The sequence below is a fragment of the Engystomops pustulosus genome, chromosome 1 (assembly GCF_040894005.1).
Source record: "Engystomops pustulosus chromosome 1, aEngPut4.maternal, whole genome shotgun sequence".
NCBI classification, from domain to species: domain Eukaryota; kingdom Metazoa; phylum Chordata; class Amphibia; order Anura; family Leptodactylidae; genus Engystomops; species Engystomops pustulosus.
Window position 1 is genome coordinate 14,100,753 of NC_092411.1, and position 576,716 is coordinate 14,677,468.

The 576,716-nt window shown below is 44.1% G+C and overlaps 5 protein-coding genes across 11 annotated transcripts in view; all 5 read left to right on the forward strand.

Moving 5' to 3' along the window:
* The first annotated feature begins 21,234 nt into the window (after window positions 1-21,234).
* On the forward strand, window positions 21,235-74,536 carry LOC140117191 (phospholipid-transporting ATPase IC-like). 3 transcript variants are annotated; one of them, XM_072133690.1, is made up of 29 exons: window positions 21,235-21,359; window positions 21,434-21,549; window positions 49,540-49,721; window positions 52,219-52,316; window positions 53,304-53,417; window positions 56,634-56,732; window positions 57,033-57,094; window positions 57,415-57,487; window positions 57,623-57,693; window positions 58,268-58,350; window positions 58,561-58,719; window positions 59,580-59,668; window positions 60,497-60,693; window positions 63,398-63,606; window positions 64,164-64,207; window positions 64,959-65,115; window positions 65,202-65,393; window positions 65,739-65,851; window positions 66,565-66,729; window positions 67,575-67,686; window positions 68,164-68,239; window positions 68,475-68,607; window positions 69,765-70,053; window positions 70,298-70,521; window positions 71,678-71,761; window positions 71,892-72,137; window positions 73,323-73,461; window positions 73,608-73,738; window positions 74,221-74,536. In XM_072133690.1, exons 3-29 carry the CDS (start codon window positions 49,547-49,549, stop codon window positions 74,428-74,430), a joined length of 3,744 nt encoding a protein of 1,247 aa, XP_071989791.1. In that variant the 5' UTR covers window positions 21,235-21,359; window positions 21,434-21,549; window positions 49,540-49,546; the 3' UTR covers window positions 74,431-74,536. The 3 variants fall into 3 exon arrangements, with proteins under 3 accessions (XP_071989791.1, XP_071989783.1, XP_071989798.1); XM_072133682.1 differs by having other exon boundaries at window positions 21,243-21,549; XM_072133697.1 differs by lacking the exons at window positions 21,235-21,359; window positions 21,434-21,549 and adding an exon at window positions 21,582-21,680.
* Window positions 74,537-78,795: 4,259 nt separating this feature from the next.
* On the forward strand, window positions 78,796-153,615 carry LOC140117215 (phospholipid-transporting ATPase IC-like). The gene is made up of 28 exons (XM_072133710.1): window positions 78,796-78,863; window positions 101,961-102,124; window positions 104,499-104,596; window positions 116,036-116,149; window positions 116,529-116,627; window positions 125,022-125,083; window positions 126,338-126,410; window positions 127,916-127,986; window positions 128,475-128,557; window positions 130,066-130,224; window positions 132,186-132,274; window positions 132,363-132,559; window positions 133,446-133,654; window positions 134,755-134,798; window positions 136,209-136,365; window positions 136,581-136,772; window positions 136,901-137,013; window positions 138,304-138,468; window positions 140,399-140,510; window positions 140,955-141,030; window positions 141,244-141,364; window positions 141,607-141,895; window positions 143,690-143,913; window positions 145,008-145,091; window positions 146,120-146,365; window positions 148,108-148,246; window positions 148,674-148,804; window positions 152,485-153,615. The coding sequence occupies exons 2-28, from the start codon at window positions 101,962-101,964 to the stop codon at window positions 152,689-152,691; spliced, it is 3,717 nt and encodes a 1,238-aa protein (XP_071989811.1). The 5' UTR covers window positions 78,796-78,863; window position 101,961; the 3' UTR covers window positions 152,692-153,615.
* A 2,980-nt stretch (window positions 153,616-156,595) lies between these two features.
* On the forward strand, window positions 156,596-175,906 carry NARS1 (asparaginyl-tRNA synthetase 1). The gene is made up of 15 exons (XM_072133721.1): window positions 156,596-156,743; window positions 160,711-160,793; window positions 161,259-161,324; window positions 161,941-162,033; window positions 162,607-162,696; window positions 163,165-163,243; window positions 164,888-164,958; window positions 165,477-165,563; window positions 167,771-167,992; window positions 168,377-168,576; window positions 168,796-168,931; window positions 170,366-170,479; window positions 171,293-171,424; window positions 171,664-171,795; window positions 173,637-175,906. The coding sequence occupies exons 1-15, from the start codon at window positions 156,704-156,706 to the stop codon at window positions 173,766-173,768; spliced, it is 1,677 nt and encodes a 558-aa protein (XP_071989822.1). The 5' UTR covers window positions 156,596-156,703; the 3' UTR covers window positions 173,769-175,906.
* Window positions 175,907-177,931: 2,025 nt separating this feature from the next.
* Window positions 177,932-421,265, forward strand: WDR7 (WD repeat domain 7). 4 transcript variants are annotated; one of them, XM_072133732.1, is made up of 29 exons: window positions 177,932-178,120; window positions 186,827-186,994; window positions 188,146-188,252; window positions 189,223-189,301; window positions 192,074-192,248; window positions 192,372-192,448; window positions 193,105-193,224; window positions 195,282-195,427; window positions 196,372-196,474; window positions 197,863-197,991; window positions 202,737-202,878; window positions 204,922-205,170; window positions 206,138-206,358; window positions 211,399-211,594; window positions 219,271-219,485; window positions 242,972-243,735; window positions 244,083-244,174; window positions 249,351-249,437; window positions 256,803-256,921; window positions 260,021-260,144; window positions 267,482-267,595; window positions 303,985-304,206; window positions 326,661-326,847; window positions 353,816-353,933; window positions 360,729-360,878; window positions 361,907-361,989; window positions 366,404-366,503; window positions 404,291-404,395; window positions 413,347-421,265. In XM_072133732.1, exons 2-29 carry the CDS (start codon window positions 186,836-186,838, stop codon window positions 413,548-413,550), a joined length of 4,587 nt encoding a protein of 1,528 aa, XP_071989833.1. In that variant the 5' UTR covers window positions 177,932-178,120; window positions 186,827-186,835; the 3' UTR covers window positions 413,551-421,265. The 4 variants fall into 4 exon arrangements, with proteins under 4 accessions (XP_071989833.1, XP_071989840.1, XP_071989848.1 ...); XM_072133739.1 differs by lacking the exon at window positions 249,351-249,437; XM_072133747.1 differs by lacking the exon at window positions 197,863-197,991.
* A 122,771-nt stretch (window positions 421,266-544,036) lies between these two features.
* Window positions 544,037-576,716, forward strand: part of ST8SIA3 (ST8 alpha-N-acetyl-neuraminide alpha-2,8-sialyltransferase 3) — a 186,649-nt gene continuing 153,969 nt past the window's right edge. Inside the window, exons 1-4 of one of the 2 annotated variants that reach the window (XR_011852997.1) lie at window positions 544,037-544,597; window positions 554,144-554,266; window positions 555,939-556,496; window positions 561,976-569,309. Coding sequence is in view for 1 of the 2 variants with exons in the window: in XM_072133794.1 (XP_071989895.1) it covers window positions 544,419-544,597; window positions 554,144-554,266; window positions 555,939-556,496; window positions 561,976-562,258 (1,143 nt within the window). In the remaining variant the exon portion in view is untranslated. Of the gene's footprint in view, window positions 544,598-554,143; window positions 554,267-555,938; window positions 556,497-561,975; window positions 570,443-576,716 lie in introns of those variants that run through there. The other variant, XM_072133794.1, reaches the window with a different exon arrangement.

The following is a 576,716-nucleotide window of genomic DNA, read 5'->3' on the forward strand; positions in this document are numbered from 1 at the left end:
GTATCGGGGATCGCGACAGGACCGGGTAAGTAAATGTGCCCCACTGAGTAAAACGTCTGCCACTCACCAGGTGGCGCTATAACAATACACTACTGCAGGGACTTGTTTTTATGCTTCCTGTTCTCTGCACATCTGTCCATTCTATAATCCTACTAAAATGTATGGCATGATCTCACCCCTGAGCTTCCCTCAAAGACATTCATTTGTCAGCCCTGACGGCTCTATAATATGGCCCTGCAGTTAGGATGGTATGTATAATTTATATGCTCCATAACAATGTTCAATCTGCTCATCTCCTCCTGCTCTATAACATGCTGCCTGCAGATAGGACACGATGTACAATCTTCTCAGCTCCTCCTGCTCTATAACATGCTGCCTGCAGATAGGACACGATGTACAATCTTCTCAGCTCCTCCTGCTCTATAACATGCTGCCTGCAGATAGGACACGATGTACAATCTTCTCAGCTCCTCCTGCTCTATAACATGCTGCCTGCAGATAGGACACAATGTACAATCTGCTCAGCTCCTCCTGCTCTATAACATGCTGCATGTAGATAGGACACTATGTGCAATCTGCTCAGCTCCTCCTACTCTATAACATGCTGCCTGCAGATAGGACACTATGTACAATCTGCTCAGCTCCTCTTGCTCTATAACATGATGCCTGCAGATAGGACACTATGTACAATCTGCTCAGCTCCTTCTGCTCTATAACATGCTGCCTGCAGATAGGACACTATGTACAATCTGCTCAGCTCCTCCTCCTCTATAACATGCTGCCTGCAGATAGGACACTGGGTACAATCTGCTCAGCTCCTCCTGCTCTATAACATGCTGCCTGCAGATAGGACACTATGTACAATCTGCTCAGCTCCTCCTCCTCTATAACATGCTGCCTGCAGATAGGACACTGGGTACAATCTGCTCAGCTCCTCCTGCTCTATAACATGCTGCCTGCAGATAGGACACTATGTACAATCTGCTCAGCTCCTCCTGCTCTATAACATGCTACCTGCAGATAGGATACTATGTACAATCTGCTCAGCTCCTCCTGCTCTATAACATGCTACCTGCAGATAGGATACTATGTACAATCTGCTCAGCTCCTCCTGCTCTATAACATGCTACCTGCAGATAGGATACTATGTACAATCTGCTCAGCTCCTCCTGCTCTATAACATGCCAGTGGTGAGTGCCCCATCATTTTATCTGTACTTCCTTCCCGGGTATACAATAACCAGACAATTCATTTTGTTAATGATTTCATGTAAATAGTGTGGCTGTTCCTCCAGCATTGTGTAATGCGCCTTTTATAGGTTACGTGTCAGCCTCATGTTATTCGTTGTATCACAGGAATGTTTTCCAGGTATCACAAGACACAGACACCAGCGACACCTAACATAACCAGAACTTTTTATCCGCATATTATAAAGATGAGATCACTCGCTCTGTGATAAAGCTGCTTGACTTACATCTATGGAGGGGGCTGAATCTTTTGTGCTGGGAGATGGGAGCATCGCCTAATCCCTTTAACACCTTAAAGGAAATCTCCCATCACAATCCATCCTGATAAACCAGGGACATTACACATAGATCCAGGAACCGGGACTGTGGTATCTTCTTTTCCATTTCTTATCCATGGCCTCCTGCCTTCTAAAATCAACTAAAATCATACTATTGAGCCAGAAAGGCTCTGGGGGGTGTTAACAGAGCCCCCCTGTGCTGTAGCTTCGTAGGCTATTACACTGTGCAGGAACACTCCTCTACCACTGTGTGGTGTTATGTCACATAGTGTGAGGGAAACGTGTTGAGGGAGCAGGTGGAGTGGGAGACAGTGTAACAGCTTGTGAAGCTACAGCACGGAGGGGCTCTGGCAACAACCTCAGTGCTCATTAGTATAATTTGAAAAGTTCATTTTAGAAGGAAGGAGGCCATGGATAAGAAATATAAGAAGATACCACAGTCCTGGTGCCTGGATCTATGAGTAATGTCCCTGGTTTATCAAGATGGATTGTGATGGTGGATTTCCTTTAAGGATGTGTGCCATATTAGTACCATGGAGGGTCTGTATGCGGGGACTGGTGTATTACACACCCTGAGGCTAACATGATGGTCATAGTGGATGAGATCAGTGCGATCATTCTTTAATGACAGCCAAGAGCCCCTTAAAAAAATTGTTACTAGACCCTGCTGGCGGCAGGATCTAATAGAGATGCACAGGGAGAACACACTGCAATACAGGATATTGTATAAGCAATCAGACCTCCTAGGGGTCAATGGAATGTAAAAACCTAAAACTTGGAATGCAAATAAAAAATATATCCGAACATTATCATAAGCACGTTATGTATTCCAGGATCCGGTTCTGTGACTCTGATCCATTCTCTTTGCTGTGTGTGAATGAGTCCTTAGTGCTTCCCCCTTCTCCCCGCTGTATCTGTGGTAGGATTAATCCTCGGCTTCCATGACTTCAGATTATGCAGATAATTACCTTCACTATAATGAGCGCACCCCGGGTCTAGATCAGGATTTAATCCAGGGGTTTAGGTTATTATCCCGACCCTGGAACAACTGGTTCTGAGCATGAGGCCAGCGCCCGGTGCAGGGAGATCCGGTGATGTCACTTCATAGGTATATATGTTTTATGCTATTTCCTATTACTATAAATGAGTTAAACCTCCTACATCACCATAGAGACTTGTATCCAACAGAGAACCCGGCAGCAGCAGCAGCATTGTCCACGCTGCCAAGTCTAGGAGAGAGGAGTCTGCCAGTAACAGGGGAGCAGTCTGTGCACCTTACACTGTTTTAAACTTGTCAAGTGTGTAACTTTTCAATTTACTTCATGTCTAAATACCTTACCATTTTCAAGATCTCTGCTTGCTGCAAGTGAATGAAAAGGGCATTGGTGACAATTCCAAAGTAGTAACCCTGTATATAACAAGTGGAAACCAATTGCATCCTGTCCACACAATGCTACAATGTTTCATCCAAGATTAGCAAACCTTATGATGGCAGACGTCAGCATCGCAGCTCATATACAAGAGGAGTCTTACTCAGTAATGTTCATAGAGCATCCATTGCTCTGGAGGTGGCATTACTGCCATATATCACATGGACACAGGGTGGGATCCAGGTTTCAGTGGGCCCCTGGGCGACAGAGAGGGTGTTCCGTCGCTCTTTTGCATGCATGCAAATTGTTTCATACGGCCTATGTTAAAGATGCGCCACAAAAAAGTTGGTGAACTCTGTCCGGCTGGTGCAGGGAAGTGCCAGATCCATGATTTCTGGCGCACGTTCTTAGTGAATCGCCGCGCTCAGCATTCTACACAAGCAGAGCACTTTTAGTGCAGTTTCCGACTTTCTTAGTAAATGTGCCCCAATGTGGTTACCCAAGGCAGACGTCTATCATAGCGAGGTTTGGGATCATATCCGGTATCTGATGCCTGTGACTGCTCTTATCAGTAACGTCTTATGTGAAAACTTCCAAAATAAAATCCCAGTTTGCATAACGATGTTTGTCATTGAGCGTTATGTAATATAAAATACAAATGATGAATTATTAGTAATGAATCTGAGTCTCCACACCCTGAACGGGTAAAGAACCTTAAGAGTCAAAAAGATAACATGAGGGTAAAATTATAGAGTGTGGGACACAATTCTGTCAAGTAGCAGTAATAAATGTGCCGCACAGTCCAACTCTGCACCAGAACGCCCCTTTAAGTGCAGAATTTTGACACAGAGCAGCCACAACACAAAACTGGCGCAGACTCTTTATAAACACATGTACAAGCAGTTTCTGATTTCTGCAGACAATTGTATTCATTCTAGACAATGCTCTGTGAGCTCAACAACCTGAACCCCAGACTAATACATTGTAGGAAACCAGCATAAAGATCTATGCAGCAGCTGCTGATGTTAGTTTGTTACATTGCGGCTAATTTACTAAGGATCACACTTTTATCGGACTGTTCCCCTTTTTGAGGATTACACAGCGCGGACAGGTATTTAACAGGGGTTTGTGCTAGGATTGTGTCGCACACGATCGGATTTTGGCGCAGCTGCCCTGCAACACAAATTCGGGAGGCGGGCCATCGGACGATCTGACTGATTCGGACTGAGCGCGGGATTTAACTTTCAAATTGTGTCAGAAGACAATGCACTTACATGCACCAGGAAGAAGAAGGTGAACTCCGGGGACCTGAGCGGGGAAGCGACACATGCAGGATATCAGGCGCACAATCTTAGTGAATCACGGCACAGTGCATTAACGTTTGACACTGCAATATCTGAGAACTACAGCGGACTGGTAAGTAAATGTGCCCCATTGTATCTGGAGTCCAGGCTGTTGAGCTCACAGAGCATTGTCTAGACTGGATACAATTATCTGCACTTTGGAGCTTAGAGCAGGACTCGCTGAATGTAACCAGGAAGGTTCTTATTCTCTGGCAGAAATCAGAGATGTTACTAATGGTGAGGAAAGAATAAGATAGAAATTACAGCAGGAGATGGTAGAACTCCTTATTCATAGTGTGATAAAAACTGTGGGCAACTTCAACCATCCATTGCAGCATTACTCATAGGTGGGTTGCTTATTCATAAAGCATCAGTGTTTCTGGGAGTTGTAGTTCTTCTCCTGGTGTCTTCCATCCAGTTACAGAATAGCCTCAGGTCCTGGATATATCATCTCGTACACTGTAACAATATGTTCTCCCTTCTGTTGTATAACAACGTGGGCTAGTACTGTATATGTGGCCTTGGAATCTGAGTAATATGTCTATTGAGCAAAAAAGTTACAAAAACATCTCACGTCTCAGTTTGAGTCACTACAGGCAATGCAAATACAAGCACCAGGGACATTACTCCTAGATCCGGGCACCGGGACTGTGGTGTCTTCTTATATTTGTTATCCATGGTCTCCTTCCTTCTAAAATCAACTTTTAAAACTATGCTAATGAACCTGTTGAGGAGCACTAATCCCTCCCACTGAGGGAGCCAGGGGAAGGGGGACACACCATAAGCTACAGCAATGAGTAGTTCTGGAAAAAAAGACTCAGATGACTGTGTTTAATGGGCTAGAAGCCAGTACAAGAAGTCCCCTATTTAAGGACACCCGACTTAAAGACAACCCCTAGTTAAGGACGGACCCTTCTGCCCCCTGTGACCTCTGGTGACCTCTCTGGATGTTACTCTAGTCCCAGGCTGCAATGATCAGCTGTAAGGTGTCTGTAATGAAGATTTTTTGATAATCCTTGGTCCATTTACAACAAAAAATTTAGAAACTCCAATTGTCACTGGGACAAAACATTTTTTGGTCTGGATCTACAATTATAAAATATACAGTTTCGACTTACATACAAATTCAACTTAAGAACAAACCTATGGAATTAAACCCGGGGACTGCATGTAGTTGATAAACTCTACACAAGGACGTATAGGTTAGGCCCCGTACAGACAAACGCATGGGAACCGCTGCTATATTGTGCATTATTACAGCCCGGCTTTCAATGGAGAAGGAAGGGGGAGGAGCGCTTACCCCTCCTCTCTTCTCTCTCCTACACACGGCTGTATGCTTAGGCGAACATACGTTTGTGTGAATGAGGCCTTAGTGTCCCTGGTTAATCATGCTTGATTTTGATGGTGGATTTTGGGATTTTTACTTGCCTTACAGTCCTGGCCCTGCTCATGTATGCGACCTGCTTGGAGTAACGTTTAACATAAATTATTTTATGATCCCAAATATGGAGACATATGTACTATTTTGTGTATCTCAGATGTTAAAGGGGTTTCCAACCTTTTCAGAAAACCCCTAAAGGGAGAGAGTTTGGAGGCTCATTGAGACAATTGTTATACTTACCCCTTTGGTGGTTGACCCTGGCTCCCACTGCCACCATTTATTCCCCAGCACTTCATCTCCTGGGGGTCAGTCACCATGTGAGATCTGAGAATATCTAGGCCATAGATGTGACAACTGTGACCATGGATTGGCCCAGATGTCTTGTTCGCCAAATGTCCCAAGCCAAGCCAAATAATGAACCCCCCGTGCACAATGGGTTTTCATTCTCTTGTTTCACTTGGTTAACTTTGAGCTAAGTTATTTTTTTGTGGGACAACCCATTGAAGCCAGGAGGGACCAGGGCAGAGGTTGCTAAACCCCCAAAACTAAAATTTGGAACATTACACGATCACGAAGAAGGTCAATGACGTGTCCTCCATTCTAGAGCAAAAGTCAATGATCAGACACTGCCGATCCATCCTCCCGGATGAGCAGGTCACGTACCAGGGATGGGCGGACGTATATTCACCAGGAAAGGTTTGTTGAGCAATGAATCAATCAACAACCTCAGGGGAATCAATTATCAGGAGCAAGAAGCTTCTCTGGTGAGCTGCTCGTACAGGAGGACATCAAACAGGACAGACCAGTTGGATACTAATTATAGCAACTTGTCATTTCAAGATCTTTTTAAAAAATTATGCTCCTGGTTTGGGCAAAGACTTTAATCAAAGTTATTAAGTCATATGCTTATCCTTCATTGTCCTCCTGACCATCCCCCATACACTTGCACTCTAGGGGAGACTCACAACACACACTAGAGGGTTATTCAGTGACTACAGGACTGTTCACACACAGGTAGGAGAGGCATCCAGTATCTCACAGGTGACGATTCTCCTCCTTATTGTTCAGACCTTCTCCAACTGAATAATTTATTTTATTTGGCACCCTAAATATTATTTGCCTACTAAATTAAGAATACAGGCGGTCCCCTACTTAAGAACACCCGACATACAGACAACCCCTAGTTACAAACGGACCTCTGGATGTTGGCAATTTACTGTACTTTAGTCCTAGGCTAAAATGTAGACTTCCGATTTACATACAAATTCAACTTAAAGGGGTTGACCAAGTTCTTGAAAAAAAGCTAAAAGTGGCCGGGACAGGGCTGCTTAAAAAAAATAAAGATGTACTTACCTTCCGGTGCCCTTCCGGTGCCACCCGACAACCTTCCGGCCCCCATATACAATGCTGTGTATAGGGACGGATAGGCGTGCCCGGCCACGGCCATGTTTGTTTACATGGCGCCCGGACCGGAGTGACAGCAGCGCTGGATACCGGAGGGCACCGGAAGGTAAGTACAGCTTTATTTTTTTTAAGCAGCCCTGTCCCGGCCACTTTTAGCTTTTTTTCAAGAACTCGGACAACCCCTTTAAGAATCAACATACAGAACCTATCTTGTATGTAACCCAGGGACTGCCGGTATATATATAATAATACATTTTTATTAGTGTTAAACTGATCTGAACCCGCAATATCTGTGCCCGTGCCCATTAGGCATTCAGGCTCAGCCCAGCCGGTACAGTACAGTAATACACAAGATCTGTGTTGGCATCGATGTTGGGTGTTAACTTTTTATGATTGCCGGTGGCATTTAAAGGGTAATACTTGTGATTGGTGCCTGAATCAATCATGGGTAGTAATGGTGGGGGTTGAGCATTTGGGTTTGGGACTCTGAATTATCAGGTTTCGGTTTGGCCAAACTCAGAAAACCTGAACCCGAAGGGGTTTGCTCATCCCTAATTATAATACATTTATTTCCCCTGATTTATAATTATAATATATAGAGCGCTTCCACTTCATTAAATAAAATGCATTACCCCATAAGTTAAGGACACACAGCTTCCCCCTTCATCCAAATTGATTAAACCATCCCCTCTGAGACTGTGGCCCATATTAAAGTCTGTAAGGTCCTGAAGAAGGGTGCAGGTGGTTGGATGATGTCACTGCACCCCCTGTGTAATACAGAGGGAGAATGTAGAGGTAACAATATTTGCTGTGTTGTTCTCTCAATAAATTGTATCTGTGTCTTAAAGATACAGATACAGTTTATTCTTTTATTGGCAGTAGGGACTGTCTAGACTTTCAAGGTGATGACTGCTTTGGGTTACTGTCTGGGTTTAAGCTTCCCCAGGGTCCAGTGGCAGCCATATTATTATCTGCCACTGTTGAAAGGGGAGTTGGTAAAGACAATTGCATGAAGTGGAGGGGGTAATTAGCGAATAGAACTTAAAAAAAAACAGTGGCGTGACTTAAGGGGGTGCAGTGGGTGCAATTGCAACCCGGCCCAAGAGGGTTTAGGCGGCCGAAAAGAAGTCACTTTCCCATATGAGAAGACTATAAACCGTACATTATCATTGGGAGCCTGCAACAGACTTTGCACTGGGGCCCATCAGCTTCAAGTTACGCCACTGACTAAATATATTGGCGAGATTTATGGGCGGAGCAGCATATATTGATTTAGGCCTTAGTCAAAACTAAATGTAAAGATAGTGAGGGGGGATTGGTGGCCAATTTCAGAAGAGCCTTCATTGGAGAGGGATTGATGGCTTCTCCTTGCTACAGCTTGAGGAAATCCAAGTTGCTCTTAACTTCCACTTAGATGCCAGTTCTGTGTCAGCCAGGGAACATTTTGGGTAGACCGTCCTCCGAAGAGGGGGTGAGGAACCAGATTGCAAAACAAATACCCGTCTAGACCTCTCAGGGGGTCTACCCATTGAGGCCATTCACACCCTGAATGGATCCTTGTAGCAAAAAAAGAGAAATGAACACACAGTAAATCACAAAGATGAAATAAACTGAGAGTGATGACGGCCAATAGAACATCCTACCGGAACTATAAAAACTGCTCATAAATGTCGGCCAGGAGGCTACGCAGATAGAGGTGAGTGTGTGAAAGTGAAATGTTTTATATCACTTAGCCATCTTCTACCTACATGAAATTTCAGCACCAATTCTGGAGCCCTTCTGCACCTCCAGTTTACCCTCCCAGCCTTAGGTTTCTCTTTTTTTGTGATGTCACTCCCAATTATGTGTCTCGCCGCTCGGTCCTGGGGGCAGAAGGAAAGAGGCCCCTTCACGTGCCCCCAAAGCTTTCAAAACCACGGGGCGGGCCCCAATAAGCCTGCCCAATCCAGCTCCTTTTAGGGACAGCCTAAAGAAGGGGCCAATCGCCTTTTTAGCCACCTTCTGCACCATCATCGTAAATCCCCTACAGTCCCCAGCCCTTTTCTCTATGCGATTTGGGGCTAATGACTTCTCTGTGTGAAAATAATGGGGCACATTTACTTATCTGTCCCAGTCGCGATCCCCGATCCGGACTCTCCAACGATGATGAACTGTACCACAATCCACATAGACCCTGTGCCCGATATCCTGCATGTGTCGCTTTCCTGCTCAGGTCCCCGGAGTTCACCTTCTTCTTCCCGGTGCATGTAAGTGCATTGGATGCGACACAAATTTAAATGTTAAATCCCGTGCTTGGTCCGAATCCTTTGGATCATCCGACAAACCCCAGCGCCATCCCCAAAAAGTCAGGAAACCCGATGAAAATGCCGTTGTGGGACCCTTGGTAAATAAGCCCCGATGTATTGTAAGTGCACCTGACGAAGGCTCCTGTCCGGAGCTGATACGCATTGTGAATTAATTGATAAACAATTACCTTTTAAAGAAACAAATTTGTTATCCTGTTCGTATATCCGCTGCGCCAACATATACGAGAGCCCCTATCTGTGTGATCCTGTACTCATGCAAGTCCGCTATTCTGGGGGAGCGGACTCATGTCTTGTGGCTAGCAGCGTCCCTATCAACTATCGCCACGGACTTCTTCACTTCTCTTCATTATCTATCATTTGTCATAAGAATACACTTGAGTTTTTGCACTTCTTATCTCTCTTGACCTGTCCGTCTTTTATGATTGCGTAGTATCTCCAGTCAACCATATCTGATCCCAGTTCATGTCAAATGTATAGAGAGGTACCCATCCAGTGTACCCACGCACAGGGACCCCTGGTTATAAGAAGCACCTCCACCCACTGAGAGGTGCCTGAGCACTAAGGTTCAAATTCCGGACTCTGATTCTGTAATTCTGTATCTTGTTAAGCCATGACTTCTACATTCATTCATACAGTTTAATCATAATAACTCTATATTTATATAGCACACACAGATACCGCAGCGCTGCACAGAACTTGCCACATCAGTCCCTGTCCCCAATGGGGCTCACAATCTACTCATCCTACCAGTATGTTTTGGAGTGTGGGAGGAAACCGGAGGACCCAGAGGAAACCCACACAAACACAGAGAGAACATAGAAACTCATTGCAGATGTTGACCAGGATGGGATTTGAACACAGGTCCCCAGTGCTGCAAGGCTGTATTGCTGACCACTGAGCCACCACGCTACCCTAAGTTTATAAATTTCAGAGCAGAACAAAAAACTTTTCCTACCAAAAACCAACATACCTGCTTCGGTGCCGCACAGTTCGTCCTGCCCTCTGCCGTCCTTCTAAGTGATGACAGAGACTGCAATACCAGATACAACCTACAGATAGGAGTGGCGCTGTCCCTTTAGTAAAAGCCCAGACAACTCCTATTTTTCATTTTATGATCCAGTTTAATTCTCTACAAAACTTCTCTTCATTTAAAGGTTTTACTGAAACTGTAAGACAAATTGTACAAATAAAACAATGCCGGCTGAGGAACCAGAACACTCTGGAATATTTGTGGTAAAACAATAGTAGTTTCCCTTTTCATGGCGGTGTTTACAGTGCGGCTGACAGTAGGTAGGGCAGGTAGGTGTGTCACCCTGGCTCCCTTCATCTGCTTTACTATGTAGCCTTGTTTAACCCATCATTGTTAAAAATGAAGTAAAAAAAACAAGCACCTGGTCCGGAAAAATCATGAGGTTCCGCAGATGTCATATTGTATACATAGTGATACATCACCAGGATCATCGTGTCGTTGATAGTTTAGCGTATGACGGTTTCTAGTTCTGCAGAAAGTAGATTTCAGGTTCCACAAGTTTTGGGGAGTAAACAATATTAACCCCTCGCTGCCAATGCCGTTTTCCTATTTGTGTTCCAGTCTTTTTGCATCTTCCCCTTTCAAAATCCATAACTTTTTATATACGGATTTTTGAGCAACACGAGGCTCGTTTTATGTGTAACAAATTCTACTTTCCATTGTCAGTATTAAATACATATTTTAATATATTTAAATTCAAAATGCAGTGAAATGGACAAAATTTGCCTTTTTTTGCAATTTTTTGGCTTTCTTTTAACAATTTTCAATGTAAATGTCTCCCCTTTTCTTCACAAACATCCCAAACGTATGTATACTTTATTATGTTCTTTATATTATACTTATATTATTATACTTTTTAGTAGTAATCCACATGTAACCTATGTCCTTGGGAGAGAAAGAGGTCATTCACACGGGCGCGTCCGTGTGATATCCTTGTGCAGTCTGTAGTAAACGCACATCCGTTTTTTTTTCACATCCGTATGTCATCCATTTTTTTCCTGTCCGCAAAAACAACGGATGATTTTGTAATCTATTTTCTGCCCTACCTAATTGGTTGCGAGGCAACGTTTCAGAAAAAATGGAGAGCATATTGCTGTCATGGTTTTGTTTTTTTTACGGATCCATTGACTTTGCGCTCATTCATACGGGCGCTTTATACTGTAACATCAATATTCTATGCATTCAAAATAAATGGACATGTGAACAGACCCGTATAAATTATTAGGACTGTTCAAGTGTCTGTTTTCTTTCACAGATGTGTAGACTGCAGGGAAAAAATTTCTGCGGTCCTAGGTGGTCTATTTTTTAGTGTTACAGTTGGGCAAGTCATTAGATGGATTAATAACCCATCCATATTTTTGCAGACATGCGGATGCAATACAGGCTGCACACGTCCAGTGCTCTTAGATTATTCCTAATACATAATTTGAACCTCTTAATCCCGTTTCCAGGATTTCTCAAGAGCTGCACAAATTCTCTAGAATACCCAGACAAATACCCAACCTCCAAAGTTTCAAACATGATCTTATTCCCATCTAACTGCATGAAATGTCAGTTCTCTCTTTACTAACCCATCCTATGTCCTCCTCCCACCTGTTATCCAGCAAACACCAGGTACCAAGCTCCAGGCCTCTCTGCAGTCTCTGGACTTTGTATATAAGATGCGGCTGATGACTGGTTCAAGCAGCAGAATTTTATTTATTAAATAATTTTATACTGTTCCCCTATAAAAAATGGCTGGAACATTACACAAGCTCTAATACCTCTTGTGTCACCCCCTCATCCTCATAGACTGTAAGCTCTTGTGTCACCCCCCTCATCCTCATAGACTGTAAGCTCTTGTGTCACCGCCTCATCCTCATAGACTGTAAGCTCTTGTGTCACCCCCTCATCCTCATAGACTGTAAGCTCTTGTGTCACCGCCTCATCCTCATAGACTGTAAGCTCTTGTGTCACCCCCTCATCCTCATAGACTGTAAGCTCTTGTGTCACCCCCTCATCCTCATAGACTGTAAGCTCTTGTGTCACCTCCTTATCCTCATGGACTATAAGCTCTTGTGTCACCCCCTCATCCTCATAGACTGTAAGCTCTTGTGTCACCCCCTCATCCTCATAGACTGTAAGCTCTTGTGTCACCCCCTCATCCTCATAGACTATAAGCTCTTGTGTCACCCCCTCATCCTCATAGACTGTAAGCTCTTGTGTCACTCCCTCATTCTCATAGACTGTAAGCTCCTGTGTCACCCCTCATCCTCATAGACTGTAAGCTCTTGTGTCACATCCTCATCCTCATAGACTGTAAGCTCTTGTGTCACATCCTCATCCTCATAGACTGTAAGCTCCTGTGTCACCCCTCATCCTCATAGACTGTAAGCTCTTGTGTCACATCCTCATCCTCATAGACTGTAAGCTCTTGTGTCACATCCTCATCCTCATAGACTGTAAGCTCTTGTGTCACATCCTCATCCTCATAGACTGTAAGCCCTTGTGTCACCCCCTCATCCTCATAGACTGTAAGCTCCTGTGTCACCCCTCATCCTCATAGACTGTAAGCTCTTGTGTCACCTTTTCATCCTCATAGACTGTAAGCTCTTGTGTCACGCCCTCATCCTCATAGACTGTAAGCTCTTGTGTCACCCCCTCATCCTCATAGACTGTAAGCTCTTGTGTCACCCCCTCATCCTCATAGACTATAAGCTCTTGTGTCACCCCCTCATCCTCATAGACTGTAAGCTCTTGTGTCACTCCCTCATTCTCATAGACTGTAAGCTCTTGTGTCACCCCTCATCCTCATAGACTGTAAGCTCTTGTGTCAGCCGCTCATCCTCATAGACTGTAAGCTCTTGTGTCACCGCCTCAACCTCATAGACTGTAAGCTCTTGTGTCACCCCCTCATCCTCATAGACTGTAAGCTCTTGTGTCACCCCCTCATCGTCATAGACTGTAAGCTCTTGTGTCACCCCCTCATCCTCATAGACTGTAAGCTCTTGTGTCACTCCCTCATTCTCATAGACTGTAAGCTCTTGTGTCACCCCTCTCATCCTCATAGACTGTAAGCTCTTGTGTCACCCCTCATCCTCATAGACTGTAAGCTCTTGTGTCACCCCCTCATCCTCATAGACTGTAAGCTCTTGTGTCACCTCCTCATCCTCATAGACTGTAAGCTCTTGTGTCATCCCCTCCTCCTCATAGACTGTATGCTCTTGTGTCATCCCCTCCTCCTCATAGACTGTAAGCTCTTGTGTCACCCCTCCTCCTCATAGACTGTAAGCTCTTGTGTCATCCCCTCCTCCTCATAGACTGTAAGCTCTTGTGTCACCCCTCATCCTCATAGACTGTAAGCTCTTGTGTCACCCCCTCATCCTCATAGACTGTAAGCTCTTGTGTCACCCCTTCATCCTTATAGACTGTAGGCTCTTGTGTCACCCCCTCATCCTCATAGACTGTAAGCTCTTGTGTCACCCTCTCATCCTCATAGACTGTAAGCTCTTGTGTCATCCCCTCCTCCTCATAGACTGTAAGCTCTTGTGTCACCCCTCATCCTCATAGACTGTAAGCTCTTGTGTCACCCCCTCATCCTCATAGACTGTAAGCTCTTGTGTCACCCCTTCATCCTTATAGACTGTAGGCTCTTGTGTCACCCCCTCATCCTCATAGACTGTAAGCTCTTGTGTCACCCTCTCATCCTCATAGACTGTAAGCTCTTGTGTCACCCCCTCATCCTCATAGACTGTAAGCTCTTGTGTCACGCCCTCATCCTCATAGACTGTAAGCTCTTGTGTCACCCCCTCATCCTCATAGACTGTAAGCTCTTGTGTCACCCCCTCATCCTCATAGACTGTAAGCTCTTGTGTCACCCCCTCATCCTCATAGACTGTAAGCTCTTGTGTCACGCCCTCATCCTCATAGACTGTAAGCTCTTGTGTCACCTTTTCATCCTCATAGACTGTAAGCTCTTGTGTCACGCCCTCATCCTCATAGACTGTAACCGCAATCAGTGTCGGCGCCTCCTGTGGATCTTAGCGCTGAGGAACGTAGTTTTTTCCACACAGCACTGACTTGTGGTACAGACGGCGGAAGAAAGGGTTAAATGTACTTAGAGGGAGTATCCAGGATTTAGCATGTATAACATATAACAAAGTTGTGTAAACTGTCACTACATACACAAGAGGCGCATGCGCTTTACTGTGTCCAGTGACTGCGCCGGGACTATCCTAGGTCAGTGGGGGACGGGGTAAGGTATCTCAACTTTGGAGGGGGTTCTTTAAATGTTTCCCTTAAGGAGTTAACCCATTGCTGGGCGCAATGCTCCAGTAGGGTGACTTGCCTAAACTTGTACAAATAACAAGTCAAACCAGAGATAATTATCCTTATATAACCTCAATACCCTGATAGGAAATGACTTACTATTGTAGTTCCTGATCTTCTACAATCCCCTGGACCCATTCAATGGCCCAGTGAGTGTTAGGAGCACAATTGTTTTCACCCTTGGCTAAAGTTGTTTCACTGGGGCACATTTACTTACCCGATGCCTGCGCAGCTCGGGAGTGTCTGACGAGGATGAAGTCTGCAGTGATTCACTAAGATTGTGCGTCCGATATCCTGCATGTGTGGCTTCCCCGCTCAGGTCCACAGGAGTTCACCTTCTTCCTCCCGGTGCATGTAAGTGCATTGTCTTGCGACACAATTTTTAAGTTAAATTCTGCGGTCTGTGCGAATCCGTCAGATCGTCCGACGGCCCGCCCCACGATTTATGTTGCATGTAAGCCGGCGCCATTGCACAAAAATCAGATCGCGTGCGCCAAAAAAAACTTTTAAATCCCTGTCCGAGCGGTGCAAAAATGGAAATCGTTGGGATGTCTAGCAAAAGTGCTGTCCGTGGTGCCCTTAGTAAATGAGCCCCACAGTTTAGAATGTTAGTCAGTGACTACAGTACAGAAGTGACCTCTAGGTGATGACTCTCAGGCTCAGACCTTCATGATGACTTCTCCCAGTCACAACAGAATTTACCATCCACATGTAATAATATAATAATTCTTTATTTATATAGCGCACACAGATTACACAGCGCTGCACAGAACTTGTCACATCAGTCCCTGTCCCCAATGGGGCTCACAATCTAATCAACCTACCAGTATGTTTTGGAGGGTGGGAGGAAACCGGAGGACCCGGAGGAAACCAACACAAACACAGAGAGAACATACAAACTCTTTGCAGATGTTGACCTGGATGGGACTTGAACCCAGGACCCCATCTTCACCTTTTGCATCACATTTCCATAATGTGTCCCTGAAAGTACCACTTTAGTATATATATTGTCCCCACACAGCGCTCCTAAATGTTGCCAGATTAAAATCCCTGAGCACCACTTGGGTCAAAATGATGAAGTCTAAGCCTTTTATAAAGGGCACTGCCTCTTTAAGAGAATCACTTACACCCAAAACTAGAAGAGCAGTGATGCAGTAATTCCACTTAAACTTGGCAGAAAACTTGTAGTTTTCTTAGTAACGCAGTCTCTGTAACGTAAGATAACTGGGTAATACTTGTAACTACTTGGCAGAAAGTAAATGTTCCTTAGAAATCAAGGCTTTCTATATAAATGTCTGGAAATTTGTGCCTTCAGCCTTCCTGCCAGAGGGTCTTCCATAAGCCATGATTCTTTTGATTGGTCCAATTATCTCTGAATATCAGGACAATCCGGGTAAATTTAGAACAGTGACCCACAAGCACCATCATTGTCACCCCAGTCATTTCATGGATCCTCCAGGGAGCCAATGCAGGCCCATCAGTCCCTGCACCAATCCCCTCTAACCCCTGTCCAAAAGCTACCACCAGGATGAAGGACTGTATGCAAATGAGCCTGAGGGGCTCCAGGCTCCATAGTTGTTAATGGAGCCTGGAGCCATTAACAAAAAGTCACCCCCCATTCTATACATTTTAGTACTGAAGTATTGTGCTTTGCCCATATATACAGGATAGGAGTAGTAGTACTGTGCTTTGCCCATATATACAGGATAGGAGTAGCAGTACTGTGCTTTGCCCATATATACAGGATATGAGTAGCAGTACTGTGCTGTGCTCATATATACAGGATAGGAGTAGTAGTACTGTTCTGTGTCCATATATACAGGATAGGGGTAGTAGTAGTACTGTGCTGTGCCCATATATACAGGATAGGAGTAGTAGTACTGTGCTGTGCTCATATATACAGGATAGGAGTAGTAGTACTGTGCTGTGCTCATATATACAGGATAGGAGTAGTAGTACTGTGCTGTGTCCATATATACAGGATAGGGGTAGTAGTAGTACTGTGCTGTGCCCATATATACAGGATAGGAGTAGTAGTACTGTGCCGTGCCCATATATACAGGATAGGAGTAGTAGTACTGTGCTGTGCTCATATATACAGGATAGGAGTAGTAGTACTGTGCTGTGCTCATATATACAGGATAGGAGTAGTAGTACTATGCTGTGCCCATATATACAGGATAGGAGTAGTAGTACTGTGCTGTGCCCATATATACAGGATAGGAGTAGTAGTATTGTGCTGTGCCATGTATACAGGATAGGAGTAGTAGTACTGTGCTTTGCCCATATATACAGGATATGAGTAGCAGTACTGTGCTGTGCTCATATATACAGGATAGGAGTAGTAGTACTGTGCTGTGTCCATATATACAGGATAGGGGTAGTAGTAGTAGTACTGTGCTGTGCCCATATATACAGGATAGGAGTAGTAGTACTGTGCTGTGCTCATATATACATGATAGGAGTAGTAGTACTGTGCTGTGCTCATATATACAGGATAGGAGTAGTAGTACTGTGCTGTGTCCATATATACAGGATAGGGGTAGTAGTAGTACTGTGCTGTGCCCATATATACAGGATAGGAGTAGTAGTACTGTGCTGTGCCCATATATACAGGATAGGAGTAGTAGTACTGTGCTGTGCTCATATATACAGGATAGGAGTAGTAGTACTGTGCTGTGCTCATATATACAGGATAGGAGTAGTAGTACTGTGCTGTGCTCATATATACAGGATAGGAGTAGTAGTACTGTGCTGTGCCCATATATACAGGATAGGAGTAGTAGTACTGTGCTGTATCTATATATACAGGATAGGAGTAGTAGTATTGTGCTCATATATACAGGATAGGAGTAGTAGTACTGTGCTGTGCCCATATATACAGGATAGGAGTAGTAGTACTGTGCTGTGTCCATATATACAGGATAGGAGTAGTAGTACTGTGCTGTGCCCATGTATACAGGATAGGAGTAGTAGTACTGTGCTGTGCCCATATATACAGGATAGGAGTAGTAGTACTGTGCTGTGCCCATATATACAGGATAGGTGTAGTAGTACTGTGCTGTACACATATATACAGGATAGGAGTAGTAGTACTGTGCTGTGCCCATATATACAGGATAGGAGTAGTAGTACGATGCAGTACTCATATGTAAAAGATAGGAGTAGTAGTAGTCGTAGTATAGCATGTGCCCATATGTATATAGAATAGGAGTAGTAGTACAGTAATGTGCCCATATATAGTAGTAATACTGTTCTGTGTCTATACTGAATATAATAGGTGGTTAGACCTATATCGGCCGTATATCCGTATATCGACAGATACACAGAATTCATACAAAAACACATACGGATGGTCACCTGTAAAACCATACATCCGATTCTTTGTCATTGGACTGGAGGAAGCTCTCAAGTGGTTGCTAAACTACAAGTCCCAGCATGTCCTGACCTCTGACACCTGTAGCAGCTTCCCACATTAGCAGCTGCCGCTCACACTCCGGTCATTACAGACGCCTTTTCCTGGTTAACAAGCAACTTCATAACGTCTAATCCTGTAATTTTATGGAGTCTCATTAAATGAGTGAACAATCCTGCAATCCGCATTGGAATCTCCAACCAGGGAGGGAATTACAGATTCTTCTGGGTCCTGGAACATAATTAAAAATTCTCACTTCTATTCCCCAAATAGAAAAAACTTAGTGACACAGATATCCAGATCTATGACGAGTGCAGGATCCGCAGGGGCGGGGCTTTGAGACATATGATGCAAGGATTCAATGTCAAATCCCACCCCTGCTGTGTAATGTCCAACTTATATTAAGTGATGGAGAGCAATATACACACCCCCTGCATCCCCTGAGACCCAACCCAACAGGGAACAACCACCTGCAGTTGGGTTCTGCAAAAAAAAAAAAAAAGAAAAAAGGCCTCTTTTTGGTTCTGGTGTAGAGATAAATGGACCTTGGTTCGGCTACACGAACCCAGACCTGAGCGTGTAGTCCATCAATAACACCAGCGCTGATCGCGTGTTTTACTTTTAACCCTTTAAATGCTACATCGTCGGCTTTGCCTGTGCCATTTAAGGGGTTAACCATGGGTCGATGAGCCCGAATGCTGAAACCAAACCTCTGGGTTCAGGAACCAAACGCACTCTATTCGGCACAGACCAGAACATTGAGATTCGGGTCCTCTAAATGCTATTCGGGAGTAGACAAATTTACTAGAATTGTTACTGAAAATTCTGGAAGTTGCCAGAAACTTGGGACTGTTGGCAACTATGTATCACCAGGATATTTCATGGAACCCGACAATAATCCGGATCTTATAGGAATTGAGGGACATTAAAGATCCCAATAAATTAGGAACTCATACTGATCCTTCTTGCTGCATCTCATCCTAATTTTGGTTTTAAAAAATTGCATCAAAATGTGCAGTGTGACTGTAGCTGAAATGTGATAACAGAGAACTATAGTGACAGGGATTTTCCAGGCGCATTGATGATACATAGAATAGGTCATCAATATTACATCAGCAGGTGTTTGGCACTAAGGCTGTGTTCACACATTCAGTTTTTCAGATGCAGTTTTTGAAGCCAAAAACCAGTGTGAATCATAATTGAGTGAGAACATATCACTGAGAGAAGCTGCTCCGCCTCCTTTTTCATTCCACTCCTGGTTTGGACGTCAAAAACTGCACCTGAAAAACTGAATGTGTGAACGCACCCCAAGGGTGATGTCACACATGGCGTTTTTTGGCCGTTTTTGGCCCATTTTCAGATTGTAAAAACCGTATGTGTTAAAAAACGCATCAGTTTTTGAAAAGACGTTCGTTTTTGTCCCTTTTTCATTGCGCAATTTGGGAAAACCGGACCAAAAAGCATGCGTTTTTTACGATCTGAAAACGCAACTAAAATCACCACCCTCAGCCCCCTGATATTGATTAGCCAAAAAAGCCCCATTAAATATGAAAAGCATCTAAAAGGGATTTTCCACAGTTCTTGATGACTTACACTTAGGCCGTGGTCACACGTACCGCTAGGCGTCCGTTCATAACGCGACGCTAGCGCACAGGGGGGCGGTCCTCGGCCCGAATGCACATGCGTTTCCAGGGAAACGCATGCGATCGGCTTATCAATCGCATGCGTTTCCCTGTTAATGCATGTGCGTTCGGGCCGAGGACCGCCCCCTTGGTGCTAGCGTCGCGTTATGAACGGACGCCTAGCGGATCGTGTGACCGCGGCCTTACACTTAGGGTAGTCTAATAATATCAAATCAGTGGGGATCCGACTTCCAGATCCTCAAACAACTCTAGCACAGCTCCGTTCTTTGTGTGGTGGCCAAGATGTGTTACTGCAGCTGAGTTATCAGGCCACATTCACACAATCTTACAATCCACAATGTGGTGGTCAAGCCCGATGGCTTTTGGATGTAAACGCATACCTGATCAGAGGAGGCTCCACCCCCCCCAATTTTCTATTCATTTCCCATAAATTTGGTTTTGTCCTTAATTTAATAGACCGACTGAGGACACACAATTTTCATTATGGAGTCAACATAATCCTCTTACCCCAATGTTACAATTGTGTATTTCATCAATAATCAAACATAATTAGGCTGATGTCACACATGGCGTTTTTAGGCCGTTTTTAGTGCGTTTTCAGATCGTAAAAAAAGCATGCGTTTTTGTCAGTTTTTAATTGCGCAAATGCAGAAAACCGGATAAAAACGCAATTTACGATCTGAAAGCGCACTAACTAAAAACGGCCTAAAAACGCCATGTGTGACATCACCCTGAGGGCGCGTTCACACGTTGCGTTTTGGTTGCGTTTTCATTGCGTTTGGAACGCATATACAACAGCTGATGTGAGGTAATTTGCCTAATTACATTACCGTTTACGTTTGTAAACGTAATGTTAACGCATGCGTTAACAAAACGCATGTGTTAACGCTTTGTTAACGCATGCGTTAACATTGCGTTTACGATGCGTTTTGTTAACGCATGCGTTAACAGTGATGAAATTAGGCAAATCACCTCTCCTCAGCTGTTGTATATGCGTTTCAAACGCAATGAAAACGCAGGTCAAAACGCAACGTGTGAACGCGCCCTAAGGGTGAAGACACACATGGCGTTTTTGGGCCGTTTTTACTAAGTGCGTTTTCAGATCGTTAAAAACGCATGCGTTAAAAAACGCAAGCGTTTTTGTCCGTTTTTCATTGCGCAATTTCGGAAAAACGGACAAAAACGCCATGTGTGTCTTCACCCTAATTGTTTTAGTTCTGGTTCCGTTCTCCGTGTTTGCTCATATATGGTTGTCCGATTTTCATCCGTATTGATGGTATGGATGAGATGTATCCATCTACTCGGTACAGCACATCTATGAGACCCCCCGCAGTCTGGAGACCCCATGGACCCTGCATATAGTGCATCAGCTATATACATCGCTATGGTGTGTAGGTGGGAGCTGTTCCCTGAGAGATGGGATTTGCCTACAATTCCTATTTGTCTCCCTTTTATTTGACTGAGTAATTTAGTAACCTGAGCACATTCAAATGAGGAGGAAGAGGAGGCCGGGCTGTGGTCACCGGGGGTGGAGGAGGCCTGATCACCAGGGACCCTAGGCTTCACCTTACCTGAGGTCACATGACCTGGGCCAGACCCTCCATACATCCCTTGCCCCCTCCCTCCTCCTGGAGGTGAGCTCCATCTGTGAGAACATTTCCAGGCACTGAGCAGGCAGCAGCTAAAAGTTGTCAAACTTGTTTGTCAGGTGTGTGACACAACAAGCAGGAAGCCATTAGTGAGGATGGACTGAGCCTGAGCTCCAGGTGTGCACTGGGATTGAGGAGCCCTCCTAAAACTGCACCGCAGGGAGGCCAGCAAACGGTAAGTAGGTCCCACTGCAGACTTACCTGCTCTCTGACTACACAGGTGGTAGTGTGGGAGAGGAACTGGATGAGGATACATTGTAACAACCTGTGGATGTCACGTATAGATGGATTCATGGTATAGCTCAGGTGTGGATCCTTACATATGTCATACGTTGTATACACAGTGTGCGGATACACTGTAGTTATCTGTATACATTGTATAGATGGAGATATAGGCTGTGTGTATATATAGATGCATTTATTATACACATTAACATGTTGGTAATTTTATACTTTTTTTTTTATACTCTTATATACAGAACAGGGTAGTAAGATACATTTTAAACTTCTATGGATACATTGTATAGGTATCAATAAGGATATATTGTATACAGAGACCTGATGTGTGGTGTTATCTGGATACAATTAGATGGAGATCTAGTAGGATATAGTATACAACTCAGGAGTAGGCTGATAATATAGATTACTGGCTACACGTTATGTGGATGTATTGTTTGGATGGACTTATAGATGAGTACGTTGTATTCCCCTCCCCCACACATCTTAGCTGTGAGAATGTATAAATCATGGGAAGAATATACTTTGTATACACAGATCAGATATAATAAGTATATATATGAGAGGTAGGGGATATATTGTTCTTCGCTTGTAGGTTGGGGTTAGGCTGATGCATTGTATAGGTGAAGGTCTGGGATGATATATAAAACAGATGGGGGGGCAATTAGTAGACTGGGGGTTATCCAAGGGCAGAATGTGCTGATGCTATTGCGTCTTGAAACATTGTATAGATTGAGAATTGGGTGATTACAATGTACAGATCCGGTGTGGATTCCTAGAATGAGGCTGACTGTATAGACGACTAGAAATCGGGCAGATATGTATTTTAGAAATCAGGTTGATACATTGTAAATATAGACATTTAGGCGAGTACATTGTCTAATTCCTCTGTGTGTTCATAGATTGGGAATTTTATATATTGGCAGAGGTGGGTTTATAAAGATACATAATAGGATAGATTGTATATCTTGATGTAAGTGGATAGATTGGACAGATCATATCTCACATGTCTATGGTCAGATAATTTGTACAGATGATGCAACATACGATTTTATCCGACGCCTTTCTGGCCAATCCTTATGGGAAGTCTATATCCGGCTTTGGGATGATACGGTATATAGATCAGAAGGGAAAAGACTGGCGTCAGTACTGCTACATTGTTGAAATCGTATATATAGATTTTGGGTTTCAGATTGTACAATGTATACAAAAAGAATGTATGTGTCTGAGTATATCAGATGCCCTGTGTATAGGTCCTGAGATTAGAGGGAGAAGAGCCTGATTCATGGATATGGGGTGTGGATACATTGTATATAGGTAGATGCAGTGTACTATATACATTCTGTGTATGTAAGGGTCTCCTGGATGTGGGGCGGGGATACATTGTATATAGGTAGATGCAGTGTACTATATACATTCTGTGTATGTGAGGGTCTCCTGGATATGGGGCGTGGATACATTGTATATAGGTAGATGCAGTGTACTATATACATTCTGTGTATGTGAGGGTCTCCTGGATATGGGGCGTGGATACATTGTATAGGTAGATGCAGTGTACTATATACATTCTGTGTATGGAAGGGTCTCCTGGATATGGGGCGTGGATACATTGTATAGGTAGATGCAGTGTACTATATACATTCTGTGTATGTAAGGGTCTCCTGGATATGGGGTGCGGATACATTGTATATAGGTAGATGCAGTGTACTATATACATTCTGTGTATGGGAGGGTCTCCTGGATATGGGGCGTGGATACATTGTATAGGTAGATGCAGTGTACTATATACATTCTGTGTATGTAAGGGTCTCCTGGATATGGGGTGCGGATACATTGTATATAGGTAGATGCAGTGTACTATATACATTCTGTGTATGGAAGGGTCTCCTGGATATAGGGTGTGGATACATTGTATATAGGTAGAAGCAGTGTACTATATACATCCTGTGTATGTGAGGGTCTCCTGGATATGGGGCGGGGATACATTGTATATAGGTAGATACAGTGTACTATATACATTCTGTGTATGGAAGGGTCTCCTGGATATAGGGTGTGGATATATTGTATATAGGTAGAGGCAGTGTACTATATACATTCTGTGTATGGAAGGGTCTCCTGGATATGGGGCGTGGATACATTGTATATAGGTAGATGCAGTGTACTATATACATCCTGTGTATGTGAGGGTCTCCTGGATATGGGGCGCGGATACATTGTATATAGGTAGAGGCAGTATACTATATACATCCTGTGTATGTGAGGGTCTCCTGGATATGGGGTGCGGATACATTGTATATAGGTAGATGCAGTGTACTATATACATTCTGTGTATGTAAGGGTCTCCTGGATATGGGGTGCGGATACATTGTATATAGGTAGAGGCAGTATACTATATACATCCTGTGTATGTGAGGGTCTCCTGGATATGGGGTGCGGATACATTGTATATAGGTAGATGCAGTGTACTATATACATTCTGTGTATGTGAGGGTCTCCTGGATATGGGGTGCGGATACATTGTATATAGGTAGATGCAGTGTACTATATACATTCTGTGTATGGAAGGGTCTCCAGGATATGGGGCGTGGATACATTGTATAGGTAGATGCAGTGTACTATATACATTCTGTGTATGGAAGGGTCTCCTGGATATGGGGCGTGGATACATTGTATATAGGTAGATGCAGTGTACTATATACATTCTGTGTATGTGAGGGTCTCCTGGATATGCGGCGTGGATACATTGTATATAGGTAGATGCAGTATACTATATACATTCTGTGTATGGAAGGGTCTCCTGGATATGGGGCGGGGATACATTGTATATAGGTAGATACAGTGTACTATATACATTCTGTGTATGGAAGGGTCTCCTGGATATAGGGTGTGGATATATTGTATATAGGTAGAGGCAGTATACTATATACATTCTGTGTATGGAAGGGTCTCCTGGATATGGGGCGTGGATACATTGTATATAGGTAGATGCAGTGTACTATATACATCCTGTGTATGTGAGGGTCTCCTGGATATGGGGCGCGGATACATTGTATATAGGTAGAGGCAGTATACTATATACATCCTGTGTATGTGAGGGTCTCCTGGATATGGGGCGTGGATACATTGTATAGGTAGATGCAGTGTACTATATACATTCTGTGTATGTAAGGGTCTCCTGGATATGGGGCGTGGATACATTGTATATAGGTAGATGCAGTGTACTATATACATTCTGTGTATGTGAGGGTCTCCTGGATATGGGGCGTGGATACATTGTATATAGGTAGATGCAGTGTACTATATACATTCTGTGTATGTGAGGGTCTCCTGGATATGGGGCGTGGATACATTGTATATAGGTAGATGCAGTGTACTATATACATTCTGTGTATGTGAGGGTCTCCTGGATATGGGGCGCGGATACATTGTATATAGGTAGATGCAGTGTACTATATACATTCTGTGTATGGAAGGGTCTCCTGGATATGGGGCGTGGATACATTGTATATAGGTAGATGCAGTGTACTATATACATTCTGTGTATGGAAGGGTCTCCTGGATATGGGGTGCGGATACACATCTTTCTATGTTGTCCGTCTGTCGTGTGTCATATTTAGGTTTTTATAGACTGTTCACTAATTCAGACACTTTATCATGTTGTTTGTCAGAAGTGACGTCAGACCGGTCGTATCCAATAGTTACAAAACTACAGCTCCTATTATGTCCTGATAATGCTTGGTAGGGTCTGCTGGACGTTGTAGGTGTGCAGCACCTATAGGGATTTAACTGGAAACCCCCAAGCCCATGAATATAAACTTTTATGCATGGATCCTAGATAGGGCGGCTCAGTGGTTAACATTACAGCCTTGCAGCGCTGGGGACCTGGGTTCATATCCCAGGGTCAACATCTGCAAAGAGTTTGTATGTTCTCTCCGTGTTTGTGTGGGTTTCCTCCGGGTCCTCCGGTTTCCTCCCACACTCCAAAACATACTGGTAGGTTAATTAGATTGTGAGCCCCATTGGGGACAGGGACTGATGTCACAAGCTCTGTTCAGCGCTGCGTAATCTGTGTGCGCTATATAAATAAAAGAATTATTATTAGATCTATGGTAGTATAGAGCTCGATCCTGAATTTTGAGAACTATGGGTTAATCTTGTAGCGTAACCTTTGAATGACCAGTGTCTTTAAGGAGAAAATGACCTGCTTGGTGTAAACTGATCTCATATACATATCGGATTAGCTGTGGATTATAGAGGCAGGACCGGGTCTGTGTGGACGTAGGGCCTGGAGAGATCATTACGGGTGTAATTATTAGGGTATTAGTGAGGTCACCCCGCACGCCCTCTAAAAGGTCACTCAGATATTTTCTGGTATCTACATGTTCTTTAACAAAGATTGTATCTCTACATGTATTATGCCACAAACACTGGGGATGTGGCCGGCAGGAGTCCTCTCTGTCTGCACCAGAACCAAAGCAGAATATGGACCTCTGCACTGATGTCTTGCGCTGAACATTTGGGTGTAAAGGCCGTGTCTAAGGGTTAATTTCCGGGTCGGCTGCAGAAAAGGGATGTCTGGGAATGTTATTTTTTTGAAAAATTGGATAACAATATAATAAAAGTATATTTGCCTGTTCAATCCGCTGATGGTCCGGTGCTTTACTTCCCATTGGTGTTTGTTTACTTCTCTGTAGCAATCATGTGTCATCCTGTTTCATCCATGTGACCACCGCAGCCAATCACTGACTTCTGAACCGTGTGATTGGCTGCGATACTCACATGGATATAGATGATGTCATCACTTCAGGACAAGTAAACGGTAGTGATGGGAAGTCCGGCTCTTCTTAGTGCTCCGCTCCGCTCACTAAGAAGAGTCGGCTTTACTGGCTCCTGAACGGCTCCCTATTAAATATATAATAGGGAGCCGCAGGCCAGTTCAGGCGCCACGCACCACTCCACTTTTAACCCGATATTATCGGGGTTAAAGGGGGGCGTGGTGAGCCATTCGCAAACGACCCATCACTAGTAAATGGTGACCAGCAGGATCCCAGGAGGTGACAGTGCTTGTACAATGGTCACAAGAGCTTACAATCTATGAGAATCCTATAATTAAAGTTGCCATATAAAGGAATAAGACCATGGAGAAAGGAAGGCGCCTTCTATATATGTATTTAATATACACATAACACCAACCATTATTCAAGAATAATTTTTTTTTTATATTAAACATAAGTTACCTGTACACGCTTGTCATAAATATGTAACAGGACCTGTAGCCATAGGAAAATAAATACAATATGACCAATTATAAATTAATACAAAAAAAACAAAAGAAAAAATTCGGAAAGAACAGAAACCTACATCTTAAAATATCAATAAGAGGTGCACACTAGAGAGTTGTATGCAGGAGGCACAAGGACTCCCTGCGACTCTGTACTAGAGAGTCATAGACTGCGTGACTTTGAGGGCGCGTTCACACGTTGCGTTTTGACCTGCGTTTTCATTGCGTCTGAAACGCATATACAACAGCTGAGGAGAGGTGATTTGCCTAATTACTACACTGTTAACATTTCCGTTTACAAAACGCATCGTAAACGCATGTGTTAACAACACGTTAGCGCATGCGTTTTGTTAACGCGTGTGTTTACAAACGTAAACGGTAATGTAATTAGGCAAATCACCTCTCATCAGCTGTTCTATATGCGTTTCAAACGCAATGAAAACGCGACCAAAACGCAACGTGTGAACACGCCCTCAGACTTGCAGATATGTATGTAACTCAGCCCATAGACCCCTGGGGCTGCCGTATTACCAGTCTGTATAAGCAGCCTAAAGGCTGGAAATACAAAGGGAGTTGTTAATTTTTGACTTGTTATGAAAAATATAGGAATGATGCACAATTTGGGCACAGATTTGATCCTAATGCACAGTTTGTCTATAGCTTTAAACTATAAAGTACTTGAAGAGGCTGGTAACCAGGACCCTTATTATAATTGGACCTTGAGAAATAGCTGCATTCTACTACTATGTGGCCCCTTGATATCTAGGGCCCTAAGCAATCGCTAAACCTTCTGCTGCCTATTGGCTCCTCCTTTCTATAGATCTACTCCCCCGCTCCGATGTTTTCTGTACTATGAATACATTAAAATGTTAATTATTATTATTGATACATTGACCTCTATCATCACATACCCCAGATTGTGTCCAATGTCTTGATATAGTTACATTACCACCCCCCCTCCATATCATGTGACCATGTGCCAACAATTCGGCATATGGAGGTTATAAGAATTCCGCAAGTTACTGCTAAGTGGTAGATTATCACATGGGCGGTATGGACGACTGCCTGGGGCCCAAGGCTTCTAAGGGGCCCATGGGCACCTGAACCAATTGCTAAGTTTGAAACTTCACTGTAGAGATGATAAAGAGAAGGACCTCCAGCAATGAAATCCTCATGCTTTCAGCACATGCTTATACCAGGGTCCTTCCAGGACCTTTGAAGATCCTCCAAACAAAAGCAGAACTAAAAGTGGACAAACGGGACTCCCTCCTTTCTTAAGTAAATGCCATTAAAAAACTAGACTTATAATGGCCTACAATTTTTATAAAGCCCATGGCTGTCTTAATCTGCCCCCGAGTGTGAATACAGCCTTGTATTGGCCTGTCTATACTGGTAATATAGCCCGAAAGTAACTGTTTATGATATATAAAAACATTGTTTCCAAGTAACAAATCAGCAAACTGCTGTGGACTGGTCTGCTGTTCCCATTTGATGCCCACCTGTGATTACCTGGTGGGTTTTCTAGGCTCTTTATTATCATGACTATCCCTAAACTGGATTATTGTGATCAGAGATTTGTTAAGGGGTTGTATAAGAACCTGCTTGCTGATGGTTTCCATCAGATTCTCTTTAGCATTCCATAGCAACAGACAATGGATTCTGATACATCTTAATAATCCATTTTGCATATACAAGCGGTCCCCTACTTAAGGACACCCGACTTACAGACAACCCCTAGTTAAAGACAGACCCCACTGCCCCTGTGACCTATGGTGACCTCTCTGGATGTTACTCTAGTCCCAGGCTGCAATGATCAGCTGTAAGGTGTCTGTAATGAAGCTTTATGGATAATCCTTGGTCCCATTACAGCAAAAAATAAATTGAAAATCTAATTGTCACTGGGGCAAAAAAAAAAATTCTGTCTGGAACAACAATTATAAAATATACAGTTTCGACTTGCATACAAATTCAACTTAAGAACAAACCTACAGAACCGATCTTGTATGTAACCCAGGGACTGCCTGTAACTGTTAAGTGGCCCCCATGGCATAAGATCCATGTGCTGCTATACCCTGTGTGTATATCTCTCTCTATATCTATCTCTCTCTATATCTATCTCTCTCTATATCTATCTCTCTCTATATCTATCTCTCTCTATATCTATCTCTCTCTATATCTATCTCTCTCTATATCTATCTCTCTCTATATCTATCTCTCTCTATATCTATCTCTCTCTATATCTATCTCTCTCTATATCTATCTCTCTCTATATCTATCTCTCTCTATATCTATCTCTCTCTATATCTATCTCTCTCTATATCTATCTCTCTCTATATCTATCTCTCTCTATATCTATCTCTCTCTATATCTATCTCTCTCTATATCTATCTCTCTCTATATCTATCTCTCTCTATATCTATCTCTCTCTATATCTATCTCTCTCTATATCTATCTCTCTCTATATCTATCTCTCTCTATATCTATCTCTCTCTATATCTATCTCTCTCTATATCTATCTCTCTCTATATCTATCTCTCTCTATATCTATCTCTCTCTCTCTATATCTCTCTCTCTCTCTCTATATCTCTCTCTCTCTCTCTATATCTCTCTCTCTCTCTCTATATCTCTCTCTCTCTCTCTATATCTCTCTCTCTCTCTCTATATCTCTCTCTCTCTCTCTATATCTCTCTCTCTCTCTCTATATCTCTCTCTCTCTCTCTATATCTCTCTCTCTCTCTCTATATCTCTCTCTCTCTCTATATCTCTCTCTCTCTCTATCTCTCTCTCTATCTCTCTCTATCTCTCTCTCTATCTCTCTCTCTATCTCTCTCTCTATCTATCTATCTATCTCTCTCTCTATCTATCTATCTATCTATCTATATCTAGGTCTCTGGTTGCTTCCCCTTCCTCATAGCTGTACAGAGGTTTTGTCTTCAGGACGTGACCCAACATGTGCCACTATGCAGGTTACAAATTCTTGGGGGATGCAGAGATCTCTCATCGGCGGAGCCGCCAACGCAAACAGAAAGTCTAAAAGGAACCACAACTTACAGGACAAGTCTGCACGTAATTCAGTGTGACTCACTAGGTTAATGGATGAGGGGGTGCAGAGAGGGCTAAGGAACGGCCATAAAACCTGGAATGGTGCAGAAACGAGATAAATCCCTTATTGTATCTGAGCAGTGCTGTACCTTAAAGGGATTGTCCAGGGGTAACAAAAGTGTTACTATTTCAATCTATTTAATTCCCTCAACTCCTGTTCATGGTTTGTGTCTTGTTTTTTATTTGGACAAATAAGACTAAACTGCAATACCACATACAACCTGAAGACAAGTGTGGCGCTATTTATAGAAGAAAGTTTTTTTTTTAATTTTTTTTTTTTTATTATGGTTGTTAATCCAATACTTATTAGACTTATTACCTGTATAATGAAAAGAGGGTCAGTGTCTGGGATTGGGATACTAAATGATCACAAAGATTGGGGTCCAGGAATGTCCCATTGAAAAGAATGATAATCTGCATGATGGAAAGTCCCATAGCAATAATTGGAGCGGTGGCAGAGCTTGCACATCTGTGTTTAAATGGACAAGTCCCAGACCTCTATTTTTGTGTTTCCTGGAGGTCCCAGTGGTCGGACCCCCAGTGATCAGCAACTTATTTTGTTTCCTCTTAAAGGGAATCTTGTATGTTGAATTCCTTTTTTCGCATTGTATCGTGGTGGCGGTACAATATAGCATTGTAGTATGGAAGTTTTATCTGGAAGGTTCTGGATAATGGTTACGGCTCTTACATACATCTGGGACTTTCCAGAGTCAGACTGACGCCGACCTATACATTCTACATTATTCTGCAACATCCTCCCCGTAGTCGTAGAACTTTCTTGTTCGAATCGGCTTCTTCCTGCAGCGCAAACACATAAAACCAAGTTAATGTCGGATAGAAATATGCGAGGCCAAAACCTCAACAAAACAAGGTCAAAACATCAGCAAAAATTGAAAAATCTTTAATAAATGCAATTATGTAACAATAGTCACTAAGGGATAGTAAATGAGGGACACTCTAGAGAAGACACTTTACACCCTTGCTGCAACATCGTGTACCATAACAATATATACCGTAACACAATATTGCAATATTTGGCAGCAGTGATCAGGCCCCCTAGGGCTCTAGTTTCCTAGGGGGCCTAAAATTACCATAAGAAAAAAAAGTTAATACCCTTTTTTTTAGAACAGAAATGTATGTAAGAATGTTTGTTAGGTATTGCCACATCCTGCTCTACCGGCCACTTCAACCATTGGTGAGAACAGCACCCCCACTCTCCAGATTGCAGGAGGTCCTGTCACACCACTCCTTAAACTTCAAATGTAAAGACAAGGGCAGGTGTGACTATGGCCTTAAATTTAAGGCAAGTGGATTAATCCTATCGTGAGTGATGTGTGTGACAGGTTGTGTTTTTAGATGTGGTTTTAGGACGGTTGCATGTGAACAATTCTTCTGTTTTTTAAAGTGTTTAGCAAAAATACTAGAATACAAAAAACTTGGCTCTCGCAGCCGTACATAACCACCTCCATGACTTCATCCCACCCCCTTAAAGGAATTGTCCAGCATTGCAAATTTTTTTTTTGGGTTTAATGGGCTCCAGGTTCTCTAAAAATCACTCTTTACCTCTGGTCCAGTGCGGCACCTCCCATCACCACCAGTGTCTGTCTGTGTGCAGAGGTTCCGCGGTGACCTTGCGTTGACATTGTGTCACCCTGTATAGACGGTAGCGGGAGCGCCCTACCGCCTGATGTTCTGCAGCAGACACTGGGAATGATGGGTGGTCCCACACTGGAGCAGTGGTAAGGATTACTGTAAGAGTAAGTAGTTTTTTGTTATTTTTAGGATGGGTACCCAAACTCAAATGGCACCCACTCATTTCCAGGCGCGGCCGCACGCTTTGATAATTAAAGTGAAAAACGAGCAAAATAGCTTGTTAATAGGTTAAAGGAGTTGGGAGATACCGGTAAGTCCTCTACAACCCCTGCATTAGTAGGTGTGATGGAGAGTTGGGTAACACCCATGCCCCGGGCATTCAGCCTTTGGTGGTTTTCTACTACAGTAACAATTCAGCAATTTTTTTAAGTATCTCCACTGTCCCCACAAATTTCTAAGACCTCGATGTGCAGACCAGTAGCGGGGGCGTCACTATACCTGCAGTCCGTGCCGGGTGCTGCACCAAGAGAAGGGCAAAGGCGAAGCTAATGAGAGTAATGGCCATAAGCCTGTCGGTAAACTCTCTGCCAGTCTTCTCAGTAAATGGAGCTTAAAGGGGCTGTCACAAGATTTTAATGTTTCCTCGGTGCACAGGGGATCTATCCTGCTTCATTAGGGCCATGTGCACATGTTGCCCTTGAATTACATTTTGAAATCTCATTCAAGCGCCTCGGGGAGGAGTACCGGTAACTCCTGAAGGCTGATATGTTTAAAGTAAACATTTAAGCTCAGGGACTGGCAATACATGTTTTACCTTGTTAACAACATGCAACTTCCTGATATGTGCGTTCAGGTCTAAACACATCTGCGGTCAGGAGTTCCTCCTCCTCTATGCACTTGAATTGTGTATTCAAATGCAATGTGTGAACGTGACCTGATGGAAACTTTGTTAATTAATTTCTCATTGTAAGATCTCTGCTTGCTGTCAGTGGAAGAAAACATCTATTGGATCCCTGTAGAGTGTGACACTTTGTGTAAACCAAAAGTCACCACATTGGTCTGTGATTGGCTCATATCATAAAAGGCACCAGAGGATCCAATAGGGGAGATAATTGTAGCAAACAATGAAAAACTCAGTAATGTCAAAACTTTTAGGGACTGAGCACCAAACCCACTTATCGCAAAGTGCCAACATGGCCATATAAGCAGTAACTTATTGCCCCCCTCTTCCTTTGCTCTGACTCAGCTTTCAATCGTATTGGCATCCTGAGGACTCCAATACAGTAGGAAGTAGGCGGAGAAATTTGGATGGTCATTGCTACTTCCCTTCAGTTTCCTCAACAGGAATAATCACAGGGCCCGGGGTAAAAAGGCCCAATGATGATCTAGCTCTGTCCACACTTTCTTGCTCCTTCTGTAGTCTCAGACAGCCAAGTATATGTCACTTTAAAATGGCGCTCAGTGCGGCACGTCCGGAGCTTCCTCAGAGTTTGTTCACACGTTTGCTTTTTCAGATGCAGTTTCTGGAACCAAAAACAGATGTGGATCATAATGGCTGAGGACATATCATAAAGAAGTGCCACTACTCCTCTATTTTCACTCCACTCCTGGTTTGGACATCAAAAACTGCATCTAAAAAAACGAACATGTGAACGCACCCTCAGAGTGCAGGAGGATGACTTGTTCCTGGCTGGGATGACAGCCTGGGTACCTACAGGGAGGACTCTGAGTGCCACCTCTGGTCCCCGTGGCATAGGTTCGCACCACAGCTCTAGTGCATGAGCGCTGCAGCTGCCCCGTTGGTGCGGGCCATTTGGTCCCCAGCCGGCTGCAGCACCGCACATATGTGAGTATTACGTGTGCCAGCAAGACGACGTTCATCAGTGACGTGCATGTATATGTTGGAGCCCTCTCTCGCCCCACGTGCACATTATGCTTGCGCATGAGAGGTGAACTGCTCCTTCACCTACAAGTTGGTGTTTTCGATTATCGTCTGGAACAAGGGGCATGTGGAGGGGTGGATTCTACAAGCCAAAGCGTCTGTGAGGCGACTGCTCTAAGTCTAGGAATGATGGAGGAGATGGTAATGGTCATGGTTTAATTTTTGGTTTTGTGGCGACCGGTTCCTTTTTTAATATATCAGTATTACAAACCTATTGATTAGATTGTGAGCCCCATTGGGGACAGGAATAGTGCAGTGCTGCGTAATCTTTGTGCGGTATATAAAGGAATTATTATTTATTATTATTATGTCCTGATACTTTGCTACATTTTAACTTCTACTCTGATACAATGTATCAATCAAGAAAGGTTAAATGTTTCTATAAAAATTTCCTGACCACAAGTAAACAAGTAGCCCCCACTCCCCCATTAAACTACCCCCAGCGTTCCCAGTACTAGATGTGACCTCGGTATATACCTGGCACCAGGCTGTAGCGGAAATTATCTTGCTACACTTTATATGCCGCAGGAAGTCTTGGCTGTGAGATGTTTCCATATTTGTTCAGAGATCAACCCTTAAAGGGGTTTTCCCATTCCAGCAAATGTTATTGTTTGTATAATGAAAAGTTGTACAATTTTCCACGGTTTTCTGGATCTCTGCTTGCTGTCCTTCTATAGAAAGCTTCTAGGTTTACTTCCAGTGGATAGAGATCTGTCCATGGTCACACAGGTGCGCGGCTCGTTATATCACACGGCTCTGATTACTGTCTGATACTAACGAGCTGTGCACCTGTGTGACCATGGACAGATCCAGTAGAAATGAACAACAAGGCTTTCTATTGGACAGCAAGCAGAGATCTAAAAAACAATGAAGAATTGATACAGATAATTGATTGGAAAATTGTCTAACTTTTCCTTAAACACGCAATAACATTAATTTGACGAAATGGGAAGACCCCTTTAAGTTGGTGAAAGTAGATATATTTTTTAAAATACTTGCTGTCATATCCGTGTGTCATGGCGGCTGAGTTTCGCTCTCGCTGTATATGAGATGGTAAAATATTTAGCGTATCTCTCGCTGCCCGCGTGAATGTTTCATAAGATCCATGTAACGACGTGTTACCCTCTGGGCTTCACCTGCGCTTGTCAATAATTCATCCAAAGGAGTTAATAAATGATTTACACTCCGGTTCAGCGCGATGTCAGGGGTGGCGCTCCAACAAGCTTTTGTGTACAAAATTAAAAAAAAATACAAACATTTTAATTAATGGGGTTGTAAAAACATGGACGCTTTCTCCAAACCGCGCCACGTCTGTCTGTAGGTTGGTTATGGTATTACAGTGAATAGGTTGCAGTACCACATGCTACCTGTGGGGGGCATGGCGCTGTATTGAGAAAAAAAAAAGTAGCCATGTTTATGTTATGCTGGACAATCCTTTGTTGTACTCAGTATGAGGATAACGGTATAGGATCCGTCTGCTGGGACCGCTAGTGATAAAATGAATGGGAGTCCTGTTCTTACTTATTGATGAAGCAGCAGGTCAAGCATGTGGATAGGGGAGAGCAATCAAACTTAAAGTACATCTACCACCAGGATGAATGATTGTAAGCAAATGAGCCTGTGGGGCTCCAGGCTTCATTTACACCTATGGAGCCTGGAGCCCCTCAGGCTGATTTGCATACACTCCTTCATCCTGGTGGTAGATGCCCTTTAAAGTAAATCTACCATAAAAATCCATCCTGATAAACCAGGGACATTACTCATAGATCCAGGCACCGGGACTGTGGTATCTCCTTATATGTGTTATCCATGGCCTCTTTCCTTCTAAAATCAACTTCTAAAATTATAATATAATAATAATTCTTTATTTATATAGAGCCTACAGATGACCCAGCGCTGCACAAAGCATGTCAAATTGTTCTAATGAGTCAGAAGGGCTTTGGGGGGTGTTACCAGAGCCCCTCCGTGTGGCAGCTTCACAGGCTACAGTGTACAAGGAGCACTTCCCCCTCTCTCTGTGTGCTGAAACTTCCTCTGTTCTGTTGTGACAATGTCAGGGAGGGTGGGGGGAGTTCTGAGGGAGTAGAGAGGAGAGTGAGACTGTGTAACAACCTGTGAATCTGCATCACTAGTAATGCCCACAGAGACGTTCTTGCTCATTTGCATAATTATTAAAGTTGATTTTAGAAGGTAGGAGGCCATGGATAACAAATATCAGAAGATACCACAGTCCTGGTGCCCGGATCTATGAGTAATGTCCCTGGTTTATTATGCTTTATTTTGATTGTAAATGTCCTATAATACTACCCCTTGGTTGTGAGGGTAACCTTGATGCAGTAATCCTTGCCTGTTGTCCAGGACTGGATGATCAGACAGTGATGGAGAAGGGATGGAAGCGATTATGAGGGGAGTTATTGCAATAATCATGCAATTTTCGCAAATTTTTCAAAAATGTTTAAAAAGTTTCTAAAATTTGTTAAAATAAAAGAAACTCCATGCAAGAAAATTTGATATATCCAAAAAGAAGCAAATTTGTTAGAGCTGTAAACTATATATATTGTCCAGTAAAATGGGACAAACTACATTATGTGTGCACTTCCTAAATTTGCCAAAAATTTGGTTGTCCTAAAAAAATAAACTCCACCTCTGCTGCGACCCAAAACGCGCCAATTCTTGTTTTTCTAGTTTCATACATTAGTCAGACGTATTTGGATCACACCCCCGCCCCAATTGTTTATTATTTTTGACAACCCTGATACTGAGAGCTTATTTTAACACCCCTTTGAGCCCTTGGGAGTGATGAAATCTTACAATTTGGACCCCAAACCACAAAATATTGTGCACCCCTGCTCTAAGCAATGACCATTTGTTTTGTCTCAAAGGGCAATAAAATGTATTTTATTACTATATTTTCGTTTTATTGGCTTGTTGTGATGTCCTACTACTGGATCTGAGTCACTTTGTGTTTGTGTTGTCAGATTTGTATCATTTGATGTAAGGAGCCGTTCCTGAAACTCAGCATCATAGGACACGGCACATTCTCCACGGAAAGTCATCCACTGATAATGTGTTTTTAACACCTAGCGAATAGTTTACTTGTCACACAGCAAAGATTTAAAACATTCACACTAAGAATGATACTTTAAAATCTTAGTCACTGTATGCATAAATAAAATTACTTATCCTGTACTGATCCTGAGATACATCCTGTATTATACTCCAGAGCTGCACTCACTATTCTGCTGCTGGTGCAGTCACTGTGTACATACATGACATTACTTATCCTGTACTGATCCTGAGTTACATCCTGTATTATACTCCAGAGCTGCACTCACTATTCTGCTGCTGGTGCAGTCACTGTGTACATACATGACATTACTTATCCTGTACTGATCCTGAGTTACATCCTGTATTATACCGCAGAGCTGCACTCACTATTCTGCTGCTGGTGCAGTCACTGTGTACATACATGACATTACTTATCCTGTACTGATCCTGAGTAACATCCTGTATTATACCCCAGAGCTGCACTCACTATTCTGCTGCTGGTGCAGTCACTGTGTACATACATGACATTACTTATCCTGTACTGATCCTGAGTTACATCCTGTATTATACTCCAGAGCTGCACTCACTATTCTGCTGCTGGTGCAGTCACTGTGTACATACATGACATTACTTATCCTGTACTGATCCTGAGTTACATCCTGTATTATACTCCAGAGCTGCACTCACTATTCTGCTGCTGGTGCAGTCACTGTGTACATACATGACATTACTTATCCTGTACTGATCCTGAGTTACATCCTGTATTATACCGCAGAGCTGCACTCACTATTCTGCTGCTGGTGCAGTCACTGTGTACATACATGACATTACTTATCCTGTACTGATCCTGAGTAACATCCTGTATTATACCCCAGAGCTGCACTCACTATTCTGCTGCTGGTGCAGTCACTGTGTACATACATGACATTACTTATCCTGTACTGATCCTGAGTTACATCCTGTATTATACCCCAGAGCTGCACTCACTATTCTGCTGCTGGTGCAGTCACTGTGTACATACATGACATTACTTATCCTGTACTGATCCTGAGTTACATCCTGTATTATACTCCAGAGCTGCACTCACTATTCTGCTGCTGGTGCAGTCACTGTGTACATACATGACATTACTTATCCTGTACTGATCCTGAGTTACATCCTGTATTATACCGCAGAGCTGCACTCACTATTCTGCTGCTGGTGCAGTCACTGTGTACATACATGACATTACTTATCCTGTACTGATCCTGAGTTACATCTTGTATTATACTCCAGAGCTGCACTCACTATTCTGCTGCTGGTGCAGTCACTGTGTACATACATGACATTACTTATCCTGTACTGATCCTGAGTAACATCCTGTATTATACCCCAGAGCTGCACTCACTATTCTGCTGCTGGTGCAGTCACTGTGTACATACATGACATTGCTAACCTGTACTGATCCTGAGTTACATCCTGTATTATACTCCAGAGCTGCACTCACTATTCTGCTGCTGGTGCAGTCACTGTGTACATACATGACATTACTTATCCTGTACTGATCCTGAGTAACATCCTGTATTATACCCCAGAGCTGCACTCACTATTCTGCTGCTGGTGCAGTCACTGTGTACATACATGACATTACTTATCCTGTACTGATCCTGAGTTACATCCTGTATTATACCCCAGAGCTGCACTCACTATTCTGCTGCTGGTGCAGTCACTGTGTACATACATGACATTACTTATCCTGTACTGATCCTGAGTTACATCCTGTATTATACTCCAGAGCTGCACTCACTATTCTGCTGCTGGTGCAGTCACTGTGTACATACATGACATTACTTATCCTGTACTGATCCTGAGTTACATCCTGTATTATACCGCAGAGCTGCACTCACTATTCTGCTGCTGGTGCAGTCACTGTGTACATACATGACATTACTTATCCTGTACTGATCCTGAGTTACATCCTGTATTATACCCCAGAGCTGCACTCACTATTCTGCTGCTGGTGCAGTCACTGTGTACATACATGACATTACTTATCCTGTACTGATCCTGAGTTACATCTTGTATTATACTCCAGAGCTGCACTCACTATTCTGCTGCTGGTGCAGTCACTGTGTACATACATGACATTACTTATCCTGTACTGATCCTGAGTAACATCCTGTATTATACCCCAGAGCTGCACTCACTATTCTGCTGCTGGTGCAGTCACTGTGTACATACATGACATTGCTAACCTGTACTGATCCTGAGTTACATCCTGTATTATACTCCAGAGCTGCACTCACTATTCTGCTGCTGGTGCAGTCACTGTGTACATACATGGCATTACTTATCCTGTACTCATCCTGAGTTACATCCTGTATTATACTCCAGAGCTGCACTCACTATTCTGCTGCTGGGTCAGTCACTGTGTACATACATGAGATTACCTAGTAATATGCTACATAGCCTTGGTAGGAGGTACATATTCATGTTGCATTTTATTTTTTGCATTTATTATATGTTCTTGTTTTTGGGATGTAATATGCAGTAGACTTTCCATGTTTAGGTGTGATACTTTCTATTGAGATTGCAGATAACCCTGGATAATCCATCTTGCGTTGTGCTGCAGGTGTCATGGGATTTGTTCTAGAACCGGTTAGGTCAGTGATGACGCCATCAACAGATCCACATACAAGGCGTCAATCCCCTGATCTAGTAACCTAAAAATAAGATCAATTATATGAACTAAATAATAAACCAAAAGTGAGCCCCGCCCTCCTGTCTGATACTAAAGGGGTTGTCTCATGAGAAGAACCTCCGTGCCTGAGCAGTTTAAAGACTTTTGGACATCGTATGAAAATGAATGTCTATCGGTATGATGGCCGGACACTTAAAGGGGTTGTCTAGAGAAAAATAAAAAATAAAAAGAGAAACTTTTTAAAACTTCCTTCCAAATAGTCTCACTTATTGGGGCACATTTACTTACCCGGAGTTCACAAAAGTGCATTGTCCGTGTATAATGCCCTGTGCCGCTATTCACTAAGATCATGCGCCCGATATCCTGCATGTGTCCCCGCTTCTCCGCTCAGGTCCACCGGAGTTCACCTTCTTCTTCCTGGTGCATGTAAGTGCTTTGTCTTGCAACACAATTTTAAAGTTTAATCACGCACTCAGTCGGATTGTCCCGCGCCCCCCCCCCCCCCCCCCATTTTTGTTGCATGAAAGCCGGCGCAACTGCGCCAAAATCCGATCGCGTGCGACACAATCCCCAGTTAAATACCTGTCACAGCGGTGCAAATCCTAAAAACGTTGGGAAAACCGACGGAAGTGCGTCTGTGGACCCTTAGTACATAAGCCCCATTGTGTGTGTTGTGAATAATGCTTAAAGGGGTGTTACCACTTTGGCAAGTAAATGTCATTGTTTCTATAATAAAAAGTTATACAATTTCCCAATATACTTTCTGTATCAATTCCTCATGGTTTTCTAGATCTCTGCTTGCTGTCACTCTATAGAAAGCCTCTATGTTTACTTCCAGTGGACAGAAATCTGACCATGGTCACTCTATGACAGTGATGGCAAACCTTTTGGAACCTGAGTGCCCAAACTTCAACCAAAAGCCACTTATTTATTGCAAAGTGCGAGCACAGCAATTTAAGCAGTAATTTATTTCTCCTTGTTCTTTTGACAACTTTCAATCCTTCAGCCTCCTAAGGACACCAACGCAGTTGAAAGGAGGAGAGCAAATTCGTCTATCATTGTAGGAAGATTCTCCAGGAAGATTCTTTGAGTTCTGTCTGGTGAACTTCATGCTGGGGTGATGGTCTGGGTGCCCACACAGAGGGCTCCGAGTGCCGCCTCCGGCACTAGTGCCATAGGTTCACCACCACTGCTCTATGATACTAACGAGCCGTGCACCTGTGTGACCACGGTCAGGTTTCTGTCCACTGGAACACAGCAAGCAGAGATCTAGAAAACCATGAGGAATTGATACAGAAAGTTGGAAAAATGTATAATTTTTCATCATGCAAACAATAAAATTAATTTGCCGAAATGAGAACACCCCTTTAACTTTCTGACATCCGCCGTCGGAGTAGAGTAGACACACTACACCCCCCATGCGTATAACTTTACCCTTAAGTCTATGTGCACCTTTTAAACTTTCAATTGGTGGGATTCCCCCAAGACAAATATAAAGGAACTGGTTGGATAGCAGATACAATTTTTTTAAAAAGTTACTAAAACAGATGGGTAACGTCCATTTGCCAGTTTAACAACCTATTTCTAAGAGGAATAACGGAGGAGCGACACAATATAGACCGTCCAGAATTGTTGCTTCTAGGGTGATAAAACTGTCCGGGGAGGTGACTTGTCCCTTTAATGGTAACCAGAGCCTGAGTGACGGATTCATTGTGTCCGGGACCCATGTGATGTCTTGCCAGTATTGTATTCTGAAAACTTTTGTGTATTTTCTGTTCCATTTTCCCCCTGGTACGTGGCGTACTGAGATTTCAGGTTGCAACTTGATCCACGGAGAATTGTGATGGCGCTGGATTGTCGCTTAGAATACGATGTAATCTCCATTGTGAGGAGCGCGGCTTAAATTACATTTCTTTAAGGCTGGAAATGTCATTGGTGCTTTGACGGCCCCTGAATAGAATTTATTTATTTTTTTGTTTTTTCACTTGAATTTTTTTTGTGCTATAGATAATGGCTGTGAGCGCGGCGGGATGACGGCCTTTGTGTCGCCTGTAAAGTCTTATTATTTTTTCATTTTGCGCAGACAACCTTTTTTAGAAAGTAACCTGGACAATAGATTATAAGATGCGGAAGGTTAATATTTAATCCGTTAAATTATTTACATAAGACTCCGCTCTATTCATCTTCTTAATAGTTTTTTGGAACAATGGCTGGAGAACATGTGTACACTCCATTGTTCTGCTTGGCCTCAGGTTTTTGTTTTTTTTGTTTGAATATTTAAAATAGTTTAAAAAACTAAAAAACTGTTTTGAATATATATATATATATATATATATATATATATATATATATATAAAAAATTATATATTACACTGCTACAGAACGATGGATCGGTTGGTCATTACACTCCCGAAGAAAACTCCCACTGCTCTTGTAGCTGATGGAAGTTGAGGAACCAATTCTAAAAGAGATTTGCTGTTGCTGAAGCCAAACAAAGTCCAACAAAATCAAAATAGTTTTACGTAAATGATAAATGGTCAAGTAAAAAATAAATTCTATACACTTTAAAAAAAAAAAATTTCATATGATTTGGTGAAACCAGTCATAAACAGAATGGATACAAATAATTAAGATAAAAAAAAAAAAAAACCCAAAAAAAAATTTCCAATTTTTTTTATTCTTTAAATGAGGTTGGAAAAAAAGAAATGTCTCATTAGACGGGTTTACATTTATTTTTAATATTTTTTATAGTTTTTAATGGTTACATATGTATAAAAAAATACATAAAATATACATTGTTTCCATGTCTTTGTGGATCTATTTTATTTTTATTTTTTCGTACCGTATTTTTCAGACTATAAGGCGCACTAAAAATCCTTTGCTTTTCTCAGAAATCAAAGATGCGCCTTATAGTCCAGTGCGCCTTATATATGAACCGTACTTACAGACAACAGCTGCCTTGTACTGTGCACATGTCTGCCATCTGCTGGTAATTCATCCTTACAATCAGGTGTGCCTTATAATCCGGTGCGCCTTATATGAACCTAGACGTTTTAGCAGGCATTCATTGATGGTGCGCCTTATACTCCGGTGCGCCGGAGTATAGTCCGAAAAATACTAAGTTTAGGACCTTATTAAGTTTAAAATTCATTTTATAGGGTTACTTTTTTTTTGTTTTTTAAAATAATAATCTTTATATAGCGCCATCATATTCTGTAGCCTTACTACTCATAATACTCATTACTACTCATAATACTCTAAAATTTGTTAAAATAAAAGAAACTCCATGCAAGAAAATTTGATATATCCAAAAAGAAGCAAATTTGTTAGAGCTGTAAACTATATATATTGTCCAGTAAAATGGGACAAACTACATTATGTGTGCACTTCCTAAATTTGCCAAAAATTTGGTTGTCCTAAAAAAATAAACTCCACCTCTGCTGCGACCCAAAACGCGCCAATTCTTGTTTTTCTAGTTTCATACATTAGTCAGACGTATTTGGATCACACCCCCGCCCCAATTGTTTATTATTTTTGACAACCCTGATACTGAGAGCTTATTTTAACACCCCTTTGAGCCCTTGGGAGTGATGAAATCTTACAATTTGGACCCCAAACCACAAAATATTGTGCACCCCTGCTCTAAGCAATGACCATTTGTTTTGTCTCAAAGGGCAATAAAATGTATTTTATTACTATATTTTCGTTTTATTGGCTTGTTGTGATGTCCTACTACTGGATCTGAGTCACTTTGTGTTTGTGTTGTCAGATTTGTATCATTTGATGTAAGGAGCCGTTCCTGAAACTCAGCATCATAGGACACGGCACATTCTCCACGGAAAGTCATCCACTGATAATGTGTTTTTAACACCTAGCGAATAGTTTACTTGTCACACAGCAAAGATTTAAAACATTCACACTAAGAATGATACTTTAAAATCTTAGTCACTGTATGCATAAATAAAATTACTTATCCTGTACTGATCCTGAGATACATCCTGTATTATACTCCAGAGCTGCACTCACTATTCTGCTGCTGGTGCAGTCACTGTGTACATACATGACATTACTTATCCTGTACTGATCCTGAGTTACATCCTGTATTATACTCCAGAGCTGCACTCACTATTCTGCTGCTGGTGCAGTCACTGTGTACATACATGACATTACTTATCCTGTACTGATCCTGAGTTACATCCTGTATTATACCGCAGAGCTGCACTCACTATTCTGCTGCTGGTGCAGTCACTGTGTACATACATGACATTACTTATCCTGTACTGATCCTGAGTAACATCCTGTATTATACCCCAGAGCTGCACTCACTATTCTGCTGCTGGTGCAGTCACTGTGTACATACATGACATTACTTATCCTGTACTGATCCTGAGTTACATCCTGTATTATACTCCAGAGCTGCACTCACTATTCTGCTGCTGGTGCAGTCACTGTGTACATACATGACATTACTTATCCTGTACTGATCCTGAGTTACATCCTGTATTATACTCCAGAGCTGCACTCACTATTCTGCTGCTGGTGCAGTCACTGTGTACATACATGACATTACTTATCCTGTACTGATCCTGAGTTACATCCTGTATTATACCGCAGAGCTGCACTCACTATTCTGCTGCTGGTGCAGTCACTGTGTACATACATGACATTACTTATCCTGTACTGATCCTGAGTAACATCCTGTATTATACCCCAGAGCTGCACTCACTATTCTGCTGCTGGTGCAGTCACTGTGTACATACATGACATTACTTATCCTGTACTGATCCTGAGTTACATCCTGTATTATACCCCAGAGCTGCACTCACTATTCTGCTGCTGGTGCAGTCACTGTGTACATACATGACATTACTTATCCTGTACTGATCCTGAGTTACATCCTGTATTATACTCCAGAGCTGCACTCACTATTCTGCTGCTGGTGCAGTCACTGTGTACATACATGACATTACTTATCCTGTACTGATCCTGAGTTACATCCTGTATTATACCGCAGAGCTGCACTCACTATTCTGCTGCTGGTGCAGTCACTGTGTACATACATGACATTACTTATCCTGTACTGATCCTGAGTTACATCTTGTATTATACTCCAGAGCTGCACTCACTATTCTGCTGCTGGTGCAGTCACTGTGTACATACATGACATTACTTATCCTGTACTGATCCTGAGTAACATCCTGTATTATACCCCAGAGCTGCACTCACTATTCTGCTGCTGGTGCAGTCACTGTGTACATACATGACATTGCTAACCTGTACTGATCCTGAGTTACATCCTGTATTATACTCCAGAGCTGCACTCACTATTCTGCTGCTGGTGCAGTCACTGTGTACATACATGACATTACTTATCCTGTACTGATCCTGAGTAACATCCTGTATTATACCCCAGAGCTGCACTCACTATTCTGCTGCTGGTGCAGTCACTGTGTACATACATGACATTACTTATCCTGTACTGATCCTGAGTTACATCCTGTATTATACCCCAGAGCTGCACTCACTATTCTGCTGCTGGTGCAGTCACTGTGTACATACATGACATTACTTATCCTGTACTGATCCTGAGTTACATCCTGTATTATACTCCAGAGCTGCACTCACTATTCTGCTGCTGGTGCAGTCACTGTGTACATACATGACATTACTTATCCTGTACTGATCCTGAGTTACATCCTGTATTATACCGCAGAGCTGCACTCACTATTCTGCTGCTGGTGCAGTCACTGTGTACATACATGACATTACTTATCCTGTACTGATCCTGAGTTACATCCTGTATTATACCCCAGAGCTGCACTCACTATTCTGCTGCTGGTGCAGTCACTGTGTACATACATGACATTACTTATCCTGTACTGATCCTGAGTTACATCTTGTATTATACTCCAGAGCTGCACTCACTATTCTGCTGCTGGTGCAGTCACTGTGTACATACATGACATTACTTATCCTGTACTGATCCTGAGTAACATCCTGTATTATACCCCAGAGCTGCACTCACTATTCTGCTGCTGGTGCAGTCACTGTGTACATACATGACATTGCTAACCTGTACTGATCCTGAGTTACATCCTGTATTATACTCCAGAGCTGCACTCACTATTCTGCTGCTGGTGCAGTCACTGTGTACATACATGGCATTACTTATCCTGTACTCATCCTGAGTTACATCCTGTATTATACTCCAGAGCTGCACTCACTATTCTGCTGCTGGGTCAGTCACTGTGTACATACATGAGATTACCTAGTAATATGCTACATAGCCTTGGTAGGAGGTACATATTCATGTTGCATTTTATTTTTTGCATTTATTATATGTTCTTGTTTTTGGGATGTAATATGCAGTAGACTTTCCATGTTTAGGTGTGATACTTTCTATTGAGATTGCAGATAACCCTGGATAATCCATCTTGCGTTGTGCTGCAGGTGTCATGGGATTTGTTCTAGAACCGGTTAGGTCAGTGATGACGCCATCAACAGATCCACATACAAGGCGTCAATCCCCTGATCTAGTAACCTAAAAATAAGATCAATTATATGAACTAAATAATAAACCAAAAGTGAGCCCCGCCCTCCTGTCTGATACTAAAGGGGTTGTCTCATGAGAAGAACCTCCGTGCCTGAGCAGTTTAAAGACTTTTGGACATCGTATGAAAATGAATGTCTATCGGTATGATGGCCGGACACTTAAAGGGGTTGTCTAGAGAAAAATAAAAAATAAAAAGAGAAACTTTTTAAAACTTCCTTCCAAATAGTCTCACTTATTGGGGCACATTTACTTACCCGGAGTTCACAAAAGTGCATTGTCCGTGTATAATGCCCTGTGCCGCTATTCACTAAGATCATGCGCCCGATATCCTGCATGTGTCCCCGCTTCTCCGCTCAGGTCCACCGGAGTTCACCTTCTTCTTCCTGGTGCATGTAAGTGCTTTGTCTTGCAACACAATTTTAAAGTTTAATCACGCACTCAGTCGGATTGTCCCGCGCCCCCCCCCCCCCCCCCCCATTTTTGTTGCATGAAAGCCGGCGCAACTGCGCCAAAATCCGATCGCGTGCGACACAATCCCCAGTTAAATACCTGTCACAGCGGTGCAAATCCTAAAAACGTTGGGAAAACCGACGGAAGTGCGTCTGTGGACCCTTAGTACATAAGCCCCATTGTGTGTGTTGTGAATAATGCTTAAAGGGGTGTTACCACTTTGGCAAGTAAATGTCATTGTTTCTATAATAAAAAGTTATACAATTTCCCAATATACTTTCTGTATCAATTCCTCATGGTTTTCTAGATCTCTGCTTGCTGTCACTCTATAGAAAGCCTCTATGTTTACTTCCAGTGGACAGAAATCTGACCATGGTCACTCTATGACAGTGATGGCAAACCTTTTGGAACCTGAGTGCCCAAACTTCAACCAAAAGCCACTTATTTATTGCAAAGTGCGAGCACAGCAATTTAAGCAGTAATTTATTTCTCCTTGTTCTTTTGACAACTTTCAATCCTTCAGCCTCCTAAGGACACCAACGCAGTTGAAAGGAGGAGAGCAAATTCGTCTATCATTGTAGGAAGATTCTCCAGGAAGATTCTTTGAGTTCTGTCTGGTGAACTTCATGCTGGGGTGATGGTCTGGGTGCCCACACAGAGGGCTCCGAGTGCCGCCTCCGGCACTAGTGCCATAGGTTCACCACCACTGCTCTATGATACTAACGAGCCGTGCACCTGTGTGACCACGGTCAGGTTTCTGTCCACTGGAACACAGCAAGCAGAGATCTAGAAAACCATGAGGAATTGATACAGAAAGTTGGAAAAATGTATAATTTTTCATCATGCAAACAATAAAATTAATTTGCCGAAATGAGAACACCCCTTTAACTTTCTGACATCCGCCGTCGGAGTAGAGTAGACACACTACACCCCCCATGCGTATAACTTTACCCTTAAGTCTATGTGCACCTTTTAAACTTTCAATTGGTGGGATTCCCCCAAGACAAATATAAAGGAACTGGTTGGATAGCAGATACAATTTTTTTAAAAAGTTACTAAAACAGATGGGTAACGTCCATTTGCCAGTTTAACAACCTATTTCTAAGAGGAATAACGGAGGAGCGACACAATATAGACCGTCCAGAATTGTTGCTTCTAGGGTGATAAAACTGTCCGGGGAGGTGACTTGTCCCTTTAATGGTAACCAGAGCCTGAGTGACGGATTCATTGTGTCCGGGACCCATGTGATGTCTTGCCAGTATTGTATTCTGAAAACTTTTGTGTATTTTCTGTTCCATTTTCCCCCTGGTACGTGGCGTACTGAGATTTCAGGTTGCAACTTGATCCACGGAGAATTGTGATGGCGCTGGATTGTCGCTTAGAATACGATGTAATCTCCATTGTGAGGAGCGCGGCTTAAATTACATTTCTTTAAGGCTGGAAATGTCATTGGTGCTTTGACGGCCCCTGAATAGAATTTATTTATTTTTTTGTTTTTTCACTTGAATTTTTTTTGTGCTATAGATAATGGCTGTGAGCGCGGCGGGATGACGGCCTTTGTGTCGCCTGTAAAGTCTTATTATTTTTTCATTTTGCGCAGACAACCTTTTTTAGAAAGTAACCTGGACAATAGATTATAAGATGCGGAAGGTTAATATTTAATCCGTTAAATTATTTACATAAGACTCCGCTCTATTCATCTTCTTAATAGTTTTTTGGAACAATGGCTGGAGAACATGTGTACACTCCATTGTTCTGCTTGGCCTCAGGTTTTTGTTTTTTTTGTTTGAATATTTAAAATAGTTTAAAAAACTAAAAAACTGTTTTGAATATATATATATATATATATATATATATATATATATATATATATATATATATATATATATATATATATATATATATATATATAAAAAATTATATATTACACTGCTACAGAACGATGGATCGGTTGGTCATTACACTCCCGAAGAAAACTCCCACTGCTCTTGTAGCTGATGGAAGTTGAGGAACCAATTCTAAAAGAGATTTGCTGTTGCTGAAGCCAAACAAAGTCCAACAAAATCAAAATAGTTTTACGTAAATGATAAATGGTCAAGTAAAAAATAAATTCTATACACTTTAAAAAAAAAAAATTTCATATGATTTGGTGAAACCAGTCATAAACAGAATGGATACAAATAATTAAGATAAAAAAAAAAAAAAACCCAAAAAAAAATTTCCAATTTTTTTTATTCTTTAAATGAGGTTGGAAAAAAAGAAATGTCTCATTAGACGGGTTTACATTTATTTTTAATATTTTTTATAGTTTTTAATGGTTACATATGTATAAAAAAATACATAAAATATACATTGTTTCCATGTCTTTGTGGATCTATTTTATTTTTATTTTTTCGTACCGTATTTTTCAGACTATAAGGCGCACTAAAAATCCTTTGCTTTTCTCAGAAATCAAAGATGCGCCTTATAGTCCAGTGCGCCTTATATATGAACCGTACTTACAGACAACAGCTGCCTTGTACTGTGCACATGTCTGCCATCTGCTGGTAATTCATCCTTACAATCAGGTGTGCCTTATAATCCGGTGCGCCTTATATGAACCTAGACGTTTTAGCAGGCATTCATTGATGGTGCGCCTTATACTCCGGTGCGCCGGAGTATAGTCCGAAAAATACTAAGTTTAGGACCTTATTAAGTTTAAAATTCATTTTATAGGGTTACTTTTTTTTTGTTTTTTAAAATAATAATCTTTATATAGCGCCATCATATTCTGTAGCCTTACTACTCATAAGGGACATGTACAAATATAATAAGATATTACAGAGTACAAACAGTCATATGGAACAATAGGAGTGTTAAAAACTTCTTGGAGATCTTTAAGTGTTTTTATTGTAATATTTTTGCTATGGTGACATATTGAGATGGCAGATCTGGGGGAGCCAATGTCCCCTTCCTACATAAAACAACGAAGTTCCTTGGATAAGCGTGACTTTTGCATCTAGGGGGTTGAAGGGATAGTCTCGATGTTGCCACCAGTTCTGCGGGCACCGACTCCATAACTGTATAGAGAAAGGCGCCCATAATATGTTCCAGATATGTTCGGTTCCATCTAGTGAAAGCCTCAGACAAAGAAGTTTATTCTGATGTGAGGGGTATGACCTGGATCCACAGAATCTATAGGCAGGAGCATCTACAAGCTGATGGAAAGTAGAATTTTGGAGTAGATCATGTGCACCGAGCCCCTGGAAATGCAGCTAATCCTTATTTTATGTTATTTAGATACATCATGGATACAGACTACGATACAACGTTTGATGAAGACTCGCAGGTGCCAAATGACGATGAAGTTCCATACAGTGACGATGAGACGGACGATGAACTGGAGAGTCCAGACACCCCGGAGCCAAAGCAGAACATTATCAACAAACAGGCAGAACTCAGCCGAGAACAGGTCCCAAAAGGTGAATGTGCCTCATATCACTAAATTCTTTCTCCTGTGCGCTCACAATGGCCGTCAGCTGTCCCCTTTTATTCCGAATCCTGTCATCTTTTCTGCTTTTGCCGAGTGGCATCGCTTCCTGTCTGCCGCCCTCTGGCGAGTGGCATCGCTTCCTGTCTGCCGCCCTCTGGCGAGTGGCATCGCTTCCTGTCTGCCGCCCTCTGTGCAGTGTATTGACCCCACACTGATTTAATTTTAATGAGGACAATGTGTGTCCAGAGGACCTGTCCTCAGAAAACTTTATCTGTTTCTTTCACTGCTTTTTGCTGATGGTCGGGGGTGTCTACATCCAAACAACTTGCTATCAGTTATCATAGGGGTCATTTTATAAAAATGGACAATTCCTTTAAGCGTAACTACTTTCCTAAGAACAGATGGGCCTTCTCTTAGGATTTCCTAGATGGTGGCACCTAATGAGCAGCTATTATTTTCCCTCTGGTCACTGACCGTGTGTGATTATGTGGTTAGTTATGGGATACACGGCTTACACGTGTCGGGCTTTATCTATGTGCTGACAGCCCGCTGCTGAATTATTCACACTGTCATCGCGTTCTACTGTCAGATTGCCCTGATCTGTTCCTTAAATAAGAGGATCACGTCGCACCCTGTACGGGTGATACATGGGCGATCCAGTTAGTGCCAAGACAATGAGAAGATTTACAAATCCTGTATGAGATTTAGTTCAAACTGATACAGTCATAAGAGAATTACACATAGTAGTTGACTTGGTTTGCTCCGGAACGTTGGGGGAGATTTATCAAGCTGGCTAAGAGTAAGAATGCGCTTAGTTGCCTATGGCAACCAATTACAGGTTTTCTTATCCATACGTGAAACTACATCTTACATGGATGGTTCCAGTCTGTCCGGTAGGAGATGTTCTCTTTGCTCTAATTCCAGGCTTATTATTTAGATTTCTAATCTTCCAACTAGTATTCAATTGCACACAATACTTAAAGGAACACTACATGTAAAATTACTGTGTTGTATGTTATACCTAACACACGTCTTAAAGGGAACCTGTCACCCACCAGGAATGCCATTTTTAGCTGCTATCTGGTTCCTATAGTCTATGCTATACTGATTATAATAATGTCTCAGATGATTGAGCATTCAGAATCATTGCAGTACTTTATAAAACTTTTTCACATTAGCTGGTTCTCTGCCAGCAGCATGTGGTGAGTCTGGAGGAAGGGGGTACAGCAGCAGCCTGTGTTTTAGTCTCCTAATCCATTATTCCCCTACTCCACACCATCCCCATCCCCTGCCTACTCATTGCACATGACAGGAAGTGTGTAGGAAGGGGGAGGGAGCTGGATGAGTGTGGAGGAGAGGAGACCGAGACACAGGCTGCAGCTGCCTCCTCCCGTAGGACTTGCTAAACACTGCTGCCAGGTAATGTGAAACAAAGTTGTATGAATTAGTGAAGTAGTGTCAGTATTCAGGATGCTGACAATGGCAATTTACTTGGTGTAGGTTATTGGAACCTTTCACCAGCTGAAAATGACATTCCTGGTGACGGGTGCACTAGATAGGGTTAATAGTCGGTGGTTTTGCATTCTCTATGGTCTGTGATCACTGTCTTAACAGATATTATGAATCTATAGCTGGAGAAAAGGGCCATTCTGTTATGACCTTTAGAACTCCATCAAGTGACTACAGGCCGGTAGTTCTGACACGACACATTATATAGATTTTTGGAAATGTTTTACACAGACAAAATACTCCTTGTCGAGGATTTTGTGGATTTATGTGACTTTCGGTATAAAACTGTGTCAAACTATCAAGAATTTTGCACAAGGCTGTGTGTTTCCTGCCGACTCTATTCAGCTTTCCGGTTTCTGGGTCAACCTGTTGTTATAGAACCTCTTGTAAACCTTGTGAGGAGCTTGTAAATGGAGAAATCCAGAAAAACTTTTTATAGGACTCGTAAATCTTGATTGCCGTCTATACGTCCAATAGCTCTGTCTTTTTATATTCGCTGTTGATCTGGTTTTATCCCTTTTTCATTATTGGGTGATGAACTTGTGATGATACACAGCAGCCAATCTGACCAACATAAAACCTAGGGTGGGAGTGCTGCAACCGGAGGGTAAATTTAGGAAATCCTTTATGGTACTGTACCAGGGCCGGCACCAGCACTGGGCAATTGCCCGGGCCCAAAACTGCTGGGGGGCCCACATAAGGCTGTACATTAGGAATCAAAGGGGGAGAATGAGGTGGACTTGCATAAAATAATCATGAGGGGCTGTTTGGGATGATAAACAGTCTCCTGTTCCCTAAAATGTTCCTTAGTTTAAGTTTCTGAATTTAGAATTTCGCCATATTAGTTCACTGCAAAGGGGCCCCCTGAGGCTCTCTCACTCAGGGGCCTCCTGAAACTTGGAGCCAACCCTGTACTGTGCCCAGTTTGCCCCTAAATGATCCGTTCTGGACACTAATAAAATTTTCTCCATTTTCAGAATGTAACTGGCAGGTGAAAGCCAATGACCGCAATTTCTACAGTCAACCAGAATTCATGAAAAAATCCAATCTTTGTTTTAAGAAGAGCAAGTACTCGGTATGTACAAAACTATGCAAACCCTCGAAGGGAGGCTGTCCACAATGTTGGCCATGCAAAACTGCAGACGGCGTTGGGTCTTGGCCCTGGGGAACTGTGTAATCAAACCTTTGTGTACAATGTTAGCAGCAGCAAATGTGTGAAAAATATGGATTTATATTCCAGGATTGTGGCTTCTCCAACCACTGCTGTGCTCTGTGCTCTGTTTAGACAATGTTTGGTATTGCCCCTGGAGACATGTGAAATCAGACCTCTGTGTGTGTTGTTAGCAGGACTGTGAAGTATGCATTTATATTCCCGTATTGTAGTTTCTGTGAGTGCACTAGGGGGGTGTCCTCACACTGCTGTGCCCTGTGCTTTTCACACAGTGTGTTCTCACACCTCTGTGCTTTCTGCATACAGTGTTCGCTATAGACCCTGCAAAGATGTGTAATCACACCATTTTGTGTGTTGTTAGTAGCAGCAGGACTGTGAAATTTTATATTCCAGGATTGTAGCTTCTCCAAGTGCACTGGGGGCTTTTTTTTCCTCACACTGCTGTGCATTGAGCTGATGCACACCCCTCCCCTTTGCTCTTAGAAGAAGCTGTCACAGGCTCCTGATTGGATATTACAGAAGTCGCTAAGAACAGAAGCGGATTCTTCAGGCACAGAGCTGACGGCACAGCAGTGTGAGGACTTAATTACATCTATTCTCAATTGTTAGTAAATTTTTGTGATGAATAATGAATGCTCCCTCTTAATGGTTACTCTTCTCCCACATAGAATTGGGATACAATAATATTATGGTGTCAACACAATCAAACGCAAATTAGGAGTTCATGGGAGGGAACAGATTTTTTTTTTTTTTGGGGGGGGGGTTGTTATCTTTTAATTTTTAAATACAAGTTTATTAAGTGTTTGTGTGTGTGTGTATAATTTTTAGTTTTTAAATTATATAATTTGGTGTGTATATATGTACAATGTTGAATTTGTTTGTTTCCTTCAGGGAAATGCCATAAAGACCTATAAGTATAACCCCATCACCTTCCTGCCCCTGAACCTGTTTGAGCAATTCAAAAGAGCGGCCAATGCTTACTTCCTCGTCCTCCTCATCCTCCAGGTAATGATGGCTTTACGTCAGCCCTCCTGACACTGGTATTTATTAGTTCACGTGACACATCCGTCATCCGCTGTCATGTAAGGTGATGTTCAAGAGCGAGATCTACACTGAGCACAACCTGCGACACTCCTCATCTTCCTCATTATAATACAATAGCACCGGGTGGCGGCTGCACATTCCCGCTGTGTGATGAGACATTGGGAAATTATGGATTTTTTTTTTGTTTTTCCTGTTGTGACGTGTCACTCGTCATACAGGTGACACCTATAGGATTAGTTGTCACCAGTACACGTCACAACAGGAAAAACAGAAAATATTCCATATATCTCCCAATGTCCTAATTTATGAGGTTTTTTTTTTTTGTTTGTTTTGGTTTTTTTTTGGTTTTATTATAAATCAAGCGGACTAATCCCTATCCCCAGCCTCCTTACACACAGTTTCATTATATAAATTGGAACTAGGTAAAAGGAGCGTGTAAAAATATTTAGATTTTTGAGCACCTATGGAAAAGGACATTGGTGAACTATAGCGGGTGCTGAGAAGGGCGACCAAGGTATATTACAGTATAAGGACGAGATATCAGACTGGATAATATGAGATGACTGTAAAATGTACAGATACATGGACAGGATTATAGACAGTATTGTGTTAAACATTGATACTATGGACATCACTAACACAGGATGATGTCATGGATGATACATGGTACAGGGTCTGGAGGGGCCGGGATGTCTGCAGTGTAATAATATCACATGTTATGGATGATACATGGTACAGGGTCAGGAGGGGCCAGGATGTCTGCAGTGTAATAATATCACATGTTATGGATGATACATGGTACAGGGTCTGGAGGGGCCGGGATGTCTGCAGTGTAATAATATCACATGTTATGGAAGATACATGGTACAGGGTCAGGAGGGGCTGGGATGTCTGCAGTGTAATAATATCACATGTTATGGAAGATACATGGTACAGGGTCAGGAGGGGCAGGGATGTCTGCAGTGTAATAATATCACATGTTATGGATGATACATGGTACAGGGTCAGGAGGGGCCGGGATGTCTGCAGTGTAATAATATCACATGTTATGGATGATACATGGTACAGGGGCAGGAGGGGCCGGGAAGTCTGCAGTGTAATAATCACATGTTATGGATGATACATGGTACAGGGTCAGGAGGGGCCGGGATGTCTGCAGTGTAATAATATCACATGTTATGGATAATACATGGTACAGGGTCAGGAGGGGCTGGGATGTCTGCAGTGTAATAATATCACATGTTATGGATGGTACAGGGTCAGGAGGGGCTGGGATGTCTGCAGTGTAATAATATCAAACGTTATGGATGATACATGGTACAGGGTCAGGAGGGGCAGGGATGCCTGCGGTGTAATAATATCACATGTTATGGATGATACATGGTACAGGGTCAGGAGGGGCCGGAATGTCTGCAGTGTAATAATATCACATGTTATGGATGATACATGGTACAGGGTCAGAAGGGGCCGGGATCTCTGCAGTGTAATAATATCACATGTTATGGATGATACATGGTACAGGGTCAGGAGGGGCTGGGATGTCTGCAGTGTAATAATATCACATGTCATGGATGATACATGGTACAGGGTCTGGAGGGGCCGGGATGTCTGCAGTGTAATAATATCACATGTTATGGAAGATACATGGTACAGGGTCAGGAGGGGCAGGGATGTCTGCAGTGTAATAATATCACATGTTATGGATGATACATGGTACAGGGTCAGGAGGGGCCGGGATGTCTGCAGTGTAATAATATCACATGTTATGGATGATACATGGTACAGGGTCAGGAGGGGCAGGGATGTCTGCAGTGTAATAATATCACATGTTATGGATGATACATGGTACAGGGTCAGGAGGGGCCGGGATGTCTGCAGTGTAATAATATCACATGTTATGGATGATACATGGTACAGGGTCAGGAGGGGCCGGGAAGTCTGCAGTGTAATAATATCACATGTTATGGATGATACATGGTACAGGGTCAGGAGGGGCCGGGATGTCTGCAGTGTAATAATATCACATGTTATGGATGATACATGGTACAGGGTCAGGAGGGGCAGGGATGTCTGCAGTGTAATAATATCACATGTTATGGATGGTACAGGGTCAGGAGGGGCTGGGATGTCTGCAGTGTAATAATATCACATGTTATGGATGATACATGGTACAGGGTCAGGAGGGGCCGGGATCTCTGCAGTGTAATAATATCACATGTTATGGATGATACATGGTACAGGGTCAGGAGGGGCTGGGATCTCTGCAGTGTAATAATATCATATGTTATGGATGATGCATGGTACAGGGTCAGGAGGGGCCGGGATGTCTGCAGTGTAATAATATCGCATGTTATGGATGATACATGGTACAGGGGCAGGAGGGGCCGGGATGTCTGCAGTGTAATAATATCATATGTTATGGATGATACATGATACAGGGTCAGTAGGGGCTGGGATGTCTGCAGTGTAATAATATCAAACGTTATGGATGATACATGGTACAGGGGCAGGAGGGGCCGGGATGTCTGCAGTGTAATAATATCACATGTTATGGATGGTACATGGTACAGGGTCAGGAGGGGCCGGGATGTCTGCAGTGTAATAATATCACATGTTATGGATGATACATGGTACAGGGTCAGGAGGGGCCGGGATGTCTGCAGTGTAATAATATCACATGTTATGGATGATACATGGTACAGGATCAGGAGGGGCGGGGATGTCTGCAGTGTAATAATATCACATGTTATGGATGATACATGGTACAGGGTCAGTAGGGGCCGGGATGTCTGCAGTGTAATAATATCACATGTTATGGATGATACATGGTACAGGGTCAGTAGGGGCCGGGATGTCTGCAGTGTAATAATATCACATGTTATGGATGATACATGGTACAGGGTCAGTAGGGGCCAGGGTTTCTTTCTTTAAAGTAAAAATACCATGTTGTGGGATCTAGATTCTAGGGATGGGATGTTGATCCAGGGATTTATTCTACATGACAGATTTGAGGCAGGGAGAAATTTTCGACTACCTTGGAAAAATTGGCCTCAACTTTTTATAGGGTTCATCACTGCAGGATTCTAGATATAACCTAATAAACCTGTGTCTTTAATAGACCTTTACCATCTACTTTGATATTTAAGCTGACCGTTTTTTTTCCCTCCCCCTCCGCAGACAATTCCCCAAATATCCACTGTCTCCTGGTCAACGACTCTGATCCCTCTGCTGCTTGTGCTGGGAATCACTGCCATCAAAGACCTGGTGGATGACATTGTAAGTCATGGAGCTTTATGTTGCCAGGATGGAATGTCTGAGGTTACAGTCCTGTAGGTGGCGCACAGTTTCTTTCCCCTTCCTGGTGTGATTTAATTTGCATAAACTTTTCCCAGGGGGCATTGTGCCTGTAAAACTGCCTACAACCACTGTGGTTCTCTCTCCACAAGGATGAACGGTTCCTCCATAAAATAATCTAGCAAATTAATAATTAGTTATTCAGTGATGATAACATTAATAAATGTATCACTTGGATACTTAGAATAAATATTGAGGAAATGTTTATTTTTGTTTCCAAAGGCTCGTCATAAAATGGATAATGAGATTAATAACCGCCCTAGTGAAGTCATAGAAGACGGAAGGTAAGCAATCCAATAGGAAAAATTTTAAAGGAGTCCTCCCCTTGTTACTATTCCAGTTGATACATTTCTCTTGGGATTTTCTGCTGCCGTGACGCTTGTAATCTGTGTGCTAACCTGGTCGTATGTGTTAACTTATCCTGCAGCACCCCCACAGGAGAAATGATGCATTACACTGTGATGATTCCTCCTGAGTGGTGGGATATCTTTCTCTCTGGTTTATAGATGTGTGCTTGGAACAAAAAAAAAAAAAAAAGCGTTTTTATTAATTCTGATCAACTGTAAAATCAGTTTTATATAATTTTATTTCATTTTAAATTTAGGTTTAAGAAAACAAAATGGAAAAACATCCACGTGGGGGATGTCATACGAATAAACAAGAACGAGTTTATACCGGTCAGTGTCAAAATGGTCCAAGACCTTTTTTAATTTGCAATTTTTGTTAAAGATTTTATGTTTTAGGTGTTTTTCTTTTTTTATATGATATATTCATTTTGTATGTCTTTTTTTTTTTTTTTTCTCCATTTCCAGGCTGATGTGCTACTACTCTCCAGCTCTGACCCGAACAGTCTGTGTTATGTAGAGACAGCAGAGCTTGACGGGTAAGATCCTAGCGTCAAATAGAGCATTATAATTGCTATGTAAGGTTTCCTTAGGGCGCATTCACAAGATGCGTTGCGTCGCGCTGTGCGTTGCGTTTTTGACGCTTTCCACTGGCTTCAGCCTTGATTACATGCTAATGGTTACATTGCGTTTCCACTGCATCTGCTAAAACGCAATGTAACCTTAGCATGTGAGCAAGGCTGAAGCACAACGCATCGTGTGAATGTGCCCTGCGGAGCTTATTCTCCTCCACACCCACAGCACTCAACCACCACCACTACTACATTACAGAGCCACGTAGGATACTGAGACGTGGTTGGAGGCACAATATGTGACCACCCAGCGTGTCTCTAACCCTAATCCTACATGTCTCTACAGTAAAGCTTTATGGGTTTACAGGAGACCATTGTGATTGTATTGCATTTGAACACCCCCCAACAGATCTATAAAATCGCATTGCTCAGTTACATATGAAGATAAATCGCTGCAGTGTAAAGCAAGGGGGAAGGACAGAACTTTAGCCTGAACCTAGGATTGCACAGCCCCCAAAAATGTTCATTTTTTTCCCCCCAGAGAAACAAACTTAAAGTTTAAGATGTCCCTGGAGGTGACGGACAAGCTCTTGCAGGAGGAGGCGGCACTGGCAGACTTTGATGGTGAGTTCTCATCTTTTGGCTTTATTATACGTGATTTTGACCATGTGATGGAAAGGTCAATTTTGCGCTATATTTCTAACCGCTATGGGGTTCAGTTTCATCCCTGTATACACCACTAGGGTTGGTAGCTACTATCCTGTACAAGCCACTGACGTGACCTGGAGATTGCTCATGGAAGTCTGTGCTAATGGATGTTTTTGTCCTCCTCAGGGTTGGTTATATGCGAGGAGCCTAATAATCGCCTGGACAAGTTTGTTGGGACACTTTGCTGGAGAGGGATGAGTTACCCCCTGGATGCTGACAAAATTCTCCTCCGAGGTTGTACCATCCGTAACACCATGTACTGCCATGGACTTGTACTATTTGCAGGTAAAATTTCCTCTTGGGTCTAGGGACTTTAAAGCTGCTGGGCCCCCAGTCCCCCAATTATAATGTATTGTTAATAGAGACGAGAAGAGGACCTCAACTTTAAGTCCAGCGTCCTGCAGCTCCCCTAAACATGTTGCTTGATGGGCTACAGAGCAGCCAGTCGGGCAGCTTTATGCCCCTATGAACTAGACACACCTGGTCAATCACAGCTCTGCCTAGGTTCTTAGGGCGTAAAGCTGCCTGATGAAGCATCATTTCCAAATTATGGGAGGCTGCCGAACCTAAAGATCTGGTCAGCTCATCTCTAATTGTTAATGGCACTGGTCTAGTCCTATGCGAACCCTTATGGGCTCCTGGACCCGGGTGTGACCCCCCGAAGTCATGCCATTGCCTATTCTTCTTCTTGATACAAAGTCAACTCTAACCTTATTTTTTTTTTTTTCAATTTTTAGAGGAATTTTTATAATGTTCGTTGTTGGGTTATTTTTAATTTACAGGCAGGCCCTGGGTTACATACAAGATAGTTTGTTTTTAAGTCGAATTTGTATGTAAGTCGGAACTGTATATTTTATCATTCTAACCACAGTCAAAAAATTTTTGGTGTCTACGACTATTAGATTTTTAAAAATGTTGAATTGTCATAAGAACCCGGATTAACAATAAATCTATTACAGACACCTGTGATAACTGTTACAGCTGATTATTGTAGCCTAGGCCTAAAGTACAGTAACTTGCCAATTACCAGAGGTCCCTTTGTAACTAGGGGTCGTCTGTAAGTCAGGGGTTCTTAAGTAGGGGACCGTCTGTATTATAAAATATTTAGCTGTAACTATTTTTTTTTTTGTATTTTTTATTTTTAGGTGCCGACACAAAAATTATGAGGAATAGCGGGAAAACACGACTGAAAAGAACAAAAATTGATTATCTGATGAATTACATGGTCTACACGGTAAGCTTAACCTCTAGATAATAAGCAAGGTATTTTTTTTTTATAGTTTTTTCTAAATTAGGCAAAGGCTGTGTGCTACATGAAGTTACCATTGAGTATTTACTCTGTATAGACACTGGGATGATAACAATAGAGGTTGTAGTCACACTGCCCTAGTAGAGCTCCCTCTAGTGGTGACAACCAATAGTTGCCCTTAGAATTCATGAAAATGTCACACAATTCCAAAGGAAATATGTCATTGAAAATATATGCAAGCAAAGTTTGATGAGGCCTATCTGTTAGGCCTCTAAACAGCCATCTTTAAAGCTGCCACATTGGATGAAGGGAAAGTTTTTCCAATGGTAAAACATTAAATAAGACTGGAATTATTTTAGAAATCGATTTGCCACAGTCAGATTTGTTACAAGTTATGAACCACGACTGGGAACGTTGCCTGTGATGCACAGCTATGTGAAGGAACTGGATCCAATTATTATGAAGGGGCATGAGAATCTATGGAGGATCTCTGTGCATGTAACTTTTGAATCACAAGAGATTTTGTAGATCTGATCTGGACAGTCAATTCCCGAGACAATTCTGGTAGTTTTTGATGCTACACGACTACCTTCCCATCTGAAAAACTTTCCTTTGATGCAGTATGGTGGCTTTCAAGATGGTGCCATGTTCTGGACATGGCGGTAGAGTGGTCCCCTCGTCCCCCAATCACAAAATCCTTGCTGGCGTAACGGATATGTCATTTTCATTACTGAACTAAGATGGGACTTTTCACTTGCCCTGTACATACTATTACCTAAACATGTAACGCATAAAATAATGTTTCTCCGTTAGATATTCGTCCTCCTCCTCTTGGCGTCGGCCGGTCTTGCCATCGGACAGACGTTCTGGGATGCACAACTAGGCCAAGCTAATGTGTCGTGGTATCTGTATGATGGGAATGACTACGCCCCATCTTATCGAGGTTTCCTGGCTTTTTGGGGTTACATCATTGTGTTGAATACCATGGTGCCCATTTCTCTTTACGTCAGGTGAGATATTTATTACTATACACGTCCGGCTTCATTAGTCCTTATATAAATATATCTTACTGCACTATACTATTACTATTTTCAAGATGTTTCAGGGAATGGACACAAATGTAGTGGTTTGCCTTATAGGCCCGAAGCCTGAGACTTTAGTACTGAGAGCAGGGGCGCATGAAGCGAGTTGAGCATCTCGCCTCAGGCGGCGCGCCTCCTGCTTGGCGAGGGGGCGGCACCGTGTTCCCAATCTCCGTAGGCCGGTACCGTGTGCCTGACCCCCGCTGCCGCCGGACAGGACGGCGTTGCAGCCCTCTGTCCGAAACCATGCTCCCCACTGGCACTGTGCGCCCGCCCCCGCTGCCGCGGACACCGTGGTTCCGACACTCCACTGCTCTGTCCAGCTCCATGCTTCCGGCTGCTGGACGACACTCCCGCCCCCGCACACCTCTGCTCCCCGCATACCTCCGCTCCCGCCCCCCACACTCCGCCGCTCCCCCCGCTCCCACGGTCCCGGCTCCACTCCACCCTACCGAAGCTCCCGACTCCGCTCCCGCGGTCCCGGCTGCACTCCCCCCAACGAAAGCTCCCGGCTCTGACCCTGCTCCCGCGGTCCCAGCTGCAGTCCCCGCAGCACAAGCTCCCGGTTCCGACCCTGCTCCCACGCTCCCGGCTCTCAAACCCCCCCCCCCCCAAACCCTCGCTGCTGGCTCGCGGCTCCGACCCCCCCCTCCTCCGCTCCCGCAGTCCCGACTCTACCCCTTCCCCCCCAACCCTCGCTCCCGGCCTGAAACTGCCCGCCACCGCCACAGGACAAGGCAGCACTTACAAAGACCCCAAGACCGTAAAAGAAAGGTAATGGTATTTTATCTTTGCATATATATATATGTGTGTATATGCTTGTGTGAATATGCGTGTGTATATATGAATATGTGTGTCTGTGTGTGTATGTATATATATGTATATGCTGTAACTACTGTTTGTATGTGTGTATATATGCTGTATTTGTAATATTTATCAGGACTTCTATTTTGTACTACATGGAGATATGCTGTATGCATTTTATAGTACATGACGGTATCCTGTATCTATCTCATTCTACATGGTGGCAGGCTGTATGAATTTTATTCTACATGGTGGTACAGTGTATGCAGTTTATTCTACATGGCGTCATGCTGTATGCATTTTATACTACATGGCGGTACACTGTATCTATTCTATACTTAATGGCGGCACGCTGTATCTATCTTATACTATATGGCAGTATGCTGTAAGCATTTTATACTACATGGCGGTACGCTGTATGCATTTTATACTACATGGCGGTACACTGTATGCATTTTATACTACATGGCAGTACGCTGTATGCATTTTATACTACATGGCGGTACGCTGTATGCATTTTATACTACATGGTGGTACGCTGTGTGCATTTTATACTGCATGGCAGTACGATATGCTTTATCTATCTTATACTATATGGTGGCACACTGTAGGCATTTTGCATTTTTACACCAAATCAATATGATGGATCTGGTCCTGACATTCCCTGATATATTACATATATATGGGGGGGGGCGCGTCTCTCTATGGCTCGCCTCAGGCAGCAGACAGGCTTGGTACACCCCTGACTGAGAGACACTGCTGACAACACAACAACCCCTCAGATCTATATCAGCTGTGTGGATCCGAATACAAGGTCTCTCCACTAGTTATGTAATATTCAGGCTTGGTATCATATAGATATGGATGAAGATATTGGTCTGAATTCACACAGGGTCTGCCTGACTACACAAATCCTGACACCAGGATGAAACCTCCATCCATCAGCTACACAAGGTTTAATAATAAGCTCCAAAGATATTTATGACCAGGAACTAACATGTCACCCTGATAAATATATTGCGTTACTTCAAAGATTTTACTAATTCCATAGTAGGATGAAGTAATTCATCCTTATGGGTTTCCATAATCCACTAACTTTTACACAGAAATTGTTTTGTTGTCAGAATCTCGCAGTAGTGACGTCTCTGGTTTGGGCCTTTAAAATCAGAATCAATCTAAGGTAAAACGGTTCTTGTTCTATGGAAACCAATCAGAGCTGAGATTTCATTTTATATACTGCTGTGGGAAAATGAAAGCTGAGCTCTGATTGGCTGCCATGGGTAACTAGAACAGTTCTGCTCTAAGAGACTTGTGATAAATCTCCCCCTTTAGATCCTTTAGATCCATCTGTTATGTATGTGTCTACAGAACTAATCGATTTTTTTTAGACAAGTAAAATACCGTACTGATTTAGCATTGCCTTTGTTGCTGCTGCACCTTCCTACATGTTGATGCTGGATAATAATAATGAATAATAAATACAAAAAATAAATATGAATAATTAAATACGAAAATAAATAAAAAATTAATTATATATTTTATTTGTATGTATTTTATTTATGTTTGTATTTTATAATTATTACTATTGTTGTTATTATTATTATTATTATTATTATTATTATTATTATTATTATTATTATTATTTAAATGGTATATACTATATAATAGTCAAAATATTAGAATAACACACATTTTAATTTTAAAATTACAATTTTTCTACTACCTTCTTGTTTTTAATTGTGTTGCTTTATTGTCTTGGGTTTCAAAAAAAGTTTTTTGTTCAGCTACATAGTTTACTTGAACTAAATGATCAAATTATTCTGTCTAGTGTGGAGGTGATCCGTCTGGGACAGAGTTACTTCATAAACTGGGACCTGCAGATGTACCATTGTGAGAAGGATACACCGGCCAAAGCCAGAACCACCACCCTGAATGAGCAACTGGGACAAATCCAGTACATCTTCTCCGACAAAACTGGGACATTGACCCAGAATATCATGACCTTCAAGAAATGCACAATCAATGGAGAAACCTACGGTGTGTTCCTTTAATTCCCAATACAGTAAGGAAACCAGAACATACATAGAGTACCTTCGTGTAGGTAGTCTTGCTTTTGATCTAGTCTACATTTTGTTTTTGGGTCCAGGCCCCGGTTCACACTTCCGTCACTCAAACTATAACAACGGAGGTCAGAGAGATCCATTTCAGTTTTCAATGATTACAATGATTTCTTAATGCCTTCCATTAGAGTCCATTTGCACCAATTCTATTATCCTTGGGGGAGGAGGGGGGGGGGGAATGGCGGTAGAGATCCTATCCTGGCTTCTGCTGAAATAATGGAGGTGCTAACAGAAGTTATTTGGTAGCCATTACAAGTCCACTAAAACCAATGGACACATTAATGGATCCGTTCAACTTCTATTATTATCGTTTCAGTGACGGGGGATCGTAACGGAGGTCCGAATGTAGGTGCAAACTTGGCCTAGGATGTAGCTAATTTGGAGCTAATATTAAGTCATCGATAGTTACAGCCCTTTTAATAGAACATGAGCTCTAACGTATAATGGGAATAACACTTTTCTAACTGGTTTTAGGTGAACAAAGACAAGAAGCTGGAAACAAGTCCACATATTGTGAGGTAAGTCATCCAGTAAGTCACATTACTGCAAGCTCCTGTCTAGGCTCAAATGATTGATAATGGGTAGCAATGGGTTGTATTATGGGGGACTCATCAGAAGACACAATTTTGGTTTTATTCTAGGCTAGTATAGTGAACATACTTTGTGCACCCTTTTATTTTCCTTGTGCCTATGTGACCTATTTTTGGCTGTCCTACAATGGCCATTCATTTTCATCTTGGAAACTGTCAGTAAGTCACAGATACACCCCTAAACTACCCTGGACCAATAAGGTAAGGATGGGGGTGTGTCTATGACCACTTCTGCAGCCATTTTGGGACAGACCAGATTGAGGACAGAAAACGTCAGCAAGGGATGAAAGGGAGTAGTAGTTTTGTAGTAGATCACTTTTGATTGGCTCAAAAAAATTTTGGGTGTTAAGAGACTGTTCATGCTATAAATCCTAATGTCGTATCCACTGGGTAACTGAAAAGTATCAAAATTTTGGGGGGCTTCTATGTCTTTGGGTATATTGGCTAATCTGTGTCCTTATGACACTAACTTGGATTATAGAAATTAGGCTTTACTCCCATAGAACGACAAAAAAAAAATATGAACTGGACCAAACAAAACGCATGACTGCAGGATCAGACTACATAGTGTTGGTTTGTAGTCTGTTACTATAGAAATGGAAAGATAACAGTAATTTATGCAAGGCATTCACACATTGCTGGATCCATATTATGTATGCTCTCTTATCTTGACCCACAGCAGGTAGACTTTGGTTGGAATCCCTTGGCCGACCCAAAATTTACATTTGGGGACCATTATCTGATTGACCAAATCCGGTCAGGAAAAGATCCGGACGTTCGCCATTTTTTCAAGCTACTTGCCTTGTGCCACACAGTGATGGTGGAGAAAGCAGATGGTACGTCCATCTCTCTATATGTGATTGATATGGGTCCTTCCCCGGTTTTCAAGTGCAATTAAATCTTCCGTCTTTTTTTTTTATAGGGGGTGAAATAGTCTACCAGGCGGCATCTCCAGATGAAGGAGCGCTGGTGACAGCTGCCAGGAATTTCGGCTTTGTGTTTTTGTCCAGAACCCAGAGTACTATTACCATTAGTGAGCTGGAGAAAGAAGTCACCTATGAAGTTCTTGGTATTCTGGATTTTAACAGCGACCGAAAGCGCATGTCTATCATAGGTGAGATCCGGGTTTTAGTTTGTATGGGGACAGATACATTTTGTGCTGGGACAAGTAAATGGATAGACTCTAAACTCTTAGGACATCGGACAGGTGAGGATTCACTATGAGATGTTGGCCAAATGCTCAGGTATCTAAGAAGTATACTCTGTGCCCCAGCCACCGGAACGAGAGCCCCACTTCTCGCTCCTTGGGTCTGATATTAAAACTCCTTCTCAGACCTGGCTCATGGATAAAAGTTTAGATACGAAGGTTTATAATATTCGGTTCTGCCATTGTTCTCATGTCATATATTAAAACCACAACTACGAGTTGTTACAATGCAATTTTCTCTTCTTGTCTTAGTGCGAGAGCCAAAGGGTAACATCAGACTCTACTGTAAAGGAGCTGATACGGTTATATATGAACGTCTGCATCCAAACAACCCCATCAAAGATTCTACCCAGGAAGCGCTGGATGTGAGTTCTGCAGGTTCCTATGGAGGATCTAGTCTTTAAATATGGACCAGATGATCAATCAATATGGTGTAGATACAAGGGGATATGATTAGACCCTGCTGCTATGCTACACAGTTGTAATGACCTGCTGCTACTCTTGCAAAAGTGTGTGTGCTAGTAATAGATGGACAACGCAGATGAGTGAAGAATTCAAGAATCACTTTGCAAAATTTTTCAGGTCTAAAAATAAAATTGGTCCGACCCTATGTTGTTCAATTTGTTTCGGAAATTGGTATCTAACCCCCTCTCCAGTCTAAAACACTGTCTAGTTTTAATAAAACGTCCCTTTTTCTACAAATATTTCCATACGGGTTAGCATTCGGGTTTACCCCTGCAAGTCTAACTTTAACAAAATGATTGATGGAAATTATATGAAAAAAAATTTATATTTTTTTAAAATGGTTTTATTAAAAAAAACTGTTTTGGAGGAATATAGGGGTTTATATACCGATTGTTGAACCAATGTTGCTCCAATCTGGTAGACTCTTTACGAATTAATATATTCACTCATCTCTAATAGGCAACTATCTGCTGGTAACCGGATGGGATAGTGGGTGTGGTTGCAATTGGCCAGGGATCAATTCTTTAAATAATACATTCTAGTCCTGGGGTCTGTCACAGATCTTTTTGTTAAGACTGTTAACATAACTTTATTCTGTTAATATCCCACCCAGGTGTTTGCCAATGAGACTCTGAGGACCCTGTGCCTTTGCTACAAGGACATCAGCCATGAAGAGTTTGAAAAATGGAACAAAAAGTACCAGGAGGCCAGTGTGTCCATGACCAACCGGGACGAGGCTCTAGATAAAGTGTATGAACAGATAGAAACGGACCTTGTGGTATGTTCAACAAGGAAATACACACCTCTACGCACCTTTTTATTTAGTAGAGGGGTCACATATGCAAATGGAGATCACACACACTCCTGAGCCTCAGGATATTGCCCAGGCATGCTTGGGGTGTCATACAGGCACATGGAAACCACAAACACTGCTGAACTTCATCGGGAGCTTGCCCAGGTATTGTAGGGAGGTCATACAGGCATGTGGTGGCCACGCACACTGCTGAGCCTCATCCGGAGCATATCCAGGAATTGTAGGGAGGTCACACAGGCATCTGGAGTTCACACACACCTGAACCTCATCAGGAGAATATCCAGGCATTGTAGGAAGATTATACAGGCATCTGGAGTTCACATACAGTACTGAGCCTCATCAGGAGCTTGCCAGGTATTGTAGGGAGGTCATACAGGCACGTGGAGGCCACATATACTACTGAGCCTCATCAGGAGCATGCCCAGGCATTATAGGGAGGTCATACAGGCACATGGAGGCCACACACAATACTGAGCCCTCATCAGCAGCATGTCCAGGCATTATAGGGGTGTCATAGAGCACTTGGATGTTGCACACACCTACTGCTCCACTTTTGTTTGTCTTGAGACATTTCCAATAAAGATGGATCGGCCTGAAATTTGATTTTTCACTTTGATTTTGAGTATCATTCCAAATCCTGACCTCCATGGGATGTTCATTTTTATCGGTCATTTTTACGTTTTTTTGTTCTCCGTGCATTTCACTATTTAATACATCGTTTGAACTGTAATATTTCATGCATTGACATCTAGTATGTGGGATTTCAGTATTTCCTTTTTAATTTTTGTTGACCTGTCATATTCCAACAGCTCCTGGGAGCCACAGCCATAGAAGACAAGCTGCAGGATGGTGTGCCATATACAATCTCTAAACTTGCCAAAGCAGATATAAAGATTTGGGTGCTTACAGGAGATAAAAAGGGTAAGTAAGATGTAAACCTTTTGTGAGATGATGGCCATATATTGTAGAACCATGTTCATGTCATGATCACATAGCGATTGCAGAAGTTTCACTGCAAAATTTTCTGCCAATATAGAGCGTTTTACCATATATATAGGACTGAGCTGCTGTATCTAAGCTGCAATTATAGAGCTACCTACCATACATCCATACAAAGAGCTGAGCGGCTGTATCTAAGAGGACATTCTTGAGGGATCTGCCATGTATAGACCTCAACCACTATATCTGAGCCATTATTATGGAGGTTTTTCCTGTCTATGTGTTATATATATAAATCCTACATGTGCAACACCCCTGCCGATGCATGGGATAGGTAGGTGTTGCAAAAGTGACCCTCTCCTTGTCGGGAGCTGTCTGGTGAGACTGTGCAATATATATGTATATATATTGCACAGTCTCACCAGACAGCTCCCGACATATATTCTCTCTGTGTTCCAGAAACTGCAGAAAACATTGGCTTTGCCTGTGAACTTTTGACAGATGAGACAAAGATTTACTATGGAGAAGACATTAAGTAAGTGATGTAGTAAGTGTTATTACTATAAATCTACGTCATAGGATTTATTGGGTAATTTCCCTCGTATCTGTGCTCGCAGATTCCTAAAACTTGTGAAAATCCAGATATACTTGTTACCCTGTGTAGTGGAATGATGTGTCTTGAGGAATAAGTCCTCCACGTTTTACATTGGGGGTTATACTCCTTCCTGTCCGTGCTATAACATCTCATAGTCCATATCTCTACTCCCCAGCGCTCTGCTACAGACACGGATGGAAAATCAGAAGAACCGGAGCGGAGGTAACCTAGGAGCCCGTGCTAATATCCCAGAGCCCTTCTTCCAGACTAATGGGAAATCTTCTCTGATCTTAACTGGATCTTGGCTGGTATGTTATCATATCAATGGGGTATTCCAGGAATAATAATTCATATTCAAATGGGTCATTAAAATATAAGCTAATATGTAATTGGTTAAAATTTTGCTCCCCTTATAAGGAAAATGTTGTGGTCATACACTATGATGGGGAATTAAAATGCTACTGGCCCTTTAATACATCCTGTGGCTTTGACCCTGTGGAGGAAACACTGCACAGAAGCTGCAGGTCACATGTCCACATCACATGTCCTGCACCTGTCTGCGCAGGTCATGTGTTCATCACTGTTTGGTTGTAGTCGGTTGGTTGCAGTGAATACAGTATGGCCGGAGTTGTGGTGAGACATAACCTCAGTGAGGTGATGTGCAGTGATGACAGTTTCACATCATTACTATGCTGACAGAGCAGGACAGTCTGTGACATCATCACTTCGAGCAGAACATAAAAGAGAGGAGCTGTTACTGAAAACTGAGGGATCATGGGAATTGTAGTTGTAGATTGCGCCCATCTTGGAGATTATTTTGTGTACGTTAGAAAGACCATAGCATTTTGTGAATCATAAAATCAAACTATTTAAGCACCGATTTGTGATATAAGGACATTGAAGCTCCTGCTGTAGAGGTGTGAAACGCGTTGTATGTTCTCTATAATTTGAATAAATGGATTTATAGCTCTGGGAATCCTGACTTTACCTGCGCCACCAGAAAGCTTTGTTTTTCCATTGGATTATTGCCATTCACATTGATCTCCTGCGAAATGCCTGTGGCTTCATGACAATGTCCATTATTGTGGTGGTCCAGTAGAACAACCTGGGAGGAGACTCCTTTAAAGGAAATGTCTCCCTCTAAAATACAGTTGAGTCTCCATCAGGGGTCGGGATCTCAGACTTTTGACCTACACGAGAATTGTCCTCATTCTGTATATCTACAATTGGCTGACAAGCCTAAATATGTTCTAAGGGTTGACATTGACTTGCTGGCATTACCAATTGTCCTGGGGGACACCCTTGGCCAATCATAGCTATGGCTAGTTGCTAGGCCCATCAATTTGTTGGATTGGCTGATTGGGCGGCAATGTGTCCGGGTCACAAGGCCAAACCCGATTTGTAAACCTTGAGAAGAAGCCTTACGATAATGAGGTGTAACGTTACTGTCTCATTTTACAAACAGAATGAAATTCTTCTCGAAAAGAAGAAAAAGAGGAAGAAACGCCTGAAGCTGAAATTCCCCAGAACTGCGGAGGAAAAACAGAAGGATCTGGAAGAGAAAAGGAAGACCTACGTCCTAAAGGAACAGCGACAGAAGAACTTTGTGGACCTGGCCTGCGAGTGCAGCTCTGTCATCTGCTGTAGGGTGACTCCGAAGCAGAAAGCCATGGTGGTCGACTTGGTGAAGAAGTACAAGAAGGCCATCACCCTGGCTATTGGCGATGGCGCTAATGATGTCAACATGATTAAAAGTAAGATGTGTGCAGTAATCAGGAGAATAATTCATGTAAGTCTCAGGGCGGTTTCCCTGATCCTGTTCCCTACTTGGACCTTAGGCATGCAGCTGTTGCTTTATTCCATAAGTTCCAAGTAAAAAATGCATCGTATACAATTAGCTCCCCCTAGTGGTGGCAGCAAGCATTTGGTGATTTGTAGAGGTTCAACTGGATAAGTATTGGTCATCATAACCATATCTACTGTTTCTGTGTCTCCCAGCTGCCCATATAGGAGTTGGTATAAGTGGACAGGAGGGAATGCAGGCCGTCATGTCCAGTGACTACTCTTTTGCCCAGTTTCGCTACCTCCAGAGACTCATTTTGGTCCATGGCCGTTGGTCCTACATCCGAATGTGCAAGTTCCTGAGCTTTTTCTTCTACAAGAATTTTGCGTTTACATTGGTTCATTTCTGGTACTCCTTCTTCAATGGATTTTCTGCTCAGGTAATTTTTTTTAAATTATTATTATTATTATTATTATTAATATTATACTTCTTTATTGTTAATTAATGATCCTTTAAATTTGTAGCCATGTTTGTTAATCGTTTTTTATACAGATCATTTTCCACTACATACAAGATATTTTTTCAATTTTTTTTTTATGTTTTATGACTAATTTCAAATTATTATTCTAGCTTTTGGGGGACTTTTCATTATATGTAGCTTTTTTTTGTAATGAATTTTTATGTTAAAAAAAAATAAATAAATTTTGTTTTAAACTATTTTTAATAACCTGCAAGTCGTGCAGAAATATCAAGCTGCCTCTCAGAACGGCAACAGATACAAACATCTTTAGCCCCTTAATGATGTGTGACGTATTGGTACGTCATACACATGCTGTGGGTGTATGGAGAGGGCTCACGGAAAATATGCAGCATGCTGTGGTGTTATCACTTTCAATTGGCAGCATTCTGAATCATTTCAGTACTTTATTAGACTTTATTTCATATTACCTGCCTCCCTGCCAGCAGCGTGTAATTGGGGCGGGGAGTGGGTGGTATTAGGGCAGCTGTAGCCTGTGTCCGTCTACTCTCCCCTACACCATCCCTCTCCCTACTTTGTTATATGCATTTAACAGGCAGGGGGGATGGCGTGGGGTAGAGCGAGAATGCATGAGGAGATGCATGAGCCAGGTAACATGAAATAAAGTTTTATAAAGTATTGAAATGATTCAGAATGCTGAGGATTTTTAATATTTATATATTAGGAACCTGACACTAGCTAAAAAAGAAATTTCAAGTTCACTTTAAATTGAGAATGGAGCACCCCCTAGTGGTGGCTAGAGGAAGCCAGACTTCTCACTGAGTGCAGTTTATGTGCATTTATCAATGTATTTAAACCAGTGACTGATATAAATGCATTGAACAATATGGTGTTTGGAGTGAATCACAGAGTCCAACGTAATAAGTTATCTGAGTAATCAGAAAATTCTGAACATATTAAAAACATTTCAGGGGGCCCTTACTGCACTTTGCTTGGGAGCCCCACAATTGTGTCTTCCATCATCACTGCTGTTATTGGATGGCTCCGGTACATATAGAATCCATTTACAGCAGCAGTCACTACATTATACTATATATACATTGCTCTGCTCTTACAGACTGTATATGAAGATTGGTTTATTGCACTTTACAACGTCCTGTACACCAGCCTCCCGGTTCTTCTCGTTGGCCTGTTGGATCAGGTAAGTCGCTATGGCTTTTATCAGCGTCTGCTGTAATAATATTAGACGAAACCTAATTGAGTGGTAATAGAAGTATCTCCGCACCGTGTATGCAGGTCTCTGGTTTTATAGCTTTACTTCATTATTCCAGGATGTAAGTGACAAGCTGAGCCTGCGCTTCCCTCGTTTGTATATACCCGGCCAAAAAGATCTGCTCTTCAACTACAAGAAGTTCTTCCTGAGTCTGTTCCATGGTGTGGCGACCTCCCTGATCATCTTTTTCATCCCGTATGGAGCGTTCTTATTAACCATGGGGCAGGATGGGGAAGCTCCATCAGATTACCAGTCATTTGCTGTCACGACTGCCACCGCTCTCATCATCACGGTCAACTTTCAGGTAAGGACTCATTAGTGTCAAGCGGCTGCTGATGATTGATAAGTGGGTGGGTGGTTGCTTGGGTAGTAGCGTGGATGGTTGATTTGATGGGGTAAAGGATGGGTTGTTAATTGGTTGGGTGGCTGATGGGGTAGGAAGGTGGACAATTTGGTTGGTTCATGGTTTGGGAGAGTCAACGATTGGGTTGGCTTCTTGTTTTCGGAGAGTGGATAATTGGGTAGGCTCATTGTTTGTCGGAGAGTGGACGACTGGGTTGGTTCATGGTGTGGAAGATTGGGTTAGTTTATGGTGTGGAAGATTGGGTTGGCTCATGATGTGGAAGATTGGGTTGGCTCATGATGTGGAAGATTGGGTTGGCTCATGGTTTGTGAGAGTGGACGATTGGGTTGGCTTCTTGTTTTGTGAGAGTGGACGATTGGGTTGGCTTCTTGTTTTCAGCGAGTGGACAATTGGGTTGTTTCATATCTTGGGAGAGAACAATTGGGTTGGTTGTTTTTTGGTGTGTCGACGATTGGGTTGGCTCACGGTGTGGGAGAGTGGACGATTGGGTTGGCTCACGGTGTGGGAGAGTGGACGATTCGGTTGGCTCACGGTGTGGGAGAGTGGACGATTGGGTTGGCTCACGGTGTGGGAGAGTGGACGATTCGGTTGGCTCACGGTGTGGGAGAGTGGACGATTGGGTTGGCTCACGGTGTGGGAGAGTGGACGATTGGGTTGGCTTCTTTTTTTTCGGCGTGTCGACACTTGGGTTGGCTCACAGTGTGGGAGAGTGGACGATTGGGTTGGCTCACGGTGTGGGAGAGTGGACGATTGGGTTGGCTCACGGTGTGGGAGAGTGGACGATTGGGTTGGCTCACGGTGCGTGGGAGAGTGGACGATTGGGTTGGCTCACGGTGCGTGGGAGAGTGGACGATTGGGTTGGCTCACGGTGCGTGGGAGAGTGGACGATTGGGTTGGCTCACGGTGCGTGGGAGAGTGGACGATTGGGTTGGCTTACGGTGCGTGGGAGAGTGGACGATTGGGTTGGCTCACGGTGCGTGGGAGAGTGGACGATTGGGTTGGCTCACGGTGCGTGGGAGAGTAGATGACTGGCCGGCCAGGAGTGTAGACGAGGGGGGGGGGCTTAAAAAAAATCCAAAATGTGGAGACCTTTTATGCGATTGTTGTGTATCTTCTATTCTACAGATTGGTCTGGACACCTCTTACTGGACCTTTGTGAACGCCTTCTCCGTGTTTGGAAGCATTGCCATCTACTTTGGAATCATGTTTGACTTGCACAGTGCCGGAATCCATGTTCTGTTCCCTTCCAAATTTATATTCACAGGTGAGTCTCCCTGTGACAAGTGTCATACATGTTTATATATCTGGTCTACTGACTAGCCACAACGTAAAACAATATATAACAATTGAAATCTAATATTCTTTAAATCTACCACCTAAAGCTTATTAACTCTTGTTCTTGTGTAACAGGAGCCGCTCCAAATGCTCTCAGGCAGCCGTATTTGTGGCTGACCATAATCCTCACGGTGGCGGTGTGCCTGCTTCCTGTTGTTGCATTAAGGTTCTTGAGCAAAATCTTGTGGCCTTCAGAAAGTGATAAAGTAAGTATCAATCTGGAAATCCTTGAAGTAGTAATCCTACAACGGCAGCATAGTACAACTGAACTGATATTGCAGGAGGCAGTGACCTGCGGAGTCAAATAATTATGAAAGTAAGGACGGGGCAGTCTTGTCTGTCACAGGGCTACGAAGTAGACCAGGAGATCATGGGGTGATAACAGCAGCAGGTGAAGAAAGTATTGATTTTCAGCAGTGACCTGACAGTCTTTGCAAGTAATGACAACATTGGAGGAGTGTGCTGATTTTGCAGCATGCAGTGACTTGTCCTCTTTTACCATTACGCTTGTTGGGGACAGGAAGGTATCATAAAGTTCATGTAACTTGATCCCCAATAAATTGGTATAATCACAGCAGCAGAAGAATACTGTGTTGAACTTGAGGGAGAAAGTGACCAATTACCTTCTTCCTTGCTTGCTTCCGTATCCAGAGCTCTACAAATAGGATTTTTGTTTCTTCTATTTTAGATACAGAAGAATCGTAAAAAGTTAAAGATCGAAGAGGCCCAGTGGAGGCCGCGGGTCAGCACAATGAGACGCGGCATATCCAGGAGACGCTCGGCATACGCCTTCTCTCACCAGCGCGGATATGCCGACTTGATCGCCACAGGACGCAGTATCCCTAAAAAACGGGCTCCACTGGAAGGCGTCTTTGCCAGCCACGCGGGAACTATATGATAAAATCCTCCACGTTGCTTTTTATCGCGGACTCTTTGCACATAGAAGTTTTGTATATATTTTTATAAAACGTTCCTCTTGCTCAGGATTTTTTTTTTTTTTTAAATACAGACTGAACTCGTTACCTGGAGAATATTCGCTTTGTGGTCTCGTTACAATTATTGTTCGATTATCTATTTTTCTATATTAAAGTCCACATTATGGGCATTTAGGAAGCGCCAATCGCTGATTTACAAAAAATACCGTTTTTCGCCTGTAGGGGGCGTGGAAGGGCCGTCGGGCCGGATGGCGGCCTGCCCAGATGGTGGCTCTTTTTAAGCACATTCGGAGAGGAGCGGCTTTGTTTCTCTCCTCCAGGGGACACTTTTTTATTATGAGCGCAGAATTCTGTGAAACTCGTTGTTTACGTTTTTAGCCTTTTTGCGTTATTTAAAATTGTTACAAACAAAACTGTAGTAAAGGTTTATTTTTGTCTTTAATAAATGGTTTACGTAAAGCAGCGTCCGTGGTGTCTTAAAGGGGTATCTGAGGTTAAAGGGACTCTTCGAGATGACCCTTTTTAAATGTAGCTTATTTCTACATTCGGGTATTGTGCCTTGTAGAGATGTGTAATGATATGTTTGTGTATATTGTATGTAGCAGGAAGACTGTAAAGTATGGATTTCATATTCCAGGATTGTTGCTTCTCCAGGTGCCCAGAGGGAATGTCCTCACACTGCTGTGCTCTGTGCTCTCTGGAACTAGTGTTGGGAATTGTCCCGGAGAGATGTGTAATCATACCTTTTGTGTGTGTGTGTGTAGCAGCAGGACTCTGATATATGGATTTATATTCCAGGATTGTAGCTGGACATGGACTGCTCTGGTACATTGATGCGTAAGATTGCTTCTGAACGAACACCAGCACAGCACCTCCCCACTGAATATCCGCTGTAGTATTAAAACAGAAGCACCAAACAGCAGATAGATGGGGCTATGCAGGAGTACAGAGAAGAGATCTCACACATCAGTGGACTAAAGTGTTCCAAATCCAGCTACAATCCTGGAATATAAATCCATATTTAATTGTCCTGCTGCTACTAATAAGATACACAGAGGTGTGATTACACTGATCTCCAGGGACAATACCAATCGCTGTCTTCACCTTTGTACAGTCAAAACTGCTGACGGATTCCTTTTGGCCAGTCTAAAATGATCACAGTGTGGCAGGCAGAAGCAAAGTTCAAATGCAGCAACTTTGTAACACGCCACAAGGGGGCAGATCACAGATGTAGTTACATATAGCACAGTTCCTAGTTCTCCTGGTAATTCGGAGGTTTGCCCCTGATTCTTATTGGATGACATTAAGTAGATCACATGTAGACCATTGCATTACACCAGTACGTTCTAATACAGAGGTGAGGCTGCCCAACCCTAAAGGGAGTATTCCTCCATGTATCCAGGGGTGCACAAGCCATGAGGAGCGTTGAGCGTCTTGCCTCAGGCAGGACCTGACTCTGGTCCAGATTTACTATGGATTCTCTGCCAGTTTTCTGGCATTGAACCCATATAATTCTCCCTCTGCCCGCCACTTCTCGAGTTTCTACGACTGGAGTTGTCCTATCTATTGCCTGGGGAAGAGCAGGGTCCCTTTGGTGCTGAGCCCTTTCTATCTGCATCGTATGCATCTCCTCCATCTGTATAATGAAACCTCTGTTGCAGCTCTTGTGTATTCCCTGCTGTACATAAGAAGGACCCATTGATTAATGGGATCATACTTAAGTACTTTAAAGGGATTGGCCGCTCTAATACATTATTTGCCCATGTGCCTTTACTTCCTTAATTATCCCTGAATGTTCATCATGTGATTCAGCTTTCCAGCTACTTACTTAAGTGCTGTGGGCAGACTCTCCGAGATTCTTGGTTTATGTGCCTAATGAATAGGAGGAGCTGCAGAAGAATAGTATGCCTCATCCGGCTCCCTCCTCTCTTCCTGTCTCTATCACTGAGAGAAAGATATACACTGGCGGACACCATTAGGTCGGGCTGGAGCAGTGAAAGAGAGGAAGTGGCTATATGCAGAGGGCAGCATGGTGAGGATAGGGACTATCAAAGGAGGCAAAGTCACAGGTACATATACATGCAAAGACTTGACTAATGGAAGAGATTTATTGAAAAGTGGCCAGCCCCTTTAACCACCATGCCAATACTAATCCTTCACCACCACAATAACATATCTCAATACTGCACATCTGCCTTGATACTACTATCATTCCCATCATTACCACCAGTAATAATTTGATGACAAATACCACTATTGCCACCACTACTGCTCCAACATCCTCACAACTACTACTCCTTATGTGCTACAACCACCCTTTTTTTTGTATGGGTAACCAAACATAAAGTGTTTATAATCCAATTTGTAGCCGACTGTAAATTGAGATGCATTTCATCTCCATTGAAGATAGGCTAATGTGACGCCCTCTAGTGGCTGATATGAAAAATGCAATGGGGAAGATTTACACCAAAATTCTTAATGTGTACCAATAATCGGCTTCCATGCTCTTCTACATTTACTGTATGGTTATTTATGCTTCATTCGGCTAGAGTGTAAATTATGATGCATCGGTATGTGCGGAAAAATATGATTAAATCTTGTGCAAAATAGTGGTAAAAAAACAGATTTGGCAATAATGGAAAATTCATGTTGCCTTAATACTACTGGGTCAAAGTATACTCTTTCTACAAGATGGGATTAGATCTGCCCCACTGTATCAGAACTTAATTTTAGTAAGGTAGGGAGCAGCTTGTTTTTTTATTTAAAGCAAATCTACCATCAGGATTATGGATTATAAACCAAGCACAGTGACATGCTGATGTGTGTCCCCTCTGGCAGGATCCGCTCTTCTTTTTTGCTTAAGTAATTATAAAAAGAATAATGTAAATGAGCCTCAGGGGCTCCACAACCCGTTAAATTATATGGAATGTAGAGCCAATGAGGCTCGTTTTTTTTTTTTTTTTGTAAAAACTAAGGCATGAAAAGCTAAAAGAAGAGCGGATCCTGCCAGAGGGGACACACAACAGCATGTCATTGTGCTTGGTTTATAATCCATAATCCTGATGTTAGATTTCCTTTAATACAGATCAGAATGATTGTGATAGACTATGTAGAGGAGTTTATAGATCTAGAATAACTTCTCTGATAAACAGCGCCACTCCTATTTATAGGTGAAGTCTGGTATTGCAGCATGTCTCTCCTGAACTAATAAGGCTCAGCTGCAGTACCACACACAACCTGTGAGCAGATGTGGCACTGTCTTTAGAAGTAATGCTCTCAACTCTTGAACAATTTAGCCTTGGGGTTATGAATTGATTATATATAGGGTCTAACATATAACATATAAATGACTCCAAACAATTGCTTTGGGTACCAAAAATCATGGAGGTCCAAAACTACGTGTTGTAGAAGCCAATAACAGAAGCAACGACCGACCAGACAGCAATAGACTCCTTGTTCTGTAATCTATGGATTAGGATTAGATGTAACTTTTGTATGAGGCTCCAAATACATCAACTATCGGATTTTACATAAAGTGCAGTACAGACAGTCCCCGGGTTACATACAAGATGTTTATTCTTAAGTTGAATTTGTATGTAAGTCGAAACTGTATATTTTATTAATTGTAGCTCTGGACAAAAAAATGTTTTGCCCCAATGACAACAAAGTTTAAAATTTTTTTTGCTGTAATTGGACCAAGGATTATCAATAAAGCTTCATTACAGACACCTTACAGCTGATCATTGCAGCCTGGGACTATAGTAACATCCAGAGAGGTCACCAGAGGTCACAGGGGGCAGAGGGGTCCGTCTGTAACTAGGGATCGTCTGTAAGTCTGGTGTCCTTAAGTAGGGGACCACCTGTGCTATAAATTGGTAATTTTTTTTTTTACTTCCCACTTCTTCTTCTACTTTCACTACAGTCTGTAATATTTGTAAACTAACGCAACGCGAGATGTTAACTTCCAGTAATCCGCCACAACCAATAATCCCATAATCTGGTTTTTCTTTTTGAACAAATACATTTCCTATGGTCGCAGGTTACACAGATGTCACTTCATCTCTAGCCCTGGAGTAGCCACTCACATACATTGGGTCAATTAGATATATGGACATTTACAATGGGGGACCCCCCCCCCCTTCTAGTATCTTTATAGACTGACCCCCAATCTGGGTGTTGCGATCGTGTAATCTCGTACTCTCCTACCTGTTGACGTCTTGTCTTCACCTGGAGGAAGGAGGAATGAGTCTGTAGAACTTGTTTGTTACAGTGTAACCACTGCCGTCCATCCAATCCCTGACAGCTACTAATCAGTCCTGGTGGACACACCTTCACCGTGTCTGTAGTCCTTAGTGCCTTATTATACCAGGACTTCTCATGGGTGAGGACTCTCCAGGTAAGACTTTGTGGATTTTCATCTCTATGCCTCCTATACATGTCTGTTAGATACATAAATTGACAGATCCTAATGTTTTACATTGATTAAGTTAACGTAAAAGTATATCTGATGCAGCAGAGCTGAGTTTGTCATCCGGCACTGCTCATTGTAGTACCACGTTATTGTATTTCTATGGAGTCCGTAGTAAACTTTTTCCACTTTCTGTACTTGAAAAGTTAAATATACCAAAAATACACCCAAAAAAACAGAAGTTACAAATTTGGGCACTGCTACATCTGTATTTACAGTAAATGTATATTTTTTATATACAGGAAGTCCCCGGGTTACATACAACATAGGTTCCATAGGTTTGTTCTTAAGTTGAATTTGTATGTAAGTCGGAACTGTATATTTTATAATTGTAGATCCAGACAAAAAAAATTTTTTGCCCCGGTGACAATTGGAGTTACAAAATTTTTGGCTGTAATTGGACCAAGGATTATCAATAAAGCTTCATTACAGACACCTTACAGCTGATCATTGCAGTCTGGGACTATAGTAACATCCAGAGAGGTCACCAGAGGTCACAGTGGGCAGAGGGGTCCGTCTTTAACTAGGGGTCATCTGTAAGTCGGGTGTCCTTAAGTAGGGGACCGCCTGTATATATTTTTCCAAGCACAAGTTTTTAGTTTCCGCCTTGTATTGAAATGGCCAATATTTTGTACTATGTTGGCGTCCTTCCTGTTAGACCCTTCTATCTAGACCCAACTGTTATACATACGATAATAGAGAAAAACACAATATGATATCATGAAAAACTTTATAGTGGAGTATATCAAGATATTGGCAGTGTACCCAAGCAAATAGCCACCATTATCCAATTGGGAGGGTCTTCCAAAAGTGACAATTTGACAACTATCATTCGATCCAATTGACAACGAAGTGCAGAACACAACTTGTTACTTTGTATCCTATTGGCTTTGTTCTTCTGGCGTGAGACATTGGGGGCTATTGATCAAACACGTGGCTATCACCTGATGTTGACAGGGGCAAGACTGAACCCGGAGACAGAACTACATGATGATTGATAGATACTTTCCTGATTACTCCGATCCTAATTCCATAACATACGGGTATCCGGTGGTCACATTTCCCAGCTGTATTTCCTCTCCTATTGAGCACTAGATAATTTTATGGCGCTGTTTATGAGTTTATTGTCCTCCTGTAACAGGTTTGGCGTTTCCTGTCTGTCCCGTTTTGACTTTATGACAGGGTTACTAATCCCTTGCTCAGAGTTTTAACCCCGGGCTCTGTTTTTAGAGTTTTGTGGGAGTCAATAGTAAAAATCGCAAAGTAATGAATTATTCAACAGAAGATTTCAAGAGATTACAATCTATAGGATAATAGGTGATGCATAATTATCCAGCTATGTTTTACTTAACAAGGAAGCGAACATAGAACTGGTGCCGGCCATGATCTGTGTAGGGGCACTAAAATATTGGCCGATCGTGTTTGATAAAGGGATTTGAGGAGTAGGAGGGGAATACATTGAGTTATATTAGAGCTCGTGATGGGCCTGGCTAAAAGGTGCTTTTAGGACAAGCTGAAAGGTGTAGATATTGGAATTTAATTTGCTTGGTGTAGTGCATTCCAGAGAGTAGGTGCAGCTCAAGTAGAGTAGAATTTCTGGAAATTAGTTTCAGATTGTTGGCAGTTTAGTGAAGATAATTAGATGAGTGTTTAACAGAGATGAAGAAAGGGAGTAGTGGAGTTTTGTGCTTGCGAGTGAGAAGTTTGTGTATTCTATATGGGACTGCTAAGGAATAAAGGCTTCAAACTAGAGGTTGGACAAGAACATGATTTGGATACATTGTCCAAGGGATTATAAGGGACTATACTTGACAGAGTAAAGAAAGTGTAGTCATACTCATGCCCAGTAACCTTGAAGTTCATTATGGGGACTGATCCTAATATAAAGATGCCAGTACTATAAATAATACATTATATCTATTATAGTCTTGTACAGATTTTACATTGGGGTCAATCAACATGAAGTTACATCTCTTTGGAAGACTAATTAGTAATGAGAAATAATAATCAAGATGGCGGCACGGTGGCTTAGTGGTTAGCACTACAGCCTTGCAGCGCTGGGGACCTGGGTTCAAGTCCCAGGCTCAACATCTGCAAAGAGTTTGTATGTTCTCTCCGTGTTTGCGTGGGTTTCCTCCGGGTCCTCCGGTTTCCTCCCACACTCCAAAACATACTGGTAGGTTGATTAGATTGCGATACCCAATTAGGGATTTGGCAAAACTTGTGCAGTGCTGCATAATCTGTGTGCACTATATAAATACAGGAATTATTATATGAGAGTGATAGTTAGAGTAAGGCCAGCGATGGCAGCTGTGTGACTGCACACTATGTAGTTATGAAGACTACAATGGATTTATAGTACAAGTGATGTAAGTTTGCTCATATGGTTTTTAGCCACATGACACCCGTGTCCGCCCTCACAGTTGCTCGTTACGTCACTAACAATAGGTAAGAGTTGTATGAGAATTGGAGGAGGACAGATAAGAAGCTGTGGAAAGCTATAGCTTATGTACATATTGTGACAACCAGTCCTGCGGGCTCACCTTTTCCTTGCGTAGGACGTGTTAGTCGGCGGAGTGCACAAAAATGAGGACTTGCCACTCTTGTTGCACAAGTAACAAATCACAGACAACTAAATCACACGCAGGAATGTCCCAGACTTGTCCAGGAGCCAACTCAACCAAACCAGACAAAGACTACAGGGATGGAGCAGAGCGAGGTCAGAGAGATCGCACTCATCATATGTGCAACAACCGGAAGCATCCACAGAGTCAGGAGAGGCAGATCCGGAGGGGGGTCCAGCATAATTATCTGTATCTTCCCCCAAAACTTTTTAAAAGAAGTTAGTGGAAAGCTGTATGGGAGTCAATGGGTGGGAAAAAGACACTCGGGCTAATAAATTCATCAGAACCGCTGGAGATGTGGGCTGATGTATTGGAACCAGATAACGCAGAACCTGCAGAGGACTTGTGAAGTCCAAAAGTTAGAGGGATTGTACCGCTACGGCGCTAAATGAATAAAGATTATTATTATTATTTATTATTATTATCAAGTTTACATGTTATTCCCTACATGATCTGCGATTATGCACTGATCAGTGGAGGTCCGACTAGTCGAACCCCCACGATCCAGAGAATGGGCTCAGTTTTTACTATAAGGTTACATGGCAGGGTGGGCTTGTGTATCACTGCTCCATTCTATAATATGGGAGTGTGGGAATTGCAGAGTACAGCTTGTGTGTCTCCGACATTCCCAAAAAAATGGCACATGAAAATGCCAGAAATAGCTGAGTGCTGTGCTCTCATACATTAGAATAGAGTGAAAGGATGACTGTCCACTCCTCTAATCAGTGAGATTTGGACCCCGTTTATAGGGGTCCCGTTTTCATAAGCGATGGGGTTATCAGCTCTCACGGATAAGCTTGTTAACCCCTATCCTTGATATAAACCTCTTTAACAGATTATCGCTGCACTGGTGGCAGAAGGGGAATCTACATAATTTTGGGAAGATATTGGTTTTGGTAATGTTTTGACTAATTATTGCATGTTGATGGCATGCACAAGCTGGAACAATGAGGAAATTTTTGTGTCGTGGTCACTAGATTTGGAGCCTCATCATAGTAAATCAGAATAGCAAGGCAGAGACAATAAAACTTAAAGGAGTTGTCCACTTTCAGCAAATATGAATAAGCTCAGGAGGTGAGTATGTAAACATTAAAATATAACCTTTAATAATATCATATAAAAAATGTCAAAAAAGAAGTGTCACCTACCCTGTCATCTAGATGGGACACCATATGCAGAAGATACGAACTCAAATAAATACAAAAAGTGCACCGTCCAGTGAAGACATTAGTCAATGACAACAATAGTCTTACCGTGGTTCGGACGTAAGTTGCATCCACGGGTAGGAGGTGGGGGTGCCTCAAGGAGGAGGAAGAGCTCACCCTAGTGGACCCACACAACTCCCGCCCTGACAAGGGCAGTCCACAGCTGACCCTACAGGTACCGGGACATACCCCCTACGAGCACCAAAAAAGGATGAAGCGTCCCTGACGCGTTTCGTTATACTCTTCAGAGGGACTTTAAGAAGACTTGGTGCTGGAAGATGGTCCGACTGTATGTGCACCGGACGTAGTCCAAATTTACTTGCACCAAGGGCTAGTAGGTAGATTGTGGACAGAGCTGTAAGCAAATGTCCTAGACTTGACTGCGGGTCACCGGTCACAGTGGTGGACTAGGTGACCTCTTATCTGCAGGCTGGCATGGTGAGCGCGCCAGACAGAGGTAACTTCCGCCTCTTTAAACCACAAAGCCCCGCCCAGCTGCGCCGTGATTGGGCGCACCTGCCTTGCCCCAGAAGCCGTATTGGTCTATGTGCGGGGCGCCCCAGTAGCTGGCTGAGGCGGACCGCAGCGAAAACCGAACTGCTGAAACCTCGGACCGTAAGGAGGACAGCGCCGGTCCAGACAAGGTTACAGTGCGCATGCGCAGAGTAAAGAGGGGGGGGCGGGTTAGAGTAAACCGTTGCCGAGGCAACATGTGACGCCCATCTCCTGTGGGCGTAATTACCACTTGTACTGTGGTGATTCAATCATGGGGGACCGACAGACATGGGAGAGAGGAGAAAGGTGCCGTTTCTCGGCACCGAAATCACAGTACTAAAAATCAAAAAATTATCCGGTAAAGACAAGAGTGTACTTATGAAAGGTGTATACACCGTCTATGTTATATAGACGTATAAACATAAGAGTGGGGACAATGACGGCATGGGGTGGATACAAGCTCAGTGGCCTGAAGTATAGTAACCCCTCTACCCCAGTATATATGTAGCAAGAGACATTACAAAAACGGCGTAAATGACAATAACTCATTTAGGCCCAAGGGGTACACAGTGTTCAACGTAAATATCCACCTCGCTTCCTTCTGGAGGATAGTTCTGTCCCAGTTACCCCCTCTGAGAGGCGGGGGGACAAGTTCAATACCCATGAATCGTACCACGGAGGCGTCCCCATTGTGGTGCAGTGTGACATGATTAGACAAAGGTTTGTCGCGTCCATGTTGGATGTCTCCCAGGTGTTCCCCTACTCTTCTTCTAAACTCCCTAAACGTTTTGCCTACATACTCCAAACCACAGTCACAGGTAACCTTATAGATGACCCCGGAACACCTACAATTAATGAAGTCCCGGATTTTATAGGTTTTACCTGTGACGTTGCTGGTGAATGTTTTACCCGTTTGGATATATGGGCAAGCGACACAGCCCCCACATTTAAAGCTCCCAAGCGGACGTCTATCCAACCAAGTACCTTGGGATTTAGGAGGAACAAAATGGCTCTTAACCACCCTGTCCTTGATGGAGCGTGTCTTCCGAAATGTGATGGACGGTGTCGGCCCTACTAGGGTCTTTAGATCATGGTCCATCAGCAAAATGGGCCAATGCTTCTCCAGGATGGCTCGAGCCTCCCTTGAGCCGTTATCAAAGGTGGCAACCATACGAAGTTTAGTGTCCGCTTCCATCCTGGTTCGTTTCGGAGTACCCTGTAAGAGTTCAGTACGGTTGGTCCTGAGGCTGCTTTGATACGCCTCTCTCAGAACCTCATCCGGGTAGCCTCTTTCACGAAACCGGGTCCGTAGGTCCCGTGCTTGTGTATGGAAGTCATTAAGGGAGCTACAATTTCTGCGGACTCGCAGGTATTGGCCCTTGGGAATACCTTTGCGGAGTGGGTACGGATGGTGACTCTCCCATCTCAGCAGTGAGTTAGTTGAGGTCGGTTTGCGATATATAGAGGAGTGTAACATACCGTCCTGGGAGCGTGTGATGAGTACATCCAGGAAAGGGAGGGTACTGGTGTGACTCTCTGACGTGAAGCGGAGCCCAATGTGATTATGATTAAGGGACTCTACGAAACGTTCAAAGTCAGATGCCTCACCCTTCCACAGGACGAATATGTCGTCGATATATCGCAAAAATAGATCGACCTGTTCAATCCCTATCGGTGGAGTGTCGCCAAAGACCACTGTGGCCTCCCACCAGCCCAGGAGTAAATTGGCATATGAGGGAGCGCAAGGGCTCCCCATAGCGGTACCCCTGAGCTGGTGGTAAATATGGCCATCAAAGAGGAAGGAGTTGCTGTTGAGGGTAAACGTGAGAAGATCAAGAATCAGTCCATTATGTGCTTGATACTGGGTACCCCTGGTAGAGAGAAAAAAACTTACCGCATCCAGTCCCTTTGTATGGGGGATGGAGGAATACAAAGCCTCAACGTCAATGCTACAAAGGAGTGTGTTAGGTTCAGTAATCAGACCCTCGATGTGTCGTAGGAGATCAGCTGTGTCCCTAAGATACGATGGCAAGGAATGCACAAATGGACGGAGGATGGTGTCGATGTACACACCCACATTTTGACATATCGAATTTACACCGGATACAATGGGCCTACCCTTTAGGGGTGTTGTCCCCTTATGTATTTTCGGGAGGCAATAAAAAGTCGGCGTCACCGGTTTTTTTATATCCATAAATTCGTATTCGTCATCACTAATAAGTTTATTCCGTCTGGCAATTCCCAGTATGGCCCGTAGTTCTACTTGGTACCTCGGCCCAGGATTAGAGCCGAGTACCTCGTAACCCGTTGGGTCATTCAGTAAACTTTTGCACATCTGTGCATAGTCCTTCGCATCCATTATCACGATATTACCCCCTTTATCCGAAGGTTTTATAGTAAGGGTACTGTCCTTCTCGAGTGTGCAAAGTGCATCAATCTCCTCCTTGGTGCAGTTATGTCTGCAAGAAGGGGGCTGGACCTGTCTGAGATCTGAACACACCAGTTCCACAAACACGTCCACACACGAGAGGTCGCCCTGTGGGGGCATTTTAGAGCTTCTATTTTTTAAAGAAGTGAAAGGACCCTGGCCCTCTGTTTTGGGTTCAGAATGCTCCAGACTGGCCAGAAGTCTAACGTCCGCCACCATATCGGGAGGTATTCCCAATTCTCTACCCGATTTCTCATTTATTTTATTAAAAAATTTTTGCCACTGCAATTTACGTGCAAATAAATGCACGTCTTTCGTCCATGTGAATGCATCAAAATCTGAAGAGGGAACAAATGATAGGCCTTTAGATAAAACTGCCATTTCCCCGTTATTGAGTGCTCTCTTCGAGAGATTGATTATTTGGGGGGAGCTGTTGGATTGGGTGCTAAATTTCGGTTCCTTAGGGGATACGGGTTCTCTAAAAAACGGGGGACAATACCTCTGCCCCTATTGCCCCTTGGACCGCCCCTTTTTGTGTTCCTCCCTTTTCTCTCTTTATGAGGGCCTTCACTATCAGAAATTTCCGCCTCTGTGGAAGAGACTTCAGTGTCTGTAATTCTTGATTGTGGGCGTGAATTCAGTACTGTGTATACCTTGTTCTCTTTGAAATCCTGTAGATCCCTAACAAATTGCCTGTGTTTCCTCTCTTTGAGAAAGTATTGATATTTATCAACAGTGTTTTTCAGGGATGTTTCCTTAATTGAGAACTCGGGTTCAGTTGCAAAATTCTTAACTAAATCTATTTGTTCCTGGAGTGCCTTATCAAGTTTATCTAAGTTAGTTTTCTCCTCCTCAAGGAGGATGCCCATAAACCTGAGGGAACTGGCGGTTGCTTCTTTTTCCCACTTCGTACTAAGGGTGGTGCTCTTAAGACGACTACCCGGAGTCAATGTGATCCTTAGACCACGGGGGACAATACCATTCTTAAGATAATTTTCCAGACTCTGGACCTCCCACCACGATGTGCAGTGGTCCTTGTAAAGTCTAGTGAGGTCTTTGAAAGCGGACTGGAAAGATGGGGTGTATTTCTTTTGAACTAAATCCTTCTCCGAAAAAACGTCTTTAGCCTCAGATAGCCATGCTTGTCTATCGATCCCTGCCGATAAAAAACCAGCCATAGTGTGGTCACATATAACCAAAAGATAAGCCAAATATACTCACAAAAATTATAGAAATATGAATAAGCTCAGGAGGTGAGTATGTAAACATTAAAATATAACCTTTAATAATATCATATAAAAAATGTCAAAAAAGAAGTGTCACCTACCCTGTCATCTAGATGGGACACCATATGCAGAAGATACGAACTCAAATAAATACAAAAAGTGCACCGTCCAGTGAAGACATTAGTCAATGACAACAATAGTCTTACCGTGGTTCGGACGTAAGTTGCATCCACGGGTAGGAGGTGGGGGTGCCTCAAGGAGGAGGAAGAGCTCACCCTAGTGGACCCACACAACTCCCGCCCTGACAAGGGCAGTCCACAGCTGACCCTACAGGTACCGGGACATACCCCCTACGAGCACCAAAAAAGGATGAAGCGTCCCTGACGCGTTTCGTTATACTCTTCAGAGGGACTTTAAGAAGACTTGGTGCTGGAAGATGGTCCGACTGTATGTGCACCGGACGTAGTCCAAATTTACTTGCACCAAGGGCTAGTAGGTAGATTGTGGACAGAGCTGTAAGCAAATGTCCTAGACTTGACTGCGGGTCACCGGTCACAGTGGTGGACTAGGTGACCTCTTATCTGCAGGCTGGCATGGTGAGCGCGCCAGACAGAGGTAACTTCCGCCTCTTTAAACCACAAAGCCCCGCCCAGCTGCGCCGTGATTGGGCGCACCTGCCTTGCCCCAGAAGCCGTATTGGTCTATGTGCGGGGCGCCCCAGTAGCTGGCTGAGGCGGACCGCAGCGAAAACCGAACTGCTGAAACCTCGGACCGTAAGGAGGACAGCGCCGGTCCAGACAAGGTTACAGTGCGCATGCGCAGAGTAAAGAGGGGGGGGCGGGTTAGAGTAAACCGTCCATTTGTGCATTCCTTGCCATCGTATCTTAGGGACACAGCTGATCTCCTACGACACATCGAGGGTCTGATTACTGAACCTAACACACTCCTTTGTAGCATTGACGTTGAGGCTTTGTATTCCTCCATCCCCCATACAAAGGGACTGGATGCGGTAAGTTTTTTTCTCTCTACCAGGGGTACCCAGTATCAAGCACATAATGGACTGATTCTTGATCTTCTCACGTTTACCCTCAACAGCAACTCCTTCCTCTTTGATGGCCATATTTACCACCAGCTCAGGGGTACCGCTATGGGGAGCCCTTGCGCTCCCTCATATGCCAATTTACTCCTGGGCTGGTGGGAGGCCACAGTGGTCTTTGGCGACACTCCACCGATAGGGATTGAACAGGTCGATCTATTTTTGCGATATATCGACGACATATTCGTCCTGTGGAAGGGTGAGGCATCTGACTTTGAACGTTTCGTAGAGTCCCTTAATCATAATCACATTGGGCTCCGCTTCACGTCAGAGAGTCACACCAGTACCCTCCCTTTCCTGGATGTACTCATCACACGCTCCCAGGACGGTATGTTACACTCCTCTATATATCGCAAACCGACCTCAACTAACTCACTGCTGAGATGGGAGAGTCACCATCCGTACCCACTCCGCAAAGGTATTCCCAAGGGCCAATACCTGCGAGTCCGCAGAAATTGTAGCTCCCTTAATGACTTCCATACACAAGCACGGGACCTACGGACCCGGTTTCGTGAAAGAGGCTACCCGGATGAGGTTCTGAGAGAGGCGTATCAAAGCAGCCTCAGGACCAACCGTACTGAACTCTTACAGGGTACTCCGAAACGAACCAGGATGGAAGCGGACACTAAACTTCGTATGGTTGCCACCTTTGATAACGGCTCAAGGGAGGCTCGAGCCATCCTGGAGAAGCATTGGCCCATTTTGCTGATGGACCATGATCTAAAGACCCTAGTAGGGCCGACACCGTCCATCACATTTCGGAAGACACGCTCCATCAAGGACAGGGTGGTTAAGAGCCATTTTGTTCCTCCTAAATCCCAAGGTACTTGGTTGGATAGACGTCCGCTTGGGAGCTTTAAATGTGGGGGCTGTGTCGCTTGCCCATATATCCAAACGGGTAAAACATTCACCAGCAACGTCACAGGTAAAACCTATAAAATCCGGGACTTCATTAATTGTAGGTGTTCCGGGGTCATCTATAAGGTTACCTGTGACTGTGGTTTGGAGTATGTAGGCAAAACGTTTAGGGAGTTTAGAAGAAGAGTAGGGGAACACCTGGGAGACATCCAACATGGACGCGACAAACCTTTGTCTAATCATGTCACACTGCACCACAATGGGGACGCCTCCGTGGTACGATTCATGGGTATTGAACTTGTCCCCCCGCCTCTCAGAGGGGGTAACTGGGACAGAACTATCCTCCAGAAGGAAGCGAGGTGGATATTTACGTTGAACACTGTGTACCCCTTGGGCCTAAATGAGTTATTGTCATTTACGCCGTTTTTGTAATGTCTCTTGCTACATATATACTGGGGTAGAGGGGTTACTATACTTCAGGCCACTGAGCTTGTATCCACCCCATGCCGTCATTGTCCCCACTCTTATGTTTATACGTCTATATAACATAGACGGTGTATACACCTTTCATAAGTACACTCTTGTCTTTACCGGATAATTTTTTGATTTTTAGTACTGTGATTTCGGTGCCGAGAAACGGCACCTTTCTCCTCTCTCCCATGTCTGTCGGTCCCCCATGATTGAATCACCACAGTACAAGTGGTAATTACGCCCACAGGAGATGGGCGTCACATGTTGCCTCGGCAACGGTTTACTCTAACCCGCCCCCCCCTCTTTACTCTGCGCATGCGCACTGTAACCTTGTCTGGACCGGCGCTGTCCTCCTTACGGTCCGAGGTTTCAGCAGTTCGGTTTTCGCTGCGGTCCGCCTCAGCCAGCTACTGGGGCGCCCCGCACATAGACCAATACGGCTTCTGGGGCAAGGCAGGTGCGCCCAATCACGGCGCAGCTGGGCGGGGCTTTGTGGTTTAAAGAGGCGGAAGTTACCTCTGTCTGGCGCGCTCACCATGCCAGCCTGCAGATAAGAGGTCACCTAGTCCACCACTGTGACCGGTGACCCGCAGTCAAGTCTAGGACATTTGCTTACAGCTCTGTCCACAATCTACCTACTAGCCCTTGGTGCAAGTAAATTTGGACTACGTCCGGTGCACATACAGTCGGACCATCTTCCAGCACCAAGTCTTCTTAAAGTCCCTCTGAAGAGTATAACGAAACGCGTCAGGGACGCTTCATCCTTTTTTGGTGCTCGTAGGGGGTATGTCCCGGTACCTGTAGGGTCAGCTGTGGACTGCCCTTGTCAGGGCGGGAGTTGTGTGGGTCCACTAGGGTGAGCTCTTCCTCCTCCTTGAGGCACCCCCACCTCCTACCCGTGGATGCAACTTACGTCCGAACCACGGTAAGACTATTGTTGTCATTGACTAATGTCTTCACTGGACGGTGCACTTTTTGTATTTATTTGAGTTCGTATCTTCTGCATATGGTGTCCCATCTAGATGACAGGGTAGGTGACACTTCTTTTTTGACATTTTTTATATGATATTATTAAAGGTTATATTTTAATGTTTACATACTCACCTCCTGAGCTTATTCATATTTCTATAATTTTTGTGAGTATATTTGGCTTATCTTTCACTTTCAGCAAATAATTTATATATTTTGTGTATTGAAAAGTTATACAATTTTCCAATATATTTTCTGTATCAATTCATCATGTTTTTCTAGATCTCTGCTTGCTGTCCTGCTATAAAAGCTTCTGTGTTTACAGTACTGCCACTGGATAGAAATCTGTCCATGGTCATGGGATGTCACACAGGTGCATGAGCCATTATTATCATAGAGAGTAATCAGAGCCATGTGATACTAACGGCTCATGCACCTGCCTGTCCATCACATGACTATGGACAGATTTCTATCCACTGGCAGTAAACAATGAAGTTTCCTATAGAAGGACAGCAAGCAGAGATCTAGAAAACCATGACGAATTGATACCGAAGATATATTGGAAAACTGTATAACTTTGTATACACAAACAATATTAATTATTTGCTGAAAGTGGACAAGCCCTTTAACCTTTACTCAATTAGTAAAAACCATATAGATACAATGAGGCACATTTACTTACCCGTCCCGTCACGATCCCCGTGGTGCGTTGTCCGACGAGGATTCGGGTCTGCCACGATTCACTAAGATCGTGCGCCCAATTTCCTGCATGTGTCGCTTCCCCGCTCAGGTCTGCCAGAGTTCACCATCTTCTTCCCGGTGCATGTAAGTGCTGATCTTGCGGCACAATTTGCTTTTTAAATTTCGCGGTTTGTCCGAATCAGTTGGGTTGTCTGACCTCCATGCCCCCGATTTGCGCCAAAAACCTGGGCAATTCAGCGCAAAACGGAAAAATTGCAAAAGCCGACGAAAATGTGGCATTCAGATCCTTAGTTAATGTGCCCCAATGTATATGAGCACATGCATTAACGTTATGGTAAAGAGTAATACACCTGGGAAGGGACAGCGTGGGTACTGTACTTGTCAGGCCGGGGGTCATCAGGGTGTATATAGAATTAGGTACCCAAGAACCGGTCCTATTCCCCTGCTTGGAGTGATACACTGATATCCTACGCCTGATTTGGGTTAATCTGTTCTGATTTCCATCTTGATTAGTGGATGAATGTTCTACCTTTAAATTGCTTCCTGTTTTGGAAAATTCATATACATTGTATCTCTATGGTTTTAACTAATTGAGTTAAGTTTCATTGTCTGTTCCTTGTTATTCTGATGAAGTTTCGGACCTGGTACTGTAGTCTGGTTTGTGACATAGCAAAGAGATTTGGCTTTTTTGTCTCATTCAGAGTAATGATGTCCTTCCATTAGTGGTCGTTATCGGGCGCTCTTAAATAGCGCAGATGTCACATAAGTCTCCACATAAACAGATAGTCGTCTATTGTCACATCTCTCCACGCTGCGGCAGCCACAAGGCATTCCCACCAACCAGTATTTCTCGTTTGTGCCTGTAAAGATTGTGAACAAAGTTCATATTTTCCCCGTCCTTGCACAAAAGTAACCAGTGTGACATTTACTGAAAGCAAATAACGTGACAATCATAGGCTCCGGATGTATGGACGCAAAACAAACACTGGAGCTCTATGCTGGTGCACATAGTGCGGGTATCTCCACTTCTGTGAATGTATAGATGTAGCAGAGCTGAACTTGACCTCTTACACAACGAACTTGGTCTTGTAATGGAAATCTATTGTTCACAAGAACAATGAGATCCAGAATAGCTAGGACTATTAAATAAGTGCAAAACCTAGAGATCCCCTTTAAAGGAAACCTACCACTTGTAGTGGCAGGTTTCCGATGGAAATACCGGGCACCAGCTCAGGCTGAGCTGGTGCCGGAGCTTATTTTAGTTAGTGTTTTAAACCGCGGTATCGCGGTTTAAAACACTTTTTAAACGTTATAGCGGGCGCAGGCAGGTACACGCTCGGCGCTTACCATGCGCGCGGCTACATAGGAAGTGAATGAGAGCCGCGTGCACGGTAAGCGCCGAGCGCGTACCTGCCTGCGCCGGCTATAACGTTTAAAAAGTGTTTTAAACCGCGATACCGCGGTTTAAAACACTAACGAAAATAAGCTCCGGCACCAGCTCACCCTGATCTCACCCTGAGCTGGTGCCCGGTATTTACATCGGAAACCTGCCACTACAAGTGGTAGGTTTCCTTTAAGGAAGGGAAGTAGGTTTACCTGTTGTCCTATGTAAAAAGATCGCAGCCGCTTGGACACCACATTTTAGATAAAAGATACATAGTATTTCGAAGTCTGGTACTTGGGGGTCTTGATGACTGCTTGTTATCTGACTTCTGCTTAATAAAGAAAGGTCTCTTCAACAAATCAAATCAATTAAATCAAATCAAAAGACGAGGGGGCACTGTCTCCATCTGGAGGAAACAAGGTTTAATCACTAGAGATGACGGCTCAACTGTCAATCTGTGGAATAGCCTAGCTCAGGCGCTGGTCATAGCAGAGACAGCAGAGAGCTTTAAGAAGGGTCTAAATAACATTGACGGTTATATTATATAGAATTGTTTCCCCTAAATCCCTTCCTTATCCAATCTCTATCCTACCTTGATTGAACTTGATGGACAGGTTAGTAAATTTTAACGTTATTCCTTAGAGAATAACAAGCTGATATTGGTGGAGGTCTGGTCTCTGGAACCCCCATTGTGGATTTCCCCACTGTGGGACTAATAAAGGATTATCTTATCTTGATGACGAGAATGGGGGACCCACCGTTCCAATCATTTGGTTGAACAGGATCCTTCAATTGTAATCAGAAGGGGTCCCAGCAGGCTGACCCTCACCAATCAACATGTGACTTTCTATACTGTACATACAGGAAAACTTTAAATATTGGCTAAACCTCTTCACATCAATTTTATTGTTAAAGGGAGTCTATCTCCTCCACCAAACTTATGACCATACCTCTATTATTTCTGTCCTTTATGCCATTGCCGAGATATTCTCCTGTCAATCTGTATTCTAATGAGGCAGTTGGTGCACCCAGGGCGTGTCCTCTAGAGCACTGCCACTCCCTTCTAAGTCACTCCCCTCTTCTTCCAGTGTCACCCCATGTTTCTCACAGTCAAAACCTAATTTTATTGTGATGAAAAGGGGAATGGTCCAGGCAGGAATAGCACTGCTCCAAGTGCCGATGCCACAACCTGGGTGCTCCAACAACCTCATTAGCATACAGATTAAAATGGTAATATCTCTGCAACAACATAAAAAACAGAAATAATAAAGCTATGTTGGAGATCACAGTTTATTCACATACAACATACTGATAACAGGATATAATTAGAGATGAGCGAGCACTAAAATGCTCGGGTACTCGTTATTCGAGACGAACTTTTCCCGATGCTCGAGTGCTCGTCTCGAATAACGAGCCCCATTGAAGTCAATGGGAGACTCGAGCATTTTTCAAGGGGACCAAGGCTCTGCACAGGGAAGCTTGGCCAAACACCTGGGAACCTCAGAAAAGAATGGAAACACCACGGAAATGGACAGGAAACAGCAGGGGCAGCATGCATGGATGCCTCTGAGGCTGCTTAATCGCACCATTATGCCAAAATTATGGGCAACAGCATGGCCATGACAGAGTGAGAGAATGAAGCTAGATAGCATGTAAAACATCCAATAATTGACCCTGACACTATAGGGGACGGCATGCAGAGGCAGCGGCAGCAGCGGCAGGCTAGAGAGAGGCATGGCAACATACCCTAAATGGACTCAGGCTTCAAACCAATGGGTGGCAGAGAGGAACCAAAGGAGGTGAGCAAGAAGCGCTCAAATAATATCGGTACATGATAAAAGTTTGCCAGTATATTTTGTGGATTACACAGCAGGGTGGCGACAAAGTTAACATGGAAGCCATGAAAACAATCCAAAATTCTGCCTGACACAGCTCGTTTGATAAGGGGACCATGTATGGAGGCAGTGAACTAGTAGTAGATTAAAGGTGCTGCAGTTAAAACTATGTTAGTTGGATCTTGGGATGGAGCTGGCGCTCCGCTGCCAGGCGAGCTTTCGCCAATCCAAGCCCCTGTCTCTAGGCTACTCCCCAAACAGCACTTCTAAGAACCTTTTGTATAAGATCAAGTGTAGTAGCGTTCTTATAAGTTTGGGATATGGCGGGTGAGGGGAATGTAAACAGATGCGCAAGAAGCGCTGAAATAATATCGGTAAATGATAAAAGTTTGCCAGTATATTTTGTGGATTACACAGCAGGGTGGCGACAAAGTTAACAAGTTTGATGTGGAATGCCCCGTAATAGCTCTTGGGCGGTGTGCCTTTTATCGCCTAGGCTCAGCAGTTTGAGCACCGCCTGCTGTCGCTTAGCGACGCCACTGCTGCTGTGCCTAGAGCTACCGACTGATGGCGCCATGCCCAAGGATGGTAATTCGGAGGAGGAGGAGGAGGTGGAGGAGGGGTGGGAGGAGGAAGAGGTATAGTAGGCCTTTGAGACCTGGACCGAGGTAGGCCCCACAATCCTCTGCGTCGGCAGTATATGACCAGCCCCAGGGTCAGACTCGGTCCCAGCCTGCACCAAGTTAAGTGTAGTAGCGTTCTTATAAGTTTGGGATATGGCGGGTGAGGGGAATGTAAACAGATGCGCAAGAAGCGCATGATGCGCATGGAGCTGGCGCTCCGCTGCCAGGCGAGCTTTCGCCAATCCAAGCCCCTGTCTCTAGGCTACTCCCCAAACAGCACTTCTAAGAGAACCTTTTGTATAAGATCAAGTGTAGTAGCGTTCTTTAGGATATGGCGGGTGAGGGGAATGTAAACAGATGCGCAAGAAGCGCTGAAATAATATTGGTAAATGATAAAAGTTTGCCAGTATATTTTGTGGATAACACAGCAGGGTGGCGACAAAGTTAACAACTTTGATGTGGAATCCATGAAAACAACCCAAATTTCTGCCTGACACACCTCGTTTGATAAGGGGACGATGTATGGAGGCAGCTATATGGACGACTTTTGGAGGTAGCAAAGGAGACAACGCGTGGAGGCTGCTATGGAGACAATTTAATTTGGATAGTGCCTGTATGTGGCAGTCCAAAAAAGTTTTCAAACCAGAGGAGCAGGTAGGTGGCCCTCCAGAAAAATGAAATAGATTGAGTGCCTGTATGTGGCAGTCCAAAAAAGTTTTCAAACCAGAGGAGCAGGTAGGTGGCCCTCCAGAAAAATGAAATAGATTGAGTGCCTGTATGTGGCAGTCCAAAAAAGTTTTCAAACCAGAGGAGCAGGTAGGTGGCCCTCCAGAAAAATTGAATAGATTGAGTGCCTGTATGTGGCACTCCCAAAAATTGTTTAAAACAGAGGACCGGGTAGGTGGCCCTCCAGAAAAATTAAATGCATAAAGTACTATAGCTAGAGCCAGTGGGCCCTGTCAAAAAATAGCCAGTTTCCTCTGCTTTAGTGTACAAAGAGGAGGAGAAGGAGGAAAATGAGGAGGAGGAGGAATGGATAAATTATTCAGGTTGAGCTTCCTTCACCAGGTGGAGATTGGAAATTATGAGAAATCCAGGCTTTATTCATCTTAATAAGCGTCAGCCTGTCAGCGCTGTCAGTCGACAGGCGTGTACGCTTATCGGTGATGATGCCACCAGCTGCACTGAAAACCCGCTCGGACAAGACGCTAGCGGCAGGGCAGGCAAGAACCTCCAAGGCGTACAGCGCCAGTTCGTGCCACATGTCCAGCTTTGAAACCCAGTAGTTGTAGGGAGCTGTGTGATCATTTAGGACGATGGTATGGTCAGCTACGTACTCCCTCACCATCTTTCTGTAAAGATCAGCCCTACTCTGCCGAGACTGGGGACAGGTGACAGTGTCTTGCTGGGGTGACATAAAGCTGGCAAAAGCCTTGTAAAGCGTACCCTTGCCAGTGCTGGACAAGCTGCCTGCTCGCCTACTCTCCCTCGCTACTTGTCCCGCAGAACTACGCACTCTGCCGCTAGCGCTGTCAGAAGGGAAATAGTGTTTCAGCTTGTGCACCAGGGCCTGCTGGTATTCATGCATTCTCACACTCCTTTCCTCTCCAGGGATGAGAGTGGAAAGATTTTGCTTGTACCGTGGGTCCAGGAGAGTGAATACCCAGTAATCGGTGCTGGAATAAATTCTTTGAACGCGAGGGTCACGGGATAGGCAGCCTAGCATGAAATCTGCCATATGCGCCAGAGTACCAACGCGTAAGAATTCACTCCCCTCACTGGCCTGACTGTCCATTTCCTCCTCCTCCAACTCCTCCAACTCCTCTTCTTCTGCCCATACACGCTGAACAGTGAAGGACTCAACAATGGTCCCCTCTTGTGTCTCGCCAACATTCTCCTCCTCTTCCTCCTCATCCTCCTCCACCTCCACCTCCTCCGATATGCGCTGAGAAACAGACCTAAGGGTGCTTTGGCTATCAACAAGGGAACCTTCTTCCCCCGTCTCTTGTGACGAGCGCAAAGCTTCCGACTTCATGCCGACCAGAGAGTTTTTCAACAGGCCAAGCAGCGGGATGGTGAGGCTGATGATGGCGGCATCGCCACTGACCATCTGTGTTGACTCCTCGAAGTTACTCAGCACCTGACAGATATCAGACATCCACGTCCACTCCTCATTGTAGACTTGAGGAAGCTGACTGACCTGACTACCAGTTCTGGTGGAAGTTGACATCTGACAGTCTACAATCGCTCTGCGCTGCTGGTAAACTCTGGATAACATGGTTAATGTTGAATTCCACCTCGTGGGCACGTTGCACAACAGTCGGTGAGCGGGCAGTTGGAGGCAGCGCTGCGCTGCCCTGAGAGTGGCAGCATCTGTGCTGGACTTCCTAAAATGCGCACAGATGCGGCGCACCTTCGTGAGCAAATCAGACAGATTGGGGTATGTCTTGAGGAAACGCTGAACTATCAGATTTAACACATGGGCCAGGCATGGCACATGTGTCAGTCTGCCGAGTTGCAGAGCCGCCACCAGGTTACGGCCGTTGTCACACACAACCATGCCTGGCTTCAGGTTCAGCGGTGCCAGCCACAGATCAGTCTGCGCCGTGATGCCCTGTAATAGCTCTTGGGCGGTGTGCCTTTTATCGCCTAGGCTCAGCAGTTTGAGCACCGCCTGCTGTCGCTTAGCGACGGCACTGCTGCTGTGCCTAGAGCTACCGACTGATGGCGGCATGCCAACGGATGGTAGTTCGGAGGAGGAGGTGGAGGAGGGGTGGGAGGAGGAGGAGGCATAGTAGGCCTGAAAGACCTGGACCGAGGTAGGCCCCGCAATCCTCGGCGTCGGCAGTATATGACCAGCCGCAGGGTCAGACTCGGTCCCAGCCTCCACCAAGTTAACCCAATGTGCCGTCAGCGATATATAGTGGCCCTGCCCGGCAGCACTCGTCCACGTGTCCGTGGTCAGGTGGACCTTGTCAGAAACGGCGTTGGTCAGGGCACGGATGATGTTGTCTGACACGTGCTGGTGCAGGGCTGGGACGGCACATCGGGAAAAGTAGTGGCGGCTGGGGACCGAATACCGAGGGGCGGCCGCCGCCATGAGGTTGCGAAAGGCCTCGGTCTCTACTAGCCTATAGGGCAGCATCTCCAGGCTAAGCAATCTGGAGATGTGGACATTAAGGGCTTGGGCGTGCGGGTGGGTTGCACTATATTTCCGTTTCCGCTCCAGCGTCTGGGGTATGGAGAGCTGAACGCTGGTGGATGCTGTGGAGGATCGTGGAGGCGACGATGGGGTTTTTGTGCCAGGGTCCTGGGCAGGGGGCTGACTATCAGCTGAAACAGGGGAAGGAGCAGTGGTGTGCACGGCCGGAGGTGAACGGGCTTGGTGCCACTGAGTGGGGTGTTTAGCATTCATATGCCTGCGCATACTGGTGGTAGTTAAGCTAGTAGTGGTGGAACCCCTGCTGATCCTGGTTTGGCAAAGGTTGCACACCACAGTCCGTCGGTCATCCGGTGTTTCCTTAAAGAACCTCCAGACTTCTGAAAATCTAGCCCTCGCCGCGGGAGCCCTCGCCACGGGAGCTTCACTACGTGACACATTTGGCGCTGATGCACCTGCTCTGGCCCTGCCTCTCCGTCTGGCCCCACCACTGCCTCTTCCAACCTGTTCTGGTCGAGGACTCTCCTCCATCTCAGAAGCACTGTGTTCACCCGTCCTCTCAACCCAGCTTGGGTCTGTCACCTCATCATCCTCCGATCCCTCAGTCTGCTCCCCCCTCGGACATCCTGCCCTGACAACAACTTCACCACTGTCTGACAACCGTGTCTCCTCATCGTCGGACACCTCTTTACACACTTCTTCCACTACGTCAAGAAGGTCATCATCACCCACAGACTGCGACTGGTGGAAAACCTGGGCATCGGAAAATTGCTCAGCAGCAACCGGACAAGTGGTTTGTGACTGTGGGAAGGGTCCAGAAAACAGTTCCTCAGAGTATGCCGGTTCAAATGCCAAATTTTCCTGGGAGGGGGCAGACTGGGGGGGGGGAGGCTGAGGTGCAGGAGCTGGAGGAGTGCCGATTTCGGTGACATGGGTGGACTGCGTGGAAGACTGACTGGTGGACAAATTGCTCGAAGCATTGTCGGCAATCCACGACATCACATGTTCGCACTGTTCTGGCCTCAACAGTGCTCTACCACGAGTCCCAGTAACTTCAGACATGAACCTAGGGAGTGTAGCTCTGCGGCGTTCCCCTGCTCCCTCATCAGCAGGTGGTGTCTCACCCCGCCCAGGACCACGGCCTCTGACCCCTGCAGTAGTTGGACGCCCACGTCCCCGCCCTCGTCCTCTACCCCTAGCCCTCGGGTTAAACATTTTTAAAATGAAAGTTATAACTTTAATTTTTTTTTAACTTTTTTTTGTGTTTTTTTGTGTTTTTTAGTTTTTTTTTGTGTTTTTTAGTTTTTAAAACCAAACGATGCTATCCTATTGCTATGGCTATTTTCTAGCCAAGTATTAAAGCACACTGCTATGCCAGATGAGATGACGCTGAGTTATGAAAAAAATAAACGTAAAATAAAAAGGAAATGGCAGACTGTGCCTAATTGAAATCCAACCCCTAATAAATTTTCCCACTTCGGTCTTTGCGATGGATATGTGCGTCACTAAGCGCTAAACACAGCGGTCGCAAGTCTCACTCCAAATTCCTGACAATTTGCTAGTATATGCACTGCAGCAAGGACAGCCACCAGCAGATCAACCAGAAATAAAATATATATAACGCTATTGTAGGCGTAAGTAAGCCGTTTGGATTCTACTTTGGCTATTTTCTAGCCAAGTATGAAAGCACACTGATGAGATGACGCTGAGTTATGAAAAAATAAACGTAAAATAAAAAGAAACTGGCAGACTCTGCCTAATTGAAATCCAACCCCTAATAAATTTTCCCACTTTGGTGTTTGAGGTGGATATGTGCGTCACTAAGCGCTAAACACAGCGGTAGCAAGTCCCCCTGCAAATTCCTCACAATATGGTACTAGCTGCACTACTAGTGCCAGCAAGCCCAGCCACAAGCAAACAAAAAAAAAAAAGTATAACGTTATTGTAGCCCTAAGAAGGGCTGTTGGGTTCTTGTAGAATCACTCCTGCCTAACAGTAAGCTAATAGAACACCCTAACGCTTTCCCTGACCAGCAGCAGCTCTCTCCCTAGCGGCATCCAGACACAGAATGATCCGAGCAGCGCGGGCAGCGGCTAGTCTATTCCAGGGTCACCTGATCTGGCCAGCCAACCACTGCTATCGACGTGTAAGGGTACCACGTCATGCTGGGTGGAGTGCAGAGTCTTCTGGCTTGTGATTGGCTCTGTTTCTGGCCGCCAAAAAGCAAAACGGCGGGAGCTGCCATTTTCTCGAGCGGGCGAAGTATTCGTCCGAGCAACGAGCAGTTTCGAGTACGCTAATGCTCGAACGAGCATCAAGCTCGGACGAGTATGTTCGCTCATCTCTAGATATAATGCCTGAAGGAGGTGGGAGAATCCCTCTAAACCACGATTCCAAGATATAAAAGAGTTTCCAATATTAGATCTGTGATGGTTCAACTGCCAACAGCCCTATCAGCTAAATAAAGGAGTCTGGCAAGTATTTCGTCACATTGTTTATGTACCAGGCGTAGCACCTTACATGTGGTAGTGGCTGTGAATGACTTCAGCACCGGCCACAGGACATCAGAAGTCTCCGCTCTTCTTCCAGTCTCTTCTGTATTTCTGTGGCTGTAATGCGTTTCTTGGCCATAACTTTGCCACCGAGGATAATAATAATCTTTATTTATATAGCGCCATCAAATTCCGTAGCGCTTTACAAAATTTATTTTACAGATTTCTATTGGGTTTAGACCAAGACTCTGGGCTGTGGCCATTTCAGTGTATAAAAGAACAGCTTTACCTGTTTTTCTGTGGGACAGGGGGCAATGTGCTGTATGGTAATGGCTGATTAAGTGATGAACTCAAGGTGGAAGAAGGTTCTGACACACACTTGCATTCACTCATCCATGTAGCTGAATGAGAGATCCAACTCCGCCAGATCCAACATTCCCCAAACCATGACACTTCCTCCACCACCTTACACTGACTTTTTTACAAACCTTGGGTTTCGAGTTCTCCAGTTTGTCGATGAACATAATGGGCCACATTCAACAGAAGTGTGTAGCACACTCTATCTTAAAGGTGCACCAAAAAAAAGTTGGAGCAGTGCACATTCCATGAATCTGGCGTCTTCTGCACACTTCACAGGCAAACTGCACATAGTACAGACTGCAATGTTTTTTTTTTATAAATGTGACCCAATGATGAACTGTGGACCACTTCTTCTCTGTCCACACAACATTCTCCTCATCGAAGGTGAGTCTAGCTTTCTGATCCTTTCTGCTAATGGGAGGTTTGGGCTTGATGAGACACTATGACAATTCAGATCCTTACCCTGTTCAGTGCTGAACCAGCGGCAATTCCAGTTGCAGTGTTGGAACAATTACCCATGGAGATATTCCGCATTATTCTGTCCTCTCTTACTTTTGTCTTTCAGGGGCACCAGCCTTCTTAGGGGACTCTAAATGAGTTTGTGATTTTGTAAAGGTGGACTAGTTTAGAAATCACAGTCTTAGAGTGATCTTCTCTCGCTGTGGCTGATAGGGCCACCCTCCCCCTCCCCCCCTTTGGCCTTCATCTGGACAACCTGCTGCCGGAGGGTTTCAGTCTCTTTGGAGTGGCAGAACATTTTTGCAAAGTCAGTGAAAACTCAAAAGTTAGGCCCAAGTTACTTAGAGTTTGTCATATAATTAGGGAAATTTGCACCAGGTTTTATCTAATTGAGTTTAATGTCTTACAATTATCTAAGTTTCATTTTTATTCTGTGCTTGAAAATATATACAATTTATGAAATAAAATACAGTATGTTACTCATGATAATATATATCCACACCGGACCATACAATGACATTGACATTTAGGAGATTATGTGTTGTTCTCTAATTTTGATCCCCAGTGTATAAGGGATTGTATTATAGATGTTATCACTCTATCAATCTACTTTATTATCTTCTACTTTGCACTAACAGAATGAGTAGAAATATTACAACGTCAACTGAAGATCTAGAGAAGCCGGACGATGGGAAGCTTTCCTACTCAGGTGATGAAACAGAGGATGACGTGGACGGTTCAGAGACTCTCCCAGAAGACAATGGGGTTGACTTAACTAGAGAACAACGGCAGACTTCTAAAGGTAAGTAGTTTTTCTGGTTACAATCAGCAAGCAGGTCAACAGACCCTTCTCTAGCCGCTATACTGGGAAGGGGCAGTAAGTTTTATCTATGTAACACTACTGTACAGTGCCTGATGTACACTACACTTCCCACAGTGCAAATTTCAGGAGACACTGAAAAAGCAGGGAATGCTACAAAATTTTCACACTGAAGTCTGTAGCACTGAATGGGCATTGACTCAAGTTAAAGGGATTTTGCATTTGCTTCTGATTTTGTCATCTTTGATTCTGAATTGCGATTTTGACCCTTGTCTGAAAAGATTGTTTACCCGTTGCCTCGTGCTGATGGAGACATTAATTTGTTGATGAGGTTTACAGGGGTTGGTCGCAATCCCAAAACTTTACCCTGGTAAAGTTGGAGGTTTGTGCCAAGGACATCTCTCTAGCCCCTGCTATGTGGGTGGGTATGAGACAGGGGGCAGACATCTTGGACCCCTCCATCCGATGGATGATAGAAGGACATGGGATGTCATAGGACAGTGATGGCGAACCTTTTAGAGGCCGAGTGCCCAAATTGCAACCCTAAACCCCCCTTATTTATTGCGATGTGCCAACCAAAAATTAAAGCACTAACTTATTGCTCCCTGTTCTTCAAAAACATTCAATCATATTGGCCTCCTGAGGACAAGATGGAAAATTTAGCAAATTTTAGCTTCTTTCCAGTGTTCCTCCGTACACAGAGAATCATGGGGCCAGCAGAAGGTCTTCCAAAGATAATTTTTCCCTGTCTACTCATTCTCCCTCTTCCTACATACCCAAGTAGCAAAGTATGTATCACTTAAATATATGAGTGAAATCAGCTTCTTTTAAGTTGCTTGGAACTGCAGGAAGATTCTTTGTGTCCTGTCTGGTGTGCTTGGGTGATGGCCCGAGTGCCCACAGAAAGGGCTCTGAGTGCCACCTCTGGCACCAGTGCCATAGGTTCGCCACCACTGTCATAGGAGGTCCTGAGTCCTGTTGCCAATGATTCATGTTTGAGATTCATGATTTTAGGGTGCAGTCACAGCCACCAATAGTGCTGAGTCTACAAACACAGCACTAAGGTACTGGGATCGGCCTCAGCTCGATCGCCTATGCGCTTCTATGAACCAGAACCAGACACCAGGTTCTGGTTTCCATAAAAAAATGCACACGAAATTGGCCCGAGGACGCCCCAGTACCCAAGCACTGCGTTTGTAACCACTGCACTTGCGTTACGTGTGGCTGCACCCTTAAAGCGTTTTTCTTGGTTGCTGGAAGTGTAAGCAGCTGTGAAAATGGTAGCACAGGTGCTTACTCTTCCAGCAATGAAACCAACCTGCCAACTATCATGTAAAAAATATTGCAAACACCACATGTGACCACACCCTAATATGTCATCTCCCTGGGGTGTTGTTAGAGTGAGTTAAGATGCAAAATAATGGGGAACATTTATCAAGGGTCCATGGACCGCTATTCCTTTGGGTTTTCCTGAATATTTCCGTTTTGCGCTGCTTTTGTGATCGGATTGTGGCGCACCGGCGCTGGCTTGCATGCAGCAGAATTCCTGGGGCATGGGTGTCTGGCAACCTGAAGGATTTGAATTTTAAAAAATGACGCAAGATCAAGCACTTACAGGCACCAGGAAGAAGGTGAACTCCGGCGGACCTCGGCGCAGAAGACAGATGCAGGATATCGGGCGCACAACCTTAGTGAATCGCGCCGGACCCGAATCCTCACCGGACAACGCACCGCGGGATCGCAACAGAACCGGGTAAGTAAATGTGCCCCAATGAGTCAAATCGAAAATTTACAGTAGTGTCCACTCCTCACATGACTTGTGTCACTTTGGATTTGAGACATTTGCAACAAAAAGTCCCAAAAAAAGCCAAAAGTTGCACCTGCCAGGACAGGAAAAACTAAACATGTATCACAAGAAAACACCACAAAAAGACCTTCCAAATGTCTAAAATTATACACCAAAGAAAAATTTAACTTGTATGATTTTCAGTGGAGAATCTCTCTGTAATCTGACATCTCAGCGAGATTCTGTCCATCTTGCTAGGAAGCGTGAAATAAGTAAGTGAAATTTAAAGTAAAAATAATTTATAAGGAATGTAGAGAAGATAATAATATGCCATAACTCTAAAAATATGTACTGTATGTAGTTTTTCTAAGAAGTTAGTGATCATTTACATAAAAACAATGATATTTCTCGCCATGACCAGTTTGCATGTCTTCAGCTCAGCACGGAACCATCGCAACGTTACAAGTTATGCATTGATACACCTGTAAGATTTGCCCTAGGGGGTGACAATGGCCGATAGTCTTGTGTTACTTATACTTTTATGTCATAAATGTCTCGTGTCTCCTCCAGTAAGCGGATGGAAAGTCAAAGCCAATGATCCCAATTTCTGCAACCAGCCGGAATTCATGAAGAAAAAATACTTCTGCTTTAAGAGAAGCAAATACGCCGTAGGTTCCTTTGTTTGTTCTTCCGTGGTAAAAATCTATGGTTATATTTTCCGAACCCTTCCCATTTGGCATGTGACTTACAGTGGGTGATAGGGAATGTGACGTGGGCTGATAACAACCATGAAATACTCGTAAACTCAGGAAGGTCTTTATGTAACTGAAAGTAAACATGTCCATGGCGGCAGGTTCTCCAGGGATGTGGAATTCATGCAGGACACACCTAAGAATGTACACGGACATGACACAGACTACAGGCGATAATGGCTCTATGTATGGTTTATAGTACTACTCCCTACATATGGGGAAGTGACATCTTAGAGTTGGTGGTAAAATTACCAAAGTGGGCTCCTCATTCCTAGGGAGAAATAAGAAATAAAGACCCCACCTATCTACACCCAGTATAATACTCCTAAGTTCCCTCCACACAGTATGATAATCCTTAGTTCCTTCTACACTGTATGATAATCCTTACTTCTCTCCACACAGTATACTACTCCTTAGTTCTCTCCACACAATATACTACTCCTTACTTCTCTCCACACAGTATACTATTCCTTACTTCTCTCCACACAGTATACTACTCCTTACTTCTCTCCACACAGTATACTACTCCTTAGTTCTCTCCACACAATATACTACTCCTTAGTTCCCTCCACACAGTATACTATTCCTTAAATCCTTCCACACAGTATGATACTCCTTACTTCTCTCCACACCGTATACTACTCCTTAGTTCTCTCCACACAGTATACTACTCCTTAAATCCTTCCACACAGTATATTACTCCTTAGTTCCCTCCACACAGTATACTACTCCTTACTTCTCTCCACACAGTATGATACTCCTTACTTCTCTCCACACCGTATACTACTCCTTAGTTCCTTCCACACAGTATGATACTCCTTAAATCCTTCCACACAGTATACTACTCCTTAAATCCTTCCACACAGTATACTACTCCTTAGTCCCCCCACACACAGTATACTACTCCTTACTTCTCTCCACACAGTATGATACTCCTTACTTCTCTCCACACCGTATACTACTCCTTAGTTCCTTCCACACAGTATACTACTCCTTAAATCCTTCCACACAGTATACTACTCCTTAGTTCTCTCCACACAGTATACTACTCCTTAGTTCCCTCCACACAGTATACTACTCCTCAGTTCCTTCCACACAGTATACTATTCCTTAAATCCTTCCACACAGTATACTACTCCTTAGTTCCCTCCACACAGTATACTACTCCTTAAATCCTTCCACACAGTATACTACTCCTTACTTCTCTCCACACAGTATGATACTCCTTACTTCTCTCCACACCGTATACTACTCCTTAGTTCTCTCCACACAGTATACTACTCCTTAAATCCTTCCACACAGTATATTACTCCTTAGTTCCCTCCACACAGTATACTACTCCTTACTTCTCTCCACACAGTATGATACTCCTTACTTCTCTCCACACCGTATACTACTCCTTAGTTCCTTCCACACAGTATGATACTCCTTAAATCCTTCCACACAGTATACTACTCCTTAGTCCCCCCACACACAGTATACTACTCCTTAAATCCTTCCACACAGTATACTACTCCTTAGTTCTCTCCACACAGTATACTACTCCTTAGTTCCCTCCACACAGTATACTACTCCTTAGTTCCTTCCACACAGTATACTACTCCTTATAGTTCTCTCCACACAGTATACTACTCCTTACTTCTCTCCACACAGTATACTACTCCTTAGTTCTCTTCACACAGTATACTACTCCTTAGTTCTCTCCACACAGTATACTACTCCTTACTTCTCTCCACACAGTATACTACTCCTTAGTTCCCTCCACACAGTATATTACTCCTTAAATCCTTCCACACAGTATACTACTCCTTAGTTCTCTCCACACAGTATGATACTCCTTACTTCTCTCCACACAGTATACTACTCCTTAGTTCTCTCCACACAGTATACTACTCCTTAGTTCTCTTCACACAGTATACTACTCCTTAGTTCCCTCCACACAGTATATTACTCCTTAAATCCTTCCACACAGTATACTACTCCTTAGTTCTCTCCACACAGTATGATACTCCTTACTTCTCTCCACACAGTATACTACTCCTTAGTTCTCTCCACACAGTATACTACTCCTTACTTCTCTCCACACAGTATACTACTCCTTAGTTCCCTCCACACAGTATACTACTCCTTAAATCCTTCCACACAGTATACTACTCCTTAGTTCTCTCCACACAGTATACTACTCCTTACTTCTCTCCACACAGTATACTACTCCTTAGTTCCCTCCACACAGTATACTACTCCTTACTTCTCTCCACACAGTATACTACTCCTTAGTTTTCTCCACACAGTATACTACTCCTTACTTCTCTCCACACAGTATACTACTCCTTAGTTCCCTCCACACAGTATACTACTCCTTACTTCTCTCCACACAGTATACTACTCCTTAGTTCCTTCCACACAGTATTCTACTCCTTAGTTCCCTACACACAGTATACTACTCCTTACTTCTCTCCACACAGTATACTACTCCTTACTTCTCTCCACACAGTATACTACTCCTTAGTTCCTTCCACACAGTATTCTACTCCTTAGTTCCCTACACACAGTATACTATTCCTTACTTCTCTCCACACAGTATACTACTCCTTACTTCTCTCCACACAGTATACTACTCCTTAGTTCCTTCCACACAGTATTCTACTCCTTAGTTCCCTACACACAGTATACTACTCCTTACTTCTCTCCACACAGTATACTACTCCTTACTTCTCTCCACACAGTATGATACTCCTTACTTCTCTCCACACAGTATGATACTCCTTACTTCCCTCCACACAGTATGATACTCCTTACTTCTCTCCACACAGTATACTACTCCTTAGTTCCCTCCACACAGTATATTACTCCTTAAATCCTTCCACACAGTATACTACTCCTTAGTTCTCTCCACACAGTATGATACTCCTTACTTCTCTCCACACAGTATACTACTCCTTAGTTCTCTCCACACAGTATACTACTCCTTACTTCTCTCCACACAGTATACTACTCCTTAGTTCCCTCCACACAGTATACTACTCCTTAAATCCTTCCACACAGTATACTACTCCTTAGTTCTCTCCACACAGTATACTACTCCTTACTTCTCTCCACACAGTATACTACTCCTTAGTTCCCTCCACACAGTATACTACTCCTTAAATTGTTCCACACAGTATACTACTCCTTAGTTCTCTCCACACAGTATACTACTCCTTACTTCTCTCCACACAGTATACTACTCCTTAGTTCCCTCCACACAGTATACTACTCCTTACTTCTCTCCACACAGTATACTACTCCTTAGTTCCCTCCACACAGTATACTACTCCTTACTTCTCTCCACACAGTATACTACTCCTTACTTCTCTCCACACAGTATACTACTCCTTAGTTCCTTCCACACAGTATTCTACTCCTTAGTTCCCTACACACAGTATACTACTCCTTACTTCTCTCCACACAGTATACTACTCCTTACTTCTCTCCACACAGTATACTGCTCCTTAGTTCCTTCCACACAGTATTCTACTCCTTAGTTCCCTACACACAGTATACTACTCCTTACTTCTCTCCACACAGTATACTACTCCTTACTTCTCTCCACACAGTATACTACTCCTTAGTTCCTTCCACACAGTATTCTACTCCTTAGTTCCCTACACACAGTATACTACTCCTTACTTCTCTCCACACAGTATACTACTCCTTACTTCTCTCCACACAGTATACTACTCCTTACTTCTCTCCACACAGTATGATACTCCTTACTTCTCTCCACACAGTATGATACTCCTTACTTCTCTCCACACAGTATGATACTCCTTACTTCCCTCCACACAGTATGATACTCCTTACTTCCCTCCACACAGTATACTACTCCTTAGTTCTCTCCACACAATATACCACTCCTTAGTTCCCTGCACACAGTATACTACTCCTTAGTTCCTTCCACACAGTATACTACTCCTTAGTTCCTTCCACACAGTATGATACTCCTTACTTCTCTCCACACAGTATACTACTCCTTACTTCTACTCCTTAGTTCCTTCCACACAGTATACTACTCCTTAAATCCTTCCACACAGTATACTACTCCTTAGTTCCCTCCACACAGTATACTACTCCTTAGTTCTCTCCACACAGTATACTACTCCTTAGTTCCCTCCACACAGTATACTACTCCTTAGCCCCCCCACACACAGTATACTACTCCTTACTTCTCTCCACACAGTATACTACTCCTTACTTCTCTCCACACAGTATACTACTCCTTACTTCTCTCCACACAGTATACTACTCCTTACTTCTACTCCTTACTTCTCTCCACACAGTATACTACTCCTTACTTCTCTCCACACAGTATACTACTCCTTAGTTCCCTCCACACAGTATACTACTCCTTACTTCTCTCCACACAGTATACTACTCCTTACTTCTCTCCACACAGTATACTACTCCTTAGTTCCTTCCACACAGTATACTACTCCTTAGTTCCTTCCACACAGTATACTACTCCTTACTTCTCTCCACACAGTATACTACTCCTTACTTCTCTCCACACAGTATACTACTCCTTACTTCTCTCCACACAGTATACTACTCCTTAGTTCCCTCCACACAGTATACTACTCCTTACTTCTCTCCACACAGTATACTACTCCTTACTTCTCTCCACACAGTATACTACTCCTTAGTTCCTTCCACACAGTATTCTACTCCTTAGTTCCCTACACACAGTATACTACTCCTTACTTCTCTCCACACAGTATACTACTCCTTACTTCTCTCCACACAGTATACTACTCCTTAGTTCCTTCCACACAGTATTCTACTCCTTAGTTCCCTACACACAGTATACTACTCCTTACTTCTCTCCACACAGTATACTACTCCTTACTTCTCTCCACACAGTATGATACTCCTTACTTCTCTCCACACAGTATGATACTCCGTACTTCTCTCCACACAGTATGATACTCCTTACTTCCCTCCACACAGTATGATACTCCTTACTTCCCTCCACACAGTATGATACTCCTTACTTCTCTCCACACAGTATACTACTCCTTAGTTCTCTCCACACAATATACCACTCCTTAGTTCCCTCCACACAGTATACTACTCCTTAGTTCCTTCCACACAGTATACTACTCCTTAGTTCCTTCCACACAGTATGATACTCCTTACTTCTCTCCACACAGTATACTACTCCTTACTTCTACTCCTTAGTTCCTTCCACACAGTATACTACTCCTTAGTTCCTTCCACACAGTATGATACTCCTTACGTCTCTCCACACCGTATACTACTCCTTACTTCTCTCCACACAGTATACTACTCCTTAGTTCCTTCCACACAGTATACTACTCCTTAGTTCCTTCCACACAGTATTCTACTCCTTAGTTCCCTACACACAGTATACTACTCCTTACTTCTCTCCACACAGTATACTACTCCTTACTTCTCTCCACACAGTATGATACTCCTTACTTCTTTCCACACAGTATACTACTCCTTACTTCTCTCCACACAGTATGATACTTCTTACTTCTCTCCACACAGTATGATACTCCTTACTTCTCTCCACACAGTATGATACTCCTTACTTCCCTCCACACAGTATGATACTCCTTACTTCTCTCCACACAGTATACTACTCCTTAGTTCTCTCCACACAATATACCACTCCTTAGTTCCCTACACACAGTATACTACTCCTTAGTTCCTTCCACACAGTATACTACTCCTTAGTTCCTTCCACACAGTATACTACTCCTTAGTTCCTTCCACACAGTATACTACTCCTTAGTTCCCTCCACACAGTATACTACTCCTTAGTTCCTTCCACACAGTATACTACTCCTTAGTTCCTTCCACACAGTATACTACTCCTTAGTTCCTTTCACACAGTATACTACTCCTTAGTTCCTTCCACACAGTATACTACTCCTTAGTTCCCTCCACACAGTATACTACTCCTTAGTTCCCTCCACACAGTATACTACTCCTTACTTCTCTCCACACAGTATACTACACCTTACTTCTCTCCACACAGTATGATACTCCTTACTTCTCTCCACACAGTATGATACTCCTTACTTCTCTCCACACAGTATGATACTCCTTACTTCCCTCCACACAGTACGATACTCCTTACTTCCCTCCACACAGTATGATACTCCTTACTTCTCTCCACACAGTATACTACTCCTTAGTTCTCTCCACACAATATACCACTCCTTAGTTCCCTCCACACAGTATACTACTCCTTAGTTCCTTCCACACAGTATACTACTCCTTAGTTCCTTCCACACAGTATGATACTCCTTACTTCTCTCCACACAGTATACTACTCCTTACTTCTACTCCTTAGTTCCTTCCACACAGTATACTACTCCTTAGTTCCTTCCACACAGTATGATACTCCTTACGTCTCTCCACACCGTATACTACTCCTTACTTCTCTCCACACAGTATACTACTCCTTAGTTCCTTCCACACAGTATACTACTCCTTAGTTCCTTCCACACAGTATTCTACTCCTTAGTTCCCTACACACAGTATACTACTCCTTACTTCTCTCCACACAGTATACTACTCCTTACTTCTCTCCACACAGTATGATACTCCTTACTTCTTTCCACACAGTATGATACTCCTTACTTCTCTCCACACAGTATACTACTCCTTACTTCCCTCCACACAGTATGATACTCCTTACTTCTCTCCACACAGTATACTACTCCTTAGTTCTCTCCACACAATATACCACTCCTTAGTTCCCTCCACACAGTATACTACTCCTTAGTTCCTTCCACACAGTATACTACTCCTTAGTTCCTTCCACACAGTATGATACTCCTTACTTCTCTCCACACAGTATACTACTCCTTACTTCTACTCCTTAGTTCCTTCCACACAGTATACTACTCCTTAGTTCCTTCTACACAGTATACTACTCCTTAGTTCCTTCCACACAGTATACTACTCCTTAGTTCCTTTCACACAGTATACTACTCCTTAGTTCCTTCCACACAGTATACTACTCCTTAGTTCCCTCCACACAGTATACTACTCCTTACTTCTCTCCACACAGTATACTACTCCTTAGTTCCCTCCACACAGTATGATACTCCTTAGTTCCTTCCACACAGTATACTACTCCTTAGTTCTTTCCACACAGTATACTACTCCTTAGTCCCCCCACACACAGTATACTACTCCTTAGCCCCCCCACACACAGTATACTACTCCTTAGTTCCCTCCACACAGTATACTACTCCTTAGTTCCCTCCACACAGTATACTACTCCTTAGTTCCTTCCACACAGTATACTACTCCTTAGTTCCCTCCACACAGTATACTACTCCTTACTTCTCTCCACACAGTATACTACTCCTTAGTTCCTTCCACACAGTATACTACTCCTTAGTTCCTTCCACACAGTATACTACTCCTTAGTTCCCTCCACACAGTATACTACTCCTTAGTTCCTTCCACACAGTATACTACTCCTTAGTTCCTTTCACACAGTATACTACTCCTTAGTTCCTTCCACACAGTATACTACTCCTTAGTTCCCTCCACACAGTATACTACTCCTTAGTTCCCTCCACACAGTATACTACTCCTTACTTCTCTCCACACAGTATACTACTCCTTACTTCTCTCCACACAGTATGATACTCCTTACTTCTCTCCACACAGTATGATACTCCTTACTTCTCTCCACACAGTATGATACTCCTTACTTCCCTCCACACAGTATGATACTCCTTACTTCCCTCCACACAGTATGATACTCCTTACTTCTCTCCACACAGTATGATACTCCTTACTTCTCTCCACACAGTATGATACTCCTTACTTCCCTCCACACAGTACGATACTCCTTACTTCCCTCCACACAGTATGATACTCCTTACTTCTCTCCACACAGTATACTACTCCTTAGTTCTCTCCACACAATATACCACTCCTTAGTTCCCTCCACACAGTATACTACTCCTTAGTTCCTTCCACACAGTATACTACTCCTTAGTTCCTTCCACACAGTATGATACTCCTTACTTCTCTCCACACAGTATACTACTCCTTACTTCTACTCCTTAGTTCCTTCCACACAGTATACTACTCCTTAGTTCCTTCCACACAGTATGATACTCCTTACGTCTCTCCACACCGTATACTACTCCTTACTTCTCTCCACACAGTATACTACTCCTTAGTTCCTTCCACACAGTATACTACTCCTTAGTTCCTTCCACACAGTATTCTACTCCTTAGTTCCCTACACACAGTATACTACTCCTTACTTCTCTCCACACAGTATACTACTCCTTACTTCTCTCCACACAGTATGATACTCCTTACTTCTTTCCACACAGTATGATACTCCTTACTTCTCTCCACACAGTATACTACTCCTTACTTCCCTCCACACAGTATGATACTCCTTACTTCTCTCCACACAGTATACTACTCCTTAGTTCTCTCCACACAATATACCACTCCTTAGTTCCCTCCACACAGTATACTACTCCTTAGTTCCTTCCACACAGTATGATACTCCTTACTTCTCTCCACACAGTATACTACTCCTTACTTCTACTCCTTAGTTCCTTCCACACAGTATACTACTCCTTAGTTCCTTCTACACAGTATACTACTCCTTAGTTCCTTCCACACAGTATACTACTCCTTAGTTCCTTTCACACAGTATACTACTCCTTAGTTCCTTCCACACAGTATACTACTCCTTAGTTCCCTCCACACAGTATACTACTCCTTAGTTCCCTCCACACAGTATACTACTCCTTACTTCTCTCCACACAGTATACTACTCCTTAGTTCCCTCCACACAGTATGATACTCCTTAGTTCCTTCCACACAGTATACTACTCCTTAGTTCTTTCCACACAGTATACTACTCCTTAGTCCCCCCACACACAGTATACTACTCCTTAGCCCCCCCACACACAGTATACTACTCCTTAGTTCCCTCCACACAGTATACTACTCCTTAGTTCCCTCCACACAGTATACTACTCCTTAGTTCCTTCCACACAGTATACTACTCCTTAGTTCCCTCCACACAGTATACTACTCCTTACTTCTCTCCACACAGTATACTACTCCTTAGTTCCTTCCACACAGTATACTACTCCTTAGTTCCTTCCACACAGTATACTACTCCTTAGTTCCCTCCACACAGTATACTACTCCTTAGTTCCTTCCACACAGTATACTACTCCTTAGTTCCTTTCACACAGTATACTACTCCTTAGTTCCTTCCACACAGTATACTACTCCTTAGTTCCCTCCACACAGTATACTACTCCTTAGTTCCCTCCACACAGTATACTACTCCTTACTTCTCTCCACACAGTATACTACTCCTTACTTCTCTCCACACAGTATGATACTCCTTACTTCTCTCCACACAGTATGATACTCCTTACTTCTCTCCACACAGTATGATACTCCTTACTTCCCTCCACACAGTATGATACTCCTTACTTCCCTCCACACAGTATGATACTCCTTACTTCTCTCCACACAGTATACTACTCCTTAGTTCCCTCCACACAGTATACTACTCCTTAGTTCCTTCCACACAGTATGATTCTCCTTACTTCTCTCCACACAGTATACTACTCCTTACTTCTACTCCTTAGTTCCTTCCACACAGTATACTACTCCTTACTTCTACTCCTTAGTTCCTTCCACACAGTATGATACTCCTTACGTCTCTCCACACCGTATACTACTCCTTAGTTCTCTCCACACAGTATACTACTCCTTAGTTCCTTCCACACAGTATACTACTCCTTAGTTCCTTCCACACAGTATTCTACTCCTTAGTTCCCTACACACAGTATACTACTCCTTACTTCTCTCCACACAGTATACTACTCCTTACTTCTCTCCACACAGTATGATACTCCTTACTTCTCTCCACACAGTATGATACTCCTTACTTCTCTCCACACAGTATACTACTCCTTACTTCCCTCCACACAGTATGATACTCCTTACTTCTCTCCACACAGTATACTACTCCTTAGTTCCCTCCACACAGTATACTACTCCTTAGTTCCTTCCACACAGTATACTACTCCTTAGTTCCTTCCACACAGTATGATACTCCTTACTTCTCTCCACACAGTATACTACTCCTTACTTCTACTCCTTAGTTCCTTCCACACAGTATACTACTCCTTAGTTCCTTCTACACAGTATACTACTCCTTAGTTCCTTCCACACAGTATACTACTCCTTAGTTCCTTCCACACAGTATACTACTCCTTAGTTCCTTCCACACAGTATACTACTCCTTAGTTCCTTCCACACAGTATACTACTCCTTAGTTCCCTCCACACAGTATACTACTCCTTAGTTCCTTCCACACAGTATACTACTCCTTAGTTCCTTTCACACAGTATACTACTCCTTAGTTCCTTCCACACAGTATACTACTCCTTAGTTCCCTCCACACAGTATACTACTCCTTAGTTCCCTCCACACAGTATACTACTCCTTACTTCTCTCCACACAGTATACTACTCCTTAGTTCCCTCCACACAGTATGATACTCCTTAGTTCCTTCCACACAGTATACTACTCCTTAGTTCTTTCCACACAGTATACTACTCCTTAGCCCCCCCACACACAGTATACTACTCCTTAGTTCCCTCCACACAGTATACTACTCCTTAGTTCCCTCCACACAGTATACTACTCCTTAGTTCCTTCCACACAGTATACTACTCCTTAGTTCCCTCCACACACAGTATACTACTCCTTACTTCTCTCCACACAGTATACTACTCCTTAGTTCCCTCCACACAGTATACTACTCCTTAGTTCCCTCCACACACAGTATACTACTCCTTAGTTCCCTCCACACAGTATACTACTCCTTAGTTCCCTCCACACAGTATGATACTCCTTAGTTCCTTCCACACAGTATACTACTCCTTAGTTCTTTCCACACAGTATACTACTCCTTAGTCCCCCCACACAGTATACTACTCCTTAGTTCCCTCCACACAGTATGATACTCCTTAGTTCCTTCCACACAGTATACTACTCCTTAGTTCTTTCCACACAGTATACTACTCCTTAGTCCCCCCACACACAGTATACTACTCCTTAGCCCCCCCACACACAGTATACTACTCCTTAGTTCCTTCCACACAGTATACTACTCCTTAGTTCCCTCCTTCCAGCCTTGTAACTGGACATGGAGATGATGTTACATTGTTTCTGTCTTCTGCACCACATAACACACTAGCAGCTCCTTCTGTACAGCTTTCTGTATTCTCTAATATAGAATTTTTTACAAATTATAACTTTTGTCCGCAGACAAACGAAATCAAGACCTCCAAATACAACGTCATCACTTTCCTGCCGCTCAACTTGTTTGAACAGTTCAGAAGAATCGCCAACACCTATTTCCTTCTTCTACTGATCATACAGGTAAGAGAGATTGGTGGATGATCTATTGCCATAGGCAGAGCCAACAACTGGCACATTCAATTTAGCAAAACTGCTATGTCAACTATGGCCTCTAGAGGGAGGTGTAGTTACACCATTGTGAATGTTTCGTAGTAGCAGCAGGACTGTGAAAAATGGATTTATATCCCAGGATTATAGGTTAACTGCACTGGTGGCATGTCCTCACACTGCTGTGCTCTAGCATTTTGTCTGTTACAGCTTACAGCACAGCAGTGTGAGGACGCATCCCCATTACACTTGTAAAGTTTTTATATGAAAGGTTTTTCAGGTCAGGTAGTCATGATGCTGCTTCATCCATCTGTTGCATCACCATAATAATTGTGATATTATTTGTTTTCAGCTGATCCCTCAAATATCCACCGTCTCGTGGTACACGACCTTCGTTCCCCTGGTGATTGTTCTAGGAATCACTGCAATCAAAGACCTGGCAGATGACATTGTAAGAGAAAAAAAAATAGTTTTTCCTCTGTATTTTTGCTAATTATTTAAAGTCTTATAATTTTCCATCAGTTTTCTATAGTAGTAGAATAGGATATTACCGTAATTGTTATTTAAACTGTTACAATCAGCACATTGATACCTAAATGATCTAAAGAGAGGCAGTACTGCTCCTATATAATTTACAGGGAGGTAGTACTATCTGTGCCAATACCAATTACACAGAAAACAGGGAGTTAGTGCTGCCTGCAGCTGCATGTTTTATAAGAAGAGGCAGAAGGGCAGTATGTGTTGTATCTACATAGCTTACTAAATAAGAAACGGAGGCAGTGCTATCTGTTCCTACAAGATTTAACAGGGGTAGGCAAGAAGACAGTACTATCTGTGCCAACATTAATTCTAGAAAGAAACAGGGAGGCAGTATTAACTGTAACTATGACTTACAAGTTTTCTATAGTGGTAGTAGAGGTAATTAATTCTTGTTATTTAAACTATTACAATGCCTGCAGGTCAGACCCACGTTACCTACATGTTTTAAAGTGAGACAGTGCTATCTGTGCCTACATGATTTACAGAGATTGACAGTGAGGCAGTGTTCTCTGGGCCTATACCAATTACACCAAAAACAGTGATGCAGTACTATTTGTAACGGCATAATTTACAAGTAGAAGCAGGACAGCAGTACTTGTATCTACATCTTTTACAAAAAGAGAAAAAAAGCCAGTGCTATCTGTTCCTACAAGATTTACAATTTACATTGACAAGATGGCAGTACTATCTGAGCCTTCATCAATTCCAGTAAGAAACAGGGAGGCAGTAATATCTGTAACTACTATTTACAAGGAGAGACATGAGGGTAGTATAGTTGTATCTACATCATTTAGAAATAAGACAAGGAGATGATACTACCTGTGCTTATATCAATTCCAGAAAGAAACAAGGAGGCAGTAATATCTGTAACTACTATTTACCAGTTTTCTATAGTGGTAGTAGAGGACTGTAATTCTTGTTATTTAACCTATTACAATGCCTACAGGCCAGCACACCAATACCTACATGATTTAAAGTAAGACAGTACTATCTGTGCCTACATGATTTACTGGGATTGATAGGGGGCAGTGCTATCTGTGCCTATACCAATTCCACAAAAAGCAGGGATACAGTACTATTTGTTTCTTCACAATTTACAAGAAGAGGCGGGGCAGCAGTACTTGTATCTACATCTGTTCCAAAAAGAGAAAAGGAGGCAGTGCTATCTGTTTCTACAAGATTTACAAGGGGTTGACGAGAAGCCAATACTATCTGTGCCTACAGCAATTCCAGAAAAAAACAGAGAGGCAGCAATATCTGTAACTACTATTGATATGGGGAGACATGGGGGTAGTATAGTTGTATATACGTAATTTACAAATAAGACAAGGAGACAGTACTATCTGTGCTTATATCATTTATAGGAGGCAATACTATGCAGGAAGGCAGTACTATGTGTGCTTACATAAGTTGCAAGGGGCAGTACTATCCATACCTACCTTATAGGACTGGAAGGCAGTACTACATGGACATCATTTTGAAGGAGACAGTACTATCTGAGCGTAAACAATTAAAAAATATAGATAATGCTTGGTAGCGCCATAGATGTTTCCATCATTACAAGGATAGACAGAGAGGCAGCACTATCTGTTTTACATGTTTCACAGGAAGATACAGGGACACAGTATAATCTGTGCCTTTACTAATTAGGGAGATAGTACTAGTAGACAGTACTATCTTTTTTTCTGTTTTTTTCTGTTTTTTTTTCTGTTTTTTCTGTTTTTTCTGTTTTTTTCTGTTTTTTTCTATTTTTAGAGTTATACAATGTAACATCTACGACAGAGGAGTCATGGCTGACCTTCTTAGTATATTTCAATGGCAATGTACAGTAGCATGAAAGAAAGGGAGGAAATTAAGGAGAAAATATTGTAATATTTGAGAAATGTTTTTAAATTCAATATATAAAGTTACTTCATGACTTTAATCTTCCAATGTGTAAAACAATAGAAGGCTCCTATTTCTGGTCTGGTTGTCTCCATCGCACACAATCGCAGAACACATTGTAACACCACATGCAGTATTGTGTTGTGGGTACACTCATACTAATCCCTACGTAATCCCGGTACAGATATCCTGCAGATGAGGATGATAATCCACTGCTGGACTACAGCCAAACTATGTGACGTAGTCACCCGACTTCCTGATGATACATGATGTAATGTCTGATATCTGAATATACATCCAGTGACTTAAACATTGAAGATTAAATCAATTGGAGAGAGTGTGGCCTTAAAGGGGTTTTCTCATCTGAGTGATATTTAATTAATTCACCTGCCATAAATATACATTTCTTCCAATGGATGCTATTGAAAAAAATGCACATGTGTTTAGATAATTTCCCAAAAATGTACTCATATGGTCCCTTGGAAAAGACATAGCTCTCCTTGGATACGACCACCGCAGCTGGAAGGATTGCACAAAGAAACAAAAAGTTTTTGCATATGAAATGTCCAGGAGTTATACCAGCCATCCTGTGGTAATGAACACTGAATCCAGGTGGTCAGGAAGGGCTCAACAGTGCGTGGGTGTGGGGGTGGTTGTATCCAAGGACAATTATTTGGTTTCTAAGGGACAACATGGCTAGATTTATGGGAATGTATCTTCAGAGAGGGACATTTTTTTTAATAACATCCAATTGAATTAAATGTAAATTCTGAGATGGGAAACCCCTTTAACTACATCATTCCTGAACAATTCCTCTGTTGACCCGACATAAGTCAAAATGATTGACTGCAATCCTACAATCCTGTATATTTCCCAGCCCTACCCAGACTCCCGATACCTTTTACTATCAATGAAGGCCATTTTTAAGAAAGGTTGTGGACCTAATTACCTTTTATTACAATGAACTGGAAAGGCCCTTTAAGAAGTCCAGAGTTTCACAAAAAAGGGCTTTGCGCCAGTTTTCTGCCGGACTTTGCACGTTCTTTCTAGTGCAAACTGCTTGCAGAGGTATTTACAAAGTGTTTATATTTGTGTCACATGTGACCGTTTTGTGTTGCGGCACTAGTCATCAGGCGACACAAATTTCTGCACTGAAGGGGGCGCTCCGGTGCTCAGTCGGACCGTGCTCCAGATTTTACATGCAGAATTGTGTCGCACACCCCATGTTAAAGGTGCACCAAAAAGAAGTTGGTGCACTCTGTCGGGGCAGTGCAGGGGGCACCTGCTAGTGAGGATTTTCCTTTGTTACTGTCTAATAAGAGAAACATGTTTATTAAAATTGACATTTGGTGATTGGCAAAGCCTTAGGGCAGTGATGGCGAACCTTTTTGAGACTGAGTTCCCAGACTACAACCCAAACCCACGCATTTATCACAAAGTGCCAATATAAGCAGTCATTTATTTATTTGTTGAACTGTTCTCCTAACATAGCAGGACTATCACTGTAGCTTCTCTCCAGATTCCCGCTGTACAGGAAGAGTTGTGGGGCCAGCAGGAGGACCTTTAAAGATATTCTGGTCCTCTCCTCACCTTCTCGCTTTTCCTTCAGTCCCAAGCTGCCAAGAGATTCTAGGTGCCAGGGATCTAAAGTTATGGCTCCTATTTTCCAGGATGTATCTCATACATGCTTGGCCACTGAGGTGCCACCCTGTGAGGACATATGAGATACTTCCTTGGCGATTAAAGGGTTAAAATAGCACTGAGATTGGTAAAACTTGACCTGTGTGGAACTGCAGTTAGATTCTTTGAGTCCTGTCTGGTAAACTCTGCGCTGAGCTTAAGTGCCCACAGAGAGCACTCTGAGTGCCACCTCAGGCACCCATGCCATAGGTTCGCTACCACTCCCTTTGGGTGATGTCACATATGGCGTTTTTAAACATGCATTTTCAGTCCGTTTTAGAAATGCAAGCGTTTTTGTCCGTTTTTCTCAATTATCTTACTAGATAAACAGGTTGTAAGCAGCCAAACGCATGGAAAATGGTCAAAAATGCATGCGTTTTCAAACGGAGTGAGAACACATGCTCAAAAACTGACCAAAATCGCCATGTGTGCCATCACCCTTAGGATGAATAAAGGGTATCTCTGATCTTTTACTAATGCAGGTTGTGGGTGAAGGTGTAGCAGATAATGTAGCAGATACATTGGGGCAGATTTACTTACCCAGTCCATTCGCGATCCAGCGGCGCGTTCTCTGCGGTGGATTCGGGTCTTCCAGGCAGTTCCACCAGGTGTCGCTGCTGCGCTGAAGACCGCCGAGGTCCGCTGGAGTTCACGATCCGTTGCTGGGTGCAGGTAAGTGCGTGTCCAGCAACACTTTTTTAAAAAAAAATGCGGCGGTTTTTCAGAATCCATCGGGTTTTCAATCGGACACGCCCCCTGATTTCCGTCGCGTGCATGCCGCGCCGATGCACCACAATCCGATCACGAGCGCCAAAATTCCGGGGCAATTCAGGGAAAATCGGCGCAAATCGGAAATATTCGGATAACACATCGGGAAACCGCGAATCGGGCCTCCAATGTATGGATCCATGAATAAACTAAATATCCAAGAAGGAAATTAGTTACACGATCTATGTGATGAGGTGAGTACGAGCGCTGGCATCTAATCTCCTCTAGTAAAAGTGCCAGACGGTGCCCGGCCGTGACTCCTCGGCTTTATGATGTCCCGTATACAAGCCACATGCAGATGTAATCATCATCACGTGGAGGCAGAGTTCCTCGGATTATCACACTCGCCCTGGCTCGGGCATCCTGCCAGTGTATGCAGATGATTTCATCCATTTACTCACATTACAAATATTCACATGAGATAATTTTTCTTGCACGTGTCTGTCACCCTAACCCTGATCTCCTAACCCTGATCTCCTAACCCTCATCTCCTAACCCTAATCTCCTAACCCTCATCTCCTAACCCTCATCTCCTAACCCTCATCTCCTCACTCTCATCTCCTAACCCTCGTCTCCTAACCCTAATCTCCTAACCCTCATCTCCTAACCCTCATCTCCTAACCCTCATCTCCTAACCCTCATCTCCTAACCCTAATCTCCTAACCCTCAGCTCCTAACCCTCATCTCCTAACCCTCATCTCCTAGCCCTCATCTCCTAACCCTCATCTCCTAACCCTCATCTCCTAACCCTCATCTCCTAACCCTCAGCTCCTAACCCTCATCTCCTAACCCTCAGCTCCTAACTCTCATCTCCTAACCCTAATCTCCTAACCCTAATCTCCTCACTCTCATCTCCTAACCCTCATCTCCTAACCCTCATCTCCTAACCCTCAGCTCCTAACCCTAATCTCCTAACCCTCAGCTCCTAACTCTCATCTCCTAACCCTAATCTCCTAACCCTCATCTCCTAACCCTCATCTCCTAACCCTCATCTCCTAACCCTCATCTCCTAACCCTCATCTCCTAACCCTCATCTCCAGACCCTCATCTCCTAACCCTAATCTCCTAACCCTCATCTCCTAACCCTCATCTCCTAACCCTCATCTCCTAACCCTGATCTCCTAACCCTAATCTCCTAACCCTAATCTCTTCACCCTCATCTCCTCACCCTCATCTCCTAACCCTCATCTCCTAGCCCTCATCTCCTAACCCTCATCTCCTAACCCTCATCTCCTAACCCTCATCTCCTAACCCTCATCTCCTAACCCTCATCTCCTAACCCTCATCTCCTAACCCTAATCTCCTAACCCTCATCTCCTAACCCTCATCTCCTAACCCTCATCTCCTAACCCTAATCTCCTAACCCTCATCTCCTAACCCTCATCTCCTAGCCCTCATCTCCTAACCCTCATCTCCTAACCCTCATCTCCTAACCCTCATCTCCTAACCCTAATCTCCTAACCCTCATCTCCTAACCCTCATCTCCTAACCCTAATCTCCTAACCCTAATCTCCTAACCCTCATCTCCTAACCCTCATCTCCTAACCCCAATCTCCTAACCCTAATCTCCTAACCCTCATCTCCTAACCCTAATCTCCTAACCCTCATCTCCTAACCCTCATCTCCTAACCCTCATCTCCTAACCCTCATCTCCTAACCCTCATCTCCTAACCCTCATCTCCTAACCCTCATCTCCTAACCCTCATCTCCTAACCCTAATCTCCTAACCCTAATACTGAAGCATAAAACCATGGAGGAGAGTAAAATGCACAAAAAGTTTAGGTCTTACCCTTGGGCAGTGCCACAGGACCTCCACCATATTTAGGTTCACACTTCTAGAGGATCTTCCCCACCATCATGCCCAGGCGGTTCCTCTAATCTGAGGGTTTTGAGGGTTTTCCCATGGACAAAATGTCACAGGATCATCAGCGATTATCCCTGGGACTGATAAAACAGGTTTCCATGGGTCAGCAGACTGTCGTGTATGATGCGGTGCCATTAATTCTGTGGAGCGGGTGAAGAGGGGCCGTGTATAGCGCTTTAGTATCTCCTTCAGAGAGAACTGGAGTAACAGGCACCTGGGGTACCCCAGGAACCCCTTTCTTTGAATAACTTTCAATGATAAACCAGGGACATTACTCATAGATCCAGAGACCGTGACTGCGGGAATCTATCCATGGCCTCCTTCCATCTAAAATCAACTTTTAAAATTATGCTCATACGCCAGAAGGGTTCCAGGAGACGATACCAGAGCCACTCCATGCTGTCGCTTCAAAGGCTGTTACACTGTGGAGGAGCACTTCCCCTTTCCACTGTGTGAGATTACATCAGGAATAAGGTGGGGGGAAGTGCTCAGGGAGACAGTGTAACAACCTGTGAAGAAAAAGCACAGATGGTCTCAATCTAGGGATAACAATCTGGTTGAGAAGGGGGGGGGGGTCTAACTGGGTGTAACCCCCCGATCATAAGAACAACCATCCAGTTCTCATTAATTAGATGCAGGTTGAGCTTTGCATGTTACGGTTCTGGAAGCATCAGAAATCGCAAACCGCAACAATCAACTATGCCTGAAATTACGTGACATTACACTGTCTATGAGGCTGTCTAAATATTATTACCTGCCAATTCATTCAATAAGTAAGACTGGGACCCTCCAGATTCTTCATGATCGGTGGAAGTCATGGACCGTTAGCGATCAAGTTGTCAATTAGGGAATTGCCCAATAAAATGCCCCTCCTCCCTATCCACAGCATCGGGCACATGTCCCAAATTGATGATGCTCTGACCTCTACATGCCAGGTGAATGGGACATCCAAAAGTTGGATTTTTGGAAAGTGAATGCAGAGAGCTGATTGGTCGCCATGAAATTGTGTCATCCGGAGTCACTGCCGGGCATCACATGGCACTTTTACGGGATCTAATTTGTTTCATAACCTGTATATAGTGACTGATCATGGCTTACTATCTCCTGCCATATATAGTGACTGATCATGGCTTACTATCTCCTGCCATTCATATCTCTGCACAAGAGATATCAAGAGGGATTCTATGAAATGACATCCTGGTCTGCTCCTTGGGCTCATAGGGGCTTATTTTCTAAGGGTCAGTGACCGCACTTTTGTATACTATCCGACGTTTTCGGGTTTTGCGCGGCCGTGACAAATATGTAACACGTGATCGGTTTTTGGCGCAGCTGCGCTGCTTTCATGCGACAAAGATGGGGGTGGGAGGGCGTCCATTGGACGATCCGACTGATTCGGACTGAGCGCAGGAGTTAACTTTCAAATTGTGTCACAAGCCCAAGCACTTACATGCACCAGGAAGGAGATGTTGAACTCTGTCGGACCTGAGAGGGGAAGCGACACATGCAGGATATCGGGCGCACGATCTTAGTGAATCGCGGCACAGTGCATGATCGTCGGACAATGCATTTTCTGTGAACTCCTCCGGAAGGGTAATTGAATGAGCCCCATAGTATTGCCCAGGGCCAGCACCATGCATACTTTCGGCAAGTGCCGGGGCCCAGAGCTGCTGGTGGGCCTAGCAGTGCTTGGTGATGGGGGCCGTATATAATTAATCCCTGGGGGTTGTATATAATAGAACCATGACAGGGCTGTTGGGAAATGATACAATAGGGAATATTTTATTTAGTTTCTGAATATTTTATGCCGCCCCATGAGTTCACTGCAAAGGGGCCCACGGAGGTTCTGTTGCCCAGGGACCTACTGAAACCTGGAGCCGGTCCTGGTATTCCCCTTTGAGCTCATAATTACAGTACATCCCATAATTAATACAGGACCTTTACACCAGGTCTCCTCCTCTCTGCCATCACAGCCTCTACATGTTTGTACCAGGGGCGTATACAAATTCCATAGGACCAAATAGCAAGATGTAGGACCCACCCCTCAAATTAACTAACGAAATACTGTATCTGACAACTCTAAACTATAAGATCATCTTTTTGTCTTTTTAGTCTCGGCACAGGATGGACAAAGAGATAAATAACCGATCGTGTGAAGTTATCAAAGACGGAAGGTAAAAGTTTTCGGTTCTTTTGTTCCCCCTGAAATCATATTTCTTTTTTTTTAGAATGTACAATATGTAAGGAAGGAATAAGGAATATGCAAATAAGTTTCCCAGAATAGGAAGTGGAAGTATCAAGTGCTACCCGATATAAGGCAGATGAAGTCTTTCACTAGTTTCAAGTAGTGATGAGTAGTTTGTGGATGAGCCAGCTCTAAGAACCGGCTCCTTTATGTAAATGACAGAAGTCGGCTCCCTGCAGTGAGCCGATGGTTCACTTAACCCCGCCTCTGAATGGGTAAACATGCCTTTACCCCCTATAAGATCGTGTTAAAAGTGTTAAAAGTGGTGTGGAGAGGAGTGTCTTACTGAAATAAGACAACCTATTATAAGTTTAATAAAGAGCCGTTCAGGAGCCAGAAGCCTTTTTAGTGAGCGGAGCCTAATGATCCAGCTCATTAAGAAGAGCCGGACTTCCCATCACTACTTTCAAGATGCCTAGTGACGGTCAGGTCTTTGGATGTAGATTAGTAAGGACTTCATTCTCCTTATGTAGATGTCCTTTTAGAAGTACCATTGCAGACATATACATCCTTTCTCTGCTGAGGATTCTGGGTAAGGATTGTGTGTTTTTACGGGTGGGAAAAGGAAATCTGTGCCTCAGTGTTACCCAAAAGCTGATCTCTTTTTTCTGCAGAGACAATCTCCTCAAGGAGAATCAATTCCATCCTGACTTACATCCATGGCCTCTCACCTAGCCAGACCAGTGCTTTATACTGTGCTTATGAAATGTAATTATATTGTAATAGCACCTTCTACAGATAGTTATCGATTCCTTCAGGTAGATTCTTTCTAGTTTGGCTATTATCTTATGTCACTAGGCTTCTTAAAAGTCAGCCATTGATGTAAATGGAACTGTAATTGGAACTGCTCAGGCATAGTTTTATTTTTCCTAAAACTGATTTGCATATTCCTTACCCAGAATCCTCAACAGAAAATGCATGGTGTTTAAACTCTCTACATCTGAAAAAGTGCCCCGCAATGGCAATCTCCATAAGGAAAATAAATTCCACGAAAAAAGGATTATTGGGGAGTAAGTGCCACTTTTGTTGATCAGGATTGTGTTTGTCCAAGTGACACCAGTCCTGGTGATCCAAATGCGTACTATGGATAGGGGATATGGTTCCAGACATATGTAAGCAGCTCTATAGCAAGTATTATATGGCACATCTATTGACTGGCAAATCTTTTTATTTTTGAATAAAGTTTTCAAAAGACCAAATGGAGGAATCTTCGTGTTGGAGACATTGTACGAATTAAAAAAGATGAGTTTATTCCGGTGAGTACAGTATTTCAGACCATAGTATTCATATAATGGTGGGAAAATATTATACATGATTAAAACCATAAGGGGACAAGGATAAATACACTATAATAATACTGCTCCTATGTATCGAGTTATGTACTGGATCGGTTCTGTAGGTTTGTTCTTAAAGGGAACCTACCATCTCGGATCTACCTATTAAGACAGGTTCCTCTAATGTATAGTCCCCGGGTTAAGAACAAGATAGGGTCTGTAGGTTTGTTCTTAAAGGGCTTTTCCTATGAACCAAGCCCTGCGGATAGGGCCTAACTTGCATGATCGGTGCGGGTCTCAGTGATGAGACCCCCTCAGATCACAAGGGGTCCGATGGGGGCCCAGATACCTCAGTCAGACCCCTCGTCGCTCCCGGAATTTAATGGAGCAGATGACCCTTCCTCTCCATTAATCTCACGGAGACCCCCATCGGTCAGAAAGTTAGACCCTGTGCTGTGGATAGGGCCTAACTTGGTTCGTGGGAAAACCCCTCTAAGTTAAATTCTGTATGCAGGCCACAACAGGTAAATCTTGTAAGTGTAAGGGTACATTTACATAGTCGTCTGAGGGGATGTATAAACGGCTGAAAATTTGACGGCAATGGCGTCCGGCAGCGGTGTGGCACCATTCCGCGGCGTACACAGGGAAAAGATAGAGCATGCTCCATCTGTCCCCGTGTGTGCGGGCGTGCGCTGCTGTTCTCCATGGATGGGGTAGGGGTAATCTCATCCTCCCCTCCAGCGCACAGGAGGAGGACTGGCATATGGCTGTATGAATGTACCCTTAGGCCAAGTTCACATGACCGTATGGAGCATGTATGTATGACCGCAAGCTCGCGGCTGTACATGCGCCCCCCATAGAAGGCAATGGCCACGTGGAGCGATAGGGTGCCACACATGTGGAAAAAAAAATAGAACATGTCCTATCTTTCCCAGTGTGCACTGTGGTACGCTGTGCATCTCTATGGAGAGGGGAGGGGTCACCCCTCCTCGTCTCCATTGCGCCAGCCATTTGCACTCCCGGCCATAGCTGGGTGGGACTGTATACGTTCATGTGAATTTGCCCTAACTCAAATTTATCTTGGTCCCTGAGATTTTAAAAATTTTGTGTAAAGCTTCATTACAGGCACCTTTCATAACTCTTATAGCCTGGGGTTAAAGCCCAGTAAATTATCTGCTTCCATAGGTCTGTCAGTAACTAGGTGTCTGTAAGTTGGGTGTCCTTAAGTCGGGGACTGTCTGTATAATACTAGCCTTTGTGCAGCAGAATATAACTACTATAATACTGCACGTTGTGCTCACCGTACCATACACATTGCACTACTATGGTGGCCCTATGCTAGCTACCGGTCATACAGCCGCCATAATCCCTGTGTGAAAGGGGCTTATACTGCCTTTTGCTTTCCGAAAAAGAAGAGCATGCTTGGTAATCCCTTTAATTGATCTACCAAATCTGTCTGATGTGTTTTATGTCTTGTTTTTCTTTAGGCAGATTTGTTGCTGCTCTCAAGTTCTGAACCTAACAGCTTGTGCTATGTAGAAACAGCAGAGCTTGATGGGTAAGAAACTATTTTATGTTACATCCAATCATTCAGATGTAAACACAGAATCACAGAGAGTCTGCACATAGTACAGAAGTAAGAAGTAGGACTGCTAAATCACCTGATGAACATTCAGGGATTATTATTAATGCAGTAAAAGCACATGGGCAGCTACTGTAAAAGAATGGCCAACCCCTTTAATACCATTGACAAAATTATAAAACTTTGCAATTATTAAAAAATTTTTGCGTGGCCACATACTAATTAATACCATTAACTTTTTCATACTTTGATGTACAGACTTGTATGAGGTATCATTTCTGCAGGATGAGCTGAGGTTTTCAATGATGTCATTTGGAGAATAGTACAGCCTATTTTTTTTACATTTTTTATGGGTTTTTATTTTGTCGACATTTTTATGGGTGTTAAAATTGCAAAAAAAAAAGTCTTAATTGGAGCATTTTCCTTTAAAATTATTCTTATTGAAATCACATTTCTTTTTCTAGTGAAACTAACTTGAAGTTTAAAATGTCCCTTAAAGACACTGACGAGTTACTCCAAAAAGAACAGGATATGGCAGCATTTGATGGTGAGGTCATCATGGTGTAATTACCTCCATAATAATATTTGCCTGACATCATGTAAATCGATTTTCTTACCTAACACCATTTGGAAATTCCAGAAAACATCTGTCACAAATGTCTTTTAGTAGTAGTTTACTCCCCATCTCTTTCCTTAGATGTTATGGTTTTGGGATCCCTGTCAGTAACTTGCTGACTGGCCTTTGCCTTTAATGTAGGCCCTCTTAGCTCTGTGGGCCAGAAATATAGGAGGGTTGAGATGATACATGTTGAATATTTGTATGAAGAATAGTGCTGGTCCTCTGTCACACACCACCCATGAAGGACCTGGGGGCCCACATAGCTCAGGGACCACTGGGTCAGTCCAAACTTGGCACCAGCTATTTACGTAGAATTATGAAAGGTCTATCTAAACCATATTCTAAACAAGTTGTCTCAAAACTGCCCACACTTCCCCAGCTGCCAGGACACGCAGTAATCTTCCCTGACTCATAATTCAAACCACAAACTTGATTTCCAAGTTAGTTGTAGGTCTAGATGCCTGTTATGTATATGCAATGTCCTCCCAACGGGGCCTAAACCTTTCGTGCAGGGGGCAGCTGGATTCCCCTGGTTCCTGATTGGCTGCTTTTAGCGTGGCTTAGCGCTGGAAAGGGGATGCAAGAAAAGGGGGAGGCCGCAATAGGACGAAGAGTTTTCACTAGTGCAATCCTGGTGTATGTGTAATGTAGGGATCCCCGGGTAGATGGTAGAGTGGAGGCCCTTGATCTTAGTGGCAGCCAGGGATCACACGTGGAGACAAGATGCAGAGCATCAAACTTACAGTCTCTTTATTCCAAGACTTTAATACAGAAAATGTAACAGGCTGAGGTAATATCCTATCTGCAAATCTTCAAGGTAACTATTAGGAGGCAGTCTAGTATAAAAGCTCATAGCCCAGAGTCAGGAACTTGGCTTTGGCAGCAAGGTTAGAGCAGGTTCTGTAAGGGATCGGAGTCCTGCATGCCTGACGGAGGAATATTATCCTCCGGTGAGACAGCAGCAGCATCTCTAAGGAAGATCGGAGATTCTTCTGGAACTTCCAGCCAGGGGAAGTATAATAAGTTAACTTCTACTCTGTGTGTGACTCCAGGCATCCGCCAATTAGGAACCTCGGAGCAGAATCGGATGGACAGTAATAAAACATAACTTGTGATTAGTTAACATGTAAACCCTCCCTTACTGGGCAAATATTATTCAGCTGCATTACCAGTTATAGACAGTAGATGGTGCGCAGAGGCGATCAGACTCAATCTAATAGGAGCACAATATTTTGTTGTGACTGTATTTATTGGGCCATGACATATTCACCCCCTCCGATGCTCACTATCCCCAATATTCGGGATTTGTCTGGGGATCTGAACTCGAAAGGGGCAGGGGTTATGCTAACTTGCAATTAAAGGGGCTTATCATGATTTTAAGGGTTTGACATTTAACAAAAAACATAGCCGTAGCTATATACATTTTGTCTCTACAGGGATGGTTGAATGTGAGGAACCGAATAACCGCTTAGATAAATTTGTAGGGACGTTATTCTGGAGAGGATTAAGTTATGGGATTGATAATGACAAAATTTTACTCCGTGGCTGTAAAATTCGCAACACGCTGCACTGTCATGGCCTGGTCATATTTGCAGGTAAGTGCTCCATTTCATTTTTTGGTCACTTATATTTACACTTAAAGGGAATCTGTCAGCCAAAATCCCTGTGTAGCCTTAGAGAAAGTTGAAATCCTGAGACTTGTGCTAGCAGAAACCAGAAATGTAATATTTATGTTCATTGTGATGACTTCTCTATCACATATGGTTGGATCTGGCAACAGATTACTCAGAAATGCTGTATTCATTCATCTGAGCTCAATCTGTGCATGTAGTGTTGTGGCTTCCATTACTAACTAATGTTATAACTCAGATATGAATAGGACCCAGATCCCCCAAATATGTCTTTGTGACATATCAATGTCAGGCATCCCCCATTGCTATACCCCAAGTCCCTGCCACTCTGCACTTACTGGTTCAGTAAAAAACTAACTTCCCCGACCCCCACTACTATGCTCAGGAAGCTGCCCAGTCCATGCTACCATTTTTTTGTGTTTAGTGACATACTAACATCCCGTATACCCATTGCGATGCTCAAGATGCTGCCTGGTCCCATGTCACTTCCTGGTTCAGTAACACACTAACTTCCAGATCCCCCACTACAATACTCAGTATGCTGCCTGATTCCTGCTACATTAACATACTAACTTCCCAATCCCCAGTACTGTGCTCAGGAAGTTGCCCGATCCCCTACAACTCTACACTTCCTACTTCAGTACCATACTAACTTCCCGATCCCCAATAGTGCGCTTCCCGATCCCCAGACACTAGCTTTTAGATCTCCCACTACTATTCACAGTATGCTGCCTGGCCCTATACCACGCTATACATCCTGCTACATTGACATAATTATTCCTTAATCCACTTCCCTTGTACTCTGCATTTCTGCAGAGTACTAACATACTAACTTCCCAATCCCCAGTACTGTGCTCAGGAAGCTGCCCCATCCCCTTCCACTCTACACTTCCTACTACATTAACATACAAACTTCCCAATCCCCTGTACTATCCTCAGGAAGTTGCTGATCCCTTGAACTTCCTGCTTCAGTAACATACTAACTTCCTGATCCCCAGTACTGTGCTTCCTGATCCCCAGTACTGTGCTTCCTGATCCCCAGTACTGTGCTTCCTGATCCCCAGTACTGTGCTTCCTGATACCCAGACACTAGCTTCTAGATCTCCCACTACTATTCGCAGTATGCTGCCTGGTCCCATACCACGCTATACATCCTGCTACATTGACATAATAATTTCTTAATCCACTTCCCTTGTACTCTGAACTTCCTGGTTCAGTGACATACTAACTTCCCAATCCTCCAGTACTATGCTCATGATGCAGAATAGTCCCCCCGCCTCTGTGCACTCCTTGTTCACTAAGCTCCCCGATCCGCCACTACTATATTCAGGAAGCTGCCCGATCCCTTGCACTCTGCACTTCCTGGGTCAGTAACAATTACACTGAGCATGCTCCCTGGCCCCCGAACACTCTGAACTTCCTGGTTCAGTGACATACTAACTTCCCAATCCCCCAGTACTATGCTCATGATGCAGAATAGTCCCCCCGCCTCTGTGCACTCCTTGTTCACTAAGCTCCCCGATCCCCCACTACTATATTCAGGAAGCTGCCCGATCCCTTGCACTCTGCACTTCCTGGGTCAGTAACAATTACACTGAGCATGCTCCTTGGCCCCCCAAACACTCTGAACTTCCTGGTTCAGTGACATACTAACTTCCCAATCCCCCAGTACTATGCTCATGATGCAGAATAGTCCCCTGCCTCTGTGCACTCCTTGTTCAGTACACTTCCCGCTCCCCCACTACTATATTCAGGAAGCTGCCCGATCCCTTGTACTGTGCACTTCCTGGTTTGGGGATAGTCCTAGCTACGGACAACCACGTACTGGGCTTATTTCAATCAATATTATTGACCTAGAACCTTAAGAATTTTTAAGCCCTTTAAGATCTTTGCTCTAATTAGAAATGTTACTCTATTTACCATAGGATCAGACACTAAAATTATGAGAAACAGCGGAAGATCGACACTGAAGAGAACCAAAATCGATCATATGATGAACGGCATGGTGTACATGGTAAGGCGTCCTGCTCATCCAGAGCCATGGTTGTTGTATATTCCGGCTCCTCTCTATATGGACTGTAAATTTGGGATGTGCCTTGCAGATATTCGTCATGCTGATCCTGTGCGCAGCGGGTCTAGCCATTGGTCAGACATTTTGGGAGAGTGCAATAAACAGTGGAAACACGTCTTGGTATTTGTATGATGGGTATGACTATTCACCAAACTACCGGGGATTCCTTGGATTTTGGGGATATATCATTGTCCTTAATACGATGGTACCCATATCCCTCTATGTAAGGTACAGTATTACTATCATCTCAATGTATGTAAGAAATATATAAGGATCGGTTATCCTTTTAACACTAAAAATCCCCAAAAATGTATTGTTGATATATTTACTAGATTACGCACTTTAGGTAAAGGGTTTCTCCGATTCAGATAATTTCCCAATGAAATGTATATCACAAGTCCATTAAGAGAGAATGGAGAGGGCTCATAGCCTGAGCCCTGTCCATACAAATAATATGCAGCAAACACCCACAATCCATGCTGCCACCAATCGTGGGTGTCAACCCTTTCACTGCCTTCAGCATATTGGCTTTGATTGTCACTCCCCATGACATCATCGGGGAGCGAAGATTAGTTGCCACAACAGCTTGAGATCTTTCCAGGACCTTTCATTGCTGAAGATCTGTAACAGTGTGCAGGTGGCACACTTGTACAGATCTATAACAAATTCTCAGTATACTATAAACCATACATTATAGTCGGGGGCCTGGCACAGACTTTGCACTGGGGCCCAACAGCTTCCAGTTACACCACTGCTTCACGGATTCCAGCATGGAATATTAAATACTGTCATCACGGTGTACAATTTTTTATGCAGTGGTGTACACAGTAAAAAAAGTTCTAGATTTTTGTGTAGGGAGTGAAAAATCAAAACGCAACAAAACCCAGCAAAAGGCCAAGTGGTTAAAAATAACTCTTCCAACCCAATATTATTGATCCAGCTAGTGTTGACACAAAATGCTATGTCATCGTAAAACATGGATTGTAGGGCCCAGGATGCCTCTGCCGAATAAAATCAGGGATCTAAAATATGATATCTGGAAAAACTGTATAAAGTAAGGAAAACTTTTTGTTGTAGTTTCACATTATTAACTGATTGTTTTTTTTTCCCTTAGCGTTGAAATGATTCGTTTGGGCCAAAGTTTTTTCATTGACTGGGACTTACACATGTACTACCCGAAGAAAGACACGGGAGCCAAGGCCAGAACAACCTCGCTGAACGAGCAGCTGGGTCAGATCGAGTACATCTTCACCGACAAGACCGGGACGTTAACACAAAACATAATGACGTTCAAGAAGTGTTCTATTAATGGGAAAACCTACGGTACATGAATGTGGAGACTCTCCTTCTGTAGTAAAAATGGATTGATGGCTGCCGTGCAGCTCGCAAATGGCCATAATATGAGCTTTGCCTGCAGCATCAGAGGCAATTGGGCTTCTGTGACTAGTTGGGGTTAATGGTACTAGTAGTGGATTGGGCGGTTTGGGGGGTAGCCTAGGGCCCAAGCCTTCTAGGGGGCCCATGGTCACCAAACTGCCCACCAAATTTTATACTGAGAAGGACCTTTACCCATGAAATCCTCCTACATCTGTTTCTGCTCTCACAAGAGCCATTTCAGAACCTTTCAAGGTCCTCCAAAGGTCCTATAACCGCAGAATGAAAGCAGAAGGGACACATCCTCCATTCCCCAATAAGCTGATTCTAGTACCAGATGTAGAAGTGATTCCAGACTTGTAGGGGCCATAATATTCATACAGCCCAGGGGCCATGGAGGTCCTAATCCACCCCTGACTGGTACATACAGTTTCAACTGTGTATGTTGCCAAATCCTCTAAATGATCACTTTATTAAATAATCCAATTTAGATGGCCCCATTTGAAGTTTCTTTGAAGGGAATTTATGAGTTAATTTGGAATCCTGGATAAGGGTTTACCTATCATTCTGTCTTCATTTCAATAGAGTATTTTATTAAGATGGTCTCTCCGAGAAAAGGATAATCAACCATCTAGTAATAAACTGATTTTGGGGGACCAAGTCATTGGTCTCACAGGTTATAAAATCAGGGAAACTGAGCATGTAGGTCTTTGTAAAAGTAAGCAGGGAAAGCTGTCCACCGAAAATGTGGATGCTGTCCTAGTCATTCCATAGGTAGGCCCCTTGTACTGTCACCCGAATAAAAACCTAACTCTAATGACAACAGTCTAGAAGACACTTGGGGGCTCATCCGGGACAGAATTCATACGTATTAATAATTCAGTATGTCATATATGATTTTTTTCTCCGTTTTGATATTACAAGATTTTCTAATATTTTTTAGAATGCACAATTAGGAATTGTGGAAAAAATACACAAATTATTTGTAATTTTGGTCTTTTATAAAATGAGATTCTGCTCCTTTCATTGAATGTTGCTGTTTCTTCCAGGTGATCAAAAGCAAATAGCCGGGAAACAGACGAAAGGCACTGAGGTCAGTATCCCGCTTATATTTATATATCTTACGGCATCCTGGGAGTTGTAGTTTTACAGCAGCTGGAAAGCAGCCGGCTAAGGATCACTGTTTGAGCAAAGCTAAATAGTTTTCTTACTCAAAGGAAATCTACCATTAAAGTCCATCATGATAAACCAGGGGCACCTACTAATATATCCCGGCCCCGTGACTGTGGTTATCATTTTATATTTGTTATCCATGGCCCTTCTTTCTTCTAAAATCAACTTTTAATGGTATTGTAATGATCCAGAATGGCTCCTAGGGGCTTTACCGGAGCCCTTCCTTTCTTTAGCTTCACAGGTTGTTACACTGTCACACTCAGCACTTCCCTATGTCAGCTGTAATTTCACGAAGTGGGAGGGGGGAAGTGCCCCTCCACAGTGTAACAGTCCGTGAAGAGAGAGCATGGAGGGGCTTCTGGTTTATTAGCATAATATTAAAAGTTGATTTTAGAAAGAAAGGAGGCCATGGATAACAAATATAAGAAGATTACCCCAATCACAGTGCTTCAATCTTCTTCTCCATTTCTGTAAAATGTGGAATCTCAACCAGTGAAATTTTGTAACAGTCGGATCCATCGTTTGAAACGTCCCTTTAAAGAGAACCCGTCTTGCAAAATAACCCCCCTAATCTAAATATATTTTTATAAACTGCCATTAGAGAGCATTGCCTCTATCCCTTCATTGTCGCTCTACATGCCTGTAAACCTAAGCAATGAGGTCCTAAAGCTGTATGCAAATGACCTGTGAAATGTCCAATGAGTCATTAGCATATTCAAGCTGTCCGGCTTATTCACGAGTGGGAGGCACAGCCACACCCCCAGTGCTTGACTGACAGCTGCTCCATGTAATGGCTGCTCCATGTGCTTGCTGGTGGCCACACCTCCTGCAGCCTGTGTGTGCATGTGTGTGTGTGTATAGGAGAGATACAGCAGCTCCAGGATGCAGCCATGTTATAGCAGAACATGTCAGGTACTTGTGTAGCTGATGTCTGTGTCTCACACATGTATATGGGAGGATGCAGCATGCCAGGTACTTGTGTAGCTGATGTCTGTGTCTCTCACATGTGTATTAGGATTATGCAGCATCTCAGCAGATAAAGGACAGACTCTAGCAATGCTTTACTATACATTACACACAGACATGAACAGGGGGAGGAGAGGGGAGGGGTAACAGGGGTGACATCACTGCCTCTGACCATGTGACCAGCCTCATTTACATAATAAAGAAAAGATGATTTTACAATAATTAATGTATGAAATAACTAGATAAAGGCTGGGATGGGATCCATGTGAGCTGCTCCAACAGGTAGTAGTGACAGGACAAGTGACACAGACCTGATGACAGGTGTCCTTTAACTCTTTCATGCTCTTGCTGCCTTTGTTCCTAGAACGTGGACTTCAGCTGGAACGTTTTAGCGGATCCCAGTTTCACATTCAATGACGAGATGTTAATTCAGCAAATCCGATTTGGAAACGATCCATATGTTCACGAGTTCTTTAAGTTACTCGCTCTGTGCCACACAGTAATGGTGGACAAGACAGAAGGTAGGTACCATTGATGTTCATTTCATTGAAAGTATTAGAACTGTCCATTGTAATTCCGAGGGGCGTAACTTGTGGGGTCGCACCGGGACCAAGAGGTTCAGGGGGCCCATAAGGTCACTTTCCCATAGGAGAAGACCAGCAGTGACACCACCCCATTAAAAGATGATATCTACAGTAAACTACCGAATCTACACCCACTTTATACTTCCTTGTAGGTGGTGACCTATGCTATGAGGCGGCCTCACCCGATGAAGGTGCCCTTGTAACAGCCGCTAGAAATTTTGGGTTTGTCTTCCTTTCGAGAACCCAAAATACCATCACCATAAGTGAGCTTGGAAAAGAAGTGACCTATGAACGACTGGCGATCCTCGACTTCAACAGTGATAGAAAGCGCATGTCAGTGATAGGTGAGGCCTAGAACGTGCCAGGGACCACCCACATTCAGAAACCCACCTACCTCCCGGGGAGAACTTTTCTTGTTTTAATCATCAATTCTGAGCTTTTGTATAATTAAGATTTTTTTTTTACTTTTTAGTTCGGGATCCCAAAGGAAACATCAGACTTTACTGCAAAGGAGCTGACACCGTCATTTATCAACGTCTACATCCCGACAATCCTATCAAAGAGCAAACTGAAACGGCTTTAGATGTGAGTAGAAGTAGTAAATGGTAGCGCTGGGCCATGTAGTTCAGTGATAAATCTAATGATGCTCAAGGTGGTTCAAGAACCATGACTCCTGGCTACAGTCTTGTGGCTGTGGAACAATGTAGGTCTGGGGTGTCCCATGTATTTAAAGGGGGGGGGGGCAATGCTCAGAAGCCCATTAATCTACTAGTTATCACCTATGTGTATCTCTGAAAATAAGGCCAAGTTACGAACTAAAAACACAGTTCTGGTGTCATTTTAAAGAAGAGAATCTACAATCAAAATCAAGCATGATAAACCAACTCATAGATCCAGGCACCATGACTGTAGTAATATTCTTATATTGGTTACCCATGGCATCCTTCCTTCTAAAATCAACTTTTCAAATTATGCTAATGAGCAAGAAGGGCTCAATCCTGTAGATTCACAGAACATGTCTCACCCAACCCCTGCTCTCTCCCTCCTCCATCTGCCTGTGTATTTGAGCTGCAAAGGGAAGTGCCGGGGGAGGGGATACCTGCTCTGTTCATTGTAACAGCCTGTGAAGCTACATAACTGAGGGGCACTGGAAACATCCCCAAGGCCCTTCCTTCTCATTAGCATAATAATAATTTTAGATGGGAGGAAGTCATCGATAACAAATATAAGAAGATTAACACAGCCACGGTGCCTGGATCTATGAGTAAATGTCCCTGGTTTATGCTTGACCTTTGATAGTAGATTTCCTTTAAGAATATTTTTTAGGTAACAAAGAACTGGAGATATTTAATGTAAAGTTACAGATGATATTGTAATTTTTCATATACAGCTTCCACTCCCAACTGTAACTTTGACTGTGGTTATATCTGTGGTATTCAGAAACACAATCCTTATGTCATATTAAAGGGGAGATTCTCCTCTTTAAAATGACACCATAACACATCTCAAAAGATATCATAATTTGAATTCTCCCCCTCTCTAGTCTCGGAGAAACAGTATCCATGTTTTTCCCATTGCCTAGGTTGGACGGATCTAAAACAATATTCTTTAGCATCTAGACAGGGGTCTCTGGGGCGATATATATGCAAAATTTCCCTTCTTCAGAGACTTAGCATTTTAATAACATAATGAAAAACCAACCTTGTAGCCTAAGTCAAAATCTTTGTGGCCTGTTCCATCGTACTTGATGGTTGTTAGATATGACTTTCAGTTTTGCATTATTATTATTATTTATTATATGTTTTTCATTGATGATGCTCCATTAAGACCAGCATTGGGCCACTCTACTTCATGACATTGACTTTTTGCCATCAGATATTTGCTAATGAGACCCTGAGGACCCTGTGCCTGTGCTACAAGGACATCAGTGAGGAAGATTTTAAGACATGGAATAAAAAATACCACCAAGCCAGTGTGGCCATCAAGAACCGGGAAGAGGCCCTGGATAAAGTATATGAGGAGATCGAAAATAACCTAGTGGTATGTGCTTTGGTGACTTTACAATAAAATTCATACAGTTACTAGCTGTGGCTCCCGGCGTTGCCCGGGATACTCTTAGCTATAACAAAATACAATGGGCTAACAAAAAATATTTTATATGTATCTATAGACTGTCTCAGACTTTCTCCGACCATCTCTGTCACTGACCCTCTCATTTTGTAAACTTTTTTGACCATCTCTGTCCCTGACCGTCTCTTTCAGGTACTGTCTCTGACACTCTCATTCCAGTGACCGTCTCTGACACTCTCCTTCCAGTGACCGTCTCTGACACTCTCCTTCCAGTGACTGTCTCTGACACTCTCATTCCAATGACTGTCTCTGACACTCTCATTCCATCCTTATCCATCTTACCTCACACATACGCATCTTCTACTCATAACCAAAGTTCAGAGCTCATATTAATGACCTGTGGCAAAACAGCAACCAATCACGGCTCAGCTTCCAACTGCCACAGCAGCAGATAATGGCTCCTGTATATGGTGGATAATAAGTGTATTTTGGAAAGCACAGGGTTAAAATTTCATCTCAAAACTGAGTCTGCGACGTTCCCTGAGTCAGAGAGCGGCTGTGCAAAATTTAGTAATTATAAACGAGACAGTGTAGATTCATTTAGCGGACATACATACATACATACATACATACACACATACACACATACATACATACATACATACACACATACACACATACACACATACATACACACATACATACATTCAGCTTTATATATTAGATAGAAGATGGTTCCTGCTAAATACTTCCCTGTACTCACTAAATCACAGTTTTGTGTATGGGTCATTAGCAGTGTAACTAGGAGAGGCTTCTGAGTAGGACCTACTTAAAAAAATCTACATATTTGTATACTCACACTGGAGTTACAATCACACACAGTATCTACACATCATATATACACACATACAGCATTTACACATCACATACTGTATACACACACACATAGAACATATACACATCACATATATGCACATTCAACAATATACAATACCATATACAGACATAGGGCATATTCACACACATACAGTATATACACATACATACAGTACTATATACACCCATGCATCATATACACAGACATAAGCATATACACATCACATATACACACAAATATATACAATATACAGACATAAGGTATATACACACCACACACACATACTACATATGCACAACCCAATACCACAGATGTCGGGGCCCCCTGACACTGCAGGCCCCCTAGCAGCTGCTATGGCTGCTACCCCTGTAGTTCCCCCCCAGGGCCATTATTCCATCCATTTAGATAGATGTTTTATTAAGGCTAAGACTCCTGGTCAGTAAGGACTTGTTGAGTGCTGCTGGGGTGTTGCCCGTTTAAGAATGGAGTGACCCAAATACAGAGACCAGACCTGCAACATGTTGACTTGTTGTTGCATTGTATTCCCTTCTCCTTTCTCCGTATCCCATCTTTATATATCTGGCTTGGCCATGGACATAGCGTTACTCTTGAATATCCCCTGAGCAACAGGTGGACTGTCTACTAAATGTATATACACAGGCATAAGCCGGGTGGTGAGTCCATTGGGCATGTGTTCATATTGTGTTTATGAAGCTCCTCCCTGCCATCTTACTCAGGGTGGAGAACAGATGGGTGAGGCTTATGGATGTGTCTACTTGGCTCAACCAACTATTAGGGTGCAGAACAAAGAAGGAAACCCCTTCTCGACTACTCAAAACAACTATGTACGGAATGGTTGCCTATTATTTTGTTTTAAGTCCATGTAATAAAATTTGTCCACCTACAAATTGTACTTTTCTGCTATCACCCAGTGTCATTGAGAAACAATTGAGTAGTTGGGAGCTAAGACATGGCCATGTATTAGGCTCTTAGGGTTTACTATTGTTGTTTAATGCTTTGTAGATGTTGGGAGCCACGGCTATCGAAGACAAGTTGCAGGATGGCGTTCCTCAGACAATCCATACGTTATCTAAAGCCGACATAAAGATCTGGGTCCTGACTGGGGACAAGAAAGGTAAGTACCGGAGGAGAGGACTTTACCGCACAATGTGGCTCATTTACTTACCCGTCCAGAGGAGTTCACAGAAAGTGCATTGTCCGTGTATAATGCCCTGTGCCGCGATTCACTAAGATCGTGCGCCCCATATCCTGCATGTGTCGCTTCCCCGCTCAGGTCCCCGGAGTTCACCTTCTTCTTCCTGGTGCATGTGAGTGCATTGTCTTGCGACACAATTTGAACGTTAAATCCCGCGCTAAGTCCGAATCTGTCGGATCATCCGACGGCCGCACCCCGATTTCTGTCGCATGAAAGCAGCACAGCCGCTCCAGAAACCCGAAAACATCGGAAAGTCCGACAAATGTGCGTCCGCGGACCATTAGTAAATAAGCACCACTGTGATGAGATCAGTGTTAACGCAATGGAAAATTTGACATTATTATTACATATTTTATATTTCAGAGACTGCCGAAAACATTGGTTTTGCCTGTAAGCTCTTAACGGATAAATCTGTTATCACGTATGGAGAAGAGGTCAAGTAAGTACTGAAAATTAAACTTACAATATCTATAAAAGAAAATATAATTATTTTTGGAAAATTCTCCTCTAATCTAGTTTGAGAAAGTTGGGAGCGATAGCAGCTCCCCCCCCCCCCATGTTTAGCCCACCCATAAACTAACACTATGTAGCACTAAAGAAGACGATTGGTACAGTTTATATACATGTAAATCACCATTATCTGTTTATACAGCGACATGATACAGAAAAGAATTGATCTCCAAAAATCCAGAAAGAACGTCGAGGAAGGGAATAGCAACAGTGAGCCGGAGTCTAATACAAACCGGACACTTATCATTACTGGGTCATGGCTGGTAAGTGGATACTAGAGGCTCCAGAGATCAGGGGAACCTCCCTCCAGGATATCAATATCTTATAAAGCAATGCCAGATAATTATGTGGCAGATAAGCAGCGGCAGAGGCGCAATGGAGGAGCAGGAAGCCAAAACCTCCGTTGGATTCAACTCTATGGAAGCCTCGGCCACCACATATATCAACCGTCCTCCATTGTTCTATCTTTGATAACTTTCCTTGTGTTACTTCTATTCTCGGTTAGAATGAAATTTTACTCGAGAAGAAGAGAAGGAAGAGAAGACGCCTGAAGCTAAAATTCCAACAGGGGTTTGAACAGAAGCAGGAAAATCCGCAAGACAAGAGCAAAATCGATGCCTTAAAGGAGAAAAGACAGAAGAACTTTGTGGACCTGGCCTGCGAGTGCAGCTCCGTCATCTGCTGTAGAGTGACTCCGAAGCAGAAAGCCATGGTGGTCGACTTGGTGAAGAAGTACAAGAAGGCCATCACGTTGTCCATCGGTGATGGCGCCAATGATGTCAGCATGATAAAAAGTAAGACAGTGAGAGCGAGGGCATAATAGTCCTTTATAATGGTCCTATAGTCCTATATAAAAAAATAAAGTGCACTTTATAAGTATCTTCTTATGTGGCAGATAGACTTTGGGCCCTTCAGACATCAGGGGATCGGTAGAAACTAATATCTCTGGATCACTCATAACTATTCCCCTATCGTCAGTTTTCAGAAAAAGACTGCATAAAAAGGACCTGTCACCTGTAAAAAACGGCACTAGGAGTTGCTTACTAAAGTAACCTCCAATAATGCTAGCAGACACTGTCGCGATGTACGCTAGAAACACCGGGCTGGAAGCGGTCCGGCATATTCATGAGGGGGCGGGATTAGGCACGGTGACTGCCCAGCTTCAATTGGCATATGGAGTGGGCAGGGCGGTCCTCTGACTGCATCCCTCATTAATATGCCGAACCTTACAGCTTGGTCCGGCGTTTCTATTGTACAGCGCAGCAGTGTTTGTTAGCGTTATTGGAGGTTTCTGATAATGCTAGTAGTGTAACACTGCTACGTTTTTGTAGCACTAGGAGCTGCTTACTTTAGTAAGCACCTCCTAGTGCCGTCTTTACAGCTGACAGGTCCCCTATAAAGGGAACCTGTCATCAAAAATTGATGTAACAAATTATCGCCAGGATGCTGTCAAGCAGACTAACGCCTTCCACACAGTGTTCCTTCCATGGACCAGCATGGTGACATCATTTAGAAAATCATCCTTGAAGTTAGATGTAAATTAGTTGCATAAAGTCAAGGAGGCGGAGAGCTTAACACTGAAGTCAAGCTCTCCCTGCCTCTGAATGACTCCACCCAAGTAATTGACATCATACACCAGACTACAGGAGATCTGGTTAGTGATGTAGGACCATCAATTACAGTGAACAGAGCGTTCTGAGGCGGGGGGAGCTTGACTTCAGTATTAAACTCACCACCTCCTTGACTTTTTACAATCAATTTAAATCTCTCTTCAAAGTTGATTTTCTGTATGATTCGACCACAATGGACCATGCAAGTAAGGAACTTGTTCTAGAAAGTGTTCAGCTGCTTGACAATATACTGGTAGTGGTTTAATAGGTCAATTTTTGCTGACAGGTTCCCTTTAATGACAAATCTTAGCATCCACAAGCATCCAACCAGAGATTTAGAGGCTACAACCAGGACCCCAACCTTGCGTTACCCAAAGCATCCTCTGCAAAAATAAACAGACATGGTTCTACCGTCACCATAGACCAGGATTCTTTACTGTAAGAGCAGTGAGACTATGGAACCCTCTGCCGCAGGAGATTGTTATGGCGGACTCTATGTACATGTTCAGGAGAGGCCTGGATGCCTTTCTGGAGAGGAAAAATATCACGGGTTATGGGGATAAAACATTTGTTTAATCTTATATGTTGGACTTGATGGACCTACGTCCGTTTCCTGCCTTGATGGATCTGCGTCCATTTCCTGCCTTATAGTATATAATATATAGTATAAAAGGCAGGAAACAAACGCAGGCCCATCAAGTCCAACATATACTATGATACCAGTGTATATGGAACATGTTTGGTTTGAGCCTGGTAAGACTTTGTATTGGACCAGAAAGTTGTCAAGGTTTTCCTTTGCTGGTCTGCACTAAAATAACCGTCTGGTTCGATGTCTGTACAGTTTGCCTGCCTTTGGTCTGTATATGATTATATATTGGTGTGCCTGTCAGCAGGGTGCTGACTGGTCCCAATACAAACCTGCAGAACTGTTTGCCATTGCCTATTTATATCATGACTGTTACTGTTAATTTGTTGCAGCTGCCCATATAGGAGTTGGCATTAGTGGACAGGAGGGAATGCAGGCTGTGATGTCCAGCGACTACTCCTTCGCTCAGTTTAGATACCTCCAGAGGCTCCTTCTGGTTCATGGCCGCTGGTCCTACATTCGCATGTGTAAATTCCTCAGTTACTTCTTCTACAAGAACTTCGCCTACACACTTGTGAACTTTTGGTACTCCTTCTTCAATGGATACTCTGGCCAGGTACTGTGAAGACGTGAGCTCTATATATACATATATGATATCTTGGTTTTTTGCAGAATATACAGAACTGTGGTGAAGTTTTAGGTAAGAGTGGAAAAAATACTACAAAGTATGATTTTTTTCAAATACAGAGGTGTGTGTATATATAAGTGCACATTGTAGTGGTCTTTCTGGGATTACATGACGAGACAGACAAATTGGTGGCACGTTTACATCCAAAGAAGATCTGTAGTTAGTTTTCTAGGATATTTGGAACAACCTTTTCCTGTCTTCAGACTATCCATTTCCCTTGCGATTTTGTACTGCATGTGTTCTCTTGGTTCTGGTAAAGACCCTTTGCCTGTATTCAGACTTTTCCTTTGCCTTGTGATTTTGTACTGCGTTTGTCTTCTTGGTTCCGACCTGCATCTTCTTTGTATTGTCTTTGTATCTGTGTTTTGCACTTTAGCGTAGGAAGAGAAGTCCAAATGTCCCCTACTGCCTAGGGCAGTGGTGGCGAACCTATGGCACTGGTGCCAGAGGCGGCACTCGGAACCCTCTCTGTGGGCACCCAGGCCATCACCCCAGAATGAAGTTCACCAGACAGAACTCAAAGAATCTTCCTGCAGAATCTTCCTATAATGATGGATGAATTTGCCCTCCTCCTTTCAACTGGGTTGGTGTCCTTGGGAGGCTGAAGGATTGAAAGTTGTCAATGAACAAGGAGAAATACATTACTGCTTAAAGTGCTGCGCTGGCACTTTGCAATAAATAAGTGGCTTTTGGTTGAAGTTTGGGCACTCAGGCTCTAAAAGGTTCGCCATCACTGGCCTAGGGTATTGTGAGGCAATCAGGCAGGGAAAGCAGGAAAGGGGTTTACTCTAGGGTTTAACTGTCTCTATGTCACCTGTCCATTTCCAGAGCCTGCATTACACACTTAGCTTGGGAAGGTGCCTAGAAGGGTTAAAATACAGATGTCTTTTCCTTCCTAGATTATTTGAAGGTTACTTTCTTGTTAATTTTTTTGATGAATTTACAGGAAATATATTATTTCAGCTTTTTCATTTACATTTTATTGTATTTTTTCCCTTCTGCCTGTGTATGTCCCTACTTAGACTGTATACGACACCATCTTCATGGCCCTCTACAACCTCCTTTATTCCAGTCTTCCTATAATTGTTCTTGGACTACAAGATCAGGTAAGGAGGATTAATGACATGGTATATAGTAAAGAAACAAGAGTATTAGTGGGGGTCTAGGTTCTGTGACCCACTTTCTAGACCTCAAAGGATGTGCTGCTCCCATTAACATCTCTTGACTTTTGAGATTTGTGATTGGGCATCAGGATAACCTAAAATGGGTGCTCATTCAAAATGTGTATTTGCCCTTTCTCCCTTCATTAGAAGCGGTTGGCAAATCTTACACAAGTTGCTCATGTCCCTTTACTTCCTAGAGGATAATCCCTGAATGTTTTTCAAGTGATTCAGCATTCCTGATACTTTTGTGCTGTCTGCAGACTCTACACCATTCTTTGTTTACATGTCTGAGCACTGATGAATAGGAGGAGCTGCAGCGGTAGATTATGACACATCTTGCTCCCTCCCCCTTCTCTCTTCCTGTGTCTGTCAGTGACGATAGACTGTGTGAAGAGGGGCACAGTGGGATATGCCATAATAGAAGTAAGAGAGAGGAAGGTGTGTGTGTATTTATGCAAAGGGCAGCATGGCAAGAACAGAGAAAAGCTGAAGCCCTCAAAGGAGTCAAAGAAACAGGTACATGTACATGCAGAGACCTGTCTAATGGAAGAGATTTATCAAAAAATTGCCAATTTTTTAACTTTCAATGCAACTTCCTGAAGAAGGAAGAAGAGACAAAAAAAATAATGTCACACTACACATTTCATATGCTGATTCATGCCCCTGGTGTCCTCCACGTGGTCCCCTATGTGTTTCGGACATGGGAGATTTCTCAAGGGTATGTAATTTTTAAAAAATATTTTTAGATATCTCCAAATGTGTTGAGGTCTCCCAAGTGGTGACTGCAGGTGGTCATTTGTGCCTTAGGTACATGAAAGTGAATGGAGCTCTGCTCATGCTGCATTGACTGGGAGGATTCAGGGGGACTCTCCTCCCACATTCTCCCCTATTATTTTGGTCCATGTTTCTGCATTTCGGGGTACGATATGGGCCATATTTTTGACTTATTGTATTTTGTCTTTCTACACAAGGATGTCAGTGACAAGGTCAGCATGCAGTGTCCGACTCTGTATATCCCGGGGCAAAAAGGGCAATTGTTCAACTACACCAAGTTCTTCCTCAGTCTTCTCCATGGCACCGTGACATCCCTCGTCATATTCTTCATACCCTACGGAACTTTCTGGCACATGACCACGGAGGAGGGGAAAATAAATTCCGACTATCAGACGTTGGCTTTTACTACATCCACCTCTCTCATCATCATTGTGAACTTCCAAGTCAGTCATTCTGAAAGATGTTTTATTATAATGATCCAAAAATACAGTATATTAGTGTTGCAGATCATCATACACACCTCAGCTGCTGCAGAACACCATAAATCACACCTCAGCTGCTGCAAATCATCATGATACTCATCTCAGCTGCTTCATAACACAATGATACACACCTCAGCTGCTGAAAATCATCATAATACACACCTCAGTTACTGCAGAACCTCATAATACACAGCTCAGCTACTGTAGATTATCATAATACACATCTCAGCTACTGCAGAACATCATAATACAGACCTCAGCTACTGCAGATCATCATAATACACTCCTCAGCTACTGCAGAACCTCATAATACACACCTCAGCTAGTGCAGATCATCATAATACACACCTCAGCTAGTGCAGATCATCATAATACACACCTCAGCTTCTGCAGATTATCATAATACACACCTCAGCTAAGGCAGATTATCATAATACACACCTCAACTGCTGCAGAACATCATAATACAGACCTCAGCTACTGCAGATCATCATAATACACTCCTCAGCTACTGCAGATCATCATAATACACTCCTCAGCTACTGCAGAACCTCATAATACACACCTCAGCTAGTGCAGATCATCATAATACACACCTCAGCTAGTGCAGATCATCATAATACACACCTCAGCTAAGGCAGATTATCATAATACACACCTCAACTGCTGCAGAACATCATAATACAGACCTCAGCTACTGCAGATCATCATAATACACTCCTCAGCTACTGCAGATCATCATAATACACTCCTCAGCTACTGCAGAACCTCATAATACACACCTCAGCTAGTGCAGATCATCATAATACACACCTCAGCTAGTGCAGATCATCATAATACACACCTCAGCTAGTGCAGATCATCATAATACACACCTCAGCTTCTGCAGATTATCATAATACACACCTCAGCTAAGGCAGATTATCATAATACACACCTCAACTGCTGCAGATCATTATAATACACACCTCAGCTACTGCAGATCATCATAATACACACCTCAGCTACTGCAGATCATAATACGCACCTCAGCTACTGCAGATCATAATACACACCCCAGCTACTGCAGATCATAATACACACCTCAGCTACTGCATAACCTCATTATACACACCTCAGCTACTGCATAACCTCATAATACACACCTCAGCTACTACAGAACCTCATAATACACACCTCAGCTACTGCATAACCTCATTATACACACCTCAGCTACTGCATAACCTCATTATACACACCTCAGCTACTACAGAACCTCATAATACACACCTCAGCTACTACAGAACCTCATAATACACACTTCACCTGGTGCACACTTACAAAATACACATATCAGCTGCTGCAGAACATTATAGTGCACAACTAAGCTGCTGCAGGTCATCATACTATACACCTCAGCTGCTGAAGAACCTCATAAAACACACTAACAGCAACAGAACCTGATAATACACACATCAGCTGCTGAATAACCTTATAAAACACACCTCAGCTGCTGCAGAACATCATAGTTAATATGCCAGCTGCTGCAGAACCTCAGTATACATACCTCATCTACGGCAGGTCATCATAATACCCACATCAGCTGCTACAAGATCTCCTAAAACACACTTCAGCTGCTGCAGAATATCATAGTACACAGAAAATTGTTGCTTTTTGTTACATTATCAGTACAGTGTTGTATTTTGTGTATTACTATGTTGCAGGCCGGGCTCATCATGTCTTACTGGACCTTTCTATTCACCTTTTCTGTGTTTGGGACTATTATCCTGTATTTTTCACTCACGTACGACCTGCACAGCAGCGGCATGCACATGCTCTTTACCTCCATGACCACAATGACAGGTACGTAGCAGAAGTCTGGAGGAAAAAAAAAACATTACAGGTGTGCCCCTACTTAAGGAAACCCGACTTACAGACGACCTCTAGTTACAGACGGCCCCCTGTGCCCCCTGTGACCTCTGGTGACCTCTCTGGATGTTACTATAGTCCCAGGCTGCAATGATCAGCTGTAAGGTGTCTGTAATGAAGCTTTATTCATAATCCTTGGTCCATTTACAGCAAAAACATTTTGAAACTCCAATTGTCACTGGGGCAAAAAAAAAAAAAAATTTGTCTGGATCTACAATTATAAAATATACAGTTTCGACTTACATACAAATCCAACTTAAGAACAAACCTGTGGACCCTATCTTGTATGTAACCCGGGGGCTGCCTGTAAAGTGTTAGGAGATTAAGGGGGATCCACTAATTATATCTCATCCCTATTTAGGAACTATAACAAACGCTCTACGACAACCCAACATCTGGTTAATAATCATCCTGACCGTCGCCATCTGTCTGCTGCCATATCTGGCACTAACCTTCCTGATAAAGACTGTTTGGCCATCCCAGATTGATAAAGTAAGTACCGGGATTTGGGAATTCTTTGTAAAATGTTAACCCCTTAACGACTTGGCCCTTCTTTTTTTAATTTCCATTTTTCACTCCCCACCTTTAAAAATCTATAACTTTTTATTTTATAAAGCGCTCTGTGACGGCTTATTTTCTGAGTAACAAATTACACTTCATAGTGACGGTATTCAATATTCCATGCCGTGTACTGGGAAGCAGGAAAAAAATTCCAAATGCAGTGAAAATCCTGTATTATACCTCAGAGCTGCACTCACTATTCTGCTGCTGGTGCAGTCACTGTGTACATACATGACATTACTTATCCTGTACTGATCCTGAGTTACATCCTGTATTATACCCCAGAGCTGCACTCAATATTCTGCTGCTGGTGCAGTCACTGTGTACATACATGACATTACTTATCCTGTACTGATCCTGAGTTACATCCTGTATTATACTCCAGTGCTGCACTCACTATTCTGCTGCTGGTGCAGTCACTGTGTACATACATGACATTACTTATCCTGTACTGATCCTGAGTTACATCCTATATTTTACCCCAGATCTGCACTCACTATTCTGCTGCTGGTGCAGTCACTGTGTACATACATGACATTACTTCTCCTGTACTGATCCTGAGTTACATCCTGTATTATACTCCAGAGCTGCACTCAGTATTCTGCTGCTGGTGCAGTCACTGTGTACATACATGACATTACTTATCCTGTACTGATCCTGAGTTACATCCTGTATTATGCTCCAGAGCTGCACTCACTATTCTGCTGCTGGTGCAGTCACTGTGTACATACATGACATTACTTATCCTGTACTGATCCTGAGTTACATCCTGTATTATACTCCAGAGCTGCACTCACTATTCTGCTGCTGGTGCAGTCACTGTGTACATACATGACATTACTTATCCTGTACTGATCCTGAGTTACATCCTGTATTATACTCCAGAGCTGCACTCACTATTCTGCTGCTGGTGCAGTCACTGTGTACATAGATGACATTACTTATCCTGTACTGATCCTGAGTTACATCCTGTATTATATTCCAGAGCTGCACTCACTATTCTGCTGCTGGTGCAGTCACTGTGTACATACATGACATTACTTATCCTGTACTGATCCTGAGTTACATCCTGTATTATGCTCCAGAGCTGCACTCACTATTCTGCTGCTGGTGCAGTCACTGTGTACATACATGACATTACTTATCCTGTACTGATCCTGAATTACATCCTGTATTATACTCCAGAGCTGCACTCACTATTCTGCTGCTGGTGCAGTCACTGTGTACATACATGACATTACTTATCCTGTACTGATCCTGAGTTACATCCTGTATTATACTCCAGAGCTGCACTCACTATTCTGCTGCTGGTGCAGTCACTGTGTACATAGATGACATTACTTATCCTGTACTGATCCTGAGTTACATCCTGTATTATATTCCAGAGCTGCACTCACTATTCTGCTGCTGGTGCAGTCACTGTGTACATACATGACATTACTGATCCTGTACTGATCCTGAGTTACATCCTGTATTATACTGCAGAGCTGCACTAACTATTCTGCTGCTGGTGCATTCACTGTGTACATACATGACAATACTTATCCTGTACTGATCCTGAGTTACATCCTGTATTATACTCCAGAGCTGCACTCACTATTCTGCTGCTGGTGCAGTCACTGTGTACATACATGACATTACTTATCCTGTACTGATCCTGAGTTACATCCTGTATTATGCTCCAGAGCTGCACTCACTATTCTGCTGCTGGTGCAGTCACTGTGTACATACATGACATTACTTATCCTGTACTGATCCTGAGTTACATCCTGTATTATACTCCAGAGCTGCACTCACTATTCTGCTGCTGGTGCAGTCACTGTGTACATACATGACATTACTTATCCTGTACTGATCCTGAGTTACATCCTGTATTATACCCCAGAGCTGCACTCACTATTCTGCTGCTGGTGCAGTCACTGTGTACATACATGACATTACTTATCCTGTACTGATCCTGAGTTACATCCTGTATTATACGCCAGAGCTGCACTCACTATTCTGCTGCTGGTGCAGTCACTGTGTACATACATGGCATTACTTATCCTGTACTGATCCTGAGTTACATCCTGTATTATACCCCAGAGCTGCACTCACTATTCTGCTGCTGGTGCAGTCACTGTGTACATACATGACATTACTTATCCTGTACTGATCCTGTGTTACATCCTGTATTATACTCCAGAGCTGCACTCACTATTCTGCTGCTGGTGCAGTCACTGTGTACATACATGACATTACTTATCCTGTACTGATCCTGAGTTACATCCTGTATTATACTCCAGAGCTGCACTCACTATTCTGCTGCTGGTGCAGTCACTGTGTACACACATGACATTACTTATCCTGTACTGATCCTGAGATACATCCTGTATTATACCCCAGAGCTGCACTCACTATTCTGCTGCAGGTGCAGTCACTGTGTACATACATGACATTACTTATCCTGTACTGATCCTGAGTTACATCCTGTATTATACTCCAGAGCTGCACTCACTATTCTGCTGCTGGTGCAGTCACTGTGTACACACATGACATTACTTATCCTGTACTGATCCTGAGATACATCCTGTATTATATCCCAGAGCTGCACTCACTATTCTGATGCAGGTGCAGTCACTGTGTACATACATGACATTACTTATCCTGTACTGATCCTGAGTTACATCATGTATTATACCCCAGAGCTGCAATCACTATTCTGCTGCTGGTGCAGTCACTGTGTACATACATGACATTACTTATCCTGTACTGACCCTGAGTTACATCCTGTATTATACCCCAGAGCTGCACTCACTATCCTGCTGCTGGTGCAGTCACTGTGTACATGCATGACATTACTTATCCTGTACTGATCCTGAGTTACATCCTGTATTATACCCCAGAGCTGCACTCACTATTCTGCTGCTGGTGCAGTCACTGTGTACATACATGACATTACTTATCCTGTACTGATCCTGAGTTACATCCTGTATTATACTCCAGAGCTACACTCACTATTCTGCTGCTGGTGCAGTCACTGTGTACATACATGACATTACTTATCCTGTACTGATCCCGAGTTACATCCTGTATTATACCCCAGAGCTGCACTCACTATTCTGCTGCTGGTGCAGTCACTGTGTACATACATGACATTACTTATCCTGTACTGATCCTGAGTTACATCCTGCATTATACCCCAGAGCTGCACTCACTATTCTGCTGCTGGTGCAGTCACTGTGTACATACATGACATTACTTATCCTGTACTGATCCCGAGTTACATCCTGTATTATACTCCAGAGCTGCACTCACTATTCTGCTGCTGGTGCAGTCACTGTGTACATACATGACATTACTTATCCTGTACTGATCCTGAGTTACATCCTGTATTATACCCCAGAGCTGCACTCACTATTCTGCTGCTGGTGCAGTCACTGTGTACATACATGACATTACTTATCCTGTACTGATCCTGAGTTACATCCTGTATTATACCCCAGAGCTGCACTCACTATTCTGCTGCTTGTGCAGTCGCTGTGTACATACATGACATTACTTATCCTGTACTGATCCTGAGTTACAACCTATATTATACTCTTCTTTTAACTTTTTTATTTTCTTTCAAGGTCCAAAAAAATCCAGAACATTACAAAGAGAAGGAGCTTCCAGTAGAAGATGTGGTGAGCCCGATCCGACGTGGGACATCTGTCAGACGTTCTGCTTATGCATTCTCCCATCAGGCAGGATTTGGTGAACTCATCTCAAGCGGACGTAGTATAAGAAGGAAAAAGCGTACGGTGTATGAAGTTAATGGAGCAAATGGAAGCACTTAATGGGTTTGGCTTATAGAGACCGTCCAACATACAACATATGGATGGGTCGCCCATGTGGGAGCCAGAATTGAAAGACATTGGGGCGCATTGACTTATAGGGTCACCGGAGTTCACGGAAAGTGCATTGTCCGTGTATAATGCTGCGTGCAGCGATTCACTAAGATCGTGCGCCAGAAATCATGAATGTGTCGCTTCCCCGCTCAGGCCCGACAGAGATCACCATCTATTTTGTGGTGGACCTTTAACAGGGCGTGCAACACAATTTGAAAGTGAAATATGGCGCTTGGTCTGGTCAGTCAGTCTGGTCACGCCCCCTAATTTGTGTATAGCGGAGGCCGGCACGGCTGCGCCACAAAAGGATCGCCTGCGCAACAATAGCAGCGCAGACACTTCTTAAATACGTGTGCAAGCCGTTTTAACCATGAAGAACATGCACAGTCCGACAAAAGTGCAGTGCCCCATTTTCTCTATTCTGGAGGACTCCGCCCCCTCTGAAGAACGCTGACACAGCTGATCGCCAAAGATTAAAGAAGCCCCACTCCAAGAGATTTTTTTAAATCTTGGAATGAGTCTATCCATGAAGATTGACGCTTCCTTGTAATGTTTACATGGACTATGATAACTGCAATATTTAAGCATTTCTGTTACGGACATGTAGATAGGGATCTGAATAAATTATGTGTATATTTCTTAATTGATTTACCCTTTTATACATTCACTTCATCATTAGCAAAAAAAAAAAAAAAAAGTTAAAAGTTAAATTGTGCCTTCATGCAATTTTGTTGAAAAAATTCTCAAAGAAAATGTTTCAGATTAAATGTGTTTTATTGCTATGTTTTTACAATTGCACTTATGTCCAGTTACAGACACACTTTACTATCTTGCGCTATAGTGACTGTAGTATATCGATCACTTGGTCAAAGAGCTGACAATAAGAAATCTGAAGTAAGATGTCTAAAGGGAAAAATGGATTTGCTACAAATAAATAGATGCACCTTTGCTGCAGGTTGGCAACAATGACAATTGTTTTTTTTTTAACATGACAAAAACACTACAGTGATGCTATCCCCTCACCGACCTGTTTATTCTGTCTGATTTTAGGGACTTACTTGGCACTGTCAGGCAATATTATTTGGACACTCAAGGCAGTATAGCGTTGGCATCATATGTATTAGCCATTGTAAAGCAACATTTAATTAAACAAAAAGTGCAAAACGTTTAACATAATAGGGGTCATTTACTAAGGGCCCGATTCGAGTTTTCCCGACGTGTTACCCAAATATTTTTGTTTTGCGACGATTTCCCCTGAATTGCCCTGGGTTTTTGGCGCATGCGAACGGATTGTGGCGCATCGGCGCCGGCATGCACGCGACGGAAATGGGGGGGGGGCGTGGCCGAACGAAAACCTGAAGGATTCGGAAAAACCGCACGTTTAAAAAAAAAAAAAGTGTCGCTGGACTCGCGCTTAGTGCGTTCCGATGGTCCAGTGCGTTCCGATGGTCTTCAGCGCAGCAGCGACACCTGGTGGACGCCGGAGGAACTACCTTAGTGAATCCCGGCCGGACCCGAATCCACCGCAGAAAACGCGCTGCTTGATCGCGAATGGACTGTGTAAGTAAATCTGTCCCAATGGGTCACATTTACTTACATGGTCCCTTGGAGTTCAAGAAAGTGCATTGTCCATGTGTAATGCACATCTGCCGCGATTCACTAAGATCGTGCGCCCGATATCCTGCATGTGTCGCTTCCCCGCTCAGGTCCGCCGGAGTTCACCTTCCTCTTCCTGGTGCATGTAAGTGCTTGATCTGGCGACACAATTTGAATCTTATATCCTGTGCTCAGTCCGAATCAGTCTGATAATCCGACGAGACCCCCCCCCATTTCTGTCGCATGTAAGCAGCGCAGCTGTGCCACAATCCGATCACTTGTGACACAATCCCAGCGCAGACACCTGTTCCATACCTGTCAAAGCCGTGTAATCCCCGAAAACCATGAACAGTCCGAAGAAAGTGCAATCTGCAACCCTTAGGATGAAGACACACATGGCGTTTTTGGGCCGTTTTTACTAAGTGCGTTTTCAGATCGTTAAAAACGCATGCGTTAAAAAACGCATGCGTTTTTTAAAAACGCATCAGTTTTTGTCAGTTTTTCCGAAATTGCGCAATGAAAAACGGAAAAAACCACATGCGTTTTTAAAAAACGGATGCGTTTTTTAACGCATGCGTTTTTAACGATCTGAAAACGCACTTAGTAAAAACGGCCCAAAAACGCCATGTGTGTCTTCACCCTTAGTAAATAAGCCCCAATGTTTGAAACTATGTGGACCGTCTAAAATTGACCAGCAATGCGGATTTCCCCTTTATTACAAGGACCTCGTTTTGCACACATTTGTATAGCTTGGCAAGAACCAGTGGCTGGACAAATTGTTCTACTTAAAAAAGTTTACATGACCCCTCCTATTCTCGCTTTTCTGATATTGTGTCCCCTTAGAAGTTCCCCTTTATATTGTGCCCCCTTAGCATCTCCCCTGAAATTGTGCCCCAACCCCTCATGTTGTTCCCCTCCAGCAATTCCCTTCCATATTGTCGGCCCCAGTAATTCCCCCTCGTATTGTGTCCCCCAACATCTCCTCTAAATTTGTGGTGCTTAGTTTCCCCTGATATTGTTCCCCCAGCAGGTCTCCCTGATATTGTGCCTCCCAGCAGCTCCACCTCATATTGCTCCCCCATAGCTGCTTCCCATCCCCCTGTTGCTCCCCCTGATACTGTGGCCCCCTCACCACATCCTTTTCTTATTGCTCTTAATAATAATAAAAAAATAAAAATAATAATCACCAGATACTCACCTCTCTTCATTGACCCGAGCAGATGTTCTCCTCTTCTACTCCTGTGTGCCGCTTGACGTCATATAATTGAGCCTGTCACAGCAGCAGCGGAGGCACAGTGATTGTACAGAGAGCGGACAGCCCTCTGCATCATCACTATATCCAACTCTATCGCAGGACGTATATCTCGCCACAGGGGACAGAGCCCAAAATCTGGGACTGTCCTGCTGAATCCAGAACAGTTGGTAGGCGTGGAGTCGTAACCTTTCTTATGGATTATGCCCTTTTTGGAGCAGAAAAATTAGCAAAAAAAGAGCCTTTATTTGTTACATTTTCTGAAGGAGCAACAATATTTTATGCCAGAAAAATGATGCTCATGCTGCGTCGATGCAAGGAGGGACATCAAGACTGTTGTGAAAAACAAGCACTATACGAGACATTCGTAAAAAACACATGATAAATGTGTTACTAAGAATATTAGTAAACTTTTGTTTATGCGAATATCTGCTACATTTCGCTTAGAGTATCTCTTCCTGTGTGCTTTTACTACCCGGTCACTGAGGGTCGGCAGTTTTCGAGGGCGGCCATCGTAACAAATCACAAATAAGGGAGCTACAAACGCATACAAATACTGGCTAAGCGTAAAAAAAAATCTCCACGCCCGTAGAATACTAACCAGGTGACATCTATGATGGTATAAAATCGCTTCAATGTTACATTTGCTACATGCAACATAATAAACAGCCCTTCCCTGCCCCATCTGGATTGCGTTTTGAAATGCCATCCAGACTGGACGTGTGAACAGTGACTTACAATGGCCAAGAAGGTTTGACAGTTGTGGCTATTATTGACTGAAATTAATGGAAGCAGTAATGTTTCCATCAGGTGTGAACACTCTCCAGTAATAATACATACTGTAGGATGACTTTTTCAGTAGTTATAACAGCAGAATCAGCTAATTCCATAAAAACTGACAATAGTCTGGTCTGAGACATCCAATAAAATGGCGGGGGATATTGGTAAAAGCGACGATTATTTCACATCCGGTGTTGTACCGGAAGTAAAGTATGATAGAGTTTGCTGTACTCGGATAGAGCGGCTAGACTGAGTCAGTAGGGTGCGTCTATGATCGCGCATGCGCACTGGGATAGTGGAAGCCTGATGCAACCGGCTGACAGTGTGTGAGACATGGAGGAGATCACTGGAGGCACCGAGCAGCTGCGGATAGGTGAGACATTGCGGAGCGGCGTCACAGCGATACCTAGTTCTGTATGGGGGTATATAGAGGCATATGAGGGGCGGGCTGTCACTGTAATGGGTGGGGGTGGTCTTTAACCCCTTCATGTCCAGCTGCCTTCCTGCCATGTGCTGCTGCATCTCCCCACAGACGTGATAACCTCTGACCCTGTCACCTCCTTACACCTATGCCCCCTTAAAGGGATCCTGTCACTGCAATGGCTATTAAAGGGTCATCACTATGGTGTCTACACCTGCCCCTAGCCATCATCTGTCTCAGTATCTCTGCTTGCTGTCTGTGACTGGAAATGTTCACCCTGTTTGTACAATTTCCAGGCGATTGGATACCATTGTAGCAAACCCTCAGCTGTGAAGTAGTGGAGGGAAGGTTTGTGACTTCAGTTCTATTCACTGACTGCAAGCTGAGGGTTTGCTGCTCATAGGAAATGAAGGGTTGACCTATTGGGACCCTGCAGTGTTATCTCGTCTATTAGGGGTCACTCTGTTCTCGCTGACACCACTACTCTAGGGACGGCCTCATTCTCGTCATTGGCTGATGGAGGATGCAGTGCAATGCTCTCTGTTATCAGCCAGTGCAGACCGTTTCTAGGTTTCTACTACAGTTCACATAGAATAAGTTTGAAAAATTTAAAGGGATTGTCCAGGATGAGAAAACTTACAGTTAAAGGGGTTCGGACGGGGTTGTACAAATTGACTGCCCTGTGAATAGGAGATCAGAATCTGATTGCTGATGTTCTCACTGCTGGGGGGGGGGGGGGGTTATTCTCACTGATTGAATAAGGAAATGTTGGAAATTGCTGAGCACAGCGCTCCAGTATATCCAGCACATGCATTCACTGTCTACAGGAGCCTGGTAGAGATACCCCAGCGCTGTGCTCAGTAATTTATGTCACTGAGCTTCAGGACGCATGATTTATATTCTGTTCCATCAGTTAGTTTCTGTATTCCTCCAACCCCTACCCATGGCAGTAACGCCTCTGCAGATGATCTACCCATGGCAGTAGCGCCTCTGCAGATGATCTACCCATGGCAGTAGCGCCTCTGCAGATGATCTACCCATGGCAGTAGCGCCTCTGCAGATGATCTACCCATGGCAGTAGCGCCTCTGCAGATGATCTACCCATGGCAGTAACGCCTCTGCAGATGATCTACCCATGGCAGTAACGCCTCTGCAGATGATCTACCCATGGCAGTAGCGCCTCTGCAGATGATCTACCCATGGCAGTAGCGCCTCTGCAGATGATCTACCCATGGCAGTAGCGCCTCTGCAGATGATCTACCCATGGCAGTAACGCCTCTGCAGATGATCTACCCATGGCAGTAACGCCTCTGCAGATGATCTACCCATGGCAGTAGCGCCTCTGCAGATGATCTACCCATTGCAGTAGCGCCTCTGCAGATGATCTACCCATGGCAGTAACGCCTCTGCAGATGATCTACCCATGGCAGTAGCGCCTCTGCAGATGATCTACCCATGGCAGTAGCGCCTCTGCAGATGATCTACCCATGGCAGTAGCGCCTCTGCAGATGATCTACCCATGGCAGTAGCGCCTCTGCAGATGATCTACCCATGGCAGTAGCGCCTCTGCAGATGATCTACCCATGGCAGTAGCGCCTCTGCAGATGATCTACCCATGGCAGTAGCGCCTCTGCAGATGATCTACCCATGGCAGTAACGCCTCTGCAGATGATCTACCCATGGCAGTAACGCCTCTGCAGATGATCTTCCCCTGCCAGTAGCGCCTCTGCAGATGATTTTCCCCTGCCAGTAGCGCCTCTGCAGATGATCTACCCGTGGCGGTAACGCCTCTGCAGATGATCTACCCGTGGCGGTAACGCCTCTGCAGATGATCTACCCGTGGCGGTAACGCCTCTGCAGATGATCTACCCGTGGCGGTAACGCCTCTGCAGATGATCTACCCGTGGCGGTAACGCCTCTGCAGATGATCTCCCCGTGGTGGTGACGCCTCTGCAGATCATCTCTCTTCTTCCTCCTCTCGGTTTTGGGCCGTCTGCCATATTATATGAAGGTGAAAGCGAACAAACAAAGCCGTGATTAGAGATGCGCGGCTTCCCCTTTTATTAGTGACGGCCGCCAAATGTACAGGAAGGTGAGATCTCTAAGGGAGGCCCCAATAGGAAATCGATTATGAAATATTCTGGGAGGCGGAAATTATGTTAAACTTCAAGGGACTTCACACAGATAACTGTAACCTCATATGTAACTCTCTAATTGCTGAAGCCTCCAGTGCACAGAAGCTTCACTGCTTTTCTCTATTCACTTCTATGGGTCAGCAATTTCCTGCAGTTACCATAGAAGAGACCACAACTCCTGTACACGGGGACCTGTGCACCTCTGTCCTCATGATTGCTTGGATCAGACCATCAGTGATCAGATATTTGGATGTTGGATACAAAGTTAGTGGGAAGGTAACAAGGAGAGAACCTGCATTTCACTAGTCGGGGCTTCTACTTGTAATCTGTGGTAGTTCACATTATCTCTCATTCTGGATTACAGGACCAACAACTCTATAACCTCTGTATTATACTCCAGAGCTGCACTCACTATTCTGCTGCTGGTGCAGTCACTGTGTACATACATGACATTACTTATCCTGTACTGATCCTGAGTTACATCCTGTATTATACTCCAGAGCTGCACTCACTATTCTGCTGCTGGTGCAGTCACTGTGTACATACATGACATTACTTATCCTGTACTGATCCTGAGTTACATCTTGTATTATACACCAGAGCTGCACTCACTATTCTGCTGCTGGTGCAGTCACTGTGTACATACATGACATTACTTATCCTGTACTGATCCTGAGTTACATCCTGTATTATACTCCAGAGCTGCACTCACTATTCTGCTGCTGGTGCAGTCACTGTGTACATACATGACATTACTTATCCTGTACTGATCCTGAGTTACATCCTGTATTATACCCCAGAGCTGCACTCACTATTCTGCTGCTGGTGCAGTCACTGTGTACATACATGACATTACTTATCCTGTACTGATCCTGAGTTACATCCTGTATTATACCCTAGAGCTGCACTCACTATTCTGCTGGTGCAGTCACTGTGTACATACATGACATTACTTATCCTGTACTGATCCTGAGTTACATCCTGTATTATACTCCAGAGCTGCACTCACTATTCTGCTGCTGGTGCAGTCACTGTCTACATACATGACATTACGTATCCTGTACTGATCCTGAGTTACATCCTGTATTATACCCCAGAGCTGCACTCACTATTCTGCTGCTGGTGCAGTCACTGTGTACATACATGACATTACTTATCCTGTACTGATCCTGAGTTACATCCTGTATTATACCCCAGAGATGCACTCACTATTCTGCTGCTGGTGCAGTCACTGTGTACATACATGACATTACTTATCCTGTACTGATCCTGAGTTACATCCTGTATTATACTCCAGAGCTGCACTCACTATTCTGCTGCTGGTGCAGTCACTGTGTACATACATGACATTACTTATCCTGCACTGATCCTGAGTTACATCCTGTATTATACCCCAGAGATGCACTCACTATTCTGCTGCTGGTGCAGTCACTGTGTACATACATGACATTACTTATCCTGTACTGATCATGAGTTACATCCTGTATTATACCCCAGAGATGCACTCACTATTCTGCTGCTGGTGCAGTCACTGTGTACATACATGGCATTACTTATCCTGTACTGATCCTGAGTTACATCCTGTATTATACCCCAGAACTGCACTCACTATTCTGCTGCTGGTGCAGTCACTGTGTACATACATGACATTACTTATCCTGTACTGATCCTGAGTTACATCCTGTATTATACCCCAGAGCTGCACTCACTATTCTGCTGGAGTAGTCACTGTGTACATACTTGCAGCATTTAGTAGTAACACAGGTATTGATTTTCTCCCTTAGAAGAGATGTACATTTCTGACAAAGAAGGAGATGATGCCACTGGAGATGGAAGCAAGGAAAAACCATTTAAAACTGTCTTAAAGGTAATGGTTTACATCACATAATAATAATAATAATAATAGAATACAAATCCTTAAGTATATGAATACAATTTTTTTTACTTATAGTTTGTACTAACTTTTAATTATCGGGGATAACATTGTGATCTGGATCCTCACTGTCTTGGTGGTCATGTTATCACTAATTGGTGGAGCAGCAGATCAAGCATGTGTCCTGCTGCTCCATTTACTGTATGTGAGAGGCCAGAGATACCTGAGCGCTGTGCACACTCTCATAGTAATGGATGGAGAAGCAGATTTACCAAGGGTCCTGTTGCTCCATCCTGTAGTAATCAGATTTTCTTTTATAAAGTTAATGCATCAATATATCTATTAAATTAAATGAATAAATATGAAGCAACTTCATGTGTCTCCATGGTAACAGACTACAAATCTTTCTTATGTAGTCAGATCCTACATAACCTCTCATGCTGTCTTTTTGAATTTCAGGCGATGCTGACAGTGGGCAAGGAGCCGTTTCCAGTCTTCTATGTGGACTCGCAGAAGGAGAATGAGGTCTGATATTTGCATTTAGTTCTACATATTTAGCAGATAATATGGTAGACAGTGCTACATGTAATGGGGCATGTATACACGACGTATACTGGAGATCCCAGCAGCACAGAGCACTTCAGGAGAGAACCCTCTGATCTTGTGCAAGGCATTGTCTATGATGACCATGACCATGGCATACGGCTGCTATGAGATGTGCAGTGCGGCTCTACAGCTACACACATACTCCTGGCATCTTTAGTCCATGTTACTGCTGGCTCTTTAACCATGGGAAGACTTGTACACACCTATTCATGACCTATAAGATGAAGGAACAGATGAAGCAGCAGTGGAGGAGGGGGTTGATCTTGTGGAGGGCAGTGACCTGTGCAGGTATATGATTATATGAGTGGAGATGAGGCTGTACAGGATGCATAGGGAGGGGATTCATCACCAGGTTTGGGGTAGCATGGTACACAGCAACAGACTGATATAAATGTGCATTGCTTACAGTATGGTAATGTAAATGCCCCCCCTGTGAAAATAAGTGAAGATCTGCTGCTGGATGCGTTTGGTGACTTCAGATGAAGGCTCATACATTGGACATACTCTGACCTATTACTCTTATATCTCCCTGCAGAGATGGGATGTGATCTCAAAGACCCAGCTGAAGAACGTTAAGAAACTCTGGACCCGGGAACAAATGAAGAATCAGGCCAAGGAAAAGAAGGAGGTGAGAAGGAACGGGTTGTGGTACTTCTCAAAGACCCTGATGTAATAAATTAGGGATGTATTAACCAATTGTCCATAGTGAAGGGGTCACATTCTCAGGATGGACTTCCTATAACGTTACATACTACGTCTCTCCAGTAGTGGCCACTGAGGAGGCGTACGGTCTGGACAGCGATCAGATTAGCGTTTGAAGATCATTGATATCAAACGAAGTTAAATAGGCTAAATATGAGGTTTTCCCAGCACTGATAAGAAACTGATGGTTTCATGAGAGTCGATGAGAGCGCTGATAGGGGCATTCTTGTAAATTGCGTGTATAAGGCTAGGACATGTCATCACATTATGACCAATTGGGGTCTGGCATCTGGGATTTCCTTTAATCCTGGAAATGAAAGGCTAGCAGCGCTGGGATCTCCCTGCACCTTCAAGCTTTGTTGCAAAGCACTGCTGTGACCCTTTTTTATTTTTAGGATTAGTAAGAATCCTCTAGGTCCCATTACCCTTGCAATGTGCTGACCTTTACTCAAGCTTTGGGTCCGTGCTCACATTCTCTGTTGTGTTCCTCTTTCTCCAGGCCGAGGACAACCTCAGACGGGAAAAGAATCTGGAAGAAGCCAAAAAAATCACCATCCAGAATGACCCCAACCTCCCTGAACCTGTCACCGTAAGTGTCATCTTGTCTTTCCACAATCTTTTGAACTCTGTACAGCGCTGTGGAGTATGTTGGCGCTACGGGAGAAAGTCAACTCTGTGCAGTATAATCGGTGCCTCCTGTTGTAAAGTGATGAAGGTTTTATGTATTACAAGGAATTTTGGAAATGACCTCTGAGATCGCAGAAGTAATTTTTTAGTATTTTTATGGTTAGCCCAGATTTGGTTATAGATCAGATACTTGTCTACCATTGAGTTAATGATCTGAAACATTCTTTTTTTAAATTAGAAGAAGCCAAACGTGTGCGTCATGAGGCTCCCATGGCCCCAGCCACTTGCCCGTCAGTCGGTGCCTTACATTTGATTTCCTTATCATCAGCACGTGGCGATTCTTCTTCTAGTATTTACAGATGTGTAAAGTGATGATTCTCTAATGACTTGTATCACATAGTTTATATTTACTTTTGTTTTGCTGCCTCAGGCAAAAATTCGGGATCTGGAAGCGCACCGCGGGCAGAGAGTCCGAGTGTACGGCTGGGTCCACAGGCTGCGCAGGCAAGGTAAGGAATAATTATCCCGTATTGTTTGTCTTCTGCTGCAAATATACAGGGATTTCCTGGAGTGACTAGCGCACATTGACCAGGGTTTGTATGACAGTTTTCTGACTTGCATGCACGTGAACTGCCAGACATTGCGATTATTTTTCCCTCCATGCGACCTCCTCATCAAGGAGGGGTGCAGCTGGCAGTGAAGCGGACGGCGTCCGGCAGGAAAATGCTGCGGAAATAGCGCAATTTTATCCCAGGTGGCCAGAGCTGGAGGGGCGTGGTTTTATTATATGTTGGCGCAAAATAGCTCTCAACCGTTGTGTAGGTTATTGACCATAGGACCTAGAAGTATAGGTACATAGCTTGTTATTGCTCTCCATTGTAAGGATATGTTGGGAGGATTCCTGAGGTGCCCTTACAAAGATGGGCTATGATAGTGGTGCCGAACCCATGGTGCCAGAGGCGGCACTCAGAGCCCTTTCTGTGGGCACCCGGGCCATCGCCCCAGCACCAGACAGAACTCAAAGAATCTTCCGGCAATTCCAAGCCACTTAAAAGATGCTGCTTTCAGTCATATTTTGATATTGACTTTGCTACTTGGGACTGTAGGAAGAGGGAGAATGAGGAGACAGGGTCAAATTATTTTTGGAGGACCTTCTGCTGACCCCACAATTCTCTTTGTACAGAGGGACTCTAAAAAGCTAAAATGATGAAAATTTTCCATCTTTCTACTGTGCTGCTGTCCTCAGGAGGCCAATATGATTGGAAGTTGTTGAGCAGGGAGCAATAAATAACTGCTTTAATTTTTGGTTGGCACCTCACAATAAATAAGTTGGGTTTTGGGTTGCAGTTTGGGCACTCGGCCGCTAAAAGGTTCGCCATCACTGGGCTATGATGTACCCCACTGTATATGCTGCAGACATTCTGGATTTCCCCTAGGTGACTTAAAGAGATCGGCCACTGTACTTCAAGATTTCTGTAATTTGTGTGGGCAGGATGTTGGATAATTTCGAAGTTCTGCTCCACTTTCTGGAATTGTAAATTTCCTTGTTCAGAAATGTCTTTTGCCTTATCAGCCAGACATTCCTGTCCATAAAATGTTAGGAGATAGAGGGTCATGTGATCTCTGGCTATGCGTAATCTACCTTCTAGGACCTTTTGATAGTATTTATGATTGCAAACTGAAGGTCCTGACAGGGAGATTGGTCATGGACAGTTATAGATCATATGACCCTCTGTCTGTCCCCCACACTTTCCAAAAGGTTAAAGTGGCAAACCCCTTTAACTGTCTTTATAATAGAGAGTGAGGCCGGGGTTGTATGCCATACAGTTCTATTCATCCCCCATAGCCTCTAATGGTCTCCGCTTAGTGCGTACATCACTCTGCAGCAGGAAAAGTTGCAGGATCCCATGTATATAGTTTGCAGCTAAAAGGAATTCCTCCATCTGCCAGTATATCTCTATGGATATGTTCAGTGTATATGCCGAAGGCTGGAGAACCAAATACGTCCATATATGACACAATCAGCATATTGATTTACGGGCAACTGAATGATACTCAATTTCTCCTGTGGGGGCGCTAGCATAGAATTAATCACTTGCAGATTGGTCTCTTATATATGTGTTGTACTGATCATGTGTGTTTGTGCGTTTCAGGGAAAACCTTGATGTTTATAGTCCTAAGAGATGGGACCGGATACCTTCAGTGCGTCCTCAGCGATAAACTGGTGAGTGATGGGAATAAGGAATGGACCGCTCCGATTCATAGCTCCGGTCGCTGGTGATCAAAATATACAGTAAAAGCCTTTAAAGTTTAGTAAATGGTGCAGTAATGTCTGATACTTTAAGTTGACTCCTTGCAGACGCTCTGTGCCTACAAGATGCTGATGTTCCTCTATTTGCAGTTCTATATATTGATTTCCCCTGCTCCCAGGAGGCGCTGACTTATCCCACTGCAGTGGTGGTCATTTTCTCCTGATCCCTTGAATTTTACCTTGGGCAGTGATGGAGCATGGATTAAAGGGAATGTGTCAGCAATGTTGGGTAATGTCCTTGGAGAGATGTCTAAACAGACCTTTGTGTATGTTGTTGGTAGCAGCAGGACTGTGATGTATGGATTTATTGTTGAGGTCTGACCACTGCGCACCCCACTCATGAGCTCGGAGCAGGGGTTCTCTGGTTTGTCGGTATCTACGATGTTGAGTATTGACAGAACACATTGTTCCCCTTCTCTCTTATATCACAGTGTCAGTGTTACAATGGGCTGGTCCTCTCTACAGAAAGCACAGTGGCCGTGTACGGGACCCTGAACCTCGTGCCAGAAGGAAAACAGGTAAAGATTTGATAAAATTATCATTGGTTTTATTCACGAGATATAACATCACAAATAACTAATCTTAAGAACACTTAATGGGGTTGTTCCGAGTTTATAACTTATCTCCTATTCCCAGGATAGGGGATAACAAGTTGATCAGTGAGAGTCTGACTACTGGGACCCCCACGATCTGGAGAACAGAGGTCCCTTTTTACACAGAGCTGTAGGATGAGCATGTGTCCTGCACAATTCTATTCTATGGGAGTGGTTGGAGATATCGGAGCGCTATGCTCAGCTCTGGCACTCATAGGGACATTGAATGGAGGGCCAGGGCACATGATGAACCTTCAGCTCCATCAATCTTAGATAACAGGATTCAAGACCACTGGCGTCCCGTTACCATGATTGATGCGCATCCCAGCAGTCAGCTTGGGACAATCCTTTTTAACCCTTTCACGACCCGTGACGTAATAGCACGTCACGGGTCGGCCGTGGGTGCATGGAGAGGGCTCACGCGCTGAGCCCTCTCCATAGCCGGTAAGTCTTTGCTGCATATTGCAGCAAAGGCTTACCGGTAACACCCGCGATCGGTGCTAGCAATGCTGCCGGCGGCTTCAAAAGCATGGCGGCGCGTGGGCGCCGCCATCTTTTCGGGGATCGCCGCTCCCCGTGACGTCATCGGGGAGCGGCGATCCGTCGCCATGGTAACCTCGGGTCTCGCGAAGACCTGAGGCTACTTCTGGTTAACCCATGCATTACAATGTGCTATCAGCACATTGTAATGTATGAGGAGTAAAATCCCCATATACTGCCATACTGTAGTATGGCAGTATATGATAGGATCGTGCAGACCCCCTAGGGTTAAAGTACCCTAGGGAGTCTGAAAAGTACTAAAAATAAAAATAAAAAAAAGTTAAAAAAAAAAAAATTATAATAAAAAACCCTAAAAACTCAAATCACCCCCCTTTCCCTAGAACTGATATAAATATAAATAAACAGTAAAAATCATAAACACATTAGGTATCGCCGCGTCCGAAAATGCCCGATCTATCAAAATATGATAACGGTTTTTCACTGCGTTTAATCCCGTAACGGAAAATCGCGCCCAAATTCGAAAATAGCACTTTTTTTGTCATTTAAAAAAATTAAAAAATTCTATAAAAAGTGATCACAAGGTCGTACAGTCCTAAAATTGATAACATTGTAAACGTCATCAAAATCCGCAAAAAATGACACCACCCACAGCTCAGTACACCAAAGTATAAAAAAGTTATTAGCGCCAGAAGATGGCAAAATCCCCAAAAAATTTTTTGTACAGGAGGTTTTAATTTTTTTAAATGTATGAAAACATTATAAAACCTATACAAATTTGGTATCCCCGTAATCGTACCGACCCAAAGAATAAAGTAGACATGTCATTTGGGGCGCACAGTGAAATCCGTAAGATCCAAGCCCACAAGAAGGCGGCACAAATGCGGTTTTTTACCAATTTCACTGCATTTGGAATTTTTTTCCCGCTTCCTAGTACACGGCATGGAATATTCAATACCATCTCTATGAAGTGCAATTTGTTACGCAGAAAATAAGCCGTCACACAGCTCTGTACATGGAAAAATAAAAAAGTTATGGATTTTTGATCATGGGGAGTAAAAAATGAAAATGAAAAAACAAAAAAGGGCCAGGTCCTGAAAGGGTTAAGGACTGGTTAATAAAACAATGATGTCATAGAAATTATGGGAACCGGACTTCAAAGTTCTGCTCCTGACCTTAGTGCTGCATAATAGTCGTAAAGGAACACTTCAGTCACAGCTGATTCATTATATTCTACCTTGTGCAGGACCGTAATGGAGGAGCAGGACTCCAAGCTAAGGAATTCAATGAAAATGAGTCCAGCTTCTCCTTTCAGGCCGTGCACCAGGTATTATCCAGTGAATTAGCTTTGACTGAAGAGTTCCTTTAAATAATGCCTTGGGTTTGTGGAGGGAAGGATCTCCGTTCTCATCCTCCCCGATGACAGCTAAATTGTCAAGTGGGTGGTCTTGTGCTGTTTGCTTCAGCTCCGCACCGCCCTTGTCCTGCTTGTCAGGGTAGGAGCAGAGCTATGGTAGTACGGGACAGTATATAGCTGAGTCTGAAAAGCTGCCGGAGGGGGTTAGGTAAATTATTTGAGTAAAGGATTTTTAGAGTGAAATTGATTCATTGTGTAACCCCTTTTAATCTTGCAGGCCCCTGGTGGACACGAGTTGTCCTGTGACTACTGGGAATTGGTGGGCTTGGCCCCGGCCGGGGGTGCCGACAACTTAATCAATGAAGAATCTGATGTGGATGTTCAGCTCAACAACCGTCACATGATGATCAGAGGAGAGAACATGTCCAAGATCTTCAAGGTTCGCTCCACCGTCATCAACTGCTTCCGCAACCACTTCTTCGACAGAGGCTACTATGAGGTAAGCCTGAAGATTAAAACTAAACTAAATGGGTCTATGGAGGAGGAGAGAAACAGAAAGACAAAAGAATCTCGCTCCATATCCCATCAGTACAGATCTGTGCTCTATAATGTCCTATATGATCCTGCTGATTCTTCTCTGTGGGAGACATCATGGCAGTCTCCATCCACCAGCTCTGAGAGATACATGAATTACAAATGGGGGAAAACTGCTAAATAATTCAGGATACAGGTCATATATGGCCCGATATAGTGATGCTGCTCATGTACATATACTGGACTGGGGATTTATACAACATTAATTGAAAGATTATATATTTTTTTTTATTGGATTTTATTGACTTGGATTTTTCCATCTTATTCTAATAACTTCCTCTGTGTCCAGGTGACGCCTCCAACCCTGGTACAGACACAAGTAGAAGGCGGCTCCACGCTGTTCAAGCTGGATTATTTCGGAGACGAGGCCTTCCTAACCCAGTCCTCCCAGCTCTATCTGGAGACTTGTATTCCCGCACTGGGAGACACATTCTGCATTGCTCAGTCTTATCGAGCCGAGCAGTCAAGGACCCGGCGACACTTAGCAGAGTAAGGAAATTGTATAGCAAAGACCTATACGTTCATTTAGTTTATAGTGCCCTGGGATATTGGTGGAAGGTGCAGCGGTGGAGCTCTAGTTTACATGTGCCACATAAGATGTGCAAAATATTAGTTGTAGTGAATCCTAATAAATTAACCCCCATCCTGTAGAAGTAAAGTATAAAGTGCTCAGATGTGACCCTGACTCCTTGTGCTCCTGTCTCTTAGATACACTCACATAGAGGCTGAATGTCCCTTCATGACCTTTGATGATTTGCTGAACCGCCTGGAGGATCTGGTATGTGACGTGGTGGACCGTGTACTGAAGTCTCCGGTGGCACAGCTGGTGACGGAGCTGCACCCGGTACGTCCTGCATTCTTTTGTTACTCCATAGGGAGTCGTCTTAAAGGAAATCTACCATCCTGATAAACCAGGGACATTACTCATAGATCCAGGCAGCGTGACTGTGATAATCTTCTTATATTTGTTATCCATAGCCTCCTCCCTTCTAAAATCAACTTTTATAATTATGCTAATGAGTCTGAAGAACTCTGGTGGGGGACCTTTCCAAAGCCCCTCTGTGCTGTAGCTTCACAGGTGGTTACACTGTACAGGAGCACTCTCCTCTCCCCTGTCCCACTGTGTGAGATTACATCAGGCAGAGGGAGAGGTGGTGGTGATGGAGAAGGGGAGACACTGTAACAGCCTGTGAAGCTGCAGCATGGTGGGGCTCTGATAACACTCCCAGGGACCCTTTATGCTAATTCGCCTGATTTTAAAGGTGTTTTTTTTAGAAGGAAGCAGGCCATAGGTAACAAATATAAGAATATTACCACAGATCTATGAGTAAGTGTCCCTAGTTTATCATGAGGGATTTTGATTGTATATTGCCTTTTAGCAGTTCTAGCATTAGATATGTATTGCCTATGGGATATAAGTGCTCAATATCCGATTTAATACGGTTTGAGAACTAGTACCAGCACCCATCATCTGTTCTCAATGACCAGGTGACACCCCGCCAGGTTACTGCAGCTCATCATTGGTTCATGTGAATTGGAGACGAGCTGCAGTCATCAGGAAAGGCCACTACACACTGGATGGAGCTTTCTGGTGATATTTGCTGATTATTATAAGACCTCCTTGCTTTGATGTTAAATGGATTGGTCCAAGTTTACCCCGGGGGACCAGACCCCACCAATCACAAGAACCTTGGGTCCCTTTCCTCCTAATTGATGGAGCTGCAGGATAAGCCACAATATTCACTGTCTATAGGAAGACTTGAAAATAGCCATATACAGTGAGCGGAGAGGCCCCCATCATTTTGTAGCTAGATGATGGCTGCTAAATCAGGACCCACAGCTTCAGTCACTTATCCAGAAGAGAAGCCATCAGTATCAAAATCCTGGAATACTTCTATAAATAAGAAATCCACAATGCATGGCATATAATAGAATGGTAAACCAGTAATATGTGTTTTTCTGACTGAGATGTAGGATGGGGAGAGGTCTGTTACAGACCATAGAAAACAGTCACGTAATAATAAAAATACATTTTGATTTTAATAGCGCCATCATATTCTGTGGCGTTGTACAAGTCACACTGTGAATATACAAACAAAATAGGACATTGCAGACTAATAACATATGAAACCAAAGGAGTGAGGATCCTGCTCACAAGAGCTTACAGTCTGAGATTGTACATTGTGAGATCCAAAGAGGACACAGACTTATAAGTGAATTGTGTACTGTGCTATGGTACATGTTGGTAGCATATACATTATAATTTGTTTCCCTGTAGGAATTCAAACCACCCAAACGCCCCTTTAAGAGAATGAACTACTCGGAGGCCATTACCTGGCTGAAGGAACATGATGTGAAGAAGGACGATGGAACGTATTACGAGTTTGGGGAGGTAAAAAGTGATGACGTTTATATTCTGTGGAGGAAAGATAAATCCCATGTTATATACACAGGCAGTCCCCGGGCTACAGACAAGATAGGGTCCATAGGTTTGTTCTTAAGTTGAATTTGTATGTAAGTCGATACAGTATATTTTATAATTGTAGATCGAGTAAAAAAATTTTTTTGCCGCAGTAACAAGCGGAGTTTCATAATTTTTTGCCGTAATAGGAACAACGATTATCACTAAATCTTCATTACAGACACCGTACAGCTGATCATTGCAGTCTGGGACTATAGTAACATCCAGAGAGGTCACCAGAGGTCACAGGGGGCAGAGGGGTCAGTGTAGGGGTCGTCTGTATTCTATCCATGTACATCAAGCTATCTAGATATAGAACAGAGTAGATAAACTACAAAGGTTCAATATTGGTGGCTGCAGTTTTACCTTTTTTGCACCAGAGGTCTCTTATATCTGAACGCTCAGATTTACTGATCATCCATGATAGGTTTAAGTGAGTACAATATATTGTGCAGGAGCTGAAGGGTTAATTCTTGTGATTAATGTGTTGGAAAAAATGTGCAAGCGGAGGGATCAGAGAGGGTAATGGACAAATTGTGATTCAGTGGATGGGACTTGTTGGTTGTTCCCGGTATAGGTTGGTCTATGGAAGAACAACTGGTGACGGATCAAAGAAACATTGGGGTCCATGGTTGTTGTTTGGGGTTTCATTGTTTCCGTACAATGTGCATGTAAACATCAGATGTGGACTATGGTTCTAATGGTTTTTCTCATGCATCGTTTCTGTCATTTCATGGCTTTCAGGATATCCCAGAAGCCCCTGAGAGGCAAATGACTGACGCCATCAATGAGCCAATCTTGCTGTGCCGCTTCCCAGCTGAGATCAAGTCATTCTACATGCAGCGCTGTGCCGAGGATAAGCGTCTCACTGAGTCTGTGAGTTTACAGCTACGAACCCAACTTCCTTGGTTTGGCTTCATTTATCCACTATCAAACCCTGAAACATTAGAATGATCGTAAGACAATTTGCGACTCACTAAGTTATAACAAAGTTCAGGATGTGTAGGGTCCATATATTTCGCTTATAACTACATAAACAGATCACAAGATCCGAGTACAGCACAGATCTCCATGTGACATCCCAGTAAACATTAATTTTCTGCCCCATGTGCCAGGTGGACGTGCTCATGCCTAATGTTGGTGAGATTGTCGGAGGCTCAATGCGTATCTGGGACAGCGAGGAACTTCTGGAGGGATACAAGAGAGAAGGGATCGACCCAACCCCCTACTACTGGTATACAGATCAGGTAAGTCCTAGATGAGCCATCACTTACCTGCTGAGCTCATATTCTCCACCATTGCCCTGTACACAGACTAGGCTGCTTTATAGGAGCTTGTATTAAAGGGATGATTGAAACATTAAGGGGCTTTTCTTATAGCTGTTCTGCTTTAGCAACAAAACTGCACCGGATGCATGTGTTTTCAAATGTTTGGCTACTTGGAAAGTGTTTTTCTTCATTGCTGGAAGTGTAAACAACTGTGTAAAAATTTTCACACTTAAAGCAATGAAGAAAAACGCTTTCAAAGTAGCCAAATGCATTGTTACATCTGAAAACGCTTGCGTCCTGACGCAACCAAAACGCCACAATGTAAAAGCACCCTGAGGGCTCTGTCATGCGTGGTGCTCTTGGTGAACTGAAAACGCATGTGTTTTTGCATGTTTACCATGCGTTTGGCTGGTTTGAATCTGTTTTTCTTAGGCTACATTCACACCGCCGTACCATAGCACAGCTGCTCCACCCCCACCTCTCTCCTTAGAGAAACATGGGGTACGGTGCCGCATGTGTGCTGCACTGTACCACTCCCGTAGGGCGCCGTGCGCCCATTGCTGTCTATTGGGGGGGGGGCGTATATAGGCTGTATAAATGTCCCCCATACGGCTGTGTGAACGCAGCCTTAATTTGTGGAAGTTTAAAGTCACGGGTCGGCTGTGGGTGATTGGAGAGGGCTCAAGGACTGAGCCCTCTCCATAGCCGGTAGGTGTTTGCAGCACTCGCCCACCCGTAACACCCACCATTGGTGCGTGGGTGCCGCCATGTTGGCTAAGATTTTGCTTCCTGTGACCTCATCGGGGAGTGGCCATCTATTGCTATGACAGCCTTGGGTCACATAAAGACCTGAAAATCCATGTGGAAAATCCCCATATAATGCCTTACTGTTCTATGGTAGTAAATGGTAGAATCAATCAGACAACCTCAAAAAAAAAAAAAATTTTTTAAAGAATAAATAAAAAAACAAACATAAAAATTCAAATCCCCCTCCTTGCCCTAGAACTGATATAAATAAACTGTAAAAATCATAAACCTGTTCAGTCTCACTGCGGCCCAAAATGTCCGATCTATAAACATATAATATTCCCAGCGTTTAACCAACCCCGTAACGGAAAATGTCATTTGGGGCGCACAGTGAAAGCCGTAAAATCCAAGCCCACAAGAAAACGGTGTAAATCTAGTTTTTTCACCAATTCCGCTGTATTTGACATTTTTTTTTCCCGCTTCCCAGTACACGGCATGGAATATTCAATACCATCTCTATGAAGTGCAATTTGTTACACAGAAAACAAGCCGTCACACAGCTCTGTACATGGAAAATAAAAAAGTTGTGGATTTTTGAAGGGGGGAGTGAAAAATGAAAACGCAAAAAAACGAAAAAGGGCCAGGTTGTGCAGCTGTGAAACTGTTAATACAGGATTCAAACCAGTCAAACGCATGGTAAACATGCAAAAAAACGCGTGCATGTTAACATGCCAAGAACGCAGGGTGCAGTCACACATGGCGTTTAGTTTAATGCATGCATTTCAAAACGCAATAGCTAGAGAGAGATTAGCTGTTAACATTTGCTGTTTACAAAACACAACTGTTAACACATGTTGACAATTCTGACAAAAAATCTCTTCAGCTTGTTGCAAAGCGTTTTGAGACGCTCGCGTCTTCGTTTCCTCCTGGTGTGCAGGGAGCCTGATTGGCAATTGGTTTTATCAGTATGAATGCTACGTGATTACAATGCGAGTTGTTGGGCTCCGGTAAATGTGTTCTGCGCTGAGGACTATGTTGTGAGCATAAAACAAATGTCTCTTCTTGCTTCGCAGCGTAAGTTCGGCACGTGCCCTCATGGCGGTTATGGTTTGGGCCTGGAGAGATTCCTCACCTGGATCCTCAATAGGCACCACATCCGGGACGTCTGTCTATACCCGCGATTCGTCCAGCGCTGTAAACCTTAACCCCTTGGAGACTCCCTATCCCCTGGTAGAGGGATTCGCCATCTCGTGTTTGGGAAAAGACCACCCACCGATCGACCGACCTACCTGCTGCTGCTTTTATCAGGACATTTCCAGAATCCTCCATGATTTGGAATCTCATCCTCCATCTGTGTTAGTATTTCACGTATCTGTTAATTCCCGGTTCTCTGTGTATCAGCCAGTAAAAAGTTGTACGTTCTGATTCCACTGCAAGATCCATCATTATTTATCGCACGTTACTATGGTTACATCATTATCTGGGACCTCCATGCTCCCACCACGGTAATGTGTAATGTAGCATCTCACTGCAGATGTAGCAGAGCTGAGATTTGGTGACATCACAGAGTATAATCTGCAGTTTTACAGCTTCCATTCACAGGATCAGATTGGCGCTCCAACAAAGCGACACCACACCCACTGATGATGACATCCACCAATCTCATATCCTATGGATAGATCATCCAATCATTGAAGTTGGAAAACCACCATCAGAATCCGTCATGATAAACCAGTGACACTTACTCGTAGATCCAGGCGCCGTGACTGTGGGAATCTTCTTATATTTGTTATCCACAGCCTCCTTCCTTCTAACATCAACATGTAAAATTATGCTAATGAAGCAGAATGGTTCTGTGGGTGTTAATATAGTCTCTCTGTGTTATGGCTTCAAAGGCTTTTACATTGTGCAGGAGCACTTTCCCTTCCTGCTGTGTGAGATAACATCAGGCAAACGGTGGGGACAAGTGCTGAGGAAGCAAAGGGGAGATGGAGACAGTGTAACAGTTTGTTAAGCTGCAGCATGGAGGAGCTCTGGTAACGCCCTCCCCCGAGCCTTTCTGGCTTATTAGAATAATTGATTTTAGAAGGAAGCAGGCCATGAATAACAAATATAAGAAGATAACACAGTCACGGTGCCTGGGTCTAGTAATATATATATATATATATACTTTAAGCTCTGTTTATATCAGTGGCCACACTCCTGTGTTGGATCTGTTGAAGGACTAACATCGCGGTATCCAACAGACCTCATTGCATGCAGTTGTATGATCAAGACCATACACAGAACTGCAGGTAAACGCGCTACAATATCTCTGATGTCGCAATGCAGTAATAGATATGATAAATTTAGCTCCGCTACATCTGTAGATAAGTGACACTATCCAGTCATTACATTATGGATTGCTGTGATATTATACCTGTATCTGCATTTTCTTTACCAGCATCCAAGCATAGCTGTATCTTTACAAAAACAGCGCCACACCTGTCCTTAGGTTGTGTCTTGTATTGCAGCTCAGCTTAACTACCGGTAAATTGATTGATTGCAATACCACACATAACCTGAGAACTGATGTGGCACTGTTTCTGAAAGATGGCAGCCTTGACGTTGCTGTTGATCTTTCTGAACTGATCGATACTTAACAGTCCAAGATAAGCAGCATCAACTGTGATGAGAGGCCCTTCTCTCCATTTTCTCCTTGGAACTATATGCACATTTAGCTTAGTCCATAATTTAAATGAGATAAATGATCAGCTGATGCTTTTACCTCTGTCTTATGTCTACAGCCAGATTTGAGACGGATCTAAAATACAGTATAAGAAAATTGTCAGACCATCAGTTTCCCAAAAAGTTGAGCTGGCATTGATTGTCCCATGAGACAATTTTCTATGTAAATTTTAAATTTCATCACCAAAATGATTACTTTTTAGAAAATCTGATTACTAAAGCCTCTTAGCCGGAATGGTATTGCAGTCTGTTTGCTATCGACCATATTAATCTGATTTTTATGTCTCCCATTCATCCTCTATCCTACAGTAGGCAACTACTATGTCGCCCCCTGCTGGTTATTTTAGATGTTACATTTTGATCTCCTTTGCTCATTCCTACAATTATCCTATTTAATGTGAAAGTCCAAAGCAAGTTCTGTGCTTCCTGATCAACGCTGTGACGTCACTAATGTCCAAACCTTGTCATGAAGCTGCCTGTGACCTATGAAGAACGTGTGTTACCTCTTTATGTCATTTGCTTTTACCCATTGCAGTTTTATTTTTCATAACATTGCATGTTTCTGAAACCAAACCATAGAATTCCGTCGTACAATAAAGGTTTAGCTGGAACTCGGCATGTCTGTGCGTCTATCGCCTCTACACATGGTCACGTAACGCCAAGGACGGAGCGAAGGCTCCTTCACAGACCAACGGGACACAAATGCCATAGAGATTCTGAGCAGAAAAGCAAATGTGAGGGCAGAACTCAGTCCTAGTTCCATCCTCTTATAATCCAGGTCGAGTTGTGAGGCTCCAGTGCCCACTGTGGCCGATCACTGGTGCAATGATCACTGCAGATAAGCCACTGATACTGCACTTGTGCATGCACAATCAGTTCCATTTTTCTGTCCATATAGTTAATAAGAGAAGATCCAGAGACGGTGTTTTTTTTTTTTTTTTTGGTTTTGTTGAATTTTCTACCATTTTTCTAGAAGTGTCAACAAAGCAGTGATGTGTCTGCCGTTCCTGATGTCACAAGAAAAAAAAAATTGCACCTTGATAGCCGGTTGAAGAAATTACTGTCTGACATGGTAGATAATGGAATGGAGGATACAAAAATGTACCGCACACACATGAACTAAAAAGATACATTCTGAAGAAACTGGAAGAATTGGAATGAGTGATACAGGAAGTCCCTGGGTTATGTACAAGATAGGTTCCATAGGTTTGTTCTTAAGTTGAATTTGTATGTAAGTCAGAACTGTATATTTTATCATATTTTAAATTTTGCCCCATTGACAATTGGATTTTCAAAATTTTTGCTCTGTGACCAAGGATTATCAATAAAGCTTCATTGCAGACACTTTACAGCTGATCATTGCTGTCTGGGACTATAGTAACATCCAGAGAGGTCACAGGGGGCAGAGGGGTCCGTCTGTAACTTGGGGTCTTCTGTAAGTCAGGTGTCTTTAAGTAAGGAGATGCAAGAAAGGACATCTAATACCCAACAGGAATTCGTTAATGATGGTCACACTATGATGCCCCGTTGGGAGACTTAAAAAAATATATTATACAGCTAAAAAAAAACCTTAAAAGTAACATAAAATAAATTATTTTTAAGTGAAAAAAACAACCCCTGAAACTGAAAACGTCAACACTTTTTTTTATTCTCCTCATGAAAACTATTTCTAATAAATGTTAATTTGTTAGAAACATAATTGTTTTGTAACACAGTGGTACCTGAGCTTTCCTGATGATGTGACCGCTTCATGCTACCGCAGTATTTGTGGCAGCCTCTGGAAAACAAAGTTAATGTGGCAACATTTAAAACATTAAAAACTAGAAAAAATTTCATTGTTTTTTTTTACTCCTCTCTTCTCAGAGAAGGTTAATAGATATTTGATGATTTGTTGTGTGTTCCCCAAAAATGGTTCCATTCAAGAACGCAACCTGTCCAATAAAAAACAACCGCTTACTTGGCTCCGCCATGATAAAAGTAAAAAAAAAATATGAAAATTTGTTTAAAGAAAGTGCTTGGCCTCAGGGGTTAATGCCACTTTACTTTCTAGTACAGACATGATGGGGGAGATTCCTCAGATGTGAGAGAGCAGAACTGTTTTAATTGCTCATGACAACCAATCAGAGCTCCGCTTTCATTTTTCCACAGCTGTTTATAAAATTACAGCTGATCTTTGATTGGTTTCCACTGGCAACTGGAACAGTTTTACCTCAGACACTTCTGATAAATCTCCCCCGACATATCTGACATCAGAAGAGAATATATTAAAGCTGGTATCAACTGTTTCTACTTTTGTGTTCAGATTTTGGGGTGTTTTGCCCATAATCTGCAGAGAAAGGGGTTGGAAAGTTGAGTTGGGAGGCTTAGCTGCCTCATTAAAGGAAATCTACCATCAGAATCCATCATCTGACAGCAGAAGAGAATATGTTAAACAGGAAACTGTTTTATTATAGTATATAATATGTAATCATCTTCTGCCACTAAACAAGATGGCGCCGGCTGTTTCGCGCTAAGATGTGACGTCATTTCTTGCGACCTGATTCTAGCCAATAGATAAAGTCAACGGAATCAAGCCAAACATTTCCGGATATTTTTTTTTAACTTTGTAGTCAAAACTTTATTGTTCCCTTTGTAAACAGAACAGGCCGGAAGTAAGAGCATGTGACTGCGGATCATACCTAACCCATCTGCTGCCGATTGCGACATCTGTCGTAAAGCAGGATCCTCATCGCCATAGAAACGGTCAGCTGGTTGCACTGGGAAAGTGGGGGGTCGTTGAGGTGCAGCAGGAGGTGACATCTCCATATTGAGGGGGAGAGGAGGGCGAGAGGTGAGTGGTGGGAGCCCCGGCGTCTGTCACCTTGTTGTATATTACCGTATTCCATGGAGTATATGCGGGCGAGCCCCTGGCTGGCTGCTGGATGTGCATATTGTGTGTTATACGGTATGATATTACTATAGATTGTCTTGTATACCGTCCATAGGCTCCACATATTCCATACTGATAAACACAGGCAGTAGCTGCTGGAGAACTACAAATCCCAGCATCCCAATACAACCCACTGACCACAGGGAATGCTGGGACTTGTAGTTCTCCACAGACACAGGGTCCAGGCGTGTTATAGTGATAATACTGACAATTCTCCACATCTCTGCTTGCTGTCAGCGAATAGGACATCCAGATTCTCAAATGCAATAGACTTAATCCTACGTATCACAGCTGAGGGTTTGCTCCAGTTTGAATGCATGAGCGGCACGTGGTTTTCTCTGTCGCTGGTTATTTGTTACAGTGTGTCAGTCTATGCAGGTTATACAGGGATTTGTTAGACCGGATGTTATCAAACCCATAGCTGAGCAGTGTATCAGGTCTGTGCAGGTTTTCAGCCTCACTGACAGCAAGCAGAGTGTGTGCACATTTTGGGAAGAGGTGATGAGAAGTGTTTTTATAATAATTCGGATATAGTAGATCTTGTTGTTTAAGGGGATCTGACCCCTGGGTCCTCAATATTTTGAGGAAGAAGGAGGCGGAGTCCTAGAAGTTAGGGGCACCCTGGTAAATCCCCACCCGCTCTATCCTCTGGGAGAGGTCCAGGAGGTCAGAGCTCTGGTGTCACAGTGATGGCTCCTAACCTGCTGCACAAAACCAGGTATCAACCTTGGAGTCTGCTTGTACTATTTTGCTCAGATTTTGGGGTGTTTTGCCCAAAATCTGCATGGAAACGGCTTGAAACTTGACTTTGGGGACTTCTTCCTGTTCTCATCTGCCATCAGAATCCATCCTGATAAACCAGGGACATTTACTCATAGATCCAAGCACCGGGACTGTGGTATCTTCAAAATCCTTCTAAAAATCTACTTTTAAAATTGTGCTAATGAGCCATAAGGGTTCCTTGGTGCGTTACCAGAGTTCCTCCATGTTTCAGCTTCACAGGCTGTTACACTGTCTCCCCTGCTTCATCAGCACCTCCCCCTACCTATGCTTGCTGTAATCTCGCACAGAGAGAGTGGGAAGTGCTCCAGCACTGTGTAACATCCTGTGAAGCTACAGTACAGGCTTCTGTCTCATTAGTGTAGTTTTAAAAGGTGTTTTTTTTTTAGGAAGGAGGCCATGGACAGCAAATACTTGTCACTTGCTATAGTCATGGTGCCCGGATCTATGAGATTATGATGGTTTCCTGTAAATAGACTAATGCAGTGATGGCGAACCTATGGCACGGGTGCCAGAGGTGGCACTCGGAGCCCTTTGAGTGGGCACTCAGGCCATCACCAGAGATGACTCCAGGTATCTTCCTGAAGTTACAGACAGCCCAGGACAGAGCTATTATAAAGTGACAGCGCTACCTGGGACTGCTGGAGGAATGGGAAGGTGCGGACAGATCTGGATTATCATTGTAGCTCCTGCTCCGGCCCTGACAATTCTTCCTGTTTATGGGACACTGGAGGGAAGCTACAATAATCATCCAAATTTCTTCTATTTTCTGCTTAATTAGAGTCCTCAGGGTGCTGGTATGAATGAAAGTGACAGAGCAGGGAGTATAAATCACAAATAAAATTTCTGTGTTGGCACTTGGCGATAAATAAGTGGGTCTTGGTTGTAGCTTGGGCACTCGGTCTCTAAAAGGTTCGCCATCACTGGACTAATGTGTGGAACAGAGTCTCAGTCTCTAGTCTCTCGTATTAAATGGAAAAATATCCTCAGGCTGGGATCCTTCACTGGTTTGTTCAATCAAATTTGCTGGTTCGTGCTCGCCGGATGGACCGGACCCAACACTGAACAGGGGAACTTTATTTATTTAATAATAATCTTTATTTATATGGCGCCATCAGATACCGTAGTGCTAAAGTTTTTGTGCTCCAGGGAGATGTGGCTTTCACATCATGCCAGTTTTTGGATAAGAGTGCAGGGAGTAAGGCGGGCCGGGGACAAGCACACAAGCGAGATTGACCAAACAAACTTGTTTTATGATCGTGTTCTTAGCCCTTGTTCACATGTAGCAGTTTTGAAATGCTATTCCATGCCTGCGGGAAGGGGCTTGACCTGATTGCATTGGGATTACATAGCGTTACCATTTGTATATACATGATGTGAAGGCAATGAAGTCAGGACAAGCTCCTTCCCGCAGCCTTTGAATAGCGTTTCAGAACCGCGACATGTGGACGCGGCCTAAGGTTAGGATCACGCAGCGTGAAGTTGCTACAGGTTTGAGGACTGTATAAAATACTCAAACTAAAAAAAATATTTGCATTGCAGATCTGGTTAATTCACATAGTCTATTGTTGTCCTTAAAGGAAATCTTGCATTTGTTTTTATGCACTGTGAACCAAACATACCTTGAGAATGTTGTAGCTACACTGATGCAGAAACATATCTTGTTTAAACACTGAACCGAGTGGTTTTGCTCAAAAGACGATCATAAAATGTAGGACCTTGGGAAAGCTGGGTGCTGCCAATTCAAAAACACGTTACACTGAGCTTCCTGAACTGTCCAGACAGGACTAATCAAGCTGAGCTGGATGACTCATACACAGCAGCTGAGGAATGGTGCAGCGATTTGATAACTTTTGCCTGTCAGAGAACAATACTGTAATTACATCATTTTCTGAAGCAGTGCATAATTAGGGTAAGAGGAGAAGCTCCGAGGCAGCCACAGGAAGGACAGAGCCTCATTATCATAATTTTATAATTGTTTTTTCAGCAAACTCTGAGTTTAGGGATTAGACAAGATATGTTTCTGCATCAGTGTAGCTACAGCATTATCAGGGTAGGTTTGCTTCATAATGCATCAAATAAAATGGTAGATTATTCAAGTGACAATAAGCTGAGTGCATAAGCCACAATGTGGGGGCTACATGTGACAGAGGATCCCAGGTGGCCGCATAAGCAGAAGAGTCTTGCCCAAATTCCACAGCTAAAATAGAGGTTTTTTTTACATGTGATCCCTCTGCTGCACACGTTCCCCACCTCCCCCTGATTTCATCACATACCATATGTCTGTTTCATGTCGCCGTGAATTCGGATTCTATTCCTCTGCAATCTGTTTCCACCTCTCCTCTATTTATATTCCCAAACTTTCCTAAATTCACATGGAATTAAAGGAAACCTGTGGATGAGTACTAAGATCCAAAGACGTCACCAATCTGTTATCCAGGATCACAATGAGGTCCTTCTATATTCAGGGAGATTCAGGATTATGTAAAATGCTGCATATAAATGACCTGCGGAGTCACAGGGGCGGAGAAGAGTCGAAATGGCCTGACATTTCCTGGTTTGACTAATAATCAAAAGACAACTAGTGACTCTTCCCTCCCCTCCCGTGACTCTTCCCTCTGTCCCCGCCCCTCCCGTGACTCTTCCCTCTGTCCCCGCCCCTCCCGTGACTCTTCCCTCTGTCCCCGCCCCTCCCGTGACTCTTCCCTCTGTCCCCGCCCCTCCCGTGACTCTTCCCTCTGTCCCCGCCCCTCCCGTGACTCTTCCCTCTGTCCCCGCCCCTCCCGTGACTCTTCCCTCTGTCCCCGCCCCACTATTATCACTGTTTTCTACCCACTGCCTACCCAGATACCACAGATACAGATACACATGTAGCCCCCACATCATGTCCAGAATGTGTGTCTTCAGTTTTATAAACCCTATAATTTCTGGACCAGTAGTAGTAGACACCATATTGATTGTGCTGAGTGATCGGGTCCCTCTGTAGCCCCCCCCTATATATATAGCGCAGTGTACCGCTGCCTCGGCTATTCTGGAGGTTTCCCTGGAGGCGCCATACATCATCCTGCACCTGTGCTGTGTTTTTAGGTAAAATATTGAGCGCAGTTGAGGTGAGTGTTTTGGGTTGTGATAAGCTCAGACCTCGGGCGGCCGCCACATTCCACTTCATAGTAAATGGAAGATTTCCAGGGGAGATGATCACAAGTCACCTCCACTCATATCTATGTGCAGTATGGAAGACGCATCTCTGTGAGAAGACCCCCAGGCTGTGTGTGTGGGGACGGGCCCCCTGTGGTTATATGTAAGGGCTGGGGTGCAGCCAGTATTATACTCCAGAGCTACACTCACTATTCTGCTGCTGGTGCAGTCACTGTGTACATACATGACATTACTTATCCTGTACTGATCCTGAGTTACATCCTGTATTATACAACAGAGCTGCACTCACTATTCTGCTACTGGTGCAGTCACTGTGTACATACATGACATTACTTATCCTGTATTATACCCCAGAGCTGTACTCACTATTCTGCTGCTGGTGCAGTCACTGTGTACATACATGACATTACTGATCCTGTACTGATCCTGAGTTACATCATGTATTATACCCCAGAGCTGCACTCACTATTCTGCTGCTGGTGCAGTCACTGTGCACATACATGACATTACTTATCCTGTACTGATCCTGAGTTACATCCTGTATTATACTCCAGAGCTGCACTCACTGTTCTGCTGCTGGTGCAGTCACTGTGTACATACATGACATTACTTATCCTGTACTGATCCTGAGTTACATCCTGTATTATACTCCAGATCTGCACTCACTATTCTGCTGCTGGTGCAGTCACTGTGTACATACATGACATTACTTATCCTGTACTGATCCTGAGTTACATCCTGTATTATACCCCAGAGCTGTACTCACTATTCTGCTGCTGGTGCAGTCACTGTGTACATACATGACATTACTTATCCTGTACTGATCCTGAGTTACATCCTGTATTATACTGCAGAGCTGCACTCACTATTCTGCTGCTGGTGCAGTCACTGTGTACATACATGACATTACTTATCCTGTACTGATCCTGAGTTAAATCCTGTATTATACCCCAGAGCTGCACTCACTATTCTGCTGCTGGTGCAGTCACTGTGTACATACATGACATTACTTATCCTGTACTGATCCTGAGTTACATCCTGTATTATACACCAGAGCTGTACTCACTATTCTGCTGCTGGTGCAGTCACTGTGTACATACATGACATTACTTATCCTGTATTATACCCCAGAGCTGCACTCACTACTCTGCTGCTGGTGCAGTCACTGTGTACATACATGACATTACTTATTCTATACTGATCCTGAGTTACATCCTGTATTATAACCCAGAGCTGCACTCACTATTCTGCTGCTGGTGCAGTCAGTGTGTACATACATGACATTACTTATCCTGTACTGATCCTGAGTTACATCCTGTATTATACTCCAGAGCTGTACTCACTATTCTGCTGCTGGTGCAGTCACTGTGTACATACATGACATTACTTATCCTGTACTGATCCTGAGTTACATCCTGTATTATACCCCAGAGCTGCACTCACTATTCTGCTGCTGATGCACTCACTGTGTACATACATGACATTACTTATCCTGTACTGATCCTGAGTTACATCCTGTATTATACCCCAGAGCTGCACTCACTATTCTGCTGCTGGTGCAGTCACTGTACATACATGACATTACTTATCCTGTACTGATCCTGAGTTACATCCTGTATTATACTCCAGAGCTGCACTCACTATTCTGCTGCTGGTGCAGTCACTGTGTACATACATGACATTACTTATCCTGTACTGATCCTGAGTTACATCCTGTATTATACCCCAAAGCTGCACTCACTATTCTGCTGCTGGTGCAGTCACTGTGTACATACATGACATTACTTATCCTGTACTGATCCTGAGTTACATCCTGTATTATACTCCAGAGCTGCACTCACTATTCTGCTGCTGGTGCAGTCACTGTGTACATACATGACATTACTTATCCTGTACTGATCCTGAGTTACATCCTGTATTATACCCCAAAGCTGCACTCACTATTCTGCTGCTGGTGCAGTCACTGTGTACATACATGACATTACTTATCCTGTACTGATCCTGAGTTATATCCAGTATTATACTACAGAGCTGCACTCACTATTCTGCTGCTGGTGCAGTCACTGTGCACATACATGACATTACTTATCCTGTACTGATCCTGAGTTACATCCTGTATTATACTCCAGAGCTGCACTCACTATTCTGCTGCTGGTGCAGTCACTGTGTACATACATGACATTACTTATCCTGTACTGATCCTGAGTTACATCCTGTATTATACTCCAGAGCTGCACTCACTTTTCTGCTGCTGGTGCAGTCACTGTGTACATACATGACATTACTTATCCTGTACTGATCCTGAGTTACATCCTGTATTATACTCCAGAGCTGCACTCACTATTCTGCTGCTGGTGCAGTCACTGTGTACATACATGACATTACTTCTCCTGTACTGATCCTGAGTTACATCCTGTATTATACCCCAGAGCTGCACTTACTATTCTGCTGCTGGTGCAGTCACTGTGTACATACATGACATTACTTATCCTGTACTGATCCTGAGTTACATCCTGTATTATACCCCAGAGCTGCACTCACTATTCTGCTGCTGGTGCAGTCACTGTGTACATACATGACATTACTTATCCTGTACTGATCCTGAGTTACATCCTGTATTATACCCCAAAGCTGCACTCACTATTCTGCTGCTGGTGCAGTCACTGTGTACATACATGACATTACTTATCCTGTACTGATCCTGAGTTACATCCTGTATTATACTCCAGAGCTGCACTCACTATTCTGCTGCTGGTGCAGTCACTGTGTACATACATGACATTACTTATCCTGTACTGATCCTGAGTTACATCCTGTATTATACTCCAGAGCTGCACTCACTATTCTGCTGCTGGTGCAGTCACCGTGTACATACATGACATTACTTATCCTGTACTGATCCTGAGTTACATCCAGTATTATACTACAGAGCTGCACTCACTATTCTGCTGCTGGTGCAGTCACTGTGCACATACATGACATTACTTATCCTGTACTGATCCTGAGTTACATCCTGTATTATACTCCAGAGCTGCACTCACTATTCTGCTGCTGGTGCAGTCACTGTGTACATACATGACATTACTTATCCTGTACTGATCCTGAGTTACATCCTGTATTATACTCCAGAGTTGCACTCACTATTCTGCTGCTGGTGCAGTCACTGTGTACATACATGACATTACTTATCCTGTACTGATCCTGAGTTACATCCAGTATTATACTACAGAGCTGCACTCACTATTCTGCTGCTGGTGCAGTCACTGTGCACATACATGACATTACTTATCCTGTACTGATCCTGAGTTACATCCTGTATTATACTCCAGAGCTGCACTCACTATTCTGCTGCTGGTGCAGTCGCTGTGTACATACATGACATTACTTATCCTGTACTGATCCTGTGTTACATCCTGTATTATACCCCAGAGCTGCACTCACTATTCTGCTGCTGGTGCAGTCACTGTGTACATACATGACATTACTTATCCTGTATTATACCCCAGAGCTACACTCACTACTCTGCTGCTGGTGCAGTCACTGTGTACATACATGACATTACTTATCCTGTACTGATCCTGAGTTACATCCTGTATTATACCCCAGAGCTGCACTCACTATTCTGCTGCTGGTGCAGTCACTGTGTACATACATGACATTACTTATCCTGTATTATACCCCAGAGCTGCACTCACTATTCTGCTGCTGGTGCAGTCACCGTGTACATACATGACATTACTTATCCTGTACTGATCCTGAGTTACATCCTGTATTATACTACAGAGCTGCACTCACTATTCTGCTGCTGGTGCAGTCACTGTGCACATACATGACATTAATTATCCTGTATTATACCCCAGAGCTGCACTCACTATTCTGCTGCTGGTGCAGTCACTGTGTACATACATGACATTACTTATCCTGTATTATACCCCAGAGCTGCACTCACTATTCTGCTGCTGGTGCAGTCACCGTGTACATACATGACATTACTTATCCTGTACTGATCCTGAGTTACATCCTGTATTATACTACAGAGCTGCACTCACTATTCTGCTGCTGGTGCAGTCACTGTGCACATACATGACATTACTTATCCTGTACTGATCCTGAGTTACATCCTGTATTATACTCCAGAGCTGCACTCACTATTCTGCTGCTGGTGCAGTCACTGTGTACATACATGACATTACTTATCCTGTACTGATCCTGAGTTACATCCTGTATTATACTGCAGAGCTGCACTCACTATTCTGCTGCTGGTGCAGTCACCGTGTACATACATGACATTACTTATCCTGTACTGATCCTGAGTTACATCCTCTATTATACTCCAGAGCTGCACTCACTATTCTGCTGCTGGTGCAGTCACTGTGTACATACATGACATTACTTATCCTGTACTGATCCTGAGTTACATCCTGTATTATACCCCAGAGCTGCACTCACTATTCTGCTGCTGGTGCAGTCACTGTGTACATACATGACATTACTTATCCTGTACTGATCCTGAGTTACATCCTGTATTATACCCCAGAGCTGCACTCACTATTCTGCTGCTGGTGCAGTCACTGTGTACATACATGACATTACTTATCTTGCTGCTTATGAATTTTCCAACATTTTGACAATTTCGATATAAAATTCTCACTTCTCTGTTTTTTGCAGGTCATAAATATGACGGGGAACAGCCTTGTCCTTCCTATTGTACTATGGGGCCGCAAAGCCCCCACTCACTGTATATCCACCGTGCTGGTGATGGACGACATGGCCACCATTATCACCGGGTGCCACGACGGACAGATCTGCCTATGGGATCTATCACCGGAGCTGGAAGTGAGTATTGATCTCGCTGTGTCCTTCTTTTATCCTTAGGGACAGACATATCGCAGAGACCCATGAGTGTAGCCCCCTCTGCTGGAGACACCTCTGCACTGCGTTTACCTTTATTTTACCTTTTTGAGTTCCAAACTTTGTTTGTTCCAATTTTTTCTCCCTCTGTGTTTTGACAACAACCCGGCAGACAATTAGTTGTTTATTCTCCTCTAATTACTACGATTGTGTAACGATATCCGTCCCCGCGGGCTGTCGCGGCGTTGGGAGTCTGCGTACGATCATAACAATGGTCCCCAAGCCAATGATTTACCTATTAAATCACAATGTCCTGATCTTTGTCTAGTAAAAAGTGGGAGGACTCGGTTTTGTAACTTTTTGTAGCGCTAATTCAGTGTTTCACTGGAGCTTCCTCCGTCGTCTTCACCGCTGTTTGAAAAGGGGGCAGGTAAATTTTGGATCTTCTAAATTGACCTCCAATCTGTGGGATAGCGGATTAATTTCAGATTTGCAGTGGTGCTGGTACCTGTCATGTGTCCTGTGAATGGAGATACACTATGTATGGTGCTGGATATGGCAGATGGAGACCACAGCGGTATCTCCATTTTTTAAAAATCCGGAATATTCAAAATCCATCCTGATAAACCTGGGACATTACTCATAGATCCTGGCCATAGATATTGGTTATCCATGGCCTCCTAGCTTCTAAAATCAACTTTTATCATTATGCTAGGTGGGCTCTGGGGGTTGTTACCAGAGCCCCTCCCATGCTGTCACATCACAGGCTGTAACCTTGCTCCCTAATCACTTTGCCCCCTTTGAGATTATAACAGGCAGATAGAGATTGAGAAGTGCTCGTGTACAGTGTTACAGCCTGTGAAGCTGCAGCACGGAGGGGCCCTGGTGACATCCCCCAGAGCCCTTTCTGCTCCTTAGCATCATTTTAAAAGTTTATTTTTACAAGCAAGGAGATCCCACAGGTCCCGGTGCCTGGATCTATGAGTAATGTGCCTGGTTTATCGGGATGGATTAGTATGGTAGATTTCCAGCAGTGGTGTCGCTGGTCCTCCTGCTTTTTAACTAGTCCGTTTTTGTCATCTGTTTTGTTGTTTCTGATAAAACTTTCAATTATCTGATATTTTCTACTTTTTTAGATCCACCCCCGGGCCTTGCTTTTCGGTCACACCGCTTCCATCACCTGCCTTTCTAAAGCCTGTGCGTCCTCTGACCGGCAGTACATAGTGAGCGCCTCGGAGAGCGGGTGAGTGATCAGACTGTGCGCACGGGTGTCACCCCCCCACCCTCACTACTTGGATGGGGAAGGTGCTCCCTCACCTCTTACAGGGTGTACCGGTAATTATCTACAACAGATAATTGCGTTGTAGCGTTTTACTATATGTTTATTTATTCTAAAATGTTTTTGTTGTGTTTTGTAAAGTTTTTGTTTACTTCCCATAAATTGAATAATATAATCGTGCACTAGCGCATAGTAACCCAATGCCTCCAGTGTTAAGTAGATAACATTTCAGCTTTGCCGTATAGGTTGGAACAGAAGGAGTAAAGTCGCGTCATTATCATTAGAGGGCGAATGAGTTAAAGGGGTTATATCAAGTTAACACGTAACAATCTGATTGGGGATCTGATCTGACTTGGTAAAACACCTTTTAGGACTTTTTACATTGCCAGCACACAAAATTTTTTTGGAGCCTGGAGCCCCTAAGGCTCATTTGCATATTCTATAAAGCATTTTTTTGTATAAAAGAAGAGCAGATCCAGCCAGAGGGGGACACACCAGCATGTCTGTGTGCTTGGTTTACAGTCCCTCATCCTGGTGGTAGATGCCTTATTAATACATAGGTGAAAATGTGAACTGCAGATAAAGATCCAGTAAATGTTCATGGGTTGGGTTATTAGTAGTAGATCAGATAGGATCTTACAGCTGGGGCTTGTTATACTAAAGTCATGGGAAGTGCATCTCCCTTTACTGCCCACCCCCGGGATTTTGGGGTCTGCGCAGTAAGTAGTTGTCCTTCCCTCACGTTGTGCGCTGGAGGCCTCATCCAGACTCGGATCATCGGACCTTTCCACCCGCAGTTCTCTGAATATCTGCAGAAGGCAGCACTGAGCTGAGTGTGCTCAGGATCCATCTGTATAAAGCCACATTGCCTGTTTAGAGGTCCTGAAGTAGCTGACAGGTTCCCTCTAATCTTTGTCTTGCTCTCTGTCCACAGTGAGATGTGTCTCTGGGATGTGAATGATGGGAGATGCGTAGAGTTTACTAAACTAGCGTGTACACACACCGGTATACAGGTAGGGCGGATCTTTTCTTCTTTTTATTATTAATCATTAAAAAGATTTTTCTGTACAGTCAATTTGGTTGATACTGTCGTGTTCATAACTTCACTGTTGGATCGATGTAACTGTGCAGCTGCTGCAGAGCCTGATAATCTACGTCCAGCTGCTGCAGAGCCTGATAATCTACGTCCAGCTGCTGCAGAGCCTGATAATCTACGTCCAGCTGCTGCAGAGCCTGATAATCTACGTCCAGCTGCTGCAGAGCCTGATAATCCACGTCCAGCTGCTGCAGAGCCTGATAATCTACGTCCAGCTGCTGCAGAGCCTGATAATGTACGCTGCAGCTGCTGCAGAGCCTGATAATGTATGCTGCAGCTGCTGCAGAGCCTGATAATGTACGCTTCAGCTGCTGCAGAGCCTGGTAATGTACGCTGCAGCTGCTGCAAAGCCTGATAATGTACGCCGCAGCTGCTGCAGAGCCTGATGGTGTACGCCGCAGCTGCTGCAGAGCCTGATAGTGTACGCTGCTGCAGAGCCTGATAGTGTACGCTGCTGCAGAGCCTGATAGTGTACGCTGCTGCAGAGCCTGATAGTGTACGCTGCTGCAGAGCCTGATAGTGTACGCTGCTGCAGAGCCTGATAGTGTACGCTGCTGCAGAGCCTGATAGTGTACGCTGCTGCAGAGCCTGATAGTGTACGCTGCTGCAGAGCCTGATAGTGTACGCTGCTGCAGAGCCTGATAGTGTACGCTGCTGCAGAGCCTGATAGTGTACGCTGCTGCAGAGCCTGATAGTGTACGCTGCAGCTGCTGCAGAGCCTGATAGTGTACGCTGCAGCTGCTGCAGAGCCTGATAGTGTACGCTGCAGCTGCTGCAGAGCCTGATAGTGTACGCTGCAGCTGCTGCAGAGCCTGATAGTGTACGCTGCAGCTGCTGCAGAGCCTGATAGTGTACGCTGCAGCTGCTGCAGAGCCTGATAGTGTACGCTGCAGCTGCTGCAGAGCCTGATAATGTACGCTGCAGCTGCTGCAGATCCCCGTAATGTACGCTGCAGCTGCTGCAGATCCCCGTAATGTACGCCGCAGCTGCTGCAGAGCCCCGTAATGTACGCCGCAGCTGCTGCAGAGCCCCGTAATGTACGCCGCAGCTGCTGCAGAGCCCCGTAGTGTACGCCGCAGCTGCTGCAGAGCCCCGTAGTGTACGCCGCAGCTGCTGCAGAGCCCCGTAGTGTACGCCGCAGCTGCTGCAGAGCCCCGTAGTGTACGCCGCAGCTGCTGCAGAGCCCCGTAGTGTATGCCGCAGCTGCTGCAGAGCCCCGTAGTGTATGCCGCAGCTGCTGCAGAGCCCCGTAGTGTATGCCGCAGCTGCTGCAGAGCCCCGTAGTGTATGCCGCAGCTGCTGCAGAGCCCCGTAGTGTATGCCGCAGCTGCTGCAGAGCCCCGTAGTGTATGCCGCAGCTGCTGCAGAGCCCCGTAGTGTATGCCGCAGCTGCTGCAGAGCCCCGTAGTGTATGCCGCAGCTGCTGCAGAGCCCCGTAGTGTATGCCGCAGCTGCTGCAGAGCCCCGTAGTGTATGCCGCAGCTGCTGCAGAGCCCCGTAGTGTATGCCGCAGCTGCTGCAGAGCCCCGTAGTGTATGCCGCAGCTGCTGCAGAGCCCCGTAGTGTATGCCGCAGCTGCTGCAGAGCCCCGTAGTGTATGCCGCAGCTGCTGCAGAGCCCCGTAGTGTATGCCGCAGCTGCTGCAGAGCCCCGTAGTGTATGCCGCAGCTGCTGCAGAGCCCCGTAGTGTATGCCGCAGCTGCTGCAGAGCCCCGTAGTGTATGCCGCAGCTGCTGCAGAGCCCCGTAGTGTATGCCGCAGCTGCTGCAGAGCCCCGTAGTGTATGCCGCAGCTGCTGCAGAGCCCCGTAGTGTATGCCGCAGCTGCTGCAGAGCCCCGTAGTGTATGCCGCAGCTGCTGCAGAGCCCCGTAGTGTATGCCGCAGCTGCTGCAGAGCCCCGTAGTGTATGCCGCAGCTGCTGCAGAGCCCCGTAGTGTATGCCGCAGCTGCTGCAGAGCCCCGTAGTGTATGCCGCAGCTGCTGCAGAGCCCCGTAGTGTATGCCGCAGCTGCTGCAGAGCCCCGTAGTGTATGCCGCAGCTGCTGCAGAGCCCCGTAGTGTATGCCGCAGCTGCTGCAGAGCCCCGTAGTGTATGCCGCAGCTGCTGCAGAGCCCCGTAGTGTATGCCGCAGCTGCTGCAGAGCCCCGTAGTGTATGCCGCAGCTGCTGCAGAGCCCCGTAGTGTATGCCGCAGCTGCTGCAGAGCCCCGTAGTGTATGCCGCAGCTGCTGCAGAGCCCCGTAGTGTATGCCGCAGCTGCTGCAGAGCCCCGTAGTGTATGCCGCAGCTGCTGCAGAGCCCCGTAGTGTATGCCGCAGCTGCTGCAGAGCCCCGTAGTGTATGCCGCAGCTGCTGCAGAGCCCCGTAGTGTATGCCGCAGCTGCTGCAGAGCCCCGTAGTGTATGCCGCAGCTGCTGCAGAGCCCCGTAGTGTATGCCGCAGCTGCTGCAGAGCCCCGTAGTGTATGCCGCAGCTGCTGCAGAGCCCCGTAGTGTATGCCGCAGCTGCTGCAGAGCCCCGTAGTGTATGCCGCAGCTGCTGCAGAGCCCCGTAGTGTATGCCGCAGCTGCTGCAGCACCTTAAGCACCTCTTAAGAAATAGTTTCCAAGTAACAACTAATTGTCATTTTTTTTCCTGCTTTTATTTGACCTTAGAACTTTTGGTGATTTTTTTTTTTTTTTTTTTCAGTTCTATCAGTTTTCTGCGGGAACTCAGCGGGAAGGACGATTACTATGTCACGGCCATTACCCAGAAGTCCTTGTGGTGGACGCCAGCAGCCTGGACGTACTGTACACACTGGTATCAAAGATCTCTCCAGACTGGATCAGCTCCATGAGCATCATCCGCTCACACAGGACACAAGGTAACGCTGGGGGCCCGGGGCACTTGTACTATTCATTAATGCAAAGTTTTAACAGTTCTTGACTATTGAAAGTCAAAGCTACAGAAAAACTGAACAAAAAGACGCCGCATTTTTATTTTGCAGAAGACACAGTAGTAGCCGTCTCTGTGACCGGCATCTTGAAGGTCTGGATTATTACTGCCGAGGTTCACCGCATGCAGGTAAGGAGGGGTCTGTGTACTGCAGCGAGTACAGGTGTAAATGTATAGGATCTTTATACTGTTCATATGATCAGTCGTTTAAGGAAATGTACCATAAAAATCCATCCTGATAAACCGGGGACACTCGCTCATAGAGGTAATCTTCTTATATTTGTTATCCATCCTGCACAGGAGCACTTCCCCCTCTCACTGTCTGTTTAAATTACACAGAAGGAGGGGGAAGTGCTGAGAGAGCAAGGGTGAGGGGGGGGGGGAAATAGTGTAACAGCCAGGGAAGCTGCCACAGGGAGGTGCTCTGGTAACACCCACAGAGCTCTTCTGACTTATTAGCATAAGTTAATTTTAAAAGGAAGGAGGCCATGGATAACTAATAAGAAGATACCACAGTCCCGGTGCCTGGATCTATGGGTAATGTCCCTGGTTTATCAGGATGGATTCTGATAGTAGATTTCCTTTTAAAGGGACATGTAGTTACGTGATCCTTGTATGGATGGAGCAATGAATGATGTAATTCATCACCCGCTTTGCCATGATATAAGGCATATGGGTCATGCTGTGTAATTTAACCTTAATCTTTAATTTAATCTTGTGGGCTCACTAGATTTTGGGGGATGCATACAGCGTTGACTTCTTTTTTTTTTTATCTTCCTTTGTAGGACACAGAACCCGTGTTCGAGGAGGAATCCAAACCCATTTATTGCCAGAACTGTCAGAGTATTTCCTTCTGTGCATTCACGCAGCGGTCGCTTCTGGTTGTCTGTGCAAAATACTGGAGGGTGAGAGCAGTTCATGACCGTAACAGGACCCCGGCACATCTGTACCTGCAGGGGAGGGGGTCGATGCTGCGGGCAGAGCCACCGATGGCATCAAGCGGGGATTGGTCAGGCTGCATTCAAATTGCGTTTTTTTTTGCAGTCCGTTATAAAGAGAGGTTTTCCATCGTTTCCCTATAACAGAGGGCGTATCCAACTGTACGCATGTATGGTGGGATACATCCTCTGGTTAGACTTCTTGAAAGTGGGTGGAGGAATGAAGTTTGGAAGCATCTAGTAATTGGGGTGTTTCCCCATTGATGTAACTGTCCTTATATGGACAATGACATCACTGGGGACCTCCCAGAGCGTGCGGTCAGCGGAGGTCGGGAAAGAGATGCAATAATTTGCATCCGTCCACTATAGCCTCTAAAGGCCTCTGCTGAGACGTAACATGTTGCGTCTTTTCATCCTATGTCTCCCACAGTATACGGCGTGTACTGTCCAGATGGGGGCAAAATGGAGGCCCACACCAGTATATATTTATGGACACGTTGGAAATATACATAAAGCACGGCCTTACTCTGTGAGACTCCAGTCATTCAGGTGCGCTTTTTACAGATCCCCCCTACAAATATTCTCTGGAGGCCCAAAACCAAAAAAAAAAAAGCAAAAAAAAACATTTTTTTTTAAAGTTACAAAAGAAACAAAATCATGTCACCCACTTGCCCTAGAATGGAAATGAAAATAAATGAATTTGCATATACCTGTCAGGCATCGCCATATTCTGATATTCCAAATCTGTCAAAAATATGAAACTGATCATTTTCGGCAGTGAGCGTTGTAATGGAAAATAGCGACCAAATGTCTGAATCGGCACATTTTTTTTTTTTTTTTTTGCCATTTTGTAACATAAAAATATTTGAATGAGAAGTGATCGAAAGGTCATAAAGTCTCCAAAATTCTGGTAATAAAATGGGCTCCTCCTGCAAAAAGTGTCCCCTTACACAGCTCCGTACCTGGAATTATGAAAAAGTCGCATCAGAAGATGGCAAATGTTTTTTTTTCCCCATACAGAGGATTAAATTTTTTTTTTAAATTTACTTACTGATCTCGTTGTAGTGGGTCCCTACGCTATAGGCTGCAGCATCACATTGCGTCCACCGCCGCTGCAACACAGCACCAGCAGGGACCAGCACCCAGCTGCCCCCCCAGCAACCAATTTAATTTTTCTATTAAAGGGGTTCTCAGGAGGTGGAAAAACATGGCAGCAGTCTTCCAAAAAACAGCGCCACACCCGACCATGGTTACTGCCAGTACTGCAGCTCAGCTGTATAGAAATGAATGGAGCTTAGTTGCAATACCACACACTACCCATGGTCAGGTGAGGCGCTGTTTTTGGAAGACTGCAGCCATGTTTTTCCACCTCCGGAGAACCCCTTTAAACTTCTAAAAAAAAAAAATACTGCAGAAGGGAAACAAAGTATATTAGGAATATGAAGAGATCGAGCAAGAAACTGAAACACTTCCCCAAAATTCTAAATGGAAAAGTGAAGGGTTCATCCCCCCCTTCCTGAATCCCTTGCACGTTATTAAAGGAAACCTCCCATTCAAATCCATAATGATAAACCAGGGACACTTACTCATAGATCCAGGTACCGTGACTGTGGTAATTTTCTATTCTTATTCTATTATCTATTCCAATTTTCTTTTCGTATTTTCTATTCTTGTTACCCATGGCCTCTTCCCTTCTAAAATCAACTTTTAAAATTTATGCCAAGAGTCAAAAGGGTGTTGCCAGAGCCTCTTCGCGATGTAGCTTCACAGGCTGTTACACTGTCTCTCTCTCAGCACTTCCGTGCTGTTTCACAGTGTAACAGCCTGTCAAGCTGCAGCATGGAGGGGCTCTAGTAACACTCTGAACACCTTCTGACTTATTAGCATAATTTTAAAAGTTGATTTTAGAAGGAAGGAGGCCTTCTACTGTCACGGTGCCTGGATTAAGTGGTTCCATTTTTGTCAGGATGGATTTTAATTGTAAATTTCATCTGTTGTAATCTTCTCACCCTGTTATTTTTCAGGTGTTTGATGCGGGGGATTATTCCTTGCTGTGCTCTGTGCCCAGTGAGGAGGGTCAGACATGGACCGGAGGAGACTTCATAGCGGCGGATAAAGTCATCATCTGGACTGAAGAAGGACAGAGTTATATTTATAAGCTTCCAGCCAGGTGACTTTTTTTTGTCTCCTTGGTTAATGTTCTTAAAGGGGACATTTCACCATCTCCTTTAATAGGGACCACTCCACTGGTTGTTGTGTAGTCGGGATTTTCTCTCTGGCTCCAAGCTTTCCTGAGTGATCTACATCATTACTTTTAGATCTCTACTGTCATATGGGCGGAGTCAGACTCCTCAACTCAAGGCCACCCATCTGACCATTAAAAAGTCTTATTAGCTTATTGGGTTCCTAACTATGCTAATAAGCCTCTCCTGTCAGATGGGTGGTCAAACAGCCTGGCTCCTCCTATCTGACAATCCAGAACTCTGACTTTCATACTCTGGAAACAGGGGGAAGCCTACATAATACATCATTCCAAATTCAGAACAAGTGGAATATTGCAAAGAATTGGCTGGACATGTTAGAAGGTCCTCTTAAAAATTAAATATTTTTTGCAACACAACATTAGGATGGATCTTCTGTTCCCATAGTAGGAAAGCTGCAGCTTTATACCAGTGTTTGTATCGAGAGATGTGTTATCAGACCTTTGTGTATGTTGTTAGTAGCAGCAGGACTGTGAAATATGGCTTTATATTCCAGGATTGTAGCTTTACCAACTGCTAAGGGGGTGTTTCCTTTTACTGCTGTGCACTCTGCAAATAGTATTAGCCAGTGTGCTTGGGGATATGTGTAATCAGACCTTGTGTATGTTGTTAGTAGCAGCAGGACTGTGAAATATGAATTTATATTCCAGGATTGTAGCTTCACCTCCTGCAAAAGGGCATATCCTCACACTGCTGTGCTCTCTGCAAATAGTGTTGGGGTTATGTGTAATCAGAGTTTGGTTTATGTTGTTAGTAGCAGCAGGACTATGAAAAATGGATTGTAGTATTCTACATGTATTACAGCTGAGTAAAGAATTGGTTTATAACAATTTCTACTTATTGTCGCTTCCAGCTGTATCCCTGCCAGTGATTCCTTCCGTATTGATGTGGGAAAAGCAGTGGAGAACTCAATCCCACCCCTGCTGTACAGCGTCATGCCAAAAGAAGACATGAAGGTACGTGTGGCTGTGTGCACTGCTGGGAGATGTAGTCATCATCCTCACTTCCATTTATCTTTTCTAGGTAGCATTATTTATGGGAAGAATTATAAATCAGAGTTAAAGGGTTTTTTCCCACTAAGGAAAGTTAGGCCCTATCCACCTCAGTGCTGAGACCCCCACAGATTGCGAATACGAGGGGTCTGATGGGGTCCCACGTACCTCAGTCGGATCCCTCGTCGTTCCGTTAGTCTAAAGGAGCAGATGGCCACGGTTGAGCATTCTGCTCCATTAATCTCTATGGAGCTGATGGAGATCAGTGAGCGCTGCGCTCAGCAATTTCCGTCAGCTCTATAGATATTAATGGAGCAGAATGGTCATGTACGGCCGTCTGCTTTTTTAGTCTGATGGAGCGGCGTGTGGTCCAATGGATCAGTGGGTGTCTCAGCACTGAAACCCCCACTGATCAGCAAATTAGGCCCTATCCCATGGATAGGGCCTAACTTTCCTTTGTGGGAAAACCCCTTTAAGGATCTGGTTAAAGCTACTAAGCCAACATCTTGTGGCTCTGATTTTGGAATTAAATTAACCTTTCACTGTCCACTTTTGTGCCCTAATTTGTTGTTTGACATTATATTTATACCAATGGAGCTCTGTATTTTCCTGATGCAGGCTCCTCTGCAGACACTTTGCTCCCTCTAGTGGTGACTGAAGGCAGGCAGAATGTTATCATGTACATCTACACTTACCTGGCTATTGTTTGACTTCAGGGTTGACTTCCTTTCTATAGTGCACTATGGACGCTATGCACCACCATGCTTTACACTGCAGTCTAGATTGTTCTATCCTCTAAACGAATGAAAAAGTGTCAAGATTTACACCATTTAATAAGCCTGTAATAAAAATAAGCTCTGTGTGCATTGCTGAGTCTGTGTTATAATTGACTGCCAGTCAGCAGAGCCGCAGGAGACAGATGTGGCCTAACCCAATGAGGATGCAGTGGGTATGTCTTAGACTACATCTGACTTTCTGTGGACACTGTACCAGAGACCCTCCGTGTTGGAGTTCCACAGGCTGTTACACTGTGCATGAGTACTTGCTCACAGGTAGAGGGGCAGAGGTAGGGGGAAGTGTTGAAGGAGCAGGGGAGAGAGGGAGACCGTATAACAGTCTGTGAAGCGGTATCACAAAGGGATTCTAATTACTCCCCCAGAGCCTTTCAGGTTCTTTAGCATAATAACAAAAATGGATAACAGATATAAGAAGATTCCCACAGTCCCGGTGTCTGGATGTATGAGTAATGTCCCTGGGTTATTACGATGGCACATTTTGTATGGGCAGTGTGTGGGTGGGGGTGGTGTTTCCTCCTGATGGGATATATGACTGTAGTTTTGTGGTATAAGCAGGCGCTGGAGAGGTTTGATTTGGAAGCAGTTGTGGAACTTCCGGAATGTGACCTCACCACGGACCCTGGAAAAGTTTTAGGACTGTACACCCCAAAGACCTTGCTCCACACCCCCCCGGCTGAATCTCATGTAAGGCGGGAGGTTTGCTGTGTGGCACAGGGGGTTAATGCCGGTGTGATGTGCGGTGTATAGTATGGCATGGTGTGTGATGCATGCACTTTGGGACACTTTAAACCTCTCTTTTGTTGTTGCACCCCTAATCTGTCATAGTTGTCTTTCTCCAAATAGTTAAGGTCTTCCTGTTATACATGGGTTTCATGAACGTGACCCTCTACGGCTTCTCCACATAAGCGGCTCCCATCCCCTGCATGGCGTCAGGAGAAAACCTACTCCTGAATGTTAGAGAGAAATCGCACCTTGTTCAGACAGTGTAGGAGGATGAGACGTCAAGGGTAAGTTTTTCCAATAGGAAGGAAGTCACAAATAAAAGACCAGAATTGTCTCAGAAAGTGATTGCAGCAATCAGATCTGTAATATCTCTTGTGGATCAAATGTTTTCAACACAGAGATCCTCCATAGATTCTCACATTGGTTCATAACGATTAGATCCAGCACCTTCAGCTCTGTGATCAGCACCATGGACAACACGTCACATAGCTGTGCATCACAGGGAACGTTCCCCGTGGTTGTTACAACTTCCCAGGCCACATGTATCATTTGATTTCTTTTAAGACTTTTTAAAGGAAACCTACCATGAGGAATCTACTATCAGGAGTAAATGTGATGGTAGATTCCTCCTCCTGCCTCTGCCCTAATCTGTAATTTAATAATCCTGGAATCTAACTTGTTACAAACTGTACTTTAGTAATATGTCCATTACCTGCAGAGGCTACTGGGGCGTGGAGTAGCCTCAGCTCCTAGTACCCGGCCAGGATAGTACACGCCCCAGTAGCCTCTGCAGCTAATTTACATATTACTAAAATAAATTTTGTAACAAGTTAGATTTAGATCCAGGATTATCACATTACAGATTAGGGCAGAGGCAGGAGGAGGAATCTACCATCAGGTCCACTAATAGTAGATTCCTCATGGTAGGTTTCATTTAAAATTGGCTGATGTCGGGATACTTTGTCGGGAAGTGCTGTGTATCTTACTGAATTTGATGTTGTGATACATGGTTTTTTTTTCTCTCTCTGTTTTGCAGGGTTTTTTTTGTGACTTTTTAGGTGCATTTATGGAACTAAGCATGGAGTTGTACTTCGTTCGGCATCTAAAAAAATCTCTTAATTTTGCTCCAAAATAAAAAGTTGCAAAACCCCCAAAAAAATCTGTCTCCCAAGGAATCAAAAAACCTGCAAAAAGAAGAGTAAAAATAGGGTCAATATAAAGATACATGTCCTCCTCTGTGTTGAAAACTTTTGATCCACCAGGAATATTGCAGATCTGATTGCAACCGTCGATTTGATACAATTCTTCTTTAATCTGATACGTGACCACCTTCCTTTTGAAATAATCTGCCCTTGATCCAATACGGCAGCTTTAAAGATGGCGGCCGTGTTCCAGACACGGGACATTAGGGTTGCGCAATGCATCTGTTCAATACTTCAAACTCAGGACGGTTCAAACTCGGAATTTTGGGTACTGAATGACTTGTGATGTTCTCAAGACTCCTAGGATCTGTCTGCGGGTGAATCCTCAGAGGAGACATTGGGCAGGCAATTCTATGAATAGCGTTAGACCATCAGCAGAGCAGGGACCACGTCATCAGGGAAATACCATGAACTGGCCATATGTGGTGTCCTGCCTTCCCCAGGTCCTGTCTTCCCGAGGTTCGGTTTCCTGCTTCCCTACCTTGGCTGCCACCGCGGGCCTAGTCGCACCCATAGAACGACCTGGTGGCACCGCGCCGCAGCAAGACCATCCTGCTTTGTGGTGGGCTCTGGTGAAGACCGGGGGCCACTTAGACTCCTGTCCCGGGTTGCGGCTAGTACCGCGGTGGTCCAGGGAGTCCACAGACTCTATCCCCAAGAGACTCTCCCACACCCCCGTGTGTGACAATTTGGTTCTGCATTATCCTGATTATGCTATTAAAGGGGAAATTCTCCTCTTTCATGGGACAAAAGAAGTGAGCGTCACCCTTAAAAACGCACTAGGAGATGTTACTAAAGTAAGCAGCTCCTAGTGCTACAACAGTCTCAGCAGTGTTACACTGCTAGCGTTATCGGAAACTCCAATAACGCTAGCAGACACTGCCGCGTTGTACGCTAGAAAACGCCGGACTGCGCTGCGCTGCATGACACTCGGCAGTCACCACTGGCCTATGGAGTGGGCAGGGAGGTCCGGGGAAGAGGCAGCCCCATGGACCGTGCCCTCATGAATACGCCCGACCACTTTGAGAGTGGTCCGGCGTTTCTATTGTACAGCGCGGCAGTGTCTGCTAGCGTTATTGGAGGTTTTCAATAACGCTAGCAGTGTAACACTGCTGGGACTGTTGTAGCACTAGGAGCAGCTTACTGTAGGTCCTCTATAACCTTGGAGAGGGTGACAGACTGACGCCTTACATATTTATGGGTCACCAGAATTGTGTTTCTTGGTGCCACGGAGCAAGCGATGTAACTATTTGAAGTTGGCCAATGTCTTGATGTAAAAGTGGGGTCCTGTATAGCCATACGGCAGTCTTGACGGGGTTAATCACCTACCCCACGGATACGCTATTAATATGTTTTACCGGCAGCGGTGATTACACGTATGTCAGTGAATACCCAGCTGGAGGTTGGGGTAATAATGCGTCAGCTTTGTGTCTATGTCTATGGTGAGAGGAGTCTTTGTTGATAATAGATCCCGCCCCCAGTTGCGGCGGCTGCGGCGCTGGACGCGGGGGGTCTTTATCCGGGGCCTCCTATCACTTCTGTTGCCGTGTGATAAGTATATCCCATTGATTAGTAAGTTTACATCTCCATCAGACAACCCCAGCAGCCGCCGTCCCTCCTAAACGCCGACCAATTTTATCTGAAACAACTTAATTGCGGTTATTCGGATCCCTCCCGCCCTCTTTGTTTTCCAGCTTGTTCTCGCTTCCTCCTTTAACAATGCGCAATTACCGCAGGACGCGTCTCGTCCCGTCGCTCTCGTTGTCTCCGCCGTAACGAGTTTTGTAGACCATTTGCATTGTTCCTAAATAAAAATGCAGATAATGGAATGAAATAATTGGAAACGTTTGTCTGCCGCGGCTCATTGTGGCGGTAAACAATGAGGGAGAACTTCGAAGGGAGGGAGAATACTGGCAGCAAACAGCAGGGGGCAGCAGCGCGGCCAAGTAATTGTCACAAGCGATAAAGTTGTGTCATCTTGTACCAAAAAAATGAGTTTAAAATGGAAAAAACATATAAATTGTTTGTAAATATAATTGTCTCCAGTGGTTTTGGATTTAGCTCAGGGGAGCATTGATGTGGGATTAAAGTATATCAAACCCTCCCTACGTCAGTAGTCTGATATGTGTGTGTATATATGAGAAGTAACACTGTATCTGACTTGTATCCTGCAGTGTTCAGCAGTTTTCCCCTCCGCAGCCTCTATCTGTAATTCTCAGGTGTCTCAGAGCTGGTGGCTGGAGACTAGGTGCTATCATGTCTCCCATACACTGCACATAGAGAAATCTTCTTCAATACTCTCTTCTACATAGTAGCAGTTTCATATAGGACATTTTGGAGAGGTCCTGACTAGTACTGAGGTACAAGGGAGCACGTGGGGCTGATCACTCTACCCTTCCCCCTCCCTCTCCATAGACAGATACCACCTAAAGTCTAATCTGTTGTGCTCTGGCAGTACAGATTCAGCAAAGATTTAAGAGTAGGAGGGAGAAAGGAGGCCTACTTACTTGCAATATTGAATTAGGCAGAGCTTAATGCTGAGAATTAAAGGGCACCTGTTAGACAAACTAACCCAAACTATATATATATATCCTTGAAAACAATCCTTATATTGTTCCTCTCCATGCCTGAAAAGTTCCACAATCTGTTCATAAAGTTGATTCGCCATCTATGCAGATGGATGCTTTTTCTTGAGCTGTTGAGTGGGCTCTGCTTTTCTGAGGAAGAGAGAGCTTGACTTCTGTGACTTTTTAAAGTGACATGTAAATTGGTTGCATAAAGTTGATTTTCTGGGTGATGGCATCGCACTGGGTCAAGAAAGAAACAGTATCTGGAAGGTGTTCAGCTGCTTGACAACATACCGCTAGCGGTTTATTAACTCATTTTCTGATGACAGATTCCCTTAAAATCTCGAGTTACAAACATTTGGTCGTTTTTCAAGATTTTTTTCTTTACCTGCATCTAATCCGTAACTGCTTTCCATGTCTTTGCGCTACCTATAACCTCTCTGCTCCCCATCACATAGTCACAGCATTGCCTTGCACAGTCTCTCTGCAGAGAGCTCCCCCTAGTGGTGGCTACAGACATCATGTAATTTAGGTATATATATAAATCTTTCCCCTTTTAGGTTTTTTTTTCTCTCTACTATGGTAAAACCTCTTTAACTATAAGGGGAAGCAGGACACCTGGGAAGTCGAATCCTACCCCTATCAGTAAATGTTTTCTATGACTTCTGTACCAGTCACATTCATTACATTCCAAGTTGTGATTCCGCTGATGTGACACTTTTGTAGTTGATGTAGACAAGAGGTAAAGTAGGGTCACACGGCTGACGTGTCGCTCCTCCGTGTGCCGTGCCTTTCCTTATACTTTCCATTGTTAACACCCGGACTTGCTTGTAATCTCGTTGTATTGATCCCGTTGTCTCCAGCGCACGATACGGCGCGGATCATAGCCGCTGGTTATTACTGCTACTTACCTCTGGCACCTCTCTCTGTCCTGCAGCTACTAATCTGCCCTCCGGTTACGAGGTTCTTCTACGGACGCCGAGTATCTTTCCATAAACTTCTAATCCAGGGCGACTCTTCGGGAAGACTCAGTATCTGGAGCGTCCCTGATGATCTGGAGCAGCAGGACAACATTGAAGGTGAGGACTTCAGCCGATTAGATCCCTTGTCTCACAGATAATATTGACGTGGAACAATATAAACGGAAAAGGTTATAAAATGAAAAAAAAAAGAATCGCTTGTTTATTCCTCCATGGAATGAAATCCAGTGATGGGGTGACACACGTCATATACCGTACGTCCCATCTGCTCTGTTTTTGGTACCAAGGTCAGAAACGGTGGAGAGTCTGGTCACGTGACCAGTGAGAACCTGGCTAGCACCCATCGTATAATGAAAAGTTACATAATTTTCCAATGTACTTTTTGTATCAATTCATCACAGTTTTTATTTTTTTTTTTAGATCTCTGCTTGCTGTCATTCTATAGAAAACTTCTAGGTTTACTTCCAGTGGAGAGAAATCTGACCATGGTCACACAGGTGCACGGCTCGTTATATCACACGGCTCTGATTACTCTCTGTGATATAATGAGCCGCGCACCTGTGTGATATAACGAGCCGTGCACCTGTGTGATATAACGAGCCGCGCACCTGTGTGACCATGGACAGATTTCTATTCATTGGAAGTAAACATAGAAGTTTTCTATAGGATGACAGCAAGCAGAAATCTAAAAAACCGTGATGAATTGATCATTGGAAAATTATATAACTTTTCATTATACAAACAATAACATAAATTTGCCAAAATGGGAAGACCCCTTTAACCCTTCGATTGTAGCAGGAAAGCATCGCAAAAAGCTGCTGTTTCATTTCACACTATGTATTACAATGTGCTGTAGTACGGCAGAATATGGTAGGATTAGTCAGACAACCTAGGGTTAAAGTGACCTAGAGCGTCTGAAAAATAGTAAAAAAAGAAATCAAATAAAGTAAAAAATAAAAGTTAAAAATAAAACATAAATATTCAAATCCCTCCTTTCTTTAGAACTGCTATAAATATAAATAAACCTTTTAAACATCATAAAAATGTGAGATTTCGCCGCGTCCCAAAATGTCTGAACTATCAAAATATAATAATGGTTATTCCTGGCGTTTAACCCTGTAACGGAAAATAGCGCCCAAAAATGCTACTTTTTTTTTTTTTACCATTTTGCATAATATTAAAAAATGATACAAAAAGTGATCAAAGGTCCGTAGAGTTCTCAAAATGGTAGCATTGAAAACGTCACCAAAAGACATTAAAATGACACCACCCGCAGCTCCGTACACCGGAGTATGAAAAAGTTATTAACGCCATAACATTGCAAAATGAAGATTTTTTTTTTTTTTATGTACAGGAGGTTTTAATTTTTACCTATACAAAATTGTTATCCCACGTGATCGCACTGATCCAAAGAATAAATTAGACCAGTCATTTGGGGTGCTCAGTGAAAGCCATAAAATCCAAGTCCATAAGAAAATGGCGCAAATGGGTATTTTTACTGATTATCACTGCATTTGGAATTTTTTCACGCTTCCCAATACATGGCATGGAATATTAAATACCGTCACTATGAAGTGCTATTTTTTTTAAGCAGAAAACAAGCCGTCACACAGCTCTGTACATGGGGAAAAATATAAAAGTTATAGATTTTCGGAGGTGGGGAGTGAAAAATGGAAACGCAAAAATGAAAAAGGGCCTGGTCAATAAGGGGTTAAAAAGGGGTGTTCAGGGCCCTGTTCCCTCTACTTGCGCCAGAAAGGTAAAGCTCCTGAGATTTTCAGGGTGCTAGAATGATGACCATGATCTTTTTTGGGGTGGTGCAGCCTGTCATTGGCCTCATTGGTGACACATCCATAGGATTTCACTGGCCTCAGCAGTGTTGTGCCAGGGGTGCGGAGGTTTTCGTCTAAGGTCAGTGATCACAAGCTGTATTACAGCTTATTCTGTGATATTATGTATACTCAAATTTTATGGGGCTTCTGGATGGGGTTAGCTTGCACTATGGAGTAGTCCTCTCCCGCAAGCATTGTGTCTATGAGGGATAACCATAGGTTCTCTAGGGCAGTGGACACACCAGAAGAGACAGAGGACATATATATGTTATCATTTTGTGAATTTACCCTGACTCTGCCTTCTTTACAGGGTTAAAGATCACTACCACCACGTCACTCCAAGAAGCCTTTGACAAGCTGGCCCCTCGCCCTGCCGGGATTATAGATCAGCTCAGCGTGATGCCAAACGCTACCGAACCTCTGAAAGTGACGGCCAGCGTCTACATCCCGTCTCACGGGCGCCTGGTCTGCGGGAGGGAGGACGGGAGTATAGTGATCGTCCCGGCTACACAGACCGCCATCGTCCAGCTACTGCAAGGAGAACACATGCTGCGGAGAGGTCAGCAGTGATCCCTACTCACAGGATGGTCAATGAGATGGTTGGTTGGAGGGGTCGTCTTAAGATGCATTGCTTTCCCTTCTGCTGTGGATATTAATGCCGGAGATTCTCCGCGGACGCTTCTGCCGGAGATGTGGATCGTATTTGCAAAGAAAGGGCTTGGTGATTCTTACCAGGGTTGTAGAGAAATGAATGGAGTGGCCTTGTGCTGCTAAACTAGTCACTACGTTCACATACCAGACCCCATTCTTGTGATTGTGGCGTCTCAAGGTCTGATTCTAACCGATGAGAATAGGGGACTCTTTAGATGACTGCACTGCATCTCTACATAATCCTACATTCACACACACTTATGGGGGACATATATACAGTGTATATACGTCCCCCATACACGGCAATGGGCGCACGGTGCTCGTGGGGAATGCTACGGTGTGGCACATGTGCGGCACTGTACTGTTCCGTAGCCGGTAGAAAGATAGGACATGTCCTACGTTTCTCCCATAATATGGCGCCGCAGCCATATATCGCTATGGAGAGGGGCGGGGTGAGCAAGACGTATTTCTCGTAGTGTGTGTAAGCAAAGTGCATGTACTGTATCTCATTGACTTCTATTACTGAAATACTGCAGTCAGGTCTTAGGTCTCCTTATAGACCAGCACCAGATCTTATACTATGCAGTATATATAGCGGAGTCTTCTGAGAAGGCAGGGGGTTACACAGTGTCTGTTGTACATCTTCCTGTGCTGCAGCGCCCTCCTCTCTTCTCACTGACCCGACTGCTGCAGGAGTGAAGAGAAGAGGGAGTGCCGTCTGTGCTGCAGCGCCCTAAGTGGTGCTTATAACAGTCCTGTGACCACGGTTGTGTGAATCTGGCCTAAGAGTGAAAGAAAACCCCTTCTGAGGAGCTGCATTCATAAGAAGGGAGTAGATATGACCTGATGGTATTCCCCCCCCCCTTTATTTTTAGGTTGGCCTCCTCATAGAACTTTACGTGGTCATCGAAACAAAGTCACCTGCCTCCTGTACCCCCACCAAGTGTCCTCCCGCTACGACCAGCGCTATCTCATCTCCGGAGGGGTCGACTTCTCGGTCATCATGTGGGACATCTTCTCTGGAGAGATGAAGCACATCTTCTGCGTCCACGGAGGGGAAATCACACAACTCCTCGTCCCACCAGACAACTGCAGTGTAAGTGTAAGATACATGCACACGGGGTATCTCTGGGTGCGATCACTTACTACCGACCGATTCAGCGCAGAAGGTTTTTCATGGGTTTTACCTGAGTTTGTATTGCTGTCAGTGTCCAATACACTGAACATGAGATTGGAGGTCATTGATTCCCGTTTGTGATGCCTAACCCCTCCATAACCCTTGGACCTGGATATAACCATCATTCCTATAGTAGTGAGTAGTGCAGGTCAGGTCTTCATTCACACAGCGATTCAATTCCCCATAAACAATGAGAGTTGCATCTGTTATCGCCCCCAACAATTCTATTCAAAAAGGGTTAAAATATGATATCAACTATTTGTCTTTAAAGGGGTTGTCTGATTTATACAGACCCATTGAGTAATGGATGTTATTATGCAGGGGTGCCAAGTGTGCCCCTCCCCCTCCTGATTGATTACCTATCCTCGGGATAGGGGTATTCTGAGTCTTAAAGGGGTCGTCCATGTTTAGCAAATAATTGATATTGTTTGTGTAATGAAAAGTTCTACACTTTTCCAATATACTTTTATGTATCGATTCCTTATAGTTTTCTAGAACTCTGCTTGTTGTCGTTGTATAGGAAGCTTCATTGTTAACTTCCTGTGGATAAATGACAGTCCTTGGTCATGTGATGGTGCACAGGTTGTTATAGCACAGTAATCAGTGCTGTGTGGTGTAACGACATCACATGACTAAGGATTTATAACGAGTCATTGAACAGTGTACCATCACATGACCAGGGATAAAATGGGTCGTGCACCTGTGTGCCATCACATGACCGGGGATATAACGAGCTGTGCACCTGTGTGCCATCACATGACCGGGGATATAACGAGCTGTGCACCTGTGTGCCATCACATGACCAGGGATATATAATGAGCCGTGCACCTGTGTGACATCACATGACCAGGGATATAACGAGCCGTGCACTTGTGTGACATCACATGACCAGGGATATATAACGAGCCGTGCACCTGTGTGACATCACATGACCAGGGATATATAACGAGCCGTGCACCTGTGTGACATCACGTGACCAGGGATATAACGAGCCGCTCACCTGTGTGACATCACATGACCAGGGATATAACGAGCCGTGCACCTGTGTGACATCACATGACCAGGGACATAACGAGCTGTGCACCTGTCGGACATCACATAACTAGGGATATATAATGAGCTGTGCACCTGTGTGACATCACATAACTAGGGATACATAACAAGCCAGGCACCTGTGTCATCACATGACCAGGGATACAACGAGCTGTGCACCTGTGTGACGTCACATAACCAAGAGTATAATGGTGTTATAGACTGAGCGCAAGCAGAGATCTAGAAAACCATGTGTATTTGATACAAAAAGTTTATTGGGAAATTGTATAACTTTTCATTACACAAACAATATCAATTATTTGACTATCCCTAAGTAAGTAGACAACCCCTTTACATACTCGTCCCGGATCCTCAGGGCAATGATGTCTGACACCCGACGTGCTCGCTGACTCGCTGTGTTGGGTTTTCTCCAGTGATGGACCAGTGATGTCACCTCCACATATGACATCACTTAGTGGCAGCTCATATACATTGCACTCAGTGGTGGCAAAACACCCTGCAACCATAGGACCTGCATAGTCCAGTTCTCCCAAAAAATGCAGCCTTGTTACTGCCCCCTACTGCCAGGTCCAGGCCACTTCATTATGTGATGCTGCCTTTTGCCACGTAGGTGACGTAAATCTTTGTAAAATAGGACAACGAGGGCATCTAGGGATTACATTTACCCAGCTGCTGTAGGACTACAACTCCCAGCAGGTTGCAGAACCCTCAGTCACTCCCCTATGATTCTGTCTCATCTCTAGGAAAGCAGAGGTCCCCATTTGTGCCGCTTCTCCGTTAATTAGCAGCCATTCACGACTCTTCCTTCTGGTATCCATCACTGCAACCGCAGCCCGGGATAATGCAGTCGGCGTGATCTCGCTTTGATGATCTCCGTTTATTGTCTTGCCATAAGAAAAAAAAAAAAAAATAATAATTGCCCTAAATACCATCTAATTAAAAGTAAAAAGCTTTAGTTAATTGCTTGTTATGGATCGTCGTGCGTCACAAGACAGAGCGCTTCCTCGGGTGACGGCCAGAAGATAAGACCCCGGGATAAATGACCCCCCACATGTCATTTGTCACATGATGATGCGTCCGACCGGGGGGGAGGCTTCACCGTAAGCTAAGACTAATGGGCTGCGAGAGCAAGAATCCGCGTCCCTTCCTGTAAGGGGTCCGCCCCGCCAGACGAATAATATGACAGCAATAACGCAACGTTGAAGATGGAATTCATTACTATTAGAGAAAATCAATGGAGAATATTTAGCAAGAGGCTAATTATCGCGCGGTTCAATAATATGATACATTATGTATCATTAAGACGTCGGGTCGTTTACTTTCTTTTGGAAACTTTAATGAAAGTGAGAATTAATAGACGACACAAATGGACAGTTAATATCACTCTTTTGGGAGAAGGCTTTTGCTCTCTGGTATCAGCCATCTGTCGGTTTACTTTAGAGCTACCGTATTTTTCGGACTATAAGTCACAACTTGCTTTAAAGGAAACCTACCACCATGGACCTACCTATTAAGATCCCCCTCTTTAGCCTCTTTAGAAAATTTGCATATTAGGTCAATAAAAGTTATAAAAAGATACAGGAGACATGAGGATTTGCACTTAAATGGGCTATCCTCACGTACAATGGAGGCACCTACCACCCGATCTACCTTAATAGGTAGATCCGTGGTGGTAGGTTTCCTTTAAGACACACCCCAGATTTCGTCATTCAAAAATTTACAAAAAAAAAATTGACACAAATTAAAATTTCCAGAGTTTACCCGATCTCAGGGCATTAAGAAAGCGGAGGAGAACTATTAATAGATGTATATTAGTAATTTTCCTAATATCCTGCCGACCCAGACCAACACACACTACAAACAACATGACATAAAGTGTCCAACCCCTTTTGAAGACCACAATTTAAGTTGCCTGCAGCCATCACTAGAGGGAGCTCCGGAGCCTACTGGAGACATATTATTTCTTTTCATTGTACTGTATGAGTCAAGGCCAAGGAGTAGCTTTTGCTCCGGAAAGCAGTGAAACTTTTGAAACCAAAATCTAGGGTCTCATTTGCATCATAAATCGAGCAGTTTTTCTTATTTAGAATGCAATCCATAAGGTATGACTGATTTATCTGGCGTGCTTGGGGGCCATACAACCCCAGACAGATACCCTTGAATGGGGTTGTCCTGAGGTTTAAAATCATCGCTGCTTTTTTCCCCAAAAATGAGGAATTACATCTAAGTTGTTTTTTAAAAGAAAGCAGTTTTTTTTTCCGGACTACCCCTTTAAGCTAAATCTAAGATGAAAATCCATCCTGATAAACCAGGGACATTCCTCATAGATCCAGGCACCGGGACTGTGGTATCTTCTTATATCTGTCATCCATGGCCTCCTTACTTCTAAAATTAATGAAAAAATGCTTATGAGCCAGAAGGGCTCTGGGAGGGGTGTTACCTTAGCCTCTCTGTGCTGCAACTTCATGGGCTGTTAAACAGTTTTATCCTCCCCTCTTCTCCTTAAGTATACCCCCCCTCTTTATCTGTCTGATGTAATCTCACACACTGGGGCACATTTACTTACCTGGTCCATTCGTGATCCCGCGGTGCGTTCTCCAATGTTGATTAGGAGCTTGCCGGAATTCACTATGGTCGTGCGCCCGATATCCACTAGGTGTCGCTGCTGCGCCGAGGTCCACCGGAGTCCACCTTCTTCGTCCCGGTGTATGTGAGTGCTATTCTTGCGACACACATTTTTTAAAAAAATTCCTCGTTTTTTGTGCATCTGTCGGGTTTTCCGACGCCCCCCCCCCCCCCCTGATTTCCGTTGCGTGAAAATCCGATCGCATGCGCCAAAATCCCGGGGCAATTCGGTTCAAATCGGAAATATTTGGGGCAACCTGACGAAAATGCGCGATTCGGACCCTTAGTAAATGAGCCCCACTGTGTGTGGGTACGGGGGAGTGCTGCTGCACAGCGTAACGGCTCTTTTAGCATCTATCAGAGCACTCCAGGCTCAATAGAATAATTTCTATGCCTGGATCTATGAGTAAATCATGATGGATTTTGATTGCAAATTTTCTTTTAAAGGAAACCTACCATGAAGAATCTACTATCAGAAGTAGATGTGATGGTAGATTATTCCTGCTGCCTCTGCCCTAATCTGTAATTTAGTAATCCTGGAACCAAACTTGTTACAAACTTTATTTTAGTAATATGTACATTACCTACTACTGGGGCGTGTACTATCCTGGCCGGGCATCAGGAGCTAAGGCTACTCCACGCCCCAGTAGCCCCTCCAGCTAATTTACATATTGCTAAAATAAACATTTTTAACAAGTTATGTTCCAGGATTATTACATTACAGATTAGGGCAGAGGCAGCAGGAATAATCTACCATCACATCTATTTCTCCTGGTAGGTTTTCCTTTAAGTTTATTAGGCGAGTGCACAAGGGGTGCAGACAAGTGCTGCAATTCTTTGTTGCAATTGCTGCCCATTTAAAGGAACACTCCAGTCTCAGCTAATTCATTGTATAATACATGATGCGGGGCCTGAAGGGAGGAGCAGGACTCTTTCTCATTGTATTCCTAGAAGCTGGAGTCCTGCTTCTTCTTTCAGGCCCGGCACAAGGTAGAATATAATGAATCTTCTCTGACTGGAGTGTTCCTTTAACTGCGATATGCAGCCTCTTGTTGCATCGCAGCTGTCGTAAAGCAAATCTTACAGCCCCGCCCCCTGTGCACTCTGTGCACTTGCAAATTCCCAGTGCATTTATTGGTTTGTGGTGACAGCGGGAGGTTTCTGCTCCTGGTAGGGGTCTCTACGTAGCCTTATGATTAGCTCAGGACCTGACGGACTCCCTTATAAGCCTCTTCATACTGTGGTGGTGCTGATCATGATGTGTAAATGTTCTCGTTGCAGACCCGGGTGCAGCATTGCATCTGCTCGGTGGCCAGCGATCACTCCGTGGGGCTCCTCAGCTTGCGGGAGAGAAAGTGCATCATGTTGGCCTCTCGCCATCTCTTTCCCATCCAAGTCATAAAGTGGAGGCCATCGGACGACTATCTGGTGGTCGGCTGCTCAGACGGCTCCGTCTACGTCTGGCAGATGGATACCGGTAAGACCATTACTCTCTTCCACCCCTAAAAATAGCGCGGGCGAGGCAGACGGCTTGTCAGAGCGGGACGCGCCTCTATTCTCACTCAATTATTCATCTATTGAGAGCATTTCCCCTTAAAATAAACGAAAGACTCTACGGTAACTACTGTCTACAGATGTATGTGGCCCTTTTAATAATTTACTATGTCAGGAAAGCTGTGTGATTGTAACAGCAAATGGCTTTCCAGGACTCCTGAATGGCTATCCTACCTACACAGTCATACAAGACCTGCCGGGCGGATACGTGATGGGGCGGAGGGGAGGCGTAACGGGGCAGAGCGCATGTGTAACGGGGCAGAGCGCATGTGTAACGGGGCAGAGCGCATGTGTAACGGGGCAGAGCGCATGTGTAACGGGGCAGAGCGCATGTGTGTAACGGGGCAGAGCGCATTTGTGTAACGGGGCAGGGCGCATGTGTAACGGGACAGGGCGCATGTGTAACGGGACAGGGCGCATGTGTAACGGGACAGGGCGCATGTGTAACGGGACAGGGCGCATGTGTAACGGGTCAGAGGGCAGGCGTAACGGGTCAGAGGGCAGGCGTAACGGGTCAGAGGGCAGGCGTAACGGGTCAGAGGGCAGGCGTAACGGGTCAGAGGGCAGGCGTAACGGGTCAGAGGGCAGGCGTAACGGGTCAGAGGGCAGGCGTAACGGGTCAGAGGGCAGGCGTAACGGGTCAGAGGGCAGGCGTAACGGGTCAGAGGGCAGGCGTAACGGGTCAGAGGGCAGGCGTAACGGGTCAGGGGGCAGTTTTTGTGCCTTAAACAAAGCAAAGTATTAGTAGGCGCAACGTATGAGCAGAAAGTCTTCTACCACGACAATTTTATCATCTGGCACAGTATAAGGGTTAAAGGGGGTTGTTCAGTGACAAAAGTTCCACAGGATAGGACCACAATGGCAGGTCTGTTGTACCCCAGATGAACAGAGCAGCCAGTCACACATGCGTCCTGCTGCTCTATTCATCTCTATGGTACTGACATGGATAGCTGAACGCCATATTCACACTCAGGTCTCCTACATATATTCTCACACACACTCACACATTTGGCACTGCTATACACATACACAAGACACTCTCGGCACTGCTACACACACCACTCAGCACTGCTATACAAACCCCATTCGGAACTACTATACACACAAGACACTCTCTGCTCTTCTATGCACACACACAAGACACTCTCGGCACTGCTATACACACACCACTCCGCACTGCTATACACACACCATTCGGCACTGCTATTCACACACACAAAACACTCTCGGCACTGCTATACCCACAAACACAAGACACTCGGCACTGCTATTCACACACACAAGACACTCTCGGCACTGCTATTCACACACACAAGACACTCTCGGCACTGCTATTCACACACACAAGACACTCTGGGCACTGCTATGCGCACACACACACGACACTCTGGGCACTGCTATGCGCACACACACACACACACGACACTCTGGGCACTGCTATGCGCACACACACACACACACGACACTCTGGGCACTGCTATGCGCACACACACACACACACGACACTCTGGGCACTGCTATGCGCACACACACACACACACGACACTCTGGGCACTGCTATGCGCACACACACACACACACGACACTCTGGGCACTGCTATGCACACACACACACACACACGACACTCTGGGCACTGCTATGCGCACACACACACACACACGACACTCTGGGCACTGCTATGCACACACACACACACGACACTCTCGGCACTGCTATTCAAACGCACAAACACAAATAAAAATCTGGTGCAGTATAATATAATAAAAACAAGTTAGCCCCTAGGGGGCTCATAGGTGTTAACTTGTCACTATGTGGGAAGATGGGTCTTTTGTACCCCAAATGAATAGCGCAGCCAGACACGCATGCACCCTGCAGCTGTATTCATCTCTATGGCTCTGACACAGATTGTTTCGTCAGTTTCATAGAAGGTGAATGGAACGACAGAGCACATGTGCAACTCTGCTCCATTCTTTTGGGTTGCAAAACCAATGGACCACTGTTCTCGTTATCTGTGGGGGTCCCATCACTTAGACTCCCATCGATCAGTATGTTAGCCATTACAATATTATCAAAATCCATCATAATAAACCAGGGATACCTCCTTCATTCTAATATCAACTTTTATCATTATGCTAATAGGCCTTAATGGCTCTGGGGAGCCGTTACCAGAGCCCCTCTGTGCTCTAGCTTCACAGGCTGTTACAATGTTCAGGAGCACTTCCACTGTTTGCTATTAAATCGGGCAGAGAGAGGTGAAAGTGCTAAGGGAGCAGGGGGAGGGTGACACAGTGTCACAGCCTTTGAAGCTACCGCGCTGAAGTGCTCTGGTAACGTCCCTCAGAGCCTTCAGGCTCATTAGCATAATTATACAAGTTGCTTTTAGGAGAAAGGAGGCCAGGGATAACATATATAATCATATTTCCGCAGTCACGCTTCCTGGATCTATGAGTAATGTCCCTGGTTTATCAGGATGGATTTTGATGGCAGATTTCCTTCGATGGTAATTCCGAAAGGATTAATATTATCAATTCTGATGGTCTGCAGTATTTCCTTTACCTTCACCCTTTATAAAAACCTAATAACTTCTATGTATTACATCATTTTTGTGCCATTAAAAAACATACCACCTGTCCTGCAAAACACAAGCAATATTTTGCACAGCTGGGAAATAGTCGCTATTGGATCCGCTATGAGATGAATAGTCCAGGCTGATATATTATGAACCTTATGAGCTGGAAGAGAGGGATGAATGTAACCAAGGAGTTACATTGCTCTTCACAAGAGCTGCAGACCTAAAACGATAGTAGAATTTGTAATAGTACTTCATACTATTGTGCAATAAAAATAGAGGTCATGACCTTTAAAAGGGGATGTCCAGTCATAAGAAGTTACCCCCTATCCGCAGGGGGAGATAACTTGCTTGTTATTGGGGGTTGCTAGTGATGGCACAGATCACAGGGTCTCGTCACTTGGTCTGGTGGATAAGGGATAACCTCTCATGTCTGGCCCTTTAAGTGTTGGAAATGCAATGGAGACCTCTCATGTACTAATAGGCGGTGATACGTTGGTGCGGACTGATCGTTTAGGGACTATTTGGTGATGGTGTGCCGCTCTTCTTCTTTATCAATTGCTTTTATTGAACCAGAACGCTTATGTCTCACTTGGATGTCCTGCGGTACGGATCAATATGTTTATGTGCTGGGGCTGCAGTATACAGGAGGTATTTAATCCCCCGGCCCCCCCATAGTTGTATGTCTGCAGGCTTTGATGTGGAGGTGTACGTAACCTTTCACTGGCCTCAGGCTGTTCTGCGCACAATCAATGACCGGACTGATGAAACTGTAAGGCAAGACCAAAGCATCAATGCTACCTATACATCCAGCTGTGCACGGAACAAACACAGATGTCTAAAGCCACATATATGAGCAGTGCTGAGCTACAGATCCAGGACCAGTCACATATATGAGCGGTGCTGAGCTACAGAACCAGGACCAGTCACATATATGAGCGGTGCTGAGCTACAGGACCAGGACCAGTCACATATATGAGCGGTGCTGAGCTACAGAACCAGGACCAGTCACATATATGAGCGGTGCTGAGCTACAGGACCAGGACTAGTCACATATATGAGCAATGCGGAGATGCAGGACCAGGACCAGTCACATATATGAGCGATGCTGTGCTACAGGACCAGGACTAGTCACATATATGAGCGGTGCTGAACTACAGGACCAGCCGCAGTCACATATATGAGCGATGCTGAGCTACAGAACCAGTCACATATATGAGCGGTTCTGAGCTACAGAACCAAGACCAGTCACATATATGAGCGATGCTGTGCTACCGGACCAGGGCTAGTCACATATATGAGCGATGCTGAGCTACAGAACTAGGACCAGTCACATATATGAGCGGTGCTGAGCTACAGGACTAGGCACAGTCACATATATGAGCGATGCTGAGCTACAGGACTAGGCACAGTCACATATATGAGCGATGCTGAGCTTCAAGACCAGGCGCAGTCACAAATATGAGCGGTGCGGAGCTACAGGACCAGGACCAGTCACATATATGAGCGGTGCGGAGCTACAGGACCAGGACCAGTCACATATATGAGTGGTGCGGAGCTACAGGACCAGGACCAGTCACATATATGAGCGGCGCTGAGCTCCAGGACTAGGCGCAGTCACATATATGAGCGGTGCTGAGCTACAGGACCAGGACCAGTCACATATATGAGCGGTGCTGAGCTCCAGGACTAGGCGCAGTCACATATATGAGCGGCGCTGAGCTCCAGGACCAGTCACATATATGAGCGGTGCTGAGCTACAGGACCAGGACCAGTCACATATATGAGCGGTGCTGAGCTACAAGACCAGGCGCAGTCACATATATGAGCGGTGCGGAGCTACAAGACCAGGACCAGTCACATATATGAGCGGTGCGGAGCTACAGGACCAGGACCAGTCACATATATGAGCGGTGCAGAGCTACATGAACAGTCAGATATATGGACTGGATCTCATCTCCTTAAAGGACACCTGTCATCAGGTCTGTGTCACTATTTCTATCACCTCTACCTCACAAGGATCAATCCCAACCTTTATCTAGTCAATTCATACATTAATCATTGAAAATCATCTTTTCTTTATTATGTAAATGAGGCTGGTCACATGGTCAGAGGCAGTGATGTCACCGCTGTTCCCCCTCCCCTCTCCTCCCCCTGCTCAGGTCTGTGTGTAATGTATAGTAAAGCATTGCTAGCGTCTGTGCTTTACCTGCTGACATGCTGCATCCTCCTAATACACATGTGTGATACACATCAGCTACACAAGTACCTGACATGTTCTGCTATAACATGGCTACATCCTGGAGCTGTTGTATCTCTCCTATACACACACAGGCTGCAGGGGGCGCCAGCACCAGGAAGCACATCATTATACAGCCTCACATCATTATACAGGCTGTCAGTCATGCACTGGGGGTGTGGCTGTGCCGCCTACTTATGAATAAGCTGGACAGCTTGAATATGCTAATGACTCATTGGACATTTTACAGGTCATTTGCATACAGCTTTAGGACCTCATTGCTTAGGTTTACAGGCATGTAGAGGGACAAGGAAGGGATAGAGCCAATGCTCTCTAATGGCAGTTTATGAAAATATATTTAGTTTAAGGGGGTTATCTTGCCTGACGGGTTTTCTTTAAAGGGCATTGGGATTGGGGTGCAACCCCTTTAAAATCCTGCAAGCATTCTTCTAGCACCTCCCGCCATCTCCCGCTTGTATGCGTTCTCCTTTTTAATAAAGCGGTGGCTCTCTCCATCACAGCGCCACGCGTTCCACTTCTCTGAAGGTTGATCAGGAACCTACAGGGGATCTGAAATACACTTCAATGTGTGTCTTTAGATTGTCTTGCAATCAAAATTAAATTAGGTGATGCCCCCCGCGGGGTTTTCTCTGATAGAACTAGAGTCGGCGCGAGAGCCTGCAGCTTTACTGGCGATTCCTCTATTGATACATCCAGAGCCAATTACCGCAACGATTTCCTCAAAGACGGGCTTAGCCGCTCCTCGCTGCGGAGGGTTGAGTAGACCTCCCGGCCCCACTGCAACGGAGGCAGAGACCAGAGCTCAGAGCCACTCGAGAGGTGCGCTGCGTCTCCCTTAGTGTTTGAAGAACGTCTCCATCTGTACATGACCTGGAGACGAGATGACGACTGCATTCCTGGGAAGGAAGAGAATTCGAGGCGATTTACAAATACAAGTATCACACATTCTTTCTCTTCCCCAATTAATTAAAGGGGATTTGGATAAGACCTTCTGTAGGGTCCACACCTGGTTTGTAACGAGACTCAAGATCCACCATTATGAACCAGGGACATTACTCATAGACCCAGGCATCAGGACTGTGGTATCTTCTTATATTTCTTATCCGTGGCCTCCTTCCTTCTAAAATCCACTTTTCAAATTATGCTAATGAGCCTGAACAGCTCTGGGAGTATTAGTAGAGTCCCTTTGGGATGTCGTTTTACAGGCTTTTACACGGTCCCCTCCCCCTGATTTTATCTGTCTGCTATAATCTCACACAGTGGGAAGGGGGAAGTGCTCCTGCACAGTGTAACAACTTGTGAAGCTACGGCAGGGAGGGGCTGTGGTAGGCCATAGATAGCAAATATTAGAAGACACAGTGGGGCACATTTACTTACCCGTCCCGTTGACACCGCCGATCCGGAATGTCCGATGAGGATTTGGGTCTGCCGCGATTTACTAAGATCTTGCGCCTGATATCCTGCATGTGTCGCTTCCCCCGCTCAGGTCCGCCGGAGTTCACCTTCTTCTTCCCGGTGCTTGTGAGTGCTTGATCTTGCGACACAATTTGTTCTTTAAATTCCGCGGTTTGTCCCAATCAGTCGGGTTGTCCGACGGCCACGCCCCCCGATTTGTGTCGCATGCAAGCCGGCGCCGAAGCGCCACAATCTGATTACGTGCGCCAGAAACCCGGGGCAATTCAGGGCAAAATCGGAAAAATTCCGGAAACCCCACGGAAATGCGTCCGACGGACCCTTAGTAATTGTGCCCCAGTATGTCTTGTGGGAAAGTGTCGCTTTTGTAAAAATCGAAATCCCCATTAAAGATACACAAAACTTAAAGGGGTCTTCCAGACTGGGCATCACCTTCAATTATAAACAGGATAGGTGGCCATTGATAGATTGGTGGGGGTCTGATGACCAAACGCTGCACCAATGATCTGTTTGATGCTGCCGCAAGCACTGGAGGCTATACAGGGGATGGAGGCTCCTTCCATTACATTGTGGCCATAGGGAGGTACTGCAGCTTTCTTCCCCTTTACTTGAAAAGCATTTGACGCCCTAGGCAGCACTGAACCAATTATTTTTGGGTAGGTGATAGACAGGGACCCTGAACAATCATGAGAACATGGTTCCTGTCCCAGCGCCCATAACTGTAGCAGCGCATCCTATTCATAAAGGTTTCACAGAACCCCCAATTGTTGTGACAAGTGAAGTCCTAGAGATTAAATCTCTATTAATCACACAATAATCATTTTATCTTTGGTATGAAGATACAAGTCCTTTTTAGAAGTTTTTGGGGTCTTTGATACTAATATAAATTTTTTTATAATGGACTGTTCCTATTAAATCATTGGGGGTGCGGCCCTTGCCCCCTTATTGATCATCTTATCAATTACAGATCATTCAAGTGCACTAGTACCCAAGGCCACTGCAGGTCCACTCCATTCCAGTAAATGGAACAGCACCACAGGCGAAGTGTGCTGAGTAATGTAAATGTAGCAACTTAGTATGAAAAGCTGATGCATCTCCATGGTAACAGACAACACTTGAGCTCTGTGTAGTCTGATTCTGCAGCCAGTCTCTCTTTTTACTTGTGCCCTGGTTGACAATTAATCAGATTTATGTAGGCGACTGACGGACAATCATCTGCCTGCAGGATCAGACTACACGGGGTTTATTTGTAGTCTGTAACCATGGAGCTGTAATGAATGTATCATTGTTGTGTTGTGGTACACTTCTGGGGGTCCCATGAATGCTCTGGTTGACTATGTTCCTGTTCTTGTGCAGGAGCGCTTGATCGTTGCGTGATGGGCATCACAGCCGTGGAGATACTCAACGCCTGCGACGAAGCCGTTCCCACCGCCGTCGAAGCGCTGAGCCATTCGGCGGTGAATTTAAAGCAGGCCATGACCAGACGCAGCCTGGCAGCGCTAAAGACTGTAGCGCATCACAAGCTCCAGACCCTGGCCACCAACCTGCTGGCCTCCGAAGCATCAGACAAGGTAAGTGACCTTGAGCAATACATGTTGTACGTTCTAGGCTGCTCTAGAACGCTCCCGCATGAATAGTACAATGTAAAGACTAATGCCGCCCTCTATCACATTGTGCCCTTCTACTTACCCCCTGGGGGAATCCTGTCGGCCTATGGGCTTCAAGTACACGTGGAGGTCTCCAATAACCCTGTAGTCACCTGCCAAGGGCACAGTACACACTGCGCTAGGGAAGAAAAATGACTTCCCTTGTGAATTCGTCAATTGGAATTATTTTTACTGTACAGCAGTATTTTAACTCTTCAAAGTTCTGTATCCCAGGACACCCCCCACTGAAAGAAAGGATCATTACACAATGGCCTATTGTGGTAGATCAAGTTTTTGTTTAGGAGTTTTGGATGATTTTTTTTTCCTTGTATTTCCTTATTGTCACAATTTGTATTTAATATTTTACCGAAATGTTACAGTTTTCACTCTGGCCTAAGGCTAACTCTTATTATTATCAGCACAGACTGGGTTAAAATGATCATTTACACCTCTACGTAGATAACACAGGATTCCACATTCACAATAGGTGATGACCCCAGTAACTCAGGATCAGTACAGGATAAGTAATGTCATGTATGTACGCAGTGACTGCACCAGCAGCAGAATAGTGAGTGCAGCTCTGGAGTATAATACAGGATGTAACTCAGGATCAGTACAGGATAAGTAATGTCATGTATGTACACAGTGACTGCACCAGCAGCATAATAGTGAGTGCAGCTCTGGAGTATAATAGAGGATGTAACTCAGGATCAGTACAGGATAAGTAATGTCATGTATGTACACAGTGACTGCACCAGCAGCAGAATAGTGAGTGCAGCTCTGGAGTATAATACAGGATGTAACTCAGGATCAGTACAGGATAAGTAATGTCATGTATGTACACAGTGACTGCACCAGCAGCAGAATAGTGAGTGCAGCTCTGGAGTATAATACAGGATGTAACTCAGGATCAGTACAGGATAAGTAATGTCATGTATGTACACAGTGACTGCACCAGCAGCAGAATAGTGAGTGCAGCTCTGGAGTATAATACAGGATGTAACTCAGGATCAGTACAGGATAAGTAATGTCATGTATGTACACAGTGACTGCACCAGCAGCATAATAGTGAGTGCAGCTCTGGAGTATAATACAGGATGTAACTCAGGATCAGTACAGGATAAGTAATGTCATGTATGTACACAGTGACTGCACCAGCAGCAGAATAGTGAGTGCAGCTCTGGAGTATAATACAGGATGTAACTCAGGATCAGTACAGGATAAGTAATGTCATGTATGTACACAGTGACTGCACCAGCAGCATAATAGTGAGTGCAGCTCTGGAGTATAATACAGGATGTAACTCAGGATCAGTACAGGATAAGTAATGTCATGTATGTACACAGTGACTGCACCAGCAGCAGAATAGTGAGTGCAGCTCTGGAGTATAATACAGGATGTAACTCAGGATCAGTACAGGATAAGTAATGTCATGTATGTACACAGTGACTGCACCAGCAGCAGAATAGTGAGTGCAGCTCTGGAGTATAATACAGGATGTAACTCAGGATCAGTACAGGATAAGTAATGTCATGTATGTACACAGTGACTGCACCAGCAGCATAATAGTGAGTGCAGCTCTGGGGTATAATACAGGATGTAACTCAGGATCAGTACAGGATAAGTAATGTCATGTATGTACACAGTGACTGCACCAGCAGCAGAATAGTGAGTGCAGCTCTGGAGGATGTACCTCAGTGTAGGATAAGAAGTGAGTACATCTCCTGACATATGTTATGATGGTCCTGTAGCTATTTCTTGTCCCAGATGTAATATATAGCTTATGTTTTCCTCACTTTGTGCCTCAGGTAAGGCTGATAGCAGGAGATGTCACGTAGCCCGGTTCCCCCTGCACTGCAGCCTCACGCCGCGGTAATTGTAGCACCGACTTAGTAGGAAAACAATTACAGAGGAGAGAAAGCTTAAGACGATGAATCTGCCAGGGAGATAATCACTTTATGAAAAATGTATGCTGATGGGATCGTTAGGAAGTCGTGTCACCCCCCCTCCCCCACCCGCAATGATACTGCGGCTCCTCACAATGGGCCGAGAGAGAGGGCGTCACGTCCAGACAATGGGGGACACGTTCACAGCAATACACATTTGTATATGACAATTGTGCTTCATATTTGTATTATGTTTTACATGGCGTGAGGCGTATGTAGCAGAGCTGAGCGTCTCCCTTGCAGATATGTATCATAAGTTGATGTGCAGGGCAGTGAGAATCACCGTGCGTCACTATTCAAAGTTATCCGACTCATAAAGCAAGAAGTTTCCATCCTGATACAAGTTGCTGCTGTGTTGAACAAGTAACCAACAACTCTTGTTGGTTACAACCTTCCATGACGTAGTGGCACACTATACTTTACCGTTAACAATCCCAAGTTCTTCATGTTGTGTGCTGGAGTGTTAGCAATACCTCATCACCTCTTATTTCCTCTTTAACCTTCCCGGCTCGTTTACCTTCCTCTCCCAGTCCTTCTTGACTCAGTAGTTTCTTAGCATACACAATCTGTGGAATAGCGTGCCTCAGGCGCTGGTCACAGCAGGGACAGCAGAGAGCTTCAAGAAGGGTCTAGATGCCTTTTTACACCTAAATAACATTGATGCTTATGTTATATAGAAATGTTTCCCCTAAATCCCTTCCTCATCCAATCCCTTCACTTCCTTGGTTGAAAAATGACACATGTCAATCATGTTCAACCGTATAAACTATGAATGTGACACCCTTATCACATATTGGATGATGTCAGACGCCGGGGGAATAGCAGGGGAACAACACAATCCTGTATTCTAAAATGAAAAGTAACTGCAGATTGTAATTTTCTTAATCCAGGACGGGGATTCTTGGCCTGGAGCGTTCAGCTCTGCTACATCGGTCGCATTGACGCTTGCCGACCCTGTACAGTTGTGCGCGTGACACCGATATTTTCACGCTTCTGCTTTTTTTTCCCCCTCTGTATTTAGAGAAGTTGCCTCTTCACCTCTTTCAGATTAGTGTATTTTGGTCCAGTAATACAATAATTCCCCGCAGGCTTGGCCGTTACTGGCACAGTCTGAGCTGCGAGCTCCTGTCCTGTCTTGACGATTAATAATTTACTGCTCCAATTCTCCTATTACCAGGCGGAAGGAAGGAAGGACCAGGACGGCAGCTTGTGCTTTTCCTTGTTAAGCGCTGGAAAGTTGTTTGGTCTATTTCTTCGTATAGTATCCTCTTAGCTTAACCCTTTCCTCACCAGGACTCTGTGTATACGGTCATAGGACCCCGTTGGAACTTGCTTAAAGGAATTGTCCATTTTATAGATGTAAATACAAACGCCTTTTGCAAAAATGAAATTTTTTTGAGACGCTCTTCCCAAGAAGCTGTCAGCAATCCTTCACCAGGAGGGTCACTATTCTGAAGAAGCTTTTTCATGCCATTATTTGTCCAGACTTGTACAAAAAGTGACAAATCTGCCCAGGGCACCAGGTTTTGCGGATATTTTCTCATCATTTATCAACCTATTTTGGTTTCTCTTGATTTTTTCAAACTCTCTGCTTGCTGTTGGTGCTGAAAACATAATTTCTGCGTTCAGTGTTGCATTAGGACTTTTTTTGTGTGCGCTGCTTTTTCGCTGTATTCTATCAAGCAATTTTTTTTTTTAAGGATATTTCTTGGGACTAATATGTCAATAAGAACTAAAATTCTTCATAGATTTCTAGCGATCGGAAGTAGAATGAACTGAATGTCCGGAACTCTGCGCTGACCTTGACCTGATCCTGGACTCCACTGGTTCTCCTTCTGCCCTGACCTTGACTTGTGCCTAACCAATCACTTCCTGGCTCCTTTTGAACCGGCATCTATTGACTTGTCTTGTTCAACTTTTATATATACTGGGATTTCTCAAAAAGTTTCAGACCCAGTGACTCTGTCCCATATAACTAATTCCTCTCCAAGTTGAAGGGGTTGACCACTTTTCAGTCAACCTTTTCCATTAGGCTTATCTCTGCATGTGTCTTTTCCTCATTTGAGAGCTTCAGCCTTCCCCTGTTCTCACCATGTGTGCATATACACACAGCTTCCTCACTCTCACTTCTCTTGGGCATCCTCATGGCGTCACCCAATAGTGATGGGTCGCTCGCGAAGGAGCTGGTTCTTTCTAGTGAACCAAAGGAGTCAGCTCTTGGCTTAAAGCCAACGGTTCGCTTTGCCCCTCCCTTTATTGGAGACCACGCCCTATTCAACCTGGCTGAGTACCTGAAAACCTCTCCCTATGTAACTACATATGGAGCTGTTCAGGTGCCAGAATGGCCTTGTCATCCAACTGACTATAAAGAGCTGGACTGCCCATCGCTGTGTGACACAATCCGTCCTCTCTGAATGAGATGAGGAGAGGGGAGGGAGCCAGATGAATCACAACTCTCCTGCTACAGCTCCTCCTATTCAGCATGTAAACAAAGAAGCAAAGAGAGTCTGCATACAGTAGAAAAGTAAGTAGCAGGACTGCTGAGTCACTTGATAAACATGCAGGGATTATCCAGAAGGCAGTAAAGGCAAAAGGTGAAAACTCAGGCGGTCCCTGGGAAGAGATCTGTTCCTGCAGGATGAGCGGATCCCTGAGCTGTGTACACTGTATACTACTGGAGGTCACCAGGTGTATCCCTGGTCCTGGATGTGATACAATGAGATTCTCAGCTCTTCACGGTGAGACAGCTTCAGGTTTTGCTGCTCATTGGTATCCCTGCCATCTCCTGCTCCGCTTTCCTCCCGCTCGCTTTGTGGATGAGATGAATCATTGCTCGTGGAGGAGCTGATCTTCTGCAGCCTCATAATCCACTCTGTGATTGATGCATTTAATTTAGCTTCTGCAATTTGCAGGATGAAAGGCGTTGAATGCGCCGGGAACACTGGACCGGAATAGAGAAGGGACATGCGGACGGAAAACCTGTGCGAGCATAAAGGGAGAGCGTCTGCTGTACGGTCTCCTGCACCGCTCCTGCTGGGGCCCATTGTCTCTACGGCAGAAGAGTTTGCCATGGTTTATTTTCTGGTAGATTTTCTGCCAAGTAGTGTTTTCATTTTTCTGATGCCTAACCACAATTAGATATATAGTATAACATTATGACTACCTGCAGCCACCTCTAGGGGGCACTTACTGCAGTTGTGTAGCAGTATTCAGGGAGCTCCCTCTGTAGTATAGAGTAATGCAGGTAGGGAGCAGAGTGAGCTGCTACATACCTGTGGGTGGGTGGTTGTATTATCTCAAGTACTTGAAGAAGAGATTGTAAGATATTGAATACGGCTTCTACAAGTGCCTAGAAGGTCCATCACGCTGCAGGGCACTTACCTACTGCACAGCACTGCTATAAGGAATGGCCGTATGAGACTGTGAGTGCAACCTATAGATAGCACCTTCTGGAATGGCAGCACGAGATACAGTCCCATGTGCACTTGCTGGAGGGGCAGCACTAGGGACAGCCCCATGTGCACTTTCTGGAGCAGCAGCACTAGGGACAGCCCTATGTGCACTTGCTGGAGCGGCAGCATTACAGACAGTCCTATGTGCACTTGCTGGAGCGGCAGCATTACAGACAGTCCTATGTGCACTTGCTGGAGCGGCAGCGCTAGGGACAGCCCAGTGTGCACTTGCTGGAGCGGCAGCACTAGGGACAGCCCTATGCGCACTTGCTGGAGCAGGAGCGCTAGGGACAGCCCAGTGTGCACTAGCTGGAGCGGCAGCACTAGGGACAGCCCAGTGTGCACTAGCTGGAGCGGCAGCACTAGGGACAGCCCTATGTGCACTAGCTGGAGCGGCAGCGCTAGGGACAGCCCCATATGCACTAGCTGGAGCGGCAGCACTAGGGACAACCCTATGTGCACTAGCTGGAGCGGCAGCACTAGGAACAGCCCTATGTGCACTAGCTGGAGCGGCAGCACTACAGACAGCCCTATGTGCACTAGCTGGAGCGGCAGCACTAGGGACAGCCCTATGTGCACTAGCTGGAGCGGCAGCACTAGGGACAGCCCAGTGTGCACTAGCTGGAGCGGCAGCACTAGGGACAGCCCTATGTGCACTAGCTGGAGCGGCAGCACTACAGACAGCCCTATGTGCACTAGCTGGAGCGGCAGCACTACAGACAGTCCTATGTGCACTTGCTGGAGCGGCAGCGCTAGGGACAGCCCTATATGCACTTGCTGGAGCGGCAGCGCTAGGAACAGCCCAGTGTGCACTAGCTGGAGCGGCAGCACTGGGGACAGCCCCATGTGCACTAGCTGGAGCGGCAGCACTAGGGACAGCCCTATGTGCACTAGCTGGAGCGGCAGCACTAGGGACAGCCCAGTGTGCACTAGCTGGAGCGGCAGCACTAGGGACAGCCCAGTGTGCACTAGCTGGAGCGGCAGCACTAGGGACAGCCCTATGTGCACTAGCTGGAGCGGCAGCACTAGGGACAGCCCTATGTGCACTAGCTGGAGCGGCAGCGCTAGGGACAGCCCAGTGTGCACTAGCTGGAGCGGCAGCGCTAGGGACAGCCCAGTGTGCACTAGCTGGAGCGGCAGCGCTAGGGACAGCCCAGTGTGCACTAGCTGGAGCGGCAGCAATAGGCACCACCCCATGTGCACTTGTTGGAGTATATAAGCACATAGCTCTCCAGGTCTAAAAAACTGCTTAATGCCCGGGGGTTGAACTCTGTATAACGAAGACTGAGCTTTGACAAATATTTTCGGTCTGTACTTTTGACCACATTGGTAAAGAAATTCATATTGTACACCTTCTCACCCCATAGGCAGTGGCGCAGTATGTTGATGCTGTACATTGGTTATTTCCCTGTAGATGGGTTGGAAAACCTTTGGTGTAATGAAGGTTGTTATAGAACAAGTGATGGGGGTATTTTTGTCTCCCGGTCTCTGGTTGAGTGAAGCAGCCCTGACCTTTTCCTCTCTCTCCTCCACGTTGGGCTCTGATTGACTTGATCTTTCTTGCCCTATGGCCTTGGGCCTAGATTGGCTTTTCCTGCCGGCAGCTTGTTCCTTTGTATTTTCGCTGCTAGTTATATAATGGACTGGAGTAACACTCCAGCTATTCACATGCTGCACTGACCACTTACCTTGTGTTGTTGGAGGTCCTGCTTCTACCCTCACACTATTGTGATTAACATTCATACATTGCCAGGAGGAATAATAGAGGGGCGTTAAAGGGGTTTTCCAGTAATCCCCTTTCCCTGCTTTAGTGCCGGGTTCCTGCGTATTGGCACTGATGACCAATGGTCGCAGGACCAGCTTGTCCCGTGGCCTGAGAAGACCACTGATTACACCAAGAGGGTCCTAGGACCCCCAGCCACTGCCTACTTGAGCCTTCGGTTCTGAAGATAAGAGATACTGGCTCAGTGTGGGAGCTGGAATAAGGTCAGGATTTTTGTAAAATGCCTATAATGCTCCTTCTTGCTATCTTCAAGCGTAAAAGGAAGTGCAGAGGGGGAGACAGTGTAACAGCCTGTGAAACTACAGCACAAAGGGGCTTTGATAATGGTCCCCACTTTGAGCTCATTAGCATAATTTTAAATGTAGATTTTAGGAAGGAAGGAGACCATGGATAACAAATATAAGAAGATACCACAGTCCCGGTGCCTGGATCTATGAGTAATGTCCCTGGTTTATCAGGATGGATTTTGCTGAATGATTTCCCTTTAAAGTGACTCGTTGTTAGCACCCTATTACTATAGCGCAATGATAATACTGTATGCAGTGCGCTCCTCAGCTCCACCTAGAGGTGACTGCGGGCAGACACAGTATAATAATGACTGATTTGGCAAGCTCTGCGTAATCGGTGTGAAATTCCATGTCTATACAGAGGATTTGGAGCTCTGCGTCTATACATATGTATAGAGTAATGATTCAGGACTGCTGCTACACGGCAGCTCTGCAGGTGCTGAAAATCGCTTTACGTTTTTTGCACGTTAGATTTTGATGGTGGATTTCCTTTTGTCAAATGACAAATTTTTAATTCGAGCTTATAACTCGAGCTTTGCTTATCTCTCGCTGATATCTGTTATTATTATAGAATATTTATTTTGTTGTCTACAATGTATCTATGTTATAAATGTATAAATAGTGACAGTACACACGAGTGGCCAGCAGGGGGCAGTAGAAGTCTGTGCTTTCCTTCTCTCCGGTGATATACTGCTCTGTAGGGGCCGTTGTCGGTCGTTCCTCTGGATCATTACACCCAGAACGCTTTCTATTGTGTCGCCGGATACACAACACGTAAGCGGCGGCAGGAGAGACTACGCCTGATATCACAGGCTGCAGGAGGACGAATGCTACAATCCATGTGCGGGGACCCCAAACCCAGATCCCGGAAACAAAATTTCACACTGACCATGTCTTTAATTATCTGCTGTTGCTGATATAGCACCGGCATAGTCTGTAACGCAGTACACAGGCACATTCCCTGCAGATGTTCTCCCGGAGGATGAGCCGCGATCTACGGAATGTTGGAATTTTGTTTTAAAATGTTTTAGAAATTCTATATCCTTCTATCCCATGATGCCTCATTTCCACCTGCCATATATTGGGTAGTGCCTATACTTCACCTGTGTGTAGTGGGGTATGTGCTGTATACAATGGTTAGGTAGGTATCCGGCTAACACATTGATGCCAGCCAGGACACAAGGTTCTCAGTAGGATGCTGTCTGTGCATGGCTCTGCCTTCTGGGTACCTTCTACCCATAATGCATTAGTGACCTATATACACACAATATACATGTATATCTACACTTCCCATACCTGCCATATATATATGTGCTGTATACAATGGTTAGGTAGGTATCTGAGTAACACTCACATTGATGCCAGTCAGGACACAAGGTTCTCGGTAGGATGCTGTCTGTGCATCACTCTACCCATAATGCATTAGTGACCTATACACATAATATACATGTATATACTTCCCATACCTGCCATATTCCAGCAGGTCTTATAACAGTATATTTAAGTATCTATTAGTGCACAACTAATCCGACACCGAGCTCTAAATCCCCTGTATAGACGTTATAGAGTTTTTATTCTAATCTCTCTGCCTGCAGTCACCTCTAGGTGGAGCTGAGGAGCGCACTGTATACAGTGCACACATGATAAGGCCTGATAAGTCCGCTCCAGTTCTGATGCCCTTTGTAATCAATCGATGTATGAGTGAACACATGTATCTGGCCCTGGGCGGATAGTATGTAGCAATTTGCGCTCCACTATCAGTGCATTTCTGAGTCTCTAATCCAGTCACCTCCATCACACATGGTCACAGCCACCCAGATCCTTCTGCTTGCCCATTTTTTCCACATTTTTGCACATCAACTATGAGAAATGACTATCGACCTTAAAGGAAATACCATCAGAATCCATCATGATAAACCAGGAAAATTACTTATAGATCCAGGCTCCGTGACTGTGGTATCTTCTTATATTTCTTATTCAGGGCCTCCTCCATTGTAAAATCAACATTTATAATTATGTTCATGAAAGGGTGTTACCAGAGCCCCTCCCTGCTGCAGCTTCACAGGCTGTCACACTGTGCAGGATCACTCTCCCTGGGATCAGATCAGGCAGGGGTTAGGGAAATGCTAAGGGGGAGATGGTGTAACAGTATGTGAAGCAAAGGGGAGGGAGTTTGAGAAGGTTAATGCAAAAACCTTAGAGCACAGCAGTTTAAGGATACGCCCCCAGCACCTAATCATGCTGCTACTTGCAACATACACAAAAATATTATTACACATCTCTCCAGGGGCAATATATAACACTGTCTGTACAGGTCATTCACAGCCCTGCTGCGACTAACAATGTACACAAAGGTATGATTTGACAGCTCTCCAGGGACCATACTGCTGAGCAAAGAGCATATCAGTGTGTGGACATGCCCCCAATGCACTTGCAGAAACTTAAACCCTGCAATATAAATCCATATTTCACAGTCCTGCTGCTACAAACAACATATTCAAAGATGGGATTACCCATCTCTTCAGGGACCATACCCAACACTGGCTGCAAAGAGAACAGCAGTGTGAGGACACAATCCCAGTGTACTTGGAGAAACTACAATGTCAGAATACAAATCTACACTCACCGGCCACTTTATTAGGTACACCTGTCCAACTGCTCGTTAACACTTAATTTCTAATCAGCCAATCACATGGCGGCAACTCAGTGCATTTAGGCATGTAGACATGGTCAAAACAATCTCCTGCAGTTCTCCCGAGCATCAGTATGGGGAAGAAAGGTGATTTGTGGCCTGTGAACGTGGCATGGTTGTTGGTGCCAGAAGGCCTGTCTGAGTATTTCAGAAACTGCTGATCTACTGGGATTTTCACGCACAACCATCTCTAGGGTTTACAGAGAATGGTCCGAAAAAGAAAAAACATCCAGTGAGCGGCAGTTCTGTGGGCGGAAATGCCTTGTTGATACCAGAGGTCAGAGGAGAATGGGCAGACTGGTTCGAGCTGATAAAAAGGCAACAGTGACTCAAATCGCCACCCGTTACAACCAAGGTAGGCAGAAGAGCATCTCTGAACGCACAGTACGTCCAACTTTGATGTGCAGCCGACAAATCTGCGGCAACTGTGTGATGCCATCATGTCAATATGGAGCAAAATCTCTGAGGAGCTTCCAGCACCTTGTTGTATCTATGCCACGAAGAATTGAGGCAGTTCTGAAGGCAAAAGGGGGTCCAACCCGTTACTAGCATGGTGTACATAATAAAGTGGCCGGTGAGTGTATATTTCACAGTCCAGCTGCTACTAAAATACACAACGGTCTGATTACACATCTCTCCACTGAAAATACCTTACACGGGCTGCAGAGAGCACAGCAGTGTGAGGACACAAACCTAGTGCACATGGAGAAACTACAATGTTAGTCCATTTTTCACGGTCCTGCTGCTACTACCCTGTTTCCCTGAAAATAAGACAGTGTCTTAAATTAATTTTTGCTCCTAAAGATGCACTAGGTCTTTTTTTCAGGGGATGTTTTATTTTTCCATGAACAAGAATTTACATTTATTGTTGAACAAAAAATCAACTTCTCTAACCTCCTCTAATGACTCTCCAAACTGCTGTATTTCTTGTGACTCCATTTCTATTAGAATCATTGGCCCCAATCTTTCATGTTTAGTAAAAGCACTTTCCATAAATGACCCTTCTTATCCTGGAAGCTGCTGGGATCACATTTGCAGCACAACAGCCGGGGATTTACTTCCATGAATTCTTCCCCATGTCACAACCTTCTGCAGCATCTGAAAGATTTCCTAATACTAATGTATGACGTGGGGGGAGCCGCCGCAATGGCGGCCGCTAGGTCTTATTTTCAGGGGAGGCCTTATATTTCTAAGCCTGAACAAAATTGTACTAGGTCTTATTTTCGGGGGTTGTCCTATTTTAGGGGAATCAGGGTAGCAACATACACAACGGTTTGATTACACGTCTTTCCAGGGACTGTACCGAACACTGGCTGCAGTCTGCATGGTCAACACCGTCCCCTTACATGACGCATCTGTTAATTTGTCGTGGTAATTAGGAGCTTGGTCCTCATAGCAGAGCCCCCGGGCTCATGCATGCCTCTATAGCGTGGATTGTACATAGTATATACTGTATATACATATCATTCCCTCCTCCTGCTCTGTATTATCCCTCGTACGTCCGGTCACCAGTACAACTTGTTCTGGATGTTTACTAGCTGCACATCGTAATTGGCGCATGATGGATGCAGCGAGCGAGGAGCCCGGGGCGAGTGTCCGTACATGTGCACACAGCCGAGGACTTTCTGCAGGAATTTGCGGGGAAAGTTGGTTGAGTATTTTTTTGGCTCAGTTCTCTTTAACATCTTGTTCCATCGTTTGGAGCGGAGTTCATGGCTGTAATGAAGCTTCCTCGTAGCCGGAGTGCAATGGACTCCTCTCTCAAAGGGCAACTGTGCAGATATAAGATGAGGTTCATTAGCAGTCAGTGTTGGGTACTGTCCCTGGAGAGATGTGTAATCATATGTATTTTGTTAGTAGCAGCAGGACTGTGAAATATGGATATATATGGCCACTGCTGTGCTAATAGCTCTCTCCAGGGGGTGTTAGGTTTTGTCCCTGGATGGAAGTGTGGAGAGTATGTCGATAGTAGCAGTTGGACTTGGGGCCTGTCCTCACACTACTGTGCTCTGTGCTCTCTGTAGTCAGTGTTGGGTATTGTCCCTGGAGGTATGTGCAATCCTATCATTTTCATATTTTGTTAGTGACGGCAGGGCTCTTTATATATGGATTAATTTTTCAGGATTGTAGCTTCTCCAAGAGCAATTAGGCCATGTTCTCACACTGCTGTGCTCTTTGCAGCCCATGTTGTTTATTGACCCTGTAGACATGTGTAATCATAACTCTGTTTTTTTTTTTTTGTTAGTAGCAGAAGGACTGTGTTATATGGATTTATATTCCAGGATTGTAGCTACTCCAAGAGCACTGTGGGAGTGTCCTCACACTGCTGTCCTCTGTACCCTCTGCAGCCAATGTTAGGTATTATCCCTGGAGAGATGTGCAGTCATACCTTTTGTGTGTGTATATTAGTAGCAGCAGGATAAATGTGGATTTATATTACATAATTGCAGCTTCTCCCAGTGCACTGTTGGCGCTGTGCTCTTTGCAGCCTGTCATATTTATTAATTATGGAGAGATGTGTATTCATACCTTCTTTTAGTAGCAGCAAAACTGTGATATATGGATTTATATTTCATGATTGTAGCTACTCCAAGAGCACTGGGGATGTGTCCTCACACTGCTGTGCTCTGTGCAGCCAGTGTTGGGTATTGTCCCTGTAGAGATGTGTAATCATACATTTGTGTATATTGCTAAGAGCAGCAGGGCTGTGAAATATGGATTTAGAGTAGAGGATTGCAGCTTTTCCAAGTGCACTGGAGTTGTGTCCTCACACTGCTGTGCACTGTGCTCTCTGCTGCCAGTGCTGGGTATCGTCCCTGGAGAGATGTGTAATCATTACGATTGTAACTTCGGGTGAATCGGAGAACAAAAATTCGTATTTGACAAATCCGTTCACAATTTTTCTTTTTACTAGGATGAACATTTTCCCCAAAATAGACCCAAATAAATCATTCTCTAAATTTTTAGTATTATTATAGTATTTTTTTCCCCAGAAACAGAACATTTTTATATTTTTACATCCTTAGTATTTTTGGCATGTGTATTGTGCCCCCCCTGCCCTCCTGGCCCCGGTGCCCGCAGATGGTTGCGGCTGCTCCGCGCTCAGGCTCTGCAGGCGCTGCTTGCTCCGCTTCATTTGGCCTCTCTGTTTATGACTCGGCACTAGTGTTGAATACGGATCGATAAGTTCCCGGTTCTCCCAGGAATTCTATTTTTCAGCTCATTAGGGGTAAGCAGGCCGCCCTGGTAAACCACAGAAGACGAAGATCTACAAACTGCCTCAACAACTGACCTCGCTGCCGCGGCCTCCACAACAGAAGCGCAAAAAATATCCTCACATTTTTGTTTTTAATGAGGACTATTTGTGCACAATAGGAATGTATGCAGAACCCTCCCTGTCACCCGGGCCGCACCGCAGGCCCAATACTCATGCTACTGTATGCGGCGCCGCTTCTATTATTATTGCTTGTTTGTTTTCTTTATATTAACAACGTTTTTTTTCGGTTACAGATGAAAGATCTTTTGATTTCCCCCCCCCCCCTTATTATTTCTACATAATGTGACATTTATTCCCGAATTTTTTCTTGCACACGGTCAAGGCCCAGATTCACCCGACATTTAGTATCATTTGTAGATTTTATATTTGGCAATAATATGAAGGTTCTTGCAGATACTGGAGAGATATAAGAGGTTATGTGTAAAGAAAAGAAAGATAGAGACCCAAATACATATATGATGGATACATTGCATGGAGAAATGGGATTAATAAAGAAATGTATTGCTAGGTAAGTTTCTATAATACAGTGATGATTGAGCAATGGATACTGTAGATGGAAGTACATACAAGATAGACAGACAGGATATGAAAAGATACATATAAGATAGATATGAGAGTTAGGTGATACATATGAGAGATGGATATGAGATAGATAGATAGATGGATAGATATGAGATAGAGAGATAGATAGAGAGATAGATAGATAGATATGAGAGAGAGAGAGATATGAGAGAGATGGAGAGAGAGATATGAGAGAGATAGAGAGAGAGATAGATATGAGATGGATAGAGATAGATATGAGATGGATAGAGATAGATATGAGATGGATAGAGAGAGATATGAGATGGATAGAGAGAGATATGAGATGGATAGAGAGAGATATGAGATGGATAGAGAGAGATATGAGATGGATAGAGAGAGATATGAGATGGATAGAGAGAGATATGAGATGGATAGAGAGAGATATGAGATGGATAGAGAGAGAGAGATATGAGATGGATAGAGAGAGAGAGATATGAGATGGATAGAGAGAGAGAGATATGAGATGGATAGAGAGAGAGAGATATGAGATGGATAGAGAGAGAGAGATATGAGATGGATAGAGAGAGAGAGATATGAGATGGATAGAGAGAGAGAGATATGAGATGGATAGAGAGAGAGAGATATGAGATGGATAGAGAGAGAGAGATATGAGATGGATAGAGAGAGAGAGAGATATGAGATAATTAGATAGATATGAGATGGATAGATATGAGATGGATAGATATGAGATGGATAGATATGAGATGGATAGATATGAGATGGATAGATATGAGATGGATAGATATGAGATGGATAGATATGAGATGGATAGATATGAGATGGATAGATATGAGATGGATAGATATGAGATGGATAGATAGATAGATAGATAGATAGATAGATATGAGATAGATAGATAGATATGAGATAGATAGATAGATATGAGATAGATAGATAGATAGACATAAGATAGATAGATATGAGATAGTTAGATAGATGGACATAAGATAGTTAGATAGATAGATATGAGATAGTTAGATAGATGGATAGATATGAGATAGATAGATAGATATGAGATAGTTAGATAGATGGATAGATATGAGATAGATAGATAGATAGACATAAGATAGATAGATAGATATGAGATAGTTAGATAGATGGATAGATATGAGATAGATAGATAGATAGATGGATAGATAGATATGAGATAGATAGGCGGTACAGTTGTACAGGTGGTCTCCTACTTAAGAACACCCAACTTACAGTCGACCCCTAGTTACAAACTGACCTCTGGATGTTGGTAATTACTGTACTTTATCCTTAGGCTACAATAATCAGCTGTAGGAGTTATCACAGGCGTCTGTAATGAAGCTTTAGTGTTAATTCTGTTTTTTATGACAATTCAACATTGTCTGAGGTTACAATGATAAAATATACACTTCCGACTTGCATACAAATTCAACTTAAGAACAAACCTACAGAACCCATCTTGTACGTAACCTGGGGACGGACGCTAATGGGAAGACCTCTTTAATGTGATAGAAGTCTCCAGCGATGTATAAATAGTATCTACTACTGTATCTTTCTAGTGATGGGCGGCACATTGTCCATTGTGGTTGTCAAAGACGACGCCAAGACCTTCTGTGACCTGGTGGTCCTTGACATCTATGTGTCGCCCTGTAGAGAGAGGATTGGGGCCGTTGGGGGAAACCCGTCCTACATGGCGTCCACTACAGGGCCGGCAGGATTTGGCTTTGTCAGATTACACGGGGATCCGTATAGTGATTGACGCGGCCATTGTCATCTTCCATCATTGTGCGCTAGAAGTTTAATAGTGTGCTACATATTTAATAAATCATCACTTAATCTCTTAAGCCGGACCATTATGAGCAGAAGCGCTTTAATGAATCTTAAGCATGAAGATTACCAACCCCCCTTCCCCCGATACTGGGGCACCGCCGCGTACACCAACACCCTACTCTAAGGAAAGGTTTACTCCTTGTTTCCTTTTACTTTCTCTTGTGTGTAGATTTTTCCTCATTGAGACATCTTAATCCGGATTATTTGTAGATGTATTTATTTCATCTCTCGGATTACGGTAATAAAAAAAATTATTATTATTTTTCATTATTATTATTATTTTTTTTTTTTAGAAAATGTATGGACTCAATCCATATGAGTTAATCTGGGCTAAAGATTATTCCTAGACTTAATCCCTCTATTAGGTTTTTTTTTTTTTCCCTCGACAGTATTTTTCTCGATTTATTTAGTGGAAAAAAAAACCTCCCAGATTTGACTTAAAAATAATTTGTTAATATTTATTGTATTAGTTCATATTCTGAAGTGATTCATTTCATTGAAATTATAGTGTACTGTGAAATTGGGAGAATTTCCCTTGGATAGGTTTGTTATATTTTCACATAGTTTTATGTATTTTATTGATTATTATGTTGCAACATTTTCTCATGTTAGATCAGTGCAGAGTAGGACTACAGCAGATTTCTGCTGCTCCTGTCTGATACTGGATGATAAATTTGGTAAAGTAGAAGACTAACGAGTTGTTATTTGGTTTGCACTTGGTTGGGCTAGTTTACTCTGCCAAATCTGTAACATGGGGAGCAGGTTCTGAAACACAAATAGGAAAGGGAGCCCTAACCTTCACCTTCAACTCCAACTACCAGCTTGCCTTACCCTAAACGGTACGGGACAGCTAGAAGGCGCTCCCTCCCTTTGGCTAAGTGCAAACACATAACAGGACACACAAACAGAAAGAATAATCAACAAGCCGGGTACTAACAGAGAGGGCAGCGAAGTACAAAATCACAAAAGCAGAAGAGTAACCTGAACAGGGCCCAAGGGCAGAAATGCAGAAAACACAATCTCTTACAATCGAGTTATGGAGCAGGTCAAGATTAAATAAATCTCCCCCAATGAATTTTGAACTAAACTTTAGATGCGGTTGAATTTTAGACTTTCGTTCATTGGGTTGAACCAAAAAAGTTGCATGGACAGGGAAATTGATATGATTTCTATATGGAAGCCATAGTGAGTCTGGGTCAGTATGTCTCTGAACACCTTAGAATTCATTCTGCTGCTTTTGTCCTGTGTCACATTACCGATAAACACTAGTGACCCAGTGCCACCGGCAGCCATGTCTCAACCATCACACTAGTGACCCAGTGCCACCGGCAGCCATGTCTCAACCATCACACTAGTGACCCAATGCCACCGGCAGTCATGTCTCAACCATCACATTAGTGACCCAGTGCCACCGGCAGCCATGTCTCAACCATCACACTAGTGACCCAGTGCCACCGGCAGCCATGTCTCAACCATCACATTAGTGACCCAGTGCCACCGGCAGCCATGTCTCAACCATCACATTAGTGACCCAGTGCCACCGGCAGCCATGTCTCAACCATCACACTAGTGACCCAGTGCCACCGGCAGCCATGTCTCAACCATCACATTAGTGACCCAGTGCCACCGGCAGCCATGTCTCAACCATCACACTAGTGACCCAGTGCCACCGGCAGCCATGTCTCAACCATTACACTAGTGACCCAGTGCCACCGGCAGCCATGTCTCAACCATCACACTAGTGACCCAGTGCCACCGGCAGCCATGTCTCAACCATCACACTAGTGACCCAGTGCCACCGGCAGCCATGTCTCAACCATCACACTAGTGACCCAGTGCCACCGGCAGCCATGTCTCAACCATCACACTAGTGACCCGATGCCACCGGCAGCCATTATTCAACCATCACACTAGTGGCCCAGTGCCACCGGCATCCATGTCTCAACCATCACATTAGTGACCCAGTGCCACCGGCAGCCATGTCTCAATCATCAGACTAGTGACCCAGTGCCACCGGCAGCCATGTCTCAACCATCACACTAGTGACCCAGTGCCACCGGCAGCCATGTCTCAACCATCACACTAGTGACCCAGTTCCACCGGCAGCCATGTCTCAACCATCACACTAGTGACCCAGTGCCACCGGCAGCAATGTCTCAACCATCACACTAGTGACCCAGTGCCACCGGCAGCCATGTCTCAACCATCACACTAGTGACCCAGTGCCACCGGCAGCCATGTCTCAACCATCACACTAGTGACCCAGTGCCACCGGCAGCCATGTCTCAACCATCACACTAGTGGCCCAGTGCCACCGGCAGCCATGTCTCAACCATCACACTAGTGGCCCGATGCCACCGGCAACCATGTCTCAACCATCACACTAGGGACCCGATGCCACCGGCAGCCATGTCTCAACCATCACATTAGTGACCCAGTGCCACCGGCAGCCATGTCTCAACCATCACACTAGTGACCCAGTGCCACCGGCAGCCATGTCTCAACCATCACACTAGTGACCCAATGCCACCGGCAGCCATGTCTCAACCATCACATTAGTGACCCAGTGCCACCGGCAGCCATGTCTCAACCATCACACTAGTGACCCAGTGCCACCGGCAGCCATGTCTCAACCATCACACTAGTGACCCAATGCCACCGGCAGTCATGTCTCAACCATCACATTAGTGACCCAGTGCCACCGGCAGCCATGTCTCAACCATCACACTAGTGACCCAGTGCCACCGGCAGCCATGTCTCAACCATCACATTAGTGACCCAGTGCCACCGGCAGCCATGTCTCAACCATCACATTAGTGACCCAGTGCCACCGGCAGCCATGTCTCAACCATCACACTAGTGACCCAGTGCCACCGGCAGCCATGTCTCAACCATCACATTAGTGACCCAGTGCCACCGGCAGCCATGTCTCAACCATCACACTAGTGACCCAGTGCCACCGGCAGCCATGTCTCAACCATTACACTAGTGACCCAGTGCCACCGGCAGCCATGTCTCAACCATCACACTAGTGACCCAGTGCCACCGGCAGCCATGTCTCAACCATCACACTAGTGACCCAGTGCCACCGGCAGCCATGTCTCAACCATCACACTAGTGACCCAGTGCCACCGGCAGCCATGTCTCAACCATCACACTAGTGACCCGATGCCACCGGCAGCCATTATTCAACCATCACACTAGTGGCCCAGTGCCACCGGCATCCATGTCTCAACCATCACATTAGTGACCCAGTGCCACCGGCAGCCATGTCTCAATCATCAGACTAGTGACCCAGTGCCACCGGCAGCCATGTCTCAACCATCACACTAGTGACCCAGTGCCACCGGCAGCCATGTCTCAACCATCACACTAGTGACCCAGTTCCACCGGCAGCCATGTCTCAACCATCACACTAGTGACCCAGTGCCACCGGCAGCAATGTCTCAACCATCACACTAGTGACCCAGTGCCACCGGCAGCCATGTCTCAACCATCACACTAGTGACCCAGTGCCACCGGCAGCCATGTCTCAACCATCACACTAGTGACCCAGTGCCACCGGCAGCCATGTCTCAACCATCACACTAGTGGCCCAGTGCCACCGGCAGCCATGTCTCAACCATCACACTAGTGGCCCGATGCCACCGGCAACCATGTCTCAACCATCACACTAGGGACCCGATGCCACCGGCAGCCATGTCTCAACCATCACACTAGTGACCCGGTGCCACCGGCAGCCATGTCTCAACCATCACACTAGTGGCCCAGTGCCACCGGCATCCATGTCTCAACCATCAAGCTAGTGACCCAGTGTCACCGGCAGCCATGTCTCAACCATCACACTAGTGGCCCGATGCCACCGGCAACCATGTCTCAACCATCACACTAGGGACCCGATGCCACCGGCAGCCATGTCTCAACCATCACACTAGTGACCCGGTGCCACTAGTAGCCATGCCCTGGCCATCACACTGGTGACCCAGTGCCACCGGCAGCCAGGTTTTAACCAGGGTTTGTTAGAGATGCTATCCTGGAGTATCTCACTGTGCATAACCTTTATAACCCAGCGTCAGCATGGGGTTTATGAGAGATCGGTCCTGTCACACTATTGGGGCCACTTCTTTTTAATATTTTTATTAATGACCTTGTAGTGGGTTTACACAGTCAAGTTTCAATATTTGCAGATGATACTAAGCTGTGTAAAGTAATAAATACTGAGGTTGATAGTTTAGCATTACAGAGGGATTTGTGGAAGCTTGAGGAGTGGGCAGAATGAAGGAATTTTTCACAATAGCCCATGACACAGCCCAAGAGGTACTTTTAATGTGATTCCCTCAGGCCACAGTCACACGTAACGCAAGGCTATCGCATGGGGGGAGGAGGGTCACCTGGATCTTTTCGATCGCAGGCGTTTTCCTGGAAATGCAAATGCAATCGTGCCCGGGGGGTGTATCATTCTGGAGGGCAGGTGGCACATCCAGGTCCTCTGTATATTTTTGGGCCCTCCACCCCCGGGTCTCATGAGAACCTCCTGAGTAGAACATCGTGTAAGTGCCTTCTTGCCTCCTGTACTCTTACAGTAAATCACGATGCATCTTCTCGTGTCTGTCAAGTAACTTTTAGTATACAATATTAATCTGACGGGGTGCTGCAGGGTTTAACCTCTGTGGCGCTGCAGCAGAACATTATTTTTTCTCTCCGCGTCGATAAAGCATCTTCGGCGTGTTGCCGGCTTTGTGGAAAAGGTCCATCCGCTGATTTGTCTTTTTACAATTACTGAAAACCCGGAGGTTGTCCGGACCCTTTGTTTGCCTCGTTCTCGCTCCCAGCTGCTGCTCTCTGTCCTGTAGCGCACGGGGTCTGTGCTAACCTACCTACCTCCTAGCAGTAGTGGGCGAGCCTCCATTACAACGCGCTTCATGTCTGCACTAAGCTGATGGTTCTGCTTGAGCGGTAACGGCCGTGCTCTCTGGACTGCCTCAGTTCTGGATAATATTTTATTTTAGCGTTTTTATATTTTTTGTTTTTTTTTTTTAAACAAGGTATTAATTATATGTCGGACCATGGTTAAGAACTAAATGGAATCCGAAATGCGTAGGTTATTGTAGCCGTATCCACGAGTTTTTAATAGGCGTTAAGTAAAGAACAATATTGGATTTTTTCACATTGGTGCTGGAGTCACTTTTGCTTCCAACATTGTATAGTATCTGCTTGTTTTATGGCAGTTATTAGTAGGCCTTGATTTAGAATTATATTTATTTTTTAATTGGTGTTTTTATATTATATTTTTAGAATATTTTAAAGTTTTTTGCTTCATATACATTGATATATTTTCTACATAAAGTAAATATTTCTAACCAACATTTTTAACTTTTTTTTTATTAGTATTCAAAGTGGCATTGAGTTATATATACTGGGAACTGTCCCGTCCACAGTAGGACACCCTATATAGATATAGTTAGCCCCTACCGCCCCAAATATGCCAGTCCTTTCAACTGATAAGAGATCACATGAATCCTTGGCCAATCGTAACCTAATCGTAACATATGAGATGATCAACAAGTTCATTGAATGTTAATGGGATTGGCCTTTATTTTGATTGCCTATCCCCATAAATTTGTGATCGTTCAGAGGCCAACACTAAGCCCCCGCATGGAGCAGCTATATTGTTCAGCATTGACGCAGAGCACCAGGTTCTTCTTTGGGTGACGTGGCTGCACTTACAGCTTTTGGCCACTGCATAGAACAAGGAGTTTCTTCTACCTGTTTATGACAGGGCCTGATGTCCGCCCCTCAAATATCTGATATTGATGACATACCCTGAGGATGGGACGTCAATGAAAGTCCCACTGGAGTGTCACTATCATCCAAAGAAGCACTCTTTGGGGGAAAAAAAAATTCTGGTCTCCTATGAAAGGTCACCAGCATTTTTGCCACAAATGACTCATTTGTCTGTCGACTTCACAAGGACCCATTATGGTCCACAGAATCATCCACATGTATAATGTTGCTTGTCTTCCATTTTTTTTTGTCCATACGAGTCAAATACGAAGATGAAAGCCAAAAGTTTATTGCATGCAGAGGCCTTATTTGTTTTCTTGATTATATGATTTTAAGAAAAACAGGCGACCCACGGAGATAAACGTGTATCATCTATATATTTTGCTCACTTTCCTTTTGTGTTATCTTGCCACCATATGCTTTTGCAGGCGGGTTGTCCTCCTCCCTTGCGGGTCGTCCTCCTCCCTTGCGGGTCGTCCTCCTCCCTTGCGGGTCGTCCTCCTCCCTTGCGGGTCGTCCTCCTCCCTTGCGGGTCGTCCTCCTCCCTTGCGGGTCGTCCTCCTCCCTTGCGGGTCGCCCTCCTCCCTTGCGGGCCTTCCTCCTCCCTTGCGGGCCTTCCTCCTCCCTTGCGGGTCGCCCTCCTCCCTTGCGGGCCTTCCTCCTCCCTTGCGGGTCGCCCTCCTCCCTTGCGGGCCTTCCTCCTCCCTTGCGGGTCCGCCCTCCTCCCTTGCGGGTCCGCCCTCCTCCCTTGCGAGGTCGCCCTCCTCCCTTGCGAGGTCGCCCTCCTCCCTTGCGAGGTCGCCCTCCTCCCTTGCGAGGTCGCCCTCCTCCCTTGCGAGGTCGCCCTCCTCCCTTGCGGGTTTGCCCTCCTCCCTTGCGGGTTTGCCCTCCTCCCTTGCGGGTTTGCCCTCCTCCCTTGCGGGTTTGCCTTCCTCCCTAGCGGGTTTGCCCTCCTCCCTTGCGGGTTTGCCCTCCTCCCTTGCGGGTTGTCCTCCTCCCTTGCCATAGAGTGTAACTGATTTACATGTGCACATATATGTGATCTAGCACATGATTTATTCTTTCCATTACACAGCGGCCATTTACACATCTATGCGTTCTTTACAGTTAGAGGAGACATTTTCCCCCTAGTACGGGGTATTTAGTGTCTGTCCCAACCTTCCTCCGCATCAACAATGTATAATACTGGTTGGACCTGATGGGCCCTTTGTCTTTTATTTGTAAACCTGTACATGATGATTGCAGGACGATGTCATACGGAGGAAATGCCCAGTTGACACTTGGAGAGTTATTTGCATGTGGCACAGGTGGATGTGCCCTCGATGGTCCCCCTGTAGCAGTGAACTCTTCCCCTTTTTCCTGCTCCACCCACTCTTGAGCCATCAGCGCTCTACTATCACGTGGTTGGTCCTAGACTATATACTTCTGCACTATACCAACCCATTTAACATACGACCACCTAAATGGCATATTGGGTACATAAACTTTTGGAAACGTCAGGGGCAGCTTTATTATATGATCCCGATCTGATCCCCCACTCCCTGTGTAGAGCGGATGTCCTGCACGCTAGAGGAAGAGTAGTTTCAGATGGTTAAAGGTCTTCTCTAAACATCTAAATTTCCGATGACTAGTATGGGGGTCTAGGGGACAAATGTTTGAAGGAGAAAGATGTTTGTGGTTAGTGGTCTAATTCTTCTGCTTTTTTTACTTTTTTTTTTTTCCCCCAAAAGTAATTTTTTTTCACAATTTAGACTTTAAAACACAAAAAATGTGACATTTTTGTATGTTTGTTTTTATTTTTTTTGCAGGGGAATTTGCCTAAATATTCCCATAACTCCTTGATGGTTCAAGCGATAAAGACGAATATAACAGACCCGGACATACACCTGCTCTTCTTTGATGTGGAAGCACTAATTATACAGCTCCTCACTGAAGAAGCCTCCAGGCCAAATACTGCACTTATCTCCCCGGAGAGTTTGCAGAAAGCATCTGGCAGTTCTGACAAAGGAGGCTCTTTTCTGGCTGGTAAACGAGCAGCCGTACTCTTCCAACAGGTCAAGGAAACCATCAAAGAGAACATTAAAGAACATCTTCTGGATGACGATGACGAAGACGAAGAAGCGATGAGACAAAAGCGTGACGAGAGCGACCCCGAGTACCGATCGAGCAAATCTAAACCATTAACGCTACTAGAGTACAACCTGACCATGGACACCGCCAAGCTCTTCATGTCCTGCCTTCACGCCTGGGGCTTGAATTTGGGACTAGACGAAGTGTGCTTGGACCGCCTTGGGATGCTTAAGCCGCATTGTCCTGTGTCTTTCGGCCTACTCTCAAGGGGTGGCCACATGTCACTGATGCTTCCAGGGTTTAATCAGTGTGTCTACAAAGTGACCAGCCAGAACGTTGACAGGAAGATGTCAATTAGCGAAGGACTTGGGAAGGGCAATTATGGCGTGTCACGTGCCGTCACCACACAACATCTCTTGTCTCTCATATCTCTGGCAAACACTTTGATGAGCATGACCAATGCCACGTTCATCGGAGACCACATGAAGAAGGCCCCACAAAGGTACACAGTTGGGTGGAGCAATTACTTGGGCTTCAGGTTCTTTTCTTTGAGGAAAAGGGTTTTTTTCATGCTTGGGGCCATTTTTGATCGTCTCATGGTATCCTCCTAATTGGGACTGATCTGCTATAATCCAGAATGGAGCCATACATTGGACAGAGCCTTCTTACTCCCTCTCCGCACCCTCGTATATAGCATCTGTCACCTATGACGATGGAGAACAGATTTTGCACCCCAGTAATAGGTCATCAGTGTTAAAAATGGCCCCCAACATGAATCAATATTTCTGTAACTTTCTAATATTTATTATGTATTTACTAATTTATCCACTTACTTTATGTCATTTTAAGGCCACCCAGATCCGGCTCCCCAGATCCAATGAAGGCAAAGGCTTCTCCGCAGAGCTCCAGCGCCAACCTAATGCAAGGACAGATAAAACAAGGTAACCCGGCCACAAGGCGCAGCCACCATCTACTGATTATGGAAGGGAAAGATTCTCCAAAGGCGTTTACACTTCTACTGATGTATAAAATTCATAGAATCGGGGATTCTGGAATATCTATTCTTATGTTGTACCTATTCTCTATATTGGGGCTGTTAGCACTCCTGGTTTGCATCCAGTTACATCCAATTTACAGGGGTTTTTCTAAGTTTTAGAGGGTATTCCTATCTAGTGGTCATCGGTGATGGTCCAATTGTAGGGAACTCCCACCCATGAGAACAGGAAGTACATGTGTCCTGCCGCTCCATACACTGACTATGTTAGATAGCCGATACCCTATGGATAGAGGATAACTTCTAAACTCTTGACAATCCCTTTAAGCCAAGGGTCATTGCACATGGCCACATTGGCCAGACAAACCTCCAGCCTTTCCGCAGCCATCTTACTCAGACCTACCTCTATGCTGAAAGTAGGACTTTAAGCTGTGCTGTATAGTCACCTGCTGTTAGTACTATGTTATAACCAGGTTTCCAGTGACTTGTAGGATCGTAGAAGAGTCTAGAGCAGTGATGGTGAACCTTCTAAAGACCGAGAGCCCAAACTTCAACCACAACTCAGTTATTTATCATAAAGTGCAATTTAAGCAGTAACTTACTGGTCCCTGCTCCGTCACCACTTTCAATCGTATCGGTGCCCTGAGGACACCTATACAGTAGCAAGAGGGCAAAGAAATATGGATCATCATTGTACCTCCCCTCTAGTAAACCTTGAACAAGAAGAATGGCAGGGCCCGGAGAGGGAGCTCCCAGGATGACACAGGTCTGTCCCATGTAGCTCAGGGTGGGCCCAGCATTTCCTGGGACTTCAGCAGGAGGCCTCTCCGTGGTGATGGCCTGGGGGCCCACAGAGACGGCTCCGATTGCCACATCTGGCATCTGTGCCATAGGTTCGCCACCACTGGTATTGAGGCTACGTACAGCATTTGCGCTAGCACATGGAGCTTGTTTCTTTGACTACCCTCAATTTTGTGACCACTTACTCATTACATACATGGCAGAAGAATATTGTCATTCCCTGTGAGCAAGCAGAGGTCTTAGTATAAGGGTTCTTCTCTTTGCACAATAGTCTAATTTAAATATTGTCCTTTTGCTGTGATCAGATGTGATCTGTGGGGAAACGGGGCAGTAAGTATTCAGTTTTCCTGCAGTGCCCCCGGAGTTGAAATGAAGTATTACACCATGGCTGTTCATATCAATGCTATACAGTGCAGGAGTAATGGACGCTCTTTGTAACTGCTCTATATTGTGGCCTGGGGGTTAGTATCCTGACTTGCTGTGTTCTCCAATAATCTCAGGGGCTCTTCCCTTCTCCACCATAGCGCTAGCAATACAGTCTGCCAGTCTGACAAAGGGGCCCTGGGCAAAACCAAAAGTGGGGCCACAAAATAAAACTATTATATGAGCAGTCACAGTCAGTAAGAGGCTCCTTTATCCCTGCCCAATAATAACACTTTGTAGTTACACCCTGTAGTAGGTAAGTATCTGTAATATGGGGCTGTAGGAGGATTATACAGGAGACAGATGAGAGGGAGATGGATGATAGAAGATAAATATGGAAGATGATAGAGATTTATAGATGCAGAAATATAAAGTAGATTATAGATAGATGATAGAGGATGGATAGACAGATATGAGAGATAGATAGATACATACATACATACAGTAAAATATCAATTGATTGAAAGATGGATGGATATTTATTCATAGACAAAAAACCAGATAGATAAATGGTTATACTGATATATAGATAGGAAATAGAGAAATTCTAGGAGATAATAACTGGACAGATAGATGATATATATAGACAGGAGGTAGATGAGAAGCATCTTCACCCTAACATTCAACCAAGGGGTATTAAAGGAGCAATACATCCTCTACCCACAAAAGTCCACATGCAGGGGGCCCCTTTAGAGCAGGGGGCCTTGGGCAAATGCCTTTGCCCTAACGCTGGCCCTGACTGCAGTACTAGTTTGGTGTCACTCCAGGGTGGTTTAAGGCAGGACCCCTTTAAAATGACCTCCTATTGCAGCAGGAAGATGACTGTGCGGCTTAATACAGTCGCCGTGTAGATTTCTGTTTTACAGACATTTTTGAGGATGTGACATTTAACTGTGTCATCAGCGTTTTACAGAGGATGTTCTACATGGAGCTAATGAATGATTGATCAGGACGGGTAGTGAACTCCTGCCGACTTACTGAAGAGCGGGAGTCGGCTTTACACTGCAGCCTCATGACACTTTGTATTGACCCGTGTCATTGCACTTTAGTAAGTTTTTAAAGGGAACCTGTCACCAGGTTTTACCCAACTCAACTACAAGTCCCCTCAGCTAGGGGATGAAATGTCTTTTCCTAAATTATCTCTATTTTGTGAAATCTCACCCGTTGCTCCATAAAGTCCGGCAAATATGACTCTTCTCAACTCATTTTTACATGAGATTAGTCAAGTTTAGTGGTTGGAGGGGTAGTGTCAGTTCAGATGCCCCTATCTGCTGTTCTGTAGCACCTATAAACATGCTACTGGTGCCATATTAAAGATAAGAATCTTATCTTTTAGATTGTATCAAGGTTATGTGAGCTACAGAAATGGACACACAGTCGGTTAAAAAATAGGCAGTAACTCCATCTTTATCTGCAGCTTGCATTTCCAGCTGTTCTCAAAGCCATACACCTGATACGATCTGATAGATTATATCCTTATCCTGAATATGACACGAGCAGCGTGTTTCTGGGTGCTTTAGAACAGAAGATAGGCGCTTCTGAAGGGACTCTCCCGCTGCAAACACTAAACTTGACTCATCTCATGTAAAAAATGTGATGAGAAGAGTCATATTTGCCTGAATTAGGAGGATATGTTTTAATAGTTAAACGGGTGAGATTTTATATAAAAGAGGGAATTATAGGGAGTTTAGTGCTAGTAAAATCTGATGACCGATTCCCTTTAAAGGGGTTGTCCAAGTTATGTCACATGTTTCATTTTTTTTATTATAGTCTCCCCAAACAACAGAAATAGTTTAACTTGGCGACACGTGCCGGCACCCTGTTCCTGGCATGTGATCCCCTCCTCCATGGGGCGCAATGTGTTCCTGCTAATGAGAGGGCCCGGGACGCTATTTAACTAGTAACCAGAGATAATGGCCGCAGCTTCTCACCCTCCTTCCTCTTGTTCATGTTGCAGTAATTCGCCTTGAAAGGCGTCCATATTCACAATGCACATTCCTATTATGCGGAGAGGCTGAATGCAAATGTCATCCATCCCCGGAATTAAGCCCCTTGTTTGTTCTGAGGAGGGGGCTCTGCCACCTCCCGGACCCCTCACACGTGCCACGCTGACATTATGATACATTTGCATTGAATTATGAAACGGATCGTCCCCATGCAGATGCCCCCGGGGGGCGACAAAAGAAGTTAACCGCATGAAAAGCAAACAAGCCGCCTTACAAAAGCGCCGCTGTCATTGTGCGGGAGCTGGTTGGGCATGACATATGGTAATTCCTTCTATAGGGAGGAAGTGCGAAGCGGTGACCTTCGAAATCTTAACGTTGACCCGCGGTTACACAATGTGCGGAGTCTTAAGGGCCTCATCCCCTTTCATATGGTAATGGGCCCCATTCGCTTTATTACCCCCCAATAGTCGCCACATGGAGAAGATGCCAGTAGTGAGGATGGCGCTATTATTTATTTATAAAGCAACAGGAGGCCGCGGGCACAAGGTCGGAGGCACCCGGGGACCATATTGCTACATAAATATAGATGCAGCCCCGTCTCCATCGCCATGAGCCCTTATTAAACGGAACGCTATTTTTTCATTAGTTGTCGAAAATACAGAAGAGAAGAAACTATAAAATGAGAAAAAAAGATTACGCCTAGAATGTGGTGTAAAATGTATCAAAAAGTTGCAGCTAGAGAACCTGTCATCAGGATTTACCCCACTAAACTACTGGTCCCCTCAGGTAGGGGATGAAATGTCCTTTCTAGAATTCCCTCTTTTTATGCAAAAATTCCCCCCCGTTTACCTACAGAAAAAAAAAAAACAGGCAAATATGACTCTTCTGATCCAATTTTCATATGAGATGAGTGAAGTTTATTGGTTGATGGGGCTGTGTCACTTCAGATGCTTTGCTTTGGCTCTATAGCACCTAGACACATGCTGCTTGTGTCATATTAAAGATAAGAATCTCATCTTTCAGAGCCCACCAGGCTACAAAACCAGAGAGTCAGGCAGCTAAACACATAGATGGAAATGTGAGCTGCAGATAAACATCCAGTTCCCGCCTATTTTTTAATCTGGCTGTATGTCCAGATCTCTGAACCACAAGTCTGATGTGATCTGAAAGACGAGATTTGTTTCTTTAATTCGGATCTGTAAATATGGTTTTAAGGGTTAAAGAACAAAGGATGGGGGCATCTGAAGTGACCTGATCCTATAATAATTCCTTTATTTATATAGCGCACACAGATTATGCAGCGCTGCACAGAATTTGCCAAATCAGTCCCTGTCCCCAATGGGGCTCACAATCTAATCACCTACCTGTATGTTTTTTTGGAGTGTGGGAGGAAACCGGAGGAAACCCACTCAAATACAGAGAGAACATAAAAACTCTTTGCAGATTTGACCCTGGGACTTGAACCCAGGACCCCAGCGCTGCAAGGCTGTAATGCAAACCACTGAGCCGCTGTGCTGCCCTGAGGTGACACACACCCCTGATATGGATGGAGTAGTGGGAAAATAATAATCTATATACATGATCCACTTCTATATGGTTTCCCTTGTAAATCAGCTGCCATAAAGCACACCCGCACTGCTGCGCTGTACACAGGACGGGCTCGTCTCCAATATGGCATCCACTATGGAAATTTTGCAATTTAAAACGATAACAATTTGTGCATCCGATGGATGAAGTTATAACCGGATACACAAGGCAGGAGCCCTCTAGGCTGGTCCAGCATGTGTTGTATGGTGTCCGTGTTCTTGCCTCTCTTGCGCCCCCCTCTGCTGTGTGTCAGTACTGCGCCTCTCAGTTCTGCTTGTCTCTTCTCTGTGTTCTGCTCTGTATACTGATCTGGAGGCTCCACTGCAGCTCATCTCTTCTGTCTCTTCTCTTGTTTCCCTCTGAAAGCTGTTGCGCCTGATGCTTCCGCTCGCGCTGACTCCGATCCCTCTGGGTCTGATCGCACTTTGCATTCCTGTTTCTCAGTCAATGAAGGTATTTTTTCGCCTCTATCTCCTGCTTTGGTGTTTGCTCTAAACGCTTGTCTTTTTTATTCTTTTGTTCTACGTGTGTGTGTGTGTGTACTTCACGTGACGTGTGTTTATGTCCATTGTTTATGTATAAACCGCATTGTCTGCCTCAAGCTGCGGGAAATTTCTCTTCTTTTCAAATATCATATTTAATTTAAAAAAAAAAAATATTAACCGATGACAAAAATATAAAACTTTCTTGCCGCGGCTGCATTAAATTAACGTTTTCTTCAGATGGAGGTACCAGAGGGAATCTGTCAGCAGCTTTGAACCTGCTGACAGGTTCCCAGCAGAAAATGATCAAGACAAATATCAAGACAAGATTTGGTGCAGATTTTGTCCGACGTTGCCTTCTATTCTGAGAAACTGTTTCCAGATTCTGTGTCGCTACCTAAAAACTTGAACCGTTAAATTGTGTCCCAATGAATTCTGTGGGATAGGGGGTTTTCCATAGATTTTCCCAATGGAACACGTGGCAAAACCTCAGTTTGAAGATGTATACTCATACCTTTGTGTAAGTAGCAGCATGACTGTGAAATATTATAGCTCCTCCTCCTCCTCGCACAGCTGTGCTCTGAGCTCTCTGCAGATATGGTAATGTAACGTCCTTGGAGAGATGTTTTATTATACCTTTGTGTAAGTTCTAAGCAGCAGCCGGACTGTGAATTTTGGATATATATTCTAGGATTGTAGCTTCTCCAAGTGCACTTGGGATATTTCCTCACACTGCTGTGCTCTTAGTTCTCTGCAGACGTGGTCATGATGGTGATCATTCCTTTGTTAGTAGGACTTTTTTTTCCCAGGATTGTAACTTCTCCAAGTACACTGGGGTGTGTCCTTCCCCTGCTTTGCTCTGATCTCTGTGCATTGATCATCTACCCTCTGCTCGGACTAGCAGACTTCTGCCTAAAAACTGCAGCACCCACAGAAAGCTGTAGGGAAACTGCTGTAGAGCAGTTTAGTGCAGAGCACTAGGCACAGCAGTGTCAGCATACACCCCCAGTGTCCATGGAGAAGCCACATTCCTGGAACATAAATCCATTTTTCATAGTTCTGCTGCTTCTAACATTATACACAAAGGTCTGATTACACGTCTTTCCAGTGACAATACCTAACAATGGCTGCACAGAGCACAGCAGTGTGAGGGCATACCTCCAGTGCATTTGGGGAAGATATACTCCTGGAATATAAATCCATACTTCACAGTCCTGTTGCTACAAACAACATACACAAAGGTATAACAATTACATCTCTCAAGTGACAATACCTAGCACTGGAACAGAGTGCACAGAGCACAGCAGTGTGATGACATACACAAGTGCACTTGGAGCAGGCATCAACCCTGGAATATAAATTCATATTTCATAGTCCTGCTTCTACTTTCAACCTGCAGCAAGTTATGAATAAACACCTTTCCAGGGACAGTACATAACCAAGTCTGCAGAGAGCTAGGAGCACAGCTGTGTGAGGAAACACCCCAAAAGCCACAATCCTGGAATATAAATCTGTACTTCATACTGCATGCACAGTGGTATAATTCACACATCACTTTAGTAACAATTTCTGCCATTGGCTGCCAGGAGTACAGAGCACAGCAGTGTGAGGACACACCCCCAGTGCACTTGGAGATTAACATGTATTGTTCTGCAACATTACAGATCCTGTATTCTTTTCCTCCATTATCGACCTCCTACATTCTCCACCATTGGTGATGACATGTGGTCCGCACTGTCTGTGGCTTGTCTCAGGCCTCCATTGAAAGAGGCTCAGAAAACAACTTTTGTAAAATTGAGAATTTTTTGAAATATTTTTTTTTGCACCAGAGAAAATATGAGTGAATTCTCTGTAGTCTGTAGATACAGTGACTGTGCATTGTCTCTAGTGTGTGGCTTCTCCTGGCCTTCATTATGAATGTATCGGCACAATCTGAAGTTTCTGTGAATCCCCCGCGTGTGCAGCCGCAGATAAACTAATGACCTTTTACTATCTGCCTGCTTATCCCCGGGTGAGATCTTTTATGTATAATCTCGGTAGACGCCCGGTGCCACGCTGCAGCTGGGGATAAACTCTGAACAATGGGCGGAGGTCCTGCTGCTTTATCTCGCTTTGGTCTCACGTGAAGGAGGCAGATGCTGCCAACTTTAGCCACTTCTCGGTGCACGTCTGGTGGTGGAAAGACGCAGAGGATGGATCTCAAGACTTTCTTCCATAGAGGAGAAACGCCAGATGAGCTACTAGGTGTCCACGACACAACGTGCTTGTAGACTTCCCTGATGGCCCATCAATTTTAACATCATGTAACTGTGACCGCCTTCAATGAAAGTTTCCCTCATAATCTGTGGACTGGTCTAGTCCAGATCGATGGAAGATATTTTAATTCCTCTCTGCCGGGGGACCTCTCTGCCGGGGGACCTCTCTGCCGGGGGACCTCTCTGCCGGGGGACCTCTCTGCCGGGGGACCTCTCTGCCGGGGGACCTCTCTGCCGGGGGACCTCTCTGCCGGGGGACCTCTCTGCCGGGGGACCTCACTACGGATGGACCTCTCTGCCGAGGGACCTCTCTGCCGGAGGACCTCACTACATATGGACCACTCTGCCGAGGGACCTCACTACATATGGACCGCTCTGCCGAGGGACCTCACTACGGATGGACCTCTCTGCCGAGGGACCTCACTACGGATGGACCTCTCTGCCGAGGGACCTCACTACATATGGACCTCTCTGCCGAGGGACCTCACTACGGATGGACCTCTCTGCCGAGGGACCTCACTACGGATGGACCTCTCTGCCGAGGGACCTCACTACGGATGGACCTCTGTCGAGAGACCTCACTACGGATGGACCTCTCTGCTGAGGGACCTCACTACATATGGACCTCTCTGCCGAGGGACCTCACTACGGATGGACCTCTCTGCCGAGGGACCTCACTACATATGGACCTCTCTGCCGAGGGACCTCACTACATATGGACCTCTCTGCCAAGGGACCTCACTACGGATGGTCCTCTCTGCCGAGGGAGCAGCATCTGCTCTTCAGTCCCATCAGACCAGAAATTACAACAATGTGTAGACTATGTACTTAACAGCAGGTCCTATCCCTGGTTCCAGCATTCATGTGAACACCACGTAGAGCTAATCCAGGAAGGGTTTTGTGAAACTTGGAACATCCTTTTAAAGTGACATTGAGGTGAACATCTTGTAGATCTGACCACCTTCGATGGGGGTGACCCTCATAATCTGTGGGCTCTCTTTATCATCAGATCATCCTGTGGACTGATATAGTCCAGATCGATGGATGTTATGTTGATTCCTTTCTGCTGGGGGACCTCATTACTGAGGAACCTTTCCTTGCTGCCAAGGAACCTCTCTGCCAATGGACTTCACTATAGAGGGGCCACAATACCGATGGACCTTTCGGCCAAGGAAACACACGCTTCCAGCCTTTGCCATCCGGTCCAGACCAGCAGTGACTGAGCTGTGTACGTAATAGCGAAGGCAATCGCTGGCTCCAGCCGTCATGTGGATAAATGCCCTGTAACTGCTTAGAGCAATGATGGGCTGATCCTCAACGTTGGGATAGACTCCTGGAAGGGTTTTGAGAAACTTGGACTATTGAACTGCCATTCAATGGGTGTAATTCATAGTCCCAAACTCCTGAATTAAGTCATACCCAACCCTAGCATAGGTCATAAATATCTGGTGGTGATGAATCCAAACCTTGCACCCCTGATAAGATTAAAGGGCTCAAAGAGGCTTTTGGTCTGTTCAGTCCGTCCTAAACACCGCAGTGTACACTGTATAGTGGCTGTGCTTGGTATTGCAGCTCAAATGCAGCTTAACCCATCCCCTTATATTCCATAAATTAGATCAGGCCCCAGAACAATGTTCCAAATCAATTCAGATGCTGGACCAGACCCCAGATGTAGATTCTCTACGTTCTTCTGGTCCTCGGGTGTCAGGCTTGGCAGGATCAAGGTGCAGGCTCAGATATAAAGGGACCGGCTATCCGAACAACAGTCAGGTCATCACTACTCTGTGATTAGCTCATCCATATCACACATCAGTATAGCCTAATAAATCAGAGTTTACTCTGGTCTCCCTTATGTAGCTATTGGTCCTGCTTTTTACTATCGGTCCTTTATGCAAATTAGGGGTTTGGTGCACTTATCAACTTCCCTCCTATGCTTCTCTTGCTCTGAAATCTCTACTGAATTCCAACTTGCTACTAAGACGGACAGAAGCTCACGGAGGTTTCAGAGCACATAGAAGTCTATGCAGAGGGGAGACTGTAGTGAGTTACAGCAGTTAGATCTCCACTCAGCAGCAAATAGAAGTCTATGGAGGAGGGAGAGGAGTGAGTGAGTGACAGCAACTAGATTTCCACTCATCAGTACATAGAGGTCTATGGAGAGGGGGAGTAGTGAGTCACAGCAGCTAGATTTCCACTCAGCAGCACGTGGAAGTCGGACAAGAGGGGAAGGAGATGAATGAGTCACGACAGTTGGATCTCTACTCAGCAGCACATAGAAGTCTATGGAGGGGGGGAGTGAGTCACAGCAGCTATATCTGCACTCATCAGCGCAAAGAAGTCTATGGAGAAGAGAAGTTGTGGAGTGACTCACAGCATCTAGGTCTCATACCAGCAGCTTAGAGAGGTCTGCGAGTTCACCGACCGAGACTGCAGAGAGAAGAACTACTATAAACTGAGAATGACAAGTCACATAATGACAATTGTGTGCAAATTCTGGACTACTGAAGGTTAAACGTGCAATATCTTGTACTGTACAACAGCAAAGCTCTGTGTATTATGCCAGCGCTGGCCCCTATAATCGCTAATGAGTGGTTTAAAGGAATTGGAGGGGGGGTTTGGACTCGCTTAAAACATTTATTGAGAGAACCTGCTGGGCATACATTGATCGTACAAGCATGTCCTATGTATGGATCAAAGCATTGGACGTCTGTATCATCATGGGGAAAGGTTTCCAGCATAGGGGGGGCAGCAGGGACGACCATTGATTGGGCAGCTTGTCCGTCACATTGCCTTGTCACCAGCAGGCGCTATGGACTCTATAGTCTGTCCCCCGGGAAGCAACATTTAAAGGGTTTGTTTGATTTCATAGCCTCGGCAAGTTGTAGGGTGTGGGGAGCAGACACCACAAGGAAACCATTTAGTGTGATTGTTCCTTATTTCCTCTCTCCAGCCATAGTTGGTCATTATCGAGGCTGCACAATACGGTTAGTAAGTATTCATGTGCCCGGGGGCTCGGAGTGTAATATTCTCTTCTACTGTCCGGCTCTAGGACTGACGGATCTGCATGGGGAATAAGAGATGAATGTGAGATGTGTATGCGGAGCAGCGCTGTAATAAGACGCCGCATTGAGATTCCACGCACAGATATTACTCAGGTTTTCCCATGATATGGATTGAAGGTTTATCCATTATATATGTCATCAGGCTGGATGGAGAGGATCCACAGCTGGGACCTTCATCCGCTCCCAATTGTGCTGTGCCATATATACAGGATAGGAGTAGTAGTACTGTGTCATGCTCATATATACAGGATAGGAGTAGTAGTACTGTGCTGTGCCCATATATACAGGATAGGAGTAGTACTGTGCTGTGCCCATATATACAGGATAGGAGTAGTAGTACTGTGTGGTGCCCATGTATACAGGATAGGAGTAGTAGTACTGTGCTGTGCCCATATATGCAGGATAGGAGTAGTAGTACTGTGCTGTGCTCATATATACAGGATAGGAGTAGTAGTGCTTTTCTGTACCCGTATATACAGGATAGGAGTAGTAGTACTGTGCTGTGCTCATATATACAGGATAGGAGTAGTAGTACTGTGTCATGCTCATATATACAGGATAGGAGTAGTAGTACTGTGTCATGCTCATATATACAGGATAGGAGTAGTAGTACTGTGCTGTGCCCATATATACAGGATAGGAGTAGTAGTACTGTGCTGTGCCCATATATACAGGATAGGAGTAGTAGTACGTTGCTGTGCTCATATATACAGGATAGGAGTATTCGTACTTTGCTGTGCCCATATATACAGGATAGGAGTAGTATTACTGTGCTGTGCCCATGTATACAGGATAGGAGTAGTAGTACTGTGCTGTGCCCATGTATACAGGATAGGAGTAGTAGTACTGTGCTGTGCCCATATATACAGGATAGGAGTAGTAGTACTGTGCTGTGCCCATGTATACAGGATAGGAGTAGTAGTACTGTGCTGTGCTCATATATATAGGATAGGAGTAGTAGTACTGTGCTGTGCCCATATATACAGGATAGGAGTAGTAGTACTGTGCTGTGCCCATATATACAGGATAGGAGCAGTATTACTGTGCTGTGCCCATGTATACAGGATAGGAGTAGTAGTACTGCGCTGTGCCCATATATACAGGATAGGAGTAGTAGTACTGTGCTGTACTTACATATACAGGATAGGAGTAGTAGTAGTACTGTGCTGTGCCCATATATACAGGATAGGAGTATTAGTACTGTGCTGTACTTACATATACAGGATAGGAGTAGTAGTACTGTGCTGTGCCCATATATACAGGATAGGAGTAGTAGTACTGTGCTGTGCCCATATATACAGGATAGGAGTAGTAGTACTGTGCTGTGCCCATATATACAGGATAGGAGTAGTAGTACTGTGTTGTGCTCATATATACAGGATAGGAGTAGTAGTACTGTGTTGTGCTCATATATACAGGATAGGAGTAGTAGTACTGTGCTGTGCCCATATATACAGGATAGGAGTAGTAGTACTGTGCTGTGCCTATATATACAGGATAGGAGTAGTAGTACTGTGCTGTGCCTATATATACAGGATAGGAGTAGTATTACTGTGCTGTGCCCATGTATACAGGATAGGAGTAGTAGTACTGTGCTGTGCCCATATCTACAGGATAGGAGTAGTAGTACTGTGCTGTATCCATTTATACAGGATAGGAGTAGTACTGTGCTGTGCCCATGTATACAGGATAGGAGTAGTATTAGTATGCTGTGCCTGTTTATTTAGGATAGGAGTAGTAGTACTGTGCTGTATCCATTTATACAGGATAATAGTAGCATAACTTCTTTGTCCCTTTGTAGAGTGTAACAAGTCAGTATATCTTTGTATGTTATTGTAATATTCATTTGTGAACTCCAACTTATATTTGGATGATTTGGAGAATTGGAACCCCATTATATCTGTGTATATGGGGGACACTTCTCACAGCATTGTGACTGCGAATTTTAGTAAAAGTCAGTGAATATTTTATTTGTCCATGACGATATTTCCTTGTTGACGTCTTGTTTTATCACTGCAGGATGGAGCCAGTTGGCGGCTATGCACTGCGTTATGCTGCCCGATCTACTGGGGCTGGAAAAGTTCAGACCACCACTACTAGAAATGCTGGCGAGGAGGTGGCAGGACCGCTGCCTGGAGGTGAGGGCAGAGATCTTCCTGCATCACATTCATCCACGTTGTTCATTGAAAGGGAAGGTGTTGGATCAACTTATCAAGTGATCACCCGTCCATGTGCATAGATTGGTCCATTCCAACATCTGGGCCTCTCAACGATCCAAAGAACTGGTTTCTGGTTCTCCAGTATAAGAGGAGCAGAGGGTAAAATAGGCACCTTACCACTCCCCCAATAGTCCCATAGAGTATGAATAGCATGGAAGTGAGTGTAATCAACCCCCAATCCATCCCGATGGGTTAGGGGAACCAAACCCGTGCTTGAGAACCATATCGGACCCCCAGCAATAACCAAATTAGGACCAAGCTTGTGGATAGTTGATAATTTAGTAAACTGGTCCGACTCGATTTAATCATCCAGGACAAAGCCACAAGTAAGAGTGAGAGCCTCTGTTTCCATCAGGTAATCACGAAATCGGTTCTCTCTTGACGAAACCCCCAATCAATTTTTCCCCAATGATCCGTCTTGATACATTCCGATTTGTTACATAGATCTCCTGATAATAAAATGTCCTCTTGCAAATAATTGTAATATGTGGGAAATCGGGCAATAACTGCTCACTTTTCCTGTAGCGCCCCCAAAGCACTAAGTAGGCATTACACAGTATCGGTCCTCCAGAACAGGAGATGCTCTCTGTCATCGCTGTGGCCAAGAGATGGTCGTGAAAACCCTCTCTATTCCATCAATATTCCATAAAAGGGGTTATGAAATCCCTAGATAAAGATGTCAGTCCTAGATGTTATTCGAGTGAAGTTTTTGGAGACCTCCATTGTGCGCAGAGCTGGAAGCTGCACCACTAGAGAAGTGACCACTTCCAGATATATAGATAGAAGCTTGGTGGCTCAGTGGTCAAAAGGCTTGTCCCGAATTAAAGGAACCCGTTCACCACATTTTTTCACAAATACAGATAGTGACAGGTTCCCATAGAGACCTCTGAACTAAATGCCCCCCTTCTTTTAGCTAAAAACAAAATCAAATTTATCTTACTGGGCATACAGTCAGATCTAGCAGGAGTTGGAGAGGGTGTTACCTGCTCGGCGGCTCCTTCCCATTTAGCCACTAACATTTGCAAAATCTAACCCATGAATGTATCTGATCACATGAAATTACAGCAGTCTGCATGGACTTCTACTCCTCCCCATCCTTCATGGAGGCGTGCAGTTATTTCATGTGATCAGATACTTACATAGGGTAGATTTTGAAAATGTTATTGGGTAAAGGAACTTCGATAACATCATCCTGGTCACTTGACATGAAGTGTTGAATGGTGGGGCATGAGGAGATGCTGCTAGACTCAGCTAAGCAGGACACACCCCCTCCGACTACAGCTCTATCTGGCTGTATGCCGAGAAAGATAACAAAGTGGATTTTATGGGGATGTAAGAGAACCAATTTTTAGCTTTAAGAAGGGTGATATTTCGTTATTAGGGGGCTTAGGGGACCTGTCGCTAGCTGACAAGTTCCCTTAAAACGAAGGACACGGTTTCCAAAAAAACGTAAAATCTGTGAGGGTCGGAGGTCTGTGGCCGGCGCTGCCATGGCTTTGGGTTAGCAGTACACACACATTAGCCCCCAGCACTGGAGGAAGACTACCTGATGATAGCCTGCACATCACACCCTCTGACCACTTCATAGCTTAATTGGATATCTGCTCCTTATGGGAACGTCACCATGAAGCAAGTGATGATCCTCTCCCGCAGCAGACAAATCATTTATAATTGGTTCATCCGCAGCCTTTGTTTTTTCTTCTCTTTGCTTCCATGTTTGCAGTACATTGTCAGAATACGTCTTATCCCTTGATACGAGCCTCCTGTATTCTGTCTCCATCACCGCAAACAATGTACAGGGAGCCAATTACATCCAAGACTTCTCATCTCACCATGTCCAGAGAACCAGTAAAGGAAGCAATCTTCTAGGTTCGCTGCAGTTTCATGTGTTTCCCACGGTAACAGACAACAAACAAAAACTTTGTAGTCTGGTCTTAGAAGATTGTAGGGACTATAATCTAACCCTTGCCTCTTCCTAATATAAATGTGGTAGATAAACAGGATTAATGGGAACCTGTCACCAGGGACCTCATTTTCACTAAACACAGATTGTAAAAGCCCTGCCTTTTCTAAGCATTTGCATTACTATATAATTGTGTGTTATAACTTACTTTTGCATCCTGACAAAATCCTGGGGTAGTCACAGGGGTTGGTCCTTGGTTTGGATGCATTTCAAAAAACAACATGTGACTTGTCTGAGCTGCAGGCTGCCTCCATGTTTGTGCTCCTGTACAGCTTGTCCCTCCCCTCACTGATGTCAGGCTGACCAGGCTGTGACCTCTGAGAAGGAGGAGGAGCTGTACACGAGCACAAAGGTGGGGGCTAAGATCTGAGGAGGGAGTAACACAGACAAGGCACATGTATTTTGAAATGCATCCAAACCAAAGTCCAGCCCCTGTGACTACCCCAGAATTTTGTCAGGGTGCAAGAGTAAGTTATAACACACAATTATATTGTAATGCAAATGCTTAGAAAAGGCAGATTTTCACCGCAGGTGTAATAAGCTTCTGCAACCTGTGTTTAGTGAAAATGAGTTCCCTGGTGACAGGTTCCCTTTAAAGAGAGAATGGGGGACATTTATCATACGCCAGAACGCTCTGGCCTTCCGATGTATTTGGTGGTCGGTCTGTGCCGTATACAAATCTATGTTGAGCCCTGCTCTAGCACTATTAGCCAGTGACCAGTCAGCTTGAACACTCACACAGCAGGTGCGCAGTGCCCACTTACCCACCCTTCACTGCCCTCAACACCATCTGAGCGTAGAGGTGGCGTAAGGTGTAAATTATCACAATCCCCGGCGGTTTGCAAGGGTATTGTGATTATGTCAGAAAACTCACCAACAAGCCCTGATAAATCTACCCCCAAGTAGTAGACTACACAGGAGTTGTTGTCTGTTACCATGGAGACCTATTGCTCTGCATAGTAGCTGTACACTACTTACCTATGTAGGGTGAGATCTCCACAGATTCCTACCATAGATCATATGCTAACAATTGAATTTCTGTGGATACTTTGCAGGTCCGGGAAGCCGCTCAGGCTCTGTTACTGGCCGAACTTCGACGGATCGGACAGTCGGGGCGTAAAGAAGCGATCGATTTCTGGGCGCCATACTTACCGCAGTATGTGGACACCATCATGTCACGTAAGTCTACGTGTATGTCTTCCTATCATTCGTCTTTATAGGAGTACAGGCAGTCCCCGGGTTACATACAAGATAGGATCCGGAGGTTTGTTCTTAAGTTGAATTTGTATGTAAGTCGAAACTGTATATTTTATAATTGAAGTTCTAGACAAATTTTTTTCTTTTGTCCCAGTGACAATTGGAGTTTCAAAATTTTTTGCTGTAATTGGACCAAGGATTATCAATAAGACTTCATTACAGACACTTTACAGCTGATCATTGCAGCCTGGGACTATAGTAACATCCAGAGAGGTCACCAGAGGTCACAGGGGGCAGAGGGGTCCGTCTGTAACTAGGGGTCGTCTGTAATTCAGGTGTCCTTAAGTAGGGGACCACCTGTAATATAGTATTACACGAGAGTTAAGACCCAGAAAGGAGATTCTAAATTGATGGAAAGGAGTCAATTATATAGGAGGTTATTATATATTAGAGTTTGTATTGGAGGTATATTAGGGGTTTGATTTGTGAAAGGGAGTCTACCAGTTACCAGATCCCCCCCCCCACATGTAAACCCGGTATTGTGTAGGGCACTTTATAAGCTTTCTGGACATAACTTTCTGGTTTCCCTGTAATTTATCCTTTTTAGAGAAAAATCAGTTTTTTTTATCTTTATGCAAATTAGCTTCTTCCGTTTCATTTATTTTCAATTTTTTTCTACAACTTAATTTAATTGGTCGATATTTCGGTATTTATATGAAGGGGCGGTGCTAGGTGGCCTAGAAAGAATAAAACGGGTGCTCTAGAAAGCACAGCTCCGCCTTCAGTGCACTGAGCAGGTCATTTAAATCAAAATAAAACTGTGATTTCCTCTAAAAAAAAAAAAAACAAAAAAAAAACAGGACAATTTAATGAGAAACCGGCAAAGTATTTCTGGAAACCTTATAAAGGGGCCTCCTATACAGTGAGACTCCCATAAAACGAGGTTATAGGATTGCTGTAAATGCTACTACATAAAATCCATAAGCTTAAAAAATGCTAAATAATTAAAATCACCCTATTGACCCCCAATGGGAGAATAAAAATAAAATCGTTACAGATTTTTTTTTTTTTTTCCTTTTCATCTATTTTTTTTTTTTTTTTATTTAATTTTGCATGGATAAAAAATATCTGCTGCCCCTTTAAGGGGAGAGTAAAAGGTTATGTATGGGAGGCCTTTGTGTGTATGTGCTGATGTGGATGCAGGCAGCCAGACAGGCAATGTGTGGGGAGAGAGCAGGGAGCAGGCTGCCGATCGATAGCCGTGGTGTGAAATGAATTAATGTGAGGCAGTCAGTCTGTCTGTCATGGCAGCGCAGGAGCGGTCACTCACCGCAGAGATCTCTCTTCCTATAAATCTACCCCCCCCCCCCGACCGTGCTCCTCCAGCGCTTTACTGTATGTCCCAACCTCATTGTCTAACTGTAACCTGCCTTTGTCTCGCCATATATAAGAATACCGTTTCCAGTCTTTTAAAAATATATATATATATATATTTTATATTATATTCACATGCAATATCACACATGTTGTTTCTGTTTGTAGAAATTGAAACAATATCAATTAACACAATTTTCTATTAATTCTATTTTCTTCATTTATTTCATTTTTGTCAAGTCAAAATTTTTGTCAAAGAAAATAAATTTATTGTAATAGAATTATGTAAATAAAATTTTATATACCATTTATACTCGAGTATAAGCCTAGTTTTTCAGCACAAAAAAATGTGCTGAAAACCCAAACTCGGCTTATACTCGAGTATAAAATATATAGGTTTTACCAAGTTTTTGTAGTAAAATTAGGGGCCTCGGCTTATACTTGAGTCGGCTTATACTTGAGTATATACTCTATATATATAATATATATATATATAATATTATTATTATTATTATTTTTATTATCATTATTTTTACAATTATGATTGTATATTTGTTTTTTGTTTTTTTTTTTGGGGGGGGGGGATGCTACAAACTTTTATTTTTTTCCCTAAATACACCTATAGTTTTACAATTTTAGCTTCCTGCTTTCTAAGAAATTTTGAAATCATTTTTTAAAAATGTTATATTTAGTTTTGTGCTATAACCGTGTAATTTCTGGAATCACTGGTGATTTACAAAATATTGGTGCCACCTTTTAGGACATTTTAATTACAATTAATGTTAAATCATGAATCTTTTTTTTTTTTTATAATTTTTTTTTTCCATGTTTATTTTAGGGTTTTTATAAAAAAATTTTTTTGCAATTGGATTATGTAAAATACAGTTCATGTTCTGTTTTTTTTTTTTTTTTTACAAGAGTGGTTGAACAACGCATACAATATTATTACATATTGTATATATTTGTCATCTATCTAATATATACAATACATGTGTAAAACAGATGACAAATCCATAAGAACCTACAGGTTCTCTGGTTTATAACAAATTTTATTAACCAAAAAAAAAAAAATTTATAAATGGAATATTATTATGAAAATATAAATATTTTATAAATATATTTATAAATATAAATATTAAAAAAAATATTTTTTTTTTTTATTGTTTTTGTATCCTATTTTTTTCATTTGAATTTTATTATATGATATATATATATATAAATGATTTCCATTGATGTGACATTTTTGTTCACCATGGATTTGTAGAGTTTTATTTTATTACCTAGTAAAATGATGTATAATTTTTTATTTTATTTTTTATTTCTTGATTTTTATTGCCAGCGTTGAGCCGTTCATTACTATCGGGTGATAACAGTAGAGAGGCTCGTATAGAGATTGTCAATCAATAGCGGTAAAATTATTATTCCGCTTATTAGATTTCTTCAGCCCCCCCCCCCCCCCCCAAAAAAAAAAAAAATTGATAAAAAATGCTTCTCTCGCAGGTGGTTTAAAATATTTTTTGAGGACCCAGAGAGCGATTTCTCTCGGGTTTAATGGCGCCGTTCTTTCTTACTCCGCTATCACTTAGGAACTTGTATTGAATTTACAATAAAATAAAAAGAAGTGACCTCTGTAAAACCCTGGAGATCAACAATATCAGTCTCGGTTATGCACATGTTAAATTGTTCCAATGCAAGAGGCGAAGAGAGAGAGAAAAAAAAAACACTGGGAACCTGCCTTGTTTTATTGGGATTGATCAGGATGTGACCTGAGCCATTTGTACGAGACCGCAATATTAATAATCATCGTCAGGAGCAGCCGAAATCTCCTGCAGAGTGAGGATGGGAGGAGGAGGGTGCAGGCGGGGGGGGGATACACGTCACTAAAAATGTAGATTATGTGTGAGAGCCAATGCAGTAAGTGTATCACCGCGGGGTAGGGGGTACATAGCCGTACTGACCTGGGCTCCGGGGCCGTACCAATCCCATAAAATCTCTGATTCCTGGATTGTCTTGTATAATAGAGGTGTTACCAGAGCTCCAGGGCCCCACTGATTTTCTACGTATATAATACTTAGAGTCATCCTATATAATTGGGGCCCACCTACATTATTATTATAATATTCCTTTATTTATATAGAGCACACAGATTACGCAGCGCTGCACAGAACCTGACAAATCAGTCCCTGTCCTCATGGGGCTCACAAGGTTTTGGAGTGTGGGAGGAAACCGGAGGACCCGGAGGAAACCCATGCAAATAAAGAGAGAACATGCAAACTCTTTGACCCCGGGACTTGAACCCAGTACCCCAGCGCTGCAAGGCTATAATCCTATGCACTGAGCCACCGTGCTGCTACATGTGTAATACTGGGGTCATCATATATAACCTGGGCTCTGAGGCATAACCTACCATGTTCATGTAGAAAACCGGGATTGTCTTGTATAATAGCGGTGTGACCAGCGCTACACTCCTGTATATTGAGGTCATTGTATATAACAGAGGTATGACCTTAATCCTGCAGCCTAACTGACCTTATATACATTTAAAATACAGGGATTGTCTTGTATAATAGAGGTGTGACCACACCTCCAGGGACCCACCGACTGACATATTGGTGTGTCCCCCTCTGGCAGGATCTGCTCTTCTTTTAGCTTCTTATTCCCAGGTTTTTTTTTTTTTTTTTTTTTAAAGGCTTTTAAAATTATGCAAATAAGCCTGAGAGGCTTCAGGCTGCATAGATGTTAATGGGGCATGTAGCCCCTCAGGTTAATTTGCATAATTTTTAAAGCTGTGTTTTTTTTTTTAAACAAGAGCATAAGAATCTAAAAGAGGAGTGGATCCTGCCAGAGGGGGCGCACACCAGTATAATAATAATAATTCTTTATTTATATAGCACACAGATTACGCAGCGCTGCACAAAGCATACCAAATTGGTCCCTGTCCCCATGGGGCTCACAATCTAAACAAACTAACAGTATGTTTTGGAGTGTGGGAGGAAACCGGAGTACCCGTAGGAAACCCATGCAAACACGGAGAGAACATACAAACTCTTTACAGATGTTGACCTGAGTGGGATTCGAACCCGGGACCCCAGCGCTGCAAGGCAGAAGTGCTTCCCACTCACCTACCGTGTATGTCAGTGTGCGGGGTTTACAATCCTTCAAAGAATTTATTTTAGAATTTTTGCAACTTCGACAGCGCACATCCATAAAAGGTGACTACATGACTACATTGTAGCCTCCCGCCCCTGCGGATCTGGTGCCCATCCCGCCAAATACAATGTATGCATGGAGCATGTACATGTAGGATTTGTTTTTTTCCGGGTTTTCTCCATACCTCCTTATCCAGTAGGATAATATAAAATTTACGGTAGATAGAGAACCGTAATGGGGGGGGGGGGGGGAGGTTGGAGAAATCCCCCCCCCCCCTCCGTCCCTCCATGTAGATGCTGAAGTCATCGTTTTCCATACGACTCGATGCATAAGTGGCGTTCGATTGTTTGGATCCGATTTTCCGGCCTTTACATCTGGGTAACACGTCGGCCGTACACAGGGAATAATTTATATTCCATCAAGGAGGGTCAAGTGCAATATTATTATTATTTTTTATCTTTTATTTATACGGCGTTGACGTCCTGCGCCGTCTCATAGGTCATCATTATTCACGTCTTTGTGGTGGGCGCGCGGCGCTCCGGTGTCAGCTCTCCACGTATTACGTATTAAGAATGTATGAGCAGCATCTGCGGGACAGGAAGAGTTTTATCTCAAACACCTCATCATGTGATCTCCCATTTATTATGAATGGCCGGAGCTGCGAGATGAGAGCCGTCCCCGGAGATCCCGACTATCGGGGATTTCACATCAGCTAAAAGACTTGACATTTATTTCTAACTTTTTTAATTATTTTTTTGTAATTTTTTGATTTCTAAAGCAGATTTTTTTTTTTAATCCTTTATTTAATTCTTTGTATTGCTATTTTTGTCACATTTTTAATGATATCTAGAGTGTTTATATGTTATTATTTTTTAAAAAAATGCTTTTGTTGTGAAAAAATACTTTAATACATATACAGGCAGTCCACCGGGTAACATACAAGATAGGTTCCGTAGGTTTGTTCTTAAGTTGAATTTGTATGTAAGTCGAAACTGTATATTTTTATAATTGTAGATCCCGACAAAAAAATTTTTTGGCACCAGTGACAATTGGAGTTTCTAATTTTTTCGCTGTAATGGGACCAAGGATTATCAATAAAGCTTCATAACAGACACATTACAGCTGATCATTGCAGTCTGGGACTATAGTAACATCCAGAGAGGTCACCAGAGGTCACAGGGGGCAGAGGGGTCCGTCTGTAAGTCGGGTGTCCTTAAGTAGGGGACCGTCTGTATTTATTTTTAAGGATTGAGCGGGTTATTTTTTCTTTACTACCCTTTTTTTTTTTACTTTTATAAAAAAAAACATTTTTTCGTGGGATTTTTTTATTTTTAATACTGTCAGTTTTTTGTTATTTTTTTACATTTCATTATTTGGAATTTTTTTAACCTTTTGAATCATATTTTAGAATATTTTATGTGATGAATATAACTTCTTTTTAAAACTTTTTTTTTTCACTATTTTCATTTTAAACCGATACATGACATACTAGTAACAATTATTTATATAATAAATTAATAAATAGTAACTTGCCCAAGTACTTACATACACACACACACAGAAATCAACAATCCAGGCATTGAGAGCGTTGGATAAGGGATAATTAACGGACTTTTTGTTTGAAGTACCGGCTCTGTGTCCCGAGAGCCCAGAGTTTCATAAAGCGGGTCGTGTGGTGTGTGTGCTGGGCCAGAATATTTTCATAGGCATTGGTAGTGTTCATACGACTTCTGAGAAGTCCGGACAGGAGACCGTCTTCCAGTGGCGAGTTATCACCAGTTTTGTGGCTATAAGTAGGTGCCCCACTACTACCCTTTGCAATGGTTTAAAGGGAACCTGTCAGCAGAAATTGACCCTAATAAACCACCACCAGTATGTTGTCAAGCAGCTGAACACCTTCTAGTTATTGTTTTTTTTCCATGAACCAGTGTGGGGGAATCTATTAAATAATCTACTTTGAAATGAGATGTAAGTTGGTTGTATAAAGTCAAGGAGGCAGAGATTTTAACACTGAAGTCAAGCTCTCTCTTCCTCAGAAAGCCTCATTCACTGTAATTGATGGACCTGCATCCAGAGACATCACTGACCAGATCTCCTGAAGTCTAATGCACAATGTCAATCACAGAGGAGGAGACGTTCAGAGCTCTCACTTTGACTTCAATGTTAAACTCTCCGCCTCCTTGACTTTACACAAACAATTTACAGCTCACTTCAAAGTTGATTTTCTGGTTGATGCCACCACGTTGGGCCATGAAAGAAACAATAACTAGAAGGTGTTATACTGCCTGACAATATTCTGGTAGTGGTTTACTAGGTCAATTGCTGATGACAGGTTCCCTTTAAAGGTTTTCAGGCCAACCAGTAGCAGAGCTAGTTGTGGTTGAAGGATGAGTGGTGTGTTTAATAGCTTTGTCTTGGACCATAGTGGTTGGATACATCTGCATCCCCGTAGCGTGTAGTAGTAGAGATCCCGTGCACTCACATCTCCTCCAACAGTAGGGGGAGCTGTTGGGAAACCTGATATGTAAACGGGAGGGAGTGTAGGATTAGCGTAGACTCGTTTTGATTGCTGCTTCCTGAAATCTTGTACGTAAGATTGGCAATTAGACTACAGCATAATTAGCACAAAGATTTAGTGTTTGTCCATCAATCACGTTGTAGATAGTAGAGATGCCTTTTATACTTTTTGTGTATAACTTTTTTATCTTTTTTTTTTTTTTATGTTGTACTACATTTTTTCAAATTGTTAAATTATGTTCAGACTGTTTTATTCTTTTATTTTTTTTTTTTTCCAGCTGGAGTGACGGCAGAATCCATACAGGCGGGAAGCGGCAGTCCTGAATCTGTGGGGTCCGAGGTGAAGGTTCAGGAGGAAGAGCATGATCTTGTGGATGATGACCTGGCGGCAGGTAATGTGCTGTGTATGTTTGTTATTTGGTGACTGGATTTGCATTTTAAAGTGATTTTTTTTTTTTTTTTTTGCATAGATAAAATATTCTGTACTGGCCGCTAGAATAAGGTCATTAGGAACTTAAATTAAATCTCCCATCAAAATCCATCAAACCAGGGACATTACTCCTAGATCCAAGCACCGGGACTGTGGTATCTACTTATATTTCTTATCCATGGCCTCCTCCCTTCTAAAATCAACTTTTAAAATTATACTAATGAGTCTGAAGGGCTCTGGGTGTGTAACCAGAGCACATCTTTGCTTCACAGGCTGTTGCACTGTGAGGGAGCAGAAGGTGTGGGGGAGTCGGTGTAACAGCCTTTGAAGCTACAGCGTGGAGGGGCTCTGGTTACGCCACCAGAACCTTTCTGGCTAATTAGCATAATTTTAAAAGCTGAAGGATACCATGAATAACACTTATAAGAAGATACCACAGTCCACCTGGATCTGTGGGTGCCCCTGGTTTATCAGGATGGATTTTGATGGGAAATATCCTATAAGGGTACATGAAATCTTGGGGAAAGCTAGAGGGTCTCTTGGTGGCAAAAACTGTCTCCCCCATGTAAGACCAGTATATTGGTGCATTGTGTTTCCAGCCCAGTGATTCCACCATGTAATTCATAGGCTACATTCACACTACCGTTGCCCGTACCGTAGCGGGCAACGGCAGTGCACGGGGGAAAGGAGGAGGAGGTGAGCGCAGCTCACCCCCGCCCCTCTCCATAGAGATGCATGGCGCACGGCGCCGTATTACGGGAAAAGATAGGACAGGTCCTATCTTTTTCCCGGGTACGGAGCGGTACGGTGCCGCACGTGTGCTACACTGTACCGCTCCCGTAGGGTGCCGTGCGCCCATTGCCGTCTATGGAGGCCGTATATCGGCCGTATATACGTCCTCCATACGGTAGTGTGAATGTAGCCTTACTGTTGTGTCACTGTAGTGGAATCGGACACTTACCTATAGGTTTTCTTAAAAATTCCAAGTTTGAGGCTCAGCTCTGGGATATTTTAACATTTCAGTGGATATACTGTGTGTGTATGTGTGTATATATATATATTAGACAATTTTTTCATTTTTTATTAAATAGCTTGTTTTATTTTTTCATTTCTACTACTAATGTAGCATTGTTGATCTGTGCTGTAAATTTTTATTTTATTTTAATTTCTGGGATTCCTTAGGGTTAGGGTGTTGAGATGTTTCTTTTTTTTTTCTTTTTTTCTGTTGTGCTTCTTTCTTAATGTTAATTTAGCCTGTTGATATAGTTGTCTACATGACTTTACCATAATGTGTTGTTTCAGTCGGGGGTTTAGATCCATATAACAAGCTTCTTTTGTTAAAAGGATTATATACCTTTACCTTTGGGAAGCTGAAAACTTTCTGGTAGTCTAATGAAGTCCCCAGACACTGGAAAGGCCATCATTATCTCTAGTGTGTCTTTTGGCCGTGTGCTTTATTTTTAACTTCCCCCTCCCCCCCCCTCCTCTCTATATATTGTGATATAGCTATATACACTATATACTTATCACACTTTTTTTTTTTTTTTTAAATTATATTTTCCTTTTTTTGCTTGACTTTTATTTTATTTTTTTTGCATAAGTATTACCGAGTTGTTAGTTAACATAAATTGCAGCTGTGTTTTATAGTAACCACAAGGAGCACAGTAGATATTCTATATTAATTATTTCCATCTATGGGAGGAGTGTTGTGGGCATGCTCTGTGACCTAGGAGGAGGTCATGGTGCAGGAAGGGGGAGGAGCTGAGCTGTGACATCACCTATTGTGAATGAAGGATCCTGTGTTATCTCTACAAAGGTATTACCTGTTCTTGTAATCAGCATTGAAAATTTAGGGGTTAACTGTCCAAGCGGTGGAGGTTATGTTGAAGATTTCGTTAAACTCGCCACATGAGACCATCCCAACCCATTACAGGCAGTGTTTTTTGTTTTTTGGGATACCATTTTGGCTCAAATAACAGATCAGTACAGTAATAGCCCCAATGTTGGTGATAATTCAGACTGACCGTTTGAAGAGGCTGCGTAGGGGTCAGTGGTCAGGTGACCACCTCCCATGTATTTGAATAGGAGCTAAGATGCAGTAACTGATTTCAGCCACTTTTCAGAAAACGGAGCAGTTTAGGTGGAGCTGTGGGGCTGCTGAGTAATGGACCCCCAAACACCAGTAATGAATTATTATTTAGGCGGCTACCCGGGGCCCAAAGCTTCAATAGGACCCCCTTCTGTCCCAAGTGACTTGATTCTAGTACCATATGAAGGAAGTACAAGCTATTGAATCATTAGACTTGTCATGGCCCACAATTTCCATACAGCCCAGGGCCCATGATCCACTGCCCAACACACTGATATTTGATGACCTTTACTTTGGTTCAACCTGGAAAACCCCTGTTAATATCCATTCTGTCATATTTTATTGTCTGGTGGTTTGGTCAATTTTCCCCTCTGCTTCCCTCCTACACTATTTGCTATTTGTGTAATGTATGGACAATTAGCATCTTACTTATCCGATTCACCAGGGGGCAGAGCGGTGAAGGTTTTCTTTTTTTTTCTTTTTTTCCAAGAAGAAATTATGTTAGAAACAATTCTGCATATGAATCTTTCTGAAAGCAAGGAGTCCAGCTTATGAAATCCCTGGTGATCGCCGGGGGTTAGCTGAGGTCAGGCTATAACTTTTCCCTGCAGTGGCCTCTATAGGTCATCGCTGGTATTACAAGGCAATTCCACACGGTGGGCGAATTATAATTATGGTTATTTATTATGCAAAAATATGTAAATCTGCAACATTGTTGTCAGAGGCCGAACTACAGAAACAAATCCAGTCGTCCTTGAGATCCTCGTTTCCTAAAAGTCGGACCAGAATTGGAAGTCATTACGTTTTGTACCTTAGATGATTAGTTTTAACAGATGGGATGCAGGCGCAAGAAAAAACCAGAAATCCTGCCTGTTTGAGATAATTTCGGGCTGACTTCAGAGTAAGATGCTGCTCTTTTCTGTATCTGGTCTTCAGTAAAGCTAATATCTATTGATCCGCCTACGTGCGGAGGTCTACAAGAGCCGCACCGGCAGAGGGTCCACCAGACACATCTATCCACATACTATTATTATTATTATTTAAATTTTTTTTTTTTTCAGAACGATCACTTTCACATTCATCCTTTTAAGGATTAATGCATTTCTGTTTAGACAGTAAAGAAGAAAATGCCGAAAAAAAAAAAAACCTTAGGAAAGCTGAAGCCGTTTACAGGAAAATCGCTTAATTGCTGCTCCCGTATTACATGTGTTCGGAGCGGGGGAAGAAACGTCTGCCTCGCATCTTAAATATTTATAGTCTTTTGAATTATCTGTTTTCTGTCACCATTAACTTTAGCGCAGCGTCTAATCTTTTCTAAAATGGGTTTTTAATTCAGGTTTGTGTCTCCCCGGTCAGGACGTATAAGAGGATTCCACCATAACGTATAGGGTTTTGTATTTACATTTTCTTAAAAATAAAGCTAAATTTTTAATTTCAAATTTTAAAAAAAAACATATCTTGGTTAAGTAATTGATGGAGGAGACTTGTAGGCGGCACATGCCCCGCCTACATCAATGCCCCGCCTACATCACATGCCCCGCCTACATCACATGCCCCGCCTGCATCACATGCCCCGCCTGCATCACACGCCCCGCCCACATCACACGCCCCGCCCACATCACATGCCCCGCCCACATCACATGCCCCGCCCACATCACATGCCCCGCCCGCATCACATGCCCCGCCCGCATCACATGCCCCGCCCGCATCACATGCCCCGCCCGCATCACATGCCCCGCCCGCATCACATGCTCCGCCCGCATCACATGCTCCGCCCGCACCACATGCCCCGCCTGCACCACATGCCCCGCCTGCACCACATGCCCCGCCTGAACCCCTTCCCCCGCCTACATCACATGCCCCGCCTACATCACACGCCCCCGCCTGCATCACATGCCCCGCCTGCATCACATGCCCCGCCCGCATCACATGCCCCGCCCGCACCACATGCCCCGCCCGCACCACATGCCCCGCCTGCATCACATGCCCCGCCTGCATCACATGCCCCGCCTACATCACACGCCCCCGCCTGCACCACATGCCCCGCCTGCACCACATGCCCCGCCTACAACACATGCCCCGCTACATCAAAGTATACCCCCCTCCCCCCCATGGACTATATTGTGGTTTGTTGCTTGTTATGGTGCACAGAATTTTCTCATGACTCTACAACGGGGCCTCTGATTTAGATATGAACACTTTTCACTATTTTGGTTACCCTTAAAGGGATGGGATCCTCATTCCAGCGGCTCACCCAGTTCTTATTGCATGAACTCCCAATCAGTTGTTCACTGTGGCCAATCAGCGCTGACGCAAAGCAAGAACCCTGACTAACTGGAAAACCCCTTTAAAGCAGTTGATAATGTGTGTGTGTGGGGGGGGGGGAGTTAAGTAATTTACCAATATACATTTATTAAAACTCCGTTTTACACCGTTTTTCTTACATTGTAAAGTAAAACCCCTTATCAGCTGCCATTCCTGTCCATAAAATTGCGGTAGATGGGGGGTCATGTGATCACTTACTGTACACGAACATTCTACCTTCCAGGACCTTATGATGGTATTTGTAAATACACACTTAGGGTCCTGGTCATGGACAGATAGAGATCACTAGATCCATTCAGTATTGGCACAAATCTATTAATAGTGGTATATTGGTAAGTTACCTAATATCCTGCCCCCCACACTTAGACATTACAAAAAAATGTGAGGTAAGTCGGTCAACCCCTTTTTAAAGCAGTTTCCTCATTACAGATATTCATCCTCTTTCTACTAGATAGGAGATACTTTTCTGATCAATGGGGACCAACCTTCTGGGAACCTTGGTGATAACAAGGACTAAAACTCCTATAGGACACGGGACTTGCAGGTTGTCCGGTAAACCAGCCCGGAAGTCCAAAAAAGTAGAGACCCCCCCCCCCCCAGGTATCAGACTTATCCCCTATCTCATGTAAGCTGCTGTACTGTCAGAACATCCGGACATTTCACACTTTCGAGTTCTCTTGAGTTTAATGAAATCGCAGATTAGACATCTTTTATTCCCTCATACGTTTCGATCGCTCGTTCATTAATATTAGATGAGATTCCGACCCACGTGACCTAATATCCGGCATCCGTCTTCCAAGAGTTTCCATGAGAACCGTCTTTTGTCCGATCCCGGGTTTGGTTTGTACCTGGATCTCCGTCGGTGACTATTCTCTGCTTGACCTCCACATGGTCTTCTCATTGGCGGCCACCAGTATCGGGACTACTCCAAGAGGTAGCAGCCCTGTGATTCTGTCCAAGCCAAGTCCACATCCTAGGGCCACTTGGTTCCAACCAAGTCTGGTGGAACAGGGAGGTGGGGGGGGGGACCCACAATCTATCGGTTACAGTTGATTAACCGGTTTGCTATAAAATAGCATTTCGAGCTGTGAATGTTGGCCGTCTCCGTTGAGCGCCATCAGATGGGCTCCGTGTCGGACTGGCCCACCAAAGTACCAGAGGATCCTCCGGTGGGCCCTGGCTCAACCCAATACTGAACCCCAAATAGTGAAGTATTCAGGCGGTACCTTGCAGATCCGAGCCGTTCTCATGGGCTTGAAGTATAATCCACCGGAGAGGGAAATTTACTCGGAACACAGTGCAGGCAGGATTTTCAGATTGATCCCCTGCATTACTCCGCCACCCGTGTGAACAAAGGAATCGTGAAGCTGCGCGATCAATATGCAGTTGTCTGCAGAGTTTCTAGAGATGTTTGTGCGAACAAATTATTTCAAAGTGTTTCCCTCTAAACGAGCGTTTAATCAGCGGGTTTGATGGTTATGGCGAGCTGCCGCTCCCGATGAGGAGCCTTTTTATTGCAACGTTTTCTATGACTTGTGATTTAGCCCGAGGAAAACTATCAGACTGCGCCACATGTTTTTTAGAAGGAGCTTCTGTATCCTCAGAATCCACCGATTTACATTGTGTTTGGAAAAGTTTTACAACTTTATTTAGTTTTCGTTGAAGATTTTTCCATCTGTGGTTTTTATTGTGCTGTGCTCTGGGCAATTAGAGGCTTCAAAGCCCCTCCCTTCTGCTCTGAGTAAAAGCTGTAATAGACCTATGGATGGATACTACAGCTGTCAATCAGAGCAGAGCAGAGGGGCTGTTGAGCAGATCTGCGCAGAGAGCGAAGAGCACAGAATCTACAGTGGCTCCCTACAAAACATAACAAAGTGTGAGCTAATCCTTAAAGGGGTTTACAAAGCTTGCATATTAATCTTATAGTCGGTGCTCTGACTGGTGGGACACCCACTGATCACAAGAATGGGTCCCAGGGATCTGGAGCACAGAGATCCCATTCTCACTAATGGGTGGAGTGGAAGGTCTAGTAGGTGTCCTGCCGCTCTATTCAGTGCTATGGTAGTATTGGAAATTGCAGAACACAGCGCTACAGTATCTCCAGCCTCACATAGACAGTGAAGGGGATACCTGAGCACTGTTCTCAGCAATTGCCAACACTCCAAATTATTAAATGGACCAGCAGAACACATGCTGTACATTCTGCTCCACCCCGCGAGAAAAGGACCCTTGTTTCTTTTTCGTGATCAGCTGAGATCTCAGTAGTTGAACCTTAACTGATCAGATGTTTGTCCTATGGATAGGGGATAACCCACATATTCTAAGTTTAGCTTTCAGTTCTATAGATAGATCCCAAAAGATTTCCTATTAAAGGAGATATAGCTTCATAATAAACCAGGGACACATACACATAGATCCAGGCACCGTGATAGTGGTAATCTTCTTATATTTGTTATCCATGGGCTCCGTCCTTCTGAAATCAACTTGCTAATTCGCCAGAAGGGCTTTGGGGCGCACAATATCCGAGCCCTTCCGTGCTATAGCTTCACAGGCCATTCCACTGCGCAGTAACACATCCCCCGGAGAGACCAGTGGGGGAGACAGTGTAACAGCCTTTAAGGCTAAAGCACAGAGGGCCTCTATTAACGCCCACAGGAGCCCTTCAGACTCATTAGCATAATTTCAAAACTTGATGTTAGAAGAAAGGAGGCCAAGGATAACAAATATGACAAGATTACCACAGTCCCGGTGCTGGATCTATGAGCAATGTCTCTGGTTTATCAGGATGGATTTTCATGGAAGTTTTCTTCAAAGACATTTATCCCTTATCCTGGGAATACAGGGCAAATGTCTTTTAAAAACCACATTTCTTTCCAAATTTTTTTTTAAGGAATTTTTTTAACTTTATGAAATTATATTTATGTATTACAATTCTGTTTTTAATATTTTTTGCGTTCGTGATGAGTCCATCTATCTGTCGGGCGCTCTTGCTGTCCGCACACGTATCTGCCGCCCCACCCCCCTCCGCCTGAGCCGCCAGGAATCCCGCTTGTTGTTTTTGGTTTTTCTCCATTTTTCTCTGTGCAGACAGAGGAATTATCCTTTAATTGCGGCGGTGCTGGAAGTAAGTGCTGTGTGGTAATTTCAAGCATCATTACAGAGGTAACGATTCACAGGATTATTTGTTAGTAAATGGCCCTTGACTGACAACATCCACCAAATAGATTAAGTAAAGAGCCGCACAATCCCTAAAACGCACATAGATGGGAAGTGCGCGGACACCTACCTGCTCTAACCTCCGGAAGACCCAGCGCTGCCTGCCTGCTTCTAATTGTCAAAATATGTCTATATATGTATATATACCGTGTGTATATATATTTTTATGTGTGTGTGATTATTATATATTATGTATATTTATATTCCTATATTAATTCTTGAGGGTTTTTATTTTACACATATTTTCTCCACTGTTCTCCATTGCTTACCTAATTTTTTTTTTTTTAAAAGAAAAAAAACAGAGCATGTAGTCAATTGTCCCTGGACAGAATGTAGTATCTTATTTCTGAATGTTTTTATTTTCTGATTGCAGTTTTTTTTTTTTTTTTCTGTCCATGATCATTTGGGCGTCCATCTTGCCTAATTTCTAGTTACAGCAGTTAGTGATTTGCTTTACAGTAGCCTCAAGGACAAAGGACTGCAATAATCCTATGCCGGCTCAATATCCGTAGGAGAATTTTCTAGATATGGTCTGAGCAGATAGTTGGAGGGGGACAAGCTGTGACATCATCTATTGTCAGTAGTGATGTAATGATAGGTCAGTGTTATCTATATAGAGGTCATTGTACAGGGAGGGGGAGGAGATAAGCTGTGACATCATCTATTGTCAGTAGTGATGTAATGATGGGTCAGTGTTATCTATATAGAGGTCATTGTACAGGGAGGGGAGGAGATAAGCTGTGACATCATCTATTGTCAGTAGTGATGTAATGATGGGTCAGTGTTATCTATATAGAGGTCATTGTACAGGGAGGGGGAGGAGATAAGCTGTGACATCATCTATTGTCAGTACTGATGTAATGATGGGTCAGTGTTATCTATATAGAGGTCATTGTACAGGGAGGGGGAGGAGATAAGCTGTGACATCATCTATTGTCAGTGGTGATATAATGATGGGTCAGTGTTATCTATATAGAGGTCATTGTACAGGGAGGGGGAGGGGATGAGCTGTGACATCATCTATTGTCAGTACTGATGTAATGATGGGTCAGTGTTATCTATATAGAGGTCATTGTACAGGGAGGGGGAGGGGATAAGCTGTGACATCATCTATTGTCAGTAGTGATGTAATGATGGGTCAGTGTTATCTATATAGAGGTCATTGTACAGGGAGGAGGATATAAGCTGTGACATCATCTATTGTCAGTAGTGATGTAATGATAGGTCAGTGTCATCTATATAGAGGTCATTGTACAGGGAGGGGGAGGAGATAAGCTGTGACATCATCTATTGTCAGTAGTGATGTAATGATGGGTCAGTGTTATCTATATAGAGGTCATTGTACAGGGAGGGGAGGAGATAAGCTGTGACATCATCTATTGTCAGTAGTGATGTAATGATGGGTCAGTGTTATCTATATAGAGGTCATTGTACAGGGAGGGGGGAGGAGATAAGCTGTGACATCATCTATTGTCAGTAGTGATGTAATGATGGGTCAGTGTTATCTATATAGAGGTCATTGTACAGGAGGGGGAGGAGATAAGCTGTGACATCATCTATTGTCAGTAGTGATGTAATGATGGGTCAGTGTTATCTATATAGAGGTCATTGTACAGGGAGGGGGAGGAGATAAGCTGTGACATCATCTATTGTAAGTAGTGATGTAATGATGGGTCAGTGTTATCTATATAGAGGTCATTGTACAGGGAGGGGGAGGAGATAAGCTGTGACATCATCTATTGTCAGTAGTGATGTAATGATGGGTCAGTGTTATCTATATAGAGGTCATTGTACAGGGAGGGGAGGAGATAAGCTGTGACATCATCTATTGTCAGTGGTGATGTAATGATGGGTCAGTGTTATCTATATAGAGGTCATTGTACAGGGAGGGGGAGGAGATAAACTGTGACATCATCTATTGTCAGTAGTGATGTAATGATGGGTCAGTGTTATCTATATAGAGGTCATTGTACAGGGAGGGGAGGAGATAAGCTGTGACATCATCTATTGTCAGTAGTGATGTAATGATGGGTCAGTGTTATCTATATAGAGGTCATTGTACAGGGAGGGGGAGGAGATAAGCTGTGACATCATCTATTGTCAGTACTGATGTAATGATGGGTCAGTGTTATCTATATAGAGGTCATTGTACAGGGAGGGGGAGGAGATAAGCTGTGACATCATCTATTGTCAGTAGTGATGTAATGATGGGTCAGTGTTATCTATATAGAGGTCATTGTACAGGGAGGGGGAGGAGATAAGCTGTGACATTGTTAAGGAGGTCGCACTGGTTTCGGACGCCATCTTGACTACTGTCCGCCATCTTAGATACAGCGGCCACCTTGGGGTGGGGGGGGGGGGTATGCTTCCCTTTTAGAACCTATAGATTTAAATGTTTTAATTCAGCTATTTTTCTCATTTAAACTGTTGTTTGCCTTTTCACAATATCCTTGGCATTTCTTACTGTCCTTCGGGCCTCTGTATTCTTGTTATTTATTTTGGTTATGAAGAAGCTTCTAGGAGCCATTGTGTAGATAAGCATGGCTGTAAACAAGGCCTAGTCATTTTTCCCAGAATGTGCTGGTACAAAAACATAATGGCCAATAGAATCTAAGTCCTTATCTCCATTCATACAACACCCCTTTGATGACTCTTCTGTCTGATATATATTATGCATTTTGATTATTAAAGAGGAGAAGATCTTGACTAAGAGATTGACATGTCTTGGTCTCTATGTTCAATCATGAAAGGGTTAATTAGGACTCACCTTACAAAAGTCAAGAGGGCTGTTGGGGCCCTGCATAAAAATCCCTAACAGACATCATCTATTGTCAGTAGTGATGTAATGATGGGTCAGTGTTATCTATATAGAGGTCATTGTACAGGGAGGGGGAGGAGATAAGCTGTGACATCATCTATTGTCAGTAGTGATGTAATGATGGGTCAGTGTTATCTATATAGAGGTCATTGTACAGAGAGGAGGAGGAGATAAGCTGTGACATCATCTATTGTCAGTAGTGATGTAATGATGGGTCAGTGTTTTCTATATAGAGGTCATTGTACAGGGAGGGGGAGGAGATAAGCTGTGACATCATCTATTGTCAGTAGTGATGTAATGATGGGTCAGTGTTATCTATATAGAGGTCATTGTACAGGGAGGGGGAGGGGATAAGCTGTGACATCATCTATTGTCAGTAGTGATGTAATGATGGGTCAGTGTTATCTATATAGAGGTCATTGTACAGGGAGGGGGAGGAGATAAGCTGTGACATCATCTATTGTCAGTAGTGATGTAATGATGGGTCAGTGTTATCTATATAGAGGTCATTGTACAGGGAGGGGGAGGGGATAAGCTGTGACATCATCTATTGTCAGTAGTGATGTAATGATGGGTCAGTGTTATCTATATAGAGGTCATTGTACAGGGAGGGGGAGGAGATAAGCTGTGACATCATCTATTGTCAGTAGTGATGTAATGATGGGTCAGTGTTATGTATATAGAGGTCATTGTACAGGGAGGAGGAGGAGATAAGCTGTGACATCATCTATTGTCAGTAGTGATGTAATGATGGGTCAGTGTTATCTATATAGAGGTCATTGTACAGGGAGGGGGAGGAGATAAGCTGTGACATCATCTATTGTCAGTAGTGATGTAATGATGGGTCAGTGTTATCTATATAGAGGCCATTGTACTGGGAAGGGGAGGAGATAAGCTGTGACATCATCTATTGTCAGTAGTGATGTAATGATGGGTCAGTGTTATCTATATAGAGGTCCTTGTACAGGGAGGGGGAGAAGATAAGCTGTGACATCATCTTTTGTTTTATTTTCTCTTGTGTTCCTTTCCTTTATGTAAATGAGATAACTGCTGAGGAAAAAAAAATCTTCAGAACCAGCAGGTGTCAGTCTATTATTATCCCAAGTGGCAAAAAGTGAACATTGCAGGTTATAACTCTTTTTGTAAAATTTAGTCACTTGAAAATGTTATTTTTAAAGTCACCAAAAATTCCTTTGCTTTCTTTATTTTTTATGGAACAGTTTTATTTTTATTTATTTTTTTTTTCTATTTTCCCTCATTGTTCTCCAGCGATGATTTTGATCTTTAACCTGCCCACACCAGGGTCACTACATTGAGGGAAACCTTCACCAGTGATTGACAAGACACTTATGAATTTTTATTAAAGACGGTCTATCAGCTCATATATATGACCCCACAACTAAAAAAAAACTAATAATAATAATACATTGTTTGGTGGGGGTTGAAGGGTCTAAAATGTATTATTGCAATAATGGCAGGTTCTGGTCCGGTAAAAGGTTATAGTTCAAACCATAAACTCCCCAAATCCAATAAATTTTTTTTTTTCTATAGTTTTTTTTTTTGTTTGGATTTTCGCAATATTTTTAAGCATCTTCTTCCATCTAGAATTTAATCATATTAATTCATATGCACTGTTTTTTTCTTTTCTCCCAATATGGCCGCCTCCATAAATTGCGTACTTACCATATATACTCGAGTATAAGCCTAGTTTTTCAGCACAAAAAAATGTGCTGAAATCCCAAACTCGGCTTATACTCGAGTAAAAAAAAAAATATAGGTTTTACCAGGTTTTGTGGTAAAATTAGGGGTCTCGGCTTATACTTGTCTGCTTATACGCGAGTATATATGGTAAAAATTTTTTTTTTCTATATTTTTTTTGTTTGGATTTTCGCACTATTTTTAAGCATCTTCTTCCATCTAGAATTTAATCATATTTAATTTATTTGCACTGTATTCTATTTTCTCCCAATATGGCGGCCTCCATGAAATACGTACCCCAATTTATTTTTTTTTTCTATCCCCATTGAAGTGAATTACCACTTTTTCCATTAAAGGACATTTTTCGCCTTTTACTGCCTGATGCCAAAAGCCACTTTCCAGTTTAAAAAAAAAAAAAATCCCCTTTAAAATAACAAAGGCCGAGCTTGGCCGATCATGTGTCATCAAGTAACAGAAAACCCGCTATGACAATCACCTTGTGATGGTCCATTGTGTTGTGGGGCTTATCACCAATTAGTAAATATTTCAAGTGAATTGGCCATAAGGGTCTCGGAGCTTAGCACAAGTTACTAAATCAGCCACGTAATCTCTTTATGACCTCATTCTTCTGTGAAATGAAGACAGGTGTGCCGCCGCCCAGGGGGGCTTTGTGCCCCATTGTCACTTTATGACTGTTACAGCTTTTCAACCAAAATCTTTATTTTGTGGTTAAGGGGGTAGGAAGCTTATACAGTACTGAAAAGCAGCGTGCATTGTCTTTCCTCACCCCCATATCCCGCTGACTGACAAAATTGAGGCACTCCTAAAAAAAAAAAAAAAAAAAAAAAGTAAAAAATCCACGGGACCATATTAAATTAAAATGTTCAAAAAAGCAAAAAATAATATCCAATTTATTAGTTATTATTATTATAAATATTATTATTACTTAATATTATTATTTATTTATTTGAAAGCACAAAAAAAACTTCCTAAACAGTCGCTACATTAAAAAAATATATAGAAGTAATAAAAGTATATAATATGTGTGTGTGTGTATATATATATATATATATATATATAATATACATTTATATTTATCTTTTTTTTTTTTAATCTTTAAAAAATAAATCAAAATTAAATACTTATTGATCTGCGATTAACAAATGAAACAAAAAGTAAATTGCAAAAAAAAAAAAAAAAATCAGTTTATATAATTATTTAATTTATTATATCATATTTTACGGAGTCCCTTCTAATAAAATATTTCATTAAAAAGTTTTACTTTAATTTTTTTTTATGTTACTTTTGGTCTTTGCAAGATTGCGATGTAACTTATGGAGCAAAGGGTTGCAATTTGTAAACCTTTATTTTTTTTTAACAATTTTACCATTTTTAGCAATTTAAGAATTTAAGTGGATCAATTCTTCCTTTTACCCTTATTAATTTCCGCTTTTATTTCTTTTAGCAATTCAAACTTTTTTTTTTTTTATTTGTTTTGTGTTCCCGTTATATTAGAAATTGTAGGAAATGTAAAAATTGCAACAAAAATATTCTGAATGAATTATATATTTTTATATATTTTCCTTTTTTCAACTATACTTTTTTTTCCACTCTATTTTATGCGTTAAATTTCCTTTGGAAATTTTGGAACATAGAAGAATATTTTTACTTTTATGATGATTTCTTTTTCTAATTTTAATTTACAATTTTCTAATGGCTTGTGAATTTAGTTGGCTTATTGGTTACAGGAGTAAATGAGATTTCGGACAGATCAGCGTTTCTTGTATTGAATCTAGTTTACGTCATGACCCGAACTAATCTCCTCTGCCGTGTTCCTGGTGCATCTGGAACAATGGGGAGGAGAAGCTTTTCAATTATTAAAGGTTGCACTTGGATTTTCCATTTTTTTGGAGATCTTTTTATTCACCCGCCATAAACAGACAGTAGAAACGTTGATGAAAGAAAATGCCTGCGGTTTCTGACAGCAACAAGGAACCTTGACCTCGGAGAACTGTAAAATGGCCATCAAGGGTCCACTCTACATGACGGCAGCCGGATGATTTACGTGTTATCGTCCAGGAAGCCGTAAGGTTCTTTTTATGATGGAACTTTGTAGTCGTGAAATGCTGACTATGGTTTCGGAGTAACGTTGCGTTTATTATACTGACCTATAAAAAAAAATTACAAGACTTCCTGTTTACAGCCATTTTTTTCTAATAAACCTTGGCCAAAATCAACATTTTATAAGCGAGAAGGAGAGAAAAACATAATCTGCGATGAATGTGGGGCTTTGCGGAGGTCGAATAGTTGGTTTTTATCTAGTCAGTTATTATTTAATTCTATTCAATAATTTTTCTCCTTGAAGAGGCCGAGGTCAACCTGTCTCCCCAACCCCCCAAAAAACGATCAGGGGAGTCATGGGGCTCGCTACAGCCAATCAGAGGCCTCAGCCATGTCTGGAGACATTGTGCCGTAGGTTCTAGATGGCACTACTGTGCTGGGGCATTACCAGGTAATTCCTCGGAAATGCCTTCACAACATCCATCCATTTTCGGAGTACAAGTTCCTTATCCAAAAAAAAAAGACATGTTTTACAATGATTCTCCTCTTTAATTTGGCATCATGACTGTAAAGTAGCCAAGGACATATGTAAGGCTGCTAACACACAGGCAAGTTTGATGGTGGCTCAAACACTAAGCAACCGGAACTGAATCGAGTTTCGGTTTTCAGCGTACAGGCCGGACGTCCCCAACCACCAGATGTTGCTAGTTGGATGCATCAAGCTCATTATTGTGTAAGCAGCCCTATAAGTTTTGGCTACTAACAGATTTAATTTTGGATCTGTAGTACCTTGCCTCAAGTGCTGTTTTATTGATGAGAATCTTATCTTTAAAGTGGCACCAGGGTTAGAGTTAACTGTAACACAGGTCCAAGATTTGGAGATGTATATGAAGCTTTCAGTTTACTGCTGTTTTTATCTCCTGGTTCCATAACTAAACTTTTTTTTGCTTAAAAGTATTAAGCTCATAAAACCTTAGATTGGATTATATAAATGTAACTTAACGAGTCACAGGGAGGAGGGGAATCAGATTCATCTAGTCAGTTGGGGGATTGGCAGCCAAGCCTAGTGGTTGGGGCTAGTTCGGAATTCTACCCAGGCAGAGGTGCAGGAGCCTTGCGGTGGGGCACTATTCCCTCGATCCTTATGAATTTGCCCCCTAATGTGGTAAATCACCAGAGATTTGATGGGCAGTTGGAGAGGGCATCATTCTGATGGCATCCCTCAATCAGACCTCATATGCCGTGATCACTGCATAACTAGATGTAGCTGCTCCCTCGACTCCATGACTAGTTACTTCGTTTTAGATCTATAAGGGGTCTCTGGTTCCCAGATATGTTGCCTTGGCACCAACTGGACCCTGAATTAGTGAGCGGAATGCACCGGGGTACCGCAACACAGCACATCTTATTGGGGTCTCTCTGTAACTCTGTAGGTTTTTGGTCTTCAGAGGGCATCGATTAGGAGTCAGAAACCCCTTTAATATTTCCTCCTCATACTAAACAGTGCAGCAGCAGTGTGACCTGTGCCCTCCGAGTCAGGACAACCCGCCCTGACATTCTGTGACGCCCCAAACAATGTCAACAGCCCCCAAAAGCTTTTAACGACAGAAGAAAAAAAAAGTATCAGAGACAGGTGCACCCATGCATTACTCCCCTCTCATCTCTGGCCAGGACACTACCTACGTATCGGGGGCTGGTTGTATGCAACAAACGAAACCATCTGCCACCCCCAACAAACAAGCCGGTGACCCACTGTTCTGCACAATGAGCGCTCCTGAAGACTCAGCCCACGGAAAAAGTTCATGCTGGGCTCCATTTAAAGAGGTTACAGTCAACTTGAGATCCTTCCAAAGATCCTGTCAACATCCATTTTGGCATGTGGTCCCGCATGCCCACCATGCCGAGATCAAAGAGACATTTAATTTGTGTTTAATCACTCGTGGAGCAACTCTTCCAGCTCCGGAGCGGAACGCCGGCCCTTTAAGGAGGCTTTCAGATGCTAAATACAGTGTAATGCTTTAAGAAGAGCAGCTTTAATAAGAGCCCCCTTTTCTTGTCGGAAGGGGAAGCAGTTTCCCCATCGCTTGTCATGAAGTGTCCCCCTTAGATAATGCAAAAAGAAGGAAAGGGGGGGAGGGAACTTGAAAAACATGAAATCTTAATTCTTATTGACTCCTTAAACAGCATGGAAGTATGCGGAGAGGTAAGCGGACATCTGTCCCATCAGCAGATGTCCACAATAAACGTGGCCGATCACTTCAGGGTCCCTTTATGTGTTTGACATGTGCTAGAAGCACAGATGCCAGCGGAGACTCCACTCTGTTTAGGTCAAATAACTTTATTCAAGGTATTAGGACTCGCATAACAAATAGTAATTAAAGGGAAAGAATACAAAGTCACTCGCCCAATTAACGTCCATTAGGAGAAGAGGAGCCACAGACAATGGCAGGAGAGAAGATCCCAGCAGCTTCATTGTCTTCTGAAGACTCTCCACCAAGAGTCAGGACACATGTCATCCCAGGACTGATGGAAGGGGGCGCTGGGGGACTGCTCGGATCATGCATCCTTTAAGCACAGCATGACTGGTCTGAGTCTGGGAAAGATGGGTGAGAGGCGTCACCCAACTTTAAGGTGGAGCAGACAAATTCTATTATTTTGTATTGGTACTGGGCTTACTCTACCAGTGAGAAAGATAGATATGAGATAGATGGATGGATATTAGTAAGATTAATAGATAATCAATATTTGATAGGTATGATAGATGTAACATAGATAAATATGAGATAGATATTAGTTACATAGATAGGAGATGGATACATGGGATAAGAGATGGATACATGGGATAGGAGATGGATACATGGGATAAGAGATGGATACATGGGATAAGAGATGGATACATGGGATAAGAGATGGATACATGGGATAGGAGATGGATACATGGGATAGGAGATGGATACATGGGATAGGAGAAGGATACATGGGATAGGAGATGGATACATGGGATAGGAGATGGATACATGGGATAGGAGATGGATACATGGGATAGGAGATGGATACATGGGATAGGAGATGGATACATGGGATAGGAGATGGATACATGGGATAGGAGAAGGATACATGGGATAGGAGATGGATACATGGGATAGGAGATGGATAGGAGATGGATACATGGATAGGAGAAGGATACATGGATAGGAGAAGGATACATGGGATAGGAGATGGATACATGGGATAGGAGATGGATAGGAGATGGATAGATGGATAGGAGAAGGATACATGGGATAGGAGATGGATACATGGGATAGGAGATGGATAGGAGATGGATAGATGGATAGGAGAAGGATACATGGGATAGGAGATGGATACATGGGATAGGAGATGGATACATGGGATAGGAGATGGATACATGGGATAGGAGATGGATACATTGGATAGGAGATGGATACATGGGATAGGAGATGGATACATGGGATAGGAGATGGATACATGGGATAGGAGATGGATACATGGGATAGGAGATGGATACATGGGATAGGAGATGGATACATGGGATTGGAGATGGATACATGAGATAGGAGATGGATACATGGATAGGAGATGGATACATGGATAGGAGAAGGATACATGGGATAGGAGATGGATACATGGGATAGGAGAAGGATACATTGGATAGGAGATGGATAATGGATAGATGGATAGGAGAAGGACAGGAGATGGGATACATGGGGTAGGAGAAGGATACATTGGATAGGAGATGGATAATGGATAGATGGATAGGAGAAGGACAGGAGATGGGATACATGGGATAGGAGATGGGATACATGGGATAGGAGATGGATAGGAGAAGGATACATGGGATAGGAGATGGATACATAGGATAGGAGATGGATAGATGGATAGGAGAAGGATACATAGGACAGGAGATGGATAGGAGATGGGATACATGGGATAGGAGATGGGATACATGGGATAGGAGATGGATACATTGGATAGGAGATGGATACATGGGATAGGAGATGGATACATGGATAGGAGATGGATACATGGATAGGAGATGGATACATGGATAGGAGATGGATACATGGATAGGAGAAGGATACATAGGATAGGAGATGGATAGGAGAAGGACAGGAGATGGATAGGAGATGGGATACATGGGATAGGAGATGGGATAGGAGATGGGATACATGGGATAGGAGATGGGATACATGGGATAGGAGATGGGATACATGGGATAGGAGATGGATACATGGGATAGGAGATGGATACATGGGATAGGAGATGGATACATGGGATAGGAGATGGATACATTGGATAGGAGATGGATACATTGGATAGGAGAAGGATACATACAGTATGAGATAGATAATAGAGATGATGGAAAGTAGAGAGCAGGAGATGGATGTAAATAAGATGAGAATGGGATAAATAGATATGAGATAAGAGATGGAGAGAAATGTTAGTATTGGTGGACACAATGGATACAAATATATGATTTATGGGATAGAACGATGAATAAATATGAGAAATAAAAAAATAGAAAAATAAGTTTGAAAAATGAGTGCGGTAGATAAGAACTATGAGATGGTTAAGAGATATTGATGAGCATAAGACAGGCGTGAGGTCAGCATCCCAGAGATAGGGATTTATCATTCTGTGTCGCATAATGTTTTCTGCGACTTCTGGACCCCAAGAATCATTGTGTTACAATCCAACTTAAGAGACCAGGTCCCCCTGGTGTGAGGCCCAAAACTGCAACTTTATATGGAACTTGCAAAAAATGCAAAAAAAACCCCATGGCAAAGACGCGACAATAAATCTGATGGCAACGGAGCAACAAAGACAAGACGTCACATAGTCACAGGATGCCTCGTATGTCACTCATAGAGGCAGATGTTACATATATACAGTGTATATATAGATATATATCAGATATGCAATGGATAGGAGTGTACACATGAAATAGAATAGATATGAATTAGATGGAGATTATAGGTCACATCTATATGATAATGTGATGTCCAGGGGCTCCCCCCACCACCCCTTGTCCCTCATCTCTGTGATCATAGCTATGAGTCCTCCTGTCTGTCCTGCCTGGTGCATGCAGCTCCCTTAGACCTGTCACTTGTGTCAGCGCCGGTTATCCATCCAATCTATAAAATGTGCATAGCCCCCCCACACCCGGCCTCTGCAGACCCCTCTTATTAGTCTGCACCATGAGTAGAGGTTGTTCTAAGGGCACTGCAGAAACTTTCTTTTCCTATGTTCGGAGATAATTTGTGCTTCTATCCAGAGGGAGGCAGCTTACGTTTTGGGACCAGTGTTGAAATACAAATTTTCTGCCCTGCGCCCTAAATATACACCTCAGGTCTATCACTGTCTTAAAGATGAAAAACATGGTGGATTCTTTTTTTTTTTTTTTTCCCTAGCAATAGCGCCACCCCTGTACACAGGCTGTGTGTGGTACTACAGCTAAGCCCTGTTCTTATTCCTATTGTGGGGCTGTTTGTGAATGACCTTATATTATAGAGCGATGACGGGATTGGCACAGGAGCGATAAGTCACATGACTGCGGCACCCAATCAGCAGCCTCCCAGGTCACAATTGTGATGCCTGATGCAGGACATGACGTCTTCGTCGTTCTCGGCTGTTTGTAACTTATATTTAAATTATTGTTATTGATCTCATTCTTTTATATTGCTGTCAACTCTGGAAATAAGAACAAACAGCGCTGTACAAATACAACGCACGTATAACGAGTGACGGCCCCACCGGGAGGGGAGGAGGGGAACTACAGGAGAGAAAAAAAAATTCTCAGTATTTTATTACACATTCTTGGATGATGTTTTCTTTAATCTTTTAGTTTCAGACAGAATTTACACCCTTTGTGCTTACAATGACCCCACAAATGAGCAAAGTCCCAATAGGTTCTCTCCTGCCGTCCCTCAGTTGTTCCTCTGGGAAATGTTTTAAAAAATTGATATGTGAATGACGGTGATGAAAGTGTGACTGTACGGGGCAGAGTCTTTTTTTGGTTGTATTTTATGCCATTTTTTTGTGCCTTTTTCCAGCAGCATTGCGCCGTGTAGCAGTTTCCTGGTTGGCGCCTAATTTGTTTTTGTATTTTTACTGCTTCCAGATGTTTGTACCGGATTTGTGCCTAAAAGTGTGAAAGTAATTGCCAAATACACCCCACAAAAAAGCGCCAAAAGAGCCTAGAGAAGGGGGAATAAGATAAATGACCCCCTATGCGTTATAACCGGTTGGGTATATAGGGGGAAGGGTTGCTATTCTTTCCAGGAGGAATAACAGAGGGGCATTTGGTAATCTAAGAGGCCATTCTATGTAAAAGGGGGTTTCTTTTTTTGTGACTTTGTGTTGATTATTTTATGTTATTCCTTTTCTCTTTATGAAAGGTCAGCACTATGAGAGGAGTAGGGGTCCAGCACCCAGCTCATCCACTATTGAGCGCAGTGTGAGATTACATTAGACAGAGGGAAGGGAGAAGTACTCCGGGAGCAGCCTGATAACAGCCTGTGTAACGGCATGGAAGGGTTCTGGTAACACCCCCCAGAGCCTTTTTAATTTTACAAGTTGATTTTAGAAGGAAGGAGGCCATGGGTAAGAAATATAAGAAGATTCCCACAGTCCCGGTGCTGGAGCTATGAGTAAGTGCTCCTTTATATCACGTTAGGGCGCAGTGATGACGAGTGAATATCACAATAGGTCATATTGAAGCCGTGTTCACATATGGTTTAGTAGCTCTCGGGCACAGTTGGGTTATGATAAGCCTCTGTGTGAATGAAGTCCTTTTCCGGGGTTCTATTCGTTGAGGTTGTCTCGGGTTCGGCGGAGGTGAAGTCACGCACATATTTGACGCATTAAAGAAGGGTTTGGTGAATGTGCATATTCGGTAACTCAAACAATGTTAAGAACCACTGCCTTAGATTTTGTGTCCCTGTGTAGGAGGTTCTCTCCCGGTTTGTGGGTAATTGGCGGTCGCTGATCTGGCGGACAGGTCGCAGCATATTACGGCCATGGAAAGGCAATTAAAGCGTCTTTTCCATAGCGGCGGCGGAGTGCGTCCTTTCCCAACCTTTTGAGTTGATTTTCAGTGGCTCAAAATTAACTTAAAAGTCTTGTTTGCTGACAGCTTAAAGCTTAATCGACTGGAAACCAAATAGTGTGCGAAATGCCGCGCTGAGGCTATTGATAAAGTCGTGTGCAAGACGTACTCCATACCAGACAGGGAAGGGGCGGCCGACCCCCACACCAGTCCACAGCGTCACGTCTTTCATCCTACCACCCTAGCCGCAGACTGTCCCTCCTGTTACCCACATGGGTCTGATAACAAACATATTGGGGCAGATTTACTTACCCGGTCCATTCGCGATCCAGCGGCGCGTTCTGTGCGGTGGATTCGGGTCCGGACGGGATTTATTAAGGCAGTTCCTCCGCCGTCCACCAGGTGGCGCTGCTGCGCTAAAGTCCGCTGGAATGCCCTGAAATTCACCGGCCTATTCCTAGTGAAGGTAAGTGCAATTTTCGCAAAACACATTTTTTTTTTTTTTTTTAAATGGAAACCTGTCACCAGGAGACCCATTTTTAGCACTCCCCCAGTCCCCACAGAGCATAGTACATACACTGCCAAAGTGTTTTTGTATAAAAAATAGGTTTTACAGAAAAAAAGATATGTTATATTGTACCTTTCATTAGCATCTGCTGTGTGACTAGGCAGTTGCCCAATAGGAGGGGCAGGAAAGGAGCAGTTCCCCCCCACCCTTGGGAAACATGTGATCTTTTCAAATATATGAATAACTCCCCTCACTCGGGATTGGCTGTAGAGGAGCAGGGGGCGTCGCTAAGCCCAGTGATGGGTGTTTTTATATATTTGAAAAGGTCACAAGGAGGAGCTGTTCCCCAAGGGTGGGGGGGGGACTGCTCCTTTCCAGCTCCTCCCAAAAGGCAACTGCCTAGTCACACAGCAGATGGTAATGAAAGGTACAATATAACATATCTTTTTTTCTGTAAAACCAATTTTTAATACAAAAACACTTTGGCAGTGTATGTACTATGCTCTGTGGGGACTGGGGGAGTGCTAAAAATGGGTCTCCTGGTGACAGGTTCCCTTTAAATGCGGCGGTTTTTCCGAATCCGTCGGGTTTTCGTTTGGCCACGCCCCCCGATTTCCGTCACGTGCATGCCAGCGCCGATGCGCCAAAATCCGATCGCGTGCGCCAAAATCCAGGGGCAATTCAGGGAAAATCGTTGCAAATCGGAAATATACAGGTAACACGTCGGGAAAACGCAAATCGGACCCTTAGTAAATGACCCCCATTGCCCGCAGTTTCCACTGGTGAAGGTTTTCAGATTTTGAAGGGAACCTAACACTCACTTTTACCCCATAATCTAAAAGCCCACTCAGGTAGGGGAGGAATTACCTTTCTAAAATTCCCTTTCAACTGCAATTTACTTGAAAACGATCTCCTATAGCATCTTATGCAAATGAGCTGAGAAGAGTCACTTTTTGCCTGAGATGAGTCATGCTAAGAGGCTGAAGGGGAGTGTAACTACCGACCATGCATATGTAAGGCTCTTAAGCACCTAGAAATATGGTTTATGGCTTTTAAAGATGGGAATCTCTTCTTTATCTGTGAACTATAGAAATAGAGAATTAGACTTCTAAAGAAGTAATCAGGAATACAAGCTGCAGTTAAAGATGCAAGTTCTGATCATGTTATTAACTTTCTGTGGAGCCAGAAAGATAGGATTTTGCATCTTTAAAATGACATCAGACGCATTGCTCTCGGGTCTATAGAGCCCAAGGTAGGGACGTCTGAAGTGACTCTGCCCATCAAGCCTCTCAAAATGACTACTCTGAGACAAAAATTTACTTTACTCAGCTCATGACTCATAAGTTTTTGTTGCTTTTTTTTTTTAATATGTAAACAAGTGAAATTATCACATAAAAGTGAGTATTGTACAAAGGACCTTTCATACAGTTCCTTAGGGGGCTGGTAATTAAATGGAGTAAAATCTGGAGTCTTAAATATGATGAGCCTCACGCAGAGGTCATGTGATTTATGATGTCATTCGTGAACATTACATTACGAGATAATACAATTACAATCTCAAACCCTCGAGTAGTCTAGGATTTATTTAAGATTTGATTGGCTTTCTAGTTAAAGGAGTTTCCATCATCAACCTGTCCATAGGATCGGATCATGAATATCGGATCAGTAGGGGCTCCGACACTTCCACCCCATCACCTGTCTCGCTTCTGACGCTGCAGAGGTCGATCCTCATTGATCCCATATTGATGATCTATCCTATGGATTGGTCATCAATAGCCAAGAGTTGTTTAACCCTTGGAGATGTGTAATAACTGCGCTGGCTTCCATTACAGGGTCCATGGGGGGGGTCATGAGGATCTCATCTTTGTCTGGTTAAAGGGGTGTCCTAAATAAGAGATCCGACCGATGTTCTTTATCCATTGCTTGAAGGGGTGAATATGACTCCATGTGCCACCAACAATGGATGGTGGGTAAGTATTTTCATCCATCTGACGGACCCCCCTGGTGTTGGCATTTTCATGGATCAGTAGTTTCCGGATTGTGGGGAGGGGATACACAAATACATTTCCATTGTGGATACAATGTATGGAAGCCATCAATATGGGTGAGCTTCCTCCTACACAAGCTTCAACGTCATGTATGCTTCACTAGGGATTCTGGGAAAGGAATATGCAAATATGTTTTCCAAGCTCGAAAACTTAAACTTATCCCCCATTGTTACCTTAAGTAGGGCACATGCATGACCTTTAAGACTTCATACGCTGGAAAAGGAAAGTCTCCATAAGGAGTTTAGTTTTCTTCCTTTTAGGGTTAAAGCGTCAGGGTAAGTATAAGACCCTTATAGGGTCACCCATGTAGTACTTTGATACATTTTCTCTGTTGAACTGTCTCACATGACCCCCGGGCAGAGGGGTTCAGGACTTCCAGTGGCGTCCCTTGTCCTGTGTGGCCTCCGGTGGATCGAGGGGCTGTTTAATCATGATTGGCTGTGGATGTCCCCTCCAACCATTCCGATTGGTTGGATTAGGACCACCATGGGTCCTGGGCTGTATGAATATTATGGGCCCTACAAGTCTGGAGTCACTTCCTACATCCGGTACTAGAATTAGCTTCTTGGGGAATAGAGGATGTGTCCCTTCTGCTGTTTTCAATCTGCGGTTTCAGGACCTTTGGAGGACCTTCAAAGGTCCTGAACTGGTTCTTGTGTACTGAGAGCAGGAACAGATGTAAGAGGATATCATGGGTGAAGGTGCGTCTCGATGTAAAATTTGGTGGGAGGTTTGGGAGCTGGGCTACCGACCAAACCATCTATATTATAGTCCACTACTGTTGTGCATCCAGTAATGACCTCACGGCCTCTTCCATCCTCTGGAGGTCAGCAGGACATAGGACATCACAGGAAGTCCTGAGTCCTGCTGCTTCCTACAAGACTCCTACAGACTTAAGAGAAAATTTACCAAAGCGAGTACTTACCCTTGTAAACTTTCTTACTAGTGGCCCAGGTTACCTTGTCCTTAGAAGCAGATTTTGGCTCCTCGAGCTGAAAAAGTACCTAAAAGTAAATAAAACAACACAACAAAAATTTTTTTTCGGCAAAAGCGTTTTTTTTAACTATTCCCCAAATTGACAATTTGCAGTTTACCGATGCTGGGGGGGGGGGTCTGTGGGGCCCCACCTGGATGAGCCCTTCAGGTTATTTCCTTTGCATGTGAAGCTGGCGCCCCCCTCAGGTTGGAGGAACCTCCTGCAGCTGTTAGTAATGCGGTCATCCTCTCTTCAGGGGGAGAAGGGTTAGTATTCTGCACATTAAAAGAGCTCTGCAGTAAAATGACAGGTGAAATATTGATCACAGCAAATGTTCTCTGGGAATACTTCAGGGGAGATCTTTTTTTTAAATATTAAAGAACTCTGCGTTTTGATCTGTCATGCATGGCACCGGGCAATCTTAGGTGGTAGACACCTCAAAGCGTGCATGGTCTCCGAGGTGCTCGGCGCAGGCTTCATTTTTCTCATCAAAATTTTTTTTTTCTGTATTTTTTTTTTTCTGCTACATTAACCGCATAATTATTTATATTATTTATTATTATATTATTTCCTTTGCTTTTTAATTTTTATTTATTTTTTTTACTGTCGTGGAAACATTACAATAAACAAGTGAATTAATAATTAAAAATATTCTATTAAAAATGTATCATTCCAATTTACAACTTCCAATGTTTTTACTATGTATCCAACCCCCCCCCCCCACCCCCGATTTTATGATTTATTTGTAAATCGCAGAGAATTACGGCAAGCGGATATTTTTCCGTAATATCTCGCAGATACATACTTGCATGGTCAGAATAAATAGACAGGATCCTTAGCTATTTTATTGAGTCCCCCGTAAACTTTGGCCGTCTAATTTTATTTGCTCGCTTTATTGATTTCCTGTAATAAACTAGACTGAGAGCCAGACGAAGGGGGAAAAAAAAATATAATGATGTATCCAGAAAAGGAAATTTTTTGGCTGCGAATCATAAAATGTGAAATCTAGTAACACTGAGGAGACCAGAAGATTTATCCAATTACAATGTACAGTGTGTATATACAGGAATATACTTTCTTTTTTAATATTTATTTTATTATTTCTTAATTTATCCTAATTTAGTTAACCCCTCAATGACATGTTTCACTTCTGACTTGAAGTTGCAACTTAACCATTTCAGGTTTTTAACTTGGTTCCTTTAATTTTTTTTTTAATTTTCAGACATTATCTGTATTTGTTTTTTTTTAAATACCGTATATATATATATATGGTTGAAATATTTATTGTGTGAGTTGAGCCTAGTAACCGGATTCTACAGGATGTTTATTGACTTGTTTCTATATTCTTTTGTTTGTTTCTGTTTCATATATTTATAGGGAGTGAGGTTTTTTGTCACAATTTTCAAAATGTTTCCAAACTTTATTTAAGGTGCATTCTGGTTGTCTTTATTTATTATTAGTAGTTTATTATTCTTACTGTGTAAACTCAAGTATAAGTCGTCCCAATGATATAAGCCGAGGTACCCAATTTTAACATAAAAAACTGGGAAAACCTATTGACTCGAGTATAAGCCGAGGCAGGGAAATGCATTGGTCACAGCCCCCCCCCCCTAGTATATAGCCAGCAGCCCCTGGCCCAAGCATATAGCCTGCAGCCCCTGCTCCCCAGTATATTGCCAGCAGCTCCCTGGCCCCAGTATATTGCCAGCAGCCCCCTGGCCCCAGTATATAGCCAGCAGCCCCTGGTCCCAGTATATAGCCTGCAGCCCGGGCCCCCAGTATATAGCCTGCAGCCCCTGCCCCCCAGTAAATAGCCAGCAGCCCCCTGGCCCCAGTATATAGCCAGCAGCCCCCTGGCCCCAGTATATAGCCTGCCAGCTACATCCCCCCAGTATATAGCCAGCAGCCCCCTGGCCCCCAGTTTATAGACAGCAGTCCCCTGGCCCCCAGTTTATAGCCAGCAGTCCCCTGGCCCCCAGTATATAGCCAGCAGCCCCCTGACCCCCAGTGTATAGCCAGCCAACCCCTGCCCTCAGTAAATATGCCAGCAGCCCCCTGGCCCCAGTATATAGCCAGCAGCCCCCTGGCCCCAGTATATAGCCAGCAGCCCCCTGACCCCCAGTGTATAGCCAGCCAACCCCTGCCCTCAGTAAATATGCCAGCAGCTCCCTGTCCCCCACTCTATATTTCATTTAGAGTGGGATTTAAGAGTTTTGTTCCAGTTGCGATTAACCAGACTAGATAATGACTGGAACCATATTGCAGCCTCCGTTTTAATGTGTTCGCCCTTATAAAAGTATTGCCTTGATGCTGAACACTTGTACTTCAAAGAGGCCAATGGACTTAAAGGAAATCTACCATCAAGCATAACCCAGGGACATTACTCATGGATCCAGGCACCGTGACTGTGGTATCTTCTTATATTTGTTATCCATGGCCTCCTGCCTTCTAACATCAACTTTTATATTTATGCTAAAAAAGCCAGAGCCCACACCTCCTCCTCTCCCTGTATTACAGAACCGTGCGCCATGTATCTTAATGGAGAGGAGCGGGGCAAGCAGCGCTCACCACCTACTGCTCTCTCGTGCGCCCGCTACAGATACATATCTGCCCAGAATTTACAGAAATATCAGATTATTATCATCACTTGCTACCTTGTGGATGCAAAAAACAAAAAATGTGGGCTATTATTAAAAAACATCTTAAAATATGACTTTTTTACTTTCTTGATATTTTTGCCATGTTTTTTGCTCTTGAATTATTTAGCTGTAACCGTCTGATAGACCTGGATTTACTCTACATACTAGATTTTCATGTGTATGATGGCAGATGTGTATAAAGCAGCTCTGAATTGGGTCTGGAAAGCCAATCAAATCAAATACAACTTTTGAAAGAGGGAAGAGTTAAAGGGATTGGCCAATATAATCGTGGGAGCACCGCGTCGGGGCGCAGTCCTAGGCGATTTGGGCTAAAATTAAGATCCAAAATCTATTTATTCAATTAGATTATATTCGATTTACTCTGTATTCCATCATCTCATTCTCACTCATATTGTCTCCACACATTGTACATTCTTATCTCTATATTCCCCCAGATTATCTATTTACATCCATCTATGAAGCCCCCCACTTATCTTTTCATGCCCCCCATTGTCTGTCCTCCCATCTCGCTTTGTTGCCCTAATACACAGCCCATGTCCCCGGCGTGACGCAGCAGCTCCTAATACACAGCCCATGTCCTCGGCGTGACGCAGCAGCTCCTAATACACAGCCCATGTTCCCTGGCATGACGCAGCGTCTCCTAATGCACGGCCCATGTCCCCGGTGTGACGCAGCATCTCCTAATGCACGGCCCATGTCCCCGGCGTGACACAGCGTCTCCTAATGCACGGCCCATGTCCCCGGCGTGACGCAGCGTCTCCTAATGCACGCCTCATGTCCCCGGCGTTACGCAGCGTCTCCTAATGCACAGCCCATGTCCTCGGCGTGACGCAGCAGCTCCTAATACACAGCCCATGTCCTCGGCGTGACGCAGCAGCTCCTAATACACAGCCCATGTCCTCGGCGTGACGCAGCATCTCCTAATGCACGGCCCATGTCCCCGGCGTGACGCAGCATCTCCTAATGCACGCCTCATGTCCCCGGCGTTACGCAGCGTCTCCTAATGCACGCCTCATGTCCCCGGCGTTACGCAGCGTCTCCTAATGCACAGCCCATGTCCTCAGCGTGACGCAGCAGCTCCTAATACACGGCCCATGTCCCCGGCGTGACGCAGCGTCTCCTAATACACAGCCCATGTCCTCGGCGTGACGTATCAGCTCCTAATACACAGCCCATGTCCCCGGCGTGACGCAGCGTCTCCTAATGCACAGCCCATGTCCTCAGCGTGACGCAGCAGCTCCTAATACACAACCCATGTCCTCGGCGTGACGCAACGTCTCCTAATACACAGCCCATGTCCTCGGCGTGACGTATCAGCTCCTAATACACAGCCCATGTCCCCGGCGTGACGCAGCGTCTCCTAATGCACAGCCCATGTCCTCAGCGTGACGCAGCAGCTCCTAATACACAACCCATGTCCTTGGCGTGACGCAGCGTCTCCTAATACACAGCCCATGTCCTCGGCGTGACGTATCAGCTCCTAATACACAGCCCATGTCCCCGGCGTGACGCAGCGTCTCCTAATGCACAGCCCATGTCCTCAGCGTGACGCAGCAGCTCCTAATACACAACCCATGTCCCCGGCGTGACGCAGCGTCTCCTAATGCACAGCCCATGTCCTCGGCGTGACGCAGCAGCTCCTAATGCACAGCCCATGTCCCCGGCGTGACGCAGCATCTCCTAATGCACAGCCCATGTCCCCGGCGTGACGCAGCGTCTCCTAATACACAGCCCATGTCCTCGGCGTGACGCAGCAGCTCCTAATGCACAGCCCATGTCCCCGGCGTGACGCAGCATCTCCTAATGCACAACCCATGTCCTCGGCGTGACGCAGCGTCTCCTAATACACAGCCCATGTCCTCGGCGTGACGCAGCAGCTCCTAATACACAGCCCATGCCATCGGCGTGACGCAGCAGCTCCTAATACACAGCCCACGTCCTCGGCTTATCTCTGCAGGGTCGTGCCTGCGAGCAGTCAGCCCTGCGTTGCGTGCTTTGTTCCGTAAGAGTGTTTGTGCAGTAATTAGGCGCTCCAAGCGCGGTGCTAATGAGTAATTGGCCGTCCTGATAGCCGCCTGCATAGAGAACAGGTTAATACTGTGAGGTTTTTGGAAGATTGAATGACGGTTAATGATTATTTAATGATAGATCCCTGGGACGAGAAGCACTTAGCACTCCGAGCACAGGGCACGGCTCTTCCTCTAAACACGATATTGTGGCGCGGTGATTGGGTGTGATCTGCTGAGATTTACACTGGGACTATGGAGTCTATTTATAGACACTGGATAAATATTAGACTGGGGGTCCCGGCACTTAGAAACCCACCATTAGGCCCCCTGTGGTGCAGCTCCTGCCTCAGCTCTACTACGTAGCCATAGGCACTTAACAGCATTTTCAAGTTACTTTCATTAGGAAGGCGTCTACCTCCGTATTAGAGAACCGCAGGCACTTAACACATTCACGAATGGCTCTGCCAATAGGACAGACCGTACCTCCATATTACAGAACCTATGGCACTTAAACTGACTTACTCAAGAACAGCTCTTTCATGGGATAGGAGTGTACCTCCGTAATACAGAACCTTAGGCACTTAACACATTCAAGAATGGTGTTTCCATTAGGTCGGAGTGTACCTCCGTATTACAGAATCTCAGGGACTTACACTGCCTTACTCAAGAACAGCTCTTCCTTGGGATAGGAGTGTACCTCTGTATTACAGAACCTTAGGCACTTGACACATTCAAGAATGGTGCTTCCATTAGGAATGCATGTACCTCCATATTACCTTAGGCACTCAACATATTAAAGAATGGCAATTACATTAGGACAGAGTTTACCTCCATATTACAGAACCTTAGGCACTTACACTGACTTAATCAAGAACGGTTCTTCCATAGGATAGGAGTGTACCTCTGTATTACAGAACCTTAGACACGTAACACATTCAAGAATGGCTCTGCCAATAGGATAGACAGTATGTCAGAACTCACAAATTGTACTGAATGGATCAGGTTTCAGGCTTCTTGCTGGAAAACCACACCCAGAGCTGCCTGTGATTGACAGCTCCATTTCTGATCCTGGGAAAGCTGGGTGTGCCTCTGTAATAGTTTTGCCTGCAGCTGCGGTTTGGGTGATGGACGGCTGAGCCAGTCAGTGCTGGGGGCGGTGTCCATTACTTCCTTATATCCTGCTCAGCCCCTTCATCTGGTGCTGGTTATTGCAGTCTATCTGTGTATCTAGTGCCATTGTGTTTCTTGCTATTCTGTGTACTGACTTCTGCTTTCCTTTCCGACCATTCTATTTGTTATACGAATCTGTACCTTTGCCGCCATCTTGGTTTTGTCCCGGTTTGTTTGACTCCGCTTGTCTGTCTGTATCTGTTGTTTGTCCCTCAGTATCTTTTATCTCCTAGTGTGACCCCACCTTCCTGTCTGTCTAGTGTCGGTTTCTGTTACCAGTGTGAACACTGACCTATGTCTGTATCCCGGTTACCTGTCCGCTCCACCATCCAGCAGCTGCCAGACGAAGTAGGTTTTCCCTGTCATCTTGTAGGGTCACTCGGGGACCGTCAGTTAGGTTCCTGATAGTGGGTTCGCCCTTATCAGGGCGGTTAATCTGCATTAGGCAGGGCCTTAGCCTGCAGGGACGTCGCAGGGTGAGTTCACCACCTACCTTCCTAGTCTGACAGCTAGCACCAAGCCTGGTTGTGGTTGTGCGGTTGCTGGACAGGTACTGACACTGTACCTCCGTATTACAGGATCTTAGGCACTTACACTATGTTATTCATGATGGTATTTCCATAGGATAGGAGTGTACCTTCATATTACAGAACCTTAGGCACTTACACTATGTTATTCATGATGGTATTTCCATAGGATAGGAGTGTACCTTCATATTACAGAACCTTAGGCACTTACACTATGTTATTCATGATGGTATTTCCATAGGATAGGAGTGTACCTTCATATTACAGAACCTTAGGCACTTAAAACATTTGAGAATGTTTCTCCCATTAGGACGGAGTGTACCTCCTTACTAAAGAATGGCACTTCCATGGGATAGGAGTGTACCTCTGTATTACAGAACCTTAGGCACGTATAAATATAATGAATATAAGAAGGTTTGTAGAAGCTTTTCCACCCGGAATCTTCTGCTGAATTCCATCTTGCTAGCAACACAGAAGCTCTTTGAGATCACATTACATAAAGTATATTGGGAGGGGAGGGGGCTTATTGCTAAGTGGGGGAGGAGAGTCACCTACAGAGGCTTCTGGAGCTAGATAGTAAGTTGCTATCTTACCCCAGGTGCTTTATGCACATGAATATAGGTCTGTACTTTTCTGTAATATACTATAAAATCCTGCTGATGAGTGACAGAGCAAAGACACAGGAACAGCAGGAGATAAAAGTTTTTATCTTGCCCCAGGTGCTTTATTCACATCATTGTGGGTCAGCTCTTCTCTATAATGCCATATATGATCCTGCTAATGCTTCTGAGCATGAGAGAGTAGATGCACATGACTCTGGTTGCTGGAGATAAAGTAAAGTTTCTGTCTTACCCCAACTGCTTTATCCACATCATTATGGGTCTGTACTGCTCTATAATGCCCTGTATGATGCTGCTGTTATTTGAGTGAGACAGGAGAGACGTAGGCACACACAGAGGCTGCTGAACATATAAGAAAGTTTCTATCTCGCCCCAAATGCTTTAATCACATCAGTAAAGGCCAGTACTTCTTTATCACTCAGAAGCATTTGTAGAAATATATAGGATCGTATAAAGAAGTAGTGACCTGTAATGATGTGAATAAAGCACTTGGGGTGAGATAGAAGCTTACTATTATCTCCAGCAGCTTTTGTCTGTACTTGGGTCTCTCCTTAGTCTGACATTAGTATAAGACATTATAGAGCAGCATTGACCCATACTTATTGAAGTTTTATTTATGTAAGATGGATCTAATATATACGTTTACAAAAAAAATCATGTTTTTTAGCTGGTTATTTTTGGCGATGACCTACATGTATCCTGACACAATTCATGATCAGGTCAGTAACGGTGTTGGTGTAGGATTGTGCTGGTCCGGAGCCGCACATGTGCAGCGTTTCGTCCTTTCCATCAGGCCGGCGTTTTGTTTTTCACATAAGGCTATTTCCAGTTATTAATTTTCCGCCTGTGATAGGGTGATCAAGCGCTCTGTCAGGAAAATGGATCTCGCTGTCGCCCTTTAGCATGATTAAATGAAGGCAAGTCACCGCCAGAAAATACCACATTTTCATGAGACAAATGAAATTGTAGCCGGGACCGGGTTTTTTCTTTCCTCAATCCTTTTTTTTTTTTTACTTACAATTTTAACAGCAAAAATGTCTGAAATATTCTCATCTTCCACAACATCTACTCACAGAATGATCTTTACTGTACATGTATTATGTGTGTCTAATGGAAACAATAGAGATCCATCTACATATCATATTATCTATTTGTCCTTCACATATCTATCTATCTATCTCATATCTATCTATCTCATATCTATCTATCTCATATCTATCTATCTATCTATCTATCTATCTATCTCATATCTATCTATCTATCTATCTATCTATCTATCTCCTATCTATCTATCTCATATCTATCTATCTATCTCATATCTATCTATCTATCTATCTATCTATCTATCTATCTATCTATCTATCTATCTATCTCCTATCTATCTATCTCATATCTATCTATCTATCTATCTATCTCATATCTATCTATCTCATATCTATCTATCTCATATTTATCTATCTCATATCTATCTATCTCATATCTATCTATCTATCTATCTATCCATCTCATATCTATCTATCTATCTATCTATCTATCCATCTCATATCTATCTATCTATCTATCTATCTATCTATCTATCTCCTATCTATCTATCTCCTATCTATCCATCTCATATCTATCTATCTATCTCCTATCTATCCATCTCATATATATCTATCTATCTCATATCTATCTATCTCATATCTATCTATCTCCTATCTATCTATCTATCTATCTATCTATCTATCTATCTATCTATCTATCTATCTCATATCTATCTATCTCATATCTATCTATCTCATATCTATCTATCTCATATCTATCTATCTCATATCTATCTATCTCATATCTATCTATCTATCTCAAAATGGAAGAAGTTCAGAGGAGCACAGGTTGCTTTGGGTGCAAAAATCGTAGATCCTTTGGCAAGGGTCTCAATTGTAGGTTCAGGTAAGAGGTTGCACTCCGTGATACGTGAGAAACGGGTGTATCTTTATTCCATGCCTACAATGTTTCGGTGTGGTTGCACCTGCTTGAAAAAGGTGTGCAACCACACTGAAACGTTGTAGTCATGGAATAAAGATACACCCGTTTCTCACGAATCACGGAGTGCTGCCTCTTACCTGAATCTATCTATCTAATATCTACTGTATGACAGCCTGTGAAGCTGCACAACAGAAGGGCTTTGGTAACATCCCAGAGCCCTAATTTTACATGTTGATTCTAGAAGGAGGCTCTTAGGCAAAGCCTCCCGCACTCCCACCTCCCACCTGACGCAGCCTCCAGCGAGCTCTCTCTTCACCCAGCTTCCCGTGTGTTCTTTCCCCCCTGGCGCAGCTTCCCACACGCTCTTTTCCCCCAACTGGCGCAGCCTCCCGCGCTCTTTCCCCCTGGCGCAGCCTCCCAGGTGCTCTTTCCCCCCTGGCACGGTCTTTCCCCCTGGCATCCTCCTGCGCACTCTTTCCCCACTCGCGCAGCCTCCCAGGTGCTCTTTCCCCCCTGTTGCACAGCCTGCCACGGTCCCTCCCCCGTCAGAGCCTCCCGCAAGCTCTCTTCCCCTGACGCAGCCTCCCACATGCTCTCTCCCCATGGCATGGTGAGCAGCCTCCCACGCTCGCTTTCCCCATGGCGCGCAGCCTCCCCTCTGGCGCAGCCTCCCGGGCGCTCTCCCCTCTGGCGCAGCCCCAGGGCGCTCTCCCCTCTAGTGCAGCCCCCCGGGCGCTCTCCCCTCTGGCGCAGCCTCCCGGGCGCTCTCCCCTCTGGCGCAGCCTCCCGGGCGCTCTCCCCTCTGGCGCAGCCTCCCGGGCGCTCTCCCCTCTGGCGCAGCCTCCCGGGGCGCTCTCCCCTCTGGCGCAGCCTCCCGGGGCCCTCTCCCCTCTGGCGCAGCCTCCCGGGGCACTCTCCCCTCTGGCGCAGCCTCCCGGGGCACTCTCCCCTCTGGCGCAGCCTCCCGGGCGCTCTCCCCTCTGGCGCAGCCTCCCGGGCGCTCTCCCCTCTGGCGCAGCCTCCCGGGCGCTCTCCCCTCTGGCGCAGCCACCCATTCCTCCTCCTGGTGGAGCCTGTTCTGTGGGTTGTCGGAGTGGAGCACATCGGGTCAGTGGCGCCTATTGATCAGTCTCCCCATGGTCCCCCAGCGCCAGCATCTGCTTCATCGCCTTCTCTCACTGCCTGCTCCACTACATTAGAATAGAAATCCATAACCAGAGCTGTGCTCATCCAAGCAGAGGGAGAAACTAAATTAAACGGTATAAAACAATCTTGGATCAGGAGTTTGCGCCAATTCATCTTGATCTGAGATGTCACACGGGGCCGCGTGTCTGAGCACCTGGACTGAGCGGCCGCTCTGGTGGACGAACACGGAGATCATTCATCTGTCACCGCCGCAGCGACGCACATATTCCCCTTGTGCAGAGGTCAGCGGACACAACACAATGGAGCAGGCGCCCAGCCATTGTTATAGGGGATGGGGGAAGGGCAAGTCCAGCTACTCACATCTAATCATATATCAGGACCCCACCACAGTGCTAGAGGGGAGGGGGAGGCAAACTGGAAGGAAAATGATATACAGGACGTCACCTATAGATTATCACTGTCATATCTACCAACAATATCATATGTATCCATTTTCTCTATTACCTGAATACTAACATTATCACATGTCCACAGACAGTGGCAGTCGTTACCATGTGTTGTCCTAGGAGAGATCAGACCTTTGTGTATGTGGTTAGTAGCAGCAGGACTGTGATATATAGATGTATATTCCAGGATTGTATCTGCTCCAAGTGGACTGGGGGAGTGTCCTTACACTGCTGCGCTCTGTGCTCTCTGCAGTCAGTGTTAGTTTTTGTCCCCGGAGAGATGTGTAGTCATATCTTTTGTGTGTGTTAGTAGTAACAGCAGGACTATGAAATATGAATTTACATTCCAGGATTAAAGCTTCTCCGAGTGCACTAGGGACGTGTTCTCACACTGCTGTGCTCTAAGCTTTCCACAGCCAGTGTTAGGTATTTTCCAGTGGAAAAATTTGGAATCCGGCCTTTGTGTATTTTGTTAGTAGCAGCAGGATTTTGAAATATGGAATTTTTTTTTTAAGCTCGTTTTATTGAAAGAGTACAACAGCCAAAATAATATCACATTACAAAATATAATATTTTGTCACATTCCGTGTACACAATTTGTTTTTAGAATATGGATTTTTATTCCAGGTTTGTAGCTTCTCCAAGTGCACTGGGGGCGTGTCCTCACACTGCTGTGCTCTGTGCTTTTCTCTCTGATTGTAATCTGTAATTGGATTTTGGTAATACTCAGAGATTGAGATGACTGTGGAGCACTTTAATTGAAAAAAACTAGTTTTGGCATACACCCTTAGTTTACAATCCTGGAATACAAATCCATATTTCACAGTCCTGCTTCTAATATCTGCAATACAGACCTTGTGACTTACATTTAGTCAGAGGGCCACTGTGCAAACTAAGGGTGCAGCCCCTTAAATGTCAGACTTGTTATTTCTGTTCCCTATGTTTCAGTGACTGTAGTTCTCTTATGTACGTAGTCCTTCATACTGTGCTCTTCTCTTTCCAGGATGTCTTTCCAACCTTCCGCCAGTGAAAAAAATCTCCACTTCCTATGAAGAACGACGGAAGCAAGCCACCGCCATAGTCCTTCTCGGAGTGATCGGGGCAGAGTTTGGAGCCGAAATCGAACCACCAAAACTATTAACCCGGCCACGTAGCTCCAGTCAGATCCCGGAGGGGTTCGGGCTGACCACTGGTGGTTCCAATTACTCCCTTGCCAGGCATACATGTAAGTAATATGGCCGCCCAACCAAGCCTATAGTAGTCACATGACTTCGATGTTCACCATGGGGAGAGTAGTCATGTTGAATGGTGAAGATACCATCTGGTGAGTGTCGTGGTGGTCCTGGTGGCCAAGCCACAGAGGTATCAACAAAAGAGTGGAGGGAGGTAAATCACTTTTATTTTAACCAGTATAACAGGAAAACCCCTTTAATTATAGAGTGTTTTTGGGTTCACAGGCCTAAACATATCTTCTACTTTTCCCCCTTCCCCTATTTTATGCAATGACGTGCACCATGTTACAGGTCTGATGTTCTTCCTCAGGTCGACTCCCGATACGGGTAGGTTCATGACAGAGTCCGGGGCATGACCCAATCTGTCCTGACCTCCCCCTTTAATAACGGACCTTTCCCTTTAATAACTCAGCAGCGGTGTAGGTGTTGTTATGTCACCTGCCTCTGTGTATTTGAGCTCCTTTAATCTCGGCCTCATGAAGTTGTACGGATTAGATGGAGCGTCCTGACATTTCTAATCTCCGGGGCTCTGGCGGTCTCTGCTGTTTGCTCTCGTTCATGGGGATTGATTGACAGATGCTGATTGCAGTTCACACGTGTCATCACATCATTATATGAGGATACAGTCCGGGGCGTCGCCTCCTTCTCCCCCCCCACTCTAAGGTTTTGACATTTTTCTATGTAAACTAAACACGGGCTGGGAATGACATTACACCATGTACAAGAGGGCCCATTTAAAGTCGTCTACTCTCACGAGGGGCGGGCTTTCATCATACCGTGTGCTCTCTGAATAATCTGTCACCGCCGATTGGAGGAAGTTTCTACCCGTGTCGGTGCTGAATATTTGGGGTCCAAAAATTTAGTGGACGGCCATCTGTCTATGTGCTAAAAAGAGTATCTGCCACTACGTTGGTGAAGAGAACTTAGTGAATATAACCATGTGGGCAGAGATTTGATTGTCCAAGGTGTTTTTGCACATGGTAGGGGTAAGGCTTGGGTGAAGTTAAAGTGCATATCCAAATTCAAAATGATTTCCTCTATAAAACAAAAAAAAAGAATGATACCCATTTTGTGTTCTTTATGGCATTTTCTGTTCTGAAGCCACTTGTCAGAAACCTTCCTCGGCAGCAGTGATGTGGGCAGACACTCACTTCTTCCTATCTTTGTCCCGAGCTGAGTCAGTTTCAAGCTGCCCAAAGCTCGCATAATGCTTTGTGTTCTTTCATTAACTTGGCAGCAAATTGATTGAGATTCCTACAAGTAAATCCACTGTGCTCTCCACATTGTGTATATGCAGGACTATATAGTAACTAGCTTGGCAGCTCTCATCACATGTAGGAGCATGGAATAAGTGGTAGAAACCAGCAGTGAAATAGTTACATGATGTGTATAGTCTGTCCCTCTTCGACAGTAATGGTTAACAGCTTCTCTGCTGTGTAAATAGTGTCCAGAGAGCAGGAGCTGAGGGGAGGGAGAGGCTCTAGATGGGTCTTTGATAAAGCTTTTGAGGTGCAGAGAGAGACAGAAAGTTCTGCAGGATGACAGGATCCTTGGGGATTGAGGGACTGATGGGCAACAGGGGTACCCTTTTACCTGACTGTACTTTGCAGGAGACTTCTTCATCCACAGATCTGCACAGACACATGGCTCTCCTCCTTGCTACACAAAGAGCAGCATCACATGTCCTCCACCTCCCTCCAGAGTGAGCAGGGAGCAGCAGCTCCTTCTCTGTAGAAGTTAGAATCTGTAGACTTTCTTGATTACACAATTGATAATCAGCACAGCCAGGGTAGATCTCTTCTGCACGGACACGATAAACTTCATCCAGTTAAAGGGGTGTTCCAAGTTTATCGGGAAAAAAAAAAAACGTGCATTTTCAAGCACATCACTGTGAAAGTCACGTATTCGCTTCTGTGAGACCAGAGAGTTCCCAGTCAGAGTCGCAATACTTCTAAAGTGCAATCCCAAAGTGATAGAAACCTCTAGGAGAACAGGATAGTGTATGGGTTTTTGTTATTTTGGCTGGAGTGCCCCTTTAATGGAAATGTACTCTGCAGAGCCCACACTAAAAATCCATAATCCCTGCATACTTACCTTCATATATGATAGTCCACACACAATAAATACACACATGAATGTTCTGTACAGAGCCCATGTCTGTGCCTGTGATGGCGTCTTCTTCCTATATCGGTGACATATGCCGCGGCGCATCCTAATGGGGATAGAGGTGCATAGATAAGAATAATGACACCGACCACCGCGGCCGTGACACACGCACTGACTCATCTACTCGCCATAAATCAATGACTCACCAGCGGCTCCTGCAGTTATCTCCAACGCCTCCACCTGTCATGTATATATTATTCTACATAAATTAGGTTTGATGTAAGAGCGGCCCAGGGAGAGGATGAGAGGATTCACGTAGGAGGGATAATAGCAGCACACGGAAAATCCAACAAGTTTATATATTCTTAATAGAAATATTTGTAACTTTGTCAGTACATTGTATTTATCCTGTACTGATCCTGAGTTACATCCTGTACTATACCCCAGAGCTGCACTCACTATTCTGCTGCTGGTGCAGTCACTGTGTACATACATGACATTACTTATCCTGTACTGATCCTGAGTTACATCCTGTATTATACTCCAGAGCTGCACTCACTATTCTGCTGGTGCAGTCACTGTGTACATACATGACATTACTTATCCTGTACTGATCCTGAGTTACATCCTGTACTATACCCCAGAGCTGCACTCACTATTCTGCTGCTGGTGCAGTCACTGTGTACATACATGACATTACTTATCCTGTACTGATCCTGAGTTACATCCTGTATTATACTCCAGAGCTGCACTCACTATTCTGCTGGTGCAGTCACTGTGTACATACATGACATTACTTATCCTGTACTGATCCTGAGTTACATCTTATATTATACACCAGAGCTGCACTCACTATTCTGCTGCTGGTGCAGTCACTGTGTACATACATGACATTACTTATCCTGTACTGATCCTGAGTTACATCTTGTATTATACACCAGAGCTGCACTCACTATTCTGCTGCTGGTGCAGTCACTGTGTACATACATTACATTACTTATCCTGTACTGATCCTGAGTTACATCCTGTATTATACCCCAGAGCTGCACTCACTATTCTGCTGCTGGTGCAGTCACTGTGTACATACATGACATTACTTATCCTGTACTGATCCTGAGTTACATCCTGTACTATACCCCAGAGCTGCACTCACTACTCTGCTGCTGGTGCAGTCACTGTGTACATACATGACATTACTTATCCTGTACTGATCCTGAGTTACATCTGTATTATACTCCAGAGCTGCACTCACTGTTCTGCTGCTGGTGCAGTCACTGTGTACATACATGACATTACTTATCCTGTACTGATCCTGAGTTACATCCTGTATTATACTCCAGAGCTGCACTCACTATTCTGCTGCTGGTGCAGTCACTGTGTACATACATGACACTACTTATCCTGTACTGATCCTGAGTTACATCTTATATTATACACCAGAGCTGCACTCACTATTCTGCTGCTGGTGCAGTCACTGTGTACATACATGACATTACTTATCCTGTACTGATCCTGAGTTACATCCTGTATTATACTCCAGAGCTGCACTCACTATTCTGCTGCTGGTGCAGTCACTGTGTACATACATGACATTACTTATCCTGTACTGATCCTGAGTTACATCCTGTATTATACCCCAGAGCTGCACTCACTATTCTGCTGCTGGTGCAGTCACTATGTACATACATGACATTACTTATCCTGTACTGATCCTGAGTTACATCCTGTATTATACTCCAGAGCTGCAGTTATTATTCTGCTGCTGGTGCAGTCACTGTGTACATACATGACACTACTTATCCTGTACTGATCCTGAGTTACATCTTATATTATACACCAGAGCTGCACTCACTATTCTGCTGCTGGTGCAGTCACTGTGTACATACATGACATTACTTATCCTGTACTGATCCTGAGTTACATCTTGTATTATACACCAGAGCTGCACTCACTATTCTGCTGCTGGTGCAGTCACTGTGTACATACATTACATTACTTATCCTGTACTGATCCTGAGTTACATCCTGTATTATACCCCAGAGCTGCACTCACTATTCTGCTGCTGGTGCAGTCACTGTGTACATACATGACATTACTTATCCTGTACTGATCCTGAGTTACATCCTGTACTATACCCCAGAGCTGCACTCACTACTCTGCTGCTGGTGCAGTCACTGTGTACATACATGACATTACTTATCCTGTACTGATCCTGAGTTACATCTGTATTATACTCCAGAGCTGCACTCACTGTTCTGCTGCTGGTGCAGTCACTGTGTACATACATGACATTACTTATCCTGTACTGATCCTGAGTTACATCCTGTATTATACTCCAGAGCTGCACTCACTATTCTGCTGCTGGTGCAGTCACTGTGTACATACATGACACTACTTATCCTGTACTGATCCTGAGTTACATCTTATATTATACACCAGAGCTGCACTCACTATTCTGCTGCTGGTGCAGTCACTGTGTACATACATGACATTACTTATCCTGTACTGATCCTGAGTTACATCCTGTATTATACTCCAGAGCTGCAGTTATTATTCTGCTGCTGGTGCAGTCACTGTGTACATACATGACACTACTTATCCTGTACTGATCCTGAGTTACATCTTATATTATACCCCAGAGCTGCACTCACTATTCTGCTGCTGGTGCAGTCACTGTGTACATACATGACATTACTTATCCTGTACTGATCCTGAGTTACATCCTGTACTATACCCCAGAGCTGCACTCACTATTCTGCTGCTGGTGCAGTCACTGTGTACATACATGACATTACTTATCCTGTACTGATCCTGAGTTACATCCTGTATTATACTCCAGAGCTGCACTCACTATTCTGCTGGTGCAGTCACTGTGTACATACATGACATTACTTATCCTGTACTGATCCTGAGTTACATCTTATATTATACACCAGAGCTGCACTCACTATTCTGCTGCTGGTGCAGTCACTGTGTACATACATGACATTACTTATCCTGTACTGATCCTGAGTTACATCTTGTATTATACACCAGAGCTGCACTCACTATTCTGCTGCTGGTGCAGTCACTGTGTACATACATTACATTACTTATCCTGTACTGATCCTGAGTTACATCCTGTATTATACCCCAGAGCTGCACTCACTATTCTGCTGCTGGTGCAGTCACTGTGTACATACATGACATTACTTATCCTGTACTGATCCTGAGTTACATCCTGTACTATACCCCAGAGCTGCACTCACTACTCTGCTGCTGGTGCAGTCACTGTGTACATACATGACATTACTTATCCTGTACTGATCCTGAGTTACATCTGTATTATACTCCAGAGCTGCACTCACTGTTCTGCTGCTGGTGCAGTCACTGTGTACATACATGACATTACTTATCCTGTACTGATCCTGAGTTACATCCTGTATTATACTCCAGAGCTGCACTCACTATTCTGCTGCTGGTGCAGTCACTGTGTACATACATGACACTACTTATCCTGTACTGATCCTGAGTTACATCTTATATTATACACCAGAGCTGCACTCACTATTCTGCTGCTGGTGCAGTCACTGTGTACATACATGACATTACTTATCCTGTACTGATCCTGAGTTACATCCTGTATTATACTCCAGAGCTGCACTCACTATTCTGCTGCTGGTGCAGTCACTGTGTACATACATGACATTACTTATCCTGTACTGATCCTGAGTTACATCCTGTATTATACCCCAGAGCTGCACTCACTATTCTGCTGCTGGTGCAGTCACTATGTACATACATGACATTACTTATCCTGTACTGATCCTGAGTTACATCCTGTATTATACTCCAGAGCTGCAGTTATTATTCTGCTGCTGGTGCAGTCACTGTGTACATACATGACATTACTTATCCTGTACTGATCCTGAGTTACATCCTGTATTATACTCCAGAGCTGCACTCACTATTCTGCTGCTGGTGTAGTCACTGTGTACATACATGACATTACTTATCCTGTACTGATCCTGAGTTACATCCTGTATTATACCCCAGAGCTGCACTCACTATTCTGCTGCTGGTGCAGTCACTGTGTACATACATGACATTACTTATCCTGTACTGATCCTGAGTTACATCTTGTATTATACCCCAGAGCTGCACTCACTATTCTGCTGCTGGTGCAGTCACTGTGTACATACATGACATTACTTATCCTGTACTGATCCTGAGTTACATCCTGTATTATACCCCAGAGCTGCACTCACTATTCTGCTGCTGGTGCAGTCACTGTGTACATACATGACATTACTTATCCTGTACTGATCCTGAGTTACATCCTGTATTATACTCCAGAGCTGCACTCACTATTCTGCTGCTGGTGCAGTCACTGTGTACATACATGACATTACTTATCCTGTACTGATCCTGAGTTACATCCTGTATTATACTCCAGAGCTGCACTCACTATTCTGCTGCTGGTGCAGTCACTGTGTACATACATGACATTACTTATCCTGTACTGATCCTGAGTTACATCCTGTATTATACTCCAGAGCTGCACTCACTATTCTGCTGCTGGTGCAGTCACTGTGTATATACATGACATTACTGATCCTGTACTGATCCTGAGTTACATCCTGTATTATACTCCAGAGCTGCACTCACTATTCTGCTGCTGGTGCAGTCACTGTGTACATACATGACATTACTTATCCTGTACTGATCCTGAGTTACATCTTGTATTATACACCAGAGCTGCACTCACTATCCTGCTGCTGGTGCAGTCACTGTGTACATACATGGCATTACTTATCCTGTACTGATCCTGAGTTACATCCTGTATATACCCCAGAGCTGCACTCACTATTCTGCTGGTTCTGTAACTTATATATAGAGAACTTAGTAAATCACAGCTGCGAGTAGTTGCCTCTTATGAATAATGTAATTTTCTCTTTCCTTATTCCCTCATCACCCATTACACCCATCTTTCACCCTCCATTACCTTATATATAAGGGCAAATACAAGGAGATTCCGTTCCTTCCATAAAATAAAATAAATGTGATGTGCCGCCCATTTATGTCCTGGCGGTGGCATTGATCTGGCTTTCACATTTGATTTTACACATTCGGACATTAAAAGAAAGAAATATAGCGTTGTTACTTGAATTGCGCACTCAGACGATTACACGGGAGATCTCTGCGGCTGCGGCAGGGGGGGCCGTTCTGCCGCGTTACGTGTTCCGGGGGATATGGACGTGATATGATGATGGATTATGGCACTGACGTTGTTATAGGGCAGTTGTGTCCGTAGCCGCAGCTTCTCGGGTGGTTGTCTCCAACCTGCTGACCCTCCCAGCCCTGTACATTCTTGAATCGATTAGGTCTGCCTGGAATTTCGGAGAGGAACCACCACCTTTTTTTAGGCTGAGCTTCTGTAATATACACACAGGTCTTATTTAAATTATTCCTTTCTTTATTTTTTGCTCCAATTTGAGTCCTGATGTTAGATCCTGGTTACTGAAAGTGTGTTAATTAAGAGGCCTAGCTGCACCTGCAAACACCATAGTGAACAAAAAGCCCCTGCAGTGATTATAAAATGCCACACTACAGCAATAAATACCACGCAAGCAACCAAATACAGCATTCAGAGCAGACACCGAATACTGGAGACCCCAGAGCAGACACCTAATACTGGAGACCTCAGAGCAGACACCTAATACTGGAGACCCCAGAGCAGACACCTAATACTGGAGACCCCAGAGCAGACACAGAATACTGGAGACCCCAGAGCAGACACCTAACACTGGAGACCCCAGAGCAGACACCTAACACTGGAGACCCCAGAGCACACGCCTAACACTGGAGACCCCAGAGCACACGCCTAACACTGGAGACCCCAGAGCACACGCCTAACACTGGAGACCCCAGAGCACACGCCTAACACTGGAGACCCCAGAGCACACGCCTAACACTGGAGACCCCAGAGCAGACGCCGAACACTGGAGACCCCAGAGCAGACGCCGAACACTGGAGACCCCAGAGCAGACGCCGAACACTGGAGACCCCAGAGCAGACGCCGAACACTGGAGACCCCAGAGCAGACGCCGAACACTGGAGACCCCAGAGCAGACGCCGAACACTGGAGACCCCGGAGCAGACGCCGAACACTGGAGACCCCGGAGCAGACGCCGAACACTGGAGACCCCAGAGCAGACGCCGAACACTGGAGACCCCAGAGCAGACGCCGAACACTGGAGACCCCAGAGCAGACGCCGAACACTGGAGACCCCAGAGCAGACGCCGGACACTGGAGACCCCAGAGCAGACGCCGAACACTGGAGACCCCAGAGCAGACGCCGAACACTGGAGACCCCAGAGCAGACGCCGAACACTGGAGACCCCAGAGCAGACGCCGAACACTGGAGACCCCAGAGCAGACGCCGAACACTGGAGACCCCAGAGCAGACGCCGAACACTGGAGACCCCAGAGCAGACGCCGAACACTGGAGACCCCAGAGCAGACGCCGAACACTGGAGACCCCAGAGCAGACGCCGAACACTGGAGACCCCAGAGCAGACGCCGAACACTGGAGACCCCAGAGCAGACGCCGAACACTGGAGACCCCAGAGCAGACGCCGAACACTGGAGACCCCAGAGCAGACGCCGAACACTGGAGACCCCAGAGCAGACGCCGAACACTGGAGACCCCAGAGCAGACGCCGAACACTGGAGACCCCAGAGCAGACGCCGAACACTGGAGACCCCAGAGCAGACGCCGAACACTGGAGCCGCCGAACACTGGAGACCCCAGAGCAGCCGCCGAACACTGGAGACCCCAGAGCAGGCGCCTAACACTGGAGACCCCAGAGCAGGCGCCTAACACTGGAGACCCCAGAGCAGGCGCCTAACACTGGAGACCCCAGAGCAGGCGCCTAACACTGGAGACCCCAGAGCAGGCGCCTAACACTGGAGACCCCAGAGCAGGCGCCTAACACTGGAGACCCCAGAGCAGGCGCCTAACACTGGAGACCCCAGAGCAGGCGCCTAACACTGGAGACCCCAGAGCAGGCGCCTAACACTGGAGACCCCAGAGCAGGCGCCTAACACTGGAGACCCCAGAGCAGGCGCCTAACACTGGAGACCCCAGAGCAGGCGCCTAACACTGGAGACCCCAGAGCAGGCGCCTAACACTGGAGACCCCAGAGCAGCCGCCTAACACTGGAGACCCCAGAGCAGCCGCCTAACACTGGAGACCCCAGAGCAGCCGCCTAACACTGGAGACCCTCTTCTTTTCCCTCGCTGCAGCTTCCTCTCTCCTCTGTGCCGCTCTGCTGTGTCCCCCATGGTTGTAAGGCCAGAGCAGCAGCAGCAAGAGAGGACCCGGGCGCAGTACAGTACAGCTGATAAATGCTTAGCCCTCCTTGGTCCTCTCCTGGCCAAGGTGCTGCTCGGCTCTGGGTGCATGCAACCAGTGTCAGGAGTCTGGACACAGAGTGGCAGGAGTGGACCCGGTAGCAGTGAGAACTTCTCATCTGCCCTCACTGCTACCCAGCCTCCTGCACCAATGATCACTTCATTGGTTATGGAAGTTCTTATTGGACTGTCAGCAGAGTGCGTTATGCAGGGTGGCTTGATAAACTGTGGGTTGTGCATCCTCGTCTAGGCTTTTAGATGAGATGAATGTGGCTGCACTTAATGTACATGCTCAGTAGTGAAGCTCCTCTGCTATAGATCAGAGGAATAAGGCGCTGAGAAGGAATACCCACACTTATCTTGGAACAACTAGAGGGACAGGTAAAACAGGAGTGTGCCGACACAATGGGAGACCATTTTGAGTGAGAAGTTTGGCACGTCCTCAGTGGACATACCAGTCGGAATCTCCAGCCGATTTTGTATCATAGCACCAAGGAATTCACCCTATTCCTTGGAGGACACTATAGGGACTGGAAATAACCCTAAGCGTTTAGCCCCATCCGTCTTTATAACTACAACCCTTTAATCATCATATATAAGAGCTGGCAGCCCGGTGCCCCCCCGGTCATCATTACCCTACATCCTCCCCTTTTATATTCGCCAATTCCGACCATTACCCAAGCGCCTGTCGTAAAGGATAAAACCCCCTCGCATGAGCCCGCAGCGGTTAACGCAGGTTAATGCAGTCTTTGGCCGGTGCAGCAGAGCTGACGCGTATTGGAAAATGCACATTAGCGGAGCCCCCACTTGTCCTGTACCAGATAATGGACTGAGAGGTTAAAAGCGCGGAGTGTGCGGCTCGGATCTGCAGAGCCGGGCTAATTACCTCGTTACTGCGCTGACTCTAATGTGACATGTTTATTGCCTTAACTAACAACTCATTAGGTCTCTTGATGTTTTTGTCAATATTAATTCTTTCATTTAAGCCAAGTCAAAGTTTAAACAAAGATGTCCAGACTGAGAGGTGGCCAGAATATCCAGCAGATAGTCCACGCTGTGCCAGGACCGAGCCTGGCCAACCTCCGCAAATGCCAAGACATTTCGAGTCGTTGACCTCAGGCGGCGACCAGTGCTAGTTATCTGGTATAGTAGAACGGCTGACAGTTCAGGAGTCTCCCCATCATCTCTTAGCTACATCCCCCTGATGAGCCATGAGTTACTCAGTAACTCCTCCTGGCAGACAGCGCCCACTGATGGAGATTAGGTGACATGCATGTAGTCCTTGTCTTTCCAGTTACATTTTTTGTAGGCTTCCATTCACACTGCTTATAGGGAATGCTATCCTCTACTATTGATACATGGGTACATTACCTGGGGGAATACCAGAGTTCTACAAATAAGGGAATACATGACTATACTAAAATGGACGTGTCCATAGAATCGATTTCCTGTGTAATATGGACGCTTGAGATGAGGACATGGATGGCCACCAGGAAAACTTAGCGTAATAATCCATGTGGAAGACGTAGTCATCTCTGTATAACTTTCCACTGTGTTAATAGTTTATTAAAGGGCTTTTCCAGGCAAAAAAAATATTCATAACATATCTGCGTAATAGATTCTGAATATGAGAGCACCGTGACAGATCAACTGGTCTCAATAGTTTAGGAAGCAGACAGCGCCATTCACTGTGTAGTGGCTCAACAGAGTCACTGCAGCTTAGCTTCATTGAAATAAATAAGAACTGATCAGCAGTAACATGGACTGACCACTATATAGCTTTGGCGAGTTGGATGGGCCGGAGTTGGATGGGCCGGAGTTGGATGGGCCGCAGTTGGATGGGCCGCAGTTGGATGGGCCGCAGTTGGATGGGCCGCAGTTGGATGGGCCGCAGTTGGATGGGCCGCAGTTGGATGGGCCGCAGTTGGATGGGCCGCAGTTGGATGGGCCGCAGTTGGATGGGCCGCAGCTGGATGGGCCGCAGTTGGATGGGCCGCAGTTATATGGCTATTGTGGAGGGTAATACTTTGTGGATGGATAGATATAGATAGTTTGTCCAGCAATAGGATTTTATATATGGCTCCATGGACTTGAGTAAAGCACTTAAATATACTACAGTAACAAAAATTCCTATTCCCAGGAAACCCCTTTTAATCTATTTGCAGCTTCCCTTTATATGAGGGGTGTCCTTCTTCAGGCCTGACACTGCCCCCCTTTCCCCGATAGTCTGTTTGATCTGTTGCGGTATTTCCAGCACTTTTTGCTTTGTGGCCACTGATTACTTATTCATTGTCCGGGCTGCTGTCCTATGAATCATGATACATTTCGGCACCATACAAGTCTGAGTAATAAGTAATCCCACATGAGCAGAGTAGTAATTTAGCAATTCATTAGATTGTGTTGTGCTCGTTACTTGCAGCAGGCTCCTCGGTGATTGGGTATCCGCACACACACATGCACACATAGATAACATGGCAACAATACAGCGTTGCGAAGCAAAATTGAAAAATTCTGTGTAGTCCTCCGCAGCTCAGACCCAGAGGTTTATTCATTGTCTCCCGCTTGTCTTGACGGTATTGATTTTGCAGGCAGGGTACAGAAAGATCTGTGTGTGTCTGTAGAGGAGGGCCGCAGCGTTGGGTATTTTCAATCATAAGACTCTGTTCACATCAGGTTTGTTGTTATATACAGTTTCGGACTGGCATGTGTTGGGTCTACCAGAGGTGGTGATCTTGAGGGGCCACCCTTCAACCATATGATACCATAAAAAATCATATCATGTAGGATGTATCATCAAAAAGTTCTAAATAATCTATAAAATCGGAAAAGCTCTATATGAAATAGATCATAATATCCAGTGATTACTCCATACTTCTAAATAAAGATCTTTTTGGCCCATTGTTAGAACCTGGGGCCCACCGGAGGATTCTCTGATGCTCTGGTGGGCCAGTCCGACACTGGTTATATATCAGGGTTGATGAATACTAAAGTGAAAGATTTCAACATATACCACTGGATAACCATACATATACATAGTGCACTGATTTCTATGGTAAAATAATTTATACAATGCGTTGTTAAGACTCCATTTACATTACATCTAAGATTCACGTCCAACGCATTGGTGCCCATTGACTACTGTTGTAAAATTTTCTGCATGGAAGACCATTGCTATAGGTTCAACCAATATATGCACAACTCATAAAATATTACATTATTTGTCCTATACTGTAATACTATTTAAAAAAAAAAAAAAATTATTGTTAGTTTTTTTTTTTTCGTACCCTACCCAGAAGTAGTAAAAACTGATAAAATTTTGGCAGACCAAATAAAACAGTTGGTCACACAGAAAAAAGTCCCAACACATGTCTACTGTCAGAACATTTTAACATTTTGGCTGTTAGAAAATAGGGGCGAACAAACATTTTTATAAAACTTTTTCAGAGGAAAAACATTCTATTTTTGGTGTATCTCTAGTTGTGTGACCAACTGAATAAAGTTTGTGTTATATACACTTCACAGCAAAAAAAAAAAAATATATATTTTTCTACTTTATCCATACATGTAATTAAAGTATGACTATAGAAAATACAATAGATCCTGCAAAAAACAAGCCCTCCTATAGCTACAGCTAATGGAAAAGGTCAGTTAAGGAGGAGTTTTCACCACTTTCATCAACTGTTTGCATCCTTTAATAGGTGCCGGCATGGTTGGAATTTTCCCTCTAGCTCTCCCCATTACCATGTAATCGCTGCCATTATTTATTAAATCTCACTGTCAGGTGGGTGAAGCTAATCTGTCGTCTCCAGCCCAGCTCCACCCATCTGATGGTAGAAAGCCTATTTAGCATATCGGGTAATAAAACTCAGGCTCTCTACTGACAGATGGGTGGTCACGGGCTGGAGCAGACAGCACAGCTCCACCCAATTGCCAATATGTGAAAAATTTTGCTTCTCCAAAAATTCAGCTGCCTGCAACTTTGTTGAGAATGTTGCATGCACATCATTACAACAGGAGGCAGTTAATTTTAATCACTCAAGTACTAATCACACATTACAATGTCATACACAACCTTGATGCAGCCTTCTCAATTTTTCATTGGCTGTCCTTCATTCTTTACAACCTTCGTTAAAAACCTACATGCAACTTTGTTGTATCTCCCCCCTCCCCCATATTTTGTGTCTGTAACATTCATGTTGTTTTGTTGTGTGTCTGTTATTCTCACCAAATTATTGGAAACGTTTTTTAAGACTTTAAAATATGCAATCATATTGCATGAAGGTGTCGAACACAAAATTGAAGACACAGTGTGGGTAATTGCTTTATATATGTGTTATCTCAAAAAAAAAAAAAAAAGTAAAAATCAATAAAGTTGTAACACGTAAAAGTTGTATGAAGGTTTTCATCTCAAAATTTGGTACCAATAAAAACCACACATACACACATACTTGGCATATTATGTATCTTTTTTTTTTTTTTTTTATTTACCAAAGTTGGAGTTAAAGACCTGGATATATTTTTTGTTATGGATCTATGATTCTTAGTTATTTTTGTAAATTAAGCCTTCATGCAGCTTTGTTGTGTATATTTTGTTCTTTCCAAATTTCGAGTTTCCAATCGTCATGCATCCTTGTTGCGTATCCTTTAATTTTTTTATTTTTTTTTAAACCAAAGTTGTATGAAGGTTTTAAAATCAAAATTTGTTAAAGGAAATCTCCCGCCAGAATCAAGGATTAGAAACCAAGTACACTTACATGCTGGTGAATGCCGCCTCACAGAATCTGTTCTTCTTTTCCCTTGCTTTTACAAAACTGAACTACTATCTACACTAAACTGCAGGCCATCTTACTAATATGCTAATTTCTGGAGAGGCTACTGGGGCGTGGAGTAGCCTTTGCTCTCTCCCCATAAGCCTACCTGTTCGTCCCTCTGCGCCCATGATTGGGCATCCTAGGCACCCCTATGCACGTGCACAGACTCTTATCTATGCACAATGCACTCGTATACCGGCGTCCTGACGGCTCTGAAGCCAGAGCTTCTGCTCCTTCACTCTGCATAGATATTAGTCTACGCAGAGCGCATGCGCATAGCGGTTCCAACATCACTGAAATCATGGAGGCAGCACGCCGGGGACAAGCAGGTATCCAGGGACATCAGAGGCTACTGGCTAGAAGAGTCCTTTGCTCTCATTCCATGGAGTGGCATAAGGGAATAACAAAATAAAAGAAGAGAGGGTTCACACCAGCATGTATGTATGCTTGGTTTACTTTCCTTCATCCTGGTATTAAATTTCCTTTAAAGGGCTGTTCCCTTTTCAGCAAATAAATGTTAATGTTTGAGTAATGAAAAGTTCTACAATTTTCCAATATACTTTCTGTGTTATTTCCTCATGGATTTCTAGATCTCTGCTTGCTGTTCTGCTATAGAAAGCTTTTATGTTTACTTCCAGTGGACAGAGATCTGACCATGGTCACACAGGTGCGCGGCTCGTTATATCACTCAGGACCGATTACTCTCTATGATACTAACAAGCCGTGCACCTGTGTGACCATGGTCAGATTTCTGTTCACTGGAAATAAACAATGAAGCTTCCTATAGAATGACAGCAAGCAGAGGTATAGAAAACTGTGATGGTTTGATGCAGAAAGTATATCGGAAAACTGTATACTTTTTTATAATACAAACAATAACATTAATTTGGCAAAATGGGAATAACCCCTTTAAGGACAAAAGTCGTATGACAAAGTTGCATGTGGGTTTTAAATTCATCATTTTTTCAAATTGAAATCTCATAATGATCTCACTAAACTTGCATATGAGACTATGGCTACATTCACACTGCCGTTGCCCACCGTACCGTAGCAGGTAACGGCAGTGCACGGGAGAGGAGGAGGAGGTGAGTGCAGCTCACCCCCGCCCCTCTCCATAGGAAGTTATGGCGCACGGCACCGTACTACGGACAAAGATAGGACATGTCCTATCTTTTTCCGGGGTACGGAGCAGCATGTGTGCCGCACCGTACCGCTCCCTTAGGGCGCCGGGCGCCCATTGCCGTCTATGGGGGACGTATATCAGCCGTATATACTCCGGCTGTATATACGTCTCCCATACGGCAGTGTGAATGTAGCCTATGACTGGAAAGAGTGAGACCAAAGTCCGCACAAATTCCTTCCCACTTTGTCCATTGTGTGGTGGCGTCAGAGCAGTGCATGCTGGTCTTGTCCGGGATGGTGTATGTGCATCGTATTAGACCTGTGTCTTCCTTGATCTGTGTCTTGTATGATTCTGCTCCGGTGATATCATTAGTTCTAAGTGTTAGATCACATGTAAACATTGCACCACGATGCTCCGTACGCTTCCGATCCCCGGGGAATAGCGCAGGAATCTTTAATTCGACTCGCTGGCCGGCGGTGACCTTGCTAATAATCCCCGCCTTGAGCGTGAAATCTATGGAGCACGTAGATATTTTTCTCAATGGTTGCTTAGAACCAAGGAAAATGTTATAAAATCCCGGCAGATTTCCATCTCGTGTATTGAACAGCAGAAGTTGCGGACGGAGCTTTGGAGCGGTTTCCCGAGGAATAACCTTCAAGGCTTCTTGTAAATGCCAAGCGAGGCCGTCCTGAGATTTCTCTAAGCATCTCCTTTGACCTCTGCCGAAGTCCTGAATATAAAATGTCTTGAGCGAGTGACCCGAGTGTCCTCTTCTCCGACTGCAGAGCGGATAATAAGAGAGTACAAAGACAAGAGGCGCATATTATAGATGGAGTCAACCTAATGGGGAACCTCAGCTGCTCCGCACTAAAATCCATGTATTTTTAACCTCGGGAAGCCTGAGGAGCGCCGGTAACTCCTTCATCGCCGTCTTGGCAGAGCCTTATCTCGTCTTAGTTATTGTTATTTGGTTGTATCGCGTTACCCCTGTTCATTCGGAAGCAACTAAATGGCGGGTAATTGTCTGTGCGCCAAAATAGAAGACCTAGTGGTGAGGAGATCCTACAGTAGACCTGGTTCTGAGGGCCCCTTGGATGGGCAAGGGGTTAGGTCTTGTTTTGGGCCCAAGAACTTTAGATAGGCTTCTTATAAAAGGTGAAATATAGTTTATCGTTGGATAACCATGCATAAAAATATATGACATAGAAAATTTATATAATTATAGGTTCAAACAAGGCCTTCAGTGCCGCTACTGGGATACCGAATTATACCATAATGGGGGATGTACCCTACTTAAGTACACCCGACTTACAGATGACCCCTAGTTACAGACGGGCCCCTCTGCCCCCTGTGACCTCTGGTGACCTCTCTGGATGTTACTATAGTCCCAGACTGCAATGATCATCTGTAAGGTGTCTGTAATGAAGATTTATTGGTCCAATATAATATAATATTGGTATAATCCTTGGTCCAATTACAGCAAAAAATTTTGAAAATCCAATTGTCACTGGGGCAAAAAAATTTTTTGTCTGGATCTACAATTATAAAATATACAGTTCCGACTTACATACAAATTCAACTTAAGAGCAAACCTATGGACCCTATCTTGTAGGTAACCCGGGGACTGCCTGTATTTGGCAGCGAAGTGGCAATTAGCTGTGGCCGGCAGAAGTTGTAAACCTTGAGGTCTCCTTTATATCTGTGTTATTTAAGGCACCTTCCCCTATTAGAAGGTGTCTGAGCAAAGAGTTCCTTAACCTGCTACAAGGTTTTACTGCACTAAGCTACCACCCCCCTCTGGTAGGGGATGAAATGTCCTTTCTAGAACCCCCTCTTTTATGTGAAATTTCATTTGTTTACCTATAAAAAAAAAATTCCCCCAAATTCAGGTAAATATGACTCTTCTCATCAAATCTTCACATGAAGCGAGTCAAGTTTAGCGGTTACAAGGGGGTGTCACTTCGTAAGCCTTTAGTACCTGTTCTATAGCACCTAGAAAAATGCTTTTTGTGTCATACTAAAGATAGGAACCTCATATTCCTAATCACATCTGTCTTAAGCTTCTGTAAGCTATAAAATTGGACATACAGGGAGTTAAAAAAAAAAAACGTCAGGAACTGGATTGTTACCTGTAGCTTACGTTTCCAATTATGTCTTTAGATGCAAGTATAATCGGTTCTGTAGCTTACAAAACCATGTGATCTGAAAGATGCAATCCTTCTCTTTAATATGACACAAATAGAAAGTTTCTATGTTCTATACAACATAAGATAGGGGGGGGGGTTCTGAAGTGACATTGCAACCACTAAACTTGACTCATCTCATATTTGCCTAATTTTTGGGGGATATTTTTTTTTTATAGGTAAATAGGTGAGATTTTACCCGAACTGAGGGGGGTAGTAGTTTAGTGGGGTGAAACCTTGTGACAGCTATTCTGCATCTGCACTGACCTTGGCTGGTTTCTGGCTATGTCCCTGTCTGACCCTTTGGTGCCATCTACCTGCATCTTGAACCACCTAGGGCAGCCGTCGTTGAACAGAGACTCTCTATGAAGCAGTGTTCTGGTGGGTTTCCTGTAGCAAAGTCCAGATCCTGGTTTTGTTAAAAGGAGACAACTTAGACAGTGCCCTTTGGAGTAGACCTAAATCAGAACCGTGGGTTGGCACAGCGGGTCCACACCATCACACAGGACTCTTCATTATGGTCTTCATAACCTCCTCGAATTACTGATGCAAGGATCCTGGAAGAACAGGGTCGGGACATGTCCATTACGTTGCTCCTTCCAGTTTCCCTCCCAGACATGGATCCTATGACCCATGTAGGGTCTCACATACATCATAATTGAGAGGTGAAGAATATACGCAGCTACTGAAGCCCTGGGCTCCACCATTGTCTCCTCTCCATGTATGAGTCAGGGCTCACGTGTCCGGCAGTAGACGTGACCGCAGAAAGGCTCCATTTTGGATTTATTGACTCCATAAAAGATGTCATAGACGAGCCATGAACTCATTCAGCGCAAGGTTGACAATAAATAATGTCCTACGTGTGGTTCCTATACATTTTACGATTCCCTTACAGATCGTCTCATCAATACGTTGTACATTGCACCAAAAATCAATGAATCCCTTGTGCTTTTTTATGTGTGTGTGGGCTCCTCTGTATGGAGAATATTGGGTTATGGTCTAATTGTCTCTCGTTCCAGGGGTGAAGGTGTAATAGGTGCGTTTTAGGACTCGCACTCGGGTCCTGCTTTTTGAGACTGGTACAGATGAGCCAACCCAATCTGGAAAATGAACGCGTCTAGCAATTGTTCATGGCTATGATTGGCCAGGGCAACACCCCGTGACCAATCATACCCATGGCTAGGTACTAGGGGCTTCAATCTGCCGGATTGGCTGTTCAGGCACCAATCCGGCAATATGTCTGGTTCAGAACCAGGCCATCGGGTCCGCTCATCTATAGTGACGGGTCCTCTGCCCCTGAATAAAACTTGTCTTATATAGGGTACAGATGGGTCCTCTAGTACAACATCTGCATTGGTGAGTGTAGAGTTTTAAACATTGAGTAACGTTTCAATGTTGCACCGATGAGTAGTCATTGTAACTTCAAGATACTTGGTAATATATTTTTTGAGATCCGAGTCCTTCCATTTTAGCTCTTTTCATCTCCCCCTCCTAATCTGCAATTCACTCTCTACTGAATTTCATCTTTCTAGCAGCAAGACAGACGCTCCCTTAGGTTTCAGATTACATAGAAGTCTATGGAGAGGGGAGGGGGAGCAGTGAGTAGCAGCAGCTAGGTCTCCGCTTAGCAGTACAGAGAGGACTGCAAATTCACAGGACTGCAGAGAGAAGAGCTATTAGGACATGGCAATTACATCATTGTGTCATTTACACTATATACATTTACATTATACACTGATTTACTCATATACAGTTAGGGCCAGAAATATTTGGACAGTGACACAAGTTTTGTTATTTTAGCTGTTTACAAAACCATGTTCAGAAATACAATTCTATATATAATATGGGCTGAAAGTGCACACTCCCAGCTGCAATAGGAGAGTTTCCACATCCAAATCGGAGAAAGGGTTTAGGAATCATAGCTCTGTAATGCATAGCCTCCTCTTTTTCAAGGGACCAACAGTAATTGGACAATGGACTCTAAGGGCTGCAATTAACTCTGAAGGCGTCTCCCTCGTTAACCTGTAATCAATGAAGTAGTTAAAAGGTCTGGGGTTGATTCCAGGTGTGCGGTTTTGCATTTGGAAGCTGTTGCTGTGACCAGACAACATGCGGGCAAAGGAACTCTCAATTGAGGTGAAGCAGAACATCCTGAGGTTGAAAAAAAAAGAAAAAATCCATCAGAGAGATAGCAGACATGCTTGGAGTAGCAAACTCAACAGTCGGGTACATTCTGAGAAAAAAAGGAATTGACTGGTGAGCTTGGGAACTCAAAAAGGCCTGGGCGTCCACAGATGACAACAGTGGTGGATGATCGCCGCATACTTTCTTTGGTGAAGAAGAACCCGGTCACAACATCAACTGAAGTCCAGAACATTCTCAGTGAAGTCCAGAACATTCTCAGTGAAGTCCAGAACATTCTCAGTGAAGTCCAGAGCACTCTCAGTGAAGTCCAGAACCCTCTCAGTGAAGTCCAGAACACTCTCAGTGACGGAGGTGTATCTGTCTCTAAGTCAGTGGTTCTCAACCTGTGGGTCGGGACCCCAGCGGGGGTCGAACGACCAAAGCCGGGGGTCGCCTATAGCCATCAGAGCCGCAATTTCACTGTGTTTTTACTGCGAGTTGCTTGGTTTGGGGTCACCACAGCATGAGGAACTGTATTACGGGGTCACAGCATTAGAAAGGTTGAGAACCACTGCTCTAAGTCAACAGTAAAGAGAAGACTCCATGAAAGTAAATACAAAGGGTTCACATCTAGATGCAAACCATTCATCAATTCCAAAAATAGACAGGCCAGAGTTAAATTTGCCGAAAAACACCTCAAGAAGCCAGCTCAGTTCTGGAAAAGTATTCTATGGACAGATGAGACAAAGATCAACCTGTACCAGAATGATGGGAAGAAACGTGATGGCATGGGCATGCATGGATTTCAATGGCACTGGGTCACTTGTGTTTATTGATGACATAACAGCAGACAAGAGTAGCCGGATGAATTCTGAAGTGGACCGGGATACACTTTCAGCCCAGATTCAGCCAAATGCTGCAAAGTTGATCGGACGGCGCTTCATAGTACAGATGGACAATGACCCCAAGCATACAGCCAAAGCTACCCAGGAGTTCATGAGTGCAAAAAAGTGGAACATTCTGCAATGGCCAAGTCAATCACCAGATCTTAATCCAATTGAGCATGCATTTTACCGGCTCAAATCCAGACTTAAGATGGAAAGACCCACAAACAAGCAAGACCTGAAGGCTGCGGCTGTAAAGGCCTGGCAAAGCATTAAGAAGGAGGAAACCCAGCGTTTGGTGATGTCCATGGGTTCCAGACTTAAGGCAGTGATTGCCTCCAAAGGATTCGCAACAAAATATTGAAAATAAAAATATTTTGTTTGGGTTATGTTTATTTGTCCAATTACTTTTGAGCTCCTAAAATGTGGAGTGTTTGTAAAGAATTGTGTACAATTCCTACATTTTCTATCAGATATTTTTGTTCAACCCTTCAAATCAAACGTTACAATCTGCACTTGAATTCTGTTATAGGGGTTTCATTTCAAATCCCATGTGGTGGCATGCAGAGCCCAACTCGCCAAAATTGTGTCACTGTCCAAATATTTCTGGCCCTAACTGTATGTATATATATATACTCATTTACACTATATACTGGACTAATTGTTGCTGCAAAAGTTAATATGCTTTTTTTTAATGGGGTATGCTTTTTGGGGCCATGTTCACATTTGGAGATTGTAGTGAAGTTTTTTTTTTTTTTTCCTTCATGTTATTTCTATCCTGCAACATTGACAACCATACGCAGTATGAATGTGAATGAGGTCTTTTATATCTGACCCGGGAAAAATTTTTTTAGAAAATTGTTTTATTATGTTATTGTTTGTTTTAAAAAAAATACTGTGCTTTTAGCCTACAGTACTTTGTATTTTGCTTTTAATAAACCCCAAATCTCCTGTATTGGGGTAGTTTACATGATTACATGCTGTCTAACTTCCTTCCAGTGAAGGGGGTGCGTACAGAGTTACTGTTGTGGTGAATATATAAACAGTCTTCAAAGAGCTCCCTCTAGTGGTGGCTGTCAGCAAGTTATTTTTTAAATTTATATACATGCAGAGTATTTGGTTCTCTGTAATAAGTGAAAGAAAACTTTCACGTGTGAACATTGGTCAAATTCAGGGTGTTCCCCCTGCTGGCAAAATTTGCCTACATAGAAGTCTACGGAGAGGGGAAGGGATTTAGTGATTCACAGCAGCTAGGTATGCAAATTAGCTGTGAGAAGAAAACTGCCTCTCTACTGCCACCTATAATCCAGCAAAGGTCATTATCACTGTATATAAGCCCCAATATGGCGACAGATTCCTTTTTTTTCTGGAGGAGAGTTATTTTGTGTACGGTTTCCCAGCAGGCATTGCTACACTGGTTGAATCTCCACAATGAGAGCCATTACCCCTCCTCTACAGAGGTAGATGAGCCACATAAATGGGATGTGTACGTTGCTTTGTACCAGGTCCTAATAGCTGCTGGTGATTAGCGCTTGCGCTGTAGTTATTGATCCTCGGCGCTCGCGTCTTCCCTCTCACCTTTCCTCCTCTTAGTGTCCCCTTCACATCAAGCGTCCTATGCAATGATTTGTCTGTCAAACAATTTTCCTCTCCATTAAGTTTTACTCACTTTAGCTGATGCCGCGCACCGGCCCCTGCGTTTTCTGCTGAGGTCGGCGGTTTTCTGGGGTTTTTTTTAACGCGCGGCCGTTTAAGCCGATGTTAAATCTTGTAAAAACCTTCTCTCTCCTCCATGTGATAACTCCTTCTTTATATCACAGGCAAGGCCTTGACTTTCCTGCTGCTGCAGCCCCCCAGCCCGAAGCTGCCCCCTCACAGCACCATCCGCAGGACGGCTATCGATCTGATTGGACGAGGCTTCACCGTGTGGGAACCGTATATGGACGTATCCGCCGTTTTAATGGGACTCCTGGAGCTCTGCGCCGACGCCGAAAAACAACTCGCCAAGTAAGTCAATGCAATAAAATCTTTTATATCTAGATATCAGCCGGATCCATCAGCTGCTGGATTCTGAAGTAATAGTCATTTCAACCCTGACCCCCAGGAAACCGGCACCCAAATATTACCCCATCAAACTACCAGCCCCCAACCATAGAGTATAAAAGTAATGTCCTTTATAGAATTCCCTCTTTTGTGTGAAATCTCATTTGTTTACCTATAAAAAATTATCTCCTCCAAGTGGGCAGAAAGGAGTCATATTTTCCTTACTGTAGATGATAGGAAAGATAAGATTTATAACTTTAATATGACACCAGCATCGTGTTTCGAGGCGCTAAAGATCTAAAAATAGGGGCTTCTGTAGTGACTATCACTATCTAGCCTCTACATTTGACTCATTTCAGGCAAATGTGACTCATCTCATTGTCACCTGACTTTGGGGTAAATTTTTTCTATAGGGAAAGCGTTGAGATTTGACATAAAAGAGGGAATTCTAGAAAGAACATTTCATATCCATACCTGAGCCGGGGGTGTAATTGGGTAAAATCTTCTGACCATTTCCCTTTAACAAATAAGGCTTAAAGGGGTTTTCCCATGAAACAAGTTGGGCCCTATCCACAGGATAGGGCCTAAATTGATTATCGGGGAGGGGTTTCAGTGATGAGACCCCCACAGATCAGGCAAACCCCAATCATCTGGACATGCGCGTCCTGCTGCTCAGCTCATCTCAGGGAGCAAGAGGGGTCCGACTGGGGTACATCAAACCGAAGACCCCACCGATCAGCAAGGTAGGGCCTATCCTGTGGATAGGACCTAACTTGTTTTGTGGGAAAACCCCTTTAAGGACAACATATACAGGCAGTCCCCGGGTTACATACAAGATAGGGTCTGGAGGTTTGTTCTTAAGTTGAATTTGTATGTAAGTCGAAACTGTATATTTTATAATGGAAGTTCTAGACAAATTTTTTTCTTTTGCCCCAGTGACAATTGGAGTTTCAAAATTTTTGCTGTAATTGGACCAAGAATTATCAATAAAGCTTCATTACAGACATCTTACAGCTGATCATTGCAGTCTGGGACCATAGTAACATCCAGAGAGGTCACCAGAGGTCACAGTGGGCAGAGGGGTCCGTCTGTAACTATGGGTTGTCTGTAAGTCGGGTGTCCTTAAGTAGGGGACCGCCTGTATAGCTATTTTTTTTTTTATTATTGTACATAGGTTTTTTTTGTTTTTTATGCAAAATAATTTTTTTCATTTTTTTCACGGTTAAGTGATGGCTTTTTACATTTTCTTTTATAAATACTTTCGTAGTATTTTTACACTTTTTTTTTTTCCTTTTTTTTATTTTTTCACAAATTTTCGGAAAAAAAAAAGAATTTCTTAATTTTGAACCTTTTTTCTATAGCACATTTTTAACATTTTTTATATGTGCACAATTCAATTTTTGTATAATGAAATTTTTTTTTCGTTTTTTGTTCAAAGGAAAATTTGTTCAAAACAATATTTTAGAAAAAAGGATTTACAAAAAAAAAAAAAAAACATTTGCTCTACCTTTTTTTTGTAGGCAGTTTTTCAAATAATTTTTGCTCTTTAAATCTGTTAAAAAATAAATTTGTACGTAAAAATGTATAGAACGTGTAGTTTTAGGGTCATTCCTCTCTTGTTCTGCTGTAACTGGGGCTTCCATTAGGCGCACGCCGTGCTGATCTGCGTCCACTCATACCCAGCAGCCCCGCCACGCAGGGGGCACCCGGTGATCATGGATCCATTCACTACACGGCACTCATTGAGCAATTTATATACCATAAAGGAGAAGACGGGAGACTGTAATAAGTCAATTCTCTCCTCTCTTCAGGTTGTCGCTCGCAGTCATGGACCCGGCAGGTCTTTTGTTTGATTTCCAAACCAGCATCATACATTTACCATAGCATGGGCCTAGTATAGAGCGGCGTCCATTGGGGCTCACATCCCTACATTTAGCAATACAGGCAGTCCCCGGGTTACATACAAGATAGGTTCCGTAGGTTTGTTCTTAAGTTGAATTTGTATGTAAGTTGAAACTGTATATATTATATTTGTAGATCCAGACAAAAAATTTTTTTGGAGTCTCAAATTTTTTTGCTGTAATTGGACCAAGGATTATCAATAAAGCTTCATTACAGACACCTTACAGCTGATCATTACAGTCTGGGACTATAGTAACATCCAGAGAGGTCACCAGAGGTCACAGGGGGCAGAGGGGTCCGTCTGTAACTAGGGGTCATCTGTAAGTAGGGTGTCCTCAAGTAGTGGACCGCCTGTATACTTACTGTGAAAAAATTAGAGAAATAAACTCAACATATCGTGATTGGCTGAACTTTACAAAAAAATACATATTTTTTTTTTTTTAAGCAAAATCGCACGAGGTGCCCACAATTGTGCTTCAAGGCATTATCGCAATATACAAAGTGTTCACTTCTTGAAAATATGTTTTAAAGGAGGGAAGGGTTATGTATATCTGTTTTAGCAGTTTTTAGACGTGTTAGAAGAATAAATATGGACCCGGCAACAGATTTGAGTAAAACAGAAAAGAAAAAAATAAATCTAGTTTTTCAACAAACCTTATCCTGGATTTACACTGTCATCAATCTGTAGCAAACAAGAGAAAAGTAGTCCAGCTTCCAACGATAGGCAAAAATAAGTATAAAAATCCACTTTATTTAGAAAAATATCATACATGGCTACGACTAAGGGCGTTTTTTCGCTCGAAACGCGTCAGTTTTTCTCTTCTCATGGACGTCCATTGATGTTTTTAGTATGATATTTTTCTAAATAAAGTGGATTTTTATACTTATTTTTGCCTATCGTTGGAAGCTGGACTACTTTTCTCTTGTTTGCTGTTCCCTTCTGGCTCCCCAGCCCAGGTGTCCGTGCAGCCACGATCAGCCCTACATACCTGAATTTACTGGTGAGCTGAAAAAAACTTTTTTTCTTTTTCTATCAATCTGTAGCCTGATTCTTGTTACATTTAAATTAAAAAAAAAAAAAGGGTAGAAATGGGAGACTGTAGGATCAGACTACACGGGAGTTTGTAGTCTGTTACCATGGAAAATATAGGTTTTCTTAGGAGCTTCAGACATTTTTTAATTAAAGGGAAACCTGTCACAACATTTATACTGCTAAACTATTAGTCCCTTAAGATGGGGTATGAAATGTCCTTTCTAGAATTAGCTTTTTTTATGTGAAATCTCCTCCAAAGTCGTATGCACATGAGCAGAGACATACTTTTACATTAGACGAGTCAAGTTTAGAGGCGGCAAAGAAAGCGTCACTTCTGAAACCCCTACGTTCAGTCCTGTAGCACCTAAAAAAAAATTCTTCTGGTGTCATATCAAAGATAATAAATCTCATCTTTCTGATTGCACCAGGCTTTTGGTTCTAGATGCTACAGAAGCAAAGATAGAAAAAAGGTGGGGATTGGATTTTTATCTGCAGCTCACATTGTCTATAAGAGTCTGTATCTCTAGTTCTGTAACTCCCATAACTACAAACCTGTTGAAATCTGAAAGATGGGATTCATATCTTTAATATGACACCAGAACCGTATTTGGAGATATTGGTGGCTCCACGTCTGCAGCTGGGCTAATAGTGGTCCTAGAGCCACACCGGCCTCTTCACTATTTAGTAATGATACCGTCCATCCGGAGAACTACCTGAACCCTAGATAAAATAGAAAATACCGCAATATACAGTCACATTGTAGCAAGCTACAGAATATACTCTCCAAAATCCCTCGGATGACAGGAATATCCGTGAAGATTCACGCTCCGAGCACAACACCCCGGGAACAACAGGGAATAAAAGCCATTTTCTGTATTTTTGCGTCTTGTGCCAGAGGGTAGGCGCGGTGACCAGAGAGAGCGGGCGCCGGGCCCAGCATGGAGCCGCTATTATATGAAGCCGCCAATTCTTATCTTATCTGCAGCTTTCAGCAGTCGTTTTATCTGCCGCGCACACTTATTCTTCACAGCCAGCGAGGAGGGAAGATGTCACCCATGCAGCGCCAGCATCTCATAGCAGGGATTAGGGATTCCCTTCATAGCACCTGAGATCATGATAAGGGGGGGGGGGGGGCAATCCCCCATCGTGTCTCCTCCTGAGGGGCACGGAAGTAGAGTATAGCTCCTCTGTTATATACTGTTGGTAGGTTGGGTTAAATTATGAGGTCCTGCAGCAGCTGAGGTGTGTATTATGAGGTTCTGCAGCAGCTGCGGTGTGTATATATGATGTTCTGGAGTTACTTAGGTGTGTATAATGAGGTTCTGCAGCAGCTGAGGTGTGTGTTATGATGTTCTGCAATAGCTGTGGCTTGTATAATAAGGCTCTGCAGCAGATGAGGTGTGTATTATGAGGTTCTGCAGCAGCTGAGGTGTGTATTATGAGGTTCTGCAGCAGCTGAGATATGTATTACGAGATTCTGCAGCAGCTAAGGGTGTGTATGAAGAGGTACTGTAGAAGGCGAAGTGTGTATTATGATTCTCTAGAGGAGCTGAGGTGTGTATTTATGAGATTCTGCAGCAGCTGGGGTGTGTATGTATGAGGTTCTGCAGCAGCTGAGGTGTGTAATATGAAGTTATTGTAGTGTAGTGTTATCTGTGACATAATCTAGTGTACTGAATATGGAATGGAATAGATTAATACAGGGCAGTAGTATATATATAGTAGTATATATGGTGTAATAAAGCATGTAATAACATGGATTAATAAAGATATGATGATATAATTTAATATAAATCATGCAATTATGTAGTGGAGTAATAAAGCATACTATAGTATAGCATAAGACAGTGTAGTGTGATGTATGTGGTAATATAGTATAGTATACTGTAGTATGGAGAGTGTATTGTAGTATAATGTAGTGTATTATAGTGTAGTATGGTGTATGGAGGAGTATAGTGTTATGTGATATGGAGAGTATAATGTATTAGTTTAGTGTGATGTATGTAATAGTATAGTGTATTATAGTGTAGTGTGATGTATGTGATGTAGTATGCATAGTATGGTGTATTATAGTGCAGTGTGATGTATGGAGTAGTATAGTATAGTGTATTGTAGTATGGAGTGTATAGTGTATTATAATGGAGTGTAATCTATGGAGTAGTATAGTATAGTGTATTGTAGTATGGAGTGTATAGTGTATTATAGTGCAGTGTAATGTATGGAGTATTATAGTGTATTGTAGTATGGAGTGTATAGTGTATTATAATGCAGTGTAATGTGTAGAGGAGTATAGTATAGTGTATTGTAGTATGGAGTGTATAGTTTATTATAGTGTAGTGTGATGTATAGAGTGTATAGTGCATTATAATGGAGTGTAATGTATGGAGTAGTATAGTGTATTGTAGTATGGATAGTATGGTGTATTATAGTGTAGTGTGATGTATGGAGTAGTATAGTATAGTGTATTGTAGTATGAAGTGTATAGTGTATTATAATGGAGTGTAATGTATGGAGTAGTATAGTATAGTGTATTGTAGTATGAAGTGTATAGTGTATTATAATGGAGTGTAATGTATGGAGTAGTATAGTGTATTATAGTGTAGTGTGATGTATGGAGTGTAATGTGTAGAGGAGTATAGTATAGTGTATTGTAGTATGGAGTGTATAGTGTATTATAGTGCAGTGTAATGTATGGAGTAGTATAGTGTATTATAGTGCAGTGTAATGTATGGAGTAGTATAGTGTATCATAGTGTAGTGTGATGTATGGAGTGTATAGTGTATTATAATGCAGTGTAATGTGTAGAGGAGTATAGTATAGTGTATTGTAGTATGGAGATTATAGTGTATTATAATGCAGTGTAATGTATGGAGTAGTATAGTGTATTATAGTGCAGTGTAATGTATGGAGTAGTATAGTGTATCATAGTGTAGTGTGATGTATGGAGTAGTATAGTGTAGTGTGATGTATGGAGTGTATAGTGTATTATAATGCAGTGTAATGTGTAGAGGAGTATAGTATAGTGTATTGTAGTATGGAGTGTATAGTTTATTATAGTGTAGTGTGATGTATAGAGTGTATAGTGCATTATAATGGAGTGTAATGTATGGAGTAGTATAGTGTATTGTAGTATGGATAGTATGGTGTATTATAGTGTAGTGTGATGTATGGAGTAGTATAGTATAGTGTATTGTAGTATGAAGTGTATAGTGTATTATAATGGAGTGTAATGTATGGAGTAGTATAGTATAGTGTATTGTAGTATGAAGTGTATAGTGTATTATAATGGAGTGTAATGTATGGAGTAGTATAGTGTATTATAGTGTAGTGTGATGTATGGAGTGTAATGTGTAGAGGAGTATAGTATAGTGTATTGTAGTATGGAGTGTATAGTGTATTATAGTGCAGTGTAATGTATGGAGTAGTATAGTGTATTATAGTGCAGTGTAATGTATGGAGTAGTATAGTGTATCATAGTGTAGTGTGATGTATGGAGTGTATAGTGTATTATAATGCAGTGTAATGTGTAGAGGAGTATAGTATAGTGTATTGTAGTATGGAGATTATAGTGTATTATAATGCAGTGTAATGTATGGAGTAGTATAGTGTATTATAGTGCAGTGTAATGTATGGAGTAGTATAGTGTATCATAGTGTAGTGTGATGTATGGAGTAGTATAGTGTAGTGTGATGTATGGAGTGTATAGTGTATTATAATGCAGTGTAATGTGTAGAGGAGTATAGTATAGTGTATTGTAGTATGGAGTGTATAGTGTATTATGATGCAGTGTAATGTGTAGAGGAGTATAGTATAGTGTATTGTAGTATGGAGATTATAGTGTATTATAGTGCAGTGTAATGTATGGAGTAGTATAGTGTATTATAGTGTAGTGTGATGTATGGAGTAGTATAGTGTAGTGTGATGTATGGAGTGTATAGTGTATTATAATGCAGTGTAATGTGTAGAGGAGTATAGTATAGTGTATTGTAGTATGGAGATTATAGTGTATTATGATGCAGTGTAATGTGTAGAGGAGTATAGTATAGTGTATTGTAGTATGGAGATTATAGTGTATTATAGTGCAGTGTGATGTATGGAGTAGTATGGAGATTATAGTGTATTATAGTGCAGTGTAATGTATGGAGTAGTATAGTGTATTATTCTATAGCCCGCAGTGTACTGTAGTGTTATTATAGGTTTTTCTCCTATGTCGGAGCCCCTATACCCCGCCGGCTCCTCTCTGGTGTAATTGATGCTCTTTTCTGGAGAGATTACTCCAGGAATGACACAATTGCGGGTTGTACATATGTATGTGCGGATCGATGGGATCCAGGAGATGGCCCGGAGAGGCTCCGCGTGTGCACAATGCCCTACAGCTGTACTTAGCGCTAGACTTGTAGGTTTTCTCAAGAGGTAAATTATCCGGCTTGGATCTCGCCGCTGAACCCTGCAGCATCGACTGACTGTAGTAGGTGCTGCATCCTCCACACATCTACTGCTGCTATTGTCTGGCCTAGACCCGGACCATGACCCTGGGTCATATAGCGCGGGGGCTTCCTATAGTGATGATCCTTAATGATCCCTTCATCTATGTCAGTAATGTCTCCTAAAATTCTGTCCACTTAGGTTTCTCATAAAACTTACCTTCACTCCTTGTACTGCTTCCACAAGCCTCAACTTTGTTTACATTTTTGCCTTAGAAATGATGTATGGGAGGGCTTGTTTTTTACAGTAAGAGTTGTATTTTCCAATAGCTTCATTTTTTGGGTAAACATAATGGGGCACATTTACTAAGGGCCGTGCTCCACTTTTGTGTTGGACTTGAAAACTGCTTGCACAGATATGTAAGAAATGTCTCCCCCACATTTGTGTCGCATGCGATCCTTTTGTGACGCAGCTGCACTAGTCTTCAGGCAGCACAAATTTCTGCACTGGAGGGGGGTCCCGGTGCTCAGTCGGACCGTGCGCCAGATTTATCATGCAGATTCCGACAGACCTTTGTTGCACACCACTTGTTACAGGTGCACTCTGTTATGGCATTACAGAGGGCGCCAGATTCATGGAGAACTGGCGCCCCCTGCACACTACCCAGGTAACTGCACATAGTACAGACTGCACTGCTCTTAGTAAATGTGCCCTTCTTTGCTGGAGAAATGAAATATAAAGTCTATTCCACCACTTGGTTATTTCATCAAAATGTTTATCCTACAATACAAAAGAATGTGTTAGTTATTCTGTAGGTTTTATGCGATATTAAATATTAAATGTGTTTTCTTATGTTCTATTACTGTAGCAGAAATGTAAATGAGACACTTTTTAAAGAAAAAAACTAATTTGTTTTCTAAATAGAGCATTTTAGGGCTTGTTTTTTGCAGGATAAGATGATGTTTCAATTGGTCCTAGTAGCTAGGCTTTGATAAAAGCCGGTCTCCTGCTGCTGTTCTTGTGGGTAAACGGTACAGGCACGATCCTGAGGATTTCCTCCTCTGGGAGTCTGCAGCATACAGGTCTACAGAATACAGGTCATTGCAGGAGGTCCTAGGTGCTGTTGCCAGCAGGTCACATGTCCTGAGAAAGTTTACCAGGGTAAGTGCAGTATTGGTGACCCTATTAGGGTATTTTACATACCATGGTAAACTTTATTAGTAGCCAAGGGCTACAAAAAGGGCTACACCTTCATCTACACAAGACCCTTATAAAGACCCAAAGCTTTAAAGCTTAATCCGAGAATACTGAATATGTGACCCGAAAATACCAGCTACGTTAGGGGGCAAGATTCAAAAATACCAGCCTCAATGGGAAGGGGGGGGGATCAAAAATACCAGCCTCAATGGGAAGGGGGGGGGGATCAAAAATACCAGCCTCAATGGGAAGGGGGGGGGATCAAAAATACCAGCCTCAATGGGAAGGGGGGGGGGATCAAAAATACCAGCCAAAATAGGGGGCAGCATTAAAAAATATCAGACGCAATATAGAAGGAGACTAAAAGGACTACAGGACTCCAGGACTACCAGGCTCAATAGGGGACATGACTCAATATACGTGGTGGGACCCAAAAATACCAGCCCCAATTAGGGGCATTATTAAAAAAAAATATCAGATGCAATATGGCAGGATTTAATTAAAAAAAAAAAACATCCACAATTGGGGAAAGGGGAGGGTACTCAAAAAGTACTGGCCACAATACCAGCTTCAATAGGGGGCACAGGGGCAGATAAGACCACCATGTGCCCTGGGCTGTATGAATATTATGGCCCCTACAAGTCTGGAATCACTTCCTACATCTGGTGCTAGAATCAGCTTCTTGGAGAATGGAGGATGAGTCCCTTCTGCCCGATTTCAATATACAGATCTCAGGGCCGTTGGACCTTCAAGGGTCCTGAAATGGCTCTTGTGTACATGTGCATTGAGAGCAGGAACAGATGTACGAGGATTTCATGGATAAAAGTCCTTCTCGGTATAAAAGTTGGTGGGGAGCATTATTGGAAAAATTTCAGACACAGCAGATGATGTTTCTTATAACCACCAGTCTTGGCTGGATTAAAAAATATCAGACACAATATGGGTCAGGAGTCAAAAATACCGGTCACAATAGGATCGGTACTGAATAGATGGTGGGTTGCATATTAGTTGCAATACCGATTTCCACAAGGGGTCCCTGGATCCAGAAGTGGCACACATGTCAAACACCAGCCTCTCTTTTGGCCAGAAAAATAATATTAAAAAAACTCCCGACTTGTCCGGTAGAGTCCTGGCCTCGCGGCGGCCGTATCGGGGGAGGACAGTGAGAGTTCTGGAGGGTGGTCAGAAGCCGCGATCAAGTGATTGCCGAGTGTGGAGAATTGCCGGGGGTAGTCACGGGTGGGGTGGGATGAAGCAGAACCGTTACCACATTTCCCAGCTACATTGCCGGATCGCATTCTGTGGGCCTCTTAATCCCAAAACCTAAGCCCTACTGCTTTATCCCTGTTCTCTTCTTTACACTGCAGTTCTCCAATGAGAAGGTGGGGGTAACCACTAATCGCTGTATGTGATCCCCGGCTGTATGCAATTTGGACGTTTCCTTTAAATGAGTTCATTTTAACCCCTTACTTTACAATGTTACTCAGTGTTATTGCTGTTTTAGCTCCTATCACTCCCTAGGCTGCTCAGAGTAAGATTTCAGGGACGGGCCTCTCTTGGCAGACACATTGGGGCAGATTTACTTACCCGGTCTCGTTGCGATCCCGCGATTCACTAAGATCGTGCCCCCGAGTTCCTGCATCTGTCGCTGCTGCGCCGTGGTCCGCCAGAGTTTACCTGCTTCTTCCTGGTGCATGTAAGTGCGTGATCTTGCGGCACAAATCCTTTTTTTAAATTCCGCGGTTTGTCCGTATCTGATCTGATGCGCCAGAATCCCATCACGTGCGCCAATATCCGGGGACAATTTGGAACAAAATGGAAATCGTCGGGAAACCCAACGAAAATGCGTCAGACGGGCCCTTAGTAAATGAGCCCCATTATGATCCATCTAGATCTATAGGTGACACTGTGGTTGTCAGGGTACAGCTGTATATACACTTTCATCTGGCTTCTGTACGAACACCCTGGAACATACAGAGACAGATGAGACAGATCAGAAATGCATGATATACCTATTAGACAGAGGCTGAACTATGCTACATCTCACTGACATGTGTCTGCCTCCCCCTTCCCCCGGATCACTTATCTCCTTGTAGCTTGTTACAATATGAGCTCTGCTACATCTCACAGCTATGTGCCTGCCTCCCCCTTCCCCCGATCGCTTATCTCCTTGTAGCTTGTAGTTTGCAGCCTCTCTCTCTGCTCACCGTCTCCTGGCAGGAAGCGATCAGTGAGAGTCTCTGAGCTCAGTGCAGGGGGCGTGGCTATAGGCTCAGAGCAGAGAGACAAAAACTCTGCAGCAGCATCTTACACAAATTCAAGATGGCCGCCACCCGACCCTTAGTAAGAAGTTACAGGGTCGTATCTAGGGGCACCTGAAATTGTGTACAGCAGGACTGATAGAGACAGGTTGGGATTATATCTGTGAAATGCTGTATTTTTGTTAATAACAATGAATTAGAGAATGTGTGATTTTGTTATCCTGAGAACATATAAGAAACTTGTCTTCGTGGGAGGAATACCCCTTTAAGTCTCGGTAGTAGCCCGGCCTCTCTTCAGCTTTGTAAATGTCATTACCAAGTGAAAAAAAACAAGCATTTTCCATTTCCTTTTCTTATGCAGTAAAAATTCCTTAACTTGCATTGACCTTCTGGGTAATAGGATTAGGCGGGGGGCTCGTGGAGGTCGTGTGGTGGGAGCCTTCGCCTCCGCGCTCGCTCCTATACATTAGGGCGCGGAAACTTCCCACTATTTATAGCTCACATTGTCAGCTTCGTCTCTACAATCATGTTTCTGTCCGGCTCAAGTCACGCTCCACGTTTTTGAGCGCATTATATTATTATAAGGTTTGTAGGACATGGCCGGATTTAACCCCCGAGTGACTTCTGTGTTGCGGGCCTTCTTAAAGTGAATCTTTAGCTTCGAAATAACATGTCCCTTAATTCCAGCCAACTCTTTCTCTAGTCTTGCCAACAAATTCCGTATGAAAATTAGGTCCTTCAAGTCAAGGGGGTGGAGCAGTAACAGAAGTAGTCAACCTCTCACTGCTCCTCGGTTGTGATCAATCACGACCAAACGGTCGGCTTCAACGTTAGCTCTCCACCTCTTTGAAGACCTTAAACATTATGAGCGTTCCATTGGATATCCCATGATGAGGTGTGTGTGTGTGTGTGGGGTTCCTTTTCATATTGGCCGTAGAGTGTAAGCTCTTATGGCAAGAATTGTCTCTTCCGTAGAGTGTAAGCTCTTATGTACAGTGTCCTCTCTCCTGTAGAGTATAAGCTCTTATGGGCAGGGACCTCTCTCCTGTAGAGTGTAAGCTCTTATGTACAGTGTCCTCTCTCCTGTTGAGTGTAAGCTCTTATGGGCAGGGGCCTCTCTCCTGTAGAGTGTAAGCTCTTATGGTCAGGGTCCTCTCTCCTGTAGAGTGTAAGCTCTTATGGGCAGGGTCCTCTCTCCTGTAGAGTGTAAGCTCTTATGGACAGGGTCCTCTCTCCTGTAGAGTGCAAGCTCTTATGGACAGGGTCCTCTCTCCTGTAGAGTGTAAGCTCTTATCGGCAGGGTCCTCTCTCCTAAAGAGTGTAAGCTCTTATGGGCAGGGTCCTCTCTCCTGTAGAGTGTAAGCTCTTATGGGCAGGGATCTCTCTCCTGTAGAGTGTAAGCTCTTGTGGGCAGGGTCCTCTCTCCTGTAGAGTGTAAGCTCTTATGGGTAGGGTCCTCTCTGTCCTGTAGAGTGTAAGCTCTTACGGGCAGGGTCCTCTCTCCTGTAGAGTGTAAGCTCTTATGGGCAGGGTCCTCTCTCCTGTAGAGTGTAAGCTCTTATGGGCAGGGATCTCTCTCCTGTACAGTGTAAGCTCTTATGGGCAAGGACCCCTCTCCTGTAGAGTGTAAGCTCTTATGGGCAGGGTCCTCTCTCCTGTAGAGTGTAAGCTCTTACGGGCAGGGTCCTCTCTCCTGTAGAGTGTAAGCTCTTATGGGCAGGGTCCTCTCTCCTGTAGAGTGTAAGCTCTTATGGGCAGGGATCTCTCTCCTGTACAGTGTAAGCTCTTATGGGCAAGGACCCCTCTCCTGTAGAGTGTAAGCTCTTATGGGCAGGGTCCTCTCTCCTGTAGAGTATAAGCTCTTATGGGCAGGGACCTCTCCCCTGTAGAGTGTAAGCTCTTATGGGCAGGGTCCTCTCTCCTGTACAGTGTAAGCTCTTATGGGCAGGGTCCTCTCTCCTGTAGAGTGTAAGCTCTTATGGACAGGGTCCTATCTCCTGTAGAGTGTAAGCTCTTATGGGCAGGGTCCTCTCTCCTGTACAGTGTAAGCTCTTATGGGCAGGGACCTCTCTCCTGTAGGGTGTAGGCTCTTATGGGCAGGGTCCTCTCTCCTGTTGAGTGTAAGCTCTTATGTGCAGGGTCCTCTCCCCTGTAGAGTGTAAGCTCTTATGTGCAGGGTCCTCTCCCCTGTAGAGTGTAAGCTCTTATGGGCAGGGTCCTCTCTCCTGTAGAGTGTAAGCTCTTATGGGCAGGGTCCTCTCTCCTGTAGAGTGTAAGCTCTTATGGGCAGGGTCCTCTCTCCTGTAGAGTGTAAGCTCTTATGGGCAGGGATCTCTCTCCTGTAGAGTGTAAGCTCTTATGGGCAGGGTCATCTCTCCTGTACAGTGTAAGCTCTTATGGGCAAGGACCCCTCTCCTGTAGAGTGTAAGCTCTTATGGGCAGGGTCCTCTCTCCTGTAGAGTGTAAGCTCTTATGGGCAGGGTTCTCTGTCCTGTAGAGTGTAAGCTCTTATGGGCAGGGTCCTCTCTCCTGTAGAGTGTAAACTGTTAAGGGCAGGGTCCTCTCTCCTGTAGAGTGTAAGCTCTTATGGGCAGGGTCCTCTCTCCTGTAGAGTGTAAGCTCTTATGGACAGGGTCCTCTCTCCTGTAGAGTGTAAGCTCTTATGCGCAGGGTCCTCTCTCCAGTAGAGTGTAAACTCTTATGGGCAGGGTCCTCTCTCCTGTAGAGTGTAAGCTCTTATGGGCAGGGACCTCTCCCCTGTAGAGTGTAAGCTCTTATGGGCAGGGGCCTCTCTCCTGTAGAGTGTAAGCTCTTATGGGCAGGGACCTCTCCCCTGTAGAGTGTAAGCTCTTATGGGCAGGGGCCTCTCTCCTGTAGAGTGTAAGCTCTTATGGGCAGGGACCTCTCCCCTGTAGAGTGTAAGCTCTTATGGGCAGGATCCTCTCTCCTGTAGAGTGTAAGCTCTTATGGGCAGGGTTCTCTGTCCTGTAGAGTGTAAGCTCTTATGGGCAGGGTTCTCTGTCCTGTAGAGTGTAAGCTCTTATGGGCAGGATCCTCTCTCCTGTAGAGTGTAAGCTCTTATGGGCAGGGTTCTCTGTCCTGTAGAGTGTAAGCTCTTATGGGCAGGGTCCTCTCTCCTGTAGAGTGTAAACTGTTAAGGGCAGGGTCCTCTCTCCTGTAGAGTGTAAGCTCTTATGGGCAGGGTCCTCTCTCCTGTAGAGTGTAAGCTCTTATGGACAGGGTCCTCTCTCCTGTAGAGTGTAAGCTCTTATGGGCAGGATCCTCTCTCCTGTAGAGTGTAAGCTCTTATGGGCAGGATCCTCTCTCCTGTAGAGTGTAAGCTCTTATGGGCAGGGTTCTCTGTCCTGTAGAGTGTAAGCTCTTATGGGCAGGGTCCTCTCTCCTGTAGAGTGTAAACTGTTAAGGGCAGGGTCCTCTCTCCTGTAGAGTGTAAGCTCTTATGGGCAGGGTCCTCTCTCCTGTAGAGTGTAAGCTCTTATGGGCAGGGTCCTCTCTCCTGTAGAGTGTAAGCTCTTATGGACAGGGTCCTCTCTCCTGTAGAGTGTAAGCTCTTATGGGCAGGGTCCTCTCTCCAGTAGAGTGTAAACTCTTATGGGCAGGGTCCTCTCTCCTGTAGAGTGTAAGCTCTTATGGGCAGGGACCTCTCCCCTGTAGAGTGTAAGCTCTTATGGGCAGGGGCCTCTCTCCTGTAGAGTGTAAGCTCTTATGGGCAGGGACCTCTCCCCTGTAGAGTGTAAGCTCTTATGGGCAGGATCCTCTCCCCTGTACAGTGTAAGCTCTTATGGGCAGGGACCTCTCCCCTGTACAGTGTAAGCTCTTATGGGCAGGGGCCTCTCTCCTGTAGAGTGTAAGCTCTTATGGGCAGGGACCTCTCCCCTGTAGAGTGTAAGCTCTTATGGGCAGGGGCCTCTCTCCTGTAGAGTGTAAGCTCTTATGGGCAGGGGCCTCTCTCCTGTAGAGTGTAAGCTCTTATGGGCAGGATCCTCTCTCCTGTAGAGTGTAAGCTCTTATGGGCCGGGTCCTCTCTCCTGTAGAGTGTAAGCTCTTATGGGCAGGGTCCTCTCTCCTGTAGAGTGTAAGCTCTTATGGGCAGGGATCTCTCTCCTGTAGAGTGTAAGCTCTTATGGGCAGGGTCCTCTCTCCTGTAGAGTGTAAGCTCTTATGGTCAGGGTCCCCTCTCCTGTAGAGTGTAAGCTCTTATGGTCAGGGTCCTCTCTCCTGTAGAGTGTAAGCTCTTATGGTCAGGGTCCCCTCTCCTGTAGAGTGTAAGCTCTTATGGGCAGGGTCCTCTCTCCTGTAGAGTGTAAGCTCTTATGTGCAGGGTCCTCTCTCCTGTAGAGTGTAAGCTCTTATGTGCAAGCTCTTCTCCCCTGTAGAGTGTAAGCTCTTATGGGCAGGGTCCTCTCTCCTGTAGAGTGTAAGCTTTTACGGGCAGAGACCTCTCTCCTGTAGAGTGTAAGCTCTTATGGGCAGGGTCCTCTCTCCTGTAGAGTGTAAGCTCTTACGGACAGAGACCTCTCTCCTGTAGAGTGTAAGCTCTTACGGGCAGAGACCTCTCTCCTGTAGAGTGTAAGCTCTTATGGGCAGGGTCCTCTCTCCTGTAGAGTGTAAGCTCTTACGGGCAGGGTCCTCTCTCTCCTGTAGAGTGTAAGCTCCTATGGGCAGGGTTCTCTCTCCTATAGAGTGTAGGCTCATATGGGTAGCGGAGGCTCTTCCAAATTTTAAAGTGCAATTAAACATATTGGACCATTCCAATACAGGCCACAAACAGTTAATGCTGCGTTATCCGGTGGATTTTTCCATGTGTAATCGGCTCGGATCTGTCTTTCATATGATAACTCCACAGCGAGACTCTGTCTCTTCGGCCTCTTGTGTTGCTGATGATACCACATCACCGGCAGATAAGGGAAGTCAAAGTTCTCCAGGAGATCCATGGAGGAGCGGAGGTCACAGTGACAGAGGTTTCGGTTTTTGGTTTTATCTGCAGAGGCTTTGTATTTCCATCAGTGAAGTCTGCAGCGACCTTTGAGCTTTTCCCACTTCATCTTTATGGATCCTGAAGTGGCTGACGATGAGTCTATGGATACACTTCAATCTATAAACCGGAGGGGACACTTCCTATGATCCGGAAGCTGCGGTAGGGGATTAGTGAGATTTCGGGGAATTTAATGTTTGTAACTTTAGTCCACGGTCACATAAAATCTAAGTTTTGGTAGAAATAAAATTTCTGCAATTTTTAATTATTTTCAGCCTTTCATTTAGAGGCAATAATTTACTCTTCAACCTGTTCCGCCAAAGCACATTTTATTAATTATAGGATCCAACCTTCTAAAAATATTGAAGGCCCCAAACCACGCCCTCTAAATATATTCCAGGCCCCTAAACCACACCCCCATTAATATATTCCAGGCCCCTAAACCACACCCCCATTAATATATTCCAGGCCCCTAAACAACACCCCCATTAATATATTCCAGGCCCCTAAACAACACCCCCATTAATATATTCCAGGCCCCTAAACAACACCCTCTAAATATATTCCAGGCCCCTAAACCACACCCTTTAAATATATTCCAGCCCCCCCCCACACCACATGTACTCGAATATAAACCGACCCAAGTATAAGCCGAGGCCCCTAATTTTACCACAAAAACCTGGGAAAACCCATTGACTCGAGTATAAGCCGAGGGTGAGAAATGCATTGGTCACAGCCTCCCCAGTATATAGCCTGTCGGACCCTGCTCCATAATATATAGCCAGCCCATATCCCCCAGTATATAGCCTGCCAGCCCATATCCCCCAGTATATAGCCAGCCCTCTGCCCCAGTATACAGCCAGCTCCCTGCCCCAGTATATAGCCAGCAGCAGGGGAAGCCAGAAAGGTGAGTTTTGATATATATTTTTTTACTCGAGTATAAGCCGAGTTTGGGTTTTCAGCACATTTTTTTGTGCTGAAAAACTAGGCTTATACTCGAGTTTTGGGATTTTTTATAATTTAATAAAAATATATTTTAATTTGAGAAATATTTAAAGAAAATTACGTGTCTTGATCTTGGCGTTTTTTTTTTTTTCTGACCATTATACTGCGGAAGGACAAAACAGACTTCATATTAACCTTATGTTAATTTTTTTATTACTTGTCCAATTTATTGCTTGTCCATCCTCCAGCCATATTTTGTTTTATGTTTTTAATGAGGCTATATATTCCGGATGTAGACCCCCATTATTTGTAGTGGTATAGGCCGGTAGATGTTACTTGTAGACCCTTTAGATGTAGTATTATACATTATACAAATTTTTCCCATTTATTAGACTTCTGCGGCCGCCATATTTGAGCAATGATAAATTGTAGCAAATTGATTGTATTTCATGCATAAGTGGCACAGTAGCTACAATCCCAGAAGTCACCAGGCCTTCCCTGACCTCCAGCCAAATTCCAATTACCCTAGTAGGTGATGAGAGATGAGCGGACCCAAACTCTAAATTGGGGTCCGGGATTCAGTTTCATCCCGCGCGACCTGGACATATTGCAGAATCGGCTGCTAGCAATGGCTGTGATTGGCTAAGGGGACACCTCCTATCCACGCCTATCCTATCCACGCCTAATTGTTAGGGGTGTCAATTCGGGTCCACTCATCTTTACACATGACATCTATTCAGTGGATTCCATTATCCATTTTAATATATCGCCTTTTAAAAAAACGTTAAAAGAAAAATTATTTTTCGGGTGCATCTTTTACGCATCTGCCGTCCATGCAGTGTCTGTGTTGTGTAAAAAAAAATGGATGTGGATACATCTGTTTTTTATTTTTTTCTTTAACATCTGCCAAAAAAAAAAAAAACAAAGAAACATTTGGCTGGAAAAAATCGGATGGCGAAGAAACTGGATCCTCAGGATCATCCAAGTTAAAATTGGACCTCAAAGTGATGTCTTCCGTATTCCGCCTGTGTTTTGCGGGTTTTTTTGTAGCACTGTTGACTTCAGTGGAATTCCTTGGTCCACATACAGGCGGTCCCCTACTTAAGGACACCGACTGAGGCCCCTTCCACACTAGCGAGTGTGATGCGATGAACTCGCATCACACTCGCAATGCAAGCTGCCGGGAACGCACGGCCCGAACGCTGCACCGCGGGAGTGAACTGACATGCTGAGTTCACTCCCGCGGTGCAGCGTTCGGGCCGTGCGTTCCCGGCAGCTTGCGTTGCGAGTGTGATGCGAGTTCATCGCATCACACTCGCTAGTGTGGAAGGGGCCTTACAGACGACCCCTAGTTACAGCCGGACCCCTCTGCCCCCTGTGACCTCTGGTGACCTCTCTGGATGTTACTATATTCCCAGACTGCAATGATCAGCTGTAAGGTGTCTGTAATGAAGCTTTATTGATAATCCTTGGTCCAATAGAGCAAAAAATTTTGTCACTGGGGCAAAAAAAAATTTTTTTCCGTCTGGATCTACCATTACAAAAATATACAGTTCCAACTTGCATACAAATTCAACTTAAGAACAAACCTACGGACCCCCATGTTGTATGTAACCAGGGGACTGTCTGTACTTGTGATTTTTCTGCTGCCACCGATCTGTGAAAAGAATTATGGTAGTATGAATAGGCACATGGACAGCAAAGGGTCAGTAGGGCATCAGAGAACATCTCTACCGTAGGACGTGAAAAACATTCAAAGTGCAATTTAAAAAAAAAAAAAAAAAATGTTGTTCCTGTATGTGAACCTGTATGTGATTCCTGTATTCCTGTATGTGAACCAGTACTAATAGAGCGAGTATACCGGTAAATATCTTGATTATAATTTATTTTAGCGTTTTTTTGCTAGTACGACCCAATCCACACCTGCATTGAGAGTTTCCCTTCTTAGAAGTCCACCTTCCGGTTACCGCAGACTTTAGTACATTTTTTCTATACGCATCTGTTACTTAAAGGTGAAGGGGAAAAAAAAAAATAATAATATTAACAAAAATTGGAGAAGAACCTGTAGAACGTGAGTGTGAACTGATCATTAGAACGTTTTTTATTTATTTATTTATTTATTTATTTTATAAATAGTATGCGAAAACTCAACATTTTTGTTATCATAAAAACATAAAAATATCTCTTTTTGTTTTTATTATTTATTTATTTTTTTTTTCAAACTGGCAAAAAAATCCATGAATCCATTTTATTGATGTGTGTATAGACAGGTTGCAGAGCGGCCTCCGCCGGGGTGTAGGACCCTTCTTCATGTATGTGATTTGCATGTCCTCGCATGGAGCTTCCCAGGACCACATCAAGGACGACCTTCAGCTCACTCCTGGTCTCGATAGGGAATCTCTCCTGCCCACATCGCACAGGCTTGAAAGAAATTTACTCTAGTGATTCCACAATCGTTGTAAGAGGCCCCCGAGCTTCAAACAAGAGGCGCGTTCACACAAGTGCGACATAAGCCGCCGCACGGGGGAAGAAGATGGACCTTACAAAAGCCGGTTAAGCGTTTCCATTCAGCTTTTGGATGCTTGAGTTCACCCTAAGTGCTGCAAAAGAGGAGGTGTCTCAGCGTCAATACCCGGCAGGGGTCACACCGGTAAACGGGCTTTAAGTACATGGGGGATTTTTTTGTGTCATTTTTACATGATTTACTGAATGAATAAGAACTATAAAATAAAAAATACAATTAAAAAAAATGTATTTAAATTTATTTGCAGACATAAATATTAAATTTAGATACATAAACGTAAAAAAACAATACCGAAATAAATTTGGAGAATTTTAATATTAAAGGAAAATCGTGTATAGTATAGATTAATGAATATACATTTTTTTTTTTTTTAGCTTTTATTTATTTTTTGAATTTTTTTTTTAAGCCTTTAGTATTTCTTTAAAATACAGAGCGGTGAACATCCAATCCTTTATGATTTGTAAAGCGCTACGGCATATGATGGCGCTATATAAATAAAGATTATTATTTTATATTATAACGAGTTTTACGTTGATTTTATACATTTTTTTATTCTACCGTAATTTTTTTTTTTTGCATTATTTGCTATTCTATTTGTTGTACTTATTACTGTTCATTTATAATTTGTTCCACCGGACGTCTGGTATTTAGAAGACGTTATTTTATGTTGTTTTTAATTGATTTACGTTATTATTGATTTTGATTTTCCGATATTGATTAGCAAGTAGCGATAATAACCTAAACTGCACCTAAAGATAAACTACGATACATCATGTTAATGGTAAGTTTATACTTTTTTTTTGTGTATATTTTTACACCTCCGTCACTATTTTTGTTCGTTTTTTTTTTTTTTCCGCAGTGACGTTTCTACTTCCGTTTTTCGGCGCGGCGTTAGGCTACCGGATCTTTTTCCATCAGTAATTTTAATCTCTTGTGTTACATCCTCACCTGTCAGAAAGATTAGTCTGCCTCTCAATTGGTGAATAAATGAATGTATCAGCATGTAGCCGGGAGAGGCCTGAGGCCATTTTCATCATGATAAATTGCATAATAAGCGAGAAAGTGTTTTGCTTATTAATCCATAACAAGATTTAGATTGAAAACGCTCCCTTACAGCCGTGACAGGTACAGTAGAGGCTGCCGAGAGGGGAGGGGGCACAATGTGTGTGCACGGGGAGGGGGTGAAGCGTGCATCCTGCCCTCCCCGACGCCCTCCCGCTGTGATGTCCCCTTTTGTGCATGTACACAATAACAGCGCACAGCTGCCCGGCTTCTGCTCGGGTGTTAAGCGCGCTTTATTTAGGAGCTCTCTGCAGCCTTTTCTTCTCCGACCCCCCCCACCCCACCCCACCCCCGCCACCATCTTTAATTTCTGCTCTCATATATTGATGGGGAGAGGAAGCAGTGAGGCAGCGAGTCAAATAAATCTGGGTTTGCTGTAGAATTTTGCTTTAAAAAAAACCAAAAAATATTGGCATTAATTGGGTTCTGATTCTGTGCGGACTATGGGGGGCTAATGGAAAGTGGCCTAAAGAATAAAGATTTATTGGGGAAAAAAATATGCATCATGTAGATAAGACGTGAGATTTTTTTAATTTTATTTTTAATTTTTTTTTATACTTTTACTATAATTTTGTGTATTTTTCTTTTGCATTAAAAAAAAAACTTTCACAATTTTTTTACCTTTTTTTTTTTTTTTTTAGAGTTAATAAGTCAGGGTCTAATCCCGATATATACAGCTGTACTTAAGAACAGCTGACTTACAGACGACCCCTAGTTACAAACGGACCTCTGGATGTTGGTAATTTCCTGTACTTTAGTCCTAGGCTACAATAATCAGCTATAACAGGTATCACAGGGGTATGTAATGAAGATTTATTAGTAATCCTGGTTCTTATGACAACCCAACATTTTTAAAATCCAATTGTTACAGAGACCAAAGAAATTCTTTCTGGGGTCACAATTATAAAATATACAGTTCTGACTTACATACAAACTCAACTTAAGAACAAACCTACAGACCCTATCTTGTATGTAACCCGGGGACTGCCTGTACATGGCTCCGTTTTTTAAAAGGTTTTCAGAATGTATATACACGTGTTTTAAGATTTTTCAAAATTTTTTACATTTCTTTTTTAATTTTTTGTTTGTCAGTTTGTAAAGATATAATATCACAATTTCTTCCTTAAAAAAGCTAGAAAAATCAGTACAGGCAGTGTCCATGTTACATACAGGATAGGCTCTTTAGGTTTGTTCTTAAGCTGAATTTGTATGTAGGTTGAAATATTTTGTGAGTTACTAGCCGTGACATTCAGATTTTTTAAATTCTTGGGTTGTCATAAGAACAAGGATTAACAATAAAGCTTCATTATTGACACCTTCAATTGCTGTTACAGTTGATTATTGCAGCCTGGGGCTAAAGTAAAGTCAGTTTCCAGCATTCAGAGAGCTTCATCAGAGGTCACAATGGGCAGAGAGGTCCATCTGTAACTAGGGGTCGCCGGGTGTCCTTAACATGAGGACTGCCTCTGTTTACCAAAAATCAGAAATTTTGGTAAAAGATGGCCATAAGCACATAGTCCAGTAATTTTTCTTTTTTGTCTGCCTGCTCTGGTTGTGAGAGCAGGGTATTGCACCTTTTCATTATTTTTATTTTTTTGATTATTTGATTTAGTAAGTTGAAGACTTAAGACTTTTCCTATGTTACCATAAGGGAAGGACTGGGTATTATTGGAGTGATGGAGCTATATAGACCAAAATTGCTCTTGGGTGTAGTGTTGTGGGAGTGTATGTTTTTGCAATCTTGTGTCCCAAAGCTAAAACACAATTTGTAAAGGGCAATAATTAGGACTGTAAAAGTAATGGTGGTTAGAAACACTCATTTCATCTCACATCTGGTCAGTCTAATATGAATTCAGCTTATGTGAGTGTTTCTAACCACTTAGTAGAAGGGATGCCTTTGTGGAGGGTGGGAAGCAATGTGACCTTATATATGGTCAGTCTGATAAGAATTCAGCTTATATGAGTGTTTCAAACCACTTAGTAGAAAAGATGCCTCCTTGGAGGGCTAGGAAGCAATGTAAGTCTTGTTCGCTCTCTTTCACTGGAGGTATGTACCAGACACTACTTTTTACAGATTCTGTCGCTCTGTAGCGTCTGGGGCTTGAGGCTGGCGACCGCCAGTATCACTTACATCTATCTACGTGGCTGACAGTGTTCACTCCTCAAACGGAATAAACATTGATTCCCGATCACATTTATATGTAATAATTGAGTGGAGAGGTTTTGGTTTCATTCAGGGAAGAAGAATTGAATCAGTAAGGGACTTATTAGCTTAGGCTGACAGCGCAGAGATGGGGCTGATCCCGGAGATGACAATCTGGGTGACCGTGTGCGTAAGGACATACAATAGCGGCAGAATATTTTTTTATTTTTGAAAAATATTAGGTTATGGCATATTTCCATGCCTGAGCGTCCTGCTATGCAATATCTGCTGTAGCCTCAGCTTCTTCTACTAATACTGTATTTTTCGGACTATAAGGCACACAAAAAATCCTTTGATTTTCTCAGAAATCAAAGGTGCGCCTTCTAGTCCAGTGCGCCTTATATATGAACCGTACTCACAGCTACCTTGACTGTGCACAGGTCTGCCACCTGCTGGTCATTCATCCTTATAATCGGCTGCGCCTTATAATCCGGTGCGCCTTACAGTCCAAAAAATACGGTACATGTAGGTGCTGGGAAAGGGGAGAAAGTGGCTATCTACCGTTACCATTGTCGGCCATATTACTTCCCTTTGTGGCTCTTAAACGTAAATGTAAAACATAGCCCTTAGATGCACCTATGTGCAGATTCACATGCGGTTATACTGAGCTGGAGCACTTCCCCCCTCACACTGTGTGCTACTGAAACTTCCTCTGTTGCAATGAGATGATATCCGGTAGAGGGGCAGCAGTGCTGAGCAAGCTTGGGGACGGGTGAAACTGTGTAAAAGCCTGTGAAGCAGCAGCATGGAGGGGCTCTGGTATCAACCCTCCCAGAGCCCTTCTGGCTCATTAGCATAATTTTATGATTTTTAGAAGGAAGGGGCCATGGATAACAAATATAAGAAGATACCACAGCCTGGATCTATGAGTAATGTCTCTGGTTTATCAGGATGGAGTTTGATGGCCAACACATTGCAGTATCACATGATAACATCACAGCTTTGTTGTGTATAACCTAATACAAGGTAACAACACACCAATTCCAACTCTCTTGATGGTTTCGGCTTAAAGGGCTTGTCCACTTTTAACAAATAATTGATATGGTTTGTGTAAGAAAAATTATACAATTTTCCAATATACTTACTGTATCAATTCCTCACGGTTTTCAAGATCTCTGCTTGCTGTCATTCTAAAGAAAGCATCATTGTTTACTTTCAGTGGATAGAAATCTGCCCATGGTCGCGCAATAGACAGGCCGGTGCCCAAGCCGTTACTATCATTTGTCTCTGATAACAAATTGTGCACCGCAAGACCATGGGGAGATCTCTATTCACTGAAAGTAAACAATGAAGCTTTCTATGGCAGGACAGCAAGCAGGGATGTAGACTTTTAGAAATCTAGGAAAAGATACAGGAAGTATATTGTAAAATTGTATCACTTTTCATTATATCAATTGTTGTGCTGAAAGTGGACAACCCCTTTAACCATATATGGGTACCCATACAGATTAGGAAAGTTTTTGTGAATTTTCTTCTAAGGTGGGGTTCAGCAATCCTCATTATGGGGTAATTCTCCTTCCTGTGGGTATTGGAGAACAATTACCCCCATGTAGAAGTAGTAACAGTTGGCGATGCTTGTGGAGTCGGCCCTTTGTCTGCAGCTGGGGGTCCCGGTGCTGTGTGGCCGCTCCATTACTCTGAAAGGCGACATGTCAGCCAGCTGGTCCAGCTGCAGGAGGGGGTTAATCTCTGGCCGCATGCTACCACTCCTGAGCCACCAGAATGAATGAGTCAGGAGGAGCCTGTTTTCTCTACTGTTTTTTTTTTTTTTTTTTTTTGCTGAACCAGCGATAACAGAAGAAGTCGTCTTGTAGGCAGAAACACGAGAGCCGGAGGTTCTGTAGGGGGTCACAATATGGATACATATACCATATATTTACCGAATAGATACTGTTAGGATACACGTAGTGTACATGGAAGGGTAGGAAGAGGGCCACATGGAGCATAACTAAGGGTATAATAAAATATACTGTAAATAGAACACATATAGAAATGGTCAAAAGTACCAAAAATATACATAGAGTCAGGTGTACGAAAGTGTAACAAAGAAAAACATGATCAAACATGCTGTAAATATAACAGATCTAGTGGCCATATATGTAAGAAATGGTCAAAAGTACGAAAAACATACATGATACATAATGATACATAATAAACATAATGATACATGATCTAAAATACTGTAAATATAAGAAATTGTCTCTAGTATAGAGGAGCGGTCCCCATAAATATGAGACAATCGTTAAAGGGAACCTGTCAGCAGGTTTTACCCCCATTAAACTTCCAACCCCCTCAAATAAGGGATAAAATGTCCTTTCTAGAATTCCCTCTTTTATGTGAAATCTTATCCAATCACCAATTCTCCAAAGTCATGTGACAATGAGCAGGGAAGAGTCTAAGTTTTGCCTGAGATGAGTCAAGTTTAGAGTCTGCAGAGATAGTGTCACTGTTCTATAGAATTAAGAAACATGCTTCTGGTGTCATATTAAAGATACAAATCTCATCTTTCAGATCATATCAGGCTTTTGGTTATGTGATCTGCAAAACCGGAGATAAGGGGCAGTTTAAGGTATAGTTGGGAATTTGAGCTGCAGCCAAAGATCCAGTTACCGCCTTTTTCTTTAACTGCCTGTATGTACAGTTCTGGTGATCATAAGCCTATGTGATCTGAAAGATGAGATTCTTATCTGTGATATGACACCTACAGCGTGTTTCTAGGTGCAATAGAACAGAAGATAGAGGCGTCAGAATTGACCCCTTCCATGGCAGCATCTAAACTTGACTCATCTCGGGTAAATATGACTGTTCTCTGCTCATTGTCACAGGATTTTGGGAGAGATTTTTTTTATAGGGAAAAGGGTGAGATTTACTATACGGAATTCTTGAAAGGACATCAACTTTTATAACTGTTCTAATGAACTTGGAGGGCTCAAGGGGGCCTTACAAGAACTTACTCAATCCTGTCTCTTCATAGGCTTTTACACTGTGCAGGAGCACTTCCCCACTCCCACTCGGCAGGTCGGGAAATGCTGAGGGAGCAATGTAACAGCATGTGAAGCTACAGCAAGGAGGGGCCCTGGTAACACCCCCCAGAGCCTGGATGACTCATTAGCATACTTTTAAAAGTTGATTTTAGAAGAAAGGAGGCCATGGATAACAAATATAAGAATATTACCCCAGTCACAGTGCCTGGATCTATGAGTAATGTCCCTGGTTTATCATGATAGATTTTGATGCTAGATTTCCTTTAAGGGGATCCAGACAAGTCCAGATGCTTTTGGTGTGATTTGGTGGTCCGATTAGATGTTGCTTCCTCATACACAGCCGGTGCTAAAACCAGTGGAGGGTCCACCTTTGGGCGCTTTATGTTCGACCTCTGGCATTGTGTATTCAGTATATTGTATACAGACTGTCTCCTACTTAAGAACACCCGACTTACAGACGACCCCTAGTTACAAACGGACCTCTGTTAATTGGTAAGTTACTGTACTTTAGCCTTAGGCTACAATAAACATCTATAACCATTATCAAATGTTTCTGCAATGAAGCTTTATTGTTACTCCGGGTTCTTTAGGACAATCCAACATTTTTAAAATCTAATTGTCACAGAGACCCCAAAAAATTTGTGACCATTATAAAATATACAGTTCCGACTTGCATACAAATTCAACTTAAGAACAAACGTACAGACCCTATCTTGTATGTAACCTGGGGACCGTCTGTATGTTCTTTTTAATTTCTGAGATCTGGGAACCTGGACCCAATTGTTACCTGTTCCAGCGGAGCTCTCCTTTAGGCTCTGGCTCCTAGGTCATAGAGTAAGATCAGGGTCACTGGAACAATCTCTGGATTTTTAGTGGGCAAAAATTTTTCAAAAAATCTCATCACTGGACGTCTTGTAAACACAAGAACTTTTTATGTTACTTGCTTGTACGGGGCCCGATTAGAGGAGGCCCATTGGTCACGTTGTGGCTTTTACCTCTGATCTGCGGGAGGCCGGTGAGGAGCGGAAGTGATTTTTATTAGTAGCCTCCATCTGCTATGTAATAACCCGCATTGCGGGGGCGCGGGGGTCTTTGTGCGCTGCATTCAGCCCGTGATTTGTTAACAAGGGTCCTCTGGCGCTCGGGACCCATTCACACAGTGTTTCCAATGTTCACGCTTCATTATTGGCCGGCGTGTTTGATGCAGGGACACCCCTGACTTGTGATGGGGGCTCATTGTCGGGAGTCCATTATACTCGTGCTGTTTGAGTGATCCCATTGACCCGGGGCTGACATTATAAGCTGTGTCTAATCTTTTCACTCTATATATTTCTAATGCAGAATGTTTTTTTTTTTTTGTTCCCTTTTCCTTCTATTTTTTTGGCCTGATCCCTATTTAGCATCACAATCGGGCTACCCCTGAGCCCCGCAGCTGACTCCGCCCGCTCTGCACGACACGCTCTGTCGCTTATCGCCACGGCGAGACCACCCGCCTTCATCACAACCATCGCTAAGGAGGTAAAGATCCTTCTCTCGTCTTCCATTAGTAATGTCTAAGCTAAAAAGCATTTCTAAACATGTCCTCTCCTGATCCGAGGAAAGCTGGGTGACTGCAGGTCCTGATCCGAGGAAAGCTGGGTGACTGCAGGTCCTGATCCAAGGAAAGCTGGGGCAATTGCAGGTCCTGATCCGAGGAAAGCTGGGGCGATTGCAGGTCCCACTTTTATAGTTTTCCTACTTTCCAGTCTCGCTGGTTATGACCTTTGAACCTTAGGACACGTTCACAAGTTGCTTTTTTTGGCTTTAAAGACCCCTAGTTTGAGTCCTGTGTTGGAGGAATGAATGTGGAGGAATGAATGTGGAGGACTCCCCTGTAGATTTTTAGCGGAAGGCAGAAGTAATGTCTGGCAATTATCTGGACACTACAAACCTGTAATTAAAAATAAAGGCACCCCAGCGTGTACATCAATAGTACAGTCATGATATACACTATGTATAAAGGAAGTGTGACCAGAGCTACACAGAGGGTGAGTGAGTTGTAGTATACCAGAACTTCCTCTTGGGGTGCTATAACCACATTCTGTTAAATTATTAACTGAATCCCCCTCTATAGATAATCTAACCTTATTATTAGTTTAATTCTGGTGCAGAATAGTGAGTGCAGCTCTGGGGTATAATACAGGATGTAACTCAGGATCAGTACAGGATAAGTAATGTCATGTATATACACAGTGACTGCACCAGCAGCAGAATAGTGAGTGCAGCTCTGGAGTATAATACAGGATGTAACTCAGGATCAGTACAGGATAAGTAATGTCATGTATGTACACAGTGACTGCACCAGCAGCAGAATAGTGAGTGCAGCTCTGGAGTATAATACAGGATGTAACTCAGGATCAGTACAGGATAAGTAATGTCATGTATGTACACAGTGACTGCACCAGCAGCAGAATAGTGAGTGCAGCTCTGGGGCATAATACAGGATGTAACTCAGGATCAGTACAGGATAAGTAATGTCATGTATTTACACAGTGACTGCACCAGCAGCAGAATAGTGAGTGAAGCTCTGGGGTATAATACAGGATGTAACTCAGGATCAGTACAGGATAAGTAATGTCATGTATATACACAGTGACTGCACCAGCAGCAGAATAGTGAGTGCAGCTCTGGGGTATAATACAGGATGTAACTCAGGATCAGTACAGGATAAGTAATGTCATGTATATACACAGTGACTGCACCAGCAGCAGAATAGTGAGTGCAGCTCTGGAGTATAATACAGGATGTAACTCAGGATCAGTACAGGATAAGTAATGTCATGTATGTACACAGTGACTGCACCAGCAGCAGAATAGTGAGTGCAGCTCTGGGGTATAATACAGGATGTAACTCAGGATCAGTACAGGATAAGTAATGTCATGTATGTACACAGTGACTGCACCAGCAGCAGAATAGTGAGTGCAGCTCTGGTGTATAATACAGGATGTAACTCAGGATCAGTACAGGATAAGTAATGTCATGTATGTACACAGTGACTGCACCAGCAGCAGAATAGTGAGTGCAGCTCTGGGGTATAATACAGGATGTAACTCAGGATCAGTACAGGATAAGTAATGTCATGTATGGACACAGTGACTGCACCAGCAGCAGAATAGTGAGTGCAGCTCTGGAGTATAATACAGGATGTAACTCAGGATCAGTACAGGATAAGTAATGTCATGTATGTACACAGTGACTGCACCAGCAGCAGAATAGTGAGTGCAGCTCTGGAGTATAATACAGGATGTAACTCAGGATCAGTACAGGATAAGTAATGTCATGTATGTACACAGTGACTGCACCAGCAGCAGAATAGTGAGTGCAGCTCTGGGGTATAATACAGGATGTAACTCAGGATCAGTACAGGATAAGTAATGTCATGTATGTACACAGTGACTGCACCAGCAGCAGAATAGTAAGTGCAGCTCTGGGGTATAATACAGGATGTAACTCAGGATCAGTACAGGATAAGTAATGTCATGTATGTACACAGTGACTGCACCAGCAGCAGAATAGTGAGTGCAGCTCTGGGGTATAATACAGGATGTAACTCAGGATCAGTACAGGATAAGTAATGTCATGTATGTACACAGTGACTGCACCAGCAGCAGAATAGTGAGTGCAGCTCTGGGGTATAATACAGGATGTAACTCAGGATCAGTACAGGATAAGTAATGTCATGTATGCACACAGTGACTGCACCAGCAGCAGAATAGTGAGTGCAGCTCTGGGGTATAATACAGGATGTAACTCAGGATCAGTACAGGATAAGTAATGTCATGTATGTACACAGTGACTGCACCAGCAGCAGAATAGTGAGTGCAGCTCTGGTGTATAATACAGGATGTAACTCAGGATCAGTACAGGATAAGTAATGTCATGTATGTACACAGTGACTGCACCAGCAGCAGAATAGTGAGTGCAGCTCTGGGGTATAATACAGGATGTAACTCAGGATCAGTACAGGATAAGTAATGTCATGTATGTACACAGTGACTGCACCAGCAGCAGAATAGTGAGTGCAGCTCTGGGGTATAATACAGGATGTAACTCAGGATCAGTACAGGATAAGTAATGTCATGTATGTACACAGTGACTGCACCACCAGCAGAATAGTGAGTGCAGCTCTGGAGTATAATACAGGATGTAACTCAGGATCAGTACAGGATAAGTAATGTCATGTATGTACACAGTGACTGCACCAGCAGCAGAATAGTGAGTGCAGCTCTGGAGTATAATACATGATGTAAGTCAGGATAAGTAATGTCATGTATGTACACTGAACCTGTTACATATAATAGCCCCCCCCTGTTGGTACTTTGGGGGTCCTATCTTGGTGAATACTTGTTGTGATGGGGTCTCCATACTCCGTGTAGATGTCTGATCCTGGTAAGTCTTGTACTGCGGAGTTTCAGAACATTAATGAACCCGGAGATCTTCTGGTGGAGGTGACTCGGATGTTCTGGCTGCCGCTCATCTCAGGCAGTTAGAGAGAGCAGACGTAATTATTGAAGGTTTTCTCATCCTCATGAGAGCGTTCAGGAGCTTTACTCCAGTTTACTATTCTTTATGACAAAATTGAAATTAACCCCAATTGATCGCCCTATCATTCAGAGAGACGGCCAATAAGTCGATGGCCTCTGCAATGTGTAAGGAAAGATCTCACCGTGCTGTATTACACAGGGCTAATTATTCTGGGGCCAGGAGCATCACACACCCCTAGTGGCTACATGTGGTAGTGGCATTGCTGGTCTCGCTTTACTTGCTGCTGCAAAGCTAAATGGCCTTATTTTTTGTTTCTTATTTAACATACACCTACAATAGGTGACGTGTGGGACATTAAAAATGCATCACACAAGGCGTCAGCCATGGATTTAGGTACTTCTGGAAATTGTCCGCTCTGTTGCAGTTTTCCATTTTTTCTTCTCTTTCATTCCTTGTCATCATTTTCTGCCGCTTATATTTCCTTTTCTCATGTTTATATTTTCTCCTTCCCCCGTACAGCTTTCTCTCTCTCCCATGTCCCTAGTATTTCTCTCTCTATTCTTCATCCTTATTAAACTCCCTGTTTCTTCTTTCTTTCTTCATTGTCCTCCCTATTTCCCTCCCTTTTTTTCTTCTCCATTCGTCTTCCCACTGTTTTCCCTCCTTCTTCTGGCCTATTATTTCTCTTTTCTTATTCCTTTCTTCTCTACAATCTTTATCATATAATCTGCCTTCCCCCATGTTCTTCCCTTCAGCTCTCCCCTTCTCCTTTCTTCCTCTCTTCCTCTTCTCTTCCTGTGTTCCGCCTTCCCTTTTTTCTCTTCTTCCATCTTCCACTTCTCCTCTTTTCCTGTGTAGTGTCTTCCCCTTTCCACTTCTTTCCCAGTATAAACCTACTATTTCCTTCTTGTTTCCTGTCTTTCTCCTTCCTCCTCCCTTCTTCCTGTATCCTCCTACATTTTCCTTCTGGTTTCCTCTTTCTTTTTCCTCATCCCTTCTCCCTGTATTTTCCTACTTGTACCTCCTTCTTCTTTTCTGTCTTTCTCCTTCCTCCTCCCTCCTCCCTTCATCCTCCTATTTTTTCCTACTTGTTTCCTTTCTCCTTCCCCTTCCTCATCCCTTCTCCCTGTATCCTCCTACTTTTGTCCCTTCTTCTTTCCTGTCTTTATCCTCCCTTCTCCATGCAGCCTCATACTTTTCCCTTCTTGTTTCCTCTTTCTCCTTCCCCTTCCTCCTCCCTTCTCCCTCCATCCTCCTACTTTTTCCTTCTGGTTTCCTCTTTCTCCTTTCTTATCCCTTTTCCCTGTTTCCTCCTACTTGTACCATCTTCTTCTCTCTCTCTCTCCTTCTTTCTCCCTGCATCCTTCTACTTATCCCGTCTTGTTTCTTCTTGTTTTTCCCCATTACCCTCCTTTCTACCTGTATTCACCTACTTTCCCCTTCTTTCCTCTTTCACCTTCTGCTTTCCCCATATTTTTGCTCCCTGTGTTTTTACTTCCCCTTTCCACTCATTTTTTTCTTCTTCTCCGTCTTTACTATCTTTATTGCCCACATTCCCTTCTTTCCCCCCTTCTCTCCCTCTCTCCTTCCTTTTTATGTTCCTCCGTCTCTTTCACTACTCTTTTTCCCCATCCCTTCTTCCCATTCCTCCTTTTTCTGTGCCTCTCCTTGCTCCTCTCTCCCTCTTCTTTCTCTCCTCCCTTGTACTCTTTCTTCTCCCCTCTCTTCTTCCCACACCCCGATTCCTTGCCTTGTGTCTCTTTCTTCGGCTCCTTTTCCTTCTCTCCCTTCTTTTATCTCCTTCTCCGCTCCATTTTTCCCCCTTTCCCTTCGTTTTCCTGTTTTTTCCCTTCTGCTATTACTCTCCATTTTTTACCAGTGCCCATTGGGCAAACATTTCACCATTTTGTTCCACCAGTGATAGAGATAAGATGTTAGACAATGTACAGGAGTCCATTATCCAGACACATCCCCATTCCAGTAAACCACTGGTAACGTGCCATTGTTGCTTACATGAGTGGCCCGTGACCCCGATCCTCCCGTCTGCGATGTCCTGATTAATGTGACTGTTTAATGGCTTGAATACACGTTGCACGGCCATAAATCCTAGAGATCATCCATAAATATGGTGGCTCCATATAGGACTATGCTAGCATTGCATAACCTGCTTCCTCTCTAATGCCTTCCTATGCAGTAATTGCTGTGGATGACAAGCCGCTCTCCATTCCGTACATTTTCTGTACGTTCCTCGTAATCTCATCATTAACTCTTTACATACTAAATGCTGTGGTGTTATTACCCTGACACATATACCGTCAATACACGTACTTTGGAAACAGCACAGCTGACCACTGGACACAACTACAGACCATTACCAGTTGTGGTAAGAACCATCTTTTATTTCCTCTTTGCAAGGTATTTTTTGGATGGTATGGTGCATGGCACCATGGTTTGAAGGTACGTGGTATCCCCATTGTTTGATCCACAACCGTTGGGGGTTGTGGTGATCAGTATAGTCGCCTAGGTCGGCGTCTATAGTACGGATTGTTGTTGTTGTTTTTAGAATTCACAACCTGTGACCTTTGTATATTTTAAGGTATATCTAATAAAAATATAAGTTTTAGTTCACAGCCATGCTGATAAATTTTGAATATTGAGTGAACCAGAGGCAAAAACGTCCTTGATTTTGGGCCATAATAATACATGCTTTGTGTTTTGTTTCCTGACACATATACCCATAGAGTAAGATGACCCAAAATGTTGCACTACTTACTTAAATCTATTAGGTCACTCTGGAACCTTAAAGAGGACCTGTCACCCCATTTTCGGCACTAGGAGATGTTACTAAAGTAAGCAGCTCCTAGTGCTTGATCAAACGCCGCAGTGTTAGAGTGATAGCGTTACCGGAAACCTCCCGTAACGCTATCAATCACTGTGGCGGGGTACAGTGTAATCATCGGACAGCTCGCAAAGCTGTCCGATGTATTCATGAGGGGGCGGTCCGAGGTGCTGCCTCTACCCCGGACCGCCCCGCTCGCTCCATAGGCCGGTAGTGACTACCGCGCACTAGGCAGCAGTCACCGCCCCTAGCCACGCCCCAACCCCGCCCCCTTATGAATACGTCGGACAGCTTTGCGAGCTGTCCGACAATTACACTGTACCTTGCCGCAGTGTTAGATAGAGTTACCGGAGGTTTCCAGTAACGCTATCACTCTAACACTGCGGCATTTGTTCAAGCACTAAGAGCTGCTTACTTTAGTAACATCTCCTAGTGCCGATAAATGGGGTGACAGGTCCTCTTTAACTCAATCCCTCTTATGTAGTGATCCCTTATGGTTCATATTTAGGGGTTTTCCTGACACACTCAATACCCACTAATGGGTATAGGAGAATGGCTCCGTGTCGAATTAAAGTTTGATTTAGAATAATTCAAGGACTGTGGGCCTTTACTTTCTCCCTGCTGGAATAGCAGAGAAGATTGGGAGATAAAATAACTTAGAAATCTTACTCAGACAGGGACATTGATGCTGTAGAGGGGATTTTCTAGTTCATATAGTCATGGGATTACAGCAGCCTCAGTACAAAGTTTGGAACTACAGCCCTTTACTCTCTCCCTGCTGATGAAAGCTGCAGAAGCAGAAAGGTAGGAGCTAAAAGTAACAAGAGAAGTTTAAGATGAATTTTGGTCTTTAGATGGAATTTGCTCGTTAAAGTGGTCGCGCTACCTCACCATAAGCAGTTTAGGATGGAGAAGAAGTAACAAATTGTTCTAAAATTTTCCTTTTGCAGGTCCACAGACACACGGCCATGGCAGCCAATACTCAGTCTCAGCAGAATATACACACTACAGCTCTGGCCCGGGCAAAAGGAGAAATCCTGAGGGTCATTGAAATACTCATTGAGAAGATGCCGTCGGACGTGGTTGATCTCCTGGTGGAGGTATAAGCTATAGGCCAGGTTATGAGGAGTGAGGATGGAATTGAATATGTTCCTCGATACAGTAGAGGTTCTTTTTAAATGAAGCAATGGATGGAAGCTTTAGGCTTGTTACACACAAGAGAGTATAATCTAGTGAACTCGCAGCATGCGCTGATTGGAACATAGAGCCCAAGCGCTGAGCAACCGGAACTGAACGCATCATGTCAGTACCGGTTGATCATTGTTTGGGCCACATGCTGCAAGTTTAATAGATCAAACTTTCCCGTGTGTAACTGGCCTTAGTGCACATGTGCTGGAGCCAGGGCGCACGTTCTGGAGCCAGGGCGCACGTTCTGGAGCCAGGGCGCACGTTCTGGAGCCAGGGCGCACGTTCTGGAGCCAGGGCGCACGTTCTGGAGCCAGGACGCACGTTCTGGAACCAGGGCGCACGTTCTGGAGCCAGGGCGCACGTTCTGGAGCCAGGGCGCACGTTCAGTAAACTCAAAGCTTCCCTGTATGTGCTCATCAGACCCATCTACCATCAAAATCCATCCTGATAAACCAGGGACATTACTGATAGATCCAGGCACCGGGACTGTGGTATCTTCTTATATGTGTTATCCATGGTCTCCTTCCTTCTAACATCAACTTTTATAATGATGCTAATGAACCAGAAGGGCACTAGGGGGCATTGCCAGAGCTTCACGGGCTGTTACATTGTGCCGGAGCACTTCTTCCTCCCACTGTGTGAGATTACGGCAGGAAGAGGGAGGGGAAGGGATGAGGGGGAGACAACCTGTGTAGCTACAGCACAAAGGGGCTCTGGTAACAATCACAAGAGCCATACTGGCTCACTAACATAATTTTAGCAAATATAAGAAGATACCACAGTCCCGGTGCCTGGATCTATGAGTAATGTCCCTGGTTTATCAGGATGGATTGTGATGGTATATTTCCTTTAATAATAAATAATGCAGTCCCTGTGAGGTCCTGGGTATGGGGACTTGCCTCTGTGTTTACTGATGGTTCTCTTTCCCCTTTGCCTCTAGGTTATGGACATCATCATGTACTGCCTAGAGGGGTCGTTGCTGAAGAAAAAGGGGCTGCAAGAATGCTTTCCATCCGTATGTCGGTATGTTTCCATCCGTATGGCGGTATGTTTCCATCCGTATGCCGGTATGTTTCCATCCTTTTGCCGGTATGTTTCCATCCGTATGTCGGTATGTTTCCATCCGTATGGCGGTATGTTTCCATCCGTATGGCGGTATGTTTCCATCCGTATGGCGGTATGTTTCCATCCGTATGGCGGTATGTTTCCATCCGTATGGCGGTATGTTTCCATCCGTATGGCGGTATGTTTCCATCCGTATGCCGGTATGTTTCCATCCGTATGCCGGTATGTTTCCATCCGTATGCCGGTATGTTTCCATCCGTATGCCGGTATGTTTCCATCCGTATGGCGGTATGTTTCCATCCGTATGGCGGTATGTTTCCATCCGTATGGCGGTATGTTTCCATCCGTATGGCGGTATGTTTCCATCCGTATGCCGGTATGTTTCCATCCGTATGTCGGTATGTTTCCATCCGTATGTCGGTATGTTTCCATCCGTATGTCGGTATGTTTCCATCCGTATGTCGGTATGTTTCCATCCGTATGTCGGTATGTTTCCATCCGTATGTCGGTATGTTTCCATCCGTATGTCGGTATGTTTCCATCCGTATGTCGGTATGTTTCCATCCGTATGTCGGTATGTTTCCATCCGTATGGCGGTATGTTTCCATCCGTATGTCGGTATGTTTCCATCCGTATGTCGGTATGTTTCCATCCGTATGGCGGTATGTTTCCATCCGTATGGCGGTATGTTTCCATCCGTATGGCGGTATGTTTCCATCCGTATGGCGGTATGTTTCCATCCGTATGCTGGTATGTTTCCATCCGTATGGCGGTATGTTTCCATCCGTACGCCGGTATGTTTCCATCCGTACGCCGGTATGTTTCCATCCGTACGTCGGTATGTTTCCATCCGTATGTCGGTATGTTTCCATCCGTATGTCGGTATGTTTCCATCCGTATGTCGGTATGTTTCCATCCGTATGTCGGTATGTTTCCATCCGTATGTCGGTATGTTTCCATCCGTATGTCGGTATGTTTCCATCCGTATGTCGGTATGTTTCCATCCGTATGTCGGTATGTTTCCATCCGTATGTCGGTATGTTTCCATCCGTATGTCGGTATGTTTCCATCCGTATGTCGGTATGTTTCCATCCGTACGCCTGTATGTTTCCATCCGTACGCCTGTATGTTTCCATCCGTACGCCTGTATGTTTCCATCCGTACGCCTGTATGTTTCCATCCGTACGCCGGTATGTTTCCATCCGTACGCCGGTATGTTTCCATCCGTATGGTGGTATGTTTCCATCCGTATGCCGGTATGTTTCCATCCGTATGGCGGTATGTTTCCATCCGTATGGCGGTATGTTTCCATCCGTATGGCGGTATGTTTCCATCCGTATGGCGGTATGTTTCCATCCGTATGGCGGTATGTTTCCATCCGTATGGCGGTATGTTTCCATCCGTATGGCGGTATGTTTCCATCCGTATGTCAGGTTGTTTCCATCCATATGTCGACATGTAGAACTCTTCTCCTCCAGAACTACAGTGGGCACTATAACACAGAGACACATTTAGTATATTACAGAATGGGTCTTAATTTTCAAACCCAAAAAAAGGCTCAGAAAATTCCCTAACAGTAAGAAAAGGCTTTGTAGCACATAGCAGCCAATCACCGCTCAGCTTCCATATCATAAACTGCTGTAGAACAATGCAAGCTGTGCTCTGATTGGCTGCCATAGTCTCTGACAGTAACATCCATTTTTCCCAATCTCTTCTTGTGGATGTTTGCACTCTTGTTTATATTGTCAAGAATGAACCCCGATCACGGACACCGGCGCAGTGCTCATTCCAAGCGAGCGATCTGAGGTCCTCAAGGTGAATTCACACTCTGCGGATTTGTGACAGAAATTTCTACACAATTTTTTCAGTCGCTGACCAGATAGTCAGGCAGGTTTTCATTCACTGACAGAAAGCAGAGCAAGAGAACTGCCTGATAGTAACCAATCGGCTTTCATTTGGTTCCCCTTAAGGCTTTTCTCCCATACCCTAGGTACATCCATCATTTGGAAAGCTGGGTGTCTATTATTGTTGCCACCAGATGTCCCACTCAGCTATACATGGGTCCGCAGTGGGCGGAGCTAAAGACTCCTATACAACATAGACGGGTGGCCATATTGTTTGTCACCCAGCTTTCCCAGGAACAGATATGTCAGGGGATAAGCCGCCTCAGTAATGTCCCTGGCCGCGCTCCCATCTGATGGAGGGTCCAGTTCACGGTATCTTGATAAATGGAGACAGATGTAAAGCGGCAGCGACATCCGCGAGGAGAACTGCTGCTTCATCACAATGCTTTTTTGTTTGAGATAATTGAAAACGGAGCTTTTATTACCTCGCGTCTTAATTACCTTCCCCCGTAAAAGCGGCTCGCTGATGAAATTTCACTTGTAAAACCTGAGTTATTTGCTGTCCCGTTCTCTATTAAATCCGCTTTAACGAGTCGGCAGCAAGCAAATGGCCAGGTGACCGCCACGACCGGACCGGAACCAAGTGCACAGTAGGCGCTACTCATTGTTGGGTTTTTACATCTGTTTTTGGGTCATCCAGAACATATAATGGATTGTTTAAGGTTCTGGATTGGCTGCAGGTTATAAAGTAGGGATTTCCCTCACTCTCTAATGTATATGCGGCTGCAGCCCAGTCTCATCTATAGGGGAATCCTGCATTACTCCTTCCCTATGCACATATATATACAGCCATGATGTACAGGGATCTAATGGGGTTTTACATATTATGGCTGGATAGATGTCACCCCTGAAAGTTCCTGGTACCCCTCCATGCCCCAAACACCTGTCGCCCCTGTAAGGTCCATGTACCCCTCCATGCGCCAAAACACCTGTCGCCCCTGTAAGGTCCATGTACCCCTCCATGCCCCAAACACCTGTCGCCCCTGTAAGGTCCATGTACCCCTCCATGCCCCAAACACCTGTCGCCCCTGTAAGGTCCATGTACCCCTCCATGCCCCAAACACCTGTCGCCCCTGTAAGGTCCATGTACCCCTCCATGCGCCAAAACACCTGTCGCCCCTGTAAGGTCCATGTACCCCTCCATGCGCCAAAACACCTGTCGCCCCTGTAAGGTCCATGAACCCCTCCATGCGCCAAAACACCTGTTGCCCCTGTAAGGTCCATGTACCCCTCCATGCCCCAAACACCTGTCGCCCCTGTAAGGTCCATGTACCCCTCCATGCCCCAAACACCTGTCGCCCCTGTAAGGTCCATATACCCCTCCATGCCCCAAACACCTGTTGCCCCTGTAAGGCTCCTCAGACAGGTGCCACCCTTTAAGGTCCAGATACCTATCTTCTCCCTGGACAGATGTCACCCCTATAAGGTCCAGGCATCCCTCCCCTCTCTGTAAGGTCAGGGCATTCCTCCTCTCCCTGGGTACCTGTCACTCCTTTAAGGTCCAGGTACCCCTCTTCTCCCTAGATAGACATCACCCCTGTAAAGTCTGGGTACCCCTCCAGTTGTCACCCCTGTAAGCTACCGCTGTCTAGCTTACCGCCCTGCTTCCCGGGCAGACGTCACCCTGTAAGGTCCAGCTACCACCCCGCTTCCCGGACAGATGTCACCACTGTAAGGTCCAGCTTCCACGCCTATTCCTGGACAGACGTCACCCCTGTAAAGTCCAGCTACCACTCCGCTTCCCGGACAGACGTCACCCCTTTAAGGTTCAGCTACCACTCTGCTTCCCAGACAGACGTCACCCCTATAAGGTCCAGCCACCACTCCGCTTTCTGGACAGACTTCACCCCTGTAAGGTCCAGCTACCATGCCGCTTCCCGGAAAGACTTCACCCCTGTAAGGTCCTGCTACCACCCCGCTTCCCGGACAGATGTCACCCCTGTAATGTCCAGCTACCACGCCAATTCCCATACAGACGTCACCCCTGGAAGGTCCAGCTACCACTCCGCTTCCCAGACAGACGACACCCCTTTAAGGTCCAGCTACCACTCCGCTTCCCGGACAGACGTCTCCCCTGTAAGGTCCAGCTACCACTCCGCTTCCCAGACAGACGACACCCCTTTAAGGTCCAGCTACCATTCCGCTTCCCAGACAGACGTCTCCCCTGTAAGGTCCAGCTACCACCCCGCTTCCCAGACAGACGTCTCCCCTGTAAGGTCCAGCTACCACCCCGCTTCCCGGACAGACGTCTCCCCTGTAAGGTCCAGCTACCACTCCGCTTCCCAGACAGACGTCTCCCCTGTAAGGTCCAGCTACCACCCCGCTTCCCGGACAGACGTCTCCCCTGTAAGGTCCAGCTGCCACAGAATAGCCACATACTAGGACACAAATATATCATAGATTTACTTGTACCCTTACACTCTCTGTTGTGTGTTGTGTGGAGGTAATTCCCTTCTCTGTCTTCCCAGCTTCTACATGGTCAGTTACTGTGATCGCAGCCACAGAATAGCGGTGGGAGCGCGCCTCGGGACCGTGGCCCTGTACGACATACGCACCGGGAAATGCCAGGTAAGGCGGAGGGCAGAGTTCCCCCACATTGTGTACAATTGCAAAGCTTTTCTTGTGTAATATTTTATCTAATGCCATATAGATCGATATTTTAATGATGAGAGTGAGCAGCCGCTGCTCTCTGTTATCATGAGATCAGGGGGCAGGTCAGGCCTCGGCACATAAGAAATTAAAACTCTTACCGCTTTGCAAAATGTGCATTATGTTTTGTGCCATCGGATCGTGTCACTCGTGGAACTTTGAACTGGACACATTTAATGTAATGAAGTATTGAAAGTCCCTCCACTACTCGGCCTGTCAGCGGATCAATAGACTGTGCACCCCCCGTGTCACCAACTCACCAGATGTTATCTACTCAGAGCTCTCTAACGTTTCTTGTAAATTAATATTTCAGGTGCATATAATAAACTTTGTAATTTATGTTATCAAGGGGAAATGTTTCTTCCTCTAGTTACCAGTCCTCTCCTGCCTGCTAAACTGCTCAGATCACTGCTTAGATCTGTCTTCAGTGAGGAGCAGGGAGACACAGACGTCTTCATGGAGATGACAACAAGGTATCTGTCTGACCAGATCATCCATCACATCTATACTGATCAGTACTGCTCGGGTCAGTCTCACGGGAACGTTCCTCACATCTATACTGCTTTGTAAGGCTAAAACTTCAGGGTTGTACCGTATATATGTCAAACAGAGTATAGGCCACAAATCATTTTGAAAACGTATTGACTCAAGTATAAGCCTAGGGAGAAAATGCATTGATAACAGCCTCCCCCAGTTATTAAATATCCAGCAGCCTCCCCCAGTTATTAAATATCCAGCAGCCTCCCCCAGTTATTAAATATCCAGCAGCCTCCCCCAGTTATTAAATATCCAGCAGCCTCCCCCAGTAATTAAATATCCAGCAGCCTCCCCCAGTAATTAAATATCCAGCAGCCACCCCCAGTAATTAAATATCCAGCAGCCTCCCCCAGTAATGAAATGCCCTTCAGCAGAGCCCCTAGTAATGGAATGCTGATGCTGCCCCCCTAAATAATCAGATGCCCTTTGGCCCCCCAATGATTAAATGCCATGCAGCCCCCTAGTGGTGAAATGTTCTGCAGTCCCTTAATGATGAAATGCCCTGGAGCCCCTAATGATGAAATGCACTGCAGCCAGCCCACTCCCCCTGTTAATGAATTGCCCTGCAACCCCTGAGTGTATAAAAAAAATAAACTTACATACTCCCCGATGCTTCCAGCTGCTCCCCCACTGTTAAAATGCCCTGGAGCCCCTGAAGATGAAATGCCCTGCAGCCTACCCTCCCCTATTGATGAAATACCCTGCAGCCTACCCTCCCCTATTGATGAAATGCCCTGCAGCCTACCCTCCCCTATTGATGAAATGCTCTGCAGCCTACCCCCCTACTGATGAAATGCCCTGCAGCCCCAGAGTGTGTAAAAAAATAAACTTACATACTCACCTAACGGCGCTCCCCGCAGCTCCTCTTCCTTCTTCTCTTTGCGTGTGACAAAGCGGGCAGAGGGCATGGACACCCAGTTATGACAACATCAGCGGCAACGCCTCTGCATCATAGTGTGTGCCGGCATGCAAAGAGAAGAAGGAAGAGAAGCTGCAGGGAGCATCGGGAAGCTCCAGAAGGTGAGTATGTACGTTTTTTTTATACACTTGTGTATAAGCCGAGTTGGGGTTTTTCAGAACATTTATTGGGCTGAAAAGCTTGGCTTATACTCGAGTATATATACGGTAACTATAATTATCTAGAAATCTGCTGAACAGCCCATGTTCTCTGATGCAGCATGTGCCTGTCTCCTCCCTCCATAGATGTCTCTGAATTGTCTGTGTTCACTTTAGACAGATCTGAGCAGTAATCTGAGCAGTTTAGGAAGCAGGAGAGGGCTGATAAAAGGAGTCAGTGGTATTGTCCACTGATAACATCTATTACAAAGTTTTCGTATAGTCACTTGAATTATTTTTCTACAAAATTTCTGAAACTGAGCCTTCCCTTTAAGCCTTTGTGGGCGGTTTGATTAGTTATCGTGGCTCATGCTGCAAACACTTAGTATAATCTAATGAGTGTTATGTAAGGCGGATCTTAGGTGCTGACTCCGCACTGCGTCCATACAGTAAATAACCCTATAATCCGCGGCCACCACTCATTGCCTCCTGCACATCTGGGCTGTGCCGCCAGATCCCCGAGGCTACGATATAACTGGGAGGAATAGGAAGGATTCTGCAGACATCAGCAATGTCTTTACAAAGCAGTAGTACATTGTAATATCTCCGTCTTTCAGGAAATTACGTGCTAATGCATTGGAGAATTTACTAATCCCAAGGGTTTGTTCCCACTGCATAAAATACATGCTGGTAAAACCCGCTGGCAGGGTCCTCATTTACAGATCTCATCTCAGTGGACGCTGCCCCTGCAGGAGAAATGTGGAATAGCATGCTGGCCATTCAACTGGTAACGAAGAACGGGAAGGGGGAGGTGCTCCAGCGCAATCCTTGGGTGCACATAAGACTTGGGCTAGCTGATCCTGCAAAGTTTGGTGGGATGGACTGACTGTCAAATGTTTTCTACACTGAAGTGCAGTCCCGATAATTTTGGCTTTGGTGTGGAGCTCAAATTATTCTCATGGTTTAATTGGGACCACTGACTAGTCAAACATTGATGGCCTCTTGTAAGGTCCCATACACATTGGGCAAACCGGAACAAACCGTTCACTACCTATGTAGAAGATGTCATTTGAAAGAATGATCAGGCATGTTGGGTTGAACATGCCTGATCTTTTGTTCCAAATTAGTCTGGCAGCATCTTATTTCCCTATTACCATTTCTACACCCAGAGAAAGGGAGCAAGAATATACCCTGGTTCTGGCCTTCTTCCTTCTAAAATCAACTTTTAAAATTATGTTAATGAATCCAGGTGGGCTCTGGGGGGCTCTGCTGTAGCTTCACAGGCTGTTACACTGTGCAGGAGCACTTCTCCCTCCCACTGTTTGAGATTACATCAAGCAGAGGGAGTGAGGAATGGCTGAGGAGAGATGGGGGGACCGTGTAACAGCCTGAGAAGCTACAGCCTGACGAGCCCTTAAGGTTTATATACACACTGTAACATGATATGACTTAAAGGGGCGCACTAACAAAAAATGAAAGCAATTGTCACCACAGTCCTGCATGACAAGAGGATTACTGGGGCCCTCAATTTTGACAATAGGACTCCAGGTGTTTACCATTGATCCCTTTTGTCATAGAGAATTAGAGTGCCCCAAATCCAACATGATAAACCAGGGACACTTACCATAGGTCCAGGCACTGTGACTGTGGCAATCTTCTTATATTTGTTATCCATGGCCTCCTTTCTAAATTCAAATTGTAAAATTATGGTAATGAGCCAGAAAGACTCTGGGGGGTGTTAACAGAGCCCCTCTGTGTAGTAGCTTTACAGGCTTTTACACTGTTGCTCCCACTACACTTCTCCCTTCCCTCTGCTGTAATCTCGCACTGTTGGAGGGGGAGGTGCTCTAACAGAGTGTGAAGATGAAGCTACAGCACAGAGGGGCTCTGGTAACATCCCCCAGAACCCTTCTGGCTAATTAGCATAAGTTTTAAGGTTGATTTTAGAAGGAAGGAGGTCATGTATAACCAATCTACCACAGTCATGGTGCCTGGATCTATGAGTTCACCTACTGCACAAGGCCGGATGGGGGAACCCATGTGTAGCCTCCCTATGTGACCTTCTCCCTGTGTCTGGCAGATGCATTTCCCGTGCGATGCACAATGCAGCCATTCCCCAAAATCACATTTCCTGTGCTCCTCGCGCCGTACATTTTGCGCTCTTATAACTGACCTTCTACAAGTCCGATTTTTTTTTTTTTTACCCTTTGAATGAAAATGTTATTTTGCTAAAATCTGATAAAATCCTGGAGCAATCAATATTGGAAAATTAGATTGTCCCCGTTGTGAAGGAATACAATAAAATTACGAATAAAACTCCAGAATCTTTCGGTACAACGCGGGTTATTGGTGCACGGTGCATTTATAAAAGGATTGGAGGCACGTGGGGTGGGGGGTAAGATCCGGGGAGCGCGGCCTGTGTCTGCTACAGCAAGGGCAAACACAGCCAGGGGGCAGATTTCCATTGCACATCCATCCAGGCTTGTGTGTGGCATCAGCACTTAGCTAGGCGCTTTGTATCCGCACCTCTGACCTCCGCTAACCACTTCAGAAGCATCTCCGTAAATATGGGGCACGCTATGGCGGTACAGAGGTGCTCCGTGTGGACGGCGGCTATTGATTCACAGCTTCGCAACATGTTTGATTTTTTTTTTTTGTTTGTTTCCTGCGACTGTAACGAAAATTACACCTAGAGTAACGAGTGCACCAAGTCTCTTATATAGAGGACACTTTGTACTTTAGATTGCCTCTAAAAACATCAATACATCCAATGCCCCTACATCATTCCAACTATTTATTAAAGGGAAGCTGTCAGCAGGAATGTCATTTACCTGGCTCCCTGCCAGCAGTGTCTAGTGAGTCCTTATGTGGGGAGCAGCAGCTAGCCTATGTCTCAGTCTCCTCTACACTCATCCAGCTCCCTCCCCACTTCCTGTCATGTGCATTGGATAGGAAGGGGAATGGTCTGGAGGAGAGGAGGCCAAAGGTACATTTACACGAACGTAATAGGGGCCGAAATCCGACCTCACCCGAGCACTTCCCTCCTCCCACTGCATCAGCACTTGCCCCATTTGTCCAGGGTGTAAAATAAACCACGGATATCCTCTGCAAGGCCTAGGATGATCTCCATGTGTACGAACAAGTAAACCCAAGACAAAACATGCAGCCTTCCGCACTTAAAGGAGTTCTCCAGTGACAAACAAGTTAGCTTAGGGTCTAACTTACTAATGTTGGGGGTCTCAGTCATGAGACTACCATGGATAATGAGAATGGGGGTCCGTCTTACCCCGACTTGAAAAGAACAGCCGCTCGCTCATCCATCCGGCTGCTCCATTCACCTCTGTGGCGCTGACGGAGATAACCAAACGCCATACTCAGCAATCTCCATGAGCACCATAGAGATGAATAGAGTAGCCAGTAAATACGTAACCGGCTGCTCTCTTCATCTCGAGATGCGACCGGGTATATGTGACCCAAGTTGGAGATTGCTGAATGCAGCGCTCGGCTATCTCCGTCAGCACCATAGAGATGAATAAATTAGCCGGTGAATACATGACCGGCTGCACTCTTTATCCCGAGGTGTGCCCAGGTACGTCAGACCCAGGTTGTCGTGATTAAGCCCCTCTGGATCAGCACGTTCGCCCCCAGGAGTGGAGACATTTCTAGATAAAAGAAGGCAAATTGTCCCAAATTGAGATTGACCCTTATAAACCTGTAGATTGTAATGTATGTCATGGAGTAGCCGGTGCAGAGGCCAGATACTACGCATGGCCCCGGATTCGTGGTGGGGATGGGGGCTCCGGAGTGTACTGTGGGAAGTGTAACGTGCCGGTGTCCTTCCCATGGCTGTATTGATTTGCCCTTCAGCTGTTTGCGGTGCATAGAGAACCCGGGGCCTTGTTGTTGATTATCTCTACACAATGTCTCTGTGAGCGTTATTGACCCATCTCTGCTTACTGCCTGTGGCTCTTGATTTTTCACACCGTCTCCATGACACTCGTAATAAAACATACTATGTTATTGCTCCTTTACTCTGGAAGTCGACTTGTACAGCCGGGAAACGACTGAAGCGCTTTCCGGAATACGCTTATTGTTTGTTTCGCCGGAGAAATGTTGTGCGCTTTTTTTTTCTTTTTAATCTGTTTTTTTTTACTCGGATGCCCCTTTTTTTCAGCTTTTGACCTTCCCCGGGTTGTAGGACAGGCAGTAAAGGGTTACAAGAGGAGAGGAACTGCAAAGAACAGTATGAAGGGCATGTGATACATCCACAGAGGAGATACGTTACAGTTTTTGGATCCGATCCATGTAATACTGCTAGTAAACTTTGCATTGAGTTCTATGCATTGCTTCATATTCATGATAAGAATTTAGCAGCTCTCTCTCCCTCTCTGACAGCCAGAAGTCCCAGCATGATGTCAAACATGAATCGCAAAACTGAACACTCTTTGTCACCCTATATCAGGGAATAAAGTTCTCTCTGAGCCAAATTTGTCGTTTATACCTTCTTCAAGTGTACTGGGAGCATGTCCTCACACTGCTGTGGTCTGAGCTCTCTGCAGCCAGTGTTAGGTATTGTCCCTGGAGAGATGTGTAATCATACCGCTTTGTATGTTGTTAGTAGCAGCAGGACTGTGAACTTGGATTTATCTTCCAGGATTGTAGCTTCATCAAGTGCACTGAAGGCGTGTCCTCACACTGCTGCGCAGTTCTATCCGTAGGTTGTACTGTTCCCCTGCCTCTGCCTCTTTGCTGTAGTTGGATATTACAGCTGTCACTCAGAAAAGAGGGTGTGTGAAAGGGTTCGGTCAAGAGATCTCAGTGCACTTGGTGAAACTACAGTCCTGAAATATAAATGCATAATTCACAGTCCTGCTGCTACTAACAAAATACACAAAGATGTTATAACACATCTGCAGAGAGTACAGGGCACATTGGTGTGAGGACAACCAACCAATGCACTTGGAGAAGCTACAATCCTGTAATATAAAAACATATCACACATCACAATCCTGCTGCTACAGACAACTCACACAAAGGTTTGATTACACAGATCTCCAAGGACAACACTTAACGCTGCCTGCAGAGGCACAGCAGTGTGAGGACACGCCCCCAGTGTATTTGGAGACGCTACAATCCGGGAATATAAATCCATATATTACAGTCCTGCTGCTACTAACCACATACACACAAGTCTGATTACACATTTCTCCAGAGACAATACTGGCTACAGTCTGCTTGTTTATACAATAACTGCTGATAAACTCCCTTTAACATTCCTATGTATTGTTATATATTGCACCCAGTTGCACCTCTCTGCTATTATATCACAATTGGGTCTATTTTTCCTATGGATTAGACATTAAACAGAAGATTTCAAGACAAATACTCCCATCATTTACACTATTGAACATTTTGAGGATGATGGATTCCTTAAAGGGCCCAGTTTATGAATGACATCTATGGATTATCAATCTCGTATGAAATAAATATGAGATTGATCGCAAGATCAATGCACCTGAAGATTTAACTCTTTCCTAAGAGCTTTCCATCAATCACTGGGCAATCGATCCTAATATTAGGGGTATCTTCTGCTGGATCTCTGGGGTCCAGTAATGGGTTAGAGCCTGGGTCCCACCGAACGATCACCGAAGGGTCTAGTATTAGGTTTGTCTTCTGCTGGACCTCTGGGGTCCAGTAATGGGTTAGAGCCTTGGTTCCACCAAAGGATCACTGAAGGACCTAGTATTAGGGTTGTCTTCTGCTGGACCTCTGGGCTTCAGTAATGGGTTGGTTAGAGCCTGGGTCATACCGAAGGACCTAGTATTAGGGGTATCTTCTGCTGGACCTCTAGGGTCCAGTAATGGGTTACAGCCTGGGTCCCACTGAAGGATCACCGATGGATCTAGTATTAAGTTTGTCTTCTGCTGGACCTCTGGGGTCCAGTAATGGGTTAGAGCCTGGGGCCCACCGAAGGACCTAGTATTAGGGGTATCTTCTGCTGGACCTCTGGGGTCCAGTAATGGGTTAGTGCCTTGGTTCCACCAAAGGATCACTGAAGGACCTAGTATTAGGGTTGTCTTCTGCTGGACCTCTGGGCTTCAGTAATGGGTTGGTTAGAGCCTGGGTCATACCGAAGGACCTAGTATTAGGGGTATCTTCTGCTGGACCTCTAGGGTCCAGTAATGGGTTACAGCCTGGGTCCCACTGAAGGATCACCGATGGATCTAGTATTAAGTTTGTCTTCTGCTGGACCTCTGGGGTCCAGTAATGGGTTAGAGCCTGGGGCCCACCGAAGGACCTAGTATTAGGGGTATCTTCTGCTGGACCTCTGGGGTCCAGTAATGGGTTAGTGCCTTGGTTCCACCAAAGGATCACTGAAGGACCTAGTATTAGGGATGTCTTCTGCTGGACCTCTGGGCTTCAGTAATGGGTTGGTTAGAGCCTGGGTCATACCGAAGGACCTAATATTAGGTTTGTCTTCTGCTGCATCTCTGGGGTCCAGTAATGGGTTAGAGCCTGGGTCCCACCGAAGGACCTAGTATTAGGGTTGTCTTCTGCTGGATCTCTGGAGTCCAGTAATGGGTTAGAGCCTGGGTCCCACCAAAGGATCTTCTGGTTCTCTGGTGGGTCTTTCTGGCACGTTTTAGCTGGTAACGCACCCTCCTTAAGATAATTTTACTCAACCTTCCTAAAGAAGGGTGGGTTCCTAGCCAAACGTTGTAGCTTGATACATAATATTTGTTGCAATGCCTCCTTAGCACTGTTTCTACCCCTGGATTTATGGGCCGAGCGTTGAACGTGCACAGATGTAGTCGTGTACCTTCTTCTTCCATGGACCTTCTCTTCCCTCGTCCTGTGCTCTCGCCCTTCGATACAGTCCACTTTCCGTAAACAAATGAGACTTTTCTCTTAAGGACTGTTTAAAGATATACAATGTCCAAACATTATCGAACACATGACATTACATCCTCATCATAGTATTACGAGGCTCTCGGAGGCTGTCAGAGATGTAATACACAATCAATAACTCAATAACTTGTTAACTCCAGTCCCACAGAAGCCATAATGTAGAACTTCCAAGACTCATGTGCTTCCACGTGAAGATCCGTCTTCTCAACATCTCAGAAGTTTCCACATCATTACCTCAATTATCAATTGCTTCTTTAGGTTTTTTTTTTCCTACCGAAAAAGAATGGGATGTTCTCGTCAACAGCTCGGTCCCTGGATTCACGAATAAGCGCACGCTCCGATGGTTCTTGATGAGCGCGTCTGAACAGTTTAGAAGCACATGGCTCCTGGAGCCGCTATGGAACATCTAGATTTCCTGCTTGACTTCTTTGTTTAAGAGCATTTGATCTTGATAGATGTCACCTTGCTTTCCTGGATCTCCTATGGCTACCTATTATTCTGCTCCCCCGATAATTGGGCAAGCACGGAAAAGCTGGTTCTCTGTTCATGATGGAGAAATAATGGCCTCCACATATTTGGGAATTAGATATGAGCAGACCCTCACTTTACGTTTTGCATCCTAATTTCGGCAGCTCCTTCTTTCCCAGCTGTGTCGCTTGATGGCCAATCAGGCAGCTTTACGACCCTAGTAATAGACTAGGGTGTGATTGGCAAGATGTGTCCATCAGGTGTCCACCCAGCCAGTGCATCAAGCAACATGTCCAGGTTAGGCTGGGGTGCCAAAAGGAGGACGCCAAACCTGTAGTTCGGGTCGACTCAGAGTGGTAGCGAGTCTTCTCAAAAACTGAAATAGAGCAGGTGGTTTTTTGTTGGAAGAGGTGCTGGGTGAAACTCCAGAGGCTTCCTCAGGATTAGCGCTGGTGTTGGGCTCAAACCATGCCGGCAAGTTATAGCCAAAACTGGACTGGTGAACTGACATTGTTTTCTTATTGGTTACAAGATGTAGTTAGTAACTTTGTAGTTCTGTGGTTCAGAAGCAAGAAATCTGCCTTCAGCTGATACCTGAAAATTGGCAGGGATGATATTGACCACAACATGAGGATTCGGCTAATCGAGTTCATTGGCCAAATATAATTCAGCTGCTACATTCAGTGCTGCGACACACTGCTGGGATAGAGAGACAGAGAGCTGCTCCACTTTGTGCTATGACAAGTAGTGGGATGCTTTGTAGTTGATACATTCAGTTCCTTATTAGTGCTGTCTCCTTAACTTAACATATCAGTTGAGTTGAGATGATTCAGGTTCAGTCCTGGTACCCAGAACTGACCCATAGGTACTGTGACTATTTGCTGAGATAGGGAGATGGAGCTTGTTAGTGCAAGAACACTGCACTGTTCAGAGAGCTTCAGAAACATCCAAGAAAAAGTATTGGATTCAGCACTCTTAGTTCTTTCTAATATAGGATACTGTGAACTTCTGCTGGGATAGGGGAGACAGAGCTGTTTTTGTCTAAACACATAACTATTCACATGTGCAGGTTCTCCGCTTCAGAGACCTCAATGGACACACCTTTGTGCCACCTGTGTGTGCTGCAGTTGATCAGATAAATTATTTTTCACAATATATGTTACTGTCACTGTCTGCTGGGGTAGGGAAGAGGGAGCTGCCTCACATAGTGTCTGAACACCAAACTGTTCTCATGCACTGGAGGCAGTTTCACTGCATTATTGACATTGAAGGACCTGCTTTATGTTCTGGTGCTGTTTAGAGAAATAAATCAATTGCTTAATATATGGTGCTGTGACTGTCTGCTGGGGTAGGGTGACAGAACTGCTTTTGTTATTGTTTGTACACAGATACACAGAATATATTTTGTGCACAAGAATCTGTTTCCCAGAAGCATCCAATGATCATCATTGAGTTCTGTTGTAGATGATTGGATAAACTAAGTTGTTAAATATATTGTGCTGTATATGTCTGCTGTGATAGGGGCAAGGGGGCTGCTTCACTTAGTGTCTGGACACTGAACTGTTCTGCATTGGAGGCAATTTCTCTTCCTAAATGCATCCAGGGACAAGTATTGGGTTCTTTTATTGTTGTTTGGAGAAATTCTGTAGCTTAATATTTCTTCACCATATAAAGTACTGTGATTGTCTGCTGTGACAGGGGAGAAAGAGCTGCTCTGATTAATGTCTGGAAACAGAACTTTTCCTATGAATGGGGCATTATTTTTGAGTAAGTTAGGCGATTGTTAGTTTTTGAGTTTGTTTCTAGGATATTTTTAGATTTTTTGCTTGTTTTTAACCCTTATTTTATAGTCTTCTTGTCTTGTAACTTGCTGAGCAGATTTTGATGAATATTATTGATTATTTGCCGGACTTTGAGTCCCCCTCAGCGGCAAGGCTTGATATACAGACAGGGCTGCCTCCATCTTGGTAATGGACTGGTATTTGATAACAATAATTGATGTTTCGCAAGTGAATTGGAAAGTTGTTGCTTGTGTCCTGGATGGTGAATTGCTTTCTGTCAGAACAGACATCAGTTTTTATACACTTTGTGGGAAAGAAAATTAGAAGTTTATGGGGTCTTGCCGTTTCGGTCATCACATCACAGATCTGTCCCCATGTACATGGCGACCGCAGCGCTGACAGCTCAATACTGTAGTGTTATAGTCCGTTCTGTGCACATGAACTGAGCCCTTAAAGGGGGTTTTCAGAGTTTTTGCATAACATATCCACAGAATAGGTCCTAAATATAAGATTAGTGGTGGTCCACCATCTAGGTCCCCCACATATCAGTTGTTCTCAGCAGGAAGCACACAGCGCCCTTCTCTGTGAAGTGGTCAGACCTGGTTACTGCAGATCATTAAGCTAAACTGCAGTGACTCAGTTCAGCCACTACACAGAGAACAGCGCTGCCTGCTTCCTGTTTCATTGTCTATATATTCGATGCTGAGAACAGTGGATCTGTGGGGGTGCAGGGTGTTAGACCCCCCCCCACACACACACAATTTTGATAATAAGGACATTAGGTCATTCAAATTTGTTTCAATAAAACTTTACTCTTAAACCACCAGAGACAGAATAGATGTGCAGTTTTAAAATATCAGTCCCTGATTGGGACTAGGATCCTGATTCTCCTCTGCCATTGTGTCTGGGCTTTCCATCCAATAGGATCAAAGTAGGCGGGGCTTACCTTCACATCTGATGCCTTCACTCCATTATAAAATTCAGGAAGCCATGGACTACGGCCTGGTATTGTGGCCGAAGTAAATAGAAATAATACTGTAATGGATGCCAAAGCAAAATTATAGTAGTGTAGCCCCGCCCATGAGGAACTAAACCTATATCTACCCATTATAAATCGCAACATCATCACTTCAGAGTTGAATGTTCTTTTTAAGAAGACTGAACACACATCCAAAGTTGTCCTTGTTCTAATACTATAGTACATCACCTTTATGGAAAAATATACTCCATATTTGTAACAGTTCTGTATATTTTTTTTTTCCACCTGAATTCTGTGTTTACCAACTGAATTCCTTTAACTTTTCCTTTAAGCCCAAAGACTATAGTTATACTGTATGTACTCCTTTAAAAGAGCAGTCCCCGATTGGCAGGAGAATCCCGAGCCCCAACATAGTATCTAGATAGACGGTTATTTTTGTTGAATCATCTACAGTTGCGTCTCGCTTTCCATCCAATAGAAGAAAGATAGGCGGGGCTTATCTTTTGCTGCTGCCGTCTTTACTCAATTTAAAATTCAGAAAGCCTTGGACCAGTACCTTTTACCGGGAGGTTGAACTACATAGAAAAAAAAAAATAACTTAGTGGAAACCAAAGTAGAACTATAGAAGTGTAACCCCGCCCATGAGGAACAAAATCTATATATCCACATCAAAAAATTGGAGATTGTGTTTTTGTGCACATAATATAAAGTATAAAATATAATATATATGATATTAGTATAAAAATGGAAACATTTAAAGGGCATCTACCACCAGGATAAAGGACTGTATGCAAATGAGCCTGAGGGGCTCCTGGTTCCATAGGTGTTAATGGAGCCTGGAGCTCCTCAGGCTCATTTGCATTCAGTCTTTCAACCTGGTGGTAGATGGTCTTGATCTTTAAAAATACACATGAAAAACTAAATAATGAAACAAGAAAAAAATCGCTATCACGTAACAATAAAAAAAGAAAAATCGGGAGAAATCATCGTGGTCTTGATCCAGGTAACGCAGCGAGTTGTGTCTGTTCGGGGAGTGCTCCATGCCGCTTCTCTTGTATCTGTCTGCTCTTTACCTGCTGATAATTGTAGACTCCCTGAAATGAGCCGCACATATTTTATCTGGATGGATGAGCTAGAATTCCATTTTTTTCTCGCATTCCCTCGTCTGCGGTTGCCGGGGTAACATCCGTGCATAGTGATGAGGCGTTACTTGATAAAGTGGATCTGTCATGCAGGTTTGAGAAATCTAATGGTAGAGTTTATCCGAGTACAACACCACCTGCAACGTGACCGCATCAAGACGTTTACTGCTAAAAAGGCACAAAAACAGGGAGGGTTAAAATACACCCTATTGGGGCGAACAGATAATGGGGGGGCTATAATCTGGATTTTCATCTTTTGATAAGTTGGAGATCAATTTCTAAGAGCGCCCCTCTCTCTCTGGAGGTCCAGTCCTGTACTGCACGGACAATCTATTGATATCAATGGACGACATGTAATGCCACACTTCGCCTGCGGGAGTGCTGCAGGAAATTTCAACACTTGATTTTTCAGCAGGATCTTCTCGCTTATGTCTGATAATCTGCCAATTTGTCCATCCTGTTGCTTTGAAGTACGGGCAGTCCCCTACTTAAGGACACCTGACTTACAGACAACCCCTAGTTACAGACAGACCCCCTCTGCCCCCAGTGGCCTCTGGTGACCTCTCTGGATGTTACTATAGTCCCAGACTACAATGATCAGCTGTATGGTGTCTGTAATGAAGCTTTATTGATAATCCTTGGTCCCATTACAGGAAAAAAATTTTGAATCTCCAATTAGTATATATACTGGGGGCAGTGCATTAGTAAGCGGTTGCTGGGGGCACTGCATTAGTAAGCGGTTGCCGGGGGCACTGCATTAGTAAGCGGTTGCCGGGGGCACTGCATTAGTAAACGGTTGCTGGGGGCACTGCATTAGTAAGCGGTTGCTGGGGGCACTGCATTAGTAAGCGGTTGCTGGGGGCACTGCATTAGTAAGCGGTTGCTGGGGGCACTGCATTAGTAAGCGGTTGCTGGGGGCACTGCATTAGTAAGCGGTTGCTGGGGGCACTGCATTAGTATACGGTTGCTGGGGGCACTGCATTAGTAAGCGGTTGCTGGGGGCACTGCATTAGTAAGCGGTTGCTGGGGGCACTGCATTAGTAAGCGGTTGCTTGGGGCACCGCATTAGTAAGCGGTTGCTTGGGGCACCGCATTAGTAAGCGGTTGCTTGGGGCACTGCATTAGTAAGCGGTTGCCGGGGGCACTGCATCACTTGGCGGTTGCCGTGGGCACTGCATCAGTAAGCGGTTGCTGGGGGTCACTGCATTAGTAAGCGGTTACTAGGGGAACTGCATTAGTAAGCGGTTGCTGGGGGCACTGCATTAGTAAGCGGTTGCTGGGGGCACTGCAAAAGTAAGAGCTTGCTGGGGGCACTGCATTAGTAAGCGGTTGCTGGGGGCACTGCATTAGTAAGCGGTTGCTGGGGGCACTGCATTAGTAAGCGGTTGCTGGGGGCACTGCATTAGTAAGCGGTTGCTGGGGGCACTGCATTAGTAAGCGGTTGCTTGGGGCACCGCATTAGTAAGCGGTTGCTGGGGGCACTGCATTAGTAAGCGGTTGCTGGGGACACTGCATTAGTAAGCGGTTGCTGGGGGCACTGCATTAGTAAGCGGTTGCTGGGGGCACTGCATTAGTAAGCGGTTGCTGGGGGCACTGCATTAGTAAGCGGTTGCTGGGGGCACTGCATTAGTAAGCGGTTGCTGGGGGCACTGCATTAGTAAGCGGTTGCTGGGGGCACTGCATTAGTAAGCGGTTGCTGGGGGCACTGCATTAGTAAGCGGTTGCTGGGGGCACTGCATTAGTAAGCGGTTGCTGGGGGCACTGCATTAGTAAGCGGTTGCTGGGGGCACTGCATTAGTAAGCGGTTGCTGGGGGCACTGCATTAGTAAGCGGTTGCTGGGGGCACTGCATTAGTAAGCGGTTGCTGGGGGCACTGCATTAGTAAGGGGTTGCCGGGGGCACTGCATTAGTAAGCGGTTGCCGGGGGCAGTGCATTAGTAAGCGGTTGCCGGGGGCAGTGCATTAGTAAGCGGTTGCCGGGGGCACTGCATTAGTAAGCGGTTGCCGGGGGCACTGCATTAGTAAGCGGTTGCCGGGGGCACTGCATTAGTAAGCGGTTGCCGGGGGCACTGCATTAGTAAGCGGTTGCTGGGGGCACTGCATTAGTAAGCGGTTGCTGGGGGCACTGCATTAGTAAGCGGTTGCTGGGGGCACTGCATTAGTAAGCGGTTGCTGGGGGCACTGCATTAGTATACGGTTGCTGGGGGCACTGCATTAGTAAGCGGTTGCTGGGGGCACTGCATTAGTAAGCGGTTGCTGGGGGCACTGCATTAGTAAGCGGTTGCTTGGGGCACCGCATTAGTAAGCGGTTGCTTGGGGCACCGCATTAGTAAGCGGTTGCTGGGGGCACCGCATTAGTAAGCGGTTGCTGGGGGCACTGCATTAGTAAGCGGTTGCTGGGGGCACTGCATTAGTAAGCGGTTGCTGGGGGCACTGCATTAGTAAGCGGTTGCTGGGGGCACTGCATTAGTAAGCGGTTGCCGGGGGCAGTGCATTAGTAAGCGGTTGCCGGGGGCAGTGCATTAGTAAGCGGTTGCCGGGGGCAGTGCATTAGTAAGCGGTTGCCGGGGGCAGTGCATTAGTAAGCGGTTGCCGGGGGCACTGCATTAGTAAGCGGTTGCCGGGGGCACTGCATTAGTAAGCGGTTGCCGGGGGCACTGCATTAGTAAGCGGTTGCTGGGGGCACTGCATTAGTAAGCGGTTGCTGGGGGCACTGCATTAGTAAGCGGTTGCTGGGGGCACTGCATTAGTATACGGTTGCTGGGGGCACTGCATTAGTAAGCGGTTGCTGGGGGCACTGCATTAGTAAGCGGTTGCTGGGGGCACTGCATTAGTAAGCGGTTGCTTGGGGCACCGCATTAGTAAGCGGTTGCTTGGGGCACCGCATTAGTAAGCGGTTGCTTGGGGCACCGCATTAGTAAGCGGTTGCCGGGGGCACTGCATCACTTGGCGGTTGCTGGGGGTCACTGCATCAGTAAGCGGTTGCTGGGGGTCACTGCATTAGTAAGCGGTTACTAGGGGAACTGCATTAGTAAGCGGTTGCTGGGGGCACTGCATTAGTAAGCGGTTGCCGGGGGCAGTGCATTAGTAAGCGGTTGCTGGGGGCACTGCATTAGTAAGCGGTTGCTGGGGGCACTGCAAAAGTAAGAGCTTGCTGGGGGCACTGCATTAGTAAGCGGTTGCTGGGGGCACTGCATTAGTAAGCGCTTGCTGGGGGCACTGCATTAGTAAGCGGTTGCTGGGGGCACTGCATTAGTAAGCGGTTGCTGGGGGCACTGCATTAGTAAGCGGTTGCTGGGGGCACTGCATTAGTAAGCGGTTGCTGGGGGCACTGCATTAGTAAGCGGTTGCTGGGGGCACTGCATTAGTAAGCGGTTGCTGGGGGCACTGCATTAGTAAGCGGTTGCTGGGGGCACTGCATTAGTAAGCGGTTGCTGGGGGCACTGCATTAGTAAGCGGTTGCTGGGGGCACTGCATTAGTAAGCGGTTGCTGGGGGCACTGCATTAGTAAGCGGTTGCTGGGGGCACTGCATTAGTAAGCGGTTGCTGGGGGCACTGCATTAGTAAGCGGTTGCTGGGGGCACTGCATTAGTAAGCGGTTGCTGGGGGCACTGCATTAGTAAGCGGTTGCTGGGGGCACTGCATTAGTAAGGGGTTGCTGGGGGCACTGCATTAGTAAGCGGTTGCTGGGGTCACTGCATTAGTAAGCGCTTGCTGGGGGCACTGCATTAGTAAGCGGTTTCTGGGCGCACTGCATTAGTAAGCGGTTGCTGGGGGCACTGCATTAGTAAGCGGTTGCTGGGGGCACTGCATTAGTAAGCGGTTGCTGGGGGGCACTGCATTAGTAAGCGCTTGCTGGGGGCACTGCATTAGTAAGCGGTTGCTGGGGGGCACTGCATTAGTAAGCGGTTGCCGGGGGCACTGCATTAGTAAGCGGTTGCCGGGGGCACTGCATTAGTAAGCGGTTGCTGGGGGCACTGCATTAGTAAGCGGTTACTGGGGGCACTGCATTAGTAAGCGGTTGCTGGGGGCACTGCATTAGTAAGCGGTTGCTGGGGGCACTGCATTAGTAAGCGGTTGCTGGGGGCACTGCATTAGTAAGCGGTTGCTGGGGGCACTGCATTAGTAAGCGGTTGCTGGGGGCACTGCATTAGTAAGCGGTTGCTGGGGGCACTGCATTAGTAAGCGGTTGCTGGGGGCACTGCATTAGTAAGCGGTTGCTGGGGGCACTGCATTAGTAAGCGGTTGCTGGGGGCACTGCATTAGTAAGCGGTTGCTGGGGGCACTGCATTAGTAAGGGGTTGCTGGGGGCACTGCATTAGTAAGGGGTTGCTGGGGGCACTGCATTAGTAAGGGGTTGCTGGGGGCACTGCATTAGTAAGCGGTTGCTGGGGTCACTGCATTAGTAAGCGCTTGCTGGGGGCACTGCATTAGTAAGCGGTTTCTGGGCGCACTGCATTAGTAAGCGGTTGCTGGGGGCACTGCATTAGTAAGCGGTTGCTGGGGGCACTGCATTAGTAAGCGGTTGCTGGGGGGCACTGCATTAGTAAGCGCTTGCTGGGGGCACTGCATTAGTAAGCGGTTGCTGGGGGGCACTGCATTAGTAAGCGGTTGCCGGGGGCACTGCATTAGTAAGCGGTTGCCGGGGGCACTGCATTAGTAAGCGGTTGCTGGGGGCACTGCATTAGTAAGCGGTTACTGGGGGCACTGCATTAGTAAGCGCTTGCTGGGGGCACTGCATTAGTAAGCGCTTGCTGGGGGCACTGCATTAGTAAGCGCTTGCTGGGGGCACTGCATTAGTAAGCGCTTGCTGGGGGCACTGCATTAGTAAGCGCTTGCTGGGGGCACTGCATTAGTAAGCGCTTGCTGGGGGCACTGCATTAGTAGGGTTTATGTGCTCTCTGCAGCAATGTTTGTCTTCACAATCTCCTCCAAATTTACCTAATAATTGTGAAGAACACAGCTCTGCCGCTGGATGTCACCCACACCCAGGCCCCGGTGCTGTTAGGGGGTTTGCATAACAATTATTGATCCCCTCATGATTTAGTGCTCAGCGAGCAGAAGCCAGGAGCGGCCGCACCATGACCGGACCCCCGCCTACAGGGGAGGGGGGTCTCCAGCACCGGAAGTGTCAGGAACATTCACTACTGTCCAGTTTTTGTTATTTAAAAAAAAAATGTAAATTTTAGACTAAATCTCAAATCTATCTATCTCTCTCATATCTATCTATCTATCTATCTCATATCTATCTATCTATCTCATATCTATCTATCTATCCATCTATCTATCTCCTATCTATCTATCTCCTATCTATCTATCTCATATCTATCTATCTATCTATCTATCTATCTATCTATCTCATATCTATCTATCTACTATCTATCTATCTCATATCTATCTATCTATCTCATATCTATCTATCTATCTATCTATCTATCTATCTATCTATCTCATATCTATCTATCTATTTATCTATCTATCTATCTATCTATCTATCTCCTATCTATCTCATATCTATCTATCTATCTATCTATCTATCTATCTATCTCTCTCATATCTATCTATCTCTCTCTCTCATATCTATCTATCTATCTCATATCTAACCATTTATCCATCTCATATCTATCTATCTCATATCTATCCATCTATCCATCCCTCTATCTATGTCATATCTATCTATCTCATATCTATCCATCTATCTAATATCTATCTATCTCATATCTATCTATCTATCTATCTCATATCTATCTATCTATCTATCTCATATCTATCTATCTATCTAATATCTATCTATCTCATATCTGTCTATCTCATATCTATCTATCTATATCATATCTATCTATCTATCTATCTATCTCATCTATCTCATATCTATCTATCCATCTATCCATCCCTCTATCTATCTCATATATATCTATCTATCTCATATCTATCTATCTGTGTATCTATCGATTTTTCCACATAGATGGATGATGTGTGTGGGTATATATATAGTATATTCTATAGATATAGATATCTCTGTGTATAACCTGCACCCCGTGGTGATCCCTATAACACACATTACAGATTCCAGTATCACCGGGCGTTCTGAGTTATTGAATTATTCTGGGACGCGCCTCCTATAAAACATCTTTATTTCCTTTCTCGTTTCCTGTATTTCTTGTGTTTTTATGGGGTCCGGACTGTTCTGTATCTATTGCCTTGTGTGTCACTTCTTCCTCTTCTATCTCTTTTGTGTAATACACAGGTTACTTCTTGGTTATGGAGAACCCTCTGTATTACATCAGTATAATACAAGACCCCTCACCCTTGTATCTTCATACCAAGCGCCTTTGTGCAACTTTGTTTTTTTGTCAGTGGTTGTTTTTGTGGTTTTTTTCTCTATATGGTCCCATCCCTTGCACTTAGAGGAAGTTGCTGACAATGGCCGAGGTGAACCCATACAAGAGACCTCTGGGATTTGACAATGTTATTAGGCCATGATGTGAATGGGATCGGTCACGGGAGGAGGTGGGGGGTGAAGTAAATAGCCGGGACACAAGCAAAATACAAGAAAATGCTGCGATGAGGTCAGGGAGGGAAAATTGAATTTGCATGAGAAGAATGGGAGAATGTGCGTAATTTGTGTAGCGGCTTCCGGGACGCGCCGCTCTCTTGGTGGAGTCTTGTGTCTTGATGTTCGCTTCTCAAGCTTTTGTCAGAGCTGTCAATCCTCGTCTTCCTTTATCTACCCCTCGGTTGTCCCTGGACGGGGGAAGGGCAGGTTCTCTTGTCCGATCGGCAATTATGAAACCCATTTCCCAGAAACCACATTTTCTTCCTTTCTGGAGCTAAAGAAAGAACAATCATAATCTCAATGATGAGCACGTACAGCCCAGATAAAGGGGCGGCCGCAGGAAGAGAGCCTTTAACTGCTTCACATATTCTATGATTGGCTGTATCCCTTTTATAGTCCAAAGGCAAAATTTTCACAATTATTCGTGAGTCCAGCTCACAGAGCATTGTCTAGACTGGATACAAGTGTCGACGTTCGGAGGCAGTGACCCTGTACGTAGCTGTTCCTGCTCTCAGCTGAGAAGTGGAGACTATTGTATCCAGTCTGGACAATGCTCTATAAGCCAAACAGCATGGACTCCACACTGACACATTGTAACAAACCAGCAGAGAGATATGGGGAGCTGCTGCTGTGCTTGCTACAATGTATCAGACTGGCGTCCAGGTTGTTTAGCTCGCAGAGCATTGTCTAGACTGGATACAGTTGTCTCCATTCCGAAGCAGTAACCCTTTACATAGTGTGGGGAATTGCTCTGGTAGTTGACAGGTAGCAGTGCAGGAAGCAGTGACACACGCAGGTTTAAAAGTCCAACTTAAGTGTTTATTCACACTTGCAAAACAGAACACAAATTCAGCCTTGGCTTAGGCACATGCAAAAACATTATAAAAGTAATTCCGGCCCGGCTAGGCGCTGTCTAATACATTTTGAGGACCCTAGCTATCCGGGTACCAGGCTGCCTGGCACACGCTCTTGGCCAGCAGCAAGACAGGAGACCCTCAGTTACCTTTGCTGTGAGAATGCAACCTCACTTTCAGCTCTCCAGGTAGGGCCTCCCCTACTGCTTCTGGCCTGCAGACTAAATCAGACCCTAACGAGGCCTGTGACCTGCACCTGTGGGCTATACAAAAGCCCAGGACCGAAGCCCGGGTGGAGTAGGAGTCCCACTACCAGCCTACCCCTACTCCATAATAAGCAGGCCCAGTACGGACATTACAAATGTGTCTGTGTTAGCTAGGCCAACACAGACAAAACAGACTATTCCTGCTTATCATGTCTGCATTAACCCTTGGGTTACTGCAGACAAACCCAGGGCTTTTACCACCAGCATTTCATCTGCCTGTAGGACAGATAGCGGTTTTCCCACACAACACCTCTCACTTTCTCACATACCCTCCCCCTCAGTTCAGACCCACCGGGGCGAACTCCTGACATTAAGCAATGCGTTCGGGACAAGGCATCCGCATTGCCCTGTAGCTTCCCGGCTCTGTGCTCCACCATGAAACTGAAATTTTGGAGGGACAAGAACCACCTAGTGACCCTGGCATTCTTCTCCTTAGTTCTACTCATCCACGTGAGAGGAGAGTGGTCAGTTATGAGACGGAACTGTCGTCCCAGCAAGTAGTACCGTAGGGACTCTAATGCCCACTTTATCGCCAGACATTCCTTCTCTACGATACTGTAATTTTTTTCAGCTGGCGTGAGCTTCCTGCTCAGGTAAGTAATGGGGTGTTCTTCTCCATTCACCTCCTGAGACAGGACAGCTCCCAGTCCTACATATGACGCATCAGTCTGCACAATAAACTCTCTCTTGAAGTTTGGCGCAATGAGGACGGGAGATCCACACAACGCAGACTTCAAGGCCTGAAAAGCACCTTCTGCTTGTTCATTCCACCGCACCATGACAGGCCTTTTACCCTTCAGCAGGTCTGTCAGGGGAGCGGACACGGTGGCAAAGTTTGGTATAAACCGTCTGTAGTACCCTACAATGCCCAGGAATGCCCTGACTTGTTTTGTGCTCACTGGTTGAGGCCAACCCTGTAGAGCGTCAATCTTGTTGATCTGAGGTTTAATTATACCTTGACCGATCACATACCCCAAATAGTGTGTCTCCTCCATTCCTAGCGCACACTTCTTGGGGTTTGCGGTCAGGCCCGCTGCCCTTAGCGAGTTCACTATGGCCTGTACCTTGGCCAAGTGACTCGCCCAGTCTTGGCTGTAGATGATAATGTCATCTAGATAGGCGGAGGCGTATCTCCTATGTGGCTTTAATACTATGTCCATTAACCGTTGAAAGGTAGCGGGGGCCCCATGAAGCCCAAACGGTAATACAACATAGTGAAAAAGGCCCTCAGGGGTGATAAAGGCTGTCTTTTCTTTAGCCCTATCTGTCAGGGGTACCTGCCAATATCCTTTAGTTAGATCCAGGGTGGTGAAGTACCGAGCACCCCCTAGTCTCTCAATAAGCTCGTCCACCCGGGGCATGGGATAGGCATCAAACTTAGACACCTTATTCAATTTTCTAAAATCGTTGCAAAATCGCAACGTCCCATCCAGTTTGGGAATTAGAACAATTGGACTGGCCCACTCACTTTTGGACTCCTCAATAACCCCTAGCTTCAGCATCTTCTGAACCTCCTCTGATGTGGCTTGTCTACGAGCTTCAGGGACTCGGTACAGCCTTAATCTTACCTTTACCCCTGGCTCAGTGACAATATCATGTTTAATTACAGATGTGTAACCAGGCAACTCTGAGAACACATCTGTATTTCTTGCTACAAACTCTCTAGCCTCTCGCTGTTGCTCTTTGGTAAGGGTATCGGCTATTCGCACTTCTGCCTCCGGCACAGGCTTATCTGCCGCCTGTGAGGGTATCGCAGGAGGTGGACTAGCCAGGACCATCTCTGTATGCAGACTCTCTCTGTCTTTCCAAGCCTTCAACAGATTTACATGATAAGTCTGCTCGGGTTTTCTCCGTCCGGGCTGACGTATCCTGTAGTTCACCTCTCCTATTTTCTCTATAACCTCATACAGTCCTTGCCATTTAGCGAGAAACTTACTTTCTACAGTGGGGACTAGTACCAACACACGATCACCGGGACTAAAGCTCCTTACTTTTGCTGACCTGTTATAAACCCGGCTTTGAGTTCTTTGTGCCTCCTCCATATGCTCCTTGACAATGGGCATGACGGCCGCCACCCTGTCCCGCATATCTGCGATATGGTCTATTACACTTTTGTGGGGGGTGGGCTCTTGTTCCCATGTCTCCTTGGCTATGTCCAGGAGACCCCTGGGATGTCTGCCATACACTAACTCAAACGGCGAGAACCCAGTAGAGGCTTGTGGAACCTCTCGGATGGCGAACATTAAATATGGCAATAGTACATCCCAGTCCTTCCCATCCTTGTTTACCACCTTTTTTAGCATACTCTTTAAAGTTTTGTTGAACCGTTCTACCAATCCATCCGTCTGAGGATGGTACACAGAGGTGCGTAACTGTTTAATATTAAAGAGCCGACATAGCTCCTTGGTGACTTTTGACATAAAAGGAGTCCCCTGATCTGTGAGAATCTCCTTGGGAAGTCCCACCCGACAGAACATGGCAAACAACTCTTTAGCAATTAATTTCGCAGAGGTGTGCCGCAGTGGGATGGCCTCAGGATATCGGGTAGCATAGTCCATGACTACCAGGATGTGCTGATGCCCCCGAGCGGATTTAACCAAAGGACCGACCAAATCCATGGCGACCCTTTCAAAGGGTACCTCAATAATGGGCAGAGGTACCAACGGACTTCGAAAGTGTACCATGGGAGCATGCAATTGACAATCAGGGCAAGTTTCACAATACCTTTTTACCCTATCATACACTCCTGGCCAGTAAAAACGCTGCAAGATGCGTTCCAGAGTTTTTGTGGTACCTAGGTGCCCTCCCATCACATGCTTATGTGCAAGGTCTAACTCCATCTGACGATATGGCTGGGGTCCTATTAACTGCTCCCGGGTTTCACCGTGGACCTTATCAATGCGGTACAACAACTCCTGATTTACCACCACACGAGGGAACAACTTATCCCCACCTGGGTGCTGAGGTACGCCATTAATTTCTACCACATTTTCTCTGGTGCGGACCAGAGTGGGGTCCTGGAGTTGGGCAGTACCAAAGTTGTCACGGGATACCTCCAAATCAGACAACTGCGGCCCTGTCACTACCTCCTCAGTTTCGCCTGCCATAACATCTAGGGGAAACATTACACTTCCATCTTCTGTGGCGGTCACCCCTACGGCAGGAACTCCAGAGTCTGGGTCATCAGGCTCGGCTTCAGAGATCTGACCAGACAACACAGGAGAACAACCCCCCAACTCTTGGTTTCCCCGCCATAGAGTCCAGAACATGGGGAAGTCCCGTCCCAAGATAAGGTCATGGGGCAAGTTCTTGACAACCGCTGCCTCATGTAGTGTCTCTCCACAAGAGGTCTGGAAGTTAATAACTGTGGTGGGGTAGTCCTTTACGTCCCCATGGATGCACAGGACTCCAATTGTGCGCCCTGTGACTGCCTTGGGGTCTGTGAGGGACCCATTAATCAAGGTCACCCGACTGCCTGAGTCCAGCAGGGCCAACGCTGGATGCCCTGCCACAGTCACCCGGCACAGGTGGCACTCATCAGCAGAGTCGGGGCTAGTAGCTGTGTAGACAGGGGCAGCATAGAGAGAAACCCTTCTGGCGGAACTGCAGTCCATGGGCTCTGAGGAATTGGGGCAATGGGCTGCAATATGACCTGGCTCATGGCAGGTCCAACAGGTGGGAGCCTCCCCCTCCTCCTCCCCTGGGGTACTTCCCGGACATTGGGCGTTGTCTTGCCCCGGGAATTTGTGGGTGACAAGACCTTCCGTGCCTTAAGGCCTGCCTTGGTATAAGGGGCTTTCTTTGTTAGGGCCTGAGTGGCACAAAACCTCTCCACCAACCCCACCAGCGCATCGGCATCAGACGGGTGCCCGTGTCCCACCCATTGTTGGATCTCACCCGGCAAAGCCCTCAGGAAACGGTCCAAAACAACCTTCTCGACCATCTGGGCTGGGGTTGATGTCTCCGGCTGAAGCCACTTGCGGACCAAGTGAACAAGTTGGTGCATCTGCCCCCTCGGTGGTAGCGCCTCCTGGTATCTCCAGCTATTCACTCTTTGAGCGCGTAGATGCTGATCCACTCCTAGTCGGGCCAAGATCTCTGCCTTTACCTTGGAGTAGTCCCGGGCATACTCCTCGCTCAGGTCGTAGTATGCCTGCTGGGGATCAGCGACGAGGAAGGGGGCCAACACCTCTGCCCAGTGTTGCTGTGGCAACCTCTCTCGGGTGGCCACCCTCTCAAAGCCTGTCAGATAGGCCTCCACATCATCCTCGGTGGTCATCTTGGTCATAGCTTTGCGGACCTCTTTCCTGGCGTCCTTCACCGTCATTGCTGGGACAGTCCTTTGCTGAGCAGCGGTCAGGGCTGTTATCTGCTGGAGCAGCAATCTGTTTGTCTCTTGCTGCTGCACGTTGGACTGGACAAGCTGCTTGATTAACTCCTCCATGGCTGTGGCTTGCAGCTTCAGTGCTGTCAACTTCCAGGACATGCACTAGTGTATACTTCACTGCACTATGCCCGCATCCTCCACCATATGTGGGGAATTGCTCTGGTAGTTGACAGGTAGCAGTGCAGGAAGCAGTGACACATGCAGGTTTAAAAGTCCAACTTAAGTGTTTATTCACACTTGCAAAACAGAACACAAATTCAGCCTTGGCTTAGGCACATGCAAAAACATTATAAAAGTAATTCCTGCCCGGCTAGGCGCTGTCTAATACATTTTGAGGACCCTAGCTATCCGGGTACCAGGCTGCCTGGCACACGCTCTTGGCCAGCAGCAAGACAGGAGACCCTCAGTTACCTTTTGCTGTGAGAATGCAATCTCGCTTTCAGCTCTCCAGGTAGGGCCTCTCCTACTGCTTCTGGCCCGCAGACTAAATCAGGCCCTAACGAGGCCTGTGACCTGCACCTATGGGCTATACAAAAGCCCAGGACCGAAGCCCGGGTGGAGTAGGAGTCCCACTACCAGCCTACCCCTACTCCATAATAAGCAGGCCCAGTACGGACATTACCAATGTGTCTGTGTTAGCTAGGCCAGCATAGACCAGACAGACTATTCCTGCTTATCATGTCTGCATTAACCCTTGGGTTACTGCAGACAAACCCAGGGCTTTTACCACCAGCATTTCATCTGCCTGTAAGACAGATAGCGGTTTTCCCACACAACACCTCTCACTTTCTCACAATAGCTAGTCCTGCTCTCAGCTGAGAAGTGGAGACAATTGTATCCAGTCTACACAATGCTCTGTGAGCTAAACACATCAGCAGCTGTACACATCTCTGCTGGTTTGTTGCAATGGATCTGACTAGAGTCCAGGCTGTTTGGCTCACAGAGCATTGTCCAGACTTGATACAAGTGTCTCCATCCAGAGGCAGTGACCCTGTACACAGCTAGTCCTGCTCTTAGCTGAGAAGTGGAGACAGTCGGATCCCTTTTAGATAATGCTCTGTGAGCTAAACACAACAGCAGAAGCTACACAGATCTCTGCTGGTTTGTTACAATGCATCAGTCTGGAGTCCAGGATGCTCACAAAGCATTTTCTATACTGGATACAATTGTCTCCACTTCTCAGCTGAGATCAGAACTAGCTGTGTACAGGGTCACTGCCTTTGAACGTAGGTAGGAGGGTTCTCATTCACTGACAGCAAACAGAGATATTAAAAATGGTGCGGAATTGAAACCTCAAATACTCTATATTAGAACATTTCATGTACTTGTGGCAATACAAGTTCATAAAAACACTTAGGTGTAAAGATGGGACCCACCAACATATAGTTTGCCCCTCTATCTCCTTGTTCCCGATCGAACTTCAAATGCAGTGTGTGAACACGGCCTGAGGTGTCCTTATTAGAAGGGACTGTGACGGTCAAAATGTTAAAGGGGTATTCCTCCCACTCCTGCCTTACCTCTAAAATTAGCTGTTCCCCCTCTATAGCAGTTAGAGAGGCCCATATGTCCAACCTGCTCTTCATTCTCTGCCGCAACATACATGGTACCTGTGTATATGACATCAATGTCTCGGATAGATGTACATCAGGGTCTCCACTATAGGTCACCTTGGATGACCCGGGCACAGCTTCTCCAATAACCTTCTGCTCCACACACCCCGAGATCCCCTGATATAATGTAATACTAAGTATGATGTAATACTAAGAATAAAAGTGGTCATTAAAGGGTTAAAGGATCACATCCTATAATTATAGGACTTCCCTATTTTGTAGGGTCTCTGGTCCTTGTACAGGACTTGGTTTTCTTGCCGGATCCTCATGTTCTGGACATTTCAGGACCCCGGACAGCGACTATTCACTTCCCATCGACTCCTCTGATCTTTGTTCTCCAGAGGTGATCCTCTGATACATAAATGATGAGGGGGTTATTAATATCAGGGGGGGTGGTGGGAGCTGCCATCATCACCGCTCATCTATACGTGCGGATATATTGACTCATATCTCTTCCTATTGATCAGAACGCTATCGAATAAACGTCCTCATCTCACCGGAGGCGGCCGCAGGGCACGAAGACGGGAGAAATTAAAAATCTCATGATGGCGAATGGGAGAGGACACTGACATGTATTAACAACGTATTAATAACGTGGCCCCGGCTCGTGGCCTGATGGGGGAGATGTAAATGGATCTTCTATAGGCAGCGTCCACTGTAACAGGATGGACGTGAGACTCAGGAGAGAGGATCAATGTCTGACTGCAGGGGGTGAGAGGAGAGGCCTGGGAGGACACACAGATATACACACAAGTATACACAGAGATACATCTACACACATATACACACAAGTATACACTGAGATACATCTACACACATATACATGATTATATACACAGAGATACATCTACACACATATACATGATTATACACAGAGATACATCTACACACATATACATTATTATATACACAGAGATACATCTACACACATATACATGATTATACACTGAGATACATTTACACACATATACATGATTATACACAGAGATACATCTACACACATATACACACAAGTATACACAGAGATACATCTACACACATATACATGATTATACACAGAGATACATTTACACACATATACATGATTATACACAGAGATACATTTACACACATATACATGATTATACACAGAGATACATCTACACACATATACATGATTATACACAGAGATACATCTACACACATATACATAATCATACACAGAGATACATCTACACACATATACATAATCATACACAGAGATACATCTACACACATATACATAATTATACACAGAGATACATCTACACACATATACATAATCATACACAGAGATACTTCTACACACATATACATAATCATACACAGAGATACTTCTACACACATATACATAATCATACACAGAGATACTTCTACACACATATACATAATCATACACAGAGATACATCTACACACATATACATAATCATACACAGAGATACATCTACACACATATACATAATTATACACAGAGATACATCTGCACACATATACATAATCATACACAGAGATACTTCTACACACATATACATAATCATACACAGAGATACTTCTACACACATATACATAATCATACACAGAGATACATCTACACACATATACATAATCATACACAGAGATACATCTACACACATATACATAATTATACACAGAGATACTTCTACACACATATACATAATCATACACAGAGATACTTCTACACACATATACATAATCATACACAGAGATACTTCTACACACATATACATAATTATACACTGAGATACATCTACACACATATACATGATTATACACTGAGATACATCTACACACATATACATGATTATACACTGAGATACATCTACACACATATACATGATTATACACAGAGATACATCTACACACATATACATGATTATACACAGAGATACATCTACACACATATACATAATTATACACAGAGATACATCTACACACATATACATGATTATACACAGAGATACATCTACACACATATACATGATTATACACAGAGATACTTCTACACACATATACATAATCATACACAGAGATACTTCTACACACATATACATAATCATACACAGAGATACATCTACACACATATACATAATCATACACAGAGATACATCTACACACATATACATAATTATACACAGAGATACTTCTACACACATATACATAATCATACACAGAGATACTTCTACACACATATACATAATCATACACAGAGATACTTCTACACACATATACATAATTATACACTGAGATACATCTACACACATATACATGATTATACACTGAGATACATCTACACACATATACATGATTATACACAGAGATACATCTACACACATATACATGATTATACACAGAGATACATCTACACACATATACATAATTATACACAGAGATACATCTACACACATATACATGATTATACACAGAGATACATCTACACACATATACCTGATTATACACAGAGATACATCTACACACATATACATAATTATACACAGAGATACATCTACACACATATACATGATTATACACAGAGATACATCTACACACATATACATGATTATACACAGAGATACATCTACACACATATACATAATTATACACAGAGATACATCTACACACATATACATGATTATACACTGAGATACATCTACACACATATACATAATCATACACAGAGATACATCTACACACATATACCTGATTATACACAGAGATACATCTACACACATATACATAATTATACACAGAGATACATCTACACACATATACATGATTATACACAGAGATACATCTACACACATATACATAATCATACACAGAGATACATCTGCACACATATACACGATTATATACACAGAGATACATCTACACACATATACATGATTATACACAGAGATACATCTACACACATATACAGGATTATACACAGAGATACATCTACACACATATACATAATTATACACAGAGATACATCTACACACATATACATGATTATACACAGAGATACATTTACACACATATACATGATTATACACAGAGATACATCTACACACATATACATGATTATATACACAGAGATACATCTACACACATATACACGATTATACACAGAGATACATCTGCACACATATACATAATTATACACAGAGATACATCTACACACATATACACGATTATACACAGAGATACATCTGCACACATATACATAATTATACACAGAGATACATCTACACACATATACATAATTATACACAGAGATACTTCTGCACACATATACACGATTATACACAGAGATACATCTGCACACATATACACGATTATACACAGAGATACATCTACACACATATACACACAAGTATACAAGAGATACATCTACACACATATACATAATCATACACAGAGATACATCTACACATATATACATAATTATACACAGAGATACATCTACACACATATACATAATCATACACAGAGATACATCTACACACATATACATGATTATACACAGAGATACATCTGCACACATATACATAATTATACACAGAGATACATCTACACACATATACATGATTATACACAGAGATACATCTGCACACATATACATAATTATACACAGAGATACATCTGCACACATATACATAATTGGATCCATGTGCACCGGGAGGGGGTTTCCTCACACTGCTGTGCTTGTCAGTTTCTGCTTTGAACTGATCCACAGCTCCTCCACTTTGCTTAAGCTGTCTCCTGGTTGAATACTATAACAGTTACTTAGACATAAGGGGAGGGGATTTGGAATAGTTCAGTGCAGAGAGTGCACTGTGCACATACAGCACACAAAATGGTATAACCATCTCTCAAGGGACAATACCTAACAATGTCTTCAGAGAGTACAAAGCACAGCAGTGTGAGGATCCAGCTCCAATGCACTCGGTGGAGCTACAATCCTGGAATATATATATATACACTCACCGACCACTTTATTAGGTACACCTGTCCAACTGCTCGTTAACACTTAATTTCTATTCAGCCAATCACATGGCGGCAACTCAGTGCATTTAGGCATGTAGACATGGTCAAGACAATCTCCTGCAGTTCAAACCGTGCATCAGTATGGGGAAGAAAGGTGATTTGAGGCCTTTGAACGTGGCATGGTTGTTGGTGCCAGAAGGGCTGGTCTGAGTATTTCAGAAACTGCTGATCTACTGGGATTTTCACGCACAACCATCTCTAGGGTTTACAGAGAATGGTCCGAAAAAGAAAAAACATCCAGTGAGCGGCAGTTCTGTGGGCGGAAATGCCTTGTTGATGCCAGAGGTCAGAGGAGAATGGGCAGACTGGTTCGAGCTGATAGAAAGGCAACAGTGACTCAAATCGCCACCCGTTACAACCAAGGTAGGCAGAAGAGCATCTCTGAACGCACAGTACGTCCAACTTTGAGGCAGATGGGCTAGAGCAGCAGAAGACCACACCGGGTGCCACTCCTTTCAGCTAAGAACAGGAAACTGAGGCTACAATTTGCACAAGCTCATCGAAATTGGACAGTAGAAGATTGGAAAAACGTTGCCTGGTCTGATGAGTCTCGATTTCTGCTGCGACATTCGGATGGTAGGGTCAGAATTTGGCGTCAACAACATGAAAGCATGGATCCATCCTGCCTTGTATCAGCGGGTCAGGCTGGTGGTGCTGGTGTCATGGATCCATCCTGCCTTGTATCAGCGGCTCAGGCTGGTGGTGGTGGTGTCATGGTGTCTTTGGGCCCCTTGGTACAACGCCACAGCCTACCTGAGTATTGTTGCTGACCATGTCCATCCCTTTATGACCACAATGTACCCTGTAACATCTGATGGCTACTTTCAGCAGGACAATGCGCCATGTCATAAAGCTGGAATCATCTCAGACTGGTTTCTTGAACATGACAATGAGGTCACTGTACTCAAATGGCCTCCACAGTCACCAGATCTCAATCCAATAGAGCATCTTTGGGATGTGGTGGAACGGGAGATTCGCATCATGGATGTGCAGCCGACAAATCAGCGGCAACTGTGTGATGCCATCATGTCAATATGGACCAAAATCTCTGAGGAGCTTCCAGCACCTTGTTGTATCTATGCCACGAAGAATTGAGGCAGTTCTGAAGGCAAAAGGGGGTCCAACCCGTTACTAGCATGGTGTACCTAATAAAGTGGCCGGTGAGTGTATATATATAATGTATATTTCACAGTCCTGCTGCTACAAACAACACACACACACAAATGATTACACATCTCTCCATGGACAATACATAACACTATCTGCATTCTGCATGGTCCTCACTGCTGACAGGTTCCCTATGTATGTTTTTACCCTGTAATTAGGAATTTGTCACATTTGAACTGCAGCGCCCTGACATGGCCACTAAACTGTGGTCGGAGCTTTAGTACCAGAGGTGCCCGGACCCCACACATTTGCTCCCGATTATAGGTCTTCACTATCATATTAAGGCTACATTCACACTGCCGTATATATACGCCCCCCATACGGCAGTGTGAATGTAGCCTTAGACTGGAAAATCCCTTTAATTTACAGTTCATTAAAGTTACAGTCCCAAACAGATCAGTGACCAGTTCAGCTCTGCTACATCTCTTCTGTTTTTAGCCGAGATCATGTGATGCCCGATGTCCGTGGCATCGGTGGCCATTCATCATTGTCTCTTTTTCCCAAAAAGAAACCTGGGGCCAAACAGCAGAGGCTGGAGGAGCGGAGGATTGTTACTGTGATTAATCTGGCGCCCGCTGCAGCGTCATTAATAAATAATCCCACTCTGATGATTTTCATTGTCTCCTCGGCCAGAGCTGAGACCCCCAGGGCTGGGACCCCGCTAACAGGGATATTTAGCTCCTTGGTGAGGACTCCTGGGGCCGCTCTGTCACTGTGACTTGTAGCCATCGCTGCCAGCAATAGTGAGGCTCCCAGCACAGAGGTAGCAGAGACGAGCGCCTCACTCACAGGAGGTATCATCCGTGCTTCCTATCAGGAGTGTTACAATGTGCCGGACAGTTCTCAAGATGTACAGCTTAGAATATAATGTATGTATGTAATAGAAACTACTAGTAATAATCTTTTACTGATCCTGAGTTACATCCTGTATTATACTCCAGAGCTGCACTCACTATTCTGCTGCTGGTGCAGTCACTGTGTACATACATGACATTACTTATCCTGTACTGATCCTGAGTTACATCCTGTATTATACCCCAGAGCTGCACTCACTATTCTGCTGCTGGTGCAGTCACTGTGTACATACATGACATTACTTATCCTGTACTGATCCTGAGTTACATCCTGTATTATACTCCAGAGCTGCACTCACTATTCTGCTGCTGGTGTAGTCACTGTGTACATACATGACATTACTTATCCTGTACTGATCCTGAGTTACATCCTGTATTATACCCCAGAGCTGCACTTACTATTCTGCTGCTGGTGCAGTCACTGTACATACATGACATTACTTATCCTGTACTGATCCTGAGTTACATCCTGTGTTATACTCCAGAGCTGCACTTACTATTCTGCTGCTGGTGCAGTCACTGTGTACATACATGACATTACTTATGCTGTACTGATCCTGAGTTACATCCTGTATTATACCCCAGAGCTGCACTCACTATTCTGGTGCTGGTGCAGTCACTGTGTATATACATGACATTACTTATCCTGTACTGATCCTGAGTTACATCCTGTATTATACCCCAGAGCTGCACTCACTATTCTGCTGCTGGTGCAGTCACTGTGTACATACATGACATTACTTATCCTGTACTGATCCTGAGTTACATCCTGTATTATACCCCAGAGCTGTACTCACTATTCTGCTGCTGGTGCAGTCACTGTGTACATACATGACATTACTTATCCTGTACTGATCCTGAGCTACATCCTGTATTATACCCCAGAGCTGCACTCACTATTCTGCTGCTGGTGCAGTCACTGTGTACATACATGACATTACTTATCCTGTACTGATCCTGAGCTACATCCTGTATTATACCCCAGAGCTGCACTCACTATTCTGCTGCTGGTGCAGTCACTGTACATACATGACATTACTTATCCTGTACTGATCCTGAGTTACATCCTGTGTTATACTCCAGAGCTGCACTTACTATTCTGCTGCTGGTGCAGTCACTGTGTACATACATGACATTACTTATGCTGTACTGATCCTGAGTTACATCCTGTATTATACCCCAGAGCTGCACTCACTATTCTGGTGCTGGTGCAGTGACTGTGTACATACATGACATTACTTATCCTGTACTGATCCTGAGTTACATCCTGTATTATACTCCAGAGCTGCACTCACTATTCTGCTGCTGGTGCAGTCACTGTACATACATGACATTACTTATCCTGTACTGATCCTGAGTTACATCCTGTATTATACCCCAGAGCTGCACTCAGTATTCTGCTTCTGGTGCAGTCACTGTGTACATACATGACATTACTTGTCCTGTACTGATCCTGAGTTACATCCTGTATTATACTCCAGAGCTGCACTCACTATCTGCTGCTGGTGCAGTCACTGTGTACATACATTACATTACTTATCCTGTATTATACTCCAGAGCTGCACTCACTATTCTGCTGCTGGTGCAGTCACTGTGTACATACATGACATTACTTATCCTGTATTATACTCCGGAGCTGCCCCCAGATCCTGTGTAGGTTTTCCCTGCTGTTTGCTATTTGCCCTGGAAGTTGGAGCTTGTAATGAGGTGATGGGGGGGGGGCTTGTAACAAATGAGAGACAGATATTGAGTGACAGGCGGTGCCCGGAGTGTCACTGGTAGATGTGCTGTAGCCCCGCGCCTCAAGGTCACTTTGAGACGTCATTGGGAGCCCAGGCTGAATAATGACATGAGCCCTGCATGGCTGGAGGGAAGCACAATCCACAGATACGGCGCAGAGATCCTCACTGATGCTCTAGGCTTACATAAGTGTTTTATTACCTTTATCTGTTTCTGGGAAAGCTGGGTCCCAGACGGTATGATCTCCACAGCGGGTCCTCATAGGGTTATCATCAAATGTTTGCAACAAGAAAATTGCAACACTGTAAAATTGTTTGATTGGCCAATTGGTCCTCAAACTGCTGTGCTCTCTTCAGCCAGTGTTTGTTATTGTCCCTGGATATCTATGTATTCATACCTGTGTGTGTGTGTTAGTAGCAGCAGGACTGTGATATATGGATTTATATTCCAGGATTGGAGTTTCTCTAAGTGCACCGGTGGCCGTGTCCTCACACTGCTGTGCTCTCTGTAGTTAGTGTCCGGTATTGTCCTCAGAGAGATGTGTAATCAGACCTATGTTTGTGTTGTTAGTAGCAGCAGGACTGTGATTTATATTCCAGGATTGTAGTTTCTCCAAGTGCTTCGGGGTGGATCCTCACACTGCTGTGCTCTCTGCAGCCAGTGTTTGGTATTGTCCCGGGATATCTGTGTATTCATTCCAACGTGTGTGTGCGAGTAGCAGCAGGACTGTGATATATGGACTCATATTCTAGGGTTGTAGTTTCTCCAAGTGCATCAGGGGTGGGTCCTCACACTGCTGTGCTCTTACCTCCCTGCAGTCGGTGTTAAGTATTGTCCCTGGAGTGATTGTCCATTGGTCAACAACAGGTTTAATAGAGTTTTCAGTCTCTTAAAGGGGATGTCTGGTCTACTAAGACCATCAATATGAGATCCAAGACAAGAACCGCACTCTGATCATCTGTTACTTGTACAGTGGTTGCATCGGGAAGCAGAGAGCGCCATCCCTGTACAGTGGTGGTGCCAGAGAAGTGCAGCTCTGCTCTAGTCACTTGATTGGAAGCTGTAATTCCCTGCTATGGCCACTATACTTCCCGTTCTGTCGCCTTTAATGTGGATCGTAAGTTCTGCTGCCGTGTAACGATAACTAAGGAACATCTTTGCATTATCATTTCCTCTGTTATAACTGTGGGGGGCGCTGTGCTGCTTTGCCTTTAACCACATTCATGTAACCAACTGTAGGGACAAATCTGTTTACATAGAAATCAATAGAAGCCGGCACGACTTCAAAGCAGCGCAATATGTATTAGTGGAGGGCCCCTTTAAGAGTCCCTTTCCTTGTTCTCAGTAGTTATTGCATTTTATCCATGAATCAGAAGGCTCAGGATGAGCAGTTACGCATTCTTCAACCTAGTACAATAGATCCATCCTATACTGACTGTAAAAGGTGAAGCGAAAAACTCCCCTCTGCTACACCTGCAAATGGTCCTTACGCCGCTATAAATTCTTGCTGGCTTCAGGGGGCGCTATGTAGATATAGCACCGCTGAGATTATCACTTGGAGTTTTACATAGGAATATAGGTAAAGCGAAAGAGCTAAGTGAGCATGCTACATCTGTGCGTGGCCCAAAGTGCACTGATAAGGAAGATGTAGCAGAGGGGAGTTTGTCATCTAGCTTAACAATTGTGATATACTGCTCATACACACGGATCTCTGCTACATCTAAGTGCTCTGTTATGCAGGATGTAGCAGGGTGGAGTGTGTCATCTAGCTTAGTAATTGTGATATACCACTTGTACACACTTAGCTCTGCTACATCTATGCATGACCAAAAATACAGTGATATGGAAGATGTAGCAGTGGGGGAGTTTGTCATCTAGCACAGTAATTGTGATAAACTGCATACACACTTAGCTCTGCTACATGTGACTGCTCTAATATGAAAGATGTAGTAGAGGGGAGTGTGTCATCTAGCTTAGCAATTGTGATATACAGGCGGTCCCCTACTTAAGAACACTCGACTTACATACGACCCCTAGTTACAAACGGACCTCTGGATGTTGGTAACTTACTGTACTTTAGTCCTAGACTATAATAATCATCTATAACAGATATCACAGGCGTCTGTAATGAAGATTTATTGTTAATCCTGGTTCTTGTGACAACCCAACATTTTTAAAATCCAATTGTCACAGAGACCAAAAAAGTTCTGTCTGGGGTTACAATGATAAAGTATACGGTTCCGACTTGCATACAAATTCAACTTAAGAACAAACCTACAGACCCTATCTTGTTTGTAACCCGGGGACTGCCTGTACTGCTTGTACACACTGAGCACTGCTACGTCTATGCATGACCGAAAGTTCACTGATATGGAAGATGTAGCAGAGGGGAGTTTGTCATCTAGCACAGTAATTTTGATATACTACTCAAGCATACTGAGCTCTGCTACATCTTGATGCTCTGGTGTGAACGATGTAGTAGAGGGGAATTTGTCATTTAACACAGTAATTGTGATATACCACTCATACACAGTCAGCCCTGCTACATCTAAGTGCTCTGAGCTCTGCTACATCTAAGTGCTCTGAGCTCTGCTACATCTAAGTGCTCTGATATGAAAGATGTAGCAGAGGGGAATGTGTCATCTAACTTAGTAATTGTGATATACTGCTCATACACACTGAGCTCTGCTACATCTAAGTGCACTGATATGGAAGATGTAGTAGAGGGGAGTGTGTCATCTAGCACAGTCATTGTGATATAATGTAGCTAGCAACACGCTGAGCTCTGCTACATCTCCCGGCACACTGATATGAAAGCTTCGTGGTAGCGGGAGGTCTTTGTTCGCACAGTCGAGGATTTGATGAGACGATTATCCAGTGGAACCGCTTCTTCCCCTTCAAACAGATGGAATGTCGTGTCGCAAAGTTGTATCAAAGCGGCGGCCATAAGTTATGCCGTTTGGTGTAGCAGAGCGGCTCAGGAAGCCGTGTAAGACGCCGGGCGCCGAGGCCGCGCTCCTCATCACACATCAAGAGCCTCTCGGATTAAGAAACCTTTGGACAATGGTGGGATCGGAGGGGGGGTGCAGCTGGACTTGTTTACACTCCAAATCAAAGCCGTAAACTTGTGGAGCGTTCACACCGCAGAACCCGCGCCCCGACAGCCCGTGCCGCAAACCGCCAACGCCTCCGTTATTTCATATGTCGTGCAGTAGCGAGAGTCACGAGAAGCCGCGGGCAGGGAAATTCTATCACTTTACGGTTTTTTATTTGTCTTTGTAACTTTTCTTCATTGTTTCATGTATTTGTATCTCTGTTATTTGTTTTGCAGAATATTCACGGCCACAAAGGACCAATCACAGCCGTCTCCTTCGCCCCCGATGGACGATATCTCGCTACTTACTCCAACAAAGACAGCCACATCTCCTTTTGGCAGGTAATGCTGGGGTCCTTGGGGTTGGTAGGTAGCCGTCACCTCCAACAGGTGGCTTTCCGGGTTGCTGTCACACATTGTCCGGGCATGCTGGGAGTTGTAGTCGTGCATTATATGTAGAACCACAGGTTGTAAACCCGCTGCTGTATAGTGTCTATGGGGGAGAGTTATACAAAGTGTCCTAGCTGCTCCTGGCAACCAATCAGAGCTCAGCTTTCATTTTATTAAAATGAAGCTCTGATTGGTTGACATTGGGCAACTAGAACAGCTCTGCTCTCAGACATTGCTGATGAATCTCCCCCTGTGTGTATGTTCGTGCAAGATTATTTATAGGAAATCTACCATGTGATTTGATGCATTATGAACCACACATACCTTGAGAATGCTGAAGCTACAATGATGCAGAAACATATCTTGTTTAATCCCTGAGCTGAGTGATTTTGCTGGAAAAACAATTATAAAATTATGATAATGAGGCTCTGTCGCTCCTGTGGCTGCCCCAGCGCTTCTCCTCTTACCCTAATTATGCACTGCTCCAGAGAATGCTGTAATCACTCTGTTGTCTCTGAAAGGCAGAAGTAATCAATCGTTGCACCATCCCCCTGCTGCTGTGTATGAGTCATCCAGCTCAGGTTGATTAGTAATGCCTGGACAGTTCAGGCAGCTTCATGTATCTGGAAGTAATGTGTTTATGCACGGAAGACAGTCTGCACCCAGCTTTCCCAAGGTCCTAAATTTTATAATTTATTTTTTGAGCAAACCCACTCAGCTCAGGGATTAAGCAAGATATGTATCTGCATCCGTGTCGCTACAGCATTCTCATGTTATGTTTAGTTTATAATGCATAAAAACAATTAGTATATTTCCTTTAAAGGGCTTGTCCTCTTTCAGCAAGTAATTACTAATGTCTTTATTATGAAAAGTTATACAATTTCCCAATACACTTTCCTTCCTGCAGATAAAAAAAAAGATCCCTGGTCACACAAGAATATAATGAGCTGTGCACTTGTGTGACATTACATGATAAGGGATATAATGAGCCGTGCACCTGTGTGACATTACATGACCATTAATAAAGCGATCGGTGCACCTGTGTGACATCACATAACCAGGGATACAACGAGCCGTGCACCTGTGTGACATCACATGACCAGGGATATAACGAGCCGTGCACCTGTGTGACATCACACGACCAGGGATATAACGAGCCGTGCACCTGTGTGACATCACACGACCAGGGATACAACGAGCAGCGCACCTGTGTGACATCACATGACCAGGGATGTAACAAGCCGTGCACCTGTGTGACATCACATAACCAGGGATACAACGAGCCGTGCACCTGTATGACATCACATGACCAGGGATATAACGAGCCGTGCACCTGTGTGACATCACATGACCAGGGATATAATGAGCCATGCACCTGTGTGACATCACATGACCAGGGATGTAACAAGCCGTGCACCTGTGTGACATCACATAACCAGGGATACAACGAGCCGTGCACCTGTATGACATCACATGACCAGGGATATAACGAGCCGTGCACCTGTGTGACATCACATGACCAGGGATATAATGAGCCATGCACCTGTGTGACATCACATGACCAGGGATGTAACAAGCCGTGCACCTGTGTGACATCACATAACCAGGGATACAACGAGCCGTGCACCTGTATGACATCACATGACCAGGGATATATAACGAGCCGTGCACCTGTATGACATCACATGACCAGGGATATAACGAGCCGTGCACCTGTGTGACATCACATGACCAGGGATACAACGAGCCGTGCACCTGTATGACATCACATGACCAGGGATATAACGAGCAGCGCACCTGTGTGACATCACATGACCAGGGATATAATGAGCCATGCACCTGTGTGACATCACATGACCAGGGATGTAACAAGCCTGCACCTGTGTGACATCACATAACCAGGGATACAACGAGCCGTGCACCTGTGTGACATCACATGTACAGGGATATAACGAGCCGTGCACCTGTATGACATCACATGACCAGGGATATAACGAGCCGTGCACCTGTATGACATCACATGACCAGGGATATAACAAGCCGTGCACCTGTGTGACATCACATGACCAAAAACTGATTCCTGTCCACAGGAATTAAACACTGAAATTTCCTTGAGAACTATGTGCAGGGACCCTTATGGGATTTACTTTAGTGACTTTTGACTTTAGGTATAAGCAAAAATACATCTGTACATGTAGCAAATAGTCTTGATAATAACTGTCCACTATCATTGTGTTAATACAGCTCCTCTGCAGACCATATGTGTCTCCAAGGTTACAGACTACAAACAAACCCTGTGTAGTCTGATCCTCCCCTTGTATTCCCCATTGTATCTTCCGGATTTTACTGTTGTCATTATTTCATGGAAAGAGGCGGCTAAGGGAAATATAGGGAATACGTGACTGTAGGGTCAGACTACAGCAGGTTCTAGGTAGGGGCTGTGAACACAAAACGGTAGGAATTTTTGCCTTTTAGTTAGAGGAGTTTTCAAGAAGTCCAGAAAACCCCTATACAGTGATTAGGGGAAACCTAAAAACTTGGGCCATTTTTCTCTGCTCTGACCTATGATTGTCAGGACCCAATAGAGTCTGCACAGACGGGTCCGGTGTACACAGCTCCAGTGCTGAGCTATGAGCTAGAATATGGTTATAGCCTCCCCCCTGATCTCAGCGCTGCGGTTACCTGCGCCCCTTACACCAATGATAAACATATGAAGCTAATTAATATGAGCAGGGATTGTATGGTGATCGATCCCAGGGCTCCCGCTCATCTCCGGTTTCCTCAGAGCAGCGCTCCGTGTAGTGTAATGATTTAATACGCTCCTATTTTACAGCCGAGTAATTAAGGATTAGTGCAGTGTTTACCTCCTACACCTCATACACAGGATGATCAGCCCCGTATCTGATTGATCGTAATCACCGTCACCACAAGAGACCACAGAGGGACTGACTGCTCTAGGCTCACATAGAGGTTTCCAGAAATTTGTAAAAGAATGAAGTGAAGAATGAATTATATATAATACTCCAGAGCTGCACTCACTATTCTGCTGCTGGTGCAGTCACTGTGTATATACATGACATTACTTATCCTGTACTGATCCTGAGTTATATCCTGTATTATACCCCAGAGCTGCACTCACTATTCTGCTGCTGGTGCAGTCACTGTGTACATACATGACATTACTTATCCTGTACTGATCCTGAGTTACATCCTGTATTATACTCCAGAGCTGCACTCACTATTCTGCTGCTGGTGCAGTCACTGTGTACATACATGACATTACTTATCCTGTACTGATCCTGAGTTATATCCTGTATTATACCCCAGAGCTGCACTCACTATTCTGCTGCTGGTGCAGTCACTGTGTACATACATGACATTACTTATCCTGTACTGACCCTGAGTTACATCCTGTATTATACTCCAGAGCTGCACTCACTATTCTGCTGCTGGTGCAGTCACTGTACATACATGACATTACTTATCCTGTACTGATCCTGAGTTACATCCTGTATTATACTTCAGAGCTGCACTCACTATTCTGCTACTGGTGCAGTCACTGTGTACATACATGACATTACTTATCCTGTACTGATCCTGAGTTACATCCTGTATTATACTCCCAGAGCTGCACTCACTATTCTGCTGCTGGTGCAGTCACTGTACATACATGACATTACTTATCCTGTACTGATCCTGAGTTACATCCTGTATTATACTTCAGAGCTGCACTCACTATTCTGCTACTGGTGCAGTCACTGTGTACATACATGACATTACTTATCCTGTACTGATCCTGAGTTACATCCTGTATTATACTCCAGAGCTGCACTCACTATTCTGCTGCTGGTGCAGTCACTGTACATACATGACATTACTTATCCTGTACTGATCCTGAGTTACATCCTGTATTATACTCCAGAGCTGCACTCACTATTCTGCTGCTGGTGCAGTCACTGTACATACATGACATTACTTATCCTGTACTGATCCTGAGTTACATCCTGTATTATACTTCAGAGCTGCACTCACTATTCTGCTACTGGTGCAGTCACTGTGTACATACATGACATTACTTATCCTGTACTGATCCTGAGTTACATCCTGTATTATACTCCAGAGCTGCACTCACTATTCTGCTGCTGGTGCAGTCACTGTACATACATGACATTACTTATCCTGTACTGATCCTGAGTTACATCCTGTATTATACTCCAGAGCTGCACTCACTATTCTGCTGCTGGTGCAGTCACTGTACATACATGACATTACTTATCCTGTACTGATCCTGAGTTACATCCTGTATTATACTTCAGAGCTGCACTCACTATTCTGCTACTGGTGCAGTCACTGTGTACATACATGACATTACTTATCCTGTACTGATCCGGAGTTACATCCTGTATTATATTCCAGAGCTGCACTCACTATTCTGCTGCTTGTGCAGTCACTGTGTACATACATGACATTACTTATCCTGTACTGATTCTGAGTTACATCCTGTATTATACTCCAGAGCTGCACTCACTATTCTGCTGCTGGTTCAGTCACTGTGTACATATATGACATTACTTATCCTGTACTGATCCTGAGTTACATCCTGTATTATACCCCAGAGCTGCACTCACTATTCTGCTGCTGGTGCAGTCACTGTGTACATACATGACATTACTCATCCTGTACTGATCCTGAGTTACATCCTGTATTATACCCCAGAGCTGCACTCACTATTCTGCTGCTGGTGCAGTCACTGTGTACATACATGACATTACTTATCCTGTACTGATCCTGAGTTACATCCTGTATTATACTCCAGAGCTGCACTCACTATTCTGCTGCTGGTGCAGTCACTGTGTACATACATGACATTACTTATCCTGTACTGATCCTGAGTTACATCCTGTATTATACCCCAGAGCTGCACTCACTATTCTGCTGCTGGTGCAGTCACAGTGCACATACATGACATTACTTATCCTGTACTGATCCTGAGTTACATCCTGTATTATACTCCAGAGCTGCACTCACTATTCTGCTGCTGGTGCAGTCACTGTACATACATGACATTACTTATCCTGTACTGATCCTGAGTTATATCCTGTATTATACCCCAGAGCTGCACTCACTATTCTGCTGGTGCAGTCACTGTGTACATACATGACATTACTCATCCTGTACTGATCCTGAGTTACATCCTGTATTATACCCCAGAGCTGCACTCACTATTCTGCTGCTGGTGCAGTCACTGTGTACATACATGACATTACTTATCCTGTACTGATCCTGAGTTACATCCTGTATTATACTCCAGAGCTGCACTCACTATTCTGCTGCTGGTGCAGTCACTGTGTACATACATGACATTACTTATCCTGTACTGATCCTGAGTTACATCCTGTATTATACCCCAGAGCTGCACTCACTATTCTGCTGCTGGTGCAGTCACTGTGCACATACATGACATTACTTATCCTGTACTGATCCTGAGTTACATCCTGTATTATACTCCAGAGCTGCACTCACTATTCTGCTGCTGGTGCAGTCACAGTGCACATACATGACATTACTTATCCTGTACTGATCCTGAGTTACATCCTGTATTATACTCCAGAGCTGCACTCACTATTCTGCTGCTGGTGCAGTCACTGTACATACATGACATTACTTATCCTGTACTGATCCTGAGTTATATCCTGTATTATACCCCAGAGCTGCACTCACTATTCTGCTGGTGCAGTCACTGTGTACATACATGGCAGCTAGAGACAACCCTCATAGTGACAGTAGAAGGTGCTGTATATTGTGCCCCCCTGGTGCTCACTGAGGTGATCAGGTAATGCTCTCAGCCTGTGATGGATATAGGATTATCACGGAGGAGATCACCAGCTGAGCCCAGATTTCTAACAGGTTTGACTGGGATTAAAGTGTAACGCCGTATACTACAGCTGTGACCGAGATAAAAAGACAGAGCACAGACTTATGGGACAGAGACCCCCAACCTCCTCCCCCCCAACCGCCGCTACCATTGTTTAGGACCATCTAGATTACCCATAGAGACAAAGGTAACATGCCTGATCAGACATGGAAGATGCAGAAGAGAAAACACCGTCATTACCAGCACAGGGACAAGAAAGGCTTTTTTCTGACCTTATATTCTGGATTGTATGTACACAGTGACTGCACTAGCAGCAGAATAGTGAGTGCAGCTCTGGAGTATAATACAGGATGTAACTCAGGATCAGTACAGGATAAGTAATGTCATGTATGTACACAGTGACTGCCCCAGCAGCAGAATAGTGAGTGCAGCTCTGGAGTATAATACAGGATGTAACTCAGGATCAGTACAGGATAAGTAATGTCATGTATGTACACAGTGACTGCACTAGCAGCAGAATAGTGAGTGCAGCTCTGGAGTATAATACAGGATGTAACTCAGGATCAGTACAGGATAAGTAATGTCATGTATGTACACAGTGACTGCACCAGCAGCAGAATAGTGAGTGCAGCTCTGGAGTATAATACAAGATGTAACTCAGGATCAGTACAGGATAAGTAATGTCATGTGTGTACACAGTGACTGCTCCAGCAGCAGAATAGTGAGTGCAGCTCTGGAGTATAATACAGGATGTAACTCAGGATCAGTACAGGATAAGTAATGTCATGTATGTACACAGTGACTGCACCAGCAGTAGAATAGTGAGTGCAGCTCTGGGGTATAATACAGGATGTAACTCAGGATCAGTACAGGATAAGTAATGTCATGTGTGTACACAGTGACTGCACCAGCAGCAGAATAGTGAGTGCAGCTCTGGAGTATAATACAGGATGTAACTCAGGATCAGTACAGGATAAGTAATGTCATGTATGTACATAGTGACTGCACCAGCAGCAGAATAGTGAGTGCAGCTCTGGGGTATAATACAGGATGTAACTCAGGATCAGTACAGGATAAGTAATGTCATGTATGTACAGTGAGTGCAGCTCTGGAGTATAATACAAGATGTAGCACTGTGTATGTAGGAGGGTTTATACTCTTTGTGGTGACTATGACCTCACTGATGTGAATGGACACTGTGTAATACACAATTTCCCCTGTAGAGGCGCTGCAGGACATCAAGCACCTACAGCCAAAATGTTCTCATCAGTGATAGAGACTGAGGATCCCTTTAATGTTGCTGCAGTTGCTTTGTGTTATGTAACCATATAGTAACGACAGAGGCCACAGACCCCTCGGACCCTTGTGGCGCGGGACTTGTTAATGACTAATGTAGGAAAATCAGGAACATTTGTCATCTTAAAAGGTCTATTACTCAACATGATTTACATTGTGAAAATGTCAGTGGTGCCCGAAACGCCTGGATCTACACCCCCTGACACCAACGCGCTGCGCAGAACGAACAACCCGAAGTGTCTTGTGCTCCTCCACTGCCCAATCAGGATCCAATCCATCTCTGCGGCATCTACACACATCCATCACATGTGCTACATGTAATACACAGAGGTCACCCTATAATCTCACCTTCTGCATTGTCTTAAAGGGGGTGGCCCAAGTCCACAAGCGGTCGGTGATCCTAGCGGTCAGACTTGTTACCCCCGATATTGTAGATAGAGGATAACTATGAAACTTGGGACATTCCCTTTAAAGAAGTTGGGTCAAGGTGTGTAGTTTCCTCTATCCACAGGCTAAGAGGGTAGCTCACTGATTGGTGGATGTCCAATGATTACAACATCACATTCTTGCTGACTGCTCTGTTCTTGGTTTATGTGACTGCTCAGCAGTGCTCTATGTTGTACTCCACTCTGTGAGATGGAGCCCCCGTGCACATGATGAGATTGCCTTTTCCTCACCCGGTGTAACAGGTTCCCCGATCTCACTGGGGCCCAACACCGATTAGTGGGTAAAGAACAACTTTACTACACCGGCCAACCCCTTTAAGTGTATACTGCACAGAAACACTGTATCAATGTTTTCCTAAAGTATGACATATGCAGCTCTGCTACATCCCTGTATCAGCGCCTCTCCCATCTCCTGACATCCCTGAAATTTAATACATTTTCATTTGTGCCATTACTCCTTTAAATAAATGAATAAATTACCAAGTGGGTGTGGCCCTGTACAGTCACTACTGATTGTTATCCAGGATTTTTAAGTTTAGTTTTAGAAATATGTCATTAAGTTTGTTAGATTGATCAGATTTAAAGGAAATCTACCACCAGGATGAAGGATTGTAAACCAAGCACACTGACATACTGGTGGGCACCCCCTCTGGCAGAATCTGCTCTTTTTACAGCTCCTTATGTCCTCCATTTTTACAAAAATAGGCTGTAAATATTATGTAAGGCAGGCTCCGTTAACAGCTATGGGGCCCGGAGCCACTCAGGCATAAAAAGCTAAATGAAGAGCGGATCCAGCCAGAGGGGGCGCCCACCAGCATGTAAGTGTACTTGGTTTACAATCCTCCACCCTGGTGGTAGATTTCCTTTAAGGGTGTCTTACTTCATGAATTAAAGGGGTTTCGGTGAACGTCTCGTTTCTTCTGCGCTGCACTTCCTAGGAGGCTGGTGAGCCAATGAGTGACCGGTGCATTGACCCACCTCAGCCTGTGATTGGCTCAGCACCCTCCCGGGAAGTGCAGTGCCGCAGGAACCAGAAACAGGAGCAATCATTTTGTTACCTGCCCCCTAAACTATCATTTCCTGCACTTGGAGCCCCCGTGTCTGGGTGTGGGGGGCAGTATGATACGTCCTGGAGTGTTAATTCTGGGACTTACACCCTTCTCCCCATTCAGAACACATGCACGCTCTGCCTAATACACGGTGTTGGGTATATATGAGTAATGCTCTTATACTCTGTTCTGTGCTGTTATTTTTATAATGTTTTTTTTGTGATTTTTGTCTCGTAGATGAACACGTCATTGCTGGGAAGTATCGGGATGCTAAACTCCGCCCCTCAGCTGCGTTGTATTAAAACCTACCAGGTGCCCCCCGTCCAACCAGCCTCCCCCGGCTCACTCAACGCCCTGAGACTGGCCAGACTCATCTGGACCTCCAACCGCAACGTCATCCTCATGGCCCACGACGGCAAAGAGCATCGGTTCATGGTCTAAGGCGCCGACCGGCTTGTGCCCACCCACTGCCCCCCACCTCCGCCTCCTCTTCTCCAAAATGTCTCTAGCATGATCACTGCAGATATCGTCGTTGTCATATCATACATGGGGTAGACTTTGCTGTGTTGGTGCTGCATGTCCCTCCCTCCCCCCTCCTTGCGGAATGGGACCATACATGTAGGTGACGTGGGCCGTGATCCGGGATGGAAGGGGCTTTCTCCCGATTCTTCTAGAAATAAGCTGGATATAGTGGGGAGGAAATGTGTAACTTTCAGTGACCCCACGTCTCCCGCTCCAGACACCTCCAGAGCTGCGCTCAGAATTCTGCCGGTAGCCAGGTGAACCGGCCGACAGCCCCGTGCTATGCTGCAATGCATTATGGGAGACATCCTTTACATCAGGTTGCATAACCCTGAACATGGTAATGGGAGACACTGAAGCAGCAGGGGCAGATGTTGTCTCAGAACTAAACATTCTCATAGGAGGAAGATCTGACAGGACCCGATGACTGAGGGCGTCCCGAGTCTCCTTAATTGGAAGAATTTGGGGGTAAGACGGATTATGGTGGAGATAAGTGATGTCTAGCAGTCACTTATTCCATCCTCCCTCATAGGAATACATGCACACTCGGCATCTTATGGAAGAGTCAGGGCAAACAACTCTTACAGCAAAGAAAGGGACCATGTAAACGGCAACCAGTGTTATGTATTGTCCCGGGAGAGATGTGTAATCAGGATTTTGTGTATGTTAGTAGCAGCAGGACTGTGAAATATGGATTTATATTCCAATAACTTCTCCGAGTGCACTGGGGGCATGTCCCCACAGCTCTGCGTAGCCTTTCTGCGCTTATCTCCTACCAGATTTTTACTTTAGATGTAATGCAAACGGGAGGAGCAACTCGAAACATAGAGGTACGAGCACAGCAGTATGATTAACGGCACTCGGAGAAGCTACAATCCTGGAATATAGATCATATTTCACAGTCCTGCTGCTACTAACAACATACATAATGGTATGATTACACAACTGTCCAGGGATAGTACCCAGCACAGTCCTGCTGCTACTAAGAAAATACATAATGGTATGATTACACAACTGTCCAAGGATAGTACCCAGCACAGTCCTGCTGCTACTAAGAAAATACACAGAGGTATATGTTCACATCTCTCTAGGGTCATTAATAACACTTGCTGCAAAGAGCACAGCAGTGTGAGAACACACCAAAGTGCTCCTGGAGAAGCTACAATCCTGGAATATAAATCCATATATCACAGTCCTGCTGCTACTTAGATAATGTTTTTGATTAGACATCTAGGGACAATACCTAATGCTGGGTGTAGAGAGCACAGAGTAGAGCAGTGAGAGGACACGTCCCCCAGTGCATCCGGAGAAGCTGCAGTCCAGGAATATAAATCAAATTTTACAGTCCTGCTGCTACTAACAACCTACACAAAGATATTATCACACATCCCTCTAGGGACCATACCTAACACTGTCTGTAGAGTACAGAGCGCAGCAGTGTGAGGACACACTCCCAAGTGCAGAAGCTGCAATCCAGGAATATAAATCCTATTTAACAGTCCTGCTGCTACTAACAGCATACACAGAGGGTATAATTACACATCTCACCAGGGACAATAACACTGACTGCAGTTTACATAGTCTCGCCTGCTGACAGGTTCCCTTTAAAGTAGCGTAGCGATGATTTTGAATGCTGCCCCGTGAGTAGCTGGAGTAGAATACCTGCACTATACGTATCTGTAAGGTCACTGGACATTATATGTAGATAATCTATGGGCTGTATACGGTAATACAGTGTCTGATGCTACACTCCGCGCCCCCCTGTTACATGTATAACCCGTGTGTCTGGCGGTCACATGACTCCGCGTGGGGTTTTGCGCGACCACATTGTTTACATTTAGCGACATTGTCTCCTTTTCTTTTCCTCGTTCTCGTGTGGTACGTCGCTCGCCTCTATCCTCTGTATGTACGTTATTTGTTGTGTGACACGTGCGCTTTGTACTTAGCGTTACCAAATAATTTAAGGGGGTGCAACCCCAAATTAAAGTCTGATTATGTCTGTACCTGCTATGTGTGTTACATCTACCCAGTATGCATTGCACATCCCAAATCTTAAAGGAGTTCTCCCACCAAACTGACCTATCCCCAATCCACTTAGTTCGATGGATGATACAATTAAAGGACATCTACCACCAGGATGAAGGATTGTAAACCAAGCACACTGACATACTGGTCTGCACCCACTATGGCAGGATCAGCTCTAATTTAAGCTTCCTACGCCCTTGTTTTTAAGAGAAAAAAAAGCTTAAAAATTATGCAAATGTGCCTTAAGGGCTCCATAAGTGTTAATGGAGCCACTCAGGCTCATTTGCATAATTTTAAAAGCCTTTAAAAAAAACAGGGCATAAGAAGCTAAAAGAAGAGCAGATCCTACCAGAGGGGGCAGACAACAGTATGTCTGTGAGCTTGGTTTACAATCCTTCATCCTGGTGGTAGATTTCCTTTAAAGTCATTGGACTTCCCATTCCTGCTGAAGTCTTTCCTCACGTAGGCGGAGCTTGAGTTAAAATGTTTTCAACCAATCAAAAGTAACTTTCCAGTAAAGGCTTCTGAGCTCATAAACTTGTACTTGATCTGTAAAAGTCAAACATATCTTTCCTCGCCCCCATCATGTAAAGACATGAACATGTACACTCTGTGCTTTCTGGGGGTGAAGGGGTGAAGTGCCGTGACCTTACGGTTGCTTTTGTAGGGTCAATGAGCTCATAGTTGTCTGACCCAAACCCTTTGTAGATGCATGAGCTGGTTCTGTTACATATATACATTGTATATACTGAACATTATACTATAAGTATCGGAGACGCCTCCATATAGAAGCTGCACGGTGCCCCCTCCCTGTCATTGTCTTTGGGCTTGACATATTAATTGGGTCCAAAGTGTTTGGCTTTGGTTCTGTTTAGTAGATGTATCATTGAAATTTATTGGAAAATCTTCATCTTTTCCATTTTATTATCTGATTGGTTGCATCGAGCGATCTCTGTCCCTTTAAGATGACCATGGCACAGGATAGGGGGCTTACATGCTGATCATTGGGGGTCTGACTACAAGAGGGGCCCCTGAACCCTAATCAATCCAGCAGAAGGTTGAGCTTGTTAGGACTCTGTTCATTCCCTATGAGAGATCTCCAGACCTCCCAACTTCTGCTCCGAGGGAACACCCGTTCTATTAGTAAGTGGGGGTCCCAGCAATCAGAATGTATATTGGTATATTATCCCCAGTCATGTAAATGGGGTTCAGGCTTTAAACTTGGGACGGCCCTTTAGAGAAACACTCATGTAAATATGGACAATGTATGTTAAGCAGAGCCCGAGGGGACAGAGAGAGACATAGGAGGCATATACAGGCGGTCCCTTACTTAAGAACACCCGACTTACAGACAAACCATAGTTACAGACGGACCCCTCTGCCCCCTGTGACCTCTGGTGACCTCTCTGGATGTTACTATAGTCCCAGGCTGCACTGATCAGCTGTAAGGTGTCTGTAATGAAGATTTATTGATAATTCTTGGTCCAATTACACCAAAAATTTTGAAACTCCAATTGTCACTGGGGTAAAAGAAAATAAATTGTCTAGAACTTCAATTATAAAATATACAGTTTCGACTTGCATACAAATTCAACTTAAGAACAAACCTCCATTCCCTATCTTGTATGTAACCAGGGGACTGCCTGTACTTGGATGTTCTTGTGTCATGCTCCACCCCTCTCCAAAGTATAACTCGCATAATTAGTTTTATCCTAAAAGTTCCTTTATGGCTTATATCTAAGCGAAACCAGGTGACCGCTCAGCGTCTAGGATCCCCCTTATCTTCCCCTCATTTGCATCCCGTGATGAGCAGCCTTTCAAGACAACATGATCTGGTGTCACACAATGATATCTTAGGAGGGTCCGTCTATGTAGGGCCAATGAGTGGTCAGCTGCAGGGGCCGATTTACCCATATGCTTGGGTACCTGGAGATCACAGGAGCCACCACATTGACCATTGGACACCAATACAATCTAAGCCATGGCTAGAGTGGTGCATTATGGGGCCTATTACTTTACTTGGGGCCACAGAAGAGCTAACCCCACCTCTGCTCCGATTTTCCATTGAGCGGTTTACTCATATTTGCTGTACCCCTTAAACTAATAATTGGACACTAATAGGGTTACTAGATTAGGATCATAGCTCAGTGTTTCGCTTGTTACAAAAATCAAATTTTATTCCGTATGTTAATTACTACCTTGGAAGGACATCTTACTCCTGGGGTATAACTATTGGTGCCCGGACCACCATCTGCAGCGTCTTATTACAGATCCATCTTCTGCTCTGCTTCATAAATCAGAGAGCCGAAAATCATGTTAATTTGTCGACACTGATGGAGGCCCAATCATGAGCAGAAGCTGCGCAGAAGCCAGAAAGTCCATTACCAAGAATTCTACACCATAATATCCTGTCCTGGGGTAACCAAAAACTCCTACAAGACGTCCTGCTGCCCATGAACTCCTACTGAGCTCCAGTAACCATGAACTCTACATAGAGCGCTGCTGCCTGGTCAAGCCATGAAGTCCATAAACTGCCTGGTGTAACCTTCAATCCTATATGTTGTCCCGGAGTAATCATGGGCAATATCTACTTAGTTCTCTTCCACCCTTTGTGATCAAAACCAACTCTACCCCTAATTCTCCTGCCACGAGTAGTCATAAACCCTATTTGATGTCCCACTGTGCAGGAGGAACCCTGTACTTATCCTCCCATCTTGCAGTAATCTGTCTGGTCTTGCGTACGTTGTGATCCTATACTACTCCATGTTCTTCTTTGAAGCAGTAAACGTATTGTATCCGAGTTGTCCAACTATCTTGGAGCCATGGTCATGTATATTTGATGTTTTCTCAGTCCACTTTCCTGGCTTGATCAACACAAAGATTTCTGCTCCATGTCTTCTTCGGGAATCACCCTGAAGTCTACTCCAAGCTTAGAGTCATCATGAACCTACTGTTCTATGTAATCATAACCAAGAACTATGACCCATGTTCTCCGGTTCAGTAGCAATGATCACTACTTGATGTCTTCCCATCACGGTCGTAATATCTATTCACTGTCCCCTTGTCTAGTAGTAATAACGGAGAATGTTTGATGTTCTCCTCCCCTGTATCGATCATGATGTGGTGTCCAAGGTTGCTCCCACCGAGGAATAATCCCCTGGAATATCTTTGAGGGACCTTTCTAAAATTAACTTTCCATTGAGGTTTCAAAACCAATATCTGCTATTGAAAAGACTGGAGGCTTAGTGGTTGATCAAGGACATGGCTGATCACCAATTAGCGGTGATGAGAAGAAGTCGTGAAACTTCCCCTTTCAGCCATGTGACATTTATAAGGATTGCTTCTGTAACCTGCTTAAGTCATATCTTCTGTCAGCTTCTTAGGCCATCCCAGAAGATAAAAGCCAATCTCTGCTTGCCGTGGGCGATATCCCCTCCGTCCTAGGCATCATTATATTTGGTTACGAGACCATCGGTCAGGCTTACTCTCTATGACGTGGCCTTTTAGAAGACAATGGGTTATTGCGTTTAATTTACTCCTATTTTTTAGAGCCGGGGACATACATGAAGGCTGCCACATGTTTACGTTAAGGTGTCAAGTGCTATAAAATCTCCGGAGAGCCGCCGTCCTACTAGTTATTAGAGGAGAGGAGCACCGGGTAGCAGATGGTCATGTCGTAACGGAGAGAGCTTACAGAATCCACTGTGTATCTCCAAAATAATTGCAACAAAATGCCTACAATCAAGACTAAAATTTATGATGAAATTTACAATACGGCCAAAACGTGGTAAAAAAATAGTCCACAGAAATGTTTGTTTTTATTGAATTGTGCCCTATCGGAACTTGATCCGAATGACTTGAATGACAAAGCTACAGATTTTTTTGTGTTGGTTAAGCTTATTGATCAGCTGTTCTACATGTCCTATTAACCCAACACCCTAGAAGTTGACGTTACGATGAAACCTTAGGCCAGCCCTACTCATGAGGTAAAGAAAGGCCAAAGCTGCCAATTTTGGTGACCCAACAACGTGTAATGATAGGTTTGTCTCAACGTTGACCCAATGGTTGATGTCAAGGGGAAGAGGAATTGTGCTGGTGGACGTTAAGATATCCAGTGCTTTTGTTCATAGAGGAAATAATCCCTTGCCTCAGGGAATTCCTCTCCCTGTCCGGAGCATACATGGGTGGTCGCGAGGAATGGTTGTTGTTTTGAGGATTGCTTGGATGACATCTATCTATAGGGCATGGCTGGATTTGTAGATTTGCAGTACATAGGCCGCGTTCACATCTCAGTGTATACATCGGGAAAGCTCCCGATGTGTATGTACCCATTGACATATACTAGCAGACAGAGGCATAGTTTTGCCTCTATTTGACCAGTCTACGACGTATACTGGGGGGAAAAAGCAAGCTACGTCTTTCCGTACTGCTCGCTCCTGCTGAGCAACGTATATGCTTAGGTGAAGCAATAGAAGCCGATAGGGAGTGGATGCAGCACATCACTTCCCTCCTCTAGGCTAGCTGAGCACATACATTGCTCAGCAGGAGGGAGGGTGCCAGTGATATCACTGGTGGAAACACCCCATACATTAGCAGCAACCAATCTCCGGTTGCTGCCATTGTCCACTCCCCCACCACCACCACATTCGGAGGGAAGGAGGAGTCACTGGACGATACATCCCACTACATAACCATAAATCTGTGCCATATGTTGTAAGGACACTTTGGGAATCTGCCCAACGTTTCCTTACAACGTATGGCAAAAATGAGGTGTGGACCCAGACTATACACTATGTAATACAATATTCTCTTACAATTGAACCAAAGATGTCCACCGCTCCTCAGCCAAACGTGCAACTTGGCTCCAAGGAGGAAAAAAACTTCCATCACCCCAAATCTTTCGAAGAAACAATTAAATGAAAAATGTAATCTTACCAAACTATTCACCCTTCAACACATAATAGATTTTGCAGTGAGGACTAAAGTATCGGTGGAGGCCACCAAGTCTATGAAGTGTTCGTGTACACACATAATTTTATCACTATTCAGAAGTATCCAGTGTATGATTCTCAAAAACACAGGTCCTTTCGTCATGATCTTCTCCATTAGGAACCTTTTTCTTTACATCTAAAACAAAAATATCAAACTATGGAATTTGAAAGCTTATTCCCAATGGTTAAATGTTGTGTGGCTCCGAAAACCTCACCATATCCATCCACATGTTTAGAGTGCAGTAATAGATCTGTCTCGTTACCCATTCCAGATACAACCCCTGTTGCTGTTTTTGGAAAAAGGGCAGCCCTGTTTTTCTAATCCAAGAAAACCTCTCTATATTTTTTATTTTTGCTCCCCCTTCTCTTTGCTGCTTTGGTTATCACGGTACAATTTTGTTGTGTAGAATTTTTTGCGTCGTGTTTGGATGTGTAAATATAGATACGTGTGTGGCTTGTCATGGAGAATTTTCTGTAATCTGCCTCATCCGGAAGTCAGACATTCTAATTTGTGTCACTGTGTATTGTAAATGATGATATTGCCGGATATGGCATATATGATAGACATCTGTAAAATGCTTGTGTACATATCTGTGTGTAATAAAACTGGATCTAGAATCGGTGGTGGACATTATCATCTTTATAGTATTTGCAAAAACTCCCATCCTTTCCTTTATGTCCTTTCCCCAATTGGAGATCTTGGCCATGGTTGACCATTAAGTGTAATATCGGTCAAAACTTCTCTTTAATAAGCTCAGCTGGTTCTCGGTGGGTTAAGCATCTTGGTTGGTCGGTGGATCTCACTTTCATTCCCAAGCCCTTAAGATAAGAAGAAGATGATGGACGTCCTATCCGACCACTTTTGGTGGGTTCCGTTGACCATCTGACGTGTTTGGATTCTATTGACTTTCTCCTGACTCTTCTTCATCACCAGATATTAGGGTAGATGTGGACTGGGTTAACTGGACTTTATGTTAGTAAGTGATAAGCCAGCAGGGTCTGTCAATGACCTCCTACTTTAAACCGAGCCATTCATGTATGTCTAGAAGATAGTTGAGTTATCCAACAGCTGGTCCCAGGTGGGTTAAGTATCTCTGTTGGTCAGTGGATCTCATGTTCATTCCCAAGCCCTTAAGATAATAAGATAATGGACGTCCTATCCGACCACTTTTGGTGGGTTCCGTTGACCATCTCATGTGTTTCGACTCTATTGACTTTCTCCTGACTCTTCTTCATCACCAGATATTAGGGTAGATGTGGACTGGGTTAACTGGAGTTTATGTTAGTAATAGATAAGCCAGCAGGGTCTGTCAATGACTTCCTACTTTCAACCGAGCCATTCATGTATGTCTAGAAGATAGTTGAGTTGGCCAACAGCTATCTTCAGTGATAGGCGGATACTAAATTTTTGACCCATGGGTCATATGGTCCCAGGTCACTTCCTCCAAAAAGATCAGCAGAATCATCACAACTCTCATGACCACCAGGTACTTCACCTGACCTATTTCAAAGGGCATCTAATGGTACAAGTTCCATGAGCTGGTTGGGTACAAGGTGAGAACTTTCCATCCAGTCCCTAACCCTGATTTCTGGCTTTTTGCAGCAGTTCTATCTTGACCTTCTTCCCTCTTTGCCTAACCACTAAACCTTTCCTAGACCTGTCCTCTTGCACTGAACCACATTGAGGCTGAGCGAAGTAATCACTTATGTGGGGCTAGTGTAGCAATATGTAGTCATGTTTTTGGAGCCTCATGGTCAAGACGACAATATTGATGACAATCATCCTGTTCCAAAATACCATCGTGATACTGTGGTTATAGGAGCGGTCGCATTGGTTGAAGCCACATTATTGGAAGACCAAAAAGTCTGAGGTTGTGGAGATGTTGTCCTATTTCACTCTTCTGGATGTGGAAGTTGGACTCTTGATGATATACACTCACCGGCCACTTTATTAGGTCCACCATGCTAGTAACGGGTTGGACCCCCTTTTGCCTTCAGAACTGCCTCAATTCTTCGTGGCATAGATACAACAAGGTGCTGGAAGCTCCTCAGAGAATTTGGTCCATATTGACATGATGGCATCACACAGTTGCCGCAGATTTGTCGGCTGCACATCCATGATGCGAATCTCCCGTTCCACCACATCCCAAAGATGCTCTATTGGATTGAGATTTGGTGACTGTGGAGGCCATTTGAGTCCAGTGACCTCATTGTCATGTTCAAGAAACCAGTCTGAGATGATTCCAGCTTTATGACATGGCGCATTATCCTGCTGAAAGTAGCCATCAGATGTTACAGGGTACATTGTGCTCATAAAGGGATGGACATGGGCAGCAACAATACTCAGGTAGGCTGTGGCATTGCAACGATGCTCAATTGGTACCAAGGGGCCCAAAGAGTGCCAAGAAAATATTCCCCACACCATGACACCACCACCACCTGCCTGAACCGTTGATACAAGGCAGGATGGATCCATGCTTTCATGTTGTTGACGCCAAATTCTGACCCTACCATCCGAATGTCGCAGCAGAAATCGAGACTAATCAGACCAGGCAACGTTTTTCCAATCTTCTACTGTCCAATTTCGATGAGCTTGTGCAAATTGTAGCCTCAGTTTCCTGTTCTTAGCTGAAAGGAGTGGCACCCGGTGTGGTCTTCTGCTGCTGTAGCCCATCTGCCTCAAAGTTGGACGTACTGTGCGTTCAGAGATGCTCTTCTGCCTACCTTGGTTGTAACGGGTGGCGATTTGAGTCACTGTTGCCTTTCTATCAGCTCGAACCAGTCTGCCCATTCTCCTCTGACCTCTGGACATCAACAAGGCATTTCCGCCCACAGAACTGCCGCTCACTGGATGTTTTTTCTTTTTCGGACCATTCTCTGTAAACCCTAGAGATGGTTGTGCGTGAAAATCCCAGTAGATCAGCAGTTTCTGAAATACTCAGACCAGCCCTTCTGGCACCAACAACCATGCCACGTTCAAAGGCCTCAAATCACCTTTCTTCCCCATACTGATGCTCGGGAGAACTGCAGGAGATTGTCTTGACCATGTCTACATGCCTAAATGCACTGAGTTGCCGCCATGTGATTGGCTGATTAGAAATTAAGTGTTAACGAGCAGTTGGACAGGTGTACCTAATAAAGTGGCCGGTGAGTGTAGATGAAAGAGGAGCGTTGTGTAAGAAGGATAAAAGCTCCACTGAAAAATGTAATATTCTGTTTTAGCTCATCTTCCCCCAGGCTGTTCCTCGATGGGTCTTAGAAGATAAGATCTGGTCGGTCGTATGCAGAATTCTTCCCAAGTAGACCTCTATTCTTCATCCAATGTGCAGGGAGGTAATTAGCAGTTAGTTTCTTTTTATTACCCACCTATAAGCTGCTCCGCCAAGCTACGAGATGAGATGAGAAGTTTAATTTTTTTGGTTTTTAATCTATGACCATCCTTCAGGCACTGAACACTATCAAAGTTCTCTGGTGCGGAGACTGAGCGATTTAAGTCCTCAGGGGGCACAGATAAGAAATTTAGGCTAAATGCAGTCAAATGTGGATTTTAAGATTTCAGTAGAGAGATGACTGCAGGGGGATTTTAAGTACAAATTATTTTTTTAATATAAATTTGATCATGAATGATCCTGGTCTGTCCATGTATCTTACATCTGGAGTGACTGATGGGTTCCTCATGCAGGATAGATGTCATTCAACTTATTTTTGTACGCATTATTACTAATTATTCCACTAAAAATCAAAAAAAATTTACAAATTCAAAATTAAATTTTAGGGTCAACCAAACTCCTAATAAATCAAAGAAGTTTAAAAAAAACAGAGTCAACAGGTAAGATAGAACGAAATTAAATAAGGGTGAGGTATGGTAGAGCCTGGGCCAAAACCCAGTAAAGGAAATCAGCTGTTTTTGAAAGCATATCCTGAATTTAAAAATATCTATTTAAAACAATTTATAAAGATAGCATAAAAATGAAAAACTTCTAGCTAAAATAATTTTGCAGGCAGATTTTTTTTAAAAATTACATTTGTAATTTAATTTAGATGTACCGTATACTGTATACTCGGGAAAAGTGAAGGAACCTAATTTTAACACCAAAAAATGGGAAATACCTATTGACTTGAGTATAAGCAGAGGGTGGAAAATCCACTGGTCACATGCCCCCCAGTATATAGCCAGCAGCCCCCCAGTATATAGCCAGCAGCCCCCCAGTATATAGCCAGCAGCTGGTATAAAGCCAGTAGCCGCCTGCCCCCAGTATATAGCCAGCAGCCCCCTAGCATAAAGCCAGCCCCCTAGTATATAACCAGCAGCCCCCTTGTATATAGCCTGCAGCCCCCTGCACCAAGTATATAGCCAGCTAGTGCCCCTAGTATATAGTCAGTAGCCCCTCAGTATATAGCCCGGTGCCTGCCCCCCAGTATATAGCCAGGGCCTGCCCCCAGTTTATAGCCAGTGCCTGCCCACCAATATATAGCCAGTGCCTGCAGCGCCTGTATATAGCCAGTGCTTACCCCCAAGTATTTAGCCAGTGCCTGCCATCTTATATATAGCCAGCAGCCCCCTGCCCAGCCAAAACAAAAAACAAAACTCTGTGCTTACCTTTCCGACGCCCCCTGTAGGTCCTCTTCTATCTTCAGCTCCGGCTCCTTCTTCGGGTCCCCGCGGGGCCGTCCCATGTACCATGACATCATTGTGTGTGCAGATGGGCGCGCACACACTATGATGTGGGCCAGCAGCTGACGTCATGGTGTACACGACACAGCCGCAGGGACCTGAAGACGGAGGCAGAGCTGAAGATAGAAGAGGACCTGCAGGGGGCGTCCGAAAGGTGAGCACAGAGGGGTTACCGGCTTATACTCGAGTATATACGGTAATAAAAATTATTTATTTGTGGTGATTATTTTACAAAATTCACAAATAAAACTTTTATTACTGAGCTGGTTTTCTATCTTTTAAAAGCCATACATCCAATTCCAGTTTAATATTTTTAGCAAACTGGTTTCTTACCTTAAAGCAAATCTACGAATTTGAGATCAAGATAAAATGGCAACAAATGGCTAATTTTATTTTCTCTTATTTTAAAAAAAAATTTCAAATGAAATTTTTTCTTTATTTTTTAATGAAATTTTCTGAAAAGGAGAAATTATCTCAAAAATTGTCAATCAAATGGAAATGTTTAATTAATGCTTTTTACATTCTTAACTGATGTTTAAGAAATTTTCTTCGGCTTTCAATGGCCACATCCGAGATTCGAAATTTAGAATGTAAGTTCAGTGGGAGAAGAAGACAATGAAATTTACATCTACTTTCGGATGTGCATATGATTACATATTTATCCATAATTTATGGTAAACTTATGCTTCCATCGATCAATAGTCAGAACCTGTGGAAGAGAGAGGAAAAATAACCGGTGCCGAGCTCCGGACTCCCCACAAATTTATATTTAACTAAAAAATAAATAATTGAGTTATTAATAAACCGATGAGACAAAGCAACTTTGTCCTCCTCACAATTAGTCATTATCGTTAGAAGTTACGCAAACTGATAAAAACAAAATACGTCCGGGCCTCATTTATACTTACAAAGCGGCCTACGTTGGGTGAACTTTCACCTCTCACCCCCTTCAGTTGACAGACAAAGCTGAGTGTTACCAAATCAATATCTTGGGAGCCAGGAGGGAAATACTCGCAGCTTCTAACTAGAGGATGTATCCTGACAAGGCCACGCCGGTCCACACCGCGCCACGCAGGACGCGGCTCATTTTTAAAGCTTTGACACTTCAAGGTGTTTTTGCTCAGCGACTCGGGAACACGTCAATGCAAACAAATACCAAAGGTCAACAAAGGAAGAAGCAAGAATTTCGAAAAATTAGGATGTTTACAGAAAACGCAGGAAATTCCCATGGATGGTCTTTTTTTCCTTGTCAGGTTTTTCGTTTGCTTTTTAATTTACAGATTTTCTTTAGATTAAGATGAATTATGTAACTACTGGAAGACATTGGGGGTCATTTACTAAGGGCCCGATTCGCGTTTTCCCGACCTGTTACCCGAATATTTCCGATTTGTGCCGATTTCCCCTGAATTGCCCCTAGGATTTTGGCGCACATGATCGGATTGTGGCGCATCGGCGCTGGCATGCACGTGACGGAAATCGGGGGGGCGTGGCCGAACGAAAACCCGACGGATTCGGAAAAACTGCCGCATTTAAAAAACAAAAAGTGTCGCGGAGCTTGCACTTACCTTCACCAGGAATAGGCCGGTGTACTTGAGTGCATTTCAGCGGACTTCAGCGCAGCAGCGACACCTGGTGGACGGCGGAGGAACTACCTTAGTGAATCCCGTCCGGACCCGAATCCACCGCAGAGAACACGCCGCTGGATCGCAAATAGACCGGGTAAGTAAATCTGCCCCATTAAGTCCCAACAGAACATTTCAAAAATAAGCCCTCTTCCACCAGAATTACCATCTGCACCAGACCAGTGTGGGACAGGTCCACCAGAGTAGAAGAGGATCCTTTAGTGGACACAGTGGATGTGGACGCACACTCTGCTTTCCAACCAGTTTAACTTTGTGCCACCTCTAAGTGTTGTGCTTTCACCAGTATACAAGGATTTGGTCAAGGTCACCACCTCTGGAGGTTTGAATAGCAGCTCACCCACTGGGTCGACGGACACTGTTGAGAGGTACCAAAGGTTTAAGTATGGGAATAGTCAGGACCTGTTCAAGGTCAAGATACAGAGAATATTTGCAGGGTCAAGAAATGGTCACAAGTTTTATGCAAAGGATACCAGATCAGAGTCAGTAAACAAGTCAACTATGTGGAATCAGCAGAACAAAATTTAGGACTAGGCTAGGAGCTCATGCACAAGTTAAAAAACTTAATATTGTGACCCTTGGGTAAAGCCAATAAACTAAGCTTAGTGAAGTCTTTGGGTGTGCATGTCCTTTAAACTGTAAACACAATACAGTGACTGCACAGTGACTGGAGGGTGTGGCTGTGTGTGGAGCTGCTCGGCATTTGTGCTCCTGAGCTACTCACCCAGGGCCTACTCTCTCCTCTCCCAGGGAGGGATTTAGGTTCTGGGGATGAGTGAGGAAGTCAAATCACAGGCTCCTGCTTCCCGGTCAAGGCCGGCAGGAGTAACCAGCTATCGACCAGCGCTATGGGGGACTCAGGGGTGAGACTTTCCACCAGGAGTAGTAGCAACGCGGCTCCTACACCGCCTGGGTCTCTTGGTGAGCGACAAAACCAGGAGCAGGATGTCCAAATCGGTGCAGTTAAGAGCAGTCCTTCTGGCGCTGGACGTGTGATGATGATGATGTCCAGACGCAGGAGACACCTTGCATGTTGCAGGAAGATCAGCTGGTAACGTGCAGTGGGCCCCCTGCAGGAAAGCCAACAGTAACACCTCACTTGGGGGAGGACAATGACACCGATAGCTAGGGAGGGGCGCTCATACCTCTGATCTATCTGCTTCAGTCCTCAGTGTGCATGGAGAACTTTCCTTTGGAGATGAACTCCCAAAAGATTTGAAAGGCTGCGCAGTTGGGGAAAGACCAAGAGGACCAGGCCAAAGCAGCAAGAAGAGCTACGTTCATCTTTACCCCCCACATCTAAAGGCCCCCATGAAAACCGCAGGGTCGGTTCACTTGAAGCCCTGTTACCCAACCAATCCCCCCCCCCCCCAAGTTCTACTGTGGACCCACTACAAAGGTGCAATGAGATTACAGAAACCTGATGTGGCTATGGGCTCTGTCTCTGTATATGGTAACAGTGGTGGATCGGGAAAGGTATCGGACGGACAGTAAGGGCCTCTTGGCTGTGACATTACCATCAAAATCCAGTGCTGTGGTGTAGGGGGAGATAGCCCGGATCTGGTGGCAGCTTCCATTGCCTCTGTGCCTCTTCATACTGTTGCCGCTTATCACTCATTTGAGGAGCAGCGCCAGTGTGAGCAGGTTGCTGAGGTTGAGGGCTCCGGACCTCCCAAACAAAAAGTTTTGTGGGCCAGGGAAGAAAGACAGGAAAAGATGCCTGCACAGCTCAACAAGAGAGAAAGTGTGGGGGGGGGGGGGGTCTTGGGCTGTCCTTGGGCTGTCGTCTGGCGCTGTCCTGGAGACCACACCGGTTGCTGAGGCCCCAGGGTATGATGTACTGGAGGAGGTCAGGAGTATTGAGAGAGAGGAAGGTGCCACGTCCTCAGACTCCTCCCATTATGAGAGTATAGATAATAAGCTAATAGTAAGCACGGTGCCAAAAAGAGAAAGGATAAAAAGAATGGAGGTATAAGATCTTCTCCCACACTGACTAAGGTACCCAAAGAAGATGAAACCAATCCCTCGTTGATCTAAATTTCAAATCCTGGCCCTGGATGGAGCCTCTCCTACCAATGGAGGGGCTGAAGGTCAGATCAGGAGATGAGACTGGCCCAGAGTCTGGAGATGAGGAGACAGGTCCTCATCCTCATCAGAGGTGCGGGAGATGGACACTATCATATGTTTAAAAAGGGGGTGTTCATTTCCAGAGGGTGGTGGTAAGATGGGTAAAATAAAGCCATCTAACTCAATCACTCATGATGGTGCACCCACTCCGTTGACGCTGGCGTCCATTAATGTTGCCATGTGGCTGATGTGGCCTGAAGTCTGATGCGGCTAGATTTGCGGCCTTTGAATTTCTCGGCCGACATTTTATTCTTGCAGGAGACCAGGCTGCCAGATTTGGCGGCCGTGTTTAAAGCTAAGTGGGAATGGAGACACGGGCCTTCCTGTTGGTCTCTTGCAGCCGAGCCGTATAGTGGAAGAATGCAGACGAGTTAGTGAGTTAGAAATGGGGAGGTGCCTGATCCTGGATGTCCTCATGAAGGGACAATTAACATCTATGGTCCCCAGTCCAAGTGGCACAGAAAGTGTCTCTTTGAGGATCAAGCCCTACCTTTTTACTAGTCGGCAGGTGGTCTTTGGAGGGGACTTCAATGCTGTCACGAGGCCCCAAGATAGGGGAGGTACCAGAGACAAGGTGATTAATGATAGCGTCGCTCTTAATAGCATAGCTAGTGAGGCTCGCCTTGTGGATGTCCACATCTGGCACACCCAGACAAAAAGAAGAAGCAGAGGTAAGACAATCCTTTGAGGACTTTCTTCAGAGCCAGGTACCATTGCTAGGCCTTTGTAGCAGTAAGTCAGAGTGGTGGGAGATGTTCAAGAAAAGGGTGGCGAGATTCTTCCGCCAGCTCTCGAGCCTTAAGGAGCCTGGATAGGTACCGCCTGTATCAGGGCCTGAGCATCTCGTCTTGACTGGAGTTAATAGCGAGGACACATCCAGTGTGAAATCCTTGCTGAAGAGGTGTCAGTACGATAGACACGCATCTTTGGTTTTTGAGAGGGATTAAGGGAAATACTGCTCGCCCGGCTCATACCGAAACTGCAAGATGTCCGTGAGTGGTTGTCAAGGTTCTAAGTCTGTGGACCCTCTGGACCACCGCGGGAGATGGTACTGGCCGACACCTGTGACTGAAGTGGCACCTGGTCTTCACCAGAGACCGCCGCAAAGCGAGATGGTCTTGCCATGGCGGGGTACCACCAGGTCGTTTAACAGGTGCGACTAGCCCCGGTGGCAGCCAAGGTAGCAAGGAACGCTTGGAGACACAGGAGGCTTTCTCTTCACAGGAATGTCTTGAATATCCGGCAGGGAATAATGGGAGCCGCTGGATTAAATACAGACCCGGAAGTGGCCAGCGCCATTCAGCTGTGCACTGGCCCTTTAAATCTCTGAGCACCGCCGCGCGCGCTCCCTTGGAAGCGGGAACATGCGTGGGGCCTAGTCCATATGGGAGCAGGAACGTGGAGATGTAAGTCCAGAGCCGGGGCAGCAGGGCTAGCACGGGGAGCATGGGTGCCCTCGCGATCTGTGACATGGATCACAGGGGCGCCCATGATAGTTAAGGCTGCGGCAGTGGGACCAGCGCAGGGGGCATGGGTGCACCCGTGATCTGTGACATGGATCGGGATTCTGGAGGTCGTCTGATCCTTCTCACACCTCTTGGGAGGGAAGGATCTAGATCAGGATGTGATGTTGACTTTCCTGGTATAACCCTCTCTTGATGTTTTGACAGAGATGATCAAGGAAGAGGAAGTCAGCCGGGCGATTGAAGGGCTCGCCCTCAAGAAATTGCCAGGTCCGGATGGCTTAACATCCGAGTTTTATAAGACCCTTAAGGACGCCTTGGTTCCCCTCTTGACTAGATATTCAATGAGTGTCATTCCTAGGGTAGAAGTCAATGAGGAGGTCTGCCCTGATCATCTTGTCAAAGGTTAAGGACCGATCTCCTATTGAAAACTGGCGTCCCATAGCGCTTCTCAATGCGGACAGAAAGGTTTTGGCAAAGGTGCTGTTTAATCGGCTGGTGCAGTTTGCACCCTGGCTCCTTTCGGGGACCCAGCACTGCTTTGTTCCAGGCCTCAGTACATTTAGTGCTGTGCTTTGTGTCCGGGAGGCAGTGGAGCAGGGCATGGCTGGTAACTGGAAGGGGTACTTGCTGTCCTTGGATCAGGCAAAAGCGATCGGGTTCACCACGAGTACCTCTTGTCTGTCCTTCTGAGGTATGGCCTGCCGGGGGAGTTTGTCAATTGACTGAAGGTTTTCCATGCAAAGGCAGAGAGTTTCTTGCTAGTGAACAGTTGGATTGACCGCTCTTTTGAGGTGGGGTTCGTACTCCTGTACGTGTTCTCAATTGACCGATTCCTTAGAAGGGTTGATCATGGCCCATTGGTGGGAGTTGGGATGAACCAGGTGGCACAGGAAACCTCTCTAAGGGTAGTACCATAGGTTAATGATGTCACCGTTTTCGTTTCCTCGGGAGGGGAGGAACAATGGGTGATGTCAGAGGCTTCTGAGTCCAAGATCAACCGGGATAAGTGTGAGATTCTGTGGCTGGGAGAGGGAGGTCCAGGCTTTGATCTCCCGGACACTCTTCCAGGGCCCCAAGACTCGGCATCAAATTTTGCCAGGGGGATTACCCCATGCAAAACTGGGACAGCAGGCTTAAGATCGCTGCTCAGAAGGTGTACCAGTGGGTTGGTCTTTGACCATCAGGGAAAGGGTGAACCTGATTAAAACTTACCTGCGCCCACTGCTGATATATTTTGGCAGTGTATGCATCCTACCAGAACCTCTCTGGACTCGGGTCTTTCAGCTGTTATGGAGGAATATATTGAACCTAATCAAGAGGGTGGTTACTTACCGCACAAGGAGACAAGGAGGGTTGTGTATGGTCAACCCTGTGGTGTTCCTAGGGAATACCTTCATTAAGATCAATGTCGCAAACCTCTGGAAAGTGAGGGCTCCTCCGTGGGTATACTCCTGCAGGGGATGGTTTCAGCCTTTCTCCCATGAGTGGGAGACAGGAGGTCAAGGGAAGGATCTCTGTACTGTGGTTCTGAAGGTGATTCGTCGGTGGGGTCTGGGAATGTGGGAGATCAGGACCATGTCGAGGAAACTCCTTGACAAAATGGTTCTGTTTGCCCATTTCCAAGTCGGTATCTGAGGGTGGGTTTAAGTCTTTTGAATTCCATCAGGATCCCCTTGAAGTTTTGGGACTTGACTTGGCGCTGCTTCCATGGAAAGCTGTGTGTGAGGTACAATCTGAAGTGTAGGAGCTCTGAGGAAAGGGGTTGTCCCCGGGAGGAGTGCGGTGGTCTGCTGGAGAGCATGGACCACTTCCTGCTTCAGTGCCCCTTTAACACAGAGGTGTACAACCGGGTGGGCGCTTCCATCCATTGGCCCGGGTTGGCCGCTCTCTCCTATGCGGAGTGGGCCTATGGAGCATTCAGAGGCCTGGGTGGCCGGGACCGCTGCACGTTATTCGGTGAAGGTGCGCTCTCTGGAGTATGAGAGGCTGGGCATGGGGAGGGCCTCTCTCCTTTGGAGGGGGTTCTCCTTTAGTGTCCCTTAGTCTATCATCTCCTCTCCTGGTGTTGGGCTGATGCTGCACTGTAGATTTTTGTTTTGTGCTATGAGCATGTAGTGATGTAGCGGCTTGCAGGCGCCGAACCTGGGCTTTATGTGGTTTTGATATATGTTGATATGTTTAATGTGTTTGTATCTTGTGTACAGTGTGTATGTAGTTATATGTAGTTATAGTTCTTTTGTATAGGTTGGTTGGTTTTGGGGTGTGGGGATTGGGGGGGATGGTCTGGACTATATAACGCAAACTTTGGACGTTAGACCAGTGTCTGGGTGGGAGGGTGATGGGCGTGGGATTTAGTTATATTTAATGTTATTTCAGTTACATTCATTGTTATTTCTGTTTATGTGTATTTTGCTGTGTATTGTTCAATTAAAAAAAAAAAAAAAAAAATAGATGGTGGGACTGGGTGAAGGTTTTGGTTGTTTTCATGCTGAAGTGTGTGGTGTGTGTGTGGCTGGGCCAGGAGAAGTTTTTGTAAGTTTCTTTTAGTTTATATTTGTTCTTTTTCTTTTGCCAAAAGTTATGGCTTCATTTATGTTTATTCTTATAATGTTTTTCATTTTTTTTTATATAAAATAAAAGATCTACAGGATGTAACTCCGGATCAGCACAGGATTGGTCATGTTTAACTAAATCTGAAAAATAATCCTCATCCTTATGTTTCAGTGACTTTTGCTTCTCCTCCGTTTGGCGTCTGTGTAATGAACGCCATATAACACCAATGTGACCTTCGCTCGGGTTCCCTGTAGTTAGAGGGAAAAAACAAAAAGGACACGAAAACACAAAAAAAACCCAGTCTGGAGGAGCTTTCCGCGCAGCTGCCTGACTTTATCTTCACTCAAATATTTATAAAGAAATGGAGGAGCAGAACAATTATCTGTGACATGAGAGAAAGGCAGAACCTGCCTAATAGCCGCCTCACACCGAGCCATTGATAGGCTCCGGGCCGGACTGGAGACATTGTCCTCTGACCACCTGGGAGCCGCCAGCTTGAAACCTGTACAAAAAAATTGTAGCCACAAATCCCTGTGGGTCCCCCCGGCCTCTCCCTCGCTGCATCCCCCCTCAGCGGCTGATGAGCAAATCTGTGACATTATTCCAAATTATAGAGGCCGTTGCTAAAGTGGAGGTTCAATGGCCGGAGCCCAGCAGGGCCTCTAGGTGCTGGTGGAGGTGCCCGCTCCTCATACACATCACCCCCTGCCCACACAATCACATTATCTATCTCATATGGATTTCCAATTATGTCCTAACAGCCCTCATCCACAAGGGAGGTGGCGGGTCAGAACCGGAGCCACCACGTGCCGCGACGTCAGGGAGGAGGAGCTGAGACCAATGGAGAAACGGCCTGGATTCGCTGGTATTAACCATTTAACTGCCAATGGCAGTTAAAGGAATCCTACCATTTGATTTGATACCATTATGAAGCAAACATACCTTGAGAATGCTGTAGCTACACTGATGCAGAAACATATCTTGTTTAATCCCTGAGCTGAGTGGTTTTGCTGAAAAAACAATTATACAATTATGATAATGAGGCTCTGTCGCTTCTCCTCTCACATTAGTTATGCACTGCTCCAGAGAACGCTGTAATCACTGTGCTGTCCCTGACAGGCAGAAATAATCAATCGCTGCACCATCCCAGAGCTGCTGTATATGAGTCATCCAACTCAGGTTGATAAGTCCTGTTCGGATTATTAAGAAAACTCTGTGTAATGTGCAGACAGAAGGCAATCCAGCTTTCCCAAGGTCCTGAATGATATTATTGTTTTTTAAACAAAACCGTCGGACGACCTGACTGATTTGGACTGAGCGTGGGATTTAACATTCACTTTGTGTCGCAAGACAATGCACTTACATGCACCAGGAAGAAGAAGGTGAACTCCAGGGACCTGAGCGGGGAAGCGACACATGCAGGATATCGGGCTCATGATCTTAGTGACTCCCAGCACAGCACATTATACATGGACAATGCACTTACATTCACTAGGAAGAAGAAGGTGAACTCCAGGGACCTGAACGGGGAAGCGACACATGCAGGATATCAGGCGCACGATCTTAGTGAATCGCGGCAGAGGGCATTATACACGGACAATGCACTTTCGGGGAACTCCAGTGACCGGGTAAGTAAATGTGCCCATTTGTCTTTGTTTCTTAGCATTGAAACCAAAAAGAATAATAATAATAATAATAATTCCTGTATTCATATAGCGCACACAGATTACGCAGCGCTGCACAGAACTTGCCAAATCAGTCCCTGTCCCCAATAGGGATCACAATCTAATCATCCTACCAGTATGTTTTGGAGTGTGGGAGGAAACCGGAGGACCCGGAGGAAACCCACGCAAACATGGAGAGAACAATCCCCTATGATCCTCAGTATTCAATTGTAAATCTCCAAGTAACAACAACATGTCAAAAATATCTGGAAAAAAATAGTTTTATCTAAAAACATCCATTTTTATTAGTGTACAAATACAGTAAATTCATAAAAATCTTGTCTCATAGGACACCTGACAGCAGCCGGTCCTCCTCCCGCCTCCCGTCCGGCCATCGCTACGTCATGCGACCACTAGAAATCCTAAGGTTCCGGAATCCCATCAAAGATGTTACTTACTTTATTCTATGTTGTTCTATTCTATGTTTTACAATAACGTAACTTTGCAACATAGAAATATTTCCATCTTTTATCAGAGTTTTTTTTTTTTTGTGGGCTATTAAAAAAGTATAAAAATACACTTCAAGATAATAAAAAATGGATAAAATATTAGTCCCAGAACAGCAAGTTATATCCAGATAATCGTAATAATTTCTAACGTAAAAGGAGAAAAGAAAATGTAAAATGAATATAAAAAGAAATATAAAAATTGAGGAAAAATCATCTAAAAAATTAAAAAGTTAATATAAATGAAACCGTGACCCAGAGCAGCTGCGTGAAGAGTAATTCCTCCTCCCAGAAAACAAGGATTGCCAAAAAAAAATGTCCCAATTCTTAAGTGTTTATAATTTTTTACTGTATTTTGGTCTACAAAAAAATGTAAAAATCCATCAGTGTTTTAGGTTTTTAGATTGTCTCTTCCTACTTTTTTTTTAGATTTTTGTGTTTTTTTGTGGATTTTTTAAATCTAGTAAAATGAATGTAACATCTTTGGCTTGTGACTGCTTGCAGCTTGTGGAGTCACTAGAGGACGGTGGGGGGGGGGGAGGGGGGGGCGGCACGCTTGCTGGGTTTGTAATGGTCATCGGTCATTGAACTTCTGTAAATGGCCAGTAATGAGAACGTCATTTAGTGGCTGGGGTGAATTGTGAACATTATCACTGTCACCCTCTTCTTTTGACTTTGGGCAGCCGTGCGTGTGAATCGGGGAGTAGGCCGCTCGCTGCTCGCTCAGGGAAGCCGCGCTCACACAATCTGGGGAGAAATTAGAAAGATTGCAGCTTAACAAAATCAATCAAACCCTGAGAGATCCAGATGTAGCCGAGGCAAATGTCACCTATAACTGTTTCCTTTGTTCTCCCGTCATCAGTCTCTGGATTGGTTTACCTGCCGCCCTATCAACAGCCGGACACAACCAACTCAGCTCTGCTACATCTGTCACTGATGGGGATAAGTACAGAGATAATGAAGGGTTAAAGCATCAAAGAGAAGAAGTTACAATCATGAATGCAAGTTATATCTATCTATCTATCTATCTCATATCTATCTATCTATCTATCTCTCTCATATCTATCTCCTATCTATCTATCTATCTATCTATCTATCTATCTATCTATCTATCTATCTATCTATCTATCTCATATCTATCTATCTATCTATCTATCTCATATCTATCTATCTATCTATCTCTCTCATATCTATCTCCTATCTATCTATCTATCTATCTCATATCTATCTATCTATCTATCTATCTCATATCCATCTATCTATCTCATATCTATCTATCTATCTATCTATCTATCTATCTCATATCCATCTATCTATCTCATATCTATCTATCTATCTATCTATCTATCTATCTATCTATCTCATATCCATCTATCTATCTATCTCATATCTATCTATCTATCTCATATCTATCTATCTCATATCTATCTATCTCATATCTATCTATCTATCTCATATCTATCTATCTATCTATCTATCTATCTATCTATCTATCTATCTATCTCATATCTATCTATCTATCTATCTATCTCATATCTATCTATCTATCTCATATCTATCTATCTCATATCTATCTATCTCATATCTATCTATCTATCTCATATCTATCTATCTATCTATCTATCTATCTATCTATCTATCTATCTATCTCATATCTATCTATCTATCTATCTATCTCATATCTATCTATCTATCTATCTATCTCATATCCATCTATCTATCTCATATCTATCTATCTATCTATCTATCTCATATCCATCTATCTATCTATCTCATATCTATCTATCTATCTCATATCTATCTATCTCATATCTATCTATCTCATATCTATCTATCTATCTCATATCTATCTATCTATCTATCTATCTATCTCATATCTATCTATCTATCTCATATCTATCTATCTATCTCATATCTATCTATCTATCTATCTATCTATCTCATATCTATCTATCTATCTCATATCTATCTATCTATCTATCTATCTCATATCTATCTATCTATCTATCTCATATCTATCTATCTATCATCTATCTATCTCATATCTCTCTCATATCTATCTATCTCATATCTATCTATCCATCTATCTCATATCTATCTATATATCTCTCTCCTATCTATCTCTCTCTCATATCTATCTATCTCATATCTATCTCATATCTATCTCATATCTATCTCATATCTATCTCATATCTATCTCATATCTATCTCATATCTATCTATCTATCTCTCTCATATCTATCTCCTATCTATCTATCTATCTATCTATCTATCTATCTCATATCTATCTATCTATCTATCTATCTCATATCTATCTATCTATCTATCTATCTCATATCCATCTATCTATCTCATATCTATCTATCTATCTATCTATCTATCTCATATCCATCTATCTATCTCATATCTATCTATCTATCTATCTATCTATCTATCTCATATCCATCTATCTATCTATCTCATATCTATCTATCTATCTCATATCTATCTATCTCATATCTATCTATCTCATATCTATCTATCTATCTCATATCTATCTATCTATCTATCTATCTATCTATCTATCTATCTCATATCTATCTATCTATCTCATATCTATCTATCTATCTCATATCTATCTATCTATCTCATATCTATCTATCTCATATCTATCTATCTATCTATCTCATATCTATCTATCTATCTCATATCTATCTATCTATCTATCTCATATCTATCTATCTATCTATCTATCATCTATCTATATCATATCTCTCTCATATCTATCTATCTCATATCTATCTATATATCTCTCTCCTATCTATCTCTCTCTCATATCTATCTATCTATCTCATATCTATCTATCTCATATCTATCTCATATCTATCTCATATCTATCTCATATCTATCTCATATCTATCTCATATCTATCTATCTATCTATCTATCTCCTATCTATCTCTCTCTCATATTTATCTATATACAGTGGTAGAAAGTGATAATTCCTGAGGTTGGACGTCTCCTGTAGTTCCTGTAGGTTGCACTGCGGCAGGGATTTTGGCCCAGTCCTCCATAAAGATCTTCTCCAGATCTTTCAGGTTTTGGGGCTGTTGCTGAACAACCTAAGTTTCAGCTCCCTCAAAAGATATCACATTGGGTTCAGGCCTGGAGACTGGCTGGACCACTCCAGGACCTTTAAACCCTTCATACGGAGCCGCTCCTTAGTCGCCCGGCTGTGTGTTTCTAGTCATTGTCATACTGCAAGACAGAGCCACGACCCATCGTCAATGCTCTTACTCCCAAGTCCCGCTCCCATCCATCCAACCTTGTATACCGTGTATTGTTGTAGAAATACACCCCAATATCTGCCATTTCTACCCCTGGACTGCAGGGTTGGGACCAGTAGTTCTCTTTAAGTCTTATCTGACCACAGGACCTTCTCCCGTGCCTCCTCGGGATCATCCACGTGGTCATTGGTGAACTTCACTTAGTCCTGGACATGTGTTGGCCGGAGCAGGAGGACCTTCTGTGTCCTGCAGGATTTTAACCCATGATGGTGCAGTGTGTTATTAGTGAGAATCTTAGACTGCGTTCCCAGGTGGCTTCAGGTCATTGACCAGGTCCTTCCGGTGTAGTTCTCCGCTGATTCCTGACCTTTCTCAGAATCATCTTTCCCCTGGAGGAGAGACCTTACATGGAGCCCCAGACCAAGGAAGATTGACAGTCATCTAGTGTTTCTTCCATTCTCAGTGTTGCATCTCACCAAGTAGTAGCCCGTCCAAGCCTTGTGCAGGTCCTCAATGTTGTCCCTGGTGTCCTTAATCAGCTCTTTAGTCTTGGCCATGGCGGACAGGTTATTAATGTAGAGCAGAAGGAGCTACCTGTAACAAATGCAGAGTAAGGGGAGCGATAGGTAATTAGTGCAGAGCAAGAGGAGCAAGAGGTAATGAGCGCAGAGTAGGAGGAGCTACATGTAATGAGTGCAGAGTAGGAGGGGGTACAGGTGATAATTGCAGTGTAGGAGGAGCTAGAGGTAATGAGCGCAGAGTAGGGGGAGCGACAGGTAATGAGTGCAATGTAGCAGGCGCGACATGTAATGAGTGCAGAGTAGAAGTGGCTAAAGTTGATGGTGCAGAGTGGGAGGAGCTATAGGTATTGAGTGCAGTGTAGAGGGAGCTAGAGGTAATGAGTGCTGAGTGGGGGGAACGACAGGTAATGAGTGCAGTGTAGGAGGAGCTACATGTATTGAGTGCGGAGTAGGAGGAGATGGAGGTAATGAGTGCAGTGTAGGAGGAGCTACATGTAATGAGTGCAGAGTAGAAGTGGCTAAAGTTGATGGTGCAGAGTAGGAGGAGCTACAGGTATTGAGTGCAGTGTAGAAGGAGCTACATGTACTGAGTGCAGAGTAGGAAGAACTACATGTACTGAGTGCAGAGTAGGAGGAGCTACATGTACTGAGTGCAGAGTAGGAAGAGCTACATGTAATGAGTGCAGAGTAGGAGGAGCTACATGTAATGAGTGCAGAGTAGGAGGAGCTACATGTAATGAGTGCAGAGTAGGAAGAGCTACATGTAATGAGTGCAGAGTAGGAGGAGCTACATGTAATGAGTGCAGAGTAGGAGGAGCTACATGTACTGAGTGCATAGTAGGAGGAGCTACATGTAATGAGTGCAGAGTAGGAGGAGCTACATGTACTGAGTGCAGAGTAGGAAGAGCTACATGTAATGAGTGCAGAGTAGGAGGAGCTACATGTAATGAGTGCAGAGTAGGATGAGATAAATCGGTCTGTGATGAAATACTTATCTTCCCCTCTGTTTCTTGGGGTATGAAGTAATTTTGCTAGTAATCTTCTAGTCATACTGGTCGGGAAGCAATATGGGGATTCGAGGGCAAATAAGAAACACAAGATTCCAAAACTTTTGATGCGTTCCAGAATTCCCTGTGTCTATGATTCTGGTGCCTCATTTAAGACAATAGGGGGCGCCCTGTTAGGAAGTGAAGATGACAACTCCTTTATCAACACCCTATAGAATTTCCACAGCAAATGGTGATTAGAAGACAAAAGTCGGTGAGGACTTGTCAGATCCTCCCATCGTACACAGCAGAGCCCGCCCCCTATTGTTCCCGCTGACGCGCGATTCCCCGTGTTATGAGTAACGTCGTGTTCTCTCCATACAAACATAACAAAAGAGATGATGATCGACGTCTCTCCGATTGATCGACGCCTCGCGCTGATCATCAGAAGATGCAAATGTGATGTAATTACAGAGAATATAATAACATCTATTATCCGCAGATAATGTAACAGTAGAGGACGGATACAATGTATCAGCGCCAGCAGCTGGGAGAAGGACAGCTGCTCCTCAAGGTGCTAGAGACCCCTGACCTCTGTGCAGCGCCATTCATCATCCGGTCACTCGCTAGGAAGTCCCGGCCATTTAACAGCCAGACCAACGTCAGCCATTGATTTTTATTGATTAGTATTGGAAAAAGAAGCCGCAGCCCCCCCAGCCCCCTCCCGCTCACAGCCCGACCAGGAGAAAGTTAAACACCAAAATTAAATGCGGCGGCCGGGTGACGGGATGGATTTCTTGTCAACGTAATAAAATGATCTTCAAAACCGAAACAGTGATGGATAGGAGGCCTGTCACTGCCGATAGGACGACGCGGTGCGGCTACGGGGGCGTCCGCGCCATAGAGACCATGTTATTATTTATTATGGTTTATCCAGGATTTGGAAACTAGCGCCACACCTGTCCACAGGACATATCTGGTATTGTAGCTAAGCTCCAGTGAAGTGAATGCGTCTGACCTGCAATACCGGTCACAGCCTGTGGACAGATGAGGCGCTGTTTTGGCGCAGAATGCATGATATTGGTGCCGATATCACTTATAGGACTTGCACCTGGAAACAAGCGTCCGGGATGAAACAGGAAAGGGGGACAGTGGACCCTTGTTTTTGGGTTCCAGAAGCGGGATCTGCACCTTTCATGATATATCCTTAGGATTGGGCACTAAGTATAAGCTGATGAGGGCTGTGGAGGTTGCGTTTACGGTTTCCGTTTGACATTGCCGTTGTGAGTTGTGAAGTCACAGCCGATGTTGTTGAAGATGGTAGAATGGACAATCCAGTGGCCACCTACCACCATAGAACTGATTAGGGGTAAGAGGAACCAGTGATAGGGTCAGGGTCATCTTTTTTTCTGCTTGAATGAAAGTTGTCACCTATAGAAGGAATATCATGGGTTAAGATGGTGGTTGGTTTCGATTTGGAATCATGGTTCCCCCCTTTAACACAAATTTTTCTTTACCCCTAAATATTAGGGACTACCAAAGGGAAGAGACTCCAACCTGCACACAGCTGTTTCTGGGTCTTTGCCTCTCATCAGTACAGAGCAGGGATATGCTCTTGATTCATACTTTTCCCATCATGCATTGCCTGTACATTCTCTCCTTATTCCCCCTGGGTCACTTTACCTTCCATGAACTTGTCCAGTCCAGTTCTGTAAAGTCAAGGGGTAAAACCCCGACACAACTTTCTGCAGATTATTCTCTTTCTTGTCTTTGGATTGGCTGACACGATCTATTATACATATATATATATTTTTCCCATGGTGCTTTACTGTAAATACATGTGCAGGCTCCCATTGGCTACCAGTATACTCTATGAATTGTAAAAATAGCAATCTCCTGAGGGTATGACCAGGAGATGTTCTGGGATGGGACTAGGTCCAACATCAGGTGCCGTGTGCGGCACATAGACCCATTCCCAGATTTGGGACAAACCGTAGGACTAAGCTATAATAAACAAGAATAAGACTGTGTTCACACTTGTCTCCTACTGACTGCACAGGCCTCCAGGGCAATGCTAGGACAACGTGGCCATAAATGTGACCAGGAAGTTCTGGCTAGAAATCCTAAAATTCTTTTCCTCACGGTTCTGGATGATGCGATCTACATGAAGGGCTGTAGAGGTACCGGTCTGATGTTCTGTATAGATGATCTGTATGGTATCTATAGGGGCCTGACGTCTGGATCCTGTGCAGGTCTGATGCAGGGTATGAAGCTGCTGAAGCCTGATGAGGAGGGGGGGGGCTCATTTTGTCCAAAAGTGGATTAAGGAGTAGTATGTCCCTCCCATGGTCCCTATTGATCTCTTATAGATAACAAGTCAGGAAACGTAATAATTAGTCTTATTTCTGCCATAGACCTGGGATTTGGGGACTTTGGATTAAAACCCCTTCACTTCCCTTTATCAAAAGGATTTTAGCAATAACCCCTTCACTGCCATAGACCATTGTGGGTTATTTCTAGTAACCCCCTACACTACCCTAAATCACATGGGGTTTTACCAGTAACCCCTTCATTACCCCAGACCATGAGGGATGTCACCAATAACTCATTTACTTCTATGGACCATATAGGCCACATATACGATTATCCCATTCACTACTAGGGATATTATAAATAACCTATATACTACCCTAGACCACAAGGGGTGTTATAAATGGCCCCTTCTACTACCCCAGACCACCTGCTAAGATTATGACTACTTTTGCAGAGAAAATGATTGGTTTCAGTATGTGAACACGCAGTTCCTGGGAGAAGGGGCCCACATAGGTTGGTGCAGAGGGGCCCTAAGGTCCTGGTGAGGGGCAAGGGGACAGACTGCACCAATCTGATATCCTGAGGGGGGCAGACAACCTGTTACCACATGTCGGCTCATCAATGTGCAACACCCTCGCCGATGCAAGGCAGAGGAGTGGTTGCGAATACGTCCCACCATGTAGCTTGCAGCCTGTGAAGGGTCTGATCAACCCCACAGCAGGTCACTACATAACAAATACCTCACATAGATGGGCATTGCAGTGGTAGATCCTGCCTGGTAAGGCAGGAGTTAATTCTTTGATATGATGTAAGATGTGTCATCCAATCACATGTGTTACACTCTGTGTCTGTGAGCTGAGAGGTAATTGGAGGAGTAGCCACCACCTGACCAGTGGGAGTAACAAAACCCCTGGACAGGAAAGTTCTAGAGAACACTTCTAGAGTGCAGCTAGCACACCAGACCAAGAGCAGGTGAGCCCAGCTCCCTGCCTGAAGAGTGGAGCTAATAGCTAGTAGTGAGGAAAGGGGTATCATCCTACCTTTAAGGGTGATACCTGAAGCAATCCAGGATAAAGCTGAAGCATCTTACTAGGACACAGCTACCGCCCAGCCTGCCATTGCATCCAGGCTGATGATCTACATCCTGTGGCTCCCTCCAACTGCATCTCAGCAATCTACCATTCTGTTAAGGCACGTTGCTGCGGTTCCTGTCAGTACCAATAAAGAACTGTAAGTTGTTTTTGTTCAACGTCTGCCCCCGTCTGGTCCCTGCTACTACGGCTGTCACCATCACGGGCACCCTGTCCACCACACAGAGACCCATACTCTTGACACCAAAGGGTTGCCCCAGGGAGAACCGCTATAGCAGCCTCTCCCTCATCATTTCTTGCCAACACCACCCTGCTGGAGACCTGCCAGGCTGTAGGACAGCCCTCCGGTTCCCCATACCAAGCACCGTGACACTAGCGTGCCTAGGCCGCAACCGCCAGCCACTCAGGTACTGCGGGCCCCGGCTGACTCCAGGCCCCGAGAAAAGGCTAGGCCCCGGTGGGGGATGTTGCAAGTGGCTTCACGAACAGGATTTATACTTCTGTGCCTTATACTGGCACTATAGACTGTCATTTATTGAAAAGACTGTGCTGCCTAACCCTGCTGCCATCCGGGTTTAGGCCCAAGTGATTGTGTGTTTCTGCATTGAACTGTATTACTGCTGCCACGTGCTGTCGAGTACCGCTCCAGCAATCAAGAGGGTAAACCCTGCAAAGAACTTTGTCAGCTCTGCTACATCCTCGACGGTGAGTCCCCGGGCGGTGACCCAAGTAAATGCCCCATCCACGGTCATCGTGAGTACAGGCCCCATTGCCATCCACGGGCCGGGCATGATTCAGGGAGCCACCCCCACCGTCTCCCCTGCAGGGAGCGCTGACGGATCCCGCGGTTCCTCCATGGTGGAAGATATCCCGGCTGGTGAGCCTTATCCGGAGGCTCCATCTAGACTGCCATCTCCACCTGCCGTTTACCAGTGGGGTGACGACCCGGCCCCAGAAGAATTGGAGCTGGAAGGAGCCGCGGCGCTGCCGCAGGTTCCCATTTATTTATTTCTGGACCCCTCCCTGGTCCCTGGCTCTGTTGAGCCCCTGGCTGGAACAGCCGACACCCTGGGCGACAGCGCCCCTTCCCCTGAATGTCAGGAGGATGCTGCCGAGCCTGCAGTACCTGCAACTGCCACCGGGTGTCTCCAGCCGGCTCCTACTTCCGCTGAGGATACACAGGATCCCCTGCTGATTTTGGATCCTGTCCCTGCAGAAACCAGCGAAGATACTGAGTAATCCCTGATGGGCTGAAAGCCTTACCAGGTACTGTGCTTATTGTACATATGTATATTTATTTCTGCTATCCCATTTGGGCTGAGTGCCCCTAACCCTATAGAGCCAGAGACTTTCCTGGGACTCTCACCCTTAGAGGAGACCCTTTGCCTCTTTTATTGCACTTTTCCCCACATCAAGGGCTGTACCCAGAAGATGGACTTTGTTATTAAAGACCTTCTGTGAGACTTGCCAGATACTCCAAGGAAAAGTTGCTACCTCATTGATTTATTATACTGCACTTAATGCCTTCCTTTTAGGTATGGACATTCTGCATGCACTACTGTGCCTTTTCCTTTTCAGGTAAAGAGACATTTTATGCTGCTACCCTGAGTAGCCTACCTCCGTAACGTTTGTAACGTTTAAGATGTGTACCCATTGGGCTCCTAAGCCAATGAGAGTTTACCAATATGTTTGCACACTGTCAATATATGCCAGTAGTTTGCACTAACCTTTTATAGGCTTTTCAGATTGTAGTGTGGCTGTGTCGGACCGTCCAATATGTAAACCCTGACCGCTATCTTATGCCTCAAACCGAAGCTTCGTAAGTGGGGGTAGTCCGTAAACTGCGGGTCCTTAGGGGACCGGGGGTGTTACTGTGTTAGCACCTGGATGCCACTCATATATGGGTAAGAATGTCAGTCGGCAGGTACTTATACATTTGTATAATGTCTCATTGTGTCACATATGCCAATGTAATGCATATACACACTATATAATTGTCTCCAAGGAAGAAGTGTTTATATAACAAATATACAGGCCTTGGTGCAAGGAGTGGATTACAGAACATGACACCACACCTTTCCTACTGTACAGTTTGGTCTAATGGCGTCAGCAACCAACTGTCACACATGTCCTTGTCTTAGTCCGACACCAACCCAGGTGCCTGTCTCCAGGACCATGGGCGGTTTGTCCCTACAGATCATGTAGCCTGCACTTCACGGAAGTGCCCTCTTTTGTAATCTACATGTAGCCATCACTTGCACGGACCCCCCAGAGGTTCCCCGCTGCTGCCCAGCGGTTGGTCCTCTGCGCCCCAACCAGTCCATAGTCGAGCCGAGGGCGGCTCTTTCAATTGCCCCGGGGGTATGCAACACCCTCGCCGATGCAAGGCAGAGGAGTGGTTGCGAATACGTCCCACCATGTAGCTTGCAGCCTGTGAAGGATCTGATCAACCCCACAGCAGGTCACTACATAACAAATACCTCACATAGATGGGCATTGCAGTGGTAGATCCTGCCTGGTAAGGCAGGAGTTAATTCTTTGATGTGATGTAAGATGTGTCATCCAATCACATGTGTTATCCTAGTGTCTGTGAGCTGAGAGGTAATTGGAGGAGTAGCCACCACCTGACCAGTGGGAGTAACAAAACCCCTGGACAGGAAAGTTCTAGAGAACACTTCTAGAGTGCAGCTAGCATACCAGACCAAGAGCAGGTGAGCCCGGCTCCCTGCCTGAATAGTGGAGCTAATAGCTAGTAGTGAGGAAAGGGATATCATCCTACCTTCAAGGGTGATACCGGAAGCAATCCAGGACAAGCTGAAGCATCCTACTAGGACACAGCTACCTCCCAGCCTGCCCTCTGCATCCAGGCTGGCGCCCTACATCCTGTGGCTCCCTCCAACTGCATCTCAGCACTCCACTACTCTGTTAAAGGCACGTTGCTGCGGTTCCTGTCGGTTCCAATAAAGAACTGTAAGTTGTTTTTTGTTCAACCTCTGCCTCCGTCTGGTCCCTGCTACTACGGCTGCCATCATCACAGGCACCCTGTCCACCACACAGAGACTCATACTCTAGACACCAAAGGGTTGCCCAGGGAGATCCGCTATAGCAGCCTCTCCCTCATCATTTCTTGCCAACACCACCCTACTGGAGACCTGCCAGGCTGTAGGACAGCCCTCCGGTTCCCCATACCAAGCACCGTGACACTAGCGTGCCTAGGCCGCAACCGCCAGCCACTCAGGTACTGCGGGCCCCGGCTGACTCCAGGCCCCGAGAAAAGGCTAGGCCCCGGTGGGGGATGTTGCAAATGTCCCTTGTAGATTGTAGAATGTTACATTGTATCCCCGGATTATCCTGTTATTATGGTTTGTACTCCGGTATTACATATCGCTGGAAGATTTCAGGAATTTTCTGAACATTCAGCATATTGATGTTCTCCCGATTTCTAGGATGATCTATACCGTGTGAGTCAGTGAAGGGGAAACCTCATAAACTTTGTTTTCATTTTGTAAATTGCTTTGGTCACCGACGCATCACAATGTCCTGGGAGATCTCCGGCCGGAGCCTCGGATCATTCATGAGACCCCCCACAGGGGTCCGGGCTCATCACCTCTACCCATACTTTATATCTATTCCTCAATGTCCAGATTCTATACTATGACATATACAGAGATGTGCGGGGTCACCAGAGATTATAGAGGATAATTATGGGGGGACGTATAGGAGAGGACGGGGCTATAGATGGTTATCAAGTGCATTGGTTTGGAAAATAGAAGAATTTTGGGGAAAGCTGCAAATATGACCCCAGGAGAGAACGAGCAATCAGAGAGCGAAGAATCCATCAAGAATATGATGAGATCTTACCAAGTCATTTACTACAGGAATCATGTGACCAAAATGACTACTCATCTCATCATCTCATCATCTCATCATCTATCATCTATCATCATCTATTCTCCATCAATTGTCTCATTTCTATATATCTACATATTATCAATTATCATTGTTCTCAAATTATCTATTTTTCTCTCTCTTTGTCTATCTATCTCATATCTATCTATCTATCTATCTATCTATCTATCTATCTATCTATCTATCTATCTATCTATCTCATATCTATCCATCTCATATCTATCTATCTATCTCATATCTATCTATCTATCTATCTCATATCTATCTATCTATCTATCTATCTATCTATCTATCTATCTATCTATCTATCTATCTCATATCTATCTATCTATCTCATATCTATCCATCTCATATCTATCTATCTATCTCATATCTATCTATCTATCTATCTATCTATCTATCTCATATTTATCTATCCATCTCATATCTATCTCTCTGTTTGTATCTGATATGTTGCATATTTGCTGCACAGGGGATTCATCTTCATCTTGTTGGTTTTCCATCCTACAATCTGTAGTGCGGGGGTCCCTGGTGCCTCCAGGCGGGGGTCTCCCACAGCTGGTTTCCTCTTCTGCCCCGGAGAGGACGTCCTCCTTGTCGCACTGCGGGATTGGAGGTTACTTAGACATTACTCACAGGCCTTGTCCTCCCAGCACCTGCTTTACTTATACATCTCCTTATACTAGGTAGGGATTGGTCATACGTCCTGAATGAGAGAGAGGAGACACAGGCGCAGAGAAAATCTGCTGGAGTTAAAAGTAAGTTTCTATCTTACCCCAAGTGTTTTATTCCGATCAGTACAGGTCACTATAATGTCCTATTAGATCCTAGTGATGCTTCTGAGTAAGAGACAGAGTCTGCTGGAGATAATAGTAAGTTTCTATCTTACCCCAAGTTTTTTATTCACATAAGTACATGTAAGTACTTTCCTATAATGTCCCAATGACTCCTAGAAATGAAAGTAAGTCTTCTATCTCACCCTAGGTACGTTATTCAGATCAGTACTGGTAAGTATTTCTCTATTATTTCCTGAATTATTTTGACGATACTTCTGAGTGAGTGGGATGAGGCATAGGCATAAACAGAGGCTGCTGAAGAAAGTTTCTATCTCGCCCAAAGTGCTTTATTCAGATCAGTTCAGGCCAGTACTTCTATAAAATGTCCTTAACAATCCTGCTGAGGCTTCAGAGTGAGAGAGGAGAGACACAGGCACAGAGAGAGGCTGCTGCAGATAATATTGAGTTTTTATTTCACCCTAAGTGCTTCTCTATAATGGCCTATATGATCTTGCCAATGCTTCTGAGGGAGTGTGAAGAGGCGCAGGCACAGACTGCGGTTGCTGGAGATAATAACAGGTTTCTATCTCACTCCAAGTGCTTCATTTAGATCAGTACTCGTCAGTCCTCCTCTATAATGTCCTATTTGATCCAGCTGATGCTTCTGAGTTAGAGAGAGGGGAGGCACCGACAGGGACAGAATCTGCTGCAGATAATATTAAGTTTCTATGTGACCTCAAGAGCTTTATTCACAGCAGTCCAGCATATTACTTCTCTATGATGTCCTTTATGATCATGTTCATGCTTCTGAGTGATTGAGGAGAGTCACAGAAATAGACCTAATCTGCTGCAGATAATATTAAGTTTCTATCTGACCCCAAGTGCTTTATACATATCGGTACAGGTCAATATTTCAGACCTAGGGTTCGGAATATAGACAACTATGGCGATCACACAAATTTCCTACGGATTTGTTTACATTTCTTCAGATTTGTTCCCATATTTTGGATCAGTCCCTCCACTTATTGATGTATCTCTTGGCCATGGATTGTTATTCCGCTCTCCGGCGTTGTCCTTAATAATTCCTTACAGGCCGCATTATCTTCCAGCGCATTTTACAACATACTTAAGGAAGCGCAGCTGCCCGACTATAATGCAGTTAACCAACAGAACATTAACAAAAGGGATTTATGAAGCCATTGTATATGTAACAATGTAGCTATATATAGCCCCGGACTGGGGGGCTGCTGCACAAGGGGTCAAAGGTTGTGACTCGGAGGTCAGAGGTCTCAGTCACCGGAGAGTCATAGTGATTAAATATTTCCATTCCATTTCTTTTGTGTCTTGGATTCATAGATTGTAATGAATTTATTGTAATTTGGGAGGGGGTGGGGATTATTATTTTTCGCTTCCTGTAATCAGATTGTGGGATGATGATCCTTTGATGCATTGATCCCCATGTTCTGTTATTTTATCAATATCCGATTATGTGTCTTCTGGTGGTGGCATTTATGAGGAAGATGATAACATCGCTATTTATGCAGTTTTATATATCATTATTGATATCATATAGAAGTCTTCTCTAACCTGTGGCTCTACAGCTGCTACAATACTATCACTCCCAGCATCCTCAGCGGCAGAGTGCATACTGGATGCATCCAATTGGTTCAGTCATTAAAGGGGCATTTCTAGACTTGATGACAATCCCCTGATGTAGTTGTCCTACAGCTCACTTACTACTAAAATTCAGATGTAGTTACCCATCTCAGCCTCTATACAGTGGGTGGCACCATTTTTGGTTGCAAGATGCAGCCTAGAGCAGTAGATCCAAGAGTTTGCTTGGGTCATCCCTTTAAGGAGGGCGGTCTATTGCTCCACCTTAACCCACCCCTTGAATGCAAAAGTGCTTCCTTATACCCTATCTAAGAACGTACCGTCATAGGTCCTTAGGTAGGAGACCTTTGCCATATCCCACAGCTTAGTGTATATAGCAGGGTTCTTTGTGTTATATTTGGTGCTTTTATAGTATAGTATGATATTGCGCCAATATCACATGGGGCAAAAATAGTGTACTTCCCTGGTCTAGCAAAAAGTTTGATTAGAAAACTTTTGCTGATGCCCCTCCAGCCCACCAGGACACGTTACCCGCTACAGTTACCCTTACATTTAATTGAAGACAAAACACTGATCCTAAACTTCAACTTTTAATAGTCTCTCAATGTGAAGCAGCAGCGAGTCGCAGAGTATTGCACAACGCATCCACATAACATAAGACTAAGAAGGACCTCACAAAGTGTATCTGCAGGACCCATAGTCTCCTGCCTCCTCGCATTAATGCAGCTTTCCATCACGTCTATTACATTAGGAGACAATGGCTGCCAGAGCTGCCGGCGCCCTCCTTCCATCTGGACCATATTTTCAGCCGTGACATTGCCAAAGTCAGATGTTCCTGGATTAGGATTTGAGTGTAAATTTTTAATGCAATAACTTCCTGCCGTCTTCTAAGGTTTCATGAAGTGTTCAGTAACTACTGCTGAAGTATTCTGAGATGGCGACCGTTCTGCCAAATCCCTGCGGAGGGCAGAGCCGCCGCGTGCCATCCCTTATCTTCTATCTTTTCTTCCTCCTCTACGGCGCATCCATTATTTACACCCTGTTGTTGCGCTGGGGAGATTTGTGAACTTTAGACATTTTTGAGGTCTAGGGAACAAAAAAATTAAAACTGTGACGTACAACCGGCAAGTAGTGCACAGCTGTAATACTGCACCCCTAGCCACTTAATAGTCATAGGACTAGGACCTCCATTGGGACCAGATGAAGGACAGTGGTGCTCAGACGTGGGCAAGTCCTGCAGCTTCCAGTAAGGAGAAGGGGTCAGTCCTCATAGGTCCGTAATGGGTGATGGACTCCCATTGCCAGAGGTCTACACTCCACGCCAACAGGGGGCCGTGAAGGGAACAGCCCACCAGCCACTAACGTATTTGGGTTACTTTGAGGAGAGCTGTTGGATTATATAACCTGACTACACCCAGGGCCGTATTTGCCATTAGGCACCGTGAAAACCGATCCCTTCCGCCCTTCGTCTGCTCCAAAAACTACTCCAGGTGTGACATCCACCCAAAGTGCCGGCTCCCACCCCACATGCACACAGGATTTTACCCACTGCAAACGCATTGTGTGAACACTGTTTTTGATCCTAATACTAGCAGTGAATCATTGGACAGACTCCTCCTGGGTCCAGCGCTGCTTTCTGCTAGTAACGTGCTGGGGGTTACTTGATGGGTCCAATAAGGGGCCTAGGGTATCATCAACACTAAATATGACCTTTAGTACACCCCTGCCAGTAGTATATTAGCCACGGACTTCATTGTATGACATTTTTCCAAAAATTCTGTGGATTTTTAAGTTTTTTTAACATGTTTTTTTAGAGTCAGTGTAAGTACAAGAGGTGGAGATGTTGCCCAGGAGGTGTATTACTAGCCACCTGTATTATAAATGTCACATGGTAGGTGTGACCCAGATTTTACACCTGAGAACTTCTAGTTCAAGCTGTAGGTAGCTTATCATACCCAAAGGCATAATTTGGACCTGCTGGGCTCCAGTAATAAGCCTTGGGTAGAGGACCCGCTGTGCTTTGGGCTACTCCCAAGGGCGTTCACCACTAGAAGAATCCTGAGGTAGGTAACAGCTGGATTAGGTGAGCTGAGACATGCAGAGCACCAGGGGTCAGCCAGAGAGTAGTCATGAACAAGCCGAGGTCAGGCAAAGAAATAACATAGACAAGGGTCAGGCCATAGGTCAGGATGGGACAGTTTCCTAGTCAAGACAAAGGGAAGTCATTGGAGATCAGAAATAAGTTACAGATACAGAACTCGCTCAGGATCTACAACATTACAACCCAAATTAAAATCCACTATACTGAGCCCTTAACCATAATGTATTGTGTGTAGTATTTGTCTCCACATATGGGACCCATTCGACAGGGACATTGTATAGATCACCTAAAGCTTCTATGCCAAGTGCAAGGACACCTATAGTAACACCTATAGTTACTCCCTGATGATACCCAAGTGCAGTCCATGGACCAGAGGATGCCCGGAAGTGTTACTACAACTCCCTTCCTATCTTGCAGTTGGGTGTTGTAGTTGTGAGGCAATACTATAATTCCCGCAGCATATGGTGCCGGTCTCCCCCCCCCCCCCCCATGGCACTGATGACTAAGCCCCCCCTCCAGCACTGTCCCCACTAATATACATTAATTTCATGCACGATCCATTATAAGAAGATCTGTCAGCAGTCGCCTCGTTGGATAAGACGCCAAACAATAAGAATCATCTGAATCTTTCTCCTGATTAATCTACAGGATGGAGCTGGCATGGTTCCCGGAGCGGTGCCCATTACCGCCCGATGTTTGCATATTCTCCATTTTACTGCCACTAAATCATATTTAATCTTGTGTTTCCTCGGCTCTAAATTCCTTTTCGTTTCGATTTCTTTTTTTCTTTGTAGCTGATTATTTGCTGATTGCGTTAAATTTCAGCACATCAGCGGCTCGTGCCAGGAGGGGGGGTGCCAGCTACCAGGCGTCCGCACACGGTGAATGGGTGATCTATGTCAACAGATTAAGATATATAAGTGCCAGGAGAAGATTAGGACTGCCAAGCGTCCTGGGCTGTAAATAATAATAATTCCTTTATTTATATAGCGCACACAGATTACACAGCGCTGCACACAACTTGTCACATCAGTCCCTGTCCCCAATGGGGCTCACAATCTAATCATCCTACCAGTATGTTTTGGAGTGTGGGAGGAAACCGGAGGACGCGGAGGAAACCCACGCAAACACAGAGAGAACATACAAACTCTTTGCAGATGTTGACCTGGGACATAAACCCAGGATCCCAGCGCTGCAAGGCTGTAATGCTAACCACTGAGCCACCATGCTGCCCCATATTATAGCCCCTACAAGTCTAGAATCATCTCCTACATTTGGTACTAGAATCAGCTTCTTGGGGAATGGAGGATGCATCTCATCTGAGTTGAATCTTTGCTTTCAGGACCTTTGGAGGACCTGCAAAGGTCCTGAAATGGCTCTTGTGTACATGTGTATTGAGACACTGTTGGACTGGGTTTCCTTAGGCCCACCAGAGAAAATCAATTTGGGGGCCCACTCATCATTATCCCGCAGGAAATATACTTTTAGCAGCCTCCAAATTTTGCTGTTTTCTGATGGAGCTCTGGGGTTGTGTTGAGCCAGGGCCCACCGGAGAATCCTCTGGTACTCTGGTGGGCCAGTCCAACACTGTATTGAGACCAGGAACAGATGTAGGAGGATTTCAAGGGTGCAGGTCCTTCTCAGTATAAAATTTGGTTTGTGGTTTGGGTGGACATGGGCCCCCTAGAAGGCTTGGGCCCCAGGCAACTGCCCAAACCGCTTATATTATAATTCATAACTGATAAGTGGGCAATGCCCTAACCTTCACCTGCCCATATTGTGGTGCATCTCTGCTATTCCCCCTGGAAATGTATGAATAATGTAACACTCATATTTATCATAATAGCAGAGAGGCACAAACATGGCCACCTCGTTCTATGGACTGGCCGAGAGATGGAAGACATGAGACCAACATTCTTGACTTGAATTTGTCCTTTGGATATGTGATACATAGGTAAGATGTAAATATCCCTTTAAGGAGATATGGACTTAGATACAGATGGATCTGGTGTAGTCCAAGAATAGTGACCAAAAGGCAGACGGTGACAGGACAATAAATTTGACCAAACATGGAGCTTGGAACAGGACACCAGGAACAGAGAGCATCTGTAACCAGGACAACCAGAAATGGAGCCACGAGCTGACCAGGAATGGTCCTCGGATGATACCAGAGTCCTGGAATGTGGTTCCAAGCGAGCCAAGGGTTGTCCCCAAGAGAGAACTATTCAGGTAGTAAATGTATCAAGGATTAAAGGAAACCTACCACCACGGATCTACCTATTAAGGTAGATCCGGTGGTAGGTGCCTCTAATGTATGTAAGGATAGACCTTTTAAGGGCTAATGCTTTAGTCCCCTTTATCTTTTTTAATCTTTAATTGTGGTAATATGCTCATTTACCAGAGAGGCTACTGGGGCGTGGAGTAGCTGGAGCTGAGGCTACACGCGTGGCTATTCCACGCCCCAGTAGCCTCTTTAAACCTCCTACCAGATATCTTCAGTGCCCAGCTACAAGGAGCTGCATGCACTCGTCCGCGAAGCCGGCGTTCTGCGCGGTTTTGGGCCCGGAGCTACTACACATGTGCAGAACGCTGGCCTTGCACACAAGGGCTCCTCGTAGCTGCGTGCTGAAGATATCTGGATAGGAGGATCACGGAGGCTTCCTGGGGCATGGAGTAGCCGCGCCGTGTAGCCTCAGACCCACCTACTCCACGCCCCAGTAGCCTTTTTGGTAAATTAGCACATTGGGCCAGATTTACTTACCCGGTCCTGTCGCGATCCCGCAGTGGGTTGTCCGACGAGGATTCGGGTCTGACGCGATTCACTAAGATCGAGTTCCTGCAGGTGTCGCTGCTGCGCCGAGGTCCACCGGAGTTCACCTTCTTCTTCCTGGTGCATGTAAGTGCTGATCTTGCGACACAATTCTTTTTCTAAATTCTGCGGTCTGTCCAAATCCGTTGGGTTATCCAACGGCCACACCCCCCGTATTTCTGCCACGTGAAAGCCGCCGCCGATGTGCCACAATCCAAACGCATGTACCATTAACCCGGAGCAATTCGGCACAAAATGGAAATATTCGGGAAACCCGTCGAAAGTTCGTCGTCCGGACCCTTAGTAAATAAGCCCCACACAGTGTGTGACTGAGGTGTAGCTATATCCTCTGATTAGTGCACATCATGGTAGTCTTTGTAGGTTTACATCCTACTGATGGACGCGCTATGTCCATAAAATAAGACCCAGTTTTGCAGGAGACCAGAATTTGACTCCCATCTTTGATGGTCCATATGACCCCATGTGTTTGACATTACATCAGAGATCTCATCTATAGACACTATTAAAGTGACAGTAGATGAGAGAAGTGGAGGCGCCGTCGCCTTGTGGTTCCTGTTCCGGGCCGGATCGTTGTCATTCTCGTTTCTCGTGTATTGTAATCAAAACAAAGAGATGAAGCGAGTCAATTAAAATCCCCCTGAATAGAATTGATGGATTTACTTGGAAATCCCGTCGGAAAGCTGACAATATTGATCACGTCCTATTAAAGTGAATGAAAAGTGTAAATCTATTCAAGATAGAAGCTTCCGGTGACACAGAGAACATACAGAATCATTTTCGGAGGATTTTCTCCAGAACTGAATCCAGAATTTTACACATAGGGGTTGGAACCAATCAGATTGTAGCTATTATTATGTATTGTCAGTAAGTGACTGCATTGATGGACGTAAGAATTGTGTTTGTCTACATTACGCTCAGATGCTCCCCCTAGAGGTGACTACAGGTATCCAGATTTTTTGGTTTAGCAGATTTATTTCTAAGATTGTATAAATAGACACAGAGGGGCTCATTTACTAAGGGTCGGGTTTCCCGACGAATTCCATTTTGCACCGAATCCCCCAGGATGTTGGCGTACGCGCCGGCTTGCATGCGACAGAAATCGGGGGCGTACCCGACGGATTCGGACAAACCACAGGAATTTAAAAAAGAATTTGTGCACCAGGAAGAAGCGGGTGAACTCCGGCCGACCTCGGCGCAGAAGCGACAGATGCAGAAACTCGGGCGCACAAGCTTAGTGAATCCTGGCAGAACCCGAATCCTCGTCTGACAATGCACCGGGGGATCGCGACAGGACCGGGTAAGTAAATGTGCCCCAGAGACTATAATAACTGTCTGGAGTCTCATAGAATAATGTGAGCCATTACTAGGTTTAGTTCTGAGAGTATTTCATTGAATGGCACATTGTAACAAGCCTTCAGTTGCGAAAAAGTTAATTAAGAACTGTCAGCCATTCTCCTTTTCACCCACAGCGCAAGCCAAAAACTCATCTTGATCTAGGATAGAGCTTTGAAGTTGCTACAAATTCATCAGCAGGACACATATCTTTATTTCTAGATAGTTTGCTACAATGTATCAGAGCAGAGAAAACTATTCACATTACAGAGGATTGTCTAGGCTGGATACAATTGTCACAAACCATCTGCTAAGAGAAATACTTTGTCACTTTTTTCACGGTAACAAGAATAAATCACTAATCACTGACAGCAAGCAGAGATCTTACTAAGAGGGAGATATTAAAAAATGATAAGTTCCATCCAGTGTCTCGTGTTACAGGACAACTCAGGGGAACATAACAGGAGCCAGAAAGTAACAGAACAGATTGTGAACGTTCTCCATCTGGACAGCGCCCAATCCTCCAATTATCAACTGTTCCCTGATCATGTCCAACTCACAGAGACACGCAGCGCCTTCCGGAGACCGCGACACGGAGGCCGCCATAGTAACTGCCCCCGCCATGTGCGACAGAGAGGAAAACATCATAAATTATAGGATTGAACTGACAACCTCCTCCTACACATCACAACTAGCATATCACACGGAAATCACTGAAATATCTATCTCATATCTATGAAAGTATTCAGTCCCCGGTGATAAGTATTCAGTCCCCGGTGATAAGTATTCAGCCCCCGGTGATAAGTCCTCAGCTCTCGGTGATAAGTATTCAGCCCCCGGTGATAAGTATTCAGCCCCCGGTGATAAGTATTCAGCCCCCGGTGATAAGTATTCAGCCCCCGGTGATAAGTATTCAGCCCCCGGTGATAAGTATTCAGCCCCCGGTGATAAGTATTCAGCCCCCGGTGATAAGTATTCAGCCCCCGGTGGTAAGTATTCAGCCTCCGGTGATAAGTATTCAGCCCCCGGTGATAAGTATTCAGCCCCCGGTGATAAGTATTCAGCCCCCGGTGATAAGTACTCAGCCCCCAGTGATAAGTAGTATTCAGCCCCCGGTGATAAGTAGTATTCAGCCCCCGGTGATAAGTAGTATTCAGCCCCTGGTGATAAGTATTCAGCCCCCGGTGATAAGTAGTATTCAGCCCCCGGTGATAAGTATTCAGTCCCTGGTGATAAGTAGTATTCAGCCCCCGGTGATAAGTAGTGTCCAGCCCCTGGTGATAAGTATTCAGCCCCCGGTGATGAGTATTCAGCCCCCGGTGATGAGTATTCAGCCCCCGGTGATAAGTATTCACCCCCTGGTGATAAGTATTCACCCCCTGGTGATAAGTATTCAGCCCCCGGTGATAAGTATTCAGCCCCTGGTGGTAAGTACTCAGCTCCCGGTGATGAGTATTCAGCCCCCGGTGATAAGTATTCAGCCCCCGGTGATAAGTATTCACCCCCTGGTGATAAGTACTCAGCCCCCGGTGGTAAGTACTCAGCTCCCGGTGATAAGTATTCAGCCCCTGGTGATAAGTATTCAGCCCCCGGTGATAAGTATTCATCCCCCGGTGATAAGTATTCAGCCCCCGGTGATAAGTAGTTTCAGTCCATGGTGATTAGTATTCAGCCCCGGTGATAAGTAGTATTCAGTCCATGGTGATAAGTATTCAGCCCCCGGTGATAAGTAGTATTCAGTCCATGGTGATAAGTATTCAGCCCCCGGTGATGAGTATTCAGCCCCCGGTGATAAGTAGTATTCAGCCCCGGTGATAAGTAGTATTCAGTCCATGGTGATAAGTATTCAGCCCCCGGTGATAAGTATTCAGCCCCCGGTGATAAGTATTCAGCCCCCGGTGATAAGTAGTATTCAGCCCCGGTGATAAGTATTCAGCCCCTGGTGATAAGTATTCAGCCCCCGGTGATAAGTAGTATTCAGCCCCCGGTGATAAGTATTCAGTCCATGGTGATAAGTATTCAGCCCCCGGTGATAAGTATTCAGCCCCCGGTGATAAGTAGTATTCAGCCCCGGTGATAAGTATTCAGCCCCCGGTGATAAGTAGTATTCAGCCCCCGGTGATAAGCATTCAGCCCCCGGTGATAAGTATTCAGTCCATGGTGATAAGTATTCAGCCCCCGGTGATAAGTAGTATTCAGTCCATGGTGATAAGTATTCAGCCCCCGGTGATAAGTAGTATTCAGCCCCGGTGATAAGTAGTATTCAGTCCATGGTGATAAGTATTCAGCCCCCGGTGATAAGTATTCAGCCCCCGGTGATAAGTATTCAGCCCCCGGTGATAAGTAGTATTCAGCCCCGGTGATAAGTATTCAGCCCCTGGTGATAAGTATTCAGCCCCCGGTGATAAGTAGTATTCAGCCCCCGGTGATAAATATTCAGTCCATGGTGATAAGTATTCAGCCCCCGGTGATAAGTATTCAGCCCCCGGTGATAAGTAGTATTCAGCCCCGGTGATAAGTATTCAGCCCCCGGTGATAAGTAGTATTCAGTCCATGGTGATAAGTATTCAGCCCCCGGTGATAAGTATTCAGCCCCGGTGATAAGTAGTATTCAGTCCATGGTGATAAGTATTCAGCCCCCGGTGATAAGTATTCAGCCCCCGGTGATAAGTATTCAGCCCCGGTGATAAGTATCCAGCCCCCGGTGATAAGTATTTAGCCCCCGGTGATGAGTATTTGGCTCCTGGTGATAAGTATTCAGCCCCCGGTGATAAGTATTCAGCCTCCGGTGATAAGTATTCAGCCCCTGGTGATAAGTATTCGGCTCCTGGTGATAAGTATTCAGCCCCCGGTGATAAGTATTCAGCCCCCGGTGATAAGTATTCAGCCCCCGGTGGTAAGTATTCAGCCCCCGGTGATAAGTACTCAGCCCCTGGTGATAAGTATTCAGCCCCCGGTGATAAATATTCAGCCCCCGGTGATAAGTATTCAGCCCCTGGTGATAAGTACTCAGCCCCCAGTGATAAGTAGTATTCAGCCCCCGGTGATAAGTAGTATTCAGCCCCCGGTGATAAGTAGTATTCAGCCCCCGGTGATAAGTATTCAGCCCCCGGTGATAAGTAGTATTCAGCCCCCGGTGATAAGTATTCAGTCCCTGGTGATAAGTATTCAGCCCCCGGTGATAAGTACTCAGCCCCCGGTGATAAGTAGTATTCAGCCCCCGGTGATAAGTATTCAGTCCCCGGTGATGAGTATTCAACCCCCGGTGATAAGTATTCAGCCCCCGGTGATAAGTATTCAGCCCCCGGTGATAAGTATTCACCCCCCAGTGATAAGTATTCACCCCCCGGTGATAAGTACTCAGCCCCCGGTGGTAAGTACTCAGCTCCCGGTGATAAGTATTCAGCCCCCGGTGATAAGTATTCAGCCCCCGGTGATAAGTATTCAGCCCCCGGTGATAAGTATTCAGCCCCCGGTGATAAGTACTCAGCTCCCGGTGATAAGTACTCAGCTCCCGGTGATAAGTATTCAGCCCCTGGAGATAAGTATTCGGCCCCCGGTGATGAGTATTCGGCCCCCGGTGATAAGTATTCGGCCCCTGGTGATAAGTATTCAGCCCCCGGTGATAAGTATTCAGCCCCCGGTGATAAGTATTCAGCCCCCGGTGATAAGTATTCAGCCCCCGGTGATAAGTATTCAGCCCCCGGTGATAAGTATTCAGCCCCCGGTGATAAGTATTCAGCCCCTGGTGATAAGTATTCAGCCCCCGGTGATAAGTATTCAGCCCCCGGTGATAAGTATTCAGCCCCCGGTGGTAAGTACTCAGCTCCCGGTGATAAGTATTCAGCCCCCGGTGATAAGTATTCAGCCCCTGGTGATAAGTATTCAGCCCCTGGTGATAAGTATTCAGCCCCCGGTGATAAGTATTTGGCAGATGATGAGCGGCGCCTGGTTTTCTCCTCTGCTTAGAATTAACACCAAAAACTTCAATCTTGGTCTCATCAGGCCAGAGAATCTTATTCCTCATAGTCTGGGATCCTCCATGTGTTTTGCACGCTGTATGGGGCTTTCATGTGTCTTGCACTGAGGAGAGGCTTCCAGTCTCTGCCATAAACCCCCGACTGGTGGACCCTGCAGTGATCGGTGACTCCCATCTCCCTCCTGCAATCTTATTGTAATTTTCATCTATTATATGTATATGTTTGATGTATTATGCACTATGAATTGGTTTTTATATCGCTATATGTATTTTAACACAAATATGTTAATTGGATGGGCGGCACTTATGAGGTCATGTGACCTCTCACTATTGTATATATGTCCATCTTGCACACTTGTTAAATGGCTTGAGGAAGGCTACATGTAGCCGAAACGTCGCTGTTGTTATTGAATATGGAATAAACCACAAGAACAATTTTTTCACTTTACCTGGTGTGCTGCGCAATTTCCTTTCTCTATATCGCTGGAGGATTTTAGGCCCAGTCTTATGCAGCTTGCACTCACCCACAGACCTGCTGAATGTGCTGCTTGGACCTTCTATACGTATCTATCTATCTATCTATCTATCTCCTATCTATCTATCTATCTATCTAAAATGTAGAAAAGTCCAAGCAGCACGGCAGTATTTTCAGAAAAAAAGCACAAAAATTAAAGTTATGTGCAAAGCCGTATTGGGTCCGGGCAAATGAGGACCCTCCAAGTAATAAATAATGAAAAGGCAGCACAAAAAATTGTAGTAAAGAAAAGCTGTGGTTTTAATCCATAGAAGACGACGTTTCGGCTCGTATACACGTGAGCCTTTCTCAAGTGAGGTTACAAGAATGAGTGAACATATATATACTCTCTTGATACAGCAAAACAATTAGTGTAAACTTCAGTATAAAGTGCATAATTAAAAAAGTGCAGTGCTTCATGTCAGTGCAATTCAATAGTATAAAGATGCAGCATATTATAAAGGCATATAAATACATTATATGGCATAATATAAGTGTACAACAATATAAGAACCACTTAACAAGGTAATTAGTATGTGTAAAGTGCAGGTGATTAAAAAACATTACCGGGACATGGGTAGGCATACTTCCAAGCAAGGATCCGTCAAACACGGTTTGTAAACAAATGTATTGCGCATGCTCGTACTATCCGGCCAAGGGTGTAATTCAATCGCGCAAGCGTATTGCCATATCGAGGAACATGAACCTCCATCGTGGGTGTGGGAAACAAACCACCCAGTGCAGACATGCGCATATGTTAAAACCTAGTACAATGTGCCATTTTGGCTAAGGGCAACCAGTTAGTTATGCGTGTATCAGGTAAGTATAGAGTGCTGGTTAACCTTTCTTCACTACAATTTTTTGTGCTGCCTTTTCATTATTTATTATCTATCTATCTATCTCATATCTATCTATCTATCTCCTATCTATCTCATATCTATCTATCTATCTCCTATCTATCTCATATCTATCTATCTATCTCCTATCTATCTATCTATCTCATATCTATCTATCTATCTATCTACCCTGTTTCCCCTAAAATAGGACATCCCCTGAAAATAAGACCTAGTACAATTTTGTTCAATCTGAGAAATATAAGGCCTCCCGTGAAAATAAGACCTAGTGGCCGCCATTGCAGCGGACCCCCATGTCATACATTAGTATTAGTAGATTTTTTAGATACTGCAATAGGTTGTGACATGCGGGAAGAATTACAGAATAAAATCACTGACTGTTGCAGGACAAATACGCTACAAGCAGCTACATGGACATGAAGTGCTAATTTAAGGAAAGTTCTATTGCTAAACATGAGAGATTGGGGCCAAAAATTCCAATATTTCAGAGTTTGGAGAGTAATAAGGATGTTTTAGAAGTTTATTTTTTTTGTTCACCAATAAATGTAAATTCTTGTACATGGAAAAATAAGACATCCCCTGAAAATAAGACCTAGTGCCTCTTAAGGAGCAAAAATTAATATAAGACACTGTCTTATTTTCGGGGAAACAGGGTATCTATCTATCTATCTATCTATCTATCTATCTATCTATCTATCTATCTCCTATCTATCTATCTATCTATCTATCTATCTTATATCTATCTATCTATCTCATATCTATCTATCTATCTATCTATCTATCTCATACAATTCATCTGCTTTTTCATCCTTCTTTAAACCCTCCTCAGAAGATCCAATCACTCGATATCTCATCTTTTTTAATAAGCCGTTTTGTGCCGTTTTCCTGGAACAGACAGCGTCCTGGACGCCCAACGGTGAAATTCACTTTTGTTCTGTCACAAAATTACCAGCCGATACAATGTAATTGAAAACTTTGGATAACAATATATCAGGCGGTAATTGAAATACAAATAGGCGTCTTGTAATTGTATTGACTGTATAAAGAATGGATAGAGAGTATAATCGTTGCAATTGCTTTAATCACTTAGCCGGCCGAGCTCCGTGTTAAATGTCTTATCTTTCATCTATTCAATAGTGAGAAGGAAGGATTCCCTTTAAATCTTAAAGGCATGACAATTCTGCTGACCCTGACATAAAGGATACAGACCCCCCCCCCCCATCCCGCTCAATGCATACGGCTGAATCTCCATAGAAATCTGCGCCATGGATATTGTTACAATGTCACGGAATGTCGCAACTTTGTATCAGTTCTTCTCTTTTAAGGCGGTAATTTCCATCTTAACGAGGAGCGTTCACTATTGTGGCTTGTGTTCCTGATGACGAGACGTGAAGGAATGAATTATGGGAGTGCACCTTATTTACATATTGACAAAAGATGCAGATTAACTCCGCCTGATTGAACAAATAGGCCTGGAGCCCGGCGGAGTGGAGCCATTGTGCTGGGAGGCAGAAGGATGCAATTTGTGTCCCTGGGACTGGTTCATGGATGACGACTTATATCACTGAACCGGAATTGTCAGACATTCTAACAAATAATAATGGGCCACGTTTATTAAACTGTTCAGTAAAACCAGACGTGGTTCTTGTAAGGAAGTGGAGGATGATAGGAGCAGTCAGTGAATGTAAATTCTCCAAAAAGTGGAGGAATGGTGTGATACTTTAATAAGGGTATACTGTGACATCACTGTGTGTATTATCTCTGTACTGAGACATCACTGTGTGGATTATCCCTGTACTGTGACATCGCTGTGTGTATTATCCCTGTACTGTGACATCACTGTGTGTATTATCTCTGTACTGTGACATCACTGTGTATTATCCCTGTACTTTGACATCACTGTGTGTATTATCCCTGTACTGTGACATCACTGTGTATTATCCCTGTACTTTGACATCACTGTGTGCATTATCCCTGTACTGTGACATCACTGTGTATTATCCCTGTACTGTGACATAACTGTGTGTATTATCCTTGTACTGTGACATCACTGTGTATTATCCCTGTACTGTGACATAACTGTGTGTATTATCCTTGTACTGTGACATCACTGTGTGTATTATCCCTGTACTGTGACATCGCTGTGTGTATTATCCCTGTACTGTGACATCGCTGTGTGTATTATCCCTGTACTGTGACATCACTGTGTGTATTATATCTGTACTGTGACATCACTGTGTGTATTATCCCTGTACTGTGACATCACTGTGTGTATTATCCCTGTACTGTGACATCACTGTGTGTATTATCCCTGTACTGTGACATCACTGTGTTTATTATCCCTGTACTGTGACATCACTGTGTGTATTATCTCTGTACTGTGACATCACTGTGTGTATTATCCCTGTACTGTGACATCGCTGTGTGTATTATCCCTGTACTGTGACATCGCTGTGTGTATTATCCCTGTACTGTGACATCGCTGTGTGTATTATCCCTGTACTGTGACATCACTGTGTGTATTATCCCTGTACTGTGACATCACTGTGTGTATTATCCCTATACTGTGACATCACTGTGTGTATTATCTCTGTACTGTGACATCACTGTGTGTATTATCCCTGTACTCTGACATCACTGTGTGTATTATCTCTGTACTGTGACATCGCTGTGTGTATTATCCCTGTACTGTGACATCACTGTGTATATTATCCCTGTACTGTGACATCGCTGTGTGTATTATTCCTGTACTGTGACATCACTGTGTGTATTATCCCCTCTACTGGGACATAACTGTGTGGATTATCCCTGTACTGTGACATCGCTGTGTGTTTTATCTCTGTACTGTGACATCACTGTGTGTATTATCCCTGTACTGTGACATCACTGTGTGTATTATCTCTGTACTGTGACATCACTGTGTGTATTATCCCTGTACTGTGACATCACTGTGTGTATTATCCCTGTACTGTGACATCACTGTGTGTATTATCCTGTACTGTGACATCACTGTGTGTATTATCTCTGTACTTCAGCACTTTATCTCCTGGACATGGTCATGAGGTTTGAGGCTCCATGAAATGCTTCTTAGAAGGTCTTCGGTTACTTATGACTTCTGTCTCTTTCTGGTTGTTTTGTTATGGAACAAGAAGTGAGAAGAATTTTGCCTGAGCAACAAAGACCCGAAATCCAGCAAACAAGCCGGAGGTCAGAGACGCCGAGTCTCCAAGTGCAGGAACCTTATGGTATGAAGATAGAGATGTAGTAAGAGAAGATCTGAGGGAGATGAGGAGACGCTCTGCCCTGACCTCTGACCTCTGACATCACAATCCTATGGGAAATCATTCTCCGGCTCCTGACACGTACATTGTGTGCGCTATTTCTTGGTGGCTCATTTTTGGTGATTCTCTTACTGTAATGAGACCTCCATCATGAGAAGCTTTCTGGTCCACATGTCAGTTGGGAGGTGCACCTAAGGACTAATACTATATGCAGTGTCAGGGGTGGCCACAACGCTGGGTCCGCAGGGCACTGTTCAGGTGTCACCACATGTTGCTGCTCTCCGGAAGGCGCGGTGCACCCTGATGCGAAATAAGTCCAGGGAGTTGAGTCTGCGGTGATCAGTTTCCTTCTTTATTGAAGAAATTCTGGTGCAAAACAATAGAAGCAAATTATGGGATGACTTCTCCAATCTCCTCCCTGGCAGATGAAGGGTTAATGCTGATGAAAGACCTGGGCGCTATGTCCCTCTCTTTTTAGAAGGCTGGTACCCTGGTCACAGGCTGGAGCCCAATGTCTATGGCAGAGTGTCCCCGTCTCAGCTTCTTCTTCTGGTTGCTCAGGTAGCTTGCTAGTCTTCTCCTCCAAGCTCTGTTCCCTAACTGCAGACCCTGGGACTATTCTCCTTATATACTTTCTACCAGGGGAGGAGGGGTTACATTTTTTCATAAAAACAATGATAAAGCGTTTTCCCATAGACTTACATTGAGTCCCCACAATATTCTATGGCAGAAAGGTGCTAAGGGGTAAACAACTTTCCAGACAGCACCTGTCATTCTAAATGTGAAGCTGCCTGCTTGTCTGGTAAGCCTGTTGAAAATGACTTTGTATAGGTGGAATATTCAAATGTCCAATAATACAATTCTGCAATTCAATGGTGTTCTGTTACAGGGCACTACACATTGCGCAGGGCACATCTGATATTGTCCACAGCCTGTGGGCGCAGGGAAGGGACCACCTACAGCTGGAAACTTCATACGGTGGGACAGCCCCCGCCACCAGTTCTTTAAAGGGGGCAAATAATTGATTTTGTTTGCATAATGAAAAGTTAGACAAGTTTCCAAGATACTTTCTGTATCAATGCCTCACAGTTTTCTAGATCAGATCTCTGCTTGCTGTTATTCTATAGGAATCATCATTGTTTACTTTCTGTGGAAAAACACTGATCCCTGGTCATGTGATGTCACACAGGTGCACGGCTCATTATAACCCTGGTCATGTGATGACACACAGGTGCACGGCTCATTATATCCCTGGTCATGTGATGTCACACAGGTGCACGGCTTGTTATATCCCTAGTCATGTAATGTCACACAGGTGCATGACTCATTATATCTCTGGTCATGTGATGTCCCACAAGTGCAGGGATTGTTATATATATATCCCTGGACATGTGATGTCACTCAGGTGCACAGCTCATTATATGCCTGGTCATGTGATGTCAGGGGGTGACACAAGAGCTTACAGTCTATGAGGATGAGGGGTGACACAAGAGCTTACAGTCTATGAGGATGAGGGGGTGACACAAGAGCTTACAGTCTATGAGGATGAGGGGGTGACACAAGAGCTTACAGTCTATGAGGATGAGGGGGTGACACAAGAGCTTACAGTCTATGAGGATGAGGGGGTGACACAAGAGCTTACAGTCTATGAGGATGATGGGGTGACACAAGAGCTTACAGTCTATTAGGATGAGGGGGTGACACAAAAGCTTACAGTCTATGAGGATGAGGAGGTGACACAGGAGCTTACAGTCTATGAGGATGAAGGGGGTGACACAAAAGCTTACAGTCTATGAGGATGAGGGGGTGACACAAGAGCTTACAGTCTATGAGGATGAGGGAGGACATTAGAGCTTACAGTCTATGAGGATGAGGAGGTGACACAGGAGCTTACAGTCTATGAGGATGAGGGGGTGACACAAGAGCTTACAGTCTATGAGGATGAGGGGGTGACACAAGAGCTTACAGTCTATGAGGGTGAGGGGTGACACAAGAGCTTACAGTCTATGAGGATGAGGGGTGACACAAGAGCTTACAGTCTATGAGGATGAGGAGGTGACACAGGAGCTTACAGTCTATGAGGATGAAGGGGGTGACACAAAAGCTTACAGTCTATGAGGATGAGGAGGTGACACAGGAGCTTACAGTCTATGAGGATGAGGAGGTGACACAAGAGCTTACAGTCTATGAGGATGAGGAGGTGACACAGGATGGATTAGTAAAAAAGAGTTGAAAGGTACATGCAGTTATGGAATATGATAAACTTGCCTAAAGAAATGGGTTTTAAGAGCATGTTTGAGGTTTTGGAGGTTGGGTTACAGCATTCCAAAGAGTTGGTGCAGCTCTGGAGAAGTCCTGGAGACAAGATTTATAGGTTCAAATAAGGGAAGAGAATATTCTGATATCACTGGCAGATTGAAGAGCATGGGTTGTGCGGTAGACTGAGACAAGAGAGGATAGGTAGTGTGGTGCGGCACTGTGCAGAGCTTTGTGGATGAGGGTGATTCATTCAAACTGTACATGGAAGGAGACTGGCAACCAGTGCAGTGACTGGCACAGACTGCAGGCACCTGTGTAACGTTTGGACTGAAAAAGGCTCGCTGCTGTGTTAGGAATAGATTGAAAAGGAGAGCGGGAGAGTGGGAGACGGATTAATAATTAGTGTTTAGAGGTTTTCTTTGTAAGAAATGGGCGGATTCTAGAAATATTGAACATGCAATTGATTGTATATAAGGTGCAAAGGAGAGGTCGGAGTCCAGCACAACCCCAAGAGAGCGGGGATGTTGCCTCATGGTTATGGTGACATCACAGATGGAAATGGAGAGGTCAGTGTTGGGTCGGTTAGTAGATGGTGAAACAAAAAAAGTTCAGTTTTGGAAAGTTTAAGTTTCAAGAAGAGAGAGGACACGATGTTAGAGACACTGGAGTACCGCTGTAAGGCAGGGGTGATGTTATGCTACATAGCATTACTGAATGGCGCAAATTGGTCTAAGAGCGATGGTGTGAGCGAACACTGATCCAACTACTTGTAGTGTAAGTTAACGTTGGATGATGCTGGAACTGCAAACTGCACCTTTAACATTTTGCTGGATGATGCTGGAACTGCAAAGAATACTGAAACTGCCTCTTAAAGATTTAGCTGAAATTGCAAACTATACTAAGACTGCCCCTTTCAGATTTTGCTAACTGATGCTGGGACTGAAAACTATACTAAGATTGTGCCATCAAGATATTGCTGGATGATGCAGTAAATTCTAATAGTGCTATCGGTAGCTTAATGCAGTTCTTCACAGTGCCCTAAAAAGGGCAATTATCTCAGATTTCCACCTATCCCTAATCAAAGCAGCCTCCTCTCCCCACCTAAGTGCCAAGAAAAGGGCAATCATTGGTTTTTGAGGAGTCTCTACCTAACTGACGCTATGCTGAGCAGCAAACTCTCTAGCTCTGTCACCTGTGTATGACAACTGGTCATGTGACCCTGCAGAGTCATGTGTCCTGCCTGGCCAATCACAAACATGCCTAAAAAGGGACCTGTGGGTGGTTGGCATTTTTTTTTCCCAAACATGCACCCAAAGCACGAATATCATCGTCTGTTTGGATTCGAGGGTTGTGGGTGCCAAATCCACCATATTCAGAACTATATTCGGAGGTTCTGACCCGTACAGAATCTGTCATGTAACTTGTGTATTGTCTCCTCTGTTGCTGATAAATGATTTTTACTTCTGCGGACCTGGTACAATGTTTCCTCTGCTGGGATTTGTGTAGAGCGGCGGGTGAGGCTTTGTCACAGCCTCCAGTGACCCAGAGAACGAGCTGCAGGCTCTGCGCATGTGTGTATGACAATACCGGAGTGCACTCAGCTTTCCTCTCTGTCTTAAACAGAGGCAGTTGCTAAGCAACACAGGGTGCGTAAATAAAGACAATTTTATTTTTAATGGTTTTTTTTGTAATTCAGATCATGTGAAAAGTCCAGAAAAACGGAATCCTCAGTACAACCACTCCTGACCCATCATTACATCACTACTGACAATAGATGATGTCACAGCTTATCCCCTCCCCCTCCCTGTACAATGTCCTCTATATAGATAACACTGACCCATCATTACATCACTACTGACAATAGATGATGTCACAGCTTATCTCCTCCCCCTCCCTGTACAATGACCTCTATATAGATAACACTGACCCATCATTACATCACTACTGACAATAGATGATGTCACAGCTTATCTCCTCCCCCTCCCTGTACAATGACCTCTATATAGATAACACTGACCCATCATTACCTCACTACTGACAATAGATGATGTCACAGCTTATCTCCTCCCCCTCCCTGTACAATGACCTCTATATAGATAACACTGACCCATCATTACATCACTACTGACAATAGATGATGTCACAGCTTATCTCCTCCCCCTCCCTGTACAATGACCTCTATATAGATAACACTGACCCATCATTACATCACTACTGACAATAGATGATGTCACAGCTTATCTCCTCCCCCTCCCTATACAATGACCTCTATATAGATAACACTGACCCATCATTACATCACTACTGACAATAGATGTCACAGCTTATCTCCTCCCCCTCCCTGTACAATGACATCTATATAGATAATACTGACCCATCATTACATCACTTCTGACAATAGATGATGTCACAGCTTATCCCCTCCCCCCTCCCTGTACAATGACCTCTATATAGATAACACTGACCCATCATTACATCATTACTGACAATAGATGATGTCACAGCTTATCTCCTCCCCTCCCTGTACAATGTCCTCTATATAGATAACACTGACCCATCATTACATCACTACTGACAATAGATGATGTCACAGCTTATCTCCTCCCCCTCCCTGTACAATGACCTCTATATAGATAACACGAATCCATCATTACATCACTACTGACAATAGATGATGTCACAGCTTATCTCCTCCCCCTCCCTATACAATGACCTCTATATAGATAACACTGACCCATCATTACATCACTACTGACAATAGATGTCACAGCTTATCTCCTCCCCCTCCCTGTACAATGACATCTATATAGATAACACTGACCCATCATTACATCACTACTGACAATAGATGATGTCACAGCTTATCTCCTCCCCCTCCCTGTACAATGACCTCTATATAGATAACACTGACCCATCATTACATCACTACTGACAATATATGATGTCACAGCTTATCTCCTCCCCCCTGTACAATGTCCTCTATATAGATAACACTGACCCATCATTACATCACTACTGACAATAGATGATGTCACAGCTTATCTCCTCCTCCTCCCTGTACAATGACCTCTATATAGATAACACTGACCCATCATTACATCACTACTGACAATAGATGATGTCACAGCTTATCCCCTCCCCCTCCCTGTACAATGACCTCTATATAGATAACACTGACCCATCATTACATCACTACTGACAATAGATGATGTCACAGCTTATCTCCTTCCCCTCCCTGTACAATGACCTCTATATAGATAACACTGACCCATCATTACATCACTACTGACAATAGATGATGTCACAGCTTATCTCCTCCCCCTCCCTGTACAATGACCTCTATATAGATAACACGAATCCATCATTACATCACTACTGACAATAGATGATGTCACAGCTTATCTCCTCCCCCTCCCTATACAATGACCTCTATATAGATAACACTGACCCATCATTACATCACTACTGACAATAGATGTCACAGCTTATCTCCTCCCCCTCCCTGTACAATGACATCTATATAGATAACACTGACCCATCATTACATCACTACTGACAATAGATGATGTCACAGCTTATCTCCTCCCCCTCCCTGTACAATGACCTCTATATAGATAACACTGACCCATCATTACATCACTACTGACAATAGATGATGTCACAGCTTATCTCCTCCCCCTCCCTGTACAATGACCTCTATATAGATAACACTGACCCATCTTTACATCACTACTGACCATAGATGATGTCACAGCTTATCTCCTCCCCCTCCCTGTACAATGACCTCTATATAGATAACACTGACCCATCATTACATCACTACTGACCATAGATGATGTCACAGCTTATCTCCTCCCCCTCCCTGTACAATGACCTCTATATAGATAACACTGACCCATCATTACATCACTACTGACAATAGATGATGTCACAGCTTATCTCCTCCCCCTCCCTGTACAATGACCTCTATATAGATAACACTGACCCATCATTACATCACTACTGACAATAGATGATGTCACAGCTTATCTCCTCCCCCTCCCTGTACAATGACCTCTATATAGATAACACTGACCCATCTTTACATCACTACTGACCATAGAGGATGTCACAGCTTATCTCCTCCCCCTCCCTGTACAATGACCTCTATATAGATAACACTGACCCATCATTACATCACTACTGACAATAGATGATGTCACAGCTTATCTCCTCCCCCTCCCTGTACAATGACCTATATATAGATAACACTGACCTATCATTACATCACTACTGACAATAGATGATGTCACAGCTTATCTCCTCCCCTCCCTGTACAATGACCTCTATATAGATAACACTGACCCATCATTACATCACTACTGACAATAGATGATGTCACAGCTTATCTCCTCCCCCTCCCTGTACAATGACCTCTATATAGATAACACTGACCCATCATTACATCACTACTGACAATAGATGATGTCACAGCTTATCTCCTCCTCCCTGTACAATGACCTCTATATAGATAACACTGACCCATCATTACATCACTACTGACAATAGATGATGTCACAGCTTATCTCCTCCCCCTCCCTGTACAATGATCTCTATATAGATAACACTGACCGATCATTACATCACTACTGACAATAGATGATGTCACAGCTTATCTCCTCCCCCTCCCTGTACAATGACCTCTATATAGATAACACTGACCCATCATTACATCACTACTGACAATAGATGATGTCACAGCTTATCTCCTCCCCTTCCCTGTACAATGACCTCTATATAGATAACACTGACCCATCATTACATCACTACTGACAATAGATGATGTCACAGCTTATCCCCTCCCCCTCCCTGTACAATGACCTTTATACAGATAACACTGACCCATCATTACATCACTACTGACAATAGATGATGTCACAGCTTATCTCCTCCCCCTCCCTGTACAATGACCTCTATATAGATAACACTGACCCATCTTTACATCACTACTGACCATAGAGGATGTCACAGCTTATCTCCTCCCCCTCCCTGTACAATGACCTCTATATAGATAACACTGACCCATCATTACATCACTACTGACAATAGATGATGTCACAGCTTATCTCCTCCCCCTCCCTGTACAATGACCTATATATAGATAACACTGACCTATCATTACATCACTACTGACAATAGATGATGTCACAGCTTATCTCCTCCCCTCCCTGTACAATGACCTCTATATAGATAACACTGACCCATCATTACATCACTACTGACAATAGATGATGTCACAGCTTATCTCCTCCCCCTCCCTGTACAATGACCTCTATATAGATAACACTGACCCATCATTACATCACTACTGACAATAGATGATGTCACAGCTTATCTCCTCCTCCCTGTACAATGACCTCTATATAGATAACACTGACCCATCATTACATCACTACTGACAATAGATGATGTCACAGCTTATCTCCTCCCCCTCCCTGTACAATGATCTCTATATAGATAACACTGACCGATCATTACATCACTACTGACAATAGATGATGTCACAGCTTATCTCCTCCCCCTCCCTGTACAATGACCTCTATATAGATAACACTGACCCATCATTACATCACTACTGACAATAGATGATGTCACAGCTTATCTCCTCCCCTTCCCTGTACAATGACCTCTATATAGATAACACTGACCCATCATTACATCACTACTGACAATAGATGATGTCACAGCTTATCCCCTCCCCCTCCCTGTACAATGACCTTTATACAGATAACACTGACCCATCATTACATCACTACTGACAATAGATGATGTCACAGCTTATCCCCTCCCCCTCCCTGTACAATGACAAATCTATTCCATAAACCCTGTGGCATGATGGGAGTGATGTTTATAGTACAGAACATTTCTGTCTGTCAGGTAGGTTATTGTAAAGTGAAGTGGTATCAGGCTGACGCTGCAGGCCCCCTAGTAGCGTTCGCCCTGCGTACGTTTTTTGGCGCTCTCTATACCTGACACCGAGTGTTTGCTCTCAGTTAATGGTTTGAACGCTTCTCTCCTTTCCTCTGGATGTAATCGATAGATCCTTCTCTTGTGCCGCTCCTGTGGGTCTCGCTTGTGAAAGTCGCTAGGTTCCCATAGACAAAGGTTGAGAGGAGGTTAAGAGGTAATGTACAGCGATGTGTTTACCCCCCGGGGGCGCAGCCCGCACCAGATAAACCTAATAAACACATTAAGGAAATCTCTGGAATATTCTGCTTTATTTAGTGATAACACATTTCAATCATTATGGGATTTATCTAGGGGAGATAAGACCAGGACTGCAACTTCTGACCAGCGTCTTCTCTTAACCCCTTCCTTCCATCAATCTCCCAGCATTGTATTATGTGCGCCATGTGTTCCAGGTGATAACATTATATCGGGGTCAGCCATAATATTAGGTGTTAATGTGATGGCAACAGAGGAAAGGAATTGATTCTTCCTGAAAGTTTACGTAGAATATTCAAATGTTTTATTATTCCCAGGGCCGCATCTGCCATATCCCCGCCTCAGGCGGCAGATTGCAGACCCTTTTAGGGGCGGCGGAACGCGGCCGGTAGTATGGACTGGCCAATGGCTAACAAGACAGTGGGGGTCATTTATTAAGGGCCCGATTCGCGTTTTCCCGACGTGTTACCCGAATATTTCCGTTTTGCGCCGCTTGTACTTAAATTGCCCCGGGATTTTGGCGCACGCGATCGGATTGTGGCGCATCGGCGCTGGCATGCGCGCGACGGAAATCGGGGGGCGTGGCCGCACGAAAACCCGACGTATTCGGAAAAACCGCCGCATTTAAAAACCGAAAATGTGTCGCATAAGGACCGCTTACCTTCACCTGGTCCAGCTCGGTGCATTCCGGCGCGATGAGTTTACTTTCAGCGCAGCAGCGCCACCTGGTGGACGGCGGAAGAACTACCTTATTAAATCCCGGCCGGACCCGAATCCAGAGCGGAGAAGCCGCCGCTGGAACGCGAATGGACCGGGTAAGTAAATTTGCCCCAGTATTTTTAAGTTTCACCTCAGGCAGCAAAAAGGCTAGAATCGGACCTGATTGTTTCAATACATCTTAAAGGAAACCTGTCATCAGTAATGTGATTTTTAGCTGGTTCCAATAGTCGATGCTATTCTGATTTTAAAAATGCCTTTGTCAGCATTCTGAATCATTTTACTACTTTATATAAGTCTATTTCATATTGCCTGGCTCTCTGCCAGCAGCCTGTGGTGAGTCCTGGGGCAGGATCAGCTGCAGCCTGTGTCTTGGTCTCCTCATGCATTCTTCTTCCCCTCCACACCATCCCCCTCCGTACCCTGCCTGCACAATGCACATGACAGAAAGAGGGGGAGGAAGCTGGATGAGTGTGGAGGAGACTAGTTTGACACAGGTACACATAGGCTGCAGAAACCACTTCACACTCTACCAGAAGGGAGCCAGATAATGTGTAATAAAGTTTTATAATGTACTGAAATAATTGAGAATGCTGACAAAGACATTCTTTAAATGGCATGGCATAGGCTACTGGAACTGGTCACCAGCTAAAAATGGCAATCCTGGTGACATGTTCACTTAAAAAGAAATCTTGTAAATGTTTTATTCTTCTGTGACTACAAATACATACTTTCTGTGAACTCCGCGGACCCTTTGGGGGTCATTTACTAAGGGCCCGATTTGCGTTTTCCTGACGTGTTACCCAAATATTTCCCATTTGTGCAGATTTTCCATGAATTGCTCCGGGTTCTTGGCGTACGCGATCGGATTGTGGCGCATCGGCGCTGGCATGCACGCGACGGGAATTGGGGGGCTTGGCCAAACGAAAACCCGACGGATTCAGAAAAACCGCCGCATTTAAGACAAAAAATTGGTTGCACGCGCCATACTTACATGCACCAGGAAGAGATCAGTGAACTCCGACGCAACTCGGCGGACCTCGGCACAGCAGCGACACCTGGTGGACATCGGGCGCAGGACCTTCATGAATCGCCGGAAGACCCGAACGCTCGTCAGAGAAGCCGCCGCTGGAACGCGAATGGACCGGGTAAGTAAATGTGCCCCTATAAGTAAATGTGCCCCGTTGTCCGTGGTGCTGAACACAGAGTTGAAGGCGCTAGATCCAATTATTATGACCCCCCATAAGAATCTATGAAGAATATCTGAACTACAAGAGATATCGTACATCAACTTCTGGGGCAATGCGGATTTGTTACATGACCACCTTCCACTGTGCCCATGATCCAGTATGGCAGGTTTCAAGATGGTGGCTATTTCCCCGAACATAACCTAAAAGATTCCCCCCTCACCGGCCTCCTGCTGGGGGATACAGATATGTCCAGGGGGATGTTACCATTTAGTTTTTTTTAAAAAAATTACAAAAAGTGACCTTTTGTCCTGTCTTGAAGGGTTAATGAATAATAGGGGAAGTAATGGGGGGGCTCTGCTTTGTATCAGATTCTAGAAGAAGGAAGTAACAGGGTATTTGGTAACGGCACAACGTCTCGATCAGTATAGGAGAAACCAAAGTGGTTAAACGCTGCAAATACACTGCACCCCCGACATTTGGGAGCGATGCGAGGAAAGGTACAGTAACGGGGGGATGAGGTGCAGGGAGCGCGGTGCCAACGTGGGGCCATATGCTGCGTCGATGCAATTATCCCTAAGAGATGACAAAAAGACAAAGAGGAGAAAATGACTAAGAACCCGGACGCCATTTAAGGCAAGGAAAAAGCGCGGCACGCGATCAATTGTCAGCAGCGAGCGGCAGGGGTAGCTTTTAGTAGAGAGGGGCTTGCTGTTAGCGCTGACTGTCACCGTGGGCACCAGGACTAAGCCATCGCACTCACAAAGGGGAGAAAGATGGATGGAAAATCATTAAATGTCAATCACGTTTGTTAAAAGCTGGTTAAAAACCAACATGGCCGCCATTGCTCCTCCCACCCAGCTTTCCCAGGCTCCTGAATTACAAATATGTCCATCCATTCCATCCTGAACCTCGGATCATTGAATCTGAGGCCTTGGAATTCCATATTCTATTGAAAGTGCATGTAACCCAGCTTTCCTAAGCTACTGAATAGCAAATATGTCCAAGTATACCGCCCTAGACCACAAATCAAATCTGGGAATTCCATAATATAGATACAGCGAATCCCGGAAACAGACTAATCCATGAGAGGAGGTCCCTCTACTCCACCTAAATCTTCCTTTCACAAGATTTTTAGTGATTCCTCATATTTGGTTAGGATTTTCAGGGCCTAGAATCCAGGGAAAGGAAAAAATTAATATGTAAATTTTTCGAAATTTGAACAGTTTACTAGTTATAGAAGATTTATACAAAAGGTTCATAAATTGTTTTGTACTTTCTGCAGGGTATTAGAGAAAGGTAAGTACAGGGAGCTGCAACTAGGCAGATAATTAAAGGGGCGCTACAGTTATTTCCTATGCATTGGATGGGGCTAAACAGTAGTGGATTATAAGATAGGGGGATTGGGCAGCCGCCCGGGGCCCAAGGCTTCTAGGGGGCCTATGACCACCTGAACCAATGGCTACGTTTGATAATACCCTGTAGAGATAATAAAGAGTCACAAAATACTCAAGCTCTCAATACATATGTATACAAGGGTCCTTCTAGGACTTTTAAAGGTCCTCCAAAGGTCCTCAAACTGCAGAACTAAAAGTGGCAAGATGGGAAATCCCCATCCGTACGCCTGGAATTGTGAATATTTCGGAGCTTGTACACTGGAAAATTGGCACACAAGTCCTGATAAATCTGCTCCAATCTGTCACTCCTGTCCCCATTTACAACCATTTCAACTATGATCCATCACAAGAATGGGGGGCTGCCCCTCTTACATAGGACTGCTTGAGATGGTTGAGTTTAGCAGTGCCATAGAGAATGGTTGGAGCGCAGCACATCAATGATCCATTGATAATTGACCCCAATCTCATAATTGGAGATCCGATCCCCATCAATCAAGAAATCCTGTTCTATGAAATTATAATGTGCCCCCTAATTAGTTTTATATACTTCCCCCCTTCATTAATTTCTATAATGGGTCCCTTTAGATAATGGCCCCTTTATTAAATACACTCCTCCCCCTTCTTGAATTAAGATAATGGCCCCCCCTCATTATATACACTGCATACTAACACTGAAGTCTAACAGTTGTTTCAGGGGCGGGGCTTAATGTTCCGTATTCTATCATGTATCAAGGTAAGACGGAATGTTGGAAAATGAATACGCCAAGAGCTTAATGTGAACAGGGAGCTGAATTATTTAGGAACACGGCGGTAATAATCTGTGATTTCCTGCACAATTCCATGTTAGTGATGAAATCAGATGATGAAGTGATTCATCTCCAGGTCTCGGCTCTTGTATCCGAATAATGACCCAACAATGACTTCCTTCAGCCGCTATCAGCGCTAGGACCAGACGTATCAGTGCACTGTGTTACCCCATTGTCCGCTCAGGTGATAACATGTTTATATAAGGCTGAGCAAACACTTGGCGCAGAGATTACCAGGCCCCGGCGAGACTCCACTCCTGCGTAATCTCATGGAGACAGGATGGGAAGGAGTCCGACTTTACTCATCCTATCACTTCATTAATGTTCAATCTCCAAGACAGAGGTCATTGCTTCTGAACCTTAAATGTTACAAATTTCTAAAGTCTCCCTTTAAAGGGAATTAGTTGGATTAATTAAAGGGGTTGTCCACTTTACCTCATGGATTTTGTAATGTGTGGGGGGGCAGGATATTAGATAATTTACCAATATACATCTAGTAATAGTTCTGCGCCGCTTTCCTGATATGTAAAGTGGAGCCTCCTGTCTTTTACCTCATCAGCCGGACATTCCTGTACATAAAATGGCCGCAGATGGAGGGTCATGTGATCTTTAACTGTCCGTAAGCAATCGCCCTGCCAGGACCTTATGATAATATTCATTTGGTCATAGGGCTTGCTGGAATTTCAGTTTCTAAAATTTCTCAGTGAGTAGAAAAGACGATTAAAGAAGGAAATACCATAATTTAACTTTTACCATCCCTCCATTCCAGTGCCGGTGACCTGGTTCCCTCAGGGTTCAAGTTAAAGAACGTCTTGAAGTTTAAGGGTCTTCTGATAAAGACTCCATCTCGGCTGTGAAGCGCGTAGCCTCAACCCTTCAATAAATATCCTTTTACCAACCTACACCGATTCATCGTGTCTCTTATATTCAACCAACTGGTAGCGCGTCTACTGGCAGCCCCGTGGTTCTCCTTTTACCACTTGCATTGCATCTACTGGTAGCCCCGTGGTTCTCCTTTTACCACTTGCATTGCATCTACTGGCAGCCCCGTTGTTCTCCTTTTACCACTTGCATTGCATCTACTGGTAGCCCCGTTGTTCTCCTTTTACCACTTGCATTGCATCTACTAGTAGCCCTGTGGTTCTCCTTTTACCACTTGCATTGCATCTACTGGTAGCCCCGTTGTTCTCCTTTTACCACTTGCATTGCATCTACTAGTAGCCCTGTGGTTCTCCTTTTACCACTTGCATTGCATCTACTGGTAGCCCCGTTGTTCTCCTTTTACCACTTGCATTGCATCTACTGGCAGCCCCGTTGTTCTCCTTTTACCACTTGCATTGCATCTACTGGTAGCCCCGTTGTTCTCCTTTTACCACTTGCATTGCGTCTATTGGTAGCCCGGTGGTTCTCCTTTTACCACTTGCATTGCATCTACTGGTAGCCCCGTGGTTCTCCTTTTACCACTTGCATTGCATCTACTGGTAGCCCCGTGGTTCTCCTTTTACCACTTGCATTGCATCTACTGGTAGCCCCGTGGTTCTCCTTTTACCACTTGCATTGCTTCTACTGGTAGCCCCGTGGTTCTCCTTTTACCACTTGCATTGCATCTACTGGTAGCCCCGTTGTTCTCCTTTTACTACTTGCATTGCATCTACTGGTAGCCCCGTGGTTCTCCTTTTACCACCTATTGCGTCTATTGGTAGCCCCGTGGTTCTCCTTTTACCACCTATTGCGTCTACTGGTAGCCCCGTGGTTCTCCTTTTACCACTTGCATTGCATCTACAGGTAGCCCCGTGGTTCTCCTTTTACCACTTGCATTGCGTCTACTGGTAGCCTCGTCATTCTCCTTTTACCACTTGCATTGCTTCTCAGTAAAATTCAACACCATGTGTGGTCATTCAACCCCTCTCCTCATATAAGGTCACCATGAGGACCCTTCTTGAGGTTCTTCTTGGTCGATAGCCAAGATAAAGGGATGTAGCCTACAGTCCAGTGACCTCATGGAGTTGTATATGACAGGTTTGCTCAGTGCTCACCTTTAACCCTGTAAGGATAATGCATTCTCCATATAAGTGCATCATCTTATAATGGTCTATGTGAAGATCTCTGTCTGTAACCTCTTCTCCATCCCAAGATATTGGTTCTCCATACACCTGGATCGATGGATAACAGGATAACAGAAAGAGAAGATATGACCCGATCAATCCTTCTGCTTCGCTTTGGACACATCTATGAACTCACCGTACATTAAGGGGGAAGATGATGAGCGCAGAATCTTAATGTAAGGACATAAAAGTGCCACAATGATGAGACTTCCTCCTAATGAGTGTCTACATGGAGGAGTGACCTCATGAGATGTCCTCACACGTGGGCTCTTAACACTTTTAATGTATTTGACATATACATTTCGCAGACATATCTAACGCTGGATGATAAGACCTGGCGCAAGACCTATATCCAGAGAAGTCACTTGTCACCTTTGCTCTTTCAATCCAAAATTTGTGAGAAGGTCCTCACGCACGATTTGGTTCTTTAACAGGACACCCATAGACCACTATGGCACCTCCATGTCTGATCAGGGTTGGACATCGTTGGAGATACCAGACCATCTATGCTCTATACACCAGAAGAAGATCCTGAAGGTGGAGAAGAAGAAAACCTAAAGGGTTTATAGAAGGATCATTTTGTCTACTTGATGTGGTTTCATCCTAATGCTTAGAGGGAGGCACCATAAGTACCTAATGCACAGGTCCATTAAATGAACTTATCGGGCTCCAGATGTAATGTGTGTAGACACTTATTCGGATATATTGATGATTCAGATTTTTTTAGGTCCTTCTACTTTGTCTTTTGTGGGGTTGAATCCCTTACTGGGACTTTCACATGGAGAGGCAGATATGCTTACTGGTCAGCTACTATGTGCACTACCTGCAGCTTCTGGTCACCCTGAGGACTGGACACTACACCACGGGCCCCTTGTTGCCTATGTCTCACCTTTTCCCAGATTGCACTCTGACCAGCGTCCATCAGGTTGTGTCACTTCTAATATTTACTTACCCAATCCAGTTGCGATCCAGCGGTGCATTCTCCGACGAGGATTTGGCTCTGCCGGGATTCACTAAGCTCGTGCGCCTGATATCCAGCAGGTGTTGCTGCTGCACCAAGGTCCCCCGGAGTTCACCTTCTTCTTCCTGGTGCATGTAAGTGCTGATTTTGCGACACAAATTCTTTTTTAAATTCCACGGTTTTTCTGAAAACTAAGACCACCCAACCAGCAAGTAAAGGGATTACATCCTGTGGTTGTAATTGAAAATTAGGGGGCCGAAGACCTTTGCTTGATACCCCACAAAGTCCAAATCTCTTGGACATACCATCTACTGTGCAGCGAATCGCATCAGTTTAGTTGCAAATGTGTCTCACTTTAACGGAAACCTACCACTACGGACCTACCTATTAAGGTAGATCCGGTGGCAAGTTCCTCTAATGTACAGTAGTATTGCCCTTTTTAGGGCTTATTCGTTTGTGGCCCAGAACTTTTATCCATTTTAATTCCCCAAATATGCAAATTTTCTAAAGAGGCTACTGGGGCGGGGATTAGCCGGAGCTGAGGCTACATGACGCGGCTTCTCCACACCCCAGTAGCCTCTTTAGAAAATTTGCATATTAGGGGAATTAAAATGTATAAAAGTTCTGGGCCACGAACGAATAAGCCCTAAAAAGGGCAATACTACTCTACATTAGAGGATCCTACCACCAGATCTACCTTAATAGGTAGATCCGTGGTGGTAGGTTTCCTTTAAAGGGGTTGTCCGAGAGGTGGCCGGAGGGGGCTGCTTAAAAAAATAAAGATCTACTTACCTTCCGGTGCGCTCCGGTGTCCCATGGTGCTTTTGCTCCGGTCCGGGCGCCATGTAAACAAACATGGCTGCGGGAGCAGCGCTGGACTCAGCTTCTGACCGGCCGTGGCCGGCCACACCTACCCGTCCCTATTCACAGCATTGTAAATGCGGGCCGGAGGATTGTCGGGTCCGGCCATGTTTACATGGGGCCCGGATCGGAGCGACAGCAGCGCAGGACACCTGAGGGCACTGGAAGGTAAGTAGATCTTTATTTTTTTTAAGCAGCCCCCTCCGCCCACCTTTAGTTTATTTTCATAACTCTCGGACAACCCCTTTAAGGGCAGTAAAAGCACACACAAAAAAATCACATTAAAAAAACTGCATAAAATGATAACAATAATATAGAGAACATCCAAGTTGTAACAATTGCTTCCAAGTCATTTGTATTCCAAAGTAATTCCAGTCTGGATGTCAAAGAGACATAACCTGATTATATTACCGCCGCAATCTTCTCCATTGGAATAGCCGCGTGTAATCTAATTTTTGTCTTAAAAGGGCCTCGAAGCAGAAGAAAATGAAATAAAAAAGGAGGTTTCTTCTGCTATAAAAAAAAAAATTAAGAAAAGAAAAAAATGATATAAATACCTGAAAGCTCCAACACAATAGAAAAGTATAATTGCACCGGCCAATCGTAGACGAGCAATCTCATACCGAATACAGCTGGGAAATTAATCCTTTTACGACTCCAAAATGTTCTGTTTTTAGCAATTTATTCCATGAAAATATTGTGAATCAATTATATGATATAATGGGGTTTCGACTAAAGAGAACAGTCTGGATGTGTCGGAGCTTCAAATTAAAATTTTTTAAAATTTTTTATTATTTTTTTTTTTATCTATAGCTAAATCTACAGGAGAGCAGAACATATGGCATAGTAAATGTTAGACATCTTAATAAAAAAAAAATTATTCTGATCAATTCGGGGGGAGGGGAGGGGGAAATATTCTACGTTCCTAATGTTTACTCATCTTCCGCCCTTTATTTCCGCCATCAATATGTGGAGGTTTTTTTTATTATTTATTTATTTTACTACCTACCAAATATTAAAAGCAAATGTCATGAAATATGGAAAAATCCATGTTATTGACTACAATGATAATAATACGGTATTTTTTTATCATTTTTTTTGACCCGTAAAGGGCCATAGGGCTTCTATACGAGGTTTTACTGTGGCGCCTCGAGCTCGATAGGAGATAAAAGGACTTATTGTCTTTGCTCTACGGCAGTATTTATATTTTATATTATGTCTGTGTTTTTATTAGGTTTTTACTGTTCCCACTTTTTAAGGGAAAATCATCTATAAATATATAAAAGTTATGATAAAGCTGAACGGCTTAATCCTCTATCGCTGTTATGCGGCCGCGGGACTCGATAAGGAGCTGTAATTCTCTTACGATTTACAAAGGAGGCGACATCTCAGGCAGTAATATAAAATGTACCGCCACATACTGTCTGCCGCTATAGGAGACCTGTAATCAGGCATTGTGAAGACTGTGGGGGGAATTTACTTGTTTCATATGGTAATACGGAATTAAAGTTTATGGGCAGGGGTGAACCTGAAATAGCGAGCTATAGAACGGCGCCCCCCTCCGCCCCAGTAGTGATATAGCAGTTTATTTTTCAGTATGTGGATTCTCCATGCAGTGTCTCACACCCATTCTGACATCTGCTGTAAAGAAACACTATTTGTAATTGTAACATTCTGCTTTTTTGGCCATTATGCCGCCCCCCATCTTGCTGCGGGTGGTGCCGCCTGAGGCAAGAGGTTCAACTCCCCTCATGGCTGGTGCAACACTGTATATAGAAGAGTAATGCGCCATATTTATCTTGTCTCTATGAATAAGTTTGGTGAAAAGTTTATAAATGTAACCCCCCAAAAATGCCAAATGAAATAAGGTGAGCAACAATAATATACACATACCCCAGACCAAACAGCTTACATTACTTCAGACCGAAGATCAAAATCATTTAGGGCACGTATACACGTTCTGCTCTGGGTGCATTTACATTGCGTTTTGGTTGCGTTTTCATTGCGTTTTGAGACGCATTACAACTGCTGGGGAGAGGGGATTTGCCTAATTACATTAGTGTTTACATTTGTTAACTCAATGTTAATAACTCTGTTAACATTGTGTTTACGGTGCATTTTGTAAACGCCAACGTTAACAGTAATGTAATTAGGCGAATAATCTCTCCTCAGCTGTTGTAATGTGTTTCAAAACGCAATGAAAACGCAACCAAAGCGCAACGTGTGAACGCGGCCTTAGCCTCCAGACCAGACATCGTAACGAGTTCAGGCCCAAGAGGAGGCCTGTAAAACAATCAGACCAAAAATGAGGTACAATACTGGACCCTTACATTCTTTTATTCTCCAAACTGGAAACACTAAAGTAATTCAACCCTTAGATCCCTAATTTTAATGACAAACAAGAAAAGATCAGAAAATTGACCCCAGACCAAACCCATAAATTATTGAAAATATCTGACCTCTAAATTAATTCAACATCAAACCAATAAACAACTGTCATTCCACAGACCAATTTATTCAACCTGAAGAAGAGAACGGTTTATTCCCGAAACGCGTCGTCCACTGTTTTTATGAATAAACTCGTTTTCCTTGCATCAGACTATGAGCAGTGCAGCAACTCTGAGAACTGTCAATCTGTGGAATAGCCGAGCTCAGGCGCTGGTCACAGCAGGGACAGCAGGGAGCTTCAAGAAGGGTCTAGATGCCTTTTTACACCTGAATAACATTGATGGTTATGTTCTATAGAATTGTTTCCCCTAAATCCCTTCCTCATGCAATCCCTGCCCTTCCTTGGTTGAACTTGATGGACAGGTGTCTTTTTTCAGCCATATAAACTATGATACTATTAAATTATTATTATTACAGACCTAAGAACAGAGCCCTGAAGCAATACACAGATAAGACCAGTAAAATAATCACCCCTCAGATTAGAAAAAAAAAATCGGACCTCAGAACGGAACCCGAAATTATCGAGCCCCCAGACCCTTAAATTAATTTAGACTGCAAAATGAAAGGGAACCTGTCACCTCAAGCATCAATACTAAGAGAGCGGTGTAGAGACATTCCAAAACTGGTTTCTGTACGTTTCCGATGTTCTCTAAAAACGACTTTTATTCCTCTTGCTTTCATGACTGTATAAAGTCAAGGAGGCGGGACAGATCTCCGCTCCAGTCCCGCCTCCTCTTTGACCTCTAGCTCACTAAAACCGCCCCTCTGCGCCACCCCTCCACCCTGCCCGCTGTAATGTAAGTGTATGCGGTCTCCGGCGGACGGGCGGTTTTAGAGATATACATGTCAGAGAGGAGGCGGAGGGAGCTTGACTGTAGCGGAGAGCTGTCCCGCCTCCTTGACTTCATACAGTCACGAAAGCAAGAGGAATAATAGTCAATCCCTGGATCTCTAAGTTAAAGGGCTTGTCCACTTTCAGCAAATAATTGATATAATTTGTGTAAGGAAAAGTTAAACAATCTTCCAATATACTTTCTGTATCAATTCCTCACAGTTTTCTACATCTCTGCTTGCTGTCATTCTATAGCAGTGGTTCTCAACCTTTCTAAAGCTGTGACCCCGCAATACAGTTCCTCATGTTGTGGTGACCCCAAACCATGTACAAGAATATTGTATTTGTGCCAAAAAATGCAATAAAATCGTGGCTCCGATGGCTTTAGGAGACCCCTGTGTTTTGGTCGTTCGACCCCCACCGGGGTCGCGACCCACATGTTGAGAACCACTGGTCTATAGGAATGTTTACTTCCAGTGAATAAAAATCTGTCCGTGGTGATGTGATGTCACACAGGTGCACGAGCCATTATTATCATAGAGAGTTATCAGAGCTGTGTGATACTAACGCCCTGTGCACCTGTGTGACATCACATGACCATGGACAGATTTGTATCCTCTGGAAGTAAACAGAGAAGCTTTCTATAGCAGGACAGCAAGCAGAGATCTAGAAACAGTAAGGAATAGATACAGAAAGTATATTTGAAAATTGTTTTACTTTTCCTTACACAAATCACATCAATTATTTGCTGAAATAAGTTAAAGACCGGGCCATTTAAATTGAAATTAGAACTATAGGAACAATTCCCCCTCAGATAAGTGAATAAAATATCCTTTCTTGAATTCCTTCTTTCTAAAATTTGCTACAAAGTCATGTGACAATGAGCACAGAAGAGTCATATTTTACCTGAGATGAGACAAGGTTAGAGGCTGCAGGGCGATGCCACTTCAGACTCCCCTTAACCTTAGTTCTATAGCACCTAGAAACATGCTGCTGGTGGCATATTAAAGTTAAGGATGCCATCTTTTTGACAACACCAGGTGATTATTTAAGCTACTGTACCAGAGATGCACACAAATAAATATAAAGCAGGAATCAAATTGTTATCTGCAGCTCACATCCTATGTCTTTATCTGCCCATACCTTTGTTGTTGCTGCTCACAGAACCTCAAACCCGATGTGATCTGAAGGTTAATATTCTTCAAAAGCTTGGTATAAAACCAAAGACAGAGGCGTCTGAAGTGAATCTCCCTCTGCAGCCTCTAAACTTGACTCATCTCAGGTAAAATATGGCTCTTCTCTGCTCTTTGTCACATGACTTTGCAGGGAATTTTTCATAGGCAAATAGATGAGAATTCACATTAAAGAGGGAATTCTGCCTGAGGGAGTCTATTGGGTAGATGACATCAGGACCTTGTGTTCTGGGAACCTCATACCAGATTCTATAGGTGCTAAGGATAGAGATATGCCGCTAATCTCTGTACCTCCCCTTTAAGAGACGCTGCACAACATTAATAGTCCTGCTTCTCATATGAATGGTTATGAATGTCACTTCGGGAAATTTTAATTAATGGCTTTTTTTTTTTTGCAGCTCAGTGTGGTCAGGCTCCTAAGTGTCTATCAGTCAGACAGGGCTCCAGGGAATCATTTGTTCCTTGAAGGTGAAGAAATCTCCCCACAAAAGACTTGAGCATCAGATCAATCCTCCCTAACAACTTTATTGATTGGCTGCAATAACATTTTTCATTTATTAATTATGAAGATGTTCAGGAGATGTATTAAAGGTAACAATTACAATTTTTTTTTCTTAGCGGCCGCGAGTTGTAAATGACCCGATGAGATTCTTCGGAAAGGTCACTCCATGACCATGTGTTGAGGGGAACATTTTTAATAAATTTTGCCCATATTTTATGGAGTCATTTTAGATGCCGTAAAATGTACTGAAGCAGATGGATTATTCACACAGAGAAGTCATCGGATTCAGCTCCATTATCTCATGCGTTTCATCATGGCCGGGCGGACATGTCACCCCCTCATCGTCATAGACTGTAAGCTCTTGTGTCACCCCCTCATCCTCATAGACTGTAAGCTCTTGTGTCACCTCCTCATCCTCATAGACTGTAAGCTCTTGTGTCACCTCCTCATCCTCATAGACTGTAAGCTCTTGTTTCACCCCCTCATCCTCATAGACTGTAAGCTCTTGTGTCACCCCCTCATCCTCATAGGCTGTAAGCTCTTGTGTCACCCCCTCATCCTCATAGACTGCAAGCTCTTGTGTCACCCCCTCATCCTCATAGACTGTAAGCTCTTGTGTCACCCCCTCATCCTCATAGACTGTAAGCTCTTGTGTCACCTCCTCATCCTCATAGACTGTAAGCTCTTGTGTCACCTCCTCATCCTCATGGACTGTAAGCTCTTGTTTCACCCCCTCATCCTCATAGACTGTAAGCTCTTGTGTCACCCCCTCATCCTCATAGGCTGTAAGCTCTTGTGTCACCCCCTCATCCTCATAGACTGCAAGCTCTTGTGTCACCCCCTCATCCTCATAGACTGTAAGCTCTTGTGTCACCCCCTCATCCTCATAGACTGTAAGCTCTTGTGTCACCCCCTCATCCTCATAGACTGTAAGCTCTTGTGTCACCCCTCATCTTCATAGACTGTAAACTCTTGTGTCACCCTCTCATCCTCATAGACTGTAAGCTCTTGTGTCACCCTCTCATCCTCATAGACTGTAAGCTCTCGTGTCCTCCCCTCATCCTCATAGACTGTAAACTCTTGTGTCACCCCTCTCATCCTCATAGACTGTAAGCTCTTGTGTCACCCCTCTCATCCTCATAGACTGTAAGCTCTTGTGTCCTCCCCTCATCCTCATAGACTGTAAGTTCTTGTGTTCTCCCCTCATCCTCATAGACTGTAGGCTCTTGTGTCATCCCCTCATCCTCATAGACTGTAAGCTCTTGTATCACCCCCTCATCCTCATAGACTGTAAGTTCTTGTGTCACCCCTCATCATCATAGGCTGTAATCTCTTGTGTCACCCCCTCATCCTCATAAACTGTAAGCTCTTGTGTCACCCCCACATCCTCATAGACTGTAAGCTCTTGTGCCCCCCCCTCATCCTCATAGACTGTAAGCTCTTGTGTGACCCCTGATCCTCATAGACTGTAAGCTCTTGTGTCACCCCTCTCATCCTCATAGACTGTAAGCTCTCGTGTCCTCCCCTCATCCTCATAGGCTGTAATCTCTTGTGTCACCCCTCTCATCCTCATAGGCTGTAATCTCTTGTGTCCTCCCCTCATCCTCATAGACTGTAAGCTCTTGTGTCCCCCCTCATCCTCATAGATTGTAAGTTCTTGTGTCACCCCCTCATCCTCATAGACTGTAAGCTCTTGTGTCACCCCCTCATCCTCATAGACTGTAAGCTCTTGTGTCACCCCCTCATCCTCATAGACTGCAAGCTCTTGTGTCACCCCCTCATCCTCATAGACTGTAAGCTTTTGTGTCAACCCCTCATCCTCATAGACTGTAAGCTTTTGTGTCAACCCCTCATCCTCATAGACTGTAAGGTCTTGTGTCACCTCCTCTTCCTCATAGACTGTAAGCTCTTGTGTCACCCCCTCATCCTCATAGACTGTAAGCTCCTGTGTCACCCTCTCATCCTCATAGACTGTAAGCTCCTGTGTCACCCCTCATCCTCATTGACTGTAAGCTCCTGTGTCACCCCCTCATCCTCATAGACTGTAAGCTCTTGTGTCACCCCCTCATTGTCATAGACTGTAAGCTCTTGTGTCACCTCCTCATCCTCATAGACTGTAAGCTCTTGTGTCACCCCCTCATCCTCATAGACTGTAAGCTCTTGTGTCACCCCCTCATCCTCATAGTCTGTAAGCTCCTGTGTCACCCCTCATCCTCATAGACTGTAAGCTCTTGTGTCACCCCCTCATCCTCATAGACTGTAAGCTCTTGTGTCACCCCCTCATCGTCATAGACTGTAAGCTCCTGTGTCACCCCCTCATCTTCATAGACTGTAAGCTCTTGTGTCACCCCCTCATCCTCATAGACTGTAAGCTCTTGTGTCATCCCCTCATCCTCATAGACTGTCAGCTCTTGTGTCCCCCCTCATCCTCATAGACTGTCAGCTCTTGTGTCCCCCCTCATCCTCATAGACTGTAAGCTCTTGTGTCACCCCCTCATCCTCATATACTGTAAGCTCTTGTGTCATCCCCTTCATCCTCATAGACTGTAAGCTCTTGTGTCACCCCCTCATCCTCATAGACTGAAAGCTCTTGTGTAACCCCCTCACCCTCATAGACTATAAGCTCTTGTGTCGCCCTCTCATCCTCATAGACTATAAGCTCTTGTGTCCCCCCTCATCCTCATAGACTATAAGCTCTTGTGTCGCCCTCTCATCCTCATAGACTATAAGCTCTTGTGTCCCCCCTCATCCTCATAGACTGTCAGCTCTTGTGTCCCCCCTCATCCTCATAGATTGTAAGTTCTTGTGTCACCCCCTCATCCTCATAGACTGTAAGCTCTTGTGTCGCCCCCTCATCCTCATAGACTGTAAGCTCTTGTGTCAACCCCTCTTCCTCATAGACTGTAAGCTCCTGTGTCACCCCCTCATCCTCATAGACTGTAAGCTCTTGTGTCACCCCCTCATCGTCATAGACTGTAAGCTCTTGTGTCACCTCCTCATCCTCATAGACTGTAAGCTCTTGTGTCACCCCCTCATCCTCATAGACTGTAAGCTCTTGTGTCCCCCCTCATCCTCATAGACTGTAAGCTCTTGTGTCACCCCCTCATCCTCATAGACTGTAAGCTCTTGTGTCCCCCCTCATCCTCATAGACTGTAAGCTCTTGTGTCAACCCCTCTTCCTCATAGACTGTAAGCTCCTGTGTCACCCCCTCATCCTCATAGACTGTAAGCTCTTGTGTCACCCCCTCATCGTCATAGACTGTAAGCTCTTGTGTCACCTCCTCATCCTCATAGACTGTAAGCTCTTGTGTCACCCCCTCATCCTCATAGACTGTAAGCTCTTGTGTCATCCCCTCATCCTCATAGACTGTAAGCTTTTGTGTCAACCCCTCATCCTCATAGACTGTAAGGTCTTGTGTCACCTCCTCTTCCTCATAGACTGTAAGCTCTTGTGTCACCCCCTCATCCTCATAGACTGTAAGCTCCTGTGTCACCCTCTCATCCTCATAGACTGTAAGCTCCTGTGTCACCCCTCATCCTCATAGACTGTAAGCTCCTGTGTCACCCCCTCATCCTCATAGACTGTAAGCTCTTGTGTCACCCCCTCATTGTCATAGACTGTAAGCTCTTGTGTCACCTCCTCATCCTCATAGACTGTAAGCTCTTGTGTCACCCCCTCATCCTCATAGACTGTAAGCTCTTGTGTCACCCCCTCATCCTCATAGTCTGTAAGCTCCTGTGTCACCCCTCATCCTCATAGACTGTAAGCTCTTGTGTCACCCCCTCATCCTCATAGACTGTAAGCTCTTGTGTCACCCCCTCATCGTCATAGACTGTAAGCTCCTGTGTCACCCCCTCATCCTCATAGACTGTAAGCTCTTGTGTCACCCCCTCATCCTCATAGACTGTAAGCTCTTGTGTCATCCCCTCATCCTCATAGACTGTCAGCTCTTGTGTCCCCCCTCATCCTCATAGACTGTCAGCTCTTGTGTCCCCCCTCATCCTCATAGACTGTAAGCTCTTGTGTCACCCCCTCATCCTCATATACTGTAAGCTCTTGTGTCATCCCCTTCATCCTCATAGACTGTAAGCTCTTGTGTCACCCCCTCATCCTCATAGACTGAAAGCTCTTGTGTAACCCCCTCACCCTCATAGACTATAAGCTCTTGTGTCGCCCTCTCATCCTCATAGACTATAAGCTCTTGTGTCCCCCCTCATCCTCATAGACTGTCAGCTCTTGTGTCCCCCCTCATCCTCATAGATTGTAAGCTCTTGTGTCGCCCCCTCATCCTCATAGACTGTAAGCTCTTGTGTCACCCCCTCATCCTTATAGACTGTAAGCTCTTATATCACCCCCTCATCCTCATAGGCTGTAAGCTCTTGTGTCACCCCCTCATCCTCATAGACTGTAAGCTCTTGTGTCACCCCCGCATCCTCATAGACCGTAAGCTCTTGTGTCACCCCCTCATCCTCATAGACTGTAAGCTCTTGTGTCACCCCTTCATCCTCATAGACTGTAAGCTCTTGTGTCACCCCTCATCCTCATAGGCTGTAAGCTCTTGTGTCACCCTCTCGTCCTCATAGAACGTAAGCTCTTGTGTCACCCCCTCATCCTTATAGACTGTAAGCTCTTGTGTCACCCCCTTATCCTCATAGACTGCAAGCTCTTGTGTCACCCCCACATCCTCATAGACTGTAAGATCTTGTGTCACCCCTTCATCCTCATAGACTGTACGCTCTTGTGCCCCCCCTCATCCTCATAGACTGTAAGCTCTTGTGTCACCCCCTCATCCGCATAGACTGTAAGCACTTGTGTCACCCCTCATCCTTATAGACTGTAAGCTCTTGTGTCACACCCTCATCCTCATAGACTGTAAGCTCCTGTGTCACGCCCTCATCCTCATAGACTGTAAGCTCTTGTGTCACCCCTTCATCCTCATAAACTGTAAGCTCTTGTGTCACCCCCTCATCCTCATAGACTGTAAGCTCTTGTGTCACCCCCTCATCCTCATAGACTGTAAGCTCTTGTGTCACCCCCTCATCCTCATAGACTGTAAGCTCTTGTGTCATCCCCTCATCCTCATAGGCTGTAAGCTCTTGTGTCACCCTCTCATCCTCATAGACTGTAAGCTCTTGTGTCACCCCCTCATCCTCATAGACTGTAAGCTCTTGTGTCACCCCTCATCCTCATAGACTGTAAGCTCTTGTGTCACCCCCTCATCCTCATAGACTGTAAGCTCTTGTGTCACCCCCTCATCCTCATAGACTGTAAGCTCTTGTGTCACCCCCTCATCCTCATAGACTGTAAACTCTTGTGTCACCCCCTCATCCTCATAGACTGTAAGCTCTTGTGTCACCCCCTCATCCTCATAGACTGTAAGCTCTTGTGTGACCCCCTCATCCTCATAGACTGTAAGCTCTTGTGTCACCCCCTCATCCTCATAGACTGTAAGCTCTTGTGTCTCCCCCTCATCCTCATAGACTGTAAGCTCTTGTGATCAGTACTCTGTAATGTAATATTATATGTGTATGTCCCCTATGATTATGGTATATGATGGCGCTATATAAATGATTATATTATCATGTTCTATATTGCACCTAAATAATGCCGCCATCCACGACCACATACCGTACCAGTACTATCCTCAGATTACTGCCATATAATGCCTATATAATAGTGCCATATGGTGCTAAATACTGAAATACTTTGTCATTCCACCATCACACTGCTCTAATAACTTCTCTATATGGTGCTGTAATATTACCGCCATCAGGTAGCAGTAAATAGTGCCGCCACATCTGGTATATAGCAGTAACATACTCCATGGTGCGCACCCTGAGACGTCGGCTTGTAGTGAGCTTCGATCCCGGCGTAGTTGAGATTGATGAGAGAATATTAAAGCGGCTTCAATAATATTGATTGCATGATATAGATGTAGCAGTGCTGGATGTGTTGTGTAGTCCTATGCGCTTGCAATGTTTGTGTACGGATTTAGGAGATTTACCTGCAGTTCTAAATAAAACTAGCATGATGGGGGTTACAGCATGATGGGGGTGCTACTCCAAATTAAAGGGGTAGACGTCTATAGCATACAATATAAAGGGATGTGTACAGCTACTGATGCAGCAGAGCTGAGTAGCTTTAGCAATGTCATATAGTTTATAGGGCTAGAGGGAAACCTGCTACATTCCTGTATTCCAGACATGGGATCACTGTACCAATCCTCTGTCACTCCCCCTGGAAATGTTTGAATAAACTGACAACTGGGCGTGTTCATTCTCATTGTCAATGGGATGTTCATTCACATTCATGTTCTGTTCAATCATACACCTGTGTATTTTGTAAGTAGCAGCAGGACTGTGAAATATGAATTTACATTCCAGAATTGTAGCTTCTCCAAGTACTCTGGGAACATGCACTCGCACTGCTGTGCTCTTAGCTCTCTGTAGCCACTGTTAGGTATTGTCCCTGGAGAGATGTGCGACCTTACTTTTGTGAATGTTGTTAGTAGCAGCAGGACTGTGATATATGGATTTATATTCCAGGATTGTAGCTTCTCCAAGTGCACTGGAGGCATGTCCTCACACTGCTGTGCTCTGTGCAGCTGGTGTTCGATATTGTCCCTTCGAGAGATGTTCTATCATTTCCTTTATCTTTATGTGTGTTGTTAGTAGCAGCAGGGCTATAAAATATGGATTTATATTCCAGGATTTTAGCTACCCCAAATCCACTGAATGTGTATCCTCACACTGCTGTGCTCTGTGTAGCCAATGTGAAGTATTATCCATGGAGAAATTTGTAATCATTACTTTGTGTTTGTTGTCTTTAGCAGCAGGACTGTGAAATATGTGTTTCGAATTTTTTATATATGGATTTCTATTCCAGGATTGTAGCTTATCCAAGTGCACTGGAGGTGTATCCTCACACTGCTGTGCTCTGTGCTCTCTGCAAACATTGTAAGGTCTGGACCCTGAAGATCTGTGTAATCAGACTTTTGTGTATAATGTTAGTAGCAGCAGGACTATAAATAGGGATTCGTATTCCAGGATTGTAGCTTCTTCAGGTGCAGCCAGTGATAGGTATTGTCTCTGTAAAGATGTGTAATCATACCTCTGTATGTTGTTAGTAGCAGCAGGACTGTGAAATATAGATTTAAATTCTGTGCTCTTAGCTTTCTACACTAAACTGCTTCAAAGCCCCTGAGGGTTTTATTATTCAAATGAAAGCCTGCTGCAGAATACCAAAAGATTGGGGGCAGTTCAATGCAGAGAGTATAGAGCACAGCAGTGTGAGGACCATGCAGAGAGTATAGAGCACAGTGGTGTGAGGACCATGCAGAGAGTATAGAGCACAGCAGTGTGAGGACCATGCAGAGAGTATAGAGCACAGCAGTGTGAGGACCATGCAGAGAGTATAGAGCACAGCAGTGTGAGGACCATGCAGAGAGTATAGAGCACAGCGGTGTGAGGACCATGCAGAGAGTATAGAGCACAGCGGTGTGAGGACCATGCAGAGAGTATAGAGCACAGCGGTGTGAGGACCATGCAGAGAGTATAGAGCACAGCGGTGTGAGGACCATGCAGAGAGTATAGAGCACAGCAGTGTGAAGACCATGCAGAGAGTATAGAGCACAGCAGTGTGAGGACCAGGCAGGGAGTATAGAGCACAGCAGTGTGAGGACCATGCAGAGAGTATAGAGCACAGCAGTGTGAGGACCATGCAGAGAGTATAGAGCACAGCAGTGTGAGGACCATGCAGAGAGTATAGAGCACAGCAGTGTGAGGACCATGCAGAGAGTATAGAGCACAGCGGTGTGAGGACCATGCAGAGAGTATAGAGCACAGCAGCGTGAGGACCATGCAGGGAGTATAGAGCACAGCAGTGTGAGGACCATGCAGAGAGTATAGAGCACAGCAGTGTGAGGACCATGCAGAGAGTATAGAGCACAGCAGTGTGAGGACCATGCAGAGAGTATAGAGCACAGCAGTGTGAGGACCATGCAGAGAGTATAGAGCACAGCAGTGTGAGGACCGGCTGTGTGCTACATAGATTCTGATGATTTCTATTCGGGGAATAAGGGGTCCACTGGAGTGGAGGGGCCACCATCTTGTCCTTCAGGCTGATTTACTGCATGTGATTTGGGGGCTGTGGGACCCGGGGGTGTAGCTGAAGGGCATTCGGAGGTTCCAGTATGGAACCAGCCATAAAATGACCCCAGTATTATCCCCATGGATAATATGTGGATCCTATGTGGATCCCTTCTGGCACCGGGTCCCTCAGTACTGACCTAATCACAAAACTAGAATAAGCACCCAAAGAAAAAAGGGGCGGAGCTCTCTGACCGCAACCAAAAACCAGTAACCAGTAAAATCAATGCAATACAAATATCAATAAACACAATTTTCTATTAAGGCTGACGGCAAATATTGAGAATCAATTGGAAGCACTTTCACGCTTGGAATTTTTTTTCTTTCTGGGTTTCTGATCTCCATAATATTTTATGTCAGCGAGAAGGGGTTAAATAAAAAAAAAAAACAATATTAGAATAAAAGAAGAATTAAGAATTTTCAAAAAACTGAAAAAAAAAACTAACTTTTTTATTAATGCCTTAAAAAAACGAAATCTTTAAACTTTTCCAGTGCCCTGGTAAAAACTAGGGGCGGCCAGTCACAAGGGGGGACCCCAATTATTGGAGAGATTAGAATGTTACATACACAGAAATAAGTTTTGGTTTCTGCTCTTGAAATCCAAAGTAGCAATGATCTCTGTGCTGGTTTGTTGCAAAGGTTTTTCTAAAAAATAGCATTTTTCTATATGTGCCCCATATAGAGTTTGGGCAGTGCCAGCGTCCGTGTACTCCATGAATGGTGACCCATGTCAAAGTGACCCCAATAATAGTAGTGGATAGATAAATAATCATAACCGATGCCATCCAGAGAGTGACCCCAATAACATATCAGGGTAACCTCATAGTCCGCACCAACCAGAGGGTGACCCCAGAAACATATTAGGGTTATATCATAGACAATCCATCCAGAGGGTGACCCCAGAAACATATTAGGGTTATATCATAGACAATCCATCCAGAGAGTGACCCCATAAACATGGGGCACTCATAGTTAGTGCCATTCTGAGACTTACCCAAATAACCTATGAGGGTACACTAATAAACAATCCATCCAGAGAGTGACCCCAATAATATATCAGTGAAACCTCACAGACAATCCATCCAGATAGTGACCCCAATAACATGTCACCTTATAGACAATTCATCCATAGTCTGACCCCATAAACTTATCAGGGTGACCTCCAGGGGCGTATCTTGAGGGGGTGCAGAGGTTGCGATCGCACCAGGGCCCAAGAGGTTTAGGGGGCCCTTATGGTGTCACTTTCCCATATGAGAAGACTATTACTATAAACCATACATTATATATGGGGGCCTGGCACAGACTTTGCACTGGGGCCCATCAGCTTCTAGTTACGCCACTGGTAACCTCATTGATGATACCAACTCAAGAGTGACCCCATAAACACATCAGGGACCCGCATGGTTAGTGTCATTCCGAGAGTTATCCCCAATAACATATCAGGGTACGCTAATAGACAATCCATCCAGAGATTGACCCCATAAAATTATCAGGTTGCTCTCATAGATATTACCATCCAGAGAGTGAACCCCAATAAGATATCAGGGTAACCCTTTAAAGTCAACATTGTCCAGGGTAATCTCATTGTTAATCCATGTAGAGCGTGACCCCAATAACATATCAGGGTAATGTCATAGACCAGTGGTGGTGAACCTATGGCATGGGTGCCAGAGGTGGCACTCAGTGCCCTTACTGTGGGCACTCCATTCACTGGCACTTCACTGTACGTGGATTTTTGTTGTAGTTTGGGCACTCGGTCTCCAAAAGGTTCACCATCACTGTCATAGACTGTCCATCGAGGGGTAGAACACATCATCATGGTCTGTGGTATTCTGTCAGTAAGATTGGGTCGTGTTTCCATGAGCATGGCGCCGGTCTGTTTGCTGCGTCTGTAATACCACACATGACCATAGACAAGCGTGGCGCTGTTTTTGGGGGAGGAATCAGCTGTGTTTATCTAGTCCTGTATGTGCCTGAAGGGAACAATTGATGTAATTGTTATAAATTAGGAAATTCTTCTAATTGTTACAATTATCTCAGATCCAGCAGAAGGTTCTGAGCAGAACACCGCGGCCCCATAGATCGCAATGATCCTCTGAGCTCTGCTACATCTGCGCCGCGTTGTGCCGGCACGTGCCGCCATTGTGACGGATGGGCCGGAGCGGGCGTAATCCATCAATTGTCCTGACGAGGCGTTAAATAGTTGGTTTATTCTGTGTAACCTTTGCTATCTGTCCTTCTATAGATAGTCACTTCATTCTGTGAGACAGGATTACTATGTCATCCACTGCCCTGCCCCCGGGTGACCCCCAGCCGGTGACATCCCCTCCCCCCATGACACCCCCCCACCATTCATTTCCATATGTTCCTCATCTGTGAGATTGGGCGATAGGATTGTAACTCCGGGACATGATTTCCATAATGCACTTATCAGCGCTCCCCGCAGGACCCGATTTAGGTCACATTCATATTGTGCGCCGGAGATTATCACAAATCACTGCATATGGTCCATTATGGAGATCTATAGGGGGGACCCCCGAATATCTACCGATCTATGACTGCACCGCTTATTATTTTATTGTACGGAAAACCATGGGGGTCATTTTTTCTCTCTTATATTTGCTACTTTTTGGGGGCACAATTGCAGATCTGCGCAAAATTCTCCTTTCTCACCCCCTCAGCGGGGGTCAAGTATTAATAAACGACACAAAAAATTTACATATCTCGATCTAAGATAAAGCAAACAGCTCAAAACCAAAAACACACAAAAAGACCGGCGCAAATGTCCAGACTAAAGAGAAATGATACTTCTATCTATCTTATATCTACTTATCTTTCATCTCATATCTATAAATCCATCCCATTTCCATATTGGGGCATATTTATCATTCACTGGCCCTAAATGCGCCATTGTATGAGGCTGTCCCTGCCGCTGGCATCCGCCGAATCTATCAGGAGACTCCTATCTCATATCTATCTATCTATCTCATATCTATCTATCTATCTCATATCTATCTCATATCTATCTCATATCTATCTATCTATCTATCTATCTATCTATCTCATATCTATCTATATATCTATCTATCTCATATCTATCCATCTATCTATCTCATATCTATCTATCTCATATCTATCTATCTATCTCATATCTATCTATCTATCTCATATCTATCTATCTATCTATCTATCTCATATCTATCTATCTATCTATCTATCTATCTCATATCTATCTATCTATCTATCTATCTATCTCATATCTATCTATCTATCTCATATCTATCTATCTCATATCTATCTATCTATCTCATATCTATCTCATATCTATCTCATATCTATCTCATATCTATCTCATATCTATCTCATATCTATCTATCTATCTATCTATCTCATATCTATCTATCTATCTCATATCTATCTCATATCTATCTATCTATCTATCTATCTATCTCATATCTATCTATATATCTATCTATCTCATATCTATCCATCTATCTATCTCATATCTATCTATCTCATATCTATCTATCTCATATCTATCTATCTATATATCTATCTATATATCTATCTATCTCATATCTATCTATCTCATATCTATCCATCTATCTATCTCATATCTATCTATCTCATATCTATCTATCTCATATCTATTTATCTCATATCTATTTATCTCATATCTATTCATCTATCTCATATCTATTTATCTATCTATCTATCTATCTATCTATCTCATATCTATCTATCTCTCTATCTATCTATCTCCTATCTATCTATCTATCATCATCTATCCATCTATCTGAATTTCCTGTTGCTCTTGACTTCTAATATCAATGATGTTCTTCACTTGCTGATCTCTGATATAATAGCATAACCTCAGTTTCTGGTGAATGATTTACCTTATTAATGGGTTTTTAGATATTATTATTCTGGTTTGAGAAGCTGTGGGACATTTATGTCTAGAAATACTCGGCACAGCTGTATTGGGTTGTATCTGGTTCTGGGATAAAGTATAGGGCCACCATGTAGCAGCCTGGAGGATGCCGTAGTGATCCTGCAGGCTCATAGTGGCTTATGGGTTTCCCAATGCTCTTGGGGTCTCTCTGCACTTTCCTAGGGAGACCCCAGATCATGGAGGGACATCATTGTCCTCCTTCATGTGTTTCCATGATGAGACTTGTTACTATTTGATGGCTTTGAAACAAAGTTTTTGGGTCATCGTGTGGAATCCTGTAAATTACAAAATGACAGATTGCCCAATTTTATCACCATTTACATGAAAGTCCAGTCCCTGTGGCCGTGGTAATGCGTCGCCTTCTTCATTCTCACGTATTTACAGCGATACAAGGGATCCCTGGCTTCTAATCACCTTATAAAGCGGCTTTTAGAGGTCGTAAATGTTGTCACTTTCCATATTTAAGTAACTTTTTTTTTCCTGTTTTTCCACCTTTTTAACACTTCTCCTTGGCTCCAGTGTAAATGGGATCACACCTCCGGATTACTGTGCTGTTTGTTCCGGAGCACCGGAGCGTCACTAATCCCTTTCTTTAGTATTATACCTTCTGTTAATGGAAAGATTTAACCCCATTCTTATGTGTCAAAAAGATGGAATTGTTTACAAAAACTTTCCCAAAATAACATTAATTCTATTCTACAGAACAACAGATGGAAGCCAGAAGTCCATTGTTCCGGGTGATACTTACCTCTTCATCTCTGACCATTAGGGGTTAAATATATGATCAGCTGTGCTGTCTTAAAGGGGTGGCCTGAGGTTTAAAGAGTTTGAGATAATGGGGCAGACTTATCAAGCGCTTTAGTAGCATTTGGGGGGACATTGATCATAGGTTTTTAGACGGTTTTTGCAGTTTTTTTTGCACAATTTTTGGGCGCAGTTAATTAATTTGTCTCTAATTAGCAATTTTTTCGGGTACAAGCAAAAGTCCAGCACTTAGTGGTTCTGAGTCCCTGCGCCTTATCTGACATAGTGAGCGGCTGCTATACAGATGTTTGCTCGGCATCCATCACTTTTTTGCGCCAAAAAAGTTTCAAAAAAAGTAGCAAAACTTAAAAAAAAACTTCACTTTTCATTACTAAAAACAAAGGTTTTCGCTTCCCAAATGAAGAATTCCCTCTATGCAACATGGAAAATACTTCGGAGCAGCTTTAAAATGTAAAATTTCTCCAGTAACGACTTCATCATTGTCTATGGGATCATCTCTGGGAGTGATTATTGTCTTATTGTACAGATCTGAGAATATTATCAGACTCCATTTACTGTACATTATAATAACAAAGGAAAAGACTCATTTCAGCAAGAATTATTTTATTTTTCAGAGTTTAGCCCCTGCAGTTACATCACAATGTGGTCCAGACATTGTACAAGCTGAGACATTGGGGGTCATTTACTAAGGGCACAATTTGCGTTTTCCCGACGTGTTACCCGAATATTTCCAATTTGCGCCGATTTTTCCTGAATTGCCCCGGGATTTTGGCACACGCGATCGGATTGTGGTGCATCGGCGCCGGCATGCACGCAACGGAAATCGGGGGGCGTGGCCAAACAAAAACCCGACGGATTCGGAAAAACCGCCGCATTTAAAAAAAAAAAAGTGTCGCGGGACACGCCCTTACCTTCACCAAGTATAGGATCGTGAACTCCGGCAGGCCTCGGCGGATTTCAGCGCAGCAGCGACACCCGGTGGACGTCGGAGGAACTTAGTGAATCGCCGGAAGACCCGAATTCACCACAGAGAACGCGCCGCTGGATCGCGAATGGACGTCCTGTCACATTTTCATAGTCTCCTTTCATTATTGGTCACAAATGAGATCAACTTTGTAGGGTAAAATTTTGAGACAAGTTTGGCGCAAATTAAAGGAACATGCGACAATTCAAAAACGCATTTCCTAAGGCAGAACTGGATCCATCATAAATCACAAGCCACAAAGAAAAGAACAAACCAGGCGCAAAAATAGGCAAAACCTGAGACCCCCTATGATTAATGTCCCCCTTGATGTTGGCCGCACAGAATATATCTACCGCCCGACACCAGACCACTCCATGGCCCAGTACTGCCCCATCTTCACCCATGTAATGGTGAAATAGTCACAATATCAATCTCTGCTCCAGGAATTGTGACTATTTCACACAATGGGCCACATTTATCACTCGTTTTTTCTGTTGTTTTTGCGCCTTTTCATTCAGGCGCACCGTTTTTGCGCAATTTTTGCGATTAAACGCCAATCTAGCCGCGCAGCACAAATAACCAGCTTTCCCTCATCTATCTTACCAATCCAGATGTTTTGCTGCGCCTAATGATATTCATCACTTGCAACGTTTGCATTTAGGCGCAAAAACGGGCGCAAAAACACTCCAGCCCGAAGGTGGCGTTATCTGAGAAGAAAGCACTGAGCCCCTTTGCAGAAGAGCTCATTTGAGTGGGATACTGTGCAGAATTACAGGGGTGCAGCAGGAGACCAGCACTGGGGGATCCCCTCCAGGAGAAGCCACTGCTGAGGAGGTCACTGGGTGCAGGGTGTCACACACCTGGGTGCTGTTGTGGGGGTCATTCTCATGCTGGGATGTGGGAGAAGCAGAGAGGAGCTTGTAGCAGGATGACATGTAAGTGCCCGAATTTAACATTGCACCTAAACTGCGCCAAAATTGCGCCTAAACTGTGTTAAAGTAAAGTGATTAATAAGAGGCAGAAAATATACTTATCACAGATGGTTGTAGCTTGTGATAATTCTGGCAAAACAGTGCGCCAGAATTTAGGCGCAACTACTACACTTAGGCGCACAAAAGTGATAAATGTGGCCCTTTGTATGCCGTTATTCAGGTGTACACCTCATGATAAATCCCCCCCCCCCCCCCCAACATACGATACAATATGATAGTACTTTATTGATCCCCTGGGGGTACATAATGTTCCGGCAGTTGTTACACACTGCGCCAGGCTTAACGTTAAAGTTACATACATACACTACAAGAGGAGCGTTCTCACATGTTGCTAGTAATAAATAGTTACAGGACAGAACAGGTTAACAAGACCCCATTACATTACATAAGGTGAAACAATTACAATATGAAATACAATAGTGATAATAACAATAGACATGAGCTAGACAGACACGTATAGGGGGTACTACAGAAGGGGTGGCACCGCACCGCTAACAGTGATGGGGGTAACAGTGGTGTGCTGCTATTGCTTTGGCAGAAGTGACACTGCCCGTGGAGGTTGTTTGTCCTAATTTTACTAGAAAAGTGGAGCATGTGTGAATAAAACAACCAAGTCACCCCATTCTTTCTCTATATGTGACCCATGATCACCATGATTAGTGGGAGTCCCAGTAGTTGTACCCTTACCCATCAGCCTGTAATGCCTTAACACGGTGGCTCAGTGGTTAGCACTACAGCCTTGCAACATTTGCAAAGAGTTTGTATGTTCTCTCCGTGTTTGTGTGGGTTTCCTCTGGGTCTTCCGGTTTCCTCCCACACTCCAAAACATACTGGTAGGTGATTAGATTGTGAGCCCCATGGGGACAGGGACTGATGTGACAAGCTCTGTGCAGCGCTGCGTAATCTGTGTGCGCTGTATAAATAACCTGATTATTATTATTATCTTGTGGCTACCCCATAAGAATCCATAATTATTCAATAGTCCATGTACTGACCGCTCCTTCCCTAGTCAGTGAGTTTGGTTCCAGTAAGTTAAGAGTCTGTATGTCCAGCTACATCCAGCAAGCAGCGCAGGAGCAGGAGATCTACTGAAATCATTTGCTACTGTTCTATTATTGTCCTGTTTTGGGGACTGTGACCAGGTTTTACACTAAACTACTACTTTAGATAGGGAATGAAATAGGCTTTCTAAATTCATTTTTAAGTGAATATCAAACATGTTTACCTATAAAAAAAAATCTTTTTTGTACATGAGATGAGTCAAGTTTAATGGTTTCAGGGGGAGTGAAATTTCAGAAGCCAATATCATTGGTTCTATAGCACCTAGAAACATGCTGCTGGTGCCATATTAAAGATAAGAATCACATCTTTCAGATCACATCTTACAGTTCTGTGAGCTAGTCATACAGGCAGCATCAGCAATACAATATTATTGAATCGTGCGGCAGCTTCTAAGACACAGGGGACTCTGGACACCCAATCTCATGAGCACTTGGGGTCTGAGCTGTCAGAGTCCCACTGATATAATATAATATATCTGGTATAAATCTGATAAGATATCTGATGTACATGATATAATATAGTATGGGGCAGGAAACCCCTTTAAAGGGGCATAGCCAAAGGTAGCAGTTACAGGGCAGAACTCAACAATTCTGGGACCCCAAGCAAAGAAATATCTGTGCAGGGAGTCTATTGCCCCCTCATCTACCATAGGTGATACAGCTTATGGCATGGGGGGACAATAGGGGTCTTACTTCTCCCTGGTTCCCCCCATCTCCGGTACCCCAAGTAATCACAAGGGCTAGAAAGACCCCGGTGTCAGATGGCAGGTATTGGGGGGGGGGGGGGGCCCTGGTATTGGGGTCCTGATGCTGCAAATTATGTATCTGGTTAATGCAATAATTGTATCCGCTGCTTCAGTGTAGAATGGATGTGACATGTAATGCAGCAGATATATATATATATACTCCTATATAGTAGAATCTATATACATCATATACATATATAAAGCAGCGCTCAGAGCGTGAAGCCCCCGGGGGTCAGATAAGCACGTTAACCTCTCGTGGGCTGAGTTTATGAATATTGTATTTTCCAGCTTTGTTTGCAGTGTTTATATGGCGTGTTAAGCTCATTTAAAGCCTGCGGCCGCTCACTTGCCATTCCTCGGTAGCCCCGGGCATCGCACGGATAAATGGATTTTATCCGGGGAGAATAGGATGTAAAGGAAAGTGTTGTGGAGAGGACGAAACATGGAAAGAATAAATCATCAGTTATTACATCGATAGAACCCGACATACAATGGGGGTCATTTATCTTTTCCTTTCGTTGGTGTTTTTGCTCCTTTTTTCTGTGTAATGACTGTTTTGCACGTATTTTACGCTTTTTTTGGAATGTTACGCCTCAATTCGTCGTGTTTTGTTGTTGCACCCCATTTGTCATTACATTGCGCCTCTTTACAGATGTTTCCGCCCGATTTATTATACTATTGCGCCGATATGGGAGCAAATAATTGTGCAATAACACGCCAGTCCTGACCAGGCTTAGGAAAGGGAATTGTATGATTTGCACAACAAATTGCGCCTTTTTAAAAAATTTGCGCCTAATAAGGCACAAAAAAACCTGCATTTGATAAAGAGCCAAAACGACAAAGACAAATGAGGTGCAAAAAATAGATTCACAACAGGCGCAAAAAAAGCTCAGAGAGGGGGGGGGGGGGATAAGATAAATGACCCCCACTATTTTCTGTATCTGCTTCTTGGAAAGCTGGGTGGACGCCATGATCCTCGTTATTACCGTTCCGAATAAGAACGTTCCCTTTGTTTGGGGTTTTCATGGCGGCCATATTGGTTATCACCTAAACAGGTTACAATAGATTTTAGTCGAGGGAGAGATTGTGTCAGTGAATCAGCAATCAGATCATCCAAACTGATCCATAACTTTCATCAAAATCCAATGAAGATCAATGAATGTAATTGACTAATGAGCAGGTACATGGCGGCCAGTTCCGTGCATTACATTAACCCCTTGTCATCTGTTTCACTCAACCCGTATAGAACAAGCCCAAAAATGTTTCCTTACATTAGACCCTGGCGGGGGTTTTCTTTAAAGGATCATACAATATCCAAAGGTGGGGGTGCTGAAACCAAGATTTTTTTCTGTATGGATCAGCTACAGGTTGGTGGATACGCAGTGGTCGCGCTGGTAAGAAGCAGGTTGGAGGACTTACAGGTTGGTTGATACGCAGTGGTCGCACTGGTATGGAGCAGGTTGGAGGACTTACAGGTTGGTGGTCGCGCTGGTATGGAGCAGGTTGGGGGACTTACAGGTTGGTGGATACGCAGTGGTCGCGTCGGTATGGAGCAGGTTGGGGGACTTACAGGTTGGTTGATACGTAGTGGTCGCGCTGGTATGGAGCAGGTTTGGGGACTTACAGGTTGGTTGATACGCAGTGGTCGCGCTGGTATGGAGCAGGTTGGGGGACTTACAGGTTGGTTGATACGTAGTGGTCGCGCTGGTATGGAGCAGGTTTGGGGACTTACAGGTTGGTTGATACGCAGTGGTCGCGCTGGTATGGAGCAGGTTGGGGGACTTACAGGTTGGTGGATACGCAGTGGTTGCATTGGTATGGAGCAGGTTGGGGGACTTAGTTTGGTGGATATGCAGTGTTCGCGCTGGTATGGAGCAGGTTGGGGGACTTACAGGTTGGTGGATACGCAGTGGTCGCACTGGCATGGAGCAGGTTGGGGGACTTACAGGTTGGTGGATACGCAGTGGTCGCGCTGGCATGGAGCAGGTTGGGGGACTTACAGGTTGGTGGATATGCAGTGGTTGCGCTGGTATGGAGCAGGTTGGGGGACTGACAGGTTGGTGGAAACCTGTTTTTTTATTGTCACTCAGCTTTCCAATGTAGGAATATAAAATAGACATCTGAGTAGAATTCTGTGACAATACGATAGTACTTTATTGATCCCCTGGGGGGAAATTGTTTTGTACATAATGTTCCGGCAGTTGTTACACACAGAGCCAGGCTTAACGTTACAGTTCCATACATACACTACAAGAGACGAGTTCTTACATGTTGCAAACTAGTTCCTTAGTTGCAAACAAACAGTTACAGGACAGAACAGGTTAACAAGACCCCATTACATTACATAAGGTGAAACAATTTCTGTGTTGATAACTTTTGAACCACAAGGGATTGCGGCAATCAATGTCTGAGACAGTTCTGGTCTTCTCTGATATGTTACATGACCACCTTCCCTTTGGAAAAATGGATCCTTGACCCAATTATGGTGGATTAAAGAATACACCACTTTCCCCTTACTCGCTGGAGGATCAGATATTCATTCCATTTTACCTTTCATTTCTGAAATAACAGGAGGTCCTAGAACTTTTTACTCATCCAGTAATTTGTTGCAATGTATTAGCACAGGTACAATGTGCAACACCCCTGCCGATGCAGGTAGGTAGGTGTTGCAAAAATGTTCCTCCCCATGTCAGGAGCTATCTGGTGAGCCTGCGCTACTCACTTAGAGTTCTCTAGCATGAGAAACTTGGTAATTGCAGTTGTAAGATTCTGCCTGGAAAGACATGGGTTAAATGCCTTATCCAATTGTATGCTCTGTACTTGCTGTAAGGAAGGCATCAGCGGGTTGGACAAGTGCTTACTACCTCACAAAGGGGAGGTTATAAAACCCCTTGTGGGTGGGAGAACATGATCAGTCGTCACTCTGGAGAAGTCAGACTAAGAAGTCTGACCGGGAAGCAGAAGTGTCTCAGGCCTGCTGCCTGATACCTTGGCCAGTCCGGAGACTAGGCCCAGAACAGAGGTCCACATCAGGACTCTGTTCCATCCCTACCAGCCCATCCTGAAGCTATTTCCCAGGCTGTGAGCGCACCTTCCTGAAGACCTGAGCTACAAATAGCTACCTCCCTCCAGCTGAGGTTTTGCTGCTGTTAGTAAGTTATACTTCACCAACGTGCCTCTGAGTGATCCCTGGATCCGACTCTACTCTATCACGGGCGCCCCATCCTTCATCCCCAGGGATCCCTATCTACACACCGGGGTTGCCCCAGGAAGTAACCTACTCTGTCAGACTCTCCCTCCTTTTTCTTGCACAAACCACCTGCTGGAGGACTACCAGGCTGTGGACGAGGCCTCCGCTTCTGATACCAAGCCCCGTGATCATTGCCGTGCTCAAAGCCACACTAGCCAGCCACTCCGGTATTCAGCTTCCTCCGATAAAGGTCGCCCCCAGTGGGGATGTGCATATGTATCACCCTGGAGTCCACAGACACGACTGTAACAAAGTCAGTGTTAATTGCCATTCACTGAAAGCAAACAGAGATCTCACCTAAAAAATATAAGAACACTGTAGAACCTTTTACTTTCGAGTCACTTACATAAACCCCACTTCTCTGACTCCGCGCGTTCTGGCGGACATTGCCAGTGATTATTTCTCCCGCAGTTTTTATCTTTTTATTTTCTTTTTTTTTTTTTATGTCTCTACCGGCAGTGTAAAAGGTAGAACTATAAAAATGAAGGAAAGTGTTCCTGGGCAGCCGGCACTTAAAATGAGCAATGAGCCATCGTCCTCTCAGCACGGCCCGGCCGCCTCATGGGAATTTTTATCCTTTCCTATCCAGGGGCAAGTGGTTGTTCCTTACAACAAAAAAAGAGTCAGCGTCCTCCCGCTGTGCAGCCGTCGCAGTCCTCTAATGTCTCACTCCAGATAAGTTCCGATCTCATAACTGCCCTTATTTATCTTTACAAGCGCCGGCTCGCAACTTTCCGGAGAAATAACCCGTTTTCATCATTGTCTCTAACTGGGTGATAGAGCAATGTGATGTTTGCAGTATTCCTTAAAGGGAACCTGTCAGCAGATATTGACCTAGTAAACCACTACCAGTATATTGTGAAGCAGCTGAGCAGTTTCTAGATTATGGGGCTCATTTACTAAGGGTTCCCCGACTTTTTCCGTTTTTTTGCCCCAAATTACGAGGGGATTTTGGCGCACGCGATCGGATTTCGGCGCAATCGCGTTGGCTTTCACGCGTCAGGAATTGGGGTGGCTTGGCCCTCGGAAACGCGGAATGTAAAAAACAAAGTGTGTTGCAAAATCAAGCACTTACCTGCACCGGGGAGAAGATGGTGAACTCCGGCGGACCTCGGCGCAGCAGCGACACCTGGTGGACATCGGCCGCACGACCTTAGTGAATCGCCGGAAGACCCGAATCCTCGTCAGAGAACGCGTCGTTTGATCGCGACTAGACCGGGTAAGTAAATGAGCCCCAATGTTTCTTTCATGGCCCAGTCTGGTAGCATCGTCCAGATAATCAACTTTGAAGTGAGATGTGAATTGGTTTTATAAAGTCGCAAGGTCGAGAGTTCAGCACTGAAGTCAAGCTCTCCCGCCTGAACTGACATCATTCACCAGAGTTCAGGTTAGTGATGTCCCTGAATGCAGGACCGTCCATCACAGCTAAGGAGATGTTTTGATGCAAGGAGAGCTTGACTTCAGTTGTAAACTCTCTTTATAAAACCACATCACAACTTACTTCAAAATTTATTTTTAGGATGTGGCCACCACACTGGGTCAAGAAAGAAACATGGAAAGTGTTATTCTGCTTTACAAGGTAGAGCAGGGAGGGTACTTGTCTCAGTTCGGCGCACACAGATAGGTGACATACACAAGATGAATCCAAAAACGGGGGTATTTTATTTCGTATCTCTGGAACACAACGCGTTTCGGAGTCTACAATGACTCCTTTATCAAGTGGATAGATACTGGGGGAACATAAAAAAGGGTTTTTAGGGAGGGGAAAGGTACATATATAGTAATAAATAAAGTAGGTAAAAGTGAATTATTTGTGTTTTAAAAGAACTCTATGCAAACACAAAGACATAAAAACAGTCATATGAATGGTAATAGATGCATGAAACAAATTAAGAATACGTATAATATTACAAGATTGAATACATGATTGAGTACTAATTGTGCATGATTAAATACATAAATGAATAATTCAATACATAGGTACATAAGGCAGGTTCATATATAATGAAACCTATATGCTCTTAATGTAAATCACTGAGTAAACTTGAATAATATAATGCATATATAAATAAATAAATAACTAATTGAATAAATAAATAAATAAGTAAATGTAGCTATGGCACAAGTGGACAGTCTGTTATTTATATATAAATTAAACTGTAAAGCCTCTATATTTTGATGTAAATAGCCTAAATGAGTTAGCGGTGGCTTGTGGGAAGCGAATTTAATTAAATAAATAAATGAATAAATAAATCTAATAAATAAAATGAATAAATAAATGGATGGGCAGATAAAATTAACATAGGGAGATCGTGAGAGCTTACCTGCAGCGCGGGTGTAGGGCCGATTCCCCGAAGCTGTCAGGCAGCGTTGTCTTTGTTGTTAGATATAGACGCCGACTAGTGGGAGCGGCGCGCGCCACAATCTAGATTTGGCGCATGCGCACGGGAGAATCTAAATTTGGCGCATGCGCACAGGAGAATCTAACCAGAAAGATGTCTGCCATCTAGTGGGGCGACATGGTATGATTATTAGGTATGTGGTGAATGCAGGGCAGTATGGCAAAACTACACTGTGGCGAAGCTGCACTGAGGAGGAAAAAAACAAAACAAAATACAATATAAAACAATGACTGGGAGAAACATTTAGATTACAATTAAATTAAATAGAGAAGTAAAAGAAGTTTTTATATATATATATATTGATGGTGAAAAATAATATCAATATTAATAGTATTGGTTCGCTAAAAGGGGGGGGGGGACTGTGTGGTTGGTTGGGTTGACTGGGGGGGGGGGGAGTGGAGGGTATGGGTTGTAGGGAAATGATGAAGAATTAAAAATTGTTTTCTAATGACTCATCTAAGCCACTGGGGGTGAGGCAGTTCATTTTAAAAATCCAGAACATTTCTCTTTTGCGCAAAAGATTAAAGCGATCATTCCCATCAGGGATATGTTCGATCGGGGTGACTGAAAAGGCTGAAAAATCCTTTTGGTGATGTGTAAAACCATGTCTTGAGACACTATGTTTAATGTACCCATTCGTTGTGTTACACCTATGACTGTTCATTCTTGTTTTCAGCTGTTGGGTTGTGCGGCCCACGTACTGGAGGCCGCATGGGCATTCTATTAAATAAATAACGAAGGCCGAGGAGCAGTTCATGAAGCTTTTGATTGGAAAAACTTCGTTAGTGGTGTTGCTTTTGAAAGATTTAGCTCTATGTGTAATAATGGAGCAGCACTTGCAACTGGAATTGCCACATTTGAAACTCCCAATGATTTACAAGGTATCAGTAGTGGTTTATTAGGTAGTTTTATGCTGACAGATTCCCTTTAAAGGGAATCATCAAAATCCATCATGATAAACCAGGGACACTTACTCATAGACCATGACTGTGGTAATCTTCTTATATGTTATCCATGGCCTCCCTCCTTATAAAATCCACTTTTAAAGTTATGCTAATGAATCTGAAGGGCTCTGCATGGTGTTACCAGAGCCCCCTTACATTGTGTGAGATTACATCAGGTAGAGGGAGGGGAATGTGCTGATGGAGCAGAGGGGAGGGGGAGACAGTACAACAGCCTGTGAATCTACAGCACAGAGGGGCTCTAATAACACCCGCAGAGTCCTTCTGGCTCATTAGCATAATTGATTTTAAAAGGAAGGAGGCCATGGATAACAAATATAAGAAGATGCCACAGTCCCGGTGCCTGGATCTATGAGTAATGTCCCTGGTTTATCAGGATGGATTTTGATGATAGATTTCCTTTAACTGGCACATTGTAAACTACAACTCCCAGCATGCTACAGGGGATTCTAAAATTTTGCTGATATCTTCTTGCAACAGCCTTATACGCTGTCCAATAGAAGAGGGTGTTATATAAGGGTTGACTCCTCTTTAGTATCTGATCTAATACATTGGGGCACATTTACTTACCCAGTCCTGTCCGAAGAGGATTCGGGTCCGGCGTGATTCACTAAGATCGGCATCCAATTCCCTGCATGTGTCGCTGCTGCTCCGAGGTCCGCCAGAGTTCACCTTCTTGTTCCTGGTGCATGTGATTGCTGATCTTGCGACACATTTAGTTTTTTAAACTCCTCGGTTTTTACGAATCCATCGGGTTGTCCGACGGCCACACACCCCCATTTCTGTTGCATGCAAGACGGCGCGGATACGCCACAATCCGATCACATGCGCCAAAAACCCTAGGCAATTCGCCGCAAAACGCCGCAAAACGAAAACGGGTCCGTGGACCCTTAGTAAATGTACCCCTGTATTTTAAAGGGAACCTGTCACCAGGAGACCCATTTTTAGCACTCCCTCAGTCCCCACAGAGCATAGTACATACGCTGCCAAAGTGTTTTTGTATAAAAAATTGGTTTTACAGAAAAAACAGCTATGTTATATTATACCTTTCATTAGCATCTGCTGTGTGACTAGGCAGTTGCCAAATGGGAGGGGCTGGAAAGGAGAAGTCCCCCCCCCCTTGGGAAACATGTTACCTTTTCAAATATATGAATAACTCCCCACCCTCGGGATTGGCTGTAGAGGAGCAGGGGGCGTCGCTAAGCCCAGTGATGGGTGTTTTCATATATTTGAAAAGGTCACATGGAGGAGCTGTTTCCCAAGGGTGGGGGAAACTGCTCCTTTCCAGCCCCTCCCAGTGGGCAACTGCCTAGTCACACAGCAGATGGTAATGAAAGGTACAATATAACATATCTTTTTTTCTGTAAAACCAATTTTTAATACAAAAACACTTTGGCAGTGTATGTACTATGCTCTGTGGGGACTGGGGGAGTGCTAAAAATGCGTCTCCTGCTGACAGGTTCCCTTTAAAATGTATTTCTAAATTGGACATCCGCTATGAAATGCTGCAGCGCCTCTGCAGGCAAAATAAAAAATTACACTATACAAACAATAGGACGTCATCCTAATGAATGGACTCGTTGGGTCCTCCAAAGCATCAACGCTGGCTGATATTTAGGGGACCCCTTTTATTACCCAGCCTTAAAGGGTATGTAACAAGGACATCCATGAATGCAGAAAACAATCACGTGTCTATGACTCCTTTGCCCTCCTGATTGCAGTTCTGCGTTTATATAGTGCGGGGGAGGGGAAACATCTGCACCATTACAATGACAGCTCTTATAGGTTCTCTGTCATTTTAACATTTTTCTTTCATTTTTCTTTAACTCTTTTTTTTTCCTCCTAGGGACAATTATCTTGATGGCTTAAGCTCGGTCTCTGGTCCACCTTTGCCTGGTAGCTGTCATCAGGGGGGACGCGGGGGACATAGCGCGCTGCATGCAATCACAATACTGACCAGACAGATAAATATTGAAGAAATAATTTGACAAGTGGTGGAGAATATTATATTGCGCCATTGTAATTATGGTGTTGTGCTCGCTCTCCGTTCCCCCCTCCTGCCACGTTTAGTATGCCGGAGCGCTCGCCTACCATCTGACGTGCGGTGTCATGTATGATATAGAGCCTATGTATCTCCGGCTGCCAATCTTCTGACTTCTATTAGAAACTCCCTTTTATAATATGAACCTTTCCATATGAACAGATTCCTCTGGGAACCCAAAACAGCCTGATAGAGTATTGATTTGTGTGTGAATGAAAAATAGATGGCTTTTTCTTCTCTGGTTTTGATGTGGACTCCGCACATAATGTGCAAATTCTTCCGCCTCGTACGGCCGAGAGAATGAGGATGAAAATTCGCAATCTTAGTCGACGCATAAAAGGAACAATCAGATGTGATACTGACCGCTCATCCTTGGGAGGGTGAATTGATGGAGGTGCCAAAAGTTACCCCCCGCCCCCTTTAATCCAATATTTATAGACATTAAAACGATGTTTGTTATTTGATCAGTGAGCTCCGACTGTCGGGACCCCAACCAATCCAGATAACAGACCCCCACTAGTCACACTTAGGCTACATACGTCCCCCATAAACGTCAATGGCGGCACGGAGCAATAATGTACCGCTCCGTACATGGGGAAAAGATAGGACATGTGCTGTCTTTCCCCGTAGTACGGCCCATACGCAATGCATTTCAATGGAGAGGGGAGGGGTCTCACCACCTCCTCTCCATCGCGGCGGACGTATGCCCGCACTGCCATAGCCTTATGCGGCCTTATGGGGGGAGATTTATCACTGCTCTGGTGTAAGAAGTGCAAGAATTTGTAATTACAATAGCGACTACGTCACCTCCGCGCCATGTGGGCATGGAGAGGGCGTGGAGAGGCGCAGCGGCCGGAGGCGTTCCCAGCACCAGTGTATGATAAATCAGTTGAGTTCCATTCAATATTATGGAAGTGTTGGAAATTCCAGAGCTCAGGAATCTCCGATACTCAGAGGTGGACCATCCATTAGGCTAGTTGAGCCTCTTTCCTCAGGCAGCACCACCTGCAGCAGAGACGGGGGTAGCACCCGGGGCGTAGTCACCTGCTACAAAGCAGGGCCAGAATGGTATCATTCAATGTCAGCATGGGAGTGAGACACTCCTTGCTAAAAAAAAAACCTGGTATATTACAACATGAGAGGGAAGAGGCTCGACTCACGCCTCAGGCGACAGTTTAGGTTCACCCCTGCCAATACTCCCATTCACTCTATGAAAGTGTCCTCCTCCGATTTGCTGCGATTTTCCCTGAGTTCTCTGCGGAGGATTCGGGTCCGTCCGGGATTCACTAAGGCAGTTCCTCCGACGTTCACCAGGTGTCGCTGCTGCGCTGAAAGCATCGGAACGCACTGGAGTTCACCATCCTATCGTGGGTGCAGGTAAGCGCGTGTCAAGCGAGCCTTTTTTTTTTTTAAATGTGGTGGTTTTTCCGAATCCGTCGGGTTTCCATGCCGATGCGCCACAATCCTATCGAGTGCGCCAAAATCCCGGGGCAATTCAGGGAAAATCGCAGCAAATAGGAAATTTTCAGATAACCCGTCAGCAAAACGCGATTCGGGCCCTTAGTAAATGACCCCCATTGTTTCATATGTCCCTATAATAAAGAGAGGAGCCTCCAGCATTGAAATCCTCAAACACTTGTCTTGGGTCCCGACCCTCAGGTATACAAGAGCCCTTCCAGGAAATGTGGAGGTCCTTAAACCACAGAGATGAAAGCTAACATAAGGGCTCATCCTCAAGGAACTTCTAGTACTATGTTGGTCCCACAATATTCATACTGTCCAGGGGTCCATGGAAGTCTTAATTTGCTCCAGTTTGGGGGACCCAGTGGTCTAACCCTTAGGGATAAGGAATAAGAGTCTCTATTGGGAGAACCCCACAAGGTTCTGTCTTCCATAGAGAATCCCATCCTGCAGCCCAACCGAATATTTGTTAAAAACCATAAATGTAATTCCAAATTCATCCTCAAAAACAAAGAGAAATGTAACTGAAAGTCAAACCTTCTTCACCAAAATGCCTCCTGCAAGAAGCAATTACTCTTCTCTGCAATCAGCGACCCCAGACCATCCGAATGGCCAAAGATATCCTACAAGACACCTAATCATCTCCTAAATGAGCCCTTTCCTCCTTAAACTGGCCACTTGAAGTTCACTTGATGTTCTATGGTGCAATATCCTGCCACGGCGAGATGCCACCTTACCCCATCTCCGCCAGATCGATACAGCATCAGAGGGGGATAATCATCCTTAAAGATACAGCCGCACCCTCCGCGTCCCTCTCCGCAATCTCCTATGTATATGTTTGAGAACAGGTGTTAACCCCTTACAGACAAAGCTAATTTTTTTTAAAGTTTTTCCTAAATTCCAAAATACATATTTCAATTTATTTGTTATTATTGTTACTATTATTTAGTTTTGATTGATTTTGTAGTGAAAGGTCATTTTCTATATTTCTCTGTGCATCAAAATTGCTATTTTGTTAACATAAGTTATTTAGAATTTTTTTGTTCATTTTAAAAGGTACAACTCTTTTTACGTATTACATCTTTCAGAAATTCACATGAAGAATGATTTGAGGTTTTTCCAGGGGCGTAGCTACAGTGGTAGCAGCCATTGCAGCCGCTATGGGGCCCGCAGTGTCAGGGGGCCCCATCATCTGACCTGACACTAAAGATTGGAGGATGTGCACCATTATATACATTGTACAGCATAATATCTATGTAACATATATGTGATGTGTATATGCTGTATATGTGTGTATTTGTGATGTGTATATGGTGTGTATGTACTGTTTGTATGTATATATGCTGTACGTCTGTATATGGCACTGTATGTGTGTGTATATGTGATGTGTATATATTCTCTATATGTGTGTATATATGCTGTACGTCTCTCTATGGCACTGTTTGGTGTGTATATGTGATGTGTATATTCTGTATGTGTGTGTATATGTGATGTGTATATATTCTCTATATGTGTGTATATATGCTGTACGTCTGTAAATTACACTGTGTGTTTGTGTATATGTGATGTGTATATATTCTCTATATGTGTATATATATGCTGTACGTCTGTCTATGGCACTGTATGTATGTGTATACTGCATGTGTGTGTATCAATGTGTGTGTATGAGTGAAGAACTGTATGTTTATGTATGTACTTAATTTATGTGTGTGCATATATAAGTGTAATATGTATATTTTTAAGCAGGAAGGGGGCCACATTTGGTACTCTGCTGTAGGGCCCTGCCTCTCCTAGTTACACCCATGGGTTTTTCCAAACAATGCAATTATATTTTTGTTTTATTATGGTTTGTATTATTATTATTAAATGTTTTATTGACCCTTTCACCTTTTTCACTAACAATTTCCATCCTTTAACCAATAGAGGGAATGGCTAATTTTCCCTTTTTGTCCTGTTGTAGCCTATTCTATTATTCCAGTTTTGTGGCTGTTTGAAGGCTTGTTATTTTGTGAAACGAGGTTGCACTTTTTGGCGGTTTCCATTTGGGGAATTTATAATTTAGTGATTGAATTTTATTAACTCTTTCTTTCATATTCTTAAAGGGGTTCTCCAGCGACATACAAGTTTCCACAGGATCACGAGAACAGGCGTCCGTTGTACACCCCTTGTAGCGCAAGATGAAGAGAGCAGCCGGTCGCGCATGCGCTGCCTGTTCTCTCCATCTCTATGGCTTTGATGAAGATTGCTTAGTGCAGGGGTAGGGAACCTATGGCTCGGGAGCCAGATATGGCTCTTTTGTTGGCTGCATCTGGCTCTCAGACAGATCTTTAATAAATAGTGTGTTTGCGTGGGTTTTCTCCGGGTACTCCGGTTTCCTCCCACACTCCAAAACATACTGTTAGGTTGTTTAGATTGTGAGCCCCATGGGGACAGGGACCAATTTGACATGCTTTGTGCAGTGCTGCGTAATCTGTGAGCGCTATACAAAAGAATTATTATTATAAGTGATGGCTGCTGTGTGTCTCTTAGTCTGATCACTGGACACAGGCTGCGCTGTTACCGCTGCCTACGTCCTTTGTATACGCCATCATCTAAGCCTGAAGAGTGTGGAAGCAAGGAGGAGCTGGCTGCAGGAAATGCTGGTAATTTTTTTTTTTTTTTGCTGTGGCAACCTATGTACTGGGGGGCATGTGCTGTGGCAACCTATGTACTGGGGGGGCATGTGCTTTGGCAACCTATGTACTGGGGGGGCATGTGCTTTGGCAACCTATGTACTGGGGGGCATGTGCTGTGGCAACCTATGTACTGGGGGGCATGTGCTGTGGCAACCTATGTACTGGGGGGCATGTGCTGTGGCAACCTATGTACTGGGGGGCATGTGCTGTGGCTACCTATCTACTGGGAGGCATGTGCTGTTGCTACCTATCTACTGGGAGGCATGTGCAGTGGCTACCTATCTACTGGGAAGCATGTGCAGTGGCTACCTATCTACTGGGAGGCATGTGCAGTGGCTACCTATCTACTGGGAGGCATGTGCTGTGCCTAACTATACATTGGGGTCATGTGCTGTGGCAACCAATTTACTGGGGGGCATGTGCTGTGGCTACCTATTTACTTGGGGGCATGTTCTGTGGCTACCTATTTACTTGGGGGCATGTTCTGTGGCTACCTATTTACTTGGGGGCATGTGCTGGGACTACCTATATACTGGGAGGCATCTGGTGGGTGTCAGGATTTTGAGTAGTGAACCCCTAGACCACCGCGGATAATGATGTAAGCAGACACCTAGGACTGGAGTCCAAGTGGTACTCAGTCTTCACCAGAGCCCACCACAAAGCAGGATGGTCTTGCTGCAGCGTGGTACCACCAGGTCGTTCCACAGGCGCGACTTGTCCATGGTGGCAGCCAAGGTCGAGGTACAGGATCACTAGGCAGTCTCGTGGTCAGGAACAGGTACACAGTCAAGGCAGGCGGCAATGATGCAAGGTCGGGGACGGAGCAAAAGGTCAGGGCTGGCAGCGAAGGAGTAGAATCAGGAAGATGTCTGGGGTCACAATGGGAGGTTAACACTTTGGAAAGAAACACTGTGGAAAGCTTTCTCATAGGCATGAAGAACTAAGATCGGCGAGGAATGCTGGGAGCTGCTGGTCTTTATAGGGACCCGGAAAGTGGGCAGCACCACTGGCCAGTGGGGCAGGATCCGGAAAGTGGTGAGTGGAGAGGGGCATGGGTGTGCCTGCAATCCGAGACTAAGATTGCAGGGGCACCACTGACACTGGGACTACCTATCTACTGGGGCCATTTCCATATGGTACGGCTCTTACGGAATAACATTTTAAAATACGTGGCGTTCATGGCTCTCTCAGCCAAAAAGGTTCCTGACCCCTGGCTTAGTGTCTTGTGTGCCACTAGACAACCCCTTTAAGGATGGGACATTGCAAAAATGATATCACCCGATCAAACTGACCCACAGAATAAAGGTCCCTTCAGATGTCACAATCTATAGCATCTATAGCATAGATTTGGAGGCTGCCCCTGATCACACCTCCGCCACCATGTTGTTGCATAAGTCCCAAAATGTACAGGATAAATATAAAAATAAAATGTAAAAAAATGTATTTTAGAAAATGTAAATTTACATTTTTTAAAAGTCATAATATTAAAATAATTTACATTGTGTATAAATATTAAAACCTAAGGAAATGATAAAAAATTTATATAATTAGTAACACGATTTTATAAATGATAATTAGTGTAATAAATATTGTGTATAAATAACCCTTTTATATATTTGTTATACACTTACACTTTTATCTACATTTTGGGTTAATCGTACCTTTGTGTATGTTGTTAGGACAGTGAAATATGGATTTATATGTTAAGATTGAGGCTACACCGAGTGCCCTGAGGGCGTGTCCTCACACTGCTGTGCTCTTAGCGCTCTGGATTAATATGTCATAGCCTCCCTTTCAAGTTAAAGCTGTGGTAGGATTATTGTTCAGTCCTGCAGAAGCCACTCTGGGAAAAGGGATATGAAGCAGTTCAATCACAGTCCTGCTGCTACTAACAGTATCCACAATGGTACAATTACACAGCTCTCTGGGGACAATGCCTAATGCTGGCTCAATGTATAGCGCACAGCAGTGTGAGGACGCACACCCAGTGCACTAGCAGAAGCTACAATCCTGGAAAATAAATTTGTATATCACAGTTTTACTGCTACTAACAACATACACAAAGGTCTGATTACACATCTCTCCAGGGACAATAACTAACATTATTTGCAGGGAGCGCAGCAGTGTGAGGGCACCCCCCCCCCCCCACTGCATTTGGAGAAGCTATAATCCCTGAATATAAATCCATATTTCACAATCCTGCTACTACTAACAACATACACAATGGGAGAATTACTCATCTCTCCAGGAGAAGAGAAAGCACAGAGCACAGCAGTGTGACGACACACCCCCACTGCATTTGGAGAAGCTATTATCGTGAAATATTAATCCATATTTCACAGTCCTACTGCTACTAATGCATACACAATGTTATGATTCCATAGCTCTCCAAGGACAATACATAACACTTACTGCAGAGAGCAAAGAGCACATGTAAGAATATGCCCCAAGTGCACTTGGAAAAGCTAAAATACTGGACTAAAAATCCATATAATCTACAGTCCTGCTGCTACTAACAACATATGCAAAGGTCTGATTACACATCTCTCCCGCTGGGACAATACCTAACACCGGCTGCAGTCTACAGGATAATAGGCCCCAAGTGCACTTGGGGAAGCTAAAATACTGGACTAAAAATCCATATAATCCACAGTCCTGCTGCTACTAACAACATGTGTAAAGGTCTGATTACACATCTCTCCAGGGACAATACCTAACACCGGCTGCAGTCTACAGGATCAAGGAAGCAAAACTTTAAAAACATTCATTTAAAGGGGCATCTACCCCCAGGATTAAGGAATGTATGCAAATGAGCCTAGGGGGCTCCAGGCTACATAGGTGTTAATGGAGCCTGGAGCCCGTCAAGCTCATTTGCATACAGTCTTTCATCCTGGTGGTAGATGCCCTTTAAACCACTTTTTCTTTGCGTGGATTGTTAATTAAATTTGTCAAATTTCTGTTCAATCTGCACAAAGCAAAAGGTTTACACAGGGTCCTACAAACCCCTAAAAATTCTCATCTAATCTTATGGACAATTTTAATGTCCTCTATCTGTCTCCTCGATGAGAAGTTAAGACGTTCCATCCTTCCATCTCCATTCCTTATGATATTTCACTCATTTTTTCAATTAGACGAGGGCCACAGCTCTATTAACCTTTTGACTTTTTTAGCATTTTTTGTAGGACTCCATTAGACATTGATTGTAAACTGGATTTAGAAGCCGTCTATTACCTGGGAAATTTTTGTGTCGTCTTGAAGATAAAGCGTCATCTTTCACTTAAAGGAGACGGTTTTTCTAATCTGTGACCTCCAAGGAACCTTGCGGTGATCATTAACAGAAATGACTTATATGGAGCTTCAGTGTTATGGATGCAGGATCCTATAGGTGCCGCATATACATTTCTATTAGCTCGGAGCGGGTGTTATTTATGGTCGTGCTACTTTGGATGATCTCTGGCTCCTCCGTAATATACATTTTATATCCCTTGTTACATGGACACCATCAGCAAGCAGGGTACCTGATAACTCCATGACATGTGTTAATATGCAGGATGCTGGAGAATGGTTTGACCCATCAGATCATTCCCAACCCGTAAGCCTGATACGGTTATATCCTATACGCTTGTTGGAAGTCATGGAAACCAGTTTATGGACCTCTTCCTATAAGCGAGTCCATGTAATATACAGGCGGTCCCCTATTTAAGAATATGCCCCAAGTGCACTTGGAGAAGCTAAAATACTGGACTAAAAATCCATATAATCCACAGTCCTGCTGCTACTAACAACATATGCAAAGATCTGATTACACGTCTCTCCAGGGACAATATATAACACAAGCTGCAGTCTACAGGATCATGAACTATAGCTCCAAAACAAAATTCACTTAATGGCGCATCTACCACCTGGATGATAGACTGTATTAGTTACAGACGACCCCTAGTTACAAACGGACCTCTGGATGTTGGTAATTACTGTACTTTAGTCCTAGGCTACAATAATCAGCTGTAACAGTTATCACAGGCGTCTGTAATGAAGCTTTAGTGATAATCCTGGTTCTTATGACAACCCAACATTTTTAAAAATCCAATTGTCACAGAGACCAAAAACATTTTGGCTGGGGTTACAGTTATAAAATATAGAGTTCCGACTTACATACAAACTCAACTTAAGAACAAAACCTACAGTCCCTGTACGTAACCCAGGGACTGCCTGTACTGATGCTATGGTCCCTCATATCTCCTGAAGTGGCCACTGCAGAAGATTTGCCCAGTTCTCCATCGTATGCCCAATAGTGGATTATAATATTGATCGGTTTTAGTGGCCACCCAATTCACCCACCAAATTTTATACTGAGAAGGATGTTGTTCACCCATGAAATAATCGTACATCAGTTCCTGCTCTCAATACACATGTACACAAGAACCATTTCAGGACCTTTGAAGGTCTTCCAAAGGTCCTGAAACCATAGATTGTAATCAGGCAGAAGGGACGGATCCTCCATTCCCCAAGAAGCTGCTGATTCTAGCACCAGATGTAGGAAGTGATTCCAGACTTGTAGAGGAATCATACAGCACAGGAGCCATAGCAGTCTTAATGCTCCCCTGCGTATGCCTGATGATCACAGCTGATCTCCAAAAAATGTATTTTGATCCAGGCCCCGTTACTTTGGCAATCTTCTTGTTTTTGATATCTATGGCATCCTTCCTTCTAAAATCAAGTTTTACAATTATGCTAATGAGTAAGAAGGGCATGGGGGGCTGTTACCAAAGCCCCTCTGTGCTGTAGCTTCGTAGGCTGTCTCTCCCTACCCCCTGCTTCCTTAGCACTTCCCCCTCCCTCTGCCTGATGTAATCTCAATGCAACAGCAGTGGGAGGGTGGAAGTGCTACTGCACAATGAAATAGTCTGTGAAGCTACAGCACTGAGGGACTCTCGTAACAGCCCACAAAATTCATTAGCATAATTAGTTGATTTTAGAAGGAAGGAGGCCAGGGATAGCAAATCTAAGAAGATACCACAGTCCCGGTGCCTGGATCTATGAGTAATGTCCCTGGGACAGATCTGTGTATAAATGTATATATCAGTGTATAAATGTGTTAATATACAAATATGCAGGGCCGGATTATAGGGGGCGCTAGGGGCATGTGCCCCGGGGCCCTCACCACTTTGCCCTTAAAGGGGTCCCCACCAAACGTGGACGATTCGACCGCCTGAATCGCCCACATTATTTTTGGGTCCAGGCCCTGGGCCGTATCCAGATTATTATTATTATTATTATTATTATTATTATGTGCCCCGAGACGCCTATATTCAGTCTATGGCAGAGCGAGGGAACAAGAAGTGATTGCTGGGGAGCAGTATATAGCAATTGCTGTTCCCTGTCTAAACTACATTCAATGGGGGCCCCCACCAGATTTTGCTCTCAAGGGCCCCCACCAACCGTAATCAAGGCCCTGGAAATATGTATATTTTCTGTGGGAGTAGGGGGGCCCCATTCAGAAGTCTGCTATGGGCCCTGCCTCTACTAGTTACACCCCTGACCCTTTCTATAGTTAGCTCAAGCATCTTAAATAACTACAAACCCCAGACCAGATCACAAAATAATTTCAGGCCCTGGACCTGGCCCCCAAATCAATATAGACCCCACAACATACATATACAAAATTTAAGGACACTCAACTAACCTATAAATCTATATACAGTATATTTATTGTTTCATTAATATATTAAAGCATTAAAATCTTATACAGGTGGTTCCCTTCTTAAGGACACCCGACTTACAGACGACCCCTGGTTACAGACGGACCCCTCTTGTCACTGTGACCTCTGGTGAAGCTCTCTGGATGTTACTATAGTCCCAGACTGCAATGATCAGCTGTAAGGTGTCTGTACTGAAGCTTTATTGATAATCCTTGGTCCCATTACAGAAAAAACTTTTGAAACTCCAATTGTCACTGGGGCAAAATATTTATTTGTCTGGATCTACAATTATAAAATATACAGTTTCGACTTACATACAAATTCAACTTAAAAACAAACCTTGTATGTAACCCGGGGACTGCCTGTATGATATTATGGTATATTATAGTATAATTTTAGCAATGCTACACATAATGATAAATAAAGATAAACTTTTCAATATTTAGTTTTCTTTTTTTTCTGCAGACCGAGACGGGAGGCAGGGGAGGGGTCGATGAAGAAATATTCCAACTTTTGTTCTGTTGTCCTGTGACTAACCATGGGCCAGCGTCTCCTTTGTGACCATATAACCCTCCCCAGGTTATACTGATACGGGGAAAATCTGAAACACACACAATCAGGAGATCAATATCATCATCATGCACATCATAAATCTGGCGCTTTTATATGTTGTAAAGTGGTGACGCTCAGATACCTGTAAAGATACAGCGCGCCATAAAAATGCTCCCATGATGAATTTCTTGTAATATTCCAAGTGTCTCCTGCTTGGGGGAACACCCAGTAAGTGACATAGTGAAGAGTAATGTCTCTGCCATGTAACTATGTTTTCTTCTTATTTTTTTTTTTATATTGTTTATAGATCCTAAGGCTACGTCCTAATCGCCCCCTCATTCGCTGCTACATGAAACCAATTACACTGGGAAGCTCAAGCTTTCGTGGCATCTAAGGGGTTAAATCAAACTTTGCCAAACATCAATCCCAGACCCAATAAACATAAACCGGACCTTTAAATAAACATTCTGTAAACATATACAAACTCCTGACCAGACCCCCTTAATAAATACATAAATCCAGACAAGACCCTTTCATAAAAAACAGACCCCCAGAGCAGATCCACTTAAATATATAAAGACGACAGATAAAGCCCCTTAAATGAATATAGACTCCAGACCAAGCCCCCGCCCAAGTAGGTCCCACTCTAAGAAAAAACAAGACCTGAATCGGAATACAGACCCCCAGACCAATAGAAGACCACCATAGGCCAGATCATATAGATAAAAACAAGCCCCTAACCAGGCCCCCTAAATTAATACAGATAACAGACACCTAGAGACCCCAAATCCCCTAAAAAATACAAGTCCCCAGACCCTCGAAATATATGCCGATCTTGGATTGGATCCCCTGAATACAGATCCCAATCCAGGCCCTCTATATAAATAAAAGTCCAATATGATACCCTCTAAATAAATTCAGACTACATCCTCTCAATAAATAAATAAACACCCTCTAAAAAACAAAGACCCCCATATTGCAAATACAGACCTACCATACTTTTATATACTACACTATACTTTGCTGGACAAGACTTATACTATACACAGACTATACTCCCGTAATAAATACAGACTCCCAGATCATACACTGGATCAGACCTCTGAATGAATACAGACCTACCATACTTTTATATACTACACTATACTTTGCTGGACAAGACTTATACTATACACAGACTATACTCCCGTAATAAATACAGACTCCCAGATCATACACTGGATCAGACCTCTGAATGAATACAGACCCGAGACCCCTAGATAAATACAGACCCCAGACCACCAGATCAAGACAGACTCCAGGCCACTAAATGATTACAGACCCCAGGCTACTGAATGAATACAAACCTCAGACCCCTAGATAAATACAGACCCAAACTTCTAAATGAATATAGACCCCAGGCCACTAGATGAATACAGACCGCAGACCCCTAAATGATTACAGACCCCTAGATTACTACATATGCCAGACCACTATATAAATACAGACCCAATCCACATAATGAATACAGACCGCAGACCCCTAAATTAATATAGACCTCAGACCCTAAATGGATACATACCCCTAGATGAATACAGACTCCCAAACACTGAATGGATAAAGACCCCAGACCTCTAGATAAATGCAGAACACTGAATGAATACAAACCTCAGACCCCTAGATGACTACAGACCCAAACTTCTAAATTAATACAAATCCCAGACCCCTAGATGAATACTGACCCCAAAAACCTAAATGAATATAGACCTCAGACCCTAAATGGATACATACCCCTAGATGAATACAGCCGCCCACCCACTGAATGGAGACAGACCCCAGACCTTTAGATGAATACAGACCCCAGACCCCTAGATGAATACTGACCCCAGACCTATAGATACAGACCACAGACAGATAGACAGAAGCCTAAACCTAAATGAAAACAATGACTCCTCCCACGATGACCAGTTTCTTATATGTATTCAGGATATCAAAATATCACATTCCCTAATTCACAAAAATCCAGCATTTCACAGATATAATTCCAACCTGTCTCTATCAGTCCTGCTGTACACAATTTCAGTTTCCCCTAGACACGACCTTTTAACTTCTGACTTAGGGTCGGGTGGCGGCCATCTTGGATTTTTGTGTGAGATCAAGCAGATGAGATTACTGTCTGTCTCTGCTCTGTGGCTGTAGCCACGCCCCCTGCACGGAGCTTAGAGACACAGATACTGATCACTTCCTGCCAGGAGATGGTGAGCAGAGAGAGGCAAATTACAAGTTACAAGGAGATAAGTGACTGGGGGGAAGAGGGAGGCAAGCACATAGCTGTGAGATGTAGCAGAGCCCAGACTGTAACACTTTAATGGTGTATCAGCCTCTGTGTAATCATCTCATCATCTCTGATCCGTCTCATCTCTCTTTCAATGTGTCAGTGTCTTAGTACAGAAGCCAGATGAAAGTGTATATACACCTGTACCCTGATAATCTAACCACATTGTCATCCCACAGAACTAGATGGATAATAATGTGTCTGCTTAAAGAGGCCCCGCCCACACCCTGGGATCTTACACTGAGCAGTCTAGGGAGTGATAGGAGCTAAGCTAAAACAGCAATAACACTGAGTAACATTGTAAAGTAAGGGGTTAAAATGATCTTTATTGTGTTAACATCAGTAGGGGGTTGAAATGTGAGAATTTTCTTTCGAGGGAAAACCCCTTTAATGCTGACATGGAAAAAAAACAATTGTTTGAATTTATTTTATTTTTAACCCCTTAAGGACGCAGGGTATTTTCGCTGATTTCTCGCTCTCCATCTTCAAAAATCCATAACTTTTTCATTTTTCCGTGTACAGAGCTGTGTGAGGGCTTATTTTGTGCGTAACAAATTTTACTTTCCCATGATGTTATTTATTATTCCATGCCATGTAGTGGGAAGCCGCAAAAAAATTCCAAATGTGGAAAAATTGAAAAAAACTGCATGTGCGTCATGTTCTTGTGGCCTCAGTTTTTACGACTTTCACTCTGCGCTCCAAATAACACGCCTACTTTATTCTTTGGTTCGGTACGATCGCGGTGATACCAAATTTATATAGGTTTTATTGCGTTTTAATACATTTTCAAAAATTAAACGAATGTGTACAAAAAAGAAAAAAAATTTTTTGCCATCTTCTGACGCTAATAACTTTTTCATACTTTGGCGCATGGAGATGTGTGAGGGGTCATTTTTTGCGAAATGAGCCGACGTTCTCATTGCTACCATTTTGAGGACTGTGCGACATTTGGATCATTTTTTATTACATTTTTTATGTCATCTAAAAAGGTGTAAAAGTCGCATTTTGGACATTTGGGCGCCATTTGCCGTTCCGGAGGTCACCGCCGCCCGTAACCGTTTTTATATTTTGATAGATCGGGCATTTTGGGACGCGGCGATACCTAATGTGTCTGTGATTTTTACTATTTATTATATTTTATATCAGTTCTAGGGAAAGGGGGGTGATTTGAACTTTTAATATTTTATTATTTTTTTACATTTTTTAAACTTTTTTTTTTCTCTTTTTTTCCACTGTTTCTTAGACCCTCTAGGGTACATTAACCCTAGATGGTCTGATCGCTCCTGCCATATACTGCAATACTACTGTATCGCAGTATATGGCATTTCTGCACACTATACATTACAATGAGCCACAGGCTCATTGTAATGCATGTGCAGAAGCCATGTATCCTCGGGTCAAACGAAGACCCGAGGCTACCATGGCAACCGATCGCCGCCCCCCGATGACGTTCGGGGGAGCGCCGATCGGAGGTAAGATGGCGGCGCCCACGCGCCGCCAAATTTAAAGTGCCGCCGGCGACTTTGCCGGCGGCAAAGAAGAGGTTAACACCCGCGATCGTTGCAAGCACCGACCGCGGGTGATAGCGATGGGTCTTTGCTGCGATATGCAGCAAAGTCCATCACTGTATGAAGAAGGCTCAGCCCGTGAGCCTTCTTCATACAACCTTCACAGCTCCGTGGCGGATATATCCGTCACGGAGCGTGAAGGGGTTAAATAACTTAATAATAGTCCTAATAATGGTATGATGATATTGCAATAACACATAGCGATGTAATATCATTCTTACTGTAATGTAACATATAGGGGCACATTTACTTAACCGACCTGTCGCATCCGCCGATCCGGGATGTCAGACGAGGTTTGGAGCTGCCGCGATTCACTAAGATCGTGCGTCCGATATCCTGCATGTGTCGCTTCCCCGCTCAGGTCCCCGGAGTTCACCTTCTTCTTCCTGGTGTATGTAAGTGCATTGTTCTGCGACACAATTTGGTTTTTAAATCCCGCACACAGTCCGAATAGGTCGGGTTGTCCGCCGGCCACGCCCCCAATTTGTGTCGCATGCATGCAAACCCCTGCCAAAACGGAAATATCAAAACCGCTACAGCTCACTAGGGTTATCACTACAATAATTGAATATTAAAAAATATTTTTACAAAGTGAAAAAACAAATAAGATCACTTACGCTTATTACCATAAATTCTTCACTCACCCCAATTTTTTGATCGAAAATATAATACAAATACAAAAAAATTCTAATTATCCCCCAAAATAAACATCTGTTCCAAAGAAGACACATAAAAACCCCTCCAGCAATACAAAGACAATAAACAGCATAATATATAAGAGAGTGCCACATTATAAAGTAAGATTAACTCCGAAATTCAATTTGAGGGGGAAAATATATATATATATACAATATATATATGTGGCCGAAATGAAATATTCAGAGAATCATTGTCCAGATATCTAATCAGGTATTGAGGAGCCGGAATTGATTGAAGGAGTCTGCAGGCTACAAGAATGAACACATAGAGCAGGGGGGGCAGCGGGAAATCTCTGGTTGATTGGTTGCTAGGTAACAATCCCCCGAGCCGGAGGGGTCAGGTCTAATGTCCGACGGTTCGTGGTCTCATTTATCGGCCACTTTCACACAACAAACTGGTCTGTAAATGCCACATCTCAGCGCTGATTGCTCCTACACCCGATCCAGCGCTGCCCCCACAACCCGCAGGCCGAGGCCTACACCAATCATCCCAGACCAGGCCTATCCCGGTCACTCCTCAGGGGAAAGAGGACAAATTCCAAATTTCACCAATTAATATGCAATCAGCCAATTACTGAGGTGGAGTCCATCCCCCGACCTGCGCCCAGCTCCGGCTTGTTAGCGGAGATAATTGAAAGGTCGTCTACTTTAGGATGTGACATCCCCTTAATTAGGCATCAGAGGGATAAAGGCAGCAAGAAATCAACAATTACATGGAGGGCGATTAATAAATGCACATAGTAGTAACAGCTCAATGTAATCAGAGAATTCAGTCATATCATTACACAGGATCCACCATTATCTGTAGTCAGATAATAAACGCACACAGTAATGTCACAGTACAGGGATAATACACACAGTGATGTCACAGTACAGGATAATACACACAGTGATGTCACAGTACAGAGATAATACACACAGCGATGTCACAGTACGGGGATAATACACACAGTGATGTCACAGTACAGGGATAATACACACAGTGATGTCACAGTACAGGGATAATACACACAGTGATGTCACAGTACAGAGATAATACACACAGTGATGTCACAGTACAGGGATAATACACACAGCGATGTCACAGTACAGGGATAATACACACAGTGATGTCACAGTACAGGGATAATACATACAGTGATGTCACAGTACAGAGATAGTACACACAGTGATGTCACAGTACAGGGATAATACACACAGTGATGTCACAGTACAGGGATAATACACACAGTAATGTCACAGTACAGAGATAATACACACAGTGATGTCATAGTACAGAGATAATACACACAGTGATGTCACAGTACAGGGATATTACACACAGTGATGTCACAGTACAGAGATAATACACACAGTGATGTCACAGTACAGGGATAATACGCACAGTGATGTCACAGTACAGGGATAATACACACAGTGATGTCACAGTACAGGGATAATACACACAGTAATGTCACAGTACAGGGATAATACACACAGTGATGTCACAGTACAGGGATAATACACACAGTGATGTCACAGTACAGGGATAATACACACAGTGATGTCACAGTACAGGGATATTACCAGGGGCGGACTGGGAAATTAAAATGGCCCTGGAAAAAACTGTAAAAGTGGCCCCATTTTATGGGTGGAGTCAAAACAAGTGGGTGTGGTCAGATAATGTGGGTGGGGTTATAACAGACAAATTGTTGGTAGATGGCCTTAACGCAAAACAAGAACATCTTTTACTAGTAAGTGAATCTGATGTGCAAAGAATGTGACCTGTCGATCAGTAAATGATGCAAACACACGACCCGGTAAGCCTTATATACCTTTCCCCTATGTACAGGAATATAACTACTATAATACTGCCCCCTATGTACAGGAATATAACTACTATAATACTGCCCCTATGTACAAGAATATAACTACTATAATACTGCCCCCTATGTACAAGAATAAAACTACTATAATACTGCCCCCTATGTACAAGAATATAACTACTATAATACTGCCCCCGATGTACAAGAATATAACTACTATAATACTGCCTCCTATGTACAAGAATATAACTACTATAATACTGCCCCTATGTACAGGAATATAACTACTATAATACTGCCCCCTATGTACAAGAATATAACTACTATAATACTGCCCCCTATGTACAAGACTATAACTACTATAATACTGCCCCCTATGTACAAGACTATAACTACTATAATACTGCCCCTATGTACAAGAATATAACTACTATAATACTGCCCCCTATGTACAAGAATATAACTACTATAATACTGCCCCCTATGTACAAGAATATAACTACTATAATACTGCCTCCTATGTACAAGAATATAACTACTATAATACTGCCTCCTATGTACAAGAATATAACTACTATAATACTGCCCCTATGTACAGGAATATAACTACTATAATACTGCCCCCTATGTACAAGAATATAACTACTATAATACTGCCCCCTATGTACAAGACTATAACTACTATAATACTGCCCCCTATGTACAAGACTATAACTACTATAATACTGCCCCTATGTACAAGAATATAACTACTATAATACTGCCCCCTATGTACAAGAATATAACTACTATAATACTGCCCCTATGTACAAGAATATAACTACTATAATACTGCCCCCTATGTACAGGAATATAATTACTATAATACTGCCCCCCTATGTACAGGGATATAACTACTATAATACTGCCCCCTATGTACAAGAATATAACTACTATAATACTGCCCCCTATGTACAAGAATATAACTACTATAATACTACATATATACACAGAAGCGAACATGAAAAAAATCAGTATTTATCATATACAGCTACAGAAAACACATGAGATCCTCACCTATTGCATCCAGTGACATCAGGTGACGTGTCCCCCGGATTGTGCTCGTTCCTCTTCTCCATTAGTTCCACCATCACCTTGTCTCTTCCTCCAGGTACACAGCTTTCCTGCAGAGTTTACCACACAAACGTCTTATGTTCTGCACTTTCCCATTGTCCCTTCTTCTGCTACCACCAATACTGTGCCCCAAATACTGTAATAGAGCCCCCTACAATATTAGTACCACACAAATAGTGCCCCATAATGTAAGGATAATGTATTTCTTCTTTCTCACCTTTAACCTCCTTAACCCCCCACTTCCACCCCAGTATTGATAGAGCTCCGACTATGACCCAGGTGTAATAATAATGGCCCCGGCCTACCCCAGTCATAAAATTAATGCCCCCAGCCTGCCCCAGACACAGAATCAATGCCACAGACTGCCACAGACATAAATTGAATGGCCCCAGCCTTCCCCAGTCATAAAATTAATGCCCCCAGCCTACCCCAGACATAGAATTTATGCCCCCAGCCTACCCCAGACATAGAATTTATGCCCCCAGCCTACCCCAGACATAGAATTTATGCCCCCAGCCTGCCCCAGACATAGAATTTATGCCCCCAGCCTGCCCCAGACATAGAATTAATGGCCCCAGCCTACCCCAGACATAAAATTAATGGCCCCAGCCTGCCCCAGACATAGAATTAACGGCCCCAGCCTACCCCAGACATAGAATTAATGGCCCCAGCCTACCCCAGACATAGAATTAATGGCCCAAGCCTACCCCAGACATAGAATTAATGGCCCAAGCCTACCCCAGACATAGAATTAATGGCCCAAGCCTACCCCAGACATAGAATTAATGGCCCCAGCCTACCCCAGACATAGAATTAATGGCCCAAGCCTACCCCAGACATAGAATTAATGGCCCAAGCCTACCCCAGACATAGAATTAATGGCCCCAGCCTACCCCAGACATAGAATTAATGGCCCAAGCCTACCCCAGACATAGAATTAATGGCCCCAGCCTGCCCCAGAAATAGAACTAATGGCCCCAGCCTACCCCAGAAATAGAACTAATGGCCCCAGCCCGCCCCAGACATAGAATTAATGGCACCCGCCTGCCCCAGACATAGAATTAATACCCCCAGCCTGCCCCAGAAATAGAATAATGGCCCCAACCTACCCCAGACATAGAATAATGCCCCCCCGCCCCAGACATATAATTAATGCCCCCGCCAGCCCAAGATATAGAATAATGACCCCGACATATAATTAATGCCCCCTGCCAGCTCCAGATATACAATAATGCCCCCACCATATAATTGATGCCCCTTGCCAGCCCCAGATGTAGAATTAATGCCCCCTGCTAGTCCTAGATATACAATAATGCCCCCCCCCGCCCCAGACATATAATTTATGCCCCTGCCCCAGACATATAATTTATGCCCCCTGCCTGCCCTAGATATACAATAATGCCCCTTGCCCCAGACATATAATTAATGCCCCCCCCCCGTCCCAGACATATAATTAATGCCCCCTACCAGCCCCAGATATAGAATAATGCCCTCCCCCCGCCCCAGACATATAATGTATGCCCCCTGCCAGCCCTAGATATACAATAATGCCCCCTGCCCCAGACATATAATTAATGCCCCCCCCCCGCCCCAGACATATAATTTATGCCCCCTACCAGCCCCAGATATAGAATAATGCCCTCCCCCCCGCCCCAGACATATAATTAATGCCCCCCCCTGCCCCAGACCTATAATTTATGCCCCCTGCCAGCCTTAATGCACCCCCCCCCCCACCCCAGACATATAATTAATGCCCCCCCCTGCCCCAGACATATAATTTATGAACCCTGCCAGCCCTAATGCCCCCCCCCCGCCCCAGACATATAATTAATGCCTTCCCCCCCTGCCCAGACCTATAATTTATGCCTCCTGCCAGCCTTAATGCACCCCCCTCCCGCCCCAGAAATAATTATTGTCCCCATTCTATCATTAAAAAAAAAACAAAACATCATACTCACCCTTTTAAGCACAGGTTTCTTCCCTCGGTCTTCTGTGGCTTGGTGTAGAGGCGCGGGATAGTGACGTCACTGCTCCGCGCCTCAACACCAAGCCGCGGAGCTGCAGGGAGGGCCGGACAGCTGACACGGTAAGTGCCAGCCTCCTCCAGGCTACACAGGTCGCGCAATGACGTCAATTGCGCGACCTGTGTAGCTGCCCTTTATACACAGACGCTGAAGCAGCGGTGCTGCGCTGCGTCTGTGTACTAATCAATAGTACCTGCATCGAACGATCGTACGATGCAGGTACTATAGATTAGATGAAAAGTTGTAGGGAGTGCGGACCGGCCCCGCACCAGCTCCGGACCGGCCCCACACCGGCCCAGGACCGACCGGCCCACCGGGAAAATTCCCGGTGGGTACAATGGCCAGTCCGCCCCTGGATATTACACACTGTGATGTCACAGTACAGGTATAATACACACACTGATGTCACAGTACAGGAATAATACACACACAGTGATGTCACAGTACAGGGATAATACACACACTGATGTCACAGTACAGGAATAATACACACACAGTGATGTCACAGTAGAGGGATAATACACACAGTGATGTCACAGTACAGGGATAATACACACAGTAATGTCACAGTACAGGGATATTACACACAGTGATGTCACAGTACAGGGATAATACACACAGCGATGTCACAGTACAGGGATATTACACACAGTGATGTCACAGTACAGAGATAATACACACAGTGATGTCACATCACAGGGATAATACACACAGTGATGTCACAGTACAGGGATAATACACACAGTGATGTCACAGTACAGGGATAATACACACAGTAATGTCACAGTACAGGGATAATACACACAGTGATGTCACAGTACAGGGATAATACACACAGTGATGTCACAATACAGAGATAATACACACAGTGATGTCACAGTACATCGAGAATACACACAGTGATGTCACAGTACAGGGATAATACTCACAGTGATGTCACAGTACAGGGATAATACACACAGTGATGTGATAGTACAGATATAATACACACAGTGATGTCAAAGTACTGGGGTAATACACACAGTGATGTCACAGTACAGGGATAATACACACAGTAATGTCACAGTACAGGGATAATACACACAGTGATGTCACATTACATGAATAATACACACAGTGATGTCACAGTACAGCGATAATACACACAGTGATGTCACAGTACAGGGATAATACACACAGTGATGTCACAGTACAGGGATATTACACACAGTGATGTCACAGTACAGGTATAATACACACACTGATGTCACAGTACAGGAATAATACACACACTGATGTCACAGTACAGGGATATTACACACAGTGATGTCACAGTACAGGGATAATACACACAGCGATGTCACAGTACAGGGATATTACACACAGTGATGTCACAGTACAGAGATAATACACACAGTGATGTCACATCACAGGGATAATACACACAGTGATGTCAAAGTACAGGGATACTACACACAGTGATGTCACAGTACAGGGATAATACACACAGTGATGTCACAGTACAGGGATAATACACACAGTAATGTCACAGTACAGGGATAATACACACAGTGATGTCACAGTACATGGATAATACACACAGTGATGTCACAATACAGAGATAATACACACAGTGATGTCACAGTACATCGAGAATACACACAGTGATGTCACAGTACAGGGATAATACTCACAGTGATGTCACAGTACAGGGATAATACACACAGTGATGTGATAGTACAGATATAATACACACAGTGATGTCAAAGTACTGGGGTAATACACACAGTGATGTCACAGTACAGGGATAATACACACAGTAATGTCACAGTACAGGGATAATACACACAGTGATGTCACATTACATGAATAATACACACAGTGATGTCACAGTACAGCGATAATACACACAGTGATGTCACAGTACAGGGATAATACACACAGTGATGTCACAGTACAGGGATATTACACACAGTGATGTCACAGTACAGGTATAATACACACACTGATGTCACAGTACAGGAATAATACACACACTGATGTCACAGTACAGGGATATTACACACAGTGATGTCACAGTACAGGGATAATACACACAGCGATGTCACAGTACAGGGATATTACACACAGTGATGTCACAGTACAGAGATAATACACACAGTGATGTCACATCACAGGGATAATACACACAGTGATGTCAAAGTACAGGGATACTACACACAGTGATGTCACAGTACAGGGATAATACACACAGTGATGTCACATCACAGGGATAATACACACAGTGATATCACTGTACAGGGATAATACACACAGTGATGTCACAGTACAGAGATAATACACACAGTGATGTCACATCATAGGGATAACACACAGTGATGTCACAGTACAGGGATAATAAACACAGTGATGTCACAGTACAGAGATAATACACACAGTGATGTCACAGTACAGGGATAATACACACAGTGATGTCACAGTACAGAGATAACACACACAGTGATGTCACATCCAGGGATAATAAACACAGTGATGTCACAGTACAGAGATAATACACACAGTGATGTCACAGTACAGGGATAATACACACAGTGATGTCACAGTACAGAGATAACACACACAGTGATGTCACATCCCAGGGATAATACACACAGTGATGTCACAGTACAGGGATAACACACACAGTGATGTCACAGTACAGGGATAATACACACAGTGATGTCACATTACAGGGATAATAAACACAGTGATGTCACAGTACAGAGATAATACACACAGTGATATCACATTACAGAGATAACACACACAGTGATGTCACAGTACAGGGATAATACACACAGTAATGTCACAGTACAGGGATAATACACACAGTGATGTCACAGTACAGGGGTAATACACACAGTGATGTCACAGTACAGGGATAATACACACAGTGATGTCACAGTACAGAGATATTACACACAGTGATGTCACAGTACAGGGATAATACACACAGTGATGTCACAGTACAGGGATAATACACACAGTGATGTCACAGTACAGGGATAATACACACAGTGATGTGATAGTACAGATATAATACACACAGTGATGTCACAGTACAGGGATAATACACACAGTGATGTCACAGTACAGGGATAATACACACAGTTATGTCAAAGTACTGGGGTAATACACACAGTGATGTCACAGTACAGGATAATACACTCAGTAATGTCACAGTACAGGCATAATACACACAGTAATGTCACAGTACAGGGATAATACACACAGTGATGTCACAGTACAGGATAATACACTCAGTAATGTCACAGTACAGGCATAATACACACAGTGATGTCACAGTACAGGCATAATACACACAGTGATGTCACAGTACAGGATAATACACTCAGTAATGTCACAGTACAGGCATAATACACACAGTAATGTCACAGTACAGGGATAATACACACAGTGATGTCACAGTACAGGATAATACACTCAGTAATGTCACAGTACAGGCATAATACACACAGTAATGTCACAGTACAGGGATAATACACACAGTGATGTCACAGTACAGGGATAATACACACAGTGATGTCAGAGTACAAGGATAATACACACAGTGATGTCACAGTACAGGGATAATACACACAGTGATGTCACAATACAGGGATAATACACACAGTGATGTCACAATACAGAGATAATACACACAGTTATGTCACAGTACAGGATAATACACTCAGTAATGTCACAGTACAGGGATAATACACACAGTGATGTCACAGTACAGCGATAATACACACAGTGATGTCACAGTACAGGGATAATACACACAGTGATGTCACAGTACAGGGATAATACACACAGTGATGTCACAGTACAGAGATAATACACACAGCGATGTCACAGTACAGAGATAATACACACAGTGATGTCACAGTACAGAGATAATACACACGGTTATGTCACAGTACAGGGATAATACACACAGTGATGTCACAATACAGGGATAATACACACAGTGATGTCACAGTACAGAGATAATACACACAGTGATGTCACAGTACAGGATAATACACTCAGTAATGTCACAGTACAGGGATAATACACACAGTGATGTCACAGTACAGCGATAATACACACAGTGATGTCACAGTACAGGGATAATACACACAGTGATGTCACAGTACAGCGATAATACACACAGTGATGTCACAGTACAGGGATAGTACACACAGTGATGTCACAGTACAGGGATAGTACACACAGTGATGTCACAGTACAGGGATAATACACACAGTGATATCACAGTACAGGGATAATACACACAGTGATGTCACAGTACAGGGATAATACACACAGTGATGTCACAGTACAGCGATAATACACACAGTGATGTCACAGTACAGCGATAATACACACAGTGATGTCACAGTACAGGGATAATACACACAGTGATGTCACAGTACAGCGATAATACACACAGTGATGTCACAGTACAGGGATAGTACACACAGTGATGTCACAGTACAGGGATAATACACACAGTGATGTCACAGTACAGGGATAATACACACAGTGATATCACAGTACAGGGATAATACACACAGTGATGTCACAGTACAGGGATAATACACACAGTGATGTCACAGTACAGGGATAATACACACAGTGATATCACAGTACAGGGATAATACACACAGTGATGTCACAGTACAGCGATAATACACACAGTGATGTCACAGTACAGGGATTATACACACAGTGATGTCACAGTACAGGGATCATACACACAGTGATGTCACAGTACAGGGATAATACACACAGTGATGTAGAAGGATGTAATATGTAACAAATAAAGGTAATTGAACAATTATTGTTGTTCTAATTGTTTATTCCCTTAAACTGTGTATAGTTTGTTTTTTGTTTTTTTTTAAGTCAAAAAATGGTATCCTATGTCTGATTGGTGGCCTAGATATTTAGCTGCTCCTCACTCTGGCCCTGCTCAATATAACATAATAATCCTATGGAGTTTTCTGCTTTTCAGCAGTGACTGTCCTGCATGTGATGCTCCATAGTGCAGGTGGGTTACATTGTTACCTGCTCGTACTTTGCAGTAGAACAATGTTAGTAACTGGCAGGGGCATTAGAGGATAGCGGAGACCCCCGAGCAGAATAACACCAGGATAACGCAGCGCCCCCGCCCTCACAATCTAAATAGATGTAATGTTTCAAAGAGCTATTAGCATGGGAGTTATTGATCAACAAATTAAAGATTTTTGTAAAATAAAATACAAGCAATCTCTTAGATGTTATTGAGGATACACATGTTCTGTGGTTTGGGAAATGGGATCAGCAGAGGAACCCAATAGTCAATACATAGACAGGGGATTGAGAAGATTTACATTAAATCCACACTGTGCTCCTAAAGACTCTTTAGATGCCTGTGGATATTAAGCCGTTGTTAAAAATCACGAATACTATCAGAGCATAGTAGGAGTTAAGTGCAACATCCCCCAGGGGCCTAGCCTTTTCTTGGGGCCTGGAGACAGCCGGGGCCCAGAATACCGGAGTGGCTGGCGGTTGCGGCCTAGGCACGCTAGAGTCACGGTGCTTGGTATGGGGACCGGAGGGCTGTCCTACAGCCTGGCAGGTCTCCAGCAGGTGGTGTGTGCAAGAAATATGGAGGGAGAGGCTGATATACTGGATCTCCCTGGGGCAACCCCTGAGTGTCTATAAGATTAGTCCCTGGGTGATGGATGGGGAGCCCGTGGTGGTAACAGCCATATCCAGGGATCAGAAGGAGGCAATGTTGTGCAAATCAAAGTGCAGGCCCCTGAGAAGGAGCATGGGGTCCAAAAAGTAATGCAGATATGTTACTACTGGGGAAGGATAGACATCACTTTTTGCATGTATAAACATTATTACAATGGAGACTGGTATCCACATTCTGAAAACTTACAAACTTTTACTTAGTTATAGATCCTACAAGCTGTTATCAGGTTCTATCTTTGGGTTATATATTTTACTTTTCAACACCTGGAACAATTCAGATTTTTAGCTCCGATTTTAGCTTCCTGCATAGTTAGAATTTTTCTTAGTTCTCTTATGCTAATTAGCCACCTTGTGTCAGGTGGGCGGTCCTGGGATGATGCGAGTATCTTGATAGTAGTCTAATACCAAAGTTTATAACAATACCAAAACATGTACCTCATGTGGTTACTAGGCCTGCATGGAGGCAGTGGGTATTTTGGCTAGAGAGTGCAGAAGGTAGGCGCATGTGCACAAGTATTCCCTAAGCCCGATAGCAGTAGGTAGGATGAAAGCCGGGACAATGGCGCATGTGTGAGAAGAATATAAATCACAACCATAACAGCGTGACTAGTTAAGATTGACCTCTGAAACCTAACAGTCACCAAGCCTAACTAGTCATGATGTCATGGTAGTGATTCCCATTTTTCAACCTTAATGGTCCTAATGATTGTGCATGCGCTGTTGCCCCTGTTCCCTTCCTTCTGATAGGCAGTCTCTAAGCTTAACTAGTCTCGCTGTTGTGGTGGTAATTCAAATTCTTCTTGCTCAGGGACTCCTCCTGTAGCAATCCTGTCGGGTGGATGGAAGCTACAACCTTGGCGCATGCGCAAGAAGAATGTGGATGAGCACCACATCAGCGTAACTATTTAGGCTCGGCCTCTGAAGCTTCACAGTCATCAAGCTTATCACAGTGTCGTGGTGGTGGCTCCCATTGTTCTCGCTCAGTGGCTCCTAAAGATTGCGCATGCGCTGTTGCCACTTCTTCCCTCCTTCTGTTGGGCAGTCTCCAAGCCTAACTAACCCTGCTGTCAGGACGGTAATTCAAATTCTTCTTGCTCAATGACTCCTCCTGTAGCAATCCTGCCGCCACCAGGGAGGATGGGAGTAGGGACAATGGAGCATGCACAAGAAAAGTGTGAATCACAACCATAACAATGCAACTAGTTGGGATTGGCCCCGGAGCAGGGACTATGGCACACATACAATTTATTAAGATGGCAAAGGACTAATCACTTACCAAGAAAAGGCGTGACTAGTTAGTGGGGGATCTAACTGGCCAGTCATGATACCAATGTACAATTGCACCACAGTACTCTGTGTAGATGATGTCTTTAAATGGGTTTTCCAAGTTCTGAAATTATAACCCCCTCATAATGTGTGCACAATAAAGATGATTTTAACCCCTTAATTTACAATATTACTCAGTTTTATTGCTGTTTTAACTCCTATCACTCAGTGATGGTCAGTGTAAGAAACTTCATGATCCCTCTGTGCTATGAGATGCTGTGAGCTGACAATGTGCTTAGATTATCAGGGTGCAGGTTTATATACACTTTTATTGAGCTTCTGAACATTCTACTAGTATCTGACACATAGAAAAAGAGATGAGACAGATCAAAGATGAGACGATAAGTTCCTTGAGATGGACATAACACACAATGACAGTCTGCTATCTCAGCTATAACACACTCAGTCAGCTCTGCTATGTGCCTCCTTCCCCTGCAATAAAGACCTTATCTTATCTGTAGCTTGTAGAGTAAGTCTGTGCACACTGCTGCTTGCGGGCAGGAAGTGCCTGTGTCTGAGCTGGTCTTGTAATGGAAGGGCAGGGGCAGAAATCACACTGCATCGTGCAGACAGGAGAAGCTACTCATGAGAAGAAGCTGCCCTGCCCGATCATAGAAGATTAAAGATTTACGGTCGGATCCAGGGGCAACCAAAATTGTGTATACCAGGACTGATAGAGACAGGTTGGAATCATATCTGTGATATGCTGAAGTTTTGTTAATAACAGTGAACAGAGAATGTGTTATTTTGTGATTTAAGATCCCATTTATTTCCCTAATGAGAATTATTAATATCTGTCTCCAGCACAGATACCTGCTAAAAGTATAAACTGCTACGAACTGTAAGGATAATTGCATTCCCAATAATCTACAAAAACTCCTCCACTTAAAAGAAAAAATCAATTATTTGTACAGATTTTGGAAAAAAAACACCTGATCATTATGTACTCTCCAGGGATTTCCTGATGCTGCTGGTGGCAGGATATAATTACTTTTGTTATTGTTTATTACACTGTTTATTTTCTAACTTTATACTTTTTTACATATTGGGGCTTATTTACTAAGGGTCACGAATCGCACTTTCATCAGGGGGCAGCTGTCGGACGATCTGACTGATTCGGACAACACACAAATTGTGTCACAAGACAATGCACTTACATGCACCAGGAAGAAGAAGGTGAACTCCGGGGACCTGAGCAGGGAAGCGACACATGCAGGCACGGGCGCACCTGCCATGAGGCGAGTTGAAACTCTTGCCTCAGGCGGCGCGCCACCTGCTGGACGAGGGGGCGGCGTTGTGCGCCAGCTCGTCCGTACTGCCGCCCACCAGTCCGCCTATGCTGCCACTGGAACGCCCGCCCGTGTTGCTGTCTGTCCGTCTGCCCATGCTTCCGTCCACCGGCCCTTGCTTTCATCCACCCGCCCATGCTTCCGTCCGCCTGACCGCCCATGCCGCTGCCCAGGCTGACACACCCCCTGCAGCTCCGGTCTGCCACTGCCCTGCTCCCGTTCCCCTCTGCCCCATTCCCCCTTATACTAAATGGCGATATGCTGTATGCATTTTATACTACATGGCAGCACGCTGTATGCATTTTATACTACATGGCAGCACGCTGTATGCATTTTATACTACATGGCGGCACGCTGTATGCATTTTATACTACACGGCGGTGCGCTATTTGCATTTTGCATTGCTTTATTTTCACACCAAACCAACATGAAGGATCTGGTCGGGGCCCGGGGGGGGGGGGGGGGTGAGGGTAACGTCTCTCTAATGGTTGGCACACCCCTGCATGCAGGATATCAGGCACACAATCATAGTGAATCGCGGCCAGTATATGATCGTCGGACAATACACTTTTTGGGAACTCCAGCAGACGCATAAGTAAATGCGCCCCAATATTCTGATATTATATCATTATATATAGTTATCATCTAGCTGTGTAACATATAGGGGCAGATTTATCAAGTGTCTGAAAGTCAGAATATTTCCAGTTGCCCATGGCAACCAATCACAGATCCCCTTTAAAATATTCATGAGCACTGGTAAAATAAAAGCTGAGCTGTGATTGGTTGCCATGGGCAACTGGAAATATTCTGACTTTCAGACACTTGATAAATCTGCCCCATATTGTTTATTATTTATTATTGGTTCTCTGCCTTTTTTTAGCAAGCATTTTTGGTCACAATATTGCACATTTTCTGACATTGACAACTTTTTTTGGGGAGGGTCACTGAATTTCCATTTTTAAGATCAAATTGGTAAGATCGAAAAAGTTTTTTTTTGCTTATTAACCCCTTTACGCACCGTACTATTACGTCCTGGTGTTGTGAGGGGTGTATGGAGAAAACTCAAGGGCTGCGCTCTCTCCAAACAGAGCGGGTGACTATCGCCTGTATCCGACTGCAGCACCTACTGTAACTTACTTGCTAGTTGGCGCCGTCATCTTAGATGGCCAATCGCCGCGCCCTGTGACATCATTGGAAGCTAGCGATCCGTTGCCATGGAAGCCTACAGTCTCAAATAGACTAATAGGCCTGCCATGGATAGTGATCTCTAATCAGATCAGCAGTAAAATTACAATACACGGCAGTACAGTAGTATTGCATTGTTTAGTATGAGCAATCAGACCCCACAGGGTTAAGTACCCAAGAGGGTCTAAAATAATAGTAAAAAATTTTTTAATAATAATTTAGAAAATTTTAAAAAAGGAAAAGTTTAAATCACCTCCTTTCCCTAGAACACATATAAAAATAAACAGTAAAAATCATAAACATGATAGGTATTTCCACATCCCAAAATGCCCGTTCTATCTAATTATTCCCAGCCATGAACACTGTAACGGAAAATAGCGTCCACATGTCCGAATCGTCCCTTTTTCGACATTTTTCTATCCATAAATATTTGAATAAAAAATGATCAAACAGTCATATAATTCCCAAATTGATATAAATTAAAACGCCAGAATGTATCGCAAAAAATGACACCTTACACAGGTCCGTACACCAAAGTGTGAAAAAGTTATTGGTTTCAGGATTTGGCAAAATGGCAATTAAAGTCTATTTGTACAAAAGAATTGAATTTTTTAAAACCCTTCTAAAACCTAACAAAACCTATATAGATTTGGTATCCCTGAGATTGTAACAACCCATCAATTAATGGGGAAGTGTCATTAGAAGCACAGAATGAAAGCCGCAAAAACAGAGCCCACACCAAAAACAGAGCCCACACCAAAAACAGAGCCCACACCAAAAAGCAGCAAATGTTATTTCTGGCAATTTCACCGCAATCAGTTTTTTTTTTTTTCCAGTTTTCCAGTACATTGCATGGAATATAAAATGGCGCCACTAAAAAGTACAATTGTCCCGCAGATAACAAGCCCCTATGCATCTTTGTTATCGCTTTTGCAATGAGCGGACGAGTCCTGTAAGGGTTAACGTGCACTCTGCCCCCATCTTGATAGAAAAAAAAACAAAAATGTATATACTTTTGCTAATTTATTAAACGAGAAAATCTAAAATCTCCCGTAGTAATGAGTATTCGGCCCCCGGGGATAAATATTCGGCCCCTTTGCTCAGTGATGAGTAGAGGCTTTGGAGCTGGTGCAGCCAGGAGTCTTCTTGGGAAGATGCTACAAGTTCCTCACCCCTGGATTTGGGGATCCTCTGCCTCTTCCTTGCAGATCCTCTCCAGTTCCCTCAGGCTGAATGGTGAACATGGTGGTGACCATTTCCCAGTCTCTCCAGAGATGCTCCATTGGGTTTAGGTTGGGGTTCTTGCTGGACCGGTCAGGAATGGTCACAGAGATGTTCTGAAGCCTCTGCTGTGTTATTTTAGCTTGTGCTTAGGGTCATTGTCTTGTTGAAAGGTTCGGCCCAGTCTGAGGTCCGGAGCATCTGGAAGTGGTTCTCATCCAGGATACCTCTGTACTTGGCTGCATTCATCTCTACTTCCATTACACCCAGTGGTCCTGCCCCCCCCCCATGTGTCACTGCTGGGATTGTATTTGGCAGGTGTTGAACGGCGCCTAGTTTTCTCCACCGCGTAGAATTAACACCAAAAAGTTTAATCTTGGTCTCATCAGACCAGAGAATCATATTTCTCATAGTCTGGGATTCCTTCATGTGTTTTATAGTTCAGTCACAGTGATCTTGGGGTTCTTCTTTATTTCTTTCACCAAGGCTCTTCTACCAGAATTGCTTAGATTAGCTGGAAGGCCAGGTCAAGGAAGAGTTGTGGTCTTCCCAATCTTCTTCCATTGAAGGATTATGGAGGCCACTGTGCTCCTATGAACCTTGAGTGCTGCAGAAATTCTTTTGTAACCTTGGCTAGATATGTGCTTTGACATAATTCTGTCTCTGAGCTCCTTGGGCAGTTCCTTAGACCTCATGATTCTCATATGCTCTGACATGCACTGTGAGCTGCGAGTCTTAAAAATACAGGTGTGAGCCTTTCCTAATCAGGTCCAATCAGTTTAATTAAACAAAGCTGAACTCCAATGAAGGAGTAGAACCATCTAAAGGAGCATAGATGGAAATGCACAGCATGTGAGTTAAATATGAGGGTCACAGCACAGGGTCTCAATAATTAGGACCATGTCATATTTCAGTTTTCCTGTTTAATGGATTAAGTAGCAAAAATCTCTACATTTCAGTCACGATGGGGCAGAGTGTACATTACCGAGAAAAAAATAAGAACTTTTTGGATATTACCAATTGGTTACAATGAAACAAAGAGTGAACATTTTAAAGGGGTCTGAATACTTTCCAAACCCACCATACCAAATTCCAGGAAAATTGGAGCGACATCAGTACAGACTAATTAGACATTCGACATTTTAAATGATTTGCTAATCTCTAATTGAAAACAAAAACAAAATGGGGCACATTTACTTACCCATCCTGACGCGTTCCCCGAAAGTGCATTGTCCGATCGGAATGCCCTGTGCCACAATTTACTAAGATCGTGCGCCCGATATCCTGCATGTGTCGCTTCCCCGCTCAGGTCCGACAGAGTTCACCATCTTCTTCCTGGTGCATGTAAGTGCTTGGGCTTGCGACACAATTTGAATCTTAAATCCCGCACTCAGTCCGAATCAGTCGGATCATCGGACGGCCCGACCCCCGATTTCTGTCACATGAAAGCAGCACAGCCGCACCACAATCCGATCGCGTGCGACACAATCCCCTGTTAGATACCTGCCACAGCGCAAATCCCAAAAACATCGGAAAATCCGGCGAAAGTGCATCCATGGACCGTTAGTAAATAAGCCCCAATATTTTAATATTTTAAATCACGCATAGTTTTGTAACATTAATATACATAATATCATTTTGTACTTTGTATCATTTAGTAACTATGATATTTCCACATATCATCATTCTGTAAGAGGTATAATTTTGTACCATTGTTATTCATACATTGTATCATTGTGTATGATGTATCATTTTGCATTATGCAGTTCACATCTATTTCCCTATAACATCTGTTATTATTACTATGTATCATTTGCAATTGTAACATTTTCACAAATATTTACAAACCATCCCACAATAAAATCCATTACTGATTTTTTTTTTTTTCACACTGAAGCTTTTAGACCTAATTGTGAGTGTGATGGTGAGAAATCCTGAGGTGTGAGGGCAGACTTGCTGTCTGTGGCATCCTTGGCAGAGGAAACCCTTGGAGCTGAGCTGCAGTACGCATGCCCCCTGCCTCCTCCTACCATCCATATGGAGAGCTGGGCTGTGTGAGGGGATTCCTGGGCTGTATGGGGGGTTTCCTTTGCTTTTTTCTCCCCTAGATGAGTGGCCTGCACAGAGCTGCTCCATTCTTGCAGGCTGGCAGCTGGCAGGGCACAATGAGGGGGGCTCCTAGCAGCAGCACAGACGCATCAGCTGCCATTTCCCCTGTGCAGCTCTGCCCTCCATCTTTCTGCTAAATCTCCCTGGCTCTGGGCTCTCCCTGTGGATTATCTCCTTCTTCTTTCTTGTCTCCCCCATCGACCTACTTCTTATGTGGTTGCTGCATTGAGCAGGGATGAGAATCTGCAAGATGGTGAGGGTGGCAAGTGTGCTGGGTCTGGTGATGCTGAGCGTTGCCCTCCTCATCCTCTCCCTCATCAGCTATGTGTCCCTGAAGAAGGACAATATCTTCACCACCCCCAAATATGCCAGCCCTGGGGGCCCCAGGATGTACATGTTCCATGCAGGATTCAGGTAGGTGGCACATTGATACATTTTATCAGGAGGGAGGGGATACAATGTATCTGTAGTGGGGAGAGAGGGGGCCCTGGCTATTGCAGGGGTAGATGGGCATCATGGTGCCTGCCTCATATACATTCCCTGGGCATCAGCCTGGCGCAGGCGCTGTATAGTGGGCTATGCTCTCATGATAACAGGTCATCATATAATACACAGTGCTGTTATAATCACCAGCTCCTCCCTGTCTCATCCACAGAGGTGACATCATGCTAGAATTAACCCTTCCCTTCCTCTGCTTGCTGGGGGAGGGGATGCAGAACTGGATGGCAGTGGAGGTGCTGCTGTCCCAGGTGCTGATATAGGCAGGAATGAGGCTATACACTACAGGTGAACAATCGCCAGTTGTTCTTGCAGTACTACAGGGTATGCTGGGAGTTGTAGTTCCGTAACTGGGTTGGATAGAAGAGGATCATGCAGCATAGGAGGGTTTGGGGCTCTTCTCACCTCTGACAATGGAGTGGGTGAAGACTGGGTTTCTGTATTAATAATATTAATTATATTTTCTAATTATATATATTTTAGTCCACTGGGAATCCATCATATGGGAATATGAATAGAAACTCGTTAAGAAAATTACAAAACAAAATCTGTAATTAATTACACAACATAAGACGTGCGGCCATTAAAATGTACAGTTAATAGAGAAATCCCTAAAGTTCAGGAAAGTGAACCTGACAAGCAATATAGTGATAGAGGGGCAGTGAGGGTGCCTGCAGGACGCTAGGAAAGCTGGATAAATATGGACATGGAAGTTGTAATGGCAGAACAAACTTGTTACAACTCAAAGGGGTAAGTGCATGCTCGTTCGCTCTGTTTATTCTCTACGAGACTCAGGGGTCTACATCAGGAGCCTATAGTGGGGGAGTACAGAGGTGCCATCATATCTGGGAAAAAAATGCCTTAGGGGACACGTAAGGTCCTATATGAGGACACCTGTACATCATAGTTGGGAGTCTGGTACAGATTTTGCATTGGGGCCCAGCACCTTTCAGTTATGCCTCCGACAATGGCACCAGACATGGCCTCCATTCTTTCTGGGATACAAGGGACCATTGTTCTTGTGATTGGTCTTAGCAGTCAGATTCCAGCCAATGAGCAAGTTACTCCCAAACATGTGGATTGTCAAATAAAAGGTTAAAGTACATTTGACAAATTCATGGATGAATCATATTTATATCTACATTTTCCAGCACCTACTGATACTTGAATCATAATGAAATGTGTCACATACTGCACTCACTATTCTGCTGCTGGTGCAGTCACTGTGTACATACATGGCATTACTTATCCTGTACTGATCCTGAGTTACATCCTGTATTATACTCCAGAGCTGCACTCACTATTCTGCTGCTGGTGCAGTCACTGTGTACATACATGACATTACTTATCCTGTACTGATCCTGAGTTACATCCTGTATTATACTCCAGAGCTGCACTTACTATTCTGCTGCTGGTGCAGTCACTGTGTACATACATGGCATTACTTATCCTATACTGATCCTGAGTTACATCCTGTATTATACTCCAGAGCTGCACTCACTATTCTGCTGGTGCAGTCACTGTGTACATACATGACATTACTTATCCTGTACTGATCCTGAGTTACATCCTGTATTATACTCCAGAGCTGCACTCACTATTCTGCTGCTGGTGCAGTCACTGTGTACATACATGACATTACTTATCCTATACTGATCCTGAGTTACATCCTGTATTATACTCCAGAGCTGCACTCACTATTCTGCTGGTGCAGTCACTGTGTACATACATGACATTACTTATCCTGTACTGATCCTGAGTTACATCCTGTATTATACTCCAGAGCTGCACTCACTATTCTGCTGCTGGTGCAGTCACTGTGTACATACATGACATTACTTATCCTGTACTGATCCTGAGTTACATCCTGTATTATACTCCAGAGCTGCACTCACTATTCTGCTGCTGGTGCAGTCACTGTGTACATACATGACATTACTTATCCTGTACTGATCCTGAGTTACATCCTGTATTATACCCCAGAGCTGCACTCACTATTCTGCTGCTGGTGCAGTACATACATGACATTACTTATCCTGTACTGATCCTGAGTTACATTCTCTATCATACTCCAGAGCTGCACTCACTATTCTGCTGCTGGTGCAGTCACTGTGTACATACATGACATTACTTATCCTATACTGATCCTGAGTTACATCCTGTATTATACTCCAGAGCTGCACTCACTATTCTGCTGGTGCAGTCACTGTATACATACATGACATTACTTATCCTGTACTGATCCTGAGTTACATCCTGTATTATACTCCAGAGCTGCACTCACTATTCTGCTGCTGGTGCAGTCACTGTGTACATACATGACATTACTTATCCTGTACTGATCCTGAGTTACATCCTGTATTATACTCCAGAGCTGCACTCACTATTCTGCTGCTGGTGCAGTCACTGTGTACATACATGACATTACTTATCCTGTACTGATCCTGAGTTACATCCTGTATTATACCCCAGAGCTGCACTCACTATTCTGCTGCTGGTGCAGTACATACATGACATTACTTATCCTGTACTGATCCTGAGTTACATTCTCTATCATACTCCAGAGCTGCACTCACTATTCTGCTGCTGGTGCAGTCACTGTGTACATACATGACATTACTTATCCTATACTGATCCTGAGTTACATCCTGTATTATACTCCAGAGCTGCACTCACTATTCTGCTGGTGCAGTCACTGTGTACATACATGACATTACTTATCCTGTACTGATCCTGAGTTACATCCAGTATTATACCCCAGAGCTGCACTCACTATTCTGCTGCTGGTGCAGTCACTGTGTACATACATGACATTACTTATCCTGTACTGATCCTGAGTAACATCCTGTATTATACCCCAGAGCTGCACTCACTATTCTGCTGCTGGTGCAGTCACTGTGTACATACATGACATTACTTATCCTGTACTGATCCTGAGTTACATCCTGTATTATACCCCAGAGCTGCACTCACTATTCTGCTGCTGGTGCAGTACATACATGACATTACTTATCCTGTACTAATCCTGAGTTACATCCTGTATTATACTCCAGAGCTGCACTCACTATTCTGCTGCTGGTGCAGTCACTGTGTACATACATGACATTACTTATCCTGTACTGATCCTGAGTTACATGCTCTATCATACTCCAGAGCTGCAATCACTATTCTGCTGGCTGCAGATATTTTCTGAAGTGTTTTGCTGACTCAAAACTTTAAAGTAATATAATATAATATAAGAAAAATTATCTGCATTATAGCAGCTTATGTCTGCTATCCTTTGCAAAGCTTACTGACTGTTTCCAGTAAAATTATGAGCACCAATGACTAGTGCACAGCCAGTGTATACGTGGCATATGACATATGATGACATGGCTCTCCATCTTGGACCTATACCAATGATTTCAGCAGCATCTTGATTCGTTATCACCCTATCTCGGGTATGTATTGCATTCCCAAAAGACCTGGGTCCTATTTGCACAGTTGGGATCCCCAGTCTACATCCTAATGTGGCAGACACTGGGCGCCACTTTCTGGATGGATGTAGAGTTGGCCCGGTATATGCTCAGATATCTCTATTCACCATTATACAAAGAGCATGAAAACATTGGCCTAATTGTCTTATCTAGTCTCATCGCTACCATGTGCCCCAATATTGGCCATACCCTTTAAGTAGGTGTCTTGCCTGATTCCCCTAGTAGAATGCTTCCTAAGAAGAAAAGGATTGGGAAGTTAACTACAATCTGCTACTTCTCCTGGACACATGAGATGATTGGTCAGTCCGGTTGGTGGGATTTGCAGGTCCAGAAGAAGCACAAAGCTGTTCTGATCGTTTGCTACATTGTATCATTAAATCCATTCTTCAGTATGATACAAATCTATAGAAAGGATACCAAAGGTCATGATTGGACCACATTCCATACAAATATCCAGTTTCAGCTACTGTTTCGTAAGTCACCTGTTGGTGCTGATTACTGGATCAGTACTGGGCTTTCTTGCATTCCTGCTTGTTCACTGTTTCGTTACTTGTTCCTTTAATCCATCATGTTCCTGTGCAGATGTACTATCCTGACAACCTCCACTATTGCTGACTACAAATCTGTGCTACAAGCCCTGACCTTCCTTCTGACTAGGGTTATACTCTACTTGCCCTGACCTTGGCTTGCCCGATACTGGGCCAGTTGTTACCTATAATGGGACCTCTCCACTACTGAGTGGCCTGGTGATCACTGAACAGGGGAAAATGCTGAATATAGATGGGTTGCTTTACAATAACAACTTCAGGAGTATACCCAAGTCAAACTGGTACTGCAACACGGGTTCATAATCTGCTGCATGTGACAGCTACAACCTTCTAACCTCCAAAGAGTGAAGAACATGTGGCTATACCTTGTAATGTAGACATATCTTTAGACGATTGAAAAGCCTGGTCTTACATGGTGGAACGCTCTGTGGTGACACATTGGTGTGGTCTTACATGGTGGAACGCTCTGTGGTGACACATTGGTGTGGTCTTACATGGTGGAACGCTCTGTGGTGACACATTGGTGTGGTCTTACATGGTGGAACGCTCTGTGGTGACACATTGGTGTGGTCTTACATGGTGGAACGCTCTGTGGTGACACATTGGTGTGGTCTTACATGGTGGAACGCTCTGTGGTGACACATTGGTGTGGTCTTACATGGTGGAACGCTCTGTGGTGACACATTGGTGTGGTCTTACATGGTGGAACGCTCTGTGGTGACACATTGGTGTGGTCTCACATGGTGGAACGCTCTGTGGTGACACATTGGTGTGGTCATACATGGTGGAACGCTCTGTGGTGACAAATTGGTGTGGTCATACATGGTGGAACGCTCTGTGGTGACACATTGGTGTGGTCTTACATGGTGAAACGTTCTGTGGTGACACATTGGTGTGGTCATACATGGTGGAACGCTCTGTGGAGACACATTGGTGTGGTCATACATGGTGGAACGCTCTGTGGTGACAAATTGGTGTGGTCATACATGGTGGAACGCTCTGTGGTGACACATTGGTGTGGTCTTACATAGTGAAACGCTCTGTGGTGACACATTGGTGTGGTCTTACATGGTGGAACGCTCTGTGGTGACACATTGGTGTGGTCTTACATGGTGAAACGTTCTGTGGTGACACATTGGTGTGGTCTTACATGGTGAAACGCTCTGTGGTGACACATTGGTGTGGTCTTACATGGTGGAACGCTCTGTGGTGACACATTGGTGTGGTCATACATGGTAGAACGCTCTGTGGTGACACATTGGTGTGGTCTTACATGGTGAAACGTTCTGTGGTGACACATTGGTGTGGTCTTACATGGTGAAACGCTCTGTGGTGACACATTGGTGTGGTCTTACATGGTGGAACGCTCTGTGGAGACACATTGGTGTGGTCTTACATGGTGGAGCGCTCTGTGGTAACACATTGGTGTGGTCTTACATGGTGGAACGCTCTGTGGAGACACATTGGTGTGGTCATACATGATGGAACGCTCTGTGGAGACACATTGGTGTGGTCATACATGATGGAACGCTCTGTGGTGACACATTGGTGTGGTCTTACATGGTGGAACGCTCTGTGGAGACACATTGGTGTGGTCATACATGGTGGAACGCTCTGTGGTGACACATTGGTGTGGTCATACATGGTAGAACTCTCTGTGGTGACACATTGGTGTGGTCTTACATGAGGGATCACTCTCTGCTCATACTTTTGTTTGGGCACACATGATGGAACACTCTGTGGTCAGAGCTTTCATGTGCTTGTACACCATAGAAAGCTTTGAGGTCAAACACTTATGTGGTGATACATGATCTTGCAACAATGTGGTTATAAATTTGTGTAATCATACATGATGAAACACTCTGAGGTCATACCTTGGTGTGCTCATACATGATATTACACCCTGTGGTCATACCTAGGTGTGGTCATACCTGATGGTACACTCTGTGGTCATACTTAGGTCCTGTCATACATGATGGTACACTCTGTGGTCATACTTAGGTCCTGTCATACATGATGGTACACTCTGTGGTCATACTTAGGTCCTGTCATACATGATGGTACACTCTGTGGTCATACTTAGGTCCTGTCATACATGATGGTACACTCTGTGGTCATACTTAGGTCCTGTCATACATGATGGTACACTCTGTGGTCATACTTAGGTCCTGTCATACATGTTGGTACACTCTGTGGTCATACTTAGGTCCTGTCATACATGATGGTACACTCTGTGGTGATACTTAGGTCCTGTCATACATGATGGTACACTCTGTGGTCATACTTAGGTCCTGTCATACATGATGGTACACTCTGTGGTCATACTTAGGTCCTGTCATACATGATGTTACACTCTGTGGTCATACTTTGATGGGATTATACATGATGGAACACTGTGCGGTTCTCAATTTATGTGGTCAACCTGTAGATTATTATACAGTAGATTATTAGATCTTGTTGACGATACATCTTACGTGATCTGATGATCTTTTAATGGTATTTTATGGTTGAAGGGTGGGCCCTCAAGATCACAACCTCTGGTAGGCCCAACACCTGCCAGTCCAACTCTGCTTGTAGGGGCTATAATACCTAGGTGTGATCATACATGATAGCATACTCTGTGGTCATACCTTGGTGTGGTCATAAATGATGGTACAAGCTGTGGTCATACCTAGGTATCATCATATCATCTGTGGTCATACCTAGGTGTGGTCATACATGATGGCACACTCTGTGGTCATACCTAGGTGTGGTCATACATGATGGCACACTCTGTGGTCATACCTAGGTGTGGTCATACATGATGGCACACTCTGTGGTCATACCTAGGTGTGGTCATACATGATATTACACTCTGTGGTCATACCTAGGTGTGGTCATACATGATATTACACTCTGTGGTCATACCTAGGTGTGGTCATACATGATGGCACACTCTGTGGTCATACCTAGGTGTGGTCATACATGATATTACACTCTGTGGTCATACCTAGGTGTGGTCATACGTGGTGGAACAGTCTGCGGTTATACATTGGTGATGTCATACATAATATAACTTTTAGCAGTGAGTTTTTGTATATTGGACAGTGGTGCGGATACCTTGTATCTCTGATCTCCACCCCCTCCCCCGTCCTCATTGTCGTCCTTCCTCCTATAAGAGAACACACTGATAAAACACGTGTAATCTGGCATTTGGCAGCTGCTGTGCCGGTTTAGATTAAAAGCGAGCATTAACCAGTGGTGCGGGCGCAATTCCAGTCACGTGTATCATATAAATCCTCGGGTTTGAGCAGATTAAGCTAAACAACTGGAGAGCTTCTGGGGAACACAAGTCATTGTTTAGGAACAGCTGGGGACAAGCTTCTCCATTGCTGCCAGTGACACTACAAGCGCCATTATCATCCAGCAGCACAATGCATGAGGTTATTACACCATTTAGTGAATCAGGGCCATTGTAGACTTCCACCATACAGCAGTGGGGTCCATAATGGGGGTTGTGGTTTCCCTGCAGCTGTAGAGGCACAGATAAAAACCATTGCTCCAGAGGATTTTCCATATTGTTACACGTCATTCCTCATCCAGCAAGGTCTAGAGTTTTGTGTTGTCATAATATGTTACAAGTTACAACCCATGAGCATTGACAAAAAAACACTGACAACCCCTCCAGGGATTGTAGTGGTTGACCTAAAAGGTTGGTGGGATTTCATAATCATCTAAAATAAAAGTTGCTCTTCAGCCCTTTTTTATGTATGGACTTCATCCAATAATTGGCCTCCATGGATGATAGGTTTCGCTTTCATTTTCCAGGGACCTCAGTTCCTATGTCATCCTGAGTTCCTATGGACACTCTACTGAGTGGATTGGGTGGAAGCCTAGGCCCAAGCCTTCTAGGGGGCCCATGGCCACCATAACCACCCACCAAATCTTATCCTGAGAAGGACCTTCATCCATGAAATTCTTGTACATGGTCCTGAAACCGCAGATTGAAAGTAGCAGAAAGCAGCAGAAGGGACACATCCTCCAATTCCCAAGGAGTTGATTCTAGTACCAGATGTAGGAAGTGATTCTAGACTTGTAGGCGGGCGGTGTCGGACTGGCCCACCGGAGCCTCGGAGAATCCTCCGGTGGGCCCCAGGTTCTGACCCTTTATAATGGGCCCCAAAGATTTTCATTTGCAAGTGAATAGAGTAATCATTTGATATTACAATCTATTTCATATAGGACAATTACAATATTATACAGTAGATTATTAGATCTTGTTGACGATACATCTTACGTGATCTGATGATATTTTAATGGTATTTTATGGTTGAAGGTTTGTCATTTCCAAACAGCCCACAAAATAGGAAATGTGGCCTCTTAGTGTTTGGTGGAGCCCCTATAGTCTACATGCAGTGGCCCTTATAGTGGAGATTTAATTTTTTTTTACTTGCTTGTTCGTGAATTTGGGTTTTCTTCTCTGGTGCGTGTCTTGATTTGCACCAGAAATTGTGCCAATTTTGCAACATCTTCATCTTGCACAGTATAAAGCTCTCCGCGACACATTTACCTTAAAAATGCAGATATCTGTCCCCATGTGACCTGGTCTCCTGGGCAACCCACCGCAAAAACAGTGGATAAAGTCAATGGAAAGAGTTTTTTAGATGCAAAAAAAAACAAAAGTCAAAAGATATTGGGGCAAATTTACTTACCTGGTTCTGTCGCGATCCCCGATTCGGACGGTCCGATGAGGATGAAGTTCGGCGCCATTCATGAAGATCGTGCGGCCAAGTTTCTGCATCCGTTGCTTCCCCGCCGAGGTCCGCCGGAGTTCACCATCTTCTTCCCGGTACTTGTAAGTGTGTGTCTTGCAACACAATTCTAAATGTTAAATCTTGTGCATTGTCCGAATCCGTCAGGTTGTCCGAAGGCCACACCCCCCATTTCTGTTGCGTGCAAGCCGGCGCCAATGCGCCAGAATCCGATCGCGTGCACCAAAAACCCGGGGCAATTTAGGGCGAAACGGAAAAATTCGGAAAACCCGACGGAAAGGGAGGTGTGGGGGGTGAGGGGTGAACAGCGCAAATGTTTCCTGTCCCGGTACACTTGTGATTCATGTGGGTCGCCCCCTGTGGTCAGCCAATCACGTAGGGCGGGAGTATGCCGCTATATACGTCTCTATATTTAAAGGAGCACTCTGCACACTGTCCAACATCTGTACTAGTGAAAGAGCATGCTCACAACAGTCTACAGTCATCTCCACGCCACAGCTATCAGTGTGACAGCTGTAAAGCAGATCTATAAATCATGAAGTTTAACGTCCACTGCCATCACCATAAAAACAGAATTTTAAAAAATGTACAATAAGAAAATACAGAGTTTTAATTCCAAAGTTCTATGATCTATAATTTTGCTTATTATAAGGAAAAAGTGATGATAATCTCCTTCTTTTCTGCCAGGTCCCAGTTTGCTATGAAGTTTTTGGACCCGTCTTTTGTTCCAATAACAAATTCATTGACACAAGAACTACAAGAAAAACCAGCCAAGTGGGTGTTCAACCGGACGGCGTTCGCTCGTCAGAGGTAAGTGGCTACACATCACAACCCTCACAGGGCCCTGGTCACATCTTATATTTTCCCTATGACTAGCTTTACCTATGACATCCGGCCATATTCCATGTCAACCTGCTCCCACTTACTTCTTGGTAACAATATAGTTGCCAACAGTCTCAAATTTCACTTAAGTGCAATTTTTTTGTCTCAGAAATACAATTTAAACTTTATTTAAAAAATTCAATCAATAATAATTCCTTTATTTATATAGTGCACACACAGATTACGCAGCGCTGCACTGAGCTTTCCAAATGAGTCCCTGTCCCCAATGGGGCTCACAATCTAATCAGCCTACCAGTATGTTTTGGAGTGTGGGAGGAAACCGGAGGACCCGGAGAAAACCCACGCAAACACGGAGAGAACATACAAACTCTCTGCAGATGTTTACCCTGGAACTTGAACCCAGGGCCCCAGCGCTGCAAGGCTGCAATGCAAACCACTAAGTCACTGTGCTGCAATCCATACATATTGCCCCAAATAACTACCGTCTTCTTTCTCCCATCACCCCTTTAGCTCTTATAGCTGGTGGCTAATTGTTTGGGGGCCTGAAATATCGGGTCTAGCCTAGGATCTTAATCACGGCTTTTCATCTGAATTATTTGATCTAGAATTTGAGTATTAGGCTCTGAATTCCAGGGTCTTGGATCCAAATGCTGGGGGTCTAGATTTGAATTATGATTTTGGCCTGGGGTCTCAATTCAGGGATATGGTCTGGGTAAAATTTTGGGGGCTTGAGTGTGAATACTTGGGTCTTTTTTGAGGTCTTAATTATAATATCTGGATCTGAATACAGGCAGTCTCCGGGTTACATACAAGATAGGGTCAGTAGGTTTGTTCTTAAGTTGAATTTGTATGTAAGTCGGAACTGTATATTTTATAATTGTAAGCCCAGACAAAAAATTTTTGAATTTTAAGAATTTTAAGAATGTTGGATTGTCATCAGAACCAGGATAAACAATAAAGCTTAATTGTTGATACACTTGATAACTGTTATAGCTGTTTATTGTAGCCTAGGACTAAAGTACAGTAAATTACCAACACCCAGAGGTCCGTTTGTAACTAGGGGTCGTATGTAAGTCAGGTGTTCTTAAGTAGGGGACTGCCTATATTTAGGTTCTCTGAAATTAGGGAACCTGCATCTGAATCTGAATCTGGTGTGAAATTTTAGGTCCTGGAGTTTTAATGTTCAAGCATGAATTTTGCATCTGGGCTTCAGTGTTAACTATAAGGTCGGGTCTGGGGGGGTCTACAGTTAAGGGTGTTCATTTTGAGAAACGGGTTTGATGATGAGGTTTCTGATGTTGATGTCTGATTTCGGAAGTCTTGAATATTTTCAGGCTTTTAAGAGATTGTAATTGAAAATTCCTCACCCGAGTATATGGTCTATATGGTGAGGACATTATAGAGGGAATATCTTACAAACTAACCAATAACGATGACCCTATGAATCGGGGCCCCTCAGAAACAAAGGGCCTCCAGGCCCATTTTCTTTAATGTTCCCGACTAGCGGTTTGGTTTGGACCTGCAGTTCAGGTTCAACCTTAGGTTATGTTGAGACAACACTATATGAATTGGGATTTGTTAAGATAAAAGTTTTTGGGACAATCGTGTTAAGTTTTTTTTTTCCATTATGTGATTTTAGAAGAGAAATCCTTCAGAACGTGGACGTCATCAGAAATTTTTCTCTGACCAAGACCAGTGTACGAACGGGTCAGCTCATGCATTACGACTACTCCAGTCACAAATATGTGTTCTCCATCAGCAATAACTTTCGATCGCTTCTTCCAGACGTGTCCCCCATTCTCAACAAACATTATAACATTTGCGCTGTGATAGGGAACAGCGGGATCCTCACGGAGAGCCAGTGCGGGGCCGAGATAGACAGCGCAGACTTTGTCTTTCGTTGCAACTTTGCTCCGACGGAGGCTTTTCAGAAGGACGTCGGGAGGAAAACCAACCTGACTACATTCAATCCCAGCATCCTGGAGAAATACTACAACAACCTCCTGACCATTCAAGATCGGAACAATTTTTTCTTACATTTGAAGAAGCTCGATGGCGCCATATTGTGGATCCCCGCTTTTTTCTTTCATACTTCGGCGACGGTCACCAGAACACTGGTCGACTTTTTTGTTGAGCATCGGGAACAGCTCAAGGTCCAGTTGGCTTGGCCTGGGAATATCATGCAACATGTCAACAGGTAAGAGACTGTCAAGATTATAGCTGGTACTTGTAGGGATCAGTGATCCCATCAATGTTAAGTCCTAGATACTATGAAATTGTGATTGGTGAGATTCCAACTGGTGGGATATTCCGTAATCTAAAAGATGAATGGTTTGGCCATCAAATATCTGGGGAACATAGTCAGGGCATGTACCCTAGGTCCTGGTTGTTGGGGAAGGGCGCAACTTTAGGGGAGTGGACTTAAAGCTTTTGTTTCCCAGGGAATACAATCCCAGCTAGAGCTCTTGTTAGGAAACTAAATTATAGCTCTTAAGGGTAACAATCATTTATCCCATCAATTGGTGACAGTTTTACTGCTAAGATCTTCACCCATCCAGTCCATGATTCTGATGAGCCTTTAAATATCATGTAGTATGTTAAAAGGTGAAAGTAAATCCAAACTTCTAACTGTAGGGATCTGTGGTCCCATCCATAGCCATTCCTTATAATCAGTGCTTAAAGGGAACCTGTCACCAGGGACCTCATTTTCCCTAAAGACAGGTTGCAGAAGCTTATTACACCTGTAGTGCAAGTCTTTCTGCCTTTTCTAAGCATTTGCATTACAATATAATTGTGTGTTATAACTTACCTTGCATCCTAACAAAATCCTGGGGTAGTCATAGAGGCTGGACTTTGGTTTCGATGCATTTTAAAAAACATGTGCCTTGTCTATATTACTCACTCCTCAGTTCTCAGCCCCCACCTTGGTGCTCCTGTACAGCTCCACCTCCTGCTCCTTCTCAGAGGTCACAGCCTGGTCAGCCTGACATCAGTGGGGGAGGGACAAGCTGTACAGGAGCACAAAGATGGAGGCAGCCTGCAGCTCAGATAAGTCACATGTTGTTTTTTGAAATGCATCCAAACCAAAGCCCAGCCCCTGCGACTACACCAGGATTTTGTCAGGATGCAAGAGTAAGCTATAACACACAATTATATAGAAATGCAAATGCTTAGAAAAGGCAGAGATAATTGGCTTGGTCTTAAAATATAATACAATATGTAAACAAGTTATAGATAGGTAGTCCTTAAAGTCACTACTAATGGTGGCAGTTGCCATGAAGATGTTGGTGGTGAAAATTCTACTCTTTGGACCTACTGATTAAGAGGATGATTGATTTGACCTTAAAATATTGCTGCTAGGTGGGGTTCTCATTGATGGAACCCTCATAGATCCCAAGAACGTCTCACTATGGAGCTGGTGGAGATAGATGAGTGCGGCGCTTGTATTTTTCCAACAGCACCATAGAGATGAACGGAGAAGCCGTCCAATGCGCAACTAGCTGCTGTGCTCATCTTGGGTGCAACGGGGAACAAGGTCAGTGGATAGGGCCTAAATTGCTATGACTGGAGAACCCCTTTAACTGTGGGAATTAGTGATCCCATTAATGGCCAGTCCTCATAATCACTGCTATAAATATGTGAGAGTGCAACTACCGGGGCCATTATTTCTTGGTCTCTATAACTTGGTCTCCAAATATTGTAAGATATGAACGATCTTATCAGGCAGAAAGGGGTTTGTTGCCATTAAAATATAATCACTTAAATATATTTAACTGTGTGCATTTTTACCCCTCTAGAGGATGATTGTCTTGACCTTGGAATATTATGTAGTAAGATCATAGGTGAAGCACTAAAAATACCATAAAAATGATGATGATTGGCTTCAGGGCCGGCCACTACACTGGGCATACCTGGGCAACTGCCGAGGCCCAGAGCTGCTAGGGGGCCCACATAAGGCTGTGCTTAAGGAATCCATGGGGGTGAGGAGGGGTTGTATCTAATGAATCCATAGGTGGTGAGGAGGGCTTCATGTAAAATAACCATGAGGGGGTTGTTTGGTTTGATTTACTAGGGAATATTTTAGGGAACAGGAGACTGTTTTAGTTTCTGAATTTTTAATGCCACCATGTGAGTCCAATGCAAAGGGGCCCAAGGAGGCTCTGCTGCCAAGGGGCCTACTGAAATCTGGAGCCGACCCTGATTGATTGGCTTGGTGTGGAAATATCAAGCAACATGTGAGCGAGTAGCAGACTAAATACTGGAACTTATATATGGGGATGAGGGTATATGTTATAGTTTGGACCAGTGATTGTGAATATTGTACTTTTTAAGTATTAGCGAAAAAAAAAAATCTAGTCTAATTTATTGACATTTCCTGAAAGATAAGTGGGACTCCATCGGCCTCCCTCGATTAATCTAAGCAAATTTAAGCAAAGATCGATGTCATTGACTTTCACATTGGATAAAATGACTGCACTTTGTCTATGCCAGGAACTGTGTGAAGAAGAGATATTTTAATTTTTTCTCCTATGTTATTTCTACCATTCTGTAGCTCAAAGAACCTCAATGCTGGTGTGATTTGAAAGATGAGATTATTATCTTTAATATGATACCACAACTATGTTTCTAGTTAATACAGAGCCCATAATAGGCGTGTATGAAATCATGCTCCCCCTCAGCCTCTAAACTTGACTCTCGGCAAAAAGTAACTGTTCCCGGCTCATTTGCATATGACTTTGAAGGTCAATTTTTCATAGGTAAATAGGGGTGTTTTAACATAAAAAAGTTCAGAGAAAATTCTAGAAAGGACATTTCATACCCTACCTGAGGGGGCTGTTTATTTTGGGTAAAAGGTGGTGACAGAGCCCCTTTTAGGACAAATTCCCATAGAAACGTCACCTCTGCATCTTGGTTTCGGCAGGTTTCGGTGATCACAGCGCAGAAGGATGACACCTGATGCCTCCGCATCCCCCTCCGACTGACAAACCTCTATGTGACACATTAATAATCTCAAATTATTGCAGTTTTCCCATTGTCAGATTCCAACTCCAGCCTTTAAATATGATTTGGCATTTCATCAAGATCTGTAACCCGGCCAAATCTGATTTGCCAGTTTTTATTACGTGCATCCATCCATTAGGATTTTATAGTCCTCTCTCACAGCCCGGCCTAATTTCATTGCTCGACCTTTATTGAGTCTTTGTTGCCACAGTTGGAAGAACCCCTAAAGGAGATTGGTAAACCATGGCTGACACGGGTTATGAAATGTTATATCACCCGGCTGATGGCTCCGCGCGAGGGGGTCTTGTGATACACCCGGTAGAAAGAAAGAAGGGGGGGGATTTAATATTTGACTTTGATTTTGATTCATCTTAAATCATTCTTAATAATTGGATACAATATCGATACAATTAGACATTGTTATGAACCTGTGATGGACAAGTATTTTAGATCCTAGAATCACGTGTATGACAATTATTGGAATACGGTACGACGACTGTGGGTTGTACGAAAAGTCATGATGGGAGATGATTGTATAAAGTTGAAAAACAAAGGCGCTATTATAATATGGTGACCTTATGGAGGTTTCATTTAAAGGGAACCTGTCACCAGCTTTTTCACTATGGAAGCTAGTACCGTCATACGAAGACTGCAGGGCTCATTCACTACCACATGTAAACTTGTAGCATTTATGTCATGAATAAAAAGCTGTTTCCGAAAATATATGGCATAAGGGGGAATAGCGGTATAGCATTCATATACAGTATTATCGTCTAATTGCCAATGATAGTAGTTAAAAAACAAATTATGCAGTATATTGTAAATTTTTTACCACTCACTGTTCTCGGTGACACCAATTTTTTGGATGGCAAAAAATGTATAGATCTTGTAGAGACAATCCAAAGTAAAAATAAATTGTTTACCTGTAAGCACCTCTGTAAACACTATTATAACCCAAAGAAAAAGAGTCAACATTGGGAGAGAGAAAAGCTCTGGACCGCACATCCACACATTATACAATGATCTATTGCCGTTCAGCTCAGGGGCGTGACTACAGCGGTAGCAGCCATAGCAGTTGCTTTGGGGCCCGCAGTGTCAGGGGGCCCCATCATCCGACCTGACACATGAAAGAATGGAGGAGTGCTGTATCTGTGATGTGTATATCCTATAAGTGTTTCAGATGTATGTTGGTGTGTTTGTATATACTGTGTGTATATACGCCGTGCATTTGTATATAGTACTGTAAGTATGTCTGTATATTTGCTCTATACGTTCGCATGAGTGTATACATGTTCGATTGTAACTCCCATGGGTGAGTAAGTATACAGATTTGTATTTTTTTTAAGTTGGAAGGGGGCCCATTCAGAATCCTGCTATTGGGCCCTTCCTCTCCTCGTTACGCCTCTGGTTCGGCTACATTTACAAAACAAACTCGAGGATCTTTGTTACCTATCTTTGTGACCTCGTTGTAGTGGGTCCCTAGTGTATAGGGTGCAGCATCACATGGCATCCACCGCCACTGCAACACAGCACCAGCAGGGACCAAAACCCAGTTGCCCCCCAGTACACATACTGGCAGGCACAGCCCCCATGGCTATGGGCCCCGGGTCCCCACTAGCACTGCACCACATAAGCAGCAGACGCCATGCAATACCGCACCATGTGAACAGGACTTAAATTCTCACCATGTGTGAACAGATCTTGCAGAGAAGGGATCGAATAAAACAAAACCATCATTGGGAGAGAGAAAAGTGGTGTAGTTCTGTTGGGGACCCAGGGCCCGGAGCCATGGGGGCTATGCCTGCCAGTATGGGTGCTGGGGGGCAATAAGGTCTTGGTCCCTGCTGTTGCTGTGTTGCAGTGGCGGTGGACGCCGTTGTGATGCTGCTCCTAATAGCGAAGGGACCCACTAGAACAAGGTCACCGTGAAATGGTTAAAGGCTTATGCAATTAAATCAAAATGTAACTTAGAACCATGAGTTCAGGGCCGGCGCCATCACTGGGCATAGCTGGGCAAGTGTAGAGTCCCAGAGCTGCTGAGGGGCCCACATTAGACTGTACATAAGAAATCCATGGGTGTGTCGCCCAGTGGCCTATTGAAACCTGGAGTCGACTCTGCTTGAGTTCTTTTATGTAAATGTAGCCAAGCGGCAATAGATTGTTGTTTGATGTGTGGATGTTCGGTCCAGTTCTTTTTTCTCTCCTGATGTCAGTGAAAAAAAGTACCTCTAGATCTCAGTCCAAATCCCAGAGAAGAAAAATTGGGGCACATTAACTAATGAATGTGCACCAGTTTTCTGTTGGACTATGCATGTTCTTTCTAGTGGAAACTGCTTGCACAGGTATTTAAGAAGTGTCCGCGCCACATTGGTGTCACATGGACCCTTTTGTGCACTTGCCTTCATCCAACACAAATTAGGAGGTGTTCCTATGCTCTGTTGGACCGAGCGCCAGATTTAACATGCAAAGGCCGACAGGAATGTGTCGCATGCCTATGCACGCCCTTCAAAAACTATTACATTGTTTCCCCCTCCCTCCTGCTCCCGCAGCAGTCATAGTATTATAGAAGATAATATTGAAAAAAGATGATGCAGGTCCTTCAAGTCCAGCTCATAGTCTTACAGTGTGGAACTTCATTTATTTTGTATTTTATGTTTTTATTTTGTTTTTTACAGATATTGGAAGAACAAGCACCTGTCTCCCAAGAGGTTGAGCACCGGCATTCTCATGTACACATTGGCCTCTTCCATCTGTGATGAGATACATTTGTACGGGTTCTGGCCGTTCGGCTGGGATCCGAATACAGGGAAGGATCTTCCATATCATTACTATGACAAAAAAGGAACCAAATTTACTACAAAATGGCAGGAGTCGCACCAGCTCCCTGCAGAGTTCAAACTACTGTACAAAATGCACAGAGAAGGACTGACCAAGCTCACATTGTCACATTGTGCCTAAGAACAAAACAGGAAACATGAAGTGCCAATTGTTATCAAAGTGCCCAAAATGTAATTGAATAGACACCGAAAACTAACAAAAATGTACTTCATGATGACCTAGAATGTAGATTCCTGGAAGCCAGACGTGTCAAACTTATGGGGGTAACAGGGGTCCGTCTTTAGTCTAGCCTATCTCAATTTTCCAAATTTAAAAATGTGCCCCCTACCTGTGAGGCCTGACTTAAAATATATTATGTTTTGATGTTCCATGTACCTGTTGAATAGCCGGACAAGTTTCCCCTCTCTTTACACCAAAATCTAAGTATAGGCGGTCCCCTACTTAAGGACACTCGACTTACAGACAACCCATAGTTACAGACAGACCCCTCTGACCTTTGGTGAAGCTTTCTGGATGCTTTACTATAGTCCTATATTGCAATGATCAGCTGTAAGGTGTCTGTAATGAAGCTTTATTGATAATCCTTGGTCCCATTACTGCAGAAAATGTTTAAACTCCAATTGTCACTGGGGCCAATTTTTTTTTATCTGTGTCTACAATTATAAAATATACAGTTTCGACTTACATACAAATTCAACTTAAGAACAAACCTCCAGACCCTATCTAGGACGTAACCCGGGGACTGCCTGTATAAGAGGAGCAATCCAGTTTTCCTAATGTTCCCTCTGACCCTCCTACATTATGAGCTGGTTCTTCAACTAAAGTGACAATTTCCTCCATGTAAAATTTGTATCTATGTGAGTTTTTTTAACGTGGACGTTTTTGTTGCTTTTTGCTGTAATTTGCATGATTCATGGTGTTCTCAGCAAATAACGCAGCAAAAACTTCTACTGTAACAACACATGAAAATACTCTCCAAAGAGTAACAAACGTAAGATTTGGAATGTCTTACACTCCTTCCCGCTTAAGAGATGGTGGATGCTGCTCCCTGTCTAAACAATGCTCTGTGAGCTAAACACATCAGCAGTAGCTGCACAGGTCTCTCTGTTGGTTTGCTACAGGGGGGTTCCAGCCATGAGGCGAGTCGAGCCTCTTGCCTCAGGCAGCATCACCTGCAGCAAAATGGGGGGCAGCATCAGGGGAGCAGTTATCCGCTACAAAAATGGCGTTTCTTCACAGCAGATGTCAGCATAAGTGTGAGACATGCATGGAGATCGCACGTACTAAAATAATCATTAAATCTTAACTTTGGGATTTGCCGACATTATAAAATACGGATCTCCTATGCATGGGTCACATTATGCATCATTGCCCCTTAAGTTTGACACGCCTGTAATATCCATACTTTGTAATGTTGAAAGTTAAGCTCCGCCTTTGATCAAAATTGGCTAAATATTTAAAAAATCAGACTAATATATTTTTTGTAATTATTTATTTTTTTTGTATTTTTTTTTCTTTTCACTACATGGGAACCATTAGCTTTTACTGGGAGATTGGTTGGTCTTAAAATGTGTCCCTGGTTAGTCATTTGGAATATCAAGAACTCTAATTGTAAATTCCTGTGTGTCAGGAATTAAAATGAAAACCATCATCATGTAGGTAAATTGTATTTCACACATATTACCATGACGATGGTGTCATTATAGTAATTAGATAACCAATATACATAGTAGACACATGATATATAATACATGTGTAATCAATCCCTATGTTTAGGCTCCTCCTCCAAGTGCACTGGAGGCGTTCCTCACACTGCTGTGCTGTTAGTGCTTTGCGTTAAACTGCTCCAAATCTCCTCTTTCTGCTTTGAGTGACTTCTGTACCCAAAAAATTTGCCGAAGTAATCATTGATTGCAAGCAGATGGACTGTAGAGCAGTTAAGTGCAGAGAATTAAGAGCACAGCAGTGTGAGGACAACCCATTACACTTGAAAAAGCTGCAATTGTGAAACATAAATCTGTTTTTCTTCCATTGCTATATACAAACGTAGAGACAGACTTATTCATTTATAGCAAAGCAGAATTATTACCTTACAGAACTCACTGGGAACACATAAAAAGATCAGTGACCGGCAGCTTGCTGATGGTTTCCAAGTAGAAAAGTAACCGGAAAATTGAATAATTTGCATGTCAGATTAAACAGTCAACGATAATTAAAGGCGGAGCTGCACTTTAATATTTGTTCAATCTTAGCAACAGAGTAACCTTTTCATTTTCGCTAATTGGAAGATGACACTGAAAGTATTTTATAGGAAAAACACTGTTTTCATCCCTGCATCTGCTGCTAGTTATTTATTGTCATGTTTTTTGTTAATCAGGAGTCTCCATAGCAGTCTCTGCCATCATTGGGATACACCGGCATCATCTTCAATATACTGCTGATACACCAGCATCATTACTGATAAACCAACATCATCATCTCCGATACAACACCGCATCATTCCTGATACATTAATTATGATACAACATCATCATCACTGATACTGTGATACACCACCATCATCTTTAATATACTGCTGATACACCAGCATCATTACTGATACCCCAACATCATCATGATATACCACGATGACTGGTACACCGCTATCCTTGTGATACACCGCCATTATTATGATACAACACCATCATCACTGATACTGTGATACACCACCATCATCTTTAATATACTGCTGATACACCAGCATCATTACTGATACCCCAATATCATCATGATATACCACGATGACTGGTACACCGCTATCCTTGTGATACACCGGCATTATCTCCGATACAACACTGCATCCTTCCTGATACACCGCCATTATTATGATACAACACCATCATCACTGATACTGTGACACACTGCCATGATTGCCATTAATGCACCATCATTACCAATACACTTCCTTCATCTTGATACACCCCCAACAACACTGGTATACCACCATTATAACTGATACACCGTCATCGCAGCTGACACGTAGCCATCATCATGATGCCAAGGCATCATCACGGACATATTGCCATCATCACAATACAATGGCATCATCACTAATATACTACCATTATCGCCCCATACACCGCTATCCATGTGATACACAGGCATCATCACTGACATACTGCCATTATCGCCCCATACACCACTATCCACACAACACACTGGCATCATCTCTAATATACTGCCATCATCGTGCCATACACCGCTATCCACATGATACACTGACATCATCACAATACAATGGCATCATCCACCGACATCATCACAATACACCATCATCACTTACAGATTGACAATACACCACCATCATCACTGACACTGCCATCGTCATGATACACCACCATCAGCTGAAACAACGCCATCATCACTGTTACCTGACTACATATGTCTGAAATGTCATCATCACATGTAAGGTCTGATGGAGGTGTAATAATATTGTTGAATTTGCACAATTCTACCCCAAATCTGTGACTTTTACTTAGTGTTTTGTATAGTCCCATGGTTGCAGTAACAGCGTCTTTCGCGATCAGACAGTGGGGGCCATCACCTCTTCCCTTCCGGCATTTGACATGATGTCTGATAAATAAGGGGAGGGAGTCTAGTCTTAAATAGTCGTCTTAGGCCCCATTCACACAGCCGTTGTGGGGCGATTGCAACCGGATATACGTCCCTATAGATGATTATGGTGACCCAGCGGCGGTGCGGTGCCACACGTGTGCGTGCATGCTTTATCTTTCCCCGTCTGCACGGCTGGCCACTCTATTTCTGAAGGAGAAGGGATGGGTGAGCAGCGTTCACCCCTCCTCCTCTCCAGCGTCCACCTCTTCGACCGGGTTAGCATTCATCAGTGCAGCTTTACTAAGATGACAAATGCAGTGGAAGTGGAATTTTTTTGGTGTTTTTAATGACTATGGTTTACTTATGGTGCCATTTATACATTCTATGCATGAGTTCCCAAAAACAGGACATCCAGCAATTTTGGAGATGATCCAGTTCTTATTGGGGCTTATGCCTTTATGGGGTTCCCATCTGTGATAAGGTTTGTCTTAAATTTGGGGTACATCATTGGGATGCTGCTACAACCATAATCAAGAATTTATGAAAAATAGTTCAGCATGGAACTTCTTAGCCAATGGCAAGAGCATAAATCCAGGGATGCAACCAAGAAGTGTGGTGCCTCTACCATGAAAGTATAAAATAGTACATGGTAGTCTGGAGCCATTTTACTATATAGGGGCTCAGAGGTTGCGGATACACCAGAGCTGTAATAGGCCCCTAAAGGTGCCACATATGATGAGAAATGTACACATTGCGGCCCAGGAGCTTTAAGTGAGTCTCGGGCTGGCATGAATGTAAAATAACTGCAAAAATAGAGAGATGTATCAGTGTTTACAAGTGTCTGAGAGCAGATCTGTTCTAGTTGCCCATGGAAACCAATCAGAGCTCAGCTTTCATTTAATAAACAGCTGTGGTAAAGTGAAAGCTGGGCTCTGATTGGTTGCCATGAGCAACTGGAACAGTTCTGCTCTCAGATACTTCTGATTAATTGCCCCCATATCTCTCTCTCTCTCTCTCTCTCTCTCTCTCTCTCTCTCTCTATATATATATATATATATATATATATATATATATTTATATATGAATGAAGACTTTCAGTATTGTAAATCCGCCCTCATGCATCTTGCTGACTATAAAACAGTCTCATGTGCGTAAAATCTGTATTGAGGTGCTTACAATCCATGTGCCATATATAATTCTGGTGACCTTATATAACCCGAGGGGCTTTGGACCCATCAGACACCAGAACTCCAGCATGGCTGCTACCTCGGGGCCCTACACTGATGTCTCTGGTCATTATACACAACTGACCCCCAACGCATTGACTGTCTACACCACAGGGAATTCAAAACTTATAAAAACTGTGAATTTTGCCATGAATTATGTGATACGTGCCAAGTTTCAGCCCCTCCCATGTTATAAATACATTTTATGGTATACACCAGGAACAATCAATCAGAAGACAGCTTTCATTTGCTGTGATGCTATTTACAAATGAAAGCTGCCACGTGATTGGTTGTTATAGGTAACAAGGAGTCTATTTTCCATCTCTAGTCAATTTACAGATGGGTATTCTCATCTTAAACTTAGAGGGCAAGATGGAGAACCCTTATTATTTTATTCTGCTTTCTGGTGGTAGCCATTTTGTGTGACAACAGGAAGTGCAGCCATTTTCTTTGTCATCCAAGCTTTTCAGTAAGCCAAACTAGCCCAGTCATTTTGTCAGCATGATCAATCAAAAACGAATTAACAATCTTCCCTCAAGAGAAAATGACAACCAATATGGCCGCACTTCCTGTTGATGCACAAAATGGCCGCCATTTCAAAACAGAAAATGCCAATATTTCTACAAGTCAATAAACTATAGCTACCAAAATGTTATTGCTTATAAATTCCCTAATATACAGTGAAAATTACCTCAAATTTTCAATGCCAATAAATCCCATGATTTAACACACATGCTGTGAACAAATGTGGCCGTGTTTTTGGGAAAAAAAGTCATGGTTTTTTTATGATCGTGGACAACCCCTTTAAATAGAGTCTTTATTCACTGATAGGAAAACCCTCTAACAAAAGTCACTGTGGGACATTTATCATATGTATGAGGAAGTCCACACCCATCTGACAGCTGCACCGGCGTGAATCCTATGCTAGGCCCTGCAGTTCACCGGTAATTGCGAATATTTCAGGGTTTTCACTTTCGAAAACTAATGTACAAGCCCTGATAAATCTCACATGTGTTAGGCCAGTACAAGACTGACCATGTGGTGGCCATATTTCCCAACATCATAGTCATTAATGGTCATCTGTAGACCTATCATTCGCTAGCTACCTACTGTCACAAAATGTAGTCATGTGATCAGTCGTGACATTAGTCCCATGAGGAAGCAGTGACTCTCAGCATTGTAAATGATTATTATAGTGAGGTCCCTGCACCAGACCAGGAAATATGGCCGAGTGTGAGGCCATATCTACCATAACGCCCACTCCTTCTTCGTGTAGAGACCCTCCAGCTAGGACACATCTGGGTTATTTTTTTATATTCATCCGGCACATCCTTCAAAACTCGATCATTTCTACTTCTTTGTATTATTCTTTTTATCTATAGCGCAATTGTGATGTTGTACGGAAATGTTGTTGACTTGTGTGACTGGAGGGAAGCGATGTCCGCCTTATCCAATGGGTAAACAGAACAAAATACAATCTTAGGCTATATTCACACTGCCGTTGCCTGCCTGTACCGTACCGTAGCGGACAACGGCAGTGCACGGGGAGAGGAGGAGGAGGTGAGCGCAGCTCACCCCCGCCCCTCTCCATAGCAACCTATGGCGCACGGCGCCGTATTACGGGAAAAGATAGGACAGGTCCTATCTTTTTCCCGGGTACGGAACGGTACGGTGCCGCACGTGTGCGGCACCGTACCGCTCCCGTAGGGTGCCGTGCGCCCATTGCTGCCTATGGGGGACGTATATATCGGCCGTATATACGTCCTCCATATGTTAGTGTGAATGTAGCCTTAGAATTTTGGGTAAAATGTTTTTTATTTTAATTTTTGCCTCTTTATGCCAATGAATCAGAGCAAATTCGCATTGGGGCGGTTATGCTACGGTGTCAATGTCCAACGTTATTGTTTCATGTTATATTTCTGCGTCTGTACACTTATAGGGAATTCTACTACTTTTTGTTTTCTTACCAACCACCTTCTTACAGGGTTCACTTTAAGCACACAGCGAAATATCAAGATAAAGTACATTTCCCCCTAAAAAAAGAGTTCACACCACATAAGCCCTTGAGAAGTCCAGTTTTCTTAAATTATTCGAAAATCTGTTATTTATTTTTATATCAAGCTTTGGGAAAAGTGGGAAAAACCAATATGGCTGCCGTTACAGCTACCTGAGTGCTTATGACTATGATGGTCCTCATCCAACATTCTCAGAAGCAAATATATCTCAAAATGGATAAATGTAACACTATGGGGCACATTTACGTCGCCGATCCGGAATATCCAACGAGGATTCGGAGCCGCCGCGAATCACTAAGATCGTGCACCCGACATCCTGCATGTGTCGCTTCCCAGGTCCGCCGAGTTCACCTTCTTCTTTCCGGTGTATGTGGGTGCTGATCTTGCAACACAATTTTATTTTTTTATTCCGTGGTTTGTCCGAATCAGTTGGGTTGTCCGACGGCCACGCCCCCCGATTTGTGTCGCATGAAAGCCAGCACCGATGCGCCACAATCCGATCGCGTGCGCCAAAAACCCGGGCCAAAACGGAAAAATGCATCCAACGGACCCTTAGTAAATGTGCCCCTATGTCTTGCTTTCTAATTCTTTTATCGACAGTTTTATCGAAATTCCTCCACCGTACTATTTTAACAGCTCCTATTTAGATCAGTTTATCTCCATGGTAACAGACTACATTATACTTTTGTGTCGTCTGATTGTGCAGCCATTGTTCCTTTATTACTGCTAATTTATTTAACAGCTATTTCTTCCAACCACCACCAACAAATATCCACTCGGTTTGGCCAAAAATGTATTCTTGACCTCCTTTATCTTGAAATGAGGGAAGAGTCAGAAGCCCCCATATAATCTGATGGTTGACCGGTAGGTTAAAATTACATACAATAAATTTGTACCAGTTTTAGAGTTGGATTGGAGTGTGACTATAGTATTAGTCTACCGAGGTAGTACCCATGGGAAGGCATGGTTCTGCATGTTAGCTGCGTACACAAAACGGTAGAAGAATGATTTTGGCAACATTTTACATATTCTTCAAAAATGAGATGATAGATTATCATGGACCTCAATTTAGTTACGTGTCTATTTTAGGGGGAGGTGTGCTTTCATTGCACAGCACAATACTAGCGTCCATTGGCTTCTCTGTGAATGTCCGCCAGCATCGCCCATTCATCTGTATAGATCCGGTACGGTGTTTTCTACGCGACTTGTACAATACAATCATATACGAAGGCCATATTCTGTATGATGTAAATATTTTCTTGTCCGGTCTGGAATCTAGATTTCTTACATTGTAGAAGTCTTCTACATATTGACCTGTATTGGTATTTTGTGAATAAAAAAACAGCAATGATTTCACTCTTTTTGTTTTTTTAGTAATCAATGGATGTAATGTGCCGACACTTGAAGTTCTGTGCCAAAACACAGTCATGAATGCATTGATTTTAATAATAAAGATGTCATTGTGCACATGTCATGTGGTTATTCTCGGGGTACGGAATGGGCCGAAACCAAGAAGTCACCGGCTCCTAAAGCTGCTCTGTATTTGGCGGTCCAGGTTTTAAGACGAAATATGCCACCATAAAAATATATTATTTTTTTAATCAGGCTTTTTATTCTTTTATTTCATTTTATTTTGTTTGTACTATTCTATAGGAGTTTTTTTACTATCCATAAGGTAAGAATTATCTTGGTACTTTGCGGTTTTCAGACTGGCCACTAGAGCAAACACAATAGGCAGACCTTTCCTGCAGTTTTCTGAGGTTTATTTGTTAGCTTTGCAGTATAGATTGGGACAAAATTAGCAGGGTCATCTCTTTATCATTAGAATGGTCGATTTGGAAACACTGAATCTTAGGGTGCATTCAGTCGGCCATCTGGGGAAATGTATATGCGACCGCAAATTTACGGAGAATAGTCTACACATTGCCAAAGAGTTTTTAAAGTTTTTCTGTATGCAGAGTTGTGGCCGTAGTCCCATGGGAGTGGTCAGTAAGGAGCGGTCCACTGCCCCCCGCCCACACACTGTAGAGAAACCCGCTCCATCATGATTTCAAATTTTAAAAACCTTCCTATGTCCCTCATATCTCCTCCCCCTTGTCGCTTCACCCCTCATGACCTCATAAATGTCTGCCCCACCACTCACTGGCCACACCCGTGGGACTAGGGTTACAGCTCTGCATACAGAAAGGTAAACTTTTATCTAACTTATCTTTTTTTGGAAAAAGACAGTTTTAAACAAGGTTTAAAAAAGGTTCCCTTTAAGGTTATCCTGAGGTGAGCAACCAAACACTTATTCTTCCCAATTATAAAATATTTTAAAATGGCTAATATGTGTGTGTCCTGCTTTTTAATATGTGTTGTCACTATTTCAACAACTCCTATACAGACCGGTTGGTCTCTATGGTAACAGACTACAGAGTACTTTTGTGTAGTCTGATCGTGCAATCATTTTCCCTTTATACTGCACATTTGGCCAAAAACTATTCTTTAACCCATATTGCCACCACTTAAAATCCACCCTGTCCGGCAAAAAATGTCTGTTTAATCCCCTGGATGAAGGAGCATCAATTACAAGGGGGGGAGAGCTTGACTTAAGTGTCTCCAAACTCGCCACCTTTGTGACTTTATACAACCAATTTCCGTCTCTTATCCTGGGTGCATGTAAGCGCGTGTCAAGCAACAATTTTTTAAAAAAAATACGGCGGTTTTTCCGAATCCGTCAGGTTTTCCGACGGCCACGCCCCCCCGATTTCCGTTGCAAATATGCCGGCGCCAATGCGCCACAATCTGGTCGCATGCGCCAAAAAACAGGAGCAATTCAGGGAAAAACAGCGCAAATCGGAAATATTCGGGAAACCCGACAAAAAGTTCCATGGTCTGTATTAGACCTTCTCTCACATCGTCTCTATCCACAATCTTGTCTCATTTAGTGCATAGTTCTTGGAGACTTCAGTGGAGAAAGCCTCGGCGGCCGGCTCTGTCTTGAGTACAAGTCATTATTAAATCAGTCTATCACATTCACACGACTCCAGATCTCTCGGCAGGCTGGCTTTTAAGTTGTTCATCGATTTTGAATTTCTGTTTATGACCTTTTAGGTTTTGCATTGCCCTTTTTTGTTAATGCTCCTAAGCCTGGTACTTTGTATGCTCTTGAGATCTTCTCTTAGATTTCATGCTTCTTTTTTTTGTTGCTCCTAGTTAAAGAAGATGAGAATTTTCAGCTCCTGGGAACTTTGACCAGCATCATAATGGGATAATAGAGGTGTCCATACACTAGAGCAGTGATGGCAAACCTTTTAGCAGCCGAGTGCCCAAAAAGCAACCCAAAACCCCCATTATTTATAGCGAGGTGCCAACCAAAAATTAAAGCAGTAACTTATTGCTCCCTGTTCTTCAACAACCTCAATCATATTGGCCTCCTGAGGACAGCAACACAGTAGAAAGATGGAAAATTTGCAGCATTTTAGCTGCTTTCTAGTGTCCCTCTGTACACAGAGAATCGTGGGGCCGGCAGAAGGTCCTCCAAAAATAATTCGACCCTGTCTATTCATTCTCCCTCTTCCTATAGTCCCCAGTGGCGAAGTAAGTATCAAAATATGTCTGAAAGCAACATCTTTTAAGTTGCTTGGAACTTCAGGAAGATTCTCTGAGTCTTGTCTGGTGCCCACAGAAAGAGCTCTGAGTGCCGCCTCTGGCACCCGTGCCATAGGTTCGCCACCACTGCACTAGAGGAACATTGATGAAGTGTACACATTCTATGGTCAACTATATCATGTATGGGGAAACATCCTAAGTCGCCGAGCCGATACAATAGGACACATCTGGATGAATAGCTTTCAGCCAACAGCTATGATGGTATCTGTCTCGAACCCCACACACCAGAGTCCAAACACGGGGTGCACCTACTTTATGGAGTTCCAGAATCTAGCCCTTAAGCTCCGCCCACTTCCACAAAATGGCATCCTAAAACTAAATTTACTCCATGCATTCTCGGCACCTTGTCCAAACTGCCACCTCCCACGAGTTACGTAAAAAAGGCCTTAGGCACCTCAACCACACAGACAATGCACACTGATGATTTACACAGAACATGCACTCACCACATTCACTACTTTAAAAATGACCTCTGGTAACGTAATCCCTTTGGTAAGGCTACAAGCAGAGGCTTACTAAAGTTAACACTTTAATATACATAAAAAATACAGTACACTCAAAAAAAATTTGTAAAGCGCTACGGAATTTGATGGCGCTATATAAATAAAGATTATTATTATAAAAAATAAAATTGTTAGATAAAAATAAAAAAGTTAAAAACAATATACTTACGATACTTACAAACAGTTAGGGAAAACGGAAACAAAAAACTCTTGCTATGGAAATAGGTAGAAGTTCCTTGGCCCAAGGACAAGGCATGGAGAGCGATCCAGTCTTCTAATGTATAGAGTCCTCAAACTGAACGCTGGTTGTGTGGTCTTTTCGATAATTTAAACCCAGGGGATTTTTGACCCCTCACCCCTGGCTGTGATATCACTGTAAGGGTTTTTCTACCCCCCTCCCATTAGAGAGGTAGTCTCTTGGTCTGGGGTTTTATTAAAACCCCATAACTTTTGATTGGAAGATGGCACAAGCGTGCCATTGCTTCCAATCCACCGGGTACCTTATTACCATTTACCCCATACCAAACTCGAGGTGTCTAAGCCTAATATTAGGGGTGTTCTGCAATTGGCCGGGTTCCCTTGCCGTTAGACTTCCGATACTCGATCCAGGAGTGTATCTAGATCCTATAACTCTCCTGTGTAACTGGAGACCCATAATTATGAATTATGCCCCAGTTATGGACATCTATGAAATTTCCCTTGTCTGAATTTTGGAGAGAAAGCATCACAACGGTCCCCAATTCCTATGATCTCTTTGTCCCCAGAGCTGAGCCAGCAGAGGTGTGAATTTCTGTACTTGCTCTCTGGTCACAGAGAAGTGCCCTGTGGTGTTGGCTCCAGCTAATCCAACTGTAACAGTAATTAACATTTGCTCCTGTAACCAGTCATAAATCTAAGGAGACGCAATGAAAGACAAAAAATGAAACAGAAACAAATGTACAGTGGTGCAATATTATCACAGTATATGCCAGTGATGGCGAACCTTTTAGCGTCCGAGTGACCAAACTGCAACCCCAAGCTCCCCTCATTTATTGTGAGGTGCCAACCAAAAATTTAAGCAGTAACTTATTGCTCCCTGTTCAACAACGTTCAATCATACTGGCCTCCTGAGGACAGAAACACAGTAGAAAGGAGGGAAAATTTGCATCATTGTAGCTTCTTTCCAGCAGGAAGTCCTCCAAAGATAATTAGGCCTTGTCTACACATTCTCCCTCTTCCTACAGTCCCAAGCAGCCAAGTAAACAGTGCTTTAAAATATCACTGAAAGCAGCTTCTTTTAATTTGCTTGGAATTGAAGTCCTGTATGATGTTCTGGGGCATGGCCTGGGTGCCCACAGGAAGGGCTCCACTGGTATATGGGAATCTTAATGAGTTTGGACCACATTTACAAGTTATCCATGGGCTTGATGAAGGTCTTGACTGCTGGGACCATTAGTGATCACTATGACCTATGATCTTCAAACAGGACCCTCTTTTTTGTGGTTTGTTGGGATCCCAGTGGTCGAGTCCTCATCCATTAAGAAGTTATCACCTTTGAATAACTGATCTCCACCAGTAGCAACCAGTCTGCACACCTCTGCACCAGTAACATCCAGTCTGTACATTTCTGTTCATTTTCTGAGCCAATGTATCACTTATACACCCAATGTATAGAGGGAGCCTGTCAGCAGAAATTGACTTAATAAGAAACTAGCAGTATGTTGTCAGCCAGCCAGATAATGTTTTTTTAAGGCCGTATGTAGTGGCATTGTCCAAATCAATCAATGTTTAGTCCCAGGGGTTGGGCTTTAGTTTTGATGCATTTCCAAAAACAACACATCACTTGTGTGTGCTGCTCCCTCCTCAGCTCTTGGCCCCCACCATTGTGCTCTCGTACAGCTCCTCCCCCACTGAGGTCAGATCCCCCTTGTTGTAGTGAACCTGTCACCCAGAATGTCATTTTTAGCTGGTGACAGGTTCCCATAGCCTCTGCTATGCTGATTTTAAAAATGCTTTAGTCAGCATCCTGAATCATTTCAGTACTTTATATAAGTTTAATTCACACCACCTGGCTCCATGCCAGCAGCATGTGGTGAGTCATCGAGGAGGAGCAGCTGCAGCCTGTGTGTGCCTGTGTCTTGATCTCTTCATGCATTCTTCCTCTCATCCACACCATCCCCTTCCGTCCCCTACTCGCTCAATGCACATGACGTGAAGTGGGGAGGGATGGGAGCTGAATAAGTGTGGGGGAGAGGAGACAGACACATGCACACACAGCATGGAGCTGCCCCCTCCTCAGGGACTCACCACACGCTGCTGGCAGGGAGCTATGTAATGTGAAATAAACTATTATAAAGCACTGAAATGATTCATAATGTTGACAAAGACATTTTTTTTTTAATCTGCATCACAGAGTCTATTGGAACCTGTCACCAGCTAAAAATGACATTCCTGATGACAGGTTCACGTTATACCATGTGTGCGTGTTATTTGCCCTTGAAGGGGATGGCAGAAGGATAGAAATATGGAAACTGATCCTAAGGGGGTGTTATGTGATTGTAACTTGCCACCAGACATAGTCAAAGGCCTTGTGAAGTCTGATAATACAAGGGCCACCTACACAATATAATGCACACATTTGTGGATGAAGATACAGCAAACATATTTCCTGCATAAGAGACTGTTCTACAGGCTGTAGGAAGCGCGAGATAATTCTATAAGAATTCACAGAGTTCAATTGTCACAATGTTCTAGAGGAAAATCTAAGGCACGGTGGGTGTTTTTTATCTGCGGAGTGTATTAATCACAATCCATTCTCTATGCCTGTCCCATTAGTATGGCTGACGCGCGCCGTTCTCTGATATTACCTCTCTAACATGGCATGTTTCCTAGATTCCGCTCCGTCCTCCATTCATCATACTGCTGTGTCACCGGAACAAATACATCCTAATGAGCAATAAAGTGACAAGTCTGATGTGTTCATTCAAAGATACTGTCTTGATTCATCTTAAATGACAGAATCTGGGGAAATAATGGTCGAATTTGGGCCAAAATGATGAGAAGGGTTTAGTTTTTCCTAAAATATTCATTGTCACTCGGTGGGGATTCAGTCTGGAAACTGCAGCAATTTCTTTACTTTTTTTTTTAATAAGAGTGTCTGCCATAGCCCCCCTCCCATTCCCTGGTGGGGATATCAATGATTGGGGGGGGGGGGGGTGATCACGTCTTTTTCACGTGTTTTCCCTCTTAGACCACCTCAATGACAAGTGGTCTGGAGGGGTAGGGAGCTGGGGGTGCTCTGGTCTGGTGAATATAGACCAGAACCTCCTATTATCTGGCACATTGTGCGCCCCGGCAAACAATTTACCTATTGTTGCTGAGACGCAACTTGTTTCCATAAATCAGTAGCTCCTAAAGGAAACCAGCCTTGAGGAATCTACTATCAGAAGTAGATGTGATGGTAGATTCCTCCTGCCGCCTCTGCCCTTATCTGTCATTTAATAATCCTGGAACCTTACTTGTTACAATCTTTATTTTAGTAATATGTAAATTAGCTGCAGAGGCTACTGGGGCATGTACTAGCCTTCGCTCCCGGTGCCCGGCCAGG

Coding starts and splice junctions, on each gene's coding strand:
- LOC140117191 (XM_072133690.1), top strand. CDS start 49,547: ATGGATACAGACTACGATACAACGTTTGATGAAGACTCGCAGGTGCCA. Junction 52,317..53,303: donor TTAAGAAGAGCAAGTACTCG/GTATGTACAAAA, acceptor TGTTTCCTTCAG/GGAAATGCCATAAAGACCTA. Junction 60,694..63,397: donor CCCATTTCTCTTTACGTCAG/GTGAGATATTTA, acceptor TATTCTGTCTAG/TGTGGAGGTGATCCGTCTGG.
- LOC140117215 (XM_072133710.1), top strand. CDS start 101,962: ATGAGTAGAAATATTACAACGTCAACTGAAGATCTAGAGAAGCCGGAC. Junction 125,084..126,337: donor GAAGTTATCAAAGACGGAAG/GTAAAAGTTTTC, acceptor TTTTGAATAAAG/TTTTCAAAAGACCAAATGGA. Junction 148,805..152,484: donor GGCCATCCCAGATTGATAAA/GTAAGTACCGGG, acceptor TTTTCTTTCAAG/GTCCAAAAAAATCCAGAACA.
- WDR7 (XM_072133732.1), top strand. CDS start 186,836: ATGACGGGGAACAGCCTTGTCCTTCCTATTGTACTATGGGGCCGCAAA. Junction 205,171..206,137: donor AGAACACATGCTGCGGAGAG/GTCAGCAGTGAT, acceptor CTTTATTTTTAG/GTTGGCCTCCTCATAGAACT. Junction 366,504..404,290: donor TACGCACCGGGAAATGCCAG/GTAAGGCGGAGG, acceptor TTTGTTTTGCAG/AATATTCACGGCCACAAAGG.
- NARS1 (XM_072133721.1), top strand. CDS start 156,704: ATGGAGGAGATCACTGGAGGCACCGAGCAGCTGCGGATAG. Junction 161,325..161,940: donor ACTCGCAGAAGGAGAATGAG/GTCTGATATTTG, acceptor ATCTCCCTGCAG/AGATGGGATGTGATCTCAAA. Junction 165,564..167,770: donor TCGTGCCAGAAGGAAAACAG/GTAAAGATTTGA, acceptor TTAATCTTGCAG/GCCCCTGGTGGACACGAGTT.